Genomic DNA, 509,776 nt, shown 5'->3' with positions numbered 1-509,776 from the left:
GTGCATCTTTGAATGCTGCTTTATTCCTTTAGTATTATATTGTGATCAATTTCCCATTTGTTCAAAATTCTTCAAAGATGTGATTTTTGGGGGGGGGGGTGAGGAAGATTCACCCTGAGCTAACAGCTGTGGCAATCTTCCTCTATTTTATATGTGGTCACCGCCTCATGACCAACGAGTGGTGTAGGTCCGTGCTTGAGGTCCGAACCCGTGAACCCAGGCTACCCAAGTGGAGTGTACAGAACTTTAACCACTATGCCACAGGGCTGGCCCCCCAAAATGTGATTTTTAATGGCTACAAACATTTCATCATACAGCTAGATCGTATTTCTTTTGCTACGTAAACCGTTCAAAATTTTTGCTACTATAAGAAGCTGAAATGAACATCTTCAGATAATGAATATCCATTAAGATTTGCAAGTCTTCACTTACTGCAAATTATTTTAAGCCACTCAATTATTCTAGTCATCCTGGAATAGCTTTTTGTATTAGACTTACAGCTCCAAACTCTCAATATTGAGAAATTGCTTTATATGAGAAGTGGCTTTTCTCCTTTTTTTAAAAATTTAAATTTATACCCTATGTCATGCTGATGACTTTCAATCCTCATTGAATTCAATACAAAGTTTAGGCACAAGGGGGAGTACAGTAAAGTGGCTGGGTTTTTTTTTTTTCTGTACTATTTAGTACAGAGATTTCAGCAAGAAAAACTGGCACAGTATAATTTTCCTTGTTGACTGCACACATTCTTGTGGTTTTGACTTTGAAATCATAACACTGGAGCTAGGATTCTGGTGTCTACTAGAGTAAAACACGGTAAGGTTGATGCTAACAAAATATGTTAAATATAAAATATAAAAAATATTTCTTTCTTGGCTTAAATTTTATATCTACATGTGACGCTTGTAACAAGGTATTACTGTGGTTTGTCACAGAAGTATATCAAAATAGGTGAATTTGAAAATAAAATTAAAATTCAGGAAAAGTGGAAAAAAGAAATAGAATTTGGTTAATGATGTGGAAAAGTCACAGTCGAGAAAAACTCTGTAAGAAAATAAAAATAATTGCTTTCCATTCACTTAAACTTTGCTTGAATATTGCACACAAGAAACTAAAGGAAAGAAGCAATACTATATTTGTTTCTTGATTTTATTAATTATAATACAGCAAATTAATTTTTACCATGATTGAGATTTAAAATACCTAATATTCCAATTCTAGCTTAAATTTAAGGAGATACAAATTGGGTTCGGTATGTCTCCAACGCAGAAATTCTTCAACAGGTATCCAAGGGGTGAAATTGGGTGGAAAAAATTTCATCTTTGTTTTCATTAATCTCTAACTGAAATTTAGCATTTCCTTCAATTTTGAATATGGGCCAGGAACCTCAGCAGTATTAGCAGTAGCTGTGTCTTTGACACCTGTGGAAATCACAGATCTTCTCATCCTGCGTCACAATCGTTTCAGCTGTCTTGAATTATAGTTTCCTCACTATGTCAAAATTACCATATTAGACCCATTGGTAGACCTTGTTACTTAATGTGCTAATAATGAATAACATATGTGCCTTTATTACATATTCATCTTTTTAATGTTTTGATAACTATTTCAATGTAATTTTCCCTTTTGTATTATTTATCGAAGGCATTTAAGCATTTCATTTAGAGAAAGAGTTCATGGTATAAAAGCAGTTAAGAACACCTGCCCTTATTTTCCTCCTTTTCCTCCAATTTCCCATCTTTCCTTTTCACAAAGTTGGTGGAAGGCATGGGGCTGGCCCCGTGGCCGAGTGGTTAAGTTCGCGCGCTCCGCTGCAGGTGGCCCAGTGTTTCGTCGGTTCAAATCCTGGGCGCGGACATGGCACTGCTCGTCAGACCACGCTGAGGCAGCGTCCCACATGCCACAACTAGAGGAACCCACAACGAAGAATACACAACTATGTACCGGGGGGCTTTGGGGAGAAAAAGGAAAAAATAAAATCTTAAAAAAAAAAAAAAAGTTGGTGGAAGGCATCCCAAGGTTTATTTTTATTTTTCTGAGGCAAAGAGGAGACACATTATACTGTATTTTTTTCTTCCCATCTCAAACGTCACTTAATACTAATCCTTTCTTGTCCACTTCGGGGTCTTTAAAGCACCCTTAAAAGAAATAAAAGATTTCACATGCGTACATGAATTCAGTCGTCCTTAACCTTCTCATTTGGAGGTTTTTTAAAATGAAAAGGGATGAAAAAGGAGTTGGAATGTTTTTCCTATTTAGGACTTTTATCAAAATATTTTAGAGGTCCTAAAAATGAGAAATCTGAAGGAGCTGTTTAAAATATGACAAGAAGCAAAATTCAACCCCAATTTCTTTCACATATATTCTCAATTTTTATGATAATTATTGACAATCAGTGAATATCAAACATATCTAGATACATTTAATATACAGATACAGTATAATCTATAAACATATATAGCTACAGTATAATCAGAATAGATACATTTATGAAGAACTATGTTCCAGGCCCAACATTAAGCGCTTTATTTGTAATGTGGTATGATACCCTCATAAAAATTTGGGAGGTAAATATTTTTATTCCATTATGTATATGCGAACACCGAGACCAAGTGATCTCAAGTTCCTGGGCCCAAGACTGCTCAGTGAGTCAATGACAGAGGCAGAATTTAAACCCTGATTTGCTGGACTCCAAAACGCAAGTTATGGCTTTGCATTTGAAGTTACTATGCCCTTAGCATCATCTGTAACCATGTAATTAAATTCCTTTTAAAAATGAGTAAACATACTCTCAATGGAAATTTGAACCATGAGATTATGTGGATGATAAGCCATGTTAAGAGTTATTAATAAGTGGAGCCTCAGGAGAAGAAGGGAAAAAGAGCTAAATACCACTTATATGTTTTAAAATAGTGATCTATAATGAGAGGGGGTGGGAGTGGGGATTATTTCTCTGTATCATTACATTTTGTATCATTGGGTACATGGAATTTTACAATAGGCTGAACGCCACACTGAGAAAGGAAGTCTTTTCTAGAACATTAGTGTAGAGGGCTGAACGTCAGCAAATCCAGTAATGAAAAGGACGCCTCTCATGTTTCAGGCCACCAACCAGCTGAAAACCAGTGGGTAGTTATTTTGAAGGGAAATTATCTTTGTGAACAGATGGAAGTGATTTGACAAGAACGAACTGGCTCATTCTTCCAACCAAAGAAATGATATAAAAATTGTTTTGCTGTCTTGGTGAAATCCAAAATTCTGTTCATATAAATGATTCCAATTCCTGTGGGGTCATTGATAGCATTACTGATAAGTTATTTAAAATTAAATGAGACAGAATTTTATATTAACCTGTAGAAATACGTCTTAATTCTATATTTCTATTTCACTTCTCATTGGTTCCCAAAGGGAATGTGATTTGAACTTAAACCCTAATACTGATGCTTTTAGAGAAACCCATCAGCCACCTTCCATTAATGAGGTGGCTTCTTGTTCAAAGAGTTGGTACCTTGGGCAAGGAATCTGAATTCCAGGCCCAGCTCTGTTACTGATTAACTATGTGATTTTTAGCTAGGCATTCAATCATTCTGCTACTTAATGTCCTTCTATGTAACCAGTAAACTTGCTTTTAGCTCTATGATTTTGTAATCTAATTGTATTTTCTGCCATGCACCAACACAGGGCAATCCTATTCACTCTTCATCCACAAAGTTGGTATTTCACCTTTGTGGAAAATTCTACCTCCTTCTTCCTACTTTAATGTCATTTTTTTTCTTTATGGAAAACTCTACTTTTTCCCTCTGCTAATCTCTCTTTAATCCATTGAAAGACTGCTTAATTTCCCTTATGATTACCATCCATAAGATGATGAATCTTACCTTCACACTGGGCAGATCGGTGGTACCTATGACAAAGAGCTTTTGCAAGCTTAGCCATTTCGGAAATTTTAAATGGTTTCTATAAGACAAATCATGAGAATATAATGAAATATATTGGTAAGTAAGAAGCAAAGGATATAATTTATTTTCAGTAAAAAGAATTGATCAAAAATATTCCACAACATAGACTGTAGACACCATAGACAGAAATTCTTCATGGAATAGAAGAATCTTAATATGGAATAATAGAATAGAATCTTACCATATTGAGGAGCCTGCCTCAGCAGCAGGACTCCAAGGGCAGAAACTGAAGCTGACACTGTTGAATGACTATACAAAAGTCACTTTCCCTGGCACAGCCACCATCTTGTTCAAGCATCCTTCCCCATGTTGGTACCACTCCCTTTTCCAATGATTGCTTTAGGGGTAGGATGCAGCTCTGGCCAAGGTGAGGCAAAGTCCCTGGAGGGCTTCTGAAAGAGATTTCCCCGCTCTTAAAAAGAGGCTTATGGAAGGGGTTAACCCTCTTCTTCCTCTGAGGTCTTCATGTCTGGGTGTGGTACTATACTTGCTCCATTCTACACACGGGGTAACAGACTCTGAGAGAATAAGAAACTTGCCAGTGGTAGCAAGTGGCAGAACCTGTATTTGAACGAGGTCAAAAGGGCTCAAACCCATAGTGTTTACCACCACTTACATTGCCTCTCATAATAATAATAGTGCTCTATCATACATTTTGCAAAGCACTTTGTTGTTTATAAAAGAATTTACATACTGTGTCATATCATCACAAGAGCACTACGAGGTGGCTGTTATTACTCTGACTTGATCTGTGGGGCAACAGATAGATGTTCACGAGGTCCACACAGCTTGTAAGTAGCTGCATTGGGGCTTGAACTCAAAGGCTTCCGAGTCCTCTCCCCATTCTACCACCCCGAAACGTGGCTTTAGATGTCCTCCTGGAAGCAGGACGTAGCCAGAAGACAGGGGAAGAGAGAGCACACAGAATTACACAGGAAGTTTTCATGGGCCAAACCCGGAAGTGACGTACTTCACTTCTGCCCACACACCAAAGGCCAGAATTCAGGGCCACACCCAACAGATTTAGTGAACAGCTAACCAGTCTCTGCCACATATACGATTGTGATGCAAAAATTGGAAAACATAACCCTGGGAACTGGATCTACGTTTTTGCCTTGGGGCAAGTCAGGCGGCTTTTATGTCTGAGTTTTTGTGACTATGAAACCACAAGCTCTCCAGGACCAGTTCAACCAACACCATCTTATCAACAGAGTAATTAAGAGTTGTCTGTCAGGAACTGAGACCCCTTGTCCACTTTAGGTGGGTTGAGACCACCAACCGATCAACTGGGCGTGTGCAAATGCTCCATAACTGACCTTTTTGACATTAAGGAGCTAAAAACTTCACCCTCAGATCATGGTAAGGCCACCATTTTGGGAACACGAATCCTGTGAAGAGGCATGAAGCTTGACCATGCTTGCGCAGATCATCAATTACCGCACCTCTCCTCACCTCCAGTCATGAATTTCCACACTTCAGACTGCCCAGCCCTTCATCCCATAAACTGTGCCCCAAGCCCTGGATGGTGGAGGCAGATCTGAGGGCACTTGCCTCCCGTCTTCTTGAGGATTAGTCTCACAAAATAAAGCTACGTTCCTTTCCCAAAAGCTGATGTTGTGATAATTGGCTTTTTTAATGCACCTCTGGCAAGAGATCCCCAATTTTATGTGGTAACAACTACGTGTGAAAACCGAAATGTCTAAGAACGGATTCAGAGTTTTGTTCACATGTTATAAAATGGCTACCCCTGAAGCATGGTGTGGTAGGAGCTAGGAAAATTCTTACTTTTTCTCGTTGTATCTTTCAGAGTTCCGCTAAGATTCATCTCCCCAGTGAAGCCTTTCCCAACCCATCATCAGATACTTTTACAACTCCAGCTCTGACTTACCACGTTTGCAATGTTGTTCTGTGACTAACTCTTTTGTGGTTGTGTTTTATCGTTTTTCTATTTTCTGCATCTCATTGTTCCTCCTTAATCTGAAAGTCCTTGAGATTAGACTTAAATATCTTTTACTCTTTTGAACTCACTGTGCATTCTGATCACGAGTATTGAGAAGGTCTTAAGTAATTGCGGCTGATCTAGCAAATGAAATAAAGGCAGTTTACACTCCATAAATCGGTATTTTGTATCAATGATGAAACTTTTAGGAACCATCACAAGAGACATCTGTCCTGGGGAGTCTGAGGCTTTCATTTTTTTAAAAAAGTGATTAACTGAATGCGTAGCTTCCTGTATCTTGCTTCCTTCTTTTTCTCTTTTATTAGAGGAAATTTTACAGACCAAGGAAATTTATGACTAGCAATGCAAGCTTATAAAGAGGGTATTTTAATTGAGGTCAAATCTGTGAATCAGCAGAAGATAAAAATCTCTTTCCAAAAATTAGACTATTTTTATGATGTTGAGAAGAGTAGATGAGGATCAATTTATATGTATGGATAGGGTTGACTAAACCTCAATTGGTAATAAAATATAGCCTGGGCTGAGTCAGAAAAATCATGAAAATGTTTTTGAATACTTTTGTGAAAACCTCAGCAGGAAGTTAGTATCGATACTGAGAAGCCACAGCAGTGGATATGAGCAACAGTCTTCACTCTCAACCTCTACAAACTTTTTATTAACAAGAATTATTTGTTGTTTTTTGAAAGAAAGTTGGCAGAATTTTAAAAGAAACCCAAAGCGCGTCTAAAATGGGGTCAGGAAAATCCCACACTCCCCCACCCAAAGCCAGAAGATTTTCCAAAATAATAAAGACATCTGAAAGATCCAGAAGAAGCTGGAGTTTTGCTTAATTTAGAAACCCCATTTGCTTTGGAAAGTTGATTTTAACGAAATGTTTGGCAAATTATCCTATTTTTTTGCGGGAATTCTTAACGTTGGTCCTTCATGAGCGCCAACGTAAGGGAGCACAAAGAACCCGAAAAACCGCAGTCATGTTTTCATCACTGTCTTACAGTAATTCTGACAAAACATAACTGTGACATTAGGATCCTGTAACCTTGAGCACGCCCCGACACAGCCTGTGAATAGATGAGAATCCCGAGGGAAGATGAGGTCCTTAGGGAAGAATTCGTGGTCACAGGCTTGTGGCTTTGAGGGTGGGATCTTGATCTTTAAAAACCTGAAAGCCTATTTATTATTTTAGATGAGAAATCAAGCTATCAAATGGACAAGAAATGAGCGTTTGAGGTGCAATATCTTCCCCTTGAACTTCCATAGTGCGCTGGCCTCTTTTGTGATTACCATATTCTCTCCTTATATACGTTAATATATTCAGTCAAGTTACAGTCCTGTCTTGGGTGGGGAAATAGTGTCTTTTTTTTTTTTTTTTGCTGTAAAGTCTTTTTTTTTTAAAGTGCAGTAACCTTGGTTTATAACATTATATAAATTTCAGGTGTACATTGTTACACTTCGATTTCTGCGTCGATTACGTCATGTTCATCACCCGAAGAGGAAATACTGTCTTTAGAAGGTGTTCTGCCCATCTCTGCTTTGGTTTAATCGTAGAAGGCCAATTAATTTCCAAGTTTTTGGAGGTGAGGTATCTCTTCACTGCTCCTGCTTGCTACCTACAACCCCTTTCTAAAATTCTTAATTTCCAAAAGGAAAAAAATGCTTTAAGAATTTATTCTTACATACTGAGTAGTTAAAAAAAGTTTTTAAGCCTATGATCTTCCAAAGTTCTGAGTAATTTAGAATGAGTAAGCATGTTGATTTTCTAGTCCTTTTTTGCAGTGTCTTGTGGGGGAATTTTCTACTCCGTATTTTAAAATAATGATGCTAATAGCTGACACTTATTTTGTGTTTTGTCCCAAGTTCTGTATGAGGCACTTTACGTGTCTTAACTCAAGTAATCCTTGCAACAACCCCATGGTTTAAGTGCTATTATTACCTCTATAGTACAGATAAGGGACTAGGCCCAAGGAGGTGGAGACATTTGCCCAAGATCACAAGGCCAGGAGATGGCAACTCCGGGATATCATCCCAGGCAGCCCAGCTCCAAGGCCTGTCCACTGTTTGAGGGCCTCCAAGAATAGGGATAAATCCAAGGACTTTTAGGTTTTGTTTGTTTGTTTTTGCTGAGGCAGATTGGCCCTGAGCTAACATTTGTGCCAGTCTTCCTCTATTTTATGTGGGATGCCACCACAGCATGGTTAAGTGGTGTAGTTCTGTGCCTGGGATCCAATCCCATGAACCTGGGCCACTGACCCAGAGTGCGCAAATCCAACCACCATGCCATGGGGCTGGCCCCAACTTTTAGTATTTTTAAAAAAGGACAAGATCTCTCACACATGTTTATACTGTACTGGTGCCTTTTTTTTCATAATATAAAAAGAACTACATCTCATTTATAAGCTGATTTCAATTTGCTGATTGCCAATTTGTTAAAGCAGGGAAATGCTTGACCCCACAACATTTTCACTGCGTGGTCTATTATTTCCAGCTACCAAGAAGGAGGGCTGGCTTTTGTCTGGGGGAAAATCTGCCAATTACGTGGATCAGTTCTAATTTCTCAGTAATGTGTCTACTGAAGTCGTACAGCAGTGATAATCTTTCAATATCGTAAACCTCTCTTTTAAAGATCATATTGCTTATAACAACCAAAAATATTTTTGTAAGCATCATTGCTTCACTTTTCTTCAAAGAATTTCATAATCTTTTAGATGCTTTCAAGGGTATTATGCACAATGAATTTTGATTTCTGTATCTTTTTGCTGATAACATTAATTTTATTTCTAAAATTATACCAAATTAATACAGAGCAAAGGCATTTAAAAGTTATTATTTTTTTTCAAGTAACATTTTGCCTGCTTTTTAGAACGTGTGATAAATGCTGCAAATCTTTGAACTCATTTTTATTCTTAATTTCATTGTTTCATCCCTGAAAGGTTTAAAATATAGATAGAATAAAAAATACTATGAGGCAGAAAAAATAACAAGGATTCACAGATTGATTTTTCATCATTTTGTCATGTGTGGTAAATTTTCAAAACTTTTTACCTGTGGAGTGTTTTGGAAAATCCATCTTTCCTTCAGGTGATAGTTTTTAACAATATATAATTTTAAAAATTCATATTACATGTTCACCTACCTGAAAAGACTGGATGTACATTTGGTTTATCTCACTTAATTATCCCATTATTAAATATTAATTATTTGATGGCAATGTTGTCATAATGAAAATACTTGTAGATTTAAACTGGAAACTTAGATTTGATTCTGTACAAGAAGTAAACAGCAAATTGTACAAGCTGACAATGTGAATGTCAAATTTGCTCAGCAACTAATTCCAGTGGAATATACTAGATTCTTAGTTATTCATAGGAGTTATATTCTGTAAAGTCACTTCAAACACTGAATTATTGCTCCTGCGGGAAGTACAGGGTTAGGTTCGCGGGAGCCTGTGGTCACAGCGTTTTCATTAACCGATCAATATGTAACCTTGTTTGACGTGTGTTTCCATTTAAAGACACTTTGTTTAATATACATTTTTGATTCATTCACCTTGAACTCATGGCCAACAGTGCTATATCTCATGCCTGAAGGCACATCACAGCCTTAGTGCCCTTGGGATACTAGACAACATTACAGTGAAATCACCAAAAAATAAAAAATAAATAAAATAATAAATAAAAGCACAAAGATGAAAAAAAGAAAAAAGTGGCACTATACAGATGATGAAAAGGATACCTGTTTACAGAATGCAACTGAAACAAAGCATCACCTTCCTTGGTGTCAGCTGGGAATGTGCATGTGGGATGACTCGAACTTTTCACCACTGTGCAAATCTGTGAATGACTTCGAAAGCTCCATGAGTATTGATTTTGGAGCTGTAAGTAAATTTCAGTGAGTAGGTGAATTCGCAAGTAATGAAGATTGATTGTATTTTTAAAACTTAAAGATAAGCACTGAATAGTGCATCAGAAAACCAGTTTCTTATTTACAAACCCAAATGGTTTTAGGTATTATTCAATTATCAAACTTGTTCCTCCTTCATAGTTCAAAGCAGCTGGTATATATCTAACCATTTAGAAAAGATACTTCATGTCTATCAGTTGAAAAAAATGTTATAAGAAATGTACAAACTGCCCATCTTTAAAGTCAACAAAAGTGTAAGAAAAATACAAAGAAATTTCAAAATAGCAAAAACGTCTCTACTGTGGATGATGTGCCTTAAATGTTGTGCCTTTGCACAGTGCACAACCTGATCAATGGTACATGGCAGCCTGGACTGTAGCATACGTTGCATAAGGGAAACACAGCAGGCAGAGTGGATGGGTTCAACTTTGGGAAGTACCGACTGTTAGATAATGTTGATAACAAAGAGTAGAGAACCTGGAGGCCAAGAGAACTCACTTGGAATACCTGTACTGCCGTTTATGCTGTGTGAACACTAGCAAGCTCCTTCTCTGAACTTTCGTTTTCACATCTGTAATAAGAAGATGATAAAACTCGCCTCAGAGGAGGTGATTTGAAGAGGAAAAATAATAACCTATGAAAATTATGCAAAAAAGAACCATATATGTTAAGACTCTCTCTCTTTTCCTATAAATAGTGGGATTTCCCTGAAGGTTTGAGAACATGGCAAGAATCTGATCAGATTTGGGTTTTAGGAAAATAATTCTTGTGTTGGTTTGAAAATGGATTAGAAGCAGACTGGTGTGAAACCAGATTAAAAAAAAAAACTCCTTAAAATCTATTCTAAGGCAATGATAGTGAGCATGGCAAAAGGAGAAATAGACTGAAGAGTCATTTCTGAGATTGAATTGTGTAGTCGAAAGTGTTTTTCTTTCTGGAATCCCTTTGCTTAGTGGAGATACCCCTCCTCCCAGGAGCTCCAGCGAGTGCTGGCTATAAGAGGCTGCCTCTTTCTCTGAAGATTTGCCCACCTGCTAATGACTAGTTGATGTGAGGCTGGGGAGTGGGGACAGCGCAGGGCAGGGGGGTCGGGGGGGGATTTGGGGGGAGGCAGGTACAGGGTGGGACAGTTTCCAGGCTTGGCCACATGCTTGAGTGGCTTGTTCCCACACCCTGTTCTATCTTCCTCAACATCCTTGTCCTAGGATCACTTGTCACTAATCCACATCCTTAAGAATCTTGACTGCCAGCTCCTCCAGGGGAACTGCAAAGGGAAAGACTTTAGGAAAAGACTTGGCTGCAAGGGGATGAGGAGGAGAAAGGAGTCAAGGAATGTCTTTTGGGCTCTCGCTTCATCCCAGACTCCTGACTGGTTGACACTTTTCCTTTTAAGAGACTTACGGTGAGGTGGTTCTTCTGGCAGTCTGCAAGAAAATGCTTTCTCCTTTTAGAATAGAAAAATGTTAACATTGATTGCCCAATGACTCCCTCCAAATTTGTCCTAACATGTTAAACTATTATAAACTTGCAATTTTATGACTGAATGGTTGCTTCAGTAAGGCCATGAGAGATGGTACTAGGTACAAGACATCTTTTTTGGCTAGTTGAGAAAATATAGATTAAAACTGAATTAAAAAGTGTTGAATTTAAGGTCAGATAAAAGTCAAGTAGGTCCAGAAAATACATATTTATCATGGATGTTTTTCAAAACCTTATATTTACCCAGGTAAAGTATTTTTAAAGTACTTTAGATTTTTGATAAGGATTTTGCTTTTAAAAAGAACAATCCATAATTTACTTTAATGATGAAACTGAAGGCTTTTTCTGTTGGTATGTTCCATCAAGGGAGCTCAGAGGTTCTCCAAGCTTAGACTGTAGTGATGTTATAAAATGCGTCACATTTATTTTAGGTATGACATACACTGGAAACAGTCATATGTGTGGGGAAAAGAAAGAAAATGGACTTTAAAAATAAATGATACAAAAATTCATGAAGATTTTTGGAAATGACATTCATAAATTATTTAACAACTAGCCGAACTGTCATGATAGAACAAGTAAGGGACAGGGGATTTGCTTTAGAATCCCTGATGAATGAATTGATAAAACTCAAATCATTGCAGAAGAAGGACTCATTTATTAGAGAGATCGTAGATCAGCAAGCCAACTGGAACAAGCCTAAGAAAGAGCTGAGAATGGCTTTGAAGACTTTTAAATGCTGTCACTTCTGGTAGCAGTAGCTTCCAGAGGTTTCTATCTCATCAAGGAATCTTCCATTAGATGACTAAAGTTGTTTGCAGCCTTTGGCAACATTTCATTCGGTTATTTAGGATGATATTTCAATGAAGCATACTCTTTTAAAACAATCTTTAGACAACTAAAATGTCACAATAGTGGTTTCAGGGACAAGCTTTTAAATATAAGTCAAAAGTCCCCAAAGTGGTTATCGAGTTACAAATGTTCCTATGAGAAACATGTACATTTGCAAAACAAACAAGTAAGCAAACACAAGGAGGAAACCAGAGTAATAAATGTTTGACCCCACAAGAAAGTTCCAGAATAAAATCCAAATGCCAGAGGAGAGAGTTCTTTATCTCCTTCCAGAGTGAATTATGAGGCATTTTTATCTTGTCTCAGATATTCTATTTATTTAACACGTATCTCAGCCTGCCAGGTGTATCAATATATTTCAGGATATAATTTAACGTTACAACAGGAGCTGGAAATTCTGGTTTAAGTTGGATGTGCCCAGGACTTCCTGTTCCCAAATGGCAAAATATTTGTTTGCTTTCCCCTATCAGCATCTCAGACTAAATTTGTCCCAAACGGAACTCTCTCTCCTCCTCCCTCCTCCGCTTCATCTCCTTGCTGCTTGGCAGGCCTCACTAGCCTTCTAGCCCGGCTGGTCAGCTCAGACTGTTGATTCCACCTCCGATCTTCCGCCGTCGCCATCACCACCCCCATTCCTGCTAGTCCCAGCTCTCACCTGGCCGGTGACAGCGCTCCTGCAGCCTCCTTGCCTCCCCGCTGTCTCCTCTATGTATCCCACCTACTGTTGCCCTGCTGTCTTCTTTTGGGTGCAGCATGCTCAGTGTTGGTCTTCAAAGGCGTGGTCAGCGGAAGAGTTCCTATACACCGTGGTCCAAACTCAGCCTGGCATCTAACTAGGACCATCCCTCTTCTATAAAGAAGCAGTTATATGAGACTTACTGGGTCACACAGCTGGAAGCTTCCCATCTCTATGTCACTGTAAAGAAAAACAGAAGTCCGTACTGAGGGATTACAGATCATAATATATTGCCCACACGTGCAGTGTTGAGAGAAATCTGGGCTGCTTTGTGTGTTTGTACTTCCCTCCTGTGCGTAAACTGTCATCACATCTAGAGTTCCCCCACTGCCAGCCTGCAGGTTCCACCACCTTAGGGCTGGCTGGTCCCATTGCAGTCCCTTCCAGGGTCCAGCTCAGACCTACATCCGGACTCAAAGCCCTCCCTCTCAACGCTCAAAGGACCCGTCAACAGATGCAACCTTGAAGAGTCACTCACTTTGTGTCTTGACATCCCAGAAAGTTCGAAGGCAACTGGGCAGACGCCAAACCAAGCACTTTTTCTGCTCCCACTTACCACAAAAAGTACATTGCTTTCACATAGAGAAAAATCTGTTTGACACTGATTAAAATAATGTTTTATTGTGTGTTTATTGAGGTATAGTTGACAAATAAATTTGGAAGATATTTAAAGTGTACGTAGTGATGATTTGATATACGTGTACATTGTGAAAGCATTCCTCCCCTCTAGTTAACTAACACCTCCATCACCAACGCTGACTTTTCAAGACCGTTGTGAATTTCTATCTTCCGTTGTCGTGAAGAAGAGCTTCAAGGGTGACCAGGACGACCAGAATTAGACCTGATGAAATTGAATTCGGACAGTTGGATGTGGACGTAATAGAGAAGGGCCTTTCTCGGATTGGTTCTCTTCCAGGTGCCTTGAAATTTCATCCACTTTTGGGTTTCCTCTGGCAGCATCATTTCACTGAGTGATGTTTCAAGTGTGTAGCGACTCTCCTGCAAGTAAAAGTTGCAGCTCACAAACCTGTTTACTACAAAGTATACTATTAATAGGAGATTTCTGAAAGCCTTTGTTTCCATTAAGGACTATTATTATCATCATCATCATTATTATTATTAATGTTGCTTCAAGTGAAAGCATTGAGGTGGCTCTGGATTGGAGATGGGGCAATGTTACTGTAAAATCAAAAGCCATTGTCAAGGCCAAGAAATCTTCACAGACAAGAAGGATGCATGTAGGATGATCAGATGAAATCCGAGAAAAGCTACCACATTTCTAATTTTGTTCAATTTCAGAACAGCACACAGGTCTAGCAAGGACCTTCAAGTCAGGTCAATGTGGGTTCCAGTTTTAGGTTCTCCTGCAAATAGTGGGACCTTGGGCAGGTTAGTGGCCTTCTCTGTGCTTTAGTCTTGTGGTCTGGGGTCTGATTCTCATTCTGCCCCCGACCTGCTGTATACTCTTGGACAGTTTATTTCGTTTCTCTATGATTGTTTCCTCATCTTAAAAATGGAATATTCTAATATCCACTTCATAATCTTCTTTGATTTAACGAGATCATACATCGAAAGCACTTAGAACAGCTCTTCTCAGAACACACGTGCGTGTTCCATAACCAGACGCTGTGGCTGTTACTAACACCAGTATTATCACTACGTATATTTCCCTGCAGGGTCATTGGGAAGTTTAAATGAAAGAACGCTCGCCAGGACGGGCTACATAATTTCTGGAGCCCAGTACAAAATGAAAATGTAGGGCCCTTCTTTCAAAAATCATTAAGAATTTCGACACTGGAGCAGTAGAGCATTAAGCCGAGCTCGGGACTCTTCTGAGTCCGGGACCCGAGCAGCTGCACAGGTTGCGTGCCCGGGAAGCCGGCCCTGGAGCTGGAAGAAGCAGAAGCGTTTGCACACAGGAGGTGCTGAATAAATGCTTGTTCACCTTGGTGTCAGCACGCTCCCACACCTCACGCGTGCCAGCACCGTTGACATTGACCACTCGCTGTCACCTGTCCCTGACTTAAGGACAAGACCTGGACTTGCGCTCGCGGTGGAGTCCCACGGGGAAGACCACCCCCAACCCCGCTGTCCCCTAGTCGCTTTGGCGCGTCCGCGGCGCAGCCCAGCCTTGGCCTGGCCAGATGGGGCCGCCGCCGCCGCCGCTCAGCCGCTGCGCCTCGCCCGAGAGGAGCCCCCGGGAGGATCGGGGTCCGCCCCGCGTCCCGGGGCCCGTTTCGGAGCAGCGGGGTCCGCCCTGCTGGTGCGCAGCCCGGCCGGGCCGCCGGGTCCCGCGGGCGCCGCCAGCGTCCGGGCTTGGCCGCCTCCCCGCCCTGGAAACCGGTTGCCCGAGGAGACGGCCCGCGCGCGCCCGCCGGGTCCCCCGCCGCAGCCTCGCTCCCCGCCGCTGCGGGTCCGAGCGCGCCTGGGGCTCCGGCATGAGCCGCGGCGGCTCCTCGGGCTCCAGGAGCCTGGACCGGACCAGCGACGCCGCCTTCGGTGCCTCGTCGCCCGCGCCCGAGGTACGGTCCCGGCCCGCGGGCCGCGCGCGGGGGTGGCCCCGGTGGCGTCTCCTAACACCCAGGGATGGGCAGCCCGGGATGCGCAAAGACGCTCTTGGGTTGCAAACTTTTCCTGTTGAGCGCGGGGCTAGATCACGGTGGATGCGGCCCCGCCTGGGAAGCCGACCGGAGCTGTCAGGGCCGCTCAGTTTCAGGAAGTTGTGGGCAGGCCGCGAATGTGTGAAGTGCGTCTGAACTTTCGGCTGTGCCAGTTTGCTTCTCTGACCGTTTAAACGGCTTAAACTCTAAACGCAGTGTGTCTGGCTGCTGTAGAGCCTCCTCGACCCCCTCCCCTCTCTCAAGAGCAATTAATTCCTTCATTTCACTTTACTGAGCTTCTAAAACGTCATTCGGAGCAATTTCTTCAAAGTCTGGCGTGGTAGGATTAACGCCTGTCCTGAGTAAAATCGCTGGCCTTTTCGTGGCTAATCACCCTGGAAACATTGGTAATTCAGTTGTCGCTGTAGCCATTTACTCGTTTACTCCCGGGAGGCATTTAGGCATTGGGGACTTTCAAGCATCGGATATTCTGTAAAACACACATACACACACAGAAAGTTCTGGCTGGCTCAGCCTGGCTTAAGCATCCCTTTCTGGACCTGGCTTCAAGGTCCTATTAGACATAGAGAATGTTAAGGGTAGTTGCCAGAGACGGGAGAATGGTGTATTCAGCCCAGCCATACTAGCCATATACATGTGTATATATATGTGTGTGTGTATATATATATATATCTATATATATAGATATATATATCTATCCCTGGGGGACGCTCTTAGATTCAAGACCTTGGATGGGGTCTCCAATACGCTAGAGGAATTCCAATATTCAGCAGCATTGATTGTCGCCTTACATCTGACCCATATTTAGATTTCTCTGATTACTTGTATATTTGTGGAAAATTAGTCCCTTTTTCTACAAAGAAAGCTAATTTTTCTTCCATCTGACATTTTCATATTTTATCCCAATATGGTGTCTGCTCGGAATTAAGCATGTTAGTCCGTACAAAAAAGTATGTAATATTTTTATATTCTTTGTATATATATTTTTTGATAGGGATTAACATTTTATTGTATTTCCTTCCAAAATTTTTTCTGTGAGTATACATGTTGAGTGCATTTTAGTATAAAATTTGCCTCCAACTACATATACAGCTTGTAAATACTACTTCTAATTGATGTTGAATAAAGAACATTTCTCTATTTTCTTCAAATTTATTTCTTTAATATTTGGATTTTACATCCTTTGAATTTATCGTAATTTATTCAATCATTCCTATGATATGATGTTTTAAAAAATTTTTTTTATTTTTAATTTTTTTAATTGCAGTAACACTGGGTTATAACAATATGTAGCTTTCAGATGTACATTGTAACATATTTCGAATTCTGTGTAGATTACATCATGTTCACCACCCAAAAACTGATTATAGTCCATCCCCTCACATGTGAGCCTAATCACCTCTTTTGCCCTCCCCCCTTCCCCTATGGTAACCACCAATCCAATCTCCATCGCTATGTGTTTGTTTGTCGTTGTTTTTATCTTCTACTTATGAGTGAGATCATATGGTATTTGACTTTCTCCTTCTGCCTTATTTCACTCAGCATATGTATTATTTATATATTTTTTGAGAACCAATTGAAAGTAAATTAAGGACATCATGGTCCTTCATCACTAAATAGCCTAGTGTGTATCTCCTAAGGACAAGGGCGTTCTCTAACCAAAATGCAGTGATCGAATTCAGGGTATTTAACATTGTTGCAACAATATCATCTAATGTACACTGTCTACTAAAATGTCGCCAATCGTCCCAATTTACTACCAAAACATTTTTGTCGTTTCAGGATCACATTGTATTTAGTTGTTATGTGTCTTTAGTTTCTTTAAAAATGGAACAGTTCTTCAGACTTGTTTTGTCTTCAAAGATACTGACATGTTTATTGAATGTAGGGCATTTGTATTGTAGAATCGGTTTCTCTGATTGTTTTCACGATGAGATTTTGGTAGGAATCCTATGTAAGTGATGTGCCTCAGTGCATCACTAGCAGGTGCATGGTGTCATTTTGTCCCATTATTGTTGATGGTCCTAGTTGTTGGAATCTTCCAGAGTTTTCCACTGTAAAGGTGGAAAAATAAGTGTTTTAGGAATAAATAAGTGATCATATTGAGTAATCTCATTGATTAATATTGAGATTTTTAGGATAAATTTTACTACCCACATACAGGAAAATTTCCACCAAGAATTTAATTGACCTGAAAGACCTAAATTTTTTTGAGAATAAAAGTAGACACAGAAAGGCCAGCATTTATTATAATTAATTTTTCAGTTTACTAAATACTTCATCTGAGATCATTTTACAACTCAGGTAGGCAGGGCAGGAATTTCCTATTGTATAGATGACAAAATGGCTTGCTCACTTAGAAAATGATGGAGCAGGAACTTAAATGTGTCTCTTTTGAAAGTTTAGTGCTTTTCCTTCCACACCACGATGCACTGAAAAACAGATTAAAATGCAAAGCTGGGATAGCACGCAACTGTATGAAGTAAAAACCTGCAGGGACTGAGGTATTAGCTTTGGGTTCAAACAATCCTGATTATAGCACTCATTATCTGTGATAACCTGGGCAAAAAAATTACTTAATGTCAGACTTTAATTTCTGTATCTGACACATGAGATCAGAATACGTATCACATAGTGTAGTTTTGGGATTTCACAGTTAACGTATGTAAAGTGGCCAATACAATAACAGAATAAGAGCTTAGTAATATTGCCTCTCATTATTTTTTGTAACTTTTGGATTTTCCTTGGCGTCAACACCCCTACTACCCACAACTGTGGCCATCACGGACACCTCCATCGAGACCTCAGCCACCACCTTAAAATCGTTACTGAGAATCTGTGTGAGGGACTGAGGATACAAAAATGAATCTGACACAGTCCTTACTCTCAATAAAGAACTAAGAGTTCACAATCAAGAGAAACAGACAGAGATAACTGTTTCATCGGTATGACCCTTGAGCCAAATTTAATGCTGCGTTTTAAGCTGGGTTTACCTCTAATCAAATCATCAGCACTTTACTAGGCTAGAAAATGTGACAAATACTAAGAGCAATATTATGTGAATTGAAGTGTAACAGCTCCAGCCTGGAGGACAGAGACAGGCTTTGGGGATATTTACAAATACAGCTTTAAGCAGAGCAGTGTAACTTAGCCATGGGCTTAAAATAAGGTATGGAGGCTGAAAAGTGTTATCAAATTATAAAATAATATCATGAGTCAGTAAAAAGCTAGAGCAGTCCTTTGGTGAGAAGGGCTCGGATTTGCTCTCAGAGGCCACAAACATATGGTGGCTTGTCAGCCCCTTTGCTATGTCAGTGTTTTCACATTCCTAGAAGAGCTGCACTGAAGTCATGGCTTCAGTGTATGCCATTGTTGGGAAGTCGAGCAAGTTTCTTTCCTCTCTGTAAAGCAAGGGTTACATGGAGTAACTGCCTGACAGGTTGTTAAGAGCAGCAAGTACAAACAGCAACATGCTCTAGCAACACCTGTAGCTCCTCACAGCAAAGGGCTCAGAGCTGGTCATGTATAATTAAGAAAGAAGTAAAATTGGTTTTCCCTTTATTTCCCCACTATTTCCACTTTTTAAAAAATTGTGGAAAAGTACACATAACATCGAATTTATCATTTTAATCCTATTTAAGCATACACTTCAGTGGCCTTAAGTACACTCACATTATTGTGCGTCCGTTGCCACCATCTATCTCTAGAACTCTTTTCATCTTGCGAAACTGAAACTCTGTACTCATTAAACAACGACTCCCCATTCGCCCCTCTCCCAGCCCCTGGCAACCACCCTTCTACTTTCTGATTCTGAATTTGACTACTCGAGGTGCCTCATATAAGTGGAATCATACGATATTTGTCCTTTTGTGTCTGGCTTGTTTCACTTAGCATAATGTCCTCAAGGTTCACCCATGTTGTAGCACATGTCAGAATTTCTTCCCTTTTTATGGCTGAATAATCTTCCATTTTACAGTATGTCTATACTGTGTTTTGTTTGTCCATTCATCTGTTCATGGACACTTGGGTTGTTTCCACCTTTTGGCTGTTGTGAATAATGCTGCTGTGATCATGAGTATACAAGTATGTCTTCAAGACTTTGCTTTCAGTTCTTCTGGGTACACACTCAGGATTGGAATTGATGGATGATATGATAATTTGAGTTTTAATTTTTTGAGGAACTGCCATACTGTTTTCTATTGTGGCTGCACCATTTTACCTGCCCATTAGCAATGCAGAAAGGTTCCAATTTCTCCACATCCTTGTCCACACTTGTATTTTTCCTTTCTTTCTTTCTCTTCCTTCCTTCCTTCCTCCATCTCTCCCTTCCTCCCTCCCTCCCTTCTTCTCTCTCTCTTTCTTTCTTTTTTGTAGTAACCATCCTAATTAGTATGAGGTGCTATCCATTTCCACTTTTTAAAACCTCTTCTGGTTTATTCTTTTCTTTATTCCCCCCTCTTTTTAATCAAACTCAGTTTTAAGATCTGACTTCAATCATATGTCTTCATACAAATATAAGTCAGAAGGCTCCTTATTCTAGATATAAAGAAAAAACCTGTCTGCCCCAAAAGGCAATAAAGGACAGAAAAAAAGCAGATAAAAAAGAAAAAGTGATGATGGAAACAAATACAGATATATCAGTAATTACAGTGAATATAAATGACTAAATACTCAGTTAACTAACAAAATTGTCAGATTGATTTTTTTAAACCCAGGCATATGCTATTTGTGAAAGACACATCTAAATAAAAAAAGTATGGAAAAGTTGAAAGCAAAGCATGTAAAAATTGAAAAACAAAGTGTGTATTATTTACCAGGCAAATAATAAGCATAAGAAAGCTAATTAGATATGATAATGTTATACAAAATACTTTTAAGGCAAAAAAGTATTACTAAAGGTAAAGAAAGTCACTATAATATACAGATTATGTCATCATCACATAATAATAAGGCTTTTCATTCATTGGGAAGTTGTAACAATTCTAGATGTTTGTGCAGTAACATGCCACCAAGACACGGCTTCCAAATACACAAAACAAAAGTTGGCAGAAGCAAAAGTCTATAAGCAGATATAGACAAAGCCAAACCAGATTAGAACTTTCTTAACATACCTCTGTTAGCATCTGAGAGATCAACCAGACAACAGTGTGGTAGGGGAGCTATTAAAAAGCTACAAATACAAACTAGGCTAAGTCATTGTGAAGAAGAAGAAAAGTATATAAAATATTTGGAATATGGCAGTGGAAGTTAACAGGCTGACTTGTCCCCCTTGTCCAAGAGAATAAATACATTTAGACTATGAAACAATCAATTGGACAAAATTCTACAAAGTGTACTCTGTTGGTAGGGATTGAACTAGATAAGTAATTAGAAGTTTTCCCCTTGTTTTAAATAAAAAAAGGATTTACACTATCAAAAAGAAATGACGACCATCTGGTCATGAGAAAACATTAGACAGACCACCTTGAAGGATTTTCTACAAAATAAAGGAGCGGTGTTCTTCAAAAGGGTCAAGGTCGTGATTGGAGACTTTGGAGACATAACAAGTGGATGCAATGTGGGCTCCTGGGCCAGAAAAAGGACATTAGTGGAAAAATTGGTGAGATTTGAATAAGGTTTGTAGCTTAGTTAATAGTATTGTACCGTGTTAATTTCCTGTTTATTAAATGTGCCTCAGTTATGCAAGTTATTAACATGAGGGGAAACTGGGTGAAGTATATTAAGTATATTAAGAAACTCTCTGTTCGCAACTTTTCTTTAAGTCTAAAAGTATTGCAGAATAAAAGTTTAAAAAATAAATGATAACCAGTTAATTCCTCTGTCTATTCAATTCTGTTTATTTTAACTGCAACACTCAGTTTCTCTTGTTATCTAATTATTCTTTGACCACGGGCTTTAGAATGCGGCATGAGAGAAAGCGTTCAAAGGTCAGGTAGGAGAGAAAAACATTTTGGACACCAAACAGAGAGCAAATTTTCCTTTGCGCGTTTCTAAAAGATTGTGTGTGTATTTACTTAATGTTACCAAATATAATATGTAGTATATTTGAAACAATAGTGAGTGCTTCTGGGTTTGTACTTGAATTAAGTGGACTAATTATAAAGACTTACTTTTTCTGTGTTCAAGGACAACTTAAAAAAAAGTTTAATTGAAAAAGGGAGTAATATTTGCTGGGCCAGGAATTATTTATGCTATGTTCTTTACCCAAGGTTTCTTTTTTTCTTTGTTTTGCTTCCAATTTTTTTCCCTTTGAAATTGGTGCTCTGGTGGCTTTGATCTACGGGAGAGGAGTTCAAAGTCATTGCTGAGGTGGACCAGTAGCACCATATTCTTTCTCTTACTGATAGCAACGTAACTATTGATTAGGGCTTCTATAGCTATGTGTTTGGATAGTGCGTGAATAAACTATTTTAAATATTGCTAATAAAAATAAATATACGAATTATACTTCTGAGTAACTGAAATGACTTGCTTTTCATTGACTTAATTTATCTTATGATTTCTGTCTTGAATCTTCCCTGTTAGCTTTGTACAGAAATGCACTTTTCAGCACGTTCAGGCCATCATAGTCTAACCTCAACATCAGTGCAAAGAGGAATAATTTTAAGACCTGACTATAATTAGCACATTTCCCTGAGTCTCTTCTACTTCGGGGTAAAAGGAATGGGTAGTTGTGGAGAATACCAAAAAGGAAGTCTTGATGTTGAAATCTTGTGAATGTTTGGAGTAAGCAAAAATGACAACTTAGGAGGAGATCTGAACCAGAAATATTTGCTTAGTGAATCATACGTTGAATTACTCACCCATCTGGCGAACATCCATTGAGTCTTTGGCACTCTGTTAGGCACTGAAGATATGGAAATTCTTTCCTCCAGCAACTATAAAAGGAGTGTCTATTCTCAAGCAGGCACTGTCTTCGATAAGGTCCCACTCTCATAAAAGTTTATTCTAGTCGGGGAAAGAGATAACAAAAGTAAACCAATAGATCAACAAGGGAATTTCAGAGAATGGTAAATACTTTGAAAAACAAGGAATCCGGGTAACGGGGTAGAGATGGACTGGGGGAAGGGTGGGGTCTTGTCCGGATGCGGGGGGCAGAGAGGACTCTCCAAGGAGGTGACATCTGTGCTGAGTTGTGAACGATGCTTGGAGGGGGTGTCTCAGAAATAACAAGGCAACTGCAGGCTCTCAGATGGAAATGAGGGCAATGTGTTTAAAAGGAGAACAATTTGTAGAGTGTCCCTCAATTTGGGTATGTCTAATGTTTCCTCATCATAGGTTCAGGTTAATCATTTTTGGCGCTTTTGGCAAATCTATAGGAGAGATGTTGTGCTCTTCTCAGTGCATCATGTGAGGAACCTTATGTCAGTTTATCTCATTATTGATATGATGAAAGAAAAGGAAAGGCTGAAAACCTGTTTCAGATGAACAGACTAAAGATACCTGACAACTACATGCAACATATTTATATCTGCGCTATGGAACATTACAACATAAATGGTGAATAAAATGGTATAGTTGTTAAATTTCTTGATTTTGACAGTTGTGTGCAAAGGAATGTCCTTGTTCTTAGGAGATACGCGCTGAAAGATTTAGGGGTTCACGGCCGTGATGTCTGCAAATTACTCACAAATGATTCAGCAATCATCATTATCACATGCACTGGATCAAATGGGGTAAAATGTTCTCACAATTGGTGAAAATCTAAGTGAAGCATATACTTGAGTTCATTGGATTATTCTTGCAACTTTTCGATAAGATTGAAATGAAAATATAAGTTTCTGGCAATACGTGGATTAAAAAGTAGAAGGCACTGTTTCTAACGATTGAGCTTACAGTGTAGCTAAGCAACTAATAAATGGTAATAAATAAAAGCTTAAAAAAGGAAGGAGGCAGTCATGGCTGGAGTAAAGATAATGGCCTCAGATAAGGATCTAGAGGGAAAGACAAGCAAACAATTCCACAGGATGCTCTAGAAGACCAGGGGAACGGATGGGGGAGGGGAAGTTTTGCCAAGGTTACTGGGGGCAATGGTGGTAGTGGTAGGGAGATGATGTTGACTTTGACGCACCAGGAGGACATCCAGGTGATGTTCAGTAGACAGTTGGAAATGTGAATCTCTGCTCAAGATGCAGATTTGGGAGTCATCAGATACTGGAAGTGGTTGAAATCTCAGGAGGGCATGAAGTAAGTCAGTGAGGGTGTCTCAAGTGATGGAAGAAAGAGGGTTGAGGACAGAACCTTAGAGAATACCAAGTTAAGGAGTGGGTGAAGGAGGATGAGCTGCAGGAAAGACTGAGAAGGGAGGGCCAGATAAGTCAGAGAAAGTAGAGATGCTTAAGAGGGCGGTGGTATGGGAGATGAAAAAGGAGCGTTCAAGGAGAGTATGCTTCGTGTGTCAAATGTTAAAGGAAAGTCAAGTCAGGTAAGGAGTAAAAAGTGCTCTCTGAACTCGGTGATCAGGGCAGTCTTCTCCCAGGAAGTAAAATTTAAGCTCAGCTTGGGAAGATGAGTAGGAGTTAGCTAGGCAAAGGGTTGGTGTTGCTTGTGTTGGATAAGCTTTCTCGAAGACACAAAGTGTGGGTGAAGTCTGTGGGATGGGAAGAGGTGAGGTGCATTTAGGCAAGTCTAGAAGGCCAGTGTGGCTGGAGTGGACAGGGAGGTGAGAACAGTAGAGAGAGAGGAAGTTAGTGAGACAGGCAGGGGTCAGACCATGTAGGACTTTAGAAGAGTTTGGAATTTGTCCTGAGAGCAAGGGGAAAGCCATTGGAGAATTTCGAGCCTTGGGATATATTGAGCAGTTCTACATTAAAAAAAATCTCTCTGGCTACAAATGGACTAGAGATTTGGTGGAGGGTGAGGGTGGGGAATAAGTGTGATGTGGGGGAGACTGGAGGCTATTGTGGTAATCTCGACTTGGATGGTGGACAAGACTGGGAGTGAATAGTTATTTAGATGTGAGAATCAACAAGATGGATGTGTTGGCACTGGGAGAAGGGAGCGAGAGATTGTGAAGCTCAGGCTTCTGGCTTGAGGAGCTGGGTGGATGTTTGGTACCATTCAGGGAGATGGAGAAGGAACCGGTTGGGGAAAAGAGCACGAGTTCAGTTTTATATGTGTTGGGTGCAAGGTGTCTGTATGGTGTCCACGTTACACGCAGTAGGCAGTTAGATATGTAGATCCTGAGCCCCAAAGAGAGGTTTTAGCTGGGGATCATCATATATTCAGGGCTCATCAGCATATAGATGGTTTGTGAAATTATGAATAAATAAGAGATTTTCCCAGTAGAGAGTGAGGAGGAATTTTTAAATTAACCTTGAATTTTACCATGTGATGGTTGAGGGGGAGCAGACAGGGACACTGAAAGGACACGAAGGGAGTGAATTCTTCCTGTTATAGGCACCTAGTCAGGAAGTCATTTATTCATTGAGCAAATATTTTTTGGCCTAAAATGAATATTAACCCAAGAGTCAAGTGACCTGGGTATTATTGACTTTGAAATAAACTGACTTTGTTATCTTGAGCTCATCACTTAACCTCTCTAGTTCTGGTTTCTTTATGTTATAAGGTTCATTTCCACTTCAAATTTTCTAAGAAATATTAACAAACTAATCATAACTTTGAAAATAATTTGAAGAGGCTTATAACAGAAACATAGAAAACAGCAAGTTAGAAGACGTGGTGTAAGTTAGCCCCACCATTTGCTAAATGTGAGACCTTGTGAATGTTGCTTAACCCTTCTAGGCTTCAGTGTCCTGTTTGTGAAAATGGGAGTGTTAATACCTGATTTGGGCTTTTCACTCAAGATTGAAGGCCAGCCTTGATAGTCTAGTGGTGAAGATTTGGTGCTCTCACAGCCCTGGCCCAGGTTCATCTCCTGGTCAGGGAACCACATCACCCGTCTGTTGGTTGACATACTGTAGTGGCTGGGTGTTGCTGTGACGCTGAAAGCTATGCCACCGAAATTTCAAATACCAGCAGGGTCACCTGTGGTAGACACATTTCAGTGGAGCTTCCAGACTAGACAGACTAGGAAGAAGGACTGGCCACCCGTATGACAACCCTATGAACAGCAGTGGAGCATTGACTGACATAGCAGCAGAAGGTGAAAAGATGGTCCAAAATGACCGGGCAGGGGTCCACTCTGCTGTTCACAGGGGTGCTAGGTGTCAGAATCGACCCAACAGCACTAACAACAAGGTGGGCTGAGTACGTGTGTTTATGTTCTCTGCTTCTCTAAATCCCATTAAAAGAAGGAAAAACAGAAAAAAGAATCATTCCCAACACTGCTTAGAATAAGACCAGATTTTTTTTTTTTAACCATTCTGGAAAATACAAAAAGGCAGTGACATCTTGATGATGAATAAATGACATAGGAGAAGGAAGCAGTGGAGGTAGACCTGTTCTTCCCAGAGACCTCTGGAAGGTTCCATGCTTGGAATTGGCAGATATGGATATGGATTAGGCAGTAGGAAGAAATCAGGGTGATTAACTGATGAACAGAACGTGGACTGGCTGCCTTAATTCCCCATGCCCCCACACGTGCTTATCCGCTAGATTTACTGTTCCCAATCTGCAGTTCATCTTGCAGTCTGAGGTGGACTCAATGTTTGCATCCCTCCCATGTTCGTAGGTTGAATCCCTAAGCCCCGTGTGATGGTATTTGGAGATGGAGCCTGTGGGAGGTAACCAGATGAGGTGGTGAGGGTGGGGCTCCCAGGATGTGGTTAGTGTCCTTATAAGAAGAGGAAGAGACCAGAGCTCTCTCTGCCGTATGAAAACACAGCAAGAAGGCAGCCATCTGCAAGCCAGGAAGAAAATCCTCTCCAGAACCAAATCAGCCAGCGCCTTGATCTTGGACTTCCGCCTCCAGAACCGGGAGAAATAAATGTCTGTCGGTGAAGCCCCAGAGTCTGTGGTATTTTGTTACAGCGGCCCAAGCTAATAGTCACTCTTTGCTAAAGGTAGCCTAACCACACACACACTCAGAGCTCACAGCCAGCACTCACTCCCTGTTTAGGACAAAGGCCTTCCAACCAATATAAGGTGTTATTATGATGGAACACAGTGGACAGTGTGTTTAATTGCAGAAACTTTCTTCATATGAACGTTTCTCATAACATTTATCCCTAAAGGCTGAAGTATATGACACTCTACCTTAGAGAAATTACTTCTCTAGAGCAATAAACTTTCTGCCACTTTAACTTATGGAACCTGAAGTACATAGTTAGCCAGTTTCTATTACTTCCTTGCTCCCATGCCAGGTTTTTTAGGTATTTAGTGGAAGATGGATAGCTCCCTTTGGTGAGTGCCTGAAGTACAGAGACTACCTATGTAGGTTTAGAAGCTAGTAACTTAGTTGGGCAAAAATGAAACTTTTTATAACAACTCAGCTCAGGAGACAGTCTTTCCTCTCTTTAGAAGAAAAACACCATCTGGTCAATTTAAGGAAACTTATTCCAATTTCCTCACTCCTTCTCTCCCTTACGTGAATTAAGTTCCTGCAGGTGGGGATGGGGTGTGGTTAGGGGTATCTTGGCACCAGGGAAGGAGCATTCTGGCTGAGCACGATCCTCGGCTCTCCTTGGTTCCGATTTCCCTCATGGACTTGGACATCAGTCTCTGCTGAAGTCCTTGGCTTTGCCCTGGCTCCTCAAGGTCCAGCTGGGCTTCATGCTCCTTATTCCTATCCCAAGACCTTTAAGACTTTTGCCTTATTTGTGTCTACCTTTTTGCTTTCCTAGGGAAGTGGGTGCTGAAGGTGGAGCTGCCCTCAGGCCCAATGGGCACATCACTCAGTCATTGTCATTCATTCTGCTCCCAGAAGCTGTGCTGCCTGAAGGGCTTTTCAAAGAAGCATGCATCTCCACTGGTGACATCCTGGGAAGCCGGAGTTTTTATTACTCCCCCGCCTCCCACCCCTCATCTCAGGTGTCAGTTCCTAAGAGGGCGGGCAACATCTCAGCGCTGATCTCGTCTCCCCTCCACTTCTCTTTTTTCCATGTCTTAGAGCCTTTTGGGTGGGAAAATGATTCTCCAGCACGGATTGTTCTCTTCTCTACAATTTGAAGGAATAATTGTTGTGCTGGGAGTCTTCGAGGCTTTGCTGTTTATATGCAAAACAATGCTTTTGAAACTTTAAAGAATTCTGTTTCAGAAAGCCGAGTTCTGGAAATCCGGAGCACTGTAGCTCCTGTGAGCTCCTGCGGATCCTCTAAGCAGGGGCCTGAGCTATATCCCCATCGACCCACCAGCAACATTTACTTGCACAATATACCTCCGAGTAATGGAGTGAGTTGACTTACTGGATAGATTTATTTAGAATCAACAATGAGAATTTTAGGGAATGGCTGCCAAAAACAATGATTATGGTTTGGGCTATATTGGCTGTTAAATGTTTCTTTCTGATAGTCATTAACAATGTATTTTAAGGCCATTTCTGGTTCATGATTTTAAAACCATGCCATTTGGGTAAAGAAGAATGCTTATCCCCTGTTCATGGAGGAAAATGGGCAGGCTGGCATTTACTTAAAAGCAAAATTAAAATATTTGGGTTTATTCGAGTTTACAAAGCTAGGGAGATGAAACGATGTGTAGAAACGATGTACAGAAAGCATTGATGAGTAATAGAAGAGTTCGTATCAGAGACAGGTAATAGAAAAATTTACCTTAAAATTGCTCGCTCCTTCTATAGGCTGACATGAAACTGATGAATATTGAAATGAAGTCCAACAAGAATTAAGTCTCCTTATGACAATTTCATGGTGCTAGAGAACTGCTCTTTGGGAAGATGAGAGAAACTGTATTTCAAGTTCACTCTAAGGGTAATATTCTGAGTCAATTTGAAGAAACAACTTGTTGGAGTTTGAAGCACAGCGCTGTGCACAGGAGCTAAAGTATTACATCTTGGAAAAAGTTTCACTTTAAACTAATTTATCAAGTGTTTTATAATAGATGGAGGGGAAAAATCCCATTTGGAAAGAGTTCTAGTGTCTTTAACATGTGAACAGATATATATAGGATGATGATGAATAAAATGTCCCATCTAGTTGTCAACAGAGATTCTTGTTTCCCCCATTCCTCTCACAGACGCTCTTCCATATGTGACAATGTTCCCAAATCTGCATTCATTATTAGTCTTGACAGTATACCCGATACCTCCCATGGAGATATATCCAATATAAATTCTAAAAAACTGCTAGTCACTTAAAATAGGACGTGAAGTTAATTAATTTGCCTGTGACTTTCTTTGCATCCAGCCTAAGAAGTTATCTTTCTCACAAGAACAGATTTTTAAAAAAACTTCGAAGAACTTTATATTAAACTAAAATATAAGCTTCTAAATTAACTAGAGCCAACCTGTACAATGTTCATGAACTTGTAGAAAGTACAGGGCGTCTTCCAAACAGTGGTTGGAAATGAATCGATTCAAGTTAAATTCTTTGAACTTTACTTATGGAGATGCAACTCATTATTACAACAGCCAGATGTGCAGACAGCAATATTGAAGGTCAGAAAATAATTCAATTTAGGGGAAATGATTGTTTCGACGTTTAAACAGATGTATATAGGACAATAATATAGTGACCAAGAGTATAGGATTTGGAGTTAGATTTGGTTTGAATTCTGGCTGTGCCATTTCATTCACTCCTTCATTCATTCTATAATATTTACTGATCCCCAGTCACAGTGGTGAACAAAATAGGAATTTTCTTGCTTCTACAGACTTTATAATCTAATGGGGAAAGTAGATATTAGTAAATAATCATACAAATAAGTAAGTTACAAGCGATGATAATGTGAAAGATAAGTATTGGGCGCCATGAAAGCAAATAACACAAGAACCTAATTTCATGGTTGTTGATTGAGGCTCTGGAACTGGCTGGATAGAGTGAGCCAGAGAGAGTTGAGATAGGAGAGGAGAGGAGGTGGAAGAGGAGGGGAGCGGAGGAGAGAGGACAGGAGCCAGAAAATGCAGCTGTGAGATTTGATCAAATAAATTCCTTATCATCTTGGAACCTCAATTTCCTCTTTATACAATGTAGATTGTAGTAACAGCTTCACATGGTGCTCTCAGGATTAAACCACATTGCATTTGAATCATGCTTACTACAGACCTAGCATAATAAGTAGTTACTTACTGGTGACTATAACATATATACATAATTTATATATATAAATAATATATAATTTATTATTAATAATAATTTTCTCATGATGTTTACATTCCTCCCCAAGAATGGAAATAAGCAAAGAGAGGTTCATAGTTGTTTAAAGAGCTTCAAAGAAAAATTCTACATTTATGCTAGTTTCAGAGATGAATTATTTATCACAGTCATAACTGAGGGAAAAGCAAGACAAAACATCTTAATGTTTTCCAATTAACAAGTGAATGTAAATGACATGTGTCAGCAAGGTTGTAGAATAAAGATACTGAAGTTACAGAATGTGGATTATTGTAATTTCCCAGAACATCCGTCTAGCATGTAAAACCCTGAGATCAAGATTAACTGTTACACAGGAAGTGACAATAAGCTTCTAAAGACTGGATGTGTTAAAGAAACAATTGCAAATTTATTAGCCAAGATATTTTCATAACAAGACACAGAAAAATTACAAGTTAGGTAGGAAGGGAGCTTCACCCTGACAAGGATTAAGGGTTGTAATTTTGGTTCCTTCAAGGTAAGTATTTCATAGATGTTTTAAACTTTTATCCTTATCTAACAAGAAGTGGATGAGGAATTCATGGCCCTATTTCTGCAATGTATCTTGGTTGACTATCTCCTCTTCTTTCTGGCTTCTTCTGAAGCTCATATCTCTGTTCTAGGTTGATCACAGCCAGGGCTAATTTTGAAAATATGAGGCTTATTTATTATTTTGTATTTTTACAAGAGGTGAGTGAAATTCCACTTATACTTGTTCCAATGGGACCGTTGTTTAGTAATAGTAAGTTTTTATTATAATTAAGTAAATAAGTTCAGCCAGTTATTTTTATCTTTGATATGATGACTCTAGAGATGTGAACAGAGGGAAGAAGATTTTCCATTCTGTTTGTCCAGCTACTCATCCATTTGTCCATCTGCCCATCCATCCATCCATCATCCATCCATCCACCCATCCATTTAGCAAACACTGGCTCTATATCTACTCAACAGACATTTATAGGGGGTCCTTCATGTGCTAGGAAATGTGCTTGGTGCTAGGCATATAAATATAATTGATTTCTAGGTTCTGCCCTCAAACCCACAACCTTGTACCTGAATCATTCATTCATTTATTAATATTCAACATGTATTTCATGAGTGCCTACAAAGTGCCAGGCATTGTTGTAGACACTGGGGATACAGTGCTGAAGAAAAGACCCAGGGCCTGCCCTCATGGTGCTTACATTTTAGTGGGAGACATGAAAACTAGTGTGGAAAGTAAGGGCCGTGCTCCCCAAAGTGCGCTTGTGGCTACAGGGAATGCGCAAAAAGGTTTATGAGACGCTCAGGGAGAAAATATTTGAATTTTTATTTATTTTAATCTCATCTTAATTTATATTTTGTGTATATTTGGTAATGTGCCTAATATGTATATATATAATTTACATGTAAATGAATATTCCAAATTATTCCATAAATTCATACTGATAGGTTGCATAAACAAAACATGCAGACTCCTGGGTAAAGCATGGACTAAAAATCACAGAGACCGGTGGGCTTGAAGTCAGGTTCTGTCACTCACTATCTGCGGTTCCTTGGGCAAGTGTGAGCCCCTCGCCCTTTGTAAGAATTGCTGTAAGGATCGAGTGCAACGATGTTAGCACAGTGCTTACGTTGTGTCTGTTTATATCAAGTCCTCAAAAGAGAACTAATATTATGGTTGTTATTATTATTTGATAAATATTAAAATGCAGGCACCTTCAAAGTGATGTAGAAATACTGAGAAGGGACTGATGAAACAGTGACCCTTAATGTCGTGAAACTATTACAGTCATGTGTCACAACCATGGGGATACGTTCTGAGAAATGTGTCGTTGTGCGAACATCATAGAGTGCACTTACACAAACCTAGATGGTACAGCCTGCTACACACCTACGCTGTATGGTACTGATCTTGTGGGACCACCATCATATATGTGGTCCATTGTTGACTGAAACGTCATTTTGTGGTGTATGACTGTACACGTATATTTTGTGCTTTTAAAAAAAACACAATTGGGGTCACACTATAACTCTAATTTTGTGTCCTATCTTCACTAAATATTAATATTTTCCTAAGTATTCTTTAAAAATGTTGAGATTCACAATATTCCATCATAAAGCTGTAATTTAGTCTATTATCCTGTTTTGGGAGATTTAGTTCTTTTTCTTATCTGTCACTATTATAAATCTGTTAGAATTTCTGATTCGTTCCTTAGGATAAATTCCTGGAAGAGAAACATCTGGGTCAAAGTGAATAAGAATTTTAAGGAATTTGTACATATTGCACAAAAAGAAGCACCAATTTACATTCCCACCAATAATTTAATTGTATAGCTATGTGCCGCATAACAACATTTTGGTGAACAATGGGCTGAAAGTTGGAGTTAGATAGATACGGCTATATAGACATATATAGATATAGTTGGCTATATAGACATATATAGATATAGGACACATGTCTCTGGTCTTAGCAGGAAGCTGGATCTAGACGATGAAGAATGCAATCAATACCTGGACAAGAGGCCTCATAAATGTGTTTCTGATAATAACTAAATTAACGTTGTCAAACTATATTCAGAGGATTGGCTGAAGAACATGCATTCATTCATTCTATGCTCTCCTTCAAAATTATCCTTGAGGGAGCTAGCCCGGTGGCGCTGCAGTTAAGTGTGCACGTTCTGCTTTGGCAACCAGGGGTTCGCCGGTTCGGATCCTGGGTGTGGACATGGCACCACTTGTCAAGCCATGCTGTGGCAGGTGTCCCACATATAAAGTAGAGGAAGACGGGCATGGATGTTAGCTCAGGGTCGGTCTTCCTCAGCAAAAAGAGGAGGATTGGCGGCAGATATTAGTTCAGGGCTAATCTTCCTCAAAAAAAAAAAAAAAATTACCCTGGAGGGGCTGGCCCGGTGGCTTAGTGGTTGAGTTTGCGTGCTCCACTTCAGTGGCCCAGGGTTTGCAGGTTCGGATGCTGGGCGTGGACTTAGTGCTGCTCATCAAGCCACACTGTGGCAGCATCTCACATAAAATAAAGCAAGATTGGCACAGATGTTAGCTCAGTGGCAATCTTCATCAAGCAAAAGGGGGAAGATTGGCAACAGATATTATCTCACGGCCAATCTTCCTTGCCAAAAAAAAAATTATCTTTGAAAATCCAGAACTCGAGATAGATGTTTCCTTGGACTCCATTGTTTTGAACCTGCTACAGATGTGATTTTAATGAACAAAGGCTTGGCATCATGCCGTTGGATTGTTCTGTGGGTTTTGAAACTTGTCCTGATTTCCTGTAGTGGCCAGGTGTGCTGTTACTGAGCAACCTGTTTGCTTTACCTTGTGGCCCCAGTGGCTGGTGTCACTCACTGATCTGCTGGAAGAGCCGAGTCAACTGTGGTCCACTTCTAGCAAGTGCACATCATATGATACTCGCTTCCTTTTTTTCGTTCCTTCTTTTAATTGTTCTTTACTGCTGTTTGCTTACTTCCTCTTTTGTTTCTCTTGTTTTGACATTGGATAAGAAATAAACCTGAAACTTAGGATGGAAGTTGAAGTCATTCTCTGAAATCTAGACCTTTGGTAAACTGTCAGGATTACAGGAAACATGAGTGGGAGGGGACTTGCCTTGAGTTTATGACCCTGCCCTGGTGTAGGAGTAGCTATCCAGTTACTCGGAAGTGTGTTCCAGAACACCCACAGGGTCAAAAGGAAGGCAACTTTTCTCCTGTCGGGGCTTATGTTTATGTGACATAGTTGCGGTTTCTGCTTTGTTAATGCTGCTGGAGTGGGACAGGCTGAGATGCAGTGCGGTGGCACTGTCTGTGGGCTCCTTAACCCAGCCCATTGCTGGGGCCAGTGGCTCAGTAGGAGTCAGCCAGCTCCAGGGGCTGGTGGCATTTGGTGTAGCAGATGAGAATGGGATGACAGCGTGCAGTGAATCAAATGAGAGGACAAGGATGTTAGTAAAAAGAGCATCCGGCCATCCCTTCACTTATTCTACAAATAATTACTGAGCATTTGCATTGTGGGGTCCTGTGTAGGTGCTAGGTATGACTTAGTAAACATCACAGTCTTCTGAGGGATGGAGACATGAAATGCTTAATTACACATTTAATTTTTCCTTACCTTTGTGTTAAGGGCTGTGAAGGAAAAGCATAGGTTGCTGTGAGACACACCTGGAAGATGGCAGTGTGGTCAGTGGGAGTTCTGGTTGGTTAAGATCTCCAGAAAATTAGACAGAGGAGAAATGCATTAGGAAAACTTTTAAACTGTAAATATGAGAAAAGTGAGAGGATTATTATTAAGGTGAATACACCATCTACTAGTTGATTTTCTTCGTGGTTCACTGATCCTTCTTTGTCTTCCCCAGTTGCCCCCTGCTGTGCTATTTTTTTTTTTTGAGGAAGATTAGCCCTGAGCTAACATCTGCTGTCAATCCTCCTCTTTTTGCTGAGGAAGATTGGCCCTGAGCTATCATCTCTGCCCATCTTCCTCTATTTTGTATGTGGGATGCCGCCACAGCATGGCTTGATGAGTGGTGTGTAGGTCTGTGCCTGGGATCCAAACTGGTGAACCCTGGGCTGCTGGAGTGGAGCATGTGAACTTAACCTCTACGCCACGGGGCTGGCCTGCATGCTTTGTATTGGAGCCTGTGGAGAGGATATGATGCAGGACGTGGAGAGGAGAGAGGGTGAGCTCTAGTTATAAAGGGGATTATGAGTTCTATCTTTCAAAAGGGAGGCGTCTACTCACTTTAGTCTGTCTTCAGAGCCTGCGGACGACATTCTCATCCTCCTCATGATAAGTAATGAGAGTTGCTAAGCACTGTGGTTTAAGGTTTGAAATCTGCCTTTGATCTGATTTATTCTGGACTCTAAAGAGAGAAAAATTAGTTCTAAAACGTTAATCGTGGATCTTGCTTTGTCTCTTTGCAAGGATTCTTACAGGAAGGTTAAAAATGGTTTGATTTTTTTTTCTAAAGTGAAACCTGGAGAGATCACGTGTTGCTAATGTTTGCCACTGTCTTCTCTTTTTTTCCACAATGGTCCTCTGTGGAGGCTTTGTTGCCATTAAGAGTGTGTATGCTGGACATCACGGCTTCCTTCTCACAGAAGAAATGCTCCTAGAAATGACAGAGCAGCATCATTTTTCATGAGTTTTCTTTGGGCAAAGCTAAGGGCCACCTTGGAAGAGAAAGCAAGGATTGGATGTCACACAGAAGTTATTTAGGTCATTTTCTCTCTCTGCCCTGCCCTTTGTTAATTGGAGATCTTCTTACAGTGAAGAAAAGCATGAAAAATCATTGAATTCTTGTTTTATACTTGAAGACACTATTTTGGCTATAATATTAGTTATATCCCATTTAGTTTAGTGATGAACTTCCTGTTCCAAATGTAGTCAAAACTCTATAGTTGTCCAACAAACGCATTCCAATATTGCTGGAGTATCAGCGACTCCTCTTTCTGCTTCTGCCTTCTTTGTGCACGCTGAGGTTCAGGTTTGGGGTTTCCTGCTGCCTCTGCAACCAGTAAGGAATTCACAAGCATGGCATTCAATTTCTCAAGTCTGAAATACAGGAAGATTAGAATGTGAAAATTAAGAAGTAGTAAATTGGACTCTTTCAACATGCTTTCAGTTGTCTTTTACTTAATTAACTGGGAAATTAATTTTAATACTAAAATTATAGTCACTCCAGGGGTAATTAAATTTGGTGGGTATGCTTCAGATCATTAAATAAAACATTTTTTTGATTCATACTCATGCCTATAGAAAGTATCTTATTTTGTTTAATATGTATTTAAAAAATAAATGGTATCATACTGTTTTGTTCTCTAATTTACTTTATTGTAAAAATAGCACGTTTATGAGATCTATCCGTGTGGCTCCAAGTAGATTTAGTTGGGTTCTTTGAACTGCTTTCTAGAGTCCCGTCTCAGGGATGAGACTGTAGCGAGGTGCGATGGTTCACCGGTGCCTGTGCTGATGGACCCTGCGAACGTGACCATTCACGTAGAGTTGGAAGCAGAATTGGGGGTCACAGGGGACCTGCCAAAGCGCCCCCACAGTGGCAGGGGTGTTCTACATGCCTGTTCATTCACCATGCTTTAAAGTTATTTTAAAAGGGGGAAAGCTTAGAAAAGCAACCGTGGCTTCCAGATCTGTTACTAGCTGTTTGCTATTTGGCAATAGAATTTCCTTTTTGGGCCTTAACTGCCTTGTTTTCAGATAAGGGGATAAGAACGAACCCTCTCTACTCAGAGGGGTGTTCAGAAGACTAAATGGGACTAGTTCCTGGTTCGGTAAATATTAGCTGTGATTATATATGTATAATCACATAACATATTAATATATGAGATATATTAATATGTATAATATATGATACATACAATAATATTAAATTAGTTGTGTTATATATGAGTTATGCATATTAATTATATGTAATTATATATCTAATAATATATGTGTATTTTAGAATCACACCAGGATTGGTACTTGAAGCAAACTCCCGAAAGGTTGGCACTTAAATTTTTCTCACTGCAGCTGCTCCCCACCCGACGCAAAGATGTCTCAAATTCTTTTAGCAGAGCCAGAGTATTAAGAATATTTTGGAATACTGTGTTCCTTTCAATGGGGATATTGAATGGGAAGCGTTTTTAAGTGAAGAAGAGTGACATCCGAGAGAAAAGGGATGAGAAAATCATGTGAAAATAATAGATCAGCTATTTCACAAAACTTGATTTAATGCAGAAATGTCCTCTTCCAAAGCTTTTCTGACAGCCACGAAGATGTAGATGCTCAGATTTATTTCCCGGATCCCACACCCCTCACGCTCTCCCCTGCAGGTGTTAGTGAGCCCTTGAAAGCAAATGCAGATATCAGAAGAAAGAAAACAGGCTGGCTAGGAAGGTCCTTCAAAGGCGGGAGAAGGACTGATTGTCAAAAATTGACGGGAGCATTGATAGGCTGGAGAAACATAACTTGCAAGACTGAATTTATGCACTGCAAATTAGGGAACCACCACTTTACTTGGTGGGAGGAAATTAGAGAGCAGGAAGATTGCTCACTGGGGCAGTATGGGAAGCTAGAAGAGAGAGGGAGAGAGAGGCTGAAGGAAGCATTCTGTAATGGAAGAGCCTTGCTAACACAATTGTGCACTGCAGTATGGAATATGCTGGAACAAAGGGGAGATTGGTTATGGGATAGAGAGAGAGGAATGGATTTAGGAGCTTTTTTTGTGTCAGAGATAGGCAGTCATTTTCTTTTCATTTTTTTTTGTCCATGGGATAATGAGACAACCATACCATAGTAGCAAGACTGGCCCAAGGCATTGTCCCTAGGTCAGATAATTGGGCACATTGTGTACTAAATTATGAATAAGCTTCTCTCTTCTTTATGCCATTGAGCTTTGAAACCATCCTTTATTCTAAAAAGACTATGAGCCACCCTGCGAAGCAATTTCAATCATTATCATAATAATATCAGTAGCAGAATCAAATCATATGTAGTTGGCTTTCTAAAATTAATATGAAATTGCTTCATGGGGTAGCTGAGAGATACCTAATATCTTAGACTGTCCTCAGGTGAGGACAAATGGATGAGTTTTAAGTCTTGCCATTTTGAATGGGGTAAAATTAGTTTTTTTAGAGTGAAGATTGTTTAAGCTTTATAGAAAAAGTTGAAGACTTTTTGAAAAAAATGAGCGTCTTTTCCATGTGTTTTTTGGCCATGTGTATTTCTGGTTATAATGTGTAGTACAGCGCTAGTCTTTCTCCTTTTTTTCTTTAGTAATTAGCTTCACTATTTATTGACCGATATTTTCTTTGCCCACTATTTGTCATGCCTCTTTTTTCGTATACTAAATTCTTCTGAGGACTAGAGATTAAGGACAATTCCTAGGGTTTCTATTGATCCTGCTATTGATTTCCTGCTGAGTATCACATTGTTTCAATCAGATTTTTTTTCAAAATGTGAATTGTAAAAAGGGCATTTTTTAAAATGCCTTTAAGCTACCAAAGGGCTATTTAGTTTAAAAATCTATCTATCTAGGTACTTCTAGTTTTAAAATAATGATGTATAGTTAGCATTGCTCTTTCCTATTCCTTGAAATTAGCCACAAGCAACAAAGAAAATGAGAAGCAAACTCCATTTTTGCTGCAGTTAAGAAATGGCTGAAATTCTAAAACACAAAATAAGTGGAGGGCCTTCCCAAAGCAGTGGAGGTTAGCGGAGGTGTGTGTAGGGGGCATCACAGTTGCAAATGGCAGAAAGCGCTGGGAAAGCTCATTTTTCAAAGATGAGTGGCATGGGCCTGCTCCGCGGCAGAGTGGTTAGTTCACATGCTCTGCTTCAGCAGCCTGGGGTTTGCCAGTTTGGATCCCGGGTGCGAACCTACACACTGCTCATCAAGTGATGCTGTGGCAGCATCCTATATAGAGGAACTAGAAGGACTTACAGCTATGATATACAACTATGTACTGGGGCTTTGGGGAGAAGAAAAAAAAAAAGAGGAAGATTGGCAACAGATGTTAGCTCAGGTTCAATCTCCTCGCTGAAAAAAAAAAAGACAAGTGGCAAACTTAGAGGAGATAAGCTGAAATCTCTTGTTTGCAAGAGAAGATGGAAGTGTGTGAACTGGCAGTGGGAGCTTCTGTGAACCCACTTGGATTCCAAAATGAGGGAAGGCTAAATAAAAATCACTCTGCAAGCCAGATTTGTAGGAAGCTGTGGGGCAGGGGGGCCGTGGAGAGTCTGCATTGTGCTAAGCCCCCCAGTTGTCTCTCCATTGGCTAGAATGATCTCTAGGTCAAATGAAGTTATACACAAAACCATGAGTTTTAGGGAAGCTCTTGCTTGGCTGGAACCTGAATGACCCAACTTTTCTACTCCTATTTGCATGCAAACCTCTTCCCCAGCTTGTCCTTCTAATCAGCAATCCAAAAAGAGATAGCACAGGAATTATTTAAGGCTACAACAACAACAAAAAAGCCAGGGGGAAGAAATAGGAAAAATAGGACAGAGGAAGAATGTCTACCGAAACTTGCGATGATGCAAGAAAAAATTGTGACCACATATTTCATCATGAATAAAATAGTTGAGTGAAGCTGACATATCTGAAGCATGTTCAGAAAGGAGAGCTATAGGACCTCAAGAAAGCTACTGCAAGGCAAGAAGAGGAGATGAAATGTGACCTGGGAGAGCTCAGGACAGAAAGAGACAGAAAAAGTGAAACTGTCCCAGCTACAATAGCAAGGCTGGAAGGTACACAGGGAGACAGGCAGACGAAGAGAAGAAATGAGAAGAACAGGAAAAATGAAATGGAAACAAAGAATTGAAAAGGAATCGGAGGAAATGAATGAAATAGAATACATGCAAAAGAGATTAAGCACGTGCATAATTAGAGTTCCCTGAAAAGAAAACTAGTTAGCATACATGAGGAGGGGAGGTGAGAGGGAGCATGCGCATTTTGATCTCTCTCATCTAATAACTTACTGCTACACTAGCAAGAGAAGTACTTAGAAGGGTAATATAAAGATCATAAATTAGAAGTTGGAAGAGAAGGAGAAAGGGGTAAGGAAGAGGAGATATGCTATGGCAGCAAATTAGTAGATATCACCTAAATAAATAGAGAGATGAAAGGTACTAAGGTTTTAGGGGCTGGCCTGGTGGCATAGTGGTTAAGTTCATGTGCTCCGCTTCCATGGCCTGGGGTTCACAGGCTCAGATCCCAGGCGTGGATCTAGCCCTGCTCATCAAGCCATGCTCTGGTGGCATCCCACATAAAACGGAGGAAGATTGACACAGCTGTCAGCTCAGCGACAATCTTCCCGAAGCAAAAAGAGGAAGATTGGCAACAGATGTTGCCAATTAGCTCAGAGCCAATCTTCCTCACACAAAAAAAAATCGGAAAAAAAGGTTTTATTTAAAGTTACAGTTATCAACTTAAAACTAGAACGAAAATACAAACCTTCCTGATTATCAGATGTAACACACACAAAACAGAGGAAAGCAAACAGCCTCTGTAGTGAAAAATTTTGAAGAGCAGTAAAGCGTAACATAATGCACCAGAACTAAGATCAAACTTACTTGTCATCGTAACAAGTGAAAACCTAGTAAAGCCATCCACTAAAAGGAAAAGAATTTTAGAACTGATCACAAAGCCACACTCAACTTTATTTCCATAGGAGACATCTGAAAAAAGGGATGCAGAAAGGTCGAAAGCAAAAAAATGGAACACAGGTAGATGTAGTCAGATACAAACAAAAAGAAATCAGGGATCATGGTCTCAATTCTCAGAAAAGGTTGAATTCGGAGCAGGAAGGATGAAGTCAGATGAATCAGCGCACATCATGATGCTACGTGGTACACTTCACAATGCAGCTGTGAAAGTTCTGAATCTTTGCACCGCCGAACACAGCACCAGCATTCGTAAAGCCAGAACGTGAGTGCTACTGGGCGATGAAGAATCTAGGCCTTCAACGGATTGGATGAGGCCCACCCACACCGAGGAGGGCAATCCGTTTTCCTTAGTCTACCCATTCACACGTTAATCTCATCCAGAAGCACCCTCCCAGACATACTCAGAATATTGTTTAACCAAATATCCAGTCCACTCAAGTTGACGCATTAAATTAACCACCACAGCTACTAACAGACACACAGGAATTCCTGAACATGGGCCAGCCCTGTGGCATGGCAGTTAAGTTTGCACATTCCACTTTGGCAGCCCAGGGTTTGCTGGTTCGGATCCCAGGTGCGGACCTGTGCACCACTTATCAAGCCATGCTGGGGCAGGCGTCCCACATATAAAAGAGAGGAAGATGGGCACGGATGTGAGCTCAGTGCCAATCTTCCTCAGCAAAAACAGAGGAGGATTGGTGGCAGATGTTAGCTCAGAGCTAATCATCCTCAAATAAAAAAAAAAAAAAGAATTCCTGAACAAATGGAAAAAATGATTTCAGTTGGAAGACTCAACATTTAAAAGATGTCAATTCTCCTGAAGTTTATTTATAACATTAATGTGGTCCCAATAAAAATACCAACAGGATTTTTTGGAATTTGATGAGTTGATTTGAATTTCATATGGTAAAATGCACAAGTAAGAAAAGCCAGGAATACTCTGAAAAAGAAGCCCTACCAGGTACTAAACTATATTAATGAGCTCAGAGCTGTTTTTCGAGTGCTGCCTCCACTGCTCTTGTCCCTCAGCCTCACTGGCTTTTCTTAGATCCTTGACCACACAGGGCAGACTCAGGCCACAGGGCCTTTGCTCGGACTTTTGGCTATTTGAATGCTTCAATACCTATTGCCTCTTTAATTCCTATTTAATTACTTCTTTAGGGAAATCTTTCCTTCCCATTTCCCTAATCTTAGGTCAGTTTCCTTTGTTGTTTGTCAATGCCTTTCTTTCCTTGCCTTATTTCAGTTTGTAATCATGCAATCATGAGTGTGCTTGTTTGATAGATGCTCTTTTGCTTACTAGACTGCAAGCTCAGACCCAGAGTAGGGTTTCGGTAAATCGTTGATGAAGAATCTCCAGTCTGCTGGACTCTAAAGGTGGTTTAGACCTAGCAACTGTCTTCTAAACTCAGTAATCAAAGGAGTCTTCCGAACGTAGGCGCTGGTCCAGTGTGAGAGGAGATGATATCCTAATGGGCTGTTTCTTTCCCCCATGAGCGTTTGAAGATGCTAACGCTTTTGGTGTTCTGCCCTAGATTGTAACCTCCTAAAATGCAGGGCCATCTCTGAAGTGTCTTGTGTGACTCTTAATATTACATCCACTAGACACAATATTTCTTCACGAGGAGGAGGCATAAAATTACGGGATGACTACTAACGTCATTCCTAAAAAAGGATGTTAGTCATTGAAAGAAAGAATCATAGCTACCGAGGAACTTATTTTCCTAACGAATTTTATACAATCGCGTGCCATGGATCCTATAGTTCCAACCTCGTAAGTGACCGAGGTCCTCACGTGGCCTATTTTAGACAATCTTGCTGTGTGGTTAGGGTGGAGAAGGTCCTTCTGAATATTGGGGGAGGCTGAACAGGATGTGGTTCTCTTATTAGATGCAGTTAAACGTTTTATGCTTTTTCCCCAGGCGTACACACCTACCATCTTCTTGGATGTGTGTTTTGATTGGCAAACACAGGCTGTTACTAAGTGCACTGACGGTTTGGTTTGGCATTTCGTGGATTGAAACACGCTCGTCATGACAACGCTTGTTGTAAAGTGAAGGACTTTAAGATGACTTTTACATTCATGAGTTTTCCAAACAGTAGTCTTTGGCACTTGAGTAGCTGGGCGGTCATAAACACGTTTTACTGGGGTGTCCTCTGAGTCCACTTAGATAATTCCAGGAAAACTTCCTTTATGTGACCTCTTTTATATTCCTTCAAAAATGAGTGGCTTTCTGGTACGTCTTTCACAAAGACCACAGGCCCTGGAAAATTCTTGGAGGTGGGCATAGGACCTGTCCAAGCTCAGGAATAATTCTTGAAGGAAGCAGGACAGAAACACAACTAGATGTTGTCAACTGTGACCCACAGGCCACACTCGTCAAATCTGCTCTGCAGATGAGTTTATTTGGCTCGTACAGGATTTCTTTATTAAGCGTTTAAACCAAGGTGCAAAAACTGGGACGTTTTACCTTGAAAAGTCTGGATATATGACTTGTCTTGAAAAATTGGGATAATTTGGGCACGCTGGGATCCATGTTTTGTTACTGGCAGCCATCAGTGGCCTTGGGAGCTGTTCCTTTCTAGAAGGGGCAAGGACTCTTCACGTCCCATCACACTACCAGTGGTCTCAGGCATTCCTCTGAGTCACCTTCATGATCCCAAGATAGGTTATGAGATGCAGAATAAATGGCACCAGGAATAATTAGGAAGGAGGCAGCCTTTTGCATTTAACTCACATGATCTCTTGCATAAACAAATGAAACACTTTATTCCACAGACGAGGTGAGTTGATCATCTTTGTAGTCTGGAAACAGAAGAACAATAAAAACCGCCTCCTAGTTCGGTGTGGTGTCACATTGTGTCTCTTCTGCCATGCCTTTGTTAACTCTGTTGGTTCTGGTCAGAGCTCAAATGGCATTTGGATTGGGTGGAAGGAAACTCTGAAGTGGCACAGGCCAGTTTGTCAACGCCACCCTCACTGCCATCCTGGGGGAGCATGTTGTTTGTGCCTGGGCTGTCTCCCGCCTCAGAACTTTGAGCGTGAGGATGAAGTGATCTGAACACAACATTTCTCTGGGTAGCATTTTTGACACATTTGGGCTGAGGGAATGCTTCTGTATTTCATCTTGCTTTGCACAGCTGCACAGAAAGGACTGTTTATGACTCTTCTCTATATTTTGTCTTTAGTGGGAACCCTATCAGGGAACTTACGATCATCTTTTGGAAGTCCCCGTCACTCGGGAGCAATTAAACCACTATCGGAATGTGGCTGAAAATGCTCGAAGTGACCTTGCAGCAACTTTGGTCAAATTCGAATGTGCTCAGTCTGAGGTAAGATTATGCATCTTTGTAACTCAGAAATGGGCCTTTTTAGCTTCTTTATAGAGCGAAGCAGAGCGTAGAGGTGATTACAAATAGCACGGCAGGATGCAGATTTCAACCTTTCGGCAAAGTTTAAACTTATTCTCTTATTGTGCACCTACCCCTTAGTTCTAGAGAATTCCTGAAAGGTTATGCATTTGCCATGCTGCCTGGGCTGGATTCTAGTTCTCAGAGGAGCTCCACAGCCTTGAGGGGTCTGGAGGCACCTGAGGACTTTTTTTTCTGCAAGGGCTTTCGAGGACTCTTAGCATCTCTCAGAATATGTTCCTTTAATACGGATTGTTTGTAATCCGGAGCTCTTAGGCTGGAATTCTGAATCCTTTTCTGCTGGTAGTTCTGACTGGCTGGGGGAAATTCTAGGAAGATGATTGGGATCCAGCCAACCTCTGGCTGGATCAGGTCTATAGTGGCATTTCTGAGACAGTCTGCCTATCCCCATTTTGCCCACAGCCTGGTGGCCCTGAGGAACCCCAGACTTGCCTGTGAGGTAACTAGTGGTCTCACTGGGCTGCCAGGACCCCATTGAACAATGAGTCCATAAGATGTGTGTGAATAAACATATGCATGCATACTCACAATTCCAAAGAAATACCTGCATTCATCAAGTTTTCTTATAAGGTGGACCTGACATCTTACCTTAACAGGGCACAAACATTATTCAACACTTTGATGCCACAGAATTCATAAAAGTCCAGAAGGCATGTGGGAGGAATGTGGTGATATGGTGAAAAGTCTGTATTTGCTTGGCAAACTGTTGTGGCCGTGAAATCCTAAATAGCGTGACTTATAGGTTCCCCATTTCATTGGCAGCAGCGATAGTAGCAATACAGATTTAGAAAGAGAGTTATTACTGCAAAATATTTTATTGCTTTTTGCAAAGTACACCACAATTATCTCTTGAGTGAGACTAAACCACCATAAGACGTTGCTCAACTGGTTTTGAAAAAGAACGTGAAGCTCACTAATTAGGCCTAACTTCCCATCTGGTAATACAGATACAAATACGAAAACAAGAAAGTAAAGTTGGATTAAAATATGAATAAAAGAGTGAAATTTTGAAGTATGGGTTGGGGTTTCTTAAAGGTCCTTCAAACTTATACCATTGAAATCCTTTTCCTCTTTTTTACCTCATTTCCATGGTAGCTTCGAGATCTCCGATCCAAGATGCTTTCGAAAGAAGTTTCCTGTCAAGAGTTGAAAGCTGAAGTGGAAAACTACAAAGAAAACAATGCCAGGAAATCGTCTCTCCTCACCTCTCTGAGAGACAGAGTTCAGGAGCTAGAAGAAGACTCAGCAGCACTCTCCTCCTCTAAAATTAGGACAGAAATCACGGCTCACACCGCAATCAAGGAGAACCGGGAGTTAAAGAAGACAGTGGCAGAACTCGATGAAAAATTACAGTAAGGATATTTCAGGATATGGCTTAGTTGAGTTAGTGTTAAAATACTAGCTTCTGACAGCAGAGTTTACCCTTGAAGGTACTGGCATTTTGCATTATTTGGCCCTGAAACTCAATTCGAAAATTATATATATATATGTATTGTCCTCAAATATCTTTGGGGTCTTGAAGATTTTTCCCAAGCTCATTTCTAAATGTCACCAAGAGTCCAAACAAGGCCTCGTCCTAAGCATATTTATGTCCTACTGATTAGAGCTGCAAATGCTTATTTGTACAATATGGAAGATTTCCTCTAAGTGGACGTTTACCTGGAGGTGGTGGGGGGGCCCAGAGGGAGGTGTTTATTCAGAAGCTAGTTATAAAAATACCCCAGAAGCCCAGACCACCTCGAACACTCTTCGTTAGGTTTTATTGCCAGTTTTTGCAGAGAATTCATGAAATTGAGGTTTTCCACACTTAGTTCTGGCCAAAGGTGATTATTGAGACAAAATTGGAACTAGTGGTTCCTAAAATGTGCTTTTATAATTCTATGTATAACTTAGATAACTTTATTAATAAGATACTTGATATTTATTTTACTTATTCCATCTCAAAAAAAAAAAAAAAAAAAGCTCATGCTTCCAGCTCCTGTCTTTTTTCTTTCCTTCCACTTACGGCAAAACTCCCTAAAATATTTATATATAATCGCTGTCTCAATTTCTCTCCTCTCTCCTCTCTTGGATCTGCTCCACTGAAACCACTCGTTAAAGTGACTGGTGACCGCACACTGCAAATTAAATGATCAGTCGTTATTTTACTTGACCTTTCAATATATCACTCGCAGTTGGTCTCTCCCTGAACCACTTTCTGCTCTTGGCTTCCCAGACACTACACAAGCCTGCTTTTTATCTTACCTTTCCAGCTGCTGTCATCGTCTCTTGCTGTTTCCTCCCCTTCTCCTTGACTTCCAAATGTTGGAGTGCCCCGGGGCTCGGTCCTTGAACCGCTCCTCGTTTCTGTCTAACTTCACTCTCTCGGTGATCTCATCTAGTCGTATGACTTTCAGTCTGGTCTAAATGCTAGTGACTCCCACATTTCTAAATCTAGCCTGGATCTCTTCCCAGAACGCAAGACCCACGCATCTTACTACCTACCAGACATCTCCACGTGGACGTCCAACAGGCATCTCAAACTTGACCTATCCCAAACAGCTCCCGATGTTTCCACATCTCATTTAATGGTAGTTTCATTCTTCTAGTTGACCAGGTGAAACATCGTGGTAATTATCCTTAGCTCTGTTTCTCTGTCACACTCCATGTCTGATCCTTCACCAAAGTCCATCGCGTCTACCTTCAAAATAAATGTAAATTTTGACTGCTTCCCATTGCCACCCTCATGGCCACTAACCTGGTCCAAGCCAGATTATTCCAACAGCCTCGTAAGTGTTTTTCCTCTTCTGCCTCTGCCCCCTGCAGCCAAAGTGATGCTGTTAAAACACAAATTCGATCATATCAGCCCTCTGCTCAGGGCCTTCCAATGACTTCCCATCTGACTCGGAATAAAGAGTGGTTTCTGTGACCTAAATGGCTCATCCTGACCTGGTTTGCTTCCATCACCTCTCTTCTTTTTTCCATTCCAGCTCACTGGCTCCTTTGCTGCCCCTTGAACATACCAGGTGTGATCCTACCTCAGGACTTTTGCACTTGCTCTTCCTTTGCCTGGAAAGCTCGTCCCCCAGTTATTACATGGCTGCCTCTCTGCTTCTGTTACGTCTTCACTGAAAAGTCACTTTCTCAGTCAGAGTTTCCATGAGTAACTACAGCTAAAAGTTTACTCGCTCACCACAAATATTTCCTTCCCTCTTTCCTGCTTAGTTTTTTCTCTCCAGCCCTTTTATAACATGCTACACATTTTACATACAATAAGATTTTGATATTGTCCTTCTTCCCAACTAGAATGTAGGCTCTGTGAAGGCAGGGATGTTTATCTGCTTTGTTTATTACTATATCTTTAATACCTTTGATAGGGCCTGGTGCATAGTAAGTGCCCAATAAATATTTATTAAGTAAATGAATAATAAAAATCATACATACTCGTAAAATAATTTAAAAAAATATGGAAAAGTGCCAAAAAGAAATTAAAATTACTCAAAACCTGGTGATTCCATAAAAGCATAAAAGCTTGAGTTAACATTTTGTTGAACAGATTTTAAGAATATTGCACACAAATGACATCATGTAATGAATGATTTTACTGAATAATATGTTGTAGATATTTTGAAAAGTCATTCACTATATCATTTTAATGGCCCATGATATCCTATTGCTTGAAATATCATAATTCACTTGTTCCCTTTGCTATTTCCTATAAGGACTTAGGTTACTTATGCAAAAAATGATAAACCAATCTGTAATGAATATCCAGGTATATTCATATTTTCACATTTATGTGATTATGTTTTAGGATAGATTCCTGGAAATTTGTTGGGTCAAAGTGAAATGAAAATAGAAGTGGAAAGAGTTTAAAGAACCTTGGAATGGAGAAGTAAGATTGAAATCTTGGGATTGGAATTATATATGTTAATCAGAACTATAGCATTTGCTGTGTCGTCCATGAGTCAGAGAACAAATATTACCTTTCATATGCTGAAAATAAGAGCTTATTGATGTTGGTCTTTTATTGTTATACATTTTTCTAAATAGAAATATGATATGTTTTTGAGTATATGCAATTATATGCTTTGTTAATCTTTGAATAGAGTGAAAGAATTTGCAGTAAACACTCAACATGTTAAAAAGGGAAAGCAATAATCACGTTTATTATCTAGGGTACTGAAAAAATGATACCAAATTACCAAAATGATTCTAATTTGCCTTTAAAATATGTCCATTTTTTGATGATCTAAAAGCATTAGAAATAGACCCTGCTATTTTAGCAAACCTATCGGAGATTTGAAATAAAATATTCAGAGCGGGGCATAAATAAGTGATTTTCCTTGATTGGGCCATTCCAACACTCTTTGAAAACTCTGGGTGTATGCAGACTATAATGAGCTTTGCTGGTGATTGAACACCTCTTTTCCAGAGGTGGGAACAACTCGTGCTCTTGATGTATTGTTTTTTATAGTTATGCTTGACCATGAACCAGGGAATGCCTAACTAACCCTTATCGATCACTGTATAGCATTGGAAAATAAAAGGAAGCATGGTCTCCTAAAACTAATGTAGTAGCACTGTCCACCTTTATGGGGCCCAACAGAGACCCATGACTATATGGATCCATGTGTGATCTAGAGACTTTCCTGCCACTTCGGCAGATCCTGGAAGATCGGGGACAGGCGGCAAAGAGTCTGTCTCCCTCGCTGTTACTAGATCTAAGATGCCATGAAGATGTTGCTACATTTCTGTGAAGTGTCAGTGCCCAGAATTGCTTCCAGGTTTTTCCATCTCTTACAGGGCTTGCGCGACAATGATGTGCTCTGTGTCTGGGAAGCTGTGTTGTGTTGAAAATGATGATTAGTTATTCCTCGCCGAGAGCTTGAGTTCTGAACTTCGTTTGGTGAATGTTAATCTTCTATGGTGTTAAAACTTGACTCATTTCTTATTTGCTTGATAGAAAGTGTTTAAAGGAAAATGAGAAGAATATGAATCAAATCTCAACGAATTGCAGGAAACGTGAGGAATTTCTAGCGCAACTTCATGACTGCTTAGATCCAAATAAGGAAAATGGAGCGGCGTCAGAAGAAGACGTCGTTCTGAAGGTGTTTGTATGCGAGTTAAAGAGCCCACAACTTCAGTGTCCTTCTGACATGTGCCATGAAAGCAAGAGCTGCGGTTGAGTCTAGGGGTGGCAGGAGAATGGGACTTTGGCCCAAATGTAGCATTAATATACTGTATGACCTGGGACAAACCATATCACCTCTCTGAGCCTCAATTCCAAGATCCTTTCTAGCGTTATTTGGGATTAATTATCCTCTAGATTAATTGTTTCGTCTAAAATATATTTAGCTTGTCAATATAATTAATTATTCATTTTAATGATGTATTTTAGGAAGATTTTTGTTTGTTTGTTTTGGTTATACACAGAAATACACACATACCCAACCAAAAACAAAACCAACTGTGTGTCATATTGGGGATACTTATTGAATATAAGGTTAAGATTAATTCTAAAGTACTTTTTAATTTTACATTGGAACCAAATAATGAAAATCCTACTTTAATGGTAGGTTGCCATTAAGATGGAAATTAGTTATATCAACTGAATAATTCACGTGGCCCATAGTGACTCATCAGGGCACCTGAAAGTGTTTGAGCGCTTACCACATCTTTGACATCCACACACCTTTTGTATCCTTGCTTCCTGATGGGTTTCCATGCAGTCGTTCTTAAAGGCCACTTCTCAGTTGTTTATTAGGAAGTTTCCCAGGAACTCTCTGAAAGCTGCAAAATGGTTTCATCTTACTTCTGGAAGTGTTGACTTCACCGATGGGTTTTGGTAGCTGAGGCCTAGATCTGTCTGATACCCTTGAGGGTGCCAGATGCGTCTTCTCCTCCTCCTTGTTGCTAATATGTGACCAGGAGCCTGGCTGTCAAAGTCGACAGTATAGTTTGGGGGCTTGCCTTTAAAGCCAAGTGATGGGGAAAAGAACAGGGAATTCAGAAGCTCCTTCCTTTACGACATGCTTTCCCACATCAGGGACGATCTGCAGATGCTAATCTGCGTGTTGATACTATATTAATCATCCCTTTTTATTTTCTGTATTTCTAACCTTTGACATCTGGGGCCTTGCTGACCCAGGAGGGACGGCCGCTCCCAGGGTCAGCCAATTCCTAGAAATGACTCTCCTTGGAGCAAACCAACTAACCCAGAACCCACACCCCAATCACTTCTTCTATCAGGCTCTCACACTCTGGGCCACTAGCCACCTGCCCTGATCACCCCAGGGCCAGGTACCAGACACCTAGGGACAGCTCCTACACTACAGAGCCTGTTGAAATTATTCGAACTAGCCAATCCCAAGCCTGCTTACGCTGCCTCACCCATTCCTTCCTGTGGAATACACAATTTCCCCTTGCTCCTTCTGTCTCCTACTGACCCTGGTGCTCCCCGTGTGGTCCTGCATGGCATGGGTACCCCTCCTCTTGGGAACTGTGAGTAACAGACTATCTTTGCAGTGGCAACTGTCTCCTGATCTATTGGCCTCATCATATCTGAATGATAATAGAACTTGCATTTGAAAACACATACTAGGACCCTAGAGCTTTAGCATCCCCATCGCTTGAACAGGAACCTGTCTTAAAAGAAAATCACTGGCCAAGAGCAAGAAGGCTGCTGTCTTGATCAGCATTCACTAAGTGTTCCCCTGAGAAGTGGACCAAAGCCACTCCTTTAATTTCAAAGCCATTTCTTCACTTTCATAGCCATCATAAACACAAGGGTTCACACTCCCAAGGAAACTTGGTGGAAAAGAGGCATTCCTAAGAACTTGTTTGACATTCATTCACTTCTCAAATACTTCGCGAGTGATGACTGCATGCTTGGCACTGTCTGGGTGCCGAGGATACAGCAGGGAGTGAGACGAGACTAAGTCTGTGCCCTGCTGGAGCTTTCGTTATCGTGGGGTAAAGATGGAGAGGAAAGAAACAAATATCTAATATTATCCCCCATGGTGAAAGGTGCAACAAAGAAAAACAAATCAGGCTACGGGGACAGAGAGCAAATCCGGTAGGAGGCTGGGACGCCAGCTTAGGCAGACCAGCTGAAGAGTGCCCTTTGAGAGGGGGACTCATGAAGGATGTTGGGGAGTGAGCACACATATAAGAGGAAAAGTGTTCAGGAGAGAGGGAACAGCCCTAAGTTGGAGCAGGGCACCCTGTTGGCACCATGAAGATGAACGGTTTGTCACTTTTACAGAGAGTCTTAACAGAAATGGGGAAATTCAGGTCTTCCTATAGTGTCCCCTGGCCTTACAGAGTGAACTTGTCTGCATGGCTGGTTCCCTGCTGCTAAGGAGCCTGGTTTGTTTTCCCTCCTTGTAAATCTTACATATCTTACTAATGCTCCCGCTTGACAATTCAAATGCCTAGCATAGAGAGCGAAAGCCCTGCTAACCCCAATGATAACCACTGCTTGAGCATGTTATCCAGGATTTTTCTTTGCTTATATTAATTACAGAGGTTTTTTTTTCTGGTGAGGAAGATTGGCCCTGAGTTAACATCTGTGCCAATCTTCTTCTGTTGTATGTAGGATGCTGCCACAGCATGGCTTGATGAGCAAGTTGTCTGTAGAACCGTGCCTGGGATCCGAACCTGGGGACCCCAGGCCGCCAAAGCCTAGCATGTGAAATTAACCACTACACGACTGGGTGGCCCTGGGATTTTTTTTTTTTTTTAAAAGAGAGTCTTGTCTTCTTCTCTGTCTTTCTGCCACCCACCTCAGCCAGGTAGCACCTTGCTCACAGCTGGTGCTGGCCGACGTGGCGTGAATAGAACTCCCTCGCTCCCTCACCTGCCGTAACCTCTGTAGAACATTGCTTCTTGATTATTTAGCAGCCAGAGCCTGCTGATGCTTGTTCTGTTGGAAAGCTTTTGGTTGAACTCTCATCATTGTTACTTTGTGGCTGGCTACCTTTTGATTAGTTTTAATTCGGCTGCCAGGTTTGCACATAACGACAGTGTTTAGAAACTGCCTTTGAAAATGTGATCTTTTGAGTGGATGGTGGGATGGTGCTTTCATTGTTTTCATATGCAAATGCAGTCAATGAGGTATATAGATCAGAGTTGCTTAGAGAAAGTGGGGCGAAATTGTTGATTTTTATGAGATGGCTGTAATTGCTTTCTCTTCAGCTTAGAGAGCTGTGCAAGGAAAATGCATTCATGAAAGGACAAATTGTTACTCTTGAAGAGACTATAAATGTCCATGAGATGGAGGCAAAAGCTAGCAGAGAAACGATCCTGAGGCTGGTTTCAGAAGTAAACAGAGAGCAGAAAAAAGCGGCCTCCTGTATTGAAGAGAAAGATAAGCTGAACCAGGTACAGTATGCGAAGTGTGTGTGCATATGTGATCATGTTTATGGAGCAGAAATTGAAAAGGAGATGTGGGTGAGCACACCAGCATCACTGACCACAGTTTCAAAAGGCTGCTCTCCGCAGGAGGGCTGGGGGCAGCCTGGGGTTCAGTGACTTCAAGAGGCCACCTGACACATAGTTTTTCTAATTAGAAAAAAAGAAATACAAAACACTTAAAAGTAAACAGTTTGTAAAGAATATGTCTTACTTTTGTTCAACTTTAAGGATTTCTTTTTTCAATTATTTTATAAAGGTCATATTGGTTTATAACATTGTGTATTTCCAGGTGTACATTATTATATATCAGTTTCTGTATAGACTGCATCGTGCTCACCACCATTAGTCTAGTTTTTAATCTGTCACTGTGCATATGTGCCACTCTACCCCTTTTGTGGACCCCCAATCCCCTTCCCTTCTGGTAACCACTAATCTGTTCTCTTTGTCCATGTGTGTATTTATCTTCCACATATGAGTGAAATCATACAGTGTTTGCCTTTCTCTGTCTGGCTTATTTTGCTTAACATAATACCCTCAAGGCCCATCCATGTTGTTGCAAATGGGACGATTTTGTCTTTTTTTAAATAGCTGAGTAGTACTCCATTGTGTTTACATACCACATCGTCTTTATCCATTCATCGGTTGATGGGCACTTGGGTTGCTTCCACGTCTTGGCTATCGTGAATAATGCTGCAATGAACATAGGGGTGAATAAATCTCTTTCAATTGTTGATTTCATGTTCTTTGGCTAAAACCCAGTGGTGGGATAGCTGGATCATATGGTATTTCTATTTTTAATTTTTTGAGAAATCTCTATACTGTTTTCCATAGTGGCTGCACCAGTTTGCCTTCCCACCAGCAGTGTATGAGGGTTCTCTTTTCTCCACATCCTCCTCCAACACTTGTTATTTTTTGTCTTGTTAATTGTAGCCATTCTGACAGGTGTAAGGTGATATCTCTTTGTAATTTTGATTTGCTTTCCCTAGTAATTAGTGATGTTGAACATCTTTTCATATACTTGTTGGCCATCTGTGTATCTTCTTTGGAAAAACGTCTGTTCAGATCCTCTGCCCATTTTTTTTTTTATTGGGATTATGATAGTTTACAGCATTGTGAAATTTCAGTTGTACATTATCATTTGTCAGTCATCTTATCAGTGCACCCCTTCATCTTTGTGCCCACCCCCCACCTGCCTTCCCACTGGTAACCACTAATCTGTTCTCTTTGTCCATGTGTTTGTTTATCTTCCACATATGAGTGGAGTCATACAGGGTTTGTCTTTCTCTATCTGGCTTATTTTGCTTAACATAATACCCTCAAGGGCCATCCATGTTGTTGTGAATGGGACGATTTTGTCATTTTTTATGGCTGAGTAGTATTCCATTGTGTGTATATGTATATATACACACACATCTTTATCCAGTCATTAGTTGATGGGCACTTAGGCTGCTTCCATGTCTTGGCTATTGTGAATAATGCTGCAATGAACATAGGGGTACGTGAGTCTCTTCGAATTGCTGATTTCAAGTTCTTTGTATAGATACCCAGTAGTGGAATGGCTGGGTCGTATGGTAGTTCTATTTTTAATTTTTTGAGAAATCTTCATACTGTTTTCCATAGTGGCTGCACCAGTTTGCATTCCCACCAGCAGTGTATGAGGGTCCCCTTTTCTCCACATCCTCTCCAACATTTGTTATTTTTTTGTCTTGGTTATTATAGCCATTCTAACGGTGTAAGATGATGTCTTAGTGTAGTTTTGGTTTGCATTTCCTTGATGATCAGTGATGATGAGCATCTTTTCATGTGCCTATTGGCCATCCATATACCTTCTTTGGAGAAATGTCTGTTCATATCCCTTGCCCATTTTTTGATAAGATTGTTTGATTTTTTGTTGTTGAGTTGTGTGAGTTCTTTGTATATTTTGGAGATTAACCCTTTGTTGGATATATGATTTGCAAATATTTTTTCCCAATTAGTGGGTTGTCTTTTCATTTTGATCTTGTTTTCCCTTGCCTTGTAGAAGCTCTTTAGTCTGATGAAGTCCCACTTGTTTATTCTTTCTGTTGTTTCCCTTGTCCAAGAAGACATGGTGTCCAAAAAGATCCTTTTAAAACTGATGTCAAAGAGTGTACTGCCTATATTTTCTTCTAGAAGTCTTATGGTTTCAGATCTTGCCTTTAAGTCTTTGATCCATTTTGAGTTTATTTTTGTGAATGGCGTAAGAGAATGGTCTATTTTCATTCTTTTACATGTGGCTGTCCTGTTTTCCCAAGTTGAAGAGACTTTCCTTTCTCCATTGTATATTCTCAGCCTCTTTGTTAAAGATTGGCTGTCTGTAGATGTGTGGTTTTATTTCAGGGCTTTCAATTCCATTCCATCAATTTATGTGTCTTTTTTGGTGTCAGTATCATGCTGTTTTGGTTACTATAGCTTTGTAGCATATTTTGAAGTCAGGGATTGTGATGCCTCCAGCTTTGTTCTTTTTTTCTCAGGATTGCTTTGGTTATTTGGGGTATTTTGTTGTTCCATATAAATTTTAGGATTCTTTTTTCTATTTCTGTGAAGAATGTCATTGGGATTCTGGTTGGAATTGCATTGAATCTGTAGATTGCTTTAGGTAGTATGGACATTTTAACTATGTTTATTCTTCCAATCCATGAGCATGGAATATCTTTCCATTTGTTTATGTCTTCTTCAATTTCTTTCAATGATGTTTTCTAGTTTTCAGTGTATAGATTTTTCACCTCTTTGGTTGAATTTATTCCTAAATGTTTTATTCTTTTTGTTGCAGTTGTTAATGGGATTATATTCTTGACTTCTCTTTATGTTTGTTCATTGTTAGTGTATAGAAATGCTGTTGATTTTTGTAAGGTGATTTTTGTACCCTGCAACTTTGCTATGGTTGTTGATTATATCTAATAGTTTTATGATGGATTCTTTGGGGTTTTCTATATGTAGAATCATGCCATCCACAAGCAGCAAGAGTTTCACTTTTTCCTTTCCAATTTGGATACCTTTTATTTCTCTTTCTATTTCTTTGGCCTAATTGCTCTGGCCAAAACCTCCAGTACTATGTTGAACAGGAGTGGTAAGAGTGGGCACCCTTGTCTGGTTCCTGTTCTCAGAGGGATGGCTTTCAGTTTTTCACCATTGAATATGATGTTGGCTGTGGGTTTGTCATATATGACCTTTATCAAGTTGAGTTACTTTCCTTCTATGCCCATTTTATTCAGAGTTTTTATCATTAATGGATGTTGGATCTTGTCAAATGCTTTCTCTGCATCTATCGAGATGAACACGTGGTTTGTATTCTTCCTTTTGTTAACGTGGTGTATCTCATTGATTGATTTGCGGACGTTGAGGCATCCCCATGTCCCTGGAATAAATCCCATTTGATCATCGTGTATGATCCTTTTAATGTATTGCTGTATTCGGTTTGCCGATATTCTGTTCAGGATTTTTGCGTCTAAGTTCATCAGCTATATTGGCCTGTAATTTTCCTTCTTTGTGTTGTCCTTGTCTGGTTTTGGTATCAGGATGATATTGGCCTCATAGAATGAGTTAGGAAGTGTTCTGACTCCTTCAATTTTTTGGAATAGTTTGAGAAGGATAGATATTAAATCTTTGAATGTTTGATGGAATTCTCTAGAGAAGCCTTCTGGTCTTTGACTTTTGTTTTGGGGGAGGTTTTTGATTACTGTCTCAATGTCTTGTGATTGGTCTATTCAGATTCTCTATTTCTTCTTGATTCAGTTTTGGGAGGTTGTATGAGTGTAAGAATTTCTCCATTTCTTCTAGGTTATCCAATTTGTTGCCGTGTAGTTTTTCATAGTATTCTCTTATAATCTGTTGTGTTTCTGTGGTATCTATTGTAATTTCTCCTCTTTCATTTCTGACTTTATTTATTTGAGCCTTCTCTCTTTTTTCTTAGTGAGTCTGGCTAAGAGTTTGTCGATTTTGTTTATCTTCTCAAAGAATAAGTTCTTAGTTTCATTGATCTTTTCTACTGTTTTTTTTTTAAATCCTCTATTTCATTTATTTCTGCTCTAATTTTTATTATTTCCCTCCTGCTGACTTTGGGCTTTGTTTGACTTCTTTTTCTAGTTCTGTTAGGTATAGCTTAAGATTAATTATTTCATATTTTTCTTGTTTGTTGAGGTGGGCCTGTATTTCTCTAAATTTCCCTCTTATAACCACTTTTGCTGCATCCCACAAGAGGTTGTATGCTGTATTTTCATTTTCCCCACAGGTATTTTTAAATTTATCCTTTGATTTCTTCATTAATCTAATGGTTGTTTAGTTTCCATATATTTGTGGCTTTCCTGGATTTTTTTCTTGTACTTGATTTCTAGTTTCATAGCATTGTGGCTGGAAAAGATGCTTAATATGATTTCAATATTCTTAAATTTATTAAGGCTTTCCTTGTTTCCCAGCATATTGTCTACCTTTAAGAATGTTCCATGTGTACTCGAGAAGAATGTGTATTCTGCCGTTGTTGGATGGAATGTTCTATGTGTATCCATTAAGTCCATCTGGTCTATTGTTTCATTTAAGGCCACTGTTTCCTTGTTGAATTTGTGTCTGGGTTATCTATCCGTTGACGTAAGTGGGGTATTGAGGTCCTGTACTATTATTGTGTTGCTGTGAATTTCTCCCTTTAGGTCTGTTAATAGTTGCTTTATATACTTTGGTGCTCCTGTGTTAGGTGCATATATTAATAAGTGTTATTTTCTCTTGGTGTAATGTCCCTTTTATCATTATATACTGCCTCTGTTTGTCTCTCATTTTCTTTTTTATCTTGAAGTCTGCTTTGTCTGATATAAGTATGGCTTGTACCTGGTTTCTTTTGCTTGCCATTTGCTTGGAGTATCATCTTCCATCCTTTCACTCTGAGTCTCTGTTTGTCTTTATAGCTGAGATGTGTTTCCTGGAGGCAGAATATTGTTGGGTCTTGTTTTTTGATCCATCCAGCCACTCTGTGTCTTTTGATTGGAGAATTCAATCCATTGACATTTAGAGTGATTATTGATATTTGAGGGCTTAAAACTGCCATTTTATCTCTTATTTTCCAGTTGTTCTATATTTTCCTTTTTCTCTTCCCTTGTATTTCTGACAGCCATTTCAGTTTTATGGTTTTCTGTGATGGTTTTCTCTTTATTTAGGATTTGTGGCTGTATTCTGACTCTTTGTTTAGTGTTTACCATGAAGTTTGTATAAAAGATCTCATAGCTGAGGTAGTCCATTTTCTGATAGCCTCTTATCTCCATTAGCCTAAGCAGATTGCATCCCTTTCCTCTTCCCCTTCTGAGTTATTGTTGTAACAAATTCTTCTTTTTTCTCTTGTGAGTTTGTGACTAAATTGAAGTGTGTATAGTTATTTTGATGCTTTCTTTCCCTTTATCGCCTATGTTATTAGTAAGTGTTTGATAACCTATTATGATGGAAAGCTTCAATTTTCTGATTTTGTCTGTCTATTTATCTTCTGGCTCTAAGCTCTGTAAACCTTTGCCTTTTGTTTCAGGTAGGAGGGCTGCCTTCATCATATCTTGTACAGGAGGTCTAGTGGTGATGAACTCCCTCAGCTTTGTTTATCTGGGAAAGCTATTATTTCTCCATTGTATCTGAAAGAGAATTTCACTGGATAGAGTATTCTTGGCTGAAAGTTTTTGTCTTGCAGTATTTTGAATATATCATTCCATTCTTTCCTAGCTTTTAAGGTTTCTGCTGAGAAATCCACTGAGAGCCTGATAGGGGCTCCTTTGTAGGTTATTTTCTTCTGCCTTGCTGCTCTTAATATTTTTTCTTTGTCATTGATTTTTGCCAGTTTTACTATTATATACCTTGCAGAAGGTCTTTTTGCATCGATGTAATTAGGAGTTCTATTGGCTTCATGTACTTGTAAGTCTATTTCTTTCCCCAGGTTTGGGAAGTTCTCAGCTATTATTTCATTGAATAAATTCTCTGCTCCTTTCTCCCTCTCTGCTCCCTCTGAAATACCTGCAATCCTTATAGTGATTTTCCTAATTGAGTTGGATATTTCTTGGAGAATTTCTTCCTTTCTTTATAATCCAGTTCTCTCTCCTCCTCTACCTGAAGCATTGCCATATTTCTGTCCTCTAATTCACTAATCCTATCCTCCATAACATCAGCTCTATTTTTTACAGTTTCTAGATTACTTTTTATCTCATTAATTGTGTTCTTCATATCCAGAATTTCTGTTTGTTTTCTTTTTAGAGTTTCAGTCTCTTTGGTGAAATATTCCTTCTGCTCATTAATTTTATTCCTGAACTCATTGAACTGTATTTTTGAGTTTTCTTGTAACTCATTGATTTCTTTATGACAACTATTTCGAATTCTCTGTCATTTAGATTGTAAATTTCTGTGACTTCAGGACTGGTTTCTGGAGACTTGTCATTTTCCTTCTGGTCAGACATATTACTGTAGTTCTTCACATTGTTTGATGAATTGGTCCTTTGTAGGTGCATTTGTGGTAGTATCAGGTTGTAGATTCCACCTGCCACCTCTGGTGGGGACACAGGAGCTGTTTCCTGATCTCACCCCATCTGCTGGAGTTGTGCAGGTAGGGCTACTCTGTGTTCACCTGGGCTGGCCCCAGCTGTTCTGCAGATGACACTCATGTGGGCAGGGCCTCTGCACTTGGTGGGTAGGTCAGGCATTTTAGGTAGGGCCTCTGTGCTTGGTAGGGGACTGGCTGAGCTGCTGCACACTAAGCAGGAGGGGCTCCTATGTAGGGGCTGAGCCACCACTTGGTGGATCCCATGGGCTCCTGTGTTCCACAGGTGAGGGCGCCTTCCAAATGGGCAAGGAGCCTTCTCACCTGTGCTGCATTTGTGGGTGGGTGCCTTCACAGGAGCTCAGCTGCCACCACTTGGTGTAGAGCATTCCCACTGGTGGGGCTGCTGTGGCATGGTGGGTGCTCCCATGGGCTGGGCTGCAGCTCCAAAAGTGTTTGTGCAGGCCAGGCTGTCCCTGCCTCCTCTTACAGTTGTGTGGCTGTCATATTTTCATTTTCATTTGTCTCCAGGTATTTTTTTTGATTTCTCCTTTGATTTCTTCATTGACCGAATTGTTCAGTAGCATTTTGTTTAATATCCACATATCTGTGGCTTTTCTGATTTTCTTCCTGTAGTTGATTTCTAGTTTCATACCCTTATGGTCAGAAAAGATGCTTGGTATTATTAAAATCTTCTTAAATCTATTGAGACTTGTTTTGTGGCCTAATATGTTTTCTATCCTGGAGAATGTTCTATGTGCGTTTGAAAAGAATATGTATTCTGAACTTTTGTGATGGAATATTCTGTATATATCTACTAAGTCCATGTGGTCTAATGTGTAATTTAAGGCCAATATTTCCTTGTTGATCTTCTGTTTGGATGACCTATCTGTTGGTATAAATGGGGTGTTAAAGTCCTCTACTATTATTGTGTTACTGTCTATTTCTCCTTTTATGTCTGTTAATAATTGCTTTGTATATTTAGGTGATCCTATGTCGGGTGCATAGATATTTACAAGTGTTAAATCCTCTTGTTGGATTGTTCCCTTTATCATTATGTAGTGTGCTTCTTTGTCTTTTGTTACAGAGTTTGTTTTAAAGTCTATTTTATCTGATATAAGTATTGCTACGCCAGCTTTCTTTTCATTGCCATTTGCATGGAGTATCTTTTCCCATCGCTTCACTTTCAGTTTGTGAGTGTCTTTATGTCTGAAGTGTGTCTCTCTTAGGCAGCACTTATATGGGTCTTTTTATTTTTTATCCAATTGGCCTCCCTATGCCTTTTTATTGGAACATGTAGACCATTGACAATTAAAGTAGCTATTGATAAGTGTGTACTTATGTACTTATTACCATCTCGTTACTTTTTTTCTGGGTGTTCTAGAAGTTCTTCTCTGTTCCTTTCTTCTTCTCTTGCTCTCTTCCCTTCTGGCTTGATGGTTTTCTTTAGCATTATGTTTGATTCCTTTCTCTTAATTTTGTATTATGTTTGATTCCTTTCTCTTAATTTTTTATGTGTTTATTATAGCTTCTGGTTTGTGATTACCATGAGGTTCATATATAATAACTTATTTATATATCAATCTATATTAAGTTGATGATCTCTTTAGTTTGGCCTCTTGCTAAAAGCTCTACTCTTTTACTCCCGTTATCCCACAGTTTATGTTTTTTATATCATATCTAACCTTTTTTTTTTGTGTGTGTGTGTATCCATTACCCTCCTATCCTGGAAATAGATAATTTTAGTACTTTCATCTTTTGACTTTCATATTATCTTCGTAGGTCATTGATCTGCTACCTGTATTGTATATTTGCCTTTACTAGTCCTTTTATTGCTTTATAAAAAGTAATTTTCTTATTCCTTTTTGTGGTCTTCTCTTTCCCACTTAAATAAGCCCCTTTAGCATTTCTTATAAAACTGGTTTCTTGGTGATAAACTTCTTTGGTTTTTTGCTTGTTTGGGAAACTCTACCTCTTCTTCCATTCTGAATGATAACCTTGCTGGATAGAATATTCTCAGTGGTAGGTTTTTTCCTTTCTGCGCTTTAAATATCATGCCACTCTCTTCTAGCCTGTAAGCTGAGAAGTCAGCTGATAGCCTTATGGGGTTTCCCTTGCATATAACTTGTTGCTTTCCTCTTGTAGCTTTCAGGGTTCTCTCTTTATATTTAATTCTTGACACTTTAATTAAAATGTGTTTTGGTGTGGGCCTCTTTGGGTTTATCTTCTTTGGTGCTCTCTGTGCTTCCTGTACCTGGATGTCTGTTTCCTCCTTTAGGTTAGGAAAGTTTTCAGCTATTATTTCTTCAAATAAATTCTTTGCCTCTTTATCTCTCTCTTCTCCTTCTGGGACACCTATAATACGGAGGTTAGAGTGCTTGATGTTGTCCCAGAGGTCCCTTAGACTGTCCTCAGTCTTTTAAATTCTGTTTTATTTTATTTGATCAGCTTGGGTGATTTCCTCTAGTCTTTCATCCAGCTCACTGATCTGTTCCTCTGTATCATTGACTCTGCTATTGAGTCCCTCCAGTGAAGTTTTCATTTCCAATATTGCATTCTTCATTTCTGACTGGTTCTTTTTTATATTTTCCATGTCTTTGTTGATGATCTCACTATGTTCATCTATTCCTCTCCCAAGATCAGTGAGAACCCTTATGACTTTTTGTTTGAACTCTTTCTCAGATAGAATGTTTATTTCTGTTTTTTTTTTAGTTCTTTTTCTGGCGTTTTGTCCTGTTCACCTACTTGGAATGTATTCCTTTCTTTGTGCTTATATCTATGTATTATGTGGGTGTATCAGCTACATCTCCTGATCTTGGAGAAGTGGCCTTATGAGGCCCAGCAGTGTGCTTCCCTCTTGTAACCAGTTCCAAATGTTCCAGGTATGTCCCTTGTGTGGACTATGTGTGTCCTTCTGTTGTGGCTGGGTTGCTCTTGCTACAGGTGCCCAGAGAGGCTAGGCTGTTACCCTGGCTGGCTGGTTTTAATGCTCAGCTGTGTGTGGCTGCTATGGACCCTTTGGCCACTTTATTGGGTATAGGAAGCCCCAGCACAAGCAAGGTCTAATAGCACATTCCTGTTGCAATTTTTCTGTTAAGTGAGTAGGCTCCCAGAGTGGCTGATTGCTAGGTTCAGGGGCTTACAATTGCTGTAGGCCTCTGGCCTGCAAAGCTGTTGTCAGTTCTTTCAAGATTGCAGCTGAGTGGGGCTGGCTCGATGCATAGGAGCACCCAACTATTTCAAGCTTTGGAAGGTGGAGCCAATCCCCTATGGAGCTATTTGAGAAGCACAAGTCTGCTGCAGCTGACAAGCCCCACCACCTGCAGGGCCGCACATCCTGTCAGCATAGTCCCACCCCATGTGCATGCCCTGACCCACTAAAGCAGACCCAGTTGCCCCACTGCAGAGGCCCCACACACCCCACTGAATGCTACACACTGTACTTGCTCCTTGCACATGCCCTGCCCCCAGAGGTGGATTCACATGCCCAGCTGCAGAGGTTCCAGCCACTCTGTCTATGTGGGCCAAAAGTTGCCTGAGGACTTGCTCTTGGGTGGGGCCTTCCCTGGCTGAGCTGGATTAAATCAGTGCTCTAGTCGGGGGGTGGGGGGCAGACCCCTGCACTAAAATCCAAGGGAAGAATTCCAATGGCATCTGTGTCAGCACACTTGCACTAAGTCACATAAATGGCTACTGCCAATGTCTCAATCCCTGGAGAGGTCTCACCTCTCACTGAGATGCACCCAGAACCTATCAGGTGAGTCTCTTTTCACCAAAGAACTGTGCATCTTTCTTTCTGGTTATTTTAGGTTACTTCTGAAACAGGTGAATTTGTGCATGGGCCCTTTTAAGAGTGGGCTCCCCCCCCCCCTTATGTCCAATAGCTTTTCTGGGGTTATTCCCTCTTGTGGTTAATAGCCAGCGAAGCCAGATATTATGACACTCATCTTGGTTATGCTGAGTCCAAAAGCTGTTAACACTCCTCCACTCAGGTTCCCTGCTCCTCCAGGGAAGGCTGCATACCTTAGGTTTGCTCCTGGCCAGGAGTGAAGTGTCGTAGCTTGTGAAAGTGGCTTTTTTTCTCTACACAAAGGAATTTCTGCCTCTTCCACCTCAGTCAGCACTGTCCCTTGTTGTGGGGTTCTTTTTGTCCAGTTTTCAGTTCTCTTTCAGGGGTAATTGTTCCAGCAGTAGTTGTAAATTTGTTGTGTCTGAGGGAGGAGGTGAGTTCAGAGTCTGCCTATGCTGCCATCTTTGTTGAACTCCTCTGGCAGGTTATTTCTTTCCCCCTTGACCTTACCTAGCAGTGGTATCATTTGTTGATTCTTGTCTGGATTAATTTACACCAGGCATGGCAACATGGTAACACTCTAATTTTATCATTCCTTCTACTCATTAGCTGGCATTCTTCCATAAAGACAAGATTTTTATTTTTTTCTTTTCAGTTCTAGGGACACATGGATTTTTATTTGCTTATTGTGTTACAATCAATTATTCTTTTTTTGGTGCTTCAGATCCACCAAGTTTCTCTAGTAGGAGTCCTTTCAAGATGGTCTCTGTGACCATGTCATCTGATTCCTTTAGTCTTTCAACACTTCCTTGCTTTCTGATAGAATACGATATCTTAGCCTCACTTAAAATTTCCAGGCCACAGAACTAAATAAGCTTATTCTCAAAGGACCTTTGGCTCTTTTTACTGGGAAATGCTGCTTAGAAAGCAAGATTTAGGCTTTAGGTGTGCTCATTGCTATTGGAATATCATTTCTTTCAGTGGATAGAGCTGGAAATACATTTTTAGTAATTAGTACTGATATTTTTAATTAAAAGTAATATTCTAGATTTTTCTTAACATCTTTCATTTTATATTAGTATCTTTTGAATCCTAATAATAATATTTACTCATTTGCTTTGTCTTATATTATACATAAAATTACTTCAGATTTGCACTTTCAATATTTGACCCATCAATAAACCTTCTAAGTAAAGTTTAAGGCTCTCAGACTTTTTACGTTAATACTGTCAACAATGATTAGTTTAATAGTCTTCAGTAGTCGATCACTTACCATTAGCATAGTCATTGTGCTAAAGTACTCAAAGAGGTTATGTACTTTGCTCAGTCATTGTGCTAAGTGCTCAGAGAGCTTATGTACTCTGCTGAAGTTCACACAGCTATTAAGTGTCAATGCTAGGATTTGAACCCTGGTCGTTACATTATTGTGCTTTCATCAGTAATCCCCTTACATATATATTCACATCTACATCCTACATACAAGTCTGATACCAAATACTATTTATCAGTAAAACAACAACAGTAAGTAGCCATGCAAATTTCCTCAGTGAAGGAATAACTTTAATTCAATTACAAATAGTAGTTATTAAATTATCAAACCTTGAAAATTATGAAGAACTTAATATTTACCTATAAAAATGGATTTCTGGAGATTAGCAGTAGGAAATGAAAATGTGTTGTAAGAGCACATTAAAAAACCAGGATTTATTCCTTTTCTTATATAAGCGTTTTTACTTGTAAATGACTGATGCAGTGTTGTTCAGACTTTGGAAACACATTCACTTTGGGATGAAGTTCCTGCCAAAATAATAAAAATCGTAAAAAAAAATATGGGCAATAAAAAGTTGAGTTCTTTAATAAAGTGCTCATTCATAGGAGTATGACTCCAAAGATTTACTAGTGAAAAATACTGTCAAGTGGTTTTGCTGACACATTAATGGGCTCGAGAAGAGTCTTCATAATGCTTTCTAAAGCTCTGTTTTTGAGGTAGGAAACTTGCTTTATTAGTGGAGTCCAGAATGACTGCAGACGTGGAAGCTTCTGCAGGGCTGGGATGCTCACTCTACCAAACTCAGCTTTTCTGATTTCCTTGATGATTCTATTAAGTTACTTTATGAAAATTTCCCAAATAAAAATCCAGGTGATTTATTATACATATGGAAAATACATTATTTGAAAATCTTTAGTAGGCAATATTAAAGTATGTTTTAAAAACTATCAAAGATTGGTACCTTTTCCCTTAGTTGTCTTGAAATAATCCAATATTGAGGAAAGTAGTCACTTTACCTACACAGGCCACATACATGTTTCCCACAGACTATACACGTTCCAATCAGTGGATCCAAAACTCATCTTACATATTGGATTTCAAACAGCTTCTTTTCCTCATATGGTTCACATTTTGTTTACTTCCAATAACTAGAATTGAAGCTAGGAAAGAATACTTGTTTTGGATTCAGGCAGGCCTGGTTTGGAAAGATACCCCTTCTGGTTTGTTTTTCTGCAGTCATGTGTGTAAGAGAGGAGAGCATAAGAGACATGATGAACAGAGTGGCTAAGAGGCCAGGCTTTGGGGCTTCTCTCTGGGCTCCAGAACCGTTTGTCCGTGTGACCCCAGGCGTCTGACTTATCTCAGTTTCTTCTCTGTAAAATAGGAAAATAATGTAAGGCTCTATCTCTTACAATCACTATTAGGATTGAACGATATAATCTACATGAAGTCGTCAGGATAAGCCTAGTGCATAATTGATGTTCAGTGTTTTTGTTTCCCTCTCTTATTTGTATTTTCTTTTATCTAGGGATTGAAATAAACATATGCTTATTTTAGGATTACAGGCATATGGAAATAGCTCCTGGAAGTGAGAAATTATTAGCCAGGATAAATTACTAAAATAATAAAAGATCACTTTACAATCCCAGCATCATAACATTGGAAGTGACCTTAAGGTCTTTTAGAATCTAAATCATCTAACTCTCTGTGTGAAATAAGAATCATCTTTCTAATGTCCCTGCATGGCTAGTGTCCAGCCTTTCCTTGAACTCCTCCAGAAGCAGGGAACTCACTACTGTTCAAGGAGGTCCACCTCCTCTGGGCAGTCTAACTGTTTGACGGTTCCTCACCGTAGCAAGTCAAGATCAGCATCCTATAGTTCACGTCCTCATCCTGGTTCTATCTTAATGAAACTGTACAGAATAAACGGCAATCCCTCTTCTTATGGCTACTCTTCACGTATCTGAAGACTATTTATCATGAATTTCTAAGTCTCTTCTTCTATCTGAACAGCCCAGATCTTTCAAACTTTTCTTACTTGAACCTTATTTCTTATCAATTGTGAGGTTTGGTGAGTTCTAGGCTTTGGGTGAGGAATTAAAATGAAAATAAACACTAAAATAATATCTGCTCATATTATAAAAAGTTAAAACTGTTCATAAGACTCTGAAGAAAATTTAAAACCTTCTCTCCTTCCCCTTCTAGCCTTACTTTTACACTCTTGCATTGACTTTTGATAATTACCATTGACTCTAAAGTTATACATTTCTATTCCTGATTCACCAATATGAGATAGTGCTTTTAGACTTTCTGCTATGAAATATGAGGAATTTAATGCCTCCTGCCTTTTTGTGTGTGTGTGTGAGGAAGATTGGCCCTCAGCTAACATCTGTGCCCATCTTCCTCTATTTTGTATGTGGGACGCCTACCACAGCATGGCTTGATGAGCGGTGCCTCAGTCCGTGCCCAGGATTTGAATCTGCGATCCCTGGGCCGCCAAAGTGGAGCACGTGAACTTAACCACTATGCCACCAGGCTGGCCCCTACCTCCTACTCTTTTACTCCCCTCTTTTTCCTCCCAATTTTTATTATGTCATTGTATTTACATTGTTACAGCTTGTAATATTTACATTCTGTTCGGTAACTATAAGTCTTCAATGGTTTGTCTTTAGGTTCATTTGACACGTTTAAAATAAATGAGAACAATATTTAAAATAACGTGATTACATCAATCTTTTTATTATGGCTTTAGCCCTAGCATGTGATGCCGAACCCATTCCATTTTGACAACGTCTCTCTTAAAATTTCCAGATGGGAACTGTCCATGGTCCTCCCGGCACAGTCTGGCCAGTCCAGGGCAGAGCATCTGCAGCGCTCAGTGAAGCCCAGGAACACGCTGGCCTCGTGGGCAGCTAAATTAACCTTAACTTGTAGGGAGTTTGTCAGAAATGAGAATTTCTAACATAAGCCAAATTCTTATTATTTTCCAAGGTTGATGATGTCATGGGGACAGCTCAGATTTGTGAAGGTCTTCCACATTTTGAAGTAAAATGTTCCTCTACAGCTTTCACTCCCTTCGATCGTGGGTCCAAGCAGAACCGACCTAACTCTCCTTCTACATGATTGTCTTTCTATTATTTGAAGACATTTTCAGGTTAAATGTTCTAGTTCTTTTCATATTTCCTCTAAGAATATGATTTCAAGACTTCCGCCATTCTCCTTCCTAAACTCTGAATGTACTCTAGTCTGTTTTTTTCCCAACTATCTGTGGGAAGGGTCAGTGTTTCTTTATTTCCAATTCATTGCTGACCGATACTTTTGTAAAGTCATTAAAAATGAATTAATAGAGAAAATTATTTAAAAAGATATATGAGGCACAAGTCTAACTGTTAAATATTAGAAGCTAGAGGCATAAAATTCAATTTCAATAAATATAATCAGAATAAACATGGGGAAAAGAAAAGAATTACATAAACTGTACACATTCTTCTTTGAAAATACGTGTGTGGGCTTAATATAGAGAATACTATTAAACTGATAGTATTTTGTCATTCTGAAATTGCATTTGAACAAAAAGTTATTACTGAAATCCTTTTATTAAAGTCATATGTGGTCACTTGGAACAAATACCACTTATGCCAATATTTAAAGTTTTATTGTGACAATGAGCTAGCTTCTTGCTTCTTCTTCTTTTTTTTTTTTTGAGGAAGATTAGCCATGAGCTAACATCTGCTGCCAATCCTCCTCTTTTTGCTGAGGAAGACTGTCCCTGAGCTAACATCCGTGCCCATCTTCCTCTACTTTATATGTGGGATGCCTACCACAGCATGGCTTGCCAAGTGGTGCTATGTCCACACCGGGGATCCAAATCGGCGAACCCTGGGCCACTGAAGCAGAACGTGTGCACTTAACTGCTGCGCCACTGGGCCAGCCCCAAGCTTCTTGCTTCTTAACTTACGTCATTTTGGTTGTATTGATGACAATGTTACATGCAGGAGATAATGTATGTTAAAACTGTTTCTATGTTTCGCTTTTAAAGCACTTACAGTAGACAGCCAGTCTCACAGAGGCTTGTTGACAATAGAAGAGGTTTTAGGGCAATTTCAGCTAGCTCAAGATATTTATTTGCAACTTGTATCCAAAATTAAACAAACGTTGTGCTTTCAAAAATCCATCTTCAGTTCTCCATCTATAGACAGTTTTATCACTTTATTGCGTAAAGGTATTGTTAAATTTAAGTGATCTTTTGATGGAAATTTAAATTAACTTTTGATGAAAGAAATGGATTCTGGATCTTACAGACTTTTTTCTTTTAAGATTTTATTTTTTCCTTTTTCTCCCCAAAGCCCCCTGGTACATAGTTGTATATTTTTAGTTGTGGGTCCTTCTAGTTGTGGCATGTAGGATGCCACCTCAGTATGGCCTGGTGAGCAGTGCCATGTCCTTGACCAGGATCCAAACCAGTGAAACCCTGGGCCGCCGAAGCAGAAAGAGTGAACTTAACCACTCGGCCTGGGGGCAGCCCCAAACATAATTTTCACTTTTGGATTATAGTTGGCAACCCATCTTAAAATATCACATGTAGTAATGTGTTCCTACTTGCACAACAGAAATGAGGCTCATGTCACGTGCCCTTTAACTTGTGAGTTCAACGAAACCGGAATGGGTCCATATCTTGTTAAAAAATTGATGTCAATGCCCTTATCCACAGAAAAGTACTTGGTAAAACCTGAAGCTACTTGCTAAGCTACTTACATTTCACCTAAGTCATGAATAAACATCTTATATAACAATATAAGATTATTAAATTCTTATGGTACGAAAAAATCGATGTCAAATTGCTATAGAGATTACTAAACTCTTGTTCTTAATTTCTCAAATTACGTTGTCGGGACTGGGAAGAGTGTCAAGAGTGGCACTAGTCTGTAAGTTGCCTTTTGAAAAGCACCACTATGGACGGGTTTTATCTATGTTAGAGTTTGAATCTCAAACTCAAAACTCCAGGTTTGGTCTAGTTTGAGGGAAAAGCAGCAGGACATCACCTCCCTTGTTTTAGATACTTTACGTCTACCAATGCAGCCTAAGCTTAGTGTGTGTGTGTGTGTATATGTTCATAACACTATTGATTCAGAATTTTAAATGGACAAAGTTCCCTAGGTGTTGTCATAGTTGTCACTGTTCTGTCACATCTTCCTTCCATTTCTGCCTACCAGCTGCAATTCCCTTCAGCAGAGATGATCAAAATTGGCATTTGCTTGTGCATATTTCTAGAGATCCTCTTTTTTTTCTTTTTGGTAAGGAAGATTGGCCCTGAGTTACCATCTGTTGCCAATCTTCCTCTTTTTGCTTGAGGAAGATTGTCCCTGAGCTAACATCTGTGCCAATCGTCCTCTATTTTATATGTGATATGCTGCCACGGTAGGGCTTGATGAGCTTGATGAGCAGTGTGTAGGTCCACGCCCAGGATCTGAACCTGTGAACCCTGGGCCATTGAAGCAGAAGAGCACAGACTTAACCACTAGCCACTGGGCTGGCCTGAGATTCTTTTCATGTAGGTACAAATGGTGCTAGACACATGGTTAGGCACCTTAATTGTTTTTTACTAACTATATCTTGGAGAGTTGTCCATATCAGGATATGAAAAGCTTCCTCACTTCTTTCTAAGACTACATAGTGTCCTATGGTACGGATGTCTCCTGTTTGTGTAACCAGCCACCTGTCAATGAATATTCATGCAGTACCTAATCTTTTGCTACATTGTAATTGACTAACTTCACATATACCTCATTGTCCGTGTTTGGTAACCGATCCCACAGATACATTCTTAGGACTGGAATTGCAGGGTCAAAGGATATGTGCATCTCAAATTTTGTTAGATCCTTATGCCAAAATTGCACCTATTCACACTTCATCCAGCAATGTATGAGGGTGTCTATTTGGGGGAATTTCTGAGTTTATTTGTTAATCTTATTTGCGGTAGGTAGAAGTAACCAACTGATTTTTAATTTTACAAAAGTTGTCTAGAGTTGAATGAATTAAGCTCAAGCCAGAAGTTCTCTGCTCTGAGGGCAATCAATTGTAGTTTTGAGAGGCAAGTTGAGCTCATGCACATCCTGATCCGTATCACAGTTAGCAGCATCATAACAGAAATCAGTTGTGTTTCAAAAACACAAACCTTTGAATGGCTTCATTATTTAACGCAGACACATTTAATTGGGAAGCTAAATTGAATGCCTTAATCATATTATTTACAAACGTTTTTGTTAAAAGTAATTGTGAAGGGGTCATTATTCATTTGTTGCATTAGTAAGACTGAATCTAAAGATTTGTTAATTAAGAACATTTGTTTTAAGTGAGTCCCATCACTGTCTCTATAAGGGTCTATCCAAATCTGCAAATGCAGTTTCCTCCGTGGAGGTCAGCCCTGATTTTTCTCGGAGGGAGCTCCTGGTTTCTTGTTCTGTGTGTCAGTGTGGTCTGACAGCAGTCCCCAGGTCCTGGCCAATGCTACCGATGTCTCATTACTTCAGTGTGTCCTTGAGGTAGCCACGCAACCCGACTCCACTCCAGCCGCTTCCTCCTGATAGCACTACAGGTAATTGCATTTGTGGACTAAGGACATCTGTTTCCAGCAGGTCAGCTCAGGGCCCCTGAATCACAGTGCTGGGGGAGCGGCCGTCCCCAAGGCCTTGTCACTGGCTCCTGAGTCCTGTGTTTCACACGAGAAATAGTTCAGTGGGCTGACACGTGTCCGGAAAAGAAGTTTGACCTGCTGCCATGTGCCTCTGTAGTCTGGGATCACAAATGAATTTTCTGATTTTTATTAGATGTAAATGTGGGAAGTTTGAATTTGTGAGCGCACTGTTCTGGCCCTTGTCTCTCAGGCAGTGAGCTGACCATCTGACAATGGGGTGGAAAATATTCCTCACGGCTGAAATATTGCATTGTGTGTGTTGGTCTCCTGGTACCAGCTGCCAGTTGACTAGCTTACTCCAAACTGATACTAAGTCTATAGTGCTCAAGCCTCTGATATGTTTTTTGTGTATTTTGAGGACCTTTTGTAAATACTTGGATAAAAACATCACTCTATTGGTCATGGCAATGCCTCTCTTTAGCTTAAGGGGGTTTCTTTGAATATAAAAGTTAATATATTATATTCTATAGGCTTTTAACCCAGGGGAGAAGAGTTAAGTTTCATCCCTGCATCATTGAATTTAGGACCTCAATTTTCTATCCACACATTAAATTGTAGTTTCTAAGTAAAATATGGACCCAATTGATCACCAGTGCTGACACTGCTTAGTCTAATTGAGCAGCTGTTGTATTACTATCTGAAAAGAAATCTGTGACGTGTTTGGCAGCCAGCCCCGGTGACCTAGTGGTTAAGTTCAGCACGCTCTGCTTTGGTGGCCTGGGTTCTCTTCCTGAGTGTGGACCTACATGACTCATCTGTCAGTGGCAACGCTGTGATGGCGGCTGACATGCAAAATAGAGGAACACTGGCAACAGATGTTAGCTTAGGGCGAATCTTCCTCAGCAAAAAAATAAAGAATAAAAAAATACACTGAATTGGTGATAAAGTACTCTTGAGCTTTACTTTAAGGGCCATAATTTAATTAGCAGCAGGAGTGGGGCTTCTCTGCAAAGAGGACTAGTTTGGAAAGGGAGTGGGGAAATGAAGCTGTTGCCAGGACCCTGAGAAGCTAAGCATTTCACAGAATAATGTTCCATAATTGGTTTAGTTATTACATCTCTGAAAAGGGCAGACTTCTAACTACCTCCCCAGTCCATGACTTTTCTTTCAAATGGATGCCTGAGACTTCCTGGATTTAAAAAAATCACCATAAGAAAAAAAAAAATAAGATGCTCTCTTTTCTATAAAAAGTAGCAAGTAGCATTTCAAGCAACATTTTTCTGTCTCCAAGATGTTGGTGGAGATAAACTCCTTTTAATGGCCAGTTCTACAGCAAAATGGATGTTTGCAACTGGCCAGTTTAGAATCTGTTCTTCAAAGCTATTGTTCCTTTTTAGATATTTTTGCCCCAACATACTATTTTTAATAAAAAACCAAATATTTTTTGCCAGTTAACTAGGCTGCAATACTATAGCAGTGGTTAACCAACTGCTTAATCTTATTTGATGTGAATTCATGTCTTGTGGAGCTTGATGTCAACATGTGTTTTTTTTATATAATAATTTTAAAGATGGCCCTTTCATGACTCTTTGGATCATTCTGGATTTTGGCAAATAGAAGTAGGTGCACAGAGAACCCTCCCAATGCCCTTCATTATTTTTATGAACCTAATCATACGTATTATATTAGTTAAAATTATTCTTCTCAGTGTGGTACTTTATCTCCCTCTGTTTTCAGTCCTCCCACCCACCAAATGGCTAGTTGTTTCATCTCCTTCAGGTTTTATTGGCATCAGTCTTGTCTTTATGAGACAAGAGGATACATAGTCAACGAGTATTGAAAGAAAAATCTGATTCTTCTTTACACAGTGATGTCTTTAGGAGAATCCTACTCTATTATTTAGAATAGTATTAAGGAGACATCTTCATTCAAATAATTTTTGGTTCCTAGTTAGGGCTTATGGTTTACTCAAAATCAATTTCCGTGTGTACCAAGCTTGAGAACAGACAGTTCTGTAAGCATATGCTACCTCTGGACTGAATCTACTAGCATGTTAGCCAACAATTTGTTTTTATTAACTCTTTCTAGAGGTCCACAAAGAAAAGGCTTATATGTCAGTGTTCTTTTTTTTTTAACATCTCTTTTCTCTTTTAGACACCTAAATTAACCTGACATCACCTTTACAACTTAATAACTTTATGAAGAGAGGATAGGAAACTTAGAGTTAAAAATGGAATGAGCACTGAACTCTTAACTCCTTGAGGTCATTAGTAAGCAAAGTAAGTGATAAGAAAATGCACATGTCCCTAATTGGCTGCTAATGTTACTGTCTTCACTGTCTGTGGTTATATTAGGACTTGCTCAGTGCTGTGGAGGCGAAAGAAGCTTTGGAAAGGGAAGTTAAGATCTTCCAAGAAAGGCTGCTTGCTGGCCAGCGGGTCTGGGAGGCCTCGAAGCAGGAGCTGAGCCTGTTGAAGAAAAGTTCCTGTGAACTGGAGAAGAGTTTGAAGGCCAGTGTGGATGCAGCCGCGGCCTCCCAAAGCCAGCGCTCCTCATTCAGGGAGAAAATCGCAGCCCTCCTTAAGGGTAGCATGGGCCTGACGAGGTCCACTGAGGACGCCATCCTGGAGGGGATTCGAGAAATGGGCAGCCAGGAAGAGAGCAGGAAAAGGGTGAGTGGGTAATGGCGGCTTCTAAGTTTTTTAAGCACAGTAAACTCATTCATTTAGCATCTCAATAAATGAGATGTCTAAGTTACTTCAAAGTATCATTTAAATGTGGGTTTATGACTTTCAATTGTACATCATACTTACCAAGCCCGGACAGTCACTCAAGTGATAGCTAACCACGATGCGGGTTCTGGAGTCAGAGTGACCCCGTGCTGAATCCTGTCTCTACTGCAAACTCACTCACTCCAGGGGTGACCTGGGGCAGGTCCTGAGATTCCAGCCTCTGAGATTTAGTTTCCTCACCTGCTGTACAGGGACAGCCCAGGTTATCTGAAACCCTTGGGGCCCGATGTGTTTTTGAACTCAGAATGTTTTAGGGTTTACAAAGATAAAATTGTACACAGAAAGATAATAGAGAAAGCAGTCTTATGCATTCACCCTCATTGGGGTCTGGGGCAGCACCCCGTAATCAGCCACATTCATGGTTCTACAGCAAAACCGGGAGCAACTCTACCACTGGGATTCACCCGGACTATGAATAGCCTCAGGTCACCTCAGGTCAGGGTTGGCTGCCAAATCCAGCCAGGTCAAGCTCTGCCAGCAAATGCATTATGGAAAAAAACTGTGAGTTTTCAGCTCCTTTTGGAGTTTAGAATTGCACTGAAGGGTTCCTAGACCTGTAACAGTATGTGCCTCATAAGGTTATGGCTTGTTGTAAGCATTAAACGAAAAAAAAAGTTGTGAAGTCCTTAATCCACTTTCTGGCAAATGACAATGATAAATAATAACTCTTGCTGCCCTTTCTTGTCCTCGCTCTCCTCCTCCTGTTTGCAATACGTTGGTGCCCAGAACAGTTTTTTAGGGGACCCATTTAACAAGTGGAGAAAAATGGCTTAATTCACATAAACCACTGAAGCTTTTTAAATTTTATCTTGTTATACTATTAATAATTCTCATTTTCTATAAAGCTTTGCTTAGCAGAGTCAACTTCAGCCCGACTCTATTTAAATTATCATCAAATTTAAATTGCTGAAGTCCTATGTAATGAGGTTTTAAAGTAAATAATATCCAAATTCTATGTATAATTCCATGAGACTATTTCTTCTACTGAGTTCATGCTTTGCTCAAAAAGAGAAAATGCACTTTTCCATCTTTTATTGTTCCTAAGAAACTTGGAGAGATCACTGACTCAAAGTTCAGGGTTGCATTTCTAAATTTCCTTTAACAATAAAACACTTTGAACTCCCTTTAGAAATTCTCCAAAATTCACGTGTGCTGTAGGAGCAACCCTGGCGACTCCTTTGTCTGAGCATCAGATTCCCTTTGTAGATATAAAACGTCCATCCCTGTACCATGTGTGGGTCTCTGAGAGTAGCTAGTTTTTCTCGTGATTCGGTACACACATAGGTGCTGGACTCGGGGAGGAAATTATTTCCAGGACTGAGAAAAACTCCATCAAGTTATTTACCTTGAATAGTAATAGACGTTCTTCAATAGCTAATGGTTCTGTGCCATTTCATTTTGTTGCTTCCTTCTACTTCTCCAAATGTTTTCCTAAAACTATTTTCCTTCCAGCTTGTGTAACACGGCATAAAATTGTCAGCATGATGTATATGTTTATTTTCTAAAGCAAAATGATGTAAATTGGTTAAGCTGGATGCGCCTTCCCCCACTCCCCATAAAAATTAGAATGATTCAGAGTCTTTTCAGTGCCTTTGTCTGCCTCTGCTACCCTGTAATTTTTTTCAATAGCTGCTTTCACTATTTAAAAGCCTGAAATCAAGCATATAGCTGGTGTCTTGGGTGACTCATCTTCAAGTAAAATCAGGAGAAAATGGATTTCATATATTGTCTTAGAAATGTTTCTGAAGAATGGGAGCTTTACAAATTGATGAGTCTGTTTGTTGAGGAGGCTGCCTCCCCTTGCCAGCTGCCATGGTTTAAACACACAGTTGACAGTTGAGTAATACCCATATGAAGGCCAATGGTGGTTCAGCTTGGGCCTGGCAAATTCTCCACTTCACTTGTCAGCTCCTACCGCCTGAACGCTGCTTTTCTTTTTACCCCTTTGTTAGTCATTTTCACTCTCCTGTGTTTGCAATTCTCAGTAGAATTCCGGACACCACCCACACTTTTTCAGTAGGTCATTTCTACTTGTTGCTTGCTTTCCTGCTTACAGCAAAATCTGATTTCCTTTTTGGAAGCTTTACTGTATTTCAGAACAGAATTTCTCAGCCTTGGCACCTTTGACCTTTGGGGCTGGCTAGTCCTTTGTTGTGGGCACTGTAGGATGTTTAGAAGCATCTCTGGCTTCTACTTAATAGACACCAATAGAACCCTTTCTCTCCCCAATTTGTGACAATGAAAGATGTCTCCAGACATTGCCAAATGTCCTTGGGGGGCAAAATCGCCCCCAATTGAAAACCACTCTTTTAGAGGAATATTCCACTGTTGGGTTCCCAGAAATTCCTAATGAATATTTAGATGTTATTTAGCCTTGAAATTTGAGGACACGTGTAGCAGGTGTTTTTTGAAATAGCGATTTGCACAATGACAGAAAGTTGTGACATTTTCAGATTTCAGTTTAGAATTTTGAGACAAAAATCTTTTTCATACTTTTAGATGTTTTGTAACTGGCTGATCATCCAGATGAGAACTGATTACGTACAGAGAGGACATGACATGATCGATTTCTATGTCATCTCCTAAATTAAAGACAAATTGATAGAAGCTCACCACCGTTCATCTAGACAGCTCTTTTGTTCTCTTTAGGGCACGAGTAAGGTTATATTTCCTCCACTGGAGGGTTTCTTAGTCCAGCGGCCCTGTGGGAGCTGTGGGGACCCAATCTGATGCCCGAAAGGACCTGAGATGTGCTCCATAACTCCCTGACGCCCCCTTCTGATCTCATCATTCTGCTCAGTTCTGAATTCTCCAATATACTAAACCAGACGTTTACCCAGGAGCTTCAGCAGACTTCCACTGATGTTTCATTGTCCAAAATTATGTTACATGGTCACCCCTGGCTACAAGGGCATCTGGGAGAGGGAGCACAGAGATTATAGCTTTCCCAGCTTCTATAGTATATTAACTTCCTAGGATGGCCATAACACAGTGCCACTAACTAAGTGGCTTAAACAACAGTAATGTATTGTCTGACAGTTCTGGAGGCTGGAAGTCCAAAGTCACGGTGTCAGCAGGGCTGGTTTCTTCTGAGAGTGGTGGGGGAAAATCTGTTCCATACCTCTCACCGAGCTTCTGATAGCCTCAGACAGTTCTTGGCTTATGGATGGCATTCTCTCCGTGTCTTCACATCATTTTCCTTCTATTCGTATGTGTCTCTTTGTCTAAATTGCCCTGTTTTATAAGGACACCAGCCAGATTGGATTGGGGTCCACCCTAATGACCTCATTTTAACTTGATTGTCTCTGTAAAGAGTCTATTTCCAAATAAAGTCACATTCTGAGGTACTAAGGGACTTCAACATGTCTCTTTTTGGTGGAGCCAATTCAACCCATAACAAAAGTTGACACCCACAAAGGGGAGGAGGGCTAGTCAGTCAATAGTGCTGACCACACATACTGACAAGAAGGAAGGAGAATTTGATTGATGTTATGTTCCTGGTTCCTGATAACTTACTTCATATATTTCCTAAGTGAACATGATAGCTTGCATAATCATAAAAGAGTTGTTTATGCCCAAAAGGCACTGGTTCTTAAGGGACCCAAGTGGCTCTTTGTTCAGTTTATGGCTCTCGTGCTTCCATTTGGTTTAATCTTAGGGAAGAAATGCCTCTCTGGCAAAATCAACAAGTACTTGTCCTTGGGAAATGAATTAATTCTTTTTAGGGCACTATGACTTCATTTCCAAAAACCAAGCTGCTTGTTTTTGAAGTATAGTTTACTTCGGTGCCGTTTTTGTTAAAAAAAAAATTGAGGTCTGTATTCTTTATCACAACCTGCTCGCCATTCCCTACATCTCTAGTGTTGAAATCCCTGATACATTTTGTCTCACAGAATATCGGGGACATGTTAACAGATGATGTTGAAGAAAAGAGGAAAAGAAAAGCTTATTGATTCTTTAGACTTCTTGGTGTGAAAAACACAGCACAACTTTACAGTTTTGGCAGGATGCATATGTTCACCCGAGCACCAGCATTTGATGTCCTGAGAATGAGTCAGATTGGAATGTTAATTTATTTGAATAATTTATGTAAATTTGGCTCTGAAAAAACTTGGTGGTACCATATGCACTGAGATCTAAATAACCTTAGGAAGCTAAGTCTTGTGATGTGTGCAATATGGGGAGATGCTCAGCTGTTCGCTCCTCTCTGGACACCAGAATCTTGCCAGGGCGGCTGGGTAGATTCTGTACGTCCAGCCGTCTGCATAAGGGCGGCTCTAAAAGTTGTGCTCTGCTGAGCCTTCAGGTTCCTTGGAACATTTTCAGGTCCACACAGGGTGAGGATGCGGGAGGGACCCACCCTCCTTTGATTCAAGCACATTTTCCCCATATTTGTCCTTCACAGAAAGACTTCTAGTTGAAAACAGTTTCTACAGACTGAAAATAGTTTGAGAAACATGACATAGGACAATTCCTGGAAGGAGTCCTTTAACTCTCACGACAAAAGCTTAGGATTGACTCAACCCACATACTGGAAATAGTAATACTGGTGATAAAAATGGATGCAATGTGGGGCCAGCCCCGTGGCTGAGTGGCTAAGTTCATGTGCTCCACTTTGGCAGCCCAGGGTTTCACCAGTTCAGATCCTGGGCACGGACCTAGCCTGGCTCATCAAGCCATGCTGTGGTGGCATCCCACATAGAAGAACTAGAATGACGTACAACTAGGATATACATTTATGTACTGGGGCTTTGGGGAGAAGAAAAGAGGGAGATTGGCAACAGATGTTAACGCAGAGCCAGTCTTCAAAAAAAAAAAAAAGAAGGCAAGAACCACGTTAAAAAAAATGGATGCAACATGCTGAACTTCAACTGGGTATGAAACATCATGCTACTCAAATTGTTTGAAGTAGCTCATGTAATCATCATGGCAGAGTCTGTAAGTTTAAGAGAGGTTAATTACTTGCTTCAGCTAACATGCTGGCAAGTGATAGACTGGGGAACTTGAAACCAGGACTCTCTGAGTCCAAAGTCCCTGTCCCATGGTCTGGTCTACATCAGGACGTCTGCTTCTTCCTTCAGGGTCATTATCACTCCCTTAGTCTAGCTTCCTGCCATTGCTCGTGGTGTCATCTTCAAAATGAAGTCTTTACTGATTAATTTCCATGGAAGACTTTGCTTCCTTCTGGTAACCTCTGCAGCAGGCTGACTGTGGCTAAGTGATCGCGTAATTCTCCATCTCTCCAGCTGAGGTTTCCTGCGTCTGTTTTCTCTTTGGTTTCATTCTCTTTGCTAGGTCAACAGGTGGATAGAACTGTTGAAGGCTCTTCAGGTAGAAAGACGCCCTTCCTATTTGGAGTCAAAGGTGAAACCACATCTCCCGCTGCACAGAAGCGTGTGTCGTACTTTGTATCTTAGAATATCATTAAACAGCCCCGCAGGGGGCAGTATCTCGGGGAAGTTGGTTGATGGCCCCTGTTTTGTAGGTTGCTTTGTATTGTGCCAAGGTTAAAATCAGATCCATTATTAGTTAGTAAGTACTAAGGGAAGGAAACATGAAATGAGCGTTCTCAGAGACTCATACTCTATAGTGAAATTCGAAATTTCCTTAGGAAATACCATTCCTTGGATGTGCTGCTGAGCAGCTTGTCATCAAATATCTGATTTCAAGTGGCCAGAGGAAAATAGATTGAATTGAATTATAGGCCTGGGACCTTGAGAGCCACGGACACACAGATTAGAGAGTTTAGAGAGCAAGTAGTCTAACTTTCTGATTGTAGCATTTCAGGCTACCTCGTAACATTCTCAACAAATGGTTGGCCAACTTCTGGCCATCTCCAGAGACTGAGAAGCCATTATTTGACATGGATTGATGCTTAAAATATAAGATAGAAACAAAGATACAGGGACTGGCCTGGTGGCATAGGGGTTAAGTTCATGCGCTCTGCTTCAGTGACGCAACCCTGGGTTTGCTGGTGTGGATCCTGGGTGCAGACCTACACACTGCTCATCAAGCCATGCTGTGGCAGCATCCCACATAGAAGAATTAGAAGGACTTATAACTAGGATATACAACTATGTACTGGGGCTTTGGGGAAGAAAAAAAAAAAGAGAAAGATTGGCAACAGACGTTAGCTCAGGGCCAATCTTCCTCACCCAAAAAAGCATACGTTAAAAAAAAAAAAAAAGGAAAAAACCCAAAAAACCCCAAAGATGCAAAAGTGCATATATAATACTGTCTCAACTATATTTTAGCAATGCATAAAAATAAATTATTTAAAAATATTAATCGTTGTTGCCTCTGGGTGGTGGGATAATGGGGATTAGTTTTTGCTTATTTATACTTTTTTTCATTTTTAATGAATCTTTTACAATGGGCACGTATTACTTTGAAATTGTGGGGACCAGGGGAAAGCCTTCCTTACACCGCAGTGGAATTCCTCCTGTGATTTTTACCTGTTGGTCCTCGACTTGAGCTCTGTGGGCAACTCAGAACAACTTCTGTGCTTCTTCCATATAACAGCCTTTCCAAATATTTGAAGACAGCTTGAATGTCTTCTTGCGTTTAAGCATGGTTGTTTATAGAGAGGCAAGCAGAATTTTATTTTTTAGACTGAGACTGTAAATCTGAAACCATCAAGATATTTCCATTTCTGTGAAAATGGTACTATGCAAATATCTATTACATTTTTCCTTTTCTCTTCTAAAACAAACCATAAAAATGACAAATTTACCCCCTCAAACTTGGTGTTTTTATTGAATTCAATATTTTATGAAAACTCGATTTGGTAGAATCAGTTTGAGTATTCTCAAAGTGTACCTGAGGTCTTTGGTAAACTTACATCTTGGTTTAAGAGAAGCCAAGTTCTGGGGGTTGTGAAGAGTCTTGGGGTCTTTATTGGAGAAGCAGTGATTTTATGCCATAGAAGAGGAGGGGGTAATCAGAGTCTCCTGCCTTCTTGTACGTCGCCATTGACCCTATTTAGAGTCACCACGTTAAAGGAATTTTGACCTTTCAAATGCTAAAGTGATAACATTACGAGATAACTATTCGGCACAGGGGCAGAACCACTGAAGTTGAGTGCATGAGTACCCAATATTCAATAGAAAATTGACAAAAAGCTTGAAAAAATATCTTTATGCTCTTGAATTCCTGATCAAGCCTGAAGGTTGCTTATAAAGATGAACTCACTGTATAATCTTTAATCCACTGTGTGTGGTGGGAGAGTTCCTCTGGCCAATGACACTTTTATAGGTTTTTAAGGTATTTTCTGTCTGAGCTCTTTCCTACTAAGCTTTGAAACTCCTAAATTAATGGCTGTTTTAGGGATAAGTAAATATCATCTGTAATAATTATTGAGCAACCCGTTTAAGGAATTACATAAAAATTAAAAATACCAATTGAAAGTGCTTTATTAGAAAGCAAATACAGATTTATTTCAAGCAGAGGCAAATACATCTACCGATTACCTGTTTTTATTTAATTTTTACAAAGAATCTGGAAGTTGGTGTTATAAATAGTCATGTTGCTTGGGCTGAGCACTAAATTTTAACACTTTGTTGCATCTCAAACAAAGCTTATCCTTGTTCTGTTGCTTTGTTTCCAGATGGTCTCCCAGCTTGAAGCCCAAATATCGGAGCTTGTTGAACAGTTGGGAAATGAGTCTGGGTTTCACCAGAAAGCTCTACAGAGAGCCGAGAAAGCCGAAGACAAGCTGGAAGCTCTTCAGGGTCAGCTGACACATCTGGAGGGAGAGCTGATTTCTGGAGATGTTTTGAGAGACAACTTGACGTTTGAGAAACAAAAAGTAATAACCTGAGGACACGTCCATGGGTGGAAGTGTCTGTTGCAGTATAAAATTTTACCTGAAAACATTCTAATTGTATGGTACTTTGGTAGATTGGTTAAGTTTTGAGTCCTAAGTAAATTTCAAGGCATGGTAGATATTTTTTGGGGTCTCTTCCTATTCTTTGAAGCTTCCTTAATTGAAATTAATTCAATTAAATTCAATTAAACTCAACAGGTATTTATTGAACACCTATTATATATGAGTCCCTGAAGGTTTGGAAACTGAAGTATGAATAGCATATAGTTCTTGATCTTAAAAGGCCCATAATTCAATAAAGAAGACAGACATTCAAATAATTTGCTGTACTGTAAGACTATAAGTGTTATGAGAGATGTATTGATTAATAAAGTGCTATAGGAGCAGTGAAAGGAAGGATAACTTCTGGATAAGGGGAGGATTTTACAGGGAAGGAAATCATTAAGTTCATCTTTGAAGGATAAGATTTTAGTGAAGAGAAGGGGCAGACTGCAGGGAAAATTGCGCAAAAGCTTGCAAGTACATAACATTACCTTCAGAGGCTGCAGAATGATTATTCCCATATGGCTTGAATGTGACATTCTTGGTGGGGCTATGGCAGGAAAGAAGACTGGAATGGCTTGGAATTATGAAGATTGAGTATTCTTTATTCTGTAGAATATGAGATATAATAAGCAATTTTTACACACCACGATGTTTTAGAAAGATAATGTGACGTCATCGTGGAGCTGAGATTGCAGTATGGAGAGACTCAGAAATGACAATGGCAATTACCCAGAAGATTAGAAGGGGTCCACAGTTGTGATTTGACCATGGGAAGATCATCCATGACCTCTGAGAGGCAGATTCAGTAGAGTGGCGGAGAAGAGAAGCCAGTTTGCATTGGGCTGAACAGCCACTAGTAAGGGAAGAGTTAGGGACTTTTCGCAGTAGACTACTAGGAAGTCTGGTGACCAAAGAGAAAAGAGGCAGAAGCAGAAGCTGTGAAAAACAGGATCAAAGAAAGGTTTTATTGAACAGATTGGGAAGGTACGTATCTGTGAAGCATGGGAGTCCGTAGGGGAAGGGAAAGAGAGACAAATGTGTCAACAGCACAGGTGCAGAATTTGGCTTGCCAAATACTCTTAGGTTGAAAAATGTGTACTCTGGAAACTCATTCATTTTCATTCTTCTGTACTCAAACAAAATTGAGGAAGCATCATGCCTACGTTGAAGGTTGGATATGCAAAGATGCACAAGAAGCATCTGTGGGAAATCCTAGTCCAGTGGATGAGACAGAGGAATCAGGACACAATTAGTACAATTAGTGCTATAATAGAGGTAGGTATAACATTTGACAGGAACTTGGATAAAGGAGTAATTACTTCTTTCTTGTTTCTGTGTGTGAGGAAATGAGCCATCTTCACACCAGAGGTGACATTCGCGAGGGGCTTTGAAGAATGCGTAGGAATTTGTGAGGCAGAAGAGGTGGGGAAGAGATTCAGGGTAGAGGGAACAGCAGGAAGGACCAGGGAATGGAAGTGTGACAGGACTGCTTAGAAGAGGAATGAGGCACAGGGGGACTGGAAATGGTGCTTGGTGAGGCCAGAGGCATGAGGTGGCTCTGGAGGCAGGTGGGAAAAATCGAGATAGAACAGGCTAATTACTCAAAGCTTTATTCTGTAGGCAATGGGAAGCCATAGAAGGTTTTTGAGGAAAAGAAAGTTTTCTCTGGAGGCCGACTGGCTCTGAGCATCTAGAGATTAAAGGTTGGGAGTCCCGTGGGGGATTCTTAGAATAGTCCAGATCGGAAGATAATAAGGGTCTGGACCAAGCATTGGTTTTGTGAATGAAGGTAAGGGGTTGAATTGAGAAATTTGGGAGAGTGAAGGGAATTTTTCTATCAGATAGCTGAAAAGATGCGTTGGTTGAAATTTTGAGTTTGAAAGGAAATACTGCACCTGAGCATGAGATGTTAAATTGGAGGAACTATGCCTGCTGGACCTTGTTCCATCTAGATAGATGTTCCATGAACACCTTGCACTAAACATATTCAAAATGGAAATGATTACCTCTCCCCCAATTTACCCCTTCCTGCCTCAGTGATGACAAGATAATTTGCCTCCAGTTGTTCAACCCAAAACCCAAGAGTGATCCTCAATGCTTCCCTCTTTTAAATCATTCCTAAGCACTGTAGATTCCATCTCCTTAATATGCCTCAGATGCCACCCCCATTTCTGTATTTAGTAACAGTGCTTCAGTTCAGAGCACTATGATAATTTGCATGGACTACAGAAATAACCTTCTAGCTGATTCTCCCACTGCTGCCAGGGAGGTCTTAATAAAATGCATGTCTAATTTTATCTTTTTCCATCTTAAAACTGGTCAGGGGCTCTCTACGACCCTCAGCATCAGCTACAGATTCCTTCTTTCCAGGGCTGAGCATTCTGTGACCCAGCCAGTTTCCCTCTCCAGGCTCCCCATCGCCTGCGATCTCTCCAGCCAATGGTGGCAAACTCACTCAGAGGCCTCCTGGGACCAGCAGGGCCCTGGTAGGGTGTGTGGTGAGTGATGCCTGGGTCAAAAACATTCATATTCAAATTTGTAAAAAGCTGGCCAGTTGCCTGGCCAAAGGAAAGAGAGCTCCCTTAGCATCTCATACTGCGCGTTGCTGTACTCTCTGAGAAAATGTTCTCTTTACCTCCTTCACCTTGTAATAACTGACCCTTGAGGACTCAGCTCCAGAATCAGTTCCTCTGGAAGTCTTCCCTAAGAGACTTAGTTCTCCTTCATGCAACATGTGCCTGTGTCTGCCGTGCCGCTTATATCCCTTATTCATTGATTTTTTAATTCATCTTCTTCAAACCACTTCACACTGCTTGAGCCCAGGGGAAATCTTTTCCCTGGGTTTCTCCAGGGCTTAGGGAGGAGTCAATAAACATTATTTACATTATAGGAGAAATGTATCAAAGGCATGAATTTTAGATAGACTGGTGTCTCTTCCCTCCCTTCGTTGTAATGACTCATTAATTTTGATTGAGATTGTGCCAAAATAGTTCTCAGTTATGAAAGTAAATTATGTAAACCGATTCTGTCCATGGTGAATTTTTCATATATAACTGCCTATGAAAGGCATGTCTTCATAGGGATCCTAAGCATGTAAAATTGCAAAGCAAAGTTATACAGAATTTAGATTTACATATAGGTCATTGAGGTTTACACAAAATAGTATAGAATATATTCATGCTATCCAGGTGCCCCTTCCCCACAAAAAAGAATATATACATTCTAAACTGTGATTCAAATGAACGAAACATACAGTAATCCTTCCAGCAACCTTGACTTTCTTACATTGCCAAGATCCTTAAAATAGGCGCTTCCACTGTGGGGTCTTGACTTAATCTTGTCTTAATTCCGTCCTGCCTGTTGTAGATCCTTCTATGCTAAGTAGATGGGCCACATGTAGAAATAGAAAAAGAGGCTTTTGTACCTTGTGTGAAAGATCCCAACTCTATTTCATTTAAAATAAAAACAATAGCAGTTATTTCACTTTTGTTCACACAGGTTAGAAATGGAAAATTCCAAGTGGAGAGCAGACACAACATTAAGAAGTGACAAAATGATGATCAGAGACAAAAGCACCTTATTGTCTTGTAGCACAGTAAAATAAGTGGTATTTGTAATGACTGTGACTTATAAAGAAGAGATTCAATTTTATGTAATGCTATTTAGCAAAATTAGAAAATATACACTTAGAAATAATTTCATCCTGATGACTAAAATATAGATAGTTCTGGGCTTTTAAGCTGGCATGCTTCAGTCATCAGGAAATTATACTTATTTAAACATATAATTGCCTGAAAATGCCAGATGGGTGAGGTGTTATTGCAATGAGAACATTTCAAAGATAAAACACAAATCATGAAATTATGGTATAGAAATCTTGTTGATTGATTTACTCATCTAGCAAGCACTTAGTAAGCGTTATTCTATGCCTGGGCATGGCCAGATAAGCCACGGAAAGCAAGTGGAGGAAGATTCTAGAACAGTTTTGTAAGTGTAACCTGTTAAAATATGAACCTTGACTTCCTTGATATGGCTGTATTTTAGAATGTTGTTCCTTTAACTTAGATACATTAAGGATTCTTCAAGACATTTTCTAAAGCATTTTAACTTAGAAAACCAAAACATTGTCCAAGTTTATATGGAGATCATTAATTTTGGAGTGATCCGTAGAAGCCAAGAAGAGTAAAGTGGTAACTGATTAAGTCATCATTTTCCACCTTTGAAGCCAAGGGCCAAAGTAGGTGGAAAAAATTGCCCCAAAAAGGTACATGGATGAGTGGATCTCTGGAGCTATATTGGCCTGGAAGGAGCATGGTGGAAGTAGCATGTAGCCAAAGCAGAAATATACAGATGTAGAGCATGCCAAATTTGTGACATGACAGGGTTAAAAAGAGTGCAGTATAATATTAGATTGAACGTCAAGGTCACTAACCAGGAAAGTCAAGAGAATTTGGAGAAGGAGCAGGGCATGGAACTGGCAGGCTGGTTCAGAAGGTCATCACCAGACATTGGGGTCAGGTGCCAGGCTCCATACCGGGTTTAGTGCGAACTCCCAGTAAGCTTGGGAGAAAGAGAAGGACTCTGTATGATCATCTGTTTACTTTACTCTTGTGCCCCTTTTTTCATTTTTGTTCTTGGGTTTAGTATCTTAAATTTCTGGATCAGCTCTCAGAGAAGATGAAACTGGACCAGATGGCTGCTGAACTTGGCTCTGACATGCGTCTGGATGTAGTTTTAGCTCGCGTAGAGCAGCTGGTCCGCCTTGAGAGCAACGCAGTCCTTGAAAACAAGACTATCGCCCACAATTTACAGAGAAAGGTAGGGGAGATTAAAACTTGCGAGTGTTGAAAGAAGACATTTCTGAGAAATTTAAATATTGAAAGATAATTAGCCCCCACTGTATTTACTGAGGTGGTTAGAAAACATATTATAAGAATATACTTAGAGTCTGAGTCTCTATTTCAAGTCTGAAGGGCTGGAAGTGCATTACCTAAGGTTGTGTTTGATTATGAATAACAAAGACCCAAACTAACAATAGCTTAAACAAGCAAAAGTGTTTCGTTTTTTCTTTTCTCACATAAATTTCTGGAGGTGGGCAGCTTAGGGTGAGCATGGCAGCTCTGCTCTGTAAAATTTTCAAGGAACCAGGCTCATTTCAGCTCATTATTCTCCCATCCCTAGGGTGGTCTTTGTCCTCATGGTCCAAAATGGTGCCTAGAACCATTATGTCTGTGTTCCAGGCAGTAGGTTGCAGAAGAAAGGGATGAAGAAGAGGGATGCAGAAGAGCATGCGTGAGCTGTCTGTTGAGGAAGGCTCCTGGAATTTGCTATGTGAACATGTGTTTAGATTCCGTGGCCAAAATACATTCTCATGGCTAAACCTAGTTGCAAAGGAGGCTTGAAACTGTAGCCTTCACTCTGGCCAGCCATTTCCCTGGCTGAAAAATTCACTGTTTCTATTACTAGGGGAGAAAAGGAAAATGGGAACATGTAGCAGGCTGTGCCTTTATAAACTCTATTGCGCTATAAAGTAGAAAGAGGAGAAGAGCTTACTTTTTCCTCGCTCAAAGGAAGAGTTAGAAACAGTTTAGACTAAATGAATGAATGGATGAAAATATAATTGTTATATAATTATTAGTATTGGGAAAGAAAGAGGAAAACACAGATGTGTTCTTATAATAGTTCCTAGGAGAAAATTCTATGGTAGAATTATAGTGTGCAGGCTGTGTAATGGTTCACATCTGGGTTCCCAATTTGGCTCCACCAAGCTGTGTGACCTTGGGCAAATTGCATACCTCTCTGTCTCTGTTTCCTCATATTTAAGATGGGGATAATACCTACCTCAAGAGATTGTTAATTTTTAATAAATAACATTTTTGAACTCTTGGCACATAAAAGATGTTCTATTCACATTTGACCTCTTCTCCATTTACCGTATCTTTGGGAATATTTTATAAAAGAAAGCAGACAACCCCATTACCATTGGAGACATCAAATTGAGCCACAATTCTTTCTGAAGTTCTCGTCAGATAATTGATTTTTTCTCCATATTGAACACCATTCCTTCTTAAGCATTGTGTCATTATTAAAATTACCAGTGTACAGAACTTACCAGTGTACATTTACAATAGAGTGGAATTTGACATGGAGAAGCTCAAAGAAGGGAGTTTATTAGAAAAATATTAAAAGAGCCTCTTAAAAATGGATCTGGGTATGGACATCGCTGTCACTGTTAAGCAAGGTACTTAAGCCCTCATTTCGGTAAGTCCGTCACACCTCCGAACACTTTATAAATGCAAAGAGTATAATTAGGGAAAATGTGACAGTCTTCAGGGCTTCTGTAATTGTACACAATTCCAATCCCCAATGTTTGTGACAGATGAAAGGTTTCTGTACTTAATATTCCACTCACTAATTGTGACATGTGAAACCCAGGAAGAATTTTTTCCTTGTTAGAGTCCATAATGTTTTGCTAAAACTCACTATAATTTCCTTCATCAAGTTTGATTGTCAATGATAAGTGCTGTTTGAAAACCTTGTTCTCTGCTTGGGTGGTGGATGGTATAGGCCGTCCTATAATAAAGACACCAGTGAACTAGACCCTTCTTGAAGTCCCTTCGATTTCTAAGATTTTAAACATATAAACAAAGCTTTCTTAAAAATCTCTTTGGTATAGCTTACTTTCAAAAGATATCCACTCTCGCACTTGGTGCCTCTCAGTCTGGTTCTAAAGGACTGAAATTAGTCAGTCTAGGTTTTCAGTAATAATTTGCACCCTGTCTTCCTTCAGAAAAGACCGGTGCAAGCATAGTTGCCTTGGGCTGTTGAAGAGGATTTTGTCTCTCTGTCTTATTATATTCTTCTCTTGATAAGCCCATTTCAGTAGTTTGAAAAGTAATTTTACATTTTTATCACGCTGCACAAATTGTTGGAGGGAATCAGATGTTGAAAGCCTGCTGCTTTGTGCATTTTCGGTGGCTCTTTTGTCTCATACTTTGCAGCTACAAAATTAATTCTTGGAAAAATAGGAATGAAAAATGCAATCAGGAAAAGGAATCCAATAACCTTTTCTGATGCTTTCCAAATTAGTCTTATTGAAGTCTAGATAAAGATCAGCATTATCTGAGTAATTCATTTATATTTACTGACTGTTCAATTATTATTAGAAAAAAATCCCTGTTTGTATCAAACCAGCTAAAGACTCAGAAAGAAAGACTGGAGAGCAAAGAATTGCACATGAACCTGCTCCGGCAGAAAATAGCCCAGCTGGAGAAAGAGAGGCAGGTGCGGACGGCCCTGGCCGCGGAGAGGGACGAGGCCAATGTTACCATAAGGAAGTTACAGAAGAAGGTGGAGAGGCTGCAGAAAGAGCTGAGCGTGTGTCAAGAACTGAACACTCAGCTTAAAGCCAAGCTGGCTGACACCAGTGAGCTCAAGGCAAGTCCTCAGCTTTACTTCCTTGTTGCTTTTTGCTCATTACCATGAAAGTGTATGCAAAAGAGTGACAGCTTTATGATGGACACACCAGGAAAAAAAAAGATGAACCCTTCCTTCGATTTTCTTGAGTTGTGGGAGGAATGCAAAAATTACACAAATCTGCGTATTAGATCAATTTAGAGTCCCTTTGATATTTGAAACGAAGTCACAGTTGCTGAAGAGTCAGGCAGGTAACTGTTTAACATGCTCTGGAGGGGGCATTACACCAACTAGAGAAGTGGACAGCGGACTGGGGCAATGTGCTTCCTGGGTTTATACACTGGAATACTACTCAGCCATGAAAAAGACAAAAGTGTGCCGTTTGCAACAACATGGATGGACCTTGAGGGTACTATGCTAAGTGAAACAACTCAGGCAGAAAAAGACAAATACTGTATGATTTCACTCGTGTGGAAGATAAACAAACACACACACACACATAGATAAGGAGAACAGATTGGTGGTTACCAGAAGGGAAGGGAATCAGGGGTAAGGAAAAGGGGTAAAGGGACACATATGTCTGGTGATGGATAAAAACTAGACTGTTGGTGGTGAACACGATGCAGTCTATACAGAAACTGAAATATAATAATGTACACCTGAAATTTACACAATGCTATAAGCCAATATGACCTCAATAAAAAATTAAAAGCTTAAAAGAATTTAATCAAAATATGTAAGTGTCACGTATGTGTGCCACTGGCGATAATATGTAACTTCATATGCACATATCGTCCCTGGCAGATATGCATACTGTGAATACGGATGATGATAATGTCCTGGCTCTTTGCCGACGAGCGCTCTGAACCAGACCTTTGGAATGTTTCCAGAGCTGGAAACAGACCACTAGGGAAAAAGAACCTGGAATTAAGCCACCCCTTGAATATGTGTAGTGGGGACGAGATGTGTAGTGGGCGAAACTGTAGTGGGCACGAATATGCGTAGTGGGGGAAATTTTAGGAAATATTTCTCACTGTATTTTCCCTTCTGAGTCATTAGCTCTTTTGCCTCTAAAGTCCTTCTGCCATCAGGACCAGGCCACTAAGTTGAGGGTTATTTCCCTAGAGAAGGGAAGGGCAGACATGGCTCAGGGGAGGGGACGTATTTGAACACAAAGAAGGGGGAAGCAAGGGAAACCATCTGATGGACTACCACGGGTGGGGAGAAAATATCAAGGTGAGTACCCTTGACCCCCCTCACACTTTGAGACTGACCTGTGGGGCTGGGGTGTGGTGCGGTGGGGGTGGAATCCCTGAAGTCAGCATGCTGCTGCTCTCGCCCTGGCTGGCAGCGTCTGCGGGAGGTGCTGAGCAGAGAGCTAGCTTGCATCCCGGTTCCCTGGAGCCTGAACTTCCATTTGCACTCGTGGCGGATATGGAAGATAGCTCAAGATGCATGCTGGACAGCTCACTGTAGGCGCAGGTAGGGTGGTCTCCTCAAGTGAGGGACAAAGTGATCCTGAATGAGAGGCTTTGGCCAGATCACCTAAGCTGCGATCCAGTGGCAGTTCCAGCCAAGCCTTGAATTACCCAAGGCCAATGAGCAGGTCTTGACGTTGATCAACAAACCTTCACAAATTCACCAGTCAGATATCAGATACAGGAAAGATTCGGGCCAGTGTGTGGGCCAGAATCACCTCTGCTAACATCCCACGGATTTTCATCCACCTAGACACTATCTCAGGAAGAAGGAGGGGAGAGAAGCATCCCAGAAAGATTGAGCAGTGCAGGAATGAAAAGACATTTTAAGCCAGAGGAAATATGGTTAGTTAGAAAATACCATTTGCTCCAACAGTTTGGGGTGCTGGTGTTGGAAACTGGTTTCTCATTTCCAAAAGACAACACAGCTTATCCTAAAGTTGATGTGCCTGGACCTTGCTCTGGCTGTTCCTGACCCATAGGATGTGTGGCCTGTTTATCTCCAGGCTGGAGGCACGCAGCCCCTGACTTCCTTGCGTATGGCGCCATAGGAGCACTGTTTTGTTAGAGAGATAAAGGACCCCTAAGTACTTCCAGAGAAGCCAGGAAGAAAAAGTTAAAGACGTGGAAACCAGTGGTAAGGCAGCTAATAAGGGGGCACGTCATGGAGCAAAAAAAAAGGAGGAACTTCGCCATGATAGCCAAGGTGTAATACAGAGCTTTGAAAATGAAACATAGGTTTTCTCTTTCATCAAATTTTTCTCTTCTCTTTATTATTTGCTTTTTTCCTACTTTATTTTGCTATTTGTTTTTTATCTTCCTGAGATGTTTATCAGCTCATTAATGTTTAGTCTTCCTTCTTTTCTAATACATGTATTTATGGCTGTGAATTTTCCTCTAAGTATTGTTTGAGCTACATCCCAAAAGTTTGGTTATATAGTAGGTTGGTTGTCATTTAGTTTAAAATATTTTCTAATTTTCTCTGGGGTTTTTTTCTTTGATACACAGATTATTTAGAAGTACATCTCTGAATTTCCAAGTATTTGGAGATTTCGTAATTATCTTTGTTGAAGTAATTTGAGGTTTATAGGGTGATGTTCTCCTCCTCCAGAGAGGATATTTATTTTCTTTTTCTAGATTCCAGAGGGCATTTTAACCTCATAGCTCTGGCCCATCTTAATCCAAATTTAAGCCTTAAGGTATTTTGAGACTCTCTGTTGATATGAAGTGAAGTGACACACTAGATGGGGGAGAGAGTTTCCCCCGTTTTCCTTACTAGTGAGACGAAGCCTTTTAGGGACCCAGTCCCCAGTAGGAGTGACTTATTGGGGGTCCCATCAGAGGCAGGAACCAGGTTCTGACTCCTGTGCTCCATCTCTGAGAGGCTGGCAAAATGCCCTAAACCCCTCAGCCACCCCTTCCAGATTAGCAAACGCTCCCACAGAACGAAGGGTCCCAAAGACTTTGTGCACCTTCGAGTTCCAAGCCTCTCCTGGATGTTGGTCCAGTAGTTTTTGGTATCTTATAAGCTCTTTGAACTTTTAAGGAGGGTTTTTTTTTCTTGTTCCCCTCTTAAATTGTATTCAGTGAGACAGTCTGAACTACCTGGTCTCCGTTTTCCAAGGCAGAAGAAGACATTGTAAGCAGTGATTTAATGGGGAGTTAGAAAAATACACACATAGATATGCGGAAAACTCTACGCCATAGATGACCAAAAGGTGACAGAGGAAGAAGATGGTGTTCGTTTAAATCTTAGGGCTACACTACTGGAGAGTTACCTTAGTTTTCCATGGCAGCAATCTCTAAATCTTTCTGCGTGTGCATTCCACTTTGCAGACCACAGATCTATGGATCAAGTATTTCTCCAGTCCACCAGGTATATATCTGAAGCAAACACTTAATCTTTGATAAAGCCTCTCTTACACCACTTAAAATTCCTCTGTTTGGGCTCAATTTGGTTGAGAAGGAAGGGAGATAGCTTCTTGTGTTTCCAATACGGTTTTCCAGCTATCAACGGACTGTAGTGACATCTTGGATTACTCCAGAAGCACTGCCTGGAGTGCCCACCTACTATTATTGCTACTCCACTGCCCCTGGGCCTAGGAAGACCCTCTTCTGTTCATTGACTTTCTCATGTTGGAGGATAGATGAGAATGGCTCTCATAGTTGATGGGTACCAATGCATAAAATAGGAATGATAAGCAAAGTGGACTTGGGTTTCAAAGTGGGGAAGTAAATTCAATCACAAAGAAAAGGACATGTTTCATTGTAAGAATGTGTCAGTGGAATAGTCCAACTTTTTCAAAGAAATCTCTGATAGAAAGGAAGGGTCAATGGCATTGTGGATTTTCATGCATTCAACTGTGCAGAGCTCCACAAAGTCAAGGGGAAGAGAATAATATTGAGTAGTCAATAACTAAGTGGGAGTGACCCTAAGGAAGCTTAATGCATATTAGCTTCTCAGAAGAAGGACCTGAATGAGGTTTTCCTAATAAGACTACCAGTGTGTTTCAGAAACAAGACGTGGTAGTGATGGAAGATTCAATGTGAGCTCCGTGGCTTCTTATCCCCAATTTGCTCCACTCCATGGCTGGGAAATTTGGTCCCTACCAACAAATTTACTGTTTCTTACGTAATGTGGTTATTCCTGTCCTCAAGAGAAATTAAGAAGCTTAATTTAGAAAGTCGGAATTTACTCAACCTTGGTGTTCATTTTACTGTTAACTAGTTATAAAATCTGCATTACTTCCATGATTGAGCCCCCATTCTCCTTAACTGGGTTCCTGCTTTGTTCTTTGTACTGTACTCATACCTTCGTAATCTCAGAGACTCTTGTTTCTCTTGATACTAGGAGCCTGCCTTGCTTTTGTTATTTCTCTTCAAGGAGCTGAAATTCCACCTGTGATTGAGGCTGGCTGGCCCCTATGAAGGGCTGTCAGTACTCTGTGACATTGACTTGTAGGTTCCAGCCAGCTCTCTGCATGTTTCCAGATATTGTAAAGCTAAAATATAATACTATAGTGAATAAATATAATGTAAAGCATGATATAAATATTAGTTGCCATTATAACTAATTTTATCACTGGAAGTTGTAATGTGGGGCTGGTGAAACCTTCAGAATTACCGCAACTCAGAGGCCCAAATAAGACGGGCCGGCAGAAATGGAGCATGGCAGAACAAAGTCTAACAGCAGAGGGAGTCGTGATGAAGCAAGGAGCTCCCGGTCTGTGACACCCAGGAATACTGTTCAGCATCTGCTGCATGAGAGGGAATGACAGCAGTTTTAGAAGTGGGACAGCTCCTGGTGAATGGCAGTGTGGGTGCCCATTGAGGGTTTGGGTCTGAGGCATGGAATCTTCCAGGTTAAGCATATTGACAGTAGCAGTAGGATGTTGGGGCCAAGCCAACCCTGAATGGTTGTCAACCAGAAATGGCATTGAGGTGAGAGTAGCCCCCACTTTCCGTGGCAGATAGCAGAAACAGGGAAACAAGGGGCTGGCCCGTGGCTGATTGGTTAAAGTTCCATGCATTCCGCTTCAATGGCCCAGGTTCATGTGTTTGGATCCCGGGCGTGGACCTACACCACTTGTCAGCCATGCTGTGGCAGCAACACATATAAAATAGAGTAAGATTGGAACAGATGTTAACTCAGGGCAAACGTTCCTCAGCAAAAAAGAAAGAAAGAAAGGAAGGAAGAGAAGGAAGAAATAGGAAAGCAGTGGAAATGGAGTCCTGTGTCTACAGAATATGATGTTCCCATTTGGTTTCAACTTCGTCTGCCTTAGGTCTGCATCATTTTCCTGGATTATTATAATTATTTACAAGTGGCTTTTTCACAAGCAAGCCTGATTCCTATAATAAAGTCTTGCTCTCTGGGTGATGTTATTTTGCAACATGTGGTTCTAGTAACAGTGTCTGGTTTAAGAATTTCCAATTCTGGCATCAGTGGTGTCAAGTAATGTTTTCAAGTGTGGGGCACGGCCCTCTGGTGGTATACAAAATGGTTCTAGGTGGTACCTGGCAGGGCGTTATATAATGTTCAATCCTGAAGTGAAAACTTATTCCCTTTAATTTTGCTTTCAATTCTTTCATTATCAAGAAGAAAAATCTTAGTTAGAGGTTATTATGTCTTTATACCTCTGGAACACTTGCTAATCTACTTTTTAAATGAAGAATAAGCCTTAAGCTCAGGACTGAGTACAAGCAGTAGTACCTAGTAATACTGTTTTGTTTTCATTATTCAGTGTTTGTTTTATTGTCTACCTTTGTGGCAAATTCTATTGAAATCATATAAAATTCCCCTTAAAATAAATTCATTTACGTTAAAAAGGCGATTGAGTTAAAGAAAGAAATGATTAATACAGGTGATGTGGATATGACAAAAATTGTGGAGGTGGAATACTCAAAATATAGGCAAATAGATTGGAGAAGAGAGTGATAATTAAGTGCAATGAGTGGGAGAATAGAAGCTCCGATTGGCTGCTGCTAACAGCATGGTAATCTCTGGGAGTCAGGGAGTGGTGGGAGAAGAAGCTGGGCAGTGGGCAAGAGCCAGGTCACACAGGGCTTTGCATATCATGTTAAGATGATTGGACCTACCCTCTGGGTCCTGGGGAGCCACTGGAGAGGTTCAAGCAGGAGAGTGAAATTGATAGGAAAGAGACTAAAAAGGAACAGAGGCTTGAGGCCAGCAGGGGGTCTCCAGAATGAGGCTTGATCAACTGCATCAAGTGCAGCAGTAAGATAAAGACTGAAGGACTGTTCATTGCACTTGACTTTGGGACATCTGTGGCTCAGGCGTCTATGGTAGTAGATCATGGTGATGGGGAGAGGTCTCTGAGAATAAGCTGAATTTCATTTGGCTGAAGGATGAAGGAGAAGTGGAAACAAAGATGGTGAAATACTTGGATGAAATATTTGGATGAAAAGAAGAGAGTTGGGGAAGTAAATAAAGTTGGCTTGTGTGTTTACTTTGTTGGTTTATTTTGCCTAAGGAGGTCCACACGCTTTTACAGATAAGATATAGGAAAGGTTTAGGAGAGACTGGACTTGACTGACTCAGGGTCTATTCAGACCCCTCATTCTGTTTCAATAGAATGCCAACTCTGCCTTACAGTGGAGCTGAGAGACCTCTCTAACTTACTAACACAGTAAATGCCCACTTCGTGAATTTATCAGAGATTTCCACTACAAAATAGCTTTTTATTTTTTTCTTTGAGACATTGAGTTATTGGTGTCCGAGACAGATGAATGATATCAACCGTCCATCTTTGTACGTTGCCTATGCTTGTCACTGCGCTAACTTTACTACTCAGAAAGTAACATTTCTGGAATTGGCAAAAACCGCCTTCCCGTATTTGTTTTCCAGAGCTGCCATAACCAGTTACTGCAAACTGGGTGGCTTAATCCAACAGAAACTTTTTCTCTCACAATTCTGGAAGCCAGGTGTCTGAATTCCTTCTGGAGGATCTGAGGGAGAACCATTCCGTGCCTTTCTTCTGGCTTCTGGCTGCTGCTGGCCATCCTTGGCTTGCAGCTGCATAATTCCAACCTCTGCCTCCATCTTGACGTGATCTTCCCTTCTGTGTGTCTCTCCTTTTCCGTCCCTTATAAAAATACCCATCATGGCATTTAGGGCCCACCTCATCAGGGATGATCTCCTCATAAGATCCTTACCTTAATTACATCTGCAAAGGCCCTTATTCCAAATAAGTCACATTCTGAGGCTCTGAGTGGACAAATCTTTTGAGATGGGGACACAATTCAACCCACTACACTTACTAAATTAAGAATTAATTTCACCATTTGTAGAAGGTCAACATAAAACAATAATTTGGACTACATTTCCATGTGTTTTTTTAAAAATAGTTGAGATATAATTCGCATGCCATAAAATTCACCTTTTTAAAGTGTGCGATTCAGCGGTTTTTAGACAAGGTTGTGCAACCATCACCACTCCCTAATTCTAGAACATTTCCATCATGCCCTTCCACACCCCCAAAAACTCCCATGCTCATCAGCAGTCACTGCCCATCCCCTGCTTCCCCAACCTTTGGCAGCCACTAATCTACTTTCTATCTCTATGGATTTGCCTATTCCGGATATTTCATATAAATGGAATCATACAATATGTGGCCTTTTGCCTCTGATTCCTTTCACTTTGTATAATTTTTTCAAGGTTCATCCATATTGTATCATGTGTCAGTGCTGTATTCTTTCTACATGTATGTACACATATCTATCTACATATATACATGTACATATGTATGTAGAGAGAGAGATCTATTATATACAGACATGTATAGAGACATCCATTTTAAGGAATTGGCTCACATAATCATGGAGGCAGGCAAGTCCAAAATCTGCATGATGGGCTGGCAGGCTGGAGACTGAGGAAGAGCCAGTGTTGCAGTTCAAGGCCAAAGGCTGTCAGCTGCCATAATTTCCTCTTGCTCAGGGGAAGTCAGTCTGTTGTTGTATTCAGACCTTCAACTGATTGCATGAAGCTCACCCACATTATGGAAGGGAAATCGGCCTTACTGAGAGTTCGCTAATTTAAACGTTAATCTCACCTCCAGAACATCCTCATGGACATATCCACAATAATGATTGAGCAAATATCTGGGCACTGTGACTCAGCCAACTTGGCACATAAAATTAACTGTCGCAGTTCTTTTTACTGGTTGAATAATATTCCATGGTGTGGGTATATCACATTTTGTTTATCCATTTAGCATTTGATGGATATTTGGATTGTTTCCACTTTTTGGCTGTTATGAATAAGACTGTTATGAACATTTGTGGGCAAGTTTTTGTATGCATTTCTGTCTGTTGCAAAACCCTTGTTGAAGACCTTGACTCCTAGGATGTCCAAATCTGCCTCTTTAAGACCCATGCAGTAAATTTCCCCCTTAATTCTAGACCAGAAAAAAGTAGACCTTTCCAGATGAATTATTAAATTTTAATTTGGCAGGCAAACTTAAGTATTATAGAAATCCCTTTTTGAAAGAAAAATATTCTTTCATAGATTCCCCTCCCTGTGTTGCGTCAAAATAATTTGTTGTAATATTGCTTTCATATGTACAACCCTAACACTACAGAGAAATTTCTTAATCTTATTATGTTTTTCCCATTATAAAATCCAAATCAATTTAGAAATCAAAATAAAGTGTAAAAATAGAATTAAAAAAATTAGCAATATTAATTCAATATGCTAGATTATGTTATTTTACCAAAATCACCATTAATAAGAATATGTGGTACCAATCCCTCATAACACAGGCTCTGTTGAGTTGGGCGCACCTATAGTCTGTGTTGTAAAGGCAGAGCGATTATTCCACCATGTGACTCATTCTACTACTGTGGATACATTGTTTGTGCATACACCATGACACAGGTTGGCCTTTGCTTGGCACGAACATGTTATTTGTGTATTAACTCTACCTTTGCTCTTTCCTCATTAACCTAGGATAATTAAAGTAGTACTACTAATTGGCGTAAGCATAGCTTTATGCACAAATGCAAATGCAGACACTGAAATCATGTGGCAGAACTCCAGGGCATCCAGAAAATGCTTTGTGTAACTGACATAACACCATTGCTTCATAGCCTGCATCAGTTATGATTAGTTTCAGCTGAATACATCAAAACACCCCCCCCCATAATAACAGTGGCTTAGATGGGAGAGATGTCTATTCCTTTCTCACTAAAAAGAAGCTTAGAAGTAGACATTCTACACTTAGTAGGATAGCTCCATGGTCATTGGAAATACTGGCTTGTTCCATCTTTCTGCTTCACTATCCTAGCAACAGCTTTCATCTTCAATGCCACCTCTCAGTGCAAGCTGGCTGCTGGCCTTATTCCAGTCATCAGGCAGGAAAAAGCTGGAGGGACACATTTTATACCACTTTCTAGGAATGTTACAACACTTCTTATGTCTCCGTTGGCCAGAACTTAGTCCCTGGGCCTCACTCAGATGAAATCAGTGTGAGAAGTGAGTCTTTATTCTGGGCAGTCAGAAAGAAAGAAAGAATGAATATTTGGTGGAGAGCTATCCGCTTTTAGTCTGTACCAAGTGGCCCATTCTTAGTAGGGAGCCGTGGCCCAAACTCAGTAGTCAGACAATCAAAAACTAGTGGAAAGCCATTATTACCTTCATTGTAGTCTCTCAAGGAGACACCAAGGGGATCACCTTCTTCAGCCACCAGCAAAGATCTCAGCCTCGTTCTAACTCTCTTGATAATCTTCCACACAAGATAGCTGCTCCCCATGCTCCTTCTTGCCTCCAGAACTTTCTCCAGACCAGCCAGTGCAGCCTTTCTTTATATTTTTTTCCTAACCTACCATCTTGGACTCAGCTCTGATTATGTAGATTCATTGATCTTGAATTGTTCTGAGCTCTCCCCATTTTGAATGTATGCCCCAAGCAGAACCTGCAAGAAGGAACATTCTCGGGTGTGGAGTGGTAGGGGAGTGGAGGTGTGCGCAGACTGCAAAGTTAAACATCCTCCTTTGATTTCTGCTACTGTTTCCTCCTAGTTAAATCTCTATGGTTCTCTTTAGACGGGTCACAGCCTCTATTTGGGCAACTGGGAAACACTCCTACTTTGCTACCCCACCTCCTTTAGAGAGCCTGTGTGCAGTGCCTGGCTCCTGCAGGATAGGATTTTCAATGCAGCCTCTTGAAAACCCTCCAGCTGGAGAGTTTAGCTCCTCTGGGAGGTTCAGCACATCAAATGTTAAATTGAATCACCTTCTCTTTAAGTGCCTTTGGCCCTTGTAACATGAGAGAGAATTGTTCACCGGATTTTGCAATTCTTTCCCTCAAGGAGGCAGACACTAGATATGATGTTGACCGGAAACGAAGCACAGTTGGAATCTTCTCTGTCCTCGCTGGGGTCTGGGTGGCACCTCAGTCTTCTTTATGACCGGCTCTGTCCCACTGGAAGAATGTTAAGGACACGGTTTCTCACTGAACTCTGGGCTGGATCTGAGAAGCTCCCTTAGGAACATTAAGAAACCGACTTAGCCCTGTCTTGCTCCCTGGAATCTTGTTTGTTGGGTTTGACTTAGGAGGCTGAGGCCTTCATCCCCGCTGCTGGCTCCCACTTCTGACCTGGTGGCTTGGCTCAGAACTTCATTACTTGCTCTTGCTCCCTGACAACAAGAATTCAGGCAGCCCTCAGGATTGTGATAAAGTCTCATATTTTTCGGAAATTCTTGGCTATAAATTCTTCTCATTAGGACTTGATTTATGTGTTCCTAGCTTTCCAAGCTGTGTTCTGTCGCCTTTGGTAGATGGCCCACTGTGCATGTTTTTCCAATCTGAGCAGAAAGGCTGAATGTATCTCCTCTCTGTTAACTCAAGGTTTTGAATTCAACATTCCAATCCCAGCAACATCCCGCTTTGCCACAGATTTTCTCTGCCGTAGTGGGAGAGTTGGCACGTGAAGGGAATCTCTTTGTTTTAAAGGGAGATAACTTGGTTTCAAAATTGATATTGATTTCATCCATCTAATGTCCCCAATTTGTAAACTATTTGACAACCTACCTATTTAGAGCAGTTGTTTATGTAACTTATAAATAAATACACATATATATTCAAACATTTTTACTGAGAAGATGCATTATGCATGTATTGATCATGCATGGGAAAGTTCCCTTTACCGACTTTTTATTTTGAAAAATTTCAAATCTATAGAACAGTTGCAAGAAGAGTATACAGACACTCTTTTCCTGTTCATGTAGATTGTTAACGTTATACTGCTTGTTATATTTTGCCTAATGAGAGAGAGAGAAAGAGAGTAAGCTGTAGACATCATGACACCTCACTCCTAAATGCTCACCAAGTATCTCTTAAGAACAAGTGAATTCTTCCGTGTGACCACAATATGGTCATCACACTCAGGAGCCAACATAGAGACAATACTCTAATATGCTAGGATCTAATTTTTGATTTTGATTTTGATGTGATAACTGGGAATCCATGAATGATCTCCATGGTCAGCCCTGTAGACCGGCACTTCGTGGGTGTCTTTTCTTTGTCTCAAGTGCTGCTCTGCTGGTGCCATTTCATCGACTAAGGAGCTGACCCAGGGTCCCTTCTCCAGCTGTTGTTAATACTTTGTTTCCTGCATATTTCCCAAGCTACAAGGGTTGTTCTTAACCCTTCTTGATTGTAGGTCTCAGAGCAGCTGTCAGTTTCCCAAGAGATTTCCTCTCTCTTGCATGGAACCAGTTCAAAAGTTTTGAACTTGTCCAAGCATGTCTGCCATTGACCTCCTCTCCCTGGGAAGAAATTTAATTTCTTAAGAAGTTGTATGTGTTATAGTAGGTAAAATCAAGTTTCCAGTTTAGGTATTTGACTCAAGTACTTGATTCCAACTTCCTCAATTCAGTGAAGTCACACAAGGTGGTATAAATCTGATTTTCCACCTAGACATCTATATCCCAAGAAGTCACTTTTCCCCCATCTCATATCATAATTCTGATCTTAGAATAGTTTCTACCATTCCTCTGACTTTCCAGTGGTATTGGAGGAAACTTCAGAGTTTAAATCAGCTCAACTTGTGCTCCTTGCGCCATAATTCTGATACTCGGTCACAGTGAAGATGCTCTCTAAGCTGGAGCCTCGGTAAAGATTTTAGCCTTTGACAGTAGCTTCCAAATGTAATCTAGATAAATCACAACAGTCTCAAAATCCTTCATCAATAAATAATCAACAGTCCAGCAACTAAATGATGATTATTAGCTTTATTATTATTACTCAAAAAAAGAAAAAAAAAGAGAAAAGAGAAATACAAAGGTGGCTTTCATTCATCAGGAGTGGGAATATTTTTAAGCATCTTTCCCCATTTCTCTTTCTCTCTTACTTCCTTGCTGTGTGACACTGCTATCACCTCATTCCAAGATTCTTCAAAAAGCAGCTCCTGTGGCCTAGTTAACATAGACTGCTTCTTCTCACTTGTCTCTCAGCTCTTTATCATGGAGACCAGTTTGGTCTCTCAGGCTCTCTTCCTTTCTGACACTCTCTCCTTAACCGAGACTCTGCCCTAGGAACAGCAGGATGCGGGCAGATGCAGCAAGAAAGCATCCTCCCGTCTTAGAAAAGAAGAGATGGGAAAAAAGAGAAGACAGCAAACAAATTTTACTCAAATTCATTCTTTGGTATCTTTTATCACTTTTCTTTGTTAACTTTTAAATGATTTTCAACAAAATTGAAACATAAAATTATGCTTTTTCTTTGAGAATATGCCTGTAGGTCTTGTCAGAACTGTTAGGAAGCTCAGAACGAAATTCAGAGCTCTCCTGGTCTTTGTTCTTTGTCTGTTCCTTCCATTTGTACTTCTTCGTTTATTTCAGTTATTTATTTTGATGCATTTTAAAGGTTTCTTTGTAAGTGCACTTTCCAATAATAGCTTTATCAAGATATAATTTACATACTGTGAAACTCACCCTCTTAACGTGTACAACACAATGGTTTTTAGTATATTTGCAGAGTTGTGTAAAAATCACCACTGTCTAATTTCAGAACATTTTCATCATGAAAAGGAAACCCCATACCTGTTAGCAGTTACTCCCCATTTCCCACTTTCACCAGCCCCTGGCCTTTTCTGGATCTTTCACACAAATGGAATCATACAATAAGTGTTTTTTTGAGACTCACTTCTTCCCCTGAGCATAATGTTTTCAAGGTTCATCCATGTTGTAGCATGTATCCGTACTTCAGTCCTTTTTCTTGCCGAATAGTATTCTTTTGTATGGCTATACCCGCATTTTGTTTATCTACTCATCAGTTAATGGATATTTGGGTTGTTTTCCCTTTTTGGTGGTTATAATTAGTGCTGCTACGAACGTTCGTGCGTAGGTTTTGTGTGGACTTAAGTTTTCAATTCTCTTGGATTTATACACCTAGCAGCAGAATTGCTAGTTCATATGTTAACTCTATGTTTAACATTTTGAAAACTGGCAAGCTGCTTTTCATAGCTCCTGCACCATTTTACATTCCCATCAGCAGTACACGAGCATTCCGATTGCTCCACGTCCTCACCAACACTTGTTGTTGTCTGTCTTTTTGATTATAGCCATCTTATGATTAAGTGGTAGCTCATTCACATTTATTTTTAATGGTCAGTTTAACAAATTTTGTGTCTAATTATGCAGAACTACCTCAAATTCTTTTTTTTAATTGTGGTAAAATATACATAACATAAAATTTACCTTTTACACCATTTTTAAGTCTACAATTCAGTGGCATTAAGTACATTTGCAATGTTGTGCAACCATCATCGCTATCCATTTCTAGAACTTTTCATTGTCCTAAATGGAAACTTCGTGCCATTAAATACTAACTCCCCATTCCCTCAGCTCCTGGCAACTTCTATGCTATATTGTATCTCCGTGAATAAACCTATTCCAGGTATCTCATATGAGTGGGATTATACAACATTTCTCTTTTTGTGTCTGGTTTATTTCACTTATGATCTCTTCAAGGCTCATCCATGTTGTAGTATACATCAGAATTTTGTTCCTTTTTACTCAAATTCCTTTTGTAAGCAGATCTGCATAATTTGAAATATTAACCTACTAAAGAAAATGGTCCTCATAATCCAAGATGCTCTGTTTTGGCTTTAAGATCCTGGGACAGCTTCTTAGAGAGAGGTACCATTCCTTCCCTCTTGTTTTCAGTGGAGTGCTGTGGCCGCCTCCCACCTCCCATACTCATTGGTAAAGTCAGAAGAAATTTCTTTTGAAAAATTGCTAATTTTCCTCACAGCAGCGATGATGACTTGCCAAGGGGATTTTAGGTGGGGCTTCCTTGTGGCAAACCACTAGAAGAGGAGGTATTTTGCTCTTCCTAATCTTTCTGTACCAAGGACGACTCATTGGTAGGAGCAAAAAGTGCAAGTTGCTTTCACCCGTGGAGCTCATTAGAGCCTGCGTGTGAGTGCCAGCAGACTTTATTTTAATACTTAACCCCGGAATCATGCTATCTACCATTTTATTTCATGTATTTTCCAAATAGTGGTTCTCCAGTGTGCTGTTTATAAACTCTAGCTGTCTTAAGACTTGATTGTCCAGCATATATGCTTAGCAAAGTCTGTATAACTGGAGTGGATTCTATTCTTCATTCATAAAAAAAGTTAAGTGAATTCCATTGACTTCTGACTTGTCTTGTTTATACAATTTTCCTAAATGAATATGAAAGAAATGACCAGTATTCTCTTGATGTCTTAGATTAAAGCTTTGGAACAGACCAAAGCTATTGAAGACTTAAATAAATCGAGAGACAAACTGGAGAAGATGAAGGAGAAAGCTGAGAAAAAGCTAATGTCTGTTAAGTCAGAACTGGATACTACAGAGCATGAGGCTAAAGAGGATAAAGAGAGGGCCAGGAACATGATCGAAGCGATAACTGGTGAAATGAAGACCCTAAAAAAGTCTCTGGAAGAAGCAGAAAAGAGAGAAAAGCAGGTGGGTAGAAATTTCATGGTGAAACCTTATTTAGGGAAGTTAGGACAATGCAAAAGCTTGATAATTATTCATACATTTCTTCATAAACAATTTACAAAGCTTTCTATTTCATATCAACATAGTTGCCTGTCCCCTAGTGTCTTTTTGGTATTAAAAGAACCATTGTAATTTATTCCACCAAGAAAAATAATTCGCATTCTCATGGCCAGAATTGTAGGAAAGAAAAGATGTTCTTATCACAGCAGTGGGAAGCCTGTGAAGAGCCAGGTTCTGGTTCTGGAGAGGTTTTTATTGTGTCCCCTGTTTGCCTCTAAGTTGCATCATCCCAGATCTTCTAACGTTAACCAGGGCTTCAGCCTCTGGAGAGAAACCTTATCTCCAGCAGAGATCAGTTGCAGGAAACAATCCCAAATCTCAAACAGTGGCACCCAGACCTGATGGCCAACCAAGCCCAGATGTAAACCATCAAACAGTCCTCAGTGCTGGCTGGTTGCAAGGAGGGGTTTTATCTGCGGAGCCCATCAGAAGGTCAGACATAAGGGAGCGTGTGCTGGGCAGCCTGACCTCCATTGCTTTTGGCTTTCATCAGCTCTTTTTCTGAAGCTCAAAAAGGCATAGAGGGGGCTCTGATCCTAGGTTATTTTTCCTCTTTGGCTACCTCTGCTTTGGCTCATGTGTCAGGCAGAGTTGAGGAAGGCCAAACTTTAAGAGTGTCCTCAGAGGGAAACAGAGCTTTGGCCATATGCGAAAGGGCAGAAGAGTTTGAGGAAGCTTTCTCATCGGGGAGACTGGGCTGAAGAGAGCATTGTGGTTTCCAGCCTGGACTCAGCATAGGAAGGAGGTTGGGAAGTGAAGGAACATGTGGTGGGACGACTCGGAAGGCAATTCTTCTGGATGCAACAACTGTCTTCAGGTTGGATCACACCTTTTCTAAAATGAAAGGTACTTCTAGTGAGGGATTGCCCAGGTCCCCTAATTTATCTGCTTCTGCCTTAGCTTAGAATCACAGCAACCAGTCTATGAGAATTTGAAGGGGTATGAGGCACATTTCATCCATTATCTCCAGCCTCCTACCCTCCAAGTTTTCTTTTCATGGTGGAGAGAGAGTAGCCTTAGAGAGTCCAATGTTATGGGTTGTGAGGTGGCAATCTGTGTGATTTGATCATCACTTTGAAGTCCTCTGCTTTCTTTCCACTTATTCTTTCTTTAGTTTAAGAGGTTCATTGCCCAGTTAAAATTCCAGTGCACAGTGCTTATCACCCATAGACACAACCACACCAACGTTTGTAAAGCATTACCTAGTTTGCAGAGCACACACACGGTCATCCTTTCATTTGATCTGAATTTCTGAATATTCCTGGGAGGTAGGTGTATGGTCATTCCCACCCCGGAAATGAGAAAATGGAGCTTTAGTGAGGTCAGAGTCTCATTCATGGTTGCTGAACTGGGATTGTTGACTTGGTAGCCAATACCACATTAAGTGGCTTATCAGAAAAGTAGACATGAAATCGTCAAAGGTTCATTCTTGAAAGGACTCTAGAACACTAGCCTTTGTATTTTATAAGTGAGAGAATTAAGGCTAGTGAGAGTAATTTGCCCACCTCATACAAAAATTCACAGTTTTTGCATTGCATTTGGCCTAGCGGTAGTTGATACATTTTGCTCTCTCAATTAATGTGTTTCTGTTTGACTTTGCAGCTGGTAGACTTCAGAGAGGTGGTTTCCCAGATGCTGGGCTTGAACCTGACCAGCCTCGCTCTTCCTGACTATGAAATCATCAAATGTCTTGAAAGACTGATCCATTCACATCAGCATCACTTTGTCACCTGTGCCTGCCTCAAAGATGTGACTACCAGGCGAGACAGGCACTTGAAAGACCACTTGAAATTTCTTCATTGAACGCTACATCTCTTGAGGGAGGTGAAGCTAAGAGATGGCACGCAGTTCTCAATTTTACAAATTCCCCTAACCTTGGAAATTGGATCTGTGTGTGAATATTGTATACTTTGATGACAGAGCAGACTCCATCATTGGCAAAAAGAGATCCTAAAGGTGCCTGTCGTAGGTAAATGTACGGCACTAAAAACACTATTATTTCATTTGCTAGCACTTTAGGATCCAGAAGAATTCCTGTAGATCGTGTATCTAGAGTGAGAAATGGCAGTAGGGAATTAACGTTTATAGGGCATCTTTTATGAGTCAGAGGCTTTACTACCCAATTTAATTCTCATAATATCCACATGGATAAGCTTTAATATTTTTATGTTACAACCTCTTTGGGGCTCAGAGAGGGTGTTATCTCTCTGAGATTGCAGTTGGTGAGTGACAGAATGTATACCACGTTGGCTCAACATCAAAGGCTGTGCTTTCTCTACTATTCCACAGCCCTCCGGTTTCCCCTGAATCTCTGTGGTTCTGGTGGAAATTGACTGCACGAAGGAAGGAAAACATCCATACAATCAAGAATTGAAGTCTGAAAGTAACTAAGATTTATGAGGGTAACCAATATGATTTCTTTAAAAAGCAATACACCAAATATTTGGATAAAACATACATGGTTCTGAGATCCTGTAAGAAACTTACCTGTTTTAAATGTTCCTACCAGAGCACATTTGGTGGTAATTTTTAATGTTTCAACAAGACTGGTCTCAGTACTTCAAAAATGAGACCTTTAACGTGAAACCTATGAGACAAAGAAATCTTACACACTTTCATTCACCAATATATCAAATGCTCTCACAGCAAGGGTCCTTTTCCAGGATCAGGATTTTATTAAGAATTACTGTCATTTTCTGCCTTCCTTTTAAATTTGTATTTCACAGACATTTTTCAGGAAACAAGATTCTTCACTGAGAAAAACGTGTTACTCTTTTGGCTGGTTACCTGATTTCTGCCATACGAAATTTTTCTGTATAGTCCCTTAAAAAAAACGTTGGTGTCTGATTAAAGAAGAGGGGAAAAATAGGTGGTACCCAAACATTAAGAGAAAATGAACGAGTGTGTCACTTACAGCTTGGGTAACAGACCACGCAGAGGAAGAATGACTGAGGATCTCCACTGCGGGGTGGGTCAGCTTTGCCTGGCTTTGTCCTTCGTGAGCAAGGACAGTATGAAGTTGCATTTTGCAACTGAGCAAATACACCCACACAACGCTGCCTGAGGACGCAAGCTAGGTCTGCACCAGGCGGCAGAGGCAGCCTCGTGTTTTCCCAGAGGAAGGCCTGCAGTCTCTGGAGGGTCCCTCATATGCTTCACAGATGCAGTGGCTTCCGCTCTGGACCCACACTCACCCAGAGAGGAGGAAGTGTCTTCACTGTTTGGGTCTCTGGAGGCTAAGTGGCTCTGCTTTGCTCAGGTCATAGAAGAGGGGTCCGATGGTGGGGGGATTATTTCTGTGCATTCTCTCTGTTTTCATTGTCCAAATACAATCTTTAATGAACTTCGTTCATTTTTCTCTATAAATTTATTTTTGACACCATTCAAAGATGCTTTTCACAGCATTACTTTAAAAACATACACTGTCATAATATTATTTTTCCATTTTTGAGTTATTACATCTCTAGATTGACATAAGAGATTAGAAATGGTCCATAGTGGTTAGTACTACACTTTCTCTTTATTATCCAAAATTACATTCCATTTATCCTAATATAAGTTTATATAATATTTCAAATATATGACAAGCATATATATAATAATCTTTAATACACACAGTAATATTAAAAATGTTTGAATATAATCCCTAGGGATTTTGATGGGGAAGACTATATGGGCTGAGAAAAATAAATTGTGTCCATGTATATGGTCCATATGCACGCTAACTAACTATTTGACATTTGGACAAATTGACAATCCCTTAATAAGTCCATTTCCCTCTTTGTTGAAGTGCCAGTTGCTTATTGGCTTTCCCTCTGCAGCATTCATTCCAGACTTGGCAGGCCAGCTTCACATTTTTATGTTAGATTTTGTTCTTCCATAATACCCATGTATATTTTATGTTGCCCAATAAAATGTGTTAGATTGATGTGATTTTCTAAATAGAGTTTTGAAATATTTAATACTAACTCTTCTACCAAATACACTTGAGTGGTAATTGCTACTGAGGTTATCATTCTGGTCATTGCCTGAAACATTTAAATATATGCATAAAATATCTCCATTAGGAAAAAATTTAAACCTGATCTGTCTACATTTCACTTTTACCTTATAGTCTATCTTACAGATGAACAGCAGTGAGTGATTCAAGGTCTAGGGTTGGTGGGCTGAAAAGCTGTTAAAAAATGTCTATATTATTGACATTGTAATGATAATTAGGACTTAGAAATGCAGTCTAATTTTCACTGGGGGAACATTTCATGGTTATATAACCTTTGACCGGGAAGGCTCCACGCTCTTTATCCAATTATTGCACATCCTACTTAGCTTCTCATCAGCAAGTGGGGTCTGTGTGCTTCTTTTTCCCCTATGCAGCCTCCATACTGTTATTCCGTTGCCTTCGTATAAAAGTTTTTGAGGCTCCTGCTGACTGATACATAACTTTCTTCTGGTCCTCATTGCGCTTGCCCTACTATCATAGTGTCTGCTCTTCCTACAAGACTCTTGCAAATGGATCTTAGGTGTCTTCGCCATGCTCATTAAGTACTACCTTCATCTTGGATGACTTTAATGCCCATAAGGCAAACCCATGCAACACTATATCGTTAGTTTCTTGGGCATCTCAGCTCTCATACCTTTATCTCCTTTTGTTCCAACCACTCACACCCTAGATTGAAGTTTATAGCAATCCAATTTAGACCACCTTAATCCAAAGAGAGAATTTGGAAGGCTCATTTGAAAGATTCAGGGGTAGGCTAGCTTCAGCATGACTTGATCCAGGGATTCAAAATTATTATCTTGATTTGCTTGTCTTTGCATGTTGGTCTCACTTTCTCCTGAAGATGGGTTCCTCCATGCTGCCAGGAAAGATGACAAGCAGCTACATGGTCTTTATAACTCATGAGCTGAGAAAAGAGAGACTCTCTGCCTCCAGCATCTGTGGAAGAAATCTCAAAGAAGAGTCTGATCTTCTCCTCTTGGTCATATACCCATCCTTGAACCAAGCACTGTAGCCAGGGGATGAACTCATTGGCCTGCATTCCATGCCAATCCCTGTAGTGAGGGTGGGATAGGGTGAGGCTCCAGGATGATCTGTTCAACCAGGACCACATGTAATGACAGAAGGAAAGTTCCCCAAAGGAAGAGAAGCTGGACTGATACACAACATACATCTATGGTCAAATTCCGGAACTTCTAATCACCTAGACCTTCTCCACTTCTGAAATCTTATATTAAAATCTCCATAATCTCTTACCATCCCAGACCTCTATCTCTTACTCCCAAATAGCTGTTCTTTGAGTTTCCTTGGTCCTCGTATTTTTTTCCCTGCTAGTCTTACCCATCTTCACTCCATCTAAAGCCAGCCTAGACATTATGGTTCATTTCTTCAATCACTCTCCTCCTAACACCTTGAACTCTTTGTGCCCTTGCCCTTCTGTCTTCAACTTGGAGTTAATCCCAACTACCAATATTTCTGCTGCTTTTCTTGTCTCACTGAATGAGACTGAAGGAAATCACACAAAATCGCAGCTAAGTGGCATGCCAAATTCATGGCCTTTGATCTCACGTGAGCCCTCTGTAATAACTGGTAATCCTTCACTGTTTTCTCTGTTAGAGTCACTACCATTTTTCAAAATGACTATTGCAAATATTCTTCTCTCCCTCAAGGCTCTTACCCTGTTTCTTCCCTCTTCACTGTCAGCAGATAATCTCATCTCCTATTTCAGCTGGAAAATAGAAGCCATTATAGGAAATACCTTCAATATCAGATCCGAACACAGTCTGATATGTGTCCATCCTCATCCCTGCCTCCTCCTTCTCTCCTCCTGTCTCAGCTTATTTCCTCTAACTGGCTACTCGCATCCTCAGCAACCTAGTCCCACCAGTTATTTTCCTCTCTTGAAATGTTTTCAACCTCACTTTCATTGGTGGCTTATTTCCATCAGTATTTAAATATGTTCATCTTAAAGAATCACTCCCTCTACTCCACAACAACTTCTACTTAGAGCCTATTTCTGTCTCCCTCTTCACAGTTGAACCACTTCAAAGTGTGGTTTATACGGCTGTCTTTCTGGTCTTACGCCCCATTCATGCTGTCATCCATGGCAACCTGGCTTCTGTCCCCGCTCACTGGCTCTTACATTTTTGTTGGCAAATCTCTGTTACTTTTTTTTTTTTTTTTAGATTTTATTTTTTCCTTTTTCTCCCCAGAGCCCCCTGGTACATAGTTGTATATTCTTCAAAGACTGCTGTAAGGATTAAATAATGTAAAGTGTTTAGAAAACATCCTGGCACATAGAGAATACTCAATGCATGTTAGCTAACATCATCGCTGTTTAAATACCACTAACCAGTTCCATCTACTCTTGTGGCTTTAATTATTATCAACATGATGGTGATGTCAACCTTTATCTCTCTAGATTAGAACTTTGGCTAGATTAGATCTAGATTAGATCTTCATACTAATGTATGCGACAATACCGTGTGGAGGGGACACATGTAGGATTTGAGCACAAAAGGCTGGAGTTCAAATACAGGCTCTACTGAATGACTTGGGCTAGTCGATAACCTCTTTGAACCTTGTAGTGCTTCAGGAGTAATAGGAATGATAAGATTATTTTCCCTGTAGAGGCCTTGTAAGGATTCAGTGAGTTGATGTAGATAAGGTGCCTGGATGGATAGAACATGGATGTTACAAGTGCTCAATGAATCTTGTTATATCCTGTCTGCTCCACTTCCTGCCTTCTCCCTCATCTATCCAAATCTCTTCCACATTAATTAATGGGATATTAACCCTAATTATCTCTTACTCATTTATACCCTATTACCTCCTCCTCATTCAGGCTCTACTTTGGTGTTCCTGGCACTAGGGATTGTCCCCTCCCTTCTCCATTGTAGTCAGAGTGATCATTCAAAAAAAAATACAGATGTGACCCCATCGCCCCCTGCCTTATGCCCTTCACTGGTTCTCCCTACTCTCTGGAGAAAAGCCAGCCTTGCCAGCATGGCACACAGGGCTCGCCACCTCTCTTTATTCTCTCTGAACACCATACTTTACAGAAAACCACGTCTGCAGTTTCTCCGGTGCTTTCTCACTTCGAGGGCTCTGCAACCTTTTGGACTGTCTATCTTTTCTCCCCTTGCTTGACTGATTCCTACTTTATTCTAAAGATTCAGTTTGGATGTCATCCTCACCAAAGAGATGTCTCTGATATCCTAAGGCTGGGCTGGGTAACCCACCTATGAGTTTCCATGGTGTTTTGTGCATAAGTCTACAAGCACTTATTTGCAACAGCCCCTTATGGTACTATCTCCTTTCGTGAACAAACATCGAGCCTTGGAGAAGTGAAGCCCACAGTGCTCACTTTCAGCCGTGCTGCCTCCTGCAGACTTGTTCACTGTGTGTCTAGTGCTTGGCCCGTGTTGATGCTCAATGAGCATTTGTTGAACGTCTGATTGAACCCGCTAATGGGATGGAGATTGACCATCCGGGTAGGTTGGTTCTTCCTCTCCTTGTGTACCAAGGCTTTCAACTGTATGCAGATTTGATGGGTTCTCAATGCACCGTGACTTGCATAAGTAACTATAAAGTGGGCAGTTGACCAATAATGAAAGCTTACAGATGTATTATAATTCTTACTTACCACGATGTTTTCATGTGCATTACTTTTTTGGATCTGTACAATAGGGCAGGCATGGTTATTCCTAGGAAATGGAGGGAGGGAGGGAAAGAGGGAGAGTGAGAGAAAGAAGACAGAACTGAGAATAGGCCTCAGGTTTCCTGTGTCCTGGTCCCATGAATTTTCCTTTTTACAAAGCTGCCTCTCCCTCAATCTTTCAGGAAAACTTGTGATTAATTATTGACCTAGTGGACAGCAGGGAAGAGGATGGCATAAAAAAATGCTACTACTCAAAGTAGTAATGGCCAAGAAAATAAACTAAAATAAAAGTGGAGAGACTGTACCCACTGTTGATCTAGAAATAAAAGATAGGGCACAAAGCCCACACTCGTGCTCTCTGGCTCCAGGCTCACAAAGCTCTATTTGAAAATCACACTTAACTGGATGTATTGCTAAGTGGAAAATAGATTTTATTGTTACTATAATGCTGAACGTTATTTATATATGGAGAACATCCCTTTCGTGTTTTCTGATAGGGACTGGGCTGAATGTCTTCACGAGGCATTCAGGAAACTGTAGGACATGATAAAGACTTCTCTGGGTTCTGAGCAGATGCTGTGGTTCACCACCCAGGTACCCGCTTTGGGACTGAAGCACTCATTCTCCAGCTGCCTAGAGCTGTTGGCTTCTGACAACCCATAGTTAAGTCCCCTGCAAGGACTTGCCCTTGGCTGAAGAGAGTTACCTCATCTGGGGTTACAGACCCTTCCCAAGGGCAGCTTGCATCCAGTGACTGGTTAATGTGGGGGTACAAAGTCCTGGCCTTCTTCTCTCAATTCAGAACCACTCTGAAGGGTCACCTCAGATTCAGAACTCCCCTCTCCCCCAGTAACATCAGCTGAGACCTGTTAGCAGTTGCAACTGTGTCACAGTGCAACTGCTTCCTCCGCCCAGTCCCGCTTTCTCACAGGTTTTGTTCTAAGTGTACAATTCAACAAACCCCCCACATCCAAATTCCCATCTCAGAGTCTTTCCAGGAAATCTGATCTAAGACAGACTCTTTCATTCTCCTTGCAACCAGTTATGAAGGTACCAAGCCATCTTGGTATTTAGCATCATGTGGTTTTATCAATCAATCAATCAACAGGTATTATTGTGGTATAGGACCCACAAAAACCAAAAACAACAAAACCAAACCAAAAATATCTATGACTACAAAGTACGTGGTTTTCTACTTCTTTATAGAATTCTCTATAGAGATTCATAACTCAGTTCCAGTATAATGTTGAGTACCAAAAAAAGTCTTTATTTTATTTATTTTTCCATTTCCTGTCAGTTTTAACAGAGTAGAGTACAGAATAGATACTACTCCTAGTAGCTTAAGCAAGAAGGGATTTATTATAGGGTATTAAGTGACTTACAGAATTGTGTGAGGGCTGAAGAAATAGACTTGAGGTTGAACTTTCCATAGAAGTTTCCAGAGGCACATCACAGAAGTGAACCACCAAGAGAGCTGCTGCTACTTCTATAGTCAGAAAGCCAGTGGAGCCAGAATCTCATTGACACTACCAAGATCTGGAAGCCACCACTTTCAGGGTGCTTCCTCTCCTGCCTCTAACTCCAGAAGGTCACTGCATCTGCTGCCATCTGGGCCAGGAAATGGACACCTAGTTCCTTGCCTCTCAGGACACATGGATCTCGTGACCACATGTTGAGTCATCTGCTTAGGATGCTGCAGAAGATCAAAAGTGTCCACCACAATGCTTGCCAACAGAAACAGCTGTGGCAGTAGAGGTGTGACCACTGCCATCTTCCAGATCTCACGCTTGGGCATCTGACAGGCCAAACCCAAATCACACTGGGATCTTTTCTCAAGGGATTCCAGGAAGCATACTGTTTAGCTTCTTAAAGTTGGAGATACAGAAAGGAATCCTAGAACAATATTTTTCAAACTTTTTGACATACTCTATTGTAAAATTCATTTGACTCATACATGCACATAGTCGCATTCATGTCTACCCGAAATAAAAGATTCACAAGACAATGTAACACCCCCGATGGCTTCTATTCTACTCTCTGCTGTGCAATTCTATGCTACTGTGGGTTATTCCATTCCATTAAGAAATGCGGGTCTTGACCCATGAAGTTGATTTCATGACTGACTAATGGATGGCAACTGGCAGTTTGAAAAAAATACTGCACTACAAGAAGGGAGAAATAGATGTTGAGTGCCAATCCACAATATTCACTATACTTTACTCTCCCCTTCCTCTGCCCCTTAATTAACAAAAAGGATTTAAGGCTGCTCACAGAAGGAACTTGGTTATATGACATAGTGTATAGTGGATTTAGAATCAAGAGAGTGGGTTCTGGTCCTTGCAACAGCAGTTTCTCCATTTGTGAGTAAGAGTGTTGTGATCGCTCTGTGTGCTAACGACCTGATTGCTGCTTACCTGGGAAAATTAACAAAAAGGGTGATTGGTACCTTGTAATTGTTAATAGAGGATGGATTAAGCTCACAAAGCAGTCTTGATGGCAAATGCACTTGTGGGTCAACTATTATACTCCTAAAAAATATTAGTTGGCTTTAATTAAATTCCTGATTATGCACATAGGTGTAAAATCTCCTGATTCATTCTCAGAGCGTGATGGGAGGTATTGAAAATGAAGTGTACGATTAGTTCACCTGCCCCATGTTTGGAAGGCGATTGTTAATTTCACTTTTAAGGTTTGTAAAGAATTTAATCCCTTAATGTAGAGCTTTTAGATAAAGGCTTAAATTTGCCAATGATTGAGGCTTTCAATAAGGACTTATTTCTAATGCCATGTAGGTTTGAAGGTAATTGGTTTTAAAAAAGAAAAGCCTATTGAGAAGGCAGAACAAATAAACATTTAACAAATGCCTACTCTGTGCTAAATGGTGCACCGAGCATTTTCATCTACAATAACTCATATAATCCTCCCAACAATTCTTTTTTATTTTTTTTTGCTGCTTTATCTTCCCAAACCCCCTGTACATAGTTGTATATCTTAGTTGCAGGTCCTTCTAGTTGTGGGATGCGGGACGCCGCCTCAACGTAGCCTGACGAGCGGTGCCATGTCCGCGCCCAGGATCCGAACCCTGGGCCCCCGCAGCGAAGCGCGCGAACTTAAGCACTCGGCCACGGAGCCAGACCCTCTCACAACAATCGTTAAAGCAGGAATCATGATTCTCCTTTTTACAGATTGGGGGAAAAGAGTGAAAATGATTTTAGAAGGGGCTCATCCAGGGTCGTTAAACTAGCCAGGGGAAGAATGTGGAATTTGCACTCAGTTCTGAAAGCGTGAGCTCACGCTTTTCCTACTGTACGAGGATGTCTCTGTTGCTTTCATTATTTGTCCAAGGTAAGTATAAGTGAAAGAATACTCAAAACGGACTATTAGGAAGACTGAAATTTTCACATTTTAGGAGACGTTCTAATGGGTCTTGAAGCTGCCCATTTTATCTAAAAGCTTCCTAAGACATCTTGCTCTTTATAGGACCTTGGCATCTACAAGCAATAGCGAACTGTGAAGATTATTTGCAGGAATCATTGTAATTTCATATCTTTCCTGGCTTCCTTTTGCTTGTGATAGTATTTAAAGCAACTGGATAGATTTGTAAGTACATAAAATACTCCTCTAGCACCACCATTTGCAAACTTAATGGCTTGTCGTATCTGTGGAACTTTAGTTACGTAAAACACATGAAAAAAATCTACAAAGTGTTTATGCCTCTTTAAACATTTGACTCAGCATTTGTTTTTGAACTTTTCCTCTTTCAGCAAAAAAAGACATAAAATTAAGTAAAAGATTAAAAAGAGCACATTTCAGTGTAATTCTTCGCCCATTCAATTTGATTTTATTACCCTCAGTCTAGAGGTTGGGCTGACATATCAACTGTCAGGATAGTCAATATATGACTTTGGGGGACATGGGTCACATACTTTCGAGAATTACATTGCTTTTTTCTTTTTCTGGCTAAGTCAGGTAGCTTATTTAAAACTTTTCTTGGATTATATCTTAGAAGTAAGCTGACATACAGGCTACGAGGCTGTGCTGATAGTCCTGAGACAGTCCCCCACAGGTGATAAAATCCTGTGCAGGCTTCTCTCAGAGTATGTGACTTGTTGCAAGGAAGTGGCAGCTTCCAAAAAAAAAGTTCTGAAAAGCACTTAATAATCATAGTTACCGTTTATTTATGTACCAGAGACCGCAGCTGAGCTCTTTGTAAGCTTTATCTAATTTAATCTTCCCCTAAACTCTCTGAGGCGGACACTGTTATTAGCCTCATTTTAAAGCTGAAGAAATAGCCAAAGGGAGGTGACGTGATCGGTGTCAGATGATGCCTCTGGGTGGTCTAACCAGTGCCATTCCTCTGTGCTATTCTGACTCCTCTGCAGAGGAACCCATTCCAGGACCTGAAGGTGGGTCGTGCCCCATCCTAAAGGAGAGCGGGAGCTGTATCTGCGCATGCGTATTAGCCAGTGGCATGGACGTTTAGATGCACAAGACTTCCCCGCTCCACGTTGACTTTGGGCTTGGCCATGTGACTTGCTGTGGACAGGGGGACATCAGCAGGTGTGATGTAAGCAGAGGTTTGATGAGCACGTGCACGTTGGAGCTTGCCCTCTCGCAACACAGATGCTATGCAAGAAAGATCAGACCCGGCCATTCTTCTTGGAGAGAGATGCTAAGACCACAGAGAGAGAGGCCCAGCCATGCCAGTGTTCTGATTGAGCCCGACTCTGAGCCAGTTTTCCAGCTGAGTGCAACAACATGGGGAAACTCCAGTTATGAGCAGAAGGACTGCCCAGACAACCCACAGAGTCATGAGAAATAATAAAGTAGTGTTGTTTTAAGCCGTTGATTTTTTTGGGGCGGTTTGCTATGCATCGATAGATGGCTGAAACACCCTCTGTAATGTTTGCATAATACTGTGAAACACAACCTTGTGCTAAAACTGTAGTAATAAAAACACAGCACTAGTGCTATAATCCCAATGGCAAACCGACAGCTGTGGGGAAAGAGAATTTTCAAAGAGCTCAGAGTAGCATTTCTGCATCATGGGCCCCTGTCCTGTTGCCAAGAAGTCCATCAGAGGCACCTAGGGAGTTGCCGGGACTCCTGGCTCGTGGGAAAGCCAGCACTGTGGCCGCTGGCCTTTGGAAATACACAAAAAAACCCCCACAGGCACTCCAACTGCCTCACCACAATAATTGCAACTTGCATGTCCATTTGCCAACAAAACCAGTGTTTACAACAGAAAAATAAGACAATTTATATTTTCAGAAACAAATGTTTTATTTGGAAAATGTCAGTGCCAGTTGCACCCTAATGGTGTTTTTCTAAAACATGTGGTTAGTAGGAAGAGCAGAGTAAGGACATGGGTTATTTTAGGAGAGCTCTAAGAAGTGGACTAGATTATATCGAACATCATTGTATTTGGAGGGACACGAGCCTGTTTGCACTGTGGCTGCTGACTAGATGTGACATGCGACTTACCCCTGCTACACGAGACGACTTAGGTACATGTACCAAATGCTACCGAATCTTAATGACTCAGCTTCCCTTTCCTGAACTGCTTTTTATTCATTGCATTTAGATGAAATGAATTGAGTGGTTTTGGCGTTGAAGAGGTTTATAAATCTTCAGGGAAAAAATACATTTAATCCATGACTAAGATAGAATAAATAAAACAACATCAATTTGGTGAACAGGTGTTTTAAAGGTAGACTTTATTTTTTAGAGCAGTTTTAGGTTCATGGCAAAACTGAGTGAAAGATACAGAGATTTCCTATGTACTCCCCCACCCCCAAGCACAGCCTCCCCCATTATCAACATCCCCCACCAGAGTGGTACATTTGTTACGGTGGGTAAACCTACACTGACTCACCATTATCACCCAAAGTCCATAGTTTACAATAGGAGTCACTCTTGGTATTATACATTCTGTGAGTCTTGACAAATGTATGATGACATATATCCATCACTATGGTACCATACAGAGTAGTTTTACTGCCCTAAAAGTCCTTTGTGCTCTGCGCATATATTCCCATCTCCTCCCTAACCCTTGAAAACCACTAATTTTTTTTACTGTCTCCATAGTTTTGTCTTTTCCAGAATGTCATATAGTTGGAATTAGACAATATGTAGCCTTTTCAGTTGCCTTCTTTCACTTAGTAATATGCATTTTAGATTCCTCCATGTCTTTTGATGGCTTGATAGCTCGTTTTTTTCTAGCTCTGAATAATATTCCATTGTCTGGAAGCCCCACAGTTTATTAATCCATTCACCTACTGAAGGACATCTTGGTTGTTTCCAAGTTTTGTCAATTATGAATAATGGTGCTGTAAACATTGATGTGTAAGTTTCTGTGTGGAGATAAGTTTTCTACTCCTTTGGGTAAATACCATGGAGCATGATTGCTGGATCATATGGTAAGAGTCTATTTAGTTTTGTAAGAAAGTGCCAAACTGTCTTCCAAATGGGCTGTACCATTTTGCATTCCCATCAGCAACGTATGAGAGCTCTTGTTGCACCAAATTCTTGTCAGCATTTGGTATTGTCAATGTTCCAGATTTTGGCTATTCTAATACGTGTGTAGGGGTATTTCATTGGTGATTTAATTTACAATTCCCTAATGACATATGATGTCGAGCATCTTTTCATTTGCTTATTTGCCATCCTTACGTCTTCTTTGGTGAGATCGCTCTTCAGATCTTTGCCCATTTTTTAATTGGTTTGTTCGTTTTCTTATTGTTGACTTTCAAGAGTTCTTTATATATTTTGGATAACAGCCCTTTATCAGATATGTCTTTTGTAAATATTTTCTCCCATAACAGTTTCTTTTAAGGTAATAATGTTTGAGAGATTTAAATTAATCTTAGCATTGTGTAAATATAAAACAAAAAATCTTAAGAACAAATATAAATATATCAGCTATCATGATCAAATTTATCGTTGCTAAGTTGTTGGTTCTTTAACAAATCTGATAATTTTATGTGAAGGAGAGAATATAATAAACATTCTTGGGAAGCTGCAAAAATGTAATTATGAAAATTATCAAAGAATAGGCTAATAAAGGCTGAGAAATAGGGAAAATCTGTAGAGAAGAGGGGAACTTAGTGTATTTCCATTATTTTTCTTCCATCTCGCTGTATTGTGCTTATTTGTGTGTCTGCCTCCTCTGCTAGACTGTGAACTCCTGAGACACAATATCTTCCTGATACTTGAATCTTTGCTGCATCTCAGATGAGGTGTGTAGGCCTTCAGTAAATGTTTCTCGAATGAATAAATGTATGAATGAATGTATACTAACTTAAAACTATTCTAAAGTTTCTGTGAAATTGGATCTGTCAGAAACAATCTTGAATGCCACTTGATGACCAGCTTGTGGCACTGTCATATTTGGGGACTCTGTTACACAGTGTTCAAGAGCTTGGGCTTTGAAACCAGAGAGATGCAGCTCAGACTTCTGATTTGCCACTTTCAAGCTGTGTGATCTTGGGCAAAGTATCTTTCTCATCCTTAGCAGTAAAATGGGACCAAAAGTAATGCCTGTCTCGTGGGGTGGGGGTGAGGATTAAATGTGAACACGGGTAGAAAGTGCTAGGCAGATGGCAGGGGCTCCACAGATGTTAGTCATCATTATGTTAAATGAACTAACGATGCACAAACAAGAATAAAATTGTGTTTGCACAAGCCGAGGGAGGAATGCCAAGTCTCATTGGTAGAGACAGGCAAACCCCTGGAATCTCCAGGCAGTTAGACTAAGACTTTGGTGCTAGGAGGCAGGAGCGAGCTTTGCCTTGGTACAGGGGGCGTGGGGCTAACATATCTTTCTGCTGGTATTCTTTCTCTATACTGTGCTTGGCCTTAGGCCAAGGACACTTGAACTCAAGAATCCCTGTGGTACAGGCATATTCTGACTGTAGATGGGACAGGGGTGGGTAAAGGGACAAGACTGTGGGCAAACTTCACTTCTAGATGGCCAGCCTGCAGTGACCATACGCAAAGCTCCTACAGAACCCTAACTTCCCAACACCTGGGATGCAAATTGATTCATAACAGCCAGTCATCGCTCAGTTTGCTGTCAACAACCATAAAACCTCAAACACTAAGAAATGTTGTTGCTTACGTGATTGCTAAATCCTGCTCCGCAATTTGCTCCATGGTCTAATATGGAAGAGATGGCTAAGGGCGACAAGAACTTAGCTCAGAGTTATTGATGGTTTTGTAGAGGAAGCCAAAACACGTGCCCTAACTGCTATTAGGAATGGATGTGCTGCTTGTGCAGTATTCAAAGATTTCACTGGAGAGATATTAGGAACAGATGGATAGTGATGGGCTGACAAATAAATTATTTCATCTTTCCTAGATGAGTCCCATGGAAGTAAGTGGGAAAAGAACCAGCGTGTGGCCTGGGCGAGGTTCCTCGGTTCCAGGCTTGGTCTTCACAAAATGCTTTATCTAACTATGAGTCCCAAGGACAGAAGTATTTACCTCATCCAAAGAATGACAGCTTGTTTCTCAGAGCTCCTCAGGGCCTGTCAGTTCCCTTTGTAAAACCTGCCCCCGAAAACACAGCAAGTTTTTCTTTCTGATGCTTAGTCTGGGTCATACCGACGGCAGATTACAAACAATAGGGTAATTTATGTTTTGATACATCTAGATAATTATTGAATATATGTGCTTGTATTTCTTCTTGTTTATCTATCATCTATCTATCTATCTATCTATCTATCCACCTATCTGTCTGTCTGTCTATCTATCTATCTATCTGTCTGTCTGTCTATCCTGAATGTCTTCTTTTATCTATTAGAAAGTTTACTGGAAGTAGTTGTTTTCTGGATTCTTCACTGATAAACATGCAGTGCTTATCTGTTGAATTAGTAGAAACAAATGCTCAGATAAGGTGATTTTTCTGTAACCTTGATCTTCCGAGGATTTTCTAGATCCTACCTATGTAACATATGCCATTGTGTGTGGTGTTTATGCGGCCCCAGATACTGCTGAGCAGCCCATAGGGAGAAAGAAGAGAAGAACTGCTATCACTTGAATTAAAAAAAAATATTTTCCCTGAAAATAATATATGAATAGATTCTCCTTGTGAATATTAACAAAAAATCAGGTAAAGCTAAAATTTCCTACACCACTCCTAATTCCATTCCTCTACCTAAACATAATCACTGATACCAATTTATACATATATGTAAGTGTGTGTGTGTGTATAGAGAGACACAGATGTATAGGTTTTTGGGTGTATTTTAAACATAAATGGTATTGTATAGTATGCATTACTCAACATCTTGCTTTTGTCACTTAATGGGATGTCCTTGCGATCTTTCAGAACATACACATCTATCTCCCCTCCCATGGTATCCTGCATGGTATTTAATAACATAGACCTTTCATAACTTATTTAATCATACTGTTGGATAGTCCAAATTTTTCATAATTATAAACAACATTGCAGTGAAATACCTTACATACGGTTCATTGTACATATTTCAAACATTTCTCACGGAGATGCAGAATTTCTGGGTTAAAGTGTGCACTCCTCAAATTGCTTTCTTACATGGCTGAACCAATTTACTTTCAGAAGATTATGAGAAAATCAGTTTCTCCAACGTCCCCAGCAATCGATAGCATCAAATTAGAATTTTGCTAATCTGATTGAGTGACAAATGATGGGTGGTTGTTTTATTTTGCATTTTTGTGATGCAAGAGTAGTCATAGGTAGCAATTTTTACATGTTACGTTAGTTCAGGTCCTCTGAGAAGCAGAAACCAAGACTAGATTAGTTGTGCAAGAGGTTTATCAGGGACAATGCTTGTGAAGAGAAAGGGGAGAGAGCAAAGGATGTGGTGGAAGCTGTCAGACCGCCATGCAGGTCTAACAGTTCTAAGAACACTTTCTTCAGGCCCATGTACAGCCCTCGAGCCAGTAAGCTGTCAGAGGTGTCCTGTACCCAGCAGCTGTGTCCTGCTGAGTCACCAGCTTGAAGCAGCCCATGGGAATAGTGGCCTCAGTGTGAATACATCAGCCAGGACGTCTGTCAATTATGCTTCCCACAGCAGGTGATCTGGGGGTGGGGGGCGCGTTTTCATGGCCACCACTGAGGTTTTATTGACCACCTGGATTTCTTTCCTCTAGGAAATTTTTCCATAAAGGGTCACATAGTAAGTGTCTTAGGGTTTTGTCCCAGTAAAGCAGCCATGAATTCTGCCTTTGTTGCAGTACAGCAGCCTCAGACTGTATGCAAAGGACTGGGTGTGGCTGCGTTCCAATAAAACTTTATTTACAAAGGAAAGTGGTGGGCCAACATATGCTGTCGTTTCCTGCCCCCTGGTCTCGGAGGTGCTTGTTTATGTTTATAGCACCTGTTACTTGAGAGTTTTATAGAATTTGCCTGTAAAACTATTCAGACCCAGTGCCTTTCTTAGGAGATGGACTTTGAGTAACTTTCTGATTTATTACATGCTCACTGGTATATTTGTTGATTTATTCTTGTACCAATATTGACGGTTCATATTATTTTTAGAAATTCAACTGTATTATGTAGATTTCAGTCTTCCTGCCAGTTTTTACCTAGTCTTCCCTTAGTTTTCAAAATCTCTATACTTATAAACTTTTTATTCCATTTTTTAAAAATTGATGTTTTATTTTGGATGACCTACATGAAATTTTTTTTAAGCCTCTGTAAAAATAAATATAAGTGAAAACAACCGTATAGAACTCAAGGTGATATCAAGTTATTTGTCTAAATCTTGATATTCTGTGGATGAGGAAAAGCAACAGCCAGTTACAACGACATTTCATCAGTCTAAAGTAGTTAGCCAAATTTCAAAATATTTTTCTTTTTTAGAGCTATTCATAAATGAAATTATTTGTTGAGTCAAGGTATCCTGCTGCCATCTGGATTCAAGTTTGTTGCTGTTTTTAAGTTACTGGGGTTATTTGTAGTGGCTAAGAGCATAGATTCTGGAGCCAGAAGGCTTGTATTCGAATCCTGGCTCCACCATTTATTAGCACATAACAGTTCTGCCCCAGGTTCTTATTTGTAAAATGGGGTCAATAATAGTATTTGCCTGCAATAGTGTCACAATTCAATGAGTTAAAGTGTGTAAAGAACTTGGAACTGTGCTTGGTACAGGTAAGTGCTACCTATTGTTGGTGTAAGTGTTATTAACCCCATGTGCTATGTGCCTGCTTTGCTCACAACTCTGCTTGTAAAGGTTTTATTCTGTCTGGTTTCATTTCCTTGAGTCTGCCTTTGATTAATTTCACGTAATCGTTGATGGACTTTTTATAAGATTCTTTTGTGAGGTTCAGCAGATGATGGTTCATGACGATGTCAACGCCAGAGATCGCTGTGATATCTGTCGCTCACCCTCAGAACCTCAGCAGAGGTGTCTCGATGGTGAGGGAATCATCAGTGGTCCCCACCATCCCACTGACCATATTTGCCCTCACCTTTGGGCTCTGCACTTTCTCAGCCACTGAGCATCAGAGGTGCTGGTGAAAGCAGATGGAGTGTCTACTCTGAGGCTAACTTCGTAGAGTTGGAGGAGGGGCGCTTCACACGAGCACAATACTTTGGGGAGAGTGTTGCAGTGAGAGGACAGGAAAAAGCAAGTCATGTGGAGAGCACCTTCTAATATCATTATGCTTATTTTACTGTTCTTTTCAAAGAAAGCTTTAAGTATTATTGGTCAACAATTTTTAAATTTACCATTTAGTTTTATTTTCAAATTTATAGATTTCCGCATTTCTATTTATTCATTCCTCTCTTCCCCTTTTTTGGGGGAGGGTTTATTTTGTTGTTCTTTACTTTCTTGAGCTGAAAGCATATCTTATTTATTTTTGGTCTTTTTGGTTTCCTAATGAACGTATCTAAGGCTCTGAATTTTCCTCTGAATATCGCTTAGTGGTATCCCATTGGTTTTTCTCTTCCTGTTCACAGTTTATTAGTATCCTTTTCAACACATTCCAATGCTTCTAACATTCTCTATTTAACTAGTTATTTTAGAAAACAGCTTTATTGAAATATAACTCATATAATATACAATTCAACCATTTAAAGTGTACAGTTCAATGTTTTTTTAGTATATTCACAATCTGTGCAACCATCACCACAATCTAATTTTAGAATATTTTAGTCTCCCCTAAAAGAAACTCCCACTAATCTACTTTTTGTCTTTATATATTTGCCTGTTTTGAACATTTCATGTAAATGGAATCATATAACATGTGGCCTTTCGTAACTGGATTCTTTCATGCTGCATCATGTTTTCAAGGTTCATCAGTTGTAGGATGTGTCAGTCCTTCCTTCCTTTTTATGACTGAATAATATTCCAATATATGGATATACCACATTTTTAACCCATTTATTCATTGGTGAATGTACGGGTTATTTTAACTTTTTGTTTGTTATGAGTAATGCTGCTATAAACATTGTGTACAAGTTTTTGTGTGGATGTAAGTTTTCATTTCTCTTGTTAATACACTTAGCTGTAGAATTGCTGGGTCCTATGGTAACTCGATGCTTAACTTTTTGAGAAGCTGCCAAACTGTTTTCCAAAGCAGCTGCACTATTATAAATTCCTACCAGCAATGAATGAAGGTTCCAATTTCTCTACATCCTCTCCAACACCTTTTGTTGTCTATCTTTTTGATTATAGTCACCTTAGTGGGTGTGAAGTGCTATCTCTTTGTGGTTTTGATTGGCATATCTCTAATGACTTATGATGTTGAGTGTATTTTCAGGTGCTCATTGGCCATTATTTGTCTTTGGAGATACATGTATTCGATCTTTTGGCCATTTAAAAAATGAAGTTATTTGTCTTTTTATTGTTGAGTTGTAAGAGCTCTTTATATATTTAGATACAAGTCTCTTATCAGATATATGGTTTGCAAATATCTTCTATCATTCTTTGTGCTGGCTTTCATTTTCTTGATAGTATCTTTTGAAACCAGAAGTTTTCATTTTGGTGAAGACCAAATTATCATTAGTTTTAAAGTTTGTTGTCTGCTTTTGGTGTCATATCTAAGAAACTATTACCTAATCCAAGGTCATGAAGATTTATACCTCTGTTTTCTTCTAAGAGTTTTATAATTTTAGCTTTTACAGTTATGTATTTGATCTGTTTTGAATTAATTTTTTTGTATATAGTGTGAGGTAGGTGTTCAACTTCATTCTTTTGAGGGTCACTATCTAGCTGTCCCCCATTAAAAGACACTTCTTTCCTCCACTGTTGAAAAGAGTCTTCTTTCCCCGATTGAATTGTCTTGGTATCCTTGTCAAATTAATTGACCATAAATGCATGTGTTTATTTCTGACTCTCAGTTCTATTCCATTGACCTATGTCTATCCTTATGCTAGTTATCACTACATTTTGATCTGACTTCTATGTCTTGGATTAAATTTTTTTTTGGAAAACATCTCCAATAAAGCTTTAGATAGTCTGTGGCTAATGAATTTTCTCTAACTTTGCAAGTGTGATAATGTGTTTATTTGCTCTCACACTTTTGTTGGATTTAGAAATATTTGTATTCTGACCTTCATTAGCATCTTGCATTTAGAGTTACTGAACAAAAGTCTGATGTCAATATGATTCTGTTTTCTTAGTTGAAGATCTGTTCTTATTTTCTCTTTCTCTGCAAGACTTGAGGATTTTCTCTTTATGTTTGGTGTACTGAAATTTTTACAGTAATGCATGATGTGTTTCATTTTTTTATTTACTTTTGCCTTTCAATCTGAGGTTTTTTTGTTTGTCCTGGAACGTTTCTCTTTCTATTGTTGCACTATTTCCTTTCTTCCATTCTCTTTATTCCCTCCTTCAGGCACTCCTATTTTCAAATAGTTGAACTTTTGGATCTGGCCTAAAGAGGAAATAAAAGAATTAATCAATAGCCATGCTAGAAATTGAAGGGGTGACCTTGATAGGTCAAGAGATACGAGAAAGCCCAGACACACTAGATGTTTCGAGATGAACCTATGAGAGGAAAATACTGTGCAAACCATGCACAGGGGAGCAGTGCTAGCACAGTAGAAGCATCTCCAGAGGTACCCCTCATCAGAGATGGGACCAAATGGTGAAAGAGAGGATGCCTGGTTGAGGAACAGCTCCAGGAAGACGGGCAGCAGCCAAGTAGCAAATGACAAAATTGTTATCCTCCAGCAGACACTGTGAGTGGGGGCGCTTGGCTTGGACAGGCATGAAGCGCTCTGGCAAGCAGGCATCTGCTAAGAGTATGGGGAACATCACACCCCCTAACTAGTAATTACTTCACTCTGTGGCAACACATTCCGCTCTCCCTACATCTCTAGGAGAAGGTTTTGATAAAAAGATACAGTGTTCACAGATAAGCTAATATCAAAACTCAAAATAAAAGATAAGTATGAAAACAAAACAACATCCAGGGGGTCACCCACAGAGGAAAAAGGCTTCAAACTCAACACACAGAGAAAACAGAGTTAATAAAACAAATAGAGCCAGATTTTAGGATAGGCACTGTTAAATATCTATAAACACGTCAGGGAGATGTCGTGATACTGTATCCATGAGAGAGAAACAAACAGACCTTAGAAAATACAAACGTGGTGCTGGAAAGAAAAGACTTCAATAGGTGAGACGAAAAACAGCATCTAGGACTTGGACAGGAATAACTAGTGAACTAGAAGATTAAGTCAAATAATTTTCTGGAATGCAGCCCAAAGGTCATTAAAAAAATGAACATAGGAACTTGATCTTTTCTTTTTTTTTCTTCTCACTTTTAGGGATGTGGAGTTGGGAAGAAGCGTGGTTCAGTCTACCATCTTGTTTCCCTCCTCCCTAATTTAAAAACTTGTCCTAGTGGACATAGAGATTTTCCTTGAGATCAAAAGAAAAGTCATCAGAGAATTACCCAGTAATGTGAGTTACGGAAACAAGATTTCTTCTATTTTATTCTGATTACGTGATTTCCAAAAATAACATACCAATTTGACATATATTTGTTGCGTGCTTTCTGTATGCCATGTGCTGTGATAGGTTTTAAGGCTGATGAATAAGACAGTCTCGGCCTTTTGGGAACTCTTGGTGGAATCCAGCAGTCTGAGAAAACAGTAAGAAATTTCTACCACTCAGCATCCTATTACTAATAACCAACATTTGCTTGGAAATTTACAGTTTACAAAGCCCTTTTTAATACAAAGAGCATTTTGGTTAATTCTCGTTACAATCTAAGATGTAGACACTATTATTTTTTATAGTTATACCATTTTACCATGAGAAAACAGTTGGACTATTTTTCCCCAAACTGCCAAAATATACATATAGGTTATGTATAGATTATTAAATGACACAAGAAAGGTGATAGAAGTGGCATGATGGAGAGACACAACTCAAATTCCAGAGCCCAAATCTTGAAGTCTTCCCATTGTCTTACTGCTCTGTATTTATGTTAGGTTGGAAAGTTACTTAACCTCTCTGAATCTGAACCTATCTTCAGATTCGTCATCTAAAAATGGAGGTGGGGGATGGTGGTTAAAGTCATAATTTCTAATGTTTCTTCGTTCTAACATTTTTGAGCCTACCTTGAATTGCAACTCCCTTTATAGGGATAAATTCACTACGGGCTCTTAATTGTATTATTGAAATTGTGATGAGAGCCAGCTATTGTTCTGTATTGGAATGTATATGTCTCCTTTCATAGCTATACTTTATAGCAATGATGCATTTGCTGGAATTATTTGCTTTCCTACCCTAAATATTGTTGAAATCGCAAAATACAAAATATGGAAAGAATTTTTTATGAGGCCATCTTTTCTCTAACAGAGGAACACTAAGAAGTCAGATTTCGTCCTGGCTTGATGCTGTCACACAATCCAATGTCCGTGTTGATTCAATAGCCGATGCAACTTAGAACAATATGTCAGAGGATATGCAGCCCCTGTTGAGAAGAATTGCAGCTCATGTCCATAAGGTAACATAATCTGAAATATTTTGCATGTAGTTGTCCTAATTGTATGACCAGACTAGACGATAATTTTAGTATCTATCACTTTTATGCACATATAAAACTATTTTCTTTTTGCATACATAGCTGAAGAGATTGTTCGGAGTGTAATATCAGTGGCAATCATATTCTGATTTTGGTGGGGGAGGGAGATGTTTCTGAACTGGGCAGTTGTAGGTGTCATCTTCAAATGTTCGAAAAAATGTGGACCAGCAGAGGAATCACAGAGGCTGGGTCAGAACATTGATTCTAGGCCTGGCTCTGTCCCTAACTCAGCACGGTGCCTCAGCTTCTCCTTAGTACAGAAGGAAAAACATTACTTGCTTTGTCCATTTCATGAGTCCATTGTGAGGATGCAATGAGATAACGAATATAAAGGAATTTATGGAAACTTAAAGCATTTGAGGTTCTTCTGTCTCTACGAGAGGAAGGAGCACATTTACCCCGTTTCATGCTCCCTTTTCCTTTCCCTCTTCATCCTCTTTTTCTTTGTCTTCTTCCTGGAGTTCCCTGAGCCACGGCCAAAGGTTTCATGAATATCTGTTTGTGCCCGACACCGTTTCAGAAGCATTACAGAAACTCTTATTTAATACTCCAAAGAATCCACAAGATAACCTTTCCTTTTTGACAGAGGAAACGGAAGCTCGAAGAGGTCCGAGAAGTTGCCCAAACTCTGGACTTAAATGTCAAAAACCAAACTTTAAAATTTTTGCAGGAAACTTGGTGACTGTATATTGGACTTTGGGTAGGAAACAATATCTTTTTAGAAGTGCTAACCATAAAAGGCGCTCAATGTTATTAATTTTAAAAAGTCTGCTAGTTTGAGCACAAATTCTATCTCATTCATTAATTTGTATTTTTCTTATTACAGTGCAGTTGAATATTTTTTTATGTCCTTTCACCATTTTTATTTCTTCTTTTGTCAATGGATGGCTAATTTTTTCTGCTGTGATATTTGTTTCTTATGGATTAGTAAGAACTCTTTATGTTAAAAAAAAACTCTTTGTCTACTCTATATGTAGTAAATATTTTCCTTCATTTGTGGTTTTACCTTTAGTTTTGCTTATGGGATTTTTTTGCTATATAGAATTTAATAGGTTTGAGAGCCCACAAACAGACCCATACATGAATCAAAGGTTGATATTTGAGAAAGGTGACATGATAGATCAAATCTACCAATATTTTCCTACATGGATTCTGCTTAGAAAAGCTTATCTATCCTTCAAGGTTATACTTATTTTTCTTCTATTACTATAGTAATTTTTTCATTAAAAATTAAGACCAACCAGGTCTTTTTCATTTAAGTTTTATAGTATAGGTACAAATTATTATCTCAAAATAATTCATTTTTTCCAAATGTGTTATTTCAAAATAATTTGTTGAATTGATCCTTTCCCCACTGAGTTGAAATGCCATCTTCATCATATATTAAATTATTAAAAATACTTGGTCCACGTATCCTAGGGCTGCAGTAACAAATACCACGGATTGGGTGACCTAAACGACAGAAATTATTTTCTCACAGTTCCGGAGGCTGGTAGTCCAAGATCAAGGTCAGCAGAGTGAGTTTCTACTGGGGCCTCTCCCCTTGGCCTCCCTGTGTCTTCTTGTCATCTTCCCTTTGTGTGTGTCTGCGTCCAAATTTCCTCTTCTGATAAGGATACTCGTCAGACTGGACTAGTGCCCAACATAATGACCTCATTTTAATTTAATTAGCTGTTTAAAGACCTTATCTCCAAGTACGATCATATTCTGAGGTACTGGGTACATGTGAATGGGGGGGGGAATAATTCGTTTCATAACAGTACTGTTTTAAACTTGTAATTTGGTTGTGTTAATGAGCTGTCTATTATGGCATCAATCTTTAGTTTTATAGTAATGCTTAAAGATAACTTGTGAGGTAACTCTCTTCTTCTTTCAGATATGTCTAGTCTATTCTCATATGTTTATTCTTCTAACAGGCCTCCATTTAGAGGCTACTTTTGGAAATAAGTTTATACTTATAACACTAAGTTTCTGAGTCTATAACGTTTTGAATTTTTTGAGATCCTTTACATATACAAAAGATTTTTCTTTTGCTTTCAGCGACGGGATACTTTTTCAATTATATTATTCTGAACTGGAGATGAGACACTAGGAAAGCTTTTTTTTCTCCTTGAATGTTTTGAGATTTTGAACTGAAGTCAAATCGCACTCTAGGAAGGTTGTAAGAGTCTATACTTCCGCCACCAGTGTTCCAGAGTACTCATTCCCTATACCACCAGCACCACAAATATTATTTCAAAACTGGTAGAATACAGTTTAAAAAATTTGTAATTCTGTGATTACCAGTGGGGTTGAACTTTAAAAATTATGTTTATTGGTCTTTAGTATTTTGTCTTTGTAAATCTTTTACTAGTTTTTCTGTTCATAAGTTCCATTTTAAAAGTAAATTTTTAAGAGCTCTTTATATATTAAGAATATTAACCTGTTGCCCATTATAATTAGTATTTTGCAAGATATTTTTTCTGAATACAATGTTTTAGCTCTAAGGCTCAGAATGCAAGCTTCTTACTCGTTACATCACTTTTTCACTAACTTGTGATGCATCCACCATGGACACCAGTGGTGGTCAGCATTTCCCTTCACTGTGAATAGCATATTTGCCATCTTTTGGAAAATTTACTGATGGGGATTGAGGCAGTTCTTCTGTGCTTTCTTTCAGTAAACAAAATTTATCTGAAAGCAGAAATGACTTTCCCAGGCATGCTATCAACGTCTAGATAAACTCTGTTAGCTTTGTCTAAAAAAATATTTGGTTAATAGATTTTATTTTGGTAGGTACTAAGGTTCTGACCAGTCAGATAAATGAATGTGTTGCTTCAAATATCTTCAGAATCTGATACCAGTCCATTTGTTTGGGAATTATGCTCTCTACCTGTTAAAAAAGGTACATTTTCATTTTTTCTACTCTATTAAATTTACCTTGGATAAAATAATTTTGTAATTTCTAGGAAAAGATATAATCAGACAAGGGCCTCACACAATGGGTTAAAATCATATGAGGCAGAAAGAGCATCTGTCTATTACAAAGTGAATGCCAAGATACAGATGTAGGATATATATGGGCACAATGGTTGGTGTCTTCAAGGACTTGCTACTTGGTTCCTTAATTTTCAGAGTTCCTAAATTATGATGACAGTCTTTCACATTAGGAGAATTTTTAGATTATCAAGAAATGGTAGCCAAAATTCTCTTCAACTACGTTAAAGTAGTCTATATCGTTTCTACAGGGAACACATTTTGTTTGCTTTAATTTTTCTTTGTCTATTCAGGTAAGGTTATCACGTCTTTCTTCTTAAAAATGCAGATTTTAGATTTATGGTCATTAATAAGTTTAATGTTGTGCAGGAATTTAAAATTATTTTGAAAATACACAGCAAAGTAAAAATGAATTTCAAATTTTAAGATCCATCGAACCATGAGAAAAGGGACATTTGTCAAACTGAATGATTATGAACCTTTAAAAATAAAACTTTACCCATTATATTACATTGAAACCATTTACAATCAGTTATGAAGTTAAATATTTTGAGTGGTAATTGTATTCCATAGGTGTTCACAATCTGCATAATCTTCTAAGCAAAATCAGTCATTTTTGGGGAAAATTATTCTCAAATTTGATTGTTAGATGTTATCACTGCATTCACACGGTTGACTGGAGTGGATCTACCACGTGCATTTAAGTTTTTGCTCTTTATGAAATGTATCGGGTGAAATTTTCTGCATCACTGATCAACTTTTTGTGCTAGTTTTTCAATCCCTGAGTTTAAACATTATGTGATTTGTTTCTCCCCAAATTTACCTCAAATCTGAAAATGTCCCAGAAGAAATAAGCAAGAGGTTAAAGTGGAAAGAATATAAGTGTTACACATAGACTCATTTGTATTCGACTTTTAAAAATGGCTCACTGAAATGAAGGCAGAACCATATAAAATTTCTGGTTTTGCATGTAAAAAATGGTTGAATATTGACCTGTTCATGTCACTCAATCTAAAATCTTTCTTTTGTGTGGTTGTTAAAAAAAATGTGTAATGACTAGAGAATTATTTGTTCTTTTCCCTCTTCTTAAGCTTTATGTTTTAAAATATTTTTTCAATATCAGAGTACGTAGGGACATCCCAAAATACATTGGAAAATTTTGTGGGTTGGTTTTTTCACAATTTTTTTTTACAGATTTATTTTTATGCTATGTTCTATCTCCCCAGTTAGCTCTCAATCATCCAGGATTAATACCTATGGTATACATCTTAGTAATTCTCTATGTCACCTCACCATACACGCAGCCCACACTGCAGTGTCTTGAGTGCCCTCAGTAAATATTTGTTGATGGTCTGGATTACAGTGTGATGAAATATGCTAAAGGTAACTTTAAACTTTTGCCAATAAAAATGAGTTTCAGTTTAGTCTGACCTTTTAATTTCTCTAAATACTTTCTTTTGTGTAGATGAAATGACACACAAAAGTGCTTATTGATTCTGAAATCTTTTTTTCCCTTCTGCATTTCTGAGCTCTGAATTTAACAAGTGTGTTTTTTTTCCTTTTTAAAGATTGGCACCTGAACTAACAACTGTTGCCAATCTTTTTTTTTTTTCCTGCTTTTTTCACCCCAAATCCCCCCAGTACATAGTTGTACAGTTTTTTAGTTGTGGGTCCTTCTAGTTGTGGCAGGTGGGACGCCGCCTCAACATGGCCTAACGAGCAGTGACATGTCCACGCGCGGGATCCGAACCCTGGGCCACAGAAGCAGAGTGCTCGAACTTAACCACTCGGCCACGGGGCCGACCCCTTAAGAAGTGTTTATAATCCTCACTCACACACAATCAGTGCTGTTATTTGCTGCTTTTATTGAAATTGTGCCTATTAATACTCCTTATTTAATAAAAACAGTTGATCCCCAGTATGCACAAAGCCCTATTCTAAGGACTGTTGTTCATTTCAATGGGTCAATTATATAACTTTGTTTCCCCCTCCATGAAAAAGTAAGATGCCAATATTAAATATAATTTATAAATAATAAGTGCTTTTAATATTGTTATTTAAAATAATAGTAGATATCATTTATTAAGTACCTGCAATGCAGTGGACACTGTTCTAAGTGCATTCAAGTTATTATCTCATTTAATCCTCACACAATCCTGAGAGGAAGGAATATTATGTGCTTTATAGACAAGGAAGCCCAGGTTTAGAGAATTTATGTGTAACTAAAATCACAGAACTGGGAAAGCAGCCAAGAGTGGATTTAAATCCAGTTTTTAAATACTATAGGACGAATGTGCATAAAAATACTAGATTAGGTTTTTCTGAAGATAGCCATCCTCGGGCTTACTAAAGGGAGACTGACTGAGAAGTGCTAAGGCAAGCATTGACCAGTAGAGGGGGTGACTAGAACCCCAGATTCATTCAGTCCCAGGGACAAGTCTTTCCTACATACCATCAGCCAGCAACTCCCCCCTATTCTGGTTCCATTGTTTATCTTCAAAATTCCATTCATAAAATGGTTTGCCATGTGGTTTGCCCAGTGATGCAAGAGTCCCAGCCTTTTTTACCACTGACTTTCTCGTGGCCGAGGAATAAATCGGTATTGGGTTTATCCATAGGATGCTGTGAGCCAGCCTCTGAAGGAAGGCTCCACTCCCTAGTTGTAGGAAAGGTCTGGGATTAGACTCGTGATAGGACTAAGTCACCAAGGCAAATGTCTTTGTTGCCAACACTCCAATCTCACCACGAGCTTTCTCTTCAAATCAACAGCCTAAAGGTTTATAGTGTGAATCTCAACTAAGCTAAAAAGAGAAAGAATGTATGTGATATACACAACTCGTAATGATTACCCCTAGAATTAATTCATAACAGATTACGGCTGATCATTAAAGCCAAATTAAGGACGCAACAGGTGCAGAAACACAAGGAACTATTAGTCATAACTTGTCTTTAAAATAACACATTACTGTTAACAGTTGCTTGTGGGAAAAACATCTTTACTTAATACCGTAAAAAGATTGAGAATTCTAGCATTTATCCCTATGCAATACGTCCATCTTATAATAGATACGTCTGTATAGTCATGCGTTTAGCACTTTAGAGTGCAATAGTTTCAAAGAAATCGGAAAAACATCAGTTCTTTACACTCAGCTGGTAGGTGAAATGAATGCATTTATTCCATGGGAAAATGTAAAATTCCCAGTAAACTCTGCACAGGACTTTGTGAATTGCTCCGGCAACTTCAGTGAACCCAGCATAGCTTAGGCATGGGGAAATGGCATAATCTGTGTTCTTAAACTTTCAACTTTGTTTTCTAGAGACTTTATTTCTTATATTCTTTATGATTTTGTGGCAAGTTCAGCACAATGGTTTGTCACCATGGTTCAGTGGCTAAGTTTTGAGACAGACAGATCTATGTGCTGACTCCATCTCTACCGCTGTTAGAACGTGCCTCTGGTCAAATTACTTGCCCTTTCAAGCCTCACTTTCCTCGTCTGCAAAACCTTGTTTATGGGGTTGTTGTGAGGATGAGATGAAAAATATGTAAAAATCATCAGAACATAATTCTGAGCAAAAAATACCAAGTCTCAGAAGAATATTTCCAGTGTGAGTCCAGTCATAAAAATTAAAAAACAGGCAGAAGCAAACAAGATTTTGTTTCAAAGTACAAAATCTATGCAAAATATTATAAAGAAAAAAAGGAAAAAATAGAAGCAAAATTCTAGGTAGTGGTTACCTGGCCAGGGGGAAGACAAGACACTGAAATGAGCAATAAAAAATAAGCTTTGCGTATTTTGGATAAGTTCCAGTTCTTGAGTTGAGTGGACTGTATTTCAGGTACTTTTTCCCTGTTTTAATTTTAAAAAACATACATATGTGTTATGTAGACTCTTTTGTATGTATATTTCACTCTCACAATAAATATTTCTAAATACAAGTGAGAGGGATAACACACGCCCACGCGCGTGTGCACACACATTGGTCAGCACCCATACTCTACATCTTTCTGAATGATGTCTCTAGCGGTTTGTAGGACAGTGGCTTTAAGTCTTGGGTGTACATTAGATAATTCTGATGAGCCTTAAAATATATGTTGATGCTCAGGCCCCCCCCCATTCTGATTTACTTGCTTTGGGGTTGGGCCCAGGCATCAGCATTTTGTGTAAATGCTTCCCAGGTGATTCTAATGTAAAGTTAAAATTGACCAACACTGGGATTACTTTATAAGAGCTAGTGCAATAGTCACGGAACAAAAAAGAGGGGGGGAAGAATAAAATCATTAAAATAGTTTGTTGATATTTTAAAAACAGCTCCCATGTAGACACCATGGGAAAAATCACAACTTTGTTGGACTTCCTTAGAAAGATTTTGCAGCATAGTATGGTTTCTGTTTTAAAGTCTGTATCTGAGGGATGAGGGTAGGAAGGGGAGAGCTGCTGTATAAGGCAGTGCCTTGTGACATGGTGTCCCGATGGAAGGTAAGTGGAGGCTGAAGGCCAGCCTGTATTCCGCTGCCCAAGATGTGTCTCTTGGGGGAGGGGTTGCTTCCAATAGGAGGAAGAAGTGGTTTTTCCTAAGGAGCACAAAGGTTCCAAAAACACTTACCCTGGTCCCATAGGCACGGCTTTCATTTTGGTGCTTAAGACGACTGAATGTCACACAATCATTTTTCAAACACAAATATTCAAAATAGCTATGGGCACAGCCTGTATTGTATGAGCACTGACCAATGAGAAGTGATGCTGGCCACTGGCACATGAGCAGAGTTCTGAGCGGCTCCCCATGACCCATCTGCCACCCTGCCAAGTGCTAACCCTTTAGTTGTTGGGTGGAATGAGAAGGAGGAGGGAGTCCTGGGGAGGGGCCGAGGCCGTTGAGGTGGCATGAAAGGGTGCTCTGGGGACTCAGGTTAGTGGCTCTTTAACAACTGGTGTGGAGTCATCTCAATATTTTAACATCGGCTGGCTTTCCAGGTGTGTGCAGGGTGATGATTAGCTCTACCTGCCACCCATCACAGAACTCAGAGTTTCACCACTTCCTTCTCCATTTTCTTTAGCTGTCAGCATATAGTTAATGGGCAACAACAAAGCTCTCCATCCAGTTCTGGGAAATAATAATCATGGTTAATAGTTATTGAGAACTGATGATTTCGTTTCTTCTTCATACCAACGCTTGGGGTAGGCACCATTTTAAAAGCGATTGGAGACAGGTTAAACAACTTGCCCTCAATCAACGGTTGGGAAGTGAAAGAACCAAGCTTCAAATCCAGGTCTGTCTGGGTCTTGAGCCAAGCTCGAAGTCTGTGTCACATTGCCCAGGACTCGGCTGCCAATTCTCCCCACCTCCTCGTCCCTCACTGCTGCATCAGCAAATCCAGGGCTCATGGCAGGAAGAGCAGAGAAGAGCAAAGGTGAGTGAGGGGTGGCAGCCAGGGCAGATGGACCACGAGGACTTGCTCGGAGATTCTGCTCCCTCTTCCCTGAAGGAGCCCTCAGCCCCGGGGCCCAGGAAGGAGAGAAAAATGAGTGACAACTGCATTCCTTCTCAGTTTTTGTTCAAAATTAGTTGCATAGAATAGTTTGCAAAGTCTTCATGTATTTGGAAAACAAAGGGTTTTGTTTATGAGAAAAAAAAACGTAGAGCGTTCCCATGCTCCTCTGGAAAATTCCTGTTAAACTTGTGCAGCTAGTAAATGAAGTCATTGTTTATTCTATGTAATGGAAAGTGTAGCTAAAGCGTGACTCAGGAGACCTGATTCTAGGAATGGTTGGGACCCAAATCCACTGTAGTGTTGGGTAAGTCTCTTAAACACCTGAGTTTCATAGTTATCTATTAAACAGAGAGTTGTGGTTGGTCCCTGGTAAGGTGGGATTTGGCTGTATGCTCTTGGATACATTTTCTCACCTGTTTGAGCCTCAGTTTCCTTTTCAGTGATTATTCAATTACATGTGGTAACAAGAGAGGTTTTTTTTTTTGGTGAGGAAGATTGGCTGTGAGCTAACATCAGTTGCCAATCTTCCTGCTTTTGTTTGAGGAAGATTGTTGCTGAGCTATCATTTCCACCAGTCATCCTCTATTTTGTATGTGGGATGCCGCCACAGCATGGCTTGGAGAGTGGTGCTAGATCCACACAGGGAATGTGAACCTGCAAACCCTCGGCCACCGAAGTGGAGTGAGTGAACTTAGCCATTACACCACCCGGTAGCCCTGTGGAGAGCTTTTTATACAGCACCCGGGACACATGGTGTTGAAATCGTGTCTCCACCACAGTAAGGAGTTGGCTTAAAAACTAATTAGGTAATTAATTAGTGAAGGGCCTCTAGATCTTCATGTGGGTTGGGTACTTCAAAATCCCATTCATATTTATCTACTCATCACTTTTATTTCGAGATCTTTTCTTTTGCTGTGACTAAGTGAATTTCTGGACAACAGTCTAAATGTTGCTAAGTACATTTAGTAAGAACTGGACTAGCATAGGCTCAGACTTAGTTTCCCCCAAAGGATTGGTGCATTTGGTTTCAATTTTTTTTTTTTACATTTATTGCCCATGATAATTGAAGCATTAGTGTGGGTTCGTAATCACTGACATGAGAGTTAGGTTTGTTCTTCTTTGTTCAATTCCATTCACTTCCTGTTAGAGCTTTTGCCATGTCCCCAGAACTGTGCAAGGTGCTAACAGTGGCCCCAAAAAGTGCAGTGTTATATTCAAGGAGATGACAATCTTGTTGGAGAAAAAAGCCTTACACATGGAACAACTAGAGAACGACACAAGAACAACACATCACAGAAGTTTTGATTGTAGGTGTTTCTTGGCCATGGTCTAAAACAAAGCAGCAATTCTTCTAGATAGCAGAGAAATAAGATTCTGAGAGAATAGGCAACCTAAAGGGAAATGGATGAACTCCCAAGAGAACTCAGAGCACGTAGGTTTTCATGGATGCTCTCCTGTTGGTGTGGGCTTCTCTCTGGGGTGATTGTGTTGGCTTTCTCTGCCTCAGACCCAGTTCTTCAAAGATGTCCTTTCTATGAAAGATCTTGCATGGGTTTTGCAGCTTCCTCACTGCCTGTTGGTTTATATTCTTTGATTCCACACTAGTTACATCACACCCTTGCTAAGTGAGTGAGGGTAACCATAATTTGAAGCCAAAAAAAAAAAAAAAGATTGAAATGGTGACTTAGAAGTGAGGAAATAAAGATCCCATGGAGAAAACCATATTTAAATTCTAGGAAACACTGCAAACTCCCATTACCACCAGATGGAAGCGAACACTGCTTTTAAGGATTGCTGGAAGAAGGTCACCCTTCTGTAAGAGCAAATAAACAAGGACACCATTACCACATTTTCAAGTCAATTAATTGAGAGAACTTAAGCAATGCTGGTATTGACATAGTCTCAAAATGATCTACTGTGAAACCCAGTAGCTAATCGAAAAACTATTACCAAAAAAATAACTATGAAAACGTATCAGGTTATGATAAGGATGAAGCTTTAGATAACAAGAGAAGATAATTTTTCTTTAGGCAGAAAAATACCAGGCCCAGATTTATCTTTGACAGCATGACCTGCCAAAATCTTTCTCTCTGGCCGATCTGATAAAGGTCAACGATTGAACGCCCAAACAAGTTCATACATACAGCACCTGCGAGGCAAAAACAGTAAAATGGTTTTTCTTGACCCAAACTGCACTGTTTTCTTAAAGTTTTAAAAAAAAAGAATTTCTCTATCCTGTGTGCAGTTTTAGTTTCTCTTTTTCACACTAGAGACCAGTTGGTGGTGGTGTTGGAAGTCAGCTACGATGAAGATGATGTGTCTAATTTCTTCTGCCTTCCACTCTTTCTTTTAAACACTTCTAACAAAACTCTCCCACTTCAAAATTGAGAAGGAAATAGGGAAAAAAAGACGGTGAAGTGTGTCTAAAATGGTCTTAGGAAAAAGAGATCATACTCATAACCATTTTATTATTATGACGAGTTTGAGTTTACAGAGTAATAAGTATTACTGCAAATTACTGCAAAACAGGTACAAACCATGTCTCACTGCCAAAAACTTGCAGTCCTTCAAATATTTTTTTGTAGCATTACTACTATTATTATGAACAGAAATAGCAGGATAAAAATTAAATCAAGTTTTGGGAACACCTAAAATGCCATCTGTGGGGGGTAGTTTAGAATGAGCGGAATTAATGTTCTTCCTTGCTCCCTGCTGTGTCCAGCACAGTCGCTTGCAGGCTCTCATCTTCCTGGCTGGATGCTGCCTCCGTGAAACAAGGAAATGAGGTGGGGTGGTTCAGAGACCTAACACAGTAACAGGGAATCGGACTCGAAGCCAAGCGTCATCCAGTCCACTGATTTTTTTAAGTGGTTTGTTTTCTAGAAGTATCTGTCAAGACATATAAATCATTGTTAATTTCATCATTAAACTGGCCTCCGAGAGATTTGGTTTTAAAGAGACAATATGGTGAGGGAGTCATGAGGTCTGAACTTGGAAGCACAGACTCCAGAGCTGGAAGCTGCTGGACCTGAGCGAGCCGGCCTCTCCCATGATTGGAGCAGCTGGTTTTGACCGTGTTTGTGTGGCTTCCTCTGTCTTCTGCACAACAATTTACTCACGGCTGTTTTCTCCTCTTCATACTCCTTTCTCAGCCCACTCTGAACTTTGTGGGAATAAATGTGGACAATTTATTTTATATTCAGGGTGAACTCTGATTTTTGGCAGATATTAAGCCAGTGGCCCCTTCTTTTTATTGATGCCCCAGCTGAAGGCGAAGGGGCTGGGGAGGGGGTGACAGCCAGCTGGTCATGGCCCGAGGGACGACGAGCCCCATCATCATGCCATGAGGCCGGTATTATTCCTTCTATCATTTCATGCAGTCTTCTTTTCCTCTTTTTAAAAAACATACCTTCCCTCCCTTTTCCCATTCCAAGACTTAGAAGACTTCCAATACTTCAAAAATAAATGATTTCTAAATCACCTCATAAAAATGTTTTATCACATGTTCCAAAAGCAGAGTGGTGTATTAAGAAATGATTTCATTCTTATCCATATTCCCCCTTAGGGATACAGAGACATTATCTCAAATTATTGCTCCAAAGAGACAAGGATTTTTGCACCATTTTCATTCTTAAATCATTTTAGTTATTTTATTTCAATTCCTCTAAATCTCTTGGATGGTTATTTCCTTCTATATTTTCTTGTATCACTTAAAAATTACACTTTACTTTGTCAGAGTCTAAAGAATTGCATTGAAAAACTAAGAAATTACTGAAAAAAATTCCATTAGCACAACTATCGTGATCAGAAGAAATTGGCTAATTTCAGTGTCTTTCTTCGGGCTCTTCGTAGAAAATTGTTGAGACGTGTCCCCTATCGGGAACTGGCATTCTGAAATTGATTTAAAGCTGTAGTGGGGAGAAAAACTACATTGACAAAATTAAGTCAGGTTTGGAGATGTTAAAAAAAAGTTTCGTGCCCCCAGAGGACCCCAAATACTGGCTCTCTTGATCAGTGGTTAAAAGCGAGGAAAAGAAGCTGCATAGCTGGTGTGGAGGGAGAGACACATGGTCTCTCCTTTAGCCGTTATCATACTGAAACTTTCAAAGAGCATTTTTTGGTTAATACTCTCAGCTATTTCTATGGGGAAAATGGCATGTTCCCACTCTCCTGTGGAGGCGTAATCAGGTTCCCAGTGGATGAGTGTGACAGAAGTACCCACAGCTCCTGGGCCACTTGTCTCCCCCGTCCATCCTCCACTGATGTTACCTGCCTACTGTTGTCTTCTCCTTGATCTACGTCTATGACCTCTCAGTTCCTTGAGAGCGCTGGAGCTCCTGGCCTTCACGCATCTGTTTCTGTGTCCAGAAGCACGTCTGCTGTGAAGCAGGCCTTCCCCTGGCTGATTCCTACCTACCCTGTTGAGGTCTCTACCTTTCTCAGGAAACACATGGTTAACTGTGAGCATTTGTGGAATGAGTGAACGCACACACTGCAAGAAGATGGCTCTGTTATTACTCTCAAGGTACCTCAACTCAGGCAAGAGCGTAAGCGTTGTGAAGTGCTCAAGAGAGCAGATGGAGGCGTAAGGTGAGCTGGGTGGGAGGGGCTAGAAGGAGAGTCAGGAAAGGAGAGAGGGAGGGAAGGAGTCAAGAGAGGTGGGAAAAATGGTGAAGAAGTTGGAAGGTTGTAGGAATTTAGAATTAGAAGAGGAGAGTTAGAGAGTGGGAAACAGCTAGAGTCAAAAGCAGAGTGAGACAGACAAAAATTTACAGAGTTGATATCTGGTCTATATTTCACTAGCTAGCTAGAATTTTCCTCCTTCCTTCTTGCTGACTCATGTCTACTCGTCCTTTAGTTACAACCTCCTTTACTTCCACAAGGAGGCTGTATGGCCACATAGAAATCAATACTTTACATATCAGAACACTTGCTGACATTTTATTAAAATAGCCTTTTGTTAACTTCCTTTCCCACCAGACAGTCATATAGGGTCATAAACGGTCTATATTTTTATCACGGTGGCCCCAGCACACTGATGGTTGCTCATAATAAATAGTTAAATATTTGTTGAAAGCCTAGTGCTTTGGGCAAGTCACTTCAGGTTTCTGGGCTGCAGCGTTGTCATCCGTGCTAGGAGGGGGTTGGTTAAGTTGATACATAAGGCCCCCAGCCTAGCACCTGTCTTTTATGATTTTGTGTCTACATGGCTTCCTGCTGAATGCCAGAAATAATTTAACCCAAGAAGACAGGGATATTGTCTATAAAGACCCTCAAGATCTTGTAACGCAAACTGTGACTGCCTGGGAGACTGTTTATACAGGACCTTGGGCGGGGCCTAGGGGGTGGCAGGGTCTCTCCCCATTAGCGGGGAAGGAAGAGAACAACCAGCCATTTCTACGGAAAGATGGAGTTGCCTCTACATTTATTGTGGACCTGAAGATGTGTTGAGTCATGGCAAGTTCACCACAAAGGTGTTTCAGAGACAAGCCTGATCCTTCAGAGTGCTAAGGAAGAATGATCCAGAAAAGGACAGAGCAATGAATTATGTCTCTAAGTCTATATTGCTATATGTATATATTCATTTGGTCAGCAAATAGGATTGAATGTATTCTTGGGAAAAATGCTAAGGGATAAAAAGATAAATCAGACCTCAAGGATCATGAAATCTAGTTGGGAAGAAAGGCATGTGCATAACGAATATACAGCAAAGAAGGTGTCAAGTGGGATAAGAGAACCCTCCACTTCCCTATCAGTTCTCCCACTTGCTTTTCCTATTTGTTAAAGATTTAAAAGGAAAGAAATATTACGTCCTGTTGCATCATCAGAGAAGTGGTATTTGAGCTTGGCCATTAAGCATGGCAGGATTTGGATATTTGGAGACTGGAAGTGGCATCCCAAATGGAGAGAAGGCCAGGAGAGTGGAAGAGCACCAGGCATTTATGGGAATAGTGAGAGCTCAGTTCAGCCACAGCAGATTACAGGAAGCCGACCTGTGGCAAATTCTGGAAAGGCAGGTTGTGGCCAGGCTAAAGGCATTTGGACTTTGTTCTATGGGAAATATGGAACCAGAGCAGATATCTGAGAAGGGTGTTGGCTGCAACTGGGCTTCAGAGAGATTCACAGCAGTGGTGGGGAAGCTTTTTGGGAGCTGGGAAGCCTGAAGTGAGCGGGGCCGGTGAGGAAGCCATTGCTCAACTGGGTATTGACTTCTGGAAATGGGATGGTGTCGGGGGAGGTAGGAGAGGGGTTACTGGTGAACTGCAGAGAAACTGCAGGACGAAGGAGTCCCACCAAGGAGAAGGTAGTCAACAAAGTCAAATCGACGGAGAACTTGAGGAAGGTGGGGGAAGAAAGGACAATGAGGCCCTTGAGAAAATCGCTTGACGAACCCAAGGAGGCAAAATTCTTCTTCCAAAGAGGGAAAGAGCACTTGGTGAGCCCCAGGGGCACCAAGTCCAGACTGAGTGAAGACTCAGGCACCAGAATGTTCTATTTGGAGTCTTGGGATTTCTACTTGCTATTCGAGTGAGTTTGGATGAGTTATTAACTACTTGTGCCTCAGTTTCTTCTTCTGTAAAATGAGGATAACAATAGTAACCACCTGATAGGGTTGTTGTGAGGATTGAATGAGTCAATAAACATGAAGCTCTCAGAACAGAGCCTGGCAGGTAATAAGCTAGGTATGTGCTTGTTGTCATTAGGATGCTTTTTAAGAAGTTTAGTGAAAATGAGTACAGTTATGCATTGCTTAATGATGGGGATATGTTCTGAGAAACGCATTGTTAGGTAATTTTGTCATTGTGTGAATGTCATAGCGTGTCCTTACACAAACCTAGATGGTGGAGCCTACTACACTACTAGGCTGTATGGTACTAATGTTATGGGACCACTGTCGTACATGTGGTCTGTCGTTGACCGAAATGTCACTACGTGGTGCATGACCCTATATAAATGGGACTGGTGGGAGTGAGAAGCAGAATCAAAGGAAATTTAGTTCTTTTAATTAACAGGAGATCTTTAAGCACCTATAAAGTTGAGGGGAAGGACACATGGGAGAGGGAAGAAATGCAAGATATAGAAGAGGGTTTGTTGGAGGTAAATTTGGACCAGGCCAGAAGCTATGGAATAAATGCACGGGGTGGGGAAAACTTAGTCTTAGAGGGAGGAAAAATGGCCTCACTTTGCACTTGGAATAAAATCCAGGCTCTTTACGTGGGCGTCCAAAGCCGCCTAGGGACTGGCTCCTATCCGCCTCTCCAGCTCTATCTTCCCCCATTCTCCCACCACCTTTTATTCTTCTTGCATTTTCCTAGCCTTGCCATCTTGCTCTTGCCTGGGCCTGTGCTCTAGCTATTCCATCTTCCCACAGCACCCTTCCTGCAGAGCCTTACTTGGCTGGCTCCTTTGCAACACCCAGCTCTTATTTTAAATTTGTGAAGGCCTTCCCTGACCATCCACTCCAAAGCAGCCATCAGCGTCTATCCCATTACTCACTTTTCCATGTCTAGATAGCATTTATGACCACTGGATGTTTTCTCCTTTATTTATTGGTTCATCGTCCTCCTCTTTTCACTAGCGTCCAAGCTTCATTGGGGCAGAGACCTCTTCTGTTTTGTCATCACGGTTTCCTTTCCTCCTGACACATGGTAGGAGCTCAATGAAATGTTTGTTGAATGAATGAAGAAATGTATCTTTCTCTACTACGTGAGAAAAATGGAAGGCAGATCTAGGTGAAGAAGACATGTTTTGAAGAGGAGAGGAAGGAGCTGAGGACATCGAGTCAAATTACCTTTCCTTCTTCTAAAAACCATGAAGTAACACAATATGTAGGAGGTGAGGGGGTGGCTCTGGGCTCAGAATAGGTTTCAGAGGAATGTCTTAAGGAGTCCAAGCGGAAGTGGTGTGTGACAGGAGAGGAGGTGGTGGTGCAGCTATGCCCCCAGGGAATGGAGAGGAAATCTCTTCAAGAGCAGGCCCGGGAATTGCCAGTACAAGGTGGGTAAGCAGGAGTCAGAAATTCCTGCTCTTCATGCTTTCTTTTATCTTTTTTGGAGTTTTCTTGGCCTAATCGAAAGAGCAGCAATGGTTCACATTTTTTGAGCCTCTACCATGTGCTTGGGGCCACAGTAAATCTTTGTGTGCATTTATTGCTCATTTCATCAACACAGGAACCCCTGGAGTGGCTGCCACTGGTAGTCCCGTTTTATAGCTGAGAAAATGGAGGCCTAGAGTGATTAAATTACTAGTCAGTGGGAGTGCCAGGAACCCATCCCAGGCCTGACTCCAGCCGTGTACTGTGTTAACCGCTCCCCTTCACCAGCCATCTCTGCTGCCTCCAGACCGGTCAGGGCAGGTTTCCCAGGCTGCTCCTCACCTCGGCCCAGCTTCAAGCCTCATTGTTGCTTTGGACCCAAAGTAAAAGCGGGAATGAAGAGGGGGCATCTACTGGCCCTACTCGCACCAGACCCCACTCCACACCTCTGGCCCGGAGGAGGGGGGCCCTGACAGGGGTGTGTAGGGAAAGAAGGTTTTCTCATAATTCGTCTTTTCTCTGTGTGTTAAATAGGACTCAGCTGTGATCCCATTAGGTCGCAGACCCCTATTCAAAGACAGCTCTAAAAGCTTTCCTGCTCTCCATAAGTGATCTACTCAACTTTCCCACAATTTCAATTTTAGTAATTTATATTTTTCTAGAAAGATTTGCCAGTAGGTTTTTAATATCATCTTAGGTTTGCATGTGTGATTCTCTTAAACACTACTGGTTTCTCTTTCTTATTTTACATATTTTAATTCTTTCTCCATGTTTCTTTATCTGTGTCAGGTTTATAAGAAGTTTATTTATTTTATTGGTCTTTTCAAAGAAACAGCTTTCAAATTTATATATTCTTTCTATTTTTTTATTGTCTTTCTTTAGCTTCAGGTTCTCATTCTCTTAATTATTTTGGATTTATTTACTCCTTTCTGATTTCTTAAAATGAGTATTAAATTATGTATAATATATATAATTGTAATATATAATTATTTTGATGTATCATATATCATTATATTATATAATATATATAATAAATATATTATATATAACACATATATTATAATATATAATATATTGTATTATCATATTATGTATTTATTATTTAATATAATTATATATAATTATATAAGATCACATATTATATAATTATAATTATATAATTATATTGATGAAATTATTATATCATGTATCATGTAATTATATTGATGTAATTATTTTGATGTGCTTGGTGTGGTGGTAAATCTTTGCATGCATTGGAATGTAATTGTATCAATATAATTATACAGATAATTGTAGGTTAATTATGTATAATTATATCTACATAGTTATATACAGATAAAGTTATATAGATGTATAGCTATAATTATAATTATACATAATTATATATATGACATATGTAAAAAACTTTTAAAAAGTCAGTTTCTTTCATGACCCATAGATTTTGGTCTGAAGCCTCTTTTCCATTGCCGTCCAGACAGTTTGAATATCACCTTTGATTTCTTCAATTTTAAAGGTAGTTATATATCTCTCAATTTTTAAGTAAATATTTTGTTTATCTCTTTTTACTCAGATTTTACTGGATTATTATCAGGTTATTTGTCCTGTAAACCTATACTTTAAAAAAAAATTTTTTTTAAGCACTTTCTTTGTGCCCTAGTTCATAATGAAATTTTGGAAATGGTTGATGGATAAATGAGAGAAATATTCTCTAGTTGAAATATGTCAGGATCCCTATATCACTATCAAAGGCAGATAATTGAATGTAATATTGATTCACTTCTAAAAGAGATGTACTGGCATCACCTATAATCGTCTTTCAGTCAATCAAGTTCATATACTTCTAAATAGTTTTTGCTTTATATATTTAGCTGCTATGTTGTTTGGACCCTCCAGTTTATTGACCGTCATACCCCCTTTATATTACATTAATATAACCTGTTATATTACATGATATCTCTCTTTATTTTGTAGGTCTCTTTTTCCATAGTTAATTAAAATGCCATGGTATTAATGTTACTCTTTTTCAAAGTAGCTTGGGCGACTCTGCTCCCGTCATATAGTACTGAGCCTTTGGATTTATCTGAGACTGTATATCTCAATCCTGAGTATATCAAGATAGTCTATAAAAAATTACATGTTGGGGCCGGCCCAGTGGCGCAGTGGTTAAGTGCACACGTTCCGCTTCTCGTCGGCCCGGGTTTCACCTGTTCGGATCCCGGTGCGGACATGGCACCACTTGGCACACCATGCTGTGGTAGACGTCCTACATATAAAGTGGAGGAAGATGGGCATGGATGTTAGCTCAGGGCCAGTCTTCCTCAGCGAGAAGAGGAAGATTGACAGCAGTTAGCTCAGGGCTAATCTTCCTCAAAAAAAAAAAAATTCCGTGTCACTTTTTGCCATTTTGAAAACAAATATCTATCCCCAATGTGCTTAATTTGGGTGTTAATTATAACTAAATGATTTTTTCCATTATAAAAGATAATGCCTAATTTTCTATTGGATCTAAGTTGCAGTTCCATTTTACTTAAGACCGCCGGACTCACCAGTCCCACCATATACCTTCCAGACACTGGTGCAAGTACACGGACAAGAAACTCTTCGTGAGGCCACATTAGCTTTCCATTGAGAATTGCAATGCTTTCTAAAGAAGGAAAAACGTAGAGATGTGTTTTTAGATGACTATTTTGTGAGCTAGGGCATTGAAGTGCTTTGGTGATTCATGAAAATAAATATTTTTCTCACTCCTAGACCCATTTTTGACTAGTAACGTGGAACGCGAAGGTAGAAATAACCGAAGGCATCAGAGGAGAGAGAAGTGGGTATGTGCTATTGAGTATCTGTGCATATGACCAGCAAGTGCTGTAACTTCTAGGCGATAAAAAGTAGCCAATATTTATAGTGCACTGAGTGAATGCGTGGTTTACAAAGTGCTGTTAATTACATGTGCATTCATCGATCTATTCAACAAATACTTGTTGAAGACCTACTGTGTATCTCATTCCAGCCAGGTGCTGGTGATGCAGTGGTGAACATGTCAGGTGCATATTTATGCTCCTGCTGTTTCTTTGGATGCAAATGGCTGGATGGTTAACTCAGTGGTTTCGGATGCTGGAATTTATTCTAAGTTTCCAATCTGCTTCAAAAGCCAAAAGTGTTGCCTCCTTCTCCTTCTCTTCCTCTTTCTCCTTCCTGCCCTCTTTACTGCTATTACAAGAAATTTGGAATAGGAAGAAAGAAAAAATCAATGTTACGTAAATGGTTGCTTTTTGGAATAACTTTACATTTACATGGTGTGTCCTAGTGATGTTAAAAAAAACCCTATCATTTTAGGCTGGACTTTTCAGAAAGCTTACTATGCTATCACAACTCTGCACTTACATTAAAAAAACACTTCTCCTAAAGTAGCTCGTTTACTCACTAGCATAAATTGGCCATTAAATATTAAGAATTGTTTGGAATCCATATATTAAGTCAGGCTATGGTGAAACAAAATTAGCAAAATTCAAATTGTTGCCAGAAATCAGGTAAAGCTGCGTTGGATTTAAGGGCCAATTTGTCGGATGACCATCAGCCGATGCTACTGTGGACCAGGTGGTCCAGGTGGGGGCAGCAGAGAGCGGCTGAGGTCCACGCAAGGCAAGGTCTGCAGGACCCTAGGATCCCAGTGCACAGGAGGTGGGGATGAGTTAGGAAGTAAAGTTGAAGTTTTGACCCTGTATCTGAGAGGAAGGGAGGAAAGCAAGAGAGTTAGAAACACCACAAAGGTCAGAATGCAAGTGGAAGCAGGACTGATGGAAGCCAAGAGCTGAGGGGCGAGCGTGGGTGGGTAGACAGGAGGTGCCCAGGGAAGTCAGCCTGTTTCACCAGCGTTTCTTCCAGTGTCTTCCCAATACAGTGGCCAGGTCCCTGCCTGGTCCTGCTTGGTCTTCAAGGGCAATAGCTCTTAATGGACTGAGATATGGGAGGCACTAGCCACATCTCTCTCTTGGGCTGAGATTGTAAAGTTCTTGTTTTATTAACATGTATTGAAATGAGTTGAGAAAACTTGGGATGATTTGGTAGTGATCAGTCTATGGTGGCAAAGTTTGGTGTGGGCTTTTCTTTCTGGTTCCTCCAAAGAACTAAAACCCTCAGCATCCTTCTGTCCATCACGTAGAAGATTTTTCACAACCACCCATGAAACACAGTTCAGTCCTCCTGTTTCCTTAATGGTCTACTCCGCTTGAAACATCGTGCTCTCCCTGTGTGGTCTTGTCATAATTATCTTCAACTGGTGTTAATTAACAGAGCCAGCACTTGGGCACCATTCCCTCCCCTGCCTTGGCATCCTCACACGCTGCATTTAGCACCCCTCCGGGGAAGGCCTTCTGGAGTCCCTTATCCGCACCCTCTCCCCATCTACCCCTCACCACACATGTCAGCTGCTTCACCGGAGAAACCACTATCCAATAGAGACCATTACCAGGTCCTAGCAGATGGCTGCTTGTCTAAAGACACATATAGTCACCAAAATCCCAGCAGAAGACAGCCTTTTGGATAGTGCCTTAGAGCTAATTATAACAGAGTTTGGACCGTGGAAGGCAATTTGGAAATGGAGACAGAGTCTGGAGAAAGAAAGACAAAGGAGAAATTCATGAAGGAGTTCTTGGAAAAGAAGGAAAATTTGACTTAGGCTGTAGAACATGAAACTGTAGCCATTGATTTCCTTGAGAAAATGGATGGAAAGTTTTTGGTTAGTGATGACACCAACAAGCAGAGATTGGTGCCTACCCTTGGCTGTGCCAGAGGCAGCACAACTGCCACTCTGTTGATCGGAGTAATTAACCTCTTCCTGCCTTTGTCTCCCTTTTCTGTAAGATGAAAATTAAAGTGCTTGCTGACAATCTTTCACAAAGATTTTTAAGGTGAGACTAGAGAATATTACTGACAGCCAGTGGTTCTCTGAGCGAGAGGATTCCTGTGAATGAGTACAAATAACGCAGAGCGTTTTAACGAAGTTCCGAGCGTCCAGTTTTGCTTTCTAGAAGAAACGCATGCCCAGTAGTATTGACTCAGTTTGTATTGTTCCGTCACATTGTTTGTAAATCTTTTGAGTAATTAGCCAGTATTTGTTCTCTATTGTTTGAAATATTCCTTCAAAAGCTGAATATAGATCTTGAGTCCCTGCTGGTTTTGTTCTTTTCCACTTGGCAAAGGTTGATTGATTTTATTTTCCTTCTGGCCTGTGTTTCTTAGCGGCTTGAAATGAGCATGGCTCTTTTTGTTTACTTCTTTACCCACATTGTCAATAATAGAATCGCTCTGGGAATGGGGTACGCCGTGTAATTTCTGCAGCAGAGTTTGCAAATTCGGGACTGCTAGGCGTAAGTTTGGAATATTGTATTGTTTTGGCTTTATTTTCCCAGATGCTGGAACTGTTTCTTGGGAGTTATTCTTTTTCACTAATGAAAGTTCACAAATTCTCTTAAGCTGTACTGTCAAACATGTGAAAGAAAATGAATGAAAAGTACGTAACAGCGAATGTAAAGAAAGAAGCAGGAAGTAAGTGCATAGAAATGGTAATATGAGGAACTGGCTATGTCACAGTCTGATTTGATTATATGTGTGCGAGGTACATGAATGGGCTTGGATGGGGGAGTTTTAGAGAAATGGCGAGGAATCCAACTTGGGTTCTCAACTCTCATTGCACATTAGAATCACCTGGAGATTAAAAAATATATAGATTGATGCTCGAGTCTCTCCCTGGACATCAGAACATCTCAGGGTGTTGTGTAGGCATAGACATTGGTAAAGACTCCTCGGTTGACAGCCAGGATGGAGAACTACTGATAACCAAGAGTAAACTGCTTCGTGGAAGTGTTTCCAGGCAGGAAGCCGAGTACCAGCCGCCTGTCTGGGCCCAACGCGCATTTATGGATTTTTTCTAGCTCTCAATAGGCTTCCTCTTTTGACACTGCTCCCACACTATCTGGCTCTTCTTAAATTAAGAAAAAAAAATGCTTTTCTTCAGTGGAACTCCTGGAGCATTTAGGATACTATGAAAATGCTGAACAAAATGGAATGAAATAGTATTGGTTGCCTTTATTTAAATTGCAGTGGAATATATTTTTGTCAAAAATGAGGACCCAATTGTGGAAAGATTGCTTTTTGAGTGTGGTTGACTTGTCCCTTTTGTGTCTCTAAGGCGATGCCTTCAGTCTTGGAGCCAGTTGTCTTCCCCTGTGCAATTCAAAGGATGCCACATGTCCGAAATGTGACATGCTTTGTTCCTTTGACATGGCCTACAAGTCCCCTATTAAAAAAAAAAACTGACGTTAGCTTGGAAAGGTAATTTACAGACCTATAGATCTGTTAATTTAGTTTTTATCTTTTAGTCTGTTACATCCAAAGAAGAGCTTTCTGAGAGAATGGGACTCAAAAAAAGTCATTGTGCTTGGGGTGAAGAGAGAGGTAACAGCCAGGAGCAAAGAGAGCAAACCCCAGTGAAGCCAGAGAAGAGAGAGCTAACAGGCAGCCTGAGACAGGGAGGGGAGGGACCCTGGCAGTCAAAGAGAAGAGATGGGGGTCCATTGTCACCAACCTGGAGTCACGGGCTTTGAAGTTATAAATACCGTCCATATACTGACGACCCCAAATTTATATTTCCATCCAAGCCCTTTCTACTGATCTCCACTTGCCAACTTGCCATATCTATTTGGCTCTCTAAATTGGCATCTCACACTGAACGTGTCTAAAACTGGACTCTGGAACTTTCCCTTCCCCTAAACCTGCACTGCATTGGACTTTCCTCGTCTCAGTAAATGACAACTCCATGCTAGAGTTCTGGAGGCCAAAAGCCTTGGAGTCATTCTGGCCTCTTCTCTTTCTCTCATTCCTTGGACATCAGATCTATCAGCAAACACGGCGGCTCTACCTTTTGAATACTCCCAGAATGTAACTGCTTGGCACCGCCCGCCACCACCACCCTGGTGCAGGCACCATCGCTTCTCATCTGGTTGTGGCCGTGACCTCCTAACTGGTCCCTGTCTCTCCCATCTCCCCATGCACTCTCCAGTCTATACTAATCATTTGTAGTGAGCCTTTAAAAACATGAGCCACATCATGTCCCTCCTGCTTGAAAGCCCCCAGTGGTTTTCCAGCATACTCAGAGTAAAAGTCAATTCAGGTTGGTAGTGACCAGAGGGGCAGGGGGCGGGGGGAGTGTGAAAGAGAGGAAGGGGCCTGTGTGTGTGGTGACAGACGGCAGCTAAACTTTTGGCGGTGAACATGATGTGATCTATACAGAAGTCAAATATAATGATGTACACTTGAATTTATATAATATTAATAAAACAATATGACTTCAATAAAAAAAAAAAAAGTTGGGGCTGGCCCAGTGGCGTGGTGGTTGGCTTTGCATGCTCTGCTTTTGCAGCCTGGGGTTGGCGGGTTCGGATCTGGGTGCGGACTATACACCACTCATCAAGCCGTGCTGTGGTGGCATCCCAGATACAAAATGCAGGGAGATTGGCATGGATGTTAGTTCAGGATAATCTTCTTTAAGCAAAAAGAGGAAGATTGGCAACAGATGTTCGCTCAGGACCAATCTTCCTCACCAAAAAAAAAAAAAAAAGTTAATCCTCTTTGGACGGACTTCAAGGCTCTACACAACTTGGCGATCCTGTTACCTCTTCTACCTCTTCTTCTTCTATCCCTGTGGGCACCACTTCAGCCGGTTGCTTTCTCCCTGCTTCCCAGATATGTCTGGGACACTCCTGTCTTTGCACCTGCTACTCTTCTGGGCTGTTGTACACCCAGAATGGTCTCCCCCAGGGAGCTACTTGTCTCCTCACTGACTTCAGGTGGCTGCTCAACGCCATCTTCTCAGGTCACCCTGTCTGATCGCCCTACTCCAAAGTTCAACCCTTGCCCTGGACTCCTTGTCCCCATTCCCTGTTTTATCTTCACCTTCAAACTTGTCACCATCTGGCCTTCTCTCTGAATTTTATTTATTGGTTGGTTGGTTTGCCTCCTCCCTTCCTCCACTAGAATATAAGCTCCGTGAGGTCAGGGATTTTGTCTATTTGTTTACAGCTATGTGCCCAACACCTAGAACAATACCTGGCACATTGTAGATACTCAATAAATAATTACTGAATGAAGAAAATGAACTGGTGTCCTAGATACTCTCTAAAATCCTGTCCATTGACTGTGTTTGCCTTGCTTCTCTGTAACCAAGTCTTGGCCTTATACCCGTGTCTTCCAGAGATGGAACTTTCCAGGCCTGGGAGAACCGGAGGCTCCATGGCCTATTGAGAAACTTCTTCACCTGTCCTGCTCACCTGGAGCTTTACCAACTGCTGAGACCGTTGCTGGTCACTTCCTTGTCCCTACTCAGTCAGCCAGTTGGGGTCTTGGTTTGGATTCTTTGCTCCTAGCACTCACACTCCATCCACCCCTCACTCTCTGGACCATCTCCGGGCTGAGACCTCACGTGGGCTCACATTCTTACGTCTCCCTGGCCCTAGCAGCTGCTCATCTCCTGGAACTTTAATACATTGTTCAACTCTAGTCCTGCTTGAGATTCCTTTGAATAATTCTTAATTATACTTCAGGGCTGGCTCTACACAGCAGACCACATGAATAAGAATTCTTTCTAAGGTTGCATTGGTCTGTGAGAAGGCAGGAAAAATGCCTCAGGATGATTGAAATGGTTGTTCTGAAATGATGGATGATATTGTGTGGCTTAAGCTTCCCATAACCCTGATGGGCTCAACTGGGGGAGGGGCAGCGAGAGATGTGGGGAGAGTCCCATACACACCATTTCTCCTCTGGCTTCTCCTAACACTAGCCCCACCCCAGAACCCAGGACTCTGACTGCCCATCTTGTGATATAGAAGCTTCTGGGGGCAGGAGTGACTGTGGAAACTGGAGGTTGTTCCTGGACTATTTCACAACACTTGTCTCCAGGAAAAAGAAAAAAAAAAAAAAGCCTCATTCTCTTGATCCCCAGTGTTACATAACCTAACATTTCCCTTGCTGGTTGAAATGAATATCCTTTGCCTGAATAAATAGGACACAAACTGTTTGGGGCGGGCTGCTTCCTCTGCTCCAGCGTTTCTGAGGGATCTGGCCACTTCGGTGGGGTTAGTGGTGGCCCACAGCTTGGCTTGGCCCGGGTCTTCCTGCAGGGCTCCTTCTTGGAGTGTGCATTCTGCCAAAACACGTTTTAAGTGTGTCAACAAGTAGCAAACAGTGACCCACCTGTGGCAGTTGCGGTGACTCTGGAAGACGGGCTCCCCCTGAGGCGCTGGGGCGTCTGCAGCTGGAAATCTGCTGTTGCTCCTTCCACACATCTCCTAAGTGCAGAAACACCGCCCAAAGCCCTGAAATGGAAAGGTTAAAAAATCCAGAGTCATAAACACTCACAGGAGTATCAACTGTCGGCTCTGCCTTTATAGGAAAACCATTTACTTGGTAACGTGGTGTTGAACCCTCATGTCCTGGCATACGTTTTTGATTTTCATGTGGAGCGTTTGATAATTTCCATAGCCTGTCATTTGAACTGTTCACACCTTTGTCTTCATTCTCTTTCCTGTGTTTTCCTGTTGGAGAAAAATGAATAGCACCCTTGGCTTGTCCAACAGAGGCAGACCCTATTCCATGCTCTCAGATGACTTTCCCGTCTTTCATTTCCGCAGAGGTGAAGCTTTCATGGTGTGAAGGGAAGGACGGAACTGGTGAGGTCCTGGTGTTACTCATTCTGAGCTCCAGGGGCTGCTTCATATCACAACTTGGTAATTGTTGAATAGACATAAAGTCTTTAAAATTAAGAGCTCTTTGGAGTTTTACAAGTAAAGTTTCACAAACGAGAAATGACTGTCCCACTTTATTTTAGAAGAAAGGTACAAATTGTAATATTTTACTAATTTGGTAGAAGGTGCTAATTTTGGAAAGAAGAAAACATTATAGGCGATGCTAAAAATATTGAGGAAAGATAATTGTATATGTGGCAGCATATTAAATATTCCATCTACCAGGAGAATCCCATTTCTTAAGTAGTTCTTAATCTTGGTAGGCTTCTTAAAGAATTAGATGAAGTTTCTAGACTGTTCTCAGAAAAATGCACGTCTATATACTCAAGGTTCGATCTAATTTCAGGGAATTCCAAATCCCCCAGTATCTTCCATGTGGATCTTTCCTTTGGAGGATGGAGTAAGCAAACCAGTAAAGACTAGAATGATTTTATGAAACAGAAATATAGATATACAGTAATCAACCAAAATTTAGTTGTGAGGAAAATAATGTTAAACACATTCATTGCCTAAGTCATGGCGCAAAATTCTACTCATATTGCTATCCATTTTAAGCACATTTTACACTTATGGTGACCTAGCGATCCAAATGCTTGCTCTTTCTCTGCCACTGTCCTCTTATTTCACTTAATGCCAATACTGTGCAATTTAAATGTGATGTCTTGTCTCTGATGTAATTATCTAGTTTTGTTCCTTGCTTCCATGTTTTATGTTTTGCTTCTTGTCCCTATTTTAAGGATCTTGAAGGGATGGGGGCTTGGGGAAAAATAGCTTCCAGTATAGATTTTGAAATTGTAGAGGTAGCTTTCCAAACCCAGATGGGGATGTCCTTGGGGGTTGAGGCAAGTTGGTACCCCTGTAAGTGGTCAAGCTCTACTCTCTAGTGCTTGGAGAGCAAGGTGAATGGAGGTCTCCTAGGCCACTGGGGATGATAGAAGGATATGGACTGGAGATGAACAGATCTTTCTGTCCCTTCTGTTCACAGTGAAATTCACTTCAATGAAAATAAATGTCTGTGTGCCAGGCATCGTGTGAATTACTCCCATGGATCTAGAACTAAGACACATTCCCAGGGAATCTGCAACCAACTGAAATCAATTGGTGGTGGGAGGTGTGGGAGATATACCAGTAACTCAGGCCCAGACTAAATGTACCATTTACCTAAGAATGTTATCACGTGTTCAGTAAAAGTATATTTCAGTGCTGACGCATCAGTTATCAGGGCATCATACAATTCATCTGTTGAAGTATGTATCTCCCTTCCTAGATGAAAACTCCTCGAAGTCACATCTATCCATCCTTGCCTGGCACAGAGGAGATGCTTCATTTGGATGTGTTGCTGGAGGGGAGAGGTGCAAGCAGTATGCCATGGGCACTCAGAGGTGGGTGAGAACAGGGCAATGTTGGGCAATCAGGAAGGGCTCCATGGAGAAGGCATTCTTGGAGATGAAGCTTGAAGAAGTGGTAGGATCATAAGTGACCCAGATGAGGCTGAGATCTAAGCACAGGTCTAGGGAGCAGGGAAAGAGGCCATTTGATCGGAGCTTGAAGCTGGAGAAGTGGCTGGGACCAGATTATCAAGGAGATGGTGAGTGGCTTGTGCTTAATTTGCTCTTGTAGTGACACAACGATGATGGCTAGTCAGGAAGGTGATCCGGTGAAGGTGTGTTTAACAAACTAGAAATAGAGGCTGGAGGCAGTTAGACCAATTGCAATGCTCTTGCAGTAGTCCAGGTAAAAGCTAAAGAAGGCTTGAGTCATGATATGGAGAAGGAAATAGAAGCGATGGAGGCTGGAGATGTTTTGGGAGGTGGAGTTTGAAGTTCTTGTCATCCGTCGTTCTTTAGAATGAACCAGCTCAGGAAAAAAATAGGATGAAAACATTAATAACAAAATATTGTTTTTCTAGGGCCAGCTCCATGGCAGAGTGGTTAAGTTCAGCATGCTCTGCTTTAGTGGCCCAGGTTTGCGGATTTGGCTCCTGGGCAAGGACTTACACCACTCGTCAGCCATGCTTTAGCAGTGATCTGCATACAAAATAGAGGAAGATTGGCACAGGTGTTAGCTTAGAGCTAATCTTCCTCAGCAAATAAACAAATAAAAACAAATAATTAATTTTTCTCACTCTGCTCTCCATCAACTGTTTTTACAACTTTCAGTCCTTTCAAAATCTCTCATCCTGTGTGTCAGGTGAATAAGTAGATGCTGTAGAACTTGCTGCAGATGCTGATTTTCATGGCAGGGCCCGTGGAAGCCACCAACGGTGGCTGCTGATGCCAATCAGAGGCGCCAACATGGGCAGGACTCACTTGCCAAGGTAGCTGTGTCCTCAAGCGGGGAGTTCTCTCTCCTCATTGTTATCTGACTTAGGAACCAAGGCTTCTCTTTGTTCTCAATGTCTCACGGAGATTTTTCTTCTGCTTTTTATAGCAACCTCTCCTTTCACTACGATTCAGGTGTGTGCGCAAGCTGGGCAATTGAGGCACTCTTCACAAATTCTGTGCTGTATTTAGAAATCGTTTTTCTCTGGCACCAGCTCCTTGGGCTTGGGTGAAATTTATGGAGTTCTCTTTTACCCTTAAAAGCTCACCTTAGCAGTCGATGAAAATAAAGTAGTGGAAGGACCACTCCCCTCTCCCCGCCAGGAATCCTAGATGAGATCTTTCTTCCCATGAGGAGAAGTGTGTGCATGTGTGTATCTGGCCGAAGACCGATGGAGTTGGTCAGTGGTTAGAGACTGGTGTTTGGGAAGAACTGAGGTGCAGGGTCTTATGGGAGTAAGAAGGATCAGAGAGCTATTCTCTTTGCTTTTCCATTTTAAATCACTGTATTCCTCAGATATTATTTCCCTTGTCACCTCTATAAGTATGAAAGCCCATTTATTCTCCTAACAGAATATTTTTCAATAATTATTTCCTCACATAGGATGTTGTGACTTGATATGTATCCTTTCCTATAAAAAGAAGAGGCATGTCATTTACGAAGGCAGGTTTTAAAGGCCTTTCTGTAGATGAAGTGTAAGGTTTAACTGAATTTGTTGATTTTTCTGCAAAAGTATTTTCTGCCTGACCTTATTATCTGAAGGAAAATGGTCCCTTTTTTTATCTTTCAGAAAGAGACTATCTTTATTCCTGTAAGCTTCAACTAGGGAGCTTCAATGTTGCGCAAATGACAGCAGAGAGAGTCATCAGGTATGGTCATGTTAAGACTCTGCTTTCAAATACCCTGGACCTGTATGCTGAAAACAGGACTGCTGGATTGTGTGCTTTCTGCTACAAAAACTAGTACCTGTGATCTTGGATGAGTGTTTTAGTTACACTCTAGATTGCAAGGAATGGAACTCCTTTGGGGACCTGGTAATAAGGATTATCAAAGAATTTGTGTGACGTCCACAATCCCGCCAGTGACCAGCGCAGCTGTAACCAGACCCCGCCATGTGCTCGTGGACCCACAGCCTCATATTCGTTCACCTTGGCTCACTGGGATTTTCTGTCCCCACCTAACTTCACTTCCTAAGGGCCTTTGCTTACCATGGCCTCCAGTCCACCCCACGACATCCTTCCTGAAGCCTGTGGGTCTCGCTAGGTCAGTCTAGATTTCCAAAATTCGTGCTCTGGAGACCTTCAATGTGATCGGTCAGGTTCATCTTTTCACGTTAGCTCATGTCCTCAGTCACTGGCCTGTCTTGATCGGGTGTCTATCTCCAGCTTAATTAACTATGATCCGAGGTGGGGGCTGAGGGTCACATGGATGTGACTTGGTTGTCTGTGTAACAGGAGCCAAGGGTAGGGCAATTCCCCTTGGAAAGATGAGTGAGTGCGTGCTGAGGTACAGACTGATATCTCAAGGCTAGCAGACTTTCAATTTGGATTGCTCTTCATGAGAAAAACTAGAAGCTCAGAGCTGCTTTCATAGTCTGACGGAATCCAGATAGTGTTTACAGCAGTGCCCAATTTCCATTTCCAATTTTCCATTCCACATCTTTGCTAATAAGGACAAATAAGAATTTAGGCAATTAATTACATAATTGAGTCCCAAACTCTGCTATCATCTGGGGCATCAAGCATAAAACACACACTTTCAGTCAGAAAGCTTATTTTTATTTTAACCTGAATCACCCGGATCATAGCAGGATTTTGCTTGAATGACCCAGACAGAGTGCATCAATTTTCTGCTTTACGTACTCTGCTTGTGGAGACCAGGCTGTTAGTGGTTGCTTCTGGAATGAGAGAACGTATTAAAAAAAGGTTGGAACCTGGAAAACTTTCTAGAATAGTATGATACTCCTGTACGTAAATTCTTTTCTTCTTGTTTTTTCATTATTCGGTCTACTAACAATGGTAAATGTGCTTTAATTAGAAACTTTTCCTCCAAAGATTTCTTTTTCTATGAGAAAGCACAGAATATTTTCAAACAATGTTAGTCCATGCAGATATTTTAATTTTTAATGATTTCATTAGAATGATAAACTTTAAGATGATTGATAATAATCTTTCTACATCAGTCTATAAACACTGTTCTTATCAATTTACTGATAACTTCTCCACTTTTTCTTCTCATGACACATATAAAACATGTGTGTTCCTATGTGCTGGTTGTGATTCTGTATGAAGCGTGAAAAGCTTGGGTGCTTAAGGCAGACCACCTGAGTTTGAACCCTGCCTCCAGCTGTGAGATCTTGTTATAGATACTTAATGTTGTATCCCATGATTTCCTCATCTGTAAAATGGGTTTGGGATATTACTTACCTCATTGGGTTCCTGTGAAAGCGCTGTGAACAGTATCTGACTTCTGGCACGTGCCCAGGAGACATCTGTTGTTACTTTCATTCTCTCCCACTTGAGAAAGCACATATTGGAATGCAAACGATGTCAGTCAGTCTTTTAAGGATAATTAATCTAATTTATATTTTATATGAATTTTATATTATGCATTTGTATTTTCTAATGAAAAGAAAATAATCTATAACCTTCAGTTCAGAATCCACTGGGTGTCCTATTCAGAGAGCTGTTGCTCTTAGTAATTTTCTTCTCTGTACTGAGGTGTATAACTGACTTTGTAACAGATAGCTAAATGCCATTTGAAAAACATAGTTCACCCATTCTGGCAAAACAATAATTGAACAATTTAATCTAGAAAAAACATTTTGCTTTTGAAAATTTTAAGCTGTTAAAACATTTGAGTAAATAATTTACCTTTTGCCAGAAATCATAATAAAAATAATAAAAAGCTAATAAAACCCCCACATTACATATATGTGATTATTCTTTTGTAAGTGAATCCAGTTGAAATTTTGTATTTCTTAAGTTGAAATTTAATGCTTTACATATTAGCTAAAATATGTTATGCCTACGTATTCTGGGGAAATTAATCTGAAATTTGCATATTCAAGTTATTTTATGGGCTAACTCACATGTATAGAGAAGATGGAAGGCAGCTAAGATCCTTTTATTTCAAAATGTTTTTGAGTGTTGGTTATGAGAATTTTGATTTCCTTCCTTTCCTGAGCCAATTTTGAGATGCATCTCTCACCCTACAGATGTCTACGTGCACTTGGAGATTCTAGGAAGCCCAGTAGTGAGTGAACGCTTCCCCTTTACCTTTTTTCCACCATTCTCACTTCCATTAAACCAGCCTTTCTAAAGTAGAGTAGAAAAATCCAATATATTTTTAAAAAATCCTTTGAAACACACACTACATAAACCACAGCTGACTTTATAAGCTAGTAAAAATCTCAATATCATTGAAAAAAAATTCCAATATTACTTTGTAGCCCATTTTCTCCTTCTGAACGTTGATCTCCGTGTAAACAAAACACAACAAAACACCCTGCTTACTCTTAAACGGCTGCAGGAAATGCCAGAGAGTTTATGGAAAGATCAGATGACAGAAGGAATGGCTTTGGAGACAGAGAGAAGCTCAACCCTTGCAGGTGACTGAAGTCAGGAGCCTAATTCATCAGTGACAAGAATTGTTGAGTCAATGGCTGAACGAGAAGGTTATGAAAACCCTCACAGAAGAGATGGCCTCACTCCTGCTCCTAGCTGAAACTAATTTTGGATGAACAAAATTTATGTGCTGAATAAATGCTTTACTTATTTTTTTCCGGCTCGACATGGCTGTCTAGACTTCGAGCTTTATTAGCAGGAGAGAGAAAGTCAGCTGGGTTACGTAACAAATTTTCAGGCAGATGAAATATATTCTCCACCCCTTGTAAACATCTATCTCGTCCGAAGTGCTCGGAAAGCAAGAACCAGGTTTGGAGTGGAGAAGGGGCGGCCTCCCCCTCCTGTTTTGTGCAGGAGATTTTCCACTGCTGGTCAAATGGTGGTGCTAGTTCTTTATTTGTGAGTTACTGCATTTCCTAATTTCATGGTCATAACAGCTTCAGAACGCATTCCACCAAAACTGAAAAGGCAGCCTCCATGCTGAGAAGCTCCTTAACAGGCTCGAAAGGTTAATGTTCCTTTCTCTTGCCCATTCTATAGCATAAGAAGACAGTCTTTGAGTGATTTTCTTCTCTTCAAGTAGGTACTCCTATTTCTTTTCCTTTATTTTTTTCCCTTTCTGCTGTATGTGCTACTATTGACAAGCGTGATATAACTTGAGAGATTCCCTCTCATGTTAAAAGATGTTCATTTTTCTCTGAATCCTCCGGGGATATTTTGCAAAGTTGCTGGCAAGTATCACTACAACATTAAAATGTTAAAGTCTAAACTTGGTACAGTGGAAATTCACTTTTGGAATAATATTGAGCTGAGTCAGAGGGCAACATGACTACCTTTTTCTTAGTCCAGTACTGACAGGCTGTCTGCCTGCCCCAGATAACATATATTTATTGGATCCAGCTCTAGCAATGAGGTACTGTATCATTCAAATGCGTGGGGATTTTCAAAGTTATTAATTGGACTGATCATGGGCCAGCAGGAGCACACTACCTGTTTTCTTAATCTTTGGTGCTGTAACTTACGTGAGTTTGAACTCAGCAGTCTGAATAAGCCATTATTTGTTTCCCGAAGGCAGTCCAGTTTTCTGAAAAGCAACGCAATCTAGCAATACAAAAGTGAGACACCCTGTCTTGAAATTGCCCTGTGGTTTTGGGTAGGTTCCTCTGAGTCTTGCTGCCTCAGTTTGCTGTTATGTGAAAAAGCTATTGGTCACCTTTTGCAGCCGGACGGTGTGGACACGAATGCCTCCCCCATAGAGAGCAATGTGCTACTCGAGTAATGATGTGGCAGTCACAAAAGACAAGGCAAGATACTTTCATTTTGGTTTGAGGAATGCTGCACGTTTCAGGAAATGTGTGTTAAGTTGCAAGTTTCGTGCTTCGTCAAGAGGGCAACCAGTTTTTGTTCTCTCAGACATGCCCACGGAAGCCAACGTGATTTTTCTGTTTTTTTAAACTTAACCTAAGGGTTGGGCTTTATCAGGACTGGGATCATGGCATTGATTCCTGTTCGAATGTGCCAGATTTCTATTGACTTTATGGGCCAGATCTAATAGGCTTGCAGAGCAACTCCAAGCTTGAGGTTGCTGGGAAACTCATCTGAGATATATCACATATAGGATATATACATATATGTAATATATGACATATATTAATGTTGAGAATGAAATTATGAATATGAGATAGAAATATCTGAATTTTATTTTAAAATGCTCAGAGAGCTAAAGGAAATGAAACTGGGTGGGAACTTCTGAGATGGAGGGTTCAGCATCCATTTCTACTCTAGCCAATTCCTTCCTATTTCTCAAAAGCAGATATTTGCCCCGATTTTCTTACTATCCTATGAAGGCTACCCGCTAGGCCTTAGATTGCGTGCCGGTCAGACTCCAGAGGCTAGATGCAATACTGCAGAGGTTGTTAGCTTTTCAAAGAAATCAGGAATAAAATTAACGTAGGTATCAGAGATATAACATGTAGGAAAACCCCCGAAACCTCTGAAGGTGAATATAGGGGGCATATTTACTAGCAGGATATTTTTTCTTAGACCCTGGGTGGTATTTTCTTTGTTTTATTGCTCGTTGCGGTCAGGGAAGGGATGAAGCTCGTGTGTCTTAAACTTGCAGCAAGAACAAAGTCGAACAATTATCTTTCAATTAGATTAACTCTGTGTCTTCCATTCAGTTGAGGATTTGGAGCTAGCTACCCCCCACCTTGCCCCCAACCCTCCCTCTAAACCTCTATACAGTATAAATACTTACACTGGATGTCTGATGACATTTTACACTGTTTTCTGGGGGTTCTCTGAGTATTTGTCCGTATTCCTTTAGCTCAGTTGGTCAGAACAACTGCTCGGGCTGAGGGCCCAGTGGTTGGGTTTCAGTTTTCTTTGAACAGTGAATAGCTCTGCTCCGTGGTAGCAGACTGACTACAAAGAAAAATAGGCAAGAATGGGAGAGACCCAGCTCTGAGAAGACCCTCCACATTGTTTGTGAAACAGTTACAGCATATGTTTCATTGATGTCGATTGAGATGTGGTCCTGCCCCTTCTTCTCTGTCAGGGCTGTGTCTCTATCCTTAGCCTCCCTATGAAGCTGCCCTGCATTGGGTGTAGTAAAGCAATATTTTTTAAGGCAGGTACTTTACAGGTGGCTTTTGATGAAGGTGATAGTGATGATGGTGAGCTTGTCTTCTGGGCAGCATCTCAGTAGACTTCCTCTTTATCACTCCCACTGGACCACAACAGCAAAACCTTATACATCAGTGAGTTTTATGGTTCTTCCTAAGGAGTATAAAATTTTTCTCTCTGAAAGAGTGTGACTCTTTTGGAGGATGAAGAGGCTTGCATTACCTATTGAACCCTGAGAATATTTTGCTAGAAAGCTTCTGCTCCTGCTCGGGTCTTCCACAGCAGTAACTCTGGTGAGGAGTCAGACATTAGGTAGTTCAAATCTAATCTGTAGGAGACAGCTAAGTCCAAACTATAGCTCCCACCACTTTCTAGCTGTGCAATTCCACCTCTGGCCTCAAATTTCTCATCTGCAAAGTAGGGGTAGTGAGCGTAGCTACCGGATATAATTGTATGGAATAAATGAAATCAACCACTTGCAGTCTTCAAGTGTTGGAAACTCAATATGCCAAAGTCATTTATTTTCAAGCCTAATAAAGTGCCTGATAATAAATGTTGGTGGAGTAAATGACCAGAACTCATGGTCAGCACCGTAGCTGCTAGGAGTTGTGTCCACCTGACCATAACTGGGAACTTGACCTGAAACAAAAGGGCAATAAATCCAGCCAGCTGGGCGAGCCACCTGTTGAAATGCTGCTACTTTTGTAATGAGCACAAAGCGTTGGGAGAGGAAGCACGGAAACCTCCAACGTTCTTCCCTCTGTTATTCCTCTCCTTTGTGACTATAAGGACAGTCACATCCCTTTGCGATGGGAAAAGTAGCAAAAAAAATTGGCAAATTCTTGCTGAGATGAGTATGTAAAAATCTTGTTATAAATTCTTCACATTTGTTTTCATATGAGAAGAAGTGTTTTGCTTGGTTGTTGGGCCGGGTCTGAGTCTATGCACATGTCGAGTTGTACGCTAACTTTGAATTCAACTTGATGCCAAAGACCTGGAATATTCTCTCCCTCACTGGCTCCATAACAAATATTTAATGTCCTTGAGGTGGTAGGAATAGCAATTATATTAGCACCTGTTTAGGGAGCTCTTGCTTTGTACAGTGCTTTTTATGGGCATTATCACATTTAACCCTTGCAACAACCTCAAGTGGTAAACAATATTATGATTCTAGTTTTACAAATGAAGAAACCAAGGCTTTGCAAAGTTAGGTAAGGCAGCCAATGTTAGACAGCTTTACAAATGACAGTCCTAAGACTTGAAAGTAAGCTTATGCTCTCATCCATTACTCAACACAATGTTAACTTCTAAAGGTTTTGATCAATAGGATCCTTGCCTTGGAGAAGCAAGCTGAGCATCTATGGCTAATAAGAGGTAATATCATACCCTTTCTAAGCCTCAGCATCTTCATCTGCAAAAGGGGAATAATGATGTCTGATTTACAGACATTTTATGGCTATTGGTGAGGATTAAATTAAGTAATGTATGTAAAAAAGCTTTGTAAATGTTGTCTTCTAAAATACAAATTTTTTCATGGAATGCATAAGTTCTTACTTAGTTACATGTAAGATCTTGCCACCAAGCGAATGGGAGTAGCTGTGGTGTGGTGCTTGTGAAATGGGTATGAGAAGCGGGTTGATTTATGTTCTAAAGAACTGAGTCTGGGCAGTGGTGGAAGCGTGCGTGGGAGAATGCCAGTCTCTCAGGCACTGCAAAGCTTGCGAACACGGCAGGCAGGATGCATGGGGCTTTGTAGGGATGGTGGTAGCAGACTCAGAGCCAGCCTCTTACCTCTCTGAGGAACTCTCTTCCTGGGCTGTCCCTGAGGTCTTCAAGATGCTCTCTGACTTCTTTGTGAAGACAAGTGGCTAGGAGCTGTCCTAGCCTTTCTGTTGTAAAAAACCACAAAGATTTGTATCAGCTCCACACCCAGAGCTTCATTCTCCTAATCCCAGCCTTCAGGAGCTTAATCAGGCTTTACTCTCCTTTTTATAGCTGTCCCCAACTCTCAGTTCTTCGGGGTTTCCTGCTAGGAATGGATACAGATGAGGCACAGCCTTCCAGTTGCCCTTTCTTGTGGCCTTGAAAACCAATACACAGGCCCTTTGTGGGTACTGCCAATCACAAAGGGGAGAGATGGGCCCCAACAGAGTCCTGGGGAAGTTGAAAAGTGTAAGACTTGTCATCTCTGCAGTCATGCTTCCCGCTCTAGTTTCCTGCCTTTGCTGGGATAGTACACCGCCCCTGGTTTTGGCATTTCTTTTTTCTCTGATCCCATCAAACAGTTCTTAAATCAAATGGCAGGCAGCCGAGCTCTCTACGTGTCCCTCTTCCCCTGGTTGGTTCAGAAGAAACCCTCAAGGCCCTTTGCAAATGGGTAGTCTGCACTCTGAGACCTTTCTTCTCTCTGTGGTTCCTTGAAATGGTCTCGTTGGGGTATTTCCTTCTAGAATTTCGATAAAATCACCAAGAAATCCACAAGAAATTTTGAGTTTATCTCACAGAAAACATATCTTTTGGACTCTCATTTTTATTGACGGCAGCCGATCATTTGTCAGGATTCATTTTCTTGAAACCAAGTACAGAAAAGTATTGAATAAAGATGATCACATCATATATAATAATTCATTTTATTACATTTCACTTTAAAACTATGATTTTTTTTCTGATATGCAATTTTGATAATCGTTCTCGCATCGAGCTTTTCTAAAGGGTGTTTGGAGATTAGAGTTACTCGGAATCCAGTATAATTGCACTTGACACACACTGTTCATTCTTTTCCTGATTTTATTTAAGGAATGAGTAACATTTACAAGGGCCCTGCTGTGGTTTATTAAGGTCTGTCTCAGAGTCTGTGCTCCCAACCAGACACAAAGGGCCTCAAGTCCAAAGACGGGGTTTTGTTCAAGCTTGCACCCCAGTGCCTCGGGAGGGGCTGGGAGACACCGCGTGTTTGGAACATAATGGTTGTGTTTGATAGAAGCTGATATCTTCTTTGATCGCAAGACGTTCACTATCAGTTATGATCAGTAAGGCACATGATGTGACACATGATTATTACATAATAACTGTAATCAGTACTACAGACCATAATGTCACATAATATAATACAGTGGAGTAGACTGTGAGGAGGGCTCTGGGAGTGATGGGCACTGTGGTGTGGGGGCAAAGAGGGGGAAATTATTTCTGGCTGAGGGGTTGTGGGGGAGGCGAATGGGGGGATGGTTTCATGTAGGAAGTGACATTTGCCCATGACCTTAAAGGATGGCTAATGTTTACACAGGAAGATGTAAGAAAAGGAGCACAGCAGAGACATGGGCATAAAGGTTTTGGGGAATCATCAGCCAGCCTGACAGGAACATAGGTGATAGCGAGCAGGAAGGTGGCGCAAGAGAATTGAAGAATGGAGAGTTAAATGCCCTATATTTGAACTTGATAGTGTAGGCATTAAAGATTTTGAATAGGATTGGAATGAAATAAAAACTGAACCTTAGGAAAAGACTGGGTGGATTGAAGTTTTCAGATGAAGAGTCAATGCATCAATCTGGAAGTGATTGGCATAGTTGAAGAGAGGGGTGATACAATTTGAAAAATTTCTTAGGACTTGCTTTTTTGAAATCGTGATTATTTATGGTTGGAATGATTTTGTTCCAGAAATGACTAGTGGAGAAAGAAGGAGGTTGGGAGTCAAAAGATATTTTTCTGCCGCGGATGTGTTGAATAACCTTAGTAAACAACTTGCATGCTCAGGGCTCTGTGTTCCCAACTGTTAAATGGGCATAACAGCTACCAAACTCCACCAAAGATTATTCTAGTGATACAATGAGACTAAGTGATAGGAATTTGAAAAGTAACACACCTTATATATGTGTAAAATGCTATTAACTTGGAATATTTTTATAGTAATTGAAATTATTTTATTTGGACAAGATATAGAATCAGAAGAAAATAGCTCATATTTCTATTAGATTAGATTAAGATTATTATAATTTGTTTATAGTTATTAAATGGGTACTTTATATTGGGTACTGAACAGTCTTTTTTAAAAAAATTTTATTGTAGTAAGAACAGTTAATGTGAGATCTATACTCTTAACAATTTTTTTTTTTTGAGGAAGATTAGCCCTGAGCCAACATCTGCCGCCAATCCTCCTCTTTTTGCTGAGGAAGACTGGCCCTGAGCTAACATCCATGCCCATTTCCTCTACTTTATATGTGGGACGCCTGCCACAGCATGGCTTGACAAGTGGTGCCATGCCTGCACCTGGGATCCAAACCCGAGAACCTCAGGCCACGGAAGCGGAACACGCGAATTTAACCGCTGCGCCACCAGGCTGGCTCCCTCTTAACAAATTTTAAGCATGCCATATAATATTGTTGACTATAGGTACAATGTTGTTCAACAGATCTCCAGAGCTTATTCATCTTACTTAACTGAAATTTTATTCCTACTGATTAATAAGTCCCATTTTCCCATCCTCCCAGCCCCTGGTAACCACCATGCCAGTCTTTGATTTTATGACTTTGACTATTTCAGATACTCCATATAAGTGGAATCATGCAGTACTTGTATTTTTGTGACTGGCTTATTTCACTTAGCAATAATGTCCTTGAGGTCCATCCATATTGTTGCATATTGCAGAATGTCCGTCTTTTTTAATGCTGAATAGTATTCCGTTGTATTATATATCACATTTTCTTTATCCTTTTATCGATTGATGGACATTTATGTTGTTTCCACATTAAACAAACTATTTTGAATAGTGTTGCAATGAACATGGGGTTGCTGATATCTCTTCAATATCCTGATTTCAATTCTTTTGGGTATATACCCAGAAGTGGGATTCCTGGATGATCTGGTAGTTCTATTTCGAATTTTTTGAACAACCTCCATACTGTTTTCCATAGAGGCTGCACCATTTTGTATTCTCACCAACAGTGTGCAAGGGTTCCAGTTTCTCAACATCCTCACCAACACTTGTTGTCTTTTTGTTTTTTGATGATAGCCATCCTAACAGGTGTGAGTGATATCTCACTGTGGTTTTGATTTGCATTTCCCTGATGATTAGTGAGATGAGCATTTTTTTTTCTGATGGCCATTTGTATGTCTTCTTTGGAGAAATGGCTAAGTCCTTAGCATATTTTTAAATTGGATTATTAGTTTTTCTGTTATCTAGTTGTAGAGTTCCTTATGCGTTTTGGAGATTAACTCCTTATCGCATACATAGTTTGCAAATATATCCTTCCATTCCATAGGTTGTATTTTCACTCTGTTGATTGTTTCCTTTGCTCTCTAGACATGTTTTAGTTTGATGTAGTCTATTTGTTTATTTTGTTCTTGTTGTTGCCTGTGCTTTTGGAGTCATAGGCACGAAATCATTGCCGAGACCAATGTCATGAAGCTTTTCTTTTGTTTTCTTCTAGGAATTTTATAGTTTCAGGTCTTAAATTTTAGTCTTAATTCATTTTGAGTTGATTTTTGTGTATGATGTAAGACAATATTCAATATCATTCTTTTCCATGTGGCTATCCAGTTTTCCCAACACCAATTGTTGAATAGATGGTCTTTTCCCCATTGTGGATTCTTGGCACCTTTGCTGAAGATCACTTGACTATGTATTTGTGGATTTCCTTCAGCTCTTTGTTCTGTCCCATTGTCCCCTATGTCTGTCTTTATGCCAGCATCTTACTATTTTTATTAATGTAGCTTCAGAATATATTTTGAAATCAGGAATGTGATGCCTCCAGCTTTGTTTGCACAAGTCTTTCACTTTTGAGGCCCCATTTCACTCGCTCATTGAATGATGGCATTGGACTTGGGGAGCTCTATGGTCCGTGTGGCCATACCATTTTATGATTCCATAGTTCTTTCTTTTAGCAACAACCACTTAGAACAATGAGTTGAGACGATGATATCCCAAGGACAATCAAACCTGGAGGCATATACCCTGGGAATAAAAGAAAGACATGTCATCCTTCCATTGATTTAGGACTCTAATTGGAAAGGAAGATGGTGCTATCTCTTGCAGCTGCCTAAAATGCTTTATGCTTATGGGAACGGGGGAGCTGAATCCAGTGATTTGAGGATTGAGGGAAGGGGGAAGATTGTGCTTTCCCTCTTTTTTCTTCTCATCTAAGGGGAAATAAAAGGCTAGGGCACCAATTTAAAAAAAGGAAAAAGAAAAGGTGAAGAAGTATTGGACGGGTGGAGGGGAAGGTCAGGTACACTAACATAGTTTCAGTTACAATAAATCTCAAGTGATGATACAACACTTCTGAGAATGTTCCATGGTGAACAATGCCTGGGCTTTGTATTTCAAGCACGGAAGTAGAGGGAGAGGGTGACATCATGATATTCAGCGTGAAGAACATCACTCATGTTGGTTGGTGGGTCTATTCTTCCAGATCACTTAGGTTTCACGACTCAAGCAAAAACGTGCTTCAAATTTAGTTTGTGAAGGAAAAGAGTCTAGAAAAATGTTTTCTAGGAAAGGAAAAAGCAGAAAGCAAAGATCTCTTGCTCACTATGGCATTCATGTTGCATAAGCGTTATTAATGTCGTTGAGCGTTAATCATTGAGAGTGGTTCACAAATTATTCACATTTAGACTATGCAGGGCCCTTGCTTCACTTCCTTCTCACCATCTGGATTCTGTCCATTTCACTCCTCCCTCAGCACTTGGAATAGAAGTGAGATTTAAGTGTGCCAATTTTCTACTTGTTAGCAGCCATGGTAATATGTTCAGTAGGAAAAAGGATTTATACTGTTAAGTAGAAGGATTTTTTTGGATTGTTTAAGGCTTTAATTTATTGATGGGATTCCTAGACTCCACTACCACGGATCTTTGAGAACTGAGTCCACTGGACAAGTTTGTAGATTTATAAAAGTGTAGCAAACAAGCGCTGCACTTGATTTTTTTAATCCAGCTCTTCAGTTCTAAATTTATTGCCAATTTTATTTATCAAACTTATTCTCAGAGGAGTGGTATTTGCTGTGGCCACAAGGAAACATCTGTGAGCTTAAACCTTAGGGGCAGATAGCCAGTTAGAACATTTGGCATATGAGGCTTAGATTGCAGAAGAGAAAAATTAATCAAGGCAACCCTTAAAAATATCGAGAAGGCAACTAAGGAAAATGTCTTATCACTGACAAATTGAAGTATTGAGTTTGTGTTAATTAAGAATTGTCAGAATCCATAATGAATCAACTAGGAGTGTCATATTATGGCAAGTTTGGAAGCCGATGTCAATCTCTACTGCCAGGATTTATGGTAGATTATGTAATGGAATCCTGAGTTCTAAAGATCAAAGGAAAATACTGGCTCTTTCTTCATCTGTTCTCTTAGGTCAAGCCTATCCAGCAAGAAGCCAAGTGGAGAGTTGAGCAATTATCTGAAGTGGGCAGTGAGACGGCCAAAACCAGATAATACTTAACCAGAAAGTCATCGTGGAGGGAAAAAGTGGACTGAAAATAGAAGGGATGGGGTAAAATGTCAAACAATTTGGTCAGTGTCCACAGTCCAAATTCACTGGATAACAGCCAATTCCTTGCTTCATGTAATTATTTAGAATGAGTCTAAAAGACTGAGGTTTTAAAAAAAGAAGATGAATTTGTTACCAAGGTTGTTGCATGTTTGTGCAAAACTTTTTCATATCCGTAGGACTATCTGTGACATGTCTAATTCTGAATATTTCCAGGATATTTTAGATTGGTGGGTCAAGGTTGTTGAGGAAGCCCATATTATCTGTAGACTTACATGGAGAAAAACTTTCTTTTATGGATTATTTGAGTGTTATATTTAATTCGCCTTTCTCCCCCCATAGCATATTGCTTAGGAATTTTCCATTGAAAACTCCTGGTTCTCTGTTACTTTATCATTTCCTCATGTGGCAATTTCAGTATCCCCTTGATTTTAGTAGAACCTATCAATGAAGTATATAAGTCTACTAGAATGGGATTTGCATTACTTTTGGTTAAAAAAAACCCCACCAAAGTCTCAGATCAATGTGGTGTTTTTTTCCCTTCTATTTGGTATAAAAACCATAAACTAATTACTCTGAACAGATGTTTCCTAGACCTAAAATATAGTTATCAGCCCACTGGCCTCTATAAATCCGTCGCTGTATACCTGGTAATCCTGAAGACTCCTTAGTGCCATGTTAAACCTTCCATTTGTTGATTTTTTATTGAGAAAAAGTTCATAAATTAGGTTCACTGCTGCTTGGAATTAAGAAGAAAACACAGCCATGTTAGTATTTCAGATGGGAAAACCAAAGTTAAACAAGTATTTTTTTTTCACTCTATCATGTCTTGAACATTTGAAGCCATTACATAGCATCTTAGAAACAAAAAAAAATAACCCAGGGCTACTTTTTTCAGTAGCTTTGGCTGATGTTTGAAATCCACAGTGAAAATTGCCCATGGAATATTCTGGAAGGACTCCAAGGGAGTCTATTGGAATATCTTACAATAAAGTAAAAATTCAAGAAGAATTTTACATGCAAGTAAGGATTAAGAAATTTGTTTTATAAGTCACGGGATAAAGGTATGTATTAAGTGACATTGCTAAATTCTTCCCTTGTGCTGTACAGTGACTGCTTTCCCCATCATATGGTCATGTCTGAATCTCTGTGGGAAACCCATCCCACACAGCCACAGCAGGTGTAACTCTTCTGCCGAATACTTGATTGGACATACTGTGGGCCAGGACCTTTTGCTCTAATGGTAAAATTGACCTACAGAAATGGAAGTCATTCTATGGACCTGAGTTGATAGAATGGATGGTGCATTCTGCATAAATGCTTGCTAATGGTGTCAATGGTAAATGGTTTATGCCCTACTTTGCTTTGTAAAAGACTATGATCATGGAATTTGAGCTGAATAGACAAGCAAAAGATTGATTCTTCAGTGTCTACTGATAAGTAAGCCTGTTTTATCTTCAACCATCTTGTTTCATTTAAGTGAGGAATCAAACCAGCTTTAATTAAGGAAATCTTTAGAAATCACCCATGCCATCTTTTTACTCCCTGTTAAAAACAAAACAAAGAAGAAAACTAGAAAGACTTCAGCACAAAAACATCTGCATGTTGTCCAGGACCGTAGGACCGAATCTTAGCACAACTCTTTTTGAGGAAGGATACAGATATTAACCTGAATTTTGAATCACGGCTGAGGGATGTGTGAACAAGTTAGTTTCCTCTTTTCTCCCTCCTGACTTCTTCCATGAATACGTAAGACCTAATTTGGCCATTCAGTTTGGAGAATGATTTTTTTCATTTAATTTCTTTGATTATCAAGCTTGTATTGCTAGGGGCTTAGCAGTACTCCTGCTGTTTGATGAACACCCCGTGTGTGTTTCTTGAGTTGAAGTGAGGGATACAATGTATGAGCTATGATAATTTAAAAAATCCCACGTGTACAATATGTAGTCGAAATTTCTTTACATGTTATCCAGGAAGTTAATAAATTTATCTACAATGCTCAGTAGTCCACTTTACAAACACAAAACTCCAGCTTTTTTTAAAAAAATCTTTTATTTCATTCTTTTTCCCCTCCGAGCTTTACTGTAGCTGCTAGCAAGTGAAAACATGTCCTGATTTGAACTTCACAACCTCCTCCTTCACTTGCCAGTTGTACCGTGCTATTAAAAAGCAAAATGTGTGTGTTTCACTTAACCCTAAAGTAGGAGAGCGTCTTCAGACTATAGACTTTGTGGATTCGGTTTCCTGCCTAAAAAGAGAGACATGATTCCTACATTCTCAATCATTGAGAAACATTTGTATTCAATTTAATTATTCAAAGTGACAAGTGGCAGTTTTTAAGAAAAAAAAGCCTGTTAGGTGGACAAGCAGCCATGTCACTTGTATTTGCAATCACCAAGCAATCACACCACTTTTTATTTAAAATTTAAAAGAGAAAATAACTAACTGACTTTCAAGTCCATTTCTGGTTTCCTCCATAGAACGTTTCTTTTTTTATTTGTGAAATGTGCTTTATTTTACTATCTATTTATTTTTATTGAGGTAACATTGGTTTATAACATCATATAAATTTCAGGTGTACAACATTATATTTCAATTTCTGTGTAGAGCAACCCACAGCTAACATCATCCTCAAAGGTGAAAAACTGAAAGCTATCCCTCTAAGAACAGGAACAACACAAGGATGCCCACTTTCGCCACTCTGATTTAACCTTGTGTTAGAAGTCCCAGCCGGAGCAATCAGGCAAGAAAAAGAAATCAAAGGGATCCCAAATGGAAAAGAAGAACATTTCAAACTAGTTAGCAAACCTCTTGAAAAGCCATGCATATACAGTGTTACAGTGAAAGTACAAATTGTTACCATTGCCTAGAAGCTAACTTGAGAGGCTGTGTGTTTATTTAGCAGTTTGCAAATCCAGTACCAGGCATGTGATAGAAAAGACTAAAAGTCCCTCTGATTTGTAAATTCTATGCTGTCCTTCAAAATGTTCAAAACCACAGGAAGTCTGAGTCAACTGAATAATAACCGTAAGGTTTTTTTTTATGTAACCTGCCCAAATTGCAAGGGAGAACTAGAGTGTGGGACACATGTCTGTCTGTCAATCAGCTAGAGTTAACAGTGGATGAAACTCGATTTCACAAAGGATCAAACTGGCATATATTGCTTAGTGTGGTAACTTCCTCATTGTGGAACTGGCTTGTTTCAGTGAAATATTTCAGGAAAATTTTCTGTTGGACCTTGTCTACCCTGCTGTATAGGAAATCAAGGTTTCTAGGCAAAGACTTTACTTAGTGACTAACCAAAATATTAAATAACGTCACCAATTCCAGGCTTTGCCACTGTCCTCAAAAGTGCAGTGGGACTGGTTGGGCCAGTCTTCCGAGCGTGGAGATGCCCAACTGTTCCTGGGCACACGAAACTGTCAGCCTCATTGCAAGGGCATGGCTGATGGCAGGCTGCTTAGAAGCACCACAAAAACTCCTCTGCTTAGGAATTTTAAACAGCTATAGTGCTAATCCTTGTATCAAGGGTCTGAGCAGCTGTGAATGAACTCTGCTATGAATCACAAAACTGCGAATGGGGTGAACTGCTGTGGCTTCTTACTTCCAATGAGACATAGCCTGTGGCTATTTGCCAGTTCAATGCAGACAGCTAGTTTGGAGAGCAAGGAGAAAGACAATGAAGAAAGAAGAAGGAAGGAAACGATTTTAGCAGACGAAAGTCCTTTGCCCTGTTGGGGCTTAAGAAAGTAGAACCAATGCCAATCCCTGGGAGTTTGGGTTCCACGCCATTTTCAAGATGTGACTCCCTTCCTGGAGTTTTTGTGTTTCTATGCACTTGTCAGTCTCTGAGTGATCTCCCATTTCTCTTCTCACTTTGAGCTCCTGGATCTGAAGTTGATTATTCCAGAAAGGCCTAAGGTTGTGCTGTTGCTGGGACTTCAAAAGAGGTCTGAAACAAAACCATTGGGGTTCTAGATGCTGGGGGTCATCGAACTTGGGGCTCATTGTGCACCTATCTGAATAATTATGTCATGGGCAATAACAACAGAATCATATCCCCTCATTTTTATTGCCTTTTCTTTTGTTAACAACACATAAGTGTTTCTTCCACTCCCAAAGATATTTGGCTCTGTTAATATTAAATGTTGGTCTTACATAGAAAGAATCGAAGGGCTAACCAACAAAATATGTAAAGTGTATGTTAGTAGGTTAATATAGTGCCCACATGTAGACATGGATGTGTGCGTTCATTTTTTTCTCAAGATCCAACTTTCAAGTTGCAAAAATAAATTCTTTAAAATCCCATTTCTTTTATGACCTACTTTGCTCCTTCCTAGAGTCAGTCAGTCAAGTCAAGTAATTAATATAATGACAGTAATACTACCTCTCCGTTGATTGATCACATTCTGTTAGCCATGATGCTTTGCACATACAGAGAATAGCTTATCTAGTCATTACAAAATCTATAGGAGTGCGTATCATTATACCCACTTTCTGGGGAAGCAAACCAAGGCTTGGAGAAATCAAATAGTTTGCTGGAGACCATCCAGCTGGTAAATGGTATAACAAGATTTGAATTTAGAACAGAAACTCAAGATCCTGGCTGCTGTACATATGGATTTTCAGTTATGTTTGCAAGCAAAGGGCTTAAATGCTGAAGGAAATATAGAAGTAGGATAAAAAGGAAAAATCTCCTGCCTTGAGAAGCTTCTAATCTCCTGAAATGAGGAACTCAAATTTCCACTGTGAAATATTTGTATTTCCATTGCATAGGACAAATTCTTATGATTTTCTTTTTAATGTTTAGAACTCATCCACTCAAGTCAAGAACTCTGAGTCTAAGCCTTTACAGGGCTTGAGTTCTGCCTTTTCTATTTTTCGTTATCATATGAGTACACTTTCCTGCCTATAAATGACACTTTATAGGGTTGACCAATCATATTTGGATCAATTTTACTTAGTGAAAAGACAACAGGCAAGGATTAGCTGACCAGTATCTTTATTTATCAAGTTCAATTCCCATTCTGACTTCTCTCCCACTGGTGAAAATGTGTCACCAGATTTGATTCTAAACTCGAGAAGTGAAGGGGTCCTTGGATCAGTAAACCAAAGCCATACCATCAGATCGCTTTGCTAATTAAGTTTGACATAGATTATAGGTAAACATTATTTTGGGGTCCCTGGATACATATCAGCTAAAGATGTCAAGAGATGACTCAGATATATGAAGACTGGCCGAGAGAAGGATAATCCACAAAATTGGTAAATTACACATGAATAATCAAGAATTGAATACAATATAACAATATGTGTTCATTTCCACTAATAAATAAGCTACCATTATGCTCTCTTCACTCTCCATTTGGGTCATATTACTTCTCTGCTGTATTTCCATTCTTATGGGTACCCATTTGCTATGATTTCTCCCAGTTTTGACCCTGTCTTGTGGCTTTAATCTTGTCTAGAAATAAATTGCAACCCAGTAAATATATTCCAGTATTGCTTATTGTAATTCCTGCCTTTATGCCAGGTGCCAAGAGAAGGGACTTCTTTTATTAATTTGTTCTGTCTGGAATAACAGAAGCCCTAATACACACGTTGATTACCGTTGGTTGAGTCTAGCAGACTCAGATTGGTTCATTCAATTTCTTTTGGCCTGTCTACCTAACAGCACCACACAGATAATTATAGTAGCTTTCTACTCATCTTGTTGATCTGATACGTGGTAGCAAATAAGATGGACCAGAATTTTATATCCAGTCTGAAGCCATAGGTACACAACAACAATATATTCTCGTAAGAAGTAAAAATCTCAGTCATCTGGAAGTTTGGGTTCCATGATGCCAAAGAGAGGCAGACACCAGGAACTAGAATCAGTTAAGGACATGCATGCACATATCCATGTCTACTTTATCTTCCCATTACAATATGAAGCCATTGTTTTGGCACCTATTTAAATAATAATGTTATTGCTCATCAAAGTATAAATAATATTTTGTTACTAGTTGAGTACTAAGAAACTTTTTGGAATACTCTTGTGATTTTTACTGAGCACAAGCATGCATAACACATTTCTTCCAATTACTTTGACAACAAGAGAGACTGGCTAGTGTGTTTTAAAGAAATGCGTCCATATTTATGTTGATATTCCTTCAATTCCACTGGGCCACAGGAACAAGATGGAGCAGGAGACACTTCTTGCATCAACCAGGAAGCAAAAGTCCTTCCAAAGGATGGGTAGGAAGGGAGGTAGGAGGGAGAGGAGAAGCGTGCCTCGGAGGATTGGCATTTATCTTGTTGGCCTCTTGGGTCCTTTCAGGGAAGATTTTCTGGGATAAGAACAAAGAGTATTGGTTGTCCTTGCTGTGCCATGAGACCTCACCAGCAACCTTCATTGCAGGCTTGTCTGTCTTCCCACATCAGTGCCTTCACCTTGCAATTTGGCTGAAATCGTTTCTATCCAGGAGGAGAACAGAGAGAGAAAATGGCGGAAGTATTTCCAATTTTGAGATCATAGACCAAGCTATAGATATCTGCTCTAACTGGAAATTTGAAGAAATAAATTCTGCATGTTGTTCAGTAGAGGTAATATGAAAAACAGCTTTGTTGATTTTCCTAGGAAGGCTTTCTACATAGCCTCTCTGAGACCTGCCTGCCTGAGGGATTCATCTTCATGACTTGATTTACCGTGTTCCAGGGTTTGTATGAGGCTGGAGGGATAATTTACCAGTCTAGGTGGCTTTGACTTTTATCCAGGTGATGTACATGTAGGTTTAGGGTACTGAGAGCCCTGGCACTAATTTCTAACGTTGAAGGAGCGTTGGAGGAACGTCATGTTTCTGAACACTGAGAGTTGACTACAAATGCCCATTTTCATTTTTAAATAAATTCATTGCCTTTCTTATGCTGCCATTTAAGAATAGTTATTGTGTTTGCATATTATAGCATGCACATTAATTCAACCAGTTTTGAAAAGAGAAAAGAATAAAGATGTAAATAGAAATCATCTGTGTGCTCATCAGCCATAGATAATCATTAGTAATATTTTAGCATATTTTCCTGTGATCTTTTGCTTGGTATGTATGTATATGTATACGTATATATATTTACTTGTATATATTTGTATATTAAAATGAAAAAATTCCCACAATACAGTGTTAACAGAAATCCAAAATACGGGGCTGGCCTAGAGGCATAGTTGTTAAGTTCGCCTATTCTACTTCTGTGGCCTGGGCTTTGCTGGTGTGGATCCTGGCACAGACCTACACACTGCTCATCAGGCTATGCTGTGGCAGCATCCCACGTAGAAGAACTAGAAGCACTTCCAACTAGGATATACAACTATGTCCTGGGGCTTTGGGGAGAACAAAAGGAGGAAGATTGGCAACAGATGTTAGCTCAGGGCCAAACTCCTCACCAAAAAAAAGTATATATATACATATATAAAGCAAATTTAAAAAACGCCCAAAATGCAGCATAATTTTCGTATGAAAAATACATATATACATACACATATACAAAGCATGTATTTTACAAACGGAAATTATGTTGTATCTCAGGTTTTCATTAATACTATATTGTATAGTATATATGCATAACATATATACATAATATACACACACGTATGTATACAAACACAAGTATACACATACAGGTAAGTATTTTGCAAATTGAAATTGTGTTGTATCTTATAGAATTTATTTAACATTAGGATTTATTTAATTACTTAGGTGTTTTAACAAGCATTGTTGTCTCCATCTCTATTTCCTTAAAAATAATGCCTAAACGTGCAAATACAGTGGCAAAGGGCAAAGCTGCTTTTAAGCTTCTTGAGGGGGGCTTGCCAGATTTCTTTTATTTCTTTTTGAAAATCATTATATTGCAGAAACTCTCTTTAAAGATTCCAAGCAAAAATTGTCCACCATCCCATCCAGAAATCAAATTATTATTTTATTTGGCCGTGTCACCTCTGGTCCTTGTCCATGAACTTCTTCTACTATTGATTATTTTTGTTAAGATGATGAATATAATTTTATTTTTCTACATTCTCTTTTGTTGTTGTGCCATGCAGTTTCTATTATGCCATAGTCTTTTTTATCTTTCTTTCTTTCTTTTGGCCTGTCCTTCTCCAGAGAAACTAATGAATACAGCTTGCTGTGCGTCGGTCTACTCCTTTCTCCCAGCTCACACAACCTGTACAAACACACACATTGAAATACAGGGGAATGGACCCTATTTATCTTAGAATGTGGGATCAGGCTATACACAGCATATGTGTGTGTGTATGTGTGTGTATTACTCTCTATCTTGGTTTTCTTACTTTGAAATATATCTTGAAGATTCTGAGAAAGATGGAACTCTGTCTTATTCTTTTCAATAGTTGTATTAGTTGTGAATTTGCTAAAATTTATTCAAGTGTTCTAACAGTAGGCATTCTGCTATGAAAAGTTTTCAACACATAAAAAATTACTGTCGCTACAAATATTCGTAGACACATATTGTTAGCTATTGGTGGTTTTATTTTTATAGTCCAATTCCCAGAAGTAGAATTACTGGTTCAGAGAGTTTGTGTATTTTTAAACTTTAATGGATTTTCCCATATTATTCTCTAAGAATATTATAGCAAATCACATTCCCACTAGTGATGTTTAGGAATATAATTTTCCTCATATTTCTGCTAGCACTCCAGTTTCTCCACTTTCTAAGTTTTGCTGGTCTAATGAGTAAGCTTTATTAATTTGATTTTAATTTTCTTGACTTCTAACGAGGTTCAGTATCTGTTCATATCATTATTGTTCCTTTGGACTTCCCTATTGGTCAATTAGCTATGTGCATCCTTGGCTCATTTTCCCTCTAGATCATTCATTTTTTCTTATTAATTTGTAAAATCCCTTTGAATGTTATAGATTTTTTTGTCATGTAAGTTGCTATATCTTTCCCCATCAGTAATTTGTTCTTTGATTTCATTTTTGTAATTTCTCTACAAAAATTAGAAAAATAATCTTATGATATCACATCTACCTCTCTTCCTTTACAGAATTTGGATTTCCTGTCCTACTTTAAAAGGTATTTCCACCTATTTTCTTCTAATTCAAATTCTAATTTCTATTTTTTCTATTTTTAATATTTTAGTATTTTTTTCCTGCTGGAATTAATTGTTTTGTAAAGGTAGAGAGTCCAACTGTATTTTCTTTTAGATGAATAGCCAATTGTTTAAGTAGCATATATTTGACAAACTGTCTTTTCTCTAGTAAATCAAATTCCCACATGTACTAGTATCTGTTTTTTGATGCTTCTCTCTAGTTCACCGATCTATTTATCCATTGTGAGGCCTGGGGCATGTTGCCTAATAGCTGTGTAGTATATTTTAATGTCTGGCAAGTTGATATCCCCCACTCATTATTGTCATTTTCATGATTTTGGTCTAGTTTCCAACCTTTAGACTTCCACATGAATTTTATTAAAAAATAAAATAAGAGTAAAGCATATTGGGTTTATGATTGTAACTAACTTAAATGTATATTCCAATTTTCAGTGGTTTGGGAGTTTTGTAGTGTTTACATTTGTTTGGACCTTGTGTTAGGTTCTTTCATAGGATTAATTTTCTTCATTTTGATCTCATATCTTTCTTGTTATATTTTCTTTTAGAGTAAAAAGAGTCTAGTAAGAGGAATAAGACTGGAAGGAAATGTATCAAAACATTAACATTAGTTGACCCTCGTGGTAGGGATTATGAATGAGTTATTTTTACTTCTCCCACTTTTCTATATTTTCCAACTTTTCCATATTGATCATGTGTTAGTTTCATAAGGGTAAGAAGTTAGTAAAATTTATTTTTAAAGTGGAATGGGAATAATAGTGTCTTGGAAATTATATGTACAATAGTTTAATAGAATACATGAAATTCTATTGTCATTCCCCTAGATCAGTGATTCTCAAGGAGGAAAGGTGATGTGACATGGGGAGGGCTCTTTGTTAGTGCTGTATACGCAATTTAGGAAAGCATTTTCCTTATCATACGCCATTTCAACCATGGCTCCCAGCAGGTCTCTAGACATACTCTGAACATTTGATGAATGAATGAATGTTATAAAACATTGTAACAAAATGTTTTAACCTTTTGTATTTGGAAAACAAACCAAAAAACCTATTGTTTTCATAATACAAAATGAGAAAATCCAATAAAAATATCTTGTCGGTTGGTGAGAATATACAAAAACTACATCTTCTCTTCTATGAATTGGTAATAAGAAGTTGTACCAAGGAAGCCAATTCTCTCCAGAGGGTTCTATCTGGAAAGAGAGAATGAGATTCATGTATTTAAACAAAGAATGAGAAACATAGCATTAAATTACAATTAAGAGTCATATCTTATCATCTTAGTACTTCAGCAGCTGGCACAGAGACTAGCACTTATGAAGTACTCTAGGAGTATTGGTAAACTAACGAAAAAATATTGGATTACTTTTAGTGACCAAAGAATTGAGTATTATTAGGCTTCTCATTTTAAAAACATGTATGAGATTTCTGCCTTTCTACCTGTTGCTAAAATACTATACTAGTGAGAAAAATTATACAAGGGCTGGAAGAAAAAATTCACATCTATTCTTGCCAATGGGCTGAATGTGGAGTGATGGAGTGGTTTTACTATCTAAATGACTGCAAAATAGGTTATGGTGCCCTAAGAAAGTGCTTGTTGCTTGCTGACAATTAGTAGTGTCTGTTTAAATCATGCAGTTTTATTGGGCCTTAAAAATATCTTTCAGTTAGTTTCAATTTCAGCAGGAGAAAAGAAGGGCTGAGGAGTGTGCAATGTTCCTCAATGTTTTGCTGGAAGGTTTAAATTTCCTTCTCCTCTTTTCAGATGACTACGCTTTGCATTTCTTCCTCTTCTCTTTCTCATCTTACCATTTTGCTCCCCTCTTCTTTCTTATCTTAGCCTTTCTTTTCTTCCTCTCCATCTTTGGAGGTTGGAAAAGCAACCTGAATCTGTAAGAGGTGGGGAAAGAAGAAAAGACCCCAGTCTTGCTAGTTCTTCATTCCTCCTTCTGTCACTTCCCTTTCATCAAGCTCTGCCTTCCTTTGCAATCCTGATACCTAGTATTCATTCATTCATTCAAAAAATATTGAGGTCCTACTATGTAGAGGTAGTGTTCTAGATGCTCAGCTCCAGCAGTTAACGACATAGACAAAGATCTTGTTTTTATGAAGCTTACATCTTATGGCTGAGGCTGGTAGATGATAAACAATAAGGCTGACGAGTACGTATAGATGTCAGAAGGTGGTAAGTGCTTTGGCAAAGAGCAAGAGTAGACCAAGGGAAGGTGATGGACTATGTGAGCGCAGAGGGAGGATCACAAGGATGGGTCAGGTAAGCCTCCTTGAGAAGGGAGCATTTGAGCAAGGACATGAAGGAGGTGAGGAAGCAAGACAGTGAATATCCCGGGAAGAAATTTCCAGGCAGAGGGAGCAGCCACTGCTAAGCCTTGAGGCAGAAGCATTCCCCACAGGTGGCTGGTGTAACTGGAACCCAGTAAGGGAGGGAAGATCTGAGGGGTCAGAGAGGGGCCAGAGCAGGTGAACTGCTTTTCAATTGGAGAGTTCAAAGGGTAATACTTTGGATAAATTTAAATAAAAACTTTCTCAAATTTGTTTTCCTACTATCGATAAAACTCACTTTCCTCTGAAAACTTGATTGGCAAGCACACGGCTACATGGCTAACCTTCCCTCAGTCCTCTACTTAAATTTTGTTTTGTAAACATCTCTTCCTCTTTTATTCACCGATAGAAAAAGAATGATAAGGGAACTGCAGAAAATGAAAGCAGAGTTCTCCCTGTGTTAACGAGATAGAAATACTTTCAAGTTACTACCGAGTACTGTTATGTATTTCTCTTTAACGTTTGCGAAGGCAGAAGGAACTGGCTTAGGATTTGTGGCTGCTTGGAAATGTGACTCAACAAGTTACACGATGCAACTGGTAGCTTTCAGAGAGAAGGCCAAGTCAAAACCTAGCGGTAGATAACAACCGAGAAGGGGGCTAGATGCGTAGACATTTCTCAGGAGGACCAGGGTATCACGCTGGAGGCGAGTATTAAGAATAGGCAACAAGAAACATGTTTGGTTAACAAGGCACGATTTGGCACAGCTGGGGAGTTGCAGTGGTTCATGATGGTTGGAGTGCAGAGCTCCGTGGAGAAACTGGGAGTAAGCAGATCACTCAAGGGCTTGCTATGACCTGGCAGGCTACCAAAACCAAAATTACAAAATCAGATAGGAGCCTAGAAAGAGCATTCTGGCTGGAATATGGAGCTTGATGAAGTGGATTAATGATGGAGCAAGATTCCTGGGGAGCTAGGAGGGGATTGGGCCATTTAAGTACATCTGCGCATATTTTAAAAGTATGAAAAGAAATTTGAGGTAGTGAAATCAGGACAGACCTACTAGCTCTTGAGAAATGATGGGACTAGAGTGTTTGGAGAAGATGCTAAAGACTTTCATTCATTTGTTTAACATCTATGCATTAAGAGTCTGCTTGGCTCTAGGCAATGTGCCCAATGATGGGAGAACAAGTCACTGTGTGAGATGCTGGTAAGTGGAGGATTTCGACCCCTTCTTCTCAGAACCTCAGTTTAGCAGACTCATTGGTTCAGAGTTGCAAGAATGGACTTTTGGCATATCCATGTTAACAGGAATTCACTCTTGTTCAAAAACCACTCCTTCATCCAACCAATATTTGTTAAATAATTACACACGGCATTGTAGTAGATTCTCGGGGAGCTAGCTGTATATGCTGAGGAAGTTTCACTTTATTTGAAGTGAATCACAGGCAAGTAATACCAGACAAAGTATGATCTACCTTCCAAAAGACAATGACACCTTATTTCCTAAGAGATTGACCTACCCTAGTGGCATTGGGGGAATCTTGTTAGGGAGAGAGATTATAGCCAGAACATGGAAAATAGATGGGAATTGCTGAGGCAGAGAAGGGCATACCTGAGAGGATGGTACATCCTGAGAGGATGGTGAGGCCTGAGAGGAGTGAGGGCTTGAGCTGGAGTGGGCACATGTGCTCAGCTTGCGGAAACTGGGACAGACCTGCCTGCTAGGGTGTGTTGGCTTCTCCCTGCAGGTAACAGCCAGCCATTGGAGCTCCTTGCACAGGGAAGTGACACATTGAAAGCAAGGATTCCCACTGAAAGGTCCCCATGTATAGGGAGGATTCGATTGGGGAGAGCCTGGGCTAGGGAGGAGGCAGTGACAATGCAGAGAAAAAGGCAGATATGGATGAAGATGGAAGAAGAAGAGGACAAAGCTGCCCGAAGCTCTGTCCGTGTGTGGGAAGGTTGGCACCTTTGGTAGAAAAAATTCTATGCAAACCAACACAGCTGAGAGTGAAGAGCGTTCAAATGAAACGGTCCTGTGGGCCCAAATGACCCAAGTGTGGCCTTTACACCAATAAGAATTCTGGTGTTTGTAAATCCCAATATGTTTCTGGACTTGAGCAATGCTGTAGTCTTGTTACATTGAAATGAAAATCCAGAGTTCTCTAAAACCATCATCTTTCCATAAAATGGTATTAATCACAATAATTTTCGCATTAAGTCACTGAGGCAAAATCCTGTTAAAAACAAATTCATTATCTGAGCAACGTTGTCACGTTACAGTGTGATCTAAAGGAGTTTTGAGAGGCGGAACGTCAGCGCTTTTGAGCTAACTGTGTTTGGTAATATTTATTATAAGCCTTTCTTTACCCCTGGAAAGCTCATCCAAGTGTGGATCTAATCTATGGATTAGGCAGGGAGTGGGGGTTGGGTAGCCGTTGGGCATATGAAGGTGTTTAGAGAGAGAGAAGCCCTTTAGATTACATATAAAATATAACTGTGAGCTTCTGACCGAACCTAGAAAATATACTTCTTCAGAAACACTGCTAAAACAACAGCAAAGAAATGAATAAAGGCATAAATTCATCAGAACACAAGTGACGGGAGAGGAGACAACAGCAAAGTGGAGTGGTACGTGAAATTCTAGAATGTGGAAAGCTGATGGATGTCTGGTAGGTGAAATTACATGGTACGTGGATGACTGGTAACCAACTAAACAGACCAATTCAGGCGAAACTAAGCCTATGGGGAAGGGGCAGCCGTTAAAAAGCAAGTCCATCAAACTATGGAACCCCAGAAAGGCTTAGGACTTGGAAGCAATAGGTGCCTCCAAAGACTAGGGTTGGAATGGGGCTGAAAACAAAGAATTGGTTGACAGTCATTAAAAGGACCCATCAAAGTCACACATACCATGCAGATTTCCGAACCCTCTACAGTTTAGTGGAGAGGGGTAAATTTCTTCCTGAAAATAGAGAGATTAAGTGACGGCTGTCACGCTGAATGGTGAGACCCCCCTATCCCTGCTCACCTCAATACTGGCAGCAAGGCTTGTACCATTTGGCCAGGAGTCTGGGGGAGTCACCTCTGAGGAAACAGTCCAAGAGCAAGGAGCCTCAGAAATTGATATTTAAGGGTCCCACAATGAAATAACTAGATCCCCACCTGATTCTTCTAGAGATGCCCCCACAGGAACATGACTGTACAAAGATGACCAGACAACACTGGTAACATGAAAGAGAGACACGCAAACAAACAAACGCATTTGCACACAACCCCTCAACCCTTCCCGTTGGAGGACCTATAGAAGATGAAGAATATCTTGTATCTCTCTTGGGCTGCTGTTTGCCAAAAGGAGGGATTGCGTGCGTTTGTGACTATGCTAACTCCACCCCAAGAGAGATCTTTGGGAGGCAGAGAAAATCTGCTTGGTGTTAGCAGCATCGGTGTTTGTCCTGGGTCCATCCTGGTCTGTCCTCGCTCTTCCTCATTTTCAGATTTTAATCCAGAGTTATTACAGGTGGTAACACCTGGAACAAATTCGTGGATCTGTTTTCATCATTCATCTTCTAGGAATCTGAGGCAACCTAGGAAAGTCACTTTTATTTGGTCACTTTAAAATCTAAGTTTTGGGATTTTAAGTATTTTATCCTGTATTGTCAGCAATGGAAATGAGGGAACACATTTGCTGTCGTTCTATGGATTTTTGCCTCAGGTATTTCATATTCAGAGCCAAGGATTTAGAAGGATAAGATTTTTGATTTGTGTGTGATCCCATGGAGGGTTTTGCTGCCATAGATTTATTACACTTCTCCCACCTCTACCCCTTCATTAAAGAATTGCACAGTCTTCTCCACGACAACTCATTAAATTCATATTTTTTGTCCACAGGGCAGTTGGGCTACTCAGTAATTTTTGTTGATTGCAGCTTCAGCTTTTTGTTTGCCGAACCACCGTTCATGCATTTTGAGGTCATGTGGGGGTGGTATGTTTAATTGTGTCCCTCTAGTATTATAAAAATTCAAGAACACAAATTATTTATTAAAAGAGCCTTGAGTCTTTTTGTTTGTTTTTCCAGGAAACCTTATGGCTATGTTCTTTGATTTGGGACTATAGAGTTTCTCGGTAGAGTCTCCAATTCTTAGTTTTTTGGGTAAATTCTTAGGAACTGGTAAGGCTCCCAAAATTACTGTTCGTCATATTGTTCTCATTAATAGGAAAAGAGCCATATAAATCTTAGATTTCTACGATCTTGGGCTATTGCATCTACTTGTGGCAGAACCAACATGTTGTCTAATTCTTATCCAGTAATTGTGGCAACACACTGCATTTGAAACAATCACATTTGTCCATGTGTATTGAGCATGTCTTATGTGGAAGGTATTATGAAAGGGTGAAACAAAGAGATATAGGGTCTGAATATTTCTCCTCTTGGAGTGAGTGTTCTAGTTGGGGAAATGAGTTGTGAAAAGTTAAATAACAAATATTTACAAAATGTGATATAAGAGTTTGCAAACATTAATCAGACTAATTATATGTCAAAAATTATTATAGAATTCAAGGCAAGAGAAATAAATTGAGTTGAACAAGGAAGAACCTATAAAAAGGTGGCATTGTGTTGGAGAAATGGATTTGGGCAGAAGAAGAAAGTGGAGTAAAAATAAAGGGGTGGAAAACCACAGGGCATATTTGATGGACAGAGAGTAAGGCAACCAGATGTATGTCTTGAGGGCACTCTTAATTCAAAACTTCTGGACCAGTCAGGGGACTTGGGTTGTAAGGAGCCAAAACGAACTCTGACTTGCTTAGGCAAAAAAGAGAATTTACCATATCGGGTCTTCCAATCTAAGAACATGATAGATCTTTCTATTTATTTAAGCGACATTTACTTCTTTTTTTTTTATAGTTTGAATAGTTTTCTGTGTAGAAGACTCGCGCATCTCTATTACATTTGTTTCTAGACAGCTAATAGTTTGTTATTGTCAAAGATATTTTACAAAATGAAACTGTCGATGCTACATAGAAATATAACAGAATTTTGCATATTGTCATATCCAGGAAACTTGCTAATGTAACTTATTAACTATAATAATTTTGTTTATAGGTTCTTTTGAATTTTCCAAATATACAATCATGTAATGTATGAACAGTGACATTTTAATTTCTTCTTCCTGGCTTTATAACTTTATTCTTTTTTCTTGTCTTATTGCACTGATGAGGACATTCTAATACAATGTGAATAGAAGGTGATGGTGAGCATTCGTTTCTCATCTCTGGGCTCAGAAAAACAGCTTTTAACATTTCACCATTAGGGATGATGTTTGCTTTACATTTTTTTGTAGATACTTTCTAAAATCAGGTTAAATTAACTAATCCTAACAAGTTGACTGAGTTAATTTTAAATCATGAATTAAAAAAAATAAATTAGTTTATTGTTATTATATCATTTTATTTTTAAAATATTATTAATCAATGTAAGTTTTACCATACGTTTTTTCTGTATCTGTTGAGATGGTCATATGAATATTGTCTCAATCTGTTAATATGATGAATTACATTAGTTGATTTTCAAATGATCTTTTCACTTCTGAACTATATCTAACTTGATTGTGATGCATTATCTTTTGTCAAAGGACAAGTTGATGAATTAGATTCAGAAAAAAAAGGACCCAGGACAGGAGAAGACAGAGCCCTCCCCCTTGACTGGCAGTCTCCAATGGGAGAAGAGGATTTTGCCCAAAGCCAAATCAGGATGCTCTTATGTGAGGGGAGGAAGCACAGCTTTGTGACTAAAAGCACAGGCTCTGGACTCAGACTGCCTGGTTTGAAATATCAACTCTGCCACTCACTCGGTGGGTGAGCTTAGTTCTAAGTGGCCTCCTCCATAGATGAGGGTAATACTCAGTCTATCTCAGGTTTATACCGGGGAGTAAGTGATACAACACAGTGAAGTATATAGATCACTCCCACACGATAGGAAGCAATTTGATTTCAGCTATTATTATTGTTATTAGAGAAAAAAATCTACTCTGACATCCTATAAATGGAAAGTTCAACTGAACATTGAAAAGTCTTCTTCTTCTTTTTTTTTTTGGTGAGGAAGATTGGCCCTGAGCTAACATCTGTGCCAGTCTTCCTCTATTTTGAATGTGGGACGCTGCCACAGCATGGCTTGACAAGTGGTGTGTAGGTCTGCACCCAGGATCCAAACCCAGGAACCCCAGGCCGCTGAAGCAGAGCATGAAAACTTAACTACTACACTAATGGGCTGGCTCTGAGAAATCTTTTAAGGTCTTTACCAGAAATTCTTTCATCGACTGAAAACACTGAGTAGCTATTTGACATTTTGGCCAAAGTTTTGATCTAAATTCTTAATTTTCAAAACTCACTTATGATATCTGAACTGTTCAATGACCTCTAACCTTTAAATTTTTTGACAGCTTTATCGAGGTACAACTGACATACAATAAACTATGCATATTTAAAGTGTATGATTTGATAAGTTTTGACGTATATATACCCATGAAACTATCACCATAATCAAGAATCAAGATAAGGGACATGTCTACCCCCAAACCCCAACATTTTGCTGTGTCTCCTTTATTAACCTCTTTTCTCTGCCCCTCTCCACCCCACTGGCCAACAAGAAATGGCTGCTCGTGCTCTGGAACAGTCTGACCCTGTCTCGAAAACCCCGTAGAGAAAGACAGTGAAAATGCTTCCCCATTCTGGAGTTCTTCTGGATTTTAATGAACATAGATGTAATTTGAGCCACACAAACACAGTACTAAAATGCAGGATTTGTTCCAGAAAGGGCGATGCTAAAAATGCATGTAGGTGAAAGTGTTTATTTGTTCAATTTCCAGCAACCAAGGTGAGATCTTGTTGGGTCTGCCATGACAGACGGATACTTTTATATGCCACACCCACTGTACCATCCCTTCATTGTTCACTCATTGTCAGCCAATTTGCCTGAAGCATATAGGACCTGTGTGTCCCCGGCATTATAGCAGGAACTGGGCAAGATACACAGGGGAATTAATAAGGCGTGGCCCTATCTGTAAGAAACTTAGAGTTTAGTAGGAATAAAGTGAAAGGAGCAGTACGGTAAAGGAAAGTAAGTAATACTGAGTTTAGTAATAATGTTGAGCCTCACCCTGTGCTAAATATCATGCTAAAATGGTTTGCACGCATTGCATTATTTAAATCTCAGCAAGCCTATGAGATAGGTTCTATTAGCCCATTTACAGACAGCGAAACTGAGGCCAGAGAGGTTAAGTAACTTGCTCAAGGTTCCATAGTTATCAGCGGCAAGGTTGAAAGTGGTAAAGGGGTAATTAGAGTTTGGGATCTTTCTTCTGTGACTGTTCATCATATTTGTCTTGTTACTGTCCCTGCTGTGAGTTGTACCCTGGGTCTAGTAATGAATTCCTGCTTGGTTTCTGCTGTAAGCCCTGCCTCTTCCCCCATCCAGTTTTTATGCACACCAGTCTGTGAATTTCTGAGGCCCACACACTAGGGTCCTACCTTGCCCCTGTTCTTCTTCCTAGAGCCAGGGCCAGGTATCCTGGTCCCCTGCCCTGTCGCTGGGGCTTTTCTTCCTGCTGCCTTAGACCCCTGATGCTGTCCATCTGATAGTTCAACCCTGCGTCCTGCCTGCTTCCCCATCTCCAGCTTGTACTCTGCTTGCCCATCACTCTTGATGGGAACTCCCTGCCTCGCCCTGTTGACTTGGTCTGGCCTGGTCCCAGGTCTTGTCTTCTCTGACCATCTTCTTCTGGTTTGGTACAGCCTTCCAATTTCCACAGCTCATCTATCCTCAAGTTTTGCTCTTTCTCAGAAGTGTTCAAGTTCTGGCCTCTCCAGGTCCCAAGCCTGACACCTTTCTTACCTGTCTCATTTGACTTCATCACTACCTCCTTTTCAGAATTTCTCTCCTTTTTTGATCTAACTTTGGCCTTGCTGCATGAATTATTAACAAACAAATACAAGTCTTCACAATGAATCACTTCCAACTTAGAGTTCACGTTAGTCCAGCATCTTCTAAGGAAGCAATATCTCATATTGAGTGACTTGACATCACCAAGAGGAACTAGGCTCCCTGTGTTCCACGGGCATGTGATGATACGGTGGTTAGAAGCATGAAGTTGAGCACTGAAGCCATTCCTACTAGTCTTCCCTGGTGAAATGTTCATCCTAATTTTTCCATTGATCTCCGAGACCCCTTTCACACAATTTTTTAATAGGTCATTAAATTAAATAGTTTCAATTTTCTCTGTCTAGCTAAACTGCAGCTAGAAGGATCCTTGTATAAAATGAATCATAAAAAGACGTTATACTTGCCTCTTTTCTCTAGAAAGGTGCTTGTGTGTCACCCAAGGGTGAGGGGCCCACTCATTCTTTGTGCCTTCTTCTGCTCCAGGGAAATTGAAGAGCAGACAGAAATGTGGGTGCAGATCAAATTTAAAACAATTTTTTAAAATTTAAAGCCTTAGAAGGATTGGGCTTGGCTGGCACCTTGAACAATGTGGAAATGGAAGAGCTGCTTGCTGTGTCCATGTGGAGGCTTGGCACGGAGTGGCGGTCTGAGATGTCACCAGGTGTCAACTGCTTCATGTCAGTGCTACCCCTCACATAAATCTTCGTATAAGACTCTAAAAACTCTCTGAGAACTGACACCAATCCATTGCTTTGGCCATGGCTTACCTGTGATGGAACACTGATTAAATTTTATTCCGACCTCATGGAATAATAGCCAAGTGATCACAATGAGGTTGTAGGTCTTTGGTTTCTAATAACCTTCATAATCTTCCCTCTCCCCTCTTTGGGGAGACAGAATAAGCTGTCACCATTACCACTTTCATGTGCAGTTGCAAGAACAAATAGAGGTTAAATTTATGGTTATGTCTTGATAGACTGTAACAGGCATCTACATCAGTAGAAAATGCCGTTTTCCTACTAAGCAGAGAAAGAAATTGCTAGTCATAATGAAATGGGCCCACTGTGAAATAGAAGGCGAGAAACAGACCGACTATGTGGAATTGTGAGCAATGACAGAAGGTGCCCAACATTGGCCTCTCCATCCTGTACTTCAAATCACTTGTTATTAACTGGCTGCTGTTTACTCTGAAAGTCTGTCCATAATTTTCATTTTTTTTGGAAAGATAAATTTGAAAATGCAAGTTTCTTCAAGCTATAGTTGGTCACTTTATTAGAATTTTAGAAAGCTATGCTGCTTTTCTTCTTCTGGGATAACATTTTTATTTCAATTATAAAATTGCCGCTATAAATAGCCAGCTCAAGTTCAAAGGGTATTAGTCTCATCAGTCTTAATTTACATTGTAAAAAAAGTATGAGTCATAAACTAAAATAAAAAAGTAACTGCTATCTGTTGTCACATATTGCCTGTGATCTCTATTCTCAGAAATGTAAAAAGCGATATCGTAACCTTGCCAATATAATTCCAAAGAACTAATAATTTACTTGTATTTGCTAATTGAAGTTATTCTGGTTATGAGCAAGAAACCATGGCTGTTTCTCTGATAAAACTAAAAAGGACTTTTCACTTTCAGGACTTGCATATGGGTGAGTGGGGTTCCCTTGATTTTGTTTGTGTGTATATGACTATATGGGATGTATATTAATCATGCTTCTATGCTGGTGGGAGTTAATTCATTTTGGTTATCTTTACCATTGACCTATTACATTTTAGGAAAATTTTTTGGATATAGTGCCTTAACGCAGAAAATGAACTCCAATGATGAAAATGACTTTTGGATTCTCATAGATGTTTGTAGGGGATATATTTTGGGGCAGAGGGTCTTTTTTCCCAGCCATCAGATCCATTTTGCAGACTGTGGCTGCTTTCCCATGACCCATGATGGACCTACAGGCCATGCTATTGAGATTGAAAGGGATGGTCAAAAAACTAAAGGTTTTTGACCTTGTGAGTCTTACCTCTCTAGTCACATCTCCCAGGGCTGCCCGACCACACACCCTGTGCTCGTCTCTTCCCTCCCAAACCACCACCCTTTGTTTCTCTTGTTCCTTCATCCTGGAGTCCTCATGTCCTTCTGGATCGGCGAACCCAGATAACAGTAACAGATAACATTCATTTATGGAACACTTCCATATACTGGGCACTGTGGTACTTTACACATACTTATTCTTTTAATCTTCACAACAATCCAATAAGACAGTTTTACAATTGCAGGAAACTCCCCATTTTACAATTGAGGAAACTGAAGCACTAAGGGGCTAGACAACTTTTCCAAGACCACATGGTTAGCAAGTAGTGGAGTCAGGATTTGGACCCAGGCAATCCAACTCAAGAACCCATGTTGTTGGCCACCACACTATCCTGCACCTTGAACCCAGATCAAATATGCAGCATAATCACATAGTATAATTAATCAAAGGCATGTCTATCTCTTCTGCTTAGTTGTATTCTACTTGTGATGAGGAATATGTGCCACTTCCAGCACCTGGGAGTACATACATTAGGTGCCCTATAACTGTTAATTATTGTCATTGTCATCATCATCATCACCTACCACATACCTGGCACTTCCATCTGTCAGACACACTTCACATAAATTAGATTTAATTCTTGCAATGATCTTATGAGGTTCATGTTGTCCCCATTTTATAGTTGAAAAGACCTTGCATTTAAGGGGCTAGCCCCAGTGGCCTAGTGGTTAACTTTGGCATGCTCTGTGTTGGCGGCCCCAGTTTAGTTCCTGGGCATGGACCTACACCACTCTGTGAGTGATCACGCTGTACTGGCAGCCCACGTACTAAACAAGAGAGGAAGATTGGCATGGATGTTAGCTCAGGGCAAATCTTCCTCAGCAAAAAAAAAAAAAGAAGAAGAAGAAGACCACAACAACAAAAAAAAGACTTTGCATTTAGGAAATGGTAGAATGGGAATTTGAGACCACTCTATTCGGCTCCAGAATCCTTTCCCTTAACCACTCTACACAATATGCTCAATTAATTAAGAAAAAAGGAACTGAGTAGGTGTGAAAAAAACCATTGACATGACGAGTTTTGCTTCCCCAGGTGTTAGGATTTCTTCTCTCTTCGTGTTAGATTCTAGAATGCTCAGATCATGTGTAGCTGTCTCCCCAAGGGGACAGGCGAGTATGTTCATCCTGGTTTTCTTGGAGTCACAATGACACTTCTGTTCTAAATGGGTGCCTCCACCTTACGCAACTGTTTTCTTCCACACATTCTGTTGATTACATATTCATTTGGGAAAATTGGGTCATCTTTCTCATTTTAAAACTATGAGAGCTTTCACTTAGTTTCCAACTTAGTACGGAGCTCTTGAATCAGATTATTTTGCTTGTAACACGTCAGCTCATACCAGTGCAGAAATGGGAATTTTAATTGGGTGTAAGATTGAGAAGTTATTTTGGAGCATAGGGGTACTTTAAGAAAGGTAAACTGGCATTTAAATAATGAAGCATCTCCCTGGGCTTCCTTGGACAGCCAATTGGTCAAGAGGCTTGACTGCTTGAGAGAGGTTGAGAGGGGTTATCATATTCACGAGAGATCTAGGAAAAGAAGTAGTTATAATCAAAGTCAAGTTCCATCTTCTTTGTGGTTTGTCAGGACCAGAGTGGAGGTCATGACTCCAAGGGTCGCTGAAGGCTGTTTTCCCCTGAGCTGTCTTTGGAGACTGTGCCAATGGCTTCAAATGCCCAGCTGTGACCACCTCAGGGTTAATCTTGGGGAACTTCAAAGGAACTGCTTGGCTTCTAGCTGACAGACTCCCACCTGCAGCTTGCTGCTCCCCTGCCATCTGACCCAGTTCATCACTCCAGCCCTGTCTGGCGAGGGGACTCACCACTGGGACAAGAGGGCTCAGGGCTTCTTGCTGCACTTCTAGCTTTCCATAAACGGACAAAGCCAAGCTCCAAAAGACCAAAAACGAAAAGAAATAAAGTGTAAACTGAAACGAAGTCCAGGTCCTAATGGACCGTTGGATGATTTAACAAAGATTGACTAAAATAACACATTTATAAAGCACCCTGTGAGCAGACAGATTATATCCTTAGGCTGTTCTTTTGTTAGACAAGAAGCCTACCTTTCACGATCGTGTTATTCTGAGGATAGAAGATAGCTAATCGAACCAATCTAACGTCTCCGGGTTTTTTCATAGTTCTGGACTAGGTTTCTTAGCATCATGCATTGTTGTGATCCTCGTGGTCTGTGATTCTTTTTGCCAAGCCTACTTCATCATTCCCCAGATGTCCCGCAGTTTCGAGGCATCGGAATCCTAGCAACAGATTTCTCATTTAAGTAGGATTGTGTTGATCACCAGTCTCCCACAGGTTGGTAAAAGTTTTATACTGCTTCTTAGCACTCACAGCACATCCCTAGAGTATTTTGTTGTTGTTGTTGAGCCTGCTTTTCCACCAATTTAGTGGAAAAATATATCTTACTTGTGACTCTACCATCAGGTGTCCAAATGAGGTAACGCACTCCTAGGAGGTAACATTGCAGAAGTCTCGCGTCAATGGGGAGGTGATTTTTTTTTGTATTTGTTTGTTTGTTTGATTTCGAATAAGAATATGAATAACAAAGTTCATTCCATTGCGAGAATTTTCTGATTATTTTTTCATTCATTTCCCCCTAAATTCGATACATTTGCTTTTTTATTCTTAGCCATATGTAATAAAGTGAAAGCTGAAATGAGTAATAGATCAAAAACTTGAGTTTTTGAAAGATTCCCCCTCTAATTCTAGAAGTAACAAAAACAATATTAAATAGTTCCTGTGTTCCACGTACCGTTTGGAACAGTATGATTCTACTAACCCGTAGGACTCACAATACCTTTGCGGTGGTAACTATTATTATCCCCATTTTACAGACAGCAAAGGGAAGCCCAGTCACTGAGGCACAGAGACGTTATGTAACTTGCACAAAGTCTCATAGCACGTAGCAGCGTAGGCATTTGAATTCCAGAAGTGCAGCTTCTGAGCCCATTCTCCTAACAACTGTGCTACATTTAATGCAGAAAAACTTCAAAAACATGGGGGAAAAGTAAGAGAAAAAACTGCCCATTTTCTGACCATTCAAAGATATCTGTTAAAAGGAAACAATTAAAACTTAGCTATATAGACTTGTACGAGAGCATCATGTTGTACACATTAAACTTATACAATGTTACATGTCAATTATATCTCAATAAAGCTGGGGGAAGAAACTTAGCTACACAGTACTTTCTGAGTTTTTATGTGCATATAAACTTTTAAAAAATAAAAATGGTAGTTTATTTGTACATACACTTGTATAACTCCCTTTTGCACTTTCCCATGTCAAGAATCGTTCTTCTTCACCATGAATTTTTGGCTGCACAATGCTCCATTGTATGAAAGTACAAAATTTACATAATTAAATTTCTCATTAAAAGACATTTATGTGCTTTCCAAATCTGCAATAAATATCATTGCCCATTATTTGTAGTCATATGTTTGGTTATGTCCTTGAGATAAATTCCTAGATTCACTCTGAGTGACTGAGGCTGAGGAAAAGATGTGCACATTTTAGGTCCCTTTATTCATCTTGTCAATTGTCCTCCAGGAAGATGGTCTCAAGTCACATTCATGCTCGCAGCAAACAGGAGCGCCTGTTTTCCTGACCGCTGGGTGCCTCTTGGTTATTATTCTTTCTACTCTTTTTATTAAATAGACAAAACAAAACAAAAAGTTTCTCATTTCAATGTGCATTTTTTGATTTGCAAAAAGTACCAAAATTAACAAACATTTTATTTGTTTATTCCTTGAATAGGTATACATTGTTCAAAATATTAAAAAACCGAAAATATACGGTGAAAATTATACTTACCTCCAATGTGTGCTTCTCAGACATCGGTCAGAAACTGTCTTAGGCAGCAATCACTGTTACATTTTCTCGAGTAGACTTCCTAAAGTGATTATGCATATACAAGCAAAGATGCGTACGAGCAAACACACACGTGTATGTGTGTGTTGATTTTTCCCACCCAAACAGAAGCATGCTATACGTGTTGTTTTGCCTCTTGCTCTTTTCACTTAACAAAGTATCTTGGAGGTTATTCCATATCAGTAAACAAAGAACTATCTAATTATTTTTAATGTCTATGTACTATTGCATTATAAAGAAATAGTTGCAAGTCTTAACATTTGTTTCTTGGCTTTGGGCATTTCTTTTGTAATTGCCTGTCAATGTTTTTGGAACCTTTTTTTTTTTTTTATTGTGGTTTTAATTTTTTTATTACTGATGGTTTATAAAGCTTTGTTGTGTAATAAGATTAGCAGGCCATTTGTATTAAATGATGCAGATTTTATTTCATATTTTAGTTTTGGCCTTTTAATTTTATTTCATGGTGGTAGTTCCTTTGTTGTTGCTGTTTGCTTCATTTTTTGTTTTGGTGTGGATATAGGGAAATCTTTTTATGCAGTCAAATCTATCAGTCTTTATGATTTGGTTTGTGAGTGATTTTCCTGGATGATCAAAGGCTACATTGTCTCTTTCTTACTTGGGTTCTTTGACGTGGAATCATGGAGTTTGGACTAGAAGGATCTTAGAGTTAATGGAGGAGCTGTTTCCAGTCAGTGCAAAATCTCCGCTACCAACCCTGATAGATATAGGCCTTCCTTTACGTGAATAAATCAATGACCAGGAACTCACCAACTAACAAAACCCACTCCATTGGCCAGCTCTGATTTTTATAAAGCCCTTTACTGAGAAAAGCTTTAACATATCTCCTGGAATCTTCCGTCTAGTTTTGGCTTCTTAAGAAACACAAAACAGAACTGTTTTTTCTTCTACATATAGTCATTCAGTTGTTTTTTTAAAAGGTATTCTTTTTTTATTCTCCCTTCAACAGTCCATATTTTAGACGTATTATTTAAAATCTATGAAACAATATTGTGAGAAAAAACCCTCAAAGATTATGGAAGTTTTTCCTTACAGTAATGTGTATGTGTGTGGCGGAGAAGTTTTACCATCGTAACCGTTTTTAAGTGTGCAGTTTAAGAGTTTTAAGTACATTCACATTGTTGTGCATCAGACCTCCAGGACTTTTTCATCTCACAAAACTGAAGCTCTGTATTCATTAAAGAGCAACTCACCATGTCCTTCTCCCACCAGCCTGGCAACCACTGTGTTACTTTCTGTTTCTATGAATGTGGAATATTTATACCAGTGGAATCATACAGTATTTATCATTTTGTGACAAGCTTATTTCACTTAGCGTGATGTCCTCAAGGTTCATCCATGTTGTAGTATGTAACAGGGTTTCCTTCTTTTTTAAGGCTGTGTAATATTCCATTGTTTGCACTTGCCACATTTTGTTTATCCATTCACCTGTCTGTGGATATCTGGGTTGCTTCCACCTCTTGACTTTTGTGGATAATGCTGCTATGAACATGGATGTGCAAGTATTTCTTTGAAACCCTGCTTTCAGTTCTTTTGGCTATATACCTGAAGCAGAATGGCTAGATCATAATGGGTGTTCTATTTTTAATTTTCTGAGGAACTGCCACGTTGCCTTCCATACCACCATTTCCAATGCACCATTTTATGACCTCACCAGCAGTGAGTAAGAGTTCCAATTTCTCCACAACCTCACCAATACCCAGCATTTTCTGGGTTTTCTGATAGTAGCCATCCTAATGGATGTGAGAATCAATTGTTTGGAATATAACTTTTCTGTCAGCATTTATTTTCTTTAAAAAATAGTTTCCAAGCAACATCCCTCCAGCTTCACTTATTCCATATAGGCAATATCATAAATTAGGACAAGTCTATGAGAAATTGTAATTGGAAGACTTCTGTCTTCTATGAGTTAGTTCCATTTTACATATGACTCGTTGATAAAATAATTTCTAATGGGCATGAGCTGAAATTCAGTGCCTGTGGTCAAAGGGGGCTTAATTTTGAATTGAAGTTGATTGAGATGAAATAACTGGTTAGCCTTCTATTGACCTGGGAGTTGTTGGTGGCTAAATGTCCGTTAAAGAAAGTATCCATTTTGAAATCATGGGATATGAGCTATTAGCAGAGATTTCCCTATCTTGAGTCCCTTCTAATATTTCATGCTTTATCTTATTCATAAGATGAGGCTTCAGCAAGCAGTACTGTCTTGGCTTGACCACTAGGTGATTCAGGCTCAAGTTTCTTAATCTTGGTAATTGTTAGATTTCTCACCTTTAAAATAGAGAGAATTACACTAGTACCTACCTCATAGAGTTGTTGGGAGGGCTAAATGAACCAAGGCATGGAAAGCACTTAGCAAAGTCCCTGGCACGTAAGCGTTACATAAACGTGGTGACTGTTGACGTTGTTCTACCTTGTAATCGTATTGTTGAGGCCAATCAGATTTTATTATTCCAGATTCTCAAGATAAAGGTAAAAAAGCCACAACGTGGCTTTCTTGCCAGGGGAATTTTACCAGCACCAGATATCCTCTGTTTATCTTCTGTGTAGACGGCTTTTCTTTCTCTCTTCTCAGGAGCGTGAAGGGATTCCAAGTCCATTGCCTGTTGCCAAGCCAAGTGAAAAGCAGCTGTCGTCAGCAGAGTCAGGACTATAAAAGTATTCAGAGTGCTTGTGAAACATCCCTCAAGGATTTGTTTTTTACGAAGCCACTCTCCTTTACTCTCAAGTGACACGAAGTCCTTATAGGTTCTACCTCCGAAATTCTTGGATCCCATTTCCAAAATATGGCCATGACATAGATTAAAGTCAATTATTTAACTTCACCTTGTTCATGCCCTGAGTTGATTTTGAACTTCTGTCTTAATTTATAGGCATCATACTTCAATTTGTCTCTGGCAGAATTTCTTTCCTTCTCACCCTTCAGTTTCATCTCTGAGTAATCTACCTACGGTCATCTACTACATGGTCCTTATTTGCTATTTCTTCCCTCCATTTTTCCTTCTTTCCCTTCGTCCTTCCATCTATCCCTTTTTGTCCATTATCCACCCACAAATATTTATTGAAAACCTACTGTATGAAAAGCACTTACTCCTTAAGATCTGGATCCACACACTGTCTTTGCTTGTTATGTCACTAAATATTTAACAGGTTGGTTGAGATTTACGGCTACGTTATCACTAAGGTTCCTTTGTTTATATTGAAGCAAACGTTCCTTGAAGATATTTCCATTTATGAACAGGCTGTATATCCAAGCTGCATCCTAGGCCCTTAATCCACTGCACTATCCCCTAGCTGACAAAATGAGCTCTTACCTCTAAAGGCTCTCACCTCTGCCCTCACCTCTGTCTTGAGCTTCTCTCTTGTTTTCCAGAAACATTCTTCACATTTTCTTGGAGCTTCCTTATTTATCTTTTGATGAATATTTTCTATCTATCTATCTATCTATCTATCTATCTATCTATCTACCTATCTATCTATCTTTTTAAAACTAAACAAAATATTATCTGGACTTGTTTCTGGCATGTACGTGTCTTTGTCTGTGTTAATAGTTCTTTTAATCTGATGCCCAATTACTCAGAATTTGGTTCCCTCTGAAAATTTCTTTGTAGTCATTTGTTTACCATTTCTGCCTCTTCTACTTAAAGCCTAGGCTTTTACTGAAAAAGTATTGGGGCTGATGTTCTGTTCTTTAGGTGAGTGAGTGTGGCTCCAAGACCACTGATGCTTAAGTGGCAGCCTCTCCTCCACTCTACTTGCTGTGACCACCTGTGACTTCCCTGGTGACTGCTGATAGCAGAGACGGGGCTAGTGCTGTGGCTGTGTCTGCCTCCGGCCAGGCAGCTTCCTTTATAGGGAGGAAATTGTTCCATTTCTGATCAGGGCATGAGAGGTGGGTCTGTCGTTCACTGCTGTTCCCTAACAATCCACAGCAATGTCAGTTTTCGATGCTCTGTGCCCTGATGGTCGTCTTTCCAGTATCATAGTCATTTCCTACTCTTTCCTTTCTCTTCTCCCTGCTTCTTCCCCTTTTTCCTCCTAGCTCCTTTATCAAGGCTTAACTTATATGTTTCTCCCTTTCAAGCCTTTATATTTTAAAAATAAAATTCATTGAATCCTCTTCTGTGCTTTGATGCTTATCGTTCTCTTATAGCACTTGTCATTTCGTATTATAGCTCTCTACCCTGCTAACTCGTGGGCTCATATGGGATAAGCGCACAGTATTATTAATATAATTTTCCTTCTGCTTAGCAGAGTATTCATGCTGTGCAAATACAGCAGAGTAGTTCTAAGCATTGCCTCTGGAATGAGCCTGCTAATGTTCATATCTTGTCCCTGCCAGTTACTAACCATGTAATCTTGGGCAAGTTGCTTAACCTTTCTGTGCTTCAGTTTTTTCATTGGCAACTTGGAGATGATGCTTAGAACAGCTCCTGCCATATAATAAGTGCTATTTAAATGTTTGCTACTAGCCATTGAATTCAGTTTAATAGAATCATTATAATCAAGTTCATCAGTCATTTATTTAGTGAAGATATGTATTTTGTACACTGGTGGTCATTCACCTAGAATAGAGCTGAGGCTGCAGGCATTCAATCAATATTTTTGAGTGAGTGAATGAATGAATGAAGGTGCTAGGTATTATGGAGACAAAGAAATATAAAATCCTTAGTCCTTTCCTTCAAACCTCACAGATTGACTGGGATTACAAAAAGAAGGTAAGATGTCTCTGGATATTTGGGTTGCTTCTACCTCTTGGCTATTGTGAATAGTGCCACTAAGAACATGGGTGTGCAAGTACCTCTGTGAGACCCAGCTCTCAATTCTTTTGGATATATACTTAGAGGCGGGATTGCTGGATCATATGGTAGTTCTATTTTTAATCTTTTGAGGCACTGCCATACTATATTCCATAGCAGTTGCACCATTTTATAATGCCACCAACAGTGCGCGAGGAGAAGTCATTAATTTTTCAGTTGATCTTTCCTAATGGGAACATAAGCTAGGTTCTTGTCTCTAGTGTTACCTGGGTACTTCCAGTGTCCTTATACCTTTAAAAGGTGTGTTCCTGACAGAAAATATCTTTGTAAATTTGTAAAGAGTGCACGTACCAAGATGACCATCAAAATAAATGGCTTTCTATTTCTTTAGGTCAAACTTTTGTAACCAACTGTGTGGATAATTAAAATGAAGGTGATTTATTTCCCTCTGGATTATCTGGACTCACAGTTAGCATCTTCTTAGATTTACTGAATAATCGAGTAATTCTCAGCCAATGACTCTTATTTCCTGATTCAGCCTTTTCATTGTTTTCTGAACATTTCTCTATATTTTGCTTCTTTTTAGACAAATCCCATTAGAATAACCATGAACAAATTACTATGTGAATTCCACCTGCCTGTACTTTCTTTCTCAAACAGTGGAAGTGCTGAAGTTAATCAAACTTGTGGACCTTAAAATACAAGATCAATCACTGTTGTTACTGGTGGGCTATTGGCTGGTTCCATGCTACTCCAGAAAACCATTATTCAATTCAGGGGAAAATATATCATCTCAGTGAAAAAGATAATGATTTCCTCTCCCTCTTTCTTTTTTTTGAGAAGTATGTAGACCCAATATTTGGTTGTTTTAAATGGTTTTTTTTTTGGTCTTTTTAAATTTGTGAGGTTTGTATCATTTTAAATATAGCCCATGCAGGAGATGAGTATTTTAAATTGTCCCTGTAACAACTGTACCTCAGTAATTTTCTTTAAATTGTTCATGATTGTTTTTGTTTTATAACAGGACCCTTTGTATTTTAATGCACAAGTTAAATTTTTTAATACCTTGAGTTTGTTTTCCATCAAGAGTTTACTTTCTATCAAAATACAGAGAAGAGATACTCAGTAAAGCCCTCTAGCTGACAGGCAGCACAGCTATGATTCCACGTGATGTGGTAGTTGAAACTGAAGTGCTAAATGCAGTGTAAATGAATCCGGTTGAGGAAGACTAAGTCGATGAAGGGTACAAATTAGGGTGACTATATGAATTTAATTTTATGTTGTACTTTGATTAAAAATATTATTAGGGAAAGCATAATGTGTTTCTGCTCTTTTCCATATCAAACTGGTATGTCGATGAGGAGCTGGTAGAGTAGATGGAGAGCAGGGATTCTGCTGTCAGAGTTTTTCGTGCCCATCCAGTCTCTGTCACTCACTGGCTGTGTGACACTAGCCAAGCTACTCAGAACTCACATTCTCATCTGGAAACTACAGTGAATAACGGGTTGTTCTGGCATTTAAGTGAATTAATATATGGAACTTGCTAGAACAGTGCCGGTTATGGAAGAAGTGCTATATGAGATTTTACTATTGATTTTCTAGGACCAGCCACGAATTCTTAGCTTGTTCTGCATTCCTTGTATTATCCCAGGCACCAATGTTGTTGTCATCTGCAAAAGATAGATTTTTCTTTTTCCTGAATGGTTTTAAAATATAGACTAACCAAAGGTTTAAAATCCCCTTTCCTTTCAGTCAATTAATTGTGCATAAATTGAAATAATGATGGATGGAACATCTTGTACCCTGAAAGCTCTTAGATTGTGAATGCACAGGGAACACCAGGAGACTCAATGAGTGCGTCACAAATATATTCTGGGTGATTCTAACAGTCTTTAATGAATGATTCATTGAATAGGCAGATGGGCTGTGGGAGGCAAACCCCTAGTAAATTTTTTCTTTTACTACAGAAATCTTTCTGAGAGGTAAACACCCAGACCACTCTTCATGACTATAGACTTTCTTTAATTTTAAAGCCATCGCTATTTTTCTTTTCTGTGTTTTGTCATATGTATTATCTCATCTGCTCTTCACAACCATCATTTCTCAGGACAAGCTTGAAGATCGAATGAGAGAACGTATGTGATCGTACTTTCAAAGCTATTTTTTTTACAGCTTTATTGAGATATATTTCACATAACATAAAATTTCCCTATTTGAAGCATATAGAGTTCATGAGTTTTTAGTTTATCCACAGAATTATGGAACCATTACCACAATCTAATTTTGTAACTTTCTCACCTCTTTTATGTCTCTACAGAGTCCTATTCTGGACATTTTGTAAATGGAACAATACAATATCTGGTCTTTTATGTCTGGCTTATTTCATTTAACGTAATACTTTCAACGGCCATCCATGTTGTAGCATGAATCAGTACTTCATTCTTTTTATTGCCAAATAATATTCCATCAAACAAATATATCACATTTTGTTTTTCTATTCATCACTTGATGGACATTTGGGTTGTTTCCAGTTTTTGGCTCTTAAAAATAATGCTCCTATGAACATTTGTGTATGTTTTTGTATGGACATATGTTTTTGATTCTCCTGGGTATATACCTAGGAATGGAATTGCTGTGTTATACAGTAACTCTATGCTTAGCATTTTGAGGAACTTCCAAATAGCTGCATAGTTTTGCATTCCCACTGTATAAGGGTTCCAATTTCTCAACATCCTGGTCAACACTTATTATTGTCTGTCTTTTTGATTTTAGCCATCACAACTGGTATGAAGTGATAGAAATATGTTTTTTGAATTGGAAAAAACAGCACATAGAGTAAAAATAAAATTTAAATAGTATAGAAAGCACGGTCCAGGCCCAGACTGCCTCCCAGAGTTATAATTTTTTCCAGAGTCCTCCAAAATTGTCTATGCACATACTATATATCCTTACATATATAATAAAAAAGTACATATAGCAGTGTACTCTTTTGCAGTGTTCTTTTTCACTTAATAATACATCATAGGGCAATATGAACATGCTGATCTATAGAAGAACATGTTGATCTATTTCATTCTTGTTAACTCTCAGAAAGGGATTCCTTTCTGAGGATATACCATAATTCATATGAGAAATTTTTCTATTGAAGGACATTTTGATTGTTTCCAGTATTTTTCTTTTACAAATAATGATCCCATGCACATGCTTGTGAATTGTCTTTGAGTCCTTTCATGAGGACATTCATAGGAAAAATAAATTGTGTGCTTTATGCTCCCACCACAACCACTCCAGCATGACATTGTGTCATCAGACTTTCCCACCTTGGCCAATGTGATAGGTGAAAAATAGCTTAGGGAAAGTGAATTGGACCTGTAAGGAGTGAACCCAGTGTATGTTGTTACAAAGCTTGAAGTTCAACCTTCCAAATGTGTTGAAGAACCCCAGATAATATGCTGAGGCTTTCACATTTCTGAAATAAATTCCAGCATAGGGGTTGTGTCTAAATTTGCCTTAATAATGAGTATAACCATATGCTAAATGAAAAAGTTTAGTGGTGCATTGATTTATTCAACTGACATTTATTCAGCAGTTACTATACACCAGGCAGAACTTTAAGTGCTAGAGAAAGAAAGGATGAATAAGAAACATATAAGGCTCACAAGTAATATATGGTCTAGTAAGGGAGACACACATAAACCAACACTCATAATGAACATGAAATACAGGCACGTACAACTATGTGTAAGCTGTGTGCATTGTTGGGCTACAGGCTAAACTACTGCAAAAAAAAAAAAATAGGAAAGAAAACAAAGAAAAGAGGGCCCCCAAATACTTGGAAGGTTGCTTTTGGGAGGAGACAAAACAAGCTTGTGGAAAACGGGAAAGAGCTGACCTCAAGAGTAAACCATTTCTTTTAAAGCAAGAAACATGGAAGTTGTACACATTACTTCTCAAAATCCATTGGCGAGCCACTTCTAGTTGCAAGGCAGGCTGGGAAAATAACCTCTAGCTGGTGACCATGTGCCTCCATCTTACCCTGGAGAAAGGGGAGCGTGGATTTCGGCTCCACAGTATGGGAGGCAGATGGAGGGGCAACTAGCTGTGCTGCTGTGATGTTTCAACACTACATTAAAGAGGAAAAAGGAACTGCTGGATAGTTCCCTGTCAACACAGAGCTTCCAGTCTCATTGAGAAACAAGTCACAGAGTCCCAAAGTGATTAATGAACAAGATTACACTACGTAAAATCTTATGGTGACATAATACATATGATTCACATGATCGTATAATAAATGCTATGGAATAAGATTTATCTGAAATACTAGTTTGTGGCATTGATGCTTAAACATAAAAGAAATGAGAGACTGAGAGATGAGTATAAATTGGTGTCGTCAAGGAAAGACCCTTAAGATATGTTTGATATTGTGTTATGTAAATGAATACCTACTCTTCAGGATATTTTTTCAAGCCTTATTTTTTAAATTTATTTCCAGTTATTTTATCGAGATCATAACGCTTTGTAACACTGAGTAATTTCAGGGGTAAACTATTATTTGTCAGTTTCTGTATAGTCTGCTTTGTGCTCACCACCAATAGTCTTTTTTTTTTTTTTTTTTCGGTAATGTCGGTTTATAACATTATATAAATTTTAGGTGTGCATCATTATCTTTTGATTTCTGTGTTGATTACATCATGTTCACCACCCAAAGACTAATTATAATCCATTACTACACACATGTGCCTAATCACCCCTTTCGCTCTCCTCCCTCCCCCTTCCCCTCTGGTAACCCCCCCAGTAGTCTAGTTTTTATCCCTCTCCATACATATGTGCTCCTTTACCCCTCTTGCCCACTTCCCAACCTCCTTCCCCTTTGGTACCCACTGATCTGTTCTCTTTAGCCCTGTGTTTGTTTATCTTCCACATATGAGTGAAATCATACAGTGTTTGTCTCTATCTGGCTTCTTTTGCTTAAGATCATACCCTCAAGTGCCATCCATGTTGTCGCAAATGGGATGATTTTGTCTATCTTTTATGACTGAGTAGTATTCCACTGTATACATATACCACATCTCCTTTACCCATAGCCCTTTATCCAAGGGCACTTGAGTTGCTTCTGACTTGGCTATTGTGAGTAATACTGCAATGAACATAGGGGTGCATAAATCTCTTTGGTTTGTTGATTTCAAGTTCTTTGGATAAATACCCAGTGGTGGGATAGCTGGATTGTGTGGTATTTCTATTTTTAATTTTTGAGAAATGTCCATAGTGTTTTCCACAGTGACTGTACCAGTTTGCATTCCCGTCAGCAGTGGATGAGTGTTCCCCTTTCTCCACATCCTCTCCAACATTTATTTTTTGTCTTGTTAATTATAGCCATTCTGACAGGTGTAAGGTGATGCCTCATTGTAGTTTTGGTTTGCATTTCCCTAATAATTAGTGATGTTGAACATCTTTTCATGTGCCTTTTGGCCATCTGTATATCTTCTTTGGAAAACTGTTCTTCTGCCCATTTTTTGATTGGGTTGTTTGTTTTTTTGTTGTTGAGTTGTATGAGTTCGTTATATATTTTAGAAATTAACCCCTTGTTGAATATATGATTTGTAAACACTTTCTCCCACTTGGTAGGTTGTCTTTTCATTGTATTCACGGTTTCCTTTGCCTTGCAGAAGCTCTTTAGTTTGATGTAGTCTCATTTGTTTATTTTTTCTCATTTCCCTTGCCTGCATAGACACGCTATTCAAAAAGATCATGCCTCATTTTTTAACGTGGAGTTAAAGATTTTATATTTTCAAAACTCTCCATGAAAAACATAGCTGTGGTTCTTTATATCCACACATATTAGGAATTAGATTTTTATTTTTGTGCGTTTCTGAGTATATTTCTCCTAGAGCAAAGGTTTTCCGGAAAGCAAAGTTACCTATGTTACTGTTCCTGATAACCGATGCTGTTCAATAGTTCTAAGCAATGGCAGTTTGGACTTTGCTGGAGAGTCAGTGGCTCATAATTTGTAGAATATATTTGGTGGGACGGTGGGTGAGGAGGTGAGGTGCTGTTTGATTTCTTCTCCCCCACCACTCCCAGATTTGGGTCAATGTTCCCTAAGACCACTGATGAGCAAGGAGCATTCAGTATTCTAGGTAGGGATTGCCCTACTTGTAGGTATTTTAAAAGGGATGTTTTGTAGTTTTCTTTTAGAACCAACAGAAGGGTGTCTCTGATGAAGAACATTTTCCAGGTTCCTGATGAAAAATTTTTAAATGACCTGGTACAATTTTGCCAAGTTTTGCAAAGTGGTTTTCTTTCAGGTGAGAAACAATCCTCTGATTTTCTTGAGTAGAAGTCCCTTCTTGTGGAATACTAACCCTAAAACAAGCCCCTTTCAGACAGGCTTTTTATTTTGGCACCAAATGTGCAATTTCTGAGGATACGGGATTTTAGAAGTCCTTGCCAAGCAGGTCAGCTTTGTTCTGGAAATCAGTTCCAATTTTATGACTATGATTTAAAAAAAATCACATTCTCTGAACTGGAAAGCAAAGGTCAGAGTTTAGACTGTTCATCTTGCCTCTATAAGCTTTTGTTCCAGGAGTCCAAGATTTATTTGAGGAGAATCCTGGAAAACTAACCCGAGTGGAGAAAAAACTTGCTTTTATGTGAAATGCAGTAAAAACAGACAGTTTTGAGGAACTGCAATCTACATAACGTAAATGGTCTCAGCACCAATCTTCAGACACATAAAACAGCATTTGATAGTCAGTTTTGATCTTTAAGGAGGCATGATAATCTGCTAGGCGTCAATTTAGTGCACTCAATCTTTGGCTGAATCTGAGTTTGCCATATGATCCTGGACAAATTTGCCTGAAAGGGGTAATATTAACTTCTTTAGAGAAAGGATCTCCACTGGGATTGCCTGTGGGTCATGATCTATAGGGTCCCAGCTCTGAAATAGAAGGGAGTATATGCTGATTTGTATAATATTTACATATATTTGAGTCATAATCGTACAGCTGGGAAATTCATTCCTTGGCCATTTGAGAGTCAAAGTTTGATTGTTTTAAAGTTACTACTTCTGGATTTTTCTCTCTTCACTTGTTCTCAGTAATCCCTCTATGATCACTCGCTCACTGCCACAGAATGCATCCAATGCAGACAATAAGACACAGAGTCGTGGAATGAGAATGGAAACAATCACGCACATAGGATATTCTTGTCTCAACTCAAATGTTTTATAGAATTGTTGTGGGAGAGTATTGGTAGAATGTACTGAAGCTGTCAATTTAGAAAAAAAAAGGAAAGAGTTAACATTCAAACGAGGAGACTTACCTCATAAGTTTTACTTAATGGTAAATTGTGGTCCTGTTTAAACAGAGTATTTTTAGTTTTCTCAAAACAAACATCCCTACATAAACACAAATGATGATATGAAATATAGATATAACTTAATTCACAATATTTTCCAAATCTACAGTCCACCAGCCGGTTGGTCAGGCACACTGGAGAGAAGATAATTAAGAATGTGCTAACAGCATTTCATTTCAGAGTCCGTTCTACACGGTACAGAAGTTGAAACAACATATTATAATAGGAACATACTGTACTGAAATAATATTTTAACGGGAATTTGAATATGCAGTAGGAGGGCCGCCTTTTCTGGCAGTGACCTTGTAGGTCACTTTAAGAATTTGGTTTCTCTGCATTTAAGTGAAGGAGTTGGCGCTGCATTTTGACAGGCAAATTTTGCAGACGTGTAGCTTGGGTGCAGGAAAGGTCCGTGGTGCACGGTATACACGGGCCCTGTGTGTTGGTGAGACAGCACTACGGCAACACTAGCTTTTAGCAGCTGCCAGATTTGCTAAAAGCAGCCACGTCCAATTAGCAGTAAGTGCTGTACACCTGCAGTAACTAGGAATTCAGCCTCTTCTGAGGCTGAATCTTAATATAGCTCTTTATTTATTTTTGAATAACAAAAATCTTATACTCCGGGAGAATAAAGGAAAATTAGTAATAGCAAAACAGAAGCACTCTGAAATGCATTGTTAATATTAATTTAGAATATGGAGGGAAATGTACAGTCAGTGACATTTTAAAAACTGCATTATTTTATTTTATTTGCTGAGGAAGATTCGCCCTGAGCTAACATCTGTGGCCAATCTTCCTCTATTTTCTATGTGGGACACTGCCACAGCATGGCTGATGTGTGGTGTAGGTCTGAGCCCGAGAGCCAAACTTGTGAACCCACGCCGCCAAAGTGGAGCACGCTGAACTTCATCACTGTGCCACCGGGCCAGCCCCCAAGACTGTATTATTTTAAAATACTATTTTCTCACAGTTTACTTCCAAATTTTGAATTTCATTTTCATATTAATATTACAGTTGTTTCCTTAGAAAGTTGTAATATTGTCACAGGTTCCCTATGTATGTTTCCCTGATTTTCTGCAAAACTTTTTCACCAGGACAGTAAAAATCACAGTTCCAATTTGCAGACATAGAAAAAAAAATGTTCTACTTCGTTTCAAGGTTCCCAATTCACTGCAATGGAAAGGACTCCAATATACTGTTAAACTGTTATTTTCAACATATAGTACTTATTTTAAAGTGTTTTCAGCATTTGTTTCCTTGAACATTTGATACCCTTTTCCTGAAAGTGTTTGTTTACATTGAGAAATTATGTCTGGACAGTATAATGTTTCTTCTTTGTGATTTACTGCTTTTTCTCTTTTAAAGAATATTGTAGGAGAAAGACATCTGTTGAGTTCAGCATTTTCTCGAGCTACTAGTTACTAATAAGACTGATAGACTAATAATTAATTCACTGCAACGGGAGGGTGTACCTTTCCTTTATTCTCAGTCATAATTGTTTTAAAAGTGCCAAGAACACCAAAATAATCAAATCTAATATAGAACATATAATAACTTTTATTTGCTGACCGTACTCGGAGATTCACCATAATGAATAAATGAGGGCTATTAAAATGGCAGCTTTTTAACATACTCATTAACTACTTGACATTTTCCACTGTTTATGTGCTTTAAAGTTAGGCTTGTGATATGATGGAAAGAAGGTCCTACAAATTGTCACTATTTTGGTTTGTACTGCCAACCGCTGAGAATTAGACAATTTCTATAGACACAAACCAATTTGGAAAAATTATGCAAATAGGAAGTTATTCTCAAACTGGTTATTTGGCTGAATTTTAGTGGGTTGGTCCCCAACCAGTATCATTAGTTGAGGTGCATAGATATTGCCATAGGATTTATTTATTAAACATATACAATTATTTAGGTAAAACTTTGGCTAGAATTCATCAACATGGAATTTCTAAATCCTGCAGTTTCTGGTTTAACCTGTTTTCGTGGAAAATAATGGAAGCACATGGTCAAATAACCCCCCCCCCCCCCCCCCCCCCCCCCCCCCGAGCTTCTCTCTTTTCCTCTTTCCTATCTTTGCCCTTGCCTGTCTTTCTTCTTGCTGGCTTGTTCTTAGATTCCATCACGTTCTGTCAGTGACATCAAGGCTGCTGCTGTGGGAAAAAGTAGAGTTTTGTGATGCTCAAGATTAAATTGATTGCAATAGTGCAGAAGGAGTATCTGGAGAGGAGTCAGAGAATGCAAGAGCATGAGGAAAGGGAGAGATCTGAGATGCTCATACAAACAGAGAAAACTTTCAGAATTAGCGGGAAGAAGAGAAAAATACAAAACAAAAACTCAAATCAAGATAGTCAACAGAAATGATAATTTGGCATTCCAGGTAAGATTTAGAAAAGGAACAAAAGTTTATTTTTAATTAAGAAAGAAAATCATCTATAATTTCTGAAGTCTAGAAAGCAAAAAGTGTCTGTACTTGACATGAAATTAAACCTTCCATTGTTAGCTAAGAAGTGTTAAGTCTGACGGTCATTGGAGAGAAAATAAAACTCTTTCTCAACTAATATTTATGAATAATTGAAGATGATAAGGTTTTATTCCTCTGAGATCTAGTTGCTTAGCCAAAAACTTGATCAATTTCTTTTGCTCAGTCTAGTGGTCATATTACAGCAACGGTCAATCCTCTTTGAACTTACTGGGGATAATTGCTAAACCCAATGTCAGTTTTCAGTCTTTATTTTATTGACCTGTCAGCCACATTTGACCCAGTTGATCACCCCCTTCATCTTGAAACCTTCTTCACTTCTAACATGTTTCGCTCTCCTGGTTTTCCTCCTTCTTCTTTGGCTGTTCTTTCTCCGTCTCCTTTGCTGGTTACTCCTATTTCCACAATCTCTCAGTGTTGGAGCTCCCCAGTATCTGGTCCTTGGACTTCTCTCCTTTGTCTCAGTCACATCTGGTGTCATGGCTTTAAAGACCGTCTATCACTCTCTCTCTCTCCTTGAACTTTAGACTTGTCCATCCAGCTGCCTCCTTGACATCTCCACTTGGATGTCTAAGAGGTTTCTCAAACTTAACAAGTTTGAGAAAACATATTCCTAATCTCTCCCCAAGCCCATTCATCTCACAACATGGCCTATCTTGATTTATGGCAAATCCTTCCTTCCAATTCTCATGCCAAACACCATGGAGTAATTCTTAACTCCCTTCTTCCATACCGCCAATCTAAACACTAGAGAATCCTGTTGGCTTTAGGATTAAAATATATCTGGAATTTAACCCCTTCTCACCACTGACATCCCCACGGCCCTGGTCCTAGCTACTACCGTGTCCTGCCTGGAGGGTTTTAGCAGCCTTATAACTGGGTTCCCTGCTTCTGCCTTTCCTGCGCATAAGTGGTCAGCTCTAGCCATTTCTAATGTCCTGACTCTGTTCAAAATCTCCCTGTAACCTCCACTTTCCCTCTTTAAAGGCCAAATCTTCCCCCACCCATGCTTACCTCTTTGACTTCTTGCTAATTCCTGCTCATTCTGCTTCAGGCACGCAGGCAGCCTTATTGTTCCTTAAACACGTTGGGCATGCCTCTGATCCAAAACTTCTACATTGGCTGTTTCCTCAAACACATCACTTGCTCCTTCATTTTCCTAAGGTCATTATTCAAATTTCACCTGGAGCAACACCTCCCCTGACCACCCAATTGAAAATTGCAACCCTCTCCATCTTCCCGCCTCCTGCCTGTGTATACGGCGCTCCCTTCCTTACTTTAGTTTTTCTCTTTATCCTCTTCTAACCTACTGTGTACTTCACTTATTCATTTTTCTGTCTTCCTACACTTGAATATAAGTTCTAGGAGGGCAGTGTTCTTTGTTTTGTCCACTTCTGTAGCCCCAGTGCTTAGCACAGTGTCTGGCACATAGTAGGCATTCAATTAATGTCTTGAGAATGAATTGAGAATAACAAGTTATGATTGGTCAAAATAAATTTGGTGATCTTACAGTGTGTCCTTCTCTGATTGGATGAGAAGGGAAATGTGCGTGTAGTGGGGGAGGGGTTGCAGAGTGCCATCCTTGGCATTAAGGTGGGAGTTCGCATCAAAGTGATCTAACCTCCCTGCTTGGTGGGCCCCATTCTCCCCTCCTGACTCAAATCAAAACTACTCTGGAGCACACCTTTTACTAGTGCTGAGGCTGTTTTAACATTCCACTAAAAACCATTTAAAATACAAAAACAAGGCTGTATTCCTTTTACTCTGACCTTAGAAGACTCTCAGTTTTATAACTGTTTAGAGAAAATGTGGAAAGGTTGAATATGTTTGCTGGCCTCAATCTTTTTATTACTCATCTCTATAAAGAAGCTTTTAGGGACATGTTAAAAAGTTTCCATCTCTCTTGTCTCTTGCCTTCCTTCTCATCTCCCTTCATTGTGCCCCACATGGTCGAAAACAAGACCCTGAGAGTCTGGAGGAAATGTGTTATGGTCCAAGCAGACTGGGGTGGAGCTGGCCTAGAACCTTGGATCCTGCCCTCAGAACTGCTGCTCAAATATTGCCCTCTAACAGTGAGCTCAGACGTGTTCACTATTAATAACTCACCAAGCTGTTGATTCCCCAAGAAGTAGAAGGTGTCACTCAGATGCTTTATTTGTTTGTGCCTTCTACCAGGTGTTTCTTGATGTCCAACCAGAACTAAGATGAAAGCTTTGGTTCTGAGAACAGGCGCCACAACCAAGGAGGCAAAAAGAGAAAGATAGTGGAGTGTGGTATGTTAAACTGAAAAAGCAGGTAGATTTTTAGACAAACTGAAAGCCAGTAATGACTTCATCCATTTCCTGTAATAAGGCAATGGTCTGACCTTGAGGAACCTATTAAAGTATACTCCTAAACACGGAGGCTATTTCTAGGGTTGGATGGAGAGTGGTGTTTACCTTCAATTGTATCCTGAAACAAGGTAGTTTATAAACTATGAGATAACTTATAAAACCTTAGGAATATAAAGCATTGCCAAATTGCCAAAATCCCTGGGAGTTTTGAAGTCCAATGTTCATGCCATCTGAATTCTTTGTAGTTTCATGTCTTGGCTATTTAGCATTCTTTAGAGATATCAGCATGATAGAAATTCAACAGGATTTTTTGTGCAAATTTGTTAGTTATAAGCTGGTTTGTTTTTCCTAAAAGAGATAGCAAAATAGATGCTATGAAGCAAGCTACTTTTATTCTTTTATTATTATAGATGCTTCAGGGGGCCTCCTTTCATCAAGGGAGCTTAAAATACACTTATTTCTTTAGTCCTTTTTAATGCATTTATTTAATAGTCTTCAACTGATTTTGTCCTTCATAAATTGCTCCATAATACTCTAAGAGAAGTAACAATAATGATGCATTTAGAATCATAAAATGACAGCATGTTTGAGTTCCAGGGGACTTTTGAGAACATCCAGCCCAATGCTTTATTTTACAGAAGAGGATGGCCGGTGACTCGCCCAAGGTCTTACACTGAATTGCTGGCAGAGCCGGGCACTAAAAGCTTCCGCTCATAATCTCTCTCAGCTGTTCTTATCCTTAAATCACAAAGAGGTTATTTCTCAAAATGAAGAAATAGCATGAAGTTATTTCTCAAAGTAGCCTTTTGTGTTTTTTGATTATATGGAAAAATAAAAATTATTATAATTTAATGACAGCAAAAAAACTCATCAAGACCCGCTAGGTGGCCTAGAGAACTCAAAATGAAACCAGAATATTGCTGTGATTTCCGTTGCATAAGACAACACGGTTCTGCTAGCATATTAAAAAAACCTGTGTTTATAAATTAGATTCTTTTTACTGTACTTACATGTTCAAAGGATTTAAGCAATGTTAATACTTCCTTGGCATGCCCCGCCCTGCCATGCCATGCGTCGAACTTTGCACTGCAGAACACTGCCTGGTGGCTGATATCTAGACAATGGAAATCTTGGGACGGGTTTTCATTTTTGATAAAAATAGCACAACGTTGTGATTCCACTTTGCCAATGTTTTTGATGATGTAAATCAGGTGGTAGACCCAAGTGGGAAGAGCCCTTGCTCAGGGGCCATTCTTAGAGAAGTGCAGCTTCACTCCTGATTGTCAGAATCTTTGGTCCCTCTGGGACCTTTCTTTTGCAGAATTGGAAAAGCTTGGTGGAAATCAGAAGTTATAAAGTCAGTGAAAGCTTAATCAAATGTGTCTGAATCTATGCTACAGATTAAGCTATGTAGAGTTTACTCAATGCTTTAACTGAAGCGTACACGCGTGTGTGTGAACAAGCTTTGGCAGGGGTCACCATACTGTGTAAAATCCAGGTAAGATGGCTACAACTCTCAATTTGTGAAGACCAATTTCCCTCTCCCTTTAATATACACAGATTTTCAGGAGACTTTGGGGCTATCTTTGGCTCTCAGTTCTTTCTTCCTGAATTAATTCCATGAGGGTCATTTTACCCTCCTGTGGGTCATGTCCATGTTCCATACTGAGTGGATTCAGAGGTGGAATTTATTCTCCTTCTTTAATTTCCAAAAAAGGCCATGCAGACAAGACCTTGTAGCTACTGCCAGATTCTACCAAAGAAGAATGAGATTATAACACGACAAACAAGCACCTGGAAATAGAGTATTAAATATCCCTCTTCTTAAAAATCCGTGTTTAACTCAGACTCCTATGTCCCTGGTGTTTTCAACTTTCCTGTCTTCTTTTCTTCTTATTTCCATCTTGAAAGCAATTCCAACCTCTGTAGTTTTTGTTACTGTTGTCTTATGCAGAATGTTTTGGTTCATCCTTTGTGTTGTTCTCTGCTTTCTGGTTTTACTTGAGTCAGTGCATTAGAAAACAAACAAACAAACAAAGGGCCATTGCAACAAACAATGTGCCATTGAGTATTTTTCTAAGTGAAGACCCCCACCCTCGCAAGGTGCCACTTGTTAAGATTTTACAAATACAGAAACAAGTTATTACATCAACACACACACTTAATTGCAATTAATGTATAACTCCAATAATGCACGCTTGATGTTAATTCTAGTCCTTCATTAAGGATTGGTGAATATTTTAGCCCCAGGTAGCTAAGGGAAAATTCTGCATCTTCAGTCAATCTCCTTTTGGATTTCATCTACCTCAGGTAAGAGTTTCCTTTTATATGGCCTGCTCTAAGTACAGAGAAAATTCAATTTGTTTGCAGTTGCTTAAGGATCTGACTTCCATGTATGGTGTTTGGTGTCTAGTTCTAGCTATTTCTTTTTACAACTTTTGTCCAGTTCCATGCAAATGATGAAGGTACAGCTCTTTTAAGCACTTTCTGTCTACCGCAAAACATCTGCCTCTGAGCTGCCCTACAGCAGTGGGAATTTTGGCTTCTCCAGCTTTGGAGTGGAAGAAATAAATTCCGGATTGGATGTTCCTTCGTGAGGTCTTCAGCTCCTACTAAAATGTTGTATCTGGTTACCTTCTGATTTGCCCTAATCAGTGTAAGCTCTGTTTGCAGTAACTGGTATTCTACTATTTAAATTTTTCTTGTCCACTGTGTGGAGGGTGTATCAGTAGGATGGGTCACTACTAAAATGAGTGGGAGGCTAGAAATACACCCAAATGATTGTTATTACCTGAATACCAAATCAATGAAAAGCCATGTGTTCTATGCTTTTATACCATTTTATCAGAAATGTTAAAGCATATATTTTGCAAGATATTCCATCTTTGAGGAGAGTGGGATCTATTCATGGTAGGAAAACAATGGAATAATTTCTCTCTTAATGAGAAGGTAGCTAGAATATCAAGATTGGTTTAAATTGAGGGGCAACAGCTGAAGTGCAATGCAGTTAGTATTTCATTGATGATATTTCTCCAAAAATCAAATAAATTAACCCTTTATGCCATCTGTAGAATTGAGCACAGACATTAGTAAGGGTGGTAAATTAATGTATATCTTTCTTCCATGCTTTAGAAAAATGTTCATAATCCCAATGTCGGTTACAAGTCACATGATTTCCATGAAGAAATATGGGTTATGAAAAAAATTTTTGATGAAAATTATTTGGATCTCTGTTAAAGGAAAAATCTCAGAGTAGAAATGTTGACATGCCAGTAGATATACAGACATATTAATGGATCTATTAGGGTAAATGTGGGCTTCCCAGGTGGGTTTCTTACTGCTCTGTAGCCTGGTCTGCCAATGCTCTCTTGCAAGAAGCTTCCCCTAGCATCCTTCCAGGCTAGTTGCTGCCTCCCAGAATCTTCTCTCCCCACCCAATCCCCCCCACGACAGTAAACTCCATGTGCATACCTATCCCGTAGACTGTTATGAGACCTAAATGAAAGCTATTTGTGAAACTGCAGCCTCTTTGAAAAGTGCCAGACAAATTATAGACACTGTTATTATGATCAGATGCTCACAAAATACCAATGGATCTATCAAACTTCAATTTGTAAGCTCTTAAAAGATACCAAATCACTTTACGATTGAGTTCCTGCCATGGAATATTGGAAAATATTTATGGGTAAGTTTCTTTTGCATATCAATGTATTTCACTACGTATCTCCTAGATTTACGGCTAGGGGTGTGACTTTCAGGAAGATGTGTACACATCATGTTCTGCTTGAATGCTGTTCTAGTGGCTGGGCCAATAGTATTCAGACATTTCTTATTGTCTGGATACGATTTCTTCTACAGCTAATTATTTAACACATAGAAATATAGGTCACAAATATAAAGAGTTACCAGCAGCAATATCTGAGTGATGCTCGCTTATGTATTCATTTTAATTTTATTTTTATCCTTATATATAATTTATATATATTTTTTGGTGTATATTAAATAATTAAAAAAAGAATAGAGTAACCATTCTCATGGAGTACTTCAAAATCATAGAAGCAATCATGAATGGAAATGAAAATTTAGACATACACTTCCCTAGACTCTTTTGCTCATATTCCTAACCCTCGGCATAGGAAGGTAGATTTCTACCACTCTTGTTTTTTAGACAGAATAAGATTCATGGGTTCTAGGGTATATTTCTATTGTATTCCTGACTGGAGAATAGATGTTCAAATCTCTCTTCTGCTTCTCTACTCCTCAGCTCTATGACCTTGAGCAATTTCTGTGGCTCAGTTTCCTCATCTGTAAAATAGGATGATGATAGAACATATCCTTTTAGGTTGTTGCTATGATTACATGAATCAGTCAATGCAAAATAGTACACCTGGAGCAGCAAGCCCTCAGTAAACGTTAGCTATTATTATTAATATTTTATTTCCAGCTCCACCACTGATGAGTCATGTGACCTTGAGCTAATTATCTAAATCTGGATGTTGGTTATCTCTAAAGGAAAGAATTGAAGTAGATCCATGTTTCTCAAACTTAAGCGTATATCAGAATCACCTGGAAGGTGTGTTAAAACACGGATTTCTGGGCCCTACCGAAGATTTTCTGCTTCAGTAGATCTAGGAGGGTCCAATGATCTGCGTTTGTAACAAGTTCCCAGGTGAGGCTGGTCCTGCTGGTCTGGAGACCACACTTTGAGAATCTTTAGTTTACTCTCAACAAAGTGGTGATTTTCCTCCTTGGCTGCAATTAGAATCCTCTAGGAATTTTACAAGTCCTCCGGCTCAGGCTGTAACCCAGACCAATTAAATCACAATCTTGCAGGTGGCAACCAGATCTTAATAGCTGTTGAAGTTCTGCAGGTGCTCCCACTGAGCAGTCAAGGTTAGCAAATACCTCTAAGGTCTCTTCCAGGCCAAAAATGACTCTAATTCTAACTTAAATCAAGAAGAAAATGAATTTGTCATGAAGACCCTATTATCTGCTCTTTCACACAAGGGTTTATTCCCTGAGAAATAAGCGTTTCTTTCTTAAGGTGTGTACTCATCTTTGGAGCATTCACTGGGGACATGCTGTGCAGCTTGTAGCAAAACAGGATGGTGCATGCTGAAATATTGCTTTGGACTTTCCAGATTATTTTTGTAAATCAGTTTTTTTGATTTGGTATTTTGGAGAGTAGTGTGGACATCTTTTTCTGCATCCAGGGGGTTGTTATCACCTTTAAGGGGTAATAAATCTCCTTCAGTCCCAGCTCTTTGTTTTACAAATTCTACGACCTTGAAAGAGAGTTTCTTCACTTCTCTGTGCCACAGGTTTCTCTGTAAAATGGGGATAATTAAAGAACCCACTTCGTAGGGTTTTGAGAATTATACAGGTCAAGTTATTCTGCACAGTTAGCACTCAAAAATGACCATGAATAATCCAGTGTTTTAAAATATATTTTAAAATGTAAACACTTTGAATATATTTCAATATGTTGTTTATGTTTAAAGATATGTAAGTTTTATTTGGAATATATTAAAATAGATATTTAAACTACACAATGGAAATATATAAAAATTATTGTGTTAAAAAGTTTACTATGTGTTTAAAATTTTCTTTGTATTTCTAAAAACAATTCATTTCCTTATGCATTATGTAATACTTATAAAACATATTTACGTAATTTCCAAGTAATAACCACCGGAGCTCCCGGAAACGTAGGATTATGATATTCTTTTGTATCTTCCTTAGGACCGACCACTCTGAGAATCACTTGTCTCTGTTCCATATGTGGTAACCTCTAGGTTCATTTCTGCCATTATTTTTACACATTCTCTCCACCTTGCTGCTTTCTTCGGTGGCACAGACAGCTTACCTTTCCTGCCATGATGGAAAGAAATATGTAGGTAGGACTTTAAGCAAAAATTACTACTCGGCATAGAAAATAAAAACGAGGGGTTATTTTTTGGTATGTGTATGTGTTTTTGTGTGTGTCTTTCCTGCCTGCCCCCCAGAGGTGGGAGTGGGGAAGGTGTCAGTCAGGGGTTAGTGACAGAATGGTGTTATCCACTGCATTGGAGGGGCTAAAAATAAGGACAGATTCTCCAAGGCTGAGAAGTGCAGAGACATCCAGGCTTGAAAATGTTGGTTGTTATGGCAGAAGAAGGGTGTGTCAGCGAGGAGGCCAGTGAAATTTCCCTGATCTCAGCTGCCTTTCTAAGACACATCAGCCTTCATTCTTTCGCAAATTCAGCCAACTTGTGATGAGAACACAAAAAGGAATGGCAGAGAGTTCTGACTTGGAGGAGCTCACAGCTCATGGGAGGTTGGGGAAGGGAGAGAGAGTTAAAATACAACGTTAAGTATGACTTACCTCAGCCTGGAGGAGGGAGTGAAGGATCTGAGAGGGAATGGTACCTGCAAGATTACTGTAGGTCAGGCCAGTTAGAGGAGGGCAGTGAGGAGAGAGGTGGCCCTGTGGTAATGGAAGGGAGGCTGGTAACTTCAGGGAAACGCAGGCAGTGGCCTGTTGCCGGAGCACAAACTGTGACGCTCGCCTCTCTCTTGCTTGGCTGTCAACAGGCCAGATTGGCAAGTTGGGTGATCAACTGTCCTGGTTTCCCAGAAGGTGGGACTTCCAGTACTAAAACTGGATCATCTCTGGCAAACCAGGACGATGAAACACCCTATCTTTGTGTGGGTATCTGCCTGCTGAATCATGGGCCTGTTTGTTTCATGTTTTCTGTCTGAGTAACAGAAGAATAGACAGTAGGTTACAAAAAAGAAGGAAAGGGGAGGTGTGATTTTTATAGCTCAGAAAAGACATGCGTGATGAAGGATGTGCTCATACTACGGAGGATTGCTTCCCCAGCTAAAGTCAGAGGGAGGGGCCACAAAGAACCGTGCACTGGACCTGTGAGAATGAAGGACAGTGGGAGATGCTGAGGGTAGAGTCCTTGAAATATAATGTCTGAAGATATAATCCTGGAGATTAATGGAAGAAATGGAACAGGAGACAGATTTACTCTAAAAACATGAATGGATCCTGTCATCAATTCATTAACCATGATAGGGATGGTAATGTAGTTACATTCATCGAGTCACATTTTCTACCATTTTTAGGTATTTATCAGTCACAAGGAGGATCACTGAAGATGGTGTTAGGTAATTTCCTATAAAAATTCTGTAATATTGGGGCCGGCCTGGTGGCTTGATGGTTAAGTTTGCATGTTCTGCTTCACTGGCCTGGGGTTCGCCGGTTCAGATCCCAAGTGCAGACTTACGCACCACACCACTTATCAAGCCATGCTGTGGCACGCGTCCCACATATAAAATAGAGGAAGATGGGCACGGATGTTAGCTTATGGCCAATCTTCCTCAGCAAAAAGAGGAGGATTGGTGGCAGACATTAGCTCAGGGCTAATCTTCCTCAAAAAAAAAAAAAAAGAAAAAAATTGTGTTATATTAACTCATGTAAGTATCAGTGTCTATCGCACATTTGTTATTAATCTTGGGGTCAGATAGAACCTAAAAACATTTTTAAATATAGCACTTCATGTAATTGTATAGACACATTTACTTCTCTCTCCCTCTTTTTTGTTTTATGGACTTTAAATCAATTAGAACAGTGCCGTGTGATAGAAATGTAATGTGAGTCACAAGACTCATTTAAAATTTCCTAGTAACCACATTAAAAAGGAAAAATAAGCCAATGAAATTAACCTTAATGCATATATAATATATATCCAAATATTATATCCAAAATATTACAATATAAAGATGTTATCAATATAAAAATTATTGATGAGATATATTACATTCTTTTTGCTTTGTACTAAATGTTTGAAATTTAGTGTATATTTTTCGCTTATAGCACATCTCAATTCAGAGGCTAAATTTTCATCAGGAATATTTGATATCTATGTAGATATCTTAAAATTTGTAGTTGAAGAAGTAGATCCATATGACTAAGTTGTTACAAACATACTTAAAAGTTTTCCAATGACTGAAGCATGTTAGTTTCAAATTTTAAATCAATTAAATTAATTGAAGTGAAATGAAATTTTAAAAAGCCCATTCGTAAGTCACAGTAGCCACATTTCGATTGCTTCATAGCTACATGTGACTAGTGGCTGTCGTATTGTGCAGCAAAGAAGCAGAATATATTAGTAAAAGAATTTAAAAGTGGGCACATTTTATTACTCTCCTTTGTCACAGAATTACTTTTTTTTTCTTTTTAGCTAATTAGTACAACTAAACTTCAGTAGATTCTCCATCTTTTTCTGTAGGCATTGGTTCCCTATCCTCCTGGACTAGTTCCATATACTTCCTGTAGATGGCAGCACTTTCTTCCTGAAACTATGACGGGAAGGAGTGGCTAGGACCTGTTACTCAACTTCTGGGATTTTTCATAGAAAGAGTCACTTCTCTGGAAAATTCTTTGGTAGCATAAGTTAGAATCCTTTCAGTGTTATTGTCATTCTGCATAGATGACTGTTGATTATGAAAACAGTCTCTTAGCCTCCAATCTAGAAAATTGCACATTCCTCAATTTGGGATGAGAGAAAAGAAGCTCTAAGGGGAGAGGAGAAAGAGATGCAATTAAAGGACTTTCATCAGAATGCTTTTGTTTGCTCGCATCCACACTTTGAAAATGATGATTCCAAGTGCCACTTAATAAAACTTTTCAATGCAGATGAGAGGTTTTTTGTTTTATATACTATGGCAAAGTTAATCTGTTTTTTTCAATTTCCACTCGACTTTGTAATTGAATTTTTTCGAATGCATACAGGGTTTCATACTGCTTTTGTATGTAAGGCATTCACATCCATTATTGAAAGAACTTAACAATAAAATGTAACTGAAGTTATATATACCTGCATAAAATTCATGTTTTTACATTTTGAAACGTCCCTCCCCTCCTCTTCACGTTGCATTTGTGATAAAGGGACGTGAGATAAGGATGAAGTAGTAACAAGAGAAGTTGGAGAGATTCAAGTTGGGTTTCCTAAGGACCTATGTACATCTTTTGAATAGCTGCTGAGAACCCCTGGTACAAAACCCCACACATAACGGTGTATTTTCTTGATTCTTTTTGACCTTTTAAAATCACAGACTCCCTTTTCTGTAATTATCACTCAGTCTGTTTCCCGAATAGAATATCAAGGTTCTGTTTGAATTTTAATCAGGATTTTGCTTATTTTAGTTTGATAGCTAGAATATTCATCCTGTAACTAGTAGAATGTCTAATATTCATGCTTTTGACCCAAAAGAATTTTTAGTTTTCTTAATGTGCTCTTTAATTCTTATCTTAACTCTAAGATATTGTGTGAAATGGGGAGTAGAGGGGAAAGTTTGGGGGAGAAAAAATGCTAGGTTTAGTGACAGGGACATGTCAGAAGTTGTACTGGCTTCTTTTGCTTGTGTTTGCTTACATAACCTCCTTTAATCTGAGTAGCAATTTTTTGTAGATAAAGAAACTTAGATTTAGAGAAGTACCATGCCTGTCATTAGCAAATAACAGATATAGTTCAGAAAACCTACTGAAAACGCTTTGTTTATCTTTTTAGCAGAGACTATATATAAGGACTTATTCTACATGAAGACATCTGAGAAATTCAAATACGATGTCATTTATATAACCTCTTGCACCGTATATTTCCGGTTCTCTTTCTGCTATTCAGACAATTCTTCCATCTGCTTCCTTAACCATTTTTCATCTTATTTTTTAAAATGTGACAATTGCCCAAAGTTCAGGACTTGGCTTCTATTTTTGATTTTGTTGTATTAGAATAGGATAATTGCTGAACAAATATTATCATAAATAGCAGTGGCTTATTTCTCTCTCACACACAGATTCTAATGCAGATATTCCCCAGCTGCTTCCTGGTGGCTGATCTCTGTTGGTGATTCAGGAATCAGCTTCCTCCATCTTTCCTATTTTACGCCTTGAACCCTCTAGGAGCCCAGTGATACCCAGGGGTCTTCTCTGAGAATAATGTTTTTAAATGCGAAAAAAAAGATGTAGTGACAGATCCAATCCATAAATGTCAAAGTCAATTTCAAATTAGTGATTGGTAAATCTATTTCAAGATATCTGCATCAAGTATAGTGTGAGGTGAAATAGCTGTGGTTTCTATTGGTGACAAAGCCAAGTTTTGCTAACACTACTGTAATTTTTGTGCACATTCATCGATGAAGGAAATGTTAAGTCCAAGTTAAAACTTTTGTGAAAATAAAGATAGACTCTCCCCATCCAAGTTCATAGGACTCCCTGCATGGTACAGATCTAAGGATCGAGTGGCTCTGTACTTACCACAACCTTCTTGGAGGCCTTTACTAGACATTATGCATGCCATTGACTGACAAGCAAAGGCTTTGTAAGATACTAATAGGAGACATTTGGGGGCCAAACAAGGAAGCAGTATATACCACTTAAGTCATAGTTTATGGGCTAGGACTAGTTGTGTGGCCCCTCTGAGAAAGAGAGCCAGGAACTGTATTTCAGCTGTGTGTCCAGGAGGAAGGTGAGGTGTGGGGAGCATGGAGCAATAATTGTTTCAGGAAAGAATTACCAATGGATCCTAAAACTAGTAAGGAAATCTGTGATGAGAAACAGGATATTGTTATAGTAACAAAGTACCTCCACACAAGATACTTGTTAGTTGCAAAGGGAAAATAGTACCTTTACAGAGAGGAAGAAATCCAGCAGACACCAGCTCATCCAAGTAACAGGGTAAATTAACATCGTGCTTCCTGATTCGGTGCACAAAGGAGGAAGGACGGCATTTCTTTGACGTTCCTGCCGAAACTGCAGAACCTGAACTTAGACGTGAGGAACAGCAGAAAAACCCAAATGAGGGACATCCTACAAAATAGCTTACTAGAACTCTTCAAAATTGTCAAGATCATGAACTGTTCCACGTTAAAAGAGGCTAAAGAAACATGGTAACTAAAGACCAGTGTGATCCTGGATTGGATATTGAATCAGAAAACGGGCATTAGTAAGACAATTGGCAAAATCCGAATAAGGTTTATAGGTTAGGTAATAGTCTTGTATCTATGTGAATTTACTGATTTTGAAAAGAGTACTGTGGTTAAGTTAGAAATATGACCTTGTTTTTGGAAATGCATACTGATGTCAGCAACTTATTCTCAAACGTCTCAGGGAAAAAAATAGGTAAATGATAGACAGATGGATAGAGATAGACAGATGATAGAACGGTAGTAAATAGTTGATAGAATGATAAAGTAAGTGTGATAAAATGTTAACATTTGGAGAATTTGGGTAAAATATGTACGGGAATATTTTGGCAACCTTTCCTTTAAGTCTGAAATATTTCAAAAAAAGAAAAATGGTTAAGCCTGACTCTTATAAAAGCAAGGAGGATGATCCAAACTTTCGTATGCCTTGTGCTTTCCTGTGGTTGCTCACTGGTGTTCTATTTAACATCAGGGTACAAGTCTAGGAGTGTCTGGCCATGTGGAAAGAAGATAGTTCTCCATATTTTGATGCCTTTTCTGCATAAAAGTAATTTGGTGTGCTGTAATGTATAGCTACTGCCTAGTAATTTGCATGCCAATCCTCTAGTTCTGAAACACTTCAGTATCTTGATATCATCTTATGTATGTAGGTAGATTTGAATGTCAGAATTGTCAGTGGTTTTGCCAGGACTTCATCTGGAGCTGGAAGTCTACTTCCAAAAGGCATCTCTCCAAGCACAGCTTCTTGAATCGCAGAAGAAAAGATCTGGTCAAACTCGTTTATTAACAAAAGCTCGTAATGTTGAATGACAGCCTCTGGGAATCTTAGGAAATATTCACTTTCATCTCTTACCAAGAGCAACCATTATAATTTTTTTACACCCTTTGGAAGTGATGAATTATTATTAAGCTTATTTTGATCCTCAATATCCCTGGTCTTCACTGATTGCATGCGTGTGTTCGGCATGCATGTGCATGCACCCACACAGACACCAGTGAGATATGGTAGTTAAAGTGCAGTGAAGATTTCTATAATTTTTAATGACCATTTGATAATGTATAGATAATCTATTGACAGCATTATGATAGTCATATTTTGGCAGATGATCCACTTTTAACTGATGTCTCACATCTTAGATTGTTGGAACCAGTCTGACTGTCATTGCCTTAGGAATCAGGTACTGTACACTGGTAGGAAAAAAGACACCCCCAAACCAAAGGACTCTGATGTATTCGTCGCGATTCCACAGCGAATAAAATCCAGTTGAGCCTACCCCAAGCTTATTAAGTTTCAATTCTTATATAAATAATTTATCTGTTCCAAACATGTATTAAAAGAAATATCAGTGAAAGGAGGCTTGTCTCTCAGGTGCAGTGCTGAAGACTGTGTTTTAGTATACCTTTTCTCAGGTATTGCTATTTCAAGAGGAATTATAAAGGCGTACATTTCTATTGATGACAAATTACTGAACTATATAGTCCTACCGTGGTCCCTTTGCTGAGAGCCAATAATGTTTCCAAGCTAAAATACGATCAGCCAATTACTAACAAGATTAAAAAGGCTCCAGAAAATTGTTTGACTGTTGAATTGTTTTAAATGTATTTGGAATAGTAGACCTCATACAAACAAAAGAAGTTTAACTAGAAACAGCACTAAAGAAAAAAAATTTAAACTCATGCGAAACCCTACCATCTTAATCATTATTTACCTTATCTATTTTTTGGGTGTAGATTCCACTCCAGTCTGTTCATATGGATTTATGTTTTATAGTTTTAAATCGAAGACATGATTTGCATTATGCTTTTTTGACGCATAAATCCTTTTCGATATTTCTACACAGTGTTAATAATTACTGGCAATATATACCTAAAAGGCTATTATTAAATTTTGTGTCAGAATTTATTCAACTAGTCCATTATTGTTAGAATTTGAAATTTTTTCCCCCAATTTAAAAGTTAAGAACCACCCCTCCTAAAAACATCTACATACCTGGTCCTCCTATTGAACTATTTTCTGAGGGTAAATTCCCAAGAATAAGATTGCTATATCTGAGATTTGCAGATGAATATATAGACATACAGATTTGGATGTGTGTGTGCATACTCTTAGCGTGTATTATTTCCAAAGTGTCTTTACCAGTTAGCAGTGGTGTAGACACACCATTTTTACCATCAGCTTACCAGATTTGGGTATTAGACCCAATTTTTGCCAAACTTAATTATGGAAGGCAACAGGGAGTAGTAGAGAGAACTTGGGTTCTGAAGTTAGACGGTCCTAGGATCTAGTCGTGCTTCTTAGGGATTCCACGACCTTAGTCAAGTTGTTTCACCTCTGTGCGATCAGTTCCTTTTCTAAAATGTGATTAATGGTGTCCACTTCATAGAGTTTTTGTGGGTATCAAATGTAGTGGTGGTGGGGATACAGCATTCAAATTGGGATTCCATTAAACCGAAGGAGATGGGTTTGGGATTGGCACCAGCAGAGTCCACTGCAATGGAAAAAGAGATTTTGGACACATTGACACTACTTGCCATATTACAGGGATTTTGTCAACTTGAAAAAAATTGCCCAGGAAACTTAAAGCTGTTTTCAATCTCCATGGACTTTTCAGTAATTTTATAGCCAGAAATAATTTGTGATTCAAACTATTACCTTGATTTAGAACTATGACTGATCTTTTGGATTTTTGCATCGCAATTTTACTATAAAATGAAGGGACAATGGAGCTTTGCATACATTCAGGAAATATTTATTGAGCTCTTATTATATGCTACGACTGGTGTTAACTGCTGGTGATGCGGTGGGAAACAAGCCAGGGTCTTTGATGTCGCAAAGTTTATAGTCTTGTAGACCAATTAATTCCTGTTTTCAATGGTATCATGTGATGTTGTATTTACTTCTCAAGTTTATACCAGAGCACTTGGTATAACTGCCATGCAAACAGCACATTCCATCTTGTTATAGAAAATGGAAGACAAGAATATTTGTTTGGTACTGGTGTCACAAATTTATTGTTTCTTGACTAGAAGTTTTGCTAAAAGGAGCAACTCCGAATAAATTCCCCAGACTTAAACTCTTCATTTTGGGGTGGACTTTCCCAACATTTAAATGGACCATCTCAAATAGCCTGAGCCAACAGGTTAATTCAAGTAGCAGAACTTATTCTAATAATAGTCCCACTAGTACATAGACTTAACATACGCTGTTGCACTATCGTTATTTCTCCTATCGATTGTCATAATGGCGTTTGAAACCATGAGTAATGGAATGACAGGGAGCATTTAAAATCTGAGGCTTGATGACTGATTGAATGGACAGTGAATTTCTAGTCTGCCAATAATTGGATGTGGGTGTATGTAGCGATGTAAAGACCACTGAAGGGAAAATTGATTGGGATAGGCAGGGGGTAGATTATGTGTTCTATCTGAGACTTGCCGAGTTTGAGGTTTGACTTAGTCATCTTGGGCTGCTATAACAAAGTACCATAAGCAGGTGCCCTTAACAAAAGATTTATTTTTCACCATTCTGGAGGCTGGAAAGTCCAAGATCAAGGTGCTGGCAGATTTGATTCTGGGTGAGGCCCTCTTTCTGGCTTGCACCTGTCTAGTCACCATCTCTCTTTGTCCTCGTATGACCTCTTTTTTGTGTGCTCACACAGAGAGAGTCTCTTCCTCTTTTTATAAGGGCACTAATCCATCATGAGGGCCCCACCCTTATGACCTAAGCTAACCGTAATTACCTTCCAAAGGCCCCACCTCCAAATACCATCACATTGGGGGTCATGGCTCCAATGTATAAATTTTCAGGGAACACAACATTCAGTCCATAACAAGGTTCCCGTGAAATGTTCCCGTGGAGATGTCAAATAGAGAGCTGGATATTTATGTCAATATTCCCATCAATCAATAAGCTTCAGAGAAAATGAGATTTTAAGATTTCTTTGAACAACAGGAAAGGAAGATCTTAATAAGATATCTTAATATGGTGGTCTGTGGAAGAATTTTAAAAAAAGCACTGACAAGGGATGGGAGAACTCAGGTGATATTAACCCGGATGGAATAGAAGGGTTGGGGGACAGGCAGGGTGGGTGAGTTAGGCAGGAAGTTCCTTGCCTCAACAAACAGCTCAGATGGTGTGTGGCTCTAGATGATGTGCTGTCATTCTAGCAGATCCGAGACCAGTCGCTCCAGCGTATGTGCTCTCACTTTCTCATTTATAAATACAAAAATATTACGCAACACTTACCACACTTTTCTGAGAGCTAAACTGAGAATGTTAATGCAATTAAAATGGACAAACTCTTTGTTTTGCTTGGAAGAGGTTTCATTATAAATATTTATAAATTAGGGTAAAGCACTCTGGACATATTTATTATGCAGCATTAAAAATGTAGTCATCACTAACAAAACCAAGCATAATTTTGACTGTTTTATAACACTCCAGTTACTAAATATAATTGAAACATAATTGTAACTAATATATAATTTAACTGTAATATTTAATTTAATACAACCATAATCAAATATAGTTTATAAAAATAACTGAAAAGGTTAAAATTAAGCTATCTGAAGAAGCATTGTAAAGCTGACCACTGCTTTCTAAGAGGTAATGGTCATGTCATTAAGTTAATATATATAAAGCAAAGAAGAATTGAGCCAATACTGAGAAGCTTAGACAAAGGTGTTTTTGGTATAATTGATTAGTTATGTATGTAATTTTGCTATCATAAATCTGATTGAGTCTATTTTCTTTTTTACAAAGATTTTTGGCATAACAGGAAGCAAAAGAAGGTTAGAGAGATGAAGACTCTTTCTAGAAATCTCTCTGTACCTCAAATTAGATCTGGAGATGATTAGTTTGACTATTTCAGCTGTTTCTGAGCAAAAAAAAAAAGAAGAAAGTAAAGTGTTCAGATCAGAGGGAAAAAAGTTTGAAGGTCAAAAAGAGAAAAAAAAGCAGTAGAAATACAAAGAAAGCAGCTAAGCTGGTAAAATACGCCAGATATGCACTGGCAGCCTGGATTATACTAGAATTTTCTATGAAGTATTGTAAATCACCGAGAAATAGTGTACAACTTATTTGCTTAAAATTTTCAGTTAATGTGCTTCAGCAGCATTTTGCAGATAACGATTCTCACTCCCCACCTTGTTATGGAGGCAGAGCTGTTTTTCTTTGTCCCGTTCTCCATCTGTGATATACTTTCTATTGCGCAAGAGCTATAGAATTGTATCCGTGCCTATTGTTGTCTGCCTGATGGGAATTCATGTAATTGAAAGCGTTTATCCTCTTTTAGTAGAAAAATTGGGCACTTGGAAGTAATGAAATCCCCCACCTTTGTCCACGGCACAGGAAATACTCTTCGCTCATCTTTGTTCTAAACTTCCCACTTTCCCCGGTATAACCTGTTGAAAATTTAGTCCTGCACAGGCAATGAAGCTGGACTTTCTTGTGGCAGGCTAGATATCCATGTTCATGTAGTTACACCTTTGGTTGCTATTTTACCACTGATCGAAAAATAAAATTGGATCCTTTGAAAAGAAACATGGAATGACATGAAGAAAAGTCCATAATATATCACGGAGGGAAAAAAAACAAGGTATAAAGCAAATGTCAAATAAACTCTATTTTTTGAATAAGCAACTGTATATGTAGCATTTCAGTATATCTGTTCAGATATTCGCTTAATTATGAAGAGTGATTATCTCTGGGGATGAGATTGGGGAAAGTGAAAGAGACGTAGACTTTTTATATGGTGCTTTTATTTTATACACTTCTGTGTTATTTGAATTGTTTAAAATGAGCAAGTATTATTTTGTAGCTAAAACAAAAACAACTGACAAAAAACTATAGGGAGTAAGAAATTACTTGGAGTGGAATATGTTTAAATAATTAATTTGTTGATGTGCTACTTGACTATTATTTTCTTTTGCTAAATCAAAATTCCCCTGCTTTTCTCAGGAGGTTGCTTTGAGAAGGAAGGGTAAATGTTTCTAATGAAATGAACAGCTCAACCTTTCCACCTCCAGCCTAAATTCCTCATTTGGTTTTGTTAGTAACAAATGCTACATGTGGATTTTTAAGGTAAATCAAAGAATGTGGGTGTTCACAAGGGCAGAACACACTGCCATCGTCAATGGGAAACCATGCTTTTGTTTTAACAGTTGATTTATCAAACTGGAGAAGGAAAGGAGATTTGGAACAACAGGAAGTAGGGTACCAGTAGGGGTCTCAAATGTACTGGGCATTGTGACATGCGTCCACATGTCACAAAAGAGTGGCTCTTCAAATTTATGCATCAATCTGAATCTCTCTGAACTTTCTTGATTTCACCATAAAGTAATAAAGGGAAAATTTTTGTGATTAACTTTTGTAATAACTTTTGCATCAGATTACAAAGGGTGGGTTGTATTTTGTGTGGCCATGGGTATGTGCAAAAAAAAAAAAAAAAAGAGGTAGGTTCAGATCCCTTTTTGGTTTTAGTTTTTAAGGTAGAGTTTAGTAAAATCTGTGGCAGATTCTTCAACTATTGACCAAAAAGACTTTTCAGAGGATATATGGTAGAGGCCTTCTTTGGAGGAGCTTTGAGAAAAATGAAGCCCGAGGGACAAAGGGCTAAGAGTGATGATTGCACCATGACAACCTCCATGCTACTGAGCAACTCAAAATTGAGTTCTGTCAACCGGGAGATCCAGATTTGAAACCAACTGTTGAAAACTTTGTACTCTTAGCTGATGGACAGTCTCAATAATATGTACGTAAATCCTAAAGGACTATTTGGTAGGAGGGTTACAAAGATAGAAGCTCGGAGTGGTTGTAGAATGGCCAAATTGTAAAGCATTAATAGTAGGCTTGCTTTTCCTTTCATCATCTCTTCTAAAATATCCTCATCTTCATTTGACCATACCTCAAATCTATGGCTTCTTGGATTATTAAACATCCTTTTCCTTCAGGTTCTTAAAATCTCTCTGTTATAGGTTGAATTGTGTCTCCCCCAAAAAGATTTAAGTCCTAGTCCCTCAAACCTTAGCATGTGGCCTTATTTGGAGAGATGGCCTTTTCAGAGGTAATGAAGTTAAAAGGACGTCATTAGGATGGGCCGTAATCCAATATGACTGATGTCCCGATAAAAAGGAGAAATTTGGACATAGCTGTGCATACAGGGAGAATGCCATGTGAAGATGACAGCAGAAATTGGCTTGATGCTTTTACAAGCCAAGAGACACAAAGATTGCCTGCAAACTACCAGACGCGCTCGGAGAGAGGCATGGGACATATTCCCCCTCATAGCCCTCAAAAGGAACCAACTCTGCTGACACCTTAATCTTGGGCTTTTAGCCTGTGGGACAATACATTTTTGATGTTTAAATAACCCAGTTTGTGGTCCTTTGTTGTGGCAGCCCTGGCAAATGACTACATTCTCTCATTTGTGGTAACACTAATGATCTGGAACAATCCTTACTCATTCTTCTATAGAAGTGGAAAGCCTACTTATGAAGGATAATTATTTTGCTAGGGTGTATGTTGGAAGGCGGTTCCTGGGAGGTAGCTGGAGGCCTTCAACTTTGTCCTAGTTGAAAGAAAGTCTACTCGTGGAGTCAGGCAACCCAGAGACTCAGGAACACTAGGGTTTTTTCCTTGTTCCATGGGTCTTTGCACAAGTAGGAACTGTGGCATCTTCTCTTTTGCACTGATATATGTATGGGGGGATCTTGCTTGTTGTAGAGTCAAGAAAAGAATTTTCAGACAGAGTCTAATTATCTTTAAAACACCCCTTATTTCCTCTGTTGGTAAATCATTGGGCTGTGCAGATCCTCACTGGAAAATTGTTCCCCGGGACAAGTTCAAAGGGATAGTTGAGTTGCTTTTTTGGATTGTTATCAGTAATGTTATTGGCTTTCAACTAAATAAACATATCTAACATCTTTGGTAAAGAGAAAACTCTCTAAAATAAAAGCAAGAAACAGATTGGGACACAATGCTTTACACAAAGTACGTGGCCAGTAGGCATTTATAGAGTTGGAATATGTTAGATTAAACAGGTCTATTATAAGGACCATTGCTGTTAGGGAGTTAGAGAAGGCTTCTAGAAAGGTTCGGTCAGTTTTCGCTCTTGTTGCAGTGACATGGGATTGAAACCATTTCACTAGCTGGTTAAATTCATTAGCAACCGGAGCTGGAGAATGTCTCTCCCTTGCCCTGGTGGTTCTATTGCCACAAAGTTGCTTTGGTCACATTGAATGGCGCCATTTTGGGAAGTCTAACAGCTCACAGAAAACAATGAAGTTGCTGTGGGGGAGGGGAACAAATGGTTTTTCTGAGATAATGAATAACTTTGACATTTTGTTTGAAGTTAAGTCGTGTTGTTTGAACTTTCCTGCCCCTGAACAAGGCATCATATGCCAAGAATGGGTAACAGTTTCTAGATCACTGGGGACCAATTAGTCACGGATGGGTAGTGGCACTGGATGGTGGTCTTCTTTTAATGTCTAAAACCGTACGCTGCTTGTGATGGACCCTCAGCTTAGTTTTTGCACAGAATCAGGAGAGCTGGGTTCTCACTGCTTTTTACCACCAATGTCCGTCTGCAGAGGCCTGTGATGATCACAGTGGTTAGAGATGATCAGTTCAGACAGTCTCTGTTTAGGAAAAGTATCCTCCATCCAGTGTTGAACATTTTCAGGGGAAACTGAAAGAAGCCAAAACCTTTGTAGGCCTTTATTGGTACATTAACAGAATCAGCTGATTAGATGAGCAGAAAAAAACCTGGAACGAATGAAGTCCCTGTGAACAAGTAAATAACTATACATTTATTCAAACTGCTTTTCTTTTGGTTTGTTTGCTGACTTCATTTCATTGTCATTTTCATTGACTTCTCTCTCACCTTATCATAGGAAAATAATGGAATAATAGGGTTGGGGTGGATCTTGAGCCAAGATCTAGACCAGTGTATTCCTTTGATTTCAGCAAAGATGGAACTTCAAAATGTCATCTTCATGACTACTCTCTAAGCAGCCAATTCCATCACTGGGCGAGGACTGAAGTGTCAGGAGAGGTAAAAGGAGGAGTCAGGACAAAAAGCAGATGTTAAAAGGAAGAAAATCTCTCACTTATACCCAAAACAAGAGAATTGCTCACTGATGGAGAGAAATACTAGCAAGTTCAAATAGTCCTGGAGGTTACAGCTTAGAGCACTGGGAAGAGAGAAACAAAATCTCCTGCAGGTGATGGATGTTCAAGGCCTGCCCATTCTGGGTGTCAGACAGCACCCGGACTGGGCAGGCCAGGAGAAGTCAGGCCCCGAAGTCTGGTCTAACCAGAAGATGTACTGACTTTTTATGATTTGGATAGCAAGGGTTGTGGGCAGGAAGTGAGTCACCATAAGAATGGACATGAAAGGTCATTATATCCCAGAAGGGGAGCTGAGGGGAGGATAAGGGATGGATGGGCAATTTTGGTTGAAAGTAGGAAGGTTCAGGACTTTGGAGGCGGGGAAGAACAGGCAAGTTCAAGGAAAGAGGCTGAGCCAGGGTGGATCTGGCAGCAGGAATCAGAAACATTAGTTGGGTGCCTGGAGAACAGAAGACAGGAATGGAGAATAGTTTGGGGAAATAGGGAGTACCCTAGCTGAAAGGGACCAGCACAAGCAGGTAGAAACCATCATACAGAAGTGCTATGAAAAGGAGACTGGTTCAGTTCAGGGTGGAAGGGATGGGTGGGGGCAATACCAATGGTTCTTGCAGCAATTTTATGATGAGAAACACCAAAGCAGAGGCTGGCTGTTCTCTGCCCTGTGTGAGCAGACTGGCAGGATCGTTTGGCAGCTGAAGCAAACCATAGAGCTGTGGGTGCTGGTGGCTATTAACTGCCAAGAAACAGCAATGAGTTCTCACTTATTCAGATGGAGGGAAAATGGGTTGTGTTCAGAAGACTGGCCACAAGTCAGGAAAGGAATTTGGTATGGGGAGGAATAAGATGTTGAGTTGATGAGATGGACTAAGTTGGTAGGTATTCAGCTTTTATGGGAGAGGCAAAAAACGTCCAAAATGGTTTTCTGAGGATGAGAATGGCATCCGAGAAAGGTTAATCCAGGTTTGTGTGGAAGCTAGCTTTGAGTGTGAGAAGCCGGAGGAGGGCATGTCCAGCTCTGAGGTTTGGATTTGTTTTTCCTTTTTACCAATCTCAAATAAGGGCATTGGTTAGCATGGTGGCTGTAGAAATTGGCAAGAAGAGGTGAAATTAGCAATTAGGTTATTTCACTGGACACAAATGCTGAATGTTGATGCGAAGAGCAAAGTTGTCGTTAGAAAAATGTGAGGACCAGGAACCACAAGAGGTAAACAGAGGCCAGAACGATTAACTCAGAGGAGACGAGTGAGCGTGAGTGCTTAAAATTCTCAATAGATTGTACAAAACCAGGAAATCCACATCTTGACACTCAACTTCCCCAGACAGAATTAGTTCCTGGCCTAATTTCTCAAGGAAGTTTCCACCTTCCTCAGAAAATCATCGACAGCAGCCCTTCTTGAATTCTCCCTTTTTGGTCATTTGAGTTCTCATGGTTAAGCCCATTTTTCTTGTTTTGTGCCCAGTGTGGAGTATAGGATAGCAGACACAGCCCTGAGCTCTTGTATATTGCTAAGAAAAGCCTGTCCCCCTCTGCTGTTTTCTTTGAGCCTTGGCAGTTCTCAGTCCTTCCATTTCCTTATATGTTTCATTATTTAACCCAGTGGTTGTCAACCAGCAGCACATTAGAATCATTCAGGAGAGTGATTCTGAAAAAATGTGCCTATGGTTAATTTCCCCAGGATTCTGATTTCATCGGTACGAGGTGGGGCCTGGGCAGGAATATTATTTAAAAGCTCGTCTCATGATTCTAAGGTGTAGCCAGGATTGAAAGCCACTGGACTTTGAAGTTTTCTCTGTACTTCCGAAAAGGTGAAGCCCAGACTTGGGTAGAATTCAAATGAAAGATTGATGTCATTGGTTGTTAATGGCTCAGTCCACTCAACACGTCCCAGGACAGCATTTGGTATCAAAATCATGGGACGAAAATATTGACCCGTGGTCAGCTTCTAACCCTTTATGGTCCTGAAAGTGTTTTTGCTACTTTGTCCCTATCATCACTGTGTAGTAGAAATTTCTAGTTAGACGTTGTCTCATTTTTTACATGATTTTCAAACAAAACGTAACAAAGTTATTAAATATAAGTGGCTGCTAAATATTCAGATTTTGGTCATCGTTGTTATAGAATGCAAATACTACTGGAGCTACATCTTTTTTTTTTTTCTTTTAAATCTACACATTTTTTTCAAACTTGTTTTAAAGTAGAATTTTATATATGGAAGGATCCTTGAGGATTATTTTAACGTAAGCCCTTATCTTGATACATGAGGAAACTGAGACTCCAAGAGATGAAGTGATTTTTCTAAGGGCACACAGCTAGTTCAGGACAGAGAAAGTGAGGCCAGGACCCCGATGCACTGTTTCCCATTCCAGAACATTCTTTCTTCTACATCCTGCTTCTCCCCAGTTTCCATTCCTTTCTTTGTATTTTCATCTATTTTCTTTCTTTTTTTCTTTTGAGGAAGATTAGCCCTGAGCTAACTGCTGCCAATCCTCTGCTTTTTTTTTGCTGAGGAAGGCTGGCTCTGAGCTGACATCCATGCCCATCTTCCTCTGCTTTATATATGGGATGCCTACCACAGCATGGTGTGCCAAGTGGTGCCATGTCCGCTTCATGATCCGAACCGGTGAACCCTGGGCTGCCAGAAGCGGAACGTGCGCACTTAACTGCTGCGCCACCAGGCCGGCCCCTCATCTATTTTCAACACATTTTTCTAGCTGTTACGCATCCCAATTAGGTACCAGACAGGTCGGAATGACTTTAACTTTTTATTTAATGGAGCAGAATAAAATATCTTTGTAATAAACAGTGACAAATATTTGTTTGAAAAGTATTATGCAAAAGATACATTTTCAGGATAGGATATATTTTCCAAATTAAATTTTTAGTGAAACAGCAGAGCTCTTAAGAGTAGCTGGTATAACTGGTTTTGTTGTTACTGTTTTCTGTAAAGAAGAGCAGGAAGCAAAGATAAGTAGTACTGAATAAACAATAACAACTAAAATTCTAAAAGATAAGATACACATGGGCAAAGTTCTTCGTTAACTGTGATACACTGTAGAAATGTATGTTATAGTCATATAAATCATGGAATTATGAAAAGTTGGGAACTTGGGTTATTGGGTTCAAACTCGTTTTAAAAATGAGTACTTCAAATTTTGCTCGACTAAAGGTCAACCTACAGCCTGTTGAAATTGGAACTTGAATCTGATTCTCCATCCTTCTTGTTTGGGATACTAAAAAGTACAAGAGAAAGAAATTTATCAGTTGTCGTTTTCTTTTTATGAATGTAATATATATTCATATAGAAATGTGAATATAGAATATTAATTATAAGAGGACAAGCATTGTTTGTATTTTTATAATCCAGTTTCCTCACTTTATGCAAGATGATGAGTCTATTTTTGAACAAATTGTTTTGAAGAATACTATTATAACTCAATGTTATAATTGGATTTATTATGCATAATGATTTATTTAGCCATTTCCCCATTAACAGATGTTGGGTTTTTTAGTTTACTTCCAAGTTTTTGGCAAGTGATTCTTAACGAACATCTCTATTTATCTTAATGTGTATCTTAGATTACTTCTTTAAGATAAATAATTTTGAAAAACTATATGACTCTTGAGAAATACTGCCATGTTTCCCTCCAGAAATGCATACATCAATTTAAAAGTGTGTGGAGGTGCCCATTTCACCACTCTGTTATTCTGGCCTCCTTCTATGAATCAGGCTACCTGATATATGGCTCGCCTCCAGAAATCTAACCATTTAAACACAGGAAGTGTAGGTGTGAATGGACAATTACATCCTGAACAAACGTGGGAAAACGTTAAGGATAAATCAAAGTCAACTGAAATATTAAGTACACCTCCAATCCCCCACCTTGTCCCTGTTCTTCCCAATATCTCACATCCAAGCACTGAATTCGAAATAAAACTTAGCCTTATTTTGCACGACACTTCAGAGTTCTGAGCTAGTGGTTTGTGGCATGGACCGACTTCTCCTCTCCAGCACTACTGCCTTCATGAGGCTGCAGCCGCCTGCATATCATCCTGTCTGCCCTAAAGCCACTACAACTTGTGTGACAACTTATGTTGGGCCGAAGGGGCAAGTGATGGCTGACATCCAGCTCCAATCTGCTCCCCAAACCGAAACATTTGCAAAGGGCTGCACACACCTGGAAGAAGCGGTACCTTCTGCCTGTTCCCTCAAAAGCAGCAGCAGCCGCCCTGGGGGCCACCTCTCCCTCTCCTGGGGAGATGCTGGCTATTTTGCTGGCTGGAAGAGGACAGAGGATTTGTTGCCAGGAGCCGGGTTCTTAAGTGCCATTGGTCCGTGCAGGGCAAGACAGGCAGAGGAAACACTCTCGGAGCTGCAGGAGCCTTGTAAGCCTGGTGTAGACAATAACCAAAATAGGTGGATTCGGAGTAGTCTAACAGGAAGTGGTATTAGAAATTCTGTATGTGTCTGTTTAGAAAATAATTGCATATTTCACTTTTCATAGAAAATATATGTGCGTGTGTTTGCGTATATTTAAATAAACTCTTTATTTTAGAACAGTTTTAGATTTACAGAAAATTTGTGAAGATAGCAGAACTTCCCTCTATGCCCCGCACTCAGTTTCCCCTGTTGGTGAGATCTTATGTTAGTGTGGTATGTTTATTACAAGAAAGGAGCCAGTACTGATACATTATCATTACTTAAAGTCTATAGTTCATAACAATTTCCTTACTTTTTCCCTAATGTCCTTTTCCTATTCCAGTATCCAGAACGCCATGTTACATTTTGTTGTTATGTCTTGGCTGTGACAGTTTCTCAGACTCTCCTTGGTTTTGATGACTGTCAATTTTGAAGAGTGCTGGTCAGGTATCTTATAGAATGTACCTCAACTGGGATTTGTCTGTTGTTTTTCTCACGCTTAGGGTTCGATTACGGCTTTTTAGGAGGAAGATCATAGAGATGAGATGCCAATTCTCTTTACGTCGTATCAAAAGTACACACTATCAATATGATTTGTGACTATTGATGTTGACCTTGACCATGAGACTAAAGTAGTGTTTATCAGGTTTCTTCACTGTCAAGTTACTTCCTAGCCCCCTTTCTAGACTGTATTCTCTGGAAGGAAGTCACTAGGAGCTCACTCTCAGGGAGTGGGGAGTTACGGCCCTGATCCTGGGCGGTGGAGTATGTACATTTATTATTTGGAATTCCGCATGGGAGAATGTCTATTCTCCCCCACTTATCTGTTTATTCAATCATATATTTATGGCAATACAGATTCATGGGTATTTATTTCATACTGTGCGTTATAATCCAATACTTTATTTTGTTGTTCAAATTGTTCCAGTTTGGGGAGAAGACACATTTTGAAATATAAAAACACTCTATCAAAGAACTAAGTCAACTTCAGTAACAGGAGAAAATGCTTTATTATTTTCCTAATGCGTCTTATTTATACCATCTTCCATCAAATACAATTCTGATTGCTCATAGTCTAAAAATTGCTGTTTGTTTTCCAATGTGCTAAAATCAGAGAAAAAGTGACAAGTGCTCAAGGCTGAGTTAGGCAATGTGTGACTCAGTGTTAAAGAAATGCTTTCCCCACCTCCTCTCCAAATTTCCTTGATGGCGCATTGCTCCTGGGACAAGGGTAAAACTCTTAATGTCACTATTTTTGGGCTACGTGGTGTAGTCACTGTGGCCACTGTCACCTCCCTCATTGGGTTCCAGTTGCTAGGACTTTTTAAAGTTCCCTTAAGATATTATTCTTCCCACCCAAAAGCTTTTGCATATTCTAGTTTTTCGTTTTAGACAGTACCTTCATGAGAATTCCCCACCCCAAACCTATACCTTTCATTCACATTTTCAGTTGTGGCAGCTGGCAAATCTGAAATTTGTAGGGCAGGCCAGCAGGCTGGAAACTCAGGCAAGAATTAATGCCGCAGTCTTCAGGGAGAATTACTTCTCTGGGAAACCTCAGTTTTTGATTAAGGCCTTCAACTGATTGGATGAGGCCCACCTACATTATGGAAGATAACTTCAAGTCAACAGAGTGTAGATGTTAACCATACCTACAGAATCCCTTCACAGCAATGCTTAGATTATTCTTTGATTAAATAACTGGGTACTATAGCCTATCCAAGCTGACCTGTAGAACTAACCATTACAGTCAAGAGAGAAAAGTGCTATAAGAAAAAATAAAAAACAACATCCCGACGATAGGACAGTGAGAGACTGGAATGGGAAGTGGAATGGGAATGTACTTTAGTTGGGGTGATCATAAAGAGATAGCATTTGAGCTGAGGTATGGAAAGATAAGAAAGAAGGGGAAGAACCAGTTATGCCAAGAATTTCCATTTCTACAAATTCCCAGATGATACTGATGCAGTTGCCTGGGACCACACTTGGAGGACCATGTTGGTTTAAGGGTGCACTTCTTTTATTACGCAGTTAATCCTAGGAAGGCCCCTTAGCATCTCAGAGTGATCATTTTCCTCAAAATGCCTATCTCACTTGCCCGAGAGGTTGAGAGTTTTGTTGAGAAGGTAGAATCTCAAGAGGAAAGCTTTGAAAGACCCTAGGACCCAGTAAGGATAAAGGCCTGCTGGACGTGAGCACAAGGCTTCCTTGGAGGTGATGCTCCATGCAAATTCCATCAGCTTTTAATGAGTTATGAGGCCATGATTCTAGGTTGTCACTCTGGGAAAGCCACTTAACCCAATAGAGGCTCAGTTCCTAATCTACACAGAGAAGAGATTATAATGGATAAGCAAGTCTGCCACGTACTGGGTTGGCACACTTGTGTGATGAGATTTGTCGGGAGGTATGTTCAAGTACTTTGTCATCAAGTGATGGATGTGTGTTTTGTGCGAAGAAGGGGTTATTCCTATATGAATGTCCTCTTCACCCTTCCATTTTCTTCCATGAGAGGAAAGTCTTGGTGTAGTAGGGATTGCAGAGAGCCCAGGGTTGGACAGAGGAACGTTCAAGCTTTTGTAAGTCTCACTCTTCAGGTGAGTGGGCAGTGAGGAAAAAGATTGTGATCCATTAAATTAGATGACCTCTAAGATCCTCTCTAGCCCTCACATCCTGTGGTTACCTGGCTTGTCCTCACAGTGTGCTCACAGTACTCCTGACTTTGACATAATTTTAACATTAAAGTCCCAAAGCTGCTGCAGATCACAGCTGCTGGAGAAGTAGCTGGTAGTGGTCTGTTTCCTGAGAGAATTTTCCTGATTCTAGTCGGGCGAGGACCAACCTCCAAAGTCGGATGTTCATTGCAAACCCTGCATTTCCAATTGCACCATTCCCCGTCCAGCAAGAGGCTCATCTTTCTCGCCCTTGACCCAGTTCCAGGTGAGCTGCGGGGCAAGGAGCTATGCTGGAGAGGCGCTGTTCCAAAAGCTGAAGACCAGGAAGAGCCTGGTGCTCTTTTAACTGAATATACTCTTTCTTCATTTCATCCTCACTGGACTTGATTTAGAGAGCAGTTAATGAAGAGCATGCCATTTTCCCCAGTATTGCATTTTTAAACAACACCATCAACAAACAACCATTTATATACACAAATGTTGCTGAAGGAAACATTTGGCCTTATACAAGAGTATAAACCTCTTTATACAAGGATATGAACCTCTTAGAGTGCCTTTTGTTGACTTATTTTAAAAATATGTAATTTGACATATACAGAATTATTAAGGAATTTTATGCTGGTAGACACCAGTCTCTCCTTGAAAAGAAATAGCAGAGTGTTGACTTTCCTGGCCCAGAAAATTTCACTCCCATTAGTCTCAACTATCAGTTGTGGGATCCATTTGTTCTATTTATTAAAGGCAGTCGGGGGAAGCATGCACGAGAATCTTGAATTTCTTGAAGGAACATAAATGTGACCATTATACTGAAAAGCAGGTCTCATGGAGTCTAAAAGGGGAGTATTCACTATGCCTTTAAATTTGTCCTTTGGGGCCAGTTGTTTCCCTGGATGAAATGTAAAGCAAATCACAAGACTTTCTGGTGACTTCTGAGCAATAAAGAGCCTCTAGTCACTAATTAATATAACCAGTCCAATGCAAATATCAAACCGTGCAAGTTTCATTTAATGTTGTGTCACCTCCCCTTTCCCACTTCAGGTCTCCAACAAGCTTGCTGCCTGCAGTGGGATAGAGGGCAGTGGGCCTCTTTTTCCTTCAATCAAATGTGCTCCTCTTTGTGCATCTTGCCAGCTGAATTTCTAATCCCTGCAGGGTTGAAATGGGGGGATTAGGAGGAGAGGAAAGGGACAGGAAATGTTGTGGTGAGCTGGTGTCATGCTTTCTGGGTCTGGCAGGTGTTAGGAGCTGCCTCCCTCTCTCAGGGGCTCATTCCTGGGCTCTTTTGATACACTTTCTCTACCCCAGCTCTTGGTATCTTTCACCTGTGGATCCCTCCATGCAGGTAATGTCACATCCTCTGGCTGGTTATGGATGGCCCCTGCTCAGCCTTGAGAATCAGCAATGCACTTGCTATTGAGGTCACCTGTTCCCTTCAGGCAGTCCTCTTGGGCTGGATCCAAGTTGAACCCCATTGGTTCTCTCTTACATCTGGCCCACATCAACTCTATCCTTCACCTCCATAAACTTTGGGAGCATAGCCCAGTCCCAACACAGCCATCTTTTCTTGCTTGCCATCAGAGTTGTGGGCCAGCATTCTCCTGTCCTTAAGATTTCCAGGTGGATCAGACACAGGAGGCTACTGTCTGCCATTTCTCAGAAGACACTTACCAAGTCTGCTGGTCGTTGTGTTGAGGCTCCTTTCCCAGGGCTTGAGATGAGTGTGCGCATGTTCCGCCTCTTCCACCTGAGGTGGAGGGCAACTCGCAGCAAACAACTTTCTCCAAAAATCCTCTGATTTCCCAACTCCCAATCCTTTTATACTCTTGATATGTGAGAGAGAAGAGTGAAATGCCCCTCGCTACCTTTTTCCCCCAAATACTGCATGGCGGTCTTAGACCACTTTGGATTGTGCCGTCTGATATTTAGGGCTCTCAGCCTAACACTGGGACTAAATGGCTCCATTTTAACATTCTGTTTGTGTATATATGCCTACATTTGACCAAATAAACATGGTTCAGCTTGTTTAACCTATTGATCGTCAAATCACTTAATTCAGTTGCTAAAAAAACTGAAATAACAAGGCCAATCATTCTACCACCAGGAGTCTCCATCATGTCATCCTGGATTGATTCCTGAACTTAGCCTCCACCTTCAAGGAGTTTATAATATTATTTGGCAAATTGGTTTTATAATTGGAATTTCTGGACGTCGAGTAGAAGACTATATAAAGTTGGACAGCAGGAGACTTCCCAAAAGTACCAATATAGGCAGTAAATGCCATAATGATCATGAGGAGTTTATGGTGATTGAGTACAAGTGTTGCATCTGGTCCTGCACAGACAGAGCACCTCCAGGCCAGCTGACCTGCTGCTGGGTGTATCTTATTAGGGGCCCTCGCATCCATTCTGTTCATACCTCTTGACTTTGTCAGCTGTGTGGTGGATCTCTGGCCACTGGGCCACATTGTTACAGAGTCCCTGAGGGTCCTCAAGATGAGAAGTCCAAGCTGTGGACTGAGCTGGGACTGAAGAATCTCAGAGTGGACTCAGTGTCCTACTGCAAAGAAACTATCTTAAGCTGTTAGGGCAGGGCTGGGACACTTGGAGACACGCGGGTTTTAGGGCACCTGCTGATCAGAACGTGTCTTCTCAACCGTTACTTTTTGAGGAATGGGTATTGTTCCATATTTTAGATAGTAATAAACACCTGGGAAATGCTAAGTGACTCAAAATAACAGGCAAAACACCGAAACAACCTTTTATCTACGTGAAGTTAGACAACAGGTGGAGTAATTTTATTCATTCATTTATTCTCTTCCAATACATTTACTGAGCACATGTGCCCAGCAGTGAGCTAGGGACCCACAAGGATCTCAAAATCTAGTAAGAAGCATAACACTAAAACAATATGTGGGGCCAGCCCCGGTGGGCTAGTGGTTAAGTTCGGCACACTCTGCTTCGGTGGCCTGGGTTCATTTCCCGGGCACAGACCTACACCACTTGTCTGTCAGTGGCCATGCTGTGGTGGCAGCTCACATACAAAAAGAGGAAGATTGGCAGTGGATGTTAGCTCAGGGTGAATCTTCCTCAGCAAAAAAACCCCAAATCAGAAACAATCTGTGCAATTCAAAGCGACAATCCTATACCTACTCCCATGGAGGATTAAATCTATGTGGTTAAGTTGTTAATTTTAGATCCATGTACTTGTAACATAAAAACACATTTTAAAACATATTAGAGGAATAGGATGGTATCTTTGATGACAGTGTATTTAATTTTCTCTTAATTGATTTCTGAAAATTTGGAATAGGTTAAATTTAACGTGGAAAAAGAGTCTTAGTAAAAAACTTTCTTTGATGTCTATGTTACAGATGAAAAAACATAAATATACGACAGTTGGGTTTTCTTCTAATAGAAAAACAACTATTTGGCTTCTTTTTTGTTGTTGTTGCTGTTGTTTTTGAGGCAGATTAGCCCTGAGCTAACATCTGCTGCCAATCCTTCTCTTTTTGCTGAGGAAGACTGGCCCAGAGCTAACATCCGTGCCCATCTTCCTCTACTTTATACGTGGGACGCCTGCCACAGCGTGGCTTGGTGAGCAGTGTGTAGGTCTGCACCTGGGATCTGAACCTGTGGACCCCACGCTGCTGAAGTGGAGCACACGGACTTAACCGCTGCGCCACAGGGCCAGCCCCAGCTATTTATCTTCTTTTGTAAACATGAAAAATTTATTATAAATATAAAATTGCTTCTTTCCATTAAAAGTATGTTAAAGGTCACAACCATTGTTTTCCTGTCTCTTATTGGGACCCACAATCTCCAAATCCAGCGGTTGTATTTATTGATATGCATAAGTAGAAAGACTAAAAGATATGGTTAAGGAAAATCGCATGATTCGTGGTTTCAACTTTATTGATAATTTTGTGCATAAAAGGATTCTAAATTAGAGTGTAGACAGGGCGGGCCCTGTGGCTGAGTGGTTAAGTTCGCGCATTCCGCTGCAGGCAGCCCAATGTTGTGTCGGTTCGAATCCTGGGCGCGGACACAGCACTGCTCATCAAACCACGCTAAGGCAGCGTCCCACATGCCACAACTATGAAGGACCCACAACGAAGAATATACAACTATGTACCGGGGGCTTTGGGGAGAAAAAGGAAAAAAATAAAATCTTTAAATTGGACTGTAGACGCATTTACCATTTGAGTCCCAACATTTTAGCTGTATATCAAGGCATCTTAATTTCTAATATTTGACAGTTCAGCTTCAAAATATTTCCATTTATTTTTATGAAAGCCACAGCCCTTTTCCTGAAATCATGGCCACAATTTTGTCGACAATCTACCATTTATTTATGGAGGTTAAAATATTTGCTTGTGCTCTACAATGCTTCAGTGCGAGAAAGAGAAGGTGGTTTGCAATGGGTGTAAAAACACTGTAAAATAGTAAAATCTGGCATTTTAACAATTCATTCCAAAAACATACTGGATTCATAAGTGAGTTTCTGTTTTTCAAGTTTACATAGCTTGCTTCTGGTGTCAATGTTCTGCTCCACACCTAAGGTGCCACTACGCATGGTTATTTTTTATCCCCAGGGAAACAGTCCTGATTTGTACTGAATTTCAATGATGTTGTGTTAAGCAAACTATCATTTTGGAATGGTAGCAGGCAAACCTTCAACAACAACTCTTTATTTCATCTAAAACTTTCAGGCCACACAACTCTGGCCTTTATCACACTTTCTGTTACCTTTAATACTCTATTAGCTTGTGCTTCTGGTTCCCAATAATTGTTAATTACCAAGAAAATAATGACAGAAACTGGGAAGAAGAATGTGCATTTCCTACATCATTGTGTTTAATCTTTGCAACGACCCTTTGAGGTAGGAACTGTTCCAACTTTATAGATCTCCAAGCCTTAATTTGTCCAAATTCATCCAACCTCTAGGTGGTGGAGCTAGTATTCAAACCAAAACACGTGAAAAGATGGTCAGCCTCACTCACAGTCAGAAAGTACCAATTAAAACTGCACAGAGACACTATTTTGAGAAACATCAAAAAGTTCAAAGATCCACCATATTTGTGAGGATGTGGGAGTTCAAATTGTACAGCTGCTATAGAGTGCATTTTGGCCACATCTACTAAAATTAACATTGCACGTATTTACTCCTGTGAGAACTGACTTTTGTACAACATTTCTAATTGTAGCATAGTTGATAATTGGAAAAATCTGGGAACAATCTTAATTGACATTGATGGGGAATTGGTCAAATAAATTATGGTTCTTCCACACAATGGAATACTATGCAGCCATAAAAAGGAGGAAGATGTTTATGTGGCAAAATGGAAAGCTATCCAAGACATATTGTTAATAAACACAAAGAGTATGGCACAATGGCACAACATAGGGCACATATTACTATTTTTAAAAAAGGATGTGGAAGAATGTGTGTGTGTGTGTTTTAAATGCATGGAATATCTTTTGAAGGAAACCTTTAAAAACTAGTAAGATCTGTTGCCTCTAGAGACAGGAATTGGTGAGTGAAAGGCAGAGGTGGGAGGACATTTTCTCAATATGGCTTTGGAAATATCATCTAAGGTTTCAAACACAATCTGCATTATATACTTATAAATGAAATTGTAAAATGAAATAATATCTGAAAACACATGACAGGTGCTCAATTAACAGTTATCAGGATTTACCTTAGGCGTCTGGTGAGGTGTAGAGATACCAATAAAGAAATCAACTCTAGAGAAAGGATGTTTTTGGATATTTTGGTTGTTGTCAAACTAATCTGAAGAAAAGTTTCAAAAATTGATGATCATGCTCATACTGCACTAGCTTAGAGTGAACAGAAATAATCCTTCCTGCCAGTCCAGCTTTCAGAGAGACCAAGGCAATTGGTTTCCTTTGCTAACTCCTTTCCTCCCCATGTATAGACCGGGGTGATAGATAATGAAGCTCTCAATAAGATACAATGCTATTAAAGCCATTGTGAGTGAGGCCCCAAAGGGGTACAGGCTCAGATTCATGAGGTTCTGGTTCAGAGTTTCTACAGAAATTCCTTTAAACAACGTAAAGAGTATATAACTGGAGTTGCAATTGACCAGTGAGAAAATGCTAGATTACCCAAAACAGCAAGCAGGTCAGGGGGGCAAAGGTGGAAAAGTATGTTAAGTATATAGCAAAGTATGAATTTAGGCTGACTGGGAAACATTCATCTGAATGAATGCAGCATTTATTTTCAAGAATAAGCATGTCCAGGTTCATGAGGAAAAGCTATATTTAGTTGGGTCGTTTTTATGCCCATTCTGAAAAAGCTAAATTATCGCATCAGAAAGAGTCAGAGGTCACATTTTGTGTGAAAGAAAAGCCAACAGAAATGGGGCTGATACACTTAAACTTTTGGGTATTTTATGCAAGCACTCAGACAATAATCGTATTGCTTTTTAGGGCCTTCTGTCTCCAGCATCACAACATAGTGAGGGAGTACATTTCAGGTATTGAAATGGTTTCCCCTTTGGTTTTCCTCTGGGAAAATCATTAGTCCCTCTGATTTGACTGCTATGGAACGTGTCCTGTGAGAGCCATGCCTCTGCCCTGCTGACATGCTTGTGCTTGTTTATTACAGATTATTAATTGCTTACAAAAGAAGAAAGACTGTCCCTGTGAGAGTAAGAAGGACACATCCCTATGGGAATACGAAGAAATTTACTTAAGCTCTGTAGGGGTTAACCAAGGGATGGTTTGATACGGCTCATTCTCATTTTGAATTTCCAAATTTCTTGTGAAAGAAAAGCACAGACTATATTTTACATGCAGATTCCTCCTCCCTGGCCCTCTGTTTTCCTTTTCATGCTTTTGCATGTCGACAAAGTAGAGATTTCCTTAGTTTAATAAGAATTCCTTTTTTAAAATTCAAATACTTGCCTCTGAGGCAACAATGGAAATTAGTTCAATCAGCTATGTTCCTATCAACTGCAGGCTGAAATTAAGACTTGAGCCGACTGGAATTTTGAAAGGCTGGGGGTTGGGAGGGTGAGGCAATTGTACGACTTGAACTCTGGGCTCCCCATGGAAATCGAGGCCTAAGAATGTTGGGTTGAGGAAGGAATGTCAGGGACTGGGGCTGTGAAAGGAAGCTGAGCGAGTTGAGGACACACCTGTAAGAGAGAACACATCGGCCGGGCAGGCATCTTTCTCTGCTGTGAGTTTTGATTAGAGTTCTGGGTCTTAGTGGCGTGTTGATTAGGGCTGGCCTGCAAAGACCTCGAGCAGAAACAGGCTTGACAGCAGATAAGGATGAGGTAGAGATGTATTGAGGACAGGAAATTGAGAAAAAGGACAGGGTGGAGAAAAGGGAAAAAAATTACAATCTGTACAATTTAATCATTCATCAGTGTTTGGCATAAAAGTTTGTGGGATTATTTTTTTCTTTGTATTTATGGTACAAAAAGCTGCCGGCAAATGTCACTAAAAGTAATATCTTTCTTTGAGAATCAACCAAAAATTTGCTGTTAAATTCTTCTGAATCTTTGAGTGTTTATAATCTTATTCCCAATAATCTTTCCAGTTCTTTTAAGAGGCTACAGTTTTCAGGAAGATTAGCACTTTTTGATCATAAAGTGGTTTCCTTGAGAAGTGTGATGGCAAAATGGAAAGACACTTTAATGTCTTTCAAATTAGATTCTTTTGGAAATTGAAATGTATCAAATAAAGTAAAGCAATTAATTTTTTTGGTTAAAGGTATTACATTCCTCACATTTGTACAATTTAGCAGATACAAGAAGGATTTGAAGTTTTGCTTTAGCTAGAAAGTTCAATTCAAATGATATGGATATGTGTCAGACCTTAATGAACTGTCTTCCGAGAGTAATGAGTGGAAGGTGGATAGCTCATTTCTTCATCTTTTATAAGGCAAGTCATTTCTCTGAACACAAGTTTTTTCAATGTTTTTAACTTATATTCTCAAACACTTCTCCCCATTCCTTTCCTAGTGATTTGAGAATGTGTCTTGTTGCGTTTTCCAAAGAGTTGGGGATTTTTAAGACAGTAAGAATAGCCCACTGAGCCATCAAGATTATGTCTTAATTTGATTATGCTGATAGTGGCCCACACAGAAGAAGAAAGAATGCAGTATCCATATGGAGAGACGAGGGCTGGGGTAGAGAGAAGGATGCATCTTAGATTTGAAGACCCAGATTCTAGTCCAGCTCCTCTGGTTGTATGACCTCCAGCAAGACTCCTCTGCCTTTCTGGGCTTCAGTTTCATTATAAATACAATGAAGAGATTGGACTTGACAATGCATAAAGGGATCATCAATTATAATAGCCTATTAAGATAAGAAATGATAAAAAAAAAACTGAGTTGTTCCAGAAAATATGAATCTGCTTCCAAATTTTTCTGTAAGTTGTGGTTCTGAATTCTAGCCATGATATTCTTTCCTTGTGAGTTAAGTTATTGAGGAAGTCGGTCAACAATGCAAATATGATATCTAGGAGGGGCTTAAACATTCATTATTCAAATAGTATTTATTGGGGGCCAACTAAGCATCAGGCATTGTACTAAGCAATGGACTCATGACTTGGAAAAAGACAATCCTTGTGTATCTTTTTGTGAATTTAAAGATCAGTGAGAGGATACAGAGAAATACATAGGAAATTCCAACAGCGTGATAAGGGCTATAACCAGGGGTGTTTAGGGAACTCTGGGCATTCACAGGAGAGGCACTCAATAGGAAATCAAGGAAGGCTTCCTGGTGGCTGTGATGTCTCAAGGGAGACATGAAGGATAAATAGGAGTAAGTTTGATCAAGAGGGATGGGAGGAAGATTCCAGGCAGAGTAAATTGCGTATGTGAATATTTAGACACAGACAAGAGTCCAGAGGGTTTGAGGAACTTGAAAGTAATTCATTATGGCAGGAGAACAGAATCTGTGGGCGAGTGGGTGGGAACTGTGGAGAAAGCAGAATAATAATTCAAGTTCTTTTACTCTGGATGAAGGTAACTCCTGTAATGTGGAGAATGGATAGTGAAACAAAAGGGCTGGAAGCACAACTTGGGAGAGAGGATAGTGGCCTGAAAATAATGATGATGAGAAAAGGGAGTAGACTCAAAAGAGATCAAGGAGATGGATATAAAAAAGATTTGTGATAGATCAAATATAGGGAATGGGAAAGAGGGTCAGAGCTGAGGGCTGGATTTTTTTGGCTTGTACAATTACATGAACAGCAATGCCATTTGCTGAGATAGGAAACAGAGGGAGGAGTAGATCTGAGGAAAAGATAAGTTAATTTTGGAAAAGTTGAGCTTCAAATGGCTAGTAAATAGTAGGCACTCAATGAATATTTATTGAATGAATGAACATGCAAGTAAAAATGTCTAATAGCTATCTGGAAATGTGAATCTCCTGATCAAGAAAGAGATCTCAGTCGGAGATTTCTATTTTTACGTCTTCGATGTACAGATGAAACTGAAAACCCTGGGATTGATTGAGATCATCCGGGGGAAGGACTATAGAGGAGACAAGGGGGCCTAGGGACTGAACCCAGACAAATACCAGCACCTGAGCGCAGACGGGGCAGAGATGCTAGCAGAAGAAGCTGAGTAGAAGGAGCCATTAACATAGGACTAAACACTAAACCCCTAGAGGTAACCTCTGTGATGACAGACATACTTGTTTAGCTCATTTTTGGGGTGCCTGCTATGGATTGAATTGTGTCTCCTTAAAATTTACACAATGAATCCCTAAGCTCCAATGTGACCATCTCTGAAGATAGGGTCTTTAAGAGTCATTAACAAAGTCATAAGGGTGGAGCTCTAATCCAATAGGACTGTGGCCTTATAAGAAGAGAGAGCTCTCTCTGCTATGTGAGGACACAGGGAGAAGGCGGCCATCGGCAATCCAGGAAGCGAGCCCTCACTAGAACTTGACCACGCTGGCACCCTGATCTCAGACTTCAGCCTCCAGAACTGTGAGCAAATACATTTCTGTTTTTAAGCCACCTGGTCCACGGTATTTTGTTATGGCAGCCTGAGCTAATTAAGATAGTGCCCGACACTTGGAAATAGTCCTGGTAAATAGTAAGCAAACAATATTTATTTTATTGATTACAATTGACATATGACATTGTATTATCAGTATTTTTTGAGTCAATGGAATGAATGAGTCATTCCTTGGCATGCCCATAAATGTATCACTTCTCTGAAATGGTGTAATTTTAATTGAGGGGGTTGGGAGAGAGGAGGAGCATTGGCTAGCATGAGGGTCCTGGGTACTTAGGGAGAGTGAGAGGGAGCGGGTTATCTAGATGAGTGTGGTAACAAAAGAGGAAGAAAGACCTGAAAAGTCTCAAAATGCACAAATCTTTTTTTTTTTTTTTTTTTACCATTTGGCTAACACTGGTTCTGAAATTGGGTATGGTTCTTGGTTAATTATTGGGTGTGTGTGTGCATGTGTGTGCCTGTGTGTAAAGACCCTCCTTAACATTAGAGAGGACTATTTGAGTCAACGTGAAACTAGGCACAATCTGGATATTGCTCTCCACAGAGAAGTAATACCCCAAGCTGGCAATGAGATTCCTCACGTAAACAACAGATCCAGGAAGCAAGAGGGACACAGTGTAATAATAATTGAAATAATTGAAATTCTTTTATCACTCATGGTACTTATAGTGGAATTACTTTCTAAATTGTCTTCTGCCACATGCAATACAAGTAAATTATGTAGAAAGATTCTAAAATATTAAAAAATAATTTCTAAGGAAATGTAAGATGCAAGTTACTAAATTTTATTAAGCTGGTGAATTAAATCTGAATCACTGGCTGATTCACAATAAGGAGTAGCTGTTCTCCCTGACAACCCCAAATTCAAACTACCTCCATCAAATCCTGGGTGGGAAGCCAGGAAATGGCATCTGAGGTTCTCAGGGTCTGTGAGAATAAGGATCTTGGGCTCGATTCTTGGTTTACAAATTACGCCTTTTTTTGTTATTGTTTTGGAGTGGCAGTAGGGAGAAAAGGCTGTTTAGAAGCATAGTGAAGACTCTTGGTTCCATTTGGCTTTTCATTAACTTGTATTTTTGCAGGCTTAGGTAACAGGTGATCATGTAAAACCTGTTATACTTAAAAAGGTCCATGAAGAGAGTGTTGGTAAAATTCTGTGGCCTAGAGGGAGCTGATCCCAGGGAGAAGGCTCTGGCTGAGAGAAAGATAGCTCTGTACCTTGATGCCCTGGAAAGCTGCATGCACAGCACCTGACTAGTTGTGTCATTAGTTGAAAATGGGGTATAGGTGCTCCAATATATAAGAGGTTATGGTCCACATTCTGGGCCAGGAGGCAAAATAAATCTATGGTGATAAAAAACAGAATAGTGGTTGTCTAGAAGGGCTAGGGGTTGACTAGAACAGGGCATGAAGGGAACATTCTAGGGTGATGGAAATACCCTGTGATTTCATTGAGATGGTTGTTGCATGGGCATATCCACCTATCCAAGCTCATTGCACTGTATGCATAAGACATGTGCATTTCACTGCATATAAATTTTATCCCATAAAACAAAAATCAAAAGCCAGTTGAAAAAAATCTGGGAGCTAATCAAAAGCCCTTAAAACAAATACTCTGAACTATTTTTAAAATGAGCAGAAAGTTAAAAGGAAAATTTTCATTTTAGTTCCACTTTAGAGGAAAATGAATGGTGTCAAATAAATGCTCAAAGACAAGCTCCCAAATGGGGCATTTATAATCAAAATAATGATCAGTTTGAACCTAGCTAACCTTCATGTCTCAGAGTGAAGGGACCATTTCTAGTAATATAAGCTATTTTGGAAATATTTCCACATTTATTTTCTTTCGTGTTTCTGTTGGAGGAATAATGTTTTTGTAAATGTAAAAAGCTTTTAATGGAGCTAGAGAAGAAACTATGTTTGGTCATAATATTATCTGGTTACGAACTAAAAATTCAGAGCTCTCTTGTGAATCACGCTGCCAAGAATTGCAGCCTTAACCTCCAGATTGTATGAATTTGAATTTTGACTTTATGGCCTCAGTCAGTATGGGCACACAAAGATCATCTTTTAGCAAAAACAGTTTTGAAAAATAGTAGAACATTACATGGGAAGTTAGCTTTCAGAGATGGTTATCCAGGTAGATGTAATATTATTTTATTCTTTTAAGAATCTGGATTAATAAATTAACCAATATTTGATGACCTAATATGACACAGTGCTAGGCAGTCAGAGAATTCCCAAATACCTCTATGCAGACCCTGTCCTCAAGGAACTTCTGAGCAGGAGGAGGGTGTAAAAAAATACATAAACAACTCTAATTCAGGGAAGAATGTAATAAATGCATGAGAAAACTCTAATTCAGGGAAAAATGTAATAAATGCACGAGAAATACCATTGGAGTTCAGAGAAGAGGAAATTCCCTTTGAATGAGGAACAAAGGAAGGCATTATGAATGGGGTGGCAGTTGGGCTGGACCTTAAAACAGGGTATGCCTTCCGCTGACAAGCCAGCAAAATGGGGACCATAGGCAGAGAGCATCATCAGGAAAGCTCTGAGTGCTTGGAGTGTCAAGTTTTCACTTGGCCAAAGCATAATCTACATGTCGGAGGAGAGACACTAGACAGGGTAGTCATAGAGGAAGCCCTGACTTTGAGGAAGCTATGACTCGGGTGAAGGATGGAACCGAGAAGATGGATCCTGAAGGAATAAAAACCAAGAAAATAAAAGACAGCAGAATCGGGGAAGAAGTGGGGGGAAGGAAGAAGCAGAGGTCCCGAGGAATCTCTTACAACAGGTAAGGTAATGAGGGGCGGAAGCACGGTCATAGAACCGGAAGGAAAAGGGACAGATGGCAAGGCTAGAATGCTCTGGAATATGACAGGCAAGGGAATGACAGCCCTCAAAGAAGACTGTGAAACTTTAATCTGGGTGACTGGAGGGACAGTGACGGTGTTCACAGATGGGAGTTGAGAGGAACATCATTTTGGGTGGTGAGAGAATGGTGACTCATCTTTTGAACAAGCCAGCAATGCCCAGGAGACTGCTGGAAAGCTGGGTCTGGAGATACACTTAGGGGTGGAGCTAGAGAAACAGACTTGATCCGTTTTCGCCTGTGAGTGCCAGGACGTCAGGGCAGGGTGTGAGGTCATCCAGTGTGACGGGGTGGAGAAAGAAGAGGAGAGAGCTGGGAGATGGACTGTGAGGTTGTTTGGCAGAAGCACTGGAAGAAAATTGGCAAGGTTCAACATCCTTTTCTACCCTCTATCACCAAGCCTGAGGGATGAATCTTACAAAGGAGAAGAAAGAGAATGCCGGAGAGAAAGTGTTCCAGAAAACTGCCTTTATTGGACATCTTGGAGTAACTTTGATTGTTAGCCTGATAATAATCAAAGTCTATGAAGAGAGAGCTAGACTTCCTGTCCTTCTTACACTCAAGGGGAAGATCTGCAGATTCCTCATCCTTTCTTTCTTCCTCCTTCCTTCTTTATTTCTCTCCTTCCTCTTCCCTTCTCTCTCCTCCCTTCATTGCACCATTTTGTTTCATTTTGGACGGGCCTCGTCCATGGGTGGCCACGTTGACCCAAACGAGGAGTTAGGATTCACCATCGTCACCCGCATACAAAGGGTAACTGGCTTACTTTTCAATATTTGACTTTATTGCTGATTGTGGAGAGGGCTCCTCTGTGCTCCGATATTATGGGCCTTTCAAAGTACAAGATCTATTTTTGCATTATGACATCATTAACATTTTTGTAATTTTTGGAAAAATAACTTTTTACTTCTTTCTTTGTACTGGTCTAAAGAGTCACTCATAAATCTCTTAGTAACTGCATAGGGTCCCATGGCCAGAGACTGGCCACTCCTGGCATTGCGATTAGGGTCATTTAATACCCAAGGCAGTGACTAATGTTTGGCAGCAAAGGGTCCACTAGGTGTCACATGTCCTGAAAGCCTGGGCGAGGGCGCACTAGGAGTAGCTTATTATCGTGTGTTAGTATCATGGTCTAGAGAAAAGTTGAAGACCAGGTGGATCCATGTGGGCATCGCTGGGGATTGAGAGCCCCCTTCCCATACTGACACTAGTACAACCAGAGAGCCTAAAACCAGTTTAAAACAAAGACACCCACCTTTGTCTTATCTCCATACTCCATACTTTTAACACTATATTTCTTTTGTATGTTTACAGAAAGCGGTCAACTGAGCTCTTCATGGAAAGGTTTGTGGGTTTGGTCGACGAGGTGGAGGAATATTATATTTCAGCTGGAAACACATCCCTAGAATGCCAAAACATTTATTCCAAAGTCTGGTTTCCTGGTGCAATCGGAGGCATGGCAATAGTGTGTCTGTTCAGAGCCTAGGGGCTAGGGCCAGCAAGGCATGTGATCCAAGTATATCCCAGAAGGCCTTTATTGTTAAATTATATTCTTCAGGAGAAACCGCCCATGTTACATTTTGTAAATTTGATAGCCGTATACTTTTGACTGGCATTCTATTTTAGCCGTAAGCCTATGATTTATGGCAAGCCCGTTCTCCCTCTTGCTTAGGGTGGCAGTGGAAAGCATGGGGCACTTTCCAGGCTCCCAGGATAAGGAGCAAAGGAGGCTGGAGTTTTGCTTCTCTTCAATAATGCTGACTCTAGCTGTGTCACACTGCTCCCCAGGAGCTGACAGCAAGCTTCTCCTCACTCCCCACTGCCATTCATCCAGCTCTGTGCAGCAGCCCAGCTGCTGCGTCTGCCGGGAGGGGCTGCCCAGCGCCCTGCCTACTGGCTGCTTCCCCAATCCCTGCCATTCCACACACAAGCACATCCACACACGCTCTGCGGTGCTCACACACGGAGCCACCCGCACATGCGAGCACATTCTTTCCTTCATTCTCACTGTCAAGCCCTTGATTCACCAAGCCCATGGAACATTTCTGGAAAGACGCTCTTGATCCAGCAGGGTAGGCTTGTTTTGATTTCTCTCTTTGTAGCCTTAGCATTTTGAGAAAGCAACTTACCTTTCTGGCCGGTGTCTGTATCCTAGCAGGCAGAGAAGGACTTACTGTTATCCATGGGTTGATGTGTGTGTCTCCTTTTTCTTCCAAGACTTGTAGGATTCTTTGTGCCATTTCTATATAATTTGGCAGGTTCAGATTCTTAAGAGCCCTAGGAAGTGCTTTTGCATGTGTTTAAAAAAGACATTTGCAAATTGGAAGTGTGATTTAAGAAAACGAAATCATCTGTAAAAAAATTGCTTTGGAAAGTAATGGTTGCTGGCCATAAAGAGAAATATCTGTGATCCACCTAATGTGTTTTTAACCCTTTCTTTGCTTATAATTTATAGTTACTGACGCTAAGCTCAATTTTAGCTTCATATGAAATCAGCTACTCTGCATATTGTCCCCAGATAGTCTGCTGTTCTTGTAAGAATTAGGTAAAACGTGTACTTATTAGTATAAAAATATCCAAAAGTATTGTTATTAGTAACAGCAACCTTGGCATCTTTAAATGCCATGAATAATTTGTCAGGTACTCTGCTGGGTATTTGGGATGGCAATTACGGCAAGGTATACATGGTTGTGTCTGATGATCACATCAGAGTCTATTAGGCTGGGGCAAAGGAAGTTGATGAAAAAGTATAAACTACCCAAGAATATGGGTGCACAGTATATTTACCCCATTTTTTGTTTATATATATGGTGTGTGTATGTGTGTATGCTTTTACTTTTAATTCAGTTCAAAACTTTTTCCTATTCCTTTTTATCTGGATATTTGATTCTGCATATCCCACCCCAAGTGAACCGAGTAGGTCCAGTTGTAAAATTAAAGAACAAGAAATGTGTCATTGCATTTTAAAATTTCTTGGTTAGACCAACAGTGTAACATAATTGCCAAAGATTTGGTTAATGAGCTGAGGTTATGTTTTGTCTGAAAAGGTCATATTTCATATTCAGTTTTCTGAAGTTTTCGTTGCATAACCTGTGGCAGGCATGAACACCCATGTGCGCCTAACCAAAGGTTTTTGTGAATCATCATTCACATGAGAATTCCTAGTGGGAGGAAGTACAGCACTGTGGTCCAACACAAATAGACAAGTCGGGCTGCGAGAACCTCAGGAGGTCCTGACCAGAAGGGACCGCTTTGGGAGAATTTTGCAGATAAGGAAACTGAGCTCCGGCAGCATTCTCCTGATGACAAAACGCATCTCTTGCTATACGTACACCTTAAATCTCCACCCCCTTCTCCCGGGATGCCTTCTGTCAGTCCATGCAGCTGCTAAATATAGCTGTCTGTGGCTGGCTGCATATGCAACCGTACACCCTATTCTATCTGCCATATCTCAGTTACAGAGTGGTCCTCCCCAGGGTCATTCTATGTACACACGCCATATTTCCAGCCAACTAGGAGAGTGAATCAAACAGAAAGAGAGACAAACAGAGATAGATTGGAGGCTGGCACGGGGCACATAAGGCAGCACGTTAGAGAGAGCCGGCCCCTGAATTAGTCTTCCGAGTAGGTTTTAAGCTCCATCTTCCCCGGACCACCTTTAGGAGATTGCTCTGCTCCCCCGCCCTCCGGCAGGGAAATTCAGCCTCCATCCAGCAGCGACAAGTAAAGTAAAGTTCAGGGAAGCTGCTCCGTTGGGATCGCTCCAAAACAAGTTGCGCCTGGAGTGAAGTTTGAGCCAATGTCAGGGCAAGGCAACAGCCCCTGGCCGGCTGCCCGCACCTTTGTGATGCATATGAGCTCGGGAGACCGGTACTTAAAGTTGGAGACCCGAGCCCGGGGAGCTGGCGGAGCGCGCTCGCAGGGCTGCACTTGCTCGCGTCTGGCCGCCCAGTGCCACGGGACGGCCGGCTCCGGGGCAGGGCCAGAGCTGGTGTCGCGGCAGGACATGCGCTGCGCCGCCTCTAACCGCGGGCTGTGCTCTTCTTCCAGGTGGCCGGCCGGCTGCTGAGCCCTCCGCTGTGCGGGGAGACGGTATGCGCCTTGCCCGCGGCCCCTGTCCATGACCATGACCCTCCACACCAAAGCATCCGGAATGGCCCTGCTGCACCAGATCCAAGGGAACGAGCTGGAGACCCTGAACCTCCCGCAGTTCAAGATCCCCCTGGAGCGGCCCCTAGGCGAGGTGTACGTGGAGAGCAGCAAGCCCCCGGTGTACGACTACCCCGAGGGCGCCGCGTACGACTTCAACGCCGCGGCCGCCGCCTCCGCGTCCGTCTACGGCCAGTCGGGCCTCGCCTACGGCCCGGGGTCCGAGGCGGCGGCATTCGGCGCCAACGGCCTGGGGGGCTTCCCGCCGCTCAACAGCATGTCTCCGAGCCAGCTGATGCTGCTGCACCCGCCGCCGCAGCTCTCTCCCTACTTGCATCCCCCAGGCCAGCAGGTGCCCTATTACCTGGAGAATGAGCCGAGCGGCTACTCGGTGTGCGAGGCCGGCCCCCAGGCGTTCTACAGGTACCTGCGCCGCCCACCGCACCCGTCGGGGTGGCCTCGCGCGAGCCCGGCCGGCGGGAGGGAGCGGGGGCCGGGGCCGCGCCGCCCCAGCTCGCCCGAGGCCGCAGGCCGCGGGACTGGGCACCCGGCTGCCCGGAGCCGCGGGACGGCCACCCGAGGGCCCGCGCGCTGCCCGGCCCGGGGAGGATTCGCGGATCTCGCGTTCTGACAGTTGAGTTCTCTCCCTTGGCAGCTTAAAACAAATTCTATTCTTCGCCCACTGCCGTCTGCGTGAGAGGCAGATCCGAAACCCTGTGCGCTTCCTAACCAAACAAATGTTGGAAAACCGTACAAAGCAACAGTTATTTGTAGGGGAAACCCCCAAAGCAAATGAACACAAGGCTCTTTGAGTCTCTGGTAAATGTCCCGCTTTGGTATTTCAGGCTAGAGGTGTTTGGGGTTAGCGGAGCTCAGAGTTTTATTTATTATTATTATTATTATTTTAAAATGTTGTTTTAATGTGCTCGCAAAGTACCTTTCATCTAGAAGTTCGGATTGGAAATATGCCCGCTATGATGATGATGATGGTGATGATGATGATGATGATGATTTTTTGGGGACGCTATTTCTAGCACCTGCTTTTCCCCCTCCTTCTCCATCCCATGTTCCAGTTCCAGGGCTTTCGGACTGAATTGCGCTCCTCAGGAGAGCATAGTGGGGTTGAATGGGTCTTAACAAGTTTCTGATTTCCAAGTTATCTGGCTGGATCCCTGTTGAAGCAGATTGCTGGCATATGACTTCTGACAGCCGGGAATTGATAGGTGTCCTGTGAGTTTAAAACATGCCATATCCAACCATGAGTGTTTTGAAATCCTCTCCTGCCAGCTGAGTTCCCTTTCTAGCCTACCAGGCAGAGAATGCCCCGGGAGCGGGATGCCGGGTCAGCTTGGTTCACCTTTCAGTCTCTGTGAAAGAAGCTTTGGCAGTCCAGGACACACGGGACGCTTTTGTGACTTAAGCGTCCATATTTTTTTTTTCCCTAGTAGATGTTAGACTTTCCTCCTCCCCACTTCTCCCATTTTCCTTTTGACAGTTTCTCCCTTCTCTTCCTGATGGACCTGGGGAGGGCAGGTGTTTGTGAATACCTGTGCCCTAGGCCACCGCTGGACGATACCCTGGAGTGGGTTTGGGTGGCCCCAGGGCGCCCACGTGGCTGCGCGCTGAGTTCGGCACTGCGTGAAGGTACACTGATGTCTGGACTTGCGTCCTGCCCTCACCCAGACCCTTCTGCATGGCAAGCTGTGGACCGTTTTCTAGTTAGTATTCTATGTCTAGAGATATTTATAGCAGAAGAAACAGGAGGAAAGTGAAGATTAGCCTCAGAGGATCCTGAAGGGCACACACTTGGGGTATCTGAACACATACCCGTATCCCTCAGCCTCCTCAAAGACTTCAGAGCATCCCGCAGCCAAGCAGGTCCAGCCTCAGTTATTACCTAAAAGACAAGCAATGAACGAAACTTTAAAAAGTTGGCATGTTTCAAATTAATTTCACTTGTTTTAATTCAGGGTTAAAATAGAAAGAGAAAAAGAATTTATTCTGCCCACTTTTTTAAAAGTGTTAGAACAAAATATAATGATTAAGTCTAATTCACACATTTTAAACTCCTTAATGTGAAGAAAGGCACTGGTATGATATGAATTCCATAACCTTATGGTGGACTCCAGAAACTATTTTCTTTTCCACTTAATTTTCAGTTCTTTTATTGCAGATTAATGCCACTGAAATTCAATGGGCACTAATGAGACTGCTCGTCGGTGGGTTATTTACTGCCTTGCTAATAATTACATGAGCATGGTCAAATGAAGAGGGGATCACATTTTATTCAAAATTGTTCATCATCCCAGTAGCAAATAATAGCACTATAATATGCCCCATCTTAAACTTTTTGCATTAGGTGATATTCAAATACTTTTAGAATAATGAAAAAAATGACATGGAACTTTTAAAAGTAAAGTAGAAAACTCACACAAATGGGATTCTGTGTGGAAATTCAGTTTTAGAATGATTTTTCCCTTATAGTTTATTTCCCGTAACATCCTTCCTTTTTTGTTTGAATTCTGCATCTTATTACTCAGAGAGGGAGGGAAGCATCTACACAAGTGTGGTTTCAAATAGACAAATGTTATTTAATAATTTTCCCTCTCAGTTTTCCTGCTTGAATAACTGGGTAAAAAGAAAAGAATTGATTCGACTCTTTTAAGAACTTTTAACTTTCTTAAGTAGTTATCAAAAGTTTTGGGGGCCGAAAGCAGTGTTTCAAACTGCTTGCCATAACCCAGAGTATCAGGAAATCCGTTTAGTGAGTCTAGAACATTTTTTTAAAGGAATAAAAGAGAAAAGAATATGAGAAAATACTGGAAGGGCATAATATTTAGTAAGGGGGGGTTTTGTTTCTTGAAAATTTGTTTTAATTTAACATGCTTGTGTGTGCCGACTGTGATATAAAATGTATTTCTTACTGTGGGTTGAGGTCAAAGAAGTTGAAAGCTACTAGCGTAAAATCTTACACTTAGTAGAAAACAAAAAATTTATGTAAGTGGCTGGTCGTTTTATCTACACAAACCAAAAAGCTATTTTGATCATCTTTATTTTATTTTTCTCCTATAAATTAGCTAGTGTTTTTAGGTCAGTTAGATTAAGCTGAACTATTTCTGATTCTTAACTTTTCCATTTGTAAAATTGTCCGCCTGAATGTCCCACTGGGTTGTTCAGCAAATTTACGTGAAGTTCGCATCATTTACCGTTAAGATGCTATGGCAACTTTCTTCAATTGGCCACAATTTGCAGCTGTATCTTTGTATGAAGAAATGTAATACATAAAAATACCCTGGACATATAATAATGTGAGAAAGATTGTTACATGTCCCCAAAAATTGTTATTAAGAGGGAATAAATTTGTAAATAGGCACGCTGTGACTTTGCAAGATGAATCTGACCTGAAATTTCATGATGAAGGCAACTGGGAATCATCTTATCCTGGGTTCCTTTTTAGAGTTCAAACAACTTAGTAAGTTTGAATACAACTAAAGATGAACCTTAATTATATCCACCATGAATTTTAAAATTCAAATTAAGTATTTAATGCTCCCTGCTTATTTTAATTTTATTACTCAATATTCTTAAGGGCAAATTTGCCCACTTCTCCAAAAAACTTGACAAACGCACAAACCTTTTGCATCAGAGTCAATGCCCTCTAATTTGTATACTGGCTGTATGCATATTTCGAATCACTAACTTATCCACGGGTGACTGAAACTACTTCTCCACCTTGAACAAGGCTTACCTCTAGGGAGAGATTTGAATGGCTCATTTTCAAGTTTCCAATCATTCTTTCCTTGTACTTAGGTGTTATTTTAGCACGCTTTTCTTTCTGTTCTTGCATTTTTCATTCATTTAAATTGTTACTGTTTGCCTGCCACTTTGGGTTCGTCTGCGAATAGTTCAAGAAGCCACAGATTGCCTTGAGATTCAGTGTATTTTAGGTTGAAAACGAATCACATCTCCGATCCCCATTTCATTTTCACCTACTCCATGTGGCTTGTACCTGTTTGGTAAAAAGCGCCTGAAAGATAATTGCCACTTATTCTAATCTTCTTTCACGTGCTCAGTTCATTTAGACCCCTGGATTACTTTTGTGAATCTATTTAGGAAGTGACATTCCTAATTTGGGAAAACTGAGGTTCAGCATTTTGGTTTCTTATTGTTTTAAGGATCTAAAAGACAGGGGCAAGAAATTGACAATAGCAAGAAAAATAGGTATCAGGAAAAACTATAAAAGATGTCAAATTTTCCATTAATGATAAGACATTAGTGATTTTGTCAAGTTGGTTAGTTTGTGTGAAAGTGTACATAAGCTATACAAGCATTCAATATTTTATTTTTTTCACATTAATATTTGTTCTGGTGCTTTTGTAAGCTAGAAAAACAGTAGGGAAGAACAGATTTAAGTTTTCAGGAGTTTCATTACAAATATAGAATGATGATAATGAAATCTTTTTCTGTGGAAGCCAAATTTAAATAAAATCTTTATCACCATCTACAATAGTTGTTTGCAGCCTGAGTTGTCATAAAGAACACTTATTTTATAGATATGTTTTTCAAAAGTCAAAACCCTGATTATGTGAAAATAGTTTTACACAAGGAAATATATGAATTTTAATTATGTTTTTTCTAAAATGCAAACTCAGCACAAAACTCCTACATCTAACTCTTCCCTGTGACTTCAGGATTATTTTTACTGTAACTTTAGAAGAACACAGTGGGGAGATGAACGGGCTAAGCGTATTGCCTTCTTTTCCAGGATGCATTACATGGATAGGGCGAATTAGTCATTTAGCTTAATTCCAAGTCTCAGTTTGCTTTTCGAAGAAAGAAAAACAGAGTGGCCATAACTGTTTAGAACCAAAATGCATCCTCCAGAAAAACGTGCTGTATAAATCTCCCAAATACACCCACTTGAACACAAACCAAACAAAGTGAAAGTGTACAGGATTTCTTAGAAAGGAAGCTGAGTATCAAAGTCATCGGATAGTTTTATTTCATATTTTAAACTCTGCCAATGAATTGATGGATCGTGTCATTTTAGTAAAAGTTGTGTCTGAGCTGTCGCCTACTCCATCCTTAAAACATCCCCTTAAGACGTGAGTTATGTTCTGACGGCTGTCAGAAATCTGAGGAGTGAAGTGGGCTGGAGGGGAAGGGGAGCACCTTTATGATCTTCTTGATCTCATGAGGGAAGAAACCACACTTGCTGAGTTCTGCACGCTGAAGAATATTATTAGGAATTAGGAGAGAAGTTTTGCATTAATCAACAATAGTTTTGACTATGTGTATATTTTTAGACCTTATTAGAAATATGGAGAGGGGCCGGCCTGCTGGCATAGTGGTTGGATTTGCGTGCTCTGCTTCAGTGGCCTGGGGTTCCTGGGTTCAGATTCTGGGCGTGGATCTATGCACTGCTTATTGAGCCATGTGGCAGTGTCCCACATAGAAAGTGGAGGAGGATTGCCAGAGATGTTAGCTTGGCGACGGTCTTCCTCAACCAAAAAAATTAAAAAAAAAGAAAAGAAAAAGAGGAAGATTGGCAACAGATGTTAGTTCAGGGCCAATCTTCCTCATCCCCCCTCAAAAATAGGAGGATAGAAAGACAACTATTTTGTTTCCCACTAACAAAATTTTATGTAGTTTAATAAAGTATGCTTTCAAGAAGCTAGGTCAAATCAGGGTGTGACTGACTCCTATAAGTGATGGTGGATGATGGTGATTGTGGTGGTGGTGGCAATGGTGAGGAGGATGATGATAATGGTGGCAATGAAGTGTTGGTGTCAGTTTGGGTAGGTAGTGTTTCTGGACGCCTATTATATAGCCTGGAGACCTTTATCCTCTCCAGGAATAAAATCCTTTTAATGTACTTTGGTCGTTTTTGTGTAGTTATAATTTAAGTAAATAGTCAAAAATTCCAATCATGGCATTATTAGTAAAATTAATACTGTAAATCTAATAAGTACCTATACTTGGTACGCATAAAATTAAAAAAGAAAAATCCAGACAAGCCTGGATCTTTGTTTGTTTGTTTCTCCTCTGAGCTTTTCAGGGGGACCAATTGCGTCCTTAGTTTGCTCCCGTAACATCTTCTACTTTATCAAATATGTCATCTTTAATGAAATAGCAGGCTACTTTGTCTTGTAATTTTCTCCTTTATGGAGCTCCTGTGAATTATGCTTGGGGAAACTGTAGAAGTTCACTTAAAGTTGATAAAGGTCATTAAGAAAGGTTCAGGACTAGAGATTTCCAAACGAGTCTTCGAGAAAGTCAAATAGGGTTCTTCTTTTGGCAGGTTCCCCAAATGTTGTCAACTCCAAGAAGGCACATGACCTCTGCTGTGAATGTTCAGAATCTCACCTCCAACTTGGGAGCTGCAGGGCTGTCTGGTGTGAAGGCTGTGGCCCCACTCCCAGCCTACATCCTCCGGCCGAGCTCATTCTGCCTGTTCCCAAACCATGGCATGTGCAGGGCCCCAGCAGCCGACGTGCGTGTGACAGCCACTACTTCCTAGGCAGTTTTCCTGGCATCTTGACTCACTTTTCCCACAGAAAGACTTGGGATTTCTTCTAAGACCCTGAAAGTAAAAGACGATTCTCTTTTAGTTTCCTGCAACTAAATGATGTTAGAAAAACTAATTTTTTGCATTGGCATCCTTCCCTTTTCCTCCGCCAATCTTTTTTTTTTTTTTTAACCATCCTTTCTCATGTTTTCTTGTTTCTTTTTAGTGTTCTTTCCTTTCAACTTTTTTTTGGCCTCTCCTCCCCTGTCAAGCTTTCTTTTTCCCTTTTCTATTTTAATTGCTCCATCTGAGTATTATCCCCAGATTTTTCCTTCCACCTTTTCTGGTTTATTTCTTTGTTGACCTGTTTCATCTGTTATTTTAATGAAATTTGGAACAGGGCTCAACAGAGTTCTTATCCAGCGTGGGAAAGCCAGTGGTGTAAGAGTATGCCTTCATAACCCAGAGTGTCATTAACTATATTAAAAGTTTCAAAATTGATTCTTTCTGGTTTCTGGGGATAGAAGCTTAAAACAAAATCAGGAAGAGGTTTTCTCTTAGTGGAATTGCTTTGACAGCTCATTCATCATTTATTCATTTGGCTACCTCCTTCCAGACTGTGTAAGTCATCGATGACCAAGATGAAATAAAATGCATTTTTGTATTTCTAGCAGTTCACGTATCAGTGTTAGCATATAGCAGCCAGGAAATCTTATTGCATGAGTGAGCGAGATCCTAACAACTCGTTCTTCTGCATGAGCATTTGGTATGGACAGAAGTAGAAGAGCAGCCTTGGCTGTTGGCTACTGGTGGACCAGGTTCGGGAGTCCTAGATCCATATGAACTTGTACCAGGCATTTAAAGCTGACTGTAATTTCCCCCTCTGTCGATGAAAATGATTGTTTTTGAACAATCATAGGTGCATCCATGATTCATTTTACATATATCATGAAGATAAAATGTCATGAAGATATTTTAAATGGTGTTTTTTTTTTTTTTGGTTAAACTTTCACAGTGCAACATTGTTAGAAACATAATTGCTTTTAAGGGTCCTTTATGCTAACTTTGACTTCTGCTTTTTTTTTTTTGATGACCTTACAAATAGTTGTATTTATTTCTGCTGGAATATTTCAAACAATTTGGCGAGAAAGGATGTACCCTCCAATTTGAGTACAAGATACAATTTAGTTACATTGAGAAGTTATTTTCTTTAGTTATTGGAAAAAACTTGTGGGACCTTCTGAAGCCCCTTTGACTTCTAATAGGAGGAATCCCTGAGTACTGGTCTGAACAAAGGCCATGTCTTATTCATCACTGTATTTCTCTCAGCCCTTAGCAAAGTGCAGAGCACGTGAAAGTGCTGAGAAGCTGTCAGTTGCATGAATGGCTGGTGGTGGGCAGGGAGCACCAGTTACACTGAGGCGCTCAGGTCTCCTGTCTGGGAGAAAGGCCATTCAGAAAGGGATCTTTAGATATGAATGGAAGAATGTGGGGAGTTTGTGAATCCCCTTCCCTCAGGAATAAAAGTGGAAAGAAGGACTCCACGGGGTTTTCCAAGTACAGTCGATACCTGTTGTTTACGGGTTCCATATTTATGAATTGACCTGTTGCTAAAATTTATTTGTAAGCCCAAAATCAATACTCGTGGCATTCTTGGTCATTTGCAGACGTGTGCAGAGTGGTGAAAAACTTGAGTCATCCAACATGCACCTTCCCTGCTGTGGTCAGACAAGGCAATGCTCTGCCTTCTTGTTTCACCTCTCCTACTGTAACCAAGGGTCCTGTTCGAGGTCTAGCTAGTGCCATGTTTTTTGCATTTTTGTGCTTTTTGTGAGTGATTTTGCTGTTTAAAATGATCCCCCAAGCATAGTGCTGAAGTGCTGTCTAGTGTTCCCAAGTGTGAGAAGGCTGTGATGTGTCTTATGGAGGAAATATACTTGTTAGATAAACTTCATTCAGGCATGAGTTACAGCGTTGCTGGCAGTGCGTTCAGTGTTAATGAATCAACAATATATGTCAAATAAGATGTCTTTCAACTGAAACACACATGAAAAACAAGGCTATGCATTGATTAGCTGATGAAAATGTTATGACCAGAGGCTCGCAAGAACCTAACCTTGTATTTCCCGTAGGAGCAATGGTTCAGTATTCGCTAATTCACTGTTTGTGGCAACGTAACTACTACAAATAATGAGAGTTGATTGTATATAATAGAATGATTAAAGCCCAGGTTTGGGAGCCAGGCAGCTTGTGTTTCTGGCTTGACTCCTGCCTGATTGTAATCTCTGGCTCAATGTGCCTCAGTTTACTCATCTGTGAAGTGTCAATCAAAATAGAACCGACATCTTTTGGTTGTTGTGAGAATTCAACCAATTTGTGGTCTCAAGGGCTTGAAACATGCCCAGCGAAGAGCAAGCCATTATTTTTTTTATCATTTCTTTAGAAGAGAATTGGCAACTTTACACCAAAGAAGGTGAATATGCGAGCTCTGTAAGAGTCTGGAGCATTTGCAACTTCCCTGTATTTGTTTCTTTTGCCTTCAGGAGACCAACTTTAATACCCTATTGTAATTAGAAGTTAAACTTTTCCTAAAGGAAGCAGGAAGCTTGTATTTCTTGAAATGCTTACTTTATGCCAGGGACTGGGCTGGAAAAACAAAGCAGCTGTAATCAACTCCAAATGAGTAAAGATAAATAAATCAATAAAAAAGAGTGAACGATGTTAAGTATTGTGAGTGAAGCAATGCCAGAGAGGGAAGGAATGGAAACCGAGGTAAGCGGTTGATGAAGAAGCTATGATATACAGAGGGCAAGGAGGGAATTCTCTGTGATTTGGACAAAAGGAACACGGAGTAGGAAGAGGGACAGAAACGAACATTTCTAGAGCATCTACAAAGGTGCATTTTCAACCCTGGCTGCACGTTAGAATTAAGGACGATTTCAGAATCATCTAGATGATTAAAAAACTACTGAGACCTAGGTCATGTCTGTCTCAGCAGCTCTGATAATTGCTCCATGGTGGAAGCGGGAATAAGCAATTAAGAAAGCAAAACAAGACAAAAAAACTCCACGGGCTTTTCTCCCGTGCAGTTCACTGATTTGCGGCCTCCCAGCATTTCTATAAGTGTTATCATATTTAATCTTCCTAACTATCGTGTCATCCCATTGTGTGCCCTGAGGCTTTGCTGTGTTCTAACCCTGAGGAGGACCATCAATCCCAGGTCTGCCTGATTGCCAAGTCTTCATTTCCCTGAGCCACTGGGGTTTCAGCAGCAGAGGGTAACAGTGCCAAAGAGAAAGATGACAGTATCTTTAATTTCTACCCCTCATCTTTCCAAAAGAAGATTCGAAGTAGCCAGTTGCATTGGATGTTGACTAGATGCAAAGAAAGTAAACTGAAGCAGATTATGAGGCCGCCATACTTTTGCCACAGGATATGGAGAAGAAATGAGGAAAAAACCTAAAACATGGGTGCAAGTCCACACCCATGGCGATTCGCCTGCATGATTTAGGTTTTTGTTAAGGGTTTAGATAATTGAAGGTAATTGAAGCCAGCAAACCTTCCTCACAATGGAGTTCTCTTACCCTTAGTTCTTCTGATAGGTGCCTCGCACCAGACTCTAGAGTTGTTTATACAACTTTAAACCCCTAAATATCAGTATAATTGATTAATTGCACCAAATTTCCAGTTGTGTGTTTGGAAAGTTTTTTGGAGTCTTTTCTGTGGAGGACTTAATTACAGCTCTCCCCGTGTGCTCTTTTCTCCATGAAGTATTTGCAGAATTCTTCCTGCAAATAAAATGTGTTTTATGTTTAACGCTCTCCCCCTGCCCCCACCACTTTTCATTTTCAAAGACTCGTTTATCGATAAGCGAAATGGGCTTCCAGGCACTCCACCTTGGCGCGGAAGCCCGGGGCACACTTTGGTAAGGCTTTCCCACGTTGCTCAGTTCTCAAGGCTGCTCTTTTCCTCCTGAGACCCTGCCCGGAATCAGCAGCTAAGAGCAAGTCTTTGGAAATCTTAAAACATGTATAAATGCAACTCCTTGGGTTCGAAGTGAACATGGGTCTCTCCTAGTGCCCACATGACTTGAAATAAAGGTTCTAGGGGCCGACCCTGTGGCAAAGTGATTAAGTTCATGGGCTCTGCTTCGGTGGCCCAGGGTTTCACCGGTTTGGATCCTGGGTGTGGACATGGCACCACTCATCAGGCCATGTTGAGGTGGCATCTCACATGCCACAACTAGAAGGACCCACAACTAAAAAAAAATATACTGCGGGGATTTGGGGAGAAAAAGCAGAAAAAAAAGAAGATTGGCAACTGTTGTTAGCTCAGGTGCCAGTCTAAAAGATAAATAATAAAGGTTTTAGGCCCCACACAATGAGGGACTATCACCCCCTGACCCAGCGCTCTCTGGTTCTTTGCTCCTTGTTTTTGATGCTCAGCAATTGTGATTCATGAAAACCAAGTGGCTTGTCTATAACGAGTCCAACCCTCTTCTAAGAAGTCTGTGATTGACATTAAGAAATGACTAGCAAAGTTATCAGGTACCTTGTGGAAGCATTCACAGGTTCTAGCATTTTTATATTGAACAACCATAGTTCACAGAAATGCAGTATGAGTCATTTTCTAGTATGTCTTAAAAACACAGACAAGAAGTTTCTTCTCAAATGTCTCTCATGTCATTGTCTCCTTTCTTTACACATGGTCATGGCCATCTCTCTATTATTGCTGTAATAGGTTCCTTACTAGTTTTCAGCTGTTGAGCTCTCAAACTCTAATTAGTTTTTCAGTTTGCTACTGGAGCGTACTATCCAAAGTATACACTTGATCTGGTCCTTCCTCTGCTTAAAAGCCTTCAGTGGCTTCTCAGTCATCACAGAACACATGCGTATTCTGTAGTGTGGCATTTGAAGCTCTTGTAAGTTGATTCCAAACAATCTTCTCCCGTCACTTCATGAAGATCTTGTTCAAAACTGTATTTAAAAGGCACTTTCTTACTTCTCTTCACAGTCATCTCCATCTCTAACACGTAACTTTCTTCCTTCTTGTCCCATCCCTGTTAGGCTGATTCTGCCCAGAAGTCAAAGTTCAGCTCAGATGCCACCTCTCCCAGGTGGGTTTGCCACCTGGCATTCTTTCAGTGGTCATTGTGCACATATAGCATCTTTTTTGGTGCCTCTATTATAGAAATCACCGTAGAATGCCTATCCTTATGACTGTAGGTAGATTTGTCTCCCTCATCTGTTTAATAGTTTTCGTTAATTTTTAAAAGTAATTTAATAGAGTTTATTAATTAATGTAAATAGTCACTCTCTCAGTAAGCTTTATTGACTGTTGATCACGTGCTGACTCTGTGGTAGGTGCAGAGATTGGACACTGTCATCAAATTACTCGTAGTCTAGTGAGGGAGATGATAAGTGTATAGACAATTAAAAAACGGGAGTAAGAATTGTCATCGAAAAGGGACCACAAGGGGCATTGCAGAGGGGCACTTAACCAGGTGGAGGACTCCCTCCATGGATGCAGAAGTCCAAAAAGATTTGATGGAAGGAGGAGTTAGCCAAGCAGAGAAGGGTAGGTGAGGCTGTGAAGAGATGCTGCATCTTGTTCCCTGGTACTCCCTACAGTTTCAGCTCAGTTCCTTTGGCAGAATAACTGCCTATAATTTATAGAGCCAAATTGTCAACAAAAGGAGGGTAAGTTTTTAAAAGTCAGAGAAATAATTTTAATAATACCAATAGCTAGTACTTTTTGAGCACAGTGCACCAGGCACCTGACTGAAAGCCTTAAATGGATGATCTTGTTAAATCTTTACACCAACCATAAGAGGATAGTTCTCTTATTATCCTCATCTTATGGATGAAGAAATTAAGACTTAGAGAGGGGAAGTGACTTGCCCAAGGTCACACAGCCAGTACTGGAGGATTAGGGGTTCTAAATCTAGAAAGTGGACTTTGGAGCTCAAGTTTTAACCCACTACATTGTGCAGAAAAATTGACAGGGTGTCTTCTGTCACTGATCCATTCACTTGGGAGTTGGTTCGCTCATTCCTTGTAATATCTTTATATTTAGTTGTGACAATGCTTTAATCTTAGACCACATCCCAAGGCTGCTTCTTTTAGTTTCATGGGAAATGGCAGTTTTTATGGTGCTTGCTAAAAGCATGTTTAAACAAATTTTCCATTAAACAGAGGGATATTTTCCCTTCCAGTATCAGAAGGAAAAATTAAATAAAATCCTACTAAAGACTTCCTGATAGCAACCTTATGCATTTCTCTGCATGTGAAACCCACGCATGAATTTTGAATCTGGACGGCATTATCATGTTCCTTTGGTCCAATCCTCTCTTTATACAGATAAAATCATAAAATGACAGTATTTTAAATCTTGGAGGGACCTTAGGCGCGATGTATTCCTATCTCTTTATTTTCCAAGTGAAAGAGTTGAAGTCTGGAGGGGTGAAATGACTTCCCCACGGTTCCCACTGGTGCAGGAAAGCTAGGACTAGAAGCTATGTCTGCCTCCAGCCCACCACTTCACACCTAACAGATAGAGGCATGAGCAGCCTCTGTTCACTGAGGATGTAGAGGCCATGCTGTGCTCATTGCTGTAGTCTAGCAGGTAGAATGGAAGCTCAAGCAAAGTGGAATGGGGGAATGCCGGACACTGACGGCTGCAAAACCATAATGATGGCTAAAGGGAGTACCCTCTTCATGCCTGTCTAGACAGACCATCAGTTTACTTGGTGTATGGTCCACGTGAGAAATTTTTTTTTTTTAAAGGTTACAAGTAGTTAGGTTCTGGATTTATTTTTTTTAAACATTTTAATTTTTTTCCTTTTTTCTCCCCAAAGCCCCCAGTAAGTGGTTGTATATTCTTTGTTGTGGGTCCTTCTAGTTGTGGCATGTGGGACGCTGCCTCAGCGTGGTTTGATGAGCAGTGCCATGTCCGCGCCCAGGATTCGAACCAATGAAACTCTGGGCCACCTACAGCGGAGTGTGCAAACTTAACCACTTTTTAACCTCAGTTTGCCACTTTAGTTTTAAGGATCTCCTGGAGACTTATTTCCTATGCTTAACATTTAGATGATTTCCTCTCAGTTCTAAGAAATATATCCTGTTTACTTTGTGATCGAAGATTTCCTTTCTTGTTTTTGTTTTTCCATTCCCAGGGCTCCAAGGTTAAGAATGACCTTACCAGGTTTCTCTAGAGACTTCTACGGACTCCTTTCAAATTTCTAAAGTAGTTGGGTGCTATTTTTATTCCACAATTACCAATGTGAAATGGAACTTGCATTATTTCACAATGGATATTTCATCTTAGTATTGACAAAATTAAAAGATAATTCAAACTATGCTTGATCCAGCAGCCAGGTTACAATAGAAATTTTTTGTAACATGGTTCCTGTGTTGAAAAATGTGTCTTCTTTGAGGACACTAAACCCAATGCTGGTTATATACTTTTTATTATTAAATTTTTCCCTTTTTAGTTTAATATCGCTTCAGGAAATGAAATGCAAGTTTAATGAGAATCTCAATTGATGGAACCGTATGTCCTAAGTATAATTAATGCTCCTGATAAATGTGTTAAAGAAGGGCATGGTTGATGAGTTATATCTATGCTAAACCAGGATGATTTGACACCATTTATTCTGTAAAAATTTATACTTATCAGGATGGGGTTTATAAGTAAACAAACTATAATATTTTTTCACTTTCAATTTTTTAATGAGTTAAAGAACTGTTAGAATTGTCAATTAAAATATATGAAAAGGAGATATTAATAATCTTACAGCTTGCAACACTGTAAAGAGAGCATGCAGGAATTAAATGTGCCTTTGTTAACATTCTATGACTGTTATATGTGTGAAAGAAAAGCAATTTGAGGTGTTAGAAGTTAGTCTAGACTTCTTGAGGCTGCCCGTCCCATTTCTTTTGTGAAAAATTGTAGACTGAAATGTATTTTCTTCTGGCTGTGAAAGTGCTGTGAGTATCATCTCAGCAAAATGGCTTCCACTAAGAAGTGGAAAACAAAACTATCATTGCGGTATTTTTTTTTTTTTTTGAGGAAGATTAGCCCTGAGCTAACATCTGCCACCAGTCCTCCTATTTTGCTGAGGAAGATTGGTCCTTAGTTAACATCTGTGGCTATCTTCCTCTCTTTAATATGTGGGACGCCGCCACAGCATGGTTTGATGAGCAGCGCATATGTCCACGCCTGGGATCCAGGCCGGCGAACCCCTGGCCACCAAAGTGGAAGATGTGAACTTAACCCCTGCGCCACCAGGCAGGTCTCCCAGTGTGGTATTTTGAGAAGCTTTTGCGCTGCATTTGGCATTCTGGTAGCTTCTTGCAGACAGGTGATGCTATACACAGAGAGGATGATTAGGTCAATAGTAACTTTTTCGAAGTCAATATTTCTCCTTGGAAGATGGTCACTTTAATCTTCTCAAAGTCTGGGCTAAAACTTTCTAATTGGATGCACAGGAAGGAGAGCAGCAGCAGGTGGACAAAAAGTGAGAAAGATCAATTAATATGAAGCCTCGTGCCTCAGGGTACTGTGCTGGATAGCACTTAACCAGGAGTGAGCTGCTCTTTGCTGACCAATGCAATGTGAATCAGAAGCCACATCAGTCCTTTAAACTCCTAGGTAATTTTAGTAAATGGGTGAACATTAATTTACTGTGCTAACCCATCAGCCCAAGAGTTAATGCACCTTCAAAATTGCCTAATTTTGTCCAAAACAGACTTTTGTCTCTTGACGAGAAAAGCACAGTTAAGCCTGTGATAATTAGCCTTTCCCACTGTCCTGAACTCAGCTCTGTAATTTCTGCCAGACTCATGTATCTCTGTTGCCTTCTCTTAAAAGCATCATTTTAGGATTGCCAAATAAAATTTAGGATGCCCAGGTGAATTTGAATGTCAGATAAATAACAAAAATTTTTTAGTATAACTGTGCCCTATGTGATATTCTACTAAAAAATTCTTTGTTGTCTATATGAAATTCAATCTAACTGGGCATCTTGCATTTTTATTGGTTAAATCTGGCAGCCTTGGAAATGCTGCCTCACCATTTCCTGTGTTTTGGTTTTGAAGCCTGAAGGTTATCTTTTAGGGTTCCCCTTTCTAGCTAGGACACAGATGTCCCCCTATCTTTTTCTACTAGGAAAGGAGGTACATCGATGTAGAATTTGCACACTTATTTTTATTATCAGTATTAATTCTAATTAAGGATGTAGGTTTAGAGTAAACGCAGAATGACATAGCTATTCATTTATTACCTGAACAGATAAACAATTAAAGTACAAGAGAAAGTATTACAGTGTAATATTACAATATTATAATTCTGCATGAGGAGAAAATCAACCAGTAGGATCTAGTAAAAAGAGACCTTGCCATGAGAACTACTAATTAGGTAACTTTTGTGAGTGAGTAATATAGTGAGTGCTATAGAAATAACACTGTTCTCTGTTTTGGGGGGAATTCTCTGACTTTTGCAGCATTATTGGATTTCAGAGAATAGTAGTTAGAAGAATAATTCTTTGAAGTGCTTTCTAGAGCGTGAAAGATTTAGAAGAAAAAACACAACTCCTATCTAGATAAAACTTTAAACAAATCTGCTTTCCCCCCTCCTCTGCCTCTTCTGTTTGTGGTACGATGGGGTGGCTGACTTCATAGCAGGAGAAGTTGAGCTTGGCGGGAGTAGGATGGGAGATTGGCATGCTGCATGACAGACCTAGGTGGTACAAATTAGCTGGAGGGATGACATGCGGCATGGGGGATCCCAAGTGCATGGATCCAATGGGGTTTGTGGAGAATCAAGGCTATAGGGTAAAAAAGAAGATGCACATGAGTCAGAGAGATAAGGAAATGCTCCAATAATCTTCCGGGTTTAGGTCAGATAACTGTACGTGTGTATTTTGCTGCGGAGAAATTTGCTGAAGTCTTTCGTGTCACCATGGGGAACGGAGTGTGAATGAGAATTCCCAAGTCCTGGGATATATTGCCTTTACTCAATCCTAACCCAGGGACATCGAAGAACTCCCAGAGTCACCCTCCAAGGCATAGCGCTCCCAATAAGAATGGGAGCAAGGCTAGAAGTGTGTTCTCCAGAGTTCTCAGCTGCTTAGGAACTTGTTGCTTTAGCTGGTGGCAGCTGAGGCCACTGGCTAACAGCTGAGTGATTTTGCCCCAATGGGCTGTGTGCCAAGTTTGAATGGAGCCCTGGTGATGGGAAGGCAGTGAATCAAAGGTTCATTTGTTTGATTGTCTGTTCCTGGCATCATAGCACGCTTATGGCTTGCAGAACTATGGCAGAAGAATCAAGAAGAGTATTTCAGAGCTAATTATAAAGTTTGAAATACCACTTATAAGGGTAATAAAGATATATAATGTTGATTTCCCTCTGACCAGAGCCAAGTCTTGTAAGAAGATCGAGTAAATGGGGTAGAGACTGGGAATCGGAGTCCTTATCCCCAGAGATTTCAGGTTGCTTCTGACTCCACTGTCTAGACTAAACCATCAGAGGATACTGTCCAGAAACTGGAGAAAACTCTAGAGGCTGCTGTCCAGAAATGAGAGGAAACTCTTCAAAGGCAGAAGCAAGAACGTGCCAGCCTGTGCTGGGAGGCCTGAGACGCGGATGTTTCCAAAGCCTAGCAGAGCAGCTGGGTTTTTTGTTTTATTTCACAGTATTTATTAATTCCATTTTCAAGATCAGATCATTGAAAAAATAATCTGAAAATTCCTAATAAATTATATACCTCTAGTTTACAATCCTTTTTTGATTATGCAAAGGCACCAAGTCTTTTAAAAACAAATTCTGCCCAATCCTGGGCAGATTTTGAGAGCAAATCCATTCTGGAGGGTTGCTGTGATCCCTGACCTTCTCAGCTGGCTGTGTCGGGGGTCAGCAGTCTAAACTCTGGATGGCGGCCACCATGGTGACGAGGTGGTGGGGCAGGCCTTTGCTGATTTATCTATAATCCTTGGGTTTGGTCCTTAAGAGTGTCACGATGTTCTGGAGGGTGGAGGATGGCTGCAGGCCCAGGCTGTCCATCACATTGATCGGGTAGTCAATGTCAGTGGCCAGCTGCCTGGTGGAGCCTGGGGTCAGCTCAGGGATCTTGTGGGTGTCCTGGCTACCCAGGACTCAGGCTCTAAAAAACTTGCTGTATTAACTTCTCTGACTTCCTAGGCACTGCATTGGACCATTGGTCTAAGGGGTCATTGAAATCACTTTTGGCAGTCTGGTTTAGAGTGACTATTGCAGTCTGCTGACATGCTCTTACCTCACTCTGTTAATGTTGTAAGACCTCCACCCAGGTTCACTGGATGGCTGACACAGTTTTCCCATTCATTCATTGATTCGTTTGTTCATTCAGCAAATATTTATTGACCATCTACTCTACGTCAGGCAGTGTTCTAGGCACTGAGAATAGACCAGTGAGCAAATCAGACTAATCACTGAAGGTTCCCTTGTGAGTGACATTTAAGCAAAAATGTGAAATAGGGAAGGGAATGGTACCATGAGGATATCCCAGTGAAAAGTATTTCAGGCTGAGGTCGCAGCAGTGAAAAGGCCCTGAGGCAGGAGCATGCCTGGTGTGTATGAGACAGGGACGCCACAAGGACTGGCGTGGAGTGAGAAGTTGGAGGTGAGTAAGGAGAGCCATAGAAGCATCAGAGGAGGGCCTTTGTGGGTCATTGTGAGGACTGTGGCCTTTACTCTGCATGAGCTGGAGATCCAATGGAGGATCTTGAAGAGAGGAATGACCTGATCTGACATTTTGTTGGGAAAGTTTTCTGACCGTTCCCGAAATGGAAGAGTAGAACAAGCCTTCATGTACTCATCATCCAGCTTCAACAATTGTATTTTATTTGTAAATATTTTTGTATGCATTTCTAAAGGATGAGGACTATTTTTTTTAAAGCACAACTATACTATTGTTATCATATATATATATATATTTTTTTTTTTGGTGAGGAAGATTTGCCCTGAGCTAACATTCATTGCCAATCTTCCTCATTTTTTTTGGTGAGGAAGATTAGCCCTGAGCTAACATCTGTGCCAATCCTCCTCCACTTTTTTGTGTGAGTCACTGCCACAGCGTGGCTGACGAGTGGTGTAGGTCCATGCTGGGGATCTGAACCTGTGAACTTGGGTGGCCAAAGTGGAGAGCACTGAACTTTAACCACTACGCCATGGGGCCAGCCCCATCATTATTGTATTTTTAAAGTTAACCTTATTTCTTTAAATATCAAGAATTTGAACTGATTCCTACTTTGAAGGTGGAGCTGGTGGGATTTCCTGACAGCTTGGATGTTGCACGTGAGAGAGGAGTCAAGGATTGGGCAGTAATGAAAATCATTTTCAGTATCATACATTTATTGGAAGACTACTGCATACATACTTCAAAATAGGTTTTAAAGATTAACATCGGCATCTGGCTTCAGGATTTTTAGTTTCTTTTCATAAATGTTTCCAGTGCCATCAATTCTCCAGCTAAAGAAAATACTGTTTTTCCTATTTTCAAATGAAGAAAAGTGGCACAGAATTACTTACGTGTTAAGTAACTTATTCTAAAGTCCCTTAGATAGTGGTTTAGAAAATTCTGGCAAACTGAGCGTGATTTATCCAAACTTGAGATTTCTTTGGCTCTATGATCTATTCTTGTCTATGGGAAATTCAGGCAGGCAATTGGGCACACATCAGGACTAATTTACTAACCTTTCAAAGTATTTTAAATTATTTTAAGGGTTATCATGAAATTAGTTTCATATATTTCGATTGAATTGTTAAATTGAATTCAATTTAAATAAATTCAAAAGATTTATTGGCTACCACCTATACATTAGATGTTGCTCATAAGGATTCCACAGTCTAACAGGCATGAAACCCGTATAACCACTAATTGCAATGTGGTGTGAACGGGAGCCAGCAAGATGTGGGTATGAGATACAGAGGTAGCAGAGTGGAGAAGTTGGGTCTGAATGTGATTAGGATCTCTCCAGACTAAGAGGGGCTGGGCGGTGATATTGCTGGCAGCCGGCAACACAAGCAGAGGCACGAGGAGGGCAAAGACGTGGCAGGTTGGAAGTGCCCATAACTGGTTGCTGGATACAAAGAACAGAGAAAATGGGTGAAGGGGCAGCAGGAGATGAGTCTGGAGAAAAAGACTGAGGTGTTCCAGAGAGCACTTTGCGTATGTTACCCTAGGTCAAAGAGATATTCATAGCATTCCAAACTCCAAAACTCCCCATGAGTTACAGAATTGCTGGCCCTGGTAGGGTGTATCACATCCACCAACCCAATCTTCTCTCCATGAGATCCATGTAGTGTGTGGCTCTCTATGTATCCTGCATGTTCCTCATTTCTCTGGATAACAAGCTCTGCCAACATAGATATTGCTATACTACAGAGCGATCTATCGTGTCTTCTTAGAAGTATGCAAGACTTTTATTTGTTTCTTGCATCAGTAGCAGAAGGATAGGTTGCTCTTTGAGCCTGCTTCCTGTAGGCTGGATAGCAAAATCAAAGAAGAATAACCCTGAATATTTAGTTTTCACTTTCACATCTAAGAGAGCCTTTAGTACTGACTTAGAGCTGTTAATATTTCTGGTCACTGATGGTGTTTAAATTTGTGTTGGAATTGTGATTTGTGTTAAATTTGGCCTTGGTAATGATGAAATTATTCTGTGCAAAAGAACCTCTGTTCATTTTAAACCGTATCCACATTATCTCCTATTTAGAATCGCTCATTTGCTTTGGAACCCTCTGCAGCCATGCGTGCTAACCTGGGCAATGCCGCAGCAAATGAATTATGTCTACTTTGTCTTTGAGATCTCTGCTGCATTTTCTTCTATTCAAGTTCCCACCTCAGTCATTGTTGATAGAGCTCAGTGAACTGAGAATATGTCAAATTTACAGAAGGACTTTCCCCCTTTTATTTGTCTCTCCATGTCTTGTCTCCCTTCCCTCTAGTTGTTTTTTTCTTCCTGTCTTCTCATGCCTCATATTAAAGAAGTGACATTTTTGTGTGAAAGGCCTTTTAGAGTTGGAAACACAATGGCCACCACTGACAGCTCCCCCGACGGAATGGGTATTTGTCATCTTTACTGGGTCATGGGAGGGAAGGCTGGGTAGACTTACATGCAGTGTTACCACCTCGTTCCAACTCATCTTTTATGCATTTTATTACTCTTGGGAAGAAGTTCTGAAAAATGGGCTGTGGCAGTCGTTAGAAGAAATTCTAGCTGGCTCCAGATGTTATTATTGGTCACAAACATGGGGCAGAATCATGGTCACACAATCCCAGAGCTGGAAAGGAATTCAGAAAACGTAGTTGAGACTTCTCATTTTACAGAGACGAAGCGGAGACCCAGAGAGGTTTGGTGACTTGCTTAAGCCGTGCAGCTGCTGTTGGCAAGCTTTTTGTCTAGAACCCAGGAGTTCTGTCTCAGTCTAGAACTTTTCCACCACCATAACCTGCCTCCCTTATTTTATCCTCAAGTTTATTACATTTGCAGTGATGTGATCCCTAATGACGTACAGATTCCCAAACAATTTTTGTAAGTAAAAATTTCTGTTTGCCATTTTGGACATGCTTGTGTGGACTTTTTATGTGATGACATATTGTCCCTATCTCTCGGATAGGATAATGAATTGAATGATTTATGGATCACGCTCAACAGCAGTCCGGAGGCCAGTGTGGGAGCAGGATTGATTTTTGGTATTTGGAGTTCGGCACTTGTAGTGCCTTTTCCAAAGGCTCCAGTCTTCTTCCTTGAGTTGTCTCCTGTCCTAGAGCAGAGGCTATCCTTTGTCTCTTCCTTCTGTTCCCCCTGTTTCTCCTCTTTTTGTATCTGTCCTTTGTCCTGGTACATTCCCTGGCTGGTAGTAAGTAGATGCTGATGCAATGCTGTTGAGTGAATGAATGAATGAATGAATGAATGCATTTCTTACTATTTCTGCATGTGAACAGACTCTAACTCTCCTAATTTGGCGTCATATTTTGTGGGGAAATCAGACTTGTTTTAAGAAAGTGTGATGTCAAACCCATCTCTCTCTCCACTTACTCCTTTTGTGTCAGCCGTATGCCTTGTTTCCCATCTCGCTTTGGGCTTCTTGTCCTCACCATTCATTAGCGCTCGCGACAGGTTGGTGTGAGTAGAGAAAGGTGAGGTGATGAAGCTCAGATCAGGTCATTTGGTTCTGCATTAGTAACTGATAAAAGATATTGAGTAAATGTGGTTTTTAGGGAATTTTGCACCAGGTTGCTCTTGTTTCCCATTAGTGGGGAAAATCAACACTTGCTTGTATTTTGGGGTGAAGATATTTTTCTTAAGTGAGTGGTAAAAACCTCTTGACATTTTACAGACAGCCTTAAGTTTTGAGCGGCGAATGCTCATGTTCTTTCTGCTTAAAGAATTTCAGAACTCTTATATCTGAACATTAATGACACATCCTTTTCTATTTGTTTATGAGTTAAAGTAGGCATTTTCCGTAATCCTGTTTTTGGGAGGTAGTCTAACTTTCCTTGAGCCATTGTCCTGTGCAACTGTCAGCTCCATTCACTCCGTTTTCATGGAACTCAACAGAGTTTTCAACCTTTGCACTAGAAATTGAATTAACGCTTTTCCTTAAAAAAGTATTATTGGATTTGTAATAAATAATTGTGGAAAGTTCTAATGGGATTACTGTTTATGAGTTTGGGGATGAGATCTGACGTAATGACTTTGTTCCCAGATGTGATGCACTCTGCTTCGTTTGGGATGCATCTGGGTGGAGTTCCCAAGGATTCCATTCTCTGTTGGGAGCTGGGCTCTGAGATCAGGCTGCCTGAGTCCTTGACTCCACCATTTCCTGATTGCATGGCTTTGCTGAGTTACCTGATCTCTCTCTGCCTGGGTTACCTCATTTTAAAGCACTCCAGTTATAATAATACTGCTTGGGGTAGGTCTTATTTGTGTGTTTGTGAGGGAGATTGTCCCTGAGCTAACATCTGTGCCAATCTTCCTCTATTTTATGTGGCATGCTGCCACAGCATGGCTTGACAAGCAGTGCCAGATCTGTGCCTGGGATTTGAACCTGTGAACCCTCAGCCGCCGAAGTCGAGCAGTGGACGTAACCACTATGCCACCAGGCCGGCCCCCCGCTTGGGGGTAGTTTTAAGGTTAAATGATTTAATTACATGCAAAGCACTTACAATAGTGCTGCCGCAACCATAAATTTAGTGTGAAAATTTCCTTACCTGCTTCCCCAGATCCTTTTATCTTGTCAGACTAAAGGTCGTGGTGGGTTTTCCAGAAGTCCAGGTTGTTGTCTGAACTTTGAGCAGAAGCTGAAATAGCAGCCAGAAGTCTCTCCCTACATGATTTCATGGAGCTACCTTGAAGTACGTATATCACCAGTCGTTTTTTGGAAGAAGTTTTCTCTTTTTTTGCTGAGGAAGACTCTCCCTGAGCTAACATCTATTGCCAATCTTCCTCTTTTTGTATGAGTTGCCGTGACAGCATAGCCACTGACAGACAAGTGAACCAAACCCAGTGTGCAGAAGTGGAGTGTGCCAAACTTAACCACTAGGCCATGGGGGCTGGCTTGGAAGAGGTTTTCTTTTGCACCTTTCAGGAAAGAACATTATCTGCCTCTTTTTTTTTTTCTGTGAAGAAGATTGGCCCTGAGCTAACATCTGTTACCAGTCTTCCTCTTTTTGCTTGAAGGAGATTGTTGCTGAGCTAACGTCTGTGCCAGTCTTCCTCTATGTTGTATGTGGGATACCGCCACAGTGTGGCTTGATGAGTGGTGTATAGGTTCACACCTGGGATGCGAACCTGCGAATCCCATGCCATTGAAGTGGAGCGTGCAAAATTAACCGCTATGCCACCAGCCTCTGTTTATTACCAGAAGGCACAATAAATACAAATACAATTATACTCATCAAATGGATAGTATGAGGCAAGAGATAAGTTTTCAGATAAGCAGTGTAAAGGAGCTGGAGTCTTTAATTTCCAAAAGAGTTGCAAGGACCTATTTTCGTCATCCAGAAAATAATTTTTAATTTTCCTAGCCCGGAACATAACTATCATATGGTTTAGGGGGTTGCCCAGATCTGGCCCAGGACTCATTTAACTTGAGATTTTCTGAAAATGAGATTAGGATTTTTTTCTCTCTCTCTCTACCATTTTAAAACAACTTGTCCATTGTTTTTAAGAACATCTATTTACTGCCATGGAAAATAGAGATTATATTAAAATCCAAATACAAAATTGTATGGAGAGGCAAAATACCCGGGTAAGTTCTGGTCATAGACGGGAGCCACCTGTAGCTTATGTCCATGCCCATTGTTATTTAACACAGAGAGAAGTATACAAGAGACCACATTCAGATTGATTTGTACGTTGGTGCACACACAGGCATCAGTAATTGGCTTCTCATTGTCTTGATACGGCATTCTGTTATTGGAACAGGTTCAGCTGTGCCACTTGCAAAGTTGTTCTTAAGTCTTTATTGATTAATTTATGCAGCAGGTATTTCTTGGATACTTTCTGTGTGCAAAGTACCATACCAGGTGCTTTGGGGGTGATAAAAAAATAGTTAAAGCATAGTTTCTACACTCTTGAAAATCTTGCGGCCCAGTTGGGAAGGCAAGACATACAATATGGAACTTACAGTTTTACTCATCCTGCAATCAGCTATTGAATGCTTACTATTTGTCATTACTGTGCTGGATATTGGGAAGCAAAGGTGACTGTAATAGGATCTCTTTCCTGGAGACTGACAGTGAACACGTGTGATGATACTGAGGATTCCAGAAGATGTGATAGTCTGGGAGCACTTGTTGATTCTATTGAGAAAGTGTCTGTTACCTGAGAAAGGGGCATTGTCATTCAGGAGATATTTGCCATTTGGCCAAGATAGGAAGCATAGGCCCAGAGACGTGCTAGCTTGGTTCAGGCAGGATGACACAAAATTAACCATCATGGGGAGGGATAAGGCTGGAGACTGGACAGTGGCCAAGTCATATTGGCTGATGCTGAGGAGTCTGCATTCCTCCCGCAGATCAGGAGGGGTGGTGGTCTTAGTCTGCAGTCTTTTGGGGAGGCCATTCGTGGACTTCAGTAGGCCTGTGAATACCCTAAGATCATAAGCAAAATCTGCGTATCTGTAAATAAGGGTATTTTCCTAGAGTCCACCATCTAAAGAAGGTTAAGAAGCCTTTCCTCAGATCTTGAGGAGACATGAAGGATTTCACATAGAGGTCCGTTTTGCGCGGTAGAACCATCGCTTCGCTGTGGTGTGGAGGACAGCTTTGTGATGTGGGGTGTGCAGACGTGGAGCTAGAGAGGCTCTCAAGAAGACTCATTATGTCTGTACATGCATTCAGATAGCAGGTATTTATTATCACTGAACTGTGTGTCAGTCTGTGCTGAGCACGACCTGGGAGACTGTGGGAAGTACGGCAACCACAGTCCCTGCCGTGGCGGAGGTTCTGGTGGATGGGGTAAGACACGTAATTAAACAGAGCACAACAAAGTGTTGGTCCATTGCATCAGTTGTTTATTTATGCCCTTGTTTATTGAACAATTGTTTCTATGCTAGGCTCTCTTCAAGGTTTTGAGGGAATGAAGTTTACCTTTGGGGAAGACACACAATAAAATAAACATTAAAATCTGGTTTGCTGTTGGGTGGTGGTAAGTGCTACAAAGAAAAAATCAAACCAGTGTAAAAGGGTGGAAAGTAATAGAGAGGATCCTTGAGAAAGATCAGGAAAGGCTTTCTGAGAAGGTGAGAAACTCCGCATGGAAGGGGGAAGCAAGTCAGAGAGAAGAGCTGGGACAAGGAAGCGCTTGGCTTTGGTGGAACAGCAACGTCAGCACTTGGAACTTGGTGAGAGAGGGAGGGCTGTGTGAGGACTTGAGGTTGGAGTGACAGGCAGGGGACAGACCATGCTGGGCCTTTGAATTTTATTCTTGGTGTGGTGGGAAGCAGAGAGGGTTTTGAATAGGGGAGTGTGGCTCTGACTCCAATGTGTGTCTATGTGTTTTGACACACCACCAATCAATAAACTCCATTTCGACACCATCTACCTGGAAATAGCATCAGATGCCATAGGTCAAGGGCTCAGTTCCACAAGACCGCCCTCCACTGCAGATGCCAATTGCAAGCCCAGGTTGTCACCTATGCTTCTGACGAACTGGCTGTAAATCAGAGGTTCCCACGAGCCCCTCCCTGGGTTTGATTAATTTGTAGAGTGACTCACAAAACTCAGAGAAACATTTTACTTACTCAGTTATTGGTTTATTATAAAAGGGTATAACTGAGGAACAGCCAGAAGGAAGAGATGCAAGTTATGGGGAAGGGCTGTAGGGCTTCCATTACTCCGTCCAGGTGTGCTACTCTCCCTGAGTCTCCATGTGTTCACCAAGGCAGAAGCTCTCTGAACCCTGTCCTTTTGGATTTTTGTGGAGGCTTCATTCATATGGAGGCACAGTTGGTTAAATCATTGGCCATAGGTGATTGATTCGACCTCCAGCCCTTCTCTCTTCCTCAGAAATCAGAGGGTGGGACTGAAATTTCCAACCCTCTGGTCATGCTTGGTTCTCCCGGAAACCAGCCCTCATCATTTGGTGGAGTCCACAGGTCACCTGATTAACATAACGAGACAACTTGGTCTCTTCCATCACTTAGGAATCCCAAGGATTCTAGGTGCTCTGTCCCAGGAATGGGGACAAAGACCAAATATATATGTCTTATTATAAATCACAATATCACAGGGAGTGGAAAGACTTCTATGACAATAGGGAGAGCTCAAGATGCATCTAACCTAGTTCATGGAGGTCAGCAAAGCTCTCTAGAGTAAGTTTAAGCTGCAAACTGTAGAGTAAATAGGAGCTATTCAGGGGCAAGGTAGGGTGTTCTGGGCAGAGGGAACAGTATGCGTGAATGCCTTGGGTGGATCATGGGGCCATAGAACCAAAATGGGAATGCAGGAGTAGGAGCAGCCTTTTTGGGAAAGATACTTTAGTTTTGTGCACATTAAGTTTGAGGTCACATTCTTTGGGTCATTCAAGGGGAGCTGCAGAGTGGGTAATTAGCATCTAGGTCTGAAGTCTAGGAGAGGGTTATGGGATGGCAGTTGGGTGTGGCCACACACATGACAGATTCCCACAAAGAGAAGATGTCAACCGAGGATGGCAGAGGGTGAAAGGCAGAAGCCTGAGGGACACTGACATTGAGCTGGTGGGAAAAGAAAACACCGCACAGGAAATAGAGGTGGAGTAGTTGCCAGAGATAGAAGCCAGTGTCTAACTAGGTGTCAAGAGAAGTGGTGAAGACTTTAAGTGCTGTGAGAATTCAAAGGTGAAGCAGTGTGATTTGGAACACTTAGGATAAGCCTCATGGAAGATGGGGAACTACAGCTTGGTTTTATCTGATAGATGAGATGTGTATAGACGATGAGAGGCAGTGCTATGTGGGGAGATTAGTGTGAGCAATTTCTCAGAGATGGGTTTGATAAAATTTTGCTCAGGAGCTGCAAAGAGACTAATACTGCTTGGAGCAGGGAATTCAAAATTTGGGTGTAATTGTATGTGTTTTTTTTTTTTCCTAAGGAAGACTTTCCCTGAGCTAACATTTGCTGCCAATCCTCCTCTTTTTATGTTTTGCTTGAGGAAGATCAGCCCTGAGCTGACATCTGTGCCAATCCTCCTCCATTTTTTTTGTATGTGGGACACCTCCACAGCATGGCTGGTGAGCAGAGTAGGTCTGTGCCTGGGATCTGAAGCTGTGAACCCAGGCTTCTGAAGCAGAGCGCATGGAACTTTAACCCCTCAGCCATGGGGCTGGGTCCGTGTATGTTGATGACTTTTTTAACTTGAGTTTTCCTGGTTTATAACTCCCCTAGAATTAGAGACGGAAGTTTGAGAGTTTGTTTATGTGTGTTTTCTACCAAACATAGTTTCAGAGTTTTCATTATATTGTTCAACAGGTCCATAGCCCCCGAAAAAGGTCATGGTCCACAGATATAGGCAATGAGAAGTTATTGAAAGATGAGTGATGTATCTTATGACAATTCTTTTTTTAAAAATTATTATTAATTGCAGTAACATTGGACTATAACATTATATAGCTTTCAGATGTACATTGTAATGTATTTTGAATTCTATGTAGATTACATCATATTCCCCACCCAAAAACTAATTATAATCCATCACCTCACATGTGAACCTAATCACCCCTTTTGCCCTCCCATCATATGATGGTTCTTTTGGCAGTGGCTGGCAGGATGAGTTTGAGGAATATGGGAGGCAGACTAATTCTAGTAATTCAGACGTGAATTGTGCTATTAGTATTGATGTCTCAGGCAAGAATGATGAAAACAAGAAATGCAAAGAAGGATAGGCATAGTGCTTTGAAGAAATAGTTGACTAGATTCGATGATGGATTAGATGCAGGAGGTACGTTTAGCAAAAGTTTATTAAGGACCTACTGTGGGTCAGTTAAAATTGAGAGCAAATGAGACACGGTCCCTGCTGTCATCGAATTTACTGTTTACTAAGAAACATATATTTGTCAATAATCACTCAGATATGAGACTGGAGATTGTGGTAATGTGAAAATGTATTCCATTTTCATTGCATCAATTGACTACTAAATATTTCTATATGGATACCCCATTGATATTGCATATGCAATATGATTAAGAGAAATCTTAACTGTAGGGAACTTTGAATGTATGTAACTTGGGGGGCTTAATTTGATGAGGGGGCCTCACGAAGTTATCCCGCTGGTTCTTAATTACCCCACATTTCTAGGGAGTGGACATCTCTTGGTTCTTTTAATTTAGCTTTGCAAAAATATTTCCTCCAGAAACCAAGGCTTAAAAAATTTCTTTTAAATGCTTAGCTAATCAGGGGAATAATGCTTTTTGGATGGCTGATACCATGATTTACGGTTAGAAAAACAACAGTATTTGATTACTTTGAGCTTCAAACTTTTCTTTTGATTAATGAAAATCTTCCTGGCAAATACTTTTTATTATGCTGTACTTTTACTGCGTCCAAGAGAGTCTGGACCCAATAGGAATGCCTTCAGACATCTCTCTTAATCTTATTGAATATGTAAAATCAGTCAGGTATCCATTTGGAAATATGCAGTAGTCAACTGATGTAATGAAAGTGGAACTAAGACTGGTCAGTTGAGTTTCCAATTTCCACAGGTGCACAGGGGTCATCTTTTGATGTCTGATCTGTCATGGTCCTGCCATCATTTTCCCTTCCATTATTTTGTTCCTTAGCCACTTGTTTGCCTTAGACTTGCAATGTATTGTCACTGATGCAAAACATTCCTCTATTTCTCACTTGAGCTTCAGCCTTACTTCTTTTCAGAGACTCTTTAAAGGTATCTGTATGGCTGAAGAACGTCTAATCTTTTAATATGTAGCTTGACAAACTAGTCAACTTCTTATCTTCCGAGTATTATGAGAAAGAGCCCAAGATGAGAAACTAGAGAGGTTTGGTGACAATTCAGTGAGAAAGAGGTAGGAATTTTACAGAGAAGGAGATGTTTTAGCTATTTGTCTAAAGAATTATTTAAATCTTCACTTAGAATAAAGGGATAAGGACTTTCTGAAGTCTCTTATTAGGGAGGTGGAACCTGCAGACATTTAGAACATGAAATGAGAGTAGTGAATTTTGGTCCTATGAAAATAAAGAGAAGCCAAAGGGCCTCAGAGGCTGAGAGAGAAGAAGAAAGACTGCCCTAAATGTGGTATAAACATTTCCTACTAAAGAGAGGGGAATCTAAAGGTGCCAGGTGGATGACAGGTGCAGATGGGCAGGGCCAGAAGAGAGCAAGCAGGAAGAGATGAGTCCAGGATCTCTAACTGGGCTCATCCTTGGGGACTGATCTAACCACAGGTTGGTGGCCGGCCCACCCCTGTGGCTTGGTCTGAGTCCAGACATGGACACCTCCCACTCTGTTCCTTTCCACTGCAGATGATTAGGCCAAGTTACTCTGCGTTCTAGGGACACAGATCTCTGCCTGGAGGCAGTTGTACAAATTAGCTTGGTCTAATGGATGCTCAAGACAACTTGAATATGTTTCAAGGTGCCACAAGGCTTTGCCGCCCATGAGAAGATCTCACTTGCCTTTTAGCTTGATCTGGATTTTATTCTTTATCATGACATCTCGGTTTGAGAGTCTCCTTAGAGCAGGGCTGGGCCAAAATGATAAATGACAATGTTACATACATGAATTTCCAAGCTGGATAAAAATGTTGCTTTATGGAGAGGAAATATGGCATGTATAATTTCCCTCTCTTCTTTTTGGATGCATTCTGGTCTTATGCCCTATGTCTGCAGTGGATTTTCAGTATTCCAGGGACATCTCAAAGAAAAAGTATAGATGAAAGACATTTTGCTGACAGCATACATCTCTGCTAGATCTGGGGAAAATGGACTGTTGCTATTACATTTTTACCAGTACTTTAACAAGCAATATTTGAATAGAACATTTATATTATTGTGAGAACTATCACTTTATTGATTTAGTCATTGATTAATTCATTTGGTAACAACACTTTTTGAGTCCCTATTCTGGATGAGGCACTATACTGTAAACACTCAGGGTTTCAAAGATGAATAAGATCCAAGGAACGTAGTAGACAGCAATGGAGATGAGAATGTGCAATTGAAGGAGTAACAATATAGTAAGTGGCAGAGAGAAGGAAAGAAAAACCTGCTATCGAGTTCAGAATAGAGATAAGTTGTTTTGAGTGTGTGGGGATTGAGAGTGGCTGGCAAGGTAGGAATTCATGCAAAAGGTAACCTTAAGAGGCAGTAATCACCTCACATCCAGTAAAATGGCTACTACTAAAAAAACAAAATAATAAGTGTTGGGAAGGTTAGAGAGAAATTGGAACCCTTGTGCACTGTTGGTGGGAATGTAAAATACTGCTGCCGCTATGGGAGACAGTATGGCGATTCCTCAAAAAATTGGAAATTGAATTACCATATAATCCAGCAATCTCACTTCTGGGTATATATCCCAAAGGATTGAAAGCAAGATCTCATAGAAATGTTTGGACATCCATGTTCATAGCAGCATTATTCACAATAGCCAAAGATGGAACCTAGCCCCATGGATGGATGAGTGGATAAAGAAAATGTGGTGTATACACACACACACACACACACACACACACTGGAATATTATTCAGCCTTAAAAAGAAAGGAAATTCTGACACTTACTACAACATGGATGAACCTTGAAGACATATGCTAAGTGAAATAAGGCAGTCACAAAAAGACAATACTATATGATTACACCTAGAGTAGTCAAATGCATAGAGACAGAAAGTAGAATGGTGGTTGCCAGGGGCTAGCGGGAGGAGAAAATGAGTTGCTTAATGGGTTAGAGTTTCAGTTTTATGAGACAGAAAAGTTCTGGAGATGGGTTACATACTAAGGCAAATACATTTAACGTTACTGAATTGTACAGTTAAAAATGGTTAAGATGACAAATTTTATGTTATGTTTCTCTTACTACAATTTTAAAAAATGCAGTGTTTTATTATGCTGGGATGAGTGGAAGACACTTGGAACTTTTGCCCACGTATATACTATTCATTCATTCAACAAACAAGTATTGAATGCCTGCTATGTGCTGGGCACTGAGCTAGGTACTGGGGCTCCAATACTTAATAAGATTCGTCGTCACTGTGAATCTGTCCATGACATACTTACTAACTGCCCCTTCACCAAAGACACTAAGCTTCTCTGGTTAAATATTCACAGCTCTTTCCTACTGACTTGAATCATGCATAAGACATTATTAAGCAACAGTACAAAGATTTGAGGTTGATTGGGGGCAACAATTCGACAGCATGATGATGAAATGGAAAGAGATGGGTAAGACAATATGAATTAGAATTGAAAACTGCAAGCCAGTGCTCTATAAGGATATTAAAAGATAAAGAACCCCTCTTTGAGGCTGCCAACCTAAGACCTAAGTCATTTAGAATGGAAAAAATTGGCAAAGTCAGACATATTCTGCCCAAGGATGGTATTTTGTGACTATCATGGCAAGTGTAATTGGCAAACCACTGCCACAAAATCGTGGACGATATTCATGAGGGAGAAGGGTAGAGAAGGATCGTAAAATTTGAACTAAAAGGAAAGACAGTCCTTGGGAAGGGGAGGACCCGTGAATGTCAATGTGGTTTGGTTATTAGGATGGAGAATGGAAACAAGAAGCATGGTCTTCCTTGTCCAAGAGACCATGGAAGCTCTATCTTCAGTTCACTTTAGCTCATCCTAGGTTTTTTTTTTGAAGTCTCATAGGAACCTTCCCTCCATCTATCCTTCCAATATCTTTCTACTTCTCTTTTTGTTCTATACACCCTAGAACACTCTATTCATTTATTTAAATGTATTCTTGAGTGCCAATTACATACCAGGCACTGTGCTGGGCTCTGGCTGTATACCTCCAATTCTCTTATACCAACTTTATTTAGTTGCACATGCCTAGAAAATCCTGGGTTGACATACTTTCTGCTCCTATACCTGGTTAGATGAGAGATGCAAACTTAGTCTTATCTACTCCTTTTCTTATTTTCTTTCTGTCTTCTTCCAGGTGTCCTCATCGAGGCTGTTCCTTCTACCTGTGTCTTTAATCCCAAATGCTCTACTTTCCGTCTTGGCTTTATTCTGTTTTCCTCTTCATACCTTCAACCATCCCCTCTCCACTGGCCCATTCCCTTCGGTCTCCATGAAGCCTTCTTAGGTCTCTTTGGTTCTAAAAACCTTTTTTTTGTCTTTATATTGTTTAGCAACCACTCTAGCTCATTCTCTTCCTGGTCTCGTCCAAGTTCTCAAAGGAGTGGCCTTGGCTCATTTCGTTTCCCTGTATTCCATCCACTTTTCTGCCCACTGGATTTTGGCTTGTGCCCATATGCTGTACTGAAACTCCTTGCTCAGTGTCCTCTTTGTCCAATCCAACTTCACTTTATCAGTCCTTGTTTTATTGGACTTTTCTGCCTCATTGGGCACTATTGATCTCTCTCACCTTATTAAAGTGTTTTACTTCCTCAAAACTTCTTACTTCCCCATTTCCTTAGTTCTCTGAGAACTTTCTGACTGTTTATTCTGTTCCTTTTCTGGAATATGCTTCCTCCATGAAATTTTTAAAGGTTGGTGTAATCATTTTTGTTCCTCTGTTCTCATCCTGTGTGTTCTTAATGATGAATATTGAATATTGAATAGTATCCTTAAATTATGGTCGAATTATAAAAGCCGATATCCAGGGTTATCTGGAAACGAGGACACAAAAACCAGAATTGTTATCCTTCTACACCTGTTCTACACTGTTGATCAGTTCATCTGAGTTTCAAATGCTCCAGCTGTTTTATGCTTTGTCTCTGTTTCCTAAAGACCCTTAATGTGGTCTAGAATTGGAATGAGCATTGGTCTCTAACAGTTCTGAGTTAATTGCAAATCCCTGAAAAAAACCGAATAAGTCTATTAGAAACCAGCTAATTTCATTTTGTCAGTTTTTGGATAGTATGTTCTGATGTAAGCAGTCCATTTTTAAAGCAAGTTTGCAATAAACAATTTCCCCTCAAGGTTAACATAATAGGCAAACACCTTTTGCTGCAACAGACAGCGAGGTACTGAAAGATTAGCTTACATTATGATTCATTATTTCAAAATGTCAGAATAAAGTGGATCTGCTGCATCTCCCAGCCTCTTATTCTTTAGGGTAGAGTGCATGTTTTACACTTTTCTTGTTAATGGATTCACTGTTTTTTTTTCTCCTATTTTTTTTTTCCAGGCCAAATGCAGATAATCGACGCCAGGGAGGTAGAGAGAGATTGGCCAGCTCCGGTGACAAGGGGAGCATGGCCATGGAATCTGCTAAGGAGACTCGCTACTGTGCAGTGTGCAATGACTATGCCTCAGGGTACCATTATGGAGTCTGGTCCTGTGAGGGCTGTAAGGCTTTCTTCAAGAGAAGTATTCAAGGTAATAGTGTGTTGAAAACAACTTATTCCATTTTTAATCCTAAGAGGGGACACAACTGAGGAAGGCATATGATCAGCCATTTGTACAAAACATTGATATCTAGTAAGCCTGCTAATATCTTTGGTAGAAACATGGAGAAGAGACAGGATCTCAGGAGAAGGAGTTGACAAATGCCAGGGCAGTTGTGGCTGAGTAATTATGCTTCCTCCACTTAGCAAGACCCAAATAGTCTTGAGCAAGTCCACAGGAGGAGGATTTCAATAGCTGGGTCTCTGAGCTGATGTCCATGCCCTGATTAGGGGATGGCAGGTGGATATTTGCGTGTTACAGGCAGCTAGGCTTATGTGATGGAGTGTGATATTAATTGTCCATACATATTCTGTCTCTGCCTTGGCTTTATCCAGATGAGTATTCCATTCTGATCTTTGTTCCAGACCAATTCTAATTTAACTTATTCTTCTCTTGCTCTTCTTCCATCTCTTTGTCATCTCAATGGATGACATGACCTTTTGCTAAAATAAGAAGACCCAATGGCTTGTGACTTGTAACAGGGGGCATATTATTTGTACGAAGCAATTATTACATATCCACCTGTAACATTTCATTTGCTAGTGTGCCATGATCCTTTTCTTGCATATAGTTTACCAAGTGCAGCTTCTCTGATATACTGCCAACTACATTTTATTTCTATTCCAGGAGATTCTATATTGTTGTGTTATAAGGATACTGTGGGGAAACCTCAATTACCTGGCTACCTAAAATATCAATGCTAAGGATTCCCTGTCTGACAGCAACAGAGGTCTGAGGGCAGTTTAGGCTAACTGAATCACTTTTTGTTGTAATGGTGGAGCATTTTTCTCTATTTACCTTTTCAGCTTAAGTAAAGTTTAGTGCATAAATACTAAGAATATTTCTGATGGAGTTTCTGTATGATTCCCTCTGTGGAAATTAAGACTTAAGTAATTTGTTGAAAACCAGACTCTACTAAATTAATAGGTAGTGATTGAAGAAGTAATTCGTATGGACTTTTTGCAGCAGTTCTTCAGTGCCATGGTATGAGATGAAAGCTGGGGGATGATGCCCACTGTTTATTTTTCCTTCCATTGCTAGTAAGATAGGTTTCTCTTTTTAAAAAACGCTGTTCATATCTTTATAGAGTAGCAAGTGAGGTCAACTTGGTTCACTTTAAAAGCACTTTCTTTGACAATTATTGCTTTCACCATCTTTTAGAAATCTCCTGTAAGACTTGGACGTTTTTGTTAGAAATTTTAATAAAATTTATGATATTCTATGAGAGCAAATTTTTGTTTCTGTATATATTAATACACACATATATGTATCTCAACATAAATTATTTAATTTTACTAGCTAATGCTATCTCCATTTAGAAAAATGATATTTATATTTTGGTTTAGGTTAGGATAAGCCCTTAAAGGGTTTTTTGGCAATTATCTTCATTTGTGATTTTATTATTTCTTTGATTTTATATAATCTACAATACCATTATTTTCACCAAACATTTAGTCTGGTATTGAAAAGTCATTTGACAGAGGGAGGTTCAGCGCGTAAGTTCAACTGCAAACTTGGAGGAGTCATTTATGTGAAACTGAGTTCCCTCATCAGTAAACATGATTTAGAGCAGTGGGCAGCAAAGTTTTTCTGTAAAGGACCAGAGAGTGATTTATTTAGGCTTTGCAGGCCATGTAGTGTCTGTTGCAGCTACCCAGCTCTGGCATTGTGGCCTGCGAGGAGCCATAGAGGATATGTAAATAAAGGGTGTGTGCCAATCAAACTTTATACACAAAAACAAGTAACTGACCAGGGCCGGCCTGTGGGCCGTAATTCTCTGACCCTTGATTTAATGTATGGGAAGGTAATAGATGTTTTCTAAATCTAACATTTTTTTATTTTTTGAGTACTTATTCTTACCTGCGCTAGATGTTCTGAGGGAAATAAAAATGCATGTAAGACAATCCATAATCCCACAAAATTTAGAATTTATTTGGGAAGTTTATTTGCAGAGGCAAAGGTACTTGGTCTCATGATAGAATTAGAGGGTAAGTCAGTATAAAGCACTTACTGTATGATAAAGATAAGGAAAACAATAGATGAATAAAATAAAAGAAAATATTGTTAGTTATAAATGTAACATTATTGAGATGAAGACAGAAATGATCTTCCTGCAAGGAGCAATAACAATATTCTTACAAAGTATTTTCATCATATGCAGTTGGCATTTAGGAGTGTACTGTGTACTACATACCTTCACGTCAAACTTAATATATATATATTTTTTATGGATTGGCACCTGAGCTAACAACTGTGGCCAATATTTTTTTTTTTTCTGCATTATCTCCCCAAACCCCCCCTGTACACAGTTGTATATCTTAGTTGCAGGTCCTTCTAGTTGTGAGATGTGGGACGCTGTCTCAACGTGGCCTGACGAGCAGTGCCATGTCCCCGCCCAGGATCCGAACCCTGGGCCGCCGCAGCGGAGTGCGCGAACTTAACCACTCGGCCACGGAGCCGGCCCCCAAACTTAGTATTGTCTCTAGGCATTAAGCTATCAGAACAGAAAACACAGAAAAAAAGAAAAATCAATGAAGAAAATGTGAGCTAACGAAAATAAATATTTTGTTAGTATGGCACTATCTTGAGTTCAAATATTTAAAAATTTTTTTGGCTATTCTTTGATAGTGAAAATGTATATCTGATCTCCATCTTGTGTATACAGACTAAATAGTAGGATTTCATTGTACTATGAAAAATTGTACTATATAAAGGGTGTAAAAGTGAATTTCTACCTGGCTTCAAAAACTTATTCCTTATCATGGGATGAGGTCACTTATATAAGGTTTCTTAAGTGAGATGACTATTGAGTGCAAAGTTCTGGAAGAATCCTAGAAACAAGGCAGAGTTATTAACTTTTAGTGGTAGAGAGGGATGTTAAAAATTATTTAGTTCATTAATTAATTCATTTGTTCATTGATTGCCTCTCCTAGGCAAAGCACTGTGCAAATCCCTGAAGATACAATTATAGGAAAGACAGAGAGTCCTTACCCTCATAGTGCTTATAAGGTAGAGGGAAAGATGGACAAATATACTAGCGTTTAAATTACAGTGTCACAAACGCCAAGATGAGGGTGAGTGCAGGGTCTTACAGAAATCCAAACTTCCCTCAGTCCTGGTGGGGGTTGAGTCAGGCTCTGAGAAGGTTTCCTGATTTAAAATTAATTCTGGAGGATGAGCCAAGTAAGCAAAATGAGGAAGGAAGACATGAGTGTTCAGTCATAGAAATGAACATATGAGCAAAGACCAGGAAGTAAGATAGAGTTTGGGGAGTTCTAGGAATAAAAATTAACAAAATTAATTTACTATAAGATTAAACAAAGACATTCCTGCTCTGTGTATTTATTCATACACCCTGTAAAAGCAAAGTAATTTATTTCCTTTTTACTTTAATAGCATTTCCGTGTATTGATTTGTTTGTGCATATAAAAGGGAAACGCCAGAGCAAGTTTAATGCTTTCTAGTCCCATTTTCTCATCATACTCTTGATAACTTGAAACTAAAAAGTTTTACTGACCTTCTGTGGCTCTTTATAAATCACATTGCCCCTCAAACCTATTTAAGGACGGTGAAGAGTCTGATATGCAGGTAGAAACTTCTGAAGATGCAGTAGCTCTCCCTGTTTTCTTGTTACTTAAGAAGAGAGGTAGAAATGAGTATCCATCAGATTACTCTCGTGCTCTAAGTGTTTTAGTTGAAGAGGTAAAGTGTTTGACTTGAAAGCATACAAATTTTCATCCACTACTGAGTGTACAAACTTGATTGCTCAAGAAATTGAGTAATAGCCTCCAGTGGAACATACTTTTTTTTTTAAAAAGCAAAGTCAAGGACATTATTTAAGGGAGGGAGTGAAATTGGATATTCTATGAATTTATTAATCATTGCAGGTGAAGACGGACTGTTCCTTAAGATGTATTGTGGGCAGAGACTCTTGGACGAGTTATATAAGCAGACTTGGTTATAGGTTCAGCAGCCAGGTACTACCTTTTAGTATTGTTCCCAGGAAAAAGGGCTCCACTGAGCTCACTGCTTCTCTTATATTATTATTTCAAATCATCACAAGGGACAGTGGAGGCTCATGTCTGTCTATACACCTCTGGCTATGCTGCCACTTCATATTCTCTCTCTAAGTCATATTTAGGAGATGCTTAACATTAAATCAAATAGGCATGGCCCAGGCAGGTGTTGGTTTAAAGGTTAGCTAAGACCAGGAGGACATGGTATCAGGGTGGAGACTGGTTATTGTTCAGTGCACTGGGGACCTTAGGTCCTACAAGGATAACTTACAGCCCAATCCGCCAGGCCTTAGAAAGCATTAGGCTGAGACAGTCCAGCACCCTGGATAGCTCCTTCTCCAGCTGCTGAGTGTAAGCAGAGACTTAGATTCTGAACAACCTCAGGCCCATTTAGCTGCCTCTGTCTGCATTTTAGAGCTCTAGTAAAAGAGAACTTAGCTCTTTTGTTCTTAGGAACTCACCCTTCTTCACCCAAGATGGATTCGTTTTACATTTAGTCTCACATTTCCGGTCACTTTCTGGCTTGACATGTACTCCCATGCCTGGAAAAGACCAGAGGATGAGGAAGAAGTGGAGGCTGCTCTTTCACTACACCGCAATTTTATCTCTGGAGTCCTTTCAGAGATACACCTCAAAGGTGAGATCCTGGCAATGAGGGAGACAAAAATACTAATTCTTTGGTACCCATCTTCCTCTATTTTATGTGGGATGCCATCACAGCATGGCTTGGCGAGCAGTGCTAGGTCCATGCCTGAGATCTGAACCCTGGGCCACCAAAACGGAGTGCGATAACTTAACCACTACGCCACTGGGCGAGCCCCAGGAGAGGCCTTTTAGATATGTTAATCAAGTGGTGTAGTCTTACACTTACAACTCTCACTGCACTTAAAGTCCAGATTCCTTGCTATGGTTTAAAATACACTGCATGTTCTTATTCCTGCTTCCTTCTCCCCCCTTTCACTGTAATCCAGCCCCAGTGGACTTCTCTCTCTTCCTCCAACTCACCCAACCATGTTCCTTCCTCAGGACCTTAGCACACACATGTGGTTCCTTTTCCCCCTTTGCTTGAAGCACCCAGATCTTTCCTTGGCTGGCTTCGTGTCATTCGGATCTCCACCCAAGATCACCTTCTCGGAGAAATCTTCCCTGATGATCTTACCAAAAGTAACCCTACAATACTTTGCCTCTAGTTTTGTCAACCTCTATTACCCTTAGTTTTACTTAAGGCCCTTAAATCTTTTATGAAGTTCTCTTCTTTATTCATTTGGTTTATTATTGTCTGTCTGCACCAGGTGCCACCTCCCCATATTCCTGCCCAAACTTGGATGTAAGCTCAGTGGTAGCTGGTTGCTGGTCTGGTCTGCCTTGTTTGTTACTGTAGCTCCGCTGCCTCTGGTGGTGCTGGGCACATCTCTGATAACAGTAGAATATGGCAAGAGGTCAAAAGAATGGTAGATTAAACCTGCTAGAGAAGCTCAGAGAAGGCAGAAATTTCACTGGGTAAAGCTGGCAGGACAAGCGTTAATACAAGTGGTATATTTGACATAGCCCTGGAAACTGGACGATTTTCTAGGCAATAAGATATTTGGAAAAGAATTCTAGAAATGTGAAATAGCCTAAACCAAGATATGCTCAGTGAACAATGAGTAAATCAGCCTGGAGAGAACAGAGGACTTATTGTCCCCTCTCTGGCTTTTTCTTTTCCCTCTTCAGCTCTCTAAAGGTAGGCATTCCTCGGCATCTGCAATCTCTGCTCCTTTCACTTTCTCATCCTTTTCTCTGCCCAGTTTCCCAGGCAATCTCGTACCTGTCTGTTATGAGTCAAAGTGTGTCCCTCAAAAAGATATGTTGAAGTCCTAATCCCCAGTACTTCAGAATGTGTCCTTGTTTGGAAATAGGGTCATTACAGATGTAATTAGTTAAGATGAGGTCATACTAGAATAGGGTGGGCCTTTAATAAAATATGACTAATGTCTTTATGAGAAGAGGGAAATTTGGACACAGAGACAGGGAGGAGGACGCTGTGAAAAGGTGGAGGGAGAAATTGGAGTGATGCTTCTGCAAGCCAAGGAACGCCAAAGATCGCTGGCAAACACAGAAGCTAGAAAGAGGCAAGGAAGGATTCTTTCCTGCAGGTTTCAGGAGAATGACCCTGCTGACACCTTGATTTTAGACTTTTAGCCTCCATAACTGTGAGACAATACTTTACGTTGTTTTACGTTACTCTTTTGTGATACTTTGTTATGGCAGCCACAGGAACAATGTTTAAGGCCTAAAGTATCAAAGTCATGCAGGTATCTCCCAAATCTAGCTCCTGCCGCAACCTTGTTTCTTAGTGACTCCTGTGTGTCTCCATCGGACACTAGCCATTCCTCCTCCTGCCTACTGTTTATGGCAGTCCCCTCACCACTCCCTTAGAATGCACACTTGCAACCTTGGACTTAGCTAATCTCCATCTCTTCACTTTGTAGCTTTTGCCCCTGCTGTTTCCCATCAGAACTGTTGTGGAATTCTGTTGAGTCTCTTTCTTAAATGTCTGTCCATCCAATTCCCATCACTCAGAATTAGCCCCATTCATTTTCACCAGGATCATTGCGATAATTTAATTTTTCCTTTTGCCTTCTCCTTTCACTTAAGCCATTTGCTTCATGTGTCTTTCCTTCTTCTAAGCCATTCTGCACACCGCCGTCTATTAACATTCTTCAAGCGGATTACTAATCATGTCAATACTTTGTACAGAATGCTTTGATGACTTCTGTGGCCCATGGAATCATCCACAGGTAACCATCCAAGGGTTTCCACAATCTCGCTCTAGTTATCTTTTTTGTCATTTTACTCCCTGTTTCTACTTCTGAAATAGATTCTCTAGACTGGACTGCTTGCTGTTCCTCAAATATGACTATTCTATTTCTTTCCGGGAAATTTCTTTCCAAATTTACCTGTAAAATTTCTTCTTATTCAAGTCAAGAGTGACTGTCATCGAACCTTCTCTGATATTAATGCAGAGGTTTTCTCTCTCCTGTGGCTCTTTGTATCACTTTGTTCCACTGCCTACGACTGCGAGTTTTTCTATCTGTGTCTCTTTTGCTTATTGACTGTGAGCACCTCAAAGTTCAGGTTCAAATCAAGTCTTTGTCTTATAGGAGTCCCTCAATGAATAAATAAAAGAATGAAAAGAAACTTAGGATCTGTTTGCAGGCTTTATGCAACACAAAGCCATTACACTTTTTCAAGCATGGGAAAGATCTGACAAAATGGTCTTTAATTAAAATTAACCTGCCAGAGGCATATAGGGGAGACCAGAGAAGGGAGAGAATGAAAGCATGAAGACTAATTTGGCTGATGAAGTTGATATTCAAATAAATAGGTGAACATTTATTCTAATCTATTTGAATATCAATATTCATACTAAAAATCTGAGCTTTTTGGTATTTGTGAAATGCGAAAAAAAGGGAATAGGATGAAGGATATTATAATGAAAGAATCTACATTGTTTTAAGATGGTTCATTATGGAATCATTCAATATGGTTCAACTTGGAGAGAAAGGAGTTAAAGAGGTTCAAAAACAGAGAGAGAATGCTGTCTCATTACCTAAACCAGGAAAATTAAGAGGAAGACCAGTTAGAGGGAGGATGGGGTAAGTTCAATTCCAGACATCCTGAGTTTGATATGGTAGCTGGAGTTCCAGATAGAATTATCCAGCAGCTACAGAAACAGAATCAGCACTCTGCAGACAGTCCAGGGGTGGGGATTTGAATCAATTTCCTCAATTAATTTTAAGGAAGCTTGGTAAAAAGCATGGTTTAATGCTTGCGGAAGATTGACCATTATTCATAGCACAGTAACTCCAAAATCTTCCTCTTGATTCTCTTAATAATGTATGAGTTGCCTGGATCTTACTAAAAACTTGTAAGAAGGACTGTAATTATTAAAAATGTACATTCAAGGTCCTTCAAAATAGGAAAATCACAAATTAGCCCAACAGGGCCAAATGCTTCTCTCCAGAAGCTTACAATTTAAAAGAGAACATGCTGCTGCCAACACATTAATCTGTACAAATAGTAAACTACAGAAACAAATATAAGCATTTTTATGATTTTCACATAAAAAGCAAGCTTTTTTTCCTTCAATTTATTCATGCTGTGGGGGTCCATAGACATCTTTTCTGATCCAGAGATTTCCTAATCCTTTCATTATTTCTACTTCTAGTTTTTACTCTCCATCTTGTGGTAACATGCATATTGTGCAACAGAGAAATAAGCATATCGAGGCCAAAGGGAAGAAGAATTTTAGTATGTACACGTATGAGCTATTAAGTAATTTTTAAACGAAAGCATTTATAATGAAACTTTTTAAAAGAAAGTCCTTCCCCCAGATATTGATAAATTTGCTAGATGTTTGACTCCTGGTTCTTATCAGAGAAAAATAAAGGCACAATCCTGAAATTAAAGACCTGACAACCTCCTTCCATGTAAGAATGCCATCCCCATTACCAATTTTCGGTGCCAGTTACTCTTAATGCCACGGGACGAAAATTAGATGTGTGTGCACACATGCATGCATGCCTTTGAAAAAGGGCTCAGAAAAGCAAAATCATAGTCTTTCTACCAGTGAAATGACAGCAGCTCCTCTTTTTTGCCCCCCTTTGGCCAAGTAATCTTTATCTTGGAGATAAGACAAAATGAATCTGACAAATAAAATCAGTATAGAACCCCTATTTCTTGGCAGCTCTTGTGGACACAGCTGAAGCTTTCAGAGGTCTTTCAAAACCATGGCAACAAATGCCTTTGAAGGGTAAGCAAAGGTTCCAAATGGTTTTAATCGCTAGTGTTTTTTATGCCACCACTTCAAGCATTCTTCATTTTTTTGTTCATCTGATTGAAATTAAATTCCCAATTTCCCTACTAAGTGGTTCTGTCCTGGTCATGGCATTGGCTATTTCCATTAAAGTGGTATAGTTTGTGCCCATATAGAGTGGTTAAGCTTATCAGCAATTCCGTTAGAAAACTCTGTTTATGAGTGGCAATGATTTCACCCAAAAATTACAGATCGCCTTTAACGGGCACGTTTTCAAAGGGCATCAACTAACCCTCAAAATTGTGTGCTGACACTGTTCTTACAAAACCTACCAATGGTGGCCCATGGCCTAATCCTGTCGAAATTTCTCTCTCCTTCATAGAAAGTTGCTGTCGATATTTAAAATGCTCTATCCTTTTTAAAGAGAATGGCCTGTTTCTCTGATACTCATTCAGGGAAAAGTCTGTTTTGAGCTGTAAGCTACTCATTTGTGAACTACATATTATCCTTTCCTGTTTCAGGACTACGTATATGGGTATTACTCTACCTTCTTGCCTGGCTTTTTGACTGAAAAATAACAACGAGCAAGAAAAATCCATTTCGTAAATGTACCATCTACTTTGTAAAACTTTTTCTTGCTATTATGTTACTTCTCCATTCATGTGTGAATTATAGAGCAGAGTTGATATTTTTAAAGGAAAGAAATGCTTTACCTGAAAAAGAGAGAAGGTACTGGGGAAAGTACTCCTATTATTTTCCCCACATTTTCATCTTACTTTAGCTGAAATACAAATAGAATTTATTTTTTCAGTTGTGAAGCAATAAAAGAACAAAGAAAAAAACAATTATTAAATTACAATTTCTCTCTGCGACAGTTACTATTCTATTTTCTTTGATAAAGAGTCTATGGATTTAAAATTTTATCTAAACAAACATCATCTTTATCTGATTCGTTGGGTGGTTTCAAAATCATGTATTAAAAAGTGCAGAGTGAATGAGCAGAGAAATTCTAAAGTCATCACCCAAGAGCGGGTGGCTAGATTACATTTATAAATATGATTTTTTGGTGATTGAAAGCTAAGCACAATGATTTAAAAGAATGGCTGCTCCACTTTAGTGTATTTCAGTAATTGATGCTGACAATTTCCTTAGACCTCAGAGAAGATAAATTAAAATTCTCATGATAATCAAAATTCGTAATTATTTTGTTCCTTTGACACTTCGGAGTTACTAATAAGGGGATTCATTTGAAAATTATATAGAAGTGCATCCCCTACTATTAACCAGGGCCGTGATGGTAAGTTATAGTCACTGTGGAGATGGTTTTCCTCTTTATTATTTTTATTTTTTCTGATTGTTAGCATGCTGATTACTCCAAGTACTGTCTTCCCACTACATAAGCGCCTGCCGACCACGCCCATCTTCCCCTCTCTACTTCATCCTGTACTGGTCTCTGTTCTTATTAAGCTAATTTACTCCACGTCCTCACCAACCCCTCATGGGATTTGTTTTTCCTCTGCCTGTGTGATCTGGTACATGCCATCTCCCTTTCTTGCCATCCAACCTGACTTCTAAAGAACGTCTCTCTTTCACCGGACTCAATTCTTGTTTTATCTTATTGCTGTCTTCTTAGCACATGTGTACACACCTACACATTTCCCTGATGAGGTCCCTTGCAGCTTCTCTCTCAAAGAGGGCTAACTCTTTGAGCTCAGGGATTTAAAACAAGTTTTTTCATGCAAGAGATATTCATTGAACGGCAGTTTTATTTTAGCACTGGCAGAAATGCAAAAAATATATAATCCATAGGTCCTAAAATCCAATGAAAGACTTGGCTTGTACAAAAATGGACAGGTTTTAATGATACACATTAAACCATGGAATAGTGAAGCTCAGTACTACAGGAGATGCCTCAAAGAAGTGCAAAGGGAGAAAGGGGTGTTTCAGAAGATAATATTACGAGTTGAGAGAAAGGAGTAGGCACAGTGCCCTGGAGTCGACTCGAAGATGTTATGGAGAAGATGGTGTTTAAATTAATGTCTGTCCAGTGGAGCAGGCAAAGAGTTCTTTTTTTGTAAATGCCCTGTGATTCATGGCCCATGTCTGCATATTCAGTATGTAGAGCATTATATAGTATTTTGGAAGAGTGTGGATATTTTTACTATTTCTAACACATTTTTAAAACATATTCCATGCATATATCTGTACTGCTATCATTAACAATAAATCTATTATGTATCCAGAGGTTGATGATACTTTATTCATTTCCAGGATGTGAGTAATGTGCTATTCCAACTTATTTTTGAAGTTTGACATGGGAGTGATGTTAACAAAAATCTAAAGATGTTTCTCTGTGGTAATATCTAATGTAGCTATTATGCAGGTAACTGTATTTGATATTTGATGTGGAAGACAGCATTTGGTCCCAAGCTAAGACATACTCAGGTAGGCTCAGCTTAGACTCCATAATTTTTATGTTTGTAACATTCTTGACTTTTCTCCTAGTTTTTATTTTATGAGATGCTTATGAAAGGATGTTTTAAAAAATGGCTAGAGACTTTTGCTTCCAAGAGTGGACGTAAACTTTCTCATAACATGAACCATTAGTAGATGATAAACTTGGGTACATTCTTTAATTTTTAAGATTGTGCCAGTGAACCTGGTCTTGGAGAAGGAAGATAATGGTTTGGTTAGCTTTTATCAATTATGTGCAGGGTGTCGGAACGATTTCAGTTCCCTGCTTCTCCATTCTCTCTCTATAATACTTTATCTTAAGGTTGGTACTATTGATGCAGTTGGTGTAAATGAATGAGATAATAGCAATCAATGAACTTAGATCCCAGAAATGGACTTTTTTCACTCTGCCACCTGTCATGGCTGTGTTCCTTCCTGGCTTTTTTTAAAGCCAAGGGAGGAGCAGGAGCTGAATTTGTGCTAGTTCAGCTTTGAGGCTAATGTACCATGCTCCTTTTTCCTGCTTTTGTTACTAAGGGCATTAGGGTCACAATCCCTGATTTTGGATCCATTTTTCCTAGAAATACAAGTACTGTTAAGGGTCCCGTGGACAATTTATTGCTCATGAAATGCATGTTAGGTAACCACTTTTTCTGAATATAAGACAGAAGAAAGAGTTTGAATCAAAGGTTTCTTGTAAACACTTCCTTTTATGTGTGTCTGTGTGCATATATATTCACCACCACATGCTCACACATAAGCACATACATAAATATATATATTCACATGCACACCTATATCTATAGAGGATGAGAAGTACGTACAAACTTTGGAAGTATGTACTACAAAATATTGATTATCTCTGAGTGATAGATTATGGCTAAATTTTATTGTTTTGATTATCTACATTTTAATTTTTCTACATTAAGCATCTTTTACTTGCATAATAACAACATTATGTTAAAGATCCGTGTTGTGATTAACTAATGTCTTTACTCCTTCCTTAGCAGAGAAAGATGGTTGTGTACCTAGCAAGTCTTCATATTTTATTTTCAAAATGTCTTTTTTCTCTATTTGCCAGAGGACAAGTTTGCAATGAAGTGCAGCTTTCATTTTATTATTCATGAACCCAAGTGAAATTGCATTTCACAGGTGGACATTAGGTAGCTGAGGCCAATCAAATATTATTCCTTCTGAGTTGTTGAGAAACTGTGACAAAGGAGGTGAAAGGTCTTGTGTTAATGACACCATCAGGAATCTAGGTCTTCAGAGCAAGTGACTTGACCAGCAAGGATGAAATATTTTAGCCGTACAGCCAACAGTGCTTGTTTACCCTGCCCATACATTCCAGGGAGGAAGAGCTGGCCTTGGGGGGGCACTTGGGTGTTATCAGTTGTTGATTACAATTGCACAGTAATAGAAGCTAAACTCTGTTGAAATGAGGAATTGCAGACATGATGTTCAGAGGTAGCAGCTCTCAACTTCCTTTTCATCTCTCTCAAGACCCACAACAGAAAAAAGTCATCTTTATATTCCCAAAGGATGTCCCCAGTCAATCAAAGTCTTAAAGTTTAGTCATTCAAGAGGACTGGTATTAGCAAGAGTTTGTCCCCCTTTGATCTGAATATGGCAGAACAGCCATTGAAATTCATGAAGGTGGAATGTGGCTTTTTTCCCTTGGTGTCTTAGCCTTTTGGCTATGGCACTGGCTGATGCATTAGACCAGCATTTTCCGGACTTTTCAAAAGTAAGGATCACTTTGAAAGGGGATAAAATTTGAGGACTTGCAGATGACAGTGGTTGTACTGGTCCTCAGTGGCCTCTGGTTGAGAAAACACATCCTAACAACAAGCTTTCATATTTACGTGTGAACTAAATACGTTAGTTGATCTGTCTGGAAGCAGTGCTTGATCCTCATTTTAATTGTCCGCCCTTTGCCATAACTCTCCATGCCAATGGCACTGAGAGCAACTAATGGCATGAACTCTAGCAAGTCATTCTGCTCCCACTTCCTCATTTAGAAATTTTGTATTTTTTATTCTGAGAGTAGTTGGATATAGGGTAGGAAAGTCTTCTTGAAGCAGATGGAAAAATTGAAAGCAGAATTGTTGACCGTAATGGACTAATCGGTGTAATGGTTCTATTTTTTGTTTGTTTTTTTTTTTAAAAAGTAAATGTATGCCTTTAGGAAGTCTTTGGGATAGGAAATTGCCCAATGACAAGGAGCTGATGCTCTGGTCTTCAGGGATAAACTATCTGAAGTGCCAGGGAGTTCTGGCACTTGGCTGTCCCAGGTCAGGATCAGTGGTGTGGGGCATCTCCTCTGTGCTAATGTGCCCCTTAAATGAACTGTTTCCTCTTGCCTCGGGGGCAGGAACACAATATTTTGTAGCATCAACTCTTAGAAATGTCAAATGAGTGTCTTAGTGTTTCTTTTCAGAGAGATTAAATTTTCTCACTTGACTCGCATAATACTGGAGTCCTTTATCCAAATTAATTTTAGTTTTTGAGGCCATTCACTTTTTTTTTTAAGCCCTTCATTTTTACCTCTTTGAGAAGGGATCTCTTTTAAAACACTACTAGATCAGTCTCTTTGCTCTTGTGGGTTTTCTTGCATCTGGTGAACTATGTTGGAGTCAAGAAACCATTGAAATAGACAAGGGTAGAGGTGATGAAAGTTGGATGGAACTGGGAACCAATAGAAGGTCACAGATGTGCAGCCCAGCAGCCAATGGGAGCCCTATCTTCGCCACGTAGAAAGGCTGCCTTGCTAAAGGAGGGGCAGCCACTAATTGGGAAGCAGAACTGGCTGTGATTCCCAGCAGATTAGATTTTGAGGGAGAGGAAGTGGATGATTCTGAGATGTTGAGTCAGGATGACTGGAAGAACACGGAGGCTGATGCTTGGAAAACATTTTTTTAAAATGATGCATTTGGACCACTGCACCAGAAAATTGGGGGTTGAATTGGAGATGTGTTCTGGCCTACCACCTTGCCTCTTGATCCATTCCTATGTTTAGTATTTTATCTGTGAATTAATATATTACTTTCAGTTGCTTCCTTTTATTCGTACGGAGTTTAGCTTTGTATTTTAAGTAGAAACAAGACCATAATTGCACCTGGTCTGGTGCCATCCTGCTTAGGGCTACCCTTTTGCTTAAAACCATAACGGGATTGGGCATTACTGTGATTTATACTTCGTGGTATGAAGCCGTTTAAGTACTTAATAGTATATTTGAAATGAAAAGAATCGAAATTAAAGACTAAACCATTTAGCAAGAAATAACAGGTCAGATTGATTTATCCCTGCAGGACTTAGTAGAGACTTGTTCTTTTCTTCAAAATCGGCTTTGTCTCATTTACTGATTAAGTGGAGTGAATTATTGTACAACGGTGTATGAGTCAGGTTACGGTAGCGTTCTGTTGAGAAAATCTTTACAGCAACAGTCGTTATGTGGCTGTCTGCTTCGTACCTGCCAATATGACAGTAGGTCCAGAAAGGGTCAGTCAAACCGGCCTTCATGTTCATTAGCTTTCACTTTCTCCTTTCTTTCACCTATTTTTTTTAACTTTCATGACTTATGGTATACAAAATAGCATGACTATTCTTTACCCCAAACGGCATTTTTGCATTTTTAATCTGGATCATATTTTGTCACAATTTATAAAATGTAAGTAATAAAAATGATTATTACATGAGAAATGGCTTTACAAATTATAAATTGTCATAGAAATATTAGTTGTCATAATTATGACTCATCAGTTGTATAGTCTTAGCAAAATTATTTCATATGTTAGTGAGGGATTCTCATTTCAAGTGACCAAAATCCAATTCCAACTAGCTTGAGGAGGGAGCAGGAAGAACGAATTTTGGTGGAAGGATGCTTGAGTGTCTTGGCTAACGGCAAACATGGTAGGGGTGCAGCCAGACCTCAGTGACCCTGGGCCGAGGGACTCAGAGCCTCTCAGGACCCTAGCCTTGCCTCTGCTTCTCTTTGTGAGCCAGCTTTATGCTCTCTGTAAACCCACATTTTCCCTAAGGTGGGAAGCAGGGCTGGCAACAGCTGCCAAACCTCACATCCTATGACATTTTTCCAGCTAGGAAATATTAGGGAAGGACTCTGATTGGTTCAACTTTGGTCAAGGACACACTCTTGAACCAACTGGCTATTGTCAGGCAGAGTCACATTACAGAGGTAATCCTAAGGGCTTACCCTGCGTAGGGGGCTGTTGAGAGAGGAGGACAGCGTTGTAAGCTGCATAGTCTTGTTGATTTCTACTGTTACATGATGTTGCCAAACTTCTACTTCCTCAATTATAAATGACACAATGATTCCTCTCTTGCCGGATTGATGTAGTGAATAGAGATTATTCTTCACCGGAAGGTGCTCTGTCAAGAGTCATCATCATTAGTACCTCCAGTTGGCTCTACCAAGTTTCCCCTAGGATATTTTTCTGCTCTGAAGCTAAGCAGAGCAAATACCTTAACAGTTCATTATTTTGCTTCTAAGTCAGTCTTTACCCCTTACTTCTTAAACATCTATTTCTTTCTCATAGCCAGCACCTGAAAATTAGTTAACATTTCTATTACAAAACCAAAAGAAGAGAGTCTGAGTTTTGAGAACTCTCTGGCTGTCTCTCTCTTACCTTTGCTTCTTTACCTTATTAAGAATGTCAAGCTTTGGAGAGCAGAGACACTCTATCCTTGGGTCTCTTAAAATATCAAGTATATAGCTTCTTGCATAAAGCAGAGACTCGAAATTCCTTGAAAGAATGAATATTCTTCATTTGTTAATTGCTACATCACTTTTTTTTGGTAAAAATTTTAACTAGTCTTCCCTTACTTAAAACATACTTAAAAAAAGAGAACAAACGTAGTGTTTAACTTGGTATCAAATTAGAGGCAAAAAAATTTTAAATTAAAACTTCTTGGACATACAAATTGTTGGAATAGACTTTATCTTATAGTTGGGTGAGTCTAAATAGTCCATTCATCTTGCTGTGTCTTTGATAATGACACCAAAGAGTAGAAACTCTTTCTCTGAGAGCATTCCTGAAGAGTGGGCTCTGCTTCCAAACTAGCCTGGCATTTTGTAGTAAATTGAAAAAAAGTCTACTTCATAATAACCTTTATAATTGCCACTTCAGAATGAGAATTTGGAATGGCATCAAATTATTAATCAATAGAAGGAGAGTAGATTTCAAAAAGGTAATTATACCAAATTTAACACTTTTCGAAATATACTCTGTTAAATAAAATATAGTCCCTCTTCCCTGTTCTCATTTGCAAGCAGTGAGGATAATTCAGGTAGCTTGAATAAGGAATTGGAGTACATTTCTCTCTTCCACAGATTGGCTTAATAGCTTTGGGCTTACTTTTGATGATAGGTGATTTTTGTCCTTTATCTTCTTGGACAGAAAAGGCAGCCACATTCATTTGAAAGCCCAGAACTGAATTATTAGCCTAGTTTAACTCTTGTCAAAGAGGCATGTTATGACTTTTCCACATTCCTGGACAGTTAGACTGTAATTCTCAGTTGTTTAAAAAGGTGTTTGAATGTATTTTGTTAAGAGGCTCAAATAAATAGCTATTTTTCATACATTTTTGCTTGCTTTTTCAAGTATTAGAATAGTTTCTGGCTTCTACAGTTGGGCTTCTGCTGAGTGGAGTCAATTTCTTGGATAGGATGAAGGGTTTTAGATGATTTACACTTGACTGCGTAAATGTAGCCTAGCAAGTTATAGGATGTAAAGAGAATTACTTAAGGGTAAGAAAGGATTGTTTAACTACCAAGAAAATGATAGGTTATTATATACTGGTTTGAGAGCATTGTCGTTTAGGTGCCGTTCCTACCAATTTGAGCCCTGCTGGTCTGGAGATTTAGTATCTAATAATAATGATGGTTAACGTTTAATGAGTGCTGACCCTGCACCAGGCTTGATGTTACGAGTATTATATGCATCATCTCATTTATTCCTCACAAAATTTAGAAAGTTGGCACTATAGTTACCCTCACTTTACAGATGAGGAAACTGAGGCATATAAGAAACAAAAGCACTGTTGAAACCAGCTATTTGGGTTGCAGAACAGATCGTGTTCTATTAATCATTGTGCTCTATTGTCTGCCCCAAGGAAAGAATGCTTGTGAGAGGGACACTGGAAGTGAGGACTGACACCTGACCGTCTCTGGCTCCTTGTCCCTTTAGGTTTACAGGCAAGAAGAGCGGGGCACACAGTTGGCTTGGGTTAGTTCTGCTTACTAAGGGGAAAGGGGACTGTTACCATGCATTGGGCAGAACCCAACACCCCACGTGGCTCCCTGTATCCTATCAGGTGTAGGGTAAATGTTAAGGATGCCTCCACGCTCTATATGGAGAGGAGACCAGGGCTCCTCAGGGATAAAGGTTTGGGTCAGTGGAAAGTGTAGGGGAGGAGGACATTTCCTCTCCCCAAATGGGGGTTCGTCTGGCTGGAGAACGAATTAAATTCACATGAGACAGAATAGCAAGAGAAAATTAAACAGAGCTTTATGAGGAACCATGGCCCGGGGCCTTTCTTCCCGAAGGAAGAAAGGGCACCGAAGAAGTGGGGTGCACACAGTGGTTATATACCCCCAAACAGGTGTTTCACATGTGATTGAAATGTCCCTTTTACAATAGTCACGAGGCTGCTCTGTCAGCACAGCGCTTGATGGAAACGACAGATAGGTCTGCTGTCTCAGTGAGCACTGCGGGGTGGCAGGTGTGTTGCCTCAGGCTGGGGGAGGGGGGTCACAGATGAGCGCTGCAATCGGTTCCCAGCCCAAAGAAAGATGCTTAATCTTTAAGGAGACGCCAACGTTGGGAGGGGGAGGGAAGTCAGTTACAGGAGGTTACCAGACTAGCACAATAAAATGCAGATTTAAGTCCTTGCCTTTGGTATTGATTAAGAGTTTTTAGAGAGAAGGTCATCGCCTTTCTTCTTCCTGGTAAAGAGAGGGAGGCAACTTTACAGATAGAGATTTACCTTACAAATGTAAACGTGTCCTAACAAAGGGCAAGTTCCATTCCTCAGAGCCTCCTTGCCTGTCCCAGTTTATCAAAAGCAATGAGCCTCAAATAATCCTGATGCCAAAGAGACATATCTTTGGGTGGCCAATTCCAGGTCCCCACAAAAGCAAGGGCTGCCTGGCCCACCTGGGGCAAAGGAGAGTCACAGATGCTCAGGATGGCTTTGTGGCAGGAGCAGAAACAGACTGGAGCCTCTGCTTGTGGTTTTTGTGTCTGCTACTTGTTCTCTGCTGGAGTACCTGAAGATTGAAAAACATACCTTACGCTCAGCCCTTTTCCTATTCTTTACAAAGGAAATGTGGTAGTTTTCTCTTGCTTAACAAGGTTCTGGTGGTTAAGTTTATTGCTTAGTCAGTGGGTTGCAGATGAGAGAGAAATAGGTACTGGATGAGAACGCAGCAGAACCAGAAAAGAAATGAAGATTGTTGACGACAGGCTGGTATTTGTTAGAAATTTTTACAATATTTTTTTCTTGTTTGATTATTAAACAAATAAACAAATACACATGGTTAAATGTTAAATGGTACAAGATGGTATGTATGAAAAGTTAACATCTTCCTTTGGTCCCGTACCAAAATCCACATTTCCTTTCTTGATAGGTAAACACTATTAACAGTTTTTTCCAAAAATTACATGTATATATACTCATACACAGTTATACACATATGTATCTTTTGGTAACATGGGTGGCATTGTACTCTACACATATTCTGTGCCTAGCTTTTCTCACTGAGTAATGTATATTGGAAATTTTCCTTTATCAGTACATATAGGTCTCACTCGTTTTTTGTAATGGCTACATTTCAGTCCATAGTAATACCTTCCATTGGCACAAAAGTTTTATGGTTGATGAAGCATTTACATATATTATCTCTCTGGGCCTCATAGCAGCCCCTGGGGGAGGTATCAAAGACCCAGAGGGGTTGGCTGGTTCTCCGGGTCACATGTACCCTGGGACTCCAACAGGAGACCTGTGCGCTCACCTCTGTAACATTTCCTACAAACTCCTGGATTCCTTCCACTTAGTGCAGCTACCACAAGTGGAGGTAAATTCTTTGGAAGCATTAAAAATTCACCAATCTGGAACCCCAGGAAGCCAGTTGAAAAGGAAATATGGACCTCAGGAAAATGAGAGAAGAGAATCATCAAAGTTGAGAACTAGAGTGGGCCCTAGTGATCAATGGGTTCTTCCCGTTCCTTGTACAGATGAGGATCCGGGGCCATGAAATCTGAGAGCCTGTTCAGGACACACAGTTGGGTCATTTTGTTTCCTGAGGTTGGTTTTGGAGGGGAGAAGGAAAGGAAACTTGAGATTTTTTCTACGCTCTCTTGTTCCCATCAGCTAGACTAGGGTGTGGACAGCATAGAGACTGAGAAGCCCAAACACCCTTGAGAAATGAGACAACTGCTTTCCAAGCACTGTGCAGTGGCTCGTCTGAGAATTCTCCCTACAGGGCAGGATGACCACATAGACTTGAGCTATCTGGATGCCCTGGCAGTGTGGATTTTAGTACCACTTCTGCTCCCCACTCCGTCGTTTACTGAGTATCTAATATTTGCACAGCTCTTCTCCAGGCTGCAAGGCTACTGCAGCCTGTGTCAAAGAAACTATCCTCAACCATGAGGACCACAAAATGTGTGAGATTAGCCATGCTACGCTGGGCTACATTTACCATGCAAATAAGTACAAATAAATATAAAACATTTCTCCTTATGCATACATTTTGTTTTGTTTTATCAAACCAACATCTTGTAAAGGTTCGTTGGCAATACAATGAATAAAAACCAGCATTTGTTTATTTCTACTTGTTAGAGAAATTGTAATTCTAGCTGAGAAAGTAGGATAGTAGTGACTTCTAAGTCTGACAGACTGTCTTTTGGTTTATTTTCTTATTTTCAAAGTGGACTTAAAGAAAAAAAAAAAGGCAATGACTGAACTTGTGTTAAAATGTGCTACAGGAGCCCTCCAACCATGGAAACAGAAGCTCCTGACTCTTCTTTCATTACTTTTATCAGGATGCCTGAGAGGAACGTCGCCTGGGAAGTTAATTTTGGAGGGTTCCTCATGATGATGAAGCTCCTTATTTAGCAGTTAGGTGGTCAGAGGTCTACAAGGAACCAGTCAGGTGTGGCAGCTTGAGGGACCTTCATACAGTCACACATCGCTTAGCAATGGGATACGTTCTGAGAAATGCGTTGTTAGGCGATTTTGTCATTGCGTGAACATCATAGAATGTACTTCCAAAAACCTAGATGGTATAGTCTACCCCACCTGCAGGCTATGTGGTGCTAATCTTATGGGACCACTGTCGTATATGCCACCCGTTGTTGACTGAAAACGTCATTACGTGGTGCATGACTGTATTCCACACCCCACCAGATCTTAGTAAACACAATCTTTCTACTCTCTCCTTGAGTACTGCAATGACTCGGAAATGGGAGGGCAGGACAATGTGCTTGTTAGCAGTTCTAGGAATCTGGGCAGGCAGCACAACTCTGCTCAGGGCGTCTGAGATTTCCCCTCTTGCTCTGATTGCAAGACCATTTTCCTCTTCCTTGCCTCTTCAACTTTGCACAAGAACAGTTTGAAATTGTTTCTACTGCTTTTGGACACCAGTGTTTGGACTTTAGATGAGTTCAAGTAAGAAGAAAGCTTGGAGAACTCTCTGGAAACAATTAAACAGAACAAAGGAGAGGAGTCTTGAGGTGAGCTAATTGCTGCCTGCGTTGAACTAATCACACCAATTGTCACAGTGCTCTCCTCTTTGATGCTTATCCGTTGCCCAAGAAGGAGCAATTTCAGAAAGTCCTTTTCTGGGCTGTGGAATAGCACTTGCTTATTTCTTGAGCCCCAAGAGGCATTATGGAAAGTGGCTCATTGTCTCCGGGGTATTACAACAAGATGGTGGTCACTGATTTCATTATGTTTTCCTTTGTTGCAGCTGTTCGTTTGATCCTGTGCCAGGTGCTTAAAACAATTGTGGTTTTGCTGATGGTAAGCAAAGCTGGACAAGAATAGGGATCGTTATTGACCTGGCCAAAATTTTAGCAGACTGGGGTCTGAGGAGGGAAAATCAGTGGAGAATTTCCTCTTTACTTCAATTTCGTTTAGAAAATGAAAATTTCCAGGACAATTATCTTTCCTGGAATTCTGTTAAGATTTTTTTCCTTTAAAAATATACTTAGATGCAAATAATATTTTTGTTTCACTTAAAAAATAAAGGTCAAATGTCAGTCAAAGATGGTGGTTGTCACTGTTAAGATATACTAGAATTGACTAGCTGTAAAAATATAATTTAGGATGCATTATTAAGGCATGCCATTTTTATTTGCACGCCATTACGTACAGATGTGGTTATGAAATAGTTCAAATCATGGCACATTGAATGTCCTCGCTGGATTTTTAGGAATGTGTTCATGGAGACAGCCAAACTCTATTTCATTTTGTTTGGCTCGTTATACTGGCTGTAAATCAGAGAATATTCACTTTAATATCTGAGTCAAAATTTATTTCCAAACATAAGACTCCAGTTGCTCTTTCACAGAATGTAAATTTCTTATTTATTTCCTCAATACCTTGCTTTCTACTTTCTCTTTGTCTCTTTGTTTTATGTTGAAGTGTGCTGAAAGGTTTTCCAGTAAGATTTCAATAATATATGTCATAATCTACTGATGAATCTATTTCCTGTGATTAATCTTTCGTATCTTTAGGAGTCACAGCTTCTGGAAGTAATTTCATTGCTGCTTCTGAAATGCTCTCCCAATGATACAATATAGTAATTACATTAGGGAATTTGGTTTTGATTATAGTTTAAAGTATAATGATATTTAGGCATTATGGTTCAGTAGTTATCGAGTCCTTTCCATTTCACCAACCCTACTGTGATGTTCCTGGAGGAACAAGAACTTGTGGATGAGACAGACCTGGATTTTAATCATGGCTCTGCCATCTAGTAACCAAGTGACCTTGAGCAAGTTATTTAATCTCTTGGGATCTTAGTTTCTGCTTCTATAACATGGAAATCGTAATAACCCTGACTTGTCAGTTGTGGTGTTTAGATGAGATAAACAGCTAAAGTAACCTAGCATGGTGGCTGATCCATGGAGAGCACGTGGCCAGTACTCCTATCCTGTCCTTGGGTCCACTTTCACAGGAGGAAATCTGAACAGGGCAACGTAAGATGCACATCTTTAATTCCCTTTCCTGCCCTGCCTCACGTAGATGCTCTCTATACCTCCAAGTTAACTTTTTAAAAATTGTGGTAAAATATACATAACATAAAATTTACCATTTCAATCATTTTTAAGTGTATAGTTTACTCACGTTAAGTACATTCACATTGTCGTACAACCATCACCACTGTCCACCTCCAGAACTTTTTCATCATCCAAATGGAAACTCTGTACTCATTGAAGGATAATTCCCCATTTCTCCCTCCCAACACCCCCTGGTAACTCCCATTCCACTTTCTGTCTCTGTGAATTTGGCTATTATAGGTACTTCATCTAAGTGGAATTATTCAATGTTTGTCCTTTTGTGTCTGGCTTATTTCATTTAGCATAATGTCTTCAGGCTTCATCCATGTTTTAGCATGTATCGGAATTTCATTCCTTTTTAAGGCTGAATAAATTCCATTCTAGGTACGGTTGGCCCTCTGTATCTGCAGGTTCTGCACCCATGGATTCAACCAACCACAGTTGAAAGGTTTATTATGGTTACGTCTGCACTGAATGCGTACAGACTTTTTCTTTCTTGTCACTATTCTCTAAACAATACAGTACAACAACTATCTACATTGTATTAGGTGTTATAAGTGATCTAGAAATGATTTAAAGTATACAGGAGGATGTGCGTAGGTTATGTGCAAATATATGCTGTTTTATATGAGGGACTTGAGCATCCTCAGATTTTGGTCCCTGCAGGGGTCCTGGAACCAATCCCCCCTGGATACTGAGGGACTATTGTATATACCACATTTTGTTTATCCATTTATCTATCAGTGATGGACATTTTAGTTGTTCCCACCTGTTGGCTATTGTGAATAATGCTGCTTTGAACATAGGTTTACAAATATCTGTTTGAGTCTGTGCTTTCAGTTCTTTCGGGCATATACCCAGAAGTGGCCTTTCTGGATCATATGATCTCCGACTTCATTCTGACATGCCTCCCAAGCTTCAGTACTACGTTGACAATAGCCTGCTGGGTAGCTGCTTGTTGGTGGGCTACTAAAATCTCAAATACAAGCTGTTTAAAATTGTTCCACACCTCTTCTTCCCCCCCACCCCCCCACCCAAATGAGACTCTCTATTTGATTAATGATAAGAACAATTTTCAAGAGACCCCGGCACAAACCACCAGAATCTTTGACTTCCTCCTCCACTGCTTCTAGCCCCAAGAATTTGACAAAGCTGTTTCAAGCTTCATCACGTCTTCTCTCTGCCTTGCCTACTTTACTACCCAGAGATGATAGTGCATTTTTGTTATGATTTTTTCCTTGGCATAACTTTGAATACTTTTAATCTTTCATTTTTTAATGAAAATCATATGCTCCCATTTTCAATAAAAAATCTTTTAAAGTCTCCTTTCTACAACAAATTCCTTGCCAGTCTTCCTTTTCTTTCTGCTGGTGGACCCCACAACATCACAGTTTGTATGGACTCTTCAGTTCTTCCTGGAAACTCCCATAACATTTCTTTCCTTTGGTCACAGTAAATGAGTGTGTGTGGCACTACCAAGATAAAGCACCACTCGCGAGTCAAGGCTTGGAGTAATAATTCAAGAAGCAATAATGGAGTAATAAAGTGATAAAGGAGCAATAAATAAATAAAGGAGTAATAATGGCGATAATGCAGGAAGTCAGTATTTTTCTCGGAGTTTAAGGAAGGGCAAGACTTCCCTTCCTTTGTACGGTCATGTCCAGGAGCGTTGGACTGTTCATTTCATCCCCGTAAACTAAGTCAGGCTTTATTGCCTAAAGAATTCAATATTGGTTTGCCCTTGGTGAGTATTTATCTTGCAGATATGTTAATTAGAAGATGATAACATTGGTTCTGTTAATTCCTCACTTTTTACTTTCCTATGCATGAGCTTCCTAAGAAAAGCACAATATCCAGTGGTCAACCAGTTGTGGAGAATCCTACCGTTTTTGACTCTGGAAAATAAAGACAGTTCCTGAATGAAGATCTTGTCCTTTGGGGAAGTTGGGCATTTCATGGATGAAGGCTGTTAGAATGAAAGACTTTGACCTCTGGAATGAAGGAGACTTTGATTCAAACCCCATCTCTGCCACTTGCTTGCGGTGTGGCTTGGAGCAGGCTTTATAACTTTTATCATAGTTTTGCATCTGTAAAATGGAGATTAATGTAATTCCTTCCTCATAAAGTTGCTGGGGGATTAAATGAAGTAATCCACGGATAACACAGTGCCTGGCACGTCATGTTCAGTATCCACAACGGTCGGTTTTTTTAGTAAAGAGAATGTTGGTCTATAATCTCAGGCGGTTGCCCCCAGACAGGAATTGAGCACAAGTGTGAAATGAACAAGCTGAAGAGGAACATTAGCTGGAAGCTCCTGCTCAGGTCGGGAGTAGTTGCTAGTTTATAGGATGGTGCTTTGAAAATTTGTGAGCGGACTCTCATTATTTTCCCAATGCTAAGGTTCAAAACTTAGGTTTTGACATGTTTCTGGACTTTAACACCAAAAGAAAAATAGAACCTTTCACTGAAAACTAAACAGTCATAGGTTTCCTTTTGGCCAAATATGTGTAGGGTCCTGTGATTCCATGTCAAATTTACTGCTGCATTTAACACTCTATGTACATATTGATGCTTAGAAGTAGAAAGAAATACTGATTTTGACATCTTGCTTGCTACCTTAAGCAAACTGTTTGTGTACAGCTCCCAGATACTTCAAATTCTAGTAAACACTAGTTTAATTTTATGCAAATATTCAATGAGAGCCTTTAATAAAAAGACTGTAAAGCTAGCCAGGCTTTATAGAGGTTAGCTAAATTTATGGATCAATCAGATTTAAAAGAACAGGCCTCTGAAAACAAAATGTTATTTTGCTATGAGGCTTTTAGTTAAGATTAGCTAAAATTGGCTTTTATTTGATTTGTGTGTGCTTAAATATTGGAGAGTTAATTTATCTTCAAGAATTTACTTTCATTTCCTTGCCTTAAAAATATGAACAGTTAGCTAAATGCTCACATGTGTTGATAAGAAAGTTAAGTGTTTATTCCTTACTGGTGTAAAGTCTCTTCTAGTTTTCATACTTGGCTTTTTGCCTGACCTCAGAAAAGTCTGCTTAATTTTAATGCATTTTTTTCCAGAGTACTGTGTATATTTTTATTGAGCTCATTTATAAAAAGTCATAACATAAGTGTTGACGTCAGATATTGATGTTTTTCTGGTTATGAGTTAAATCTGTATGTGTGCTCCCGTTAAGCTTTGAAATGTGTCAATTAGAGATAGAAATAGCTGGAAAGCACAATTCGAGTATACCTCCTGATTCCCCAAAGTTAGAAAGTAGTAAGAAAGGAAAAAATAGCTCTATTAGACATTTATATCACAGAACTGCATTACTGAGGCAAATCGATGTTCAGATTTATGTAATGTGATGAAGCAAATATTTTTAATCTCTCTCTATTCGACTATTAAGCTACTTTGTACTTTAGCTCCAGTTACTGAGCAGTTGATATATTCTCTGTGTAGGAAATCCTTTGATGAAGGTGTGCCTCCTCCCCTACAATACTTTGATGTTGTTAATAATTCATTTATAGGAATTTTAATTTTCTATGGGAAATAATAAAATGGACCCATTATATTTACACCCGTCCTTTGGTGACGTTGGTGAGCTGGGAGATGAATCAAGGAAGTTGTTAATTACCTTGTAGGGTTTGAACTTCAGATAAGTAAAAGTAGAAATTCAAAAAGAGTTAAAACACTCTACGAAAATAAATCATTATTAGTAAAATTAGCCATATTAAAATGCATCTATGAAATGGTAGAGAAAAAAAAACATTTTAATTCAGGAAACATTTCTATAAAGAACAAGCTTTGAAATTATTAGAGTATTTGATCTTTATTTGGGGTCAGTCATAAAATACACTGATATTAGAAAATGAGCAAGGCATTGAAATAGAAATAGTAGTGGAGATAATTCATGGGTAATACAAGATCTTATTTCTAATTTCTTGGCCTGTTGCGTCTGCAAAGAGCTGCTCCTTTATGTGAATGTCTGGCCCCACCCAGTGTTGAAGAGCAGACTGGCCTCTCTCTCTCTCTGCTGGTTTCATGCTCCTCAACACACCCTTAGGATCAAGCCTTGCTCTTGTGGACCTGAGTTTTGGGGTCCTGAGGTGTAGCGGCCATTGCTTTGTTTGGGATCATCGTCCTCTCTGTCATTACTCCCTAATGGAACTCCAATCTGCCCCCTCAGGAGGCCTGTGCATCACAGATGAGGTTAGGGATGGAGGGTAGCACAGATCTTTGGCAACTCCATTTTGTTCAGATAACAAATACTTGTAGAGCTCCCCTGTGTGCTTGAGAATGTGCAGGGCACAGGGTAAATGGTGATAAGTGAGGCAGATATAGTTTATCTCTAGTCAAGCCTAAAGTGACCTGAGGACCAAGATGAGCAATTAAATCCAATGTGTACACCTTTCAGTACACCTGAAAGATGAGCAGGAGTCAGTTGGGCCAAGAGTAGGGCAAGTGTGTTTCCACAAGAAGGAAGGGCATATGCAAACTCTTGGGGGTAAGAAGGAGCATGGTGTGTTTAAACAGAAAGACTGGCTGGAACTTGGATGTGTCTTAGAGAGTGGTGAGAAACCAGGCTAGGAAAGTGGCTAAGGGCTGCTCAGGAACAGCTTAGTAAGCTGTCTTAAGGCATTTAGGTTTTATCCTTAGAGCTTCAAGGAGCATCAGAATATTAAGGCAGGATAGCAGCACGTGGTGTATGATTTTAGACAAATACCTCCGGCAACATGGCGGAGAATGACTGGCAGGAGTAGCTTAGTGGGCTCTTGCAATAATCTGGGTGGAGATGGTACGGGCTATGGTAGTGACGGTGGGCCCGGGGGAAAAACTGGTTTTGCTTTGAAAAAGAATTTTAAAATAATTGATTTGCTCAGTGTGTGCACGCGTTGTGGGGTTTGAGCGAGGGAGAGGGTAGAGTGTGGAATAACACGTGTGTCTCAGGCTTCCTGGTGTGGTGAAGACGAACAGATTGGTGGGGAAAGAAGATGCTCAGTGATGTTTGGGACACGTCCATCTTGAAGAGTCTGTGAGACAGTCAAGACTAAACGGACCATGGCAGGAGGGTAGGTGGATATGTGAAGCTCAGTTGGTCTGAGAGTTGGTCTGAGGTGACTGCGAGAATGTACCGAGGGAAAAATGTGACAAAAGGAAAGATATACAATATTAAAATCCTCTCAGGCTACTACTTGTTTTATTATTTTTTAAGCTTTATTGAAGTATAACTGACAAAGAAAATTGTAAGATACTTAAAATCTACGTCATGATGGTTTGATGTATGTATACATTGTGAAAGGATTTCCCCCCATTGAGTTAGTTAACACACCCATCATCTCGTGTATTTACCTTTTTTTGTAGGTGAGAACCTTTATGTTCTACTCTCTGAGCAAATTTCAATTATACAATACAGTGTTATCAACTATAGTCAGTGTGTTACACATTAGATCCTCAGACCTTATTCATCTTGTAGATGAAAATTTGTACCTTTTAGTAAAAGCTTCCCCTCATTTCCCCCACCCCCCAGCTCCTGGCAACAACTTTTCTGCTCTCTGTTTCTATGAGTTCGACTTTTTAAAATAGATGCCACATGTAAGTGATATCACACAGTATTTGTCTTTCTCTGTCTGGCTTATTCCACTTAACATAATGCCTTCCAGGTTCGTCCATGTTGTTGCAATGACAGGATTTCTTTCTTTAAACCTGAATATATTCCATTGTGTGTATATATATATATATATATATATATATATACACCACATTTTCTTTATCCATTCATCTATCAACAGACACTTAGGTTGTTTCCATAACTTGGCTATTGTGAATAACGCTGCTATGAAGATGGGAGTACAGATAACTCTTCGAGATAATTTCATTTCCTTTGGATAAATACCCAAAAGTGGGATTGCCGGCTTCCATGGTAGTTCTAGTTTTAATTTCTTGAGGACCCTCCGTATTGTTTTCTGTAGTGGCTGCACCAGTTTGCATTCCCACCAACAGTGCGCGAGGATTCCCTTTTCTCCACATCCTTACCTGCCTGTTTTAATTTGCTCTGTTTGTATTTATCTTTTGTATCTCTGAATATGAGTCCTTGCTTAGTTTTGTAATTAACAAATATTGACTTTCTGTGTGATGATAACAATGCAACAACAGCTGCTACCGAAAGAGGGAAAATAAGATGAAAAGCTAAAACCAAAAGTCAAGAGAAAGAATCCCAGAGAAGCGTGGGGACAAGCTCTGAGTGAGCCTGTCTTGCCTCAGGAGCAGTGGGTCAAGCCTGGTAATTCCTGCTCACAGATGCCTCCTGGCCCCATTCTTCATGTTTCTGGCTTCTGTTTCACTCACCTCCTCTCCTCTCCACTTCCTATTACTCAAACCACAAATTAACCTGGAGGCTTTATTTTTATTTTTTGGTGGGCAAGAAAATGGCGATTATTTCTCCAGCCCTTTGCCTGAACCTCACACTCAGCGCTGGCCTTTTGCGCTTCATCCAGGCCTGTGCAAAAGCCACTTTGGGGCTGATCTGGTCACAGGTGCACAGAGGTCATCAGTTTCTTCAATAAAAACACTGCACCTGTCATTAATATAATTGATGTGGGCTGTTTTTTAAAAAGTTAACTCTACTTCAATAGGATTTTCTCATGCGTTGTTTTTGCAAGACCAAATAATAAAATTTAAAAATAAGTTTCTTCTTAGAGAAGCTTAAATCAATTGCTTTAATAACACAGCTTTGCTAAGTTATAAGAGAACAAAAAACTGCTTTGCCGTTTTGCTTCTGATGTAAGTTGAAGAGTTACAAATAGTTGTTAATGGTGTTTGGTTAAGAAGAATTTGTTTTAATTGTAAATATCAAATAAGTACCTATTAAATTTTTCGTGTTGCCAATTTATCAATTCTAAATTATTTTTTTGATCTTTTTTGTTTTGATGAGGAAGATTGGCCCTGAACTAATATATGTTGCCAATCTTCCTCTTTTTGCTTGAGGAAGATTGTTGATGAGCCAACATCTGTGCCAACCCTCCTTCACTCTGCATGTGGACTGCCCCACAGCATGGCTTGATGAGTGGTGTGTAGGTTTGCACCTGGGATCGGAACCCAAGAACCCTGGGTCACTGAAGCGGAGCGTGTGAACTTAACCATTATACCACTGGGCTGGTCCCTCAACTCCAAATTTTAATGTAATTTGGGCAAGAGAAAACCCACTTTGTCACAAAGGTTTCTATTATGAACATGAGTCCTTTGGGCATCTATTTTCAATCTCATTAAGGCATGAGTTCAGTTGCACAAATCCAGCATATTTTATTTGTTAAACGTGTTAGTTTAGAAAGTTCACTTGGTTCTGTAAAGATACACATCTGCAATAGATGGCCAAGGCAAACATAATATTTAGCCAATTGACCTCTGACCCAATTCGGTGCTCCCATTTTCTGACTTGTGGAACAACTGGCTTTGGGGGCAAAAAGTAGATGAAAGTAATTTTTGGTTCTAATGATTATTGACAGTTTTCTTCTGAGACTTAATATAAACTCAGTTTTTTAGAGTTACAATAAATCATATGTATTGCATAAACGTTATAGGAGACCAAACACTAAAATTTCTTTGAGTTGTCAGAAGAATACACCTTTTGCTTCAAATTAACAGCTGCCCAGGTAAATTTTGTTTCTGGTTCTATTATTTCCTCAATTTGTCCCTATCAATAAGGACAATTCTAAAAATAATAACTGCGCCTGGATGTTTGAAGCGTTGTGTGGTCTCTTACTAAAGTTACAAGTTTATGGTTCTGCTGGCTAGTTTGCTCGTGCCTCTTATGCAATAGAACAGTGCAGATGTTAATTTCTTCTGAAGCGTGTTGATACAGTGACTTTTATAATGTATGTTTAAAGATGGAGAGGCAAGTTTTATGAGACCAACATTTCTGGTCAAGTCCCCACTCCACCCTGTTCTGATTGGAACTGACCCTGAAGTTGAATGAAGAATAAAGAGTTCTATAGTTCACACATTTCACTACGTGTTGCATCTTGCCCTTGGTAAATGACAAAATAGAAACTTAACCAGACCATCTGAATTAGAGAGTGGAGTATATACTCACTTTTTTTTGAGAATAGGAAATATGTTTTAAAATAATACATATCATCTCCTTAGTGTAAATTCAAACCATTTTCCCAAGAAGTCTAAGAATTTAGACTTCTTTATATAAATGGACTTCTTTATGAATACCATGCCAATATTTATTAGTTTGTGAAGTTTAATATTCTGCATACTATAAACCAGACATGTTTTGATGGATAAAGAGATGGAGATGACTTCTAAACCTTAAAGCAGAGCTTCATGTGGGCATTTGGATAGATGTACCTGGAGCTCAGAGAGGAGGGTTTGGGTGGGAGTACGAACCTGTGAATTGTCTGTATTTAATGGCAACAGAAGGCATAGACATGGAATGTATTTTCTTGTGGGAGAATTTGGAGTCACAAGAAGAGAGGATGCCTGACCTTGAGCCCTATGCTGCTCTGGTTTAATGTAGGATGCAGCCAATCTTCAAACAACCCTGGGAAGCCACAGCGTGAGCGGGAGGAGGAGCGCTGGGGGAGTTTTGGGGTATGGAACCCAAGGGAAAAGCATGTTTCAAGAGGAAGGGAGGAATTTTCAGATGCTTCTGATAGGTCTATTATGATGTGGACTGAAAATCTCTGTTGAATTCAGCAATAAGGGTCACTGCTGATATCAAGAAAGCTGCTTTTGGGGGGCACCTCAGGTGGTGTAGGTTGACTCATGCGGGAGAGGTGAGGGGACTTCCAGTGTAGTCATCTCTGAGGAATGGAGCTGAGAAGGGGAGACAGGAGAGAAGATGAAGTTCTAGAGTGATGTGAGGTCAAAGGAGACCTTTTTGTGAGACCAACATGCCCATGATAAAATGAATGAGAAAGAAGAATTTGAATGAGAAAGATTCAATAAACAAGGGAGAAAAGAAAGAGGGCTAATAATAAAATAATAGTAACAAAAACAACTAATATTTATTGAGGGCTCACCATATCCAGGACACTGTGGTAAGCCCCTTGACATGTATTCTTATGTTTAATTCTTAGAATAATGTTATATAGTGGGCGCCATTATTTTCTCTAGGTTAGAGAAGGGGAAAAATGAGACCTAGAGACGTTAACTAACTTGCTTAGGGTCCTCCAGCTAGTAAGCGATGGTCTAACTTACTAACGTGAGGACTGAACTTTGCCTGCCTCAGCCCACCACCCACGACTCGAATCCAGGTGTTCTGCGCTGCATTTGAATACCTAAAGATTCTTGAAATTATATTTTAAGAAAGCCGACTTTGAAATGCTCTGAAAGCTCCAATAGTTTTATTCTGACAACAATTTTGCTAGTGGCTTGAGTTAAAAAAAAAAAAAGCCTTATCTGCAGAGAAAACTTAACCTTGTGAGTGTGTGTAAAACATCGTGCCCCAAAATATAAGCCGTATGAACGGAAGATGATTTGCCCAAAGAACTCCCAAAGCAATTGGCTGAGGCAGAAATTAAGTTCTAGGAGAGGTTTTTTTCACACTTTGAGAAGGACAGAAAAAGGATTTGTGGCTGAGGTAGCAACATAGGCCAGTGCGTGATGTGAGCTGATCCTCCAGACAGCCTCCCTGTAGATTCTGACTGGCTATGTTTCCTGAAGTAACATTAATTATATCCTTTTCCTTTTAACAGGACATAATGACTACATGTGTCCAGCTACCAACCAGTGCACGATTGATAAAAACAGGAGGAAGAGCTGTCAGGCCTGCCGGCTCCGCAAATGCTACGAAGTAGGAATGATGAAAGGTGGTATGTACCTTCGATGCAGGGGGGCCCCCGCCATGGATGTCCACGTCTGCCACCGGGGCTGGCTGTTTCCATTCCAGTAACCACGGGAGTTTAGTGTTTTCTCTTCTAATGAATTTTTTCTATTCTTTTTTTTTTTCCACAACCAAAGTATTTTTAGAATACATTTTATTAAAAAAAAATAGGAAGTGGCTGGCACTGGAAATTCCAATGTGCCATTTTGTGTTTTATGCTTTAAATGTAAATAATTGTATCTTAAGTCAGAGGTGTGTGGGAGGTGGTGGGGGGGAGGGCAGACTGCTCAGTGAATTATTCTAGAAATATTTTTCAGTCAATGTTTTATATTGCTAAGACTAGAAAATGGTATCTGAGAATCAACTTTCCCCAGACTGAGACTTGTAAATGTGAAAGCTAAATAACTAATTGATAGTCTTTCAATCTCTTCATGTCCCTGAGGGAATTTTAATTTCAATCAAAAGGCAGCTTTCTCCTTTAGAGGGTGCATTAACGAGCAACTCCCATAACCTCAGCGTCCAGCAAGATGCGGGGAACGTTGAAATGATGACTGAGCACTAACAGATCACAAGGCACTCAGGGTTGGTGCCCCTTTGCTTGTGTCTCAGTGGCTTTGGGTGTGTGGATACGTGGTTTGCTGTTCCCTCATGTATCCAGTCTTCAGTTTTCTTATACAGGAATCCAGGGTCTATTTCTGGGGATATGGAGCGCTCAGTGATGTGGTTGCCTGGTTGATCACCTTGGGTTCTTGGGACTCTAGTCTTGAGGAACACTGCTTCTAGTCTTGGGCAGCCTTCAAAATTCTAGGAGAGAACAAATAGGAAATGTGTAATTAAAATGAAGTCACGGGTGCATTCAGCATTTCAGATGATACGAGAGGGAAGGATGGACCTATGATTGTGCTGCCTGCTGATCATAATGGGGACAATCTTTCAGAAGGAGGCGAGGCTTGGGATGAGTTAAGGAGAACAAAGTCACAATAAAAAAGAATACAGATTGTAGCAGCCAGCCCAGTGGTGTAGTGGTTAAGTTAGCATGTTCTGCTTTGGCGGCCCCGGGTTCATGCGTTTGGATCCTGGCCGCGGACCTACACGCTGCTTATCAAGCCATGCTGTGGTAGGTGCCCCACATATAAAATAGAGGAAGATGGGAACAGATGTTAGTTCAGGGCTAACCTTCCCCCCCCCCCCCCCCGCCCCAAAAGAATAGAGATTGTGTAGATAGAGGGCAGTTAACCTTTAACTCATTAATATGTGGATGAAGGGAGAAGCAGTGGAAAAACCAAGAGTGGAGATCAGGATGAAGACAGGGCCAATTGTTGTGAAGCTTACAGTCAAAGATTCCTTAGTTCCATGGTCAAAAATAAGCCTGCCAGGTTGTGATTTTTGAATATAGCATTTGGAATAAATTCTCTTGATAAACAGATGAAATGTTGAATTTGCGCATTGTGTGAGCTGTGACTGTATGTCTTGAATGTCTGAAAAAGCAGCTTTAATTCAAAGGGTAATTAATTCTAAGAATTTAACAGCCATATTCAGAAAATGACACTTTGAGTCATAAATGGATTAAATATTTAAGGAATTCGTCTTTCTTTATACTGGTGGAGAATTAGTCAGGCTTAATTAAACTCACAAAAAGCTTCTTAAGCTAACTTGATAAGTGACAGGAATATAACAGCTACATATAAAAAGTTTAATTTGAAACAGTAGAGTCCAAGTTTAATATTCTTCTTTGGCGATTGTAGGTAGATTGAGCCAGACTCTTACGTTCTCTCTGAAAGCTGAAATAATCAACTTATAAATATGTCCGAAGCATTTTTTTGAGCGTACCCATACATTGACCCCACTTCTTAAAAACAACTCTGTTTTTTATTAATTATTTTTATTAATTATCATTAATATCCAGATACACTCTGACTGCATAAATATAAATTATGGATACTCATTTTTAATCTAACAAAAATTTTAATATGCAAATGCATAGTAAAAGCCTTCCCACTGTTTTCAAATAGGACTCGAGATAATTTGCCTGTGCATAGCCGGTCTGTGTGTGCATGCATATACTCATTCATGTATATTTATGACTGTAAAATATATATCTGTGTTAGTTTGCTGCTGTATTAGTTTGCTTGGTCTGCCATAACAGAGTCTACAGACTGAGTGGCTTAAACAGCAGAAGTTAATTTTCTTACAGTTCTGGAGGCCAAAAGTCCAAGATTAAGGTGCTAGAAAATTCAGTTTCTGGTAAGACCTCTCTTCCAGGCTTTCAGATGGCTTCCTTCTCCCTGTGTCCTCCCCTGACCTTTCCTCTGTTGGTGAGGACAGAGAGGGAGCATTCTCTGGTGTGTCTCTTCTTATAAGGATACTGGTCCTATGGGATGAGAGCCCCACCCTTATGACCTCATTTAACCTTAGTTGCTTCCATAAAGGTCCCATCTTCAAATACAGTCATGTTGCAGTTGGGGCTTCAACAGAGGAATTTTGGTGGGACATGGTTGAGACTATAAGAGCTGCCGTAACACAATATCATCGACTGCATGACTTAAACAGCAGAAATTAATTTTCTTACAGTTCTGAAGGCTGGAAGTCCGAGGTCAAGGTGCCAGCAGGTTTGGTTTCATCGGAAGCCTTTCTCCCTGGCTTGCAGGTGGCCACCTTCTCATTGTGTCCTCACGTGGGCTGCTTCTCCGTGCACGTGCATTCCTCGTGGTCTTTTCCTCTTCTTATAAGAACACCAGTCCTGTTGGATTAGGGCCCCACCTTTATGATGTCATTTAATCTTTATTACCTCTTTAAAGACCTTGTGTCCAAATACAGTCACATTCGAAGGTCCTGGGCTTAGGGCTTCAATATGAATTTTGAAAGGGACACAGTTCAGCAACCCCAGTGGTTGTTCAGCGTCTGTCTACATATAATGAAAACATGTGTCTTTCTGGCAGTTCATATATGTGTGTAAACTTTACGCCAAGTTTTCAAGTTGTAAAACTATAGTCTGTGAGAACATCTTACTTTAATTATATGTATAAAGCGTTTGCTATAAAGCAATATAATTTATTGTATTTTCCACAACATGGGATACCGCACACAACCTCATGACACCTTGTACAACAACTCCCCAGTTCCCACTGAATGAAGACTAAATTTACAACCGGAAGTACAGTTATTGCTAGCTATAAAATTTGAAGTCACTTGTAAAGAACAGCTGTGACTGAACAGATCTTTACAACATTTTCCTACTGGTTTCACAAAAAGCCCATTTCTTACCTAGGCTGGACATCAATTAGAATATTGGAACTGCACATATGAAATACAATGTTTCAGATAAAAGAGATAGAGAGAACCATATAACTACGCCCTACTTTTATAGCAAGGCTGAGTAAATTTATTGAGGTGTTCTAAAGATACAAAAGAGTGGGTGATTTATCTATATAAAGAAATTATTTTAATCTGTTGTGATGCCTACTGTGTCCTGAAAATCCCAACATCTTTATTAGAGTTGGGTCTGAGCCAAGGTAGTTCAGCAAGAAGCAGGATTTAAGATGTGCTTGAGGGGGGCACTGTCTCATCTTCGTGTGAATGCTGGTCTCTCTGCCTAGGTTGCATTTTCTTCCTCATCTGTCTCCTTCCCCGTCAACCTTAGGTGGCAGATTAAAGGTCCCTTCTTCAGGGAGGCCTTCCTGGTGCCTCACACTGGGTTAGTTCCACGTGTGATCTACCTTTCCTAGCAAACAACTCTTCCCTGAGCTCTCGTCACTATTACTGTTACTTGTTCAACGTCTGTCCATAAATTCCATGATGGGAGGGATCCTCTCTGAACTGTTGACCGATCTGGCACTAAGCAAGTCACAGAGTAAGTGTTCAGGAAATTTTTTTGCAAGAATTAATGAATTAATTCATTGAAATAGTTACTTGTTTAGGGCTTCTTATGTGTAAGCTATTATGAAGAAAGCAAATATGAATAAGACCCTAGAAGCTTCCATCAATGTCCTCACAGTGCAAAGAGGATATTTGCATATGAAGTGGTGAATAAAAATCCAGAAGACGAGTTGAGACCACTTTGGAAGATGAAGATGAGAGTGGAAGACCAGTGGCCGATGGAAGTTCAGAGCTTCACCCAACCACTCCTGGGTTTAGTCCAAACCAGAGTTTTATTCAGACCATCTGACTTCCAAGGTGTATGTGGTTACCCAAGAATTTGGCATTCTAGTTTGGTTTGGTGGAGAGGGGAAGACTTTAGAGATGGAATTCCTAGTCCAAATACTGGCTTCTCTGAAGACCTGCTGAGCAATCCCATTACAGTCTCTTTTATGAGCTTCTTTATCCTCAGGTGTAAAATAAAAATAAATAAGTTCTACTTAAGTTTATTGTGAAGAACACAATTCATAACATGTGAATTTAAAGTACCATAGAAGTGTTAGCTATTATATCTTTTCTATCTTAAAAATAATTCCCATCTTAGTTAAATACTCAGCACTGCTTTTCTGCTTTTTTGTTTTTTAGTTGAACGAAAGAGAACAGCAATTTCGTCACTTGTATGAGGTATAAATATCTAATTCCTTTATGGGGAATAAAAACCTGGCCCAGATACATCTGCTTTTTTTTGCTTTTTGGTGTTATATGCTGGATATAGTTTCATGATGAGTGAGATTTGTTGTTTATCATTTTATGACGCCAGAGATTTACACAAACTTGTTAAAATTCTTTCCTCATAATAGACTCAGAAGTGTGTTGGTGGTGAGGTTTTCATTTTTCAGGTGAGGAAATTGACACACAGAAATTAATTGATGTGGGGGCTGGCCCCGTGGCCGAGTGGTTAAGTTCGTGCGCTCTGCTGCAGGCGGCCCAGTGTTTCGTTGGTTCGAATCCTGGGCGCGGACATGGCACTGCTCATCAAACCACGCTGAGGCAGCATCCCACATGCCACAACTAGAAGGACCCACAACGAAGAATATACAACTGTGTACCGGGGGGCTTTGGGGAGAAAAAGGAAAAAAATAAAATCTTTAAAAAAAAAAAAAAAAAAGAAATTAATTGATGTGCAGGACTCATGCAGTGCCCATCCTGGTGTGTTTCCTCGTAAAACATTAAGAAGAAGTTTGAGATAAAGTAATAATCGTCGACTAGTCTTTATTTTGATGACAATGGTGCAGTTTAATTTTGAGAAATATTCTAAAACAATAAATAAATTAAAAATATTAATGTTGCAATTTTAAATTGAGAAAATAAGATAATAATACAGATGGGGAAATGTATATTATATGTCCAGAATAACTCAGAAAACTAATGAAGAATTGGAAAATAAAATATTTCCTTGTTGCCTAAGTTTAAAATTTATCGTCATGAGTTACTGTAATTTGTTTTATTGATTGGATAAGCTCCCAATCCAGAAAATTAGGTTTCCTTTAATATTGTATTAGCTATCTTTTACCAAAAGTAATCAACTGATTATTAATGTTAATGATGGTGGAACCAAATCAATGAATTAAAAACGTAAATGTGAATTTCTTTCTTGGAATTATCCAACAATTCTTGTGAGAATTGTAGCTGCATGGGAATCCAAGGTTTTTCAGAAGGTAGGGTTGGGAGTTCATGTTTAGGATTTGATTTAAGAAGAATGTTAAAGAAAATCTAGTTGCTTTGGACCAAAGAGATTCTGGTTGTTTTAAGCAGCAACCTATATATTTATAATATTAAAATATAGTATTCATCCACTGATGGGCACTTGGGTTGCTTCCACATCTTGGCTATTGTGACTAATGCTGCAATGAACATTAGGGTGCATAAATCTCTTGGGATCATTGATTTCAAGTTCTTTGAATAAATACCCAGTAGCGGGATAGCTGGGTCATATGATATTTCTATTTTTAAATTTTTGAGAAATCTCCATACTGTTTTCCACAGTGGCTGCACCAGTTTGCATTCCCACCAGTAGTGTATGAGTGTTCCTTTTTCTCCACAGCCTCTCCAAAGAAGAATTGAGCCTAGAATTCTCGAATCTAGACTCAGAATTCTTTCTCTTTGCAGCACACCTCTTTACTATAGCACTCCATGTTACAACTCACATTTAACATGAAAAATAGTTGAATTAAAAATGTAGGTGGCATATAACTAAGGTAAAGCACACAAATGCATACATATACTCCAGAGAGAAGAAATCCAGAGTAAAAGAACCATGTTATTTTATTCTTCCAGATGATATGATGATGCCAAGATCTCAGTGATCTATTAACCAGGGAAGCTAAGGAAATTAGGCCTAACAGATTCATAGTTAACCTATGAATAGCTTTCGATATCTGCTTTAGTACTGGTGACTGCAATGGTAGTAGTAGGAGATGTGGAATGTGTCAGGACTAAGTCTGGGTTGTAGAATTTAGAGAAAAGAGGTGGTGGGTAATGACCACATTGGAGTTAGAAAAGATGAGTAGTGAGAAACAAAGATATAGGAATCATAGTTGTGAAATTCTAAGGAAAAAAGAAATTTAGATGTTTATTAATTTAGCATGAATGAAAAAAGAAATGAGATGACTAGTTACTTGTTCTGTCCAGAACTTGGTAAAAATGGAAGAGCTGTCCAGATACCTTGTGCCCTCAGCTGCCTAATAGGGATGGAGGCAGGTGATGTAGTTCAATTGGGTGGAGCATGATGGCAGGTAGCCCAGTGCTTTGACCCTTCTAAGAACCATGCAACCTCCAGATCTCTTAACGTAGATTGAGCGACATTCTTACAAATTTGGCAGAGTATGATGGGATCAGCTCAATTCAAAGATTGATGCCCTGCTGACCACTCCACTGAAACTGCTTCTGTCCAGGATACCAATGACCTCTGTGTTACTAAACCCAGCAGTCAATTCTCAGTCCTCATCTTGGCCAATTAGCAGCATCAGACACAGTGGATAATTCTCTCCTCCTTAATGTATTTTCTTTACTTCGCTTCCAAGACAATACACTCTTTTAGTTTTCTCCCTAACCCATCGGTCACTCTTTCTAGGTCTTCCTTGTGTGTTTCTTATCTTCTTCTCTGACGTCTTAGTTTTGGAGTGGCCCAGGGTATAGTCCAGGGACCTCTTCTGCTCTCTGTCTATACTCACTCCTTGGTGGCATCCCATGGCTTTAAATACTATTTATGGTATTTATGACTGATGACTCCCAAATTTATCTGTCTAGCCCAAACTCCTTCCCAAGTCCCTGACTTCTATGTGCAACTGCTCATGTGTTCTCCTCCCTGGGGTGTCTGACAAACATCTCAAACTCAATTTGTTCAAACCTGAATCCCTTATCTCTCCCCTCAAATATGCTTTATCTGCAATCTTTCCTGTCTTAGCTGATAACTTCATCTTTTGCATTGCTTAGGCCCAAAAATGTGAGTTATTCTTGACTCTTCTCTTTCTCCTACACCTCCAGTTCAGGAAATTATGGTGGCTCTATCTTCAGGTATTTTCAAAATCTGACCACTTCTTGCCACCTTCACTGTTGTCACTCCGGTCTGAACTACCGTTCATCTTGTTACTGAAACCAAAGTAGGTTCCCTCCCGGTGAGTTAAATCAGACTCTCCACCAGAAGTAGTTGTCTCACAAAGTAAAGTATATTTGCGGCAAACAGGAGACAATGAGGAATAATTTCCAAAGTCATGGCATCCCCGAACGTAGGGAAACAGGGACCTTTTATTTTGGATGGGGAATGAATATTCACAGGGGAGAGGCAGGTATTCACTTGTGCAGGCTCAGTTGGAAAACACACTTCTACGTACACTGTAGGTTTCCATAATAAGGCCTAAGCTCCTCCTGGAGCGATCTCAGCATTAAAAATAAGGCAAAGGTCGTAGGCATAGCTGTCATGGTTAGGCTTGGTCTGGTTCAGGGTGGTTGGTGATTGCATCTCCTTAATGTAAGAAAAAGGGAAAAAAACAATTTGGAAAAACAATTAAATGCTTCCAAACTCACCCTTGAGTTCCTCGAGGCAACGAGTCGGTGACAGTCTTTCTCCCAGTTTGTCGCTGAAGTCCTACTTGCTTTGTTCCCTGCTTCCCTACAGTCTGTTCTCCCTACAGATACATTAAAAGATGGAAATCAGATCATATCACTTCTCTTATCAAAACCTTGTATGTCTTCCCATTTCCCACGACCGATGTCATCAGAGTGGCCATAAGACCCTACATCACTGCCTCCTCCCCACTTTTACTCCTTCACTTCCTTTCCTAGTACTCTCTCGCTCACTCCACTCGAGCCATGTGGGCTTTCTTTCGTGTCAGGCACACTTCTGTGTTGGACCATTTACTCTAGCTCTTCCCTTTTCCCAGAAAGCCATTCTATCAGATATCTGTATGCCTAACCCCTTCACCTTCCTCACATTCTTTGCTCCATCATCAGTTTATCAATGAGGCTTACCCTGACCATGCTGTTTAATAGTGCAGTTTGCTTTGTCCGTACATCATTCAGTCCTTTCAATCTTCTATGCCCTCATGCTGCTCTGCTTCCTTATTTTTCTATTGCATTGCCACTTTCCAATACACCACATAATTAATTTTTAGGTTATATTTACTGTTGAATGCCTGTCTCTGTTACTAGAACGTAAGCTCCAGATGGGAGTTTACAAAGACATAAAACATGTTTGCATATTTTCTTCAGCGATGTATTGCAAGCACTTAGATCAGTGTCTGTGTATAATAGGCAGTTGATAAATTTAGCCTGCATGAAATAGATGAATGAATGAGGAAAACCGAACATACCTTCTAAGTGTAGAGCTATGAATAGATTGAGAATCAAGAGTCCTGTTCTTCTAATTAAGGGAGAATATCCGCTTGGAAGTTAAAACCTATATAGTAGTTAGCTTTTCTTCATAACCGAACCCCACCTCAAAATTCAATGGCATACAATAAGCATCTACTACTCACATGTCAGGGAGACCAGTGAGGAGGCTGCTGAGATTGGCTGGGCTCACTCATGTCTGGAGGTCAGCTGGCTGATTTGGCTAAAACAACTGGAATGACTGGGCTTTGCTTCACTTGTATCGTGTCCCCAGTAGGCTAGCCCGGGCATGCTCTCATGGTAATGGCAGAGGCCCAAGAGACAGCACGTCCCCAGTCAAGCCTTTGCTTGCATTATGGGATGATATTCACTGGACCAAAAAAAGTCAAATGGCTGAGTCCTTTGGCTTTGTGACAGGGGGCTTCAGAGTTATGTGACGAAGATTGAAAAGGTGGGGCCATTTTTGTAGTCTATCACAACCAGAAATAGGAGCTTTTCAGATTTTAGGATGAAAAATAATTACAGAGTTATAGAATCTTAGACCAGGAAGTGACCTACCTTTGGGTTTATTTACCTTCTTTCCCACTCAGTGTCAGAATCCCCTATGTGGCATTCCTGACAGCTTATGTTGAAGTGCTGGGTACAAATGCGGATTTTATTTCATGCCTCTCTTATATACATGATGAGTGGACACAGTAAGGCAGAAAAACCTGGGAGTAGATGTGAGCCAGTACTTCTAGAAAAATTGGGGCTAGTTTTAGATATGCTTGACTTCACTAATTTACTCAGATGTGGGTTTAGTATATGCATGTGTGTGTTACAATTGCTTATGAATGCAGATTAAAAAACAATTAAATGTAAGGCGATTTTAATATTTCAGTAGAAGTTCACTACATATGTAAAATTAACCAAACAATGTTGACAAGGATACTTTTTTAAATTTAAGTTATAGTTAGAATACTGATTTAAATTTTTCTTATGCTGAAGTAATTTGATTGCTTATGTAGAGGTCATTTTGGTTCTTAAAAGATGGAAAGAGGGATCTTCATTTACCTTTCCAAGAATGGACATCTCACCTTAAATGTTAAAAGAAATGCTGATGGTCTTTTAAGGCCAAGCGAAAATTTTGGACAGTCTCTCTTGTTCCTGTAATTTGCTTGTGCAAAAGTAGATTGTTTTTGAAACGATGTAAGGACCCTTTTTGTGGCTAGAACCTATAAATGCAGAACTTTCAGGGAAGTATTTGTATGAATGAATTGCTGAGTTTAAATTCCCTAAGCATAAGAATTCAAGAATTTTCGTGTGTTTACTTTTTGTTTCAATGATTGTGATTAGGATAATGAATGGTGTTTAGAGATGAAAAGAACATAAAGATCATTTAGTCTACGTTGTTGTTTTTCAGCTCATTGTTCTTGTCCAAGTCACACAGCCAGTTCACTGCTCAGACTTGAAGCCAAGACTCCTTGCTCCTTGTTCAGTGCTCTTTTCATTGTACTGCACTGCCTTGCTGACCTATAGTAACTTAGATCCTCATGAAAGATAGACACACGCATCAGTAGGATATTAACATCATGTAGACCGACATTGTGACTTAGGAACAAGTACTGTGGACACAAGATACTACTCTTCTTCCTCAAAAACATTGATCAACACATTTGGCTTAGTTGCACAACAGAAACACCAAAGTAAATTTATATGGAGAGCATGATGGATATTTTTAAGACAATTGGTTAATATTTAATTACTTAATATTGCTTAATGTTTAATATAATTTAAAAAGGACATTTTCTCCTTCAGGCCACAGGTTTTCACTATTTTCAGATAGCAATTTCAATATTTATTATAAAGCGTGTCTGTTTTCTTTTTTAAACGGTTAGACTATTCTGGTGTAAGAACAGGTAACGTCAAGTAGAAGGAGTCCTGACAAGGGTCAAGCATATGAGCCTGGTTCTTCTGAGGACTCTTGGAGAGATCACTTAATTTTTCTGAACACATCTGTGGTCAGACTTCTTGGAAATTACAGAAATATATACCAGCCCTAAGAGAGATCCTAATGTAAAGTACAGAGTCATCTATAAAGAAATGTTCTGGTTATACCTGCAGGCAACATGTAGTTTAGCTTAAGCTCGACTGAGCAAATAAAAATTAGTGAGAAAGATGCAAAATTATACTTATGCATTTATATCTTTAAAGCTTGCTTTAAAAGATGTTATTATTACACTGATTTTGTATTAAATTTTTGACAGTTTTATTTAGAAAATTTTGCATAACCAATGCCAGGCCAAGTCCAAACTTCTTAGCCTAAATCATTTATAGATAACCTTTCTTGAGCATTTACTAAGTGAAGCTGTTGGAGACACAAGGTGGTTTAAAAAGTGGTCACTGGGGGCTGGCCCCATGGCTGAGTGGTTAAAGTTCCGTGCCCTTGGGTTTGGTGACCCAGGTTCGTGGGTTTGGATCCTGGGCATGGACCTACTGCACTCATCAGCCATGCTGTGGTGGCGTCCCACATACAACAAAATAAAGGAAGATTGGCACAGATGTTAGCTCAGGGCGAATCTTCCTCAACCAAAAAAAAAGGGGAAGATTGGCAATGGATGTTAACTCAGGGCAAACCTTCCTCACCGAAAAAGAAGAAGAAGAAGATGAAGAAGAAGAAGAAGAAGATGAAGAGGAAGAAGAGGAAGAAGAGGAAGAAGAGGAAGAAGAGGAAGAAGAGGAAGAAGAGGAAGAAGAGGAAGAAGGAAGAAGGAAGAAGGAAGAAGGAAGAAGAAGAAGAAGAAGAAGAAGAAGAAGAAGAAGAAGAAAAAAGGTGGTCATTGACTGACCACAAAGTCCAGGCAACCTAATGGTGAAAAGAGGCCAGTTACGTAAAAAGATGACCAAACCCCTTCATTTCCTCAAGAGACCTAGGATTAGAGTTGACCTAAAAATCCCTGCTGTCTCGGCTCACCCACCAGTTCTGATCCTGCTGATATCTATGCTCCCAGGGATCAAGCAAGCTCCAGTTTGCTGGCTGGCCCTTTGTACTTTGTGGTTTCAACCTCTGGCTAATGTTCTTGGGAATATGTCCCGTTGCCAAGTTAAGTCCTGCCCATCCTTGATTTATTTCCCTCTCTTTGTGGATCCCAGTCTCATAGAAACATAGAAACTGGTGTGAAAACCTCAGCTACCTCATCAGGCTATTCTGAGAATCAAAGGCATGAATGGTATTTTGATAATCATGAGTCGACACACAGATGTTGGGTATTATTTTTCATATATGGTGTAGCAGTGTCGTTATTAGCTTTTGGAAGCAGACCACCTGGATTCAATTTTAGCTCTGTCTAGATGTGTGACCTTGAACAAGATACTTAACCTCTCCCGACCCCAGTTTCTTTACTTGTCAAATGGTGATAACAACAACAACTGCCTAATAAGATTGTGCAAGAATTATTGTATAGCTTTCAGGGTTGAATTTGGCTTGTAGCAAACGTCCATTAAAGTTGGCTACAATGGGTGATAAAAAGTACACTCAATTTTTGCCTATGTACTTAGTCTAATGTCCAAACAAAATGCAATTCCACCATACTATCATCATCATCACAATTAGTCAAGCATTATTAGGTAATTCATTATTATGTATTTAATTTAATTTGAATAATCAATGATACATAAAATATAGTACCTAGCCCCGAGGCACCTATAATTTAGCTTCCTGCTAATGCTGGCATTCCAACTCCTCCACCTTCTGAATCACACCTGTATTTTCAGGCCCTCTTTCCTACTTGCCTAAGAAGCTTTTGGCTGTAGCAAATAGGTCTGCTCATTGATCATGGGACATACCTTGTCCCTTTATGCCTCCTTTCAATCTGCAATTAGTTATTAATATTTTATTTATTAGTAATAAATTTCCCTGTTTACTAAAGCCCCTGTCTGTAACTAGTTTAGGATTCCCTGGACAGTCATCACCTTTTTCCTCTGAGTACCTATAATATTCTTTCCCTGTGTTAATTAGAAGGTCAAGCGAGGCTGTCATAGCCCCTGTGTTAATCTAGGCACTAAGCTTTTGGAACCCTGCCACCTTGAGGACAAGCTGGACAGAGTGGTGTGCAGTCAGCTCTAACTGTGAGAGAGCATTTTCTTTCATCTTGGATCTCAACTCCTGCTTGACCTCACTTCCCTTGATTTTAACGTATGCTTCATTGTCTGTCCTCTGCCCCACCTCCGTTTCTAATCTTTGGCGTGATCCCATCTACACAAAGGTTTGATTTTTGACTTCTAGGGCATTTATCTGACTGCTCGTTTTCTCTCATTGCTGGAATGAATTATGTGCAGACTTTGCTGTCACTTACCCTTAGAGATGCCAACCACTTAACTCTGGCCTCAATACTGTCGCCAAGTCTCATCCCCTGCTTGGCCTCTCAAGTGGCAGAGTGTCAATGCCAGCTAATTTCTGGACCTTTGATCGTGCTGTTCTACCAGCACCCAGCCAACTGTCTGGCACTACATTTAAGATATCTTTGTTTATTGAACACTTAATTGAATGGGATATAGGACTCACCTTCTATGGGCCAGATACAGTTGAGCCAAGCTAACAACTTAGTACCGTATTTTAAAAATATGTTTATCTCATATCTATCCAGTTCGATTTTTAATTTCTATAGGGACGGAAGTCGTATTCTTATTTTATTCATAGCACAGTGATATTTTTGTAAATATTTGTTATGGATGGTGAGTTTAATGATAACAGAAAAGAGGTGGTTTATCTCAGTGTCTAGCTAAACCATTCCCTTGGCGTAAGTCTCTTATTCAGATCACATGAGCGTGACTGAGTAAAACCACGACAATAATGATCTCTCTCTCTCCTTCTCATTTTGCATTGTGCATAGACCTGTGGAAAATTTATTTACATAATTTTAAGCATGAAAATTAATGACACCACGTACTCCAAGTAGCATAACAAATAAACAAAACTAGACATTGTCAAAGAAAAGCATGTTTTACGGGAGTAAGAAAGCCGTTTCCAAAATTATTAAGTTAAAATAAGATTTCCTTATTATTGAATTATTTTAATAGTACTCAGTATCACAGATAAGATGAACGATTTTGTCGGCGGCTGAAACGTCTTTTGAGAAGTTATAGGTGTGGCATCTTGACTATTGAATGATAATTCCTGTTTTTTTTTTCTTTAGCCTATACTTTCATATTTATTATATTGTTTTGTGGTGGTTTCAAAAATGTGCATTCTATCCTATATGTGTGGATTTCCTATAAAATATTAGTTGTAGTATGATGGCAGTTCCATCATAAATTTTCCAGGTATTCTTTTTTTGCAGTCAGATACTAGCTCTATTTGGTTTTTGTTTATCATATTCACACACGTTCTCTTTCTCTCTCTCAATATGGTTTTAATTTATTAAAGGAAAGGGTTTTTTAGAAAAATAAATTTTAAGCAATTTCTTTAATAATAATAGATTTGGGAATAACTTGTTACATTTGCTCCAGGGCCGCAGTTCACCCTTTATTGAGTTGAATCTTTCCCAGAATTAACTGTTGGACATGTGGAATTGATTCACTTCACATGGATGTATTGTTTACTCCCTAAGAGATGTGGATTTCTGGCTTTTAATAGTGGTAATGGGTCAGAAAAGTGCCCATTCATCTCTGTGATATATTTTCTGGGTGTATTTTGCAATTTAACCCACCAGGAAGGTGAGAGAGTGAGCAAGAACGCTAGATGACTTCTTTGATTCAAATCCAATTTAAAAATTACAGAATTGTCTAATACAAGGACAAATAACAAAACGAAACAAACAGCAATGTAAACCCTAGCAAGAGAAATTTCAAAAATACTGAGACTATTTAAAAAATCAAATACTCCAACAAGCACTCAGGTCCAATTAAAGAGAGCTGGAACAGGAAAGGGCAGAGCTGACTGGGGGAAAGCCGGCAGGAACAGGGCATAAAACAGCTTCTGGAGTGGAAAGGGATGAACTGACAGCACTTTAAAGGACAGAAAGGAAAAAGAGCAGGTGAAAACTGCCAAGAGGTGGGAGTGGCAGATATTGGGGTATTATGCTGACAATGTGCTTAGAATGCTAGAAGCCATAGAGCACCAGTGGAAGACATGGAATGAAAGCTTGGTGCAAAGCAAATAAATGTTGGGCATCAAACTAAGTTACACAAAGAGCTGATGATAATTCAGGCAGAACTAGTAGAGCCTACAGTAGAAAAAAATTGGTTTAAACTTCAAATAATGGGGCGATATAAGAACTAACAAGCATATTAAATAAAGGAAACATTCCTATAATGACCTAGATTTGGGGCATAATTCTCGAAAACAGACTAGACTAGTAGAATCTGCTTTTCTATTAAAAAAGAGAGAGAGAGAGAGAGAAACTTTAATGTTAAAAGTAAGATGTTAAATTGTTCCAAGAGTTTATTTCTCCATATTTGGGGCATATAAGGATTTAAGAAAATACATAGAAATGAAGAGATTTCATGAGGGCCACAGCACAGCTTATAGGGAAGCCAACTTTTCTATTTGAAAGCAGGAAGATACTATCTCAAGATTTAGTTTCCACTGTGAAAATTAATCAGCTTTAAACTTCTAGTGAAAACCTAAATCAGTTTTCACTGGTAGCTTCCACACCTACATTTGAAAAGATGGTTGAAAACAGATGTAAGACCTTGAAGGGGTAATAGATTAATACATTAGCAAAAGTCGATGTTAGAAGGTAAAATAAGTGATTAAATTAGGCACCATATTTTAAAAATTAGAAGAGACTGAGAGCTATGAGATATTTTAAAAACTGCCTGCACATGTGGTAAAACAGGTGGGGAAGGGTAAACCCAAACAATCAAGTCTATATTCCACCCTAGAGTGATGGTCAGAGTTTACTTAGCCAATTAAGGAAATTAAAAGCACAACTTTTTTTGAAAACAGATGACTATTTTTAAGAAAGCATATTAATTAAGGTTAATTTTGACTTAAAAAAGAAACAGTTTAAAATCCTGAATGGAAATTAAAAAATACATAATTACCATGAAAAATAAATTGATAGTCAATTTAGGACCCATAAAACCTTTTTAATATTTAATAAAAATGGACTAGACAAATGTTAAAAAAAATGGACTGGGTTAAAAAAGAGATCCTAAAGAGATGGATATAAAAACTCTGAATTTTTATGTCTAACTACTATAGCAACAAGATACCAGCAAGAAAAATGTACAGAAACATTAGGTTATCTTTCCTTACTGATTTTTTTTTGGCTGGGAAAGATTCGCCCTGAGCTAACATCTCTTGCCGATCTTCCTCTCTCTCTCTTTTCTCTTCATTCCCCAAAGCCCCAGTACACAGCTGTACATTCTAGTTGAAGGTCCTTCTCATTCTATGTGAACCGCCACCACAGCATGACTACTGTCAGCCGAGTGGTGTGGTTCCGCGCCTGGGAACTGTGCCCAGATGGCCAAATTGGAGTGTGCCAAACTTTAAGCGCTAGGCCATTAGGGCTGGCTCTTACTGAATTTTTCAGAGTTCTTTATATATTCTGGATTCTAATTTTTAATTTATTTTATGTATTACAGATATATTAATCTAGTATGTCACTTGTCTTTGCTTTGTTTATGGTGTCACCTGTTTCACAGAAAATTTTTTTAACTTGTGGAATTTATCATCCGTTTTCTTTATAGTTTGTGCTTTGAGTTCCTTTTAATAAATCCTTCCCACACTGGACACCATGAAGTTATTTATCTATATTCTGTTTTAAAAGTATTAAAGCTTTCCTTTTTCACATTTTGTTACTTATTCTACCCGAGGGAGAATTTTGTGTATGATATGAGGTAGGAATATAATTTACTTTTTTCCATCTGGATAACCAAATTGTCCCAGAGCTATTAATTAACTAATGCATTCTTTCCCCATTGACCTGTAAAGCTACCTTCATTATATATGAAGTTCCCCTAGGAGAGAGAATCTGGTTCTGAGCTCTTTGCTATTTCTTTCCTCTATCTGTCTATGCCTTCACTAAAACCAGTGTTAATTTCCATAGCTTTGTAATTACTTTGACTTTATAATCCTTCTTGAAAAGGACTTTGTTCTTCTTCAAAATTGTTTTGGCTATTTGTGGCTATTTTTGCTTCCAAAAGAATTTTTAAATCAACTTTAAATGAAATTGCATTGAATTTATAAATTAATTTAGGGAGGATTGACATCTTTATGATATTTAGTCTTCCCTCCCATTAACATTATATAACTCTCCATTTATTTTAGGTCTTTTCAAATGAATTTCAATAAAATTTTAAAATTTTCTCCAAAAGGTCTTGCCTATTTAAAAAAATTACTCATAACTATTTCATTTTACTGATATTTTGAAGACATGTCTTTTAAAAAAATTACAGGGCCGGCCCTGTGGCCGAGTGGCTAAGTTTGTGTGCTCCACTTCGGCGGCCCAGGGCTTCACTGGTTCGGATCCTGGGCGCAGACATGACACTGCTCATCAGGCCACACTGAGGTGGCGTCCCACATGGCACAACTAGAAGGAGCCACAACTAAAATATACAACTAGGTACCGGGGGGATTTGGGGAGAAAAAGCAGGAAAGAAAAAAAAAAAAGAAAAAAGAAGAGTGGCAACAGATGTTAGCTCAGGTGCCAATCTTTAAAAAAAAAAAAATTACTTTATCTTGGGGCTGGCCGTGTGGCCAAGTAGTTAAGGTCACGTGCTGCGCTCTGCTTTGGCCGCCCAGGGCTCGGATCCTGGGTGTGGACCTAGCACTGGTCATCAGGCCGTGCTGAGGTGGCGTCCCACATATCAGAATCAGGACCTACAACTAGAATATACAACTATGTACTGGGGAACTTTGGGGAGAAAGAAAACAAAGAGGAAGATTGGCAACAGATGTTAGCTGAAGTGCCAATCTTAAAAAAAAGAAATTTCATTATCTTATTGTTTCAGATATGTCATGTATTTAAAAAATTTTACAAATTTGGAATTGCATTGTCTAGTCATTTAAAATTTTCCCATGTTGTTGAGTATCCTTCAAAACAAGATTTTTAGGGGGGTTGCATTAATATTCATAATGGACATACCATAATTTGCTTAATTATTTCCTTAACTATTGGTATTTACATTGTTTCTAACTTTCACAATTTTAAACGAGACTGTGAACAGCTTTCTTGCTAAAGCTTTGCACACCATAATGATTATTTATTTAGAATTCACACCCAGAACTTGAATTGCTGAGTCAAAAGGTTTGCACTTTTTCCGTGACTCTTGATAGATATTGTCAAAATCAATCCAATGATGGTGGGTTCAGAAATCACGATATATCATATAAAAGAGTACTCAGCAAACATTATAAATTATGATATGTAGAAACATTTATTGACAGAATATATCAGGAAGAAAGCAGATTACAAATAGTATTTAAGTATTTTAATTTATATAGGCTTATGTTGCACAATAAAGAGAAGATTGAATAAGTGGATGAATAAATGATTCTGGAAGGATACGCCAACAAAGAGCTAACAGCAATTGGCCCTGGGTAAGGGAATTATGTTTTTTGTAAGGGAATTTATTTTCCACTTTTTTTCTTCTCTGTATTTTCTAATTTCAACAATGTATGTGAATTATTTATGAATAAAATAAAAAACCTTGATATTCTTATCTAGGTTTAGTGGGGTAATCTTTCTCCTTCATTTCTTTCATTTTGAGGAAACTTCCTCATGGCAATTATTTTTCTTTTTATATGTTTCTTCCTTTCTTTGAGGAGTGAGATTGACCAGCTGTCTTACTATAGCAACTGTGTACACTGCTGTTGTATTTAGCTGATAAATTTCACAACTGTAATTATTTTATTCCCCAATTGGTACTTAACTGTATTTTAGGTAAGTGCAGAAATATCATTAAATGAACTCATTCAACGTTATCTTCATGATTTTGAAATATCAATATCAAATGACTGTTTTTCTGGGTATTAATATTCTTGTTGGTTGCATTTGTGTTTTTTGGTGATGGAAGGCAGCTACCATTGCAAACAGCAAGAATACATGACAGCCATTAATTGTCCACTCTTCCCCCTCCTTGCTTAAGACTGAAGCACAAATGATCAGTGTGATCCACTTGGGAACTACTTCTTGAAGCTGGAGAGGAATAAGTTAAATTTTCCATCCCTTATCAGAATGTTTTCAATGCCTCTTGAAGGTTAAGGGAGCCATACTAAATAAGGAACAAAGAGATTTCGCAAACAATGAAAGCTTCCCAAACAGTTGAGAAAAAAATTGTTCTGAAACAATAACTTATGCCCCATCCTTTTATTTGAATGTGTTTTCTTAAGGCAGTGACTGGCAGAGCTTGAGGATTTTATGTTCAAAGGAATTTTCTTTTTTCTTCCCAGCGAGGCGTCCCACTACCATGAGCTTTCTTTTCAAAGGGATTTTATAACTGACACATGGCAGCTCATTCTGATTGCTTGCTCCACATCCACTAGGAGTGCATACTGTTCCAAAAAATTGCAGAGTTGAAATATTTTTATTTGGGCAACTTCTGCAATCAAGGTAATTCACCTTATCTTCAGAGAATAAAATGGAAAAAGGCAACTCAATCTCTGTGACCTTAAACTTCCACTGAAACTTAGAGATGGCTTAGTTCAGCTGGGGAGAGCTTGGTGCTAATGACACCAAGGTCATGGGTTCTATCCCATTACAGGGCAGTGAAACTCAAGGGAAAAACCCCATTGCATTGGCACAGACTCCCGGGGACATGTGGTAGCCATTCACAGTGAGGCAAAGGAGTGTGGAGTTTTTAGTGAATCATGTCATAACTTCGAGAGTCTCCAACTTGAAGCTGGTTGTGAGACCAAGGAAGAGGGCCAACTGAGGCTGGGAGAGAGCTCCTAGAATACCTTAGGCCCAAGTACAGTGGAGGATGAGGAAAATTAAATGGATTTCAGGAAGTCGATGTCAGTCCAAGGCACTGTATTCAATGAGTGTAGCAAAGAAGACTGGGTTCAGCCACTGCAAGGGTTTTCAGATGGAGTCACTGCATAACCCAGTGTCAGGATATCTGGCTACAAGGGACAGGACACCCACCAGCAGGAGAGGGCTCTGGGGATGGGGTCCATTTCTCGAAGGCGCGTGGGCAAGTGCCATAAACAGTTTCCCAGCCCCCACTAGGTTCAGGGCTAGAACTCACCTCTGAAAAGCTTGGGCAGAAGCATTACCTGTGGAACTTCACCAACTGAGCCTTCAGGAAGAGGTGTAGGTGAGGACTGGGGGACATTTGGTGACCTACACAGCTCTCTGCCCAGGCTTTGGGTGTCATGTGGACTCTATGCTGTATCTGGGAGCATGCTCTGATTATGAGCTCCACCAGGTGGACAAGTAGGAATGCTGACATACTGTTTCTCTCTGCAGTGGCTGGCTTGGGACTAGGGAGAGACTGAACTGTAGGTGGGGGCCACCAATGAATCCGGCTATAAAGAAGCTATGGACATGGAGGCAGAGGACAAAAGAGGGGGTGATGTCTGCAGTTATCATTACTGCAAAAAATAGATGGGTAGGACCTTCTATTGGCAGTAACATCTTTTTCATCTCTACATAGTTCCAGAAGGATATACTACATATCTAGTGTAGCGCTGTCCATAGAATTTCTGCAAAGATAGAAATGTTCTATTCTGTCCATTTTGGTAGCCATTAGCCACATGTGGCTATTGAAATGTTGCTAGTGTTACTAAGGAACTTTTTTTTTTTTTTGCTGAGGAAGATTAGCCCTGAGCTAACATCTGTGCCAGTCTTCCTCTATTTTACCTGTGGGTCACTGCCACAGCATGGCTGACAAGTGGTATAGGTCTGTACCTGGGATCCGAACTTGCGCACCTGGGCTGCTGAAGGGGAGTCTGCTGAACTTAGCCACTAGGTCACAGGGCAGGCCCCCTGAGGAACTTTTTAATTTAACTTTGATTGCATTTAGATTTACATAACAACATGTGGCTCATGGCTACTGGGTTGGGTAGAGGAGATTCAGATGCTAGAGTAAGTGGTAGCAGCAAATCCTATATTGAGAATAATAAGTTAATAATTATAAATGAGCAGGGCAAAGCCCAAATGGGTCTTCCCTTTGGCTTTGGCCATACTCCCAACCCCAAATAGGTAGCATTCATTTTTTAGTTTATAAAATGTAAACTCCTTTGCCTGCAATGGTGAAAGTTCATGTTGTTATTGAGATTCAGCACCGTCAGAGAGAGCACTGCATTCTTTTTCTAGATCTGTATTGTGCTGCAGTTTGTCCACTTGTAAAATGGTGATTAAAATCTTATTGGTAATGGTCACAAGCAGTATAGAAAGTTACCGGGTCAGTTTCTGAATATTTCCGTTAAACTGTATAGTAGTTGTTTTCTAAGAGTTTCAGAAGCAGGCAACACAATGTATTCAAGTAAAGGAAGAAAATAATATAATTTCTTATTTGTTTTCGTCTCATTAAGAAAATTTTATTTCGGGTTGTATGTGTCATAGTTGTATAATATGTTAATACACTAGTACATTAATGTAATTAAAATATGTGCATCTATTGGGGGTGCTTGCTCAAATACTGTTTCCTAATAGAGAGGTATAGTCAATGAAGCGTAGAGCTCTCTAGTTAGTAGTACATCCTATAGAAAGACCTGTCCCTGGGGCTAACCAGTGTGATTAAATGTTTATCCTAATCACAGATATTTTGATGACATAGTAACAGGCAAAGTATAGTTATTGAAGGTTTTTCTTGACAGTATTTTCAATAACTATATTAGCTTGTTCACTTGTTATAAGTTTCATAGTTCTGTTTTATGCTCAGTGAGTTTTCCTACTTCTTCCCCTGTCTGTATCTTCCCTATGTTTCATTTTCCTGTATCTTTATGGCTCCCTCTAACCATCTCCCTCTAACAATCAACCAGAGGCTTCAAAACTGTGCAATCTCACTTTGTAACCTGCTCTGACTCTGGAAAGACCTCCCTCCCTGCTCACAGCTGCCTCGACGAGTGATGTACTATGAATGCAGTGCCAGAAACTCTGGTCCTGGGAGCATCTTCCTTTCTTAGGCTCATTTATTGTTCTGACGTCGAGATTGCAATAGCAGTATTGCCATTGCCCCTCCCCAAATCGATTAGGTTAGACTCTCTGAGGGAGGGTCTCAGAATTGTTTTCAAAACTCCCCCAGATGATTCTAACGTGCATCAAAGTTGAGCCCCACTGAGATGGCTGTATTTGTTATCCCTGAGCACTGTTAAGCATCATCAGATATTACTTAGTTGTGGCACATTGGTCTACTACATGGCCCAATAGGTAGCCACTAGCCACTTGTGGCCAGTTAAGCTTAAATGAAGCCCCGTGGCCGAGTGGTTAAGTTTGCGCGATGCGCTGCAAGTGGCCCGGTGTTTCGTTGGTTCCAATCCTGGGCGCGGACATGGCACTGCTCATCAAACCACGCTGAGGCAGCGTCCCACATGGCACAACTAGAAGGACCCGCAACGAAGAATATACAGCTATGTACCTGGGGCTTTGGGGAGAAAAAGGAAAAAAATAAAATCTTAAAAAAATTAAATACTATTATAGTTACAATTCCTCCGTTGCACTAGCCACATTCAAGTGCTCAGTAGCGACAAGTGGCTAGTGGCTACCATATCGTACAGCTCAGCTGTAGAACATTTCCATCACCACAGAGAATTCCTTCGAGCTGTGCTAACAGTTGGGAAACATCAAATTGGAGATGTAAAGAGGGAGGGTACAACAGGACAGAAAACCCAAAGGATCTGTGTGGTGGTAGATGCTACATCTTACATTGCATTTGGAACTTGGTTTATGAATCCTTTAATTTTTGAATTCAGTTGAAATGAATTTTGGTTCATTTAAGTGAAGGACTGATTTGATTTCATATGATTTGCTTATCTCCCTTATGAGAGTTTATAGCATCATCTCACCCAGTCCCTAACTTGTTTTTGTTGCGTGTGCCATTTAAAAACAATTTAATCACAGAGGTTATCCCCTCTGAAATCTGTATTGTTTTATGGAAGAGGTGAACAGCTGGCGAAAATAGTCTCAAGGTTTCTAATCCCACCAAAGGAAAACATCGTGTCAATCCTTACCTTGTACCATGACATTTGTGAAATCCAAGGAAGGACAGGTCTCATGCTCCTATAGTACATCAATATAAACATCATAACAAGCCAATACTGCAGGCTCTTACGATAACAGGAACATTAGGAGGAGGAGAATATCGACCTTAATATCATTTTCCACTTATTAAAAGGCTAAAAGCTAAGAGTAGCCATTTTGCCAGCTGAGTATTTCCTGACTTCCGGTGAGAATCACTTTCTCCAATAAATTGCAATCTCATTTGTTACATGACGCCTCTGCTCACATGGTGGTGCAGATTTTCACCTGTCCCTAGCATTTCACTTGGTGTGCCCTCCTGCTACTTCCGACACTTTTGTTAAGTCCCTCCCCCGCACGTAAACAGAACACTTCAGTCTATTAACGGAACTCATTATGCTCATTTGTCTTTGCCAAGAACTATTGAAAATGATCACAAATGACTATGTAATTATAATTAAGATTTTGTAGATGCATATACTTTATTTTTAACAAGTTCATTCTGTTAAGTTTCACCCTATTTTGAATAATGACACTTGCTGGTACAAAGAAGAATTATTAAAATGACAGTTCAACTAATATCTTTGGCAGATAAGCTAGTTATAGTATTCAATAATTGGAATTATTAGCTTATAATATAGAGATAGTAACTCTAAGAAGTTTATTCTGTTAGAATACCTATGAAGATTAAGTAGAACAACTTATTTCTGATAGGACCTAGTAACCAAAGTAATCTTTTTTCCCATTTTCATCCATATATGTTCAGTTTTAATTTTCTTCTTCCAAAGAAGGCTGAATCCTTTTCAGTGTGATGTCTTAGATTTTGTAAAATTGTACTGTTATTAAGAAAAATAACGTATATAAGCTCTTCTTTTTACTTAGCGAGCTAAAAATTATAAGCATCACCAAATTACCAGAAAATTATTTTAACAATCAGGTCCTTAGTTCAAAAATGATTCCTTTTTAAAAGTTGCGATTATCTTGTAGTTTTCAAAGTAGCATCTTTAGAAACTTTTTTCCCCCTCTTATTCTTTTGTTTTTGTTTAGGACATTTCATCAAAACTTAAAATTTTTCTTTCCTCCATTGTGTGTGGTCTTTGTGTGCTTTCTCCCTGAAAAAGAAAATCTTTAGTTTCGGGAGCTCTGTGTTCTATTCCTTCACTTTAAAATCATGAGAAAAATAACTGTCATTTCCTTATCCCTGTCTCCAATTCCTCCATCATTTTCAGTGAGCCAATTTTCTCCTTTTTCTTCTGGCTACTATAGGGAACTTTTTACTCTGCTCCATTCTCTGCAATTCAGGGTGCACAATTTCTTTGAGTTTCTCAGATTGGCCTTTGTACTTGTGTCTACTTTTTCATTAAAAAAAAGACTGCAGTCTCCTTTTGACTTCATCATCTATATATTGTCGTATTTAAAATGTAGCTGCTTATTGATTGAACTCACTTTCCATCCTGCTGAATCACCCTGAATGTGTAACTTCTGAATGAGTTAAAAGTCATCAGGTACTGTAAAGAATTTTCTAGCATATTCAGGTGACTGCATTATGTTCAGTAAAATTGAAATGAAATAGCTTACATTGAATATAATATCAAGAAATAACAAGGAGAATCTGCATATCCCATGCACAGGGTCAACAAGCGCATAAGGCAAATCAACTTTTTATCAGAAATTTGACAAATCATTCTAGTATTGGGGATGGAATAGCAGGGGAAAGGGCACGGATATCCGGATGAGCAGTCTGCAGTTCTAATTTTTTGTCCGTGCCTAATTGTGTGTCTTTGGGCTAAGCCATCATAACTTCTCTGAGCCTTTCACTTGTAAAATGGGGGTTAATATCTCAAATGTTTCATGAAGTGATATGTAAAGTATCCTCCACAGAACATAGTACAATAGCTCTCTGTGATGACAATTCTCTTCCTTACAAAAAATGGACACTTCTACTTTGAATTCAGGATAGGTGAACATCAGCCTAGAAAGAACCATTTTCGTAAGAGCCGCTTTCCTTTGATCATTATTGCATAAATGTACTACATGGGTAACTCAACTCGCTCTCTCACTTCATCTACCAACTCAAACCTTGGTATCAGCCCTAAAGAAATTAGATTGAATTTCTCATCTGATCAAATCTCAACTAACTATTCTTTCTAGCTTTTAAAAATCTTTCGAATTCAGTTACAAAGCAAGTCTATCACCTGGCTTGAAAGAATTTCTTCTACCTTTTCCCTGGTCAGATCATTCAGGCAGTTTTCCTTAACTTAATGATTACACAAGCGACTTCTGAAAGGCTAGACGTCTTAGACACTGAGATCCTTGTGAATAAACGTAAAAGTCCATGTGTTCAACTCAAGTAGCTTCTTTCTTAATTGTTTCAAAGCCCTGCCAATTTAAACAGGATATTTTCATATTGTTTATAATCATAATAAAAATATACCTTACATACCATAACCATTTCCAAAAGTATAGTAAAGCTTAAAAGAGGTGTACACTTACTAATTGTCAAGAATCAAAACAATTGATGAAGTTGGTATGTATGCGGCACTAGCCATTGTGAAAAAGGGCTAAGTCCTCCTGTGCTTTTCCAGAAGGGGAAGCATGCTTTGGCGGAAGCCCTTTCGTTACCAAGAAAGCTTGGAATCTGCTTATTAATTCTCCATGTGTATCTCCCTTTGGAACATATACTAACTATTTATGATTTCATGAGCTATGAATAAATTCTAAGAAGTTTTCTTTAAAATTATAGCAATAGGAGCATTTTTTTTTTCATTTAAGTAGTAATCTTCATTCTGATTCTCAATCCTTTATCCTTTATCATAACTTCTGATTTCTACTGAACCCGGGCAGAATGAATGGCTTTTAGAAATGGATACAGGTGCAATAAATACAAGGCCAGGAAGCCACTTAATTATCTTTACAAAGTATTAGGACTTCAAAGAATCGAATGATGAAATGGACCTTGCTCTTCAAATTCGACTTATGATTGGATTGTTAACCATACTTGATGAGTTACCTAAGTCTTGAACGTTTTTACAGATTTTTTCTTAAGGTTACATATGTATCTTGTCTGGATTTAAGGGTGTTGTGGCCAGCTTGTTTTGAAACTTCTTTTGCTACCCTAACTGTTGTAGACATCTCTGACATCAGCTTTTGCATTTTGACTGAAGGCTCTTTTTCTCTCTCTTCTCCTATCTCCAGCAGTAATATCTAGGTTTTATAGAAAACCAATAGTTATGTCAGGTTGTTAAGTATCATCCCACTGAAGGACAAGTATTCTGCAGCAGTATATATTTAGCATTTGACGTTTGATAAACAAATTTGTTTAAGATATTTTCAATACAATTTCTGCTCTGGCAATTGTAAGCAAAGGATGCAGTTGGTATTTGGTGAAATAAACAGATGTGGACATGCTGCCTGCATCAAGATGCATTAATTTTTCTGAAAAGTGGATAAAAACTTGTGAGAGTGAATAATGGAATTCAAATCAGATGGAGTGAGATATTTGATATTCAGGAATAAACCACAGTATAAGAAATGTCCTACTTTGTTTGGATTGAATAAGGAGTCGCTAATACTGAAATATAGTCAGAGAAAAGAAAAATAGGGATTTTACAGAGGAGAGGCTGGCCTTGGGGTAATACTGCTGCCCTCAGTGGGATGTTGTCTTCTTTGAAAGGCACTGGTCCAACTCAGTATAGGAAACATTCATTGATTGTTACTTAGGAAAGCTAATTTATTTGCAAGGCACAGAGTTAAGTCTAGAGGAAAATACAAAGAGTTAGTGCTTATTGTCAAAAACTTTTAAACCTAGCATGTTTCAGAGAGGAATTTTCTAGCTTGGGGCAATAGAGGACTCCTTTGGCATAAGTATGGTGAGAAAGACTTGCTCCTAATATATCAGTGATAAGAATGAGCTATTTCCTTCTGCTGAGCTTTCTATCATAGTAAGGGTAGTAGAACTTTGTGATCATTAAGGCTCTTGATAATTCTCAATTTGGTCATTTCCTAGTATTAGTACTTGCACAGAGCAATATTTTAGGAAAGGGGCCCCAGTGGTTTCTGTTAGCCACCAAGATAAGGACATAAATTTGTCATTTAAAATGTATTTTAAAAGATCTTTGATATGTTTAAGGTGATGGAGTTCACAAATGAGAGTTCATACAAACAGATAACCCCTTTTAAGCCTCAAGAAATATGCCATGCACCCATTTGGTGATTCGTTAAATTCCCAGCTGGGGTGAACTACTTTGCGATCCAATTGTGGGATTGTTGTGTGATGACTGTCGCACTGGCAGGCACTTCTTGTCCAAGAGAATGTAATTGGGTGTTGGTGACTCAAGCGAGCCTGGGAAGACTCATCCATGACAAAATTAAAGACAACAGGGACTTTATTTGTACCCAACTCTGTACTCATCAGCATGAGACAGTGAAGATACCCATGGGAAGGCGGGGAGGCAAAGTCTTTTACAATTGGGAGAAGGAAAACTGCAGGTCTGAGTTGCAGAACTGAGAAGGAATGGGAGAAAAAAGAGAAAACTTCACAGGCTGAACCTCGGTGTTGTATTTATTCCTCTTGGCTACAGAATGCCTGCCAGCAGGAGACTCATCACCAAGATTTTACAGAGAAGTGAAGCCAGGCAAGAAAAATATGTATTGCTTTTCTCCTCACCCCATAAATTTTGTTATTAATAAATCAGATTCTTATAGAAGAGCCTGCTACAGCTGCCACTAGAAACAAGGTTTTATTAGCAGAATTATTAAAATGCACAGTAGTTTTAAGAGTGAACATTATACTTTTAAGTCAAAACAAATGTCATTGAGAACATGTGTGGTTGTTACTTACTCCTTACTTGAGTTGGACCTTAACTCTTGGTTGTGGTGCTGGGATAAAGCAGTATGATTTGGCATGCGATTAACCTGTGATTGACTTCCCATTCTTGGCACTCCCTGCCTAGACTTCTGGGAAGATCCCAAAACAGTGCATTCTTATATGAGGGCTACCTCTTTGTTGCCTTCAGTTTCCATGGGGAACATTATTTGAACAGTACAGCAGCAAGTCAGAGCAGGAAAGATGTGATCCCTTCTTAAATTAAATTTAAAACAAATATTACCAAAGAAAATTATGATTTTCCAATATGATCCTGTAAAGAGGGGAGACTCATATTCTCTGTGTGCTCACTTTGCAGAAAAATTAATTTGACAAACAATAACATGTATGGATTTTGTTTTCCTGATTGTGAACATAAATACATACAAATTGCAGAGAAGATTCGCTGTGTCATTCTGCAGTGTGTATTTATCAAGTGCTCTTTTGGTCAGATAACTCCAGCTCGACAGGGCAGAGACTTGAGTTGTTGTAAACATGTAGCACACGCTCTGTGATGGAACAGGCATGACCAGGCAGGGCTGACAGCATATCAATGAAATTTCCTTCGGTTGTCGTCCTGCAGCTGCTCCCCTCCATCACTGTTGAGTTCCTATTGTCACAGCAAATAGGAACCTAGCTCTGAGGTCTGGGATGAAGGAGAGCACAGAATGGGCTTGGAAAACGTGATTGGCCACTGTGGTGCACCCTAGTTACTCCTATGCAAGTGGAACAATTAGAACAGCTGGAATGTGGTTCTAGTTTAGGAGGAGAGGGGGAAGATGTGCCCTTTGTACCTCCAGGAGGAATCACTGCTCATCTGTACCCAAGTAGCTTCATCAAGGACGATTAATTCACAACGGTTAATCACCCCAAAGACCCTAGTGTTAAGAGAACTTTCCAGCATATTTGAATTTGGGTGCTGGCAGATGACACCATGGGATATTACGGTTACTCATGAATACAGAGATTATTGAGGAGATGGTAGATAGGCTGCTGGGCTGAGAGAGAAGGACAAGTTAGTTGGTAAACAGCACCTGGGTCAATTGAAGTTAACTGGTGGTTGTGATAATAGTGTGGCAGAAGAGTTGGTAATTAGTTACTTTTAAAGAAAACTGAACTAATATGAATCCTATTTGTATCATGTCCACAATCCTCTCCCGACTACTAACAGGTTTATTCCAAAGTTATATAAGATAATGAAACAAAAAATGATGGAGAGGGGACAAAGGGATCAAGCCATAAAATTAGATTGTAGGCTAATTAGGTTACAAACTTGAGTCAGGTGATTTAATGCAGAAAGACTGATCCTAACTTCTTTTATTTAGCAGTTTATTTAATATTTCTGTTATTTAAATTGATTCTATGGAGTGTGTTGCCTCACCAGAAAGACTTATTTTGAGGACTGCTGTAATAAAATTGCAACAACTGATAGTGGCCAGGATGTTTTTGATATATCAAACTTGTGTTATTAATATATTCAGTATGATTCTGGGTCATACCAAGACATTTGTGTATTCAACTGACATGTGTGTTTAAGTCTAACAGATAATTATGTCTAACGGTAAACAAGACGGATGTAGTCTCTGCTCTCATGTGGTTTGTAACTGAGTAGTCTTTGATACTTTGTTGTCATAGTTTCACTCCTTTCATCGGAGAAGCTTATAATTTAAACTTGTGTTATGTTCATTGTTAAGGATAAAAATGTGACACATTTCTGAGACTCAGCAACATGTTTGGTTTGTCTTTTCCGTTTAAAGAAAAACTTAGTGCCCAATAGAGCTAGGCTAGCATGTACGCTCCTTAAATACTTGTAGTATTTGGAGTCATGTAATTAAATATCTGGGAGCCAATTTTACTGCAGTAGGTCTTTTAGTGGTCTTAGAACTTTTTTGGGTTATATCTGAAAATGATAATAACCATGCTATATTCATACATTCAATAAATATTAACTGAGGCCCACTATGACATTGTGTTAAGTTCAGAGGTTATAAAATGTTGACTCCATGTTGAACATGTTGACCCCATCCTTGTAATCGGTTTGGGATTACCAATCATTTAAACATTAAGAAGTTAGTTGATATTTAGTTGTAGTTTTGATAAGTGCTATGAAGGAGAAGCATTGGGTGCTATGAAAATAGCAGTTGTTTGATAGATTTAGTATGCAGGATTGGAGAAAGTTTTCCTGCAGAAGGGACGTTTGACTGGACTCAAAGAGTTGAACAGGAGTTAAGCAGGCAAGAGAAAGGAGAGGGCACATGAAGGAGGAAGAACCATCTAGGCAGACCTACCTCTATCTGTATTTGTATCTCTATCACTCTCTCTCTCTCTGTGTCTTCCTCTATCTCTATATTTTAGGAAAAGATAGAAAGCTGCAACAGGGTTATATTTATGTGCCCAATTACAAAGCTCATTCTGCATCCTGAAGCTAGAGATGAGAACTGTTTAAGCAGCAAAGATACAATCTTGGGAGTTTCGATTTACAGGTCGGTTTTTCTGACAGCCTTAATTTTTCCTCTTGACCAACTTCATGGTCTTCTCCATATACAGTGTGATCATTATTATAGAATTATATTTGACTCAAACTCTCAGGTAGGGTGACTCAGCTGTCCTCCAACAGAGCAGTGTAAATGGCCATGACTAGTTATTCCAAACAATGTAGGGGAAGCATAAAATTAATTTTTGTATGAGATAAAAATATTTCTCACTCAATGTTTTGCCCTTGATGTTTTAAAAGTAAACTTTTTATTTTAGGTTAGTTTTAGATTTATAGAATTATTGCAAAGATGGTACAGAGAATTCTTGTGTACCCCACACCCAGTTTCCTCTCTTGTTGATATCTTACATTATTTGGTTCTCTCATCACAATTAATGTACCAATATTGAAATTTTATTATTAACTGCAGTCCATAATCAATTCAGGTTTCCTAAGTTTTTTGGCCTAATGTCCTTTTTCTGTTCCAGGATCCCATCAGGATACATTATATTTAGTAGTTATGTTTTCTTAGGCATCTCTTGTGATAGTTTCTGAGACTTTATTTGTTTTTCATGACCTTGACAGTTTTGAGGATTCCTGGCCAGATATTTTATAGAATGTCTCTCAAGTTGGATTTATCGAATGTTTTTCTCATGGTTAGACTGGGAGTTAATGTGTTTTTGAGAGGGAGACCACAGAGGTAAACTGCCATTGTCATCACATCATGTCGGGGGTACATGCTGTTAATGTGTCTCATCCCTGTTGATGTTAACCCTGATCACCCGGCTCAAGGCAGTATTTGTTAGCTTTCTGTGCTGTGAAGTTACTCTTTTCTTCTCCCTTTCAATACAGTCCTCTTTGGAAGGAAGTCGTCGTGGGCAGCTCATACTTAAGGAGCGGGGAATTATGCTCCCCTTCCTTAAGGGTGGAGGATCTACATAAATTATTTGGAATTGTCTGTTCTCCTCCAGTAACTTATTTATTCAATCATTTGTTTCTATCCATGCAGGCTCATGGATGTTTGTTTGAGGGTATGATATAACACTATTTTATTTATTTTGGCTTTGGCATTGGGAGCTCTTTCCGTTGACTCTTTTATCCCTTTGACATACACCTATTATTGTGGGATTTTTTTTCTTTTTGAGCATTTTCTGTCACTACAAGATGGTTCAGACTCATCTTGTATATTTCCTGCCCCAGTCCTACAATTAGCCATTTCTCCATGGAGTCATGGTTCTCGTATTGGAAACCAAGATCCAGACAATAGATGTGCTTGTTGTTACTGGAGTGTTGTTACGTCTAGGCCCTCTAAGCTGACAATGCAAGGGGATATATGTGTGTATACTACCCCACGTATGTACACATATCTATAAATATTTTTATATGCGACCATCTGTATCTGTGTTAAGCTAAACATGAATATATACTGATGTCTGCAACTCTAATCATTATAGCATGGATCGATCATTCTAGCTTCCTCTTACTTACCTGTCACTTCCTACTCCAACAGTGTGAAACCTAGCTCCCACTATCTGCCTTTCATTTACTTAATTATTTATTTTCCAATATACCTATATAGTGGTTTCACAATTGTTAACAACTTTATCAACTAGAGTACAGTGTCTAGGCACAGTTCCTGTTGCCTTTCCTCTTATAGACTCCACCTATTTTCAAATTACTTAAGTTAGCATTTTATTTCCTTACTTCTTTCAGTGAGGTTGTTTCATGCATTTGGATTCTTTTGTGACATTCTGCAGTGCATCCTGGAATCCTCTGACTTCCTAAACGATTTTTAAGATTTGCATACATTAGGTTTATTCTTTGTCCTGTAAAACGTTAATGATTTTGAAAAATACTTAATGTCTTATATTCATCATTACAGTAACACAGTTACTGTAAAATAGAATAGTATCTATTACTGTAACACAGAATAGTTTTTCTACCCTGTAAAATCTCTTGTGTTTCCCCTATTCGACCTCTCCCTCCTGGCTTAAACCCCTGGCAACCTCTGATCTCTTTAAACATTTCTATAGTTTTATCTTTTCTAGAATGTCATATAATGGAATCATAGGGCTGGCCCTGTGGCTGAGTGGTTAAGTTTGTGCACTCTGCTTTGGTGGCCCAGTGTTTCTCCTGTTTGGATCCTGGGCGTGGACCTAGCACCGCTCATCAAGCCATGCTGAGGCGGCGTCCCACATAGCAGAGCCAGAAGGACCTAAGCTAGAATATCAAATATGTACTCAGGGGCTTTGGGGAGAATAAAAATAAAAAGATTGGCAGCAGATGTTGGCTCAGGTGCCAATCTTTAAAAAAAAGGAGGAATCATACAGTATATAACTTTTTTAGACTGGCTGCTTTACTTAGCAACATGCATTTAAATTTCATCCATACCTTTTCATAGTTTGGTAGCTTCTTTCTTTTTATCACTGAATAGTATTTAATTGTATGGATGTACCACTGTTCTGCTTATCCATTCACCTATGAAGGACATCTTGGTTGTTTCCAGTTTAAGGAAGTTATGAATAAAGATGTCATAAACATTTGCATGAAGGTTTTTGTGTGGATGTGAGTTTTGAAATCTTGGATAAATATCTAGGAGCTTAATCACTGGATCATGTGGTAAGACTGTGTTTAGCATCATAAGAAAGTGCCAACCTGTCTTGCAAAGTAGCTGTATCATTTTGCAGTCTCAGCAGTAATGAATGAGAGTTTCCGTTGCTCTACATTCTTGTCAGCACTTGGTGTTATCTGTGTTTTGGATTTTAGCCATTTTAATAGATGTGTAGTGATACCTCCCTGTGGTTTTAGTTTGCAATTCCCTAATGACAAGTGATATTGAACATCTTTTCATCTGCTTTTTTACAAACTGTATATGTTTTTTGGTGAAGTGTTGGTTTACATATTTTTGCCCATTTTAAAATTGTTTTTCTTGTTGCGTTTTGAGTGCTTTCCTATTTTCATTACAAGTCTTTTATTTAAGATATATTTCCCAAATATTTCCTCCCAGTCTGTGGCTTGTATTTTCCTTCTTTTAACAGTGTTTTTTCAGAGTAAAAGTTTTTATTTTAATGAAGTCCAACTTATTAATATTCCTTTTTCATGGATTGTGCTATTGGTGTTGTGTTTAAAAGCTTATCAATAAACTCAAGATCATGTAGAATTTTTCCTATATTTTCTTCAAGAAGTTTTTATAGTTTCTCCTTATCATTTAGGTCAATGATCTACTTTGAATTAATTTTTGTGTAAAGTATAAGATTTGTGTATAGTTTCTTCTTCTTGCATGTGGATGTCCAGTTGTTCCAGCAAAATTTATTGAAAAAACTATCTTTTCTCCATTTATTACCTTTTCTCTTTAGTCAAAGATCAGTTGGCTGTATGTGTGTAGTTCTATTTCTGGACTCATTATTCTGGCCCACTGGTCTACCTGTCTATTCTGTCACCAATACCATTCTGTCTTTATTGCTGTAGGCTTTATAGCAAGTCTTGAAATCAGGTAGCGTGAGTCCTCCAATTACTTCAGTATGTCAGCTCTTCTTCAGTATTAAAGGCTGCTCTAGGTCTTTTGCCTTTCCATTTAAACTCTAGAATCAGTTTGTCAATGTCTGAAAAATAAGTTCCTGGGACTTTGGGATTGCACTGAATCTGTAGATTAAGTTGGGAACAATTGACATCTGATAATATTGAACAATATGAACATGAACAATATTGAACTTCCAATCTGTGAGCATAGAATATCTCTTAATTTTTTGATAGTGTTTGATTTTTTTCAGTGTTTGATAGTTTTCTACATGTAGGTCCTGTACATATTTTGTTGACTTACACTTTATTATTTCATTTCATGTACTATTGTAAGCAGTATTGTTTTTAAAATTTCAAATTCCAATTGTTCATTGCTGATATAAAGGAAAGAAATTGACTTTTGTGTAATAACCTTGTATCCTATAATCTTGATATAATCATTTATTACTTCCAGGAGGTTTTTTTCCCTCAATTCATTGGGATTTTCTGCATAGACAATCATGTCATCTGCAAATAGAAGCAGTTTTATTTCTTCCTTTAAAATCTGTATACCTTTTCTTTTCTTTTCTTTTCTTTTCTTGTCTTATTATATCTGCTAGAATTTCCAGTACAATGTTGAGTAGGAGGTTGAAAGAGGACATCCTTGCCTTGCTCCTGAATTTATGGGGAAAGCCTCCAGTTTTTCACAATTAAGGATGATGTTAGCTGTAGGTTTTTTTGTAGATATCTTTCACCAAATTGATGAAATTATTCACTATTCTTACTTTGCTAAGAGGCTTTTTTTTTTTTTTTAATCATGAATGGGTATTGGATTTTGTCAAATGCTTTTTATGTGTCTATTGGTGTGGTCACATGACTTCCTGTTTTCTTTGTTGATGTGGTGGATTACATGCTTTTATTTTCAGATGTTGGACTTGCCTTACATATCTGGATAAATCCCATTTGGTCATGGTGCATAACTTCTTTTTATAAATTGTTGGATTTGACTTGCTGATATTTTGTTGAGGATTTTTGTGCCAATGCTTAGGAGAAATGTTGGTCTGTAGTTTTCCTTTCTTGTGATGTCTTTATCTGATTTTTGGTATTACGTTAGTGTTGGACTCACAGAACGAGTTAGGAAGTGTTTCCTCTGCTTTTGTTTTCTGAAAGAGGCCATAGAAAAGTAGCATGGTTTCTTTCTTATATATTTTTTAGAACTAACTCATGAAACCACCTGGGCCTGGTGATTTCTCTTTTGGAAGGAAATTAATTATTGATTCAATTTATTTTATAGATACAGGGATGTTCAGGTTATTTGTTTCTCCTTGTATAAGTTTTGGTCGTTTGTGTCTTTCAAGTAATTGATCCATTTCATCTAAATGATCAGATTTATGGGCATAGAGTTGTTCCTGGTGTTCCTTTATAACCTTTTAATGTCCCTGGGACCAGTGATGGTGATTTCTCTTTCATTTATGATTTTGGTAATTTCTGTCTTTCCTTTTTTTTAAATTATCCTGGTTAGAAATTTATCAATTTCATTGATCTTTTCAAAGAACCAGTTTTGATTTTTGTTTATTGTGTTCCTGTTTTCAATTTTGTTAATTTCTGCCCTAATTTTTATTATTTCTCTTCTGCTTGCTTTAGGCTTAACTTGATGTTCTTTCTCTAGTTTCCAAAGGTGGAAGCTTAGGTTATTGGTATATTTTTCTTCTTATCTAGTATATGCATTTAATGCTATAAGTTTTCCTCTAAGCACTGTTTTTCCTACATCTCACAAATTTTAATGTTTTATTTTCATTTAGTTCAAAGTATTTTAAAATTTCTATGGAGACTACTTCTTTGACCCATATGCTCTTTGAAAGTGTGTTGTTTAATTTCTCCAAATATTTGGGATTTTTTCCAGGTATCTTTCTATTATTGATTTCTAGTTAATTTCCATTCTGGTCTGAGAGCATACTTTGTATTATTTCCATTTTTAAAATTTGTTAAGGGTATTTTTATAGCCCATAATGTGGTGTGTCTTGGTGAATGTTCCATTGGAGCTTGAGAATAATGTGTATTTATCTGTTGTCTGATGGAATATTCTATGAATAACAATTAGATCAAGTTGATTGATAATGTTGTTGAGGTCAACTCTATCCATACTGATTTTCTGCCTACTTGAACTATCAGTTATTGACAGAGAGATGATGAAGTTTCCAACTATAATAGTAGATTTGTCTGTTTTGCTTTCAGTTCTAACTATGTTGCCTCCCACCAGAAATATCTAAGAAAAAAAGCTGGGTAAAATATGTGAAACAACTGTTTTTAAACCTTGGATATCACGCAGTGTGGGACAATGTTTCTTGGGAAAGAGAAAATAAATGAGGTGAGCTCTACAGTTGCTCCAGCTTCTTGCCTGGAGAGAAGTTCCAGGCCATAGCTCAGGGAGGGAAACTCAGGTGTAATTAAACATAAAAGGTAACCCATGATAGTTGTCCAATGAATGGCATAGGAAAGAACAGAAAGAGGTAGAGCCGCTAGACTGTGGTGGGGTCCAAGACTGACTATGGATGAGATGAGATTTTACTTGGGCTTTGGAGGCTGGTATAAGAAGGGTAGAAAGAGAGCAAGGTGGTGATGTTGGGAAGTATTAAAAAAAGTGGCACAGACCCTACCTTGTATCATAAAAATAAAGGTTTGTCGAGGGGATTTGTAAAGATAGGTTTGAAAGCTACTTTGGGATTATTTGTAGAAATTCACAAATCTTAATGATTTTATTTTGTTTGGTAGGTCAGTGGTTTTTAAAATTTAAAATAAAACTGGTCAACACTTTCAAAAATAAGTTATTTCTCTAATCCCAAGATAAAATACATATATATATAAACATAGTTACTTTAGACAAATGGGGGGAATGGGGGCTCCAGAAGGCCCAACTACACCATCTCTGACACCCCCTTAGAACTCTTGAGTCTTGGGCATAATTCAACAACTCCTGCTGTAGGCTAAGGAATTTTTGATGGATTTAGACACACAGTAACAAGATAAAATGGGTGTATAATGGAGATGAATCAATCTCCAATTAATTGGATTGGAAGGGAGATTGAAGGTAGGGAAGGACGCAAATTAGGAGCTACTGCTGTTGATCTAGAGAGGAAGGGATAGGGGTATCAACTAGGATGGTGGCAGTGAAGATAGAAAGGAAGGGACTAAAGGAAGAGATATGTGAGGAAATACTAAGATGTAGTGATTTGTTAGATGTGAAAGGAGGGAAAGAGCATTAAGTACCTTTAAATGAGCTGGATAATTCATTGTCTCTTGACTTGATGCACTTAGAGGCTACAACGCTATTAATAACAATCCATAACAACATAATTGACCTAGATTCAAGTATGTGTGCTGCCTTTGGTATGACCTCGGGCGTGATAGTTATTCTAACTATTCTTTGTTAAATGGGGGACTATAGCAGTTCCTACCTTATGGGATTTATTTCTAGTATTTGAAGGGAAAGCATCAGAATTGTTGCAGGAGAGTTTTTCTGGAACAAGTTTTATTAGTTCTTCTCTTTGTTTAATTCTTCACTACTCAGCACTTCTGTTTTCTTCAATGTGTTGAATTAAAAAGCTTTTAGTATATAGCTTTGTCTGGCTTCTTAAAACCTCATGAATAATGTGGAATTGTTGAGAAAGAAAAGAAAGGTGATTATGCAAATGTTTGAAATATTTAATAATACATGAAAATAGTCTGAGGGAACTGAAAAAATAACTTTACTGAGGTTGTACTAGTTTTTTGTAGTGGCATAGGATATTAATAAGAAAAAAGATCATTTCAGAAAAGAAATTTAAAAAGTAGAATTCATTAGAAGCCCATAATCCAGTGAATTCCATTAATTAATGAATATTCAGATAGTATATTAATTTTTCCTGAGATACAATGGCCAAGCCAAAGAATATAAAGAATGAAAAAAAAAAAAGAACAATTAAACTCTAAAGTAATTAGAAGTAGTCTTTCAAAACATCTAGTTTGGCACATTAAGACAGATCTTTTTGTTTTAGTGCGAGGATATGATTGCTGGCCAACTGCTATGTCTTCAGCCCTTCTCCTTGTCGGGTCTCAGTCCCTCTTCTGCCTCGCAGCATACCTCCCAGATCCCAGGCAGCCTCGGAAGAGATTCCTTATAACCTGCCTTATCTAGAGAGTACCCTGTGCACCCCCTCTCTCCCCTTCATTTTCATTCCAATTGCCAGTGTTTATTAGTTTAATAAATTCCCTTAAATGCACACTTCCTTTGGATAAGAATCACTCAGATTTACTTTGAATGTTACTAAGTGGAGATTCTATACTTAACCTCTCTAAATCCTTACCACAGTGTGACGAGGATGTTAGAGCAGGCTTAACCCAAGGGGATAAAATTGAAACTGGTGGCATTTCGCACTAATGGTGGGCTTGCTGCATGAGAGAGAGTTTGTTTTCTCAATCCCTCATATGAAACCAGTGGGTCATGCTTGAATTTTCTAAGCTTAAAATTTATTAAGGGAGTGTAAAGAAATTTTCTTTGACACAAGTATTGTCTAATCAGTGACATATTGGAGAGCTAATAATGTGTGCACACTAGCATATCCATTGCATGACATCTGTATTATGCCGCTGAATATTTTGCTCAACCATTCTGAAAAGTGACATTTTCATGTAGTGAATGACAATGCAGTCTTGTTTGTATGGCATTCCAAGCCAAAATGCTATTTGCTACAAATAAACATCTTGACTGTCAAGAGGCTGCCTGTTTCGTATTTGCATGAGCTAAGCTAATTGTTTTTTTCCCTCTGCTTTGTTAAGTGATAGTTCCGTCTTGTTTTTTTCACAGATCGTTACAGTAAGTTGGATCAAGGGAAGTGAGCTTAAGTAAAATACCTGTCAATCTATGTTGCTGCTCTGCAGATAGTTCTGGAAAATGTCTTGGTAGGGAGCAGAGAATGAGTTTTAAATTTCATCTTTGGCTTTCCATTATGCATGCCACTCCTTAGGCCACATCACTCTGTATAATTAAGAACTGACTGTATGTTCCATAGAGACACAGCCTGTAATCATTGGCTCTGATCTGCAGTTGTCATTTAACCCAGGTTAAAATAGAAGTAGAAGCTGGGCCATTTTTTACCTTCTTCTGCTCAATTCCAGGTAGATTTTTGTTTTGAACTACTGTAAAATGTTTGTGCAATATTGTCAATGGTGAGCACACTGGTATGTCACTGGTAACGTGACATTTACTGCTTATAAATAGAAAAGGATGCCTTCCTCATTAAGCCATGCCCTGGGATTCTATCACTTGCAGTTGGCCACATCATACATACAATTTTCTATTTTTTTCTGTTTGTACATTTTGTAGGGACTTTGGCATTTTAAAAACAGAGTACAATTGGGGGCAAATTAGAGAAAATATTTGTTAATGCTAATTGAGTCTACCTTTCGCTAATGACTAGCTTATAGTTTCGATTTCATGAATATTCAACTTTCTCCTTGATCTCTCCACTTATATTTTATTGTTCTACATCTCAAACTGTGGCCACTTTTGTCTTGTGTTCAACAACCTGAATCACACCTCTGTGGGACTCAAAGAGGCATGGTGATTCAACTCATCGCTGTAAGTAGTGCTACACCTGAGCCATCGAAGTACTTTGCTTCTAAATTTCTCCAAGAAAGGAAATTTCGTGATTTGGCTCAAATGTAACTTCCTCTCTTTGAGAAGCTTGCTTTGTCTCCTCCTTGCATCACTTCGTCTCTTCTATAGTGTTTTGGGCAAATCATTCATTCATTCAACAAACACTGAATGACTTTTGATTAATGTCTTTCTCCCTCCAAGTTGAGAACCTGACGGAGGGTAACATGATCTGTGTTTGTTTAGCACTGCATCATCTGTACATATACATTATATGCATTGAACAACTTTTTACCATTGAACAAAGACTTTGCTAAACAATTTTTGATAACTGCCACCACTAGCACCTGAATTGAGTCTAAAATTCTCCTTCTGGAAATCAGATTGTCTGCATTGTGACTTCTTGGACCTTTGAAAGTGGGTGGTAATACTGTGTTTTGTATTGTTTGATTAACCTTCTATCTACTTGTCTTTATCTTTGAAATCTTTTAAAAGGAAGATAAATTACATTTATAATAGAAAGCATAAGCTCTATTTTTAAAAAGTAAAATGCTTGTTTTTGGTTGTAATCAAGTAACTCCGTAGGGAAAAACAATATCACCTTTAGCCATTTCTTCTTTAGTCAAATCAGTTGCTTTTATATTTCCCTGTAGGGCTGATCTTAAAAGGTTGAAGTTGCTGCTGCAGCTTGCCTGTGAGATCTATTCACATTCTCGATCTCGTTCTAAAGTTGTAGAGTAGGGAGAGGAATTGTATTTGAGTAATACACTGACTAATATGGACAAACAATGCACTTTTTAAACCCAGTCTCCACCAAAAGTAGGTAAACACCAATCAGAATTCATCCTCTCAAAATCCTGACCTCAGAATTTCCTAAGAAATGTGAACCTAAAGGAATTCTTTGCTTTTGATCTTCTTTTTCTGGTTCTCATTCCAAGGCTACTGGTCTTACATTTTAAATGGAAGACAACGGAGTCATACAGGCTCAGGATGGAAGGTGTGTTGAAGGACACCCAGTGTGGATGCTCACTGGATAATTGAGTCCGTTGGCAACATCCTAGTAAAGCCTTCATCTAGCCTATTCTTGGAAACCTCCAGTTATCCAGTGCATCATTTCCTTCGGTAGCAGATTCTATCTTTGTTGTCAGCTTTGACTATTACAAACTGCTTCCTTATACTGAACTCTAACTACTCATGGTTTCCATATATTTCTTCTATTTTGTCATTTGGGCTCATAAAGAGCAAGTCGAACCCATCTCTCTTAGTCAGTTTCGGCTGCTGTAACAGAAATACCATAGACTGGGTAGCTTAACCAACAAACGTTCATTTTTCACAGTTTTGGAGGTTGGGAAGTCCAAGACCGAGGTGCTGGCAGAGCCAGTGTCTGGTGAGGGGCTGCTTCCTGGCTTGCAGACGGCTGTCTTCTCAAGTCCTCACATGGTAAAGAGAGCTAGCTAGCTCTCTAGGCTTTTCTTATAAGGACACTAATTCCATTTATAAGGGCTCCACCCTCCTGACTTAATCACCTCCTAAAGGCCCCACCTCCAGCTACCATCACATTGGCGGTTAGCTTTCAACAGATGAATTTTGGGGAGACACAAACATTCAGACCATAGCACCATCTGAGACCATAACAGCCCATCTGAGAAGGATGCTCTTGTTTCCTCTGAGTCTTCCTTTCTCTAGGCTAACCCCTCTTAGTTCCTCAGCTGTTCTCTGTGTTCCCTGATTTCATGCCCCTTCACCATCCTTGCTACTCTAATCTGAATAGATTTGTTTTCCTTATATGTACAGCATTCAGCAATGAGTGTGCTACTCCAGATGTGCTCTGATGAGCTGAGACTAGAGTGTGAGTGTCGTTTCCCTTCATTCAGATATTATAATCTCATTAACAGTTGAAATGCCTGACTAAAGACAGTGGCAGTTCAGATGCAACTGTTCTTCTCATCTGATCTAGTTTACCTCTACATGCCCTTCAATTTGTCTACTTTATCGACAATGGATAAAACTTTAAAACTCCGTTAGCTGAAAGGAAAAATCTTCATTTTAGAGCCAGGATCTCAAGTCATACTTAATAGATAATGGTCTTGCATAAGTTCATTAACCTCTCTAAGTAGGAGTTCCCCAATATTTACCTTACAAGATCATTGTGAGGACTAAATTAGTTGTCAATTGGATATAAAGTGCTTAAAACACATGGTGAGTGCTCAGTGGGCATTAGTGAAAATAATCTTTGCTATTATTACTTATTCTGAGTTCTGGGAAATGCTTCTTTTAGTACTGAACAGATAGGAAGGATCTGTGGCTTCATTATATTTTTAAAGTGTCATCTAATAAATATAATCTAGACCTAAAAGAATAAAAGTTATGTATAGAAACTTCATAGCCATACACTTGTCCAAACTCCTTGACAAATTATTAAAAAATAGAGCAAAGTTCTGACATTAATTATTCATTTGTTGTAAAGTGGTAGAACTGGGGATATGTTATAAAGAGTGTTTACATCTCGTGTCTTTAACAGAAAACATCATTGTATTAACTTTTTACCAAAATGATGATTACTTTCTTATAAATCTAAGACCTCTTTCTGTCTAACCTATCTTGGAAAGATTGACATTTTTCAAAATATAGAAGCTTGTATTAATTTTTGTCTTTTTAAGTGTTTGTTTTGGCCGATATGCTTCAGCACCACAGCCTGTCCTTTTCCAGATTAAGATGCTGAGCCGAAACCCAAAAGAATCACTACCAAAGAGATGGGGTTCTCCCTCTCCCCTGTAATTTAGTTAGTGAGAACCACAGCTGGGTAAACCTGTGGAGGGAAATTATTTTCAACGATTTAAAAATTTTTATATTAGGAAAAGAGAACTACATTTGTGAAAATCTTAGAACCAAGTAAACTGCTTGAGGTTCTTGGGTCGATTCCTGAGGTGATGGGGTACAGCTTAGTAGCAGTGAAAGACTTGCTGAGCACCCGTGGGATCTAGGGGCTGTCAGAGACATGTCGGAGAAGTTATTTCTCTTTAATGTCTTCCCTTAAGAGGTCTAATTGGATGATAAAGATGTTTACGAAATGCTTTTTTAAGATGCTTTTTAAATTTACTATTAAAAGAATATTCATCGCAAAAGCAGTCTTTGATGCTACGCCATATGGCAAGAATAACTAATTTTTATAATTCTGTTCTTTTTATAGCATCTGTTACGCACACACACACACAAATGCGCACACTCACAAATGGTTTGTCAGACCCAGCTTGTGCTGTCTCACAAAAGCCTATTGTTAAATTTTCAGGAGTTTTATCAGCCGCTTGATGTTAGACAAGTAGCTTGAAATTCACCATGGTGGTGGTATTTACACCATGGAAATTGGTAAATACTGTAAATCAAAGCCTTTTTTCCCCCCTTCTTGGACAGCTGGTTGTTAAACTCTTACCACCTTACTGGTGCACCAAAGTATTTCTTTAAAGAAAATAAAGGCTATTAGCATTGACGATGGTTTTAGTATGAAAGTTTACGTGGAAAAAAAAAAACCTGGTTTTTTTAATCTGTATTCTCAGGGATACGGAAAGACCGAAGAGGAGGGAGAATGTTGAAACACAAGCGCCAGAGAGATGATGGGGAGGGCAGGAATGAAGCGGGGCCCTCTGGAGACAGGAGGCCTGCCAACTTTTGGCCAAGCCCTCTGTTGATTAAACACACGAAGAAGAACAGCCCCATCTTGTCCCTGACAGCCGAGCAGATGATCAGTGCCTTGTTGGATGCCGAGCCCCCCGTCCTCTATTCCGAGTACGATGCCACCAGACCATTTAACGAGGCTTCCATGATGGGTTTGCTAACCAACCTCGCAGACAGGGAGCTGGTTCACATGATCAACTGGGCAAAGAGAGTGCCAGGTAAGAATACAAAGCTCAACTTTTATTTTAAGAGGCAATAGATATTCATGAACTAATTGTGATGTCGTGGGAGAAATAGTGGGAAACAACAACTTGTTATCTAATTGGTTTCAAGGTTACATCACAATTTGTTAATTTTCAGTATCAATACACTGTAATTCTCCTGGAAATTAAGAAATGATGTTTTAAAATCATAATCTAGAGGGTTAAAGTCTTTAACCTGACATTATTTATTTTTAACTCATTCTCCAAAAAGTCTGGGATGGACACTATATAATAAATGCATTTAATATTACATGTTCACAGTGTCAGGAATTTTTGACACTAGATCTGTGCTCTACAAATTTTTAATATTGAGGACTTTTGTTCAAAACACCTCAATTAGTAATAAACAGTTTTACCTTAACGTATTTTCTTTTAAGGTATTTATGAACTAAAGAGATAATAGAAGGGTTCTTTCCATCGTTTCATTCTTTATTGAATTCTAATTATTACTCAACCATCTATTCTTAATATTTTATGAGAAAGGTAATACAGTAGAAAAATAAATTAGTTTCTCATCCCTGAGAGGAGTTTGTAGAAAGATATGGTGGCTGAAATGACACTTGGTCCTTCAGTTGATTCTCTCAGACCTGAAGTTCCTATAAAACTTGACTGTTGGTCTCTTTGTTTGGGGAGAACTCTAGTTATTATGGAAACAAGACTAGAAAATGACCTTCTCCATCCCCCAACATGTCCATTCAGGAGCTAACATAGATGAGCCAACGCAAGAGGAAGTTAGATCTTTTTTTGGGCTTATAGATCAAATGAGTAATGGATTTAGACAGAGAGCTTCTCATCTGGTTTCTTTTAATAGGTGATATTAATTATTACCTATGAAGCATGGGATTTTTTTATTAAACCAAATAAATGTGGAGTGTTGTACTTGTATTTCAAAGTTCACCAATCTGTTATAGGCCAAGTGAACATATATCTGGCCTTAGAGACTACTTCATGTATTTGCATATATTAACATAAAAACATGTGGTCATTTGAATAAGGAGCCGGTGATGTTGTGATCCAGACTTGGTAGAGGGCATCCATTTGGGTAGTGGAGATTGGGTTATATGGAAACATGGAGACTAACAGGCATATTTAGATTTTCAGGGTTAGTCCAACTGGCAAGTAAAAACTCCTAGCTATCTTTGCAATTGAGAGTTTTATTGAGCTCTTACCTATGTTAGCATTCTCATGTGAAGCAGATCTATGATAAGCAAATATTGGAATCTAAATGTAACGTGGTTGTAGGTTTTAGCTTTATGTTTGTTATAGCCTTTCTTTTTTTTGCTGAGGAAGATTCACCCTAAGCTAACATCTGTTGCCCATCTTCCTCTTTTTGCTTGAGGAAGATTGGCCCTGAGCTAACATCTGTCATCAGTGTTCATCTATTTTGTATGTGGGTCGCTGCTGTAGTGTGACCACTGATGAATGGTGTAGGTCCACACCTGGGAACCAAATCCAGGCTGCCAAAGTGGAGCATGCAGAACCTAACCACTAGGCAACCAGGCAAGCCCCATGCCTTTTTTAAAAAAATGCTTTGGGAGAAGAGAAAAAAACAAACAAATGACAACTAATGGCCATATCCCTGAGAACTAACTTTTGGTTGCTAAGTTTTTTTGTCCTATAAGTATATATTTTCCCTCAAGAAGTCTTGATGATATTAGTTCCAGAGCATTGCTGAACTCAGATGTCTATTTCTTATACATATCAATACATTCCTATCATGACGTTTTTGTAATTATAAAAATTTGAAACAACTTGAAAACAATTGAAACAACTTGAAAAACTTTGAAACAAATTGAAAAAATTGAAACAACTGGATTTAAGCTCAAATATGTTACCAGTGGGTGATGAATTCATGGTAACAATCTTCCAAATTTAAGAATAAAATGGAGGCAGAAATCAAGAGAAGGAAAATGCCATGTCCTTGCCTAGTCATCTCATTGTTAAACCCAGAACTAAACACAGTTATGGTAATGAGATGTGTAGCAAAACCACTCTATAATTTGATTATGTTAGTTTAAAAGACTTGAGTGATTCTAAAATCCTTGGGCCAAACTATATCTTGTTGCTTGATGGTTTTTTAAAAAAAGATTGAAATTACATATGTGCGTGGGTGTGTACTATAGGAATACAGCTGTTATAAATCAAAAGCCTCCTTGTATGACCAAGTAGAATAAAATTAGTCATTGATTTCAAAAAGATGAAAAATGAGGGAAGAAAAACGTCTCCTGGAAAAACCTTGAAGATGACTATCAAGCTTTTCAGAAAAATTGACAAAGTCACATTTTGAAAAGCTTTCATGTATCCACATATCATCTGTCATTTAAAAAAATAGCCCACATTGAAAATCTAATATAGACAATATTACATTTATGTGGTAATAGAGAATAATAATGGTAGTAATTTTAAAAAGAAGGAATAGGAGACATCATTAGCAAGAAGAAGAGCACGAAAGCCAGTTCTAGAAGTACCTGGAATAAGCTAGATGATACAAAAGCCAGCATGGGACATTTGGATAATCTTCAGAATTGCTATCAACAGAACAGAAATTGTGAATTGACTTCAGTTTTTAAATTTTAGCTTTATTGAGGAATAACTGACAGATGAAGTTCTAAGATACTTGCAGTGTACATCATGGTGATTTGATATATGTATCCACCGTGAAAGGATTCCTCCTATCTAATTAATTAGCACATCCATCACCTCACACGTTTATCTTTTTTTGGTGAGGACATTTAAATTCTACTCTCTTAGCAAATTTCAATTATCCAACACAATGTTGTCAACTATAGTCGCCATATTTCACATTAGATCCTCAGAGTTTATTCATCTTATAACTGAAAGTTTGTACCTTTTTACCAACCTCTCCCTATTTCCCCCATCCCCCAGCCCCTGGCAACCACTTTTCTACTCTCTGTTTCTCTGAGTTGTACTTCTTTTTAGATTCCACATAAAAGTGGTACCATCCAATATTAATCTTCCTTGTCTGGCTTATTTCACTTAGTATAATGCCCTGAAGATCCATCCATGTTGTCACAAATGGCAAGAGTTTTTTTTTTTTTCTCATGGCTGAATATTCCCTTCTATGTGTAACCACCACATCTTCCTTATCCATTTATCTGTTGACAGACATTTAGGTTGTTTCTAAATCTTGGCTATTGTGAATAATGTTGCAGTGTACCTAGGAGTGCAGCTGTCTCTTCCATATCCTGTTTTCATTTACTTTGGTTATATACCTGAAAGTGAAATTGCTGGATCATGTGGTAGTTCTAGTTTTATTTTTATTTTTTTGAGGAGGATTAATCCTGAGCTAACATCCACCACTAATCCTCCCCTTTTTGCTGAAGAAGATTGGCCCTGAGCTAACATTCATGCCCATCTTCCTCTACTTTATATGTGGGTCGCCTGCCACAGCATGGCTTCATAAGCGGTGCATAGGTCTGTGTCCAGTATCCGAACCGGCAAACCCTGGGCCACCGAAGCAGAATGTGTGAACTTAACCGCTGTGCTACCGGCTGGCCCCTCTAGTTTTAATTTTTTGAGGAACCTTCAGACTGTTTTCCATAGTGTCTGCACCAGTTTGCATTCCTATTGACAGTGCAAAAGGGTTCTCTTTTCTCCACATCCTCACCAACACTTGTTATTTCCTTTCTGATGACATTCTAATAGGTGTGAGGTGCTATCTCATTTGTGGTTTTGATTTGTATTTTCCTGATGATTAGTGATGTTGAGCGCCTTTTCATGTACTTGTTGGCCATCTGCATGTCTTCTTTGGAAAAATGTATATTCAGTTTATTTTTTAATCAGATTGTTTATTTTTTGCTATTGAGTTGTATGAGTTCTTTACGTATTTTGGATGTTAACTCCTTAATCAGATACATGATTTGCAAATATTATTTCCCATTTGGTAGGTTGCTTTTTCATTTTGTTGATGGTTTCCTTTGCTCTGCAGAAGGTTTTTAGTTTGATGTAGTCCCATTTGTTGGTTTTTGCTTTTGTTGCCTTTGCTTTTGGCGTCAAATCCAGAAAAGTCATCATCAAGACTGATGTCAAGGAGCTTACCTGCTATGATTCGTTCTAGGAGTTTTACTGTTTCAAGTCTAGATTCAAGTCCTTAATCCATTTTGAGTTGATTTTGGTGTGTGGTACAAGATAATGTTCTAGTTTCTTCTTTTCCCCACTTTTTTTTCAATTTCTGTGTGACCTTATAGCTGAAGTGAGTCCCTTGTAGGCAGCATATAGATAGGTCTTATTTTTATCCATTCAGCCACTCTGTGTCTTTTGATAGAGAATTTAGTACCTTTACATTTAAATTAATTATTCATAGATATGGACTTACTATTGCCATTTTGTTAATTGTTTTCTGGCTGTTATGTGATTCCTTTGTTCTTCTTCTCGTCTCTCACTTTCTTCCTTTGTGACATGATGATTTTTCTGTAGTAGTATGCTTAGAGGTTTTTTTGCTTTATCTTCTGTAGCTACTATAGATTTCTGCTTTGTGGTTACCATGAAGCTTACATAAAATATCTTATTTATAACAGTCTATTTTAAGCCAATAACTTTGAACACAACATGCTGAAGCTCTACATTTTTATCCCTCCCCTTTATGTTTTTAATGTCACAATTTACATCTCTTTACCTTATGTATCCATTAACAAATTATTGTTATAGTTATTTTTTATACTTTTATATTTTAATATTCATACCAGATTTGTAAGTGATTTACCCACCAACATTACAACATTAGAGTATTCTGAATTTAACTATATATTTACCTTCACCAGTGAGATTTATACTTTCATACGTTTTGCTGTTGCTGATTAGCATCCTTTCATTTCAACTTGAAGAATTCCCTTGAACATTTCTTGTAAGGCTGGTCTAGTAATGATGAACTCCTTCAGCTTTTACTTGTCTGGAAATTCTTTCTCTCTCTTTCAATTCTGAAGGACAACTTTGCTACGTAGAGTATTCTTGGTTGGCAATTTTTTTCTTCCAGCACTTTAAATATATCATCTCACTTCCATCTGGTCTAAAGAGTTTCTACTGAAAAATCTGCTGATAGTCTTATAGAGGTTCAATTGTATGTAACAAGTTGTTTTTCTCTTGCTGCTTTTAAGATTCTCTCCTTGTCCTTAACTTTTGACAATTTAATTATAACATGTCTTGGTATGAGTTTCTTTGGATTCATTTTATTTGGATCCCTCTGGGCTTCTGGGATATGGATGTGAATTCTTTCCTCAGACTAGGGAAGTTTTCAGCCATTATTTCTTTGAATAAGCTTTCTTCCCCTTTCTCTTCTCCTCCTGGGATTCTGGTTTTGTTGTTGTTGTTGTTGTTTTTGGTGAGGAAGATTTGCCCTGAGCTAACATCTGTTGCCAGTCTTCTTCTTTTTTACTTGAGAAAGATTTGCCCTGAGCTAACATCTGTGCCAGTCTTTCTCTATTTTGTATGTGGGTCACTGCCAGAGCATGGCCACTGATGAGTGGTCTAGTTCCATGCCCGAGAACCAAACCAGGGCTGCAGAAGGAGAGTACACTGAACTTAACCACTAGGCCATGGGGCCAGCCCCTGAGATCCCTTTAATGCATGTATTATCCACTTGATGGTGTGCCATAAAACCCTTAAGCTATTTTCACTCTTTTTCATTCTTTTCCCTTTTTGCTCCTCTGATTGGGTGAATGCCACTACTCTGTCTTCTAGTTCACTGATCCTTTCTTCTGCTTGATCTAGTCTGATGCTGCACTCTTCTATTAATTTTTTTCCAGTTCAGATAATGTATTCTTCAGCTCTGTGATTTCTGTTTGGTACTTTCTTACATTTTCTCTCTCTTTGTTGAAATTTTCACTTTGTTCATATATTGTTCTCCTAACCTCAGTAAGCATCTTTATAATTATTATTTTGAACTCTTAATCAGGTAAATCACTTATGTCCATTTTATTAAGATCTGCTTCTGGAACTTTTTCTTCTTCTTTTATTTGGATCATATTCCTTTGTCTTTTTTATTTGCGTTGACTCTCTGTGTTGGTTTCTGTGTGTTATAAAACAGTCACCACTGCCAGTCTTCACAGAGTGGCCTTGTATGGGAGATGAACCTGTAAATCTTTGTGATTGTCAAAGCCAGCTTCTCTGTTTTTAATGGATCCAAGTAGTTGAGGGTGTACAAAGACCTGTCAGTGTCCCAAAGGGGAGGATCTCGGTCAGCACCTAGATGCAGGCTAATTGGTAGCTGGACACTCAGGAAACAGCTTTTAAAGTATGCAGCTAGATCTCTTTTGGGTAAAGACTGGGAGATGCACGTTTTTGTCTGCTCCTTCTGCACTGAGCCCTGAGGGGATAGGTGGTTAAAAATTGTTTCTTTGCCACAGTTCTATGGGACTGGTGAATGCAGGCCCCACTGGCCACCAGAGCCAGAGGATCAAAAGATGCATCCCCTGGGTGGCAGCCTCAAAAGCCTGAGTGCCAGACATGTACAAGCTCCTTCCAGGGTGACATTGGTAATTTAAAGTGGGCTACAGGGAAAATGAGGAGCTGGTGTCTGCTGGCCTCACTGGTCTACAGGGAGTATCACGGTCAGCCCCTAGATGGTGCGAATTTAGAAGCTTGACCCTCAGGTAGCAGCTTTTAAGGTATGTTAATAGGTCTTTTTCAGGGAAAGACTGAGAGATGGGAATTTGTGTCCACTCCCTCTGTGCTGAGGTTGAGAAGGATAGCCACGGTGAGTCCTTGTGATCCCGCTAGGAATAGTTTTTTTGTTATAGTCTTGTGTGTCCCATTGTCTTTCAGAGCTAGGTGTTTTGGGAGCTTGTCCCTTGGGTGGAAATCTTAAAAATTAGAGTGCTAGATATTGGATCCAAATCCTTCACTCCACAGGGAGAAGCTGGGAGTTGTGAATTCCCTCCTGAGTGTATGTTGCTGTGCCAGGGGTGGAGTTTATGGCAAGAGTGTGTCTCAGACTCTCCTACTCATTTTGATGTGGGTATTTTCTTGTTTGCCTGATATGGAGGAACCACTCAGGTAGTTTCTAGATTTCTTTCAGAAAGAATTGCTCTGTGTGTAGTTGTAGATTTTGTACGTCTGTGGGAGGAGGTGAGTTCAAGAGCCTCCTATGTCACCATCTTGGACCTGACCCCTCAACTTACTTCATTTGGAATGAGAATTTTAATAAAAATAATAAATATATTAGACTATTTTAGTAGTTCTAGGAATATTTTTTACTAACAGAATATTGTCAGAATTTTCAAATGTTGGTGACTATAAGTTGAGTTTTTCTTTCTCTTAACAGCTGGGCTATACTTTTTGATTTTATATATGTCTTTACTCAGAATCAAGATGTGAAGAGCATTAGGCATCATACTAGTGCAATGGTCAAGTTCCAGTCTATGAAGTACTTATATTAAACCTAGCTAAAGACCACATCAAGAAATTTGTTGTTTTTCTTCATAACTTAAAAACAACAGTGGCACAAAAATTATAAAACCTATCTACCCAGCTGTGGCAAGGAATGCTTTTTTATAACACATGTTACATATCTGCTTTTTGATATCTAACTATAGAGAAGGCTTTTCTCTTTATTGTTTGGTCTAAAATTCGTTAATCTTTAGGAAGCATTTTATGTAATCTTTCCTTGAATGAAGATTTAGTTTTAAAAGAGTCAGATTATTAAATCTTAATTTACTATTATACTATCCATGGTGAAACTCATCAATAAATGTAACATGATTTAGCTGAAGTTCAAAAAAGAAAAAATATGGCTGCAAAAGTTGTTATATTTTTAATTTCTGCATATCACTCAATTGCATCATTGACTGCCTGATTCTTAGTTTCAGTGTTAATGAAGTACATTTGATTTTTGTGTCCCCAGAAGCTTGAATTGCATCATGAAACTATTACTTTGATTTATTAAAAATTATGCGGTTTCCAAAATTCATTATAATTTTGTGTACCTCAAGGGGAATTTCATACTTCAAGTTCGTGTTGTAATTCTATCTATTTCAATGACTATTTGGGTAAATAGCTGGCCCTGGGCTTTTTATTGCCTTTTAAAAATTGAGAACTAGAAGCCTGACAGCCTTGCTGACCACTGGGTGCAGATCTTGGAGGGTGTGCTGAAGGAGAAGTGACCTTTCTTCTTTCCCTTTCCTGCCCAAGTCCCTTTCTACTCAACACCAGGAGTCTCCTCTTCCTTCTGAGCCCAGACTCTCCACCATTTTACTTTGGGTTCCCTCCTTGCTCAATTTTGGCGCCAGGGGGAGAGGCTCCAGTGTTTTTGGAAATGTCTCCCATCAACCCCAAGCTCAATTTTCTCCAAAGCCTCTTGTGTTGTCTCCAAGGGTGTGTGGTTGTCTTAGCCATTCCAGGGCTCAAGGCTTCTTCTGCCTCTGTGTTCACCAGGAATTTAGTAATTATCTTTCCTGACATGAATGCTCAGCAGCCTTGTTCAAATTAGCAATGAACAGAGCTCAGGAAATGCTTATTGAATGAATGAATAAATGAACGAATGAAAGGTAGCTTTCAAAACTCCTGATTTTAAGAAATCTCTGAGCCCTGTTAGAACTCAATTTTTCCACAAAGTAGAAGTGATCTTTAAGGCTATGATGTTCCTCTTTTTTGCCTCTCTTCAGAATCCACCTGCTGTTGTTACATCTCTCTAGCAGCTGCCTCAGTGAGGCTCATCTCCAACCTTTCTTTTGTAAGGGGCAGAGCAATACTCAGATGCACGTCCAGAGCTTGAGCTCATGGGACTTTAACAGGCTTCACTTGGCTATCAGCACATTAGTTTCACTTAGTGAGTATAATTTAAAACTTAAAATGAGTAGCGACAAGGGGACAGGGAAAGGGTACAATATTCCAGTCTGGCAATTGGGATCATCTTCAGGGAACACATTCTACTCTGGGATGTTCCTGTGGATCTCAGGGACTCAGCAAGACAACCCAGTACTTTGAGTCCCAACCTATAATCAGATCAGTGGACCCTGCTCTCAGGCTGTCATGGTGTTCCAGCCTGTTTTGGCGTGGGCTGGTGATGAAAGGTAAGGTGACATGGAAGTATGGGTGACATCCTGAAAAGGTGTCAGATACGTATGTTTAAGGGTAAGATTTATAATTTGGATTTTGCAACCATTCCTTAATAAGAATCTCGAGACTGGGTTAGAATTGCCCTGGCCTGACTGGTGGCAGCCCCTCTGGGCCGGCAATCTAGAGATTTCTTTGGAGTTCTCCATTTTTAATTCAGCCCTACCTGACTTCACTGCTCCTGTGGAAGCTCTGGTTGAAACCTAAGGAAAGCAGCTACTTCCTTGATTTTTCTTTCACATCTAACTTTGAAGATCTTATAGATTCTTGTTGGCTCAGATGCTATTAAGCCTTAAAAATTCTTTTCTCATCTTGAGAGTATTTGAGAAACATGCCCCATCTGGGCCTATTTGCCCCACCCTTCTCAGGGTTTTGTTTCAGCGAGGCTGGGTCAGGGCCCCAGAATCTGCATGTTTATCTTGAGCTCAGTGGGCAACGTGTGGTCCTGCGTGTCCCCAGGTCACCCCATGGCCTGTGGCTCTGCTATCCAGGGGGGATTTGCCATAGAGAATGACAGTTTTTTGTAACTATTTATGTGCTAAACAGGTATGTTACTATTGAAGTCCGTTGAAGTGGGTTGAATTGTGTCCTACCAAAAAGATATGTTGAAATCTTAACCCCTAGTACCTCAGAGTGTCATTTTATTTGGAAATAGGGTCCTCATAGAGGTAATCAAGTTCAAATAAGGTCATTAGGGTGGGCTCTAAGCCTTATAAAGAGGAGAAATTTGGACAGAAAGATAGACATGCACAGAGGAAAGATGATGTGAACACTCAAAGGGAGAAGACAGCCGTGCGATTGGAGCGATGCGTCTCCAAGCCAGGGAATGCCAAGGGCTCCCAGCAAACACCAGAAACTAGAAAAGGCAAGAAAGGAGCTTCCCCTCGAGGCTGCAGAGAGAGCATGACCCTGCTGATAACTTGATTTCAGACTTCTAGCCTCCAGAACTATGAGGCAATACATTTCTGTTGTTCTAAGCCACCCTATATGATAGCCCTAGGAAACGAATACAAGTGGTATAAAAAATAAAAAATGCTTGTATTTTTGAGGCAAAAGAAATAAGAAACTTTTGAATTAAGGAGGCTAGCTTGGCTCACTTAGTGTAGGTTTGGCTAATCATTTACTCTCATATTTTCTCTTCTCTGCTTGCCCAAGTGGTTCACTGAACTTCTGGCTTTGAAGTTGAACAGTTTAACAGTTCCATGCATCTACCTGGCAAATAACTTAAAAAAAATTTTAATGCGCAGAAGAACATTTTTATCTGGTAGTTTAATAGTTTCCCTTTTTACATTTATATCTTTGATCCATTTGAATTCATTCTGGTATACAGTGTGAGGTGTGGCTCCAACATTGTTTTATACAGATGGCTGCACAGTTGTTTCAATTCCATTTGTTGAACAGCCTCCTACAGAGGTATTTTTAAGGCTTCTTTTACAGTTGACCTTCCAAGTTCACTCTTTGCTAAGAGCTTTAAAAGTAGAGCAATGGATGTGACCCATTGGTTTACAAGTTTGGTTATTTTTCCCAATTCTGAAATCAAAAAGAAAAAAGAAAACAAGTGATTTATCCACAGATTATAAATTTTGCCTAATTTATAATGACTGAATATGTAGTGTGATTAGTCTGTCTTGTGTAGATGTATTTCATAACATCCCCATTAATCTTAGAAATAGGAGGCAAAAGTTCATGAGACTTGATACATGTTGAAAAGACCAAGGCTGGGAGGACGTAATTGGGTGAGTTACCATTCAATATCCCCAGGACAGAAAAGTGGTTCCCAGGAGAGAAAAAGAAGGATGTACCAGGCTTCTCCTCTCTTTTCTCATCTGTTGTAGCCGTCTCCCAGATGCTCCAGTACTCAACCCTGAGTGCTCCTGCCGCTTTTAACCAACTTGAAAAGTTAGTCCCCTCGGAGCTTCAGCTGTTCACTTTTAGGCTCGTGATTTCCAGATTTCATTCTGTAGGTTCCAAACACCTAAATATTCAGTTCCCACTTTCAGCTGCCCACAGACCACCAGTTAAATATCACACTTCCCCCAACATATCTGAAACCAAATGAGCCATTTTCCCTCTCTTACCCCTTACAGCAAACTCATTTGTTTCTCCTGATCCACTCCATTTCTGCCAGGGGCTCCACCTTTCTTTTTTATCCAACTTTGGAATCATCTTTTTGTCTGGCTCTATCTTCATGATGTACCATCAGTTCTTCCTCCTCAACATCTCTAGATTTTGGCTTTGTTTCTGTTCCTGGTCCACATCCTCATTGCTTTCCAAGATTGAGTTAGTATAATATCCTCCTAGCTTTTTATTTTATTTTTGAGGAAGATTAGCCCTGAGCTAACATCTGCTGCCAATCCTTCTCTTTTTACTGAGAAAGACTGTCCCTGAGCTAACATCCATGCCCATCTTCCTTTACTTTATACGTGGGACGCGTGCCACAGCATGGCTTGACAAGTGGTGCATAGGTCCATACCTGGGATCTGAACCTGCGAACCCCGGGCTGCTGAAGAGGAATGTGCGAACTTAACCGCTGTGCCACAGGGCCAGCCCCTCCTAGTTGGTCTTCTTGGTTCTAGCTTCTCCTCCCTTCAATTCATCCTACTCATCACCACCAGAGTAATAGCTGTGAATCATCATTTCAGAATGCTTCACTCCCTGTGTCAGTTTCCTATGGCTGCAGTAACAATGTTTCACAAACTAGCTGGCTTAAAACAACAGAGATTTACTCCCTCACAGTTCTGGAGGCTAGGCATCTGAAATCAAGGGGTCAATAGGGCCGTGCTCTCTCTGAAGGCTCCACGGGAGAATCCTTCCTTCCCTCTTTCCACCTCCTCGCGTCTCCTGCCTATGCTTGGCGTTTCTTGGCTTGCAGATGCATTTCTCCAACCTCTACATCTGTTGTCATGTGATGTTCTCCCCTTTTGTCTGTGTCCAAATTTCTCTCTTCTTATAAGGATGCCAATCATATTGGATTGATATAATTTAGTATGACCTCATATTACTTGATTACATCTGTAAAGACCTTATTTTCAAATAACTTCATATTCACAAATTCTGGGTGGATACAAATTTTAGGGGAGACAACTATTCAACCAGAAATTTGGCAGTGGACTTTATTATCTAACTTAGTAATGGCTTTTACAGATGAATGATAATGTCCTTCAAAGCCTAAGATGCAGTCCTAGATTAAGCTTTTTAGAAGGACCCTTGGGAAGGACGTTTGTAGAAAAGCTACTCATCAACTTGTTCTCTCCCATCTTACTTGATTCTACTTTCCAACATGATCTCCTTACCCCACCCCCTCCCCCTGCCATTCTTCCCTTCATACAACGTGTTCATGTTATCTTTCTTTTGCTTGAATCCCTGCATCTCCCTCTCTCTTTCAATTCTGTGGTCATTTTTCCCCTGCTAAATGGTCACCTCAACTTCTACTTCCCTTCTGAAACTTCAAACTACTTTAACCTGTATAATCTTGAATTGAGTTTGCCATCACAGGACAGCTAGCCCTTGGTCCAGAGTGTCTTGTTGGATATATACTGCTGAACTAAATCACCTGGGGTCTAAAACACAGTGACAACTCTTCAACTTTACTCTTATTTCACTAATGGTGGATTTATTGCTGGATAATTCATTTATACAATGCTTGAATTTCTTCTGTTAGGTGGAAAGATGAATAGTTTTTTTTTGGCTGGGTATCTATTTTTGTCCAAGAGACTGTCAAAGGTGAAGTATTTCTAAAATGTGAGTTTGACTTACTTAAGCCAGAAACTTGTTCTTTAAAAGTTGTATATGTGCCAAATGAATTTATATTAAATGAATCACATTTTAAGTGTAGTAAGGGTGTCTTTCATTTAAATGAAACCTACTACAGATATTTATGTGAAGTGAGCATTCTTTTGACAAAACAAAGATTCTCCTCCTTTTTATTGAAATATGATTCTTCACAAATTGAGATTTCTTAATGTTATGACCCTTTGGACCGGCTATAGTATAGCTGCGTTCTCAGAATGACCCTGAAACTGTATGGCTTCCCCAAGATGCATGTGACTGACTTTCTGAGTGACTGCACTTTATCTGCTGGCTTAATCTATTCTGTATCTGGATGCCTGGAGTCTGTTTACTCCTGATGGAGGTATCTTTAGACCTGCTGTGGCCTTAGCCTCTGTGTGTCCTAACCATCAACATGGCCAAACTGAAGTCCTGACTTCCCTGCTCTACAATGGAGGTTACACCTCCGTAACGTAAGATGTTAGTTTTCTTTAGGGAGTTGAAGACCAGAGAGCTGCAAAGGGAAGAGAAAATCAGTATTGACTCTAATGAGACCCAAGTAAGCGGAGCCATAAAAAACAGTGAGAACCTTGGAAGCATTCTCAGTATTGGAGTAGAATTAAAAGAGGAGAATTCACCTATTTCCTATACAACTCCCTGTATAACTAATAATTTCTAAACTCACTAAATTGATTTGAAATTTGTTTCATACCACCTCTATGTTATTGTTTTCTTTCACAGGAACCAGAGAGCACTAATTGATAGGTTTGCACTGTAGTCCTTACATTAGACTACAGTCTAAACTGACTGTTTATTTTTGGCACAATCACTACTTCTCTTCCCTCACCCCACACCCTAGACCTAACTCTCAAATACTTATGTTAAGCATTTTTCTTGTTAATGTGACAATAAATCCACTGCTTCCAGCAAGTGGTTAAACATTGAAGCAGACGGGAAAGTATTAATATGAGGCTAGATATAACATAGATATACGTTCTTTTTCTCTAAATCAAATACTTGCTTTCCCAGAGAAGGCAGTGTAACTATTCTCTTAAGGTGATTCACTGCTGCAAGGAAATAGTCATTAGGTAAATAGATGCCCACTCTATACCCCTGCGGTTGTACAGAGGATGGGGAATTAGAAAAAGTACAGCAGGAAAGTCCTTTTATTGCTTATCTTATTTTAACATGAACAGTAAGTTAGATACAACCTTGAGGTTGTTTATGTTTAATTTTAAACTCACCTGAGTCACCACAAGCTGCTTGGTGTTTTGTTCATCTTTTTCAAAAGGTTAAGTGACAGAATTAACTGTTCCTGGTCAGAGAATCTTAGGGTTTCAATTTTGCTACTTAGGGTTTCAATTTTGTTGCCTTGGTTACTAAACTGTGCCTTGCAGTTTGCTTCACTTTGAATGGGTACTTCCCGCGGGAACATTCTCCCTTGTAAGTAAATTGCTTAATGTGTTAAAATCTAAGGTCTGTTTAAAAGTTCTTGAGTCAAATTCACCATGATTTAGTTTAAAAAAACAAATGGCCTTGTCCTTTTGGTCTAGGATTTATCACTTAGTTGCCCCTAGCAGAGCCCTTAACACAATCACATGAAAAATTAGAAGCGTGATGGCTAAATAAAGGTGAAACTTAATAAAATTATGCCAGTGCCCTTCTTTAGAGGAAATTAAGCTTTCTCTTTGTACTATAGCATGTGTTTATTATGTGACCATTTTATAAACACAGAATCTAATAAAATGGTGGGCAGTTCCCTTCTTTGGAGGGTATTAAAAGTCTCTCTTCATAGAATAATGTGTCACATAATAACATTTGATTCTTTTTACCTGGTCAAGATGTTTGCCTAAATTCATTTAGGGTGTTTGAAAAGCATATTTGAAAACTAGCAGATAAATGCTATGAATTTAAAAACTCATTCAAGGCCTTGAACTGTGGAAGGATATTTTCTAAAGTATGCATTCAAGTTATATCCGGCAGTGGTTTTCTTCTTCTATCAATAAGGCAGAAATGGGATATAATCAGATTTGGTTTTTCTTTATTGCTGTACATAATTCAGTGATATAAACTGAGAAATATATTGCCCCTTCCTAAAGAGATCTTGAATTTCCCCAAACTGGGATCTAGAACAATGTGCCTTTATTCTGGGTCTGTGGGTGTGGAAGGCTCCGCTGAGACTGGTTATGAAAGGCTTCCAATATAAAGATGTATAATCAAATATTCAGTTATTATCTAATAAATGTGTATTAAGACATATGGCTCCCAATCTTCATGTGATCAGAAAGATCTACTTAAATATCTTTAATTTTCTTGCCTAACAAGTAGCAGACTACTTTGACAGAATCTTTAGCGTGAAAGTGATTGTCATAACATATTGACAAGGAGATCTGATTGGTGGTTACCAGGGAAAAGGGGGGGGGAGGGCACAAAGGGGGAAGAGGTGTACCCACAACATGACTAACAATAATGTACAACTGAAATCTCACAAGGTTGTAATCTATCATAACATTAATAAAAAAAAAACTGGAAAATGATTATTAGCTTAGTCAACCAATTTCTGATTTGTCTGCACTATTTTTAATAAGTACAACTTAAGACTGTATCCTAGAAGCCACATTTTTTAAAGGGAAGTACATTCTGGAGATGGATAGTGGTGATGGTTGCACAATATTGTGAATGTACTTAGTGACACTGAGCTGTACATTTAAAACATGGTTAAAATGGCAAATTTTATGTCGTGTATATTTTACAACAATAAAAAACAGATATAATGCTTTATATGTGAAAAGGAAACACGCATTGCATGGCAAAAAAGTAATAGATAAAAATAACACTAAATTCAGAGGTCATTTCTCTTGTCTAAAACTTTGAATTTGAATTTTAGATAATAATATAAACATATGGCAAGAAGATAAATTGATAAACCAATGAGGTGGGGTGGAATAATGACATAGAAGCAGGTTATATCTCAAGCTCCTGTAGAGTCTTTTATAATAAGAGCACAAACTGTGTCATTCATTTAACAGTTGTTTAATGAGTTCCTTCTAGGTACTAGATGCTGTTCCATGTGTGGGAATGTACTAGAAACAAAACTGACACAATTCCTGCCTTCAAGGAACTTCCATTCTACCATGTTTGTTACCACATGAGGAATGTGAATGCAGTTATTGTGGTTTGCCCATTTTATACATGAAGAAGTAGAAGCAGAGCTGAGTTTAGTAATTTATCTGTCGCAAATAGTAGCTAACTATGTGTCAGGCGCTGTTCTAAGCATTTTACCTGTATTAAATCAGCAGAGTGCTTTTATTGTCACCATTTTGTGGATGACGAAACTCAGGCACAGAGAGGTTAACAATAGAGTTGTTTAGCATTAGGGACACAATTTGAATTCTAGAAGTTTCCTTTGTGAAAATCTTAGAGTAGGCTAAAAGAGTGGTTGCACATTTTTAAAGAGTTGTACCATTTTATTGTTACTTGATTTTTTTAGAAAACCTTCTCCTCTCCCTTTCCTACCATATGACACAGACCTCACTAAGAGGATCTGTGTATTCCAGTGATTTAAGAGCATGACCTCTGTCTTTGGATGACCCAAGCCCATAGTAAGTATTCAATAAATATTGACTATTATTGAAGTTGTTGATATAATGAATTTTTAGTCTAATTTTTGACTATTTTGTAACTGTACAATGAAATCATGAGATAACCTGGCGCTTTGCAAAACTAAGCTAGAAATCAGTTTTTCAAATGCATTTTAAATTCAGCACATGTATTTCTTTTTACTTGTATTGTGTGGTCTGTCTTTATGCTTTTATGCTTTTTTTTCTAAATAATCTTATTGCCTTAACCAAAACTAATTGAGATTTGATTGGTGTTTCTTTGCTTTTGTTTTGTTTTGTTTTTACATGTTATTACAACAAAGAAAAAAACATTTCTTTTTTTTTTTTAAAGAAGTTAGAATCCCCTCAAGAGTAATTTTTTGTGTGTGTGTGAGGCAGATTGGCCCTGAGCTAACGTCTGTTATTTTTCTCTCACATAAAATAAATCTAGACTTCTTTTCTGGGCAGTCTGGCTAACTAACCCAGTGCTCTCAAGGCCATTGCATGATGTTGCTTTACTTTGAAATTTAGAAAGTATTCCAGGATGTTGCAGTTGGGCATCATGAGCATCAATTATTATTCTATGTTCTGTGAAAATTTTGGCCATTTATACTATTTGACTGTTGGGATTCTGTACACATGAGGTTGTACTGTGTGCATATGTCAAACGATGTATGCTAGAGATCAAATTACGCATACTCATGCTCAACTCTGAGAACAGTTCTTGTAGTGAAGGAAAATTTTCTCTATGTCGGGGAACATGGTCTGAGCACAAGTGGTGAAAAATATTACATACTTGTCTTCAGAAGGCACCACTACTTTAAGTCCTAGAACCCAGCGTCAGGGCCAGTTGAGAGCCAACAGCTTCAGCGAACTGAAGTTTTTGCATCACTTCTGCTTTTGCTCCTGTTTAGGATTCAAAGATGATGAATTTGAAGTGGAATTTACTGCTTCTATTGGAAGAAACAAAGTTTCTATAAGCATGTGTGTGTGAGTGTGTGTGGTTAGATGCATTTCATGCATCTTCAGGAAGTGCCGCCATTAGCAAGGAGGGTGGGCCAGGGGGAGAGGAGAGTAGGAGGGCATGTGGCGCCAGGACTGGCATCACTCAGGGGCTCCAGAATCACTCGCCTAAGTGTATAAATGTCACCCCCACCAATGTATGGAATGGTCATCTTAGGACCGAAATGTTCAGCAGGAAATGCCCCCTCTTCAACCTCTATCTACTCAGGTTTAGAGCTTGGCTTGTTTCTTCCATCTTTGTTTGAATCATTTCATTAATCAACCTTGGTGACAGCTCGCTTCGTCATCTGTGAAAGCTTAAACTCTTAATTGTTAGGAATCACTGGTGCAGCACACACCTCTCCCTGCCCGTGAACAACCTCAAATGCTGACTTTCTCACGAGTTTTTCTTTTTTTAAAAAAAAGTTTCTTAGGTTAAATAATCACAGCCTCATTTCTTGTCTCTCCGCTCCCTCCTGATCGTATCTTTTCTCAGTCTCTATGCTCCATATTCCCATGTGTCTGAAGTGTCCCCATGGCAGTGCTGTGCTGTAGTTGGCTCCTATCTAGTGACCAGCTCTTGAGGGACCTGCAACCCTGAGAGATTGCAAAGCTGGGTTGGGGGAATTCTTGGAGCATGGGTGGTGAATCTGAGACCCATGAACCCACGGGGCTTGACACGTACTGCAATATGTCTCAACCTTTTTTTCATTATTGCCCCCCCAAGTAGAAACTTTCTAGAACAATACCTGGAATATAAAGATACTTATTAAATATTTGTTGAATGTTGCATGATTAATAAAGTACAAATTCGGTCTATGCATGACGCATCCCAGTATTTTTGGTTATTATGTGTTTTTTCAATTAACACTCACTAAAAGGACATTAACTTATGGATGTGTTTAGGGGAGGGGCTAGACATAAGTCCTCAGACTTTACTGATGTTTGAATGGAGTCTCTGCACTTAAAAAGTGTGGAGAAACACTGCCCTAATGAGCCTGTAGTATGGTTGGAAACGGCAGCTACCAATTCATTGATTGCTTTGTTCATTCCACAGTTTTCACTGAGCATGCTAGAAGCCCAGCACTGTTCTGAGTGCTTGGGATATAGCAAGCCCTACCTCTCTGGTGCTTAACATTCTAGTGGAGGAGACAGAAAAAAACCAAACATCATGAATCAGTAAATTATCTACATTTGGAAGATGACAGATACTGTGCACCAAGGAAAACAAGAGCTGGAGACAAGGGAGCAGGAATGCTGGGGTGGGGAGGGATCAGGTTAGAGTATGCCCCATGGAGACAGCATTTGAGCAACACTTGACGGAGGAAGTGAGAGAGTTAGCCATGTGGAAGGAACAGCATTCCAGGCAAAGGGTCCAGCAAGTACAGAGTCTTGAAAGCAAGAGAAGTTCTGGAATATTCTAAGAATACGAAGGAGGCCAGTGTGACTAAAGCAAGTGGAGGCAGGAGTGGGAGAAGATGTGGTGAGAGAGGAGGGAGAAGGGGAGATCATTTGAGTCCCTGTGGCAACTACGATTTTGGCTTTTGTTCTGAGAGAAATGGAGACTCATGCAGGACTTTGAGAGACATATTGTGACTCACGTTACAAATGTCCACTTTGGCTTGCTGGTTTGAGAAGAGACTCAAAGGGGGCTGTGGATTGAGGTGGGGACAGCAGTTAGGAGACCACTGCAGTAAAGTAGGTGAGAAATGAGGAATTGATGGTAGCTCTGACCAGGGTGGTAATAGAATGGCGGTAAGGAGTGGTCACATCTTGACGTAGAGCTGACAGGATTTTCCTGATGGGCTGGGTGTAGAATGTGAGAGAAAGAACAGAGTCAAGGATGACTCCGCTTATTTTAGCCTGAACAATTAGAAGGTGGAGTTGTCAACAACTGATGTAAGAAAGTCTACAGGTAGAAATTTGGGGTGGGGGAAAGTCAGTTCAGTTCTGGCCATGTTGAGTTTGAGATGTTTTCAGACAATCCAAGTGGAGATGTCTGTGATTTGGGAATGAGTCTGGATTTGATATAATGTCACATGTCCTCAGCATGGAGGTGATGAAATCACTAAGGGAGTGAGTATAAAGAGAAAAGAGAAGGAGACCAGTGTTTTTATACTTCTTTACCTTTATCTTACATATCTACTCTATTGTTAGATTATATCACTTTTTCTTAACATCTAGAAATTATCAGACACCTGAAAAAAGTGGAGAGAATGGGATAATTCCCTCCAACCTGCTTGTGTATATATGTGTGAGTATTTTAAAGAAAGCCTCAGACATAATATTTCGGAGGGAAAAAACATAAATACCTCAGTATATATCTCTACCAGAGAAGGACATTTTAAAATATGGCCCCATACCATAACTATATTTAACAGTAAAATAACTAATAATTTTCTTAATATTCAGGTCCCAGTTTTCCACGGTCATCTCAAAAATGTCTGTTTACAGTTGATTTGTTCCAACCAGTATCCAAACAAGGTCCAAACATTGGGTTGGTGTGATCCTCCCTTTTTCCCTTGCCATTTATTTACTGAAGAAGCAGGGCAGATGTCCTGTAAAATATTCTACAGTTTGGAGTTGGCCCATTGAATCTTCATGATGGCATTTAGCATAATCTCCTCTACTCTCTTCCTTCATTACCTGTTAACTGTTAATTAGATTTTAAGGCTTTATTAGATTCTTGTTCAATATTATTGGGAAGGAAATTATTGAGTTGCATCGAGGCAATAAGATCTGGAAATACCACTTTTAGTGATGTGAAGATTAATCAGTGATTCCGGTGTTAACAGCTTATCCATGATTAAGTTTCCTGTCAGCCTTTTATCTTAATAGTTTTAGTCACCACTAGATGCCTAATTATTTCATTAGGGTTGGAAAAAAAAAGGGAGACCAAAGCCTTAGCCTTGGGGTGAACACACCTTATGTCAGAGAGTAGAGGAGAAACTGGCAAAGGAGTTTGGGATGGAGACCCTCTGTGGCATCTTGAAGGACAAATGAAGAAAATATAGGAAGAAAAAGTGATCAGTTGTGTCAAATGTTGCTCTTAGGTCAAGTTCACTGGGAATTGATAACAGGCCATTGGATTTTTGCAATTCGGAGGTCATTAGTTATCTTGACAAGAGCAGTTTTGATAGAGTGGTCAAAGTGAAGGGCTAACTAGAGTGAGTTCATAAGAGATTGGGAGGAAAGGAATTGGAAACAGCAAGTACAAGCAACTCTTATAAAGGAGAGAGGAGGAAAAATCAGGGAGTAGGAGGAGGGTAGAACCTAATGCACTAGAGAAGGGATTGTTTTCACCAAGGAGGACAGGCAGGATGGCGGAGTGTGGGTGCAGTGCCCACAGGTGGGCAGGTGTGGTCCTGTGAAGACTCTCCTCTGATTGCCTCAATTCTTAGGGAATTAGGAGCAAGGTCATTAGCTGAGAGTGAGTGTGAGGGAGAAAGTGTGAAAGGTTGAAGAGTAGGTGTGAAGCAGTCTTCTAGGAAAGAGGGAGAGTGAATGGATCAGGGCAGAATAGTAGGGTTCTTGGGTCACATGACAAGCCCACTTGACACTGGGTGTGTTGTGTGTTTTCCTTAGTCAGTTCAGCTGCAGAGGTAGCTGGCAGAGAGTTGAGTTTAAACAGGGCAGCAGTTCTGTATGATGAATCAAGAGAGGGGCCAGGCGTTCTAATGATTGAAAATGATGCAGGTGAGGAGGGAAGAGTGGCCGTTGAGTGGGTAGAGGACAGTGAGAAGGGAGTAGGATCCATGTGTGCTTGTTTCCCTTATAAAGAGCTTCCTGCATCTCCCAGGAGTTCTGCTGCTTCGAGGAAGCCTTTAAGTGAGGGTTCTTCATGGATGCTTTGAAATCTGCTCAGAGGGGTGTTTGGAAGACCTGCATTCTGTGTATCCTTGTGCGGAGGCCCTTCAGGAGACTCTGATGGCAGAATTTCTTTGGTTGCTTGAAATGAAAGTAGGTACCTAAGCCCCCACTTGTTCCACCCAGTGACCGCTGCAAGGACCACTGGAGCCCTCTGAAATGGGTTTTCCGCTCTGCTATCCTCCTTCCTGCTCAGTGTGCTCATAGCCTTTAGTGCATTTCCTTGGGTGTAGTGTAGGGCTCCTCGTTGATGTAATTCCTTTTCAAATAGAATCTTGTACTAAATTGTGATTGAATTTTTCCTTCCTTTACAAGCCAAAACCAAGGGGGAAAAACCCCAAACCAAACTAAAATAAACAAACAAATGCAAGAAAAATGCAAAGAGCATTTTAGTACCAGAAACCCTGAAATAGCCCACTCATTGTTATAGGCAAAGCACTCTAAATGTCTTATGAATAAAAATTCTGCAGCACAGATACTCAAAAGCAGCTACTAATGTAAGTTTATTGTCTTCTTCACTAAATCAAACCAGTCCATTTTATCCAGGGGACTCTTCCAGAACACGAGGACTTATTAGAAAGCAAAGGACATGGTTTTTAAGTGACTACTGTAAATGAAGCCACATGATTTTCAATCTTCTGCGAGAGAAGATATGCAGAGATCTTTTTCTACCTGTAAGCAGGAAAAAAAAAAGAGAGATGAGCATAGGTAATTTTACTGTATAGTCGTATTATTGATGAGCTATGCCATGACAGTATTACATGAATGGAAGAAATGGGGTTGGAACAGACAAATTGTTCATAGAGTTGAGTAGAGCCTTGGCAAAACTTTTACCTACTGATATTCTTTACACAACAGTCCTTTCAGAGGTGTTCTGAAGCAGCCTGTCTGAAGCTGGTTGAGCCCTGGTGAAGCACGCAAACTTATGGGTCAGACAGACCTGGATTGTACTTTGTTACTGATTAGTGGGTTAACCTTGGATAAATTAATCTCTTGAAACTTGTCATCTATCCTAGTATACATCTCACAGACTTGTAAGGATTAATTATGGCAGTAGATACACTTAGTTATAAAAGTCTAGTACCATAGTAAGGTGATACATAACAATTGTGATAGATAACAATCCCCTTATGCCCACACCTCAGAAACAAATTTCCACTTTTCTTGCTGTTTCCCTGGCATCCAGTTATATAGATATTGTGCTTATTTCTTGACCTATGTATTAATTTTAGTCCCATTATCCCTTGACTCACAATGGGGAAAGAGAATTTAGCTCTCCCCACTCAACACAAGTTTCTCTTTCTTTCTTTCCTCCAATGTATCACAATGATTGATTAAGTCATTTCTATGATGTGTAAAGATTGCCCATTGCTAACCCACACAGAGCACTATGGCCATACTTTTCTTTTTGTAAAAACTTTTCATTTTTCCTATGGTTAATAATTGCTTCATATTTTCCTTTGCCCAGTTTTAAAGCTCTAATTTTTTCCAGATTCTTATGCATTTATATAATATGCCTATCATAATATTTTTAATATGCTCAAATACAAAGTTACAGTTTTTACCCCTGGAATAATACCTGACAGATTCTTCCATCATTCTGTTCAAGTTCAGGTCCTATGTCATCTTTTTATTTTGGTTTATTTTGTTGTCTTGTCTTATGTGGCAAATCTGGGAGGAACTTCCTAAGAAATGGCACATGTTAGCTAAATTTTTTAGGTTCTTTCATGTCTGAAGATGTCTTCTTGCCTGCTCTTCCATGTAAAGGATAGTTTAGCTGGGTATGGAATTTTTGTTTATTATTTTGAAGGCATTTATCCATTGTTTTCTAACTTTCCTTATTGCTATCGAGTAATCTGTTGCTAATCTTTTTACTCATTCTTTGTATGTGACTTTTCTACCACAGTCCCCTCCCTCATCCAAGCCTTTGGCTCTTTTATCTTTAGTCTTCTGAGATGTCATGATTATGTGGTCTTTTTCATTCATTGTGCTGGGCACACAGTCAGTAGACCCTTTCAGATTTTGGGTTTATTTGGAGGGAGAGGGGCTGCTTTTTAAAATTTCTTCAACTTTATCTTCCAACTCTTCCAATGAATTTTTAAAAATTATGTCTAGCCTATTTTTAATTTCCAGGAGACTTTCTTTATCTTCTGAAAGTTTCTTTAAAAAAATGAAATGAATAATATATACATGTACTTTTGCATAGATTTTGGTTCATTGTTACAGTGTTCTTTTTATTTCCCTGAGGATATTATATTAGTTCTAGGAATTTTAAAAACATTTTTCTTCTACTCCATGAAGTATCTTTTTTCTCTAGCTTGCCCCTTCCTTCCTTCCCTTCTCTGTTCCTCTCTCCCTTCCTTCTTTCTTTCCTCCTCTCTTCCTCCTTTCCTTCCTTCTTTCTTTCCTTCCTTCCTTTCCTCTTGCTCTTGATTTTGGAAGCTTATCACAAATATTTGACCATCCATTCATTTATAAGTACAAGGAACTAAGAATCTCCATCAGAAGCCCTGACTGCAGCTTCAGCAGGGGTTTGGAATAGTGGACTTCAGTATGAGGCTTTCTCTGGGATTTATTAATTTCTTCAGATCTGTAATTGAAAAAATTGAAAAAATTGAAAAATTGAAAAAAGATTGAAAAAAATCTCCTTTCTAGGGAGTGAAAGCCTTGGTTGTCTGTTTTATGGAAGTGAAAGTGAGGGTGGAGTGATCCCCCTATTCAGAATGCAGACCCCTTAATTTGCTTGTTTTTATCCTTAGACCTCTCCCCACCCCACTTGATATCCCAAACTATGAAACTCCTTATCTTTCTCCAGAAAATAAAACTCCAGTATCTTCAAAGGGATTTAGGAGATGGGAGTAGGGAGTAAAATGTGAAGCCTGCCATTGATGGGTAGGATGGGGGCCTGCTGGTTTAACCTGTTATACAGATCCTCCACCAATTCTTCTGATTTCTTAGCCAGTGCCTATGTGTAACTTTATCCCTCTGAGCCCTTCTAGGATTCTGAGGGGCAGTTGCCTTGCTTCTCACTGATATTCTTTTCCACCATCTACCCCTTGTGTTCTTCCTGAAAAGATGAAAGTATTTTAGAAGTTGAATTTTAGATTCTTTCCCAAGACAGAGAATAAACATATTTTCTTTCAGATATTTTTTCCTTTGATTAAAGTACTCTCTACCTCTCCATTGGAAACCCCTCTCTCTGGGGGAGGCTGCCCACCTACACACGATTGTCTGCAGGAACAGTTCTCTTATAATTGGACACACAGTGGGGCCACTGACCATAGAGATTCTAAATCCTTTCAGTTTCTGTTTTCAAGTTTTAAAAGTGCTAGAAGCTCAAAGTGTAGTATTATGTACCAGAAGTACCTCTACCTGATAATATTTTTCATAGGTGGAGTGAATTTTTATGTGTTAAATGCTCTTTTTCATATATGAATCTTTACAATAATGTGAATAAACTTCCATTAAAAAAAGAAAGTCAAAACGTATGCTTTCAAATGAATGCTGTCCTTCAGCTCTACTCAAGAAACTGTACACTGAAGCCAGTAATGCTGCATTTCTCAAAATATTTTGGAAAATATTTTAAAAAATTCTTTAGACCCAGCTTGTAAGTCTTACACATCATTATATTGCTGTTTTTATGCTCTCCTAAATGGTTATTAGGGACCCACTTAACCAGATTTCCATTTGAATAACTGCTGACTGTGATAAAATCTTTCTTTCACTTTTTGCTCTGCTGCTTATAAATAATGTGATTTTCATAATTATTTAAAGTTTAAGCTGTTGTTTTGCCATATGACTTAGTAATCAATAACCTAAATCAGTGTAAATGAATAGAAGCTGTAGGCAATTCTGATATTTGTCATTCAGTGAAGAGAATCCTTTTGTCTTGAGTGTTTTTTAGAATAACTCATTACGGTTGAGCAATATTTAGCATAACGTATTGTGGTTATTTGGTCAAGACTTTTTAAATATATTTTAGCTGATTTATTACTAATTCCATTCCTGCTACACTTCTCCCCACCAGACAATTTGTATAGGACAGGGCATAAATTTTATGATAATTACTTCTGTTCAAGACAAATTTTGAAGTCCACATATTGCCACTTTCTTTTCAGACAGGGCTGTGGGTTTTGATTTTTCAGAAATCAAAAAGTTGTGGTACTTGATAGTCCCTCTAGATAGTCTTACGGTGATCTCTTGATTCTTTTTGTTGGTAAAAGGGAGAGGTATTGTTTACCTTGAAGAAGACAGGCTCCTCAAATCATTATGGCTCTTATGGGAAGCAGTAGGAAATGAATTAGGTACATTCTCTTTCAACTCCAGCACAGAACCACTGAGTGTCGATTTAGGCTGCAAATTATAGGTGGTAGAGCAAGAAGTGTATAAATAATCTGCAAAGAGGAAAATTACTTTATAGATACAGTTTAGTTCTTTCTTTAATAAACAGAGTAGGTAATTAACTATGAAATTTTTAAGACTCTTGATAGTGTGCAATTAATTTTATCCATTTAGAGAGAGCTGTTGCTTTGCCAAACACTGTGTTCAAGTTAATCTCATAATTAAATCATATGCTGTTGTGCACATTTCTACACTGATGGGGAGAACTTTCTTTGTTTAGGAGTAATAGATCATATTCTCTGACTATTTTCTTGATTATGTGGTATATACAGGCTTGTTGAAAAAAATTCTAAGTGATAAAGAAGTTTATAAATTAAGAAGCAAAAGCTATGTTGTTCTACTTCCCCCAAACCACTCCCTAGTAGATAAACATTGTTGAGCAGTTTTATGAATCTCTCTCCAAATATTTTCTAGGCATGTTCACACACACACACACACATAATTTATTTTTACAGTATTGGTATCATATATCATCAGATCTGCAACTTGCTCTTTTTCACTTAATATAGTATGAGTGTCTTCCAAGCCATGACATACATCTCTAACAGTTTTTCAAAACTGCTATAGTTTTTAAATATTTTAATATTTGTATATACATATATGTGTGTGATACTGTTACTTCTTTATTTCTTCCTCCTGTCAGTTTTTTTGCCTATTATTGCTTTAAGATTAAGATTTATAATAATTACTATTCTGTAGTTACAGAACATATTCACATTTCATATAAAAGTTGATTACACAACTATCATTCACAACATTGTTGTGTAAATACTAGTTACTCTAATTATGCAAAGAAACTCAAAGAAGAAGTCACTAAGCATAGAGGTCGTTTATTTTGGATCATTCTTTCTTGTATCCCTTTTCTTTTGATTGGAGTATATCCTTGAGTAATTTTTTCAGAATGAGTACGAGGGTTATAAACTCTGACATCTCATATGTCCAAAAAGTTTGCCTTTATATTTGCTAACAGTTTGACTGATTATCAAATTCTAAGTTCATGTTCAGAACCTTGAAGATACTGCCTCACTGTGTTATAGAATCTGTTGCTGCCAATGAGAAATTCTGGTATCAGTCTGAGTCTTATTTCTTTGAGGTCACTTGGCTTTTTCTTCTAGGAAACTCTTATTTATCCTTTGAATGATGAAACTGCTCTATCATGTCTCTAGGTATGAGTGTTTCTTCTGTTTAATCCTGTAGATTCTCACTAGGCTTTTCCATTAAAGTCTTATCTTTCTTCAGCTTGGCAAATTTTTCTTCTATTATATTTTGGGTTTTTTTTTCCCCTTTAATGTCTCACTTGTCTCCTTCTTGAATGCCTTTTTGATAGACATTGGATTCCCTATCTGTATCTTCCAGGTCTTTGAGATTACCTATATTTTTCTATCTTTGTTTTCTTTTTGCACTACATTTGAATATTGTTTCATTTCAGGACACCTCCTATTAGATCTTCAGTCCTGTCCATTTTATTAATAAGTCTGTCCTTACGTTTTTAATTTCAGTTTTGGTAACCATATTTTTAATCTCTAAGAATTTGTTGTTTGTGTTCTACTTTTTCCTAAAACTCTAGTTTTACATCCCATAATACGTAGAAAGAACTCACTCTCACCCGTAGCTGATTAGGAGTACACTCAGTGTAGTATGTGCTGGGGCAAACATTGTGTTACTGTCCGTCTCAGGTCTCCCTGGTATGCAGAAATTATCACCTCTACGAGTATCCCTTACTCTCTTTTTCTCTACCCCTCCGCACCACCCCTAAGTTCCAATTTCATTTTACTATCACTCTTTGTAGTGGAACCAATGAACCTCCATTTCATGTTCTTGTCACTCAGATTTGCGTTGTCAATCCTACTTAGTATTCCTGTATTTAGAGTGAGGTGAGAAAAATAAAGGCTGTGAAGGGGGAAGGATGCCATTTAACTACACTCCTTGTTCATTACAATTTTCTCCTGTTTATGGATGCAACAACCTGTTGTAGATCTCTCCAAGGATGGAGAGGAGAATAAGTACTCTTTTATTCCCAGAATGATCTCTATTTTATGTTTTTCATGGCTCATTAATTCTGTTTATCCTGTGTCCTCTCTCTCGCTCTTGGTTTTTCTCAAACCTTGGTGGTCCATGGTGGTCTGTTTGCACTGTTCACTTTTATTAGTTAGAGTCAAGGTTGGCACAGGCAGTTGGTCAGTGATTTCACTGTGGTTGTGGGAATCTGTTTCCTTGCCATGCCTCTCCCTCTGCTGGGCAAGCTGATCTGGTTCTGGGTCAGTGGGTGGAGCATTTCCTCTGGATGGCAAACCTCCAGGCTGATGGGTGGGAGTAAGCAGGGAGATGGGCTGGAACAATGTCAAGTTAGAGAAGACTTCCTCTGTGCATGGTCCTGATCAGACCTGCCTTCTTGATTTATTTTTTCTTCTTTCTGTCTATACTTGAGATCTAGAGTTTCTTAGTCTCTCTTTGGCATCAAAACCCCTGGCAAGAGCCTTCTTCATGAAGATCACTCACATTTTTAGCAAGTAGAGCTCAGACTTTGGGTGGAAGCTTAAAGGTCCAGGTTTACTGGGTGAGAGGGGGGAAGGACATGGTTCTGCAAGCTGATCTGAATGCAGTTCTTTAATGAACTACCCTGATAATAGCTCCAGGGTGCTTTGCATTTGTGAGTTTCTGGCTTCTAGGAAGAACCCAGTTACCTCTGATGTGTTGTGTTTTGGTTTCCGCTGCTCTAACTTCTGCTCCAGTTTGTCCCATCTTGTTCCCACCTCGGGAGAAAGGAGAGGCACTTGGGTGTGCTCCATTCCTTTCTCTGAACCAGAAGTCCCTCTGATTTATTTTAAATAAGAGTTTGTATTTTTATAGACTCACAAACTTTATTATTGTAAATTATTAGTGTTTGGATCCAGAGTCAAACCTTTCTAAACCTGTAATCAAAAATCAGCCTTTATTTTCATGTGAAAGCAAGGAATAGACCAAAATAACATTCTGTATTCCAAAATGCTTGGAAATGTTTTTCTAAATCAGCCATCCAGATGAACAGCAGGCACAAGCCCCTGCAAAGGAGTGTGCATATGTGCGCATGCGTGCGTACACACACATAGACACATACACACACAGCCTTTCTCTATGTCTCCTCTCATCTAACTATTCCAGCAGAGCAGGCTGCCTAGTGGTGGGTGGTGGCAGAAATTTCACCATTTGTGGTGCCAGTGGCTGTGGTAAGAATCTGTGCAGGAGCCAACCATGTCAACAATAGGAGTAAAATATTGAGTCAGCAGGAAATGGCTTTCCCTCCCACTTACCTCTTCTCTTGCAGCAGACAACTCCCTCAAGCGGCAGTGGTGGCAGCTTCAGTTGACTTGCGTAACCTTTGTCCACTGTGAGCCACAAACGCCTTACACATTTTCTCATTTCAGGACCCTGGAACTCAATGAAATGAAACTAAACTCATTGTCTCTTTGCACTCCCTGATCCTATTCTATGCTTCTTTGTTGGTGACATGTTTCTTCCCCACTTGACTTTTCTTTTGAAACATACCTAATTTTGTTTCCCCTAATTTTAAATTAATTTATTCATTGTCATCCCTATGGGTCTCCTCCTTTCCAGTGATGCTGCTGTTGTGCAATCCCTATAGCCCTGGACTCTTGCACTAGTCTCTTTGCTGGTTTTCTGCCTTCTAATTGCTTCTTCTTCCCATAATGTCTACCTGTGCCTCCAGAGAGGCCCTTCCAGTGCATGGCTCTGATGATGACTAGATGCGACTCTTTTCAAAGCTAGACTCCCCATTTGTTTCCCTCTCTGTCCTCTACACACTCACAGCAATGCTCAGCATTCAGTAAATAGGTTAATGAAGGCTAATGATACAGAGCTGTTACTACACTGTCAATCTTCTCATTTCCCAAGAACTTACTATGCTTCTAGCACCAGCCTTATAGGCTCCTGGTCTTCTTCCCTCCTCCACTATGTTAGAAGCAGGTGCTGAGAAGGTCATTGTGTAAGTTTCCATAACTTTCCAAGTGCTTTTGGAAACAAAACACAATTTCATAGGAAGGCCAATGAGGTCATCTTGTTGGTAGGAAGTGAAGCTTTGCATACTATAAATCCTCAGTGAATGTTTCCTGAACTGGAAAAACCCAGCTCCCTGGCTTTCTTGATTCACAAATGGCTCATAGACCCTTCCTGTTCCCATAATTCCCTTTACCTCATGTCAGATACCTAGCAAGGTTGGTTGGTTGGTTGGTTTCAATTTTCATCACTGATTTAAAGCAGAAGTTGGCAAACCTTTTCTATTAAGAGCCAGATAGTAAGTATTTTAGGCTTCGTGGGCCATTCAATCTCTTTCATACCTGCTCAACTCTGCCATAGACGGGAAAGCAGCTATAGAGGCTATGTAAATGAATGGGCATGGCTGTGTTCAAATGAAACTTGGTTGAAAAAATGAGGGGATCAGCCTGGGCTGTAGCTTTCTGACCCCTGATTTGAAGCCAAGACAAAATGTGCTATGCTTAATGGATGCTACCATGTTTGACTCTGTGTTCTCTACGTTTTTCTAAAACTCACTTGGCAGGAAATGACTAAATTGATGACACATCCATCTAATTTAATCATTGAGATAAAAGTGGCTAACACTTATTGAGTATTTGCTATGTGTCAGACACTTTGCTAAGCACTTTATGTGCTATCTATTATTTATAAAACTAGTACTGTCATTATCTCCATTTAAGCTGAGGGAACTGAGTCACAGAGAGCTTGAATAGCCTGCCAGAGGTCACATGTCATCCATATATTGATACAGGTGGTCTGATTATAGGATCCATGAACATCTGTACAGATAATCGTGATACTGAATTGAGAGGGGAAAGCATGGGATTTACAATCAGAAATCTGAGACATCCCAACTCAGTTCCGTGGCAAACTTACATTAACACTAAGCCTCAGTTTTCCCACCAATAAAAGGGCAATAATAATAGGACTGACCCTACCAACTTTAGAGATTGCTGTGAGGATAAAAGATTATATGAATGTGCTTTACAAACTGTAAACACTACACAATTGTTAGTTGTTAGTCTGTCATTTGGAGAAATCTTAGTCTTTTTTTAATGTGAAATAAAAATTTTTAAGAAAAGCAATGAAATTCTTGAAACTCTAAGATATTTGTAAGAGTATTGACACAGAAAGCCCTCTTCCCTATTTTTCTCCTTGATCTCTCTCTGCCCTAGAACACCAACCTTTTCTAGGTGTCCGTTGTTACTGCATCAAGGCCCATCTTTGCAGTGAAGGAAAGGTGTACCATTTATTCTTTTTCTCCTTTGCTCTGCTGAGCAAGACTAAAGTTTTTTCCTAGATCACTTAGGCTGGGTGGACATGGCATGGGTAGAGGACAGACCAAGATGCAAAGAAAGAGGCCAAAGGCCACATCAAGCATAGTTAGGTTTTTAGAGAGTTCAAATGTATGATCCTAATTTAACCAAGTCTTGTTAAAGATTGACTTGGCTGGCACAGTTTTGAGGCACCCCTCCCCAGTCTCTTCCAACCCCCAGCACAGCCTCTGGCCAAAAGTTAGCAGCTTACTCACAGGGGTTCAATGGTGCACATCTCCCCATCTGAAAGGAAACACAGCATAAAAGAGTGGAGACAACCTTGAACATTGCTCCTTTTTTCACCCAGGCAATTCCTTTACAATATTGTGTTTAGTAAAATCTCCCCTTTATTTTTTCCTTAGCTCTCAGCTCTCTTTTATTATGTTTTTAGATAATAAAAGTCTATATACAAAGAGATGATAAAAGCCTTTATCAGTTTGATATATTCAGATTCTCCAGAGAAATGAACCCATAGGGTCTGTCTGTCTATCTATCTATCTATCTATCTATCTATCTATCATCTATCTATCTATCTACCTACCTACCTATCTATCAAGCAATACTTATTTTTATGGAATTGGCTCATGGCATTGCAACTCCAAAATCTGTAGGACCGGCCACCAGATTGGAAACTCAGGGAAGGTTTCTCTGTTGCAATCTTGAAGCAGAATTCCTTCTTAGGGAAACCTCAATCTTTTCTCTTAAGGCCTTCAACTGATTGGGCAAAGTCCATCCACATTATGGAGTATAGTTTGCTTTACTCAAAATCTACTGGTTGTAAATATTAGTCACATCTAAAAGATACGTTCACAGCGACATCTGGATTAGTGTTTGACCAAACAACTTGGCACCGTAGTCTAACCAAGTTGACACATAAAATTAGCCATCACACTTGGTATTGATAACTTGGTATTGATGACCAGGTTATCATTATAGCCTATCTACGAACCCAAGGTAGAGAGAAATGCTGGTCATTCTGAACAGTGTCCTGTGGAATGCAGAGGTCAAGGAGCCTCTTCTTTTTTTTTTTTGCTTTACCAACAGAAATTTATTGTCTCACAGTACTGGAGGCTAGAAGTCTGAAATAAAGGTGTAGCAGGGCTGGTTCTTCTCAGGGCTATGAGTGAGAATCTGTTCCAGGCCTCTTTTCTAGCTTCTGGTGGCCTCAGGCATTCCTTGGCTTGTAGCTGGTGTTCTCCCTGTGTCTTCATCATCTTCCCTCTGTGCGTATCTGTCTCTATGTTCAAATTTTTGCTTTCTCTCAGGACACAATCACATTAGATTAGGGCCCACTCTAATGACCTCATCTTAACTTGATCCTCTGCAAAGATCCTATTCCCCAAAAAGGTCACATTCACAGGTATTGGGGGTTAAGACTTCAACATCTTTTTGGGAGACACAGTTCAACCCATGACAAGAGCAATCCTGGTAGAAAAGTTCAAAAACTGTGAGAAAATCAAAAAGAGGGAGATATAGAAATCATTTGTATTAAGATAATCGTTTAAATAATGAACATGCATTAGATCTTCAAGATTGTGACAAATTCAGACTTGTGAAGAATAGTTTGATGTAGTATTCTTTTTAATAAAAGACATCTTTTCAACATCTCTACAAAGTGACCTTTCAGCTTCTGCTTGGGTATTTCTAGTGATAGGGAAGTCATTTCTTCTAACAACTAAAATTTAGTAAGTTTTTCTATATATTGAGGCAAAATATAGGTCCTCATAATTTTACTCGTTGTCCCTAATCCTTTCCTTTAAAGCTATATAGAACAAGGCAAGGAGCCTCTTCTTAACTCAGAAGGCAGAGTGAAATGTTTGCAGGTTACTCTGCCTTACAGTTCACCCATGAGATTTTCCCAGAGTTTGGCTTCAGGCACATAATATTGCAGTGATTAATTTCAAGTAACATTGTTTGCAAAGGACGGAGATGATGATGGTATCTATTATTTTTACCAGCCCAAGAATTGTAAAGGGTTCTTTCCTTTTGTTTTTAAGATTTGATTTTTTTATGCTCGATAAAACAAGCATCATAAAAAATTGGAAAGAACAAGGAAAAAGAGGGTAAGAGGAAAGTGTGATTGCCTGTCATTTGATAGCATCACAGCTTTGTTTGTACCTAAGGCTCAGAGATTTTGTTCTGCTTATGTGAGATTTTGGCCTAGTTTAATTACTGTCTTTATTAATTGAAAGTCCATCAACCAGTTACATTTTAGTGGAGAAAGGAAGTTTAACACAACACTAAGCCAGCTACTTTAACTTAAAATGTTCACGGTTACTTGATTTAATCAATTGCTAATTTTTGCGCTATACCTACAGAACCTTTTCTTTTTTTCCTTATCTGAACACTCACTTTTTTTTTTCTGCTGAGGAAGATTTGCCCTGAACTAACATCTGTTGCCAATCTTCCTCTTTTTGCCTGAGAAGATTCTCCCTGATTTAACATCCATGCCAATCTTCCTCCACTTTGTATGTGGGAGGCCACCACAGCATGGCTGCCCACAAGTGGGGTAGGTCCGCATCCAGGAACAAAACCCTGACCGCCGAAGTGGAGCATGCTGAACCCAACACTAGACCACAGGGCCAGCCCCTCAGAATCCTTACTTTTAATTACTGTGAAGTTGGAGGATCACACTCTGATTGAGTTCAACCATGTGCTTGAAGAGTAAGAGAAGACAATGCTAACAAATGCTTTCATAATGATCCCAGAATAATAAACTGGTAACAGTATATCCAACAGGAATTTATCCAATCTTAGATTTTTTCTCTTTCTGTTCTCCATGCATTTGTAGTATGTCCATTTATGCCACAATATAACCTTCATGAATTCTGATAAAGCTCTTCTTAAATTCAAATTTATTTCTTGAAACATTCTAACACCATACGAATTTAAAAAGTTCTTTAGATTTTACAAGGCATGAAATTTATTCAAATAAGTTTACATGAATATTTTAATGTACATTTAGTAATGGTTGCAGTGAAGCTGGTCATAGTTGTGTCAGGTACTAAAGACAACATACATTAAATATCAATATTTTAGAGCTCTATGCTGAACTTTTCAATAAAGTCTGTTTATAAAAGGTATGATGGGGCAATTCCTTTCGGTAAAAGTAAGATAATATGCCACACTTCTTTGTACACAATTCAAGCTTTTATTAAGCTCTCAAAATATGGGCCCTTTCTAAGGTAAATAGACAATTTAGATGCAGTGTGAATAAGCACCAGGACTAAAAATAAACATAATCAAATATATCTCTGAGGAGAAGGACTAGGAGATTTTAACTTTCATTTTGTACCTTCTGCAACTGCTTGATTTTTTTATTTCTACATAGGTAATAACACTAACCATAATAACTCCAACGGTAATAGCTAAAGGTTTGTCTTTTCATATGTACAATTGAGCAGTTGTACAGTTAACTACACAGTTATAGTCACCATACTGTACATTAGATCTCCAGAATTTATTCATCTTGTAACTGGCAGGTTATATCCTTTGAGCAATATTTCCTCATTTCCCCCACTCCCCAGGCCCTGGTATTTTCTGTTTCTGAGTTCATCTTTTTTAGATCTCACATATAAGTGAGATCATACAGTATTTTTCTTTCTCCGTCTGATTTATATCACTTAACGTAGTGCCTTCAATGTCTATCCATGTTGTTGCAAATGTCAGGATTTTCTTCTTCTTATTGTGTGTATATATCCCTGTGTATATACGTACACACACATATATATGAAAATACAGACGTACATATATATCTACATACACGTAAATATTGTCTTTAATCTATTTTGAGTTAGTTTTTGTGAGTGGTGTAAAGTAGATGTCCAATTTCATTCTTCTTCCTGTGGATATCCAGTTTTCCCAGAAACATTAACTGAAGAGACTGTCCTTTCTCCATTGAGTATTCTTGGCTCTCTTGTCAAATATTAGTTGACCATATAAGCATGGGTTTATTTCTGGGCTCTCAATTTTGTTCCATTGGTCTATGTGTCTGTTGTTATGCTGGTAGCGTACTGTTTTGATTACTATATATTTGTAATATAGTTTGAAATCAGGAAGTGTGATGCCTTCAGCTTTGTTCTTCTGTCTCAGGATTATGTGGGGTCTTTTTTGGTTCCATATGAATTTTAGGATTGTTTTTTCTATTTCTGTAAAAAAGTGCCATTGGAATCTTGATAGAGATTGAATTGAATCTATTGATGCCTTTGGGTAGTATGGTCATTTTAACAATATTAAGTCTTCCAGTCCATGAACATGGGATATCTTTCCACTTGTTTGTATCTTCTTCATTTTCTTTCATCACTGTCTTATAGTTTTCAGTGTAGACATCTTTCACCTTTTTGACTAAATTTATTCCTAGGTATTTTATTGCTTTTAAGGCACTTATAAATGTGATTGTTTTCTTTCTTTTTTAGATAGTTTGTTGTTAGTGTATGGAAATGCAACTGAATTTTTTTATGTTGACAATATATCCTGCAACTTTACTGAATTTTTTAATTAGTTCTAACAGTTTTGTATAAGATCATGTCATCTGTAAGCCAAAACAAATTTACTCCTTCTTTTCTGATTTGGATGCTTTTGATTATTTTTCTTGCCTGATTGCTCTGCCTAGGACTTCCAGTGTAATGCTGAGTAAGAGTGATGAGAATAGGCACCCTTGTTGTTCCTGATGTTAGAGTAAAGTTTTTAAACTTTCACTGTTGAGTATGGTGTTAGCTGTAAACTTGTCATACATGGCCTTTGTTATGTTGAGGCACATTCCTTCTATAGCCATTTTGTTGACAGTTTTTATCATGAAAGGTTGTTGAATTTTGTCAAATGCTTTTTAAGCATCTATGGAGATGATCATATGATTTTTACGTTTCATTCTATTAATGTGGTGTGTCACACTTACTGATTTGTGTGTATGGTGAACCATCCTTGCATCCCAGGGATAAATCCCACTTGCTGTTGAATTCAGTTTGCTAGTGTTTTGTTGAAAATGTTTGCATCTATACCATTGGGGATATTGACTTGTGGTTTGATTTTCTTGTAATGTCCTTATTTGGCTTTAGTATCAGGATAAGGCTGGCCTTTTAAAATGAGTTTGGGAGTGTTCTCTCCTCTTTAATTTTTTGGAATAATTTGAGAAAGATTGGCATTAATTCATCTTTAAATGTTTGGTAGGATTGACCCGTGAAGCCATCTGGTTTCTTGGGAGGTTTTTGATTACTGATTCAATTTCCTTACTGTTTATTGGTACCTATGAGGTCTTTTTGGTTTTACAAGTCCTGCTTATCTGGAAAGTATAGTGAAGTATCTCGTGAGAATAGTATTTCTTGTGATGTTTCCTTGTGTCCCTATTTGGGTTTATTGAGAAATATCGTAAGAGTAATAACTGTCTTACATTTATTTTTTATTTGCTATTCAGACAAACACAACATATAGAGCTAATAAAATTCAAAAAGTAAAATTTTAGCCATTGATAGAAATTAAATTATCTTTATATTAACCATCCTCACCTAATATCTTAAATATTTAACCCTTTATGCAGTGCTTTCTTCTTTATTTGAATTCTCCTTTAACAGTATAAAGTTTTGATAATTCTTTTTCCTTTAGCACTCACAGAAACTCCAAAATTTTTATATGTATCTATGTATAAAATTTATGTAACTTTATAAATATAGAGTTAAAATTAAATCTCCCATTGAAAACAATAAGAGAATTTTCAATGGAGTCTTTTTGAAGTCTTTTTTTGTTTTTATAAAGATTGGCACCTGAGCTAACAACTGTTGCCAATCTTAGTTTCTTTTAATTGCTTTTTCTCCCCAAATCCCCCCAGTACATAGTTGTATATTTTCAGCTGTGGGTCCTTCTAGTTGTGGCACGTGGGATGCCACCTCAACATGGCCTGATGAGCGGTGCCATGTCTGCGCCCAAGATCCAAACCAGCAAAACCCTGGGCCACCAAAGTGGAGTGCATGAACTTAACCACTTTGCAACAGGGCCGGCCCCATGAAATCTTTAAGAATTTATTTAGAGACTTCCTTTGCTGGCAGTACGGTGACTGGATATCGTGGAAAACCCATTGAAAACAACTGTAAACACTGGATTACATGTTTAAAAAAATCTTTCAAAATGCATACTGAGCTGGCAAGAAAGTATAGACATTCTAGAGAACAAAAGGAAGTGAAGACAGGAATCCTGGGAAGTAAGAAAGCCTGAAGATATTTATGAAATTTGAGGGCCTTGAGTTTCCATTTGACCCACATAGTCCAGTAGGAGATTCCTACGTAAATCTGGGGCTCCAAAAACTACACCCTTGGTGTTACAATGAATGAGAAATCAACAGTCTTTGCAGAAAGGAGTAGTAACAAAGCTTGTCTGATACAATTTGGCTCTGCAGAGAGGAAGGGAAAATGTCTTCCTTGAGAAATGATAACCACAAGCTGGCCCTCATGTAAGCTTGCATCTAGGATTGAAGTTCTTGTGTAGTTCAAAACAACGACAGCCAGACTTTGTGCTTTCATGTGGACCCAGGTTGATAGTGACTACAAGGGTGCTGGAAAAAAGAAACAAATCCTTACCGGGGAATGGAATTTCAAATGGGGTCTCAAAAACATCCCACTAAAAAAGTTTCAAAGCATATATGCCTACAGTCGGAAATCACCAGGGGCTGGCCCAGTGGTGCACCGGTCAAGTTCACATGTTCCACTTCTCAGCTGCCTGGGGTTCTCCGGTTTGGATCCCGGGTGCAGACATGGCACCGCTTGGCAAAAGCCATGCTGTGGTAGGCGTCCCACGTGTAAAGTGGAGGAAGATGGGCATGGATGTTAGCTCAGGGCCAGTCTTCCTCAGCAAAAAGAGGAGGATTGCCAGTAGTTAGCTCAGGGCTAAGCTTCCTCAAAAAAAAAAAAGAAAGAAAGAAAGAAAGAAAGAAAAAAAGACATCAACAAACACACACCCCTTCCAGAAACAAACCACCATTAGCAAGCCAGCAGGAAAAAAAAAAAAAAAGAGACAATAGAATTAGACTCAGAGAATGACTTCAGATATTGGATATTTAGACTAATAATACCAAAGATGTATATTAAATATGTCTAAGAAGTAAAAGGGGATTGAAAATATTAGCAAGTAGTAAGAAGCTGTAAAAAATTACCAAGCAGATTTAAAAACAAAACCAAACAGAACTTCTGGAAATAATAATAGCAGTAACAATAATAATAATAAGTATAATAATTCTAGTGAAGAAAATCGTTAGATGAGTTAAACAGTAGAATGGATAATCAGAAAAGTTTAGTGAGCTGAAAAGTATATCCAGACAGTTAATCAAGAACGAAGTTAATCAAGTATGAACTTCGGTTTAAGAAATATGGAGAAGAGAGCATCAAGGTGTAGTAAGTTCTAACCAAAGTTAAAGAGGAGATAGTAGGGAGAATGGAAAAACACAACATTCAAAAAATATAATGGCTGAAAATTGTCCAGAAATGTTGAAAGACACCAATCCTCAGATTTAGAAGCCTACAATTTTCAAGCAGGAAAAGTAAAAAGAAATCCACCTTAGTGCTTGGTAGAACATCAAAGATGAAGAACTTGCTTAAATGTAGCCAGAGATAAAAGACAGATCATCTTCAGAGGAAGAGGCAGTGAGATGACTGATTTCTTAAGACCAACGGTGAAAGTGAGAAGCTGGTGGAATGACATTTTAAATATCCTGAGAGAATACAATTTTCAACTTAGAATTGTGTACATAGTAAAATCATCTGTCAAGAATGAGAGGGAGATAATGACATTATCAGACAAAAACAGAGTTTCCTGTAAGAAACAATCGCTAAAAGAAATTTTGGAAGATGTAATTTAAGCTTAAGAAGATTCTAGAAGGAATGTCTGATATGCAAGAAGAAGTCGTGAGTAAAATATTGAGAAAGATGGGAGTAAATAAAAATAAGCATTGACTAATCAAACAATGATAATGTCTTATTTGGAAGTTAAATAATTAAGTAGAACTAAAATGTGGGATGATACTAGACTCAACAGAGGGAGGTGATGAGACTTGAAGGGTTCTGTGAAACTTGCATCCCTGGTGTGTCTTTTGTGTCCAAATTTCCTCCTCTTATAAGGACACCAGTCACATTGGGTTAGTGCCCACTGTAATTTTAACTTAATTGCCACAGTAAAGACCTTTCCTCCAAATGCCGTCATGATCTGAGGTACTGGGGGTCAGGACCTCAACATATGTATGGGGGGGTCACAATTCAGCTCATAACTGTTATAAATGCAACTTTCATAGTAAAATTCTGTCTTCTGGAACAGGTAGAAACCAAAGTTATTTTGGAGATTGAACTTGGTTATTTAACCCAAGAATATTTTAGGAGAAAATTGATGTTAAATATACCAGGTTTTCTCCTTTATGATTTTATTAATGAAATAAATAACTTGATGTTTAAAAAACTCAATAAAATAAACAATAGGCTCGTAATCATAACTCAGTTTACTGCTCCTTACTTTAATGTTATAAAACTATCATTTCTATAAAAATAGAATCATTAAAAAAGTCCATATTTTAATTTGCTTTCAAGAATATACGGTGACTCAAATTAGGAAAGCAGAGTGTGGAACCTACTTATGAATAGATAAGAATGATTGACAATGAAAAATTATTTACATGTAGTCTTTGAAAATAATATGTTTCAACCAGGATAAGTATTTCTCCTCTTCAGTATTGTTTGCAATATTGCTTTTCTTGATTAATCTGTTTTTTTTCCCCTAGATACTGGAACATAAATCTCAGACACATTTGCCTTCTAAATACCAAATTATACATGGAATTAAAATTTAATGATCTTTTAGTGTTGTAATCTCAACAGGCATAATCTTTGTTTACTCTTGATTTTTTAATAAGAATTTTTTTGTGTTACAGAGTGGATCATATAAGAATTTTAAAAATAATCAGAAGGACAGATTTCCCAAATTGGATAATGCTATTGCCTAGTTAATTACACATATTTTTTTTTATGACAGCCATTTTATTCGATATTTGCTTGCCTTAAATTGAAAGATTCGAGCAATGCACTTTTAGTTGTCACATTTTGTAAAGGATTCTTTCTTGGTTGGTAAGTGATGGGTTTTCTTGGACCACATTGCTTGCTAATTTTACTAGACAAGAAGATAAATTCAAATGGTCAGCTACATTCCAATTTGTATTCTTCCTCTAAAGTCTTCCCCTTTTGCATTCTTGGCTTTTGACACTCCTACACACCAATTAAAGCACTTGTGAGGGCGTTCAAAAGAAATTGTTGCAATTAATTTCCTGGTCTCTTCTCTCTTTGATGTGTCACTATAATGCTTTGAATAATTTTCAGAGTCTGGCATTTGTTCAAGGACAATTTCTTGACTTTGAGGAGAGGAGAAGCAATGAAGGAAAGAATATATATTTTTTCTTAAAGAAGAGGCAAAAACTATTTTTGTCTAAATAGTCTAAAACCTTTTTCTAGATAGGTGACAAAAATAGATAACTAATTGGCACAATTAACTACTAGTGAGATCTTTTCTCTTTGGGGTAGCCATTAAGGACAGAATTAGACCATCAGTCTGTAGCTTCCAACGTGTCCAGGTTATCTTGCTCAAAAGAAATTCCAATAGATGAGCTTTGCAAACTGGAACCATCTGAAGTTTTTAAATGGCTACAGGTGTCTTAGTAGGAGCTAATTTTATTTCCTAATGAATTACAAAGAATGACCAGACCATGAACTCTAGGGAGATGCTTCGTCTCTCGTGTCCTGCACAGGATGTTCTGAGCAGTTTCTATTTGTAGTTGTTCAGTGATTCTAGTCTTATTCACTATACTTACATTTTAAGCTTTAGAAGTATTTTATCTTGTCTTGTTTCTTTACAGACTTATTTTTTCCCATATTGCCATTCCTAAAAATATGACTAATTTCCAGGAGTGGGTAAGAAGGGAAAGAAATGATGAAACTGATGAGCCAGAGGAGTTTCTTATTCACTTTTTAATAGCCAGCACCAAGCTGGTGAGCACACCTAGCAGGCATTTGGCTGTTTTTATGGAATTCACTTGAATTTATTGTTAGAGGAAATGACAATAAAGAAAAGAATATTACAGAAACTTTCAACCCAAGGGAAATATCAAGACTAAAGTCTCTATATTCCCCTTCTTCTTTTGGATCCTGAGTCTTTTCCTTGTAAAACAAATCCATGTTAAAACATAAGACATTTCTTAGTGATAGATCAAGGCCAATGGAATGGACTTGAAAAATGTGTGCAGAAAGTCTATTAAAAAGTCTGCTGTGAAATCAAAACCTAAGAATATCAGATTATTCCAGCTGTTCACCCCAAGTTATTGCTGCTCTAACTCGAGCAGTTCCAATTATATTGAATGTTAATACGATCTTTTCATATCCCTTCTTCCATTGGTAGACATTCTTCTTTGCCCCACCTGCTTTCGCAGCAGCCTGTCTGTCATTATGCTACACTCTTCGTATCCATAATGAACACATTTTCTTCAAAAAGTGTCATACATCTTAGGTCAAGTGTAAACACCAAAACTAAAGAGTGCAGTGTTTCCAGACAAGTCAGATGTGTTTTCGTCCTCTATATGCTGTTAAACTCGAGTTTAACATTATGTAGATTTCTTTTCATGTTACAAGTATATTTACATAGATAATCTCATTTCATTCATTCACTCCGTGTTTAATTCATTCAATAGAAATTCATTGGCTACCAACTATGTCCAAGTTGATCTTATGAAGACATAAGTATGATTAAGGCAGGGTCTTGGAGAAGCTGCCCTGGAGAAGCTCACGGTCTAATGGGAAGGCTGACACGTAGACACCAGGGAAAAAGAGGGTGTTGGAGCCAGGACTAGGAAGCCATGGACACCTGGTTCATGGACACCTGGTTCAAATCCTAAACTTTAGCTGTGCTCCTGGGCATGTTCCATGACTTTCCTTTAGGTGCCTCTGTTTCCTTACTGGTAAAACAAGTTTAACATAGAAAATGCTTATCTTAGTGAGTAGCATTGAGAGAGTGTTCATAGAACATCTAGAACAATGTCTGTCCAGTAAAAATATAACTCAGGCCACATATGTAACTTAAAATTTTCTAGTAGCCACATTGAAAAAGTAAAAAGAAACAGATGAATTAATCTTAATGATATATTGTATTTAATCTCATATATTCAAAATATTAGCATTTCAACACGAAATCAACATAAAATATTATTAATCAGATATTTTGCATTCTTTGTTTTTTACTAAGTCATTGACATCTGGTTTGTGTTTTACACTTACAGGATCTCAATTTGGATGTTGAGTTTTCACTGACTTTTTTGACCTGTATTTATTTATTATTTTATTATTAATATTTTTTTTGAAGAAGATTAGCCCTAAGCTAACATCTGCCACCAATCCTCCTCTTTTTTGCTGAGGAAGACTAGCCCTGAACCAACATTCATGCCCATCTTCCTCTACTTTGTATGTGGGATGCCTGCCACAACATGGCTTGCCAAGATGTGTGTAGGTCCACATCTGGGATCCGAACCAGCAAACCCCAGGCCACCGAAGCAGAACGTGCGAACTTAAGGGCTGTGCCACTGGGCCGGCCCTGTGATCTGTATTTAGATTTCATAAGTTTTAGGATTGAAAAAGTAGATTCACGTACCCAAGTTGTTCTAAGATTACTTAAATGTGTTTTGATAACTGAATTGAGTATCCATTTTTAAATTTAAGCTAATTAAAATTAAATAAAATTTAAAATTATGTTCATTAGTTATATTAACCACATTTTAAGTTCTCAATAGCCCTAGGTGGCTAGTGGCTATCATATTGGATAGGCAGCTGTAGAATGTCAACTCAGTATGATAAATGCTATAATAGAGGCATGAGCAGTGAGCTCTTGGGAGTTAAGAAAGGAATCAGTGAAGTGGATCTTGGAAAACCAGTAGGAATTTACCAAGTAGAGGGGAGAAGGGGGAACACTCCAAATCAATCTCTTGACAGCATGTGAAGTAGCAACAGTAGACTCATTTAATTATTTGGCAATAACTTCTTGAGCAGGCATCATGTGGGAGGCATGGACTAGGTGTTGGGGCTTCAATTATATAGACCTAGTTTAAGTTTCTTAGAATCTAACTGTCATTTGGGGGCCCACTTTTCAGAGAGGTGGATACTGGTGTGATCTTGGGTGTGCCAAAATGCTGTTGCTTGTGAAGCTCAGATTTCTAGCTTGTCTTCTTCAAGATTTCCTTGTGAATAAGACTTTTTTGAGTTGTAAGAAAATTTACTTGGCTTATTCATTTCCCATGAAAGAAAGATTTTTTTTTATTGTTGTTGTTTTTTTTTGTTACTGCCTGTGATTGGCAAAGACAACATGGCCCATACTGAAGGTTTCCTATGGCATCTGGGATCTACTAGTCATTTGCTTATTGGCATTTCAACTGTCAAGCAGGATTGGGTGAAATTCCATTCCTGCCTTTGGCTCTTTTACTTGAATATTGAATACCTGAGGCAATGGTGGGAGTGATTGCTATATTGTCACCTATCTGGGATGTTAGACCTGTCCCTGAGACAAATAGATAATGATTTACATTTAGATGACTCATTTCAGCTGCTAGCTGAGACCCTCGGAGAACCCTCAGCACGTTGTTTATTTTGCAATCCTGGATCCCTCGTAAGGATCAAGTAGACTCCCAAATTGCAGATTTCTGTTCAGTTGACTCTGTGTAGATTGTGCCTTTTGCTTTGTTTTCACCAACTCTCCCTGAAGATTAGACACAAAACAAACAAACAAACCAAAAAATAAAATGAAACAAAGAAAAACGTAGACAAGAATAGCCTGGCACATCTAGAAAGATTCTCAAGACTATTGTCTACAAGATAATTGTCTGCTCTTTAAAATATTCAGTGAAGTAGACTTTTACTGCTGTCCTCGATTGTGTTTTCTAGTATCTCATAATCCTTCTAGTTATAGGAAGCTTTTCCTAAAATCTAATCTGTCTCTTTTCTCATTGGATGTCTTTAGTAAGGCTGCTTCCCATCGGTAATAAAATTCTTTTATCTTCTGAGAAACACGAGTTAAGGTGAAATCAGAGACTTTTAATAGAAAGCTAGCAAGTCCATTCAAATCTAACTGTGAGAAAATAGCATGTCTAAGCAGGATTCAATTTGAGAACCAAAACACTAGAAATAAGCTTGGTAATCAATTTTGGCACTTGAAGCTAGGCTAAAATCAATGGTCATAGTACCTATATTGCAAATGCAGAATTTTTTACACAAAGTAATTTTTACCTCTGTTATTGTACCCTAGCTGTGCTCAGTAGACAGTCTGTCTCCAGTACCAGCAAGTGGGTATTAAATGAAAAATTGTTGAGTCCCTTCCTGTCACCCTCTCTTCAATCTCTTCATTGATGGAAACTATTTTTGACCAGTTCTTCTGGAAGCCATAGCTGTTTTTTAAATGATTTGCCTGTGTCTCTCGTTCTTGGTTTATCAACGTCAAGCAGAATGTCTTGACTTGCTGTTGTGAAAGATAAGGAGCATAGATCACCTGCTCTATCCCTCTCCGTTCCCCTTTCTCCACCTTTCAATTTTTGTTTCATGTGCAGGTGGGTGTGCCTGTGCTTGTGCATGTGTGTGTGCGTGTGTGAACATGCTTGGGTCCATTTTGTCTGGCAGGCTTTAGTTCAGGAAGAAGACAGGTCAGAGTAGCTGCCTCCCTCATCTCTCCTGCAAGGAAGGATGCACACGCTGGAGCCTTGACTTTTTCCAGGCCAATCACTTACGTTTCCTCAGAGATTGTTTCTCATCCTTCAGCCTGAGTACCAATGGGCTTTGTTGTGAGCAATGGCTCTCACACTCACATCTTCGCTGTGCTCCATCTCATCAGTCATCTCTCTTTCATGAATTCACCAAAGTCTTTGGTTGGTTCATGTCATATCCCTCCAGTTGATAACATTTTTAAGAATTTGTCCTCTTTGTATATTGTTATTATTTTTAACAGGCTCTTGGATTGTTAGTATTAATTACAAAAAGTAAACCACAGTCTATCTTTTAAGCATCTATTGCTTTGTTACTTGGGTACCTCATCAATATGTACAATTCCTTCCCCAAATAAGATAAAGAGTACAAATAAGTAATTATCACCTTTGCCTGTTGTTTGGGTTTAATTGTGGGGTCAATGGAATTAAAAGCTTAAACTTAAGATAGTTTTGAAGAATAGGTTTGCATTTTACATGTTTCCAAGGAATCAATGTTTTTTCCTTCCTTCTTTTCTTCCTTCCTTCCTTCCATCCTTCCTTTCTCTCTCTCTCCCATTCTTTCTTCCTTTTTTCATTTTATTTTCAGAACAATCAAGTCAGGTACATTGATCAGGAATTTTATCAATACTTTTTACAAAATGAGGGCGTAGATGATAAAGGCACCTTTTTAAAGATTACATAGCGACTCACTTGGTGAATGCTGCCTCTATAAAGATAATATCGTATCTTTTCCTGAATATCCTAATGGATCTCCTAGATGGATTTTCAACTCCAGAAAAATTCATAAGATGAGATTCTTGAATTAGAATGCGTTCCTTAATTTAGTAAGTTGATGTAGGGAGAGTCATTCAGTCAACATGAATTAAGTAGGACTATTTTATTTGATTACTATTTTATCTAGACTTTGCCCTCCTAACGCCCTTAAAAATAAAGTTTAAGACCTGTAAGAAGACCTATCATGAGCAGTATATTATCTTTATCAATTATATTATTGTCTAATTGATAAAAATATTTAAAAGACGTTAATCAAAAACAAGATGATCCAGTTCAAGTTTAATAAATACTTTCACGAATATAGCCTTTGCAGTTTTCATTACTAATATTTTCTTTGCTGTTTTTCAGCAGAATTAATTAGAAAAAAATATAATAGTAGTGCTCACATTATGGCATTTATAGTTCCCTCTACCATGAAAAATAATTAACTTCTGAAGTATTGTAAAATCATCATATTTAAAACTATTACAAGTTTAAATAGTTTAAAACTATTACAAGTTTGTGCAGGGCAGTGAAAAAAATCTAGTGATAAAAAGAATTAGACTTGGTTATCAACATTTTTCTGAGATTAATGTAGTCCCTAAAATACGTATAGACCAGCTAAGGGTCTATATAGCTAAAATTATTGAATCCTATTACTTTCTACCTAGATTGAGTAATATATTATGACATTGTTCTCAGATCACTGGGATTTCATGGCAATTAGGTAAAAGGATTATTCTGTGCATATTCCCAATATATATATTAATTTCAATGTACTTTTATATTACTGTATGACATTGACACTTAGAAATTGTATTGTCTCTATTAGAATAATTGTTTTCCACGTGTGTGTGTGTTAAGGATGAGGATGGATGCACATCTATTCTGTGTTGGCATATTTGTATGTGTAGCATTGCAAACTTTTTCTCCACCAATTTGTGTTTCTTTCCGTGTATAGAAATATGTCATTTACCATATAGGTGTCCAGCCTTTGGAGATGACTACCTTTCATGAGTCTCAGTGGAGTGTTACATGAATGGTTAATTAGTAATGTTAATAAGTGTAAATAAAAATAAGTAATATTAACACATAATGTAAGTAAATGTAAATTTACTGCACTTAGCTTAAACATCTTCCAAAATGTAGTAAAAGTTAAATTATGATTACCTATTACTAATGCAGTATTTTTTGCTTATTTAATTTTTGTTAAGTGCTATCCCACTTGTGCTATGAATGTGATGTGTTGTATATATAGAGAGAGAAACACATATGACTGTTAGAAAAGGTAATATTAGCTGCTCTTACAAAACTCACAAATTTGAGTGGTTTAACACAATAACAATTTATTCCTGGATCACAAAATAGTCCCTTGCCGGTGTTCTTCATTGAGAGGCTGTACTCTACTTGGTGATTCAGGAAACAATCTTCTTCCTTCTTTGGTGGTGTCATTCTCTAGAGCTTTGAAGTCCTCTGCGTCTAGCTTGTAGATGAGGAAAACATACAGTGGAGGACACATCTTTCTTGACTGCTTTGGACTGGACCTGACACATCTCTTCTGTTCACATCTCACTGGGAAGAACTAGTGACATGGTGGCCCATAGCCGCAACATGGTGGCTCTCAGCTGGGAGGCTGAGAAATCTAGCCCTTGGATAAGCAGCCTCTTGCCAGTGGTAATTGTGCACTGTGGGAGGGGAATGGGAATTTTGGTGGATAGTGAGCCATCCATGTATAATATTGAAATGAGGCCCCTTTGACCTTGTCCTTGTAGTGGGCTGCAATACAAATAAATGAGTAATTATCATTAAAAGTCAGTCAGCAAATAGATAATCCTTCCATTCCATTTCTAATTCTGTGATTTAATTTTGCACATATGCTACATATTATAGATATAAGCAGTTGAGAAGTTGTAATTTAATTTTGCACATATGCTACATATTATAGATATAAGCAGTTGAGAAGTTGTCTATAAACAGATATGTAAATTAGCATCTTACACTAGGGATGACCAAGAATAATTGTTAGTTGTCCAGTTCACACAGTACCACTAGGAGAAAACCTAGAAGCCATATCTTCTAAATCCAATTCCACATCTCTTTCAGTGCACTAAATTTTTCCTAATATGGTCTCTTAGGAGAAAGATGTTTTAAAAGGAGAATGCTAAGCAAAAAGCCCATTTCATGTTAGCTCCATACTGCTAGTATGCAATTTCTTGAAATCAATGACTCCTGAATTTCTGTGATGACAGAGAAAATACTCATTGACTTCTGGGTGACCGAGATGTGAGCTTGAATCACAGCTTAGTGCAGCGTTTGTGTTTCTGAACTTTTTTATCTGTATATGAATTATTTTTTAGGAGGAAATATTCCTTCTGTAGAATTTGTGGTTGAGTTTCATTTTTATTTCTTAGAATCCAGGAGTTGGAAATTCAAGAATTCAACTCCAAAACATTTACTGGAAGAAACTTTTAATCCCACCGGCTAGATGCTGTGAGAGACAAAACAAGACGTAGTTTCTACCCTCAAAGGGCTCAGAATACAGTTTACAGTTAAGGGAAAGAAGACCCAGAAAGAGTATATGATTAGGAGAAAAACGAGTGGTAGAGAAATGTTGTGAGAATTTAGAGATAGGAAAGATAATCATGGATTACCTTGGAAAGAGGAAATTTCAGAGAAAGTGGGCCCTGAACTGCTTTTTGGAAGATTGATCAGATTTGTCTAGATGGCATGAGGGGTGAGGAGTAGATAGGAAAAGAACATTTGTGGTGGGCAAAAGTACCTCTTCCTCTTCATGCCTTATGACTCTGCCTTTCCCCTTACAATTATGCCACACTAAAATGCACGTACAGTAGTCCCTCCTTATCCACAGGGGATGCATTCCAAGACCCCAGTGGACGACTGAAATCACGGATAGTACTGAACCTTATATATACCACAATTTTTCCTATACTTACATACTTATGATAAAGTTTAATTTATAAATTAGGCACAGTAAGAGATTAACATTAACTTCTCTTTGGCATCTCTGAATTGCCAGCATCACTACTCTTGTGCTTTGGGCCATTATTAAGTAAAATAAGGATTGCTTGAACACAAGTGATACCTGGACAGTCAATTTGATAACCCCGATGGCTACTAAGTGACTAATGGGTGGGTAGCATCTACAGCCTGGATGCCCTGGACAAAGGGACCGTTTACAACCTAAGTGGATGGAGTAGGACAGTGTGAGATTTAATGACACTGCTCAGAATGGTGTGCAATTTAAGACTTATAAATTGTTTATTTCTGGAATTTTCCATTCACTGTTTTTGGACAGCAGTTGGCTGTGGGTAACTGAGCCAACACAAGGCAAAATTATGGGTAAGGTGGGACTACTGCAGGGCCCCACACAAACCAGGTGCTGTATTCCCTCCAGGCTGCCCCATCATGCAGTTGCGCCTCTTTGGCTCCTTGTCCCACTCACCTTTTCCCTGCCACTCCATCTTATCCCATCCTTATACTCCTGGTTGACTTGTCCTTTAATCTTTTGATGCTGATATGAGCAGGCAATCACCTTATCCAGGGGACTTTCCCTAACACCAGGCTGAATCTTCTCCAGGCTTCCATAATGTGTCATGCACACTCCAATTACTGCGTCTACCATTTTGTTTAATAACTCTCTAGTCACCCCGACTACCCAGTGAGCTCTTTGATGGCCGAGAGTCTTATTCATTTTGTCTTCGTTATCCTTAATTTTTTTGTTGTTGTGGAAAAATATATGTAACATATAATTTCCCATTTCAACCATTTTAAGTGTACAATATGACATTAAGTACATTCACATTGTTGTGCAACCATCACCACTATCCATTTCTAGAACTTTTCATCATCCCAAGAAAACTCTGTACCCATTAAATAATAAGTCCTTACTTTCCCCCTCACCCTACAGTCCCTGGTAACCTCTAATTTACTTTCTATGAATTTGACTATTCTAGGTACCTCATAAACATGGAATCATACAATATTTATTCTTTTGTGCCTGGCTTATTCCACTTGGCATAATGATTTCAAGATTGATCCATGTTGTCTTATTCATTTTTATATCCCTATATAGTTCATAGTGCCCAGCACATGGCCAGTCACAAATGTCTTTTGAATGAAAGCATAAGAGCAGAAAGAAATAGCATGTCATATTCTAGGGACACTAAAGAGGCTTTCCTGGGGACAGAGACACTCCAATGTCGATAGCGGAGCTTGGAAGAAGACTATGGGAGATGATGTTGACAAGGTGGGTGGGGCAAGAATGGGAAGGGGCAGTGATGGACCACTGAAAATTTTTGAGGAGGTAAATGTCTCAATTTTCCTAAGTGTGCTTATCCCTATTTTATGAATGATTGCTCTTGTGGCTTGTCTGAGGAACACTGTTTTAGTGACTTTCCTCAGTAGTAGCGAAGAGATGCAGATTGAGAAGGAATTCGAGCCTGAGGAAATGGGGAGGGCCAAGTGTTTTGTAAACAAATCTGATATACTATATATTATTTATTAGTATTTGTAAAACCCACACAGGAGCACACTGTATTGCACAGTTAAGCATACCTAGCTTGCTACTCTGTGATTTTTGCTTGCATTGCAAAATGTTGATATGAGGGAGAAGTGGAGTTTTACCCCACTCACACTTTTTAAAAATGAAATTATGAGGAGGAAAAGGAACTTTTTATGAGGTGAACAGTACTCCTTGATGTAAATGACAATGTATTTTTAGGTGATTAATTTATAAATAAGATAATCTGACTCTTCTACAATCTAAAGTTTTAAACACAGTTGTCCTGGGCAACTACTCACTCATAAATGAGAGAACTTTCTTGAATTCCACTGAGATAATAAAATCACACTCAATTGCCAAAGTGCCACTAACGTGTTATCCAGTGAAACACCCAACACCTTTGTGTTACAGCCAGCAAGGTAGGAACACGATGTGTTGCTCTAACATTATCTTGTCTTCTCTGAGTCAGACCCTGGCCCAGAGAGGGTGAACAGGACCTACCTGCTCCTTACAAGTCACAGCTTCCTAACTAAGTTGTACAAGTTAAGCCACGAAGGACACAAGCCAAGGAAAGGACCAGAGAACGAGGACGCATGACTTGCTCCTGAGTTCCTGGGACAGTTCCAGCTCCCAGCTCCTTGTTGGGAGCCTTGTTCTTTAGGTCTCTGCGTTGATCCCAGCTTCCTGCTCTATGATTCCTGATATGCGCGGCACTTAGAAATTTGCAACTTGCGTTGTTATCCAGTATCTCAACTGAACCGTTCAACACTGTGGCAGGAGACAGAGTGGCTGTTTTTATCCCCATTACACAGATAAGGAAATCGAATTTTAGAAAGGTTATATGGTTTGCCCAAGGCCACACAGCCACTTAATGGAGAAGCTAGGATGTGTACTCATGCTCTACCTTAGACCACACCATCACTTAATTTGGTACTTAGTTTGTCTTTGTAGATGAAGTAATACTAGAAATTCTGCACTAGATTTCTCTCAATGTTTTACATTGCAAAATAATAATAACGATAATGGCAAATAACTTCTAGTACTAGATCTTTGCCAGGCATGATTCTAAATACTTTGTATGTAGTACTGTATTTACTCCTTCCAACAATCATATGAAGTAGTTATTATTATTATTAAAACCATTTTTACAAATGGAGAAACTGAGGCACAGAGATATTCAATAAGTTCCCCAAGGTCACAGAGGCAGCCTGATTAGTGGCAAAAGCCTTAGTGTGTTCAATTTGAATGAAGATGTTCTGTGTGATACGTACAGCTCACATGAAATACCTTTTTCTCTCTCTGTCTCCGTTCCCTCATCTATAAAAGAAATGCATGAACTATAGAACCCTAAGTCCCTTCCAGCCTGAAGATTAGATTCTTTCCTTCCCACATAACATGGAAGATGTTAATCTGGGCTCTTGGTAACTAGAACCATGGCATTCAAAAAAAAAAAAAAAAAAAAAACCTCTACTAAATTTGCTGGAAACTTTCCAAATATAATCTCTGGTCTTTCCTTTGAATTTCCTGATGAGCATGAGCAACTCCAGGCACACATATACTCAATAAAAACTTGTTGAATTAAGTTGCAAAATAGTCCTCCAAATAACTCTAAAACCAAACATAACGGTCCACTGATGTCTAACATGCTTCTCATACTGGTGACTCAGGACCTATGGGTGACAAACCCTTTCCCATTTGTTATTCTGTGACAGTAGGCAGAATAAAAAAATCTTTCATCAAAAGTGAGTCCAGGAAACTATGTCAAAGTAAGTAAAGAGGGTTTCTTGTTTCTTTCTCTTTTTGAAATTCAGTGTATTCGAACAGGATAGCAGGAAGCCTAATAAATCACATTAAAAAAATCTTTATAACCAGCAGAGAGATGCTCATCAAGAAAGAGTGAGAAGGAGTGAGAGAGAGACTAGTTAAGCCTGCTTATTTTTGCATAGGGTGATTTCATTTGAGAATTTATCATTGGAAGAATAAATTTTCCTAGTTTCCAAGGCAGGTTTCTTATCTTGACTTAAAAATCAATCTTTATAAATAATATTTAAATAATGTCATTTTCCCAGAAGCAAAGAGGAAAACTTTATGCCTTTCATGTGGCCACACATACCTTCAGCATTTTACAAATGCCAGTGTGGAATCCTATTTAGAAAGACACATGAAGAGCAACAAGTGGGTGGGGCACACACTCAGCAGCTACAGTGAACTCTTGGATCACTGTTCTGTGCTCTGAAGTGGACTGTCTGTGTGGAAATCAACCCCTGATTTCACCACAGAAGTGGTGGACCTGGATCCCAAACTCCTGAATCCATAAAGCCTTTTGACTTCCCATTCTGGGAGAGCAAGTGACTCTGGCTTTCTGGTCTGCCTAACTGCTCAACTTTCTTCCTTCCTCCATCCACCCATCCATCCATCCATACATCCATCTATCCATCATCCATCCATCCATCCATCATCTATCAATCCATTATCCATCCATTCATCTATCTTCCCATCCATCGATTCATCCATCATCCATCCGTCCATTCATCCGTCCATCCATCCACCCACCCAAGATTTATTGAGTACTTATATGCTAGAAAGTATGCTGAAGATACAAAAGAGAATTGTACACAATTCTTCTAGGGGCATGAACTCATGGTTAAGAAAATTTTCATATGGGAAGTGATGCTTAAAGTAAAATTATGACTTAAAATGTACATTTAATATTTGTTGATGGTATTTTTGAGTTCAACATTGAAATTCTAAGTACATTATGTTCTTAATTTCTGTTTTCCAGTTGTACTTTTTTTGGCCAAACCTTCAAAAATTCAATTATCAGTATTACTGTTACTTTATTTCATTTATTTCACATGAATGGCAAAATTTTTAGGGGAAATTGAGTACCCTAGTGGCAAAAGTACTTTACACCAATCTGATTCTAGCACCTTGAATCATAGTGAGTACCCCTACTGCTAAGCTAACACTTAATGAGTGATTACCAGGTACAGGGCACTTTTCTAAGCACTTCATATCTGTTGGCTCATTTACTGGTTATGGTAACCCTATGGGGAAGGTACTTTTTAAATCTCTTTTTCAGATGAAGAAACTGAGGCATGGAGAGGGTAAGTAGCTTTCTCAGTTTCTCCACTATGAAATAGATGAGCCAAGGCTATATATTCCAGAGGTCACACTTAAATAGTCACAGCTACTTCACACTGAATATTATCTACCTCCACTGAAGTTTCCTTTGAGGAAAGACTTTGCCTATCAAGGGTATTATCTTTTCATAAACAGCTTATTTTATTAGTTTTGTAGTATGTATGGAACAATGTCATTTTTTGACACTTAAAGACAGGAACTTCACAATTGCCTGCTGTGGTTACCGTAGTGGTTAACACAGAATCATATTCAAACTTCTCAGCGAGGGATTGAGACTTTCCCGAGTTTGACTACACTCCACCTGGGAAAATATTTCCTTCTCTCAACACACACCCTCTGGTTTAGCCAGTACAGCCAAACCCTGTTATCTAGATGTGTTATACTCATTCCCAGACACAAGTCTCTGCTTGTGTGATTTATATGTCGCTGCCTCTGCAGAAAATGCACCCCTCCTCTGCTCTGCTGTCTTCGTTTATGTCATTATGTTTTCATTTATGTCTTCATCATGTCCTGTGGGCTGCACCAAACCCCTCTGCCTTAGTACCCCTGTCCCTCACTGATTTTCCTCCCCTTGAAATCTCTTTAAGCTTGTAGATTGTGTCTCTGAATTGGATGCGAAGTCTTGTAGTGCCTTATTTTGATACCTATAACATAAGACCATGTTGTATAGCTCTTTATAATTTACTTTCTAGTAATAGAGAAATAAGCACATACCTAGAAGGTAAAATTAGAACTTTGGGGTCCATCTTAATATAATAAATAAATAAAAGTACGCTAATTTCAGTATCTAACACATTGCCTTGAATATAATAGATTTTCAATAAATCTTTGAGGGATGACATTTTTTCTTGTATTCATTTTCCTGCACAAATCCCTAAGTGTCACACTGAGTAAAGTAGAGAGAAACTGATCTTTTGGGTCATTTCAAACAGGTAGGGAGCCATTCACTGTCTATTAAAGACAAAGGAGATTTGAGCAACAAGAAGGTCTCCAGCCCATCCAAAGGTGTTATTCTAATATTTGACCGCAGGAGGCAAAATGGGGCAATAAGAACCTGTCACAAACAGGTACTTTCTCTCCCTATGTAAATGCCCTTCCTAGTTCTGGCCAAAACAAAACAGCAAAATAAAACAAAAATACAATGTGAAGAGCATCTCACTGTTTATTGTTTTGCTTATTTTGCCCAAACCTAGTTGATAGGACTAGATTTTATCAGTGTTTTGGGGGAAATCAATATTGATATTTCTGAATTTTCTCGTAATATACTTATTTTTTCATCCATCCCATTAACACATAATTTACTAATCAACTACTAAATAAAAAGATCTGTGATGGACTATTCAAGAAATAGAAATTGAGACCTCAGATAACTGCAAATCCAAACCCTTGTGCTCAAGTTACATGATCTCTTTTTGTAGCAACTTAGGAAATTTAGAAGGCTTTTTACATTCTGATAAAAAACAAAAATGTTTTCACTCTCAGTCCCAGTGTTGCAAAATGAGACAGAAGACACAAAGTAGCCCAGAGGGTTAACATTCTAGCTGTAGGAACTTCAAACGGACAAGTATAACCCATTACAACTGTTAATACTGATGCATCGGGAGAAAAATACACCCTGAGCAGTAATGTGCAGAGTGGCTATGATTGCTGGAAGCTGATAGATCCAAGAACCCAAGTTATTTTTCAACAAACCATTGTTCCGATTTCTGGCTCTTTCTTGATATTCGCTGTACTTTTAGCAGGACAAAAGTTATTTGAAATTTTTGTTAGAGTTCAAAATTTGTCATGTTCACTTCACTAAAACTTCATTGGATGAAGTAGCAGAAGAAAAAACAGAAATAAAAGGGAAGAGACGAGAAAGGGAATGGAAAAGCTTTAGTGGTGCCACCATGCTGAAAAGAATAGAAAACAAACCACTGAGAGCCAAGGGGAGGGAAAGGGCAGGTGTCTCTAAAATCTTCCAGAAGCGACGAGAGAATTTCCAGCCCTTCTTGTTACTTGTTAGTATTTTGTTATTAGGAAAACTATTTGTTTTCAGGTATATTTCTTTTAGATTTTCTGTGTAGTTAGGACTATTCTTTATCTCTTATCTTTACCTTTGTTATTTGTCTGAAGTGTTCCAATTTGGGAGAGACATTAAATGGTTAGGTAAAATTGATGTATAAACATATCATTTACATGTAGCTACAAAGATAATGAGGCCTAGCTTAGGAGACCATACCAATGGGATATTATAGTTGCCAATAAAACCAGCATTCATTTCTTTCTTTTTTTCTATTCTTTCTTAGCTCCTTGCAAACATTCACTCAGAATCTTTTTGGATGTCACTGAAAAGCACAGTTCTGGGTTCTTTGGGGAAAGCAAAGATGAGTGGACCTACATCCTCCTCTCTAGTAAGTACAGAATTAGGGATGACCCAGTAGGTCATGCATCGGAAGACTAGTGCCTTCTAGAAGTGAGAAAAGGTTGAGAAAAAGGATCAGAAACCTTTTTCAGCCGTCCAATTACATTTTTCGGAAAGCACGTCGTTAATTGTCCACAGTCTTGCAGATTCCATATAGAGACCATATCATCGGTCCACTTAACCAAATGTAGTCAGTTCTCATAGGATCTGTTTATGACTAGGATCTGTTTTCTTCTTGTCAGCTTACATTCTGAAGTTTAAGTATTTTTCACATTCTTATTCTGTCCAAAGCAGAATCCTTTCACAGCTGTATGCCTTTTAGATGGTTTGGCTTTGCTATCAATTTCTAGTCCTAAAATTTGACTTTCACTCGTGTCTAAGATGCTTTGTACAGAATCTAGAGAAGTTCTTCAAAGTGGGCTGGGTAGAAAGTTCTTACCTCATCCATTCTGACCACTTCTCACAGTAGTCATATCAAAGTCAATGACCAAGTGGGTGTCCTGGTCCTCCCGGCCGGTCCTTGGCTGACCATTTATGTTCAGGCACCAGAGAAAACTTCACACTTCCTACAGGCCTTTATGAGAGATTTAAAGGATGAGAAGTGAGTGTTTTTGGGGTTTTACCTGTCTATTTCTTACATAACTTCTTAACAGATATTGCTTATCTCTTAAAAGTAAATAAAATGTGTTTTTTTGATATCTCAGTCATTTTATAATTCGTTAAATAATCTCTTTATTTTAAGACTTGCCATTTACTTTTAGTCTTCAAATCCTGATGAATTTGCACAGACACTCTTTAGTTAGAAGGATATTAGTGATTTCCCTTAATACCTTGTGAAGCGAGTCATCAAAAGTGAGTCATTAAGGCCAATTCCTATGCATGCTCTTAAATAGCACTTGTTTTTACTAGATCTGTATTGCGTCTTTTTTTTTTTAGATCTCTTTGTCTCATATGTATAAAGAATTCCCAGAAGTTAATAATAATATTCTCTTTGCTCTTCAATAATTTTATGAGAGCATTCCAAGAAAAGTGGGTGAGGGGGAGAGGAATTCCCTGTTATAACGGGATGTGCATGAAATGACCAGCAACCTTTGATCACCTGAGAAGCCATTGACTTCTGTTCTTCCCCTATCAGAGGTTCTTAACCTGGAATCCATGGAACAACAGAGTTCTTAAAAAGAACTGAATTTCAGTTTAATTTCTTTTATTTTGTGATTTTTTAACATTTTATTTTATGCATTTATAACCTTATTCAGAGAAAGGGTCCATAGACTTCACCAGACTTCCAACTGGAGCAAAAATATTTAAGAAACCTGTTATAGTATTTCAACCTATAAATTTTAGATGGTGAAACTCCTAGTAAGGGTGTGATATTTGGCACTTGTTGTCATTAAAAAGGAGCTAAAGCAATGATAGCTGCTATTTATTTGTTGACTGCCAGTATTTTCCAAGCAATGTGGTAGGTTCTTTATATACTTTTTGGTTTTCACTATAATGCTGCAAGGATATTATTATTGTTCCCACTTTTCAGATGAAGTAACTGAAGTCCAGAGCAATTCATTAAAAAACAATTCATAGAGCACACATTAAGAGCAGACACTGCGCTATGCACAAGACATGGAACAATTCACCCAAGGTCACATAACTAGTAAGTGGCAGAGCTGGGCTCAGCAAATCCAATCGTCCCTTCCACCACACATTGCATCTTTGTAATCTCATTCTGTAGTGAAATGTTAAAAATTCTATTGAGACACATGGAACTCTAAGAAGGTAGCCAATAGATATTTTTCTCTTTATGTAAATATGAAACATAATTAGCTCTTCCTGGAAAGTAGTAATTCTGCTATGCTTTTCTTCATTCTAGCATTGCCTGAGCAAAACAGAGCCCAATCAGTGATTTCCTGGAATAAGCCAATTCTCTTCTAGAACCATCACTAGTCTTGGGATCATGGCACAGAATGAGAACATATGTCATTTCAGTGATGACATCTGTATGTCTTTGTATCCAAGAAAAGATACCTACTCCTCTGCCTCACTAAATATTTGTAAACCTGGCTTATAATTTGGTGTATGTGCCATTGGTTTGCATGTGTGCTAGAAGGGGAGTTGTTTTGTTGTTTGTTTTTTTAGTAATCCCAAGATTTTCTCATTTGTCATCTGAAATACTTAGAACAGGAAATTTCATAATCTTGAAGATAGATTGTATTTTCACTACTAAAAGCAAGCCAAGTTTGTGCTGATAAGCAAAATTTCTTGGAATCAAAGAGACACCTTTGTGCCCATCTCCACTTCTGGTTTAACTCCTTCTGGATTGGAAGCTGGTTTGAGAAACTGACCATGACACTAAGAGATATTGAGGGTGAGGAATTTTGGCCAACTGTTCCCTGGAGAATTTCCTAGCTACGTCATAGGTGGTAGGAAGAGAAAGACAACAACAAAAATCTTTCCTTTTGTGTTTATGACAGAGGAATATAGGTTGAAAATTGGACTAGTTCCAAATTAGTAGGCATGGATATTTTCTTTAATTTTAATTTATAAAAATAAAGACAGCTTGTCTATAAGAAGAAAAAAATAATGATGTTCAAACTTCTTTTAGTTCCAAGAACTCAAAACGGACAAGGTAATTTTGAGTTTCATTTTCTTCAAATTTCCTTCCAGGCTGACAAATTGCTTACCAGCTTTGTGAGAAAAAACTGTCTCATTGGCTCTGCTCAGTCCCCCAGAGGGGAGCAGTGGACAGTTCTGAGGCCTCTGGGCAGCTCAGCTTCTCCCCAAAGAGGAATCTGGCACGAGGTCTGCTGGGTGGTGCCAGGCGACATCATTGCTAAGGCAGGCGCTACGCTTGCTGTCTAAGTGGGCCTTCACCAGGCCAGTGGGGAGGGAGAACACAAACTCAGGTCTTCAGGGACAGGAGCCTCCTAAGGGCTGGGACCCTGTCTCCTCTCAGGGTCCCCTTGGGATTAAATTAAAGCAATCCTTTCATTCTAATCTCCTCACGTGAGAAAGTGGAAGTGTTGCCTCACCCCAGCCAGGAATGATCAGGAAACAATGTATTTTGTGCCATTTATGAATTCTCATTGTCTAAAGTATTGTGATAAAAAGTCACATACATGACCAGAGTTGATCTGTAAATAACAGATGTTTATTTTTCCCTTTCCGGACATCTAACAACTTTGGACGTAATGAGTACAAAGAAAGAAAAGCATATGCTAGCTCCATGCTGTATTTTTTTTTTTTCACTTTAGAAATGGTCTCTTTGGGGAAAAAGGCTTTGTTTTAAAGTCAGGTTTTATCAAGTCATTGTCGTCAGTATGGGAAAAAATGGTTATCATTTTGATGCACTGGCATTTTTCATGACGTCCTTGTCTTTTTTCTCTCTGCATACCCCTTGTGATTGATATCACTCATCCTCAGGGTTTCAATTCTTACCTATATCCTGATAAGACCCAAATCTATGACTTCAGGCTGCACTCTGCTTCTCAGCTTTTTCCCCTTATTTCAGCGATCTACTAGACATTTCTACATGGTTACTCCATGGAAATCTTAAACTAAACATGTTCAACCCAGCACTCACTGCCCTGCCCCATGAACTTTCTCTTTATATGCACCCATCACAGTAGCCAATTCCATCACCCAGACCCTCAAGAGACCCTGTCCCCTTCTCCTCCTCTTTTCATCTCATCAGTTACTAAATTAGGTTAATTCACCATCTTATTATCTCATCAATGGGTCTCTTTCTCTTTATTCTTCTTGCCTTCACCCTAGTTAAGATTTGGATCCTTCAATGGCTTCTCTTTACCTCAAGGGTAAAACCTAAGCTCTTTAGCATCACCTGGCCACTGCTTCCTGCTCCAGCCACACTTCTGACCACTCCTCCCTCTGGTTTCTGTGCCCCCACATGTCTAGTCTAGAGACAGTTTCAAGAACATGCCATACTGTCTGGTCCCTCTGTAGCTTTGCCTCCTTTTCCATCAAGCATGTCATCAAGACTTGAATTAGGAATCCTAGGAAGTTGTGTCACTCTGGACTAGGTGCCAGTCCTGTGTACTTCCAGGGAGCCCTGGGCAGCCCTCCAATGTGGTCTTAGATACTTTTTCCAATCCTTTTTTAATTGGGCCGTCTTCTCTCTTAGCATTGATGTCAGAGACCAAGACATGTTGAATTTTTCTTGTCCCTAACATTAATCTAGTACCTGGCACATAGTAGGTGTTCAAAGGAGTGAAGCAGTTAATTTTTCTGTAATTAACTCATGTTTTAAGTACTCCAAAGAGTACTATGTTTATGAGTGTTGTTAAATATTTTTCTCTTTCTTTGTAGGAAAAGCAAAGTATTGGGTATTTTAAAAAAATAAAAAAGTATTGGGCAAAATATGTTAATATTTTAATCTCTGATCGTATTTAGACATATTTTTAGATAGATTGGAGAGTCTAACAGCTGAGTGTTCTGAACGTTCTACCTACCTCTCTAGCACGTTCCCTCTCTCTTGCTCTTCCTTTTGCTCACCTATGCCCACAGCAGCTGTTTCAGTCCTTCACTATGCTATTCGAACACCCTCCCCTATCACCTCCTTATCCCTCTCAATAGAAGACCTCACCTCCTTCTTCACTGAGAAACTGGAGTCCTTCAAATTGCTGTTCCTACTGCCAGAAGATAATTCATTTACACTCATCTTTGTCTCATTCATTTATTTACCTTTTTTTCCCATTCATTCAACAAATATCTGTTAAGGGCCTTTTCTCAGCCGGGCGCTGCATTAAGTTTTTCAGGTATAATGCTATCCAGACATAGTCCCTGTGCTCAGTCTGTTTCCAATCTGGTGAGAGATACTAATAAGCAAATAGACGTTTACATAGATAAGAGCTAACAAAGGAATAAGAACTTGATCTTGATGCTGGGAGAGTTTAAGTCATCGGCAAAGTGTACTGGGAAGAGGGAAAAGCGTATGCAGTGGCCCAAGGAATAACTTTTTCTCCAGCCTCAGAGATTACAGTGCTCGCTCCTCAGATATTTTCCTATATTTTCGCACTCAACGCATGCCATTATTATCATATGTTCATTTTCCTTACTTCCCCAGTAGACTATGAGTTTTTTGAAAATAAGAATGTTGTCCCATCTCTGTACCCACGGTACCCAGCCTCATGCCAGGTTTATATATATTAGAGATGCTCAGTAACTATTTGGGGAATATTGAGCATGGTTGTGTGAGAAGTAAAGTGTTTCCAGTTTGTTGTGAGTTGAATTGTGTCCCCCCAAAAGATATATTGAAGTCCTAGCCCCCAGTACCTATGAATGAGACCTTTTTGGAAATAGTGTATTTGCAGATGTAATGAAGTTAAGATGAGGTCATACTTGATTAACCCAATATGACTAGTGTCCTTATAAGAAGAGAGGAGACCCGAGACTCACAGAGAACACCATGTGATGGTGGAGGCAGAGACTGGAAAGATGCATCTACAGGGCAAGGAACGCCAAAGATTGCCAGCAACAGCAGAAACTAAGAGAAAGGCAAGGAACGAAATCTCTCCTAGAGTCTTCAGAGAGAGCAGGGCCCTGCTGGCACTTTGGTTTCAGACTTCCAGCTTCCAGAACTTTTGTTTTCTATTTTCTGTTTTTTCAAGCCACCCAGTTTGTGGTACTTTGTTGTAGCAGCTGTACAAAACTAACACAATTACTCTTTATTTTTATTAGGAAATAATGTTGTAGTTCCTTAGGAAGTCAGCGTTATTGATGGGACCCAATACTGAGCCAGGGGTCATGTTGAGCTAGCAAGAAATGGAATTATTCTTGTTTGATGGTAATTAGTACTTAGGGAATCTCTCCTTTAGGCTGGCCTACCTACCCACTCCACTTTTAGAATGGCTATTTAATGGCCTGGTGGGATCTGCTGTGGTTATAAAAGGATCCACTATGGGTTAAAGGAAGATAGTCTCTGGCATTCTAATTTCCTCTGGCTTCTCTCTACAATGGTGTATGTAAGGTCAGTGGCTCTAGAGTGGAAGACGCTGAAATAACTCTTTATCTTTTCTTTTGCTTCTTGTTCTCTCTGGGCTGAAATTTGTGTTGGAGAATGGAAAGAAGTTGGGAAGAGGAGAACTGTGGGAAGACTGGAAGGGAGGGAGCAAACTTTTCTAGATAAATCCCCCATATGCTTGTGAAACCCTCAGACCCCCACCAGCCCCAGACTTGCTGCCTTCCTCCCTCTTGGTGTGGGGCCCTGCACTCTCTCCTCTGGTTTCTCAGCTGAAGTGTTGTTATGTGATTTGGTACTCAACATTTCTGTTACTTCCTGGTGATTCTGCCTTATAAAACTTTCACTGTAGCATTGTGAATTTAAGTAAAACCATGGGAGCATAAGCCTCTTTTTCACTCCTGATGCATTCCAGAACTAGTTGTCCCTGGGTCCTTGGCACCATCAAGCGTTCCTCTAGCTTTTAAATCAAATTTGTGCACATGTATCAAGAAATGCTCCTTAAAACTATCAGGTAGTCATCAATTTTGGTTTCGTTGAGGGGTCTGAGCCAGGTGGAAGGAGGAGGAAATCATTGTTGTCCATTTGTTGGAGGGACTTGCTCTGAAGAGGAGATTGTCTGCTTCCCTCTCTTTGTGTTCATGACATTTGTAGTGTTTACTAGGAGCATACAGTTATAGGGAAAACTCAGACTGATGACAATAGTATTTCAAATGCTTCTGTAGGTCTGCTTCAAGGTAGACAGGGAAAAAATGTATGTTCTAAGGTACAAGTACTTGTTGACTTTTCAAACACAGCCAGTTCGTGCTCTTTATCCGGGAACTTAGAATCGCTCTGCTATGCTGGCCTTCCTGTCCATTTGACAAATACGTCAAAGGACAGTCTTGAGTACTTTACTTTACAGTTTATTAATTTTTTTCCTTCTTTAGTTTGCAATCTACTCTCAGAAACTGGAAAATAATTTCCTTTACTTTTTTTTCCCTTTCTCATTTAAGCTGAAATTGATTTCCTTCTGAGCTTGTAAGAAAAAAAATTAAGCTGTAGTTAGTACAATAGCTTTTGCTGAATAAAAATAAAAGACTAGTTTACCTTCAAGCTGTGCTGTATCAGATAAAGAGCTCTTCTGTCCCTCCAAGGAGGATTTTGACATGAGAGAGTGCAAAATTTTATAATATCAATATAGAATAATTGTAGCCAATACAAGAAGTGAGAGAGTTGTTTGTTTGGTGAATGGGGGGATGGGTTTTCTGTGTGTGTTTGGAAAATTGGGAAGGTAGGAGACACTCTTAAATCCATCAGCTTCTCCAGAACTCTTCTCAAATGCTTATTGTCATGACAACCATCTCTTCATAAACCAAGGCTCTGAGTGTAATACAGATGGGGTTGGTAACAAGGTAGAGTTGCCATCTGCTTTGTTTTCTCTGAGGGACATGTTTTTTTGATCCCCAAATCTGATCCTCATATCTGAAAGTCTTGACTTATTTTTCTTTCTGGAGTCAGATATAGTTGTGAGATTAATTCTTTTCTTCTGACAAACTACTTCCTTATCTGTCATCACACAACTTACGGTTAAATGGAGGAAAAAAAGGATAATTTTGTGTGTGTGTATGTAAACAAATACGTACATATATTTTAATGATTTATTCCTCTCTCTACTTTGCAAAGCCTGATATGAACTGCCTTGTAATTCAATAGTACAGTCAAAAGTGAGGTCAGAAGAAGTAGCAGTTAGGCAATAATTTTCCCAGGGAACAGGTAAAATGATTATTGCTTTTGAACATTGTATTAACATCTATGCCTCCTGATGGTAGGGCTTCATGAAGTCTCTAATAAGCTCTGTTGTTCTCACTTTCCAACAAAAAGGAGCACATCAGTTCTTCAGGAGAAGAAAAGCTTTTCCTATTACTAAATTTGGAGAGAAATTTGCCAAATAAATGAATACTTACCTGAGGGACACAACGCAATACCTTCATCCACTGCTGTACCAAAGATGCAATGATATTTTCTGGTATCAACTTACAAAAAATGAGAACATAATTTCTTAAAGGAACATTTTCAGCGTTTCACAAGATCATACATGCTATGATCAGAATTAAGATGCATCCAGCCTTTGAAAATAAGAAAATAAGAAAATACATTTCTAGCCATTTAAAGGCTAAATTGCTACATAAGGTTAAAAGAAGTATTTTGTGAAGTTCATATTTAAAGTCAAGAATAATTTCCTTCTTTGTGTTATAATTGTTTTACATATGCTACAGTATATAATTCTAAACCTTAAAATCTTGAGCTGCCCTTACACAATAGCTCCATTTTTCTTCTAATCAGAGAAGTTCTATAATTAGCTCTCTAGATTAGAAGTAATTTATTTCCATACACCCTTTATCTCCTATGCTTTGGTGTGGATGAGTAAAATGTAACCATAATATATTACACACACAAATGCATATCCACAAGCACGTATGATGACTAAATAAATGTGGGCTGATATCCAGAAGGGAAAAACCAGAAAATTTTTGAAGTTGAGTCTGAATACACTCCTGTGGGTAAGTCTAATGATTTTTCAAAGGTGTATTATAAGGAGTGTGGTTCCTTGAATGTAGTTCTGGGAGGGGGTTTAAAATCAAGCAATTGTTGAGCAAACTTGAGACCAGTTTTGTCACTGGATTTCGTTCCTTAGCAAGTAGCCTACGTTGAGTAGGCCATTCATGGTACCTAAGACCTTTTGAGAGGAAAAAGTCTTCTGCATTTATATTATACATCAAGTATGCATTGTAAGAGAGACATTGAAAAATATCTCAGATCCTTCTAAGCAAGCTCTCTGTTGGTTTTTCCTCTTCACTTAGGTAAAAATGGAGGAAGAAGTGGAATTACCACAAACAACACTTTTAGTTTATATTTTGGATGTACCTAGAAACACCACCTTTGAATCTGGATAAGCAAAAGTAATTCTCAGAGTAAGATGCCCTAAGCTCTGTTGCATTGTTCTAAAGGAATTGGTCATAATGTCATAAATGTCTTCATAATATTCTGTCAAATAAAACATGGTGCCCTGGTCAGGCTGCATTGTCAAGATTGGAAAGTTTGTAGATTTATATAGCTATCATGACTTTCATCATCTGTATTTCTTTCAACATGTGGTCATCTTCATAAGGGCTATTTGAAGTATGTACTGTTAATTTTGAAACGCAGTACTTTTGTTTATTTTAAAACCCCTGGACTGCATTCTCCAATCTTTACTCAAATTAATTGGCTGTCAGCTATGCTAAGTGTGATGTATTTTTAAAATATTAAATTTGTCACATTCAGTTCTTCACTTACTGCTGGTTTTTGTTGTTTTGTATTTGCCTGGAGAAAACCACTTGATTTCCAAGGCAGGTGGTCACCAGAGGGCAAGTTTCGTTTTCTCTATCCCAAGGCAAACAAGGAGCAGCAAACCCAGTGCGCAAGTCTGCTGGGTTCAATGCAGAGCCATTGACCATTTATACTGGGGGTGTCCAGATACAGCTGCCTTCTGGGTTTGCTTAACATCTTGAAGTGTTTTGAGTGTAATAAAAGCCCAAACGTGCTTTCTTTTCTCATTTTTTTCACGTGTGTATCTTAGGAGAAATATAATCCTCATGCTCTTGTTCCTTCCACTTTTAAATCATAAAAATGTTGTTTTTAAGAGCTGTTTGATGTCTAGGAAGTCTTTTATTCTTTTTATTAGGTTATTGTTATATGTAAATAAAAAGAAAAAATAAACAGAAAACATAACATGACGTCATGACTTAGGGCAAACACGAAGTGCCCAATTTAAGGTTGAAGTTCTACATCTAGAATATCTTAAAACCTAACATTTCTCTTGGTGCTTTGCAGAAGTAGTGCCCCTTCTCCTGGGCAGAAGCTGCAGGCCTGTTGAGATGAAGTTGAGAGGAGAGCGAGTATTCATTGACTCTGGTGCTCTGGGACATCTGCTAACTCCTTAATTTTTGCAGTAGCCCTATGTGGTAGGTCCGTCCATCTGCATTTTAAAGATGGGAAGGGCTTTCAGAGATGTTAAGTAACTGGCCACGAGTCACAGAAGAATTTCAAACCAGGTCTACGTGACTTTTCCACTCATCCTCTTTTCATTACTTCCATCCTCCCTGTTCCATTGTGGGGCTGTGGTTGAGGGAGTGTGTACCCTCCAGATAATCAAAAAGTTCCATGTTGGCAAGGTCATCAGGCTTGAGGATGAGGGCTACTGTAGCCTCAAGGAAGCATCAGCTTGGTATTGGTGAGGCGGATATTTAGTATGGAGGTTGCTTAAGATCATTGGGTAGGTGGAATTGTGCCAGAGGGGGACCTGTGCACACTTCCCTTTATTATAGCAGGGGAAGGCCAGAATCCACACAGGGATGGTGACGTAGGGCAGGATAGGGAGAAGGCCATGCTCTTGCATTGTGATTCAATATTTCTAAACAAGTCATACTCTAGTACTACTTATTTTATTTTGTAATGGTCGTATGCATTTAGTAAGAGTGGTGCATGACATTATTTGTTGAAGTAGATTAAACTCATTTCTTAAAACAGAATTTTTCAAAGCTTGTATGTTACTGGAGACATCTTAATGTGGTATAGAATGGGAAGCACAGTTTTAATGGGTCTCTCTGTAATGGGACTGCATATAAAAAAGAATCCAAGATTTTGTTTGGAGGGTAGAAGGTCATATTCAACTAGACCAGGGGATCCATGGTCCATAGTATTGAATTAAGTTACTATTTTCTGGAGAAAAAAAATTACAAAATGGAGGACATGAAGACTGTGTAGCATTTGAACTGGGATCTAGATTCTTCTGATCTTATCTCTTCTCTAGGCTTTCTCCCAGAAATCCCAACTTTTATTCAATTGGTAGCTGTCAGTGTGCTACAGTCTCCTGTTCCATTGTGTCTTATTTTTCTTTACCTTATTCCACTTTTGAGTCTTTGGCATCAAGAGGAAAAGAGATGAATTATTTAAATTTTCTTCCACTGAGTTAAGGCAATACAGAAAGAATGCAACGGGCAATTTCATAACTGACATTTTGTGCAACATTGGGGTCATCATATGACTGAGAACATGATTAATTTTTTTGAAGGTCAGAAAACTAATACTTTTTCCGATGGATTTACTGAAGAAACCAACCACCTGGCTTCTAGTTCTGTAGATCACACACCCCCGAGAAAACTGGCTTTCGCAGGGCTTCTATTTCACTTTGCGTCTCCATAGATTGTATCCCATGGAAATAAGAAATATAATTAATCCTTATTTTTTTCTCATGCTTCCACTGAAGAGCCACTCTGATTTATCGTTTACTCCACTGCAGTGCAGAACTTTACAGCATCCGTATTAGTCGTTTTGCCTAAGGATCTCTGCACACTTTTCAACATCGTTTCTAAGAGCCTTCCTTACCCAATAAGAGTGGGTGAGGCTTTAGGGATCTCCTGTGTGTCAAGGCATTAAGGAAAGAATTTGTGTGGCTGTCTCTAGCAGAGTAGGGTAGAGCGCTTAGGATCTCATGAGGCCCAAGGAAGCGGGGAAGACATGCCATAAACTCCTTTCACAGTCAAAACTTAGTTAAAAATCTTGGAGGAGAGACAGTTACTTTATAATAGAGGACAGAGGCAGGAAATAATGAGCTGGTTGTATGTACAGAGGGGGTCTTTTTCTATGAAAGAGGCCGCCCTCAGCTTCTTTTGATCCCTACCCACACAGAGGGTAGGGAGTAGGACTTGAGGCATTTCTGTCTGTTTCTAGTATATTCTGTCACTGGATATTTTATTGCTAGACCTGTGAAAATAGACCAGAGAAAAAGACCTGTGTTCATTTTCTTTTAAAATTTTATTTTATAAAATGAGATTTCTGAGCATTAGATTTCACCTGTTCTCAATAAACTATTGTTACTACTTTTTAGGTATACATTCTGTTTCACTGGTGTGGAGTCCACAGGCTCACAGCTCCCTTGTCACTGTCACTAAGATGGGAGTCCCCAAGGGACGGGGTTGAGTCACCTCTCACTGTGTCACCTGCAAGAAAATTTGTCACTGATGCCCTTAGTCACATCACATAGGAGCTTCTAGCTCTCATCTTCCTTATGGCAACACTTTCAAGTGTTCCAGAAAGAATGAAATTTACTTCTTGAATGTCTCTAAGTTATTATAGCAGATCCAGTTGAAATTGCGTATTAGATCATTCTTCCTTTTCATAAGGAAAATAAACTAAGGGATTGAAACTTGATGTCTGTAGATAGTTGGCCCTCTAATTTTGTTCAGGATTTATTACATTAATTTTCTCCCTTGGTTATGAATGGAGAGTATTAATGGACCTTTAGTTCACACCAGAGGGGCATTTAGTTCCAGTATGGTTAAAATCATATTGAGACCAGTGTACTGGTAGAAAGGAGACACTCCATCGAATAACTTCCTTCCTTCACATTCATTGAGAAGGTTAATTGGCAGTCTTCTCTGCATACTCCTGCCAACCCTGCCACAGGAACCTGCAGAGGACACTGTGCAAGAGATATATAGCCCTTGTCTGTGGGCAATATGCACAGCTGAGAAAGATAATTAAGTAGACTATTTCTTTTTGAGAGATCTACATCATTTCAACAGAAGGACCCAGCAATTCCGCTATACGCAGACTGAAAACTATTACTAATAGACATTCTTCAGATGGATTTCATAATCACCAGACTTGTGTGGTACAAATGGTTATGGTGAGCTTCTTAGGTTTCCAAAAAGACTGCTAAAACTGTCAGACTTAAATTTTGAAGGGAGATTTGAGAAGTATGATTCAGTTTAATATGTTGAGTTGCCACCAGAAAGTGCTCCTTTGGTCTTCTGAAATTGATTGATTATACGGCCGGCTGTAGATCTTGCTAGATCCCCCAGTCTCATCTTGTGTGACTCTTCCAGGTGTATGGAGGGTATTGAATGAATAACATGGTGTAGGTATCATCGTGGGTGATATTATCATATAATTCCAACTTTTTCCAAATAAAGCAAGGAATATCATGAGAAGAGAGAGACCTCCCTTGTCAATATTAACATTTCTGAAAGTGGATTTAATTTATAGTATAAATTTATATTGCAATTATGAGACTTCATCAAAAAGATTGGGGTGAAATCTTAGAGACAGACCTTTCCTGTGAGCTTTCCTTTTAAGGCCTGCTTCCTGGAGTTGGTTTATCCCATTAGACATTGGATACTGAGAAAGAGAAGATTTCCTGCTGCCTCAGGCAGCGTTTCCTCCAGAGCAAACCTGGTCCATTTTGACCCCATGCACTCTACAGGTAAATCGCTGCTGGTTGTAGCAATAGATACTTGTTCCGTTTTTTTCCCCAGGAGGCCTGAAACCCAATCACTGTTTTTTAATCCTCTAGTTTTCCTTACAAACAAAGCTGCCCACTTTCTCTCCAGTTCCAAATCCTGTTTTAGAAAGAGGAAAGTGGAACCCACTCTTTCCAATGGGAAGACAATTGTTCTGATAAACACTACAGTGTTTTGGGCCTTGGCGTGGCTGAGTGATGTAACAGAACGCGAAATAAATTTGGAGTTTAAAAAAGAAGGATTTGATAGAATCATGCATCTTGTGCTTCTAATGAGTATCCAGTTTAGAAGGATTTACAGCTATGTGCATAATTAATATGAATATAGTGTAAGATAATGGTCTGTTAGAAGCACGTGAAAATATGCTCAACATCATTAGTCATTAGGGAAATGCAAATTAAAACCACAGTGCCAGTGTGATACCTCTCTATGTCTACTAGAATGTCTAAAATTAAAAAGACTGATCACACCAAGTATTGGTGAGGTTGTGGAGTAAATAGCGCTCTCATCTATTGCTGGTGGGAATGTGAAATGGAGCAAACACTTCTGAAAACAATTTGGCAGTTTCTTAAAAAGTTAAATATATACCTACCATATGATCCAGCCATTGTACTCTTAAGTGTTTACCCAAGAAAAATGAAAGCCTATGTCCGTACAAACACTTGTACATAGATTGCTCATAGAAGCTTTATTTGTAATAGCCCCAAACTGGAAACAACCCAAATGTCCAAAGAAAGGATAAGCAAATTGTGCTTATTTGTTGGATAAAGCCATACAATGGACTATCACTCGGCAATAAAAAGAATAAACTGGGGCCAGCCCTGGGGCTGAGTGGTTAAGTTCACATGCTCTGCTTTGGCGGCCCAGGCTTCACCGGTTGGATCCTGGGTGCGGACCTACACACCGCTCATCAAGCCATGCTGAGGTGGCATCCCACATAGACCAACCAGAATGATTTACAACTAGGATACACAACTATGTACTGGAGCTTTGGGGAGGGAAAAAAAGCAGTAGGATTGGCAACATGTGATAGCCCAGGGCCAATCTTCTTCACCAAAGAGCATACCTTTAAAAAAAAAAAAAGAATCTGGGGCCAGCACAGTGGCCGAGTGGTTTTCATGTGCTCTGCTTCGGTGGCCTGGAGTTTCACCGGTTTGGATCCCGGACACGGACATGGCACTGCTCGTCAGGCCATGCTGGGGTGGCATCCCACACAGCACAGCCAGAGGCACTCACAACTAGAATATACAACTATGCACTGGGGGGCACTGGGGAGAATAAGAAGGAAAAAAAGAAGAAAAAGAAGGTTGGTAACAGATGTTAGCTCAGGTGCCAATATTAAAAAAGAAAAGAACTAACTGTTCATACGTGCAAGAACAAAATAATTATAGTGATTTAAAGAAATCAGACAGAAAGTTGAGAGACTCTTTGGAATTAGATTCAAATAGTAGCAGTAGGAATATGGAAAGGAGAGGAAGAATTTTAGCATTCCTTCCAAGATAGAATTGGCGAGGCTTGATTATGGGATGATGGCTAGATGCGCCATAGACTCTGAGCTCTTTCTCTGGCTTGGATTTCTCTTTGTGGCTCCTCACCTATTTGGTGGTAAGGATTATGTGAAAGATGGCCTTCAAGTATATAAGAAATGATGAGCTCATCCTTTAATGCCGATTCTATGAAAGCTCCAAGACCCTCAAGAAGAAACATCCAGTAGGCAAATCATCTCTACTTGCCTGCCTAAGGAAAATAAACGTGTTGTGGCTTTTTAATTAATATAAGAGAACAAAGAGTTGAGGACAGAGAGAGAAGGAAGAAATAGATGGGATACCTCAGGGCAAAACAACAGGGAACCGATATGGAAATCAGCAAACTTTATGCCCATCTTGTTTATTTAATGCCCCTCTTCCTCTGGCATGTCTTAATTTATGTGGTTGGATTTATTTAGTCACTTGATCCAAATTCTCTAATTGCAGCTCATAAGAGGTAGTGTCAGTTGTGTTCAAGGGCACATGTTCTGGAGATTATATTCCCATCTCTGACCTTAACAAATATATAAACTCTCTGAACATCTATTTTCTTATCTGTAAAATGATATCCCCATCAGTTCCTACCTCTTAGAGTTATTGTATCAATAAAGATTAAAAAAATTATAAGGAAGTACTTAGCATTGCTTTTAACTCATGGTAAGGACTCAATAAATTGCTCTTCCTCTTCTCCCCCTTCCACCCCCTTCCTCATTCTTTTTATTATTAGGCATCCACCATATTGTCCATGATTGGAAAACCTTTAATCTCCCAATAAGCCACGAGAAAACATGGTACATTTTATGTTTATTACAGAAGTCATCATAATATCACCTTCATACATCTGACTCATTCTCTCCCAAGTGATTTATTTACATATACTATTTTATTAGGCTTTCTCTTCCATGTTGTGAAAAAAAAGAGCATGGCTTAGTGATGAAGAAAAGAAAGAGAAATTTAGTGACTTTGGTCCTGCCCATGTTCCAATTCCTATTTGGTTTAAGGCAAGTAATTTGAATTTCTTACACCTACATATCTTCAACTGAAACAAAAATGAAATATCATAATCACATAGGGATATTAGACATTTCTAAGTAAAAAGAATACAAATTTTAACACTATTTAAGTACAGAACTTCATAGAAAGCTAAGTGGGTCACGTAAGTTTCGTATATTTCTGTAGATGTGACACTAAGCACTAAGAAACTCATGAAAATTCATTGATATACTAGCTTTAAAAAAGAGTTACTTGACTTTCCTATCTAGTGTGTTTCTATTACATGTTATTAATGGAAAATAGACCACCAATTCAAATCCCTGGTTGCATTCGTTTCACCAGTAATGACTACTTTTCATTTTAAGTCGGCAAGATTTTTCTTGTCTTGTTTCAGGCTTTGTGGATTTGTCCCTCCATGATCAGGTCCACCTTCTGGAATGTGCCTGGCTAGAGATCCTGATGATTGGTCTTGTCTGGCGCTCCATGGAGCACCCAGGAAAGCTCCTATTTGCTCCTAACTTGCTCCTGGACAGGTGAGTGACCCGGCTGTAGCTTGAGGGAAGCACATCCTTTGTGATCACCAGTTTGTGCCTGAAACCCCTTGATTCAGTCCTCCATGAAGCGTCTAAGAACTTTATCAGATAGGTTTACTTTACAAATGGATGAATTCAGGTGATGTAGGCTGTTTGAGTTCACAGAAAGCTAAGGGTAACTTTTGCTAGATAGCTCCCCAGATTAGTTCCATTATTTCTAAAATGTATCTGTATATCTACACACATATATATATGTATGTAAATGTACACATATGTATATGTGTGTGCATTTATAAAACTATGAGCTGTAATTTTATAACTCTACCTTCATCTTGTGTTATACAAAAAATGATGAATGACCTTCCTTTAATCAAAATATACTTTGGCCCATGTACATCCAAACTACAGCAACCGTTTTGTTACCTTCTCCAATTTTCCCATCAGTAAATGAGGAAATTTGACCATCCTTCTGAAGGCCACTTCCAGTTCTATGAGCTCAGAAAACTTACTGGCTTATTTTTAGAAAATGAAGATTTCAGTTTTCCAATGTGCTACCTTATTTAATGTATTCTATTTTGGTTGACTTGGAATGTGAGTCCTATGGTTCTTTCTTTTGCAGTGATTGCTCACAATAATAGAATTTAGACATTCTTCAACAGCAGCTACCACTGACGGAGTCCCTACCCGGTACCAGCTGCTGTGCTAAATGCTTTACATACATGATCTCATTTAATTTTCACAGCATTCCTAGGAGCCTTATCAGTCACATTTTATAAGAAAGGATGCTAAATTTTAGAGACATGCTGCTACTTACAAAAGCGTTGAGCTAGCCAGGATCTCTATAGTGTTCCTTCCCTTCCCTTCCCTTGTCCTTTCCACCTCTTTCCTCTGTTTCCCTTTGCTTTCTTCTTTCTTTTCTCTTCATTCATCTACTCCTTCTCTTCTTTCTCCTCCTCCCCTTCCTCATCCTCTGGCCCCCAGTACATAGTTGTAGGTCCTTCTGGTTGTGCTTTGTGGGACGCTGCCTCAGCATGGCCTGATGAGCAGTGTCATGTCTGTGCCCAGGATCCGAACTGGCAAAACCCTGGGCTACTGAAGTGGGGCATGTGAACATAACCACTCGGCCACGGCACTCGCCCCCAATTTCTCGTTTTAATTTTCTTGTGTTACAGTGGTGTGCTTCTGTGACCAAGTTATAAACATTTGCAGGTGAAAATCTTAGACCTTTTTTTTTTATTATTTTTGGAGGAAATTCCTACAATGTTTCACTGCTACAGGTTGGAATATGTCTTCAATGTTTAGGTTTTTTGGACATTCATACCTGAACTGATCTGCTCCATGATTTACAACCTCACTCAATCTATCTTCTTGGTACACACTTTCAGAGAACAGTCATCAAATCATTGCATTTTGAGTATGAAAGGGTTTGTGACCTTACCTCACCCCCAATGAGCTCATTTTGCCCATGAGGTGATATTGGCTAGGATTTTATCAGCCACCTGCTTCTCTTTCTTTTCCACACACTCTTAATGTGGTTAATTTTCTCTCCTATGTTTAACTGCAGTGTGAGTGACTAAAAGTTCTCATCTCTATCCATTCCTGCCTTCTGAAACTCCGGATCTGAAGTTCCTGCTACCTCTAGATCAGTATTTCTCAATTTCTGCACTGTTGACATTTTTTGGCCTGATCATCCTTTCTTGTGAGGGACTGGCCTGTCCATTTTAGGATATTTAGCAGCATCTCTGAACTCTCCCTACTAGATGCTCGTAACACCTCCATCCTTAGTCATAACAACCCAAAGTATGTCCAGACATTTCTAAATGTCCCCTGTGTGTGGTGGGAGGAGAGGCACAAAATCGTCCCTGGTTGAGAATCGCTGGTCTGGATTTGCCTATTTCAATGTCTATAAACTCTTCAGACTCACCATATCCCTCACTGAATACGTTATCCTCCTCATCAATTTTTTTCCTTTTCTTTTCTCCTTTTCTTTTCTCCTTTCTATTAGTGACATCAGCATTCACCTAGACACTGAAGTTATAAAGTTTAAATTAACCATGGATCCCACTTCCCCCCTCACCAGATTATCCAGATAACCATCAAGTCAGTTCTGAAATCCATACTTGGCCTTTGTCTCCCTTCTTTTGCCCTAGCACAGGTCCTCATGGTTCCTTCTCCAGATGATTGCCTTTCCACTACTGTCTCTCTTTCTCAGCCACTGCCCGTCTTTCCTTCAGTCTAATCCCCACAGTGCTGCCAGACATTTCTTTCTAAGGCAGAGCTATGGTCCTGATGCTTCCTGACTCAGCTTTCATTGGCTCTCTCCATTCTTCAGAAGGTACTGTCTAGACTTCTTATCTTGATAATTATGAATCCCTATTGCAAGTGTCACAGACACAAACATCTGTGGAGCCGGTCAGACGATGTAACGAGGAAGGCCAGAGACTGTGAGTCCAAAAGGGAGTTCTGGGGATTAAGTGAGCCTGGTGAACTCTTGTGCAGGCTGAAAACACCTGGGGACCAAATTCAGCCAGAGAACTATGAACATAACTTCACATTTCAAGTTTTACTTTCACTGCTTCTGAAAGGCCCTCTACCTTCAGGATTCCTTGTCAGAATCTTGTGACATTCTTTAGGGCTCACTTTGGACGTCACTCGTCCATAAAACCATCCTTCAAACTCTCTCCTCATCAGACAGAAAGTAGTTTTTCCTTTGTCTAAGTTCTCATTGGGTTTATTTGCTCTTCTCTTAGTCTCATTCCATCATATGCAGGTTATGGTTGTATGTCTTCTCTTCCCTTCCAGCTCATAAACTTCTTATGAGCAGGAACCAGATCGTGTTCCTCTTTTTGTTACCTCCACTGTATAAAGTCTTCCATGATTCCCAGTAAATGTTTGTTACTTGCACTGGCCAAGGTCACCTGGGCAGAACATGGCAAGGTCCGGAGAATCCACATCTTCTGATAGTCGTTGCAGCTGTTTTTGTCATCAATATCACTCACATCTTGTTCATTGCCACTCATCAATTTCTGGCTAAGTCTCTTATAGATTTTGCAGAAATTAATATCTGTCTGTTTTGGAAGCATTTTTTAAATTATTCAATGTATTTGGCTTATGCTTACAATTCTGCTTATACTCCACAAACTTGTTATGCAACTTTTAAATTCTGAATGAGGGTAAACAAAGGATCCAATTTTTTCCCACAACTAAACCCACTATTGAGTAAAATCCTCAAGATCTTAATACATTTAAGAACACTTACATCCATGTTAATAATTAGAAAGGTATATAAATAAGCATAAATTATATAAAATATTAAAAATATGATCTATCATATAAAATTTTCTATACTTTTCTAATTATTAACCTGCACTTAAATATTATAAAATTTCAATATTATTAAATTATACTCTTGGTGTTAGAGGATAACTACTTTTGATGACATTGATATATTCATAACAGTAAAAAATATTGTGCCCAGCAGCTCATTTGAAATTTTATATATCTGGAAGATTGCTTTTGAGTGATGGCTGAGAACATTCTTAATGTTTTTGACTTACAGGCTCCCAGTCCCTTTGATAAAATTCAAATAAACTGATTACCATAAGTCGCTCTGGTCTTCTTGTAGTTCTTTTCCCATCATCTGGTACATAGTAAACATTTTTGTACCAAAATGTAGAAATCCGTGAATGTCAAAGCTAAGTGTTTGATTGAGAGCTGGTGAGCAGAAGATGAGTGTCAGCTTCATCATTTTTATTATATCTCAGGCTTTGTGATACCAGCTTTGAAAAGTCAGCCACCTCCATAGGCTGTTTACCCCTGCACATAAGCAGGGAAAAGAGAAAGCCAGGGTCCCAAGTAATGCTGTCATCCATGGATTACCAATGTTCTTAACTGGAGTCAGGGGTTTTTTTGGGCTTGATATCGATGTCCTGTTCTCTCAACCTTTCTTTGCAAACCCAAGCATTTGTGCCTTCCAGGGCCATCAGGAGGATAGCATTTACCCCAGTCTTTCCTTGTAATTGCTCACATGTTAGTACTGGCAAGTGGGGGTTAGTGATTATAGGAATATAAAAGCCTGCTGGGTTGCTATCCCACATTTGTGAGCAGAGGACATGTTTCTCTCTTGCATCTATTTAAAAAGACTTATTACTTGATTTATTCCCTGTTGACAACCCATGATATCTTGATTCTGGTAGTTTATAACTTTCCTGGTAGTCATATGCTTGAAGGCTAATTTTATCCTTACCATGCTTAGCCTACCCATAATTTCCAGTTTTTCCCTGTATCTTGCAACAGTGAGCTCCAAGCACTTAATGCAATCATCTCTTCCTGTGAAACCCAAGAAATAAAGGTTGTTATAGGTATAAGAAAGATCCCAGTAATTTCTCTTGGGGTGTGTGTGTGTGTGTGTGTGTGTATTTTACAAGAGGAAAGTTAAAGATAATAAGAACGCCTGTGAAAGTAATCAGGAAATGGAGAAAACTCATTTTCCATTCTAGCACCTAATCCTTTGGTGTGTTTTGGCACCAGAAAACACAAAATATGTCCTCTGTGTCAACTAGGAATGCACTTCTTCGTTTAGTGCTGATTGAATGCTCATGCTGGAAAAATATGGACTGAAGACAGAAGCAAAAGTGTTCAACATATATGGTTCCTTGTGGGGTGTCTGTTTTTGCAGGAGTAGAATTGACCCTCGCTGGAAGGCCGAGGTGATGTTAGAGGAAACAATGTAAATTGCTTGTTCAGGAAGACCATCCAGTTTCCAAGGGCCCGTCTAATCCTGTTTTGCTGGCACTATCCGTGCTAACAAATTCTGAGAAATATTTGTGGATTTCTCAGTGGAGCCAAAGCAGTCTCTTTCGACTCCTGTTCACTCTCAGAGAAAAAACTATTCATCCATTTGAAAAGCAGGGCTTAATTCAACAAGCAGAATACTCTCTCTCCTGAGCATCTGGCCAGAGGGTTGTTGGTCTAGCTCTTTCCATCTCTCCTGCATCAGGAGGCTTTGCCTGCAAGAAATAGTACTAGACAACAGAAAGTTCTTTTACTTGTAGGCGTGGAATAGGAATAAGTTCTCTTCCTTAAGAGAAAAACAGGTTGCTGCCCTAGAGAGAACATTTTGCCTCTTCTACTAAATAGCAGACTGTTTTCAGATGAGGCACTCATTTTAAATGGAAAAAAAGTCATTTTCTAGAAGCAGGAGCATTCTCATTTTAGATTATTTATTGAAAATACTTCAGGAAAAAACCCCATGAGAATAAAAACATGCCAATAAAACAAAGCTTCCAGCAATGCTTTTATTGGCCATTTTTTGCTGTGTAAAATGATATAAATTCTTCACAAATTCTTTTACTTGGAAGATTAAAAAAATAAAGTTCTGAAATAAGTTGATGAATTCAGAATGTAATCCTTCCAAAGGTTTCTTGGGCATGAAGAGAAGGACCTCCCTTTATACTCTCTTTTCAGATTTCTCCCCTCTGAAAAATGTGTGTTACACTGAAGGGGGTGTTGTAGTATCTGGGGGAGCAGGTGGCTGGAGGGGAGTGAGCGATCTACCCCCCAGCAAAGTCAGTCCTGGGGAGGAGACAGTTCCAGTTACTCCAGTAGCTTTGCTGATTTCCCTCCATAAGTTTCCAAGAGTGCTATGGTTTGTGTGCCTGTTTGCCCTATTCATATCTCAAGAACTTGGCTCATAAACTTTTTTCACTCTACCTTATAGAATTGAATGAAAGACGGGAAGAAAGGAAGCCAACATTTATTTAACTTCTTTAATGTGTACAGTAAGTGCTGGGTTCTCTTTGACACCATATTGCCCTCATTGTACAAGAATACAGGTAGCAAAGGATTTTACTAGATCCACTGGTTCTTTCCACTTCTGACCCCTAAATCACTCAATAGCAGATACCAATTGATTGACTCTTAAAACTCTTTGGTTTGGTGTTCTGACAAATCCTGGGAGTATGAAACTAAACTGTAGAGGAGAAAAATTGAGGCCAAAAGAAAGGAGAAATTTGCCAAACTGTCATTATTACTGCTTTCTGATTGAAAATGAATCACAGTATTTATTGGACTAAAAATCAGTTGCGTTATATACTTTAAATGGGTCAGTTATGTGATATGTGAATTACATCTCAATAAAGATTTTAAACACACACACGCACATTTAGAATTTCAGGAAAAGTCAACAGGACCATCAATCATGAAAGTGCTTATAGGTGTTCTGTTGGAAAAAGATAAAAAACAAAACATTCAAACTAAAATTTCTCCTTAAAAACAAAAGCAATTAAATAGTGCTATGTTATAAAGCTTGCTAAGCCACAAGTCTAACTCCTTGAGAAGAATAAGCCTGTAAACAGAATCCACTCAATATAAAATCACTCCAGAGGGAGAGGCATAATTCCAACCAAAGAATTAATCCTATATAGGAGATTGATTAGACTTTTCTTACATTTTTGCATACCACATTAGTTTTGTATTTGCCATATATTATTAATAATTAAACATCAGCTTAGTTGATTTAAAATATAATCAAAATAATATTTTAACAGTTTAATTCTAAATTATCTTAATATTATTCAAGTCACGCATGCTACGCAGGGATAACCAAGTAACTCTGCTCTCATATCTGCTTTCATCACAGCTCCATAGCCAGTGTTGGAAAGATCCTCATTTATTTTAATGAGTGCCATTAAAATCCAATGATAAAGGGAGTTGACCAACTTCAAGTCTGTGTGAGGATGGAGTATAAGTCAACTCAATAGATATATATTAAGTACCACCGTATCTCTAGGGTTCTGCATGATACTGGAGGACATAGAAAGAGAGATATGTAAGAGGCAGACTTATTTTCAGGGAATTTTCTGTCTGGTGGCAGAGTCAGATTAGTAAACAAAGGAATGTAAGCTAAAGCAAGATATTATAAGCAGACCCCCACCACACCCTACATTGTTCGTGTCTAGTTTATCTTCCTTCATCGCTTTCTTTTTTTAATTGAAATACAACATTAAATTAGTTTCAGGTGTCCCACATAATAGTTCCATACATGCGTATATTGTAAAATGATCCCTGCAATGAGTCTAGTTAACATCCATCACCAAAATTGTTACAATTTTTTTCTTGTGATGATAACTTTCAAGACTTACTCTCTTAGCAACTTTCAAATATACAATAAAGTATTATCCACTGTAGTCACCATGCTGTACATTACATCCCCAGGACTTATTTATTATTAAACTGGAAGTTTGTACCTTTTGCCTATCTTCACCCCCCAATCCTCACCTCTGGGAATGACCCATCTGTTCTCAGTATCTGTGAGGTCACTTTTTGTTTTTTGGGTTTTTTCGGATTCTACATATAAGTGAGATCATATGGTATTTGTCTTTCCATGACTGACTTTTTTCACTTAGCATAATGCCCTCAAGGTCCATCCATATTGTCACAAATGGAGAATTTCATTAATTTTCGTGGCTGATAATATTCCATTGTATATATATATGTGCCACATTTTTTTTTATCCATTCATTTCTCAATGGATATTTAGGTTGTTTCCATGTCTTGGCTATTGTAAATGATGTTGCAATGAATTTGGGGCTACATACATCTTTTCAAATTACTATTTTCATTTTCTTCGGATAAATACCCAGAAGTAAAATTGCCATATAGTATAATTGTTCTATTTTTAATTCTTTGAGGAACCTCTATGCTGTTTTCCACAGTGGTTGCACCAATTTACATTCTCACCAACAATGGATAAGGGTTCCCTTTTCTCCACATCCTCATCAACGCTTGTTATTTCTTGTCTTTTTGATAATAGTCATTCTAACTGGTGTGAGGTGATATCTCATTGTGGTTTTGATTTGCATTTCCCTGATGGTTAGTGATGTTGAGCACCTTTTTATGTACCTGTTGGCCATCCGTGTGTGTTCTCTGGAAAAACGTCTATTCAGATCCTCTGCCTATTTTTTAATCAGATTTTTTTGTTTTTTGCTATTTTGAGTTCTTTATACATTTTTGATATTAACTTATCAGATATATGATTTGCAAATATTTTCTCCCATTTGGTAGGTTGCCTTTTCATTTTGTTGATGGTTTCCTTTGCTGTGCAGAAGATTTTTAGTTTAATGTAGCCCCACTGTTTATTTTTGCTTTTATTGCCTTTGCTTTTGGTGTCAAATCCAAAAAGTCATTGCTAGGAGCAATGTCAAGGGGCTTATTGCCTACCTTTTCTTCTAGGAGTTTTATAGTTTCAGTTCTTATGTTCAAGTCTTTAACTCATTTTGAGTTAATTTTTGTATATTGTATAAGATAGTGATCCAGTTTCATTCTTTTGCATGTGCCTGTCCAGTTTTCCCAACATCATTTATTAAAGAGACTGTCTTTGCCCCATTGTGTATTCTTAGCTCCTTTGTCAGAGATTAGGTGACCATAAATGTGTGAATTTATTTCTGGGCTCTCGATTCTGTTCCACTGATCTGTGTGTGTGTTTTTATGCCAATACCATACTATTTTGATTACTACTTCTTTGTAATATAGTTCGAAATTAGGGAGCAAAATGCCTCCAGCTTTGCTCTTCTTTCTCAAGGTTGCTTTGGCTATTCAGAGTCTTTTGTGGCTCCATACAAATTTTAAGATTATTTGTTCTATTTCTGTGGAAAATGCCATTGGAATTTTGATAGAGATTGTATTGAATCTGTGGACTGCTTTGGGTATATGGATGTTTTAACAATATTAATTCTTCAAATCCATGAAGATGGAACATTTTTCCATTTATTTCTGTCTTCAGTTTCTTTCATCAATGTCTTATAGTTTTCAGTATATCAGGTCTTTCACTTCCTTGGTTAAATTTATTCCTAGGTATTTTATTCTTTTCAATGCAAATGTAATAAATGAGATTGTTTTCCTAATTTTTCTTCTGATAGTTCTTAGTGTATAGAAACTCAACTGATTTTTGTATATTGATTTTTTATCATGCAACTTAGAATTTGTTAGCTCTAATAGTCTTTTGGTGAAGTCTTTAGGATTTTCTATATATATAATATCATGTTATCTGCAAATAGTGACAGTTTTACTTGTTTCTTTCTGATTTGGATACCTTTTATTTCTTTCTATTTGAAAGAATTGCTCTGGCTAGGGACTTCCAATACTATGTTGAATAAAAGTGGTGAGAATAGACATCTTTGTCTTGTTCCTGATCTTAGAGGAAAACCTTTCAGCTTTTCACCACTGAGTATAATGTTAAGTGTGGGCTTGTTATATATGGCCTTTATTATTGGGGTATGTTCCTTCTATACCCACTTTGTTGAGAGTTTTTATCATAAATGGATGTTGAATTTTGTCAAATGCTTTTTCTGCATCTATTGAGATGATCATATGATTTTTATCCTTCATTTTGTTAAAGTGATGTATCATGCTGATTGATTTGCAAGTGTTGAACCCTCCTTGTATCCCTGGAATAAATCCCACTTAATCATGGTGTATGATCCTTGTATTGCTGAATTAGATTTTCTAATATTTTGTTGAGGACTTTTGCATCTATGTTCATCAGGGATATTGGCTTGTAATTTTCTTTTCTTGTAGTGTCTTTGTCTGGTTTTGGTATCAGGGTAAAAGTAGCCTCATAAAATGAGTTTGAAATATTTCCTCCTCTTCTATTTTTTGGAAGATTTTATGAAGTATTGGTATTAATTCTTCTTTAAATTTGGTAGAATTCACCAGTGAAGCCATCTTGTCCTGGCATTTCTTTGTGGGGATGTTTTTGATCACTGATTCAATCTATTTACTAGTAATTGGTTTGTTAAGATTTTGTTTCTTCACAATTCAGTCTTGGTATGTTGCATGTTTCTAGGAATTTATCCATTTCTTCTAGATTGTCCAGTTTGTTGGCACCTAATTCTTCATAGTATTCTCTTATGATCGTTTGGATTTCTGCGGTATCAGTGTCTATCAATTTCTAATGGTTAGGATTCTAAGTGAAAATCAACCCCTGATTTGTACTTGCATTTATAAACTGATTCACTCTTGACATTTCCATGCTAGCAAAACTATACTCATTATACATTTATCCTGCCTGAAGTATACTCTAACATGGACAACTCTAAAAGTGAGATGATTCCATATGTTGGTCCTTTGGGGCTGGCAGGAGGGCAGCAGGGGTTTTGGCAGAGGTTTATCAAACTCCCTGGTAGATGGCCACGATTTACACATCTTTGAAATATTACTTATGTTAAGGTATTATTACTGCTTGGATATTTTCCTATGATAACAGCTCTTAATTTTATGAATGGATAGAGGTTTGCCTTCAAATAAAATGAAGTAAGTATGTCTATTTCCATTTCTTGTTGAAAGTTGAAATTGTCTTTGTTGTTAGTGTCATGGTTGTATGCCCTTATGATCTATAATTAAGTTCTAATCTCTTCTTTGGTGTTATTGACTTCTCCCTGTGGGCTCCTAATCCAAAGAATAAGGATGAAATTTCTCTTCTGATGCATCTGGAGGCATTTTTAAGTTATTAAGTGTTCTTGGTTGTTATTTTACATGTGTTTTTATTTTATCAAATGGAAAAGAGATGTAAAAAACACACTGTCGGAATTTTCTTTGGTCTTGTACCAACAGCAGAGAATCAGTTTCTTAACTTGTTTACAAATTTACCACTTTCCATTGGCACATTTTCTAAGATCCATCATGGCTTTATTGTTGAAAAATAGGATGCAACAAACATGCTACGATGATAAGGAAAGGTTACTTCATACTCCTGATAAGAAAAGAGCTTCTCCTGTATCTCCAAGTTTGGTCAGGACAAGCTTAATGCTGTGTGCAGCTGGGCCTGTGACTGGATCTATCTTAGTCTCTGAGGAGAGCGGAGCCTGAGCGAGCACTTAGTCCAGTGTGGGTGTGGCTTGGAGTGCCGTGATGAAGAAGGTTTTAAGGTTTGTGTTCTTGGTAATGAATAGGATAGCAATGATATTAATATGAATTAGGAAGACAGGAGAAAGTGTAGGTGTTGAGGAAATCTGATGTCTTTGTCCTTATATGTGTTGGCTTTAAGGTCCAGGGAGGATATACTGGAGGCTTGTCCAGCAGAAAGTTAGAGCTCAGAAGAGAGATGGAGATAGAAAGCTGGAGACGAAAGATTTGAGTCATCTCAATAGTTAAAAGTGTAGCATGAATGTGATAAGTAGGCAAGACAGTGGAGAAAGAGGTGTCCAAATGATGAGGGGAGATCCCTTAAAAGCCTGGCTTCTAGAGTTGTAAGTAGAAAAGAATCCCAGCCTAGGGTTAAGGCAGGGTTGTTTGAGAGGTAGAAGCACAAAGTCTCTGATTCCAAGGCAGGATGGCTTTCAGCGAAAAAGGATGCTGAATTATGCGAATACTTCAGAGAGGTGGGAAGGCGTAAGAAGGAAGGGACTAAGAAATTATTAATTAAGGAGTCATTGTTGTCCCTAGAGAGAACACTTTTTGTAAAGAGGCAGTGAAAAAACCCAGAGCATGGATGTGTTAAATGAAAGTATGGCGTATGAAAGAGAAAATGGGTGGGAACAAATAGAGAAAGGAAATAGAAACTAGCTTTTTGAGATGTTCGGTAGTGAAAAGCGGTGGAGCTCTAGTTCTTGAGAGCAACAGCACCAGGGGGAAACTGGCATCCTGCTTCCATCCAGTGATGTCCAATGGGAAATTTTCTAGCGGTCTTATTAACTCATGGATTTTTGTTTTTTCTGTGTGTATTAATCAATTGAATTATTAGCCTTTTTTGATACTCAAATTGTCCCATCTTTGGCTAATGAGAGCTCCTTCATGTTGACTTTTGTGTCATTTTGATATAAGCAATTAGTCTTTGATGCCTCCTTGCTGAATAACACAATAACGTTTCCCAACCTCAGTATATATTTCCTGCCCCAGAGCTGGAATGAACTATTTCTACCGGGGCACTTACTCGTTTCAGAGAAATTGGTATTCAGAACTCAATCTTTTTTTTCTTTTTGAGGAAGATTAGCCCTGAGCTAACATCCATGCCCATCTTCTCTACTTTATATGTGGGACACCTACCACAGCATGGCTTGACAAGTGGTGTGTAGGTCTGCACCCGGGATCTGAACCAGTGAACCCTGGGCCACTGAAGAGGAGCATGAGAGCTTAACTGCTGTGCCACCAGGCCAGCCCCTGGAACTCAGTCTTGGTACTTGATGTGTTCACTACTTTAGAGATGCCATTGCTTCTTGGCCTTTTCAATAGATAAAGTTGGGATACAGCCATGCATTGCCTAACGATGGTGATATGTTCTGAGAAATGTGTCGTTAGGCCATTTTGTCGTTGTGTGAACATCATAGCGTGTCCTTACACAAACCTAGATGGTACAGCCTACTACACACTTAGGCTGTATGGTACTAATCTTATGGGACTACCATCGTGTAAGTGGTTTGTCTTTGATGGAAACGTCATTATATGGCACATGACTATATAAGCAAATTTGAAATGAAAATATAAATTATTTCATACTTATATTTTCAATGCAAATCTTGGTTCCTAGCAATATTAATGTAATTACTCATTTGATCATCTGACATTATGTAAAAATAGTTTTAAAATAATAATACCAGTCTTTCAACTAGCAGTTAGACCATTGCATATAGTTGAAGATTTCTAAGTAGCTCTGTTTTTTCAGCTATATTCCACTAAGAATGGAAAGTCAAAATATTGTATTTTACAGACATTTGAAATAACCCTTCTCTCTGAGGTTACGTCCCCAACTTAATATAGAGTAAGAATCATTCAACTTGATTTCCATTTTTATATTTTTTATTTAATTTTTTGAATATGCAAAATATTTGTTTCCAAACTCAAAACTTTATAAGCAGATATATTTAAAGAGCCTAACATTCATTACCAGCCCCTCCATTGGATGCCCCCGTAATGCCAAATGTGAATCAAAATTGGGAGGGAGGTAGATATAAGTATGTGTGTATGTTTGTATGTCATCATATCCCCACCCCATACACAAAAGTGAAATATTATATATAATATTCTACATATTGCTTTGGAGGTTACTACCTGTATGTGTGTAAAGATCTTCCTTATTCCTTTTCTTGATTATTTTATATTCCATTGTGTGGAATTGATAGGCGTGTATCTTCTTTCCAATCTTATGCTACAAACAACAACAAAATAAAGGCCACAATAAATAATTTTGTGAATAAGTCACTTGTATTTTTCTCAGTCTGTCTTTTTGATAGATTCTTAGAAGTGGGATTACTAAGTCAAAAGGTCCCTGCATACATCATTTTACTAGATATTGGAAAATTGACTGCTGATGATGTTGTGTCATTGTGCTTTCCCACCAGCCATGTGTCAGAGGGCCTGTTTCTCCACAGCATCTCCAAGAGAATATGTTGTCAAACTTTTGGATTTTTGCCAATCTGATAAGTAAGAAGTATCTCAGAATAGTTTTAATTCCATTTTCTTTCATTTCTGAATGAAACTGAGCATCCTATTTACGTTGAAGGGCCTTTTCACTTCTTCTTCTGTGAACTGTATATTCATATTTTTGTCCATTTTTGTATTAGTTTCTTTTCCCTTGATTTTTAGGAGCTCAGTATATGTTAGAGATAAACTAGCTTTTCTCAATATAAATTGCCAATATCTTTTCTCAATTTCTCATTTGAATTTAAACTGTTTATGGAAGATTTTGCCACGTGAAAAGCTTTTGTATATTAAGTTTTATAGCAGAAATATATTAACTTCTTATTTTATTAGAAGGTTTTTCCTGCCCTCAAGTTATAGTCATATTCACTCCTGCTTGCTTTTAGTACTTTGAGGTAATATCTGTAGCCAATCTTCCTCTTTTTTTTGCTTGAGGAAGATTAGCCGTGAGCTAACATCTGTGCCAGTCTTCCTCTATTTTATATGTGGGTCACTGCCAAAGCACGGCTGACAAGCAGTCTAGGTCTGTGCCCAGGATCTGATCCCATGGACCCAGGCTGCCAAAGTGGAGCAAGCAGAACTCAACCACTATGCCAAGGGGCTGGCCTGCTTTTAGTGCTTTTCACTTTTATATCTCGGGTCCATTTGGGATTTGTCCTGATATACAGTGTGAAGTAAATATTGACATATTTTTCCAGATGGCTTTTCAGTTTTCCCAACACTATTTATAAAAAAGTTAATATTTTCTAAAGTGATTTGAGATGTATCCTTTATTACATACTGAATTTCTTTATAAACTTAAGTTTCTTTGTGAAATTTTAATTATCTCTAAGGTTTTTCTGAGTCAATACCACATAGTTTTGTTTATAGCAGCTCCAAACTGTGTTTGAATTCTGGTCAGGCTCTCTCTCCAGTATTGTCTTCTGATTTTTCAGGGTTCACAGGTGATTTTTCCTTATTTCTTTTCCCATGTGACCTTTAGAATTAACTTCATAAGAAAATTTGTTGATAATTTTATTGGAATCATGTTAAATATAAATTGATTTAGAGATTTACTAATGTCTTTATGAAGGTGAATCTTCCTATCCAAGAATAATGTCTGCCTTTTCATTTGTTCAAATTTTTGTGTCTTTCAGAAGTGTTTTCAAGTATCCTTAAATATATTTTCACATATTTTTAAGATTATGCCTAGCTATTACATACATATAAAATACGTAAGTATAAATAAATATACATATTGTATATATGTAGATAGTTGACATTTGCATGTTATTTTTATAGTCTACCACTTTACTAAATTCTCTTATTATTTACAGTTGTTTTTCCATTAATTTCCATGGGATTTCCTAATATACAATCATATCATCTGCAAATAGAAATTGTTTTACAAACTTTTTCTTTCTATCCCTAAGCATCTAAATGTTTTTTCTTGTCTAATTGCATTGCATAATACCTCTGACACCTTGGAAAAATAGTGACAATAATGGACACTATTTCCTTGTTTCTATCTATTCATGTTACAAGAGTTTCTATGGATTTCTATATTATTAGGTGTTTTATCAGGAATGAAAGTTATTGCCATTTTTGAATCAAAATTGATGAGAAAATTTGTTGTGAAAATTTCTTTTTGTGTAGTCTTTACAAGTTTTTGTTATCAGTGTTACACGTCTCATAAAACTAGTCTGGGATTTTTCCTTCCTTTTCTATGCCCTGGAAAGCAACACTGGGGTTATTTGATTGTGAAAACTTAAAATTTTGGTAGAATTCCCTTTTGAAGCCATCTGGACCTGGTGGCTCCCTCAGAGGGGAGCTCTCTGGAAACTTTAAATTCTTCTGTAGTAAATGATCTCGTTAGACTTTCTATCTCCTGGAGTCAGTTTGGATATAGAAATCTGATAAAGTTCTCCATTTTTATTGCATTGAGTTGGACAAAGTAGTTTCTGATGAGTTTTTAAAATTTTTTCTGGTTTAATAGTTACTTCTACCTTATAATTTATTTTGTATATTTATCCTTCTTTTAGAAAACTTAGGTCAGCTAGTGGTTTCCTATTTTGTCAATTCTTTTCCTCCAAGAGGTAGCTTAAATTTTTATTAGTTCTCCTGGTTTTCTACTTTCTAATTTGTTATATTTTTAGCTGTATTATGTCATTCCTTTTGCTTTTAGTCAGTTAACTTTGTAGTTCTTTCTCATTTTTGAGTTGATATTTAATTCATTTATTTTATTTCATAATATACATAATTAATGCAAATAATTTTCTCAAAGCTCTGTTTTAGTTATGTCCCATAGATTCTGATATATCTTGCTTTCATCATCATTGTTTTCTAAAAATTCAACAATTTCATATTTTATTTTCCCTTTCATTCAAGTGTCGTTTAATAAACGGTTTAATTTTCAGGGTCAAAGGGCACTTTTTTTTGTTTTTCAGTTTCGTTATTAATTAGCATTTTTTGCTTTGTGATCAGAGAATCCTGCTTGCATTATTGCAGTTGTTTTTGGAACTTATTCAATATTCTTTGTAGCCTAGTATCATTTCAGTTCTTCTAAATGTTCCATGTGCACTTGATATGAAAGTTTACTGTTAGTAAGATTGAAGGTAAATTATCTGCCTGTGTCTATTTCTCTTCTTATATCTTGTAATTTCTGCTTAATGAAACTTTATGACCTGTTATCTGCTGCATAAGTATTTATATTTGCTTCATCTCTATTGTGCATTATGGTTTTTTTGTATTAGAAAACTTTTTATTCATTTAATAATTTTTATGGATCGAATTTTACCGTTTGATATCATGATCTTGACCCCAGCTTCTTTTTATCTTTACTAATTTAATATACTGTTTCCCATTTTTATTTTTAACATGCAAATACTTTTGCTTTAGGTCTCTATTTTATATAGTCTACAATTGGATTTTACTTTATTAGCCAATCTGAGAACATTTTTAAATAGATGAGTTAAGCCCATTTATATTTATTGGTATAAGCACCATGTTCGATTCAAGTTATGTTATATTATTTTATATTTCCCACATATTAAAGGATCTCTTTTCTTTGCTGTATTTATTTATTATTTATTTTTTGTTTATATTATTTTGTTTTTTAGGAATTTAATATTTTTTTCTGGTTGTGAGATTTATATATATTTAGTCCATTCTTCCTTTAGAAACTGTTCATTTCCTACTACGAGTAGTAGTGAAGTTAGCTGGTAACCTAGCATTCCTCTACCACCCTCCAATTTTAGCCACTGGAATTATCTTAGTGTCAAACTTCATAGTGTTAAATACACTTAAGCTTCTGCTGTTTGATTTGTCAGAATCAAATGATATCAATTGACTCAGTTAATACCTATGAGGTAATCATAGCTAATAATAATTTTCATCACTCTTCCTTTCTCATATTATTTTTATTGCTTATGTATTTATATGTTGTTAGAGCTTATAATACTTAGATGCTCTTTTTTCCCTTTTTTTGTCACCCCAACCCCAAGTTTTAGTGTTAACTTTATCATATATATTTAAAATTCACCCTCAGACTATATGCTAATGGCTCTCTAATCTTTTTTTTAATCTAAATCTTCATTTTTTTTTCAGGTTTTTAAGGAAAGGTTCATGAGAAAACGTCGTTTTTTAGTTTTAAAACGTTCATAATTGTTTTTCTATGTCATTTATGTGAAAAATTTGGTTGTATGCAAAATCTTTGGCTCATACTTTTCCTCAAGTGTTCTTGGATGATTGCTCCATTGTTTTCTAATATCAAATGTTGTTGCCAAGAAGTTGGATGGCAGTCTGATTTTCTTTCCCTTTTTTGTCTTTTTATGTGAATGCCTAAAGTTTCTTTTTCTCATAGACTTAAATTTCAATAATTTTATTAAGACATGTCTCTGTACTGAACATTTTAGGTCAGTTTTCCCAGGTGTGTGGTATATCTTTTGAATAGATAGATTGATCTTCTTTTACTTCTTGACTCTCTCGGTTTGTAGTTTTGAATAATTGCTTTGCTACATTGCTTTCATTTGCTTCTTTAGGGACTCATTTATACATCAAAGGATGCCCTTTACCTGTACTCTATATTTATGACTTTCTCCTTAGTCCTGTTATTCTTTTTCTTTACTCTTTATCGTTCCATCCTTTATTCCCCTCACTGAGCTGTCCTTAGAGTCTATTTGCTGTTATGTCCTATCTAATTTAGTCTGTTTCTGAATTTTGTTTTTAATTTTCAAATTTATTTCTAAAATGTCTCAGTTCCCTGTTTTATTTTTTGTTGTTGCCTGACCACATCATTTCTGAATTTTCTATTTCTGAAATGTACAACTCTTTCAAAGCAATAACCATTTTCTTCAGTCTTTTTAATTCATTTTGAAATATTAGGCTGTAGTTTTTATCTGCTTTGTGGAAAGCAGTACCTTGAAGAGCTGAATTGTCAAAGCAGACCCAAATGAATCATAGGTCTCAACCAGACCAAGTTTTTACTAGCAACTAGGAAACAATACAAGCTGAAAATGGACATAAACACAGCATCATCCCTCATTGGAGGGACTCTGAACTATCAGACAGAGCTTCCAAAAGACCTCTTTTCTTCATTGAAATGTGTTTTGATTTTTGGAACAATAGATGATTGCTAACCAAGTATGTGGTGTAAGTTCATTCTGAAGAAGCTATTTAGGTTTCATGCTACTCAGATTTTATATTTTGTTAGTCATGGAGACAGAAATCCTATGAGATTAACCTCCATTCTCTAGAATGTGCATCCCAGCAAATAAAAAATTCCAGGTGTTTTTTTTTTTAACCATGAACAATTTAGACAGACTTGATATATCCAATTTAGAACACTCTTAGATGAGAACTTCTCGTTATCTTTTTTTTTAAAAAAAGACTTGTTTAAACTAAATCAAAAGGCAATTCACCCATGTTTCCCACACCCCTGTAGCTCCCTACCCACTGCCTCTTGCAACCACCAATCTGTTCTCTGTATCTGTGAGCATGTATTTTTCTTTTTTAGATTCCACGTATAAGGTGATCATATGGTATCTGTCTTCCTCTGTCTAACTTATTCCACCTAGCATAATGCCCTTGAGGTCCACCCATGTTGTCACAAATGGCAAGATTCTGTTTTTATGACTGAATAATATTTATATATATACCACAATTTCTTTATCCATTCATCCATTGATGGACACTTAGGTTGTTTCCATGTCTTGGCTATTTTAAATAATATTGCATATATCTTTTCGAATTAGTGTTTTCATTTTCTTCAGATAAATACCCAGAAGTGGAATTGCTGGATCATATGGTAGTTCTATTTTTAATTTTTAAAGGCACCTTCACTATGTTTTCCATAGTGGCTGCACCAATTTACATCCGCACCGAGAGTGCACACAGGTTCCCTTTTCCCCACATCTTTGCCTTATTATTTCTTGTCTTTTTGATAATAGCTATTCTGACAGGTATGTGGTGATATCTCACCTATTGTGGTTTTGATGTGTATTTCTCTGATTATTAATGACGCTGAGCATCTTTTTATGTACCTGTTGGCCATCTGTATGTCATCTTTGGAAAAATGTCTATTCAGATCTTCTGCCCATTTTTAAATTGTATTTTTTGGCTTTTTGCTGTTGAGTTGTATGAGTTCTTTATGTATTTTGGATATTAACCCCTTATCAGATATATGCAATTTTTTCTTGCATTCAGTGGGTTGCCTTTTCATTTGGTTGATGGTTTCTCATGTTCTGCAGAAGCTTTTTAGTTTGATGTAGTCCCATTTGTCTATTTTTACTTTTGTTGCTTTTGCTTTTGGTGTCAGATTAAGAAATCATCCACAAGACCTATGTCAAGGAGCTTACTGCTTATGTTTTCTTCTAGGGGTTTTATAGTTTTATGGTTATCTTTCTGATATTCAATTCCATAAGAATGTTTACAAGAAGGCCTAGTTAATCAATATACAAAAACCAATTCTATTTCTTTACACCAGCAACAATTACAATACATATAATTACATATATTTTTTACAGTAACAACAAAAATCATAATGTATTTTGAAATAAATTTAATAAAGAAATTTCAGGAGCTCTATAGAGACAATTATAAACCTCTGTTGAAAGATATTAAGAACATAAAGTATTAAAAATTAAATCATTAAAAAGAAAGCTATACCGTGTTTATGGCGAGGAAGATTCGTTGTTGAAAATGTATCGGTTCTCCACAAATCCAGCTATAAATTCAGTGCATTTCCAATCAAAATCCAGAGTTCATTCTAAAATTTATATGGTAGAGGTCAAAGACCAAGTATAGCCAAATACTTCTGAAAACTGAAATTAAGATGGGAAGATTGGGTAAAAAACTATAATAATGAATTTATGAAGTCATAGAGCTATTATAATTAAGACAATGTGGTATGCACATAGAAATAAGCACATTGACTAATGAAATATAAAAGAGAGTTTGAAAACTTGACATATATGAATAGTGGACCTATGATAGAGACAATATTGAGATTGTGAGGGAAAGGAAGAACCATTACGTTAATGGTCCTGAGACCATTGGTTGTCTACATAGAAAAAAAATAGAAAATCTGATCCTACTTCATGGCATGTGAGAAAGTTAATTCCAGATGAATGAAGGACTTAATTGAGAGACAAAGCTAAAACTTTTATAAGAAAATTTAGAAAAATATTTATCTTAGGTGGGGAATTATATCTTAAATAAGGCACAAAAAGTACTAACCATAACAGAAATATTCATAAAGTTGATCTCTCTGAAATTAACAACTTTCATAAAGAAAATAAAAAGAAGGTAGGTTGCTGGAGAAATGGGGATTTATTTTTTATTATGCTTTATGAAATACATCAATATTATCAAAATTCTTTTGTGTGAATCAAATGTTACACTGAAAATGTAGTAAGGAAAGAGAGAAAATCCTAAACAGACCAAGTTGACATTCCCTTTATGTCTATCATCAGCTAAGTTAGGAACCTGCATCACTTAAGTTTTCTGAAATGTAAAATGGAAATACTCATGGAGGGCCCTCATAGATGCATTTGGAGATTGTATGTTCAGGAAAATGGAATTGAAATGTTTTAGGAAGAGTCCTGGGCCCAATCCTTGGAGTACATTTTGGTTGAGTTTTCTGTCATTATTACGACACAATCAGACTCAAAAGCATTTCAATAAAGTATGAGTGGAAGAGGAGCATGTTGCTTCAAGGGCTTCCTTAGCTGTCTGCAGTCTGGAGCTGTCCAGGCCCCTGGGAGGAACCCTGTTTAACTGGCTCAGAATCCATTTTAACCATCACTGAGGCCTGGGAGGTCAGACTGCAGCATGAAGTCCTTGAGAATACGCCAGACAGGGAAAGAAAAGGTAAAAATGTTTTTCTAAAAGCCCAGAAATGGCCTCAAGTTTTGTTTATCAGTTGTTTCTAGAGCAATATACCATAGTGCCAATCACTGATGAAATGGTAGGATTATCTTTGATCCCTACTTTAGTTTCTTAACGAAGTTTCTGGTAAATTAGAGCAATGGCATTGACCCAGTTTAGTGTTATTCTGTTAGACAAAAGATATAATTTCTACATGCCTGAAGCCTTGGAAATATTTAATAACGGGAGAGAGAGAGAGAGTGAAAGAGGGAGAGATACCATAAAAACAAATGAACAACAAAACAAAATCCCAAAACATTGCCTTTATGGTAAGGATGCTGAGGAAGACTCATCGATCCATAAAGGACACATAGATAATCTCTTATTTCTTTCCTGAAAATGCAGTACACGTGACTGGTTGGAGTAGAACAGGTTCATCTGGCCTTTGGGGCCACATAGACAAAGTTGAACTTTGCTGTTAATGAAACTCAGTGGCTTTTTAAATTTTTATTTCAGCTTCTAATAAGCTTTCATGAGCTATTTCCCTTCCCCCTCCTAGACTGCATTGCTTAAAACAATCCTTAAAGTCAACCCTTTGAGAAAATAAGGGTAAGTTTTAAGTGATTATGATAATTCTACAATATATGTCATACTTGTTTATAATGTGCTACCCTACACATTCTCTCATTTATCCTTGGAACACCTCTTTGAGGATATTAAGACAGGCATTATAATGCTTATCTTTCCTCTGGGAAAATGAGATTTATAGCTGTTAAGATACCTGCTTATGATTTCAAAGCTAGTTAGTGGCAGGAATCAGGACCCTTCAATCCAGTGCCAATGATTTTTCACTCCACCATTAATAAGTGACATTGATTAAAAATATCAACATTTTCTTGGTCATCAAGAATATAGAGAAAAGTAAGATACAACCTGTCCTCTGAGAGCACATAATCTACTGGGGGCAAAAAGACATTTACATGACTATATATAAGGCTTAATATGTCAACAAAAAGTAGATAAGTACCAAACGAGGGATAGAGGTGGTAAGTGCTGTCTGTGGGAACGACTTGGTCCAGGCCTAATCTTGGGAGAAGTGGCAGTGGGGAGTGGTAGATGGTGAAGCGGGAGGGTTAATTTCTGTGGGTAGATGAGTGGTTCATTCCCAGGGCACAGGAAGAAGAAGGAAGTGCAGTGGAATCTTCAGTCCATGAATCTGATACTGAGCTCCCAAGTCATAGTCCACGACTGACACCATGCACTTGGCCATTCAGCAAACTTGGAGACCTGTCCAAAAGAGAGTTGTAGGAATTTTTAAAGTCACAGAGTAGCAGCACGTTGGAAATCCACCAGGGCCTGGTTCACCACACTCGTGTTCAGGTACACTGATGTGAAGGGAGTCCCAGAGAGGCCTCTAAGAAGGGTGAGTGCGAGATGTGGGCAGCAGAGACTAAAGGCACATGGAAGCGAGCCTAACCAGAGAAGGGGGTATTGTGGAGGGGCTGCTCAGTGTGATGTCTGAGACCCCAGGCTCTGGAGCCAGACAGCAGGTTGGCCACCAACTAACTGTGACTTTGGGCAATCAACTTTTCTGTGCTTCAATTTCTTTTTCTATAATAATAGTACCTTTTTCATGGAGCTTTGTAAGAATTCCCTAAGTAGATATCAAGTCTTATACCATGTGTATTAGCCCACAGTGAGAACTGAATAGGAGTTAACTTTCATTGTTGTTCTATTGCCAGCGTTAGTGTTGGTAGGGAAGCTCAGTTGCATCATGGCCTAACCTATGAGATTTGGTTGGTCTTAACAAAAGAGCAACAGTACTTTTAAGAAGTTTGGCCACCAAAAGTAGAGCTTAGTAATTAAGGAGAATGCGTGAATACTTTTACCTTCTAATAGATGTTAGTAAGTCTACAAAAGGTTGATTCTGAATTATTTTGGAGGCTTATCCTATTTGCAGTTGTGAAGTCACTGAATCATTATTTTAGAACTGTAATAGCGTTTAAGGTCCAGGGCAGTGCTTTGCAAATTGTCTTCTGTAGGTCTTTCCAAGGAGATGGCTAAGGGGTTGCTGGAAGGAAGGAAGAAAGGGTGGGTCTCTGGAACACCCTCACAGTTCTCCCGAGGCAGATGTGCTTCATTCTTTTTTATAATTGGAATGTCACATAGTATTTTATTTCATAAGAGAATACTATTTCTAAAAATGGTTTGAATACCATTGATTTTGTCGAGCCTCCTTGTTTACAAATGAGGAAATAGAATTCCAGAGATGTTAAGTGATTTGCCCAAGGTTACACAGATGTTTACTGACAGTGGGTCCAAGAACGCAAGTCCACTCCTTCTGGTACAGTAATCTTTACTACTTACATGATGCTATGTGTTGCTGCACGATGCAAGATTACTATACTTTTCAGGTTTTTAGCATAATCAAAAGAAAAATTTAAAAATACACTTCTAAATTAGCACCTAAATGCAGGAGCTACAAAAAACAACTGCCAATAAAGAACGAGTTAGTATTCAACTCAGCAGATACATAGCTACTCCCCTCACTGTTGGGGAGTTCAACTTTCAGTGTCACTTGCCCTTCTTCAAATAAATATGTTTGTTTTATAGCCATATTTTTATTTGACTAAAACTTAGATCAAGAAGCATGAAATGAAGTTAGAAAGTAGAAATTATAGAGTGAACTCAAGGCAAAGATTGTCCATAATAAAAGAAAAGAAGACAAAATAAAAAGAAGGGGAAAAAACCCTCTGAAAGAGTTGTCAACATTAAAGAAAGATGCATTTAATAAAACAGGATTGTTGCAAATGTGAGCTAAAAAGTCCTTCCATCTTCTGTTGATTCTGTTCACGGGCCTGTTTGTGAATTGGTTTCCAGGGAAAGCTTTTATTTTCCTAATGGTTGCAGATCCAACTTTAGCATGAGAAGCCTGGAGATTTTAAGCAGAAGGCAGTGTTTGGGCCACTTCTAATTCTACTTTTTCAGTTCAAGTTTCTTGGCTTGTTTGGCACCGTCCTTTGCATTTGTTGGGCTTCCTTGTTCGGTTTCAAAGCCAGAACACTTTTTCCTAGCCTTTAAACCAACCCTTGGAATACCTACCTCGTTCTATTTCTTGTCCTAATGAAAAACATTTTAAAATTTTCTCTTCTAAAACTTGAGTCTCAATTATTTCAAAAATCTTGTCACTCAGGCCTCAATTCAGATGTCACCTCCTCAAGGACAAGCTAGCTAAAAGTGGCTGTCTGCCAACTTGCCCAATGCTCCCTGTTTTCGTTCCTGAAAGCACTTGTCACAATTGGAGATTATCTTGTTCGTGTGTTTACTTGTCTGTTTTCTGTCTCTACCACTTGAATGGAAGCTCCAAGGAAGTCGGAACCTTGACTAACTTGCAAAGTGTTTAGGACCTAATAAGAGCTTGATAAATACTAATTGAACGAGTGACTAGAATCCCTATGAGAATTCCTAGGGCGTCAGTTTAGTTACTGGAATTCCAACACTTTATTTTGGATACGTGTCACTTGTCTTAAAGGATAGCAAATGGATTAAGGTTTTATGTAAAAGAAAGAGGGAAAGAAAGGCATTGCTATTTCTTCAGGTATTTCAATGGCCATGATTGATGGTGGTACATTTTGTTTTTGCATCACAAAATTTTGTTTTGGTTTTGGTGTGCCTAAGAACGTTTGCAACTGGAATGGCCAGGTTAAGAAATGTGACTTTGATTTTCTTCCTGCTGTAGAGAGTTGAGGAAATATTCCCCCTGTGAGTCTGATCTTTGGAAAACACAAATCTTGGATACTCTTCTCTTAAATTTTCCTAGGAATTCTCTTAAAGTTGCAATGGCCTCTCTTGGCCTGGGGATGAAGACCACCTTCCTGATCAAAGCCTTAGTGCCTTGTTTCTGCTGCAGCCTCTTAACCTGATCCAGGACCACTTGTGACTGGGATCATGGAGTTCCAGAGTTCTAGGATATTGACCTTTAAGTTTCTCAAACTCATCAAGCATTTTCTTCCTTCTGAAACCTGCACACAGGTCGCTGTCCTTGGTACATTCTTCCACTTCTTTTCCTGGCTAATTCCTAGTTCTTTAGGTTTCAGATTAAATGTCACCTCCTCAAAGAGGGCTTCTCTGACACCCACCTTCCCCCTTATCTGAGACAATTCTCTTGTTATACTTTCTCATAAGACACTCTTCCTTCCTTCTTGGCATTTATCACAATTAATAGTTTTATTTTATTCTATTGCTGTGTCTGTATTTAATGTCTGTCTACCTTGCTAAACTGTGTACTCCAGGAGAGTAAGGTTTTGCTCGTTGTTATACTGCCAATACTTAACTCAGTGCCTGGAAAATAGTAGATTCAGACTCAATAAATATTTACTGAATAAATAAAGCTGATCTTTGAGTTTCTAGTGTCTAGCACAGAGTCTGGCATATATAATGGACTCAAAAAATAGTGCACAACTAAAATTGAGTTAATGAGGAAATGAAGTGTTAATCATATATATATATTTTTTTTTCTTTTTTTGAGGAAGATTAGCCCTAAACTAACATCTGCTGCCAATCCACCTCTTTTTGCTGAGGAAGACTGGCCCTGAGCTAACATTGTGCCCATCTTCCTCTAATTTATATGTGGGGTGCCTGCCACAGCATGGGTTGACAAGCAGTGCATTGGTCTGCAATCAGGATCTGAACCGGTGAACCCTGGGCCACTGAAGCAGAATGTGCGAACTTAAACACTGCGCCACCTGGCCGGCCCCTAATCATCTCTTTACAGAGAAATCTCTTTACAGAGAAACAATGATTGGCTTATGAAAAGTAGAAACCCTGGCTCACATACAGGAATGGCACTCTCTTTGTTCATTTATTTGCCTTCATTCCAGTTAACAGAGTCTGTTCATCTAAGTACAGTGGAGAAAAAACTACCTAATTGCCTTGTCTGTATAATTCCAAAACATCCAAATGAAGAGTGCGTAGCTGAGGCATTCTTCCTTAGGTTTTATACACTTGATGTCAGTATCTTAAAAGACTGATCCAGTCTCTTTTCAGCTGGATATTTGAGTAGACAAATCCATTAGAGAATTTTCCTCCAGAGACTTACTTTAGCTCTCAAACTGTGTACACTGTACCAACAAACTCAAGTGGGTCATCATCCATAGAAGTGCAGAATTCCATCTTTCTTGGACAAACCATTCAAACCCAGAAGTGTGTTTTACGCATTCTGACAGAAGCGTCTGTAATAACCAACTCTAAACTCCTTTCTTGACACTTTAGCCCCCAAAAGTGTATGAGAAGAGTGCATGTTAAGTCTTGTTCTATTTATTAGAAAGTATCTCTTGGCTTAAGACTTCTTTGGACTATCAACCTCCTGATGTGAGAAAAGTAAGTGGCAAAGAGTTTCTTAGAGTCTTACTCCTGTACGATAGATAGCTTAATAAAAATAATTGAATGTTAGTTGACTAAGTGTTTGAAGTGAATATCCAGACATATCTTTCAATTAGGCCAATCTAACATTTCCTGTGTACCCTTGAGTGACCACCATTTGCACCATCATGAACAAAGAGGGTTTGAATCCTTCTGGGTGAGTAATGAGTATATCATTATCTGTACTGTGTCACCGAGACTGGAGGTAGGCTCATAATCTTGTGAGGCTGAAGTCCACCCTTGCAGACTGCAATAAAGAGAGAAGAGGGAATGCGAGTCCCCTTGGCCTTGTGTTGGGGCATGATTAGAGGGAGCATAGCTAGGACCTCATTCTGGAAGGGGTGGATATAGACTTAGATGTGTATGCGCGGCCTGGTAACCTATGGCAACCACTCAGTAATCAGTGAGTTAGTACCTCAGCAAAGTAAGTCTCTGAGGGAGAGCGACTTTTTCCTTGAGATGAAAATATCCTGAGGACACTGCCTGAGAGGTATACTCACTCCTTCTTTTGATTTCAATGAGCATGGACTTCCTGATACTAAAAGAATCTTTGTAGCTTTTTTACTCCTTTCATTGGAAGTCCATTTACTGGGTACTGATGTTGACTGGCTTCTCTTGGTAGATTCGCTTCTGTTTCAAATGAAAACAACAACAGCAACAAAGCTAAACATCAGTTAAGCTAAGAAAAGCAGAGCTGAACTTTCTTCCTGTGGTCGTGCTTCCCAACTTCTTCAGCAAGGCCTGCTTGACGTGGAATGTGCCTTCTGAGAACGTTTCATTTCTAAGATGCTCCTAAATTGCCCTATGCATTTATTCCTCAAACTTGCAGTGAAGATAGAACCGGCTTTCAGTCTCATAGCAACTCTTCTCAAGGTAATGGACCAAAAGTTATTTCCACTTGAAATCCAGTCCTTCTAAATGAATCATACAACATGGATTTTATCTCCCTTTTATCAGAATAACTCTAAGAAGATGATCTTCTGGCCATATTCTTAAAATTTCCCCTATTAGTTTTTATTTTATTCCATTATTCCTGTAATTATATGCCTAAACACTATGGTTTCTAAGAGGAATGACATTTTTGCTAGTTATTATCATATGCTTCTTATCTCATTCGCCTTGACATATAGCCTGCGATAGTTAAAGTACATTAACATACAAAGCACAGAATTTGGCCCAGCGCCACAAGGTTTACATGTTGGCAGGTGTGCAGAGGGAAGGTTGGGCATAAGAAGGACATGCTCTCCTTCAGTGAGTTCATTGAGCTCATTCTTGCAGCCTTCAGGTCATTGCATTTGTTCAGAATAGTCTTCAAAGGAAAAGACCTCAAACTTGGGAGGTCTCTGAAGGGTGAGGAACAAATGCGCCTCACATAATTTTTCAAAACAGTCAGAGCTTTAGTCAACTCTTAATCAGCCATTTAATAGTGTGCTTTGTTACAATGATAGGAAGCTTGGTCTCAGTGTTCTTCAGGTTCTATGTTTCAGTTATTTGGTTTCTTTTTCTGCTCCTCTCCCTCTGCACTCAGACACTCTCCCTTGCTACCTCTCAAAGCTGAATCTGCAGACTCTAAGGTTTTTCTGAGCTCCAGATCTCTAAGATCCATTTGGATATCCCACAGCCATCTCAAATTACTCTCTCACATATGGCTTTCTGTTTTTCACTACGCTAGCACCTAGGTTTTTTTCCCTTCATGCCACTAATTACAACTTTATTTAATTATTCTTTTCTTCTTTTCTTTTCTTAACTGTCTACCTCCCAAATAGACTGTAAGTTCCTTTTGAGGTAGGCATGTTCCTGTCCTGCTCATCATTACATTCTTATCACCCAACGTGGGCACATAGTTGGTGCTCAATAATTTCACTGAATGTAGAACAATGTATACAGCAGGGGTGAGCAAAGCATGGCACACCAAACCCAGTCTGCTACTATTTTTGTAAGTAAAGTTTTATTAGAACACAGTTATGCTCATTGGTTACATATTTTCTATGGCTACTTTCAACACGAAATGTCAGACTTGAGTAGATGCAACACACACCGTATGTCTCACAAAGCCTAAAATATTTACCCTCTGGTCTGATAGAGAAAAAATTTGCTGACCACTGATATAAAGGATAGTCTCAGAGAAGAGGAGAAAAGTTTATAACCCAAGGGAGAAAAGAGTAGAGAATGGTGGGCAGTTGGGGAAGTCTTCCTGGAAGAGGAGAAACTTATCTGAGCCTTGAAAGATGAGAAAAAGATATCCAAGAGCAGGATCGGGGGGATGGAGGTGATAATCCAAACAGACATCATGAGTAAGTGCTGTGGATAATCTGCATTTGTTCAGAAGCACTGTGCAGCATAAATTACAAGGTGGACAGTAAGAAATGAGCTTGAGAAGATTGGGCAAGGGCCAGAAATTCAAGGACATCTTGAGCCTTATTCAGGTCCTAGGCCCCAACAATGTTTACAGTTTCCTCCCACGTCCTGGAGTCTCCAGCCTCAATCTACCTTCCCATATTTTCTGCAAACAAAATCACTTCCCATTTACTAAACGATTTGAGATGATTCTATTTCTAACATTAACTTCTCAGAATTTCTCAGTTTTCACACTACTACTTCTCTTATTCTTGAGTTAGAATAAAGCCTTCCTTCTCCTATGATAATGTTGAGTCTGCACTCAACTATTTTCCATGTCTCTGTCTGTCCCTCCCTCTCCCAGTGTCTCCCTTTAGTCTATCCTGTCCCACACCTTTTTATTTTGATCTTCTAACCTTCAACATCTTGGTCCCTCCTATTCTGTCACTTCTTTTCCCACTCCTCTTTTTGATTGCTTCCATGTTGGCTCCCATGCTAGAGATGTCATTGCTCATCAATTTCCTCCCTCTGCCTGTTTCTTCTCTCTCTCTCTGTCTTTCTCTCCACTCCTTCTCTCTCTCTTCTCCTCTTTTCTCTTTCTCTGCTTTCTCTGATGATCTCACTCCCTCTCCCAGTTTTATCCCCCAAATCTCTGTTTCCAGACATTTTCATGCTCTGTTGAGGACAGTGTATTGGTACACCCTTTTTGGAAGGCATTTTGGAAATATTTACTATAATTTTAAACATTCATACTCCTTGACTCTGCTATTATAGGTTTAAGAACTTTTTTGTACACTTTTGCAAGTGTAGAAAATATGTGTGTAAGAATGATAATTGCACATTGTTTATTGTAGCCAAAAATGGAAACAATATAAATGCCCATCAATAGAAGAGTGCTTCAGTAAATACGAATACATTAAAATATTGGACATTAATTTAAAAGGTGAGGTATATTTTGATGCACTGATTTGAAGAGATGCCCCCTATAATAAGAGGAAAAATCTAGTCCAAACTCATATATTTAATCCTGGCCTCTCCCTCAAGTTCTACACCTCCATTTTCAGTTTTCTGCATGTCATCTTAGATAGTTCTGTGAAAATTTAAATTCAGTGATTTTCAAGGAAATTTTTTTTCTAGTGGCATATGACAGACCCTCTGAATTTCTTTATTTCAGTTAACTTTCCTGCTTTTTTCATCATCTTTCCGGTCATCTTGGCATACAATTTCAGAGGTGTCTTTAAGTTCCTCCTTTCTTTTCCCAACACTGTGGATCATTCACCAAAGTCTATGGATTCTTCCTTCACAGAGGATTCCCAAAATATGCCTCACTGATCATATCAGTAATCTTATGATTACTCACCACTGCCTGAATATGCCTTATCTTCTCCTACCTCTTGACTTTTACTGATGCCCGTTAATATTCCTGGAATTCCCTTCTTCTTACTCAGTCTCTCCTTGGAAATCTACATCAAGTGCCACATACTCGTTGACCTCTTTCCTAATAATGCCAGTTGGAAGCGATTGGAATCTATAAAGTGAGGTGCCATAGAAATGCATTTCTTATATCCCTTTGATCAGTCAGTAGCCATGTCTACAGAAGATGAGTCTATCTTGGCATCTTAAGTGTATTTGTGTGTCAATATGTCTGAAGTGAGTTGGGGCTGGGGAGGAATCAGACCCGTGCGTCTCGTCAGCATCACGGGGCACAGGCTAATGGCTGTCGCAGATATTCCTAGAATTTCAGGTGCTCAATACAATGAAAGTTTATTTCTTACTCAGGTCACTGTCCAGATGTCCAGGCATCTTCCTTGGTAGGTGACCTTCACATTCAGGGACCCAGGTTCCTTCTAACCTCAGGTTCTGCCCTCTACTATGTTCTGGAAGTGCTTCATTAAGGCAGTAGATGGAAAAAATGGCTGGGGAAACCATACCTGTTTCTTAACTACTTCATCATAGAAGTGATGTAAATCACTTCCACTCACTTTCCAGTAGCCAGAACTCAGTCACGTGTCCACTCTTAACTGCAAGGGAGGCTGGGAAATGTTGCTTAGGAGGAAACCCAGGAGGAAAAGGAAATGTGTTTTGATGAATACAGCAGTCTTTATCACACTCTCAACTTCTAGTTCCAAAATATCTATTCTTTCCATATAGAATGCATACTATTCCTCCCCAAGAGAGACAATCCAAAGTTGCATCCAGCCACTGTGCCCAGCTCCAAGTCCATCCAGCTCAAAGATTTCTCAGTGGTGTGCAGTCCTTTCATCAAGCATGGATGTGGCTCCTCCTGGTTTGGCAGCCTCAACCAACAAATACACAAAACCCCATGGTGGAGTAAGGGCAACATAACTGTAATAAAAACTCCCATTGAGAAAAAAGAGAAGAGAGGGTAGTCAGCATTGCTCTTTCATAGCAGTATGAAATCCTACTGGGAAGAATGAGGAGGCTTCTACTCTGAGGCATCTGAAAGTTTTTTGATTAGTCTCTAAATCTGCTCTCTTGGAAAAAGGAACTTTCCATTGTTCTCCATGAACCCTGGCTTCACCTTCCAGGAGGTTCTTTCTTTCTGTTATTCTCTTGGGCCACATCTGAAGTGAGTGTAGAGAAGCTTTTCCTTTTGATGAGCTCTATAGTGTTCATAGCACTTCCTGCTGGGGCACATTCTGTGCCTGCCCCAGTCCTTTTCCCATTCCTGTCTGAATGAAGCACACTTCAAGGACCTAGGAGAGGGCAGAACCAGAGGTTAGAAGGATCCTGGGTCTCTAAATGAGAAGATCACCTACCAAGGAAGATGCCTACATTGGACAGTGACTGGAGTAAGAAATAAACTTTCATTTTTTGAGCAGCTGAAATTTTAGGGTTGGAGGCTTGAGCAATCAAAGGCTTTTTGTTTTTAGTTCAAGCTTGTGCTTTCTTTGGCAGTACAGTTATCCCCCCAAAATAGTAGGTTTCTGTTCTATTTGCTCTTGTCAGTTCCATCTGCTTGTAACCACACCCAGAGTTCTTTCTTAGACCCAATTCTCAAATCTGATGTTCTTATTTGCTTCTTTGTCCTTTGGTGTCTCCCTCAGGATTTATTAGTGACTACCTTGAAGCTTTGTGAAACAATGAACTTGGGTGGGGAGGCAACACTCTGTTGGTGTCACCCTTTACCACAAGACTGAGTTACTTTGTAAACTGAGAAGTCTTACAGAACATTTCATACTCAGGATGCTTTTCGATTTCATCTCTTAATATTTCATTGCCAGAGCAGTTGCTTTTCCAAACTGGTAAGACCAACTATCTTTGATATTTCCCCATTCTTTTCAATTTGTGCTTGTTAACCACTCAATTCTTTCCTAAGCTCACCTCTTTCTGCCTCACTAAAGGCAGCCATAATGTCTGCCACATACCATCACTCTGACTCTCTCTACCCACTTCCCCAGGTGTGCGAACTGCCTTGCAAGTTATTTCGGACCACAGTTTTACCAGATATTTTGCAATGTTGTAACAGGGCTCTCTAGCTTGCTATAGATGTTTCTTGCAACTTGGCCTTAAGGGAGTAAACATTTTTCATGGCAGTACCCCGCTTCCAGTTCCAGTTTCTTTCTTGATCCTTGTAGGCTTACTATGGCAAAGAACTACAGTGTCTCAATGGCTTAATTCTTTCTTATTCAACTTACAGTCCAAAGTGGGTGATTCTGTGTATGTACTCATTCAGGAGCACAGAGTTTAAGTAAACAGTTCAAGGTCACAAGTGGTAAATAGTGGCATCAAGATTTGAACCCAGGCAGTCGGACTTCAAAATCTTAACCACCTTCATCTAAAGTAATCATCTTTGAGGTACAGCCGTTCAAATTGGGCATCTTTCAAGATATGTGACTTACAGTTTGCCGTCTTCAGTATTTTGTTCCACACATTACAGAGTTGTATATGTAACCCTCTTCATCTTCCAAATATTATGGAGTCACAGCATTTCAGAGCGTGTGATGAGATTTTATAGCATCAAAGATACAGAAGCTCTTTGAAAACAACTAAACCTGCCACTACTGATTTTAAACAGCATCTTATTTGTAACCTTTTTTCTATCTATATCGTACTTTTTTCAGGACAGCTAAATTAAATGTCTTATGTCGATCTCCTAGGTTTTCTCAGTTTCCGTCTCTCAATGTTTTTTGATACAAGGAGAAGCTGTGGGGGACTATATTTTGTAAGATTATTTTTGAAGGCATAAAAGGGCTAGTTTCATGTGGACAACCTCATTAAGGCTTTTTATTTTCCGTATGGAGGAATAGGTACTTTGGGGCTCCCGAACAGCGGGCTTTCGTTTCCGTAGAGGAGAAACTTCCTGGATGTGCCATGAGCAAAGTCCTATTCCTTCCCCCGTTACTTACGTGCAAATGGACTGCATTTGAAGAGAGTAAGGAGCACATAAGGTTTCCCCACAAGGGGATTCTGAGGTGCCCTGGACACCAGACTGATGTAATCGGTGGAGGAGTTTGTTACTGGAGGCTGTCACGTCTCACAGTGGGGGGGCACGGGCTGGTCTGCATAAACTCCTCCTGATCTGTGACTGAAGCTGTGCTCCCTTTAAAAATAAATCTTGTTCTTCCATACCCCACCTATTTCTCAGCCTCAGGAGCACCTCATGGATTTAGCTTAATTTTGTCTTATTATAGTAATGTTACCTCCAGATTCTTAGACATCACCCCACTTCTGATACTGTTGCTTCATCTGTTCCTTCTGAAAGTGAGTTAAACACTCTAGTCTGATTGGCTCCTTGAAGTTAGCATAGACTATTTCAGCAGGACTTTGAAAATGAAGCCTTGGCCCCAATGTGTCCTGACCTCAGTGGACAGTAAAGAGTTCCCTTATGTCAGGCAGGTAGCTGTTAACCTTCAATGTCCACATAGATTTGTACCTGATCTTTGGATGACAAATCACTAGCTCTTTTCACCTTGTGGTAACATTAGTGAGCGACCCTCAGCTACCACATCATCAGTCAGTCGTTTCCATGCAGGCACCATTCTAGTGATTTACTGAAAATATCATCAGAGCCATCAAAGTACATAATTTTTATTTATTATACAAAGAGTGGATGAGCTGGCGTGTTTAGACCAAGTGAGTTTTTCCCATTGTAAGAATAGTGAGTTCATTCTTATGGACATCAGCCTAAAGTTCTTCTAGAGCCTTACAGCACTGCTTAGAAAATCGCAGCTTCACCGCAATGAATGTTCCCCCAGGAGCCCTCAAAGTTGACACGTCCACCAGCAAACACGAAGCACTTCTGTGTGCATAGATGGCAGGCTCCAGGGTCCTCCTATCATAACGTCTCAATGATTTATACTTCGTCTATGCTCCCTCCACATCCTTTAAAGGAAAACACACACACACACACACACACACACACGCACACACAACGAGAACTGAACTGGGAGTTGTGGGTGTGTGCCATGGCTGAGGGCTCCGTCTCTGGCTCCCAATGTGTGCTTAAGAGCAAGCATTGTGCTGTCAACGGATAATAACTGCTGATTAGAAATAACAAGATAGCCAGTGAGAGGAGGCTCAGAAGAATCCACTCTTGCTGGAAGAGTAAAGAACAAGCTCCTCTTGGGGAAATGTGGGAGACTGTTGAAAAGGGAGGAGAAGAAAGGAGATTTGTGAAGACTCCACTTTCTCAGTTTCTGCACTGAACTTTTGCTCACAGCAGGTGAACTCAGGCTCCCTCCCACACTGAGATTTCCTCCCCTGCCGGTGTGCAGTCTGTTAAGTAAACAGAGACTTTATACTGAGAAAGGAACATTTCTCTATTTTGGCTATGAGTTGTTATTTTTAAAATTTCATCCTCCAAACATTTTCCCCTATCCTTGTTTATTCTTTTCACTAGAAAGAAAATGTGCTCCTTTAAAAAAATTTAACCATGGGACAAGAAAAACTCATTTCTAAGTGTGCCCTCCCTGCTCAAGGCCAGCTCACTCTTTAGTGTGATGACTGTGCCATCCCCCTGTTGAGCGATAGAGCTTTCAAAGATTCCGCTCTGCTTATATAGAGCTTCCATGCACCCAGATTGCCACAATCAAAGCAAAATGCACCCTGGCAATTGCTTTCTGGATACCCTGGGTAAAAAGGCCAATCTCTTCCTTGACATCTATGGATCTATCAATATATCTTTAGCTAATACTTAAATATAGACTCTACTGTGTGTTGTATGCCATTCTAAGCACTTTATGTAAAAACTCATTTACCTTATGCTTCAATACTGACTCGCGTGAAATTTGGGGAAACTGACATTAGATGTAAGAGATTTTCTTTCTATACCTTTTCTGGGGAATGTATCCCATTGCATTGAATCCATCTTTCTCCTTGTCTGTCTTGCCCCTGTTCTGGATCTTTTTATTAACGAGGCCCATGACTTTCTTCTCTGTACCTTAATGTCTAACACAAAGCTTAGTATATAATGGGCCCTCAATATATCTGTTTGAATGAATAAATGTAGAGCTTGAAAGGAAGGCAAAGAAAATCTTATTGTTGGAATTCTTTCTTCTGATTGGTAGGTAGAGTAATTTGACTTAACAGGTTTGAGTCCTAATTCCCTCCTTTGGAAAATGGGAAAAATAATATTAACCCTGGAGGGCAGTTGTAAGTAAATGAATTTATCAAAAGTACTTAGCATAAGCAAAATAAGTCAGAGGGAGAAAGTCAAATACTGTATGATCTCATTCATAAGTATAAGATAAAAACAACAACAAACAATCACATAGAGACAGAGATTAGATTATTGGTTACCAGAGGGGAAGGGAGCCGGGAGGAGGGCAGAAGGGGTGATTAGGCTCATGTGCATGGTGATGGATTATATTATATTATATTATTTGGGTGGTGAACCTGATGTGGTCTATATAGAAATCGAAACATAATGATGTACACCTGAAATTTATATGATGTTATAAACCAATGTTACCACAATAGAAGAAAAAGTGCTTAGCATATTTCAAGTCAGCATGAAAAAGATGGTTTATACCATAAATGGTGTTAAGAAAACTAACTAGCTGCCTGAAAAAAACATTAAGCTGAATTCCTGATCATATCTTACACCAAAGTAAATCCCAAATATTGGTTACACAACTCTGTGAATATGCTAAAATCCATTGAATTGTACACTTTAAATGGGTGAATGATATGATATATTATTATATCTCATTAAAATTGTCATCAAAATAAATAAATCCAGGAAGATCAAAGATTTAAATCTAAAAGCATGTAACTAAAATGGAAAAACATGGAATTAAAAAAAGAAAGCAACTTAAGATTGTTTTTTATAGGTTATTGGAAGGGAGAATGAATTTTTCAAGCAAGACATACTACTCTAAAACCATAAATGAAAAGTTTGATAAATTTGATTATGTTACAGTTAAATGTTTTGAAGAAGAAAATAGCAGAAACAAAATCAAAATAAAAACATGACAAATAAGGAGAAAAGAATTAAAAGCACATAGGGCAAAAGGCTAATTACTGTAACATATAAAGAACTCTTAAGAATCAATGTGAAAATGACCAATAACCCATGAAAAGAATTTGCACAAAGGACAAGAGCAGGCAACTCAGAGAAAGAGCTTGTACCAATTTATTCTCCTACCAAGAACCTAGTGGTACAATATTTGATCTATTTATCAAAATTAAAAACACTTAAGTCCTCTGATCTAGCAATTTTATTTCTGGGGATTTCTTCTATAGCTATCTGTACATGTGTCCAAAGACATAAAAATAAGTCATTGCACGAAATGTTTGTAACATCAAAATACTTGAAATCAAACTAAATGTCAACAAACTAAGAAGTGGTTAAAGAAATTATAGCATTGTGTTTAGTGAAAACCTATACAGCTGTTAAAAACTGTTGATGAGGAACTCCAAAATATATTAATTAAAAACAAAATAAAGCAAGGTACTGGACAAGGTGTTTAGTGTTCATGTTTTAAATTTTTATGTATTTCACAAATATATGTCTGCTCATTCATAGAATGTTTTAACATCCTCCTGTCCCACTCAAACATATCATGTACAGAATTCAGCTTGTGAACAAAAAGATCAATGAATTCTTTTCACAGGTGTTGTTTTATTTAATTTCTGCAGCAACCCTATGGAAAAGATACAATACTTTCTTTTTTATATAGTAAGTGTTATAAACCTTCAGATTTGCTTATTTAATAGTTACAACTATTAATGTTAAATCCTTGATGGCAAAACTCTGTTGTGCAGGGCGAAAGCCTAAACTTTTTATAATGATGCAGGACATCCTTCATCACCTGACCATTTCCTTCTTTCCTAGATTAATATCCTGTCTCCTTCTTACCTCCAGCACACTGTTCTATGTTCTTTTTCATGCTGTTCCTCCTTTCTACATTTATGACCCTCTTCCAATGATGTTCTACACCTCTGCTCATGAAATCCTACATTTTCTTAAAATGCCAACTCAAATGCCACCTCCTAGACAAATCCTTACCTGTCATCCTCAGCAACATCAATAGTTCCAACCCAGCCATAGTCCATGGTTATCATAGTTTCTTTTGTCCTTCCAAAGCACTTCGTACAAGTCTATTAGAACAGGTTATATTATTTCAAGGCCACAAGCATACTGAGAGTAGAGGCTTGTTTTTATTTCCATAACTACAACAATGTCTAGAATATAGTAGCAAATCTGTAAATATTTATTAGAAAAACCATTTACCTGAATCTTAATAATTTTTGATCATCCGTATATTGAAAAACTCTATTTTCAACATGGCAGGTTTGGGGATTGAACAACACATCTCTTTTAAGAATTTCAAATGAAAATGTTTTGTTGATGGAAAATCTTTTTTTGTTTTGCCTTCTAGAATTCAAATGAAGGGTCATGCTTCATGAAGAGAATGGGCTGCAGTTTTTCGTGACAGATTTGAGCCAGTAGATTTTTATGAATGTGACCCTTATCGTGTCTTCTGGAAGCTTTTCTGTCCTTTAAATATTTTTTTCTTTTTTTCCTGTGTTTTTATAGGAACCAGGGGAAATGTGTAGAGGGCCTGGTGGAGATCTTTGACATGTTGTTGGCTACGTCATCTCGGCTCCGTATAATGAATCTCCAGGGAGAAGAGTTTGTGTGCCTCAAATCCATCATTTTGCTTAATTCTGGTGAGTTGATAACATGGGAGAATTTAATGCTGGGTTACTGGAAGAAATACTTATTTTGATTTTCAACCAGAGACAAGCTACCTACTACAAAGGCATGATCATAAATTGATAGAAGCAACAGACACATTTAAATAACCCATCATCATTGTAGATCACTTATGGAGGTGGAACCATGCTGATTAAATATGATGGATGAAATTAAAAACAAAACAAAGCAAGTTACTGGACAATGTGTTTAGTGTTCACGTTTCAAATTTTCATATATTTCACATATATATGTTTGGATATGCATAGAATATTTTAACTTTTTCCTGTCCCTCTCAAACATATGCCCCAAATTCAGCTTTGGGGATTAAATTGGGCATTGAATCAAATGGTTTTTTGGTTGAAATATTTACATCCTTTTGCAGATACTGGCCATGTTTTTATTAAAGTGGTACATGTATGTAGACATATGTCTGTTGATACTTATATATGTCAGAAAGTAAGTAGACCACATGACCCTGTTAAGAAATTGTGACCAATTCCAAGCTCCAGATCATAAGCAAAGAGGCTTATTTGAGACAGACCATGTTTCTGGTTAAAACCGATTAGCTGAAAAATGTAATTGGCTCAGAGATAGAAAAACCTGGTCCTAAAACTGAAGAACATGGAATGCAGTAAATTGGTCCAGCTGAAAGGGTGGATTTCATTTGGTCTACAGTGTCTAATTCAACTCTTCCCTCCTATTTATTCATTTGAGAAAGCTTAGCTGAGAGCGGCATCTGTTTTGCGTTTTTTTTGTAGTGAGGTTGGCTGTTGTAGAAAGAGTCACTCCAGGTCACCCGGATGGAAACTATGGCTCAGCCTGAATTAGTACCCTGACTCCTCCCTGCCCCCTCAGTGTTTGGATCCAAGCACTAGATCCCCAGTCTGTGGGCTCTGATGCTCAACAATTGGGTGTCAGCTGCACAGTAGACCCCTAACCTGGACTTTACCCCCATCCTTGGCCCTACTTCTTGTCTTGGACCTCCTTCTCACATAGAAGTCATAGCTATTCTAATGCCCTAGGACTGATTTAGATTTGGTTTCTTACACCATTAGATACAGTTTCAAATTTCCCAATAGCCAAACTATGGTCTGTACTGATCACACACATAGAGCATCAGCACTTCCTCCTCTTTTCCAATGTTTTGTTTCTTCCTGAAGCATGCCAATCCCTTCCCACCTCCCCTAAAAATTTTCCACTTTTCTTCCCCACCGATGCTAGTAACCTACATTGTTTAATGGTTTTCATAGTAATCATTCTCACTTATCAACTGATAAATGGAAATCTGTACTATTACACTAGGCAAGGACTGAATTACAGAATGAAGTTCCATGAAAAATAATGTGACGGACACTAAGGAAATGATTACCACTCCATTCAAGTTTCTGGTTTCACTCATATGCATTGTGCTTTTCATTTTAGTCATTTGTCCTGTACACTGAAGGGTCCAGATCCCACAATGGCTCTTTATTGGCTGAGTGTTCTGGGAGCAGTGCCACTCGGCTGCACAGTGCCAGGTCCTGAACCTGCTCCTTCTTCTGTGGAAGGCTGGCACATGCTAATGAGTTTCATGTGGGCGATCTGTTAACTTCAGGGAAAGCAAGCCTATCAAGTGCTGGAACTTTTCTCCCACTTTTACCAGGAAATAATCCCCCAGGCAGGAAGTGAAATTAGCCAGAGTTGTATAATCAACACAGTAGATGCTCTGATCTTGGTAACCAAAAGGATTTCCTTCAGATCCATATAGCCTTTTCCTGCATTATTGTTCTGTTCCTATGACAGGGTGTTTTTTTAAAAAAAAATTATATACAAAAAAGGCAAGACTTTTGCCATCAAAATGCTGTATTTATAGACCTAGGTTTTTTAAGTCCCAGAGGAAAAAACTTCCAGGCCTCACAAGAAAGTCTTTTATGAAAGACTGGCACCAGAGTCTCCACACTATTTCCCACTGCAGAGTTTGGACCTCCATCTGCTTCCTCCTCACTTTGGTTAAACCCTCCTCCTCTCTCCATGTTTCACCTCTTTCTTAAGATCTTCTGAGGTCTTTCTTGCTCTTGAAGAGTTGGAACGCTATTTTGGAAATACAAGGCACTGTACACTGATAGTCTACAGCTGTCTTTTTCATGGGATCGGCACGGCAACTCGTCTTTTCTATCAAGGACGATGCTGCCAGCTTGCAAGCAGTAACCGAACAGAAGCTGTCCCTCCACCTGTAAACAGTGAAATCACTCTTCTCACTTCAAAAGCGAGCTATGTTTTGGAAAAGCAGATCTGCTGCTGAGCACAGCTCCCAGTGTGTCATATTGCTCCTGAAAAACAGAATCCAAGAGGACAAGACTCTGAAACACAATGGTATGGTTCTGGGAGCCTTTTCCAGAGTAAAAGACTATCAGTCATATGAGGATTACCTTGCTCAACAATTTTTTTCCCCACAACTGGAAGTATTGATTTTTTCTAAAAACCCAACTAATTCATGGCTCTCATCTGGAACAGCTCTTCACCTGTCATGAGACAAATTAGAGGGTGACTCTATTTCCATGAATGTCTGACAGAAGCCAAGCTGGGAATGATTCAGGAGAACTGAGCTAGCAGATGCTTTTCTGGTCCCTGGGTGTGTGGAGACCTCAGTGTATGGAGAAACCTTGGGTTTTGTGTTGAGCCTCTGTCACCAAAGTCTGAGAAGGGTGTGTTTACACTGGTGTTGACTTTAGGGCAGAGGCAAAATGGGAGTTGAAACATTTTGTGAGGACCTTCTAGGAATGTCTTTCTGGAAGTCTTGAGAGAGTCTCTCAAATGCCAAAATTTCCATGGGAAGCCCTTTGCACAACTGTTTGGGAGTGGGAGATATTTGTTATGATTTCTGCCTCATTTAGAATAATTTATTACTTTGCTTGCAAAAGCCTAGAATCATCCATGGGACCTACACTGTTTGTCATTCCACTCCCCACCAAAGGACAGAGGCGTTCCTGGTTAATCCAGAGATATCTTGGCAAAATCAATGCCAGCTTCAAGGCATTCTGAGAACTAGCTGGACGGAGCTCAAGATTAGGGCAAATGAGAATAGAGCACATGAGCTCAGGGCAAAACATCTGTGAGGGAGCAGCAGTAGGAGAGAGCGAGGGGGGCTGGAGCCACAGAAGGGACCAGAAAGGAGGTTTTGGGGCTGTTCACAGTATTCCTTGTACCCAATGTGACCTCAGTTCTCCTTCGTTATTCCAGTATTTCTAATTCTTCCAGGCCCAGCTCAGATCTCACCTCATTCAGGAAATCTTGTGACTACCCAAGTCCATAATGAGCTTTACTTCTCTAGACTATTTTAATTCTTAGAACCAGTACCACGCAATCTAGCATTTGGTCAATTGATTAGCTGATTTCATTCATTTATTCAATAATTTCATCCATTTATTCAATAATTCAACATTTACTGAATTCCTACTATGGACTTTATGCCAAATATGAAAAAATGAGTGATACAGTTTTGGAGGGTTTTTTTTTTTTCAGTTTTTTTTGTTTAACCTGGTTAGTTCTTTATGCATGTGGATCTTAATTTCTCCATAAACTATTAATGCTTTTTTTTGTATTCCTCACCGTCTTTAACCTGTGAACTGAAAACAGGTATTACATCATTCAGTCATTTAATAGATGCTTATTGGCTGGACATGACCAGGAGGACATGGAAAATCCTCATCTGTCCCATGCTGTTCCTACATGTATAAACCTAGAAACTCTAATAAATCTTTGAGTTAACCTTCATATTCCATTGAATAATTATTTCTACCTTTTTTCTGAATCCCTTTCTGACCACAATTCTTTGTATTCCCCAGTAATTCCAAAGAGCCTCGTACACTTCACTCACTGGTAACTTTGTCCAACTGGCTCCCAGAGAGCCTTTGAGACCCCTGACTCCAGCTCCTCTGTCCTCTGTTTAACATAGATCCTCTTTCCTTTCCTGACCCACAAACCAAGTCCCATTACCCAGAAGTCTTTTCGGTGTCTGCTGGATCCCCATGCTACCCTCATCAGGCCCATTTGTTACTCCTGAAATGTCTTATGTTATAGAAATTTTGCACTGTTGATTCATTCCAATTGATCTTCAGACAACTTTTCTCTTTCAATTGGTGGAGTAATAAAGAGCCGAAAACCATAGGGTGAGAAGTTAAAGAGAAATAGAATACCAGAAAGAATTACAGCAACATCTCTAAAGTGTGTACCCTGGTGTTCATATAGAGAAAAAGGGATATGATATGGAATGTTGGACAGGTGCATATATGTTAAACATAAACATAAAAATGGTACCAGCTCTTGTCTGTCATCTAGTTCTGCTTTGTTAATATAGCATATATTGTCATCTCGATGCTTGATGAAACATATGATGCTGAAGCTGATGACATCTGTTTGCTGTTTATGTGTTCACTCTGGTCAGAGAAGCATTTATTTCCTGATTAATTATAACGAGCTTTCATCACAAAGAATATTTCCTCTCTCCAGAGCTGTATTCTTTGCACTCTCTCCGTTAATTATTAGACCATTGTTTAGAGCATTTATATTTTTAAGTTTAGAAATAAGACAATGATTCAGAGTCCCTATATTTAGATGAATGAACATTTTAAAAACATATTGACTGTAAACATTGAAGATCATTAATTCTCAACAGTTGAAGGTTTCTGACAGGAACAGGCCTTGAAAATCACAAATAGGCACATTGTCAGGTATGCCCATTGTTCTCACAATGGAGAAAATTTGATTATGTTATCTCTTGAGTTCTTTGTGATGCCAAGCTTCCTCTCCAGGGAGTCTACTTATTGTCACTAGTTTGAGATAAATGGCACTTCCTAGTTATTGAGTAGGTCATTGTCGTCTTCTCTGTGGCTGACTGGACTCTGCAGGCAGTCGATTCAACTCTTGGAGACTTTCTCTGCTACCAACTTCTCGTGTAGCCTGAAACAAGCCTCATGGCCTCTGTTAATTTCTTGAAAACTTGGTGTGGTATGGACTTTGTCATCAGAGAGGCCTACAATTCAAGAGAAGCAACTTTGACACTTACTTGAAGGGTGATACCCTTTGATAAGCTGCTTCCCTGAGCCTCAGGTGTCAAATGGACATAATGACACCTCACTCAGAACTGCTGTGACTGTTCAAAGAATGGCCACCTAGTACCTGGCACATAAGAGACGCATACAAATGTTAGTTTGCTTTATCCGTACTCTCCAAATACTAAAACCCTGGAAGAAATTTTGTCCCTATAAAAGAAATTGTCCCTTTGAAAGAAATGACTGTGTTCTTCTTAGCAGATAATAAATAAATTCCTGCCTGCAAATTCTGCAGTGGGACTTTGCCCCTGCCATTTGGGGTCAAAAAATAACATTCTGAGGGCCAACCCAGTGGTGCAGCAGTTAAGTTTGCACATTCCACTTCGGCAGCCTGGGTTTTGCCAGTTTGGATCCCAGGTGAGGACCTATGCACCGCTTGGCAAGCCATGCTGTGGCAGGTGGCCCACATATAAAGTAGAGGAAGATGGGCACGGATGTTAGCTCAGGGCCAATCTTCCTCAGCAAAAAGAGGAGGATTGGTAGTGCATGTTAGCTCAGGGATAATCTTCCTCAAAGAAAAATTATATTCTGATGCTAAAAGTGTCCCTCTTGTGAATGGAATAGTCTCAGGCCCCAGACAGAGCGGATTGGGTCCTGCATCTTGGGGCAAAAGGCAGCAGCCATTAAGAGACTAGAAATTTTTCAACATTCCTGATATTAGGAGGAGTTTTCCATTCAAGGAAGGGAGCAGCTGCTTATCGTTTTGAGTCCTCAAGAGCATCAACAAAAGGCGGAGCCATCTCCTAGGTCCTTGATTGAACGACCATTCTGAGCCACCTTCTCTAGGGTCCATAAATCACGTAAACAGGTATTCTTAAGTTTGAATAATGTATGGATCCATTTAAAAAGGCAAAAATGACACAGACTCCCCCAGAGCTGACTTAAAACATTCTTTGTATTGTAATGTTGCTTAAATACGAATAACCATATTTATTATTTAAACAGACAACCAAGTCCCTATGTTTACACCTCTTTTTTTTTTATTTTTTTATTTTTTATTTTTTTAAAGATTTTATTTTTTCCTTTTTGTCCCCAAAGCCCTCTGGTACATAGTTGTATATTCTTCGTTGTGTGTCCTTCTAGTTGTGGCATGTGGGACGCTGCCTCAGCGTGGTTTGATGAGCAGCGCCATGTCCGCGCCCAGGATTCGAACCAACGAAACACTGGGCCACCTGCAGCAGAGCCCGGGAACTTAACCACTCGGCCATGGGGCCAGCCCCTATGTTTACACCTCTTATATAAGTACAAAACCAAAACAGCTTCACAAATTAAGTAAAACTAAAAGGCAAACTGATAATAATGTTTTTGCAGAAATTGAGTTGCTGTTTGCAACATGCCTGAGGCAGACCTCTGGTGTGCTGGTCTACCAAGCATTCTGGCGATGACTCAGGTCTGCCACCACTTGCCTGTGTTCAGAACGACCCCAACACCTTTGCTGATGCTGCGTGCTGTGACGTCATCTGGCTTTGGCAAGAACACATCACTTGTATTTCATTTGCTTCTGTTCTGTATTTATCTGAGATCCTTAACACATGACTGTTAGATTCTAAGGTAATCATAAGCATGGTGAAAATGTGTTACTCAGGAAACAGTCTAGATCCAGATTATCTAGATGGGTACGTCTCAATAGTCCACACATTTCAGTCATGTGGGGGGTTTTTGAAAAAAACCCCTATGTGGGGACTCACCCCCAGAGATCCCAGTGTAATTGGGTCAGAGCAGGGCCTGAATACCAGTATTTATTTAAAACTCCCCACCAAGATTCAAATCTCACCAGGACTGAGAACCATTGATCTAACCGTTGCAGAACATTCTAATATTCACCTCATATTGATATTTTCAAAAGTAGCATTAAGATAAGAGGACAAAATTTTAAAATTCTAAAAGACAATTTAAGGACCTTTGAGAATGTATCTTTAATTCCCAGGAGTATGTGGAACCTAGTTTGAAAACTACTGGTGTGGATGATGAAATTTCAGCTCAGTTACAATAGTTCTCTAGTATGTTCTAAAACTCACCATTCTGCAGACTGTGAGGGAGCATCTTCTTGTGCTCAGAACTGTGCCAGGCACTGGAAGCAAAAAAATCAAGAAGATCTGTTTCTTGCACACATGGGGTTGGGTGGGGGAACAGACAACTAATTATTTCAATATCCTGAGATAAGAGCTGTGATGAAGGTAAGCACTGAGTGTTGCAGAGACATGACAATAGGTCCTTATATGGGGGCTGATACTTCAGCGGAGTCTTGAGGATGAGCAGGAGTCAGAAGAAGGATAGGGGGGAAGTTCTGGCTCCACCATTAAACTAACAGTGAGGGTGTCATCAAGCCACTGGACCTCTCTTCACTGGTTTCCTCAACTATTAAATGGAAATGATAATTCGAAACATTCCTGTCAACTCTATAGTTTTGTTATGATTTGGCAAGATAGCTTAAAAATATAACCAATATCATCATTACTATTACAGTCTTTTTTTTTTTCACCCAAGGGAAAATTGTAAGCAATCTAATATCGTCCCAAGATTTTGGTGTCAGGATCTCCTTGTTCTCATCAAAGGACTAGGACAACACTCAGGCCCCATATTTGGAAGGATCTTAGGTGCTCTCCCTCTGCCCCTATGCCAGACATATGGAACTATAATCTAAAAGTGTGTTGACTCTTGAACTCAAGAAAAACATGGGAGAACAACAAAACCCCACTAATTTCTTGAGCTCAGAAATAAAATAAAATATTGGTTTGTAATGGATTTTTCTTTCTCCACATGCTACTCGTTGAACAAGGAGAAGCATAATAGAATATGTATGCTTCCTGAAACATTTCATTGGAATGTCAAACTGTCCTGATGGGTTTTCACTCCAAACCAAACACTCCTGCCCTTAGTTGCAAGACCTTCCTCTGGGCCCAGCCTTTCACTCATGGCCCCATGGCTACATCCAATTGCTTCTCTTGGTTGAAAGAAAGATGGAAAAGCAAACTCCCTGCTCTGAGTTCTCCTGCTCCTCCCACAGACGGTGCCATGGAGCTTGCGTCAGCTTCAGCCTCCTTCAGCACTTTCCCCAGAAGGCATATGGCTACTTGGGTACATTGAGGTAGATTGAGGTTGTATTGAGGTTGTCTCAGCTCTGTTTTCTCTGAGTTTTTGATTTGCATCTACTTTTTAGGTTTTGTTGTTCTTCTGGCATCTAAGAAAGACAGCAATACCCCACTGAACTGGGTCACATCCGAGGGTTGATAAGCTACTATTTGTTAGCTTCACTACCTGTTATTGAGGACTTGTTACTTTCCAGGCATTGTTTTCAGCACTAGAAATGCAAAGTTGCCCTCAGTTGCCTCATCTGTCAAATGGGAGAGAGTAGTAGGTCCTCCATTGTGGTTTCCGTGAAGTAAGGCACCTGGGCTTCTCCCTGGCACCTGGGGACTGCTCCATCAAGGTGACCCAGTGGTCACACCAAGAGTGATGGTAGCAGTCGTCATTAGTAAGGCAGTTCCTATCTCAAGGATGATCTGAAGATACAGACAGACATGAAAAGAGAATTATTCTTTTTAAAAATAAAGTTATGATTACAGAAAATGATATCTTCAATTTAGATAGTTTAAGAGTACAAAATATATTATGAAGGAAATAAACAATAAGCCAAAGTTAACCAACCATGTGGGTGTTTTGATGTATCTTATTGCAACATAGGGTAAGGGCAAAGAGCAAAGGACTCCAGTTCCACGTTCAAATCCCCTTTCTACTTCCTAGTAGTGTGGCTTTGGATGAGTTGCTTAAATGCTTTGTGTTTCTGTGTCCAGGTCCATGAAATGGAGATCCTAAGAGTTTGTTGTTAGTCCTGTGAAGTGGATTCTGACTCCTAGCGCCCCTGTGGGCAGCAGAGCAGATCCCTGCATGGTCCTTTTGTGTCATCCTCTCACCTTCCAGCGCTCTATCAGACAACGATCCGCTGCTATTCACAGGGTTTTCATGGCCAGTTTTTTCGAAAGTGGGTGACCAGGTCCTTCTTCTAAGTCTGTCTTAGTCTGGAAGCTCTGCTGAAATCTGTCCACCGCCATGTCCAGCAGGTGACACTGCTGGTATTTGAAATCCCAGTGGCATAGCTTTCAGCATCACAGCAACACGCAGCTGCCACAGTATGACAACTAACAGAGGGTAGTGTGGTTCTCTGACTGGGAACTGAACCCCAGCTGCCATGGCGGTGAGAGCACCAAATCTTAGCACCTAGACCACCAATCATAATAGCGCCTACCTGTTAATACAAGTCAGCTCTCAGAACAATGCCTACTTAGACTAACACTCAATTCGTGCTAGGTGCTATTTTCTTTTCTTTCCATACTGTGTGTGTATATATTTGTCTTCATATTCGTATTTATGAATTTTAATTAGGATTTTACACATGTACTTTCTTTAAAAATAAGATTTTAAATGGCTGCATAATCATTCATGAGGATATAATATCATTTATTCAAGAAATCTGATATTGTTAAACACTGAAGTGATTTCTCCTTTGTGGTATTATAAATCATGCTTGTTTTGCATTCTTTTAATAGATCTTTTACCGGCTTGTGATTGTGACTTTGGATATGTTTATAGAAGTGGATACGTTGCTGGGTAAAATGATATAAACATCTTTAAGACTCTTGATACATGTTGCCTCCAGAAAGTTTTATCAAATTGCACTTTTGTGGGAATGTAACCTTATCATGCAATGTGGCAGACACAGGTGGGAGCAGACAGCTTCCTCCCACCCACCTCCTGCCCTCTGCCGTGAAAGACCCCCAGTCAGGAAGTTCTACACGGGTCCTATTGTGAACATCATATTATAAACATCCCAAGCTCACCCCTTTTGAAGCAAATTATCATCTCAGAGAACTTGGTTTTATTGTATTATCTATATAGGTACTTGTTATGTTAATTTTAAGATTTACGGCTTGCACAGACACTCTGCTGGTGAACTGCTCTTATTCCAAGCAGTCAGGGTGCACAAACGGTTGGCTTTTTATGTCTTACTTTCTGCCTGTGGCCCTTTGCCACTGATTTTTTAAGGAATACTTACAAAAAGAAAGACAAGAGGTTGAATGAGTGGAAGTGCACCTCCCTTTAAAAACTCATCTAGGGAAGGACAACCGACTCCTCCAGTGGTTTCGTTCACTCTAGGTTCTGGGACTTTGTATGATTGACATGATGCTGGAGAAGTCGGATCTGCAGATTCTTGCACCTGGAAGCAGACAGATGCTGGGCTCCGTGGTCCAGCTCAGAAGAGGAGTCAGCTCTGAGGACGGCAAAGCATGAATGTCAGGGGGGAACTGGCAGGAGAAGTTTGTTTATTCTTTAAAATTGGCTTCAACAACAGTGATGAATTAAGCCCCAAAAGTAAAATTCATTTTCATCCTGACAGGTGAAGCATCCACTCTTTCTCTTGGTATAACAAATGTTACTCTTTGAGTGAGACAACATTACCTTCACATTCAGCGAAAGTCAGACATAGCACCTTAATGCTGTGCTTTCTTTGTACTCCAACCTGCAAGTCCTCTGGGGATGCTGTATTGCCAATCTTTGAAGCTGATCTTTTTTTGTACTGAGATATGTAGCTCAAGTTATTGATGGCATGTCAGAGTTATTTCTGGCTAAGAAAATGATGCTCGGAAGTTTTAGTGACATATTTGTTAGCTCCTTTTACTGCCGAACTGACAAGCCTTGAAGAGTTTCAGAAATGTGACCAGCCTAAGGGATGATAGAAATATTATGAAAATAGTAATAAGTAATTTTCCTACAGCAAGCTCTTTATTCCTTGGAATATCCATTCTCAGCTACGTGTCCCATTCATTGGTCCAGGCATTGACAAAGCTTGTGAAATAATAAGAATGAAAGGGACTTTGATTTTGTATTTTTAATAGCATTCGCCTTTACCATATTACAAAAGTCATTCATGCCCCAGGCAGAGAATTTGGAAAATATCGAAAAACCACCAAGAAAAATAATTTCCTAAGTAATCATAAATTCATCACACAAAAATAATCATTGTTAACACTTTGGTGAAAGTTCTTAATTAAAGAGACTCTTGGAAGATGGCCGTGCACATCAGGACTCCATCCTTTCTCCACACCACCCTGCACCTTTGAAAAGCCGGATGTCTCCTAAATCATTCCAGGAAAATTCTTAGTTTTCTCAAATCTCTCTGGAGGCGAGACCATTGGCAGTCACCTCTAGTTTCTCACAAACCTTGAAGTTAGGAAACTCTTTGTGTAGCTTTTGAGCCCTGGGGCGGGAATGAGGGATCTTTGAGTTCTAGTTCCAGCTCTGCCACTTATTTACTGACAGGGTGACCTCGGGCAAGTCCAGCCCAGCCGCCCTGTCTGAAAACCCTCCCAGCTCTAGCATCCAATAGGCATGCTTCCTTGACTTCTCTGAGCCTCTGTTTCCCAATGATTAATGATTAAAATAATTGGAGTGGATCAGCAGGGTTTTTTTTTTTCTTTTTTACATTAAAAAATTTTAATTTTATTTATTTTTATTTATTTATTTATAGACTTTATTTTTTAGAGCAGCTTTAAGTTCACAGCAAAATGGAGTGAAAGGTACAGAGATTTCTCATGTACTCCATCCTCCCCAAACATGCACAACCTCTCCCACTATCAAAATCCCACAGCAGAGTGGTACATTTATTACAGCTGATGAACCGACGTTGACACATGATTATCACCCCAAGTTCATAGTTTGCCACAGGGGTCTCTCTTGGTGTTGTACATTCTGTGGGCTTTGACAAATGTGTAATGACAGGTATTCGTCATTATAGTATCACACAGAGTAGTTTCACTGTCCTAAAAATCCTCTGCATTCTTTCTGTACATCCCTCCCACCTCCCAAGCCCCTGAAAACCACTGATCTTTTTACTGTCTCCATAGTTCCACCTCTTCCAGAATGTCATATAGTTAGAATCCTTCAGTATGTAGCTTTTTCAGATTGGCTTCTTTCACTTAGTAAGACGCATTTAAGTTTCCTCCATATCTTTTTTTTTTTTTCCTGAGGAAGATTCACCCTAAGCTAACATCTGTGCCAGTCTTCCTCTATTTTGTATGTGTCACCACCACAGCATCGTGGCTGATGAGTGGTGTAGGTCTGTACCCAGGAACTGAACCTGGGTTGCTGAAGTGAAGAGTGCTGAACTTAACAACCAGGCCATGGGGCCAGCTCCCCTCCATGTCTTTTGATGGCTTGATAGCTCATTTCTTTTTAGCACTGAATAATATTCTATTGTCTGGATGTGCCACAGTTTATCCATTCACCTACTGTAGGACATCTTGGATGCTTCCAAATTTTGGCAATTATGAATAATGGTGCTATAAACATCTGTGTGTGGGTGTGTGGACATAAATTTTCAACTCCTTTGGGTAAATACCAAGGAGTATGATTGCTGGATTGTACGGTAAGAGGTATTTAGTTTTGTAAGAATCTGCCAAACTGTCTTCGAAAGCGGCTGTACCATTTTTCATTTCTACTAGCAATGAATGAGAGTTCCTGTTTGTCTATATCCTCACCAGCATTTGGTGTTGTCAGTGTTCCAGATTTTGGCCATTCTAATAGGTGTGTAGTAGTATGCCATTGTTGTTCTAATTTGCAATTCCTTAATGACATATGATGTGGAGCATCTTTTCATATGCTTATTTACCATTTGTATATTTTTTCTTTGGTGAGGTGTCTATTCAGTTCTCTTGCCTATTTTTAAATTGGGTTGTTAGTTTTCTTATTGTTGATTTTTAAGAGTTCTTTGTATATTTTACATACAGTCCTTTATCAGATATATCTTTTGCAAATATTGTCTCCCAGTCGGTGGCTTGTCTTCTCATTCTCTTGAGATCCTTGGTTTTCAAACCTTCTTCTGCTGAAGCTTGTGTTCCAGAAGGAGCCTCTGGGTTGCAAGAGGATAGGGATGTGGGGCAAAGGGGGAGAGGCTGAGTGAGTGGGCTACAGGCTCCTCATTTCTCCTGCTTTAATCAGAGAAGTTTTACTTCACCCAGTTTATATGTGAGGATTTCACATGAAGTTTATTTAATTAATTAACTAATTAATCTATTTTCTGAGGAAGATTAGCCCTATGCTAACATCTGTGCCAGCCTTCCTCTACTTTATATGTGTCACTGCCACAGCATGGCTGACGAGTGGTGTAGGTCCATGCCCAGGATCCAAACCCGTGAACCCAGGCCACCAAAGTGGAATGCACCAAACTTAACCACTATTCCATGGGGCCAGCCTTGTGAGGTTTATTTTTTTTAAGGGATTTTGTTTCTAAAAATTATACGAAAACCACTGAACTAGATGGACTTAAGGCCCCTTTTAAATCCATAATTCTGGAATTCTGTACCTTCTTTTTGCAAAGTAATATGACTTTTCTTTCCATAAGGAAAAATGAGACAAACCTGTCACAGTCAAGTGACACTCTTTCAGTACAATTTTATCCACTGTAGTGTTCACTTGAAATGATGGAGCTGATAGACCTAAAGAATATGTGCCATCTACATGTCCACTTCTCTCTCCGAAATAATAGTAATTCTCGACCCTAATTATCTTTTTCAAAATAATCGGAGAGAACTATCAGCCGTTTCAATTCTATGTCTAGGAAAAAGGCGCAAAATATATCTGAAACTTTGTGGCTCTGGAGGTTGACATGCAAGTCAGAACCAAGGAGGTGCTCCCTTCATTTATTCGTGGCCAGTGCTGAATACCGTTCAAGCAGTGCTGTCCAATTCAGGATGACGTGAACATGTGCATCTTGGCCAATTGTATATTCTTAGATCATACGTCACTTTTTCTGGATTTGAGGCTAACCCAGATGAATGTTTAATAAACATCTATATTCACATTAACACTTTTTTGATTTGGCAGGCGATGGAGGGATGTCTTTTTTATTATTTTATTTATATATTGCCTATTCCACAGAGGATTTGAAATGGCTTATTGTTTTATATGATGCAAAGGGAATAAGCCAAGAATTGTCAAAATCTGGAAAAAGGGAAAATAATGTGAGCAAAATAATAAATCCAGGAGTCAGAGGAGCAGACAGAAGTACATCTGTATAGTTCCCAGGAGTGGAGACACATTTGGCTCTAAATTCCCTTTGCTTGGCCAAAGCAAAGAGGAGAACACATTCCGTTATAAGGTCCACAGGCTTTTAATAAAAATAAAATAAAATAGAGCAGTTGTTCAACATAAAAACTCTCCTTCAGGAAAACCTCTACAAAGTCTATTTCTCACAACTAGCACTTGATAAGGATTGTCAATTCAAACTCAAAGCGCTTTATTCTCTGGCGAGAGACTAGAGAGACGATATTTTGGGTTGCCAGTTAGTGGAAGATCCATGTTTTGATAATCAGCTGAGCAGTGATTAGGGCTAAAGGCATCATATGAAAAAGCACACAGTACTGATAAGATGAGCTCAGGCTCTACCATTGCATCAATGAGGGTGAAGCTCAAGGGCTGGCCTAAGGCACTGGTAGGCAACAGAATTCAAAATGTGGAGCAGGAAGCGTTCAAATGCCATTTTATCTCATGATGTACCAGATCAGGGATCTAACCTACAATCTGCCTGTTCTGGATCATTTTCCTCCCTAAGTGTCTGGTGTAGATGTCTAGGTGTATTCTGCTTACTGCTGCTGTGTGATCAATTATCTCAAAACTTAACAGCTAAAAAAAAAAAGATTTGCATTCTATTGGTCATGAATTTGGGTAGAGCACAGAGGGAATGCCTTGACTCTTCACCGTCATGTCTGGGGCCTCAGATGGGGAAAGTCACCAACTAGGGGTAATTTGATAGCTGTGGGCTGGAGTCATCTTGAGGCGTCTTTATTCACATGTTGGCAATTGATGCTGGCTATTGGCTGGGACATCAGCTGGAGCTGTCAGCCAGGATGCTTATCTGTGGTCTCTCTGTGTAGCCTGGGCTTCTGCACAGCCTGGTGCGCTGTAGCTCTTAGAAGGCGGCAAGGGCTCCGGAAGTGTCCTAGCTGCCAAGGCAGAAGCTGCATGGCCTTGTATGACAACCCCTTAGAAGCCATGTGGCATCACTTCCAGACTATTTTTTTAATTACAAGCAAGTCATGGGTCCACTCAGACTCAAGGGAAGGGCATCCATTGCATTGCACACCTCCATGGGTGGAGCGCCAAGATCGCGGAAAGGAGCATGTTGATGGGAGATAGTGCTGTGGTAATCTTTGGAAAATACCATCTGCCCCATGTGTAAGAGCTGCTTCCTGCTCTGTGTTATTACCCCGCTGTCCTTGAAATGCCAGGCAAGGAAAGGTAAGGTCTAAGGAAATGAATTTGTCCAGGCAGTTTCGGCCTGCATTTTCTGGGGAAAAAGATGAAAACCTCAAGGCCTCCTGAGACCAAGCAGCTCACTGGGACTAGGAATTCCACATGGAAACTTGTGAACAAATTCCTCTGTAATAGAGGGGCTGCACATTTTCCATCAAATGTCTCTTCAGAACATCCTCTTTGATCTCAGGAAGCTAGTAATTGACAGAGGAATAGGAAAATCAGAACCCTGGCTCTTTCTTAACATGTTACAGATATAACTAACAAAAATAAAACTCCTTAGCAAAATATAGATCCATAATGGCTTTATCCTAAAAGGTATAAGGCTAGGATACTATTTATTACAAAAATTAAAAACTATGATTTCATATATAAAAGGGAGACACATGGCTTCCACTTAAATTATTTTTTGAAAGTGTGCACATTTAAGATTTCTCAAGTCAGTCGAATCAGTTCATCAGTTTCACCATCTGAAATCATCAGTAAGAGATTTGTCCTTTGAATCAGTTTGAATGCATTGATGTATCAAGTGTTTATCTTCTAGAACATCTAGTAGATTTCACTAAAAAATATACTAAATTGATAAATGTCAATGAATCATTAGCCTATGATTTCATAGTCTTCTGTTCTGTGCTGAAGGGGCATTTGTGGATATATAATGATGCCAAGTGAACAGGACTACCATGTTCCCATGTTGAGTTCTGGCAAGAACACTTGTCTTCACTGTGATCCCTCGTACTTTGAGACACTTAGAAGAGGACTTGGATGACACACGTGATCTTACAAATACTAGTGGAACAGTAAACATTGCTCAAGCATTGGTTATGAACGGGCTCTTCACCTTGCAGGTAAATATTCATGCATCAATAGAAAGATGGAAGTTTCCTACCTACGGACAAAGATTGCCCATAGCAATACTCTTTTGTTGAGTTTGTGAAATGAGAAGTCAGTTCCTGGATGGCATAGAGCATTCTCTTTTTGAAATCCTTGGTAACGTTGGGAGGTGTTGGAGGTGAATCGTAACTAACTAAACATTCCGATGTCCTGGGCTTGCCTCTTGCTTCTTTACCTTATTGGTTGCTATGAAGCACAGGGGATACATGTATGATGGGGATACAGCCTGAGAAATGTGTTGTTAGGCGATTTTGCCGTTGTGCAAGTATCGTAGAGTGTATTTACACACCTAGATGGTACAGCCTATTACACACACAGGTGTGTGGTACTGATCTTATGGGACCACTGTCGTATACACAGTCCGTCATTGACTGAAATGTCACTGTGCAGCACATAGCTGTTAGTATTTAGAATGAGTGGTTAGCATGGCAGATGATAATGAGGTGGTTCTAGAACCTAGATTGTGGTTTCTATAACAAAACGTGGCAATATTGGATTTGGGAAGACAAATAACTTCTAAGTAAAGTATGCAACCTAAGGTCTTACAAATATAAAAAATGGCAACAAAAGGAGGTATGCAAAAATTCCCTGGGACTTTATCTCTCGTGTTACAAATTTATTCATTTATTCAGTCAGTAAGCCACAAAACACTTCTCATCTTGCATTGGAGAGGACTACTTCTCTAACAAATAGACTCCAAAATGTATAACAGTTCCAACACAGGTTTATTTCTTGTTCACTTAACAATGCTGGGTGCACGAACAGGTTGTGTCAGAGCCCTCTTCTGTGTGGTCATCCAGGGACTCAGGCTGAGGTGGACTCTGCAGTCTTCATTGGGTGACTTCCAAGGTCATCCTAAGAGTCATCTCCATTCTAACCAGCCAGCCAGAAAGGGGAAAAAAGCATGGAGGACCATTCAGAGCAGGAAAATGCATAGAGAAGACATCTTCAAAATCATTTTGCATCATAAGGCAACTTTTGCAGAATGAAGACACAGTCCATGTCTTCAAGACTTTACATTTTAATGGCCACAATATGAAGAAACCGTGATAATCATGTGATTCCTAACCCTAGCTGTGCATCAGACTCATCAATGGGGAGTTTTTTAAAAACACAGTTATCAGAGCTCCACCCTCAGCTTCCAGTCAGCAGGTTTAAGTGAAAAGTAGGCAGCTGCATCTTGGAAAACTCCATGGGGATTCTGAAAGACAGCCACCTGTGGGAATCATGTACTGGAGAAAACTCTCTTAGAATTGCCAGTAAACAATACCAGTCTAGTAAAACATGCATATCCCTTTGAGCATCCCGAAATGAAGTAAACAGATAATAGTTTATCTGTACACATAGTTTTCTTAAAAAAAAAAAAGTGTAATTTTGTAACTGTCATATAAAGGAGAAATGATGTTAAACTAATTTAAAATAAAATGATATGTATTTCAATGCAGATGCCCAGACGTGACCACAGTAGAAAACATGATAAAGTAGTAAAATGCTTACATGTGTTTATAACGAACGTTTGGATATAAGAAGATGATAGAAGCAGCACAGGCATATGAGAAAGCAGACGTGGAGATGAAGATCTGAAAAAGAAAACTAAAAACTAACCAAGACCTATTAACAGATGATAAGAAGAGAGAAATAAATTAAATTGATTTAGTAATAACATACCGAGAAAAGCCAAAGACTGTCAAAGCACACACAAACAAAAAAGAGGAAGTAACATAATTTTGCAAATGAGCTGGGCTTTATTATAAGTGTATTTTCAAGGTAATTACTTTTGTTATGATACAGGATGAAGAAGTACCAAAGTAAATAGAAATATATATCCCATCTTAATAGCCCACTATATTCAAGGCAAATAAACATACAGTCTCCAGAATTTTAAAAGGCTGTGGAAACCATATCCTTTGGATAAACAATGGAAAAGAGATGATGAATGGGAAAAAGAAATAGCAGTCAATCAAGAAGTATGTGGGAAACCTCTGAAGGCAGTTTCAGTGTCAGACAGAGAGACAAGAACCCCAAAATAATTTTAACATGCACTTTTCACAAAATGAATTTCTTATCATGCTACAAAATTATTTAAAAACATGTAGGAGGAAATAACACAATATTTCCTTGATGTCTACTATTTTATAACAGTTGATTCTAATTTTGTTTAGAAGAATCTTCCATCTCTTCTATATATTTGCAACCAGTTGTGTTGCCTTTTGGTACCAGAAGAACCACTTGGAAATCATTTCAATTAAGTGTATAGTTGGAAATCTTACGTAATGCATTCTACTGGCAGACTGCATAAAGTGACTAAATTATTTAATAATTTTGAGAAAACTATGCCATTTAAGGTTCCCTCTGTCTAGTCAATTTGCATCCTGGACTTTTTGTGTACAACCTTGTAAAAGCTTTTCAAAACTTTTCACTACAAATTTTTATTTGTAATACAGTTAGTTCAGTAGGACATTCCAGAAAAAAATCCTTTGTTACTTGGGACTCTCCTGCACATCGTAAGACACCCAGCACAGCCTCTCCCACTAAATGGCTGTAGCAACCACGAGCTGTCCAAACACCCCACAAGGGACAGTACTGTCCCCAAGAAGAACAGCAGTCATAGGTCAAGCACAAAACAAACATGGTGCTCAACAAACTGTTAACCTCGAAGGCACTTTGGAGCAAAGACGCTGTTTGGTTGTGGAAAGAATTCCCAGCAGAAAACCTGAAAAGCTGATCTGCCTATAAATCACTGGGTGAACAGGATAAAAAAAGAAGTTCCTTTTTATCCCAGTGGAGTGACAGCTTTCTGGCCCAGACCATTTACAGCTGTGGACTTAAGGAGTTTTCTTCGCTATCTTTTTCCTTTGAGTCATTCCCATTTTTTTTGGTCAAGCTGCCATAGCTTGGAGAACTCTCCCAGGGCCCGCTGTCACATTCTTCCTTTTGGAAAAGAAAAAATGTGGCCCTGTTTGAAGAAGTTGTCCTCCAGCATCTGGTAAGCCACTGGCCTCAGCATTCCTCACTTCTCCAGGAACAGTTAGATGTGTCCCTCAGTGGGGGCCCATGGGAGGGCATGCTGGGGACCCCTGGTGATGCTCATGCTTCCTTTGGGGCATGGCCACGTGCATATGTGTACGGCAGTGTCCATGCCGGTGTCCCCCCAGCTTCCAGAAGATTCCATTATCTGGAAATGTGATGAGGGGTGGGGAGGGGGCTTCTGTAGGGTGGAGAGCAAAAAAGAAGAAGAAAAAGAGTGTTCAAGCAGAACCAGAGAAGTAGAAGGAGAGAGTGGAATCAAGAGTCAGTGAGAGCAAGAGAGCGAGAAAGATTGAGTTGAGACCTCTTCTATCTGGGGTGTCCATGCAGGTTTGCTCCACAGACTTCCTACCTCTCCCAGTGTTGGCTGCAAGATTCAGAATACGTAGACCGTCAGATGTGCCAACAACACTTCGAGACTGGATAATGACATACAGATTGTTTTTTTCCATCTTTGGGATTTGGAGCAGCCTCGAGAGTTGCAAAAGCCTGCCTCGTTGCAAGACTATTTCTGAAGGCCCTCACTGTCTGATCGCTGGCTCTGTGCTGCTGGGAACAGTGATGCCGCCATCCAGGGTGGCAGAGACCACCTGGGATATGGAAATTACCAGCAGCCCTGGTTTGCTTTTGCCAGGGCACATGAAGCACCCTGGGAATTTGGATTTCTGTTGTTTCTCTCCAATGGCCCCTTAGGGGCAACAGGCAGCAAACATGGACGTTTTGCCAGAAAAGCCCAAAAAGATGATGGCTGCTGTTGTCAATTATTGGCATTTCAACAGGACTGTATTTTTATTTCTAAGTATATTTGTTCAGCTAAGAAGCATCTGCTGACAAGGATGAGATGATAAGCTGTATTGGTGCCAAGACAGGGCTAGAAAAACAGGCTTGTTCAGAGAATGGCCTGCATCCCGAGAGTCGGTGTTCAGAAAATTCTTTCTCCACAGGCAATATCAGCTCTTAGAAACATTAACACTTAAAAGAAAAGAAGGCTTGGAATCCTTATCACTAGCGTAGTCCGTGCACAGCGTGAGTTCTCAATGACATCGTGTGTGTGTGTCAAGAAAGACAGGGCATCAGCAGCCCAAGAGAACAATGTCACACCCTGAAGTCTGAGTGTTAAGGCTGTCACCTCCACTGCAAAGGGCAGAGGGCCACACTGGCCCTCAGGATGTCTGGGATTCTAGCACTGTGTGCTCTAACCCTGTGCACACAGGCAGGAAGAGCAAGAGCGGCACCACTGTCACCTTCCCAGGCAGCGCCATCGAAGCTGCTTGCTCCCTGATTCTGTGGTTTCCTTGAACAAGAACGGGATTATTGGTGAATGAGGCCAGCATCCTGGGTGGTAACAAAAAAGGAAATTGGTAGAAAGCACATCATCCAAGTTGGATTAACTCAGCTCTGTGGCCTGGGCAGGCTCCCAGGATCTCCAGCCAGACACCGGGCCCTGGGAGACTGAGGCTAGAATGTGTGTGATGTCACAGAGGGTGGTGAGAGGCAGGGTCATGGTGACTCAGCAGAGGCCGCCTCTGACCCCAGCCCACCAGCTCACACCTCCCCTGCCATCCGATCCCTCCGGGCCAATGCCAAGGCCACTGGACATCTGCCCGTTAGTCTAATGGACACATTCTTTCCCTATCAGCAGCCCACTTGGAACATAAGTGAAGTAATCCAGCAATTTCTTTCTTATCCCACTTCGTGTCTGCTGCTTACTCATTCTGTGCTCTATTTCCTTTAGCTCGAAGTGCCTCTGGGTACCAAAAGCTGCATTATTCTATTCACTGCTTGTCAGCCAAGATCCTGACCATTCTCGTTTTGTTGTTGTTGTTGTATTTGTTTTAAAGCTCAGCCATTTTCCATTCTGGGCAATTACAACTCTGTTTACTAGGAGTTCCTCTGTGTAGGTGTTTTCCCCATTCCCCACCTACAGGCTGCTGTGTGAGCAGTAATTTGTCACCACGCTACCAGTACAAAGTCAGGGACTGACAAACTTGAGAGCCTTAACTTGAAGGTATGGGGAAGACGGGGAGGGGAGGAGAAGAAATTTATTTATGAGAGAGCCAGTGGGTGGAATAGGGGTAAGACCAAAAAAATGTCGCTAAATATGAATCATCCGGAGAAAAATACTATATTATCTGTTCCATGAAAGACGGAATGATTGAGCAGAATGGAGCTTATTTCTGGAGCATTTGCTGGGTAGAAAATCCATCCTTGTAGTCCCAAGTCAAGACGGATCCAGTAGCCCTCCTCTTGGTTTTAAGACTTCCCACCTCTTTATCACTCACCTTCCTCTGGTCCTTGAGCTAAGCTCACAACTTAGTGGAATAGTCAGGATTCTTTCAGGTGCAAGTGACAAAAACCCAACTCACAGTATCTTAAGCAAAAGGAGAATGTATGGATTCATGTGTTAGAAAGGATACCACGGAAGCTCCAAAGTCAAATGAAAACATGTAAGAACCAGGACCTTGTGACTGGAACCAGGATTTCTCTTATCTCCTCTCCTCCCACCCCCACCCCCTTTATAACTATCATCTTTGCTTGTCGCTTGGCTCCATTCTGCAGACGGGAGCTCCGTGTGCTGGGAAGATGCCACTACCTCAAAGTCCCATATTCTCATTCTCCCAGTTCAGCAACCCTCGTGGAAACAATTTCTGTCTCACAACTTCTATATACAATCCCAGAGAAAGCTCTGATTATCTAGCTCAGGGCTAATACTGGCCAAAAGAATAGAGTGCCCTGATTGTCTAGTTTCAGTCCTGAGTCTCGTTATGGCCCAGGGAGTAGGATCTATTACCAGAAGAAAGGCAAGAGGGAAAAAATCATGCCTGGCAGTGAAAAACAGCAGGTGCCAGGTCCTCTATACCCACCCGTCATAAACCTTTCAGCTGAAGATGAAAAGTACTAAACTTGACCTGAAACATAACAGCAAATTAAATCCTACCTGGAAAGATTACCTGTCAATCACTGAGCAAACCACTTTCACTTTCTCTGTGCATCTCGCCAAGAGTGTCACGTTTCTCCTGAGGGTCCCCATTATAATGACCAGATGTGGTGTCAGCACGTTGGGCTTTCTTCTTAGCTCTTCTCTGTCCTATCAAGTTATCTTCGCAGGTTAATGCATCTCTCTGCCCTTCAGTGTCTTCATGTGAAAAGGAACAATAATGCCTCCCTCATGGGGTTGTCATCAGCATTAATGGGATAGTTTGTGTTGCTGTCAGACCTGTCAGAGAAGGGGGGCTAGTGTAACCATTACGGCCCCAAGACTAACAGTGTCTTTCCTGGGAATCTTGATGACAAATCCTGGATATTGGCTCACACACAGGAGTCCACATGGGTTTCTCAGTTTCCCGGATGTGTATATTGATTAGGAATTTTGTGTAGTTGCTTGGATCAAATGGGTCCCAAACTTCCTCACTGCTGTGCTGGAGAGAGATGCTGGCTCAGTGTTATGTCCCATGCACACTCCTAGTCTCCTAGATATCATCCTCTTTGAGTTTCTCTCTCTCACTCTCTCTCTGCACATTCAGGAGTGTACACATTTCTGTCCAGCACCCTGAAGTCTCTGGAAGAGAAGGACCATATCCACCGTGTCTTGGACAAGATGACAGACACCTTGATCCATCTGATGGCCAAAGCGGGCCTGACTCTGCAGCAGCAGCACCGGCGCCTGGCCCAACTCCTCCTCATCCTTTCTCACATCAGGCACGTGAGGTGAGGCATCCTTGGGTTCCCCATATAATGAAAGCAAACCCCCAGGGCCTGGGCCGGTGGCATAGTGGTTAAGTTCACGCACTCTGGTTTGGCTGCCCAGCTTCACCAGTTCAGATCCCTGGTATGGACCTACATACCACTCATGAAGCCATGCTGTGGCAGCATCCCACATACAAAATAGAGGAATATCAGCACAGATTTTAGCTCAGCGATAATCTTCCTCAAGCAAAAAGAGGAAGATTAGCAAGAAATGTTAGCGCAGGGCCAATCTTCCTCACCAAAAAAATAAAGAAAGCAAACCCCCAAACATATGTTACAGCTGCCCCAGGAAGGGCTGATGCCTGCATATGGATAACACAGTTAGAACACTTCCTGGCACCTAATGAGCATATACGCTATGGAAGGATGGAGGAGGGAGGCATTCAGTTTCTCTGGGGCATGGGGGGCAAGCATCAGAGAAGGCTTCATAGGTAAAGTGATATTTATGCTCAGTTTGAACTATGTGCAAGGTCTTATGGGGGGGAAGAGTGTGCAGTGTGTGGGTTGTGGGGGGAGGGCGATGTTTGGTCATTCCCTTTGTCCCACCCAATCAAGGGAAGCCTGTGAGCATTCCACATCAGTGGAAGGCACTGGGCATATCCATTATGGTTCTTGCGTCATACTCTCCCTACTTACACTCAGAAATCCTAATTGAGAGACTCTTGGTCTGGATGCCTCATGGAGAGTCAACGTTGACTCCTTCATCCCTCTCAAATCCCTTCTTGTCACTCCCATTGCCATTACCCTAGTCCAAGCCACCATCATTTCCATCTGGCTTTCTGCACCAGCCACCCAACACATCTCCGTGCCTTCAATCTTGATCCTTTCTAATCCATTCTCCACAATAGAGCCAGAGTGATCGTTCTAATATCAAACATGATCACATCATTCCTTTACTTAAAACCTTGATATTGCTTCCCCTTGCTTTTAAAGAAAAGTATAAATCCATTTATTTTGCTCATATTACTTCCTGTGACCTAGCTATCTAGCTATCTAGCCATCATCACCTGTTCTGAGAGCTGTGGGGAGGTCTGCTTCGGGCTGCAGATTGGCTGAGCAGCTCTGGTTATCTCCACAGGCTCACTCACACATCTGGGGGTCGGTTGATTGAGGCTGGGCACAGCTGGGAGACTCTGCTTCAAGCTGCAGGCCTGTAGGGTTGGCCAGGTGACTCTGCTCCATGTGTCTATTATCCTCCTTTTACTCACAGGTTAGCTGAGACATGTTCTTCTTATAGTGATGACAGAGGCACAAGAAAGCAAGGCTGTTTGGGCAAATGCATTTTAATCTTTTGGTTAAGTCATATCCACTAACATTCCATTGGCCACACAAGTTACATGATGAAGCCCAAAGTCAAGGATCATGGACACAGGGGAATGAGTATTTCTGAACAGTAAGCTAATCTATCACAGCTTAGTTACCACTCCTTGTAGGAGCATCTCCTGACCCTTAAAACCCAGCTAGGACTTACACCCTGTTCTTCCTGATGGTTATTGCCCATTTTATTATCTTTCTGCCCATTAGACTGCAAACTCTGTGTGGCAGTTACCACAGTCCATCCTGGTCCCTCTCTGTTCCCAATACCATCTAGTACAAGGCTTTGCACATAGTAACTACTCAATGAATATTTTCTGTAGGAGCTAAGGAAGGACATTAGCAGAGAAAATAGAGTCTCTTTGTGCCAGTCAGTGAAAGTGGCCTCATTTCCAGCGTAAATAGTCATGTAACATGGCTGGTCAGTAGCTTAGTAGATACCATTGCCATGAACAGAACTCAGCCTGAGGGAGGAGAGGAAGAAAGCAGTGGATGCTCTGCTTTAAAAAGGCCACAACAATGAGATGCAGTGATGACACTAGAGGGACAGGTACCCATGCATGATGAAATCCACATGACCTTGGCTTACACCAGGACCCTAGGAATAAAAAAGAGATGTCTTTTCTTAGTGGCTATAAGGGAAGGGCCAAGGTGTCTGAAGAGCATTGGAGGAATTTTTTAAGGGGCCTTCAAATCTTGAGACTATGAGTCAATAGGCAAGAAGTTTGTCCCATCAAAGTCCCAGGTGCCACCCTTTCTGGAGACAACCTTGCAAATTGTTAGCTTCTTGAGGAAATAAATGTATCTGTCTTTCTTTATATCCCCCACAGTACCATATGTGTAGTCTCATAAGTTGTATGTGCTCACAGCATTATTACTGAGGGAATGAATGAAGGCGTGAGTGAATGAATGAACGAACAAATTATTTGAGGTTTTCCCCTACCCTATAAATTTGAAATTCCCAGATGATGGCTTCCACTTGGCAAAGTTTGGGAGAAAGCAATCTCTTCTGAGGCATTCGCCAAGAATCCCGGTGTCACAGATGAGGGATCACATTGGCTGGTGGAGTGGGTGACTGCATTAGGGGTACACATTTCCAGTCCTTTCTCATCTGTGTCTTGATGAAGAGGAAAGTGAGGAATGGATCAGAACAACATAATCCCCCTCCAAATTTCCTGGCTGAGAGAGTAACCTTCCCCTTGAAGAAAATGTATTAGCTTTTACTCTGAACTGGGAATTTTAATGATGTTGTAGAAAGCATGTATTACAGATGAAGGTTTTTATTTGTTAGTAGGAATTGCTGAATTTTCAAACCCATTAACTGCTTGTCAGCAGTAGCAAGCCTAATTAGTTAATACCAAATATATTTGCACTAAATTAACAGGCCTTGCTAGTTTTATTGGCAATGTATGGCTGAGGACAGCAGCAGAGAAAAGCTCTCTAGAGTTTGTATGAATTGGGTGAAAAGCTGGAGAGAAGGTGGTATTCTGTTGAAAGCTTTAAGCGTTCTCTCTCTCGCGCTCTCACACACACACACACACAATAATATTTTGGTGCCTTGTTCCAGCCGATCTAAATCACAGAACTCTGTTTTGTTAAGCCAGGCCCCAGCCATATGTTGTTACTCAGAGAATTTAACACCAGATTTCATCTGACTGTAAATGCGATTCATTAGGTTGCATGAACAAGATAGTGTCAGATCCAGGGGGCATTAAACTTTAACAGCATTTTAAATGAGAACAAAAACATAGAAAAACAAAATACCACTTAAAAACGTAATTTAGGTGGTTGGGTTGTAAGGCCTGAAGAGCTTTGAGGCTGTGTTTTCATGGCACGTCTCCAGCTTAGGCTGCCTTTTCCCCTACTGAAAATGCAAAGATTTTCTAAGACATCCTCTTGGTCCTGCCTACTCATAGTACATAATTCTTTTCAAAAAAAATTTCAAGCAAATAATAATTGTTCTATTTCTTTTTCCTGGTGGTTGGTGAGGACAGAGCAGAGTTGCGGCTGGTGGAGGTGGACAGAGGAAAGGAGTTGTGAAAGGAAAAACCCGATTTGCCTATATTTTCCTGTGTCCACTTATCCCATATATTCTGGACATTTACCATGTTCTTGGCACTGTTGTAGGCCCACAGGATGGGCAAATCGCTACCCCTCATGGAACTTGCACTGCGTATGTTGGGGTGTGTGTGTGCATGTGTGTGCTTGAGGAGGCAAGAATAAACATACCTACCTACCTACCTACCTACATACATACACACATACATAGAGGAATTTCAGCTTGTCATAGAGCTGGGAAGAAAATAGAGCAATGTGAAAGAGGATGACTGAAGCTTCAGGGACTCGAGGCCACTGTCACTGGGGTAGCAGGAGACCTTTCAGAGAAGGGAACATTTAAGAACTGGGGACCGATCATCCAGGCAACTTGGCAGTATTTCTCCTTTGTTCTCTTTTTAGATGTAATGTCGATCGAGGGAAATAGGGTTTCATTTGAGTCAGTGGAGGGAAGTCACCTGCATAGGAAATCCTAAATGGCTCTTTAAACAGGAAGAGAGATTGGCATACAAGTGTCTTTAGAGTTTTTCTTACTTCCCTTCCTAGGGGTTTCAGCAGTCCTGGGGCTTGCGATGGTCTAAAGTGGCCCTCTCTGTGTCTTCCCACCCACAGTAACAAAGGCATGGAGCATCTCTACAGCATGAAGTGCAAGAACGTGGTGCCCCTCTACGACCTGCTGCTGGAGATGCTGGATGCCCACCACCTGCATGCCCCAGCCAACCACGGGGGCGCACCCATGGAAGAGACAAACCAAAGCCAGCTGGCCACGACTGGCTCAACTTCACCGCATTCCATGCAAACATATTACATCACTGGGGAGGCAGAGGGTTTCCCCAACACAATATGAGAGCTCCCTGGCTCCCCAAAGGTTCTGAGAATCCCTGCCACATTTTACCCACGTCATGCATCACTCTAGCAGAATTCTGCTCTTGCACACACTCTAGCATGCATCCACCACTATGGCTTTCTAATATGAGTGGCCATTCATTTGCTTGCTCAGTTCTTAGTGGCACGCCTTCTTTTGGGAACAGCCAGAGGGATTCCAGGGCTAAATTCTTTGCAACAGCTTTCTTTCTCTCTTTGCTATATTACTAAGCATGAGGATTCCTATAGCTTTTCATGACTGAACTCAGTCTGTGAGCTGGGGCTCAGAGGACTCTGTGCATTTAAGCTACCAGCTGAGACCCAGACCTGTAGAGTGGGCATTTTGCCTCTGTGAAGCACTTTTTAATGAATCTAAGAATAAGCCACAGGAAAGAATTGAAAGTGGCTCCTTCAGTTGCTGACTTGGAGAAAGCTAGGTCAAAGGTTCATTATAGCATCCTCTTGTATTCCTATAGAAATATATCATTTTATTAAAGTAATACGTTAAAGCTTTTGCTCTATTGCATGGCTGTAACAGAATATCCAGCAATTGTCTATTCATTTCCCCTATAGGAATACAAGATGCACAAAGGGAAGGAAGATTCCCTAATTGTCAAGAGTTTGTCAACTTAATACACTGAACCTTTATATTTGCTGAATGTTCTTCCGTTGGCTTTTGTGAGCACTAAGTACGGGTCATGGGTTCCAGTTAATTCTTGCTTCCCATGAACCTATGAAAACAGCTGTTGACCCCAGTTATGTCACCTCCACATAGACCAGTGTCCCTGTGAGGGATAAATTCTTGTTTTTTGTTTTTATTTTATAAAAGAAAGCCCCCAGGACTTGGCAGTGAATCAGCTTTTGGACCGGTTCTGGTGTGGTCTCACACTTGTCAGCAGAGGGCGCTCTACTTGAATCTTCCTAGCGTGTAACTTACACAGGAGGTGGAGAGCCATGTGTAGTGCCCAGCCTAGGACCAAGGGTAGTTTAAATGAGCGGGCACCCTGGTGACACTTTTAGGGCTAAATGGCAAATGTGCATGACTATTGTAGGTACTAGAGAACAAGGAGGAAAGCAGGGTAGAAACTGGACAAAACTGTGAGGCTCAGGGTGGCCCTGCCACAGGCTGCGTCTACCAGGGAGGGCTGCTGGCAGACCCCCTATTGCACTGCGGGGCTGCCCTGGGATGCACGGAGCAGTTCTCCTCTTCATTTCCTGGCATGGCCCTGATTGGAAGCCGCAGCAGACAGCTGCGGCCCAGCGCACTGTGGGGCCAGGGAAGAGGGAGAGCTTAAGAGCATTCCCTATCAGGCTGCCTGGGTCATGCCCTTGGTTGTTTCAAGCTCATCTAAAAATCAGGGTTTGGCCTTGGGAAAAAAAATAACAACTTCCCCCAGAGCTCATTTCTCTAAACTTTATAAGCCAGGCTAGCGAGACTAGCTTTAGGCCACAGGAATCCTTTGACCTATAGGCTAAAAAGGAAGGCCTCACTCCAGTCCCAGGGCAGCCTTCCCTGGGCCAAAGAAAGTTTGCTTTCCTCTGGTGACCTCATTATCTATAATTTGAACCCAACTGAGAGGTGATGTGTTAGCCAACAACCCAGCCAAGCTGCTAGGGCTTCTCTTGGGATGTCAGTTTCAAAAAGTAGATCTCATTCATTTCTGATTGCCCAGTAAGTGGTCACCAAAGGACTGGGAACCTGGGAGGGCAAAAAAAAAAAAAAAAAAAAAAGGTTTTTTCATATATGTGCATCTGAATTTGGGGACAATTTTATGTAGCTGCATTAAGAATGTGTTTAGAACATAATTCTTTTGTTGTTTTTGTTTAAGAAGCACCTTATATAGTATATATTTTTTTGAAATTGCAATGCTTGTTTATTAGACAACTGAATGTAGTAATTCTGTTCTGGATTTGATTTGACTGGGTTAACATGCAAAACCAACGAAAAATATTTAGATTTTTTGTATGCAGTTGTTGATGCCTAAGGCCTGGTGATTATTCATTTAAATGAAGATCACATTTCATATCAACTTTTATATCCACAGTAGACAAAATAGCACTAATCCAGTTGCCTATTGTTGGATATTGAATGATAGACAATCATATGTAGCAGAGATTATGCCTGAAAAGGAAAATTATTCAGGGCAGCTAACTTTGCTTAACCAAAATATCAGTAGTAATATTTTTGGACAGTAGCTAATGGGTCAGTGGGTTCTTTTTAATGTTTATACTTAGATTTTCTTTTAAAAAAATAAAAAGAAACAAAAAAAAATTCTAGGACTATAGATGATATAATACCAGCTAAATCCAAACAATAATACAGTGGAGGGTTTTACATTATTCCTCTAATGTGTTTGTATTCATGTTAAGATACTACTACATTTGAAATGGGCAGGGAAGACCAGATGGTTGGAATGTTAGCCCAGCAGTTTCAAATAATTTTAGAAATCTCTTTTTATTCTTATTTGAAGTGCCACTAATGGACAGCTGACACTTTGCAGCTGAGGTTGTTGCCGTTGGGTGTAGGGAACATGCTGTATCTTTTCCCCCACTCAGAGGCAAATTTAGAATTTGAAAGACATGATCTACCTGGGGGGTGGGGTGGCATGGGGAAGTGGGTTTAGGAATTTGGAGAGTGGGAAGTATAATAATAAGAGTCTTGAAAGTATTCTGAGGCAGATCAATACTGGTGTCTAAGGGTATGCCCCAGGGCTCGTAATTCCACTTCTGCCCTGTAAACCACAAATAATTAGCTCTATCTGATAGCCATCTCCAAAATGGCAGCTTGAGTTCTAGGGAAGAACATGTGGGATCTGAAGTACAGTCCAAAGAATAGCTAGTGGTCTGTGTTTCTTTTAGCCATTGCCTAGTTCTAGGCTTGCTGTCGTGATTCTGTAATGCTGCCATGTGACAATCGGAGAGGCTAGTTCATCCAAAGAGAGGACCCCACGTAGGCTGCAAAGTCCAGCCCCTAAGAAAGTGCAGTTTTTTATTAGAGTTCCCTATTAAACTTGCAAGGATGCAACCATGACATAACCCGTGTCTCTTGGGGGCTGAACAAATAAGGGACTTACTGATAATTTACTTTCCATCGTATTAAGGTGTCTCACATTACAATCTCACACATTGAAATGGCCATTGATTTAGGCCATTGGTTTAGAGTACCCTATATGAAACCAATTCCAAACCCCTTCCCACTCATACTTTTCAACTCTGAGATGGACTGTGGATTTTGGGAATGGTCACTGGGACCGTAGTAATGTCTATCTACCATTCGCAGGTAAATCTGCTTCAGGAAACCAGTTACTGAGAAGGCAAATAGAGTCATACAGTAGCTTATGAGGCCGCCATGATTCTGTTTGGTACAAGTCATGGGAAGATGATCCAGATTACACTGCACACTTCCTAGGTGAACTCTCTGAAAACTTACTCTCAACTGGAGCAAATGAATTTAACTGTGGTCCCAAATAGCCACCTTTTCATTAGTGTGATTACTCTGTTTCTAACTGTATTTCCTTTCCATTTAGAGTAAAGTGAATGTGGCCTCTTTTGAAGTCATTTAAAATTGTTTTCTAAGTAATTGCTGCCTCTATTATGGCACTTCAATTTTGCACTGTCTTTTAGAGATTCAAGAAAAATTTTTATTCTTTTTTTTTTGCATCCAAATGTGCCTGAACTTTTTAAATATGTAAATGCTGCCATGTGCCAAACCCATCTTCAGTGTGTTTGTACAGAGCAGTGCACCCTGGAAATAACATACAGACCCATAAGCAGGTGCCTGAGAAATGGACCCCTTTGCATTCAGAGAGGTCATTGGTCATAGAGACTTGAATTAATAAATGACATTATGCGAGTTTATGCTTTCTCACAGCTTATAAACAATGCTTTTGGTGCACAACATACTCTTTAGTGTAGAGCTCTTGTTTTATGGGAAAAGGCTCAAATGACAGATTGTGTTTGATGGATTAATATGCCCTTTTGCTGATGCATACTATTATTGATGTGATTCTATTTTGTCGCAGCTTTGCTTTGTTTAATGAAACACACTTGTAAACCTCTTTTGCACATTTAAAAAGTAAAGAATCCAGTGGGATGCTCAAGCACCTTGAACACTTTTCTCAACCAATTTGATGTTCAAATAAAGAATTAAACAAAAGATAACAGGTTTGTTTTTCGTAAGCTCCGCTTCTTGCTAGTGGTTCACCACTGACCGCCTAAGATCAAGGCGATGAAATGCATCTGCAGAGCACAGTGACTCCTGACCCTCAGTCTAACACCGGGCTCCCCTCCCTCGCCTCCCCTGCCCCCCAGACCTAGGGGGAAGCGTGTGGACATTGCAGTCAGGTAGACCTGGCCTCACTTCTTGGCGCCACGAAATACAACTTCTATGATCATTGGCAAGGAATTTTTCATAGCTTCTGCTGCTGCTTCAACAAAATGGTGAGAGTAACAATTCACAAGGTGGTTATGAGGCTTGTATGAGGCACTCATTAAAATAGTAGTTGTTTGGGGCTGGCCCAGTAGCATAGTGGTTAAGTGCATTTCAGTTCCACGGCCTGGAGTTCACAGGTTTGGATCCCAGGCACGGACCTACACACAACTCATCAAGCCATGCTGTGGCAGCATCCCACATACAAAATAGAGGGCACAGATGTTAGGCACAGGTGTTAGATTATGACAATCTTCTCAAGCAAAAAGAGGAAGATTGGCAACAGATGTTAGCCCAGGCCAATCTTCCTCACACATACACACACACAAAAATAGTAGTTGTTTCCTAATGCTTAATTCCAGCCTCTTCCCCGTGAGGAAGAAGACGGAAGCTTGAGGGTAGGTATTCATGAATGAACAAGTGAATGAATGATCTGAAATTTACATAATTTGCTCACAAACTCTCCCCGATCACAAAGGTAAAGCGGGAATGACTAGTACGTTCCCATCCCAGCCCCCCTCAGGTTTCCATTTCAGGACCCCTTTCCCTTTTCAGAGCCACCTGTACATTCTCTTTCCCCCATTTTCTCTGTGATTTAAGTGATGGGTATAATGTGACTTATGAGGAGGCAACATGATATGCATACAGGCTCTGTAGCTAATTACTCAGTTTGAATCCTCACGCTACCATTTATTGTGTGACCTTGGACAAGGTAATTTCCCTGTGCCTCAGTTTCTTCACCTGTAAAGAGAGATAGTAGTGCCACCTGCTTTGCAGGGTTGCTGTGAAGACCACACGGGTTAATTCCTGGAGACTTTAAGGACACTGGCTGGCACTGCTGCCCCCTTTCCTGAGCCCTCTCCCACTGCATGTCTGTGCTCACCTCCTTATTAGGTTGAGTTTAGGTTTTTCACACTGTTTGAGTCACTTTGATTCCAAGAAGCTCTTTCATTTTCTCATTCTATCATCCCTGGGCAAGTTCTTCGATCTCAATTTTCTTAGTTTTCCTCATGTCTAAAATGGAAATAAGAACAATACCCACCCCATAGGGCTATTATTTTTTATGATGAGGATTTAAAAAGATGAATATCTAAAGTGCCTGGTATAGGACCTGCACATCATAAGCTCTCAATACATATTAGCTATTATTATTGTAATTATTATTACTCTCTGTGAGCATTTATATTTAGTGGAATCATTGATAGGCTTAGATATATGTTTGCCATTTTGTTTTTGTTTTGTACATGTCTCCTGTCTTTTTTCATTCCTCTTTTCCTCCTTCCTGGCCTCTCCTTTTTTTTGGTTGAATAAATATTTTTAGGGTACCATTTTAATTTTTCTGTTGATTTTTTTTTTCCTATTTAAAAATTCTTTTCAGAGCCAGCCCAGTCGCATAGTGGTTAAGTTCGCACACTCGGCTTCAGTGGCCTAGGGTTCATGGGTTTGGATCCTGGGTGTGGACCTAACATTACTTGTCAAACCATGCTGAGGTGGTGTCCCACATAAAATAGAGGAAAATTGGCACAGATGCTAGCTCAGTGACAGTCCTCCTCAAGCAAAAAGAGGAAGATTGGTAACAGATATTAGCTCAGGGCCAATCTTCCTCACAAAAAACAAAAAAATTAAATTATTTTCTTAGTGGCTGCTCTTACACTATGCACCTTAACCTATCACAGTCTGTTTGAGATTAATAGAACTTAAATCTAATAAAATAATAATCTTTGCTCCAATATAGCTCCATTCTCTCCTCTCTCCTTTTTATTATTGTCATATGTATCTATATATTAGAAACCCAACAATAAAATGTTTATCAGCTTGTACAACTTTATATCTTTTAAAGAAGTTAAAATAAGAAATGAGAAAAAATATATTTATAGGCTTTTTTGATATTAGTCTACATATTTACCATTTTCAGTGCTCTTCATTCATTTTTTCCTGTGGATTTGAATTACCATCTGGTGTCATTTTCAGCCTGAAGGAATTCCTGTAATGTTTCTTGTAGTTGAAGTCGGCTAGCAATGAATTCTCTGTCTTTGTTGATCTGGTAATGTAGTTATTTCATCCTTCATTTTTGAAGGATAATTTTTCTGAATGTAGAATTCTTGGCGAACTCTTTTGTTGTCCTTTCGGCAGTTTGGACATATCTTCTCTCCACCTCTGGTCTCCATGGCTTGCACCCTTTTGAAGCTCATCTGTATTTGATGAGTCAGCTTTTTCTTGCTGCTCTCAAGATTTTCTCTGTCTTTGTTGAACAGCATGACTGTGACATGTTTAGGTGTAGATCTTTTTGTATGTATCTTACTTTGGATTCACCGAGCTTCTTGGATGTGTAGATTGATGTTTTTCATTAAGTTTGGGAAATTTCAGCCCTTGTTTTTTCAAAAAATTCTTCTCCCCCTTTATCTCTCCCCTCTCCTCTGTGATTCTCATTACATACATGTTGGTACATTTGATGTTGTCCCACAACTTTTTTGAGGCTCTGTTTATTCTCCTTTAATCCTTTTTTCCTCTCTCTTCTTCAAACTAGGTAATTTCTAGTCATCTGTCTTCAAGGGAACTGATGTTTTTCATCTGCTATCTCTTGAATTGGAGGCTGAGTTCTTCTAGTGAATTTTTCATTTCATTTTATTGTCTGTTTCAGCTACATCATAAAAATTGGGTTCTTTCTTTCCTATAATTTCTGTCTCTTATTGAGAATCCTCATTTGTTCATTCATTGCTGTCATACTTTAATTATTTAAACATGGTTTCGTTTAAAGATCTTAACACATTTATAGTAGCTACTTGAAGTTCTTTGTTGGCTAAATCCAATATCTGGGGAGACACAGAAACAGTTTCTTTTGACCTCTTTTATTCCTGAGTATAGGACACATTTTCCTGTTTCTTTGCATAGCTAGTAATTTTTTATTGAAAACTGGACATTTTAGACACTATGATGTAGTTACTCTGGATCCTGATCCTAAGGTGGTTGCTGGTGGTGCTTCATTCTGTTGCTGTTGTTTGTTTCCTTCTTTGGTAACTTACCTGGTGAAATATGTGAAATTTCTCTCTCCTACAGTGTTTGGCCTCTGATGTTTCTGCTAGGTTCTTAAATTATTTTCTCATTTTGGTTTTTAAGCCTGACTTCCTCAAAACTGCCCATGTCTGTGTAACTTCACGGTTATCCAATCACTGGACAGAGATGACCCAACACCTAGAGCCAGTAAGGCTTCTATCCTCAGCTGATGGATCTGTGTGTGTATAGGAGAACACACTCAATTTTCAGGCTTTCAGGACTGATGCCAGCTTTTTGCCCGCAGGGTCAGACAGGAGTGCGGGGCTAGCCTGGCCACTTTCTGGTTTCCGCTACACGCATACGCAGCCTCAGCCAGAAATGCACTGCCACAACCACAGCCACACCCACAACTTCAGGCTAGTAGAGGCTTGACCTTCCCTGCTCATCCACCGAATCAAGGGAGCGGCCTGAGACCATGGCCACAGCAACAAAGCTGTCAGTCCTTATGCCTTGCCCTGCTCTGGTGCTGACCAAACTCTGGGGCGTGGGGAAATTGGAGCAGCCCCAGGCAAGAATGCCACAGATTTGCATTGTACTTGCCCAAAGTTGGG

The 509,776-nt window shown here is 39.3% G+C and overlaps 2 protein-coding genes and 1 long non-coding RNA gene across 15 annotated transcripts; 2 read left to right on the top strand and 1 right to left on the bottom strand.

Moving 5' to 3' along the window:
- Positions 1 to 13,876: 13,876 nt before the first annotated feature.
- Positions 13,877 to 106,950, top strand: CCDC170 (coiled-coil domain containing 170). 3 transcript variants are annotated; one of them, XR_011495583.1, is made up of 11 exons: positions 13,877 to 15,405; positions 43,050 to 43,193; positions 44,388 to 44,644; positions 48,238 to 48,382; positions 51,471 to 51,656; positions 72,252 to 72,569; positions 80,296 to 80,496; positions 85,204 to 85,377; positions 87,726 to 87,996; positions 102,690 to 102,926; positions 104,625 to 106,950. XR_011495583.1 is itself a non-coding variant. In XM_044761467.2 (11 exons), exons 1-11 carry the CDS (start codon positions 15,028 to 15,030, stop codon positions 104,823 to 104,825), a joined length of 2,484 nt encoding a protein of 827 aa, XP_044617402.1. In that variant the 5' UTR covers positions 14,882 to 15,027; the 3' UTR covers positions 104,826 to 106,950. The 3 variants fall into 3 exon arrangements, 2 of the variants coding, with proteins under 2 accessions (XP_044617403.1, XP_044617402.1); XM_044761467.2 differs by having other exon boundaries at positions 14,882 to 15,405; positions 87,754 to 87,996; XM_044761468.2 differs by lacking the exons at positions 85,204 to 85,377; positions 87,726 to 87,996 and having other exon boundaries at positions 14,874 to 15,405.
- Positions 106,951 to 157,089: 50,139 nt separating this feature from the next.
- Positions 157,090 to 161,397, bottom strand: LOC139041050 (uncharacterized). The gene is made up of 3 exons (XR_011495549.1): positions 161,214 to 161,397; positions 157,757 to 157,846; positions 157,090 to 157,227 (listed from the first exon to the last, which is right to left on the bottom strand). It is a non-coding gene; the product is annotated as an uncharacterized lncRNA (long non-coding RNA).
- Positions 159,402 to 505,905, top strand: ESR1 (estrogen receptor 1). 11 transcript variants are annotated; one of them, XM_070489139.1, is made up of 9 exons: positions 159,402 to 159,535; positions 255,434 to 255,955; positions 288,876 to 289,072; positions 321,408 to 321,524; positions 364,410 to 364,745; positions 436,624 to 436,762; positions 474,282 to 474,415; positions 497,287 to 497,470; positions 501,425 to 505,905. In XM_070489139.1, exons 2-9 carry the CDS (start codon positions 255,504 to 255,506, stop codon positions 501,723 to 501,725), a joined length of 1,860 nt encoding a protein of 619 aa, XP_070345240.1. In that variant the 5' UTR covers positions 159,402 to 159,535; positions 255,434 to 255,503; the 3' UTR covers positions 501,726 to 505,905. The 11 variants fall into 11 exon arrangements, with proteins under 11 accessions (XP_070345240.1, XP_070345612.1, XP_070345682.1 ...); XM_070489019.1 differs by lacking the exon at positions 159,402 to 159,535 and adding an exon at positions 253,298 to 253,455; XM_070489347.1 differs by lacking the exon at positions 159,402 to 159,535 and adding an exon at positions 253,299 to 253,455 and having other exon boundaries at positions 288,876 to 289,066; positions 501,491 to 505,905.
- Positions 505,906 to 509,776: the final 3,871 nt, after the last annotated feature.

The sequence above is a fragment of the Equus asinus genome, chromosome 1, assembly GCF_041296235.1.
Source record: "Equus asinus isolate D_3611 breed Donkey chromosome 1, EquAss-T2T_v2, whole genome shotgun sequence".
NCBI classification, from domain to species: domain Eukaryota; kingdom Metazoa; phylum Chordata; class Mammalia; order Perissodactyla; family Equidae; genus Equus; species Equus asinus.
Note: the sequence above shows the minus strand (reverse complement) of the source record. Positions and strands in the feature narration are given on the sequence as shown.

Coding starts and splice junctions, on each gene's coding strand:
- CCDC170 (XM_044761467.2), top strand. CDS start 15,028: ATGGGGCCGCCGCCGCCGCCGCTCAGCCGCTGCGCCTCGCCCGAGAGG. Junction 51,657..72,251: donor AGAAAGATAAGCTGAACCAG/GTACAGTATGCG, acceptor TGGTTATATTAG/GACTTGCTCAGTGCTGTGGA. Junction 87,997..102,689: donor CTGACACCAGTGAGCTCAAG/GCAAGTCCTCAG, acceptor TTGATGTCTTAG/ATTAAAGCTTTGGAACAGAC.
- ESR1 (XM_070489139.1), top strand. CDS start 255,504: ATGACCATGACCCTCCACACCAAAGCATCCGGAATGGCCCTGCTGCAC. Junction 255,956..288,875: donor GGCCCCCAGGCGTTCTACAG/GTACCTGCGCCG, acceptor TTTTTTTTCCAG/GCCAAATGCAGATAATCGAC. Junction 474,416..497,286: donor CATCATTTTGCTTAATTCTG/GTGAGTTGATAA, acceptor CTGCACATTCAG/GAGTGTACACATTTCTGTCC.